General features: G+C 33.5%; 73 protein-coding genes, 5 non-coding genes and 2 pseudogenes across 118 annotated transcripts; 47 read left to right on the forward strand and 33 right to left on the reverse strand.

Annotated features, from left to right (window-relative positions):
- Positions 1 to 2811: 2811 nt before the first annotated feature.
- Positions 2812 to 4479, reverse strand: LOC105649670 (phosphatidylinositol 4-phosphate 5-kinase MSS4-like protein). The gene is made up of 2 exons (XM_089716508.1): positions 3343 to 4479; positions 2812 to 3244 (listed from the first exon to the last, which is right to left on the reverse strand). Exon 1 carries the CDS (start codon positions 3951 to 3953, stop codon positions 3405 to 3407), a length of 549 nt encoding a protein of 182 aa, XP_089572634.1. The 5' UTR covers positions 3954 to 4479; the 3' UTR covers positions 2812 to 3244; positions 3343 to 3404.
- A 1861-nt stretch (positions 4480 to 6340) lies between these two features.
- On the forward strand, positions 6341 to 7733 carry PEX7 (peroxin 7). The gene has a single exon (XM_012236387.4). The coding sequence runs from the start codon at positions 6600 to 6602 to the stop codon at positions 7554 to 7556; it is 957 nt and encodes a 318-aa protein (XP_012091777.1). The 5' UTR covers positions 6341 to 6599; the 3' UTR covers positions 7557 to 7733.
- Positions 7734 to 11694: 3961 nt separating this feature from the next.
- On the forward strand, positions 11695 to 14638 carry LOC105649672 (F-box protein MAX2 homolog A). The gene has a single exon (XR_016318867.1). It is a non-coding gene; the product is annotated as an F-box protein MAX2 homolog A (transcript).
- Positions 14639 to 17607: 2969 nt separating this feature from the next.
- On the forward strand, positions 17608 to 20270 carry LOC105649673 (low-temperature-induced cysteine proteinase). Its single transcript, XM_012236390.3, has 5 exons — positions 17608 to 18166; positions 18576 to 18808; positions 18914 to 19051; positions 19142 to 19681; positions 19838 to 20270. Exons 1-5 carry the CDS (start codon positions 17626 to 17628, stop codon positions 19979 to 19981), a joined length of 1596 nt encoding a protein of 531 aa, XP_012091780.2. The 5' UTR covers positions 17608 to 17625; the 3' UTR covers positions 19982 to 20270.
- A 3690-nt stretch (positions 20271 to 23960) lies between these two features.
- Positions 23961 to 27851, forward strand: LOC105649674 (transcription initiation factor TFIID subunit, putative (DUF688)). The gene is made up of 4 exons (XM_012236391.4): positions 23961 to 24329; positions 25020 to 26123; positions 26248 to 27207; positions 27297 to 27851. Exons 2-4 carry the CDS (start codon positions 25107 to 25109, stop codon positions 27327 to 27329), a joined length of 2010 nt encoding a protein of 669 aa, XP_012091781.1. The 5' UTR covers positions 23961 to 24329; positions 25020 to 25106; the 3' UTR covers positions 27330 to 27851.
- Positions 27852 to 29736: 1885 nt separating this feature from the next.
- On the reverse strand, positions 29737 to 34466 carry LOC105650157 (uncharacterized). Of its 2 annotated transcripts, XM_020685409.3 has the most exons (8): positions 34205 to 34466; positions 33056 to 33121; positions 31715 to 32067; positions 31522 to 31598; positions 31374 to 31410; positions 30663 to 30873; positions 30250 to 30571; positions 29737 to 30140 (listed from the first exon to the last, which is right to left on the reverse strand). In XM_020685409.3, exons 3-8 carry the CDS (start codon positions 32043 to 32045, stop codon positions 30018 to 30020), a joined length of 1101 nt encoding a protein of 366 aa, XP_020541068.1. In that variant the 5' UTR covers positions 32046 to 32067; positions 33056 to 33121; positions 34205 to 34466; the 3' UTR covers positions 29737 to 30017. The 2 variants fall into 2 exon arrangements, with proteins under 2 accessions (XP_020541068.1, XP_012092425.1); XM_012237035.4 differs by lacking the exon at positions 33056 to 33121.
- A 3606-nt stretch (positions 34467 to 38072) lies between these two features.
- Positions 38073 to 42729, reverse strand: LOC105649675 (plant cysteine oxidase 4). Of its 4 annotated transcripts, XM_089716606.1 has the most exons (8): positions 42578 to 42689; positions 42287 to 42386; positions 42090 to 42181; positions 41579 to 41960; positions 41297 to 41460; positions 41026 to 41173; positions 38781 to 38984; positions 38073 to 38614 (listed from the first exon to the last, which is right to left on the reverse strand). In XM_089716606.1, the coding sequence occupies exons 4-8, from the start codon at positions 41676 to 41678 to the stop codon at positions 38493 to 38495; spliced, it is 738 nt and encodes a 245-aa protein (XP_089572732.1). In that variant the 5' UTR covers positions 41679 to 41960; positions 42090 to 42181; positions 42287 to 42386; positions 42578 to 42689; the 3' UTR covers positions 38073 to 38492. The 4 variants fall into 4 exon arrangements, with proteins under 4 accessions (XP_089572732.1, XP_089572733.1, XP_012091784.1 ...); XM_089716607.1 differs by lacking the exon at positions 42090 to 42181 and having other exon boundaries at positions 41579 to 41861; XM_012236394.4 differs by lacking the exons at positions 42090 to 42181; positions 42287 to 42386 and having other exon boundaries at positions 41579 to 41861; positions 42578 to 42729.
- Positions 42730 to 47714: 4985 nt separating this feature from the next.
- On the forward strand, positions 47715 to 53072 carry LOC105649676 (protein MALE DISCOVERER 2). The gene is made up of 14 exons (XM_012236397.4): positions 47715 to 48194; positions 48333 to 48745; positions 48856 to 48988; positions 49088 to 49159; positions 49411 to 49554; positions 49634 to 49777; positions 50340 to 50441; positions 50585 to 50646; positions 50728 to 51135; positions 51338 to 51528; positions 51646 to 51778; positions 51862 to 52019; positions 52101 to 52292; positions 52400 to 53072. Exons 2-14 carry the CDS (start codon positions 48649 to 48651, stop codon positions 52658 to 52660), a joined length of 2097 nt encoding a protein of 698 aa, XP_012091787.1. The 5' UTR covers positions 47715 to 48194; positions 48333 to 48648; the 3' UTR covers positions 52661 to 53072.
- Positions 53073 to 53767: 695 nt separating this feature from the next.
- Positions 53768 to 54886, reverse strand: LOC105649677 (transcription factor-like protein). The gene has a single exon (XM_012236398.4). The coding sequence runs from the start codon at positions 54719 to 54721 to the stop codon at positions 54005 to 54007; it is 717 nt and encodes a 238-aa protein (XP_012091788.1). The 5' UTR covers positions 54722 to 54886; the 3' UTR covers positions 53768 to 54004.
- A 3571-nt stretch (positions 54887 to 58457) lies between these two features.
- On the forward strand, positions 58458 to 59627 carry DOG1 (delay of germination 1). The gene has a single exon (XM_012237036.2). The coding sequence runs from the start codon at positions 58734 to 58736 to the stop codon at positions 59484 to 59486; it is 753 nt and encodes a 250-aa protein (XP_012092426.1). The 5' UTR covers positions 58458 to 58733; the 3' UTR covers positions 59487 to 59627.
- Positions 59628 to 66026: 6399 nt separating this feature from the next.
- Positions 66027 to 67761, forward strand: CIPK20 (CBL-interacting protein kinase 20). Its single transcript, XM_012236399.3, has one exon. The coding sequence runs from the start codon at positions 66184 to 66186 to the stop codon at positions 67519 to 67521; it is 1338 nt and encodes a 445-aa protein (XP_012091789.1). The 5' UTR covers positions 66027 to 66183; the 3' UTR covers positions 67522 to 67761.
- A 1908-nt stretch (positions 67762 to 69669) lies between these two features.
- Positions 69670 to 73780, reverse strand: LOC105649679 (CBL-interacting serine/threonine-protein kinase 12). Of its 4 annotated transcripts, none has more exons than XM_012236400.4 (2): positions 72107 to 73780; positions 69670 to 70116 (listed from the first exon to the last, which is right to left on the reverse strand). In XM_012236400.4, exon 1 carries the CDS (start codon positions 73586 to 73588, stop codon positions 72134 to 72136), a length of 1455 nt encoding a protein of 484 aa, XP_012091790.1. In that variant the 5' UTR covers positions 73589 to 73780; the 3' UTR covers positions 69670 to 70116; positions 72107 to 72133. The 4 variants fall into 4 exon arrangements, with proteins under 4 accessions (XP_012091790.1, XP_020541200.1, XP_020541199.1 ...); XM_020685541.3 differs by lacking the exon at positions 69670 to 70116 and adding an exon at positions 70516 to 70662; XM_020685540.3 differs by lacking the exon at positions 69670 to 70116 and adding an exon at positions 70569 to 71028.
- An 11846-nt stretch (positions 73781 to 85626) lies between these two features.
- On the forward strand, positions 85627 to 86979 carry BNS (bonsai). 2 transcript variants are annotated; one of them, XM_089715980.1, is made up of 4 exons: positions 85627 to 85771; positions 85883 to 86021; positions 86153 to 86206; positions 86590 to 86979. In XM_089715980.1, the coding sequence occupies exons 2-4, from the start codon at positions 85943 to 85945 to the stop codon at positions 86649 to 86651; spliced, it is 195 nt and encodes a 64-aa protein (XP_089572106.1). In that variant the 5' UTR covers positions 85627 to 85771; positions 85883 to 85942; the 3' UTR covers positions 86652 to 86979. The 2 variants fall into 2 exon arrangements, with proteins under 2 accessions (XP_089572106.1, XP_089572107.1); XM_089715981.1 differs by having other exon boundaries at positions 85657 to 85771; positions 85931 to 86021.
- A 2717-nt stretch (positions 86980 to 89696) lies between these two features.
- On the forward strand, positions 89697 to 92921 carry MEE62 (Leucine-rich repeat protein kinase family protein). Its single transcript, XM_089716666.1, has 2 exons — positions 89697 to 91313; positions 91857 to 92921. Exons 1-2 carry the CDS (start codon positions 89879 to 89881, stop codon positions 92498 to 92500), a joined length of 2079 nt encoding a protein of 692 aa, XP_089572792.1. The 5' UTR covers positions 89697 to 89878; the 3' UTR covers positions 92501 to 92921.
- A 988-nt stretch (positions 92922 to 93909) lies between these two features.
- On the forward strand, positions 93910 to 99438 carry LOC149492338 (uncharacterized). Of its 4 annotated transcripts, none has more exons than XR_016318882.1 (9): positions 93910 to 95227; positions 95324 to 95360; positions 95823 to 96058; positions 96456 to 96657; positions 97460 to 97591; positions 97713 to 97801; positions 97893 to 98011; positions 98624 to 98833; positions 99064 to 99438. XR_016318882.1 is itself a non-coding variant. In XM_089716545.1 (9 exons), the coding sequence occupies exons 2-9, from the start codon at positions 94790 to 94792 to the stop codon at positions 99128 to 99130; spliced, it is 1320 nt and encodes a 439-aa protein (XP_089572671.1). In that variant the 5' UTR covers positions 93912 to 94158; positions 94741 to 94789; the 3' UTR covers positions 99131 to 99438. The 4 variants fall into 4 exon arrangements, 3 of the variants coding, with proteins under 3 accessions (XP_089572671.1, XP_089572670.1, XP_089572672.1); XM_089716545.1 differs by lacking the exon at positions 98624 to 98833 and having other exon boundaries at positions 93912 to 94158; positions 94741 to 95227; XM_089716544.1 differs by lacking the exon at positions 98624 to 98833 and having other exon boundaries at positions 93913 to 95227.
- A 1218-nt stretch (positions 99439 to 100656) lies between these two features.
- Positions 100657 to 100737, reverse strand: TRNAL-AAG (transfer RNA leucine (anticodon AAG)). The gene has a single exon. It is a non-coding gene; the product is annotated as a tRNA-Leu (tRNA).
- A 1871-nt stretch (positions 100738 to 102608) lies between these two features.
- LOC149492340 (Xanthine/uracil permease family protein) lies at positions 102609 to 106478 on the forward strand. The gene is made up of 13 exons (XM_089716272.1): positions 102609 to 103036; positions 103139 to 103236; positions 103375 to 103551; positions 104009 to 104109; positions 104222 to 104297; positions 104392 to 104451; positions 104611 to 104795; positions 104935 to 105031; positions 105115 to 105260; positions 105355 to 105446; positions 105524 to 105601; positions 105681 to 105841; positions 105997 to 106478. Exons 1-13 carry the CDS (start codon positions 102946 to 102948, stop codon positions 106207 to 106209), a joined length of 1575 nt encoding a protein of 524 aa, XP_089572398.1. The 5' UTR covers positions 102609 to 102945; the 3' UTR covers positions 106210 to 106478.
- A 107-nt stretch (positions 106479 to 106585) lies between these two features.
- Positions 106586 to 111567, reverse strand: LOC149492341 (O-fucosyltransferase family protein). Of its 4 annotated transcripts, none has more exons than XM_089716270.1 (10): positions 111306 to 111567; positions 110316 to 110405; positions 110126 to 110225; positions 109942 to 110012; positions 109115 to 109203; positions 108487 to 108607; positions 108175 to 108318; positions 107543 to 107877; positions 107206 to 107446; positions 106586 to 107110 (listed from the first exon to the last, which is right to left on the reverse strand). In XM_089716270.1, the coding sequence occupies exons 2-10, from the start codon at positions 110358 to 110360 to the stop codon at positions 106802 to 106804; spliced, it is 1455 nt and encodes a 484-aa protein (XP_089572396.1). In that variant the 5' UTR covers positions 110361 to 110405; positions 111306 to 111567; the 3' UTR covers positions 106586 to 106801. The 4 variants fall into 4 exon arrangements, with proteins under 4 accessions (XP_089572396.1, XP_089572394.1, XP_089572395.1 ...); XM_089716268.1 differs by lacking the exon at positions 111306 to 111567 and adding an exon at positions 110704 to 111299; XM_089716269.1 differs by lacking the exon at positions 111306 to 111567 and adding an exon at positions 110704 to 110808 and having other exon boundaries at positions 110316 to 110523.
- A 1827-nt stretch (positions 111568 to 113394) lies between these two features.
- LOC149492342 (uncharacterized) lies at positions 113395 to 117470 on the forward strand. The gene is made up of 3 exons (XM_089716637.1): positions 113395 to 114433; positions 114931 to 116895; positions 116976 to 117470. Exons 1-3 carry the CDS (start codon positions 113590 to 113592, stop codon positions 117356 to 117358), a joined length of 3192 nt encoding a protein of 1063 aa, XP_089572763.1. The 5' UTR covers positions 113395 to 113589; the 3' UTR covers positions 117359 to 117470.
- A 6136-nt stretch (positions 117471 to 123606) lies between these two features.
- BIN2 (Protein kinase superfamily protein) lies at positions 123607 to 128453 on the forward strand. The gene is made up of 12 exons (XM_089716639.1): positions 123607 to 123871; positions 124660 to 124752; positions 124901 to 124960; positions 125037 to 125309; positions 125386 to 125460; positions 125546 to 125602; positions 126348 to 126488; positions 126590 to 126640; positions 126723 to 126818; positions 126936 to 127019; positions 127220 to 127321; positions 127833 to 128453. Exons 1-12 carry the CDS (start codon positions 123857 to 123859, stop codon positions 127923 to 127925), a joined length of 1140 nt encoding a protein of 379 aa, XP_089572765.1. The 5' UTR covers positions 123607 to 123856; the 3' UTR covers positions 127926 to 128453.
- A 576-nt stretch (positions 128454 to 129029) lies between these two features.
- Positions 129030 to 134048, forward strand: LOC105649688 (Leucine-rich repeat protein kinase family protein). 3 transcript variants are annotated; one of them, XM_012236415.4, is made up of 12 exons: positions 129030 to 129383; positions 129501 to 129633; positions 129717 to 129788; positions 129939 to 130082; positions 130194 to 130265; positions 130350 to 130409; positions 130915 to 130985; positions 131065 to 131205; positions 131306 to 131644; positions 132179 to 132570; positions 132699 to 133011; positions 133797 to 134048. In XM_012236415.4, the coding sequence occupies exons 1-11, from the start codon at positions 129287 to 129289 to the stop codon at positions 133005 to 133007; spliced, it is 1830 nt and encodes a 609-aa protein (XP_012091805.1). In that variant the 5' UTR covers positions 129030 to 129286; the 3' UTR covers positions 133008 to 133011; positions 133797 to 134048. The 3 variants fall into 3 exon arrangements, with proteins under 3 accessions (XP_012091805.1, XP_012091804.1, XP_089572764.1); XM_012236414.4 differs by lacking the exon at positions 133797 to 134048 and having other exon boundaries at positions 129032 to 129383; positions 132699 to 133151; XM_089716638.1 differs by lacking the exons at positions 129030 to 129383; positions 129501 to 129633; positions 133797 to 134048 and having other exon boundaries at positions 129757 to 129788; positions 129939 to 130021; positions 132699 to 133151.
- Positions 134049 to 135833: 1785 nt separating this feature from the next.
- Positions 135834 to 139399, forward strand: LOC105649689 (hypothetical protein). Its single transcript, XM_020685645.3, has 3 exons — positions 135834 to 136365; positions 136595 to 137486; positions 138819 to 139399. The coding sequence occupies exons 2-3, from the start codon at positions 136630 to 136632 to the stop codon at positions 139036 to 139038; spliced, it is 1077 nt and encodes a 358-aa protein (XP_020541304.1). The 5' UTR covers positions 135834 to 136365; positions 136595 to 136629; the 3' UTR covers positions 139039 to 139399.
- Positions 139400 to 145482: 6083 nt separating this feature from the next.
- LOC105649690 (Ribosomal L5P family protein) lies at positions 145483 to 147283 on the forward strand. The gene is made up of 5 exons (XM_012236418.4): positions 145483 to 145633; positions 145753 to 145860; positions 145960 to 146002; positions 146123 to 146318; positions 146923 to 147283. Exons 1-5 carry the CDS (start codon positions 145631 to 145633, stop codon positions 147119 to 147121), a joined length of 549 nt encoding a protein of 182 aa, XP_012091808.1. The 5' UTR covers positions 145483 to 145630; the 3' UTR covers positions 147122 to 147283.
- A 438-nt stretch (positions 147284 to 147721) lies between these two features.
- On the reverse strand, positions 147722 to 149432 carry LOC105649691 (Rho termination factor). Its single transcript, XM_012236419.4, has 3 exons — positions 149137 to 149432; positions 148481 to 148798; positions 147722 to 148216 (listed from the first exon to the last, which is right to left on the reverse strand). Exons 1-3 carry the CDS (start codon positions 149234 to 149236, stop codon positions 147858 to 147860), a joined length of 777 nt encoding a protein of 258 aa, XP_012091809.1. The 5' UTR covers positions 149237 to 149432; the 3' UTR covers positions 147722 to 147857.
- Positions 149416 to 154481, forward strand: DOT4 (Pentatricopeptide repeat (PPR) superfamily protein; the record flags this gene model as incomplete). Its single annotated transcript, XM_089716407.1, is given in 3 exon segments — positions 149416 to 150016; positions 150019 to 152234; positions 152642 to 154481. Coding segments are annotated over 2 exon segments (2745 nt in total), but the record flags the coding sequence as incomplete, so codon positions are not given.
- A 702-nt stretch (positions 154482 to 155183) lies between these two features.
- On the reverse strand, positions 155184 to 157018 carry RLP51 (receptor like protein 51). The gene has a single exon (XM_012236420.4). The coding sequence runs from the start codon at positions 156911 to 156913 to the stop codon at positions 155573 to 155575; it is 1341 nt and encodes a 446-aa protein (XP_012091810.1). The 5' UTR covers positions 156914 to 157018; the 3' UTR covers positions 155184 to 155572.
- Positions 157019 to 158401: 1383 nt separating this feature from the next.
- IRX1 (cellulose synthase family protein) lies at positions 158402 to 164614 on the reverse strand. The gene is made up of 13 exons (XM_012236421.3): positions 164321 to 164614; positions 163934 to 164010; positions 163787 to 163838; positions 163549 to 163693; positions 163088 to 163354; positions 162284 to 162629; positions 162033 to 162170; positions 161325 to 161450; positions 161033 to 161245; positions 160327 to 160588; positions 160036 to 160235; positions 159362 to 159715; positions 158402 to 159230 (listed from the first exon to the last, which is right to left on the reverse strand). Exons 1-13 carry the CDS (start codon positions 164496 to 164498, stop codon positions 158643 to 158645), a joined length of 2946 nt encoding a protein of 981 aa, XP_012091811.1. The 5' UTR covers positions 164499 to 164614; the 3' UTR covers positions 158402 to 158642.
- Positions 164615 to 165282: 668 nt separating this feature from the next.
- Positions 165283 to 170175, reverse strand: LOC105649694 (Transducin/WD40 repeat-like superfamily protein). The gene is made up of 10 exons (XM_012236422.4): positions 169957 to 170175; positions 169663 to 169759; positions 169111 to 169172; positions 168748 to 168804; positions 168378 to 168437; positions 167422 to 167478; positions 167072 to 167114; positions 166491 to 166568; positions 165878 to 166341; positions 165283 to 165768 (listed from the first exon to the last, which is right to left on the reverse strand). Exons 1-10 carry the CDS (start codon positions 170050 to 170052, stop codon positions 165679 to 165681), a joined length of 1104 nt encoding a protein of 367 aa, XP_012091812.1. The 5' UTR covers positions 170053 to 170175; the 3' UTR covers positions 165283 to 165678.
- Positions 170176 to 171292: 1117 nt separating this feature from the next.
- Positions 171293 to 171374, reverse strand: TRNAS-GCU (transfer RNA serine (anticodon GCU)). The gene has a single exon. It is a non-coding gene; the product is annotated as a tRNA-Ser (tRNA).
- Positions 171375 to 171430: 56 nt separating this feature from the next.
- Positions 171431 to 172311, reverse strand: LOC149492344 (uncharacterized). Its single transcript, XM_089716543.1, has one exon. The coding sequence runs from the start codon at positions 172272 to 172274 to the stop codon at positions 171648 to 171650; it is 627 nt and encodes a 208-aa protein (XP_089572669.1). The 5' UTR covers positions 172275 to 172311; the 3' UTR covers positions 171431 to 171647.
- A 2023-nt stretch (positions 172312 to 174334) lies between these two features.
- LOC105649695 (DUF1685 family protein) lies at positions 174335 to 175261 on the reverse strand. The gene has a single exon (XM_020685335.2). It carries the CDS (start codon positions 175187 to 175189, stop codon positions 174476 to 174478), a length of 714 nt encoding a protein of 237 aa, XP_020540994.1. The 5' UTR covers positions 175190 to 175261; the 3' UTR covers positions 174335 to 174475.
- A 20406-nt stretch (positions 175262 to 195667) lies between these two features.
- On the forward strand, positions 195668 to 196649 carry LOC105649697 (transcription factor bHLH35-like protein). The gene is made up of 3 exons (XM_012236425.4): positions 195668 to 195958; positions 196044 to 196193; positions 196279 to 196649. Exons 1-3 carry the CDS (start codon positions 195881 to 195883, stop codon positions 196555 to 196557), a joined length of 507 nt encoding a protein of 168 aa, XP_012091815.2. The 5' UTR covers positions 195668 to 195880; the 3' UTR covers positions 196558 to 196649.
- Positions 196650 to 202489: 5840 nt separating this feature from the next.
- Positions 202490 to 203967, forward strand: LOC105649698 (putative WRKY transcription factor 65). The gene is made up of 3 exons (XM_012236426.4): positions 202490 to 202875; positions 202997 to 203146; positions 203231 to 203967. Exons 1-3 carry the CDS (start codon positions 202733 to 202735, stop codon positions 203745 to 203747), a joined length of 810 nt encoding a protein of 269 aa, XP_012091816.1. The 5' UTR covers positions 202490 to 202732; the 3' UTR covers positions 203748 to 203967.
- A 2832-nt stretch (positions 203968 to 206799) lies between these two features.
- RABA1D (RAB GTPase homolog A1D) lies at positions 206800 to 212462 on the reverse strand. The gene is made up of 2 exons (XM_012236427.4): positions 212076 to 212462; positions 206800 to 207377 (listed from the first exon to the last, which is right to left on the reverse strand). Exons 1-2 carry the CDS (start codon positions 212294 to 212296, stop codon positions 206942 to 206944), a joined length of 657 nt encoding a protein of 218 aa, XP_012091817.1. The 5' UTR covers positions 212297 to 212462; the 3' UTR covers positions 206800 to 206941.
- Positions 212463 to 215952: 3490 nt separating this feature from the next.
- LOC105649700 (uncharacterized) lies at positions 215953 to 216857 on the forward strand. Its single transcript, XM_012236429.4, has 2 exons — positions 215953 to 216492; positions 216608 to 216857. Exons 1-2 carry the CDS (start codon positions 216205 to 216207, stop codon positions 216623 to 216625), a joined length of 306 nt encoding a protein of 101 aa, XP_012091819.1. The 5' UTR covers positions 215953 to 216204; the 3' UTR covers positions 216626 to 216857.
- A 1223-nt stretch (positions 216858 to 218080) lies between these two features.
- LOC105649701 (NAD(P)-binding Rossmann-fold superfamily protein) lies at positions 218081 to 224934 on the reverse strand. 4 transcript variants are annotated; one of them, XM_012236431.3, is made up of 17 exons: positions 224694 to 224934; positions 224233 to 224466; positions 223983 to 224144; positions 223788 to 223838; positions 223321 to 223455; positions 223119 to 223142; positions 222918 to 223029; positions 222452 to 222577; positions 222307 to 222356; positions 221266 to 221424; positions 221094 to 221189; positions 220896 to 221011; positions 220669 to 220792; positions 219848 to 219961; positions 219597 to 219677; positions 218713 to 218867; positions 218081 to 218402 (listed from the first exon to the last, which is right to left on the reverse strand). In XM_012236431.3, the coding sequence occupies exons 1-16, from the start codon at positions 224757 to 224759 to the stop codon at positions 218721 to 218723; spliced, it is 1797 nt and encodes a 598-aa protein (XP_012091821.1). In that variant the 5' UTR covers positions 224760 to 224934; the 3' UTR covers positions 218081 to 218402; positions 218713 to 218720. The 4 variants fall into 4 exon arrangements, with proteins under 4 accessions (XP_012091821.1, XP_012091822.1, XP_012091820.1 ...); XM_012236432.3 differs by having other exon boundaries at positions 218684 to 218867; XM_012236430.3 differs by having other exon boundaries at positions 218706 to 218867; positions 224694 to 224933.
- A 3247-nt stretch (positions 224935 to 228181) lies between these two features.
- LOC105649702 (hypothetical protein) lies at positions 228182 to 229192 on the forward strand. The gene has a single exon (XM_012236433.4). The coding sequence runs from the start codon at positions 228609 to 228611 to the stop codon at positions 228900 to 228902; it is 294 nt and encodes a 97-aa protein (XP_012091823.1). The 5' UTR covers positions 228182 to 228608; the 3' UTR covers positions 228903 to 229192.
- A 4905-nt stretch (positions 229193 to 234097) lies between these two features.
- Positions 234098 to 236734, reverse strand: LOC105649703 (uncharacterized). The gene is made up of 10 exons (XM_012236434.4): positions 236585 to 236734; positions 236370 to 236492; positions 236209 to 236278; positions 236006 to 236130; positions 235690 to 235905; positions 235525 to 235611; positions 234988 to 235416; positions 234767 to 234876; positions 234301 to 234667; positions 234098 to 234223 (listed from the first exon to the last, which is right to left on the reverse strand). Exons 1-10 carry the CDS (start codon positions 236732 to 236734, stop codon positions 234098 to 234100), a joined length of 1803 nt encoding a protein of 600 aa, XP_012091824.3.
- A 2681-nt stretch (positions 236735 to 239415) lies between these two features.
- On the forward strand, positions 239416 to 244101 carry TPS7 (trehalose-phosphatase/synthase 7). Its single transcript, XM_012236435.3, has 4 exons — positions 239416 to 239639; positions 239902 to 242005; positions 242077 to 242350; positions 243115 to 244101. Exons 2-4 carry the CDS (start codon positions 240018 to 240020, stop codon positions 243424 to 243426), a joined length of 2574 nt encoding a protein of 857 aa, XP_012091825.1. The 5' UTR covers positions 239416 to 239639; positions 239902 to 240017; the 3' UTR covers positions 243427 to 244101.
- Positions 244102 to 250015: 5914 nt separating this feature from the next.
- Positions 250016 to 252020, reverse strand: UNE1 (intracellular protein transporter, putative (DUF641)). Its single transcript, XM_012236436.3, has one exon. It carries the CDS (start codon positions 251780 to 251782, stop codon positions 250400 to 250402), a length of 1383 nt encoding a protein of 460 aa, XP_012091826.1. The 5' UTR covers positions 251783 to 252020; the 3' UTR covers positions 250016 to 250399.
- Positions 252021 to 258400: 6380 nt separating this feature from the next.
- Positions 258401 to 261307, reverse strand: LOC105649707 (uncharacterized). Its single transcript, XM_012236437.4, has 7 exons — positions 261148 to 261307; positions 260469 to 260836; positions 260047 to 260274; positions 259582 to 259936; positions 259377 to 259504; positions 259115 to 259250; positions 258401 to 258827 (listed from the first exon to the last, which is right to left on the reverse strand). The coding sequence occupies exons 2-7, from the start codon at positions 260810 to 260812 to the stop codon at positions 258588 to 258590; spliced, it is 1431 nt and encodes a 476-aa protein (XP_012091827.1). The 5' UTR covers positions 260813 to 260836; positions 261148 to 261307; the 3' UTR covers positions 258401 to 258587.
- A 716-nt stretch (positions 261308 to 262023) lies between these two features.
- Positions 262024 to 265319, reverse strand: ERD2 (ER lumen protein retaining receptor family protein). Its single transcript, XM_012236438.4, has 6 exons — positions 264992 to 265319; positions 264459 to 264724; positions 263945 to 264060; positions 262792 to 262865; positions 262629 to 262692; positions 262024 to 262531 (listed from the first exon to the last, which is right to left on the reverse strand). Exons 1-6 carry the CDS (start codon positions 265080 to 265082, stop codon positions 262495 to 262497), a joined length of 648 nt encoding a protein of 215 aa, XP_012091828.1. The 5' UTR covers positions 265083 to 265319; the 3' UTR covers positions 262024 to 262494.
- A 1296-nt stretch (positions 265320 to 266615) lies between these two features.
- LOC105649709 (uncharacterized) lies at positions 266616 to 270536 on the forward strand. Of its 2 annotated transcripts, none has more exons than XM_012236440.4 (4): positions 266616 to 267054; positions 267878 to 267998; positions 269982 to 270101; positions 270219 to 270536. In XM_012236440.4, the coding sequence occupies exons 1-4, from the start codon at positions 267052 to 267054 to the stop codon at positions 270281 to 270283; spliced, it is 309 nt and encodes a 102-aa protein (XP_012091830.1). In that variant the 5' UTR covers positions 266616 to 267051; the 3' UTR covers positions 270284 to 270536. The 2 variants fall into 2 exon arrangements, with proteins under 2 accessions (XP_012091830.1, XP_012091829.1); XM_012236439.4 differs by having other exon boundaries at positions 266625 to 267054; positions 267873 to 267998.
- A 3959-nt stretch (positions 270537 to 274495) lies between these two features.
- Positions 274496 to 281127, forward strand: LOC105649710 (AAA-type ATPase family protein). 4 transcript variants are annotated; one of them, XM_020685412.3, is made up of 8 exons: positions 274496 to 274767; positions 274849 to 275019; positions 275279 to 277761; positions 278110 to 278329; positions 278741 to 279304; positions 279530 to 280115; positions 280416 to 280479; positions 280775 to 281127. In XM_020685412.3, the coding sequence occupies exons 3-8, from the start codon at positions 275695 to 275697 to the stop codon at positions 280865 to 280867; spliced, it is 3594 nt and encodes a 1197-aa protein (XP_020541071.1). In that variant the 5' UTR covers positions 274496 to 274767; positions 274849 to 275019; positions 275279 to 275694; the 3' UTR covers positions 280868 to 281127. The 4 variants fall into 4 exon arrangements, with proteins under 4 accessions (XP_020541071.1, XP_012091832.1, XP_012091831.1 ...); XM_012236442.4 differs by having other exon boundaries at positions 274874 to 275019; XM_012236441.4 differs by having other exon boundaries at positions 274496 to 275019.
- Positions 281128 to 284919: 3792 nt separating this feature from the next.
- Positions 284920 to 287702, forward strand: PUB17 (plant U-box 17). The gene has a single exon (XM_012236446.4). The coding sequence runs from the start codon at positions 285437 to 285439 to the stop codon at positions 287588 to 287590; it is 2154 nt and encodes a 717-aa protein (XP_012091836.1). The 5' UTR covers positions 284920 to 285436; the 3' UTR covers positions 287591 to 287702.
- Positions 287703 to 290112: 2410 nt separating this feature from the next.
- LOC105649712 (G-type lectin S-receptor-like serine/threonine-protein kinase SD2-5) lies at positions 290113 to 292773 on the forward strand. Its single transcript, XM_012236447.4, has one exon. It carries the CDS (start codon positions 290137 to 290139, stop codon positions 292642 to 292644), a length of 2508 nt encoding a protein of 835 aa, XP_012091837.2. The 5' UTR covers positions 290113 to 290136; the 3' UTR covers positions 292645 to 292773.
- Positions 292774 to 292885: 112 nt separating this feature from the next.
- LOC105649714 (uncharacterized) lies at positions 292886 to 295275 on the reverse strand. Its single transcript, XM_012236448.4, has 4 exons — positions 294754 to 295275; positions 293949 to 294571; positions 293310 to 293825; positions 292886 to 293218 (listed from the first exon to the last, which is right to left on the reverse strand). The coding sequence occupies exons 1-4, from the start codon at positions 295004 to 295006 to the stop codon at positions 293090 to 293092; spliced, it is 1521 nt and encodes a 506-aa protein (XP_012091838.1). The 5' UTR covers positions 295007 to 295275; the 3' UTR covers positions 292886 to 293089.
- A 1889-nt stretch (positions 295276 to 297164) lies between these two features.
- Positions 297165 to 298942, forward strand: OFP5 (ovate family protein 5). Its single transcript, XM_012236449.3, has one exon. It carries the CDS (start codon positions 297552 to 297554, stop codon positions 298779 to 298781), a length of 1230 nt encoding a protein of 409 aa, XP_012091839.1. The 5' UTR covers positions 297165 to 297551; the 3' UTR covers positions 298782 to 298942.
- A 2018-nt stretch (positions 298943 to 300960) lies between these two features.
- Positions 300961 to 303303, reverse strand: LOC105649716 (heat shock transcription factor A4A). The gene is made up of 3 exons (XM_012236451.4): positions 303113 to 303303; positions 302203 to 302888; positions 300961 to 302071 (listed from the first exon to the last, which is right to left on the reverse strand). The coding sequence occupies exons 2-3, from the start codon at positions 302416 to 302418 to the stop codon at positions 301067 to 301069; spliced, it is 1221 nt and encodes a 406-aa protein (XP_012091841.1). The 5' UTR covers positions 302419 to 302888; positions 303113 to 303303; the 3' UTR covers positions 300961 to 301066.
- Positions 303304 to 309219: 5916 nt separating this feature from the next.
- LOC105649717 (BES1/BZR1 homolog protein 4) lies at positions 309220 to 313417 on the forward strand. 2 transcript variants are annotated; one of them, XM_012236453.4, is made up of 3 exons: positions 309221 to 309647; positions 312034 to 312809; positions 313025 to 313417. In XM_012236453.4, exons 1-3 carry the CDS (start codon positions 309432 to 309434, stop codon positions 313026 to 313028), a joined length of 996 nt encoding a protein of 331 aa, XP_012091843.1. In that variant the 5' UTR covers positions 309221 to 309431; the 3' UTR covers positions 313029 to 313417. The 2 variants fall into 2 exon arrangements, with proteins under 2 accessions (XP_012091844.1, XP_012091843.1); XM_012236454.3 differs by lacking the exon at positions 313025 to 313417 and having other exon boundaries at positions 309220 to 309647; positions 312034 to 312813.
- Positions 313418 to 314516: 1099 nt separating this feature from the next.
- LOC105649718 (RING/FYVE/PHD-type zinc finger family protein) lies at positions 314517 to 318636 on the reverse strand. Its single transcript, XM_012236455.3, has 5 exons — positions 318347 to 318636; positions 316828 to 317718; positions 316331 to 316531; positions 315668 to 315863; positions 314517 to 315019 (listed from the first exon to the last, which is right to left on the reverse strand). The coding sequence occupies exons 1-5, from the start codon at positions 318431 to 318433 to the stop codon at positions 314835 to 314837; spliced, it is 1560 nt and encodes a 519-aa protein (XP_012091845.1). The 5' UTR covers positions 318434 to 318636; the 3' UTR covers positions 314517 to 314834.
- Positions 318637 to 321333: 2697 nt separating this feature from the next.
- LOC105649719 (uncharacterized) lies at positions 321334 to 322525 on the reverse strand. The gene has a single exon (XM_012236456.4). The coding sequence runs from the start codon at positions 322378 to 322380 to the stop codon at positions 321490 to 321492; it is 891 nt and encodes a 296-aa protein (XP_012091846.1). The 5' UTR covers positions 322381 to 322525; the 3' UTR covers positions 321334 to 321489.
- Positions 322526 to 327006: 4481 nt separating this feature from the next.
- Positions 327007 to 329274, forward strand: NIP1;2 (NOD26-like intrinsic protein 1;2). The gene is made up of 5 exons (XM_012236457.4): positions 327007 to 327382; positions 327704 to 327928; positions 328305 to 328502; positions 328768 to 328829; positions 328918 to 329274. Exons 1-5 carry the CDS (start codon positions 327251 to 327253, stop codon positions 329126 to 329128), a joined length of 828 nt encoding a protein of 275 aa, XP_012091847.1. The 5' UTR covers positions 327007 to 327250; the 3' UTR covers positions 329129 to 329274.
- A 2932-nt stretch (positions 329275 to 332206) lies between these two features.
- Positions 332207 to 334646, reverse strand: LOC105649721 (Putative adipose-regulatory protein (Seipin)). 2 transcript variants are annotated; one of them, XM_089716590.1, is made up of 3 exons: positions 333346 to 334646; positions 332817 to 332874; positions 332503 to 332732 (listed from the first exon to the last, which is right to left on the reverse strand). In XM_089716590.1, coding segments are annotated over exons 1-3 (1161 nt in total). In that variant the 5' UTR covers positions 334447 to 334646; the 3' UTR covers positions 332503 to 332730. The 2 variants fall into 2 exon arrangements, with proteins under 2 accessions (XP_012091848.1, XP_089572716.1); XM_012236458.4 differs by having other exon boundaries at positions 332207 to 332874; positions 333346 to 334625.
- Positions 334647 to 335095: 449 nt separating this feature from the next.
- On the forward strand, positions 335096 to 344597 carry LOC105650161 (putative LRR receptor-like serine/threonine-protein kinase At1g53440; annotated as a pseudogene). Its single transcript, XR_016318913.1, has 25 exons — positions 335096 to 336287; positions 336858 to 337023; positions 337214 to 337318; positions 337653 to 337721; positions 337816 to 337887; positions 338063 to 338134; positions 338242 to 338313; positions 338401 to 338472; positions 338604 to 338672; positions 338823 to 338894; positions 338993 to 339088; positions 339476 to 339544; positions 339633 to 339692; positions 340316 to 340374; positions 340497 to 340544; positions 340690 to 340727; positions 341045 to 341115; positions 341599 to 341910; positions 342080 to 342275; positions 342463 to 342603; positions 342730 to 342848; positions 342937 to 343147; positions 343233 to 343470; positions 343568 to 343719; positions 344001 to 344597. The product of XR_016318913.1 is annotated as a putative LRR receptor-like serine/threonine-protein kinase At1g53440 (transcript).
- Positions 344598 to 345397: 800 nt separating this feature from the next.
- On the forward strand, positions 345398 to 348751 carry LOC149492345 (putative LRR receptor-like serine/threonine-protein kinase At1g29720; annotated as a pseudogene). Its single transcript, XR_016318912.1, has 7 exons — positions 345398 to 345725; positions 346014 to 346162; positions 346686 to 346846; positions 346948 to 347158; positions 347269 to 347509; positions 347628 to 347761; positions 348122 to 348751. The product of XR_016318912.1 is annotated as a putative LRR receptor-like serine/threonine-protein kinase At1g29720 (transcript).
- Positions 348752 to 349977: 1226 nt separating this feature from the next.
- RKF1 (receptor-like kinase in flowers 1) lies at positions 349978 to 358449 on the forward strand. The gene is given in 24 exon segments (XM_089716582.1): positions 349978 to 350428; positions 351166 to 351340; positions 352273 to 352344; positions 352469 to 352537; positions 352613 to 352684; positions 352930 to 353001; positions 353105 to 353176; positions 353262 to 353333; positions 353423 to 353494; positions 353593 to 353664; positions 353752 to 353823; positions 354054 to 354122; positions 354445 to 354510; positions 354723 to 354785; positions 354881 to 354928; positions 355077 to 355117; positions 355276 to 355664; positions 355776 to 355974; positions 356061 to 356207; positions 356731 to 356849; positions 356946 to 357156; positions 357232 to 357466; positions 357587 to 357737; positions 357896 to 358449. Coding segments are annotated over 24 exon segments (3021 nt in total). The 5' UTR covers positions 349978 to 350334; the 3' UTR covers positions 358265 to 358449.
- Positions 358450 to 358602: 153 nt separating this feature from the next.
- Positions 358603 to 358674, forward strand: TRNAK-UUU (transfer RNA lysine (anticodon UUU)). Its single transcript has one exon. It is a non-coding gene; the product is annotated as a tRNA-Lys (tRNA).
- Positions 358675 to 361166: 2492 nt separating this feature from the next.
- Positions 361167 to 369481, forward strand: LOC105650163 (putative LRR receptor-like serine/threonine-protein kinase At1g07650). 4 transcript variants are annotated; one of them, XM_089716583.1, is made up of 26 exons: positions 361167 to 361424; positions 361517 to 361668; positions 361740 to 361911; positions 362188 to 362259; positions 362358 to 362426; positions 362501 to 362572; positions 362676 to 362747; positions 362847 to 362918; positions 363038 to 363109; positions 363194 to 363265; positions 363384 to 363455; positions 363546 to 363617; positions 363796 to 363867; positions 364487 to 364552; positions 365431 to 365496; positions 365580 to 365615; positions 365709 to 365749; positions 365846 to 366222; positions 366294 to 366489; positions 366668 to 366814; positions 366917 to 367035; positions 367158 to 367368; positions 367505 to 367742; positions 368165 to 368315; positions 368669 to 369008; positions 369147 to 369481. In XM_089716583.1, exons 2-26 carry the CDS (start codon positions 361545 to 361547, stop codon positions 369161 to 369163), a joined length of 3018 nt encoding a protein of 1005 aa, XP_089572709.1. In that variant the 5' UTR covers positions 361167 to 361424; positions 361517 to 361544; the 3' UTR covers positions 369164 to 369481. The 4 variants fall into 4 exon arrangements, with proteins under 4 accessions (XP_089572709.1, XP_089572711.1, XP_089572710.1 ...); XM_089716585.1 differs by lacking the exon at positions 361167 to 361424 and having other exon boundaries at positions 361431 to 361668; positions 369159 to 369481; XM_089716584.1 differs by lacking the exon at positions 361167 to 361424 and having other exon boundaries at positions 361431 to 361668; positions 367511 to 367742.
- Positions 369482 to 371077: 1596 nt separating this feature from the next.
- On the forward strand, positions 371078 to 371149 carry TRNAK-UUU (transfer RNA lysine (anticodon UUU)). The gene has a single exon. It is a non-coding gene; the product is annotated as a tRNA-Lys (tRNA).
- A 2179-nt stretch (positions 371150 to 373328) lies between these two features.
- Positions 373329 to 381947, forward strand: LOC149492347 (putative LRR receptor-like serine/threonine-protein kinase At1g07650). Of its 3 annotated transcripts, none has more exons than XM_089716587.1 (25): positions 373329 to 373592; positions 373664 to 373841; positions 374142 to 374213; positions 374312 to 374380; positions 374455 to 374526; positions 374630 to 374701; positions 374801 to 374872; positions 374991 to 375062; positions 375172 to 375243; positions 375362 to 375433; positions 375524 to 375595; positions 375775 to 375846; positions 376465 to 376530; positions 377806 to 377871; positions 377955 to 377990; positions 378084 to 378124; positions 378221 to 378597; positions 378669 to 378864; positions 379043 to 379189; positions 379292 to 379410; positions 379531 to 379741; positions 379882 to 380110; positions 380532 to 380682; positions 381076 to 381415; positions 381555 to 381947. In XM_089716587.1, exons 1-25 carry the CDS (start codon positions 373469 to 373471, stop codon positions 381569 to 381571), a joined length of 3015 nt encoding a protein of 1004 aa, XP_089572713.1. In that variant the 5' UTR covers positions 373329 to 373468; the 3' UTR covers positions 381572 to 381947. The 3 variants fall into 3 exon arrangements, with proteins under 3 accessions (XP_089572713.1, XP_089572714.1, XP_089572715.1); XM_089716588.1 differs by having other exon boundaries at positions 381567 to 381947; XM_089716589.1 differs by lacking the exon at positions 375524 to 375595.
- A 385-nt stretch (positions 381948 to 382332) lies between these two features.
- LOC105650165 (putative LRR receptor-like serine/threonine-protein kinase At1g53440) lies at positions 382333 to 389356 on the reverse strand. Its single transcript, XM_089716581.1, has 26 exons — positions 389232 to 389356; positions 388890 to 389037; positions 388711 to 388782; positions 388543 to 388614; positions 388281 to 388352; positions 388131 to 388202; positions 387951 to 388022; positions 387803 to 387874; positions 387339 to 387410; positions 387175 to 387246; positions 387020 to 387088; positions 386816 to 386899; positions 386616 to 386687; positions 386460 to 386528; positions 386133 to 386201; positions 385809 to 385871; positions 385678 to 385713; positions 385527 to 385579; positions 384999 to 385369; positions 384733 to 384925; positions 384495 to 384632; positions 384246 to 384367; positions 383665 to 383875; positions 383327 to 383564; positions 383055 to 383205; positions 382333 to 382906 (listed from the first exon to the last, which is right to left on the reverse strand). The coding sequence occupies exons 1-26, from the start codon at positions 389332 to 389334 to the stop codon at positions 382523 to 382525; spliced, it is 3150 nt and encodes a 1049-aa protein (XP_089572707.1). The 5' UTR covers positions 389335 to 389356; the 3' UTR covers positions 382333 to 382522.
- Positions 389357 to 392315: 2959 nt separating this feature from the next.
- CAD1 (MAC/Perforin domain-containing protein) lies at positions 392316 to 398284 on the forward strand. The gene is made up of 6 exons (XM_012236461.4): positions 392316 to 392952; positions 395057 to 395295; positions 395716 to 395911; positions 396183 to 396366; positions 396790 to 396944; positions 397381 to 398284. The coding sequence occupies exons 1-6, from the start codon at positions 392692 to 392694 to the stop codon at positions 398020 to 398022; spliced, it is 1677 nt and encodes a 558-aa protein (XP_012091851.1). The 5' UTR covers positions 392316 to 392691; the 3' UTR covers positions 398023 to 398284.
- A 128-nt stretch (positions 398285 to 398412) lies between these two features.
- On the forward strand, positions 398413 to 401631 carry LOC105650166 (protein NRT1/ PTR FAMILY 4.5). Of its 5 annotated transcripts, none has more exons than XM_089716352.1 (6): positions 398413 to 398549; positions 399297 to 399393; positions 399493 to 399710; positions 399810 to 400253; positions 400345 to 400460; positions 400679 to 401631. In XM_089716352.1, the coding sequence occupies exons 3-6, from the start codon at positions 399564 to 399566 to the stop codon at positions 401556 to 401558; spliced, it is 1587 nt and encodes a 528-aa protein (XP_089572478.1). In that variant the 5' UTR covers positions 398413 to 398549; positions 399297 to 399393; positions 399493 to 399563; the 3' UTR covers positions 401559 to 401631. The 5 variants fall into 5 exon arrangements, with proteins under 5 accessions (XP_089572478.1, XP_089572479.1, XP_089572480.1 ...); XM_089716353.1 differs by lacking the exon at positions 398413 to 398549 and adding an exon at positions 398965 to 399123 and having other exon boundaries at positions 400644 to 400821; XM_089716354.1 differs by lacking the exon at positions 398413 to 398549 and adding an exon at positions 398966 to 399123 and having other exon boundaries at positions 400650 to 400821.
- Positions 401632 to 402538: 907 nt separating this feature from the next.
- On the forward strand, positions 402539 to 404922 carry LOC105650168 (protein NRT1/ PTR FAMILY 4.5-like). The gene is made up of 6 exons (XM_020685473.3): positions 402539 to 402595; positions 402693 to 402789; positions 402867 to 403084; positions 403174 to 403617; positions 403715 to 403842; positions 404010 to 404922. Exons 1-6 carry the CDS (start codon positions 402593 to 402595, stop codon positions 404887 to 404889), a joined length of 1770 nt encoding a protein of 589 aa, XP_020541132.1. The 5' UTR covers positions 402539 to 402592; the 3' UTR covers positions 404890 to 404922.
- A 637-nt stretch (positions 404923 to 405559) lies between these two features.
- On the forward strand, positions 405560 to 406820 carry LOC105649726 (oil body-associated protein 2A). The gene is made up of 4 exons (XM_012236465.3): positions 405560 to 405879; positions 405963 to 406045; positions 406128 to 406242; positions 406314 to 406820. Exons 1-4 carry the CDS (start codon positions 405591 to 405593, stop codon positions 406568 to 406570), a joined length of 744 nt encoding a protein of 247 aa, XP_012091855.1. The 5' UTR covers positions 405560 to 405590; the 3' UTR covers positions 406571 to 406820.
- A 521-nt stretch (positions 406821 to 407341) lies between these two features.
- Positions 407342 to 409878, forward strand: LOC105649725 (cyclic phosphodiesterase). The gene is made up of 3 exons (XM_012236463.4): positions 407342 to 408052; positions 408150 to 408204; positions 409234 to 409878. The coding sequence occupies exons 1-3, from the start codon at positions 407654 to 407656 to the stop codon at positions 409437 to 409439; spliced, it is 660 nt and encodes a 219-aa protein (XP_012091853.1). The 5' UTR covers positions 407342 to 407653; the 3' UTR covers positions 409440 to 409878.
- A 1304-nt stretch (positions 409879 to 411182) lies between these two features.
- LOC105649727 (Integrin-linked protein kinase family) lies at positions 411183 to 416837 on the forward strand. Its single transcript, XM_012236466.4, has 12 exons — positions 411183 to 412111; positions 412404 to 412478; positions 412578 to 412673; positions 413508 to 413593; positions 413684 to 413804; positions 414351 to 414430; positions 414999 to 415058; positions 415211 to 415317; positions 415470 to 415555; positions 415681 to 415802; positions 416163 to 416274; positions 416545 to 416837. The coding sequence occupies exons 1-12, from the start codon at positions 411794 to 411796 to the stop codon at positions 416638 to 416640; spliced, it is 1359 nt and encodes a 452-aa protein (XP_012091856.1). The 5' UTR covers positions 411183 to 411793; the 3' UTR covers positions 416641 to 416837.
- Positions 416838 to 424683: 7846 nt separating this feature from the next.
- On the forward strand, positions 424684 to 432169 carry AG (K-box region and MADS-box transcription factor family protein). Of its 2 annotated transcripts, NM_001306007.1 has the most exons (9): positions 424899 to 425049; positions 425558 to 425799; positions 430062 to 430143; positions 430578 to 430639; positions 430805 to 430904; positions 431052 to 431093; positions 431490 to 431531; positions 431617 to 431783; positions 431887 to 432169. In NM_001306007.1, the coding sequence occupies exons 2-9, from the start codon at positions 425573 to 425575 to the stop codon at positions 431888 to 431890; spliced, it is 726 nt and encodes a 241-aa protein (NP_001292936.1). In that variant the 5' UTR covers positions 424899 to 425049; positions 425558 to 425572; the 3' UTR covers positions 431891 to 432169. The 2 variants fall into 2 exon arrangements, with proteins under 2 accessions (XP_012091860.1, NP_001292936.1); XM_012236470.4 differs by lacking the exon at positions 431887 to 432169 and having other exon boundaries at positions 424684 to 425049; positions 431617 to 431787.
- Positions 432170 to 432522: 353 nt separating this feature from the next.
- On the reverse strand, positions 432523 to 434321 carry LOC149492348 (GDSL esterase/lipase At1g29670-like). The gene is made up of 5 exons (XM_089716279.1): positions 433873 to 434321; positions 433611 to 433735; positions 433269 to 433514; positions 432932 to 433178; positions 432523 to 432831 (listed from the first exon to the last, which is right to left on the reverse strand). The coding sequence occupies exons 1-5, from the start codon at positions 434120 to 434122 to the stop codon at positions 432653 to 432655; spliced, it is 1047 nt and encodes a 348-aa protein (XP_089572405.1). The 5' UTR covers positions 434123 to 434321; the 3' UTR covers positions 432523 to 432652.
- A 1627-nt stretch (positions 434322 to 435948) lies between these two features.
- On the reverse strand, positions 435949 to 437893 carry LOC105650169 (GDSL esterase/lipase At1g29660). Its single transcript, XM_020685407.3, has 5 exons — positions 437474 to 437893; positions 437234 to 437358; positions 436761 to 437006; positions 436341 to 436587; positions 435949 to 436260 (listed from the first exon to the last, which is right to left on the reverse strand). Exons 1-5 carry the CDS (start codon positions 437733 to 437735, stop codon positions 436022 to 436024), a joined length of 1119 nt encoding a protein of 372 aa, XP_020541066.2. The 5' UTR covers positions 437736 to 437893; the 3' UTR covers positions 435949 to 436021.
- Positions 437894 to 440236: 2343 nt separating this feature from the next.
- On the forward strand, positions 440237 to 443052 carry LOC149492349 (uncharacterized). The gene has a single exon (XM_089716409.1). The coding sequence runs from the start codon at positions 440237 to 440239 to the stop codon at positions 441665 to 441667; it is 1431 nt and encodes a 476-aa protein (XP_089572535.1). The 3' UTR covers positions 441668 to 443052.
- Positions 443053 to 445867: 2815 nt separating this feature from the next.
- Positions 445868 to 447541, reverse strand: LOC105650171 (GDSL esterase/lipase At1g29670). Its single transcript, XM_012237049.4, has 5 exons — positions 447208 to 447541; positions 446982 to 447106; positions 446653 to 446898; positions 446305 to 446548; positions 445868 to 446209 (listed from the first exon to the last, which is right to left on the reverse strand). Exons 1-5 carry the CDS (start codon positions 447461 to 447463, stop codon positions 445974 to 445976), a joined length of 1107 nt encoding a protein of 368 aa, XP_012092439.1. The 5' UTR covers positions 447464 to 447541; the 3' UTR covers positions 445868 to 445973.
- Positions 447542 to 449623: 2082 nt separating this feature from the next.
- On the reverse strand, positions 449624 to 451335 carry LOC105650172 (GDSL esterase/lipase At1g29670). Its single transcript, XM_012237050.3, has 5 exons — positions 451023 to 451335; positions 450788 to 450918; positions 450450 to 450704; positions 450127 to 450364; positions 449624 to 450050 (listed from the first exon to the last, which is right to left on the reverse strand). The coding sequence occupies exons 1-5, from the start codon at positions 451261 to 451263 to the stop codon at positions 449764 to 449766; spliced, it is 1152 nt and encodes a 383-aa protein (XP_012092440.1). The 5' UTR covers positions 451264 to 451335; the 3' UTR covers positions 449624 to 449763.
- A 1411-nt stretch (positions 451336 to 452746) lies between these two features.
- Positions 452747 to 454557, reverse strand: LOC105650173 (GDSL esterase/lipase At1g29670). The gene is made up of 5 exons (XM_012237051.4): positions 454191 to 454557; positions 453916 to 454043; positions 453578 to 453832; positions 453246 to 453486; positions 452747 to 453140 (listed from the first exon to the last, which is right to left on the reverse strand). Exons 1-5 carry the CDS (start codon positions 454435 to 454437, stop codon positions 452914 to 452916), a joined length of 1098 nt encoding a protein of 365 aa, XP_012092441.1. The 5' UTR covers positions 454438 to 454557; the 3' UTR covers positions 452747 to 452913.
- Positions 454558 to 463533: 8976 nt separating this feature from the next.
- On the reverse strand, positions 463534 to 465662 carry LOC105649729 (GDSL esterase/lipase At5g45670). The gene is made up of 5 exons (XM_012236471.4): positions 465276 to 465662; positions 464935 to 465059; positions 464570 to 464815; positions 464220 to 464475; positions 463534 to 464017 (listed from the first exon to the last, which is right to left on the reverse strand). The coding sequence occupies exons 1-5, from the start codon at positions 465529 to 465531 to the stop codon at positions 463794 to 463796; spliced, it is 1107 nt and encodes a 368-aa protein (XP_012091861.1). The 5' UTR covers positions 465532 to 465662; the 3' UTR covers positions 463534 to 463793.
- A 3273-nt stretch (positions 465663 to 468935) lies between these two features.
- Positions 468936 to 469942, reverse strand: LOC105649730 (adenine phosphoribosyltransferase). The gene has a single exon (XM_012236472.4). The coding sequence runs from the start codon at positions 469743 to 469745 to the stop codon at positions 469083 to 469085; it is 663 nt and encodes a 220-aa protein (XP_012091862.1). The 5' UTR covers positions 469746 to 469942; the 3' UTR covers positions 468936 to 469082.
- A 2395-nt stretch (positions 469943 to 472337) lies between these two features.
- On the forward strand, positions 472338 to 483039 carry LOC105649732 (alpha,alpha-trehalose-phosphate synthase [UDP-forming] 1). Of its 4 annotated transcripts, none has more exons than XR_002286120.3 (19): positions 472338 to 472630; positions 472912 to 472984; positions 473614 to 473986; positions 474193 to 474290; positions 474463 to 474851; positions 475305 to 475419; positions 475581 to 475682; positions 476260 to 476410; positions 476852 to 476940; positions 477255 to 477303; positions 478004 to 478104; positions 478925 to 479112; positions 479797 to 479914; positions 480989 to 481165; positions 481238 to 481360; positions 481467 to 481559; positions 481762 to 481892; positions 481979 to 482077; positions 482595 to 482733. XR_002286120.3 is itself a non-coding variant. In XM_020685358.3 (19 exons), the coding sequence occupies exons 3-19, from the start codon at positions 473635 to 473637 to the stop codon at positions 482970 to 482972; spliced, it is 2775 nt and encodes a 924-aa protein (XP_020541017.1). In that variant the 5' UTR covers positions 472344 to 472630; positions 472912 to 472984; positions 473614 to 473634; the 3' UTR covers positions 482973 to 483039. The 4 variants fall into 4 exon arrangements, 2 of the variants coding, with proteins under 2 accessions (XP_020541017.1, XP_012091863.1); XR_002286121.3 differs by having other exon boundaries at positions 472339 to 472630; positions 481467 to 481532; XM_020685358.3 differs by having other exon boundaries at positions 472344 to 472630; positions 481445 to 481559; positions 482595 to 483039.
- Positions 483040 to 484549: 1510 nt separating this feature from the next.
- LOC105649733 (subtilase family protein) lies at positions 484550 to 489629 on the forward strand. The gene is made up of 9 exons (XM_012236474.4): positions 484550 to 484700; positions 484789 to 484984; positions 485184 to 485375; positions 485677 to 485788; positions 487064 to 487625; positions 487752 to 487846; positions 488203 to 488560; positions 488639 to 488852; positions 488937 to 489629. Exons 1-9 carry the CDS (start codon positions 484626 to 484628, stop codon positions 489479 to 489481), a joined length of 2349 nt encoding a protein of 782 aa, XP_012091864.1. The 5' UTR covers positions 484550 to 484625; the 3' UTR covers positions 489482 to 489629.
- A 3603-nt stretch (positions 489630 to 493232) lies between these two features.
- LOC105649734 (protein S40-1) lies at positions 493233 to 493897 on the forward strand. The gene has a single exon (XM_012236475.4). The coding sequence runs from the start codon at positions 493308 to 493310 to the stop codon at positions 493698 to 493700; it is 393 nt and encodes a 130-aa protein (XP_012091865.1). The 5' UTR covers positions 493233 to 493307; the 3' UTR covers positions 493701 to 493897.
- The last annotated feature ends 1183 nt before the right edge of the window (positions 493898 to 495080 follow it).

A 495080-nucleotide genomic window follows, 5' to 3' on the forward strand; every position in this document is an offset into this window, starting at 1 on the left:
ACATTTGAAGTTCTCCATTTGTTTCTCTCTTTTTTTGTCTTAGCAAAGATTTTATATGTGGAGTTGAATTAATTTGCATTGCTCTCTATCTCATCAGCTATTCCTCTTTGATGATGGCACGAGCTTATAAGAGTCGCAGGTTAGCAGGAGTGCCCAATAAGATTGGGCTGTTGATTGATTTATTGTAAATCATCTGTTAGTGTAGTTTCGTTCAATTATCAGAACTACACTTCTGAAAGCTTTAGATTTAGGCAATTGTGTAAACTTATAGTTTCAAGCTTCAAATTTCTTCACGAGTTTGCTTCTATTATGCATTTGAGGGCGTTGTGATTTATTTGCAGAAACCATATGGATTAGATGTCCAACCTTAAACAGGGGTTGAGGTTGGAGTTTTCTCGAACTCCTCTACTTCTTGTGAAGGAGAACAAACCCTCTGTTGCTGCATTTTATATGGCAAGTTCTGAATGAAAACATTCTCTGACTTTTGTTATTTGCTATACTCAATAGATTTCACGCACATTATTTATGGTTCAGAAGAAGAGAAAAACTTGATCGGACCTCTTTCAGTTTCGACCTTGAAATGTAAAGAAGGTACAGTTAACCCCAATCTGCCACAGATAAAAGGCTGGGAAAGGCAAAACTGATGGAACCATTTTTGGCTCACATCAAGGGAAAAAAAAAGTGCGACAATTTAAAGGTACATTTCCAACGACATAGATCATCATATAAAGCAAAGAGCCCCATATCCTAAAAAGGAAGAAAGAAAGAGAAATATATATAAAAATAAGATCATATGCAAAAATAAATAACATATTAAATGTTTTAAAGAAATCATATATATATATATATATATATATATATATATATATATATATATATATATATATATATATATATATATATAAAAGAAAAGAAAAGAAAAGAAAGTGGAAGATAACGAGTCTTAACCATTTGTGAATGGGTGCAAATAAAAAGCAGGAGGCGCCGCTTGAATTATTGCATTTTGTTCTAGGATTATGCACCGCAAAATGAATAATATATATTTTTTTTCTCTAAACATTTTGGCCAATCAGAGCATGGGTCTATTTGAATAAGAAAATTTTGTTAATTGTTTAGTGTATAAAGTTTAATTTTTTTTTTTTAAAAAAAAAAAATGTTTGATTTGGTTGTTCCTACTATATATGCATGAAACATGCAAAATTATTCGAATCATTTTTGTATGTTATCTGTTTGGACCTAGCTCTTCTTAGAATATGGGTTTTTAAGCATCTCCATAATATCTTTCATTTCATTTTTTTTTTTTTTTTTAAAAATTTTTAGCATTGGGAAATGAATATTTTTATGTTGGTGAGAATTTATGTTAATTTTATTGGATTTTTAGTTAATAAAATATGTAAGTATTTGTTTCCATGGAATTGGTGCATCCTCCCATCTTTGTCGGCAAATAATCCATTAACGAAAGAATACAAAACAGTTGTTAAGACTGCCTAAAAATGGTTTCCGACATTAGCCCTAATTCTCTTCAAGTTTGAATTAGAAATCCTGATTAAATTCTCCAACTTAAAGTAATCAATTATTAGATGCAAAATTTTCTTTCTTAATCCAAAAATTCAAATTATTTCATCAAAAATTGAACCCTTAACTGTTGAACTGCTACAGATGATGAAGTATACAGTTTAAACAGATTCTATGCTACTCTGACAAGCAATGGACATAATTTTTTGGATTAGATTGCATTCCAAATTGATATATCAAAAGCTGTGTGAACTTTTGATATGCCAGAGCAGAGAAAATGGTGGGACTAACAAAATATATTTTGGTATGATCAATTTTTGCTGTCATGGCCATAATAAGCAATCCAGCCAATAAAAATGTCAAAATCTACTGTAAAAATAGCTTTAACAGATGCTGCTTGGCAATGGCATCCTCTAATCATCATCATCATCTCTAAGAGAACAAAATACTTAAAGACATGCCCACTTGTTAGTGCAAGCTAGATACAAGTGCATTATTAATTATTCTATGGTGGAAAGTTTTGTGGGGACTATTATTCCATCCACCTCAAAGTCACTTTGATCATCTAATCAAAAATCTATTTTTATTATATATATATATATATATATATTTATGGGAGAAACCACATCATGGGTATGTGATCCATCATACTTCATGGGTTCTAGCTAGTTTTTTTAGATTCCTATAGTATAATTAATATTGGAATAATGAAAATAATATTCATGTGATGTGTTAATTTATTCTTTGATCATATAATGTCCAAATTAAGGTTCATGCTCTGTAGCTGAAGCATTATCTTTCTCATAGTAATATATATACATTTAAAGATTAAATAAGTAATTAATAATTAAATCAAGTGACATATATATGAGCAGTTCTTGATTTAGTAAATCCCAGGATTCTTGGATGAATATTGGCGGCTTTTCATCAAAGAGCACGAGTCGGTTAAAACATGGGAACTGCTTCATTAATTAATTAAACCAAATCATTAGATATTTTTATTGTCATAATAATAAATTAAATGCATTATGAAATAATTTATTAGTGACAGGTAACAGGATGGAGAATACTTAATATTAGTAACACAAAAGCATAAAAAAAAAAAAAATTACAATTTAACTTTGGTTCACAAAGAAAAATCACAATTCTTGAAAATAGATATATATAGGAAAGTGATGCAAGCAATGTATCATAAAGAAAGACCAGTTATTTGAACTAAACATTTCAGATTTTCCATAAAAGAAAGACTTGAAAAGTTGAATAATGGGCAAAAATGTAATAATAAGAACTGAATGGTAGTGTAAAATCAATGCCACAATCATCTTTTGATTCTTATTGGAACAATGCACTTCACACAGTAGAAGTGGGATCTCTCTCTCACACAAACAGTGCTCTCTTACTCAACTCTTCACAGAAAATTAAAATAAGAAAAAGAAATGCTCAAGAAAATTTGCATCTCTCTCTCTTTAAATTTACAAAATTATTCCTTGAATTTCTGCTCTATTTTCATAATCAAAGCCACACTTTAATGATTATGAAGCTTAAAATTTATTAATTAACATTTACTTATGGCCTTGATGCATTAATATTACATTAATGGAGTAGCTAGCACGATCCCACCACAACTGTTTAAGATAGCTATCATCATCATCATCAATTTCCATACCTTGATCCATATATTTTTGATTATTACTCCTTCTTCTTCTTCTTCTCTATGCCTCTATATACACTAAAAAGAAAAACAAAATTTAAAGAAAAAATAAAGATGAAGAAAGGAAGAGAGAAATGAATAATAGACAATTCTTGAACCCTAATAGATATAAGAACCTTTTAAATGAATCACAAAAGAAAAATAAAAACCATAGCTCATCAACACCGTCCATCAATGTTCAACCATCATATGGGGTTTCAGATATGCTTTCTAAATGGGGCCTCCAAACTCCAACACGGCCTCTTCTTCGATCTCTCTGAGTTGATATCTTCTCCGATAATATTTCGGTTAAATATCGATCAGAAATGAGAAGGTTTGTCGTCATTGAAATGGAGTTGCTGAGGTTATTACTGCTAGAGATGTTGATTTGATTGCTACTATTATTATTCTCTCTTCTTTTCCTTCTTGCGCTTGAAGTTCTTGATCGTGGAGGTCTTTTTGACGTGGAGTCCGGAGTAGATGGGACTGGCATGAGAAAATAGATCTTCCCGCGTTGAAGCTCTGCGTCCGGTGGAACTATAACGATTTTAGGAACAACACCGTCGTCGGAGGAGGTCGGAGAAGAGGGTTTTTTCAAAACGTGCTTTGGATGTGCTTTCATTATCTCACTTGCTGTGATTGAGCCGCTAATCTCTTCAACTCTGCCATTAGAGTGTACTATGCGAATCACGTCCAGTGCTCCACATGGTAGAATGCAAGAAATGCAACACCTAATGGTATTCTTCATGGTTATACCTATTTTTGCTTGCTATAATTTACCTTTCCCTCTCTCTATGAGCCTTTCATAGAGAGAGAACAAGAAGGGGAGAGAAAGAGAGTTGAAGAAAGGTAGAAATATACGGAGTGAGAAAAGAAAAAAATTATAAATCAAGAAAAAGAAAAAGGACTTTCTTTTCTTTTCTTTTTTGAAAAAAGAAAAGAAAATGTTTGAGTATGATCAATCAGAATGAGAGAAGTGGAAATCAGTCACTTAAAAAGAACATGGAATATCAAATGATATATATGTATATATTTTGCTTTTTAGGAGGTGGGGGGAGGAGGAATTTTGGTAAGTTGCTTAGGATGAAATTCATGGCACGAATAATTGCACCTCACTCTGTACTTTGGCTTTTGGATCTATCATTTAGGGCCCCCTCTCCCTCTTCCCTTCCCACATAAACTCTAGCAATTGCATCACTGAGTTCTATAATTTTTGGGGTTGGCTCTGAAAGCTCATGGGTTAACACATGTTAGTGTATGATTGGGATAGACAAGTAAGCAAAGACAAGAGCCTGCTATAACTATAAAATGGGGGGTGATCCAAGACCATGTGTTTCAATCATGATTTGACAAGTGTCCACATTCAACTGAATCAGCCACTAACATTAGGTGGAGAGGCTAATTTGGTGGGGTCTTTGAGAAGTGAATTGGGTTTTTGAGAAAAAGAGAAAATCTTCTTTTGAGAGAGGTGAAGTTTTGATCTTTTCAATATCCTCAAGCAAGATCATGTGGGTTGTAACTTTCAATGGAAAGTGAAGTTTGATAGACTTCTTTTACTTCCTTTTTTTTTTCCTCCTCTATTGTGGATTTTAGGTTTTCTGAAGTGCTTTTGCTTTGACTCTAGGGATTCAATTCATTGTATTATTAAACATAGCCTTTTCTTTCTTATTAATTTATTTATTTTAATTCACACATATGCTCAAAAAGAAAAATACTTGAGGCCTCTAATAGTGCTTGATTCTCTTTTCCTTTTGCTTAAAAAAAAAAAAAAAAAGAAATAAAAGAAAAATTCTCCATCTCTTTAAGAAAGATTAGGTAAATGCAATGTCATTTTTCTACTTCTTTTCCATTTGAAGTAGTTAAGAGGTTCTCTCTTGTAAGTAAATCCAAAAAATGATGATAAGTAAGAATTTTTCTTATTCTCATCTCTTATATTATTAATATTATTATAATATGATAGATTTGATGTGCATAGTTTCATATTAATTGACATGTACATAAGAGTAATTGATTTGTGAGCCCACATAGAGATTTGCCACAACAAAACAAGCTAGTTAAAACTGTTTGTGTTCATTTTCTTCTTATTTAATCTTTTTGTAATGTCCCATCCAAAATATGGCCCATCCATTAAATGGCTGAGATGTAGATGTTAGTGGGTAACATGTGAACGATACAAGAGAGGGTCCATTCTCCATAGAAGGAGAGAAGAGGAAGAGGAAGAGGAAGAGGAAGGATAGAAGAAAGCCTTTCCCTCTCTACTCTCTATCTTGCTTTCCATTTCACATAATCTGAAATATTTTCACCTCAACCAAATCTCATTTTCGCACATTTATTTCATACTCATTTTAGACCGTCCAGAATTCCTGATATCTAAATTAAGAATTTTTAGATCATGACTGTATTATAGTAGCAGGTCTCAAGAACCTACACGGTTACTTGTATATTTACTGAAAGCAAAGTTTTCTCAAATTCCATTAATTGTATCAAATGCTAAAACCAGACATTTTCTACCAACTCTAACTAAAACTTGAGCCCACAGAGTTGGCATACGTACCAATATAATAATTTTGAGCTAGTGAATTCCAGGCTCCAGTTACTTCAATGTCAATATCATCAAACATCAAAATTTCTTTATAAAAAAGCAAATTTATAAATAAAAATCAGTAAAGTTCCAAATAAATCCAAACATCATAAATGAGCTTGTTTGGGGAAGGCTCCAAAAATTAGCCAGCTAGCTTAAATTTAACCGTATTCTAATTCTGCGGGATTCTGTCTAAATTCCGGTGTATTATATAAGAGTACAAGAATTCATCAAATCCACAGCAAAAATCCAATTATTGTTCCAACCTCCAAATCCTTCACGGTTTTCTAAAGTTGCATTCAAAGTTTCACAAAAATGTCAAACAAAAATATTTCATATCATCCAATTCTATTTATTGAAAAATGATTTTTTTATTTTAGAAAATATTTTCATTAAATTTAATTAAAAATTTATGAGATACATTTTGTATTATTATATCAATTTATTTTATTTATTTTTATTTTATTTTTTTTGGTTACATAACAAAACCATTAAATTGAAGATATTAAGGTTTTAATGATCTATTATGATAAAATATATTACTAACATTTGGACTCTTCCTGGGCCTTAAAGAACAGCGTGATCATTGACAAAGCCTTGAAGAAAAATTTTCCTGTTAAAATTGAAGCCCATATCACGCTAACTGCTTTTTCTTTTTAGGCCCATTAAAGGCGGATCCGATCCAAGCTTATCTCCAACAACCCACCCGAAAAGCTCTTTCGGTCGATTGTTTCGCTCTTCCCCAAGCTCCAATCGGATAATACAGAGCAACAGAACTGAATCGCCCATCACCAACTCATATCAACCGCCGCAATGCCGGTCTTCAAAACGCCGTTCAACGGCTACTCCGTCAAATTTAGTCCTTTCTACGAATCACGTCTCGCCGTCGCCACCGCCCAAAACTTCGGTATCCTTGGAAACGGCCGCATCCACGTGCTTTCTCTCCCTCCAACCCCTACCCTTCCCCTCTCCGAACTCGTCGCTTTTGACACTGCCGACGGCGTCTACGACATCGCCTGGTCCGAGTCCCATGAATCTCTCTTAGTTGCCGCCGTCGCTGATGGCTCTGTCAAGCTCTTCGATTCCGCTCTTCCTCCGGCGCAAAATCCTGTCCGTTCCCTCCAGGAACACACGCGCGAAGTCCATTCCGTTGACTACAATCCCACGCGCCGTGATTCCTTTATCACTTCCTCATGGGATGATACTATCAAGCTCTGGACTTTGGACCGTCCCGCCAGCATCCGTACATTCAAAGAACATGCGTATTGCGTCTACTCCGCCGCGTGGAACCCTAGGCATACCGATGTTTTTGCCTCTGCTTCCGGTGATTGTACGGTCAGAATTTGGGACGTACGCGAACCAGGGTCAACGATGATAATTCCGGGTCACGATTTCGAAATTTTATCTTGCGATTGGAATAAGTATGATGATTGTTGCGTCGCGACAGCTTCAGTGGACAAAAGCATTAAGGTTTGGGACGTGAGAAGCTACAGAGCGCCAATCACTGTGTTAAATGGGCATGGCTATGCTGTTAGGAAAGTGAAGTTTTCACCGCATCATAGGAATTTGATGGTGTCTTGCTCTTACGATATGACAGTGTGTATGTGGGATTATATGGTGGAGGATGCATTAGTTGGGAGGTACGATCACCACACAGAATTCGCAGTTGGAGTGGATTTGAGTGTTCTTGTTGAGGGATTAATGGCTAGTACTGGCTGGGATGAGCTGGTTTATGTTTGGCAGCATGGGACAGACCCCAGAGCACCTTGATAGGGAAGTGTTTTCTACTTGTTCTTGTTGTGATATTTGCTGTTAGAGTTGCATTTTCTATAGGGAAAAGCATTAAAGTGATGCTTTTTGGGGATAATGGTGACATTTATGATGAATAATTTGCTGAATGATCCCCTGTATGTCATTTTTAATAATGCAAAAGGTTTTATATCTTGATTTGCGCTTTCCTGAGTTCTGGTAATTGTATCTTGGTTAAGCATTTATTCTATTGCGTTGGATGTGATCATATTCCTCAGAGTTTGCTCCGTGCATTTTGTTTGCAAATTAAAGTATATGGTACATGTTTAGATTTGTTTCTGCATAGGTTTTGGGGAATAAAATCATCTTGTCATTTTAAAGAAGCAATTAAGTTTGTCATTTATAATAATTAAGAAAGGAAAACTCTCCAAGCATGGATTTTTTGTAAAAGCGAATGAGTAGGCAAGTTTAATGAGAAGATGGTAGCAGCAATTCTATTGAGATTATCAATGATACAAATAACTACTACCATCTTCCTGAAGCTTGAGCTCTCCATTTCCAAACGAATTGTCTCAATATAAGATGGTGTGACATGCCTCATCAGACTTTCAAATTCTGAATTCACCGGTGGTTCATGTAATTGGGCAAGGATGGTGTGCAAGAGGTTTGGGGTTTATGTTATTTGCAAGGATCATGCTTGTGAACATTTCATTATAGACATGGGAATTCTTATCATGCCTTTGTTTATTGCAGCATCAATAGAGCTTAGGGGAAGATAATTCTTAATGTGGGAGAGTACCTTCTACAGTTACAAGAACTGATGGACATAAAAATGTAATTGCAAAAATTCATGAAAAGAAGTTCAGGAGAACTAATGATAGATGCAAAAACATCAACAGAAAGGATGTAATGCAGTACCAGTACTATAAAATTTTGCAGCTCAACAGAAATTGCAGTTTAAATTTTTTGCTCTGATCAACTGAAATATCGAAGTTAGGTTTATATGTTTGATTATTATAACTCATCCTTTTCCTGTTTATTACATATTATTATTGCTAGAAGTCATGTTTGAAGAAATTCATGGTAAGATGGCTTTTCACGTAATGATCTGGTGTTACCAAAGTCATCTCCTCAAGTTTCATTGTCTTGATTATTGTGGTTTGATTTTACCCAAGCAGGCGCTAGAATGCACTTAATCATTTCGAACATTAATATGCATTTGATCGATTTCGTGTCTATGTAAACATGGAAGCAAGTGAAGTTTATTGATTATCATAAGTTGATTTTAAAAATAAATAAACAAATTTGAATGTTGTGAATTGTTTATTAGCTCTTGCACGAATGAATTCATCACTTGACTGGTTTATGTAAGCACTTAGCAGCAGCATCTTAATGCTTTACATTTTAAGGCAAATGAAAAGGACATCTCTCCACTTGGGAATGGAGAGAAAAGATAACAAAAAGAAAGAGAGAGAGATTGTGGATAATTCTTCTATACGGTGATGTGACGAAATCCTTTTTTTCTGATTTTGGGTCTAATAGGGGAAGCTAGCTGTGTATTTTTTCTTGAATGTGGTAGCTGGGCTTGTTGTGTCATTCAGATCATCTTATGATTTGTTTGTTCCATCTGTTAATCATTTCTCATAGTTCATATTTGGATTTTGGATTGATTTAAAGAGAACTCCTGTGTTTTTACAAGATAAGGTTCCCCATTCTTTTGACATTTTTGATTATTATCCCTTCTTATTGGTTTTTTTTTTTTCTTTTTCTATTGATGTGATATAGATATACTTTTTATTATTTGTTATTCCCTCATAAAATTAGGCAAGCAACTATTGATAAAAACGGAAAAATTATAAATTTCCTCCTAATTTCGAACTCAAAGCTTGATTTACAAGAGCTGTAAATATCAATAGAATTTTTTTTTTTTAAAAAAAAAGATAAACTACTATTTAGTTGGCAAAACTAATTACTTCATCTTTCTATTTTCAGAAATAGATAAATACGTCTTTGTAATTTTTAAAAATTAGAGGAGGCCAAACCAAACAAAACAAATTCTTTACACTATTCATAGGTAAAATTTTTGAATTTCTTTTTGAGTTTAGGCTTCCAGTCCCCCCTCCCTCTGTCCTGGCAAGGCAGAAAATGCTACAATTCAAGTAGACTTATGGGTTGGGCTATCCTTATTGGACTTTGATTTATGTCTGAAAATTATAATTGTGTTAGATCTCCATAATGTACTCTTTTTGAGACACAGTTTTGGAACATTACATGTCCATTGCTTGAAATTTAAGATGGTTTCTTTTTTCCCAACCTGAAAAAAAGAAAAATATGCGACTGATTGCATTGATGGGTATATATCTTCTTCTATTTAATCTGCTTTTTGTGGTGACAGAATATAAAGATTTTAATCGATCCTATCTATTAAAAAGATTATTATTCGTATCAAATTAAAGCCATATCTTATGCAGAATCCAAAGCTTCATAAAGGGTGATTTACCATTCTAAAATTAATGGATTAGGGTTTCAGTTATTTATATCTATAATATAAATTTATATATAAGAAATTAAAAGTATCAGCAACGTACAATTTGATTAGCCAAAGCGAAATATATTTTTAGATAAATTTTATTCACAAAATCAATGATTGAAACGTGAAATTATTAGTGTTATAAAGATTTTATTATCTGTCTAAACGAAAAATATTCATATATTTTAAAATATATATATGATAAAATATGAAGTCTTCCTCAAGAGGATAGACTTCACATCACCACCAACTTTTTTTCCAAAAACAAACATGTCAAAGTACATTATTACTAATTTTTTTCTCTCTAAAGGAACATTCACCATAATTACATACATGGAACCTGCATTATATTCATTCACTTCTCCTCCTTTGATACTTTAATTTTATGGGTCATTTTAGCACTGTCGGCTACCAGAAGAGTACCTTAAACTTAGTGGCTGCGATTTAACGGACGGTTGGAATTGGATATATAAAAGAGAAATGGATAGGGCCAGCGGTTGTCATTTCAGATGGAAACCAAGTACATTTTTCTTCAAAACGGTGTTCAGACCACAAACATTTGTCACCAAGCTTATATCTGTTTAATTTAATGGATAAAATCTCTAAGCAACAAATTAATTTCTCTGACAAAGTTTAGCCCAAGACAGTTGTGAGAAAAGAAAATTCCCAATCCCCTCTTATGGTTGAAGGAACTCATCAAGAATCATGACGTTCATGTACTGTCTGGTTCATTTTAAGACACAGATCTCCGTTATCCACAAATTTATATATATATATATATAGATAATGCCAAAGCAGAAAATGCCATAAAAATGTGGATAATGGATAACAGAATGGTGATGTCAATGTCAAGTTATCTATATAAAACAGTCGTAGTCTTCAATTTTCTTTTAATCTTGTCAATGAATATATGATTTTCTGAATTTTTAAACCATTCCAAACTTGAGTTTTTTTAATTGTTTCTCAGAAATTAATAAAGAAAATTTAATTATTTCTTTAACAACAACAAGATCATTTCAAAAGAATAAAATTTGATGCTAATAACAGTATTATTCAGTGCATAAAATTCCTAACAATAAATTTTGTTAACATTATTACTAACATTTGATAATATAATTAATATACGACCATATTATTAACATATTGTTATAAATAATATATGTATTATTAATAAATTAAAATAATAATGCAGATGATGATATACTTATCACCGAGTAATTAAGGCTTTGTTTCCCGAAAATATCATATAAAAAAATAATATCATTCACAAATAATTAAGGATTTGTTTGGAAAAAAAGTGAGAAAAGAAAAAAAAAATGGAGAAAAACAAAAAGAGAGAGAGAATATAAAAGTGGTAGAACTCTAGCTTAATTGGAAATATGATGTTAAATGAGGAAAAGAACAAGAACCTATCTACAGACAGGAGGCGTAAACATCAAATTAATATGGGTATGTCCCTTTCATCGAAAAAAAAAAACAATAAATAATAATAAAGGATGATAATTTTTTAAAATATCATTTATATTTATTGAATTTTTTCATTCCTCATGATGTTTAGATAATTTTAGATAGAAAAAGTCGTATATTTTCAATAATATATTTTATGGGAGATAAATGGGACAAGTTGCATATTTGCAGGCAAGGGACGAACAAACCAGCTCTACTGGAGTAATCTAAAGAACAATATACCATGATATTTTCTAAAACAAGAAAAAAATAGTGTAAACGAAAATGTCAAAAGAAAATAAAAAGAAATAATAAAGGAGGAGTGGATGATGATCAACACGAGCACCGTTTAGGGCAAGTAGAAACCCACCAACTACTTGCATCTCACACCAATGCCATACTACTGTTTAGTCTCCTATTATGTCTTTATCTCCAACCCTACATGTCTTCTCCTTCCTCTTCTTCCCACTGGCTCTCATACTCTAAAAGCCCCTATAATTATCTTCTTCCTTGCAGGTCTTCTCCCTCTTTTCCCTTATTCTTTAAGTCGAGCTAATCGTAACTTTATCTTCATCCTCACAATTGCAATTCATCTGCATGAGACCCTCTTTCTCTCTCTTCAGGCTTCCACCCAGTTTATCAGGATTCTCTTTCTTTTATGTATGTCTTCGTTCTTGAATCTTCTGAACCAGGTTTAGTTAATATCCTTTGTATTTGTTATTTTCATTTTCAGACCACATAAATACTGCCTTTACTCTCTCCTACAAGTTTCCAATTTGTTTTTTTGAATCTTATCTCTAAACCTTTCGGGTTTTTTACATAATATAACATATGTATTTGTCCACATAAGGGTTTTACCTATATGTTAGTCATAGTCTTTAGGTCACGTTTAAAATGGCTAGAACCCCAACCAATGTTCATTTTCATGATATCCCGGATGCAATTCTTTTTAATATATTCTCTTTGATCCTTGACACTCGTTCTCGTAATTCAATGTCTCTTGTTTGTGTCAAATGGCATTTGATAGAACGCTTAACTCGCACTTCTCTTACTCTGCGAGGCAATTTGCGTGACCTCTTTCTACTACCAACTTGTTTTCGATCTGTTACAAATCTTGACCTCTCTTTGCTTTCTCCATGGGGTCATCCTATTTTTGATTCTTCTCCAGATCCTCTTCTTATTGCTCAGCTTATTCGGAGGGCTTTTCCTTGTGTTGTTTCTCTTACTGTTTACGCAAGAAATCCTTTAACTCTTCAACTTCTAGCTCCTCAATGGCCTGCTTTGACCAATGTCAAACTAGTTCGTTGGCATACGCGACCACCTGCGCCTCCTGGTTCTGATTTTGTTTCATTATTTGAAAATAACCATTCACTCGCTTCTCTTGATCTCTCTCATTTTTACTGCTGGACTCAAGATTTACCACCAGCTCTTGAAGCATACCCTTCTACTTCTGTATCTTTGACGCATCTTAATATTCTTACTGCTGAGGGATTTAAATCCCATGAGCTTCTTGCCATTTCTAAAGCTTGTCCAAATTTAAGCAAATTGCTCACGACTTGTATATTTGATCACAGATTCATTGGTTTTATTGGAGATGAAACCCTTCTTTCTCTTGCTTCCAATTGTCCTCGTCTTTCTCTGCTTCACCTTATTGACTCAAGTTCTCTATCTGATACTAGAGGTGACCCGGATGATGAAGGATATACTTTTGAGGATGCGAGAATCAACCATACTGCGCTCACAGACATGTTTGCTGGATTGCCATTGCTTGAAGAATTAGTTCTTGATGTTTGTCATAATGTTAGAGAAACTTGGCCAGCATTGGAAATGCTTAATTCCAAATGTCTAAGGCTTAAATCGTTAAAATTAGGGCAATTTCATGGGATCTGTAGAGAAATATTAGATGCTCGACCAGAAGGGATTGCCGCTTGTGGCAGATTGGAATCATTATCAATCAAGAATTCAGCTGATTTGACTGATTCTAGTCTTATAGCAATCTCTTTTGGCTGCCCAAGACTCTCCAAGTTCGAAATTCAAGGTTGCAAGAAAATAACCGAAATGGGCATCAATAAACTGGCTTCCATTCTTCAAAAAACTTTAGTTCATGTGAAAATATCTTGCTGTAAGCTTCTCAATACTGTCTGCTCACTACGGGCTCTGGAACCAATTCAAGACAAGATTCAAAGACTACATATAGATTGTGTCTGGGAAAATGTTGCAAACAGTACTGGGGCTAGCAGTTCAAGTAAATATATTGGAATCAAACCAGAAAAGAGAACTGGCAGTTGGGAAGAAACAAGATTATCATCAAGAAAGAAAAGCAAGAAATGCAATGGCAATGACTACTCCCCCAGTTCATGGGCAAGACTAGAATTTCTTTCCATTTGGATCGCCGTAGGTGAATTACTAACACCGTTGACATCGTCAGGATTGGAGAATTGTCCTGTCTTAAAAGAAATTAAAATAAAAGTGGAAGGTGATTGCAGGCTTAGGCCAAAGCCTGAAAATGATGCATTTGGGTTAAGCTCACTTGCTTGCTATCCTCGGCTTTCGAAAATGAATCTAGATTGTGGATCTGCAATAGGCTTTGCTCTTACTGCTCCTTCAGGATTAGCAGATTTAAGTCCTTGGGAGAGGTTTTACTTAAAAGGGATTGGTAATTTGAATCTTACAGAACTTGATTATTGGCCTCCACAGGATACAGATGTTAATCAAAGAAGCTTAACTCTCCCTGCAGCAGGATTGTTAGCTCAATGTGAGAGGTTAAGAAAGTTATTCATCCATGGCACCGCTAACGAACATTTTATGATGTTTCTGTTGAAAATTCCTACTCTTAGAGATGTTCAGTTTAGAGAAGATTACTACCCAGCACCTGAGAATGATACATACACCGAAATGAGAATAGACTCTTGTTCTCGATTAGAAGACGCCTTAAACAGGCGCAGAGTTCCTGACTAATAGTTACACACAATTAAGTAGTTTCTGATAAACCTGAAGCTGTTAATTTCTTTGACTCGCTTATGTCTGTTTTTTGTTGCTTTGTTTGAAGATTGGACCGGATTGTAAATACCATAAATTTATGTTACGTGTCAAGAAATAATAATAATAATAATAATAAACTTCTCAAGTGACGAGCCGTCAACAAAAGCAGTCGATTTTGTCGGTTCTTTCGTTGGTTTCTATCCATTGGGTTTTTCTGATTTATTTTTAGTCACAAAATAGATATTAATAATAAATTTAATATCCAAAAATGTCCTATAACTTTAAAAAGCCAAAATAAAAAAAATATATATATAATAATTTTGTGAACGAAGATATCTCAATCGAATAAAAAAGTCCTTATTGGTGATGTCAAAGTGTAATCACCAGTACAATTTCCAGTGGGAGCAGTGGCGGGCGGTGCCACATAGAAGCTAGACCCCACTCGAAATATTGTTCTCTTTTATATGTATGTATTGACAATTTTCACCCTATTAGACTTAACAATTTAATCCTATTAATTCTCACAATTTGACTTTACTAAATTATTTTCACTTCTTAATTTTCAGAAATCATCTTTTATAATAAAAAAAATATATCTTTAAAGCATGTGAATAAATAGAAAAGAAAAGCCTTTAAAGTCAAAAAAGCTAATAGCTAAATCAAAAATGATTTTTAATTTTATATTTTCAAGGTATAGTTATTAATAATAAAGAAAATCTCTATTATTTTTTTGAAATTATTTATGTATATTTTTTTAAATAAAATTGACCACTCATTTCATTCTCTAACTCCACCGCTGAGTGCCAAGATACAATTTGCACTGACGAAACGCCAAAATGGCAGTTTATATGTATAGATGAGGCCTTTCTAACACCAGAAGCAATTAAATAAAATATTACAAAACTAAGGATTGGTGTAGTCACAGAAAATGGTTTTTTGTTTCTATTTTTTATTTTCTAAGAAAATAATTTTTTTGGAAAATGAAAACTAGAAAATACAAAATGAAATATATATTCATTTAATAATAATAATAAATTATATTTTAATTTAATTTTATAAACATTATTCATAATTTTTATAATACAAAATAAATTTAAAAGTTTTTATATAAAAGTTTTTGAATTTTTATTATTGATTATTTATAATTATGATTATGATTTAAGTCAATTAATATAATTATAATTTAAGTCAAATCAGTTTGTCTTCTTAGTATAATTGAGATTTATGAGCTCGAGTTTTTTTTAAATCGCAATAGTTTTCATTAATTTAATAAGTCGAAAGAAAGGTTATACTTGCTGTATAGTCTATGTATGTTATTTCGGCAGTTAGAACTCTTAACGTTAATGTGTTAATGTTAATTATGGTTTAGTTAATGTTAATGTGTCTCTTTCCTTAATTAATTTGTTTGTTTCGATTTGTTGCCATAAAAAGCCTGTTATTATTAGAACGCTAGGCCCAAATTGTATTTGATTGGGCCAGCCTTACACTCTCCCTAGGGAAATCCATATCGAAGCCCACCAGCCCAACTGGTGGAAGCAAAGAAAAATTTTTTCTGCCTTGGAATTTTCGCAATAATAAATAACATAAATACAAGAAACACAAATAATAATATGGGAAAAACATTGCGCATGTAAAATGCTGCTCAATGCATTCAATAAATTTATATAATATTCTTCTAAAAAAATTTTAATCTGATTTTTTATTTCCTCATTTATAATTATTTAATTAACACGTAAATAATTATAAAATTAATTTCAATTTACATTCAGAATGATATTCAATCTTTAAAATAAAAAAAAAAATCATCAATTTAGCTTAAATCTAAAAGTTTTTATATAAAATGGGATACAATAATTATGGATCTTTGCAAAAACGTGTTTGAGCATCTAATTGGCACCAAATTATTAATTTAATAATTTGTTCACATTTTACATTTGGTAACCAAATAGAAAATGTAGTTGCCTTGGTTTGGTTTAGGAGTTATTAATATTGGGGGAAAAAAAAAAAAAAACAGACTGGCGATGTTTAAAAACTCAATTTGGCAAAAAGTGAATTGTACCTAACAGTTCACTGCAAGATAGGACTAGTAGATTGTTAAACTTATGCAAAAATATCTCTACTACGTCACATTCATTTATTTATATTTTTAGATTAATCAACTAACAAAATCAATTATATTTTATTTAAAGTAGGGTGAGCAGGTCAGGGTTGAAGAAGATGTCCCACACCACCATTTGTTCCTTTTTAATATAACATTTTACAATAATTAAACCAAAGCTGCAACTTCATCTCATAAGTTTATTAATAATTATTTATTATTTCTTAGCCCTTAAGAAATTATTTATTTACTTGATAACTGTAGGCCCTAATTTTTCATATCCAAACTTATTTATTCCCTTCGTATGTGTTGCAAAAAAAAATTTTGGCAAGATTTGCATTTTACACCTACTGCAAAATATGTTATTCGCAGTTAAGATATTCATATAAATATAAAAATATATATAAATATATTCATTATATATCTTATTTTTATAAAAAAAAGGTGCGAAATACTCAAAAAATGCTATAAAATAAAAAATTATCCAAAATCAGCTAAATAACGTGCTAAATTATATTTTTATAAAAAAAAAAAAGAAAAGAAAAAAGAAGGCGGATAAGATTAAAGCCATACCTTATCCAAAATTGGGCCTCAGCCCAATAATACATCATGGCACCAGTTTCACATTAGATTTGACCGTTAGATACTATTTGCCTCTCAAGCTCTACTCCGAAGTCAACGTGTCCGAAACTCTGAATTGCAGACAAACGACACCAAACACCAAACTAATTTGGTTATCTTAACTATAAAATATTTTGACCTATGGGTGTATAATATATATTAAATTTTAAAACCAAATCCCTCAACTTCATAGTTACCAAATCACCCCTCCAATCCTCCCAATCATTTTCTAAAGTCGATCCTGTTTCTGTCAATTAAATACAAAAATCACATTTCTACCTTTCCTTCAAAAATTTTTTTTCTTTTTTAAATTTGGGGGGAGAAATTTTTTTTTTTTTTTTTAAATGGAGGATATGTTGCTCTGACTGGTAGGCCGGGAGTAAGACCATGTTTCGAAACTTATAAACACTATAATGACAGATCAAAACCCAATCGGCCACTGCTTAGTGATAAAGAGAAAAATGAGTTTCCAAAAGTTGGGATTAGCAATCGTTTTTCTGGTTTTATCTTTAGTGCCACTAACCTGCTTCTCTTTTAGCCTCCCAAGCGAGTACTCTATAGTTGGAAACGACCTTCATGAGCTGCTTTCTCACGAACGGGTGATCGAGCTGTTTCAACAATGGAAACTGGAGCACAAAAAGATTTACAAGCACGCAGAAGAGGCAGAAAAGAGGCTCGAAAATTTTCGAAGGAATTTAAAGTATGTGATAGAGAAGAATGCGAAGAATGCAGAGATGGGTACAGGATTTAAAGTTGGATTGAACAAATTTGCAGATTTGAGTAATGAGGAGTTTAAGCAAACGTATCTGTCGAAAGTGAAAAAACCTATCAGTAAAAAGAAAAATACAATGATGACTACCGGACAGAGAAATTTGCAGGCTTGTGAGGCGCCTTCTAGCTTGGATTGGAGGAAGAAGGGAGTTGTCACTCCAATAAAGAACCAAGGAAATTGTGGTAATTTTCTATAATTTCTCCCTCTTATATATATTACATATGTACATATATGCATACTTGATGTATATGTGAAGGCATAAGACACCATAAATGATATGACAGGTTTTAGATAACTTAAAATCTAAAGTAAAAAGTACTTTGATGCTAAAGAGAATAAAAAAAAACGTAAATATATTCATAGGTATAGGTTGAAGTGATACAACATACTTGAGTTTAACATATGATTTAATCGTTCATAAAAAATAATTGAAAGAAAAGAAAAAAAGGCAGATGCCCTTTTATTATTCATAAACTGGCTTTCCTGTTATTATTCACTTACCAAGACGTAATCCTAGTTAACATTAGGATAATAATGTGGGAAATTATCTTCATTTTGGTGTACTTCAACTAGATTGATATTTGTTTACAGGAAGTTGTTGGTCATTCTCTGTAACTGGCGCCATAGAAGGAATAAACGCCATAGTTACTGGTGACCTAATTAGCCTTTCAGAACAAGAACTTGTAGATTGTGATACCACCAATTTCGGATGTGATGGAGGCTATATGGACTACGGTTTTGAATGGGTTATTAACAACGGTGGGATTGACACAGAAGCGAATTATCCATATACTGGTGTAAATGGGACCTGCAATATCACCAAGGTTTCTTTCTTATCTAAAATCTTATTTACCCATATACCCAATGCGAACATGATTTAAAACCTTAATCTGTTGTGTGTCTCATTAATGATCTTTTTGTTTGATCAGGAGGAAATGAAAATTGTTACCGTTGATGGGTACGAGGATGTAGCTAAATCAGACAGTGCCCTGTTCTGTGCTACAGCTCAGCAACCTGTTTCTGTGGGTATGGATGGTTCTGCAGAAGATTTTCAATTGTATACAAGTGTAAGTCTTTTTGTTCGTTTCATGAGTACAATTAAAAAGATAATTACTATAGAAGTGTTTGATAAAATGGAAATGATGTGATATGATCAGGGGATTTATGATGGTAATTGCTCCAGTAATCCAGACGACATTGATCATGCCGTTTTGATCATTGGGTATGGATCTGAAGGTGATGAAGATTATTGGATAGTGAAAAATTCGTGGGGTACTGACTGGGGTATCGATGGATACTTTTATTTAAGAAGGAATACTGATTTAACATATGGCGTTTGTGCTGTTAATGCAATGGCTTCTTATCCTACTAAACAATCCTCTGCTCCATCTCCAACAAGTCCTCCTTCACCACTATCACCTCCTCCACCACCATCACTACCACCACCACCTCCTCCGACACCAGTGCCTCCACCTCCGACACCAGTGCCTCCACCTCCTCCTCCTTCACCAAGTGAATGTGGAGATTTCTCTTACTGTCCAAGCGGTGAAACATGTTGTTGCTTTCTTGAAATCTTTGATATCTGTTGGGCATATAGTTGCTGTCCTTTTGAGAATGCTGTATGCTGCCCTGATTCATTAGATTGCTGCCCTAGTGATTACCCTATTTGTGATGTTGTGGAAGGCCTCTGCCTCCAGGTAAGAATCGTCAATTTAATACTCCCCATTTCACATATATAAGTCGGTTTAGAGTAATTTTATTGTCTGTAAATATAAGTAGTTTTTAAATATTGTCAATTCAAACAGTAGCATTAAATACACCTTAGTTAATTGTTTATTGAAATTGTGTAACAGAACCCAGGAGATTACTTGGGAGTTGCTTCCAGGAAGCGGCATATGGCTAAGCACAAGCTTCCCTGGAGTAAAAAAGAGCAAAGCAAACGACAGACTTACCAACCTCTCGTGTGGAAGAGGAACCCTTTCGCTGCAATTCGCTGAAAAATAATGTGATTTTCTTATTAATTTAAAGTTGTTTCATTGCAACTTTTTGAATGATCCTATTACAAAAAAAACTTATGTTTTATAAATATTATTAGGGGAAAATTTGCAATGTGTGTTCCATTTGGATTATGGTTTTTTGATTTTGAATTAAAGATTGGTTTCCCTTATTATATATGTCTTGCAGCTTTTTGCAAGCCAAAAATTCAGTATTGTTGTCAAGGCCTTGTAATAAACCTTACTAAATGGGTTTTTAATTAAAATAAACAAATCATTTTTCCATTTGAAATTTACAATCTCATGTAGAGGTTTTGTATATGAAAAGCATGCAGTTGATCAAAACAACAAATGATATTAAAGTATTGTATTCATCAAATAAGTTTAGGCATTGTTTTTACTTTAAAAAATCACTATGATGCCTTTAATTTTTACTTTGATCTTATATTGTCAAGCCTCTCTTTATAAAAGTTAAAAACCGTTATAATTGTTTCTTGAAAAAGAGGAATAAAAATGTTTATCAAGATATAATTTAAGAATCCAAATTTATATTATCATACTTTAAATGATTAAATTTAAAAAAATCATTATAGTTTTTTCATTTTCAATTGGGAATAAAAGTTAATTCAAAAGAAATATCCAACATAAGCTCAAAGTAAAAACTAGGAGCATCATAGTTATTTCTCAAAAATAAATGTACAATATTATTAATTAATAGATAAGTTAGGTATCTTGATTTATTTTACCCTTAAAAAAACTGAATATAAACGAAGATCAAGATTAATGTGCTTTTACAAGAAATATAATATTAAAGAAAATGACTGATGTTTATGTCTGGCACTGTACTAATTTGCAGGCCAATACTTTTTATTGGCGACTGTCCGTGGGATACTTTATTTCCAAATTCTATTTGGCTCCTGTGAAAACAAACAAATAAGTTTGTTTTTCATCTGAATAGGGCCAAGGTATTTACTTCGAAACCATTCTTGGTTGGTAAGGCCTTGGAGATTCGACAAGCTTGGGATTCTCTTGGACTTAACAAGTCAGATGGTGTGAAGTTATGCATGCGTTTCATCTCTTGCAGCCTTGTGTTGGAGTTTTCAGAAGTGATAATGCATTAGAAGCTGAATTTTGGGGTGTTTACTATGCTCTCAAAATCGCTTGGGATCAAGAATGGAGGCAGCTAATTGTGTAAACTGACTGTCAGGCTGTAGTGGACAGCATTTCTGGTCAGGGTCCATGCTCATTTCGACTTGCTAATCTGATACATACATGTAAAACTCTGCTTGTCTTTGGAATGACAGGTGAAGGTGGTGAAGGTGTATAGAGAAGCCAATGTTGTGGCAGACTTGTTGGCTAACGAAGCTTATGCAGGCTCAATGGGACTGCGATTCTTGGAATCTCCTTCCCGTGAAGCATTCTTGATGCTGATAGAGCTGGTGGGGTTTCGCCACGAGTGATTTCGTAACTGAGTTTAATACTTTCCAATGTATTTAAAAAAAAAAAAAAAAAAGAAAAGAAATGGGGCAAGATGTAGTTGCAAAGGTGTGAGAGGCAGCCTAACAATGAAATATAAAGGCCCAATAGGGTGGGAAGAGTTTTAAATTTTGGATGTATGATATCATACGTGATTGAATTGTGAATTGTTAGGTCAATGTCGTCCTTCATTGCCCACCATTTGTACCATTCAGGAATTTTCTTGGAGCTGGACGGCAGTGGAGGGCGGGCCCAGCTCAAACTTTCTGCTACAAAATGCATGTTCCGGGACAAATAAAGCTATATGTGAATTTCAAAATTATGTAAAATTTATTTATAAATTTATAATTTATTTATATTATATAAATAAAAACATCTTTATAATTCATAGTAATTTTGGATTGGGAAACCAATAGACATTTATTAAGGGATAAGGTAAAATGCCCTTTAATCTCAATAGCCAATAGGGTCCAAGACGTACTTATATTTGATGGTGGCTTTCCTTTGAGAGGGTGACGGATGGGGTGGTGGGCTCTTATGCATCCCAATCCCATGGCGTGTTCAATGGGCAAAAGCTTTTTCTCTCTTCTTTTATACAAAAAGAAATATAAAGACTACTTCAGTAGATTTCACAACCCACCCAAAACATAACAACCCACTTGTTCCTTTTACTAAAGTTTCAAACCTTTGACCACCACTTCCTTAGATGAAATGGGTATGGCAACGGTTTTTCAATTTTAAATTTATTGTTTTTCAATAAAATACAGCGTAAATTATTTTTTTAATAATCCATTTCAGATAGAATATCATAAAAATCAGACTCAATTGATTAAAATAACATTATAAATTAAACAATAATGGTAACTCTCGTCTTTACTCACAAAATTAGTAAAAACTATTATAATTGAGATGATTCAAATTTGAGACATTTCATTTTTTATATAAATTGAAAAATTAAACCGATGGGACTTTATTAGCTAACCAATACATTACTAGTGATGAAGCATAACATAGTATTAATTATTCTTTATTAATCCATTTAGCAAAATCAATAATGGCAGACCATAGAATCTATAGAGCCAATCTTTCGTATAAATAAAATATTCCTGAATAATTTTTAATATTGCTATTTTGCGCAACTCAAGGGAAATTAGCACCAAATTACTGGAACAAAAAGACCAAATTTGCAAACATTCACATGCTTTTTAAAGTTACGTACAAGTTTGGACACGAGTAGGGCCCATGTGTTCTATAATCAGGAAAATTAGTTAAGAATATTGGAAAATTATGCTTATTTTTAAAAATAATAAAAAAAAAGAAATATTAAACACTCAACTATTGTTTATATCGTTTTGTTTTCTTATTTCCTCCATTTTTTCATTCTTTGAAATCAATGATTTTTCTAAGATATTTATTTTCAAATTTTTTTAAAATCTCCGTTACCTTTCTTTCCATCTCTGAAACGGATTTAAATGGTAGTGCCTAATTATGTGATAAACGGTTAAGATGGTGCGTAGACTCTGAAAAGGGTAATCGGTCATTAAAAAGAGGTGGGTGTCGTTGATTAATTTTTTGATTTGGGCTGTTTGAGGCCGCTGCCTTAACAACCCTCGCTTTTCAACTGCTTGCTCGTGACATTTGACAAATGACAATACACCATCGCTCTTTTTCCTTCATTAATTACTTTCCCAATTTAACGTGGAATTTTTTATTTTTATTTGAAAAAATTCAGGCTAATTATTTTTAATCACTCGAAATCTAAGATTTACATAATTACCCTCAGAATATGCCACTTTAATTAAAGTTCAAACTTGAAACTTCTTTTTTTTTTTTTTTATAATACTAAATTTACTTATTACAAATCAACTATCAGTAATTAATAATAATAATAATAATAATAATAATAATAATAATAATAATTCTATAGCAAATTAGTTGAATGAGACAATTGCTTTAATTATTGATCTAATTTCATAAGAATAAAAATTATTTTAAGATGAATTTTAATAATAACTTAGATAATTGTTTTACTTGATAAAAAATGAATTATGATGTATTTCATAATTTTAATAGTAGTTATTTAATTATTTTGATCATTTCCTAATTTATTAGAAATTAAATGGGATAAAATGAGAGAGTTGTAGTATGTTAGATGTAGACTAGAATTAATTAATAGTTGATGGGATAAAAATAAAGATTAAAAAATCAATATCAATTAGGTATGATATAGTTGAATTTCTTTATGAAAAATAGAAGGTATTGAGTTTTTTTTTTTTTTTAAAAAAAAAAGAAGAGTTCGGATCTTTTCGACTATAATAATTTTCACCTATTTGGGAGGGACTACTCCGTTATGCCGTAATATTATTTCAGTCTATTGAATATATAGAAGAATAAAAAAAATTCAAAAAACTGAATTTTGAATTAAATCGAACATTTAATAAAATTTATTAGCCAAATTATGCTTTTGTCCAAATAGAAATAAAAATCGCGCGTGCATAGAAACCAATACCGGAAAGCAAAAGCGTAGCCAAAGAGGTAGCAATCCCTGTCTCTGTTTCTTTCTCTCCATGAATACCTTACCCTGTCTCTCTCTCTGATCTTTCTACGCAGAAATTGTAAAAGCATGCTAAGCTCTCTCTCTCTCTCTCTCTTATCACTTTCCTTTGTTTTCACTCATTCCCAAAATTCACGGCATTATTTTAGGTCCCCATTAAGCAGTAACGCCAACCTCACTTCACTCTCTTTTCATTAACTCACTCATCGGTATGTCTTTTTTTCTTTCTTCTTCATCTTTCAGTTTCATTCAGTGAGTGATAATTTTGACGAGACGATACATTTTTCTCCAATTGCTTTCTTTCTGTTCAGATCATTCAAGGTACGTACATCTTCAATTCAGCTTAATTCTACTGTTATTTTCTTTTCTTTTTTTCCCTATAAAGGTAGATTGGTATTTCAATAAGCTAGAGTCGGTTAGCTAGTTCTTCGTCGAAGATTTGAGTATGGATCATACTGTTTGTGTTAAAGAGTTAGCTCTAGAAGTTAATGAGCTTATTTTTTCTTGATCAGAATATATCCTTTTTCTTGACAATTTCACTCTGGTAAACTAGATAAAACTTCCTGTTCATACAATAAATCCCATTTTGATCTAATCATAATAGTACTGCAAATGTTGTTGTTTGGCTAATTTGATAAGCTTAATTAGATTTCAGCTCCGCTTGGCTTCTGCTTGAAAAATCAAAATAAAGAAAGGACAGAAAATTTCAGTTTTCAATTTTAATTTTTTCTGATCTTCCAGATTCCTGAACAGTTAGTTGAATTAGGTTAATTCTTTTCACAGGTCCCAATATTTCTTTCTTTCATTTTTTTGCTTTTAATTTTATGTATGGCATCTGACAGAGCATAAATGTTTTCATGATTCCTTCTGATTCGCTTGAGAAAACAATAAATGTTATTGCTTTTCAAGTGTTATTAAACGGTCACTTGCTGTTTGGAATATGCACAAATCATTTCTCATCCATCCCCAATTTTTCGTTGTAGTAACATTTTTTCTGCTTATTTTTTTTAGATTTAATTTTTGGAGGGACTCGCCATTAATATAGGCTATTATGTGCAATTGGTGAACTTTGGATTTGCTTAATTATTTGTGAAAGTAATGATGGAGGAGAGGAAATTAAATTTCAATGCGCCACTTATGTCAGTGAGGCGATCATCTACTGCAACAAAACCTTCAAATGTAACAAAAGGGAAGAAATTTGAGAATGCCCAGCTCGTTAAACGTAATACCCTCCCTTCTTATAAGTCAGATTTCAATTTGGATCAAGTAACAGAACCAGTTGCAGTTCCTTTTCATTGGGAACAGATCCCTGGTAGACGCAAGGATGGTAGTAAGCCTGATCCTCGAGGTTGCGAGGAGGCTTCTGTGACTCCAAGGTTTACTCCTCGAAGAGCATTGGATGTTGTAAAACACATTGAGGATAAGAAACCAGAAGATCAAGTTGCGTTTAGGCCTCAAATTCAATCTAATTCATTCAATGATATTGCGAATGGATTGGATTGCTCAAAGGAAGGAGTGAATGAGAAATCTGATTTCAATTCAGAAAATGATGATGACGATGATCTTTACTCTGATGCACGTGACACGCTGTCTGGAATGGATTCTTTCTCTGTTGACTGTAGTGTAAGTGGTGTGAGTGGCTTTGATAGTCTGGCTGTGAAGCCGTCAGGAACCTTCAATGCTGATCCACAAACCCGAGATTTCATGATGAGTCGCTTCTTACCTGCCGCCAAGGCAATGACTCTGGAGGCACCTCAATATGCTTCAAGAAAGCAACCTGTATCAGGTGAACAACCTAGGCAGATAGTGCAGGTTGTTCAACGAGATAGGACACCTCCTGTTAATCGAAAAGAATCTTTTAATGTTCCAAGTTATCACCAGGATTTAGTAGATGAAGAAAGTGAAGATGAATGTGATCAGTATGTCAATTATGGAAAAATAATGACTAAAGGTTGTGGTCTGCTTCCTCTGTTATGCGTAAAGAATTCTTTGCGGCTCGTAAATCCTGTTCCTGGGATGAAAGTTAGGAACCAATCTCCAATGTCTGCTGCCCGCGACATTAAGAGAATGACTAAATCTGTTTACTCCAGATCACAGAGTCCAACCATAAATAAGGTAACAATTGAATGGCTTCCCTATTTATTTGTCTCATTTTGAGTGTTAAATTTTATTGCTACAAATTGGAAGTTGTTTTGCAATTATGGCAAGTGCTTACACTTTTGGGATTACTTTTTTCCAGCCTGCCAAGGATCCTGTTCATAAAAAAGAACCAGACAATGAAGTTCAATCCCCTAGGCTAGTAGGGGTTGATAACAAGCTGACTGGTGGATCTAATCGGTTCACTTATGCAAGAGACAGACAAATGATAAGTAGGACATCTCCTTTTAGGCGTTCAGGGGCCATCTCTCCTTACCGCAATGAAGCACCTCAATCTCCCTTCCCTATAGGGGGATTCCTGGGAGTTCCTAAAGACCTTGAAAATTTCAAGGCCAATAAGTTGAATTTGTATGGTAAATGTTATAGTAAATCACAGGAACTAGTACCTTATCATGGCCTTAGACATGGATCTCGCCCGCTGAGCCCCACCACTGAGAAGACACTGTATGTAGATACTGTAAATGTGGCAGGATTATTGTGTTCAAATGCTGGTTCCTCTGATATCAAGAAGGGTGGAATGGGGCCTGCAGAGAAGGATATTAAGTCTTTGTTAAGTAGCAGAGAAATTCAAGAAACCTATACTATAGAATCCACTTCTAAAGATGTGACATCCCTGAATTTTCCAGAACAAAAATCTGGTGATGCTGATTTATCTCTTCTCTCAGACATGTCAACTCACAGAGATCAATGGGACACAGGAGAGGACTTGTCACAGGAATCATTGGCATTGGTATGTGTAAGTACAACCACAGAAGGAAATCTAAATATTGAGAATGATCAGATTTCAAACATGGACATAGGAAATGCAAAAACTGGTTTTGCTCAGTGTTCTCTTCCTCCATCTCTACCCAAAACTCCTTCTGAGTCTTGGCTTTCGCGTACCCTGCCTACTGTTTCCTCTCAAAATCCTTCTTCACATTTATACCGCGGCACCAATTTTCGGAGTAAGCGGCAGGATTCTAAGACAACTTCTACTAGTACCAAATGGGAAAACATTGTGAAATCATCGTACTTGCATAATGATCACGTACGCTATTCTGAGGTAATGTCATCGCAAGCTTAATTATCTCCACAGTTTCCACTTTGTTCAGATATATAAAAACTGACCTTGTTTGAAAAAAATTTTGACAGGAATTATTTCCTCATGCTTCTCAGCAATTTTAAAGTTAAAGATTTGAAAGCCTTTTCTACATTCTCCAAGCATCATTGTTTAGTTTGAAGGTCACGCAGCCCCCTTTTTTTGGTGGGGATGATCATTCTACCACTCAATTACTTCTGTAACTGACAGGTGGAGAATCAATTTGCATTGCCTACCTACTTGCACTGGTATAAACCCGAGGCGATCAATGGGAATATAGCATCTTGATCTGGTATTTCCCTGATATTTGTGTTTTGCAGGAATCAGTATGACCCATTTTAGCCATGATCAGATACACCTTGATCCGATGGCATTCTGTGCCATTGCAGAATTAAGAAAATATATCGTAGATTAGATAACCCGGTGCTCGTACCCTTACAAAGCAGTTCAGGAAAATTAAATTTTGTTTGAGTTGGCATGTGGGTATTTTAAATAAGCATCTCTGTTAGTAACTGGAGTTTATGGCGTTGTTATGTAAATGTGCCTTGGTGAGCGGCTTGTATTTGTGTAGATAAATTATTTGTCTTATTTAAAGAATTATTTGTCCATCCCACGATTTTATGTGCTACTATCTTTTTACTGATGCATAGGAGAAAAAGAGGTAACTTCTCCTTGCTCCAAAGAAGGAATTTTGCGGAAAGGACTTTACCATAATTTTATGTTTATGTTAATGTTATTCTGATGACTGGTTTGCAGGGTAATTTAATTATTTTTAATTGAATAATTTTATCTAAATAATATTAAATTATTTAATTAAAAATAATAATATGTATTTATAAAATTATAATGCGTTTGTCACTATTTTGAAAATGTTAAAATTCGTTTTCTTTTGAAATAACTTAATATTTTTAACTAGTTTTAAATATTTCTTCCAAAAAAAAAAAAAAAACAGTTTTAAATATTGCAATCAAACAATATAAAATAAGTTTTTTAAAAAATATTTTCCATGGGAGAAATGTCTTTCAAAAATAACTTATTTCCGAAAAAAAAGGGGTCATACTGTAATTAATTTTAATTAGTGATGATTGGTTTGGAGGGTAATTTAATTTGATGTAATGTACTCCGTTGTCAATGAACAACAGTCCTTTATAAACGACAGGGTGAAGCGTTCTTTATTGTAAGCGATTAACAGTAGATGGAAAACTGAACGACATCCCGCAAGAGTCAGACGACAAGAGTAAAAACGCAATAAATTAAGTAGAAGAAAGAATCGAACAAAAACTTTTACGTTTTAATTCCTAAAATACCCTTTACCCTTTGTCTCCAAGCCATCATCTCCACTCCCTCCATCTTCGTCTACTCTGTGTCCCCAATGCAAACCATGAGGTAAAACGGGTTTATATTAGTTCTACCGGCAAGTAAGGAATAATAACATCAACTGAAACGACTTCATATCGTTAACGACCAATAATGCTACTGTAAAACTCGACTGGAAGAGTAAATTGGTCTTTAATTATAATTAACCAATAATCCGTCAGCCGTTGCACGTAATGTGCAATTTTATCATATTATTTTTAAAAATTCAACTAAATTTTTTGTGTTTTCATCGTTGCATTCCAAAGTCTTAAATAAAAATTTTAATTTATATGAATTTTAATTGTTTTTATTTATTAATTAAAGATTATACTTTTCTATATCTCATTTATGGGACCACCCTACTCATACCCGATGTACCAAACTACTCATGCCCAATCTAAGTGACCAAAATAAGTATTTCTGACAATTCACTTAAAAAAAATTGATACAATAGAATTAATGACAGTTACCTATTGACTTGGTGTACAAGTGATTCCATAGTTGTGTGTAGTGAAGTAAATTCGCTTATATGTCATACCAATAATAATAATATATTAATAATTTTTATATTATTTTTTAATTTCATTTATTTTAATTTAGACATTAATTAAGTTAATATTAATGTTAATAGATAATTGATAATATCATTATTATTATTTAAAATGATAAAACTTTAAAATTTCTTCCTCCTAAAATAATTAATGAAATTAATAATATTTCATTAATAAAATTTTCAAAATCGTTTTTCTTATGTTATTAGAAATTTGTGATTTATTTAACTATACAAAATTGAGATGAGTGAACATATATTTGAACATAGTATCTCATCATAAATATCATATAAAGTGAATATAAATAGAAGAAAAAAAAAAGTACTGAAAAAACTTAAACCTAAACTTTATAAAAAGTTATTAATTATTGATAAAAAGTTAAAGTTTTTTCATTAATCTATTAAATTTATTGTTTAGACTATTAACAATGGAAAAAAAAAAGAAAAAAGAAATCAAAGAGTCTTTTCGTTAATACAATAAACTTAATTATGAGATTATTAATTATCGAATTCAATTAGTGAAAATTACTTTACTTACTCTCAAGGTATGGATGGATAAAGATATTAAGATAAAGAGAACCCTGCAATTGTTTTGCCCTCACCTGCTGAAACTTATTCCACTGCATAAAAAAACAGGATCCTGAGTGATATATATATATATATATATATATATATATATATATTTCAAAAAAAGCATTGCTCATGAATTTATGATCTGTAATGGCTACAAGACAAGTACTTAAAAAGATCTAACCCGCTGTGTTTTGGTTTTCTACATACACAGTCAGATATTGTCAAGTACTCAGCCTCAGTATAGCCTTTCTCTAATGTATTTGTCTATTTCTTACAAAAAGTCTTCTTCTTTGCACTAAGAAAGTGAAAGCTTAGTGCTAATTTCTTGTTTGCTTCTACAGTTACTCTTATTCTCATCCAATTCCACTCTCTGGCTTAGCCTCAACTGCAAGTCAGGCAACACTTTTTCTTGATTCAGCTGCAAGAAAAGGAAAATTTTATTTTCTTTAAAAAAATAATAATAATAATAAATAAAAGATTTCAAAACAATATATTTCTGAGAAATTCTGTAATTGCTTGTTGATTACCTCAAGCCGAAATGGAGGCTCAAATGTTGCTTTAAAGCAATTGAAATGGCTGATAGAATCATTGGAGGCAAATAAAGTTGACCCAGCTGACCTTGGGTGTGCTTCTGGTTCAGTATTGCAGGTTACTTCATTGGGATTTTCCATAATCTTCCATCTATTTTTAACCATTTCCATTGGAGGCCATCGCTTTTCCTCAAGAAATCGACTTGGTCTTAAAGGCCCAATTCGCATTGTTGCGTCTAATCCTTGTTCATGATCTTTGCTCGTCATACTATTTATTTGCCTTCTAACTTCATTCTGATCAAAACTCCAATGTTGGTGACTATGCAATTCAGACACAAATCAGTAACTACACAGAATCTGAAAACAAAAACTTCGTCTTCGTATATTTTGGGGCTTTTAAGAATAGTTACCTTGAGAAGTTTGTTCTGAAATTAAACGGCCTTTGGGAGAAGGAAGAGTGCAAGGGAAAGGGATTGTGTCCGAAGGCAGTAATACGGGGAAGAACAGAATTTCTAGCAAAAACAAATCCACCATTTTCCATTCTGAATTGTTTCTGAGGAGGTAACATGCCTGTATTAGTGTTGTCCCTTCTTTGCATTGATCTATATGCTTGGCTTAGCACTGTAAAACAAAAGCAACTTCGATCAGTACTGTATTATGTAACACAGAATATTCATTGTAATTAGTATTCTATATTCAAATTGTTCCTCAGAATTTTATTAAACTTATGAGCACTATGCATAGAATAGTCTTTTTCCCCTTTTTCTTTCTTTTTTTTTTTTTTTTTTTTTTTGTCAGTCAAATTACAACAATTCTGAATGTTGTGATTAGACTTCTATATATAATTCAAAAACAAATAGGAGTATATAATTATTTGTTATTTCACGGGAAATATTAGTTATACCTAGAATTTTTTTTTTCCTTGGAGAACTTCTTGGTTTCAGATTTATAAGAGAAGGTTATTTTCTCTCTTATTGTTCTAGATTTATTGGACCAATGATCCTTTACAAATTATTATAATTATTATCAAATTCATTTAATTTTAATATTTTCTATTTATGGGCTAGCAAGATCAACTCGAATTAAATTATTGAATAAATCTGAAAGATAAAGAACTTCACCTTGTCCAGCTTCGTCAAGTTTCTTACTTCGGTACATCTGAAATATGTAAAAGCAAGAAAATAGTAATTAAGTTGGGGCACAAATTAAACATATAACGACAAAAAATCATGGAAGAAATATCAAACCCTAGCTAGGTAATTCCAGTACCTGCAAATGACTCTTCACATGAGCAATGCTAAGTCCTCTCACATTCATCAACTGAAGCACTAACTTGGGAGTTGCCCCTTCACCAATTCAATGAAAAAAGAATCAAAACCTCTTGTTTATTATTTTGGTCATTCCATTTTGTGGAAAAGAAAGAAAGAAAGGAAGGAAGGAAGGAAGAAAGAAAAAAACTCACTCTCTTGTCCGCCAAGCCTTTCAACAGCATGAACAAAAGAGAGATGAAGATCAGGAGTCCATCGAAGGCGAGGCATTTTCGATCTAACGTATTGTCTAACTGTACTCTTCCGTTCATTTCTTTCTGAGGACGAATTGTTATTATTAGCTGATGAACTTCCTTCTTCTGTTATCTTCTCATCTTCATCTTCTTCACTACAGCTAGCTTCTTCGTTCAAATCAAACGACGAGCATTTCTGTGATGATGATGCTAAAGAAGTATTTTCTGCTTGTTCTTCACCTCCGCTACCAATACTCTTTTCTTGATGATCTAACATCTCTATCTCTTCCATAATTCTCTCTTTACCAATTTCTCTAAAACAGCACGTATTAAAATCCAATCATTACCAAACCCTAAATCAATAATTACAACGTAGTTTGTAATTAATTTAGATAAATATCAAAACAAATAAACACTTTGGTTAATTTTCTTTACCAGTACAGAAGAGACTCAAAAAGGATGATAATTAATTATCATGCAACAAATTGGACACTGTAATAATAAATATTCCAGCTGGTATTTGCTTAGACATAGCTCAAGTTGGTGAAAAAGATAAACAAAGAAGGCTGAATAGGAAAGAATTAGTAGTTCCTTATTAATTATCTGCTTCCAGCCATCAAAGTAGCCTTTCACAAATCTTACACATTTTTCTTCTTAATATAAAGTAAAAACACCACCCAAAAATATACTTCTGCTTCGCAAGATCTCTTTGAAGTATTAAGGTTTTTTTTTTTTTTTCCCCAAATGAGATCATTTTGCATATAAAAACCCCAAGAAGAAGGGTTCCTAAAAGGAGAATAAATAGGTTCTAAATCATCATCAAGAGAAACCCATTATGTAATTTTCAATATTTTAATTGGAACTAAATTAATAATCAAGACCTAAAACTGAATATACAGCAAAGTGTTATTAGTTAATGTACATACTTCAAGGTACATTGTACTAATTGAAGTATTACCAACTGCAGCTAGCCTTCATTCTTATGGATGGATCGCCATATTTTCACACAGTTAATTAAAAGTACTTCAAAACTAATTATTATTATTATAGCTTGCATAAATTCTGTTAGGAAATATTTATTGTTGAATTAAAACCTTCTATAATAACTGCTCATCCTCCCTTATAAATGGACACAGCGTCAAATTAAAGGATTTTAGTTGAAAAAGAATGGATGAAATGAGAATGCATTATTTCTCATAAAAAAAAAAAAAAAAGGATTAGGTACAGAAACCAATAGATCATCAAAGAGCAATTAGTGTAAAAGGAAAATAATTAAGGTTTTTTTTTTTTGTTAATACTTACATGGTTAATTAGTAATATATGTCCCCAATTCTGGATGTTTTTTTCCATTCATAATCATCAGTCATTCTGCAAATTGCCAAAAGGAAAAAAAAAAAAAAATTAAGAAATACATGTCTTTTCCCGAATTTTTATCATGAAATAAAAATATAGTTCTACTATGAGTCTATGGATACCTACTGCTAAGTTAGGGGTCGTACTATATGAACAATACTAATTAACAACATCGATTAGTTAAGTACATGTAGTGCAGAAAAAAAAGAAAGAAAGAAAGTATAAGTGCAGCTATGCACAGCTATACTCTCTTCATGTAGCTTGTTTTCATCATAATAAAATAAGCTTTTGCTGATCAGAAAAAAATATAAATATATGTATATGAAAAGAAAAAGCCATATAGCTGTTCGATTTCCTTGTTTGACGAATAAATGTGATTCTATGGGAAAGAATTTGATAATCTTTTTGATCTGAAAGAGAGAATTTCTAGTAAAAGAAGGACATGAAATAATCACTTGTCAAAAAAGAAAAAAAAGAAAGAAAATAATCATATTTGTGTAGGAGAAAGAAGATGAGAATTCAAATGAATTTGCGAAGGAAGCTATTTTTACCACTACAATACATGTTTCTTGAGCTTGAAATTTGGTTCTTGGACTCGATTTCTGCTTAAGTATGTTTATGAAGTGAGACAAAGAGAGAGATCATCATATTTTCAGAATATTTTTTGGCCAAATATAATTGATCTTAAAAGAAAACTGGGTATTCTTTGAAATGAACTTAGATGCTTCTCAAAACAAATCATAGTTTAAGATTTTTCAGGATTTTGGATAATGAAATAAAAAAAAGCTACAAATAGTTTAAAAAGAAAACAAGCTCACAGTAAGAAAATTTAAATTCTTCTGCAAATGACAATCTAGAAATCAGCCACACAAGTGAGCACAAAAGCAAAGATCAACTTGATCTCTAATGAAGCACTAAAAGATCTTGAGTTTCGACTTCAACTTGAATAATAGGGCAAATAACAAAATCTACTTCTTCTTGGCTGATTGAAAAAAAAAAAAGGCAAACAACAAAATTAATTTCGAGAAATCCTTTTATGGTAGTCGATTTGATTTTTTTTTTTTTTTTTTTTTTTTTGTAACATTAGCTAGTACAAACCATTTTTTATGAAGATGAAGATGCTCCGATCATCGTCTTCTTCCAATCATTTGCCGAGCAGATTAAGAATGAAGCCAGTGCGATCCAGACATGTCTGTTAAACTTGACAGATTGATGTGGACATAATTCTTCAACAAATGAGAGAGCAAGAAGGAAAGAAAGAAAGAGAGAAAAAGAGAAAGAGAGGGGAAATGGTTTGGGGGTTCTGCTGTGTTTTTGTATCATCCAACTATAGAATCAAAGTCATCAAAGTTCAGATATTGTAAGACTTTTTTGATACTTAATTTATATTATTACTATCTTTTTTCACACATGTAAATTTAGTGATCTACCTTTAAACTGTGATCATATTCAGACATTTTTCACTTTATAAGTAAAGTTTCTGTCTGAAAGTAAAATCGTCTGACTTCATATATTATTAATAAAATTTCATTACCAATAAAATACATTACTTTCCTTTTTCTTTTTTTTTTAAAAGAAGAAATAATTAAACCAATGATTTTCAAAAGTGCACCCACTTGTTATTTTTACGAAGCAATAATACTCGAATTATGAATACAGATGCTATTGTTGGAGAATCATGTGACCATTCAACCCTTTTCTTCTTCCTCTTCTTCTTTGACAGTTGTCTCTTCACTAAATCTTTCTCTTTCTCCTGTGATTATCTTAATTGTTTGACCTATGTTAGAGACTGCTTTCATTTTTAATAACATAAACCCAAAAAAAGAAAATTTTATTTTCTGTATTTCGAAGTTCAATTAATTAATTAATTAATTAATATATGTCCTCAAAATATCGACTTTATAAAAAAGGAGGGACCATTTTATTCATCAACCTCATCAATTTGTCTCACCTAAACAAAGACTTTCTTCTCTTCTCTTATCATTATCTTACTGTATTTTCTTATGTCCACATGTTCTAATGTAGTCGGAAGTCCTTTTTTTATTTTTCACCAAAAAGAAAATTAGGGCTATATGACTTTGATTATTCATTAATTAATCCAATTCAAGAAAAATAGGTTATTAGAAAACACTAGCAGAATTACATGTAGGGCTGTCAATGGTAATCCAATTCAATATCTAGAACTAGAAGCTAGTCAATTTTGGTGGGACATTCGCATTCTAATATTAATCATTTGCTTAGTATATAATTTTAGACTTATTATACTGAAATAATTAGCTAGACATTAGCAAACAATAATAATAATAATAATAAAATTAATTTTTTTTTTTTTTTTAGTTTCCACAGTCATTTTTGTGTGCAGGCTTAAAATGGAATTTAAATAAAATATTTCTAACAATAGCAATCTTAGATTCTACTTTTATGATCTAAAATATAAATATTGAATTAGGTTATTAGCTATTCTCCTTAATTAGGAGCATTTAAACTTGTTTCCAAATTACTGTTTAAGCTATATATACTTCAATTATTTAAACTCTTTGCTAGCTATATACAGGTATATATGTCTTTATCACTTTTACCTTTCTTTCATTTTCTTGTTCTTAAATAGTCGTAATTAAACAAATTTTATATATATTCATAGTAAGGTCAATTTAAATAAACTTTTTTTTTTTCATATAATTTAATGAAAGAAAAAATATATAGGTTGAGAGAGTAAATTAAACTCAAGTAGTAAGAGATGTTAAAATGGGTTCAAATCTCATTACATGATCAATACACGTTAAGACAAAATAGAGAGAAAAGACAGAGGTGGTGAGAAAGTCATACATTCATAATTGTCTCCACTGTTAATTACCATATAATTATATTATTATTTAATTAATCCTCAACCACATAAACCCATATCATCTAGTTATTAATTTGTTTTTTTTTCTTACCATTTTCCCTACCGTCCAAAGGGTTTACTTTCCAAAGCTCACCACACAGAATTTGGATTCTTTTGTCTCTTCATATATATATATATATATATATATATATATATATATATATATATATGTATAGGAAATTAGGAATCACCTTCAAGGATTAGGTTTAGCAAGAAGACATCCAAAACTGGCTCGTTATGTGTGACACATGTGATTAATTTTTCTTTGCTACAGAGACGGAGTAAGAGAAGACAGATATTCTAAGTATTTAAAAGAAAATAGAAAATCGAAATTATATAATTATTAATTAAGATTAACAAAATTATATGGAACAAACGCACAAACTTGACGTTTTTGTCCTGTGTGGTGTGCATGGGAGTTGACAATTAAATTGTTTAATTAGCTGCTAAGAATCTTTCAAAGAATTACTTGTTTTAATTATTATATAAAGTAATAATTTCATGGATGAAGACATCCAACTAAGCTAGCTACCATCACCACAACATGGTCAAAAAATATATATGTTTTATATATAGTTTAGATTGGGATTTTTTTAAAATATATATATATATATATATATATATATATATATATATATATATATATATATATATATATTTAAATGGACCATGCATAAAGAAGAATCATGATCTGATAATTAGTTAATTAATCAACTATAATATCAATCATATACCTCAGAATGATTCTGCTTGTTTCTTATGGTTGTCAGAATTTTTTTTTTTTAATTTTTAATTTTAATGGGATTTAAAAATTTAAAAAAAAAAAAAAAAAAAAAAAAAGCATAACTTGGATCGGCGGCTCTCCTTGGGGTTTGAAATGGACCTATTTGACTCTTGAGCATGAATGAATGAACCGGCTTACCAAAAATGTTGTGTCTGTAAGTGCATATTTCACATCATTCACAGTCATCCTTTTGAAAATTTTATAGACATAATGAGAGACTAAAATTATATGTGATGCATGGTGACGACCTTGAATGATTCCTTGCAAATAATTCTTTTGTTTAGAGCTTTGAATTTTATTCTTTTTTTTTTTAATTTATTTTGTACCTCCTCGCTCGAATCAGACTTGAATGAGACGACAAATAAAACTATTTCAATAATATAGATTTTAAATTTCAAACTCTTAACTTTATAAATAAAATTCATTTGGACTTATAGTCGATTGAATCTAAGATGGTTTTGAAGCTTTTTAACATTGATGGAATGCAATTTTTGAAGAAAACAACATGAATTATAATGATGTTGGAAAATGGAACCTAGAAGGGACATGGAATAAAATTGAATGGCAGGTATATATAGATAAATGCAATTTCAGAATTTAAAAATAATTGGCAAAAAGAAAAACAAAATCCAAAATGTTGAGATCGATAAATTGTTGGCAAAAGAGTCGCCGCGAACATAGGCACATATATATGTCGTACTATATATATATATATACACATACATGTTACTAGAGATGACGCATATTCTGACACTTCTTCCTTCTCCATGGGCTGTATCACTTGCAAAGACAGAGCAGGTATGCCAACTTCCTATTTTTAAAGTTCTACATTGAATATGATTTCCAACTTAAAGGATTTCTTTTTTAAATTAACATAAATATTTCATAATTTCACGAAATTGAGGAAAATGCATAAAAATTTCTTCTCTCTGTTTACAGCTTGCACTTTTAAGTTGTTATAATTTTAGGGAATTGCAAATAAATGAAAGTAGTTACAAAGGTGGCAAAATGACATTATGGGTGGCCCAAAGAAGCTTTAACTAGGAAGAGTTAGCATATATCCAGTGTAGTGTAGCCCATTGGGCCTTCAAAAATAAAATAGTTATTTCACTCTCTCAAATGTAGTGCGCCTGTCGGGTTCTACGTTGAACCGCTTACCTTATTACTATCAGCCAACTGCCAAAGTTGACAACCTGACAATTGTCCAAAAAAAAAAAAAAAAAAAAAAAAAAAAATTTAAAATAACAAAACTAACTTAGTTAATGCTGATAAAAGATTATAGTTGAAGATTATGATGATTACTGATAATATTGTTGAATATTATATTTTTATGTATCGTATTGTACATGCATAATCCTAGGTGAAACATTCTACATGCCATCACTGCTACTTTGATCCCCGCACTGACCAAATATTTACATGCAAATTACAAAAATATGAAAAGGTCAAGTTTGTTTTGAGTAATGATTCATCAGGGCGATAATATGAACAGAATAGCTTCTTTTTTTTTTTTTTTTTTTTTTTTTTTTTTTTTTTTGGACTTGGGGATTTATCACAACACACAAAAACCTTACAAAGCCAAGGACTAATTATTACTTGCCATGTCAGTTGACAGCTAACTTTCCAGCAATCAATTCCAGGGTTATCCATTTGTTCATCTGATCTGATTAATGGTACTTTACATCCTATCCAAAAGGGGAGGGGGGAAAAACCCTTTATTAAAGCCTAATATTTGGGCCTTTATATAGACCCCTCTGCACCACAAAGTTTTCTGGAGGCGGAGTTTCTTCTAACCATGCCACTTCTGAAGGTTGTATGCCACACAATTCAGCAGCACCTTCTGCCAAAGGTAAAAAAAGAAATAAAGAAATTCTTTCATTTCTTTAACAGCGAGAGAAATCGATAGAGGGAGGGATGAGTAATAAAATGGAATAGTTTCTTTACATTAGGCCTTTGGAAACTCGGGAGATGAGTAACAAATGGAAACCGGAAATGAACATGGATACCTGGTAAAACTCGTGCAGGGACCCTTCTGAAATAAGAGCAGTGTCTCCCATCTTCCGATGAATATGGGGGTGAAAGAACGTCGAAGAGAGCACAGGGTGTCAAGGCTTTGAAACAATGTATGTTGCCACCACTACTGGGATAAAGAACTGTTGTGCCACATGGTGCAATCATTTCACAGTCTCTAACAAGTTTTGCAGGTCTTGCTGTAAATTTCCAAAAAAATGAACTTAATCTTTGAACTAGAGTGAAAAAGACAGAAGAATATAAACATGTTGAGTGTCAAGGTGAAAAAATTAAAGAAAAAAAATATATAAGATACTACCTATATAAGATGTAAATTCTAAATAGAAGTCATGCTCAGATCGACATTAACCTCAACTGGGTACATGGAAGCCAATTAATCCATAATATCATTTTATTTTATTTTGATCAATTTTGCAATTGAGAGTGCATCTCAGAGAGAAAAAGATGAGGGGAGGAAAAGACAGAAGAGTACTTAAGCAATTAATTGACACCGCATAAGTCGCTGGAAACATCTCGGTGTTGCCAGCTTAATTTCGGTTCACCAACAGGTAAACTCATTTAGTCATCTATCATGACATAAGCAGGTTCCAAATTACATCTTCAATCTAACTTCAAACCTTGAGTGGAAATTTTACCATCTTTCATTAGATAATAGCAGCAGAAGTAATTTCCCTCCAGGGCAAGATATATTACTCAGAAAATTGCCAAATTTCTGTCTTAAACCAAGAAAATGAAGCAGCTATAATATTTCTAACTCCCAAAAAACAAATTTTTGAAAAACTAGCTGTAATCCAATTAAATGTACATCATATACTGATATCTGCTCCATCTAAAATGCCTAGAAAATAAAAGAATTGCTCATCAACTCAATATGCGTGTTCCAATATCCGTGAGGTCCATGGTTACCACAATTTATTCAGAAAAACTGATAGTACACTGCCAACAGCTATAATGGTCGAGCAATAAAAAGGCGTTACGATGAGTGCAATTGCACTATAAGTCGAATATGATACAGTTTAGAAAATTTTCATTTTGAAATTTCCATTTTGATGATGGCAAAAGTTTTATAGCCATCAAGTTGATGATTATAGTTTGGATGTAATTATGTCTTGTCTGAGTAGTTACTTAATAACATGCCTAATAGCAATTTCTTCTGGGGAATTATTCAGTGCACCCTGCACTCAAAAAAATATGGACTACATATGCATTTAAGGATGATGGATCCCACATTTATGTGAGCGACAGTGCAAGGCACCTGGTATACTGAATAATTTCCCATTCCTTTATTATCCATCAGCATTCAATGAAGTTGGGGCTAATTGTACTCCCAGCAACACATTAAGTAATAATATTTATTATTTACTCTGAGAATCCACTATCAAAAGGCTTTGTCTTGCTAGAATCTCTGCAGATGATCTCATATGAAGTAAAAGCAAATATGAGGGTAAATATTATTTCTTGAGAAAATTTATATTTTAGCAACATGCTCTTGAAATTCGTACAAATTATGGTGTTGATGTTGGTCTCAACTACGGATGGCTTTTAGATATACCTCTTGACAAGTTAATCCTGTTTTTCAGTTAAATTGTTTTTTCCCTCTTCTTGCTCAAAAGCATTCTAGTTAGGATTAGCTCAGGGTCTTTCTTCTGCTTCTCTCAGTTTCCTTTCAGTGTTAGATATCCTGCTTTTGCACTTTTAGCTTAATTATTCTTTCAGGCTCCACAGCAGATTAGCCATCTGCATCATTTTTTTTTTTAATAAACAAATCAATCCCGCTGTCAGAAAGGATTATCAGCATGACATAGGGACACATACGACTAAATCATTATCCAAAATAGGTCAAATGTGCATGTCGTTTTATCCACTGGCACGATTCTCTTGCACCTACTGATACTAAAACTATGCCTTAAATGGGTGTTAACCTTAAGTTCTCAATCAAAGTCAATTAGCCTTTTTACAAATGATACTAAATCACATGAAAGTATCTCTCACGATCCACCCATTGAGCATCTATAAGTAGATAATAACAACTGTTAGCTTCTTACATCTTCAAGACAAAGAAGTGTATTTCAGTCATAACTTAGTAACTGCTTCTATTGTGCAATTTTGAGCTAGATAGTAATTTAGGATTATGCCATTATGGTATTTAAAAGATAATGAAATGTAAATAGCACACCCAATAACTGCTATCATACATGTTCAACATGGAAAATTACTGACCTTGAGAGGGATCATCAAACCCAGGGAGATCAAGCCAATCGTATGACTTTACAAGTAATGAACCATAAAGAAGCTTGCTCAATACAGTCATCCCAGGATGATTATGAAGCGGTATAATAGAGGATGGTGGCATACAGAAGATCCCTATCTGCAGCAAAGTCCGAAATGCAAAAACAAATATTAAGTCAGTTTTCAGTTTCCACATAGGAAAACCAAATACCTAAAAAAAAAGTGTTCATGGAGTTAAAGGTTCCAATTTCAATTTGCTTACAGAGAATCGGTCACACTCGTGCAAATGCAGATATTTTATTGTAGGTGGGTACTGGTGACTGCCATTACGCCCTCTTCTGCCATTGGTACCATTGATGGATGCTTTCCATTGACGAGCCAATTGCGCCTCCTGTTCGAGACCCACATTAGAAGGCTTCATTTGATCTGGTAAAGCATTATATAGAACTAGAAGCGTTAAGGCAACAGATATAATCTAAGTTAAGGGAAGACTTGATACACAAAAGAAATCAGATGAAGTGATGACTACAGTTTATCTGCGCACCTAGGATTCCACGAACTTTTTCAAGAGCTTCTTCTGATATAGGACCATTAGTTGAGAAAGACTCTTTGCAAGCATCATACAGTTTTTGAACTACTGGCATGATGCAAAGAATGTAGTAAACAACCCACGAGCCAATCTAATCACAAAGTAGAAAGAAGCTGACTTGTCGAGCAACTAATGGATCACCAAAACTTGTGCAAAAATTGATCATCCAAATCAAATACTAACAACTTGGGTTCCTCTAGGTTACAGTTGTTAAGCATTTAACAGCGATACTGTCTCTCTGCAACAATTCCAAAATGCAGTCCAACATGAGCCAAAAGGACAGTAATATAGATGCATGGCAGTTAATCAATCCCAAGTTCGAAATAGCTTGCAGCACCTAGAAACCAACATTTAGTGATTATAAGTTCAAAAAAGAAAAAAAAATTACACAAGACAACATCAACGATAAAATGACGATAATTTTTATTTTTCTTTTCAAGAGAAAATAACACATTGCACAACCTACCCCTTTTACTTCTAAGTTTTTGTTTGATTCCTAACAAACCCAGAGTCCAAAATCTCTGGTTTATATTTTGTTTTCTTCTTTAGCTCAGATTCCTTTGTAACACAACAAACGTGAAGTGGAAAATCAGATACCTAGAAGAATAAAAATAGCAATTCATTCGCGCAACTACTAGACAACAAATAAAACTCAACCCTAACCTCTCAAACCTTGATTGCCCAGATCAAAACCATACTCGTACACAACAATAAAGTGCATCTCCAGTTCCATTTTTATTAATTTTTCAGTTCAGATTCTTCGCTAAAACAACAGAAATGAAGTGAAAATCAGAAACCTAAACTGGTAAAAATAGTAATTCATTTAGGCAAGCAGTCACACCAAAAATTAAACTCAGCCCCATCAATCAAAATTCAAATCTTTAATTACCCAGATCAAAATCACAGAAAAAAAAAAAAACGCATACATATACAGTGAGAATTAAGAGAGAGTACCAGATAAGGAGAAAGCGTCGATGGGTAATTTGATGATATTCCGGAAAAGAAGAATTAGGAGAAGAAAGGAAAGCAGAAGCGAGAAGTTGTCACCATATGAAGACAAAAGATGGATTGTTTTACGGCTGAAAATTCCTCACCTGTGACAACTTTCGTGGCTTTTTTATCCCTATTATTTTCTTCAATTACAATTTTGCCATTCGAAATTATTTTCATCCTTGATGATAAGGCCAACCGGTTCACTGAACCTGCAATTCTGAATTTTAAAGGCTCAAAATCAGAATTTATTCAGTGATGTTGGTCGATTTTGATTCTGGCATTTTTATTTTCTTTTTTATATTTATATATATTTATCACTATTGAAAATTGTAAATTTCGATTCTAATAAGAATCAAATCAACATGTACTCTTTTCAATTCAATCTAATTCAAAACTAGACTCTAACTTAATTATAATCCAATTTTAATAGATTGAATCAATAACTAGATTTTTCATCCTTTTGAATTAGGTTAACATAACAATCAATTCATCCAAAATCCCCTCTCTAATACTAAAAAAATAAAATAAATTATCACTTCATCTCTCTCGATGAAAAACATGTTAATCTAAAAATTAATTTATTTTTTAGGCTCTTTTTGAAAACAATTTTTCGTACAACTAAGATTATTTAGAAAACTAACGGCTAAAAAAAAACTTCTATAAAATCACGTAGAATTGCATTGGTTTTATGGATTTCAAATGATTGTATTGGTGTATATACAGGACCGCAATTTTATTTGATTTAGCGAGTAACTAAATCGATCCAATTTTATCAGGTCTAAATAGTGAATAAATGAGTTTCAGATAGATTCAAATAGTTTTTTTGTTACTAGTATTGAATTCGGATTTAAAAATTCAGATACCTGTTACCATTATCCGTTGAATTAATATATTAAAAATAATTTAATTTAGATAAAAATTATATATATGCACCTCTTTAATTATAATTAAAGCGATAATTATATTTGGTAATAGTATTATTTTTTATCGGGTCAAAATATAATTTTATAATTTTTACTTATTTTTATTTTTAAAAATAAAAAATATATTTATAATATTAAATGGGTTCGTATAATAAAATTGAATTCCTAAATAAATTTAGACGGTTCTATTAATGCATTTTAAATGGATACCAAACCCGTTGCACGTCCTTAGGTGTGTACCTTCTTAGAACTTTACTCTCATTTTCTATTTAAAAAAACTTAGAACTTTATTCTCATTTTCTATTTAAAAAAATTAAAGACAACTTAAACGGTTAATTTTTTGGAACAAGACCTGAAAAAAAAAAAAAAAAAAAAAAACAACTAACAATTCATTTCGGATTTTTAATATCATTTGTTGCATAATTTTTTTTTTTAAAAAAAAAACATAACTTATTACGTAACTCTAATCGTATATGACAATTTTATAACATTTTAAAATTACTTTTTAACTTATAATGCAAATGAACAAGTTATTTATTAAATGCAAAATTAATGTACAATTTGTTGAGAAATTTACTAAATATGTTTGTAATTTTATATTATTATCTAGATGTTCTATCTATTTCTATGGAATTTTGTGTATATTAAAAAAAAAAAAGAATTGGACCCAAAAAAAACCTCCCACGACGGTAATTTAAAATAATTGGACCGACCATCCGTCAGGCGAAATGTGGAATTATAATTAATTGATAATGATGTGGGGCAAATAGGTTAGGTAATTGAATTTTCGAATGACGTAAAATTCAATGATTTTTTTTTTTTTTTTTTTTTTTTTTGCATATAATGAATCTGAATTTTTATTCAACACTGATGCTTTAATTAATCCTTCATCATTAATTATGTCCCCTTTTATAATAAGTGGTTTCACACATCAATGACTCTACCACAATACACCTCGTTTTTACTTTTTACCACTAAAACAACCATTCCAAATATTTTGTTAAGTTTAGGGGATTTGATTATTGAAATTCGTGTTAAATAAAAATTGCTAAGAATTAAAGTACATATAATGATAGACAGTATGGTTCAAATATACTATGTGAATTGAAAATTTTATCCTAACTAATAGTGAATTATTCATGTAATAAACTTGAAAGGAAAAATAACGTTAACATGGTATTTACACGTGACCAAAAATCAATATAAAAAGGTATATTACTTTATAAACACGAAATATCGATGGAAAAATTAGTGAGAACATTTATTCTTTTAAAATGATAATTGAACATTTATTCTCTTGAAGTAATAATTTTTTATTGCAATTCATATCTGATATATTTTTAGTAATATATTTTTTGTCCATGTTATATTATTTGTTTTGATCTTTGGTTTTATAAAATATTTTTTTAGGCCAATTTATAAACATATCATCAATTAGAAGAGAAAGGACTTTAATTTTAAGAAGGCAGATTTGATATTTGAGGATTAACATGGTTATTTTGAATACAAAAATTGACATAATAAGTACAAAATATATAATGAACGTTTCGATTTACAAGATTGATCAATGTTTGAGAACAAACCATATAGGAGATAATCAAATAACTGAAAAAAATATCAAGAAACTCATTTGAAGTACCTAAATTTCTAATTTGAAGATTCCAATAAACCGGTTAATACTTAGCACTTTCTCGGCCAATTTATATATGTTATTAAAAGATCATCATATTAAATTCAAAACATATATCATGAAATAATTGAAATGAGGCAATGCTCAACAAACTCATAAAAAATTAATACGGAAAAAAATCAAAAGTCATTGTATTTAAAACTCTCTCATAAAACCTATAAATTAGAGAGAGAAATTTTAATGAAAAATAAAAATTTTTCTTTAAAAACTTAAAATTTTTTCTCAAATTAGTTAAATATAAATACTCAAATCTTACGAAGTCTCTCTTCAAAGGAAGTATCATGTCAACACCAATAAAAATCAATAATTATCCTTTATATATATATATATATATATATATATATATATATGAATTTTTTATAATAACCAATTAGCATGAAATACAATTATTATTTAACCTATTAATGAACCAACATATACACGATCTCACAAAACAAAATATAATTTTAGCTGTTGTGAAATTATAGTATATAAATAAAAAAAGTTATAGTATATAAAATATTGTTTGACTGAATATTTAATATTGAAATTTTTATAAAAACTCAAAATTTCCATTCTTTTGGATGAATAAAAAAATTTTCACCAATGTGGAAAAGTAAAAATATGGCCATGTGTTTAGTAATTGGATTTTTATAAAAAGGTTACCAAGCAAATATTAAAATTTCTTTTTTATGTCTCGACAAAACCCATCATTAGTTGTCAATCAGACGTGGTTTAGTTGATCTTCTCGTTAAAGTTTATTTGACAAAATTAGTTATTTTGATAGCTATTAGTTGTTTAGCGTTTAGTTGTTAACTTTTTGAATAGTTTTTCATAAAATGCTTAAAGTTAAACATTGCATGGGTTAATTTTTTATAAAACGCTGTTTTAATCTCGATAAGTTAGTTCAAAGGTTATATTACTGAACACTATAAAAAATATTATTTTATATGAATTATTTATCCATTAAAAATATATTTCAATTAGTTTCAATAATAATTTTATATGAATTATTTAATTTTAGTACAGGAATGAAATCTAAGAATACATTAAGAAAAAATTTAAAAAATATATTATTTAACAATATTAATTATATTTTTTAATCTTTACTATTTTTATAAAACGGAGGATAAGGAAGTCAAATATGAGAGTACATTATTGAATTCCCTAGACAAAGGGATTCAATTATTTACATTGATTCACATACAGGTTGACCTGAAAATATCTTTAAATAGAAATTAAAAAGAAAAAAAAAATGATTGATGCTCTTTTAATCTATGTATCACATTGACTTGTGACGAGGAAAAGAGTTGGTAAGCTTGGGTGGTGCGCGCTCAATTACTTCCAACTAATGAAACTTGTCTTTGAAGATGAGTAGACAGGCATTAATCCTATTGGAAAAGAAAAAGCTATTTATAAAGTTCTAGAACTCCTACCATTGCATTAACCTAACTGCGGATTGTGAATCTGTTGGTAATATAGAGTGTGATTTATTTTTAGTGTGTATATAATTTTTGCTTTTTTTTGTTTTACCATAACGGTTTTGAATTTATTGGACTAAAAATTCCATGTCAAGATTATAAGAAGAGAAACTTCGAATAATTTTTTTTTTTTTATAATAATCGAATATTGGACCTCTTACTTAAGAAGTTTGAGTTATTTTCATTGATCAACCCCCTTAGTTGTGAAACTTTTTGTTTAAGATTAGGAAAAAATTCCAATCTTAGTTTGTTGGCAGATTATAAATGCACTAATTATAAATTAAGCGTTAATGTGCAACAAAGCTTTTGCTATTAAAACATAATTTCTTATTTTTATTTGCTATATATTTTGTTTATAATGTTAGTAACTTCAATTAAAGTTATGTGTTGGTTTAAACAATTTATAAAAATATCTAAAAACATTTTAATAAATAAAAAATATTTCTTTGTATCCAAAACTGAAATTGGCATGTAATTATTTAAAGATTTGCAAATCTAATTATATAGCAAAGAGGAATTTTCCTAATTAAAAAGAAATACATTACAACTAAGTTGGATTAATGCATGCCACCATCCATTTTCTGATTTTATCTAAAATGTGGAAAAAAAAATTGAAAGAGGGACGCACGTAAACTCATGACAGAATGGGAGAAAAAAATGTGGGCCAGTCAAAATGAACTAAAAGCGCGTCCGATTACACCGGAAGTCGGGCCCTCAGTACCGCTCAAAATCACAAACAAACTAAAAAGACTGCCCGTCGCCGGAAACTCCCACCTCCGCTTGGCGGTTATCCGTTTGCCGGTTGAGCTTCCCGCGAAAATCTAGACATGTTTAGGCCCCACCTAGCCTACCAAAAACATTATTCGAAAAAAAAAAAATCACAATAATTCTTTTGAAAAATAAAAATAAAAATAATATAGTTAAGTATGAGACCCACAAAACTAAAAAAGAAAAAAAAAAAAAAACGCAAAATGGAAAACACGAAGGCACAGCTTCTTGGGGTGGCAGGTGGGGGATAGGGGAGAGAGAGAGAGAGGGAAAAAAAAAAAAAAAGAAACAAAGAAAAGAGGAAGGAAAAAGAAAGCAGGACGAAAGGAAAGAAACTCCGGGGAAAGAGAGAGAAAAGAAAATAAAGAAAAGCAAAATAAGAAACCAGAGAGAGGAAGAGGAGAGAGAGGGCCAGTCGTGAGAGAGGCATCGAAGATGGTCGAAGAGATCCTCTGAGATCATCCTGCAAAGAGGCAGTAATAGAAAAATATTTGATATTCTTGAAAAAGCTTTTGCAGTTTAATTTATTTAAAAAATTATTATTTTTTCATTGCTGCCTTTTTGAGTCTCTACCTGTCTATCTTCCTCCCACCTATCACCAGCCCATTACATTCCCTCCCTCGTCTTGAAGAAGGTTTCTGATTTGGAAAGAAAAAAAAAAATCTATCAAATTACACCAGAATTGGAAATTTGCCCTCAGGGGAGACTACACCACCTTTTTTTGCTACTCCTTCATGGTAAATTTAACGACCCTTTTGCTTTTTCTTTCTTTTTGATTACTTGCTCTTGCGGGTATTCCTTGATTCTTTGTTGGCTATGCAATGCTGTCCCTTTTTTGCAACAATTTACCCACTTCTTGTCTTTTTGCATTTCAGTTCCAATTCATTTCGTGGAGATATATAACCCGCTGAGCCAGGTTATGTACATTTTGGAGGAACGGGTGTAGAAAAAATTTATTAAAGCAGAGATGAGGGACCCTGATATTATCATTATTGACAAATGTGAAGACTTTGCATTTCCTTGTAATATAGTGTTGTATAGTTCTTTGTAAATCGAAACATATACTCAGGTATTACGATAGTTGTGTTACTTTCGTTATTGTTGTGAATTGAAGGGGCGGTCTTGAATAGGAAACCTGGCGATATTGTATTGTTGTAGCTACCTCCAGTGCCATAATTGGTTCATCAAGCGATGGGGGGTAGATGGAACCCAAATGGATTCCAGTTATGTTTCTTGGTTCTGATTCTGGGTCTTGAAATTCAAGGTTCTTGGTCACTTAATGATGAGGGTAATTCTTATTTTTTACAGTTCTTTTGATATATATTGTTATAGTGACAAATTGACGATTGTAGAATTTTGTTTTTGATATATGAATTCAATGTGGGGTGACATATGCAGGACTAATTTTGTTGGAATTTCGTGCAAAAGTAAGTTCTGATCCTTTTAGTGCATTTGCTAACTGGAATTCTCATGATAATAATGCTTGCTTATGGTCTGGCGTTCAATGTGTGGATGGTAAAGTTCAAATGTTGTAAGTCTCTCTTTGTGCTTGCCTTGCAACAACTATTATTTTTTTCATTGCATAATGGAAAAAAATGGATTATCTTATAATGGTTTTGTGCACTTGTAGAGATCTGAATGGGCTGTCTTTGGAAGGGACATTGGCACCTGATATTGGCAAACTCAGTCACTTAAGATCTCTGTGAGGAGTCATACTTTTGATTCTCTTTTCAATTCACTATAGCATACTAAATAAACTTCCTGATTCAACAGACATGCACTCACAACGCCACTGCCTATAATTTTTTAATTGAGGAACTTAAACATTTGATTTTTGAATAATACTAGTTAAACTATTTAATGTTTGAGGATAAAGCTAATTAGGCCTAACCTGGTTGGTCTCGTAACAATTAAGGATATAACTCTGTTGCCTTTGCTCTGTTTTCTTAACAGTGTGCTATACAAAAACTGTTTTTCCGGTGCCATTCCTAAAGAGATTGGAGGACTTACCAAGCTAGAACTTTTAGACTTGAGGGATAATAATTTCAATGGAACAATTCCAGAAGAAATAAGAAGATTGCCATCACTAAAATGCTTGTGAGTTCTGTAGTTGATTTCACTGCTTTCTTGGATTCTCTGTTTAGTTGTTATGTAGACTAAAATCACCTTTATTTAGGTTGCTTTGCAACAATAAATTTGAAGGCAGCAGTCTTTTGGAGATCGGCAAGATTAACTTCTTTTCTGAATTGCAATTTGATGAAAAACTTGTATGTGCTGCAGCCCCTGGAACTAAGTGTACAGATATAAAATTTAGAAATGGGTAAGTGATTTGCTCACTTCTCTTTAACTGCTAATATACACCGGCGTTTCGTAATTACCTGATGGGAGACATGCATTAGTCATTACGTTGTAGATCATGATGATAAGTTTTAACTGAGGGCTAATATATATATATATATATATATATATATATATAAAGTTGGTATCTGATGCGTGGTGTAATTATTTTACAGCTGATTTATACCCTTTCACATGCTAATTGGTTGTTTATTCAACTAGACAAGGAAAAATTTTGTCCTTTTGGCTCCTCAGACCCTAAATCTTGCATAAACAGCTTGCTCTAGTTATCTTACTTTATAAGTAGGATGGGACGATTTTTCAATATCGACTCTTAAACATATTGGTAGTTTTTTACTAATAGCTGATATATAATCTAGTTGTCCTATGCTTCAAACTCGGCGTAGCATTCCGAATCTCCTGTTTGATTTCTTCTAACTGGTCATGGAGCATTCTGTTATATAAATTGCACTTAGAAGATTGCCTAATTATGGATGTGATTTAATTATCTTCTGTTCTGATACTGTAATGTATGTCTTGGGCAGTGTGTGGCAGAACAGTTTGAAACACTTGAATGGGGCTTATTCAATGATAATCCCACTTAAAGGAGCTGTTATACGTTACCTAAATGCCTTGCTGCTGCCATGGTATGCAACATATATTGTCTTGCACACACATAAATGCATTTCATGTGTACAGATTTGTCCATGTATTTGCTACTTCTAAAATTTTCTTTATATTAGGTTGTTTATTCTGTTCTTTCTACTGAGATTATTTACCCTGTTACAAGGTTCAATCATGGAAATGACTCTCTGCATCAATTTGACAACAGTTGCTGTGAGAAGCCAGCCAGTGAGTCCCAGTGGCTTCCCAATCTTGGATTATTCAACTTTAAAATTTTCTGGTGGAAATATAATTTTTTCCGTTAAACAGGTTCATCTGAGCCACAGATGGTCCAACATGTAGAAATCCTTGTCAATGTTGGACGTCGTAGACTACTTGAAGAGTCCAGTAACCTCCAAGCTGTACCTGCTGATAGTGGGTCCTCTGAAGAGATAATTTTTTTACCAACTATCCATAGCAGTGGGAGTTTCCCAGCTATACCAAATGAACCTTCACCTGTGCCAGTAGCGTCACAAGCTCTGTCTCCACCAACAAGTGCTCCAACTAGTGAACAATCTGGTGAAAATACCTGGTTGTATTTCTTGATTATTCCATTTGTGGTTTCATTCTTCATTCTTGTCATCGCCCTGCTGTGTCTTTGCCGTAAAAGAGGAGTCACAACTATAGGTCCCTGGAAGACAGGACTGAGTGGACAGCTGCAAAAAGCATTTGTTACAGGTGAATTACATACCTAAGGAAAGAAACAGAAAAACCTTTACTTTATTTGGAATTCAACCGCATATTGATTCGGCAGTTTTTACAAAGTGCCTTGAACTGAAGTAACTCACAAAAAGCTATAAATCATTTGTCTTTTTTATCCCCTAGTTTGACATTTGCTTAGTTCTCTGAAAACATGATCATCCATTTATGTGAAATATAGGGGTTCCGAAGCTAAATCGAGCTGAGCTGGAAACTGCTTGTGAGGATTTCAGCAATATAATTGACACTCACGATGGTTGCATTATGTACAAGGGAACATTGTCCAGTGGAGTTGAGATTGCTGTTGCATCAACTTTAATTGCTTCTTCCAAAGAATGGTCAAAGAATGCAGAGATGGCATACCGGAAAAAGGTCCGTCTCTCTGTGGTTACTAAGCTGAAGATTCAATGTTTGAGGGAGATAGCATCCAGTGACTCTATAATTTAAATCTCTTGCCTTTTCAACTAAATTTTTGTCTCTGCAATGTAGATTGATACACTATCTCGGATTAACCATAAGAACTTCGTCAATCTTATTGGCTTCTGTGAGGAGGATGAACCTTTCAACAGGATGATGGTGTTTGAATATGCTCCCAATGGAAGCCTCTTTGAACATCTTCATAGTAATACTCTTGCTTAGCATATTTAATGGTTGCATTTGTGGATTTAGCAATTTAGGGGCTAAAACTGTTATTCTATTCTTCAGTTAAAGAAATGGAACATCTTGACTGGATTGCAAGGATGAGGATAATAATGGGTGTTGCTTATTGCTTACAATACATGCACCACGATTTAAATCCACCAGTGGCACATTCGAACTTGAATTCACATAATATCTATCTAACCGATGACTATGCTGCTAAGGTATGATCTCTTACATAGATTGGACTTTACTATGTTTTGTTTCTTGAATGTACGTTTTCACTCTCTACTTCCCTTTCGCAGATAGCAGAGATCTGTTTCTTGCCACAAACAGCACCAAAGCCGAAGCACTCGTGTGATCATGACTCGGAGCATTCTGTGTTGCCACCGCTGGCTGATGTAGAGACAAATATCTATTGTTTTGGGATTCTATTGCTTGAAATCATTTCTGGAAAGCTCCAATACTCAGATGAACAAGGGCCCCTTGAGAAATGGGTAAATTTTTTTATGAAATTCTACAATCTGATAGCTTTCAGCTTTGCTATATTGCTACATCTGTGATGTTGCTAATAAGCATATATAAATAATTATGAACTTGCCAGGCTTCTGAATATTTAAGTGACAAGCGTAGTATCAGCTACATGATCGATCCAACCCTTAAGTCCTTCAAAAACAATGAGCTCGACGTCATCTGCGAGATTATCCAAGAATGTATACAACCAGATCCAAGGCAGAGACCAACAATGAGGGACATTACTACTAAGTTAAGAGGAGTCATTCCAATAACACCTGATCAAGCGACTCCAAGACTTTCTCCGCTATGGTGGGCCGAGCTCGAGATATTATCCGTTGAGGCAACTTAAGTTCTTTCTGACTCTCTTCTCTGTATTTTAAGTCTGTCACACTCAAATGCCAAAAAAGACTAGCTTTTTCAGGTGCTTCCTCCCCACATTAATGAATTACCATCAGTACACAGCTTTGACATCTTTTTTTTTTTTTTGGCTCATTGTTCTGTATTTGTCTCATAATTGATTGTATTCAATTTTTCTTTTTTTTATTTTTCTTCTTTCTTTTCATTTCTCCCTAGCACATCCATCAGAAGGAGGGTGTAATATATTTGTCTCTTGATGGGGTATTGTGCTACCAGTTGGTACAGGATGATATATGTATTTCGTGATTCAAGTTTGTGGTGTAAAAAACTAACTTAGCACTAGGATCTCACTCCTAGTGAACTTATTAATTGTGAGCTTTTTAATAAATAGGCTGTTAGTGTTATCAGGACCTCTTTTTTTGTTTTTTTTTTGGTCGACTAAACTGATGGAACCACAGCTGCTCCTTTGATATTGTAATTGGAGTTGATGTGTTTTGGCAGAGATTTTTGTTTTTAATTTAATTTTGTGATAATAATTCCTCTGAAAGATGGACCGACTCTTTCATATTCTGGATCATCAATCATCTTCGAGCGTCTGTGTAATTAACATGTTAATAATTACTGTAAGTGAATCTCACCGTTCGTTTCTTAGTATATTTTTCAAAAAGAAAAAATACTTAACCTAGTAACAAACTACCAATGACCTTTAATCTAGATGGTTAAGGTGAGGTACCACGACCAAAAGAAAAAGTTATGATTTTTATGCCCTTCTCAATATTTTAATTTGAAGAGAAAAAATTATTATGAGCTCTATGCTATTCTGGATATTTTAATTTTAATTGTTATCTCTATATTTAAATTGACTGTTCTTAACAGATTTTGGTGTAATTTATATTTGAAATTATAATTGTATAGTCCTGAATTATCTTTTAGAAATTAAATTTTAATATTTTATAAAAAGTTTAAATTAATTTTTAGCTTCGTATGACAGTTACCAAAAATAATTAATAATTAATTTTACCGATCCCAGCCTTTGTCAGAATCTGATAAAATACTATGTCCTGCTTTTAACTGTATAACTAACAAAGTACGTTAAATGAACGGAAAATCGACCATTGAATAGAAAGAGTAACAAAATCAAAACAAGTGACAAAAAAAAAAAAAAAAAAAAAAAAAAACATGATTAAGATAATAACAAAACAAGATAAAACAAAAATTAATTAAACAAATCGAAAAAATAAAACCAAAACTTGCTAATTAAAAAACTAAAACCCTAGAGAAGAAAACACTACAGGATACAGCAATCTAAAAGTTGGTAATAGTAACACTACAAATCTCATTTCTTTCCCGATTGGCTTATCTGAATTTGAAGCATACAAATCCCGGCCAAAAATTCTACACACTGGAACGGGTTCAAAAGATCCAACAATCCTTTCAAAGTCCTAAGCCTCACACAATCTGCTGCTTTCATAACCTTTTCTAATCCACCCATTACTCCTTTCAATGCCACTTGCACCCGTCCCTCCACTTGCAGACTCACTTGCTCACCATTCTTTACTCGTACCACGAGCCTAAGCAACTCGATCATTTTCCTGTCTGCTATAGCTACCTGTTGCCTCTCCATTTCTCTCTCCACCTTCTCCTCTTCTAATCTTATTTTCACCCTTAACTCTTGAATCTGTCCTACCTGTTCTTGTGTCAGCTCGGTCAGACTTGGACCAGGAACTCGACTCGTTCTCATTGAGTCAACCAGTTTAAAAACTGCAGAAGGTTTCCACCCAGTGATCCATGAATATGCATTTTCTAAAGGAGTAACCCATATAGGAGAAAAAAAAGCAAGAACATCTTCACGAGCTAAAGCCCATTTTATCGTGTAGTATTCTTTGTAATGTTGCGTTACTTTTGAAACCAAATCTTGTAGTTGCAGCTGTACCTCTTGCTGCTCTTTATTATCCTCAGATGAAACTTCCATTAGTAATTGCAGAAACTCACTGAGTTGAGATATCCACTTCTCAAAAAACTCAGTAAACCTCTCTTCTACTTTGGTTCTCATAATATAACATATAACTTTTCTCTGAGGAGGATTGTTGTTGAATCGTTGAAGAAGGAAAGAAGGAAAAGAACTAAAAATAATATATATTAGAGTGGTGGTGGTAGTGGTGATGGTGTGACTTGTGCATGGCTTACGCGCATCGAAGAGGCAGAAGAGGGGTGTGAAGGCGAGAGTGACGCTTTGCATAGAGTGAGAGGTGAAAAGAGATGAGTCAGATATAAACGGGTTTGGCTTTGACCTAGTTGATGAGTCACTCGATGCACCCCACCACCTGGTATTTTATGTTTCTGATGTTGGAAAACGTGTCAGTGAAAGAAACTATGTGGGGTTCAACGTGGAACCCAAACATATGTTCTTCTTGCTTCACTGGCGTGTCTCTGTCTGTCATTGTTACCTAATCTTTCTCTCTCTCTCAGTTCCATGCATGCTCTTGAATATTAATTCCTCGTAATCTTTTTGCTTCTTTTAATTTGCTTTCTTTCTGCATATTTATTTGATTGATTCTATTTTTTGATCTATCTTTTGGTTGCTTCAATTGGTGATGAAGAAAAGGCTTTGCCGCTTTGGATATGAACACCTCCAGCATTAAACCTCGCATGGATCCTTTCTTTCACTTCGTCTTATGCGCTTTTTGATAAATGATTCGTTATTATTATGGAATAAATATCTAAAATCAATAATTACAATATAGGTAAATTACAAAAATTTTTGCTTAATGTTTAATAACTTTAGAGAGATAATTAAATAACCATTTAATCTTTTATTTTACTGTGCTTTATTACCTTTGAAACATTTTTTTTTTTAACAAATAAATTAAAAAACAATTTAAGACGAAAAAAAATTTTGTTTATTAGATGAAAGTGACGCACTTGTCAAACTCACTTACATTACATTATAATTATAATTATTATTATTTTGGGAGAAGCATCATTTTAAATGTCATCTTGCTTTAAGGTGTTTTTAGTTGTTTATTAATTTTATAATTAGTATATATAAAATTTACTCTAAATAAAATTTAATAATTTCTAGTTAAAATTTCAGCAAAATAAATTTTTTTTTATCAACAGCATAAATAGTAATGGCAAATCACTTGCTATAAGAAATTATTTATTTTAATAATACTAGAAAATAAAAATTAGCAGCATAAAAATTTAATAACATCAGTAAAAAACTGCTATTGATAATGACGTCAAATTTGAAAAATTAATATCCAGATAGATGCCCGCTGAAGGGCTATACCTGCTGGTGAAGGCAACGGATCCTTCTAGATTGCACTAGTTGGTGGCTATGGACCTCTTCATTCTGTTGGCTTTTCTAAACAAGATAATATATTGCACTAGTTGGTGGCTAAAATTGATTACAATAAAAGGAAAAAGACAAACAAACTGTTTGGATTGAAAAGATTTTTTCCAAAATCATACTTTTTACATTAAAAAAAAAATTACACTTTGTGTGTTATTAGAATCTAGGCATGACTAGGCATGGCCACCGGTTCGGTTTTAACCGGAACCAAACCGAAATCAAACCGTACTTAAATGAATCGGAATCGAATTGAAACCGGCTGTTCATAATTTTGAACCGGAACCGGCAGTTGAAGGGCCGGTTAAGGTTCATGTGAATCTTAAAATATGAGCCGGAATCGGCCCAGAACTGGCAGTTTCGGTCCGGTTCGAACCGGATGTACAAAAAAATTATAGCTTAAAATTTTTATAAAAAAATTTATATTACTTTATTTGATTATAGTTGATTTGATTTATGGTGAAAAGAAGTATAATGGTACATAAATTATAAAAAGTGGTGAAAAAAATACATATTTTTTTACTTAATTTATACAAAAAATAGTACATGAATAGTTGATTTATATATATATAAAAAAAACTTTCAAGTGTATAAAAAAAGAGTGTAACGAATAGTTTTTGATATAATAGGTATTTTTAATTTATTTTTTGGTAAATAAATTTTATTCATTTTTTAATCATTTATTTATTTATTTACTAAATTATCCAAAAATATAGTTGTTATTTTTTTATTATAAGGGACAATTTGGAAAACTAATAAATGAGAAACATATATAAATATGATGAGTTGATAATTTTTTATTTCACAATCAATTATATCATAACTCTTCTCTTATTCTCAATCAAAATTCTCGCAAATTTCCATATTTCATTATTTTTTCTATTGCTTTATTTTTCTTAATATTGGAATTATCTATTGTTTATTTTTTATTTTCTTACATCTAATTCCAAATTCTTTCTCTAATCTCAATTTTTCCATTCATAAATTTACTTCATTTGATTTTTTTAATAATTTTCTTAATATTTGAAAATAATAATTTCTAACTCATTTCATTAATTTTATATTCCATTTATAGTTTTCTATATTAGTGAATTAGCAAAATTTGTAAATTTAATGTAATAATAGTTCTAAGTTAGTTAACAGAAGTTTTTCTTTTAAAGTTTATAATAATTTATTTAGTTAATAAAATTTAAACATTTTAAAATTATTATTTATTTATGAATTCGGAATCAAAATTTTATTATTTATTTAAAAATTTGCGTAATGCTGGAACTGAATCGGAACCGTAATTCGAACCGTCGGTTCGCCGGAACCGTGTCGGAACCGAAACCGGAGGTTCAAGGATCGATTCCGGTTCAAAATTTTAAACATTTCGAACCGCGCGGTTCACTGAAGCGGCCATGCCTAGGCATGACAGTTGTTCAAAGTGACGGTTGTTATTTCAAATTGTAATCTAACCTATGTATTTAAAGTTCTGATTCTTAATTTTCTAGAATTGGAACAGATGGTTTTTGATTTAAAAGCGGTAATTTCAGTTTGAAACGTAAAAAAAATATTTTTAAAAAAATTTATAAATTTATTTTTTTTATTTTTATATAATTTTTTAAAATAACATTTTAAGGTTTTTTACTAAATTGTTTTAGCTTTTTCAATAATAATATTTATATTTATTTATTTAAGGTACAAATTAAAAAAAAAGTTTGAAATATATTGCTCAATTCAATACCAGAATAAAATCGAATTGACGGTTCGAAAATGTTTTTACAAATCATTTAAAAGCGGTTTGATTTCGATTTCACTTTTTTTATAACTGAAATTGGTGATTTTAAAATTAAAACTCGTGATTCTGTAACCATCGTTAGGGATTGCAACTTTATCCAATCTAGCAGGTACCCAATTTGATCTAATTTGATTCAACGGATTTTTGGTAATAAATAAACGGATTGGGACAGGCGTGGGTAGTAATTTACTACTCATATCGCCATTTGGATTCAAGAACTCCCATACTCGCTTATCCGTTTACTTGATATTCTAAAAATACTTAAAATAATTATTTTTTTAAAAAAATTATATATACATATATTTTTTAATGTAATTAATGCTATAATTATATTTAATATTTATATATTTTTTATTACGTCCATTTTATAAAATTTACTTATTTTTCATTTTTGAAAAGAAAATAACTATATATATAAAATCTCCTCGCAGTTGTCAGTTTATAAATTCAATAGCCATATATTATATATTAAAGGATGATTCATCACGCATTTGTTCAATGGAAATACACATGGAAAATAAATTAATATTTTTCCAAACGCATGAAATTAATAAATGCAATTGATCTAAAGTCCCTCTTGGATGCTAAATTAGTAATTAAAAATTTCTTATTGTTGGAACTTGATCATATATAAGTCACTGATTCCTTTCCTGGAACTTGGAAGCATATGTAATTAGTAATGTCCAAAATTACAATTTGACATTAGAGTCAAATAATCCAGTTCAGAGCACCTGGTTATAAGATTGAAAAGTTTATCAGTTTCTGGTTTTTCAGGTTCGAGTAATACAAAAAAAGAAAGAAATCCAAAGCGCATACCAAAATTAGCCCACAGACAATCCACAGAGATCTCTTAATTCATGTCCATATTCTCTCACATACCCACTTAAATACCAAATGAAATCTGTAAAACTAATGTCCTACACTTGAACTTCCATGGCAACCGAAAATGAGCACAACGAATCGCAAAAATGCTTCCTAGATTGGATGAAACTTCAAGAACAAGATCTAGGCGAGCTCCTTCAAGTCATAAATCAATCTGAAAAACCTCCTGATACTGTACTTACCCAACTTGCAGAGAAAAGCATTCAGCATTTTCAAGATTACATACAGAAGAGAAGCCATCTTTACCAAAATAACGTCTCTCACTACTTTGCACCCGGTTGGAATTCTGCTTTGGAGAATTCTTTTCTCTGGTTAGCCGGTTGCAGACCCTCCATTTTTATTAGACTCGTCTACGCACTTTGCGGGTCAGAAGTGGAATCTAATCTTGCAGAATATCTTCAAGGTGCAAGAATAGGGAATCTTGGTGAGCTTTCAGCGAGACAGCTCAATATGGTAAACAATTTGCATTCAAGAACAATCAAGCAAGAAGAGAAATTGTCAAGCCAGTTAGCGAGCTTACAAGAAGAGATAGCCGATGAGCCAATTTCTATTCTCGCCAAGAGCCAGAGCCAGGCCTCTGATGAGCCTAGCGATGAGGTGGACCGGGCACTTCAAGATCTTGATGTGGCTATGGCGCGTATTCTACAAGAAGCTGATAACTTTAGGTTAAGTACGGTTAAGGAGTTGAATAGCATTTTAAATCCTATTCAGGCAATTGATTTTTTAGCTGCTGCTAAAAAGCTTCATCTCTGCATGCATGACTGGGGTAAAAGAAGGGATCTTAATCATGGTAGAAAAAACTGATCGGAGATATATAAAATTAAGTTTGTTTAATATAGCAAATGTATATTATCTTTCTTTCTTTCTTTTTTTTTAAGGAAAAATGCACGGTTTATAATACGTACGTATATATGTATAATTATTAAGCAAGTCAATGTTGTATATATAGGATATCACTCTTTTGCTTGTGTTTTTTTTTTTTTTTCTTTGTATTCGTAAGTATTTTTATATGTATATATTTGTGCGTGATTTGGATTTAAATTAATTTTATTTATTTTTATATTGCTGATATTACTTTAATTGATAAATTAATTAATTTATTACCACCATGATAATGCCTAGACCATTGCTAACTTCGAACTCTCAAGAGCAGCACAGGCTAAAGTTCAGCCATTATGTTATTAATCACAGCTATCCTTTTTTGTAAAATGTATTTATTTTTATTTATGAAGATCAAATTCATCTCAATACGTGTTGTATTCAACTTTAACCAACGGAGCAGATAAATTTAATCATTGCCAGTGATCGAAGAGGAATAGATATGATGGGCCCCAAAATGAAAATTGATGATATGGATTAAGACGGGCAAAATCGAAGGGCTGCCTGAGAGTAGAAATTTGTCGAATTCGTGTGTGTACTGTGTAATCGTATTAGTAGCATATCACGTGAACATAATCACCTCCTTCGTTACGTGTCTTCGTATTTCAGATGCTTGGAACACGTGTCTCTGCCTAGCTTCATGCATGAGCGTGGCGTGTAGACATGCAAGACTTCCTCTTTTCCTAGTGGACCTTTAGTTGGGCCCCTGTTTGGGGTTCACTTCAAAGTTAAAGAACTTTGATTTTTTTTTTTTCTTGATTTTGATTTGTTTTTTTTTTTTAATCCTTTTTCAATTGTAATTAATAAGGATGTAGCATGCGAATATAGTATTTTTATTAGAACTAGAAATATATAAATTGATTTGTGCCCATTTGGATACCACATGGTTTGTGTAATCTCTACACAAGTGTAAAGCAGAACCAAGGGTTTAAACGGTAATATTAATTGTTTTAGTATGTATTAATTATTTTAATTACGATTAGCTATTAAATATTAAATATTAGTTGTTAGTTGTTTAAGTAGCAGTTGAAAACGAAACTGTTCGGTAAAAATAATTATTTGATTGACAATTAAATTTAAAATTATAAAAAATCATTAGAATTTTATACTCATATTCATGGCATTAAACTCTATAAAAAAATAAACCGAAAAGTTCACTATTTTATAAATAAAAATTTGAAAATTTCTAATAGTTTAGAGGATTAATATTTTTAAATTTTAATATTTGCTTGAGTTTGAAATGTATAAACAACTTTTTTTTCTTTTACTATTAATTATAGCGGAACATAAAAGCAAAACCACAAAATATGATAAGATAATGATTTTAAATTAATTGAGAATAAGACGGTAAAAAAAAATTATTTCATTAAGAAGGCGTCAAACATTAAATGTTAGGTTATATAATGTTTTAGATAAGACTCCATAGTTCTCTAAATGTTACTTTATATCTCATGTTATCAAATAAAATTTAAATAAATATTATTTTAACCGGTTCAAAATAACAAAAGTTTATTCCGAACAGACTCTAAATCTAGTGGTTTGGAGGTAGGCATGGCCACGGTTCCGGTTCTAGAAAAGCTGGAACCGGAACCGAACCGAAATGGTCCGGTTCCGGTTCCGGTTTCGATCTGATTACAAAACCGACTGTTCCGATTGGTTTTCCGGCGAATCGCATAATTTTAAATTTTAAATTTTGGATACCGGTTTAAAAAAAAATTTTATGTGAACATAAAAAAATTAAAAAATACAGTTAAAAAATTTTAAAATATGAAGACCGGTTAAAAAAAAAATTATTTGAACATGAAAAATTTAAAAATACACCTAAAAAATTTTAAATTTTGAAGATCGGTTTAAAAAAAAATTATTTGAACATAAAAAATTAAAAAATACACCTAAAAAATTAAAAAATACTTCAATTAAATTTATTTTTTTAAAGACTTGAATTGTTGAGTGTTGAGCATAATGATTTTTTTAAAAAAAATTTTGAACTGAATTTTTTTTTTTTAAGTTTGAACAAAATTAAAAAAAAAAAAAAAGGGCTTGAACTTAATTTTTTTTTTTGTTTAAAAAAAAATTAAGTTGCCTACGTATCCTCTTGGGGTTTAGAGGAATCAAAGCCCACGTAGTTCTTACTTACCTTATATCAATTTCACCTCTTTTTACCTTAATCGCTATTTGCACCACCGGTTGATGTTCCCGTTGAGGACCCATCGTATAAATCAAATAAATCTTCATTTTCTTTTGGATTTTCTTGGGCTCTTAGTTCGGCTTTGGTCCAATCATCCACGCACGCTTGTGCTTCTAATGAATCGGGTGTCATACGAGATCGTGTTTCATCAAGTATGTTACCTCCTTGACTAAAAGCTTGTTCAACCGCAACAGTGGAGACCAGAGCTGCTAAAATTTGTTTTGCAAGTAAAGAAAGAATTGGAAAAGTATTTGCGTGACGACTCCACCAATCTAAAATTGGAAAATCTGCATCTGCATAATTATCACCAAACTCAAAAGAAGTTGTTAGATAATTGTCAAATTCAGAAATAGAACTGGATTCCCTTGTTCTTTTTTTGTCTTTGCAATAAAACTTGTTGAGCAACATCAACACCACTTACCCTTTGTGTTGAAAATTGTGGAATATTAGATTGAGAAGAAGTAGAAATAGAAGTAGATGAACTAGAAACTTGAACAAATTCATTATATAATTGCATAATATTTTGTTTAACTTCATGCACTAGTACATTTATATTAACATTATCTTCTACATCAAGATTTAATACGTCATAATAAATAGTCAAATAATCACATAAAATATCCATTCTACATCTAGGATCAAATACAATAGCAACAAGATAAAGAGGTGGTATATTTTTAAAATAAGATAACCATTTTTTTTTCATTGAAAAAATACAATCTTTTAATAAATCATCATTTTGAAATTCTTGTAGTGCAGTAACAATATTAATACACATAGGTAAAAATAAATTAGATGTGGGATAATAAACTCCACTAAATTTATAGGTAGCATCATTAAAAATTTTTAAAATATCTAAAATTTTTGCACAAATCTCTCAATTTTGTGGATATAAATTAATATCCTCAATATTATTAGTAACAAAAAAACATAATAATTCTTTATAAGAAAAAGACTCGTTTAGTAATTCATATGTTGAATTCCAACGAGTTGGGACATCCCTTGGAAAACGTTTTGGTCTTTTATTATTTTCTTTACAAAATTTAGCCCAACTTTTCATCACTTGGGGATGTGTCCATAAATATGAAATAGCTTTTTTAATTGGAGAAATAAAAGAATCAAGAATTTTCAAACCATCTTGTACACATAAATTTAAAACATGGCATGCACATCTTATATGAAAAAATTTACCACCAATATTTGGTTCACAAATTTTTTTAAGTTCAATAATTGATCTAGTATTTGCAGAAGCATTATCAAATGAAATAGAAAAAATTTTTTTTGTCAACCTATATTCATCTAAAATTGAAACAATTACTCTATAAATATTAATTGCAGTATGTTTATCATCAAAAACACGAAAACCAATAATTCTTTTTTGAATTTTTCAATCATCATCAATCCAATGACATGTAATACCCATATAAGAATGCATTTGCCAATGATCACTCCAAACATCACAACAAATTGAAACACGAATTTTCAATTGAGAAAATAAAAGTTCTAACTCTTTTTTTCCTTTGTTATATAAAGAAATAATAGTTCGTTTTACAGTATTTCTTGGTACTCTTTTAACACAAGGATTTAAAGCTTTTTGACAATAATTATTAAAACCTAATTTTTCACCAAAACTAAAAGATAAATGTTCCATAGAAATCATTTTTGCTAATTCTTCTTTTTGTATTTTATCAGAATATTTAAATAAAGAAAGGTTAGAAGCGTACCCGGAAATTTGTTGTTGAGACCGATTAACTCCTATTTTTGTTGGATGTTTTGCCTCCAAATGCTTCCAAAATGATCCATAGCCGCCCGCTTGTTTAAATTTATAAGATTTTCCACAATAATTGCAAATTACATCGTACATTTTCTCACCTTTGAATTTTTTTGTGAAATGAATGGAGAATATGTCGGAACTTTGTCTTGCTCTTCTAACAATTTTTGCTCGTTGCTCTTGCTCTTGCTCTTCATCTTCTTGAAATTGCTCATTAAATTCGGATTCTTGAGTTGGAATATCCAAATTTTCATTTGGAAAACCTTCAAAATTAAATTGGTCGGAAATCATATCATAGATGTTTTTTGTAGGGATAGATGATTCTCCAATTTTTCCCTTGCCCTTACCCGAATTTGAGTTTCCTCCACTTGCCATTATATGATAATAAAATATAATTTGGAAAATTGAATAAAAAAAATTAGAGAGAATAATTACTTAATAAGAAATATTGTAGAGTAGAGAAGAATAAATGAATAATATAGAGTAGAGTGTAGTATATTGTAGAGAGAGTAAGTAGAGAGTGTAGTATATTGTAGAGAGAGTAAGTAGAGAGAGTTGAGATTTTTTTGTAATGAATTTGTAAATAAAATGAGGTATTTATAATAAATCCAAAAATTCATTTTTCTAAAAATACCCTTAAAACTAGCCGTTATATAGCCGTTTATGGCTGTTGGGAGGGGTAATTAAGACATTTCACAACAAAAAAAAAAAAAATTAAAAATCTGACAGTTACAACGGCTAGAACCGCCGATTCGAACCGGTTCGAACCGGCGGTTCTAACCGGCCGGAGAACCGGCGGTTCCAGTCCGGTTCCGACCGGTTCTCTGGAACCGCCGGTTCTGGTTCCTCATTTGCAGGAACCGGAACCGAACCGGATTTTTCCGGTTTCGGTTCCGGTTCGTCCCGGTTCCGGTTCTCACCGGTTCCGGTTACGGTTCCGGGCCGGTTCGAACCGACGGTTCCGGTTCCCGGAACCGTAATTTGGCCATGCCTATTTGGAGGCCACATTTTTCAAAATTTAACTTTTATCCCATAATTTTTTTTTCGTGTACATTTTCAAATATATCAACAAGCCGGTCGGGTTGACACTTGTTGTATAAAAACGTATGAGCTTATAAATCAGTAAGCATTAAAACTCAATTATAGAAAGAGTCATATTATAGTACTTCAATTATTTTATTATTAATCAATCTGAAATTCACATCCAGCAACACTGGGACAATTATAAAGAAAGAGAGCGACTTTAGTGGGGTTAATCACAGACATGAAAATGATAAGCTTTGATTCACCGTAGATCAATCGATCCAACGGTCATATTTTGCTGTACATTTGCTGTTCATGAAGCAGACTACACTCGCTTTCTGCTTCTCATCACGCAGCCTATGGACATTAATTGTTCGCACTTGCAGATCCACAAAGAATTGTGTGGAACTGAACCCTTTCACTTCTCCTCCGGCCCAAACCCCATTCAATTGAATATACATATATGTATTTATTTTGAATCGTTTTGATCCAATCAAAAGTTTATATTTTTGAGACAATTCTAATATTAATCTAATTATTTTTTCCACCGAAACTTTCAAATAGATCGAAATAAGTAATAAATTATATAACAGGTGTAGCACTTCCATTAACTTAGCAAACTGATGAAAACTACGTGATCGATAAAATTTTAATTCGATTCTTCCCACTATTTATATTAATCATAAGACAGATAAGAACTACAATATCAATCTAATTATCGGTACCCACTCATATTATATATATATGCAATTAAATTGGATCCACTAGATTCTCCGGTTTCTTCTCTTGTTGAATCTTAATGGATTATGACTTCCAAATATATGGTACTGATATAACTGACTGGTTCATTACGTTTAGACTAGTTGCTTTGCTCCTCTTTCCATATCAAGGATATTGCATTTGTGGTTGTCATGTGCCTTACGAGTCAATTGGTCACGAGTCATCCACATGGCCATGTCACAAATGGATGGACCTACTCAAGATCAAAGTCTTGTTGGTCCACAATAGATAAACTGTGTTTTTTTTTTTTTTTTTTTTGTTACTATGTGTGTGTTGTAGATTTTTTTTTAATCTAGATTTCAACTTGAGGATTCAGGAAAATTCGAAACAGGCTCTATTATTTGTGGTCCAATGATGTAGACCAACAAAATTTTTAATTGATATAAACCATACATCATTATTTCACTAAGTAAAATAAGCTATGTTTTGTTATAAATGGCTTGCTTAGGTAACAATTTGTCATCTAAATAAGCAAAACAAGTTTAATTAGACGATAGAAACTAAATTAACCGTATGATTTTAAGAACTAAATATATACATAGGATGTCAATGTTGTCCTAAACCCTATTGATAGACGCTAAACTCATATTTGCTATTTTAATAGACTTTGTTAATCAGATTTTGTTTTCTATTAGCTGTTATTAAAATATTTACTTTGCTTAATTTTCTAGAATAGACCATATATAATAGACTAGTTTAAGTTGTCCTTCAATTCTTTGTTTCTCTCCTCTTTTTCCTCCTCCCTCTTTTCCTTTCTCTTCCACTCCTCCATTTCCTACATGAAAATGGATGGTTCAATCTTCTAGTACTTTCATCATTTTCCATCATCTTTCTTGTTTCTTGAGGTACAGAAAAGCAATATGGAGAAGAAAGGAGCTATATTGATGAATAGATATGAGATAGGGAGATTACTTGGACAAGGGACTTTTGCAAAGGTCTACCATGCAAGAAATCTCCAATCAGGCCAAAGCGTCGCCATTAAGATTATCGATAAACAGAAGGTTTTAAAGAGTGGTTTAATAGATCAAATCAAAACAGAAATTTCTGTTATGAGACTTGTTAGACATCCCAATATTGTTCAACTGTATGAAGTCATGGCTAGCAAAACCAAGATTTATTTTGCTATGGAGTATGTTAAAGGTGGTGAGCTATTTAACAAAGTTGTTAAGGGAAAACTCAAAGAAGATGCTGCAAGAAAATATTTTCAACAGTTAATTGGAGCAGTTGAATTTTGCCATAGTCGCGGGGTTTATCACAGAGACATCAAGCCTGAAAACCTTCTTCTTGATGAAAATGGTGATTTGAAAATATCGGATTTCGGTTTGAGTGCATTGTTTGATCAATCAAGAAAGCAAGATGGTCTTCTTCACACAACTTGTGGAACTCCTGCTTATGTTGCTCCAGAAATTATTAACAAAGGAGGGTATGATGGCTCTAAAGCTGATATATGGTCTTGTGGAGTTGTTCTTTTCGTTCTTTTGGCGGGGTATCTTCCATTTAATCATCCAAATTTAATGGAAATGTATAAAAAGATTGTTAGAGCAGAATTCAAATTCCCTAGTTGGGTTCAGCCAGAGGCGCGAAAGCTTCTGTCAATGATTCTTGACCCAAGCCCTAATTCAAGAATCACTATAGCCAAAATAATGAGTAATGCTTGGTTTATGAAAGGATATAAACGAATAGAAGCCCCTCCTTCACCCCAAGGTAAAGCAAGAAGCAAATTACTACAAGACGTTCATGCAGCTTTTGATTCATCATCAGATAGCAAAACCAGTAGCTCTCCTGTCAGGCCAACAAACTTCAATGCCTTCGATATAATCTCTCTTTCAAAAGGATTTGATTTATCAGGATTGTTTGAACAAGATAGTAATCAAAGGCTAGAGTCAAGATTTACTAGCACAAAACCAGCATCAGCAATTGTTTCAAAATTCGAAGAGATAGCAATGACAAATGAGAGCTTCAATTTTAACAAGAAAGACGGGACAGTGAAGTTGCAGAGCTGCAAAGAAGGAAGAAAAGGACAACTTGGTATAGATGCAGAAATATTTGAAGTAACACCTGCTTTTTTTGTGGTTGAGTTGAAGAAATCATCAGGAGATACATTGGAGTATAAACAATTTTGTGATCGTGAATTAAAGCCTTCTCTGAAAGATATTGTTTGGACATGGCAAGGAACTGAGCAGCAGCAGCAGATATAATAAAGTATGGTTTTCTTTATTTTTATTCTCCTGCTATTTATAATGTTATGTACTTACAAGGGGAGGGCAACCACGTATCGCAAACGACATCAGTCTCCTATTCAAAAAGAAATTTGCAGCTGCTTCAATACTTGTCTTTTCATTTTTTTTTTTTTTTCTCCACTTTCATCATTTGTGCTATGAAGCTCTGTGCAAGCAGAAGTTTAAAAATACTAATGAAACAATATATATTTTTTTTAATTAGCTGTGAGGAAATCAAATAAATATATACTAGAATATGTTTTTTCTCCTTCCCTTTTCCCACTCCTTTATATATAATTTATGGAATTTGAATTAAGTTAATTAATAAATTGATGGGTTGGATGATAAAGCCAATACAGAGTACCTTCCATTAATTAATAAACATTCCTATATGCCTTCTCAACAAAATATTGAAAATTCTCGGTTAATTTATTGGTATGAATTATTATTTAATTTTTCAGTTATATTGAAATATATATATATATATATATATATATATATATATATATATATATATATATATATATATAAATTAGGAGTTTTATTTTGAAGATTTAAAAATTATGTCCCTGGTATTTAATTACATCAGATATAAAGCGCCGAAAAGAGTAAATTTCTTTTTTATCAGCAAAATAAATTTATTTTATTAGAAATTTAGGAAAACTTATCGAACTCTAGTAGTAATTCCAAGTTAATATATCTCTCAATACAGCCAACCTAGTCAGAGAATGATAAGTGAAAAAACCTGGATTGCAATTTAATTCTTCAAATTGAATTTTAGAATTTAATTGTAAATTCCCTACATTTTGTATACCAAACTACTAGTTTATTGAAAGAGAAGACCATAGAGTTTAAATTTCGCCCGGCTTTGAATTATTCATATAAATAGACAGGTAGGTGAAGTGAAAGATTGTCATTCGGCCAACAAGAACCTTTCTGCGAATCATGTGAATCCCATGCACCAAATTCCACTGTACCAACTACCAAAAAGGCCAGTTGGTGGATTAGTTGGGCCCCGTAACCAGGCTAACAAATAGGAGCGCTACTGGGCCACGCATAGTCAAGTCATGGGCCACCACGAATAAATTTTGGAGCCCACAACTTGGCCTAATATAATTTACAGATTATGTTACTTGGAAAATATTTCTTTATATTGAAAAAATACAAAAGGTTAACATAAAAATATAATAAAACAAGTTTAGATTAAGAATTAGATATGTCATGCATGAAACAAGCAATCATCCATCCCTCTTATAAATTATACATATAAGTCTTTGCACTGATCGCTAATTAATGAACAGAATTACTTGTTCACACTTTTAAATATTAATTAAACTAATTAAGACATGAAGACGACAGGACAACAAATCTTATCACAATACCTAAAAAATTAATCATGTCCTTTTGTTTCCCTTAGATTGAATCAGGACCGTTCGACGGCAGAAACAAAACTGTTCAGAGAAAATGACAAATCAAAATGTCTTCTATCAAAGACATTGCACCTTTTTGACTAAATGTAAATACCAAAATTGATTCCATTCTACAGGCTAACTAAAACCACTTGAATTAAAATCCAAAAATTTTGTAAATTAAAATACAATTATGAAAACGAAAGGTGCCAAATTACCTACTCACGCGACTAAATTATTGCGGTAGGGACAATGCAACCAGAAAGTTCAATTGCTAGCCATACAAACATGCATTCCACTGCTCACGAAAGAAACTTCTAAAACGTTTTTTTTTTTTTTTTAAATTACAAACATACAATTTGGTAAAAATTTCTCTTAAAAAGAGACTTTAGCTTTGTCGCAGAAAAATATTTTTCACAATTTTCTATTATTTAAAACGTTTAGAAAAATAAATTAACGAAAAATATTTTTCTGATCAAAGGAAAATTAAATCATTTTTTAAGAAAAATAACTTTCATTTTTAGAGAGAAACATTTTTTGAATATTAATAAAATTACAAATCCATAATTTTTAAATTTATTAATCATTATAATTACTATCACTAGTCACTGTATGCCGCTTACTACCACCACCACCACAGGCAACTTTTATAATTTATATATATATATATATATATATATATATATATTTTTCATTCTTATCATATTTAACAATAAAATTTTTAAATTATAAAATTTATATTTATTATTAATATTTTTTAGTCTTAGCGATAAAAGACTTTTAACATTTCATACATTATATTCTCAAAGGACATTTTATTCATTACATCTTTAAAAGAATGTGAAAAGATCAACCAGTTCGAGCGATTAATAAAACTAAAAACATCAAAATCCAATTAACAAATGAGAATCTGTCTAAAATTCAATGGGCAACGGCTAATAATAATGCGACCCAATTGTTTATAACTGGCTTTTTCTTTTTCTTAAAAAATCTTAAGCGTCCTAAAAAACCTAGTTAGCAGCTGAGAGTGTTTTCTTCGCTTTAAACTTTAATTATTCAAATTGACGAGCATCATCACCAATCTCCACCAAGCACAAAAAAAAAAGACCTGTCTCTTGACTTTATGCAAATGCTGGCTATACATACATCGCCGCGCTCATGGTTCCTTCGGTTTATTAAAAAACAAAGAAGAAAGCAACAATGGCATCACAAATAGAGAGGTTATAATCAAAATCTTTAGAAAAGCACAAGTTAATCCACCAATCAAAACAGTTGCAGAATTCGTTAAACTTCTATGACAGTGTTAACAAATGCAGAAATCAAAAATTTCTACCATCCCTGTGCCGTCTAGCGTTCTATGTACTGGCGTCCCTGCCCTCCAGCCAAGCAAAAACCATTCTTTCGAGGCATTTTCCCACATCATAATACAACAACGGTTCCACCTTTCTAATTGTAAGTTTGATTAAAAGTCATGCCCTTGTTAACAAATAAACCACAGATGTTCCAAAGAGAGGATGTTTATAATAGAAGCAGAATAAGTATTAGATAAATGTGGCAAATGGGATTCGTTGCAAATGTTAAAACTTAAAAAGAAAACAGTCGGACAATAATCCTGTAGGCAGAGGAAAAATAGTTCTTTTTTTCCCTCTCTTAAGATAGTTTGCTTACAGAAACTGTGAATTTCATTATCTTAATGACCAGCAAGGTGGTCCTACAATCAAAAATTGAAAAGGCAAAATGTATAATCATAATATGTTGCTGCAACATTAAAAGAATCTTCAACAAACATATCTATGGTTGCATAAAAAGCCACTCAAGCAGTTTTAGAAGGAAAAGAAAGATAAGATGACAGATGAAAAGCAAACTTGCCATGCTCAAAATTAATATCATTTGAGTATTCAAAAGCCAACCTCCTCAACCTTACCTGTAAGTCAAGGCATACCATAAACTCATTAAAACAAGAAGTTAGCGCATATGCACCAACAGTTTTTAACTCCCTTAGAGTAGGACTCCAAATAACTTTATTTGGATTCTTTCTCCTCCTTTTGTTCAAATCATTCAACAGGAAAGTTCTTCACTGGCCAATGAATAACCCAAATTAGAAACGGAAAGAAAACCCTTATCTTAATGTCTTTAGAAGAGGAACACATAATAGAGTCCAGCCTGTGATCCCCGAAACCAACCTGGTCCGATACACTAGTTGGGCCAACAGGTTCTGACACACCCTATCCACACCATTTTGCCAAATTTTGAAGTTCCGTTCATTTATTCAATTGCAAGATTTATTACTATTTCATGTTGCTGACCCACTGAAATCCATATGCCTTGATGTATCCAAGCCCCAAAAATTATAGAAGGTGAAAAAGAACAAACAAACTCAAACCAACACAAGGTTCCAGGTAGTAGTTATAACCGATCGATCCAAATTCCAGTTCAACATTTGTTTCACTGATGAACTAAAATACCAGCAAAACACTAATAAAAACCAGTAGAATCTCATCTTCCAACTTGAACTATTGATCGTGCATGCATATAATCTCGTATAAACACCAAATAGCAAATAGATTTGTTTCTCCTAATTACTTCTTCAATTTTCAGGTATGTTAAGAAATCAACTGAAGTGTTGCCTAGCACTTATGTTTCTGCCAATTAAAAAGGTGGTCTGGCATAAAAGAGGTAGCCTAAAGCCCCATGAACATATTCTTGAACAATATATATACACACTCCAACTTGCAGATGCAGAACACTTCTAAAAGAAGTTGTCAAATCAGTAGCAAGAAAAGGAAATATAATCCAACGCACTGGTTTGCACATTTGAGTTAAAACTTACAATAATCAACCACTTTGAAATTATTACCATCAATCCAGCTCATGAACAGAACAAAGAGAACTTCATTTCCTCGTTTATAATATGCACACACAAGTCACCACCAAATTGACGGAATAAGCAGAAATGTATATTTCATTCTCTTTAGTCTAATCTAGTCTTTCTCGATACATGAATAAGATATGCAATATATTAGTAGTTAATCTCCTAAGAAACACACACACACACACACACACAAAAAAAAAAAAAAAAAAAAAAAAAAAGGAGAAAAACATATCATACAAACCTTTATCAGAATAAATTAGCAAAAAGAAAGAGAAAGGCATACCCTTTTCTTTTCTCCCTCTGTCCCTCTCTATTCAGTGTCTGAAGGTAAATGTGGAGAATCAACAGGTAGAGGTTCAATAGGTAATTGTGAAGTATCCAATGATAATTGTGAAGAAGCAGTGGCAGAAGCTTCAGATTCCTCCTGCGTCAACTTCTGTAAACCAGGTTTCAATTCCTTGTTACAGAAATCTTCATACTCCCCTTTATCGCCTCCTTTCTTCTTTACCTCCACCATAACCAATTTTGGTGTTAACTCAAAAATTTCAGCTGCAATAGTTAATGGACCTTTGGCACTTTCCCTAGTCCCCTCCAAACTAACTCTATAATCCTTTTTCCTAACTGTAAAGCTCACAACTTTAGCAATTTCCTCCAATTTTGATACTATCTTTGATACAGGAGCCCCTGAAACAAATCTTGCTCCCTCTCCACCCTCCTCAAATAACCCAGATAAATCAAAACCAGGAGAAAACGATATAATATCAAAAGCATTCAAACTTGCAGGTCGAGGCAATGAAGTAACCTTCCTTCGAGTTTCAAATTCTGATTCTGATTCAGAAAGTGACTGGTCAGAGCATGAGCTTGCTGCATCATCATTTTGTCCCTCATCCTCGAAGCTAAAAACTTTATCATCCTCAATGTAAAATTTGATATGCTTAAACCCCTTTTTGAACCACCTATTCTCCATTATTTCAGGGATCGTGATCCGGCTTTCAGGATTTGTATCAAGAAGCTTTGAAAGAAATCTGGTGAGCTCCGGAGAGAACCATTTAGGACAACGAAACTCACCCTTATAGATCTTCTTATACATTATCATGATATTCTGGTCATGGAATGGCAAGTAACCCGCCATTAAAACAAATAAAACCACCCCACAAGACCAGATATCAACCTTGGCTGCATCGTACCCTTTTCTTGCAAGAACTTCCGGCGCAACATACGCCGGCGTCCCACAAAAAGTATGAAACAAGCCGTCTTGTCTAATCTGATCGGAAACCGCACTAAGACCAAAATCGGAGACTTTCAAATTACCGTTTTCATCAAGCAAGAGATTTTCCGGCTTTAGATCTCGATGAAAAACGCCTCTTGCATGACAGAATGACACTGCGGATATCAATTGCTGGAAATATTTCCTTGCTACTTCTTCTTTTAACCTTCCCTTAGCAACCTTATTAAACAATTCACCGCCGCGAACATATTCCATGACGAAATAGATCTTAGCCTTGGTGGCCATGACCTCAAAAAGCTGAACTATATTAGGATGGCGTACGCGACGAAGAATGGAGATTTCGCGCTTGATGTGAGCAATAAGACCACCCTTAAGAATCTTCTCCTTATCAATAACTTTGATAGCAACGCTATCGTTATTCTTGACATTACGGGCATGATAGACCTTGGCAAAGGTTCCATGGCCAAGAAGTTTACCGATCTCGTATCGACCTAGAAGAAGAGCCTGATTATTATTTGTTTGGTTCTTGCTGGCCATAGATAGATTGGAATTGAAAGATAAGCGAATTAGGATTGTTTTTGTTTTTAGGTTTAAAAAGAGCTAACGATCAGGCATTGACGAAGGAATAAGAAGAAGAAGAAGAAGAAGAAGGAGAGCTCTTCAATCCTGATTTGGTTCGTTCTGGTTTCTCGTCTGTGTGGAGGCTATGAGTGGGGAAAACTGTAAATTAGATGCTTTTATAATAAAAAGGTATATACTGTTTTTACAATAACTTAAATTTCTAGGACTTACACGTACCTTTCTTTGCCTATTTATGTCAATCTCTTCCCAATACGGTCTACTTCCACGTCGGCATATAAGGTTTTTCAACTTAATCAAAAAAAAAAAAGCATCATTAAACAATAATCACTTAGTTAGGAAAAGCAAAAACTACTATTTGCTTTTGCAAAATATATGATTTTGTTTCTATATTATAAAAAATAATCATTATTCTTGTTATCTCCTTTAGACATTTTACAACATTTTTATTAAAAAGTTAAAAAGTACAGTGCAGTTGAATAAATAATTGTTTTGTGGCAAAATTACAATAAACAGAACATAATTTCAAAATTTCCTTTTTAGATTGCAATTGGCTTAAGCTAAAAATACTTATCAATTAAAAGTCTGCCTAACACACTTAAAAGATGAAATCTCCTATCATTTGCAAACTTATTTCAACAAGAAAAGGATGGAAAATCACAATCAATTGTCTTTTTTTTTTTTTTTTTTTGAAAAGACAATTAACTGTCAATATATTGCACAATATATTTATTTATATCATCCATATATATCATTTATACAGTGTATATATATATATATAATTTATCTATAATATGTATAATTGTGAAAATGGAAAAATAACTGAATAGACAAAAAAAATATTTAATATGTGTGAAAATAAATAATAAATGTTAAAAAAGATAAATATGGTATAATATTTTTGTTAAAAAACAAAAAATTGACATCAATAAAAATATTTGAACTTAATTAGCATTCTAAATATTAAAAATAAAAATAAATATTTTAACTCAATTAGCAATCCTAAATTTTGTTGTAAAACAAAAAGAAGTGATTAACCCAATAAGAAATATATGAACTCGGTTAAGTATATTAAAAGGGTAAAATAGTTTAACTTAATTACAAATTTTTGAACGTAGTTTGAAAATTCAAATTGTTATATTCGATGTCTCGAGTTTTCAATAATATAAATAGTTAATACTAAAAATTAATAAAAAATTATATAAAAAAAGAAACTAATACAAGTGAAAACTAGTATATTTGTATTATTTATTATTTTGAAACGCACTTAATAAAATATAAGGTCATTATTGGGTTAGACTTCAATTAACAATAAAAAGCCTTAATTAATTAATTTATAATCTAATCCACCAACTAATTTATAATTTTTTTAATTAATTCTACTTTAATTTCAATTCAAAACGTTTGAAATGATTATAACTACCGAATAAAATAATATCACTAAATATATGCGACCATTAAAGTATTATTTCTACTATTATTTTCTAGAATCAGAGAAATGATAAATTTAAGAAAATTTGTAATCCAAAAAGCCTAGACAAAGTTATTGCAAGATTCAGGTTTGTCACGACCCATTTCCGTGGGCCGCACCGGCACTAGAGCCCAGGTAAGCTTAAGGCCCCCGAGACCCGTAGTAAGCCTGAAATACTCGAAATTTACTATCTCAATAGAATTTTAACATTCAGCCCATATGATTATGAAAAATAAACCTCAAGATTTTATTATTTCTCGGCCCAAGTTTATCTTCTACAACATTCCATAGTTCGGACCCAATTCACAATACATCACATTTCTAATATAGGCTTACAGAATTGTGTTGGCTATATTAATACATGCCTACATATACGTAAGTCCTACAACTGCGGAGTCACTAATTCTTTAGTATACATAGTTTTTATACACATAATTACATAGCAAAATAATTATGGAACTAAAAAAATTTCTCTATTGCCCTGCGCCGAAGAAACATAGCCTAAATCGGATTAAAGGAAAAACCTACTTCCTGAAAAATCAAACAAGACATGTGAGTTTTCTAAGGGGTAATAATTTTTGCACCACACACGCAGTCACACAAATGTGTAAACATATTAATCTAGTCGTCCGACTAGTTTTATGCTCACGCAGCCAGTCACACAAATGGCAAATCACCAGCACTCACAATCATTAACATCTTCTTATAATCACATCACGTGGAAATTAGTCAGTGGAGTCACCGAACCCCCGATGAACCGTCCTCCCACATGGCTCATCCTCTCACATGTGCACCAGGGAGCCGATCCCCCATACTGGCCGACCGGTCTAATCCTCACTTGACCAGCCCTCTCATTATTTTTCTATTCTCTCTTTTCTTTTCCATACCAACAGGAGGCAACCCGGTGGTCTCCATCCAATCTAGATCATCAAGCGCTCACAACAGGAGGCCACCCTGCGGGCTGCAATCAAATCTAGATTTTCAGGTGCGCAACAACAAGCGGCCATCCTGTGGTTTCAGAATAAACAGAATTATCAGGTGCACACGGGGGCGCCGATCTCCCATTTACCCGGCTAACAGAAACAGAATCAGGATCCATATAACAGAAATCAGAATCAGGATCCGTATAACAGAAACTGTCTCACAAACCCATGGTGACCCACTTCATCCTAATTCCACACAAACAAAGAACAGCAATATCACAACACAATTAATCAAGTATTGCAATTAAATGCAAGCATATTAATCAATTAAACATCGTAATGCAATGCAAATAACTAAATAAATAAATAGTATTAACAATAAACAACAATGATAAAATAAATAACAATAATAACAATAATAATGGAAATAAATAAATAAATAAATATGTAAATCATTAAATGAGTAATAAAGATAATAAACAATCAGAGCACTATATTTATTATGTACCAAGTTATAGAACTAATCTAACTAAACTTATTAATTATGTTGTTAATTAAAATTAATCTAAGTTCTATCGAAATTTCTGCAGCACCTCCCCTAAAAATTGGACTATCTACCTGGTCAAATATCACAATATTATCATATCTTTATCGATCAATGCACACAGCCCATCCGTCGGGCAATCAAACAAATTTATTTCCCTTCCTCCACCCAAAGCAATCACATTAATATTTAATCGTCAATGCCAAACTTTAACTTACTATATAATGTTAAGAAAATAAATAAAAAAGCAAATTAGTGAAAATAGCTATTTGCTTAACATCAATTCTACTAGTTAAAACTATCCAACTATATACTGTTAACAGTCATATACACCGATAACTTATATATTCCTTGTCATAATTAATTGGGGTCTCATGATTCAGTTTATTGACCTATAAATCATTATCCTCATCAAACAAAACCATATGTACTAACTCGTTTAACTGTGTATCAATTATAATTAAAAATTTTTACACATCAAAATAGTAAGAAAATCTTAAAAGTACACTCGTTATATATATTTGTCCTTCTGAAACAACACAAGATCTCAAGGTAGTTGCTGCCGATACACAAAAATTCAGAGTTCTCCTATGCTGAAATCATAGATTACCCACCAATTAACCAATCCCTTGCAAAAATTAAACTTACAACCCCATATGTACTATATCCAGCAATACTTTATAGGAATAATTAAAAATAGTTGCTGCCATTTCAAGAAAATTCTCATTTTTGTTCTATCTCGATCATTAAACCTTTACATTAACAACAAGTTATGAAAGACATAGTTCTACCACCAAATATGGACTTAACTCAACAAAACTATAATCTTCTTTAGCTAGAGGCTGCCACTTTAAATTCAATACTCAATTCTAATCTGAAGCTACATGACTCACTTCAAAAAATGCACTAGAATGTGTTTTAATTATAGTTAGTAAATAAAATCAACCTTTTCCTAAAATTTGCATAAATAGAATATATAGGGATTTAATCCTTACTCTAGCTTCGCTAATACATGAAATTCCATATCCTAGCACAAAGAATTCACAAATGATGCAAAAAGGAAGTTAGAGAATGAACTTACCTAGCTGTAAAACGAGCTGAAAATTGGAATTTTTCGGTCAAAATGACCGAAATTTGCTCTACTACCCAAGATCTGATTCTGCTGGCCTTAGCTTGGCTGGAGCTGAAGAGGATCGTGGTCGGTGAGGTCGCTAGAGGGAATGGAAGAGCTCAACCGGTCGATCCTTGGCTGGTTTCGCTGGAGGAGCAGAGAAACGATGAGTCGACTGTCCCAAACGCAGCAAATCGCGATCTTAGCTCATCGTTTTACTGCGCCAACCGGAAACAGAAGAGAGAATGCGAGAAAGGAAGAGACCGAAGCTTCATCGCTAATCGCTGGTATTGGAGTCGCTAGAAAATCGAGTGAACTGCGACGTGATTTTCCGATCGGACGAAATCGCAGGTTCCTTGCGATAGCTGCGCTCGCCAAAGACGAAAGGAGAGAGAGAGGAAGAGAGGCTGGAATCCGCTGTGGCGTGGAGGCGACGGCAAGGCGTGGCGATGGTCTTCGGTGATCGAAAAACGAGAGGAGAAGAGGGCCAGGTGAGGTCGCGCGCCGAAGAAGAGGAGGAGAAGAAAAGAAAAAGAAAAAAGAAAAAAAAAGAAAGGAGGCGTTTCTAGAGGGTTCAAGGCCATTTCGGTTCGATTCGAACCGGTTTGGTCCAAATCAATGGTTTGACCCAATTTAACTGTTCTCAAATCGAAAATTCCGACAATATACTTGGGCTTAGGCCCAACTCGCAAAATTTTGGACTTAAGTTAAGATTGTTTGGTGTTTATAGCCCAAATAGTTGAGAATCAAGATTTTTGATTTAATAAAAATTCGAAAGTTTCAAAAATAAAAATTCAGGGTGTTTCAATCTCCCCCCCTTAAGACAATTCGTCCTCGAATTGAAATCTAGCAGGAGAGAGTAAGAATGAACACACAGAGAATTTCAAAGCCATAAGAAATTACTTCCAACACCAAGGGCACAACTCGAGAGTAGATAATATGAACCTAGGAAGGAAAAGGGTCAAGTATTCTAATTGTAATTCTCTCGCCAACCATCTTATTTAGTGCCACCTAGCTAACACTCACAAGAATTTGAGTTTATTACCTAAATCTCCAATCACTATTTTTAGACAGCTACTGAACTCTTTAGAAAATCTTTCTTTGAATAAAATTTGACAATAAAACCAGGTTTAACAGGAAAGTACATATCATAAATCATAGATTTTTCTCAAAATTATGTAACTTCATGTGAAAATTTAAATTTTATTAAATATTCATCTGTGAAGGCCAAACATAATTTACAAAGGTAAACAATTGTAATTATAATTTACTTACAATCATAAGAATTAACTCGTTCAATTCACATGTGTTATTTAATAAAACCCTTATTAATCAAAACTTTTGAAAACTGGTTGCTTTACTTCAAAACTTTAGGCAACATCGTCTGCAATTTCCGCTATCTATTATATCACAGGCCGCTTCGAAATAACTGTTGTTGTTTCTCATCTATGCAAATTCGATTGTCCCTATAATATCTTTACTATAGATTAGTTCATCTGTTATACAGCTCCTAACTCACTGCATCCCTTAGCTATCTCAATCATATAAAAATTTCACTCCTTCCACTTAACCATCAATTTCTCTTTCCAACGCTTATTCCTTATGTCGCCTTAATACTCATCACGAAAATTTAACTTTCATAATAATATCTCTTAGTAATTCGCACTTCCGTTCACAACCTAAATCTCATTTGATAACCTTCCATTCTACTAATGTCGCCTATTAATTTATTAAGGATAAGAGAGTATTCTTATTAATTATTTGGTCTACTAATCATCATTGATCGCGATCTATCTAATCACCAATAATTCAACTTAGTATTTATTACCTATCTTAAATATTCACCTTTATCTAACACTTATCAACACAGATTTTTCAATTAAATTTCGTTAATTCCCAACCTAATACTACCTTACCATCCAAATATTACATTAAGTTGATCTCAATAACTCCTTGTATATATATTACAACTCGTTATATATTTCATTTCTATACCCTTAAATCATTCAAGTCCATTCCTAATGTGATGTCTTTCATGTATTACATTAAACAATCCTATACTCCAAATCTAATCGCCACTTAACTTCTATACCAAAATCGGCCACCCGACATTTCCAGCGTTCATGTTCTCAACTTGACTACTAACTGTCTACTTACTTATTATTATCAACACCAATCTTATTCTTCTTTTTTTCCAATCTTCTTTCAAAATTTTACTATCCTTATAATCATTTCATTTTATGATCTAATCCAATTGGCCCCATGATATAAATAGACAGCTTTCAAAAAAATAATTTTCTATATAAATAATCAATTTCAAATTATTTATCATAACACAATTTGAATTCAAAATTAAAATGGGGTTTTAAATTTAAAATGTCAGGTAAATAAAATGAAGACAAAAATAAAAGGTTTATATTTTTTGAATAAACTCTAAAGAAATTCAGTAGCTGTGTTGAAAACTAGACACAAATTTCTACTTACCTTAAAGTTATTATTTATGCTCATGAATCTACCATACCAATGAAGATCCTATTTATTCTCTACACTATCCTACTCACTGACAGGAATAGAGTTCACATGAAAAGTAGTGTACTGGGTGATCAGGCCAATCCACTACCATCGGGTATTACTCTATTCCCTAGCTTAAGGGTTGATACCATTCTAGCCCCTATAGGTACTGCGATGGATTTATCTTATTGTCTAGTGCTTTCACTTCAAACCTTGAATTACTTCTTCTATAGTCTATTGATCTACACAATAGATGTGGATTTTCCCACCTCATAGGGTCTAGTGCGTCCACCATCCCTAGAGAGGAAAATCACAAGTTTCCTTCCTTATGTTGGTTACGGCCGATCCCAACATAAAGAAATTTCCTATACTCCGCAGTTGTGTCCTAGAACCCTAACCTAAGCTCTGATACCAACTTTGTCACGACCCATTTCCGTGGGCCGCACCGGCACTAGAGCCCAGGTAAGTTTAAGGCCCCCGAGGCCCGTAGTAAGCCTGAAATACTCGAAATTTACTATCTCAATAGAATTTTAACATTCAGCCCATATGATTATGAAAAATAAACCTCAAGATTTTATTATTTCTCGGCCCAAGTTTATCTTCTACAACATTCCATAGTTCGGGCCCAATTCACAATACATCACATTTCTAATATAGGCTTACAGAATTGTGTTGGCTATATTAATACATGCCTACATATATGTAAGTCCTACAACTGCGGAGTCACTAGTTCTTTAGTATACATAGTTTTTATACACATAATTACATAGCAAAATAATTATGGAACTAAAAAAATTTCTCTATTGCCCTGCGCCGAAGAAACATAGCCTAAATCGGATTAAAGGAAAAACCTACTTCCTGAAAAATCAAACAAGACATGTGAGTTTTCTAAGGGGTAATAATTTTTGCATCACACACGCAGTCACACAAATGTGTAAACATATTAATCTAGTCGTCCGACTAGTTTTATGCTCACGCAGCCAGTCACACAAATGGCAAATCACCAGCACTCACAATCATTAACATCTTCTTATAATCACATCACGTGGAAATTAGTCAGTGGAGTCACCGAACCCCCGATGAGTCGTCCTCCCACATGGCTCATCCTCTCACATGTGCACCAGGGAGCCGATCCCCCATACTGGCCGACCGGTCTAATCCTCACTTGACCAGCCCTCTCATTGTTTTTCTATTCTCTCTTTTCTTTTCCATACCAACAGGAGGCAACCCGGTGGTCTCCATCCAATCTAGATCATCAAGCGCTCACAACAGGAGGCCACCCTGCGGGCTGCAATCAAATGTAGATTTTCAGGTGCGCAACAACAAGCGGCCATCCTGTGGTTTCAGAATAAACAGAATTATCAGGTGCACACGGGGGCGCCGATCTCCCATTTACCCGGCTAACAGAAACAGAATCAGGATCCATATAACAGAATCAGAATATAACAGAAATCAGAATCAGGATCCGTATAACAGAAACAGTCTCACAAACCCATGGTGACCCACTTCATCCTAATTCCACACAAACAAAGAACATCAATATCACAACACAATTAATCAAGTATTGCAATTAAATGCAAGCATATTAATCAATTAAACATCGTAATGCAATGCAAATAACTAAATAAATAAATAGTATTAACAATAAACAACAATGATAAAATAAATAACAATAATAACAATAATAATGGAAATAAATAAATAAATAAATATGTAAATCATTAAATGAGTAATAAAGATAATAAACAATCAGAGCACTATATTTATTATGTACCAAGTTATAGAACTAATCTAACTAAACTTATTAATTATGTTGTTAATTAAAATTAATCTAAATTCTATCGAAATTTCGGCAGCACCTCCCCTAAAAATTGGACTATCTACCTGGTCAAATATCACAATATTATCATATCTTTATCGATCAATGCACACAGCCCATCCGTCGGGCAATCAAACAAATTTATTTCCCTTCCTCCACCCAAAGCAATCACATTAATATTTAATCGTCAATGCCAAACTTTAACTTACTATATAATGTTAAGAAAATAAATAAAAAAGCAAATTAGTGAAAATAGCTATTTGCTTAACATCAATTCTACTAGTTAAAACTATCCAACTGTATACTGTTAACAATCATATACACCGATAACTTATATATTCCTTGTCATAATTAATTGGGGTCTCATGATTCAGTTTATTGACCTATAAATCATTATCCTCATCAAACAAAACCATATGTACTAACTCGTTTAACTGTGTATCAATTATAATTAAAAATTTTTACACATCAAAATAGTAAGAAAATCTTAAAAGTACACTCGTTATATATATTTGTCCTTCTGAAACAACACAAGATCTCAAGGTAGTTGCTGCCGATACACAAAAATTCAGAGTTCTCCTATGCTGAAATCATAAATTACCCACCAATTAACCAATCCCTTGCAAAAATTAAACTTACAACCCCATATGTACTATATCCAGCAATACTTTATAGGAATAATTAAAAATAGTTGCTGCCATTTCAAGAAAATTCTCATTTTTGTTCTATCTCGATCATTAAACCTTTACATTAACAACAAGTTGTGAAAGACATAGTTCTACCACCAAATATGGACTTAACTCAACAAAACTATAATCTTCTTTAGCTAGAGGCTGCCACTTTAAATTCAATACTCAATTCTAATCTAAAGCTACATGACTCACTTCAAAAAACGCACTAGAATGTGTTTTAATTATAGTTAGTAAATAAAATCAACCTTTTCCTAAAATTTGCATAAATATAATATATAGGGATTTAATCCTTACTCTAGCTTCGCTAATACATGAAATTCCATATCCTAGCACAAAGAATTCACAAATGATGCAAAAAGGAAGTTAGAGAATGAACTTACCTAGCTGTAAAACGAGCTGAAAATTGGAATTTTTCGGTCAAAATGACCGAAATTTGCTCTACTACCCAAGATCTGATTCTGCTGGCCTTAGCTTGGCTGGAGCTGAAGAGGATCGTGGTCGGTGAGGTCGCTAGAGGGAATGGAAGAGCTCAACCGGTCGATCCTTGGCTGGTTTCGCTGGAGGAGCAGAGAAACGATGAGTCGACTGTCCCAAACGCAGCAAATCGCGATCTTAGCTCATCGTTTTACTGCGCCAACCGGAAACAGAAGAGAGAATGCGAGAAAGGAAGAGACCGAAGCTTCATCGCTAATCGCTGGTATTGGAGTCGCTAGAAAATCGAGTGAACTGCGACGTGATTTTACGATCGGACGAAATCGCAGGTTCCTTGCGATAGCTGCGCTCGCCAAAGACGAAAGGAGAGAGAGAGGAAGAGAGGCTGGAATCCGCTGTGGTGTGGAGGCGACGGCAAGGCGTGGCGATGGTCTTCGGTGATCGAAAAACGAGAGGAGAAGAGGGCCAAGTGAGGTCGCGCGCCGAAGAAGAGGAGGAGAAGAAAAGAAAAAGAAAAAAGAAAAAAAAGAAAGGAGGCGTTTCTAGAGGGTTCAAGGCCATTCCGGTTCGATTCGAACCGGTTTGATCCAAATCAATGGTTTGACCCAATTTAACTGTTCTCAAATCGAAAATTCCGACAATATACTTGGGCTTAGGCCCAACTCGCAAAATTTTGGACTCAAGTTAAGATTGTTTGGTGTTTATAGCCCAAATAATTGAGAATCAAGATTTTTGATTTAATAAAAATTCGAAAGTTTCAAAAATAAAAATTCAGGGTGTTTCAAGGTTGGACCAAAAAATGTAAAATTCTATAATTTAAATTAGAAAAAATATTAATATATTTTTCATTAATGAATCTATAAAATTTTGGGTGAAAATATTTATTTACATTCGGTAAATGCTTACGCAGAATATTTTTTATTGAGAAAAAAATAAAATAGTAATATTAAAAAAAAACTATTTTTCGAATTGGTTTGATGTATAAAAATTTCTAAAGGTCCCTTCTTCTAGTGGAAAGATTGGAAGAAAAAAGAAAAGAAAAAATCTGCAACCAAACATTCAAACCCTGTCGAGTGGGGCGGCCACCACGTGTAGCTTACTTATTATGCTTATGTGTAAGTGTGCAACACGTCGGCAGGCAATCTCGTTTCCTATTCATTATTACCTTACAACTAAACCCAAACGTAGAACGTTGGATCCTTTCTGTTTCCAGATCAGACGTAATCGAAGAGTTCAACTTTCAAACAGATAAGCCTTATATACACCGTTAATCTTTGGGCAAACTTGTGGAAATTTTATTAAAAATATTTTGGTCGGTTGCTTGTAAGGATCCTGTGAGGCCAAGCTACACGGTATCGTCCGGTTGTGGATAACGATCGCAACAAGTCAACTTGACGGTCGGTCACCAGCTTGATGACTTCGTAAATTATTGATAAAATATGTAACTTAAAAACTGTTATATATAATATTTTTTTCTTAGTTCGCTGTCCTATCGGAATAGTATTCAAGGTATATATTTTTTATATAGCTCTTAAAAAATAATTTAAATCTGCATTCTTAAATAATATTCGCTTGAATTTCATAATATTATTTTAATTTATTTAATTTATAGTTAATTAAAATGAAAAATGACAAAAATATGTATAAAAAACTCTCCACAATTTGTGGATTAATTTATTTTATTTGAAAACAAAAATAATCTAGAATAATCTATTTTCATACTAATCTTATAAGGTTTTATTATCTAAGAAAAATCAATTAAAACTATATTTTATTTTAGGAGATTATGTACATTCATCCATTGATAAGTTATATCTATTATATAATTTTTAAATAGTATTTAAATTTCATGTAAATTGGTATATTATAGAATTTCACAGTATTGGTGTAAATATGTAGATGGTATAATAGCAGAAATACGACGAGAAAAAAGAATATAAGCTATTGTAGGAATTTGACCGGAAACATTCAATTTTCCGACGTTTTTCGCAGTTAGGTAAGCTAATTTCCAACCCTTTTGAGTTTAGTTCATGAGTTATTTGATAAAGATGAAGAATTTGAACCCTGAATTAAGCTATTGTAGGAATTTAAATCCTAGCTATATAATTATGAATTTTTATTTTTATTTTATATAAGGTTATATCGGTGGTATGAATCTGCTCTTCATTAATTATTGTGAATATAAAATCCTAATGATGAAGTTTGACGAGAATTGAAAATGATTTTCAAATAACAGCAGCTAATCTAACTATTTGCTAACATTATTACTTTGATATGAGACATATGATTTGATAAATCAAAGTTTTTGTTGAGAAAGGAGCCAATAGACAAGAAATATATGTTTTAATGAAAAAATTCTGATTTCTTTAACTTGGCAGCATCTAATTAGTAAAATTTTATGAGCTAGTAATGCCAAGGCCTCATGTCTCGTACCATGGCGGCCCAAATTTTACCAAACCCATAGGTTCGATAGTTAAACCAAACCCAACCATCAAAATTATCCAAGCCCAACTCACACCAGAACCGGCCCGTCCTGTGCACGCTCATCGTTTCTTCTTTCCTTCCTACTGTCTAGGGATTTTAGATTCAGGGACGCTTGCTTGTCTCCGATCGATCACCAAACAATCAAGTCTACCAGGTACAGCCTGCTTTTTCGTTTTTTCCCCTTCTCTTCTTCTTTTACAGACAGTTGCAGTATAATTCAATTATTTTCGCAAGTATATTTCAAATTTGTGTATAATTTATCCAGTACTGTTCGCATTGTTACTTGCCCTTTGGTACGTTTCGATTATACAAGTGCGGAGCAAATATGGCAGAATTATTAAGTTTGGGTGTCCTTATAGATGTTGTAGATGAAGAGTGGATGAGAGACACTTTACCTGATGATGGTATTATTTGTGCTTCCACCCTCTCCCAATTATCTGTTGCCTAATTTGAGTTTTAAGATTATTGCCTTTCATGGTATGGCAGTTGTTTCTCCATTGATCAGTTGCTTCAAATTATGCTTCTGTTATTGCAGATCTGCCATTACCACCAGTGCTGGTTGTTAGGACTGATGATGCTGAAGATTCAAGTATGTTTTTTTGTTGGTTTTTGCATTTGGAGAAACTTGAGCTTTCTTTGTTTGAATTCCTGTCCTTATGCTCCTTTGTGTTTGCCCATGTTAGTTGGCAATTTGCAAGGTTTTATATACTTTTATGATAGAAGAGCCTGTTATACACAATTGTAACTACTTGTCTGAACCCACTGGAGGTTTCATGATTGCTTGGACAAGGGTGATCATCCTGAGTTTGATAACTGAAAGTATTAGTAAAATGTAGTGTTTGCCTTGTTCTCATATTGATTTTAGCAAAATTGCACTTTTGTCAATCAACATTTTTGTGTTTTGTTGCTATCTATCTAATCATTCGTTGTCATTGCTTTTAATCTTTGTCTGGATTTGAACTAATTTTTCAGATCAGGAGACGCAACAAGTTGATGGAGATACTTGGCATGACCTTGCATTAGGCAATCAGTGATCCAATCTGGCATGAAGAGACATGGCGTTCTATTGTAGAACCTTCAATTGTTGATTGGACTCTTAGGTAACTGAGATTTTCTGGACCTAAGTTAGAAGTCTTGTTATGCAATTGAGTTGAACGGGTCCATGGTTCAGATCCTCTATAGGCTTGTTTTATATGTTAAGCCCATAACCAAAAGCTCTTTTTGTGCATCCACTTATATTAGGTTTATTTGTTTCTGTATTTACTTATGGATTGCACTTCATCTGAATGTTGCTAAATTGTGTATTTATCAGTTCCTGCAAACAGTAATTTCTAATGCATGTTGAGTTGAATTTAGCCAAAATCTATCCTTTTCAGGGTCTGTTGCTCAATTTTGATATAAAATATGTGAGGTGAACTATATCTTTCACCGATGACAATCATGCTGGTTTTGCACATCTCATGCACTTTCTATCTCACACCGAATGTTTTTGGATTTGTTACATCTAATATTTACCCCAAAATTTACCAATTAAAGTATTATACCTTTAACTTTGCATGATCAAAATGAGCTGCTCTATACCAAGATGGACAGTAGTTATATACAGTTACACACACATAAAGGTACACTTTAGGTTTTGCTAATTTATTTGTCACACCCACTTTCATAATTCTGCAGGCACGTATTATACTGTTATGTGCTTTTTAGTGTGCACTCGCAGGCATATAGTCTAACGATAGTGCATCTCTCAATTGAGCAATAGACTCAAATATTATCTTATTTGAAAATGATGATGTGAAAGTAATTTATATTGATTTACACATTTTAATGAACTTTTTGCTGAGAATTATTTATAATTTCGAGTCTTACTTGTCATTCTTTTGTAGTGTTTGTTTGGATTTATGTGGATTAGGTGATATGCCATGCATCTAACTTACATCCAAAACGATATTTTATTTAACTAGCAGAGGAAAAGAACAAAGAAAATGAACCAAAAGTTATGTTTGAGAGCAGGTGAGAAGAGAAGCACACACTGACTAATCGTTGAGTAAGTTTGCCAGCAGCTTCCTAATCCATTGGTATCTGTTATTTCTATAAACTAATTGAAATGCCAATATGTTGAATTTGACTGAGGAGAAGATGAAGAACACATTTTCCCATCTTTTTCTCCTCTACAATGTCAAAAACAAAAAACCATTCAAATAATTATGTCCAGACAAGGAACCTTACAAATAATTATGTCAGTACAGTATGTTAGAACACATTAGAAGTAAGGCATGAAAATGAAATAACAAGAAACTCCCCAAAATGACCTTGTTGACCAGGGAAGCTGACTTTGAACTTATCTTAGTCATTAGTCAAGCTCGTTGCGTGGAGGAGATTGATGTCTTTGTCAAATTATGGTTGAATCATCCTCATATGATGCCCTTGCACTGTATATTTGTTCACAATATACTATATTATTTTGTCAAAAAATGTGCTTTACATTTTGAATAATTATGGGATTATTGGGCTAATTATTTCCTTGATGACTGTTTTGCCTTTTCCAGTGCTTCTGGGCGGGTGTAAATGCTATTAATCACCCATTAATTGAATTATTTTTGTATAGTGGGTGTTCGTTGTGGAAAAGAGCAGTAGCTTTTCACAATATATACAATTCTCTACAGGCAGCTTTACTATAAATTTTTCTTCAATTTATTATTTTTCTGTTGACAAATTAAATACAAGTTGAACATTATTAGTCCTTATTAAATAGTGAATTAATCACCATAAAATAATTCAACTCCTATAATTAAAGTATTTGATTTCACACTTCTCCACCTACTTTTCCAAAGCTCAATTTGTACAGACGGGATAAAATATTGGGTGGATTTTGAATTTTCATAATATTGAAATAATCGAATTGAAAATACTTAAATTAATCTTATTAATATTTTTTCCCCGAATTTATGTTTGATTTGTGTTATAGTCATTATTCACCATCTCATCTTTGTATTGTAATAAATTTAGTTGAATAAATAACCCTAGAAGATGAAATTTAGAACTGCTTTAAGCCGTGAAAATCCAAACATATAGGATTAACCTTAATAAGGACAAGATAAGCAACAAAAAGCGAGTGCTTAGTTGAACATGATGCAAGAATCTTTCTTACACTCACAAAAGAGGGACATAAAATTAATGAAAGAATCGAATCTGCTTAACATTATAAGACACAAACAAACATGCTAATAAACACATGTAATGCATTAACCAAACTCCATTAATCCGTCCATTAGATTAAGCACAAGCCTATAACTCAAAAAAAATCCAAAATGTGAAAGAAAAAAACAACAAGAACCCAACCCAATTGTGGAGAATACGCGCCATCCTTTTTGTGTTTCCAACTAATCAGAGGGTTCCTTTCCTTCCGTCTTCAGAAATTCTTCCTTCCTTTACTTGCATCGACATCTGGACCCCACGTGGGCTCCACTTGTGAGAAAAAATAGTAATAATCGAGTTAAACTGAGCAATCAACTAGAGTGGGGTCATCTCATATGGAGAAAGCTACTGGCTGACCTAACAGAGCATCGACGGTCTAAGATCCATCTTTAATTCTTCATCGTTGATGGGTAACTTTTAATAATTTAAACTTATTGTGAATATTGATTTTAAGGTAAGAGTAATATGCATTTATGGATAGACTGTAAATAGTCAACCATAGCATTGCTGTTACAGATCTATGCCAATGAAAGAAATGGCCTTAGCTGACCCACATAACCCTGATGAGTTTCCTCTTGGGGCTAAAGAAGCAGAAATTTGCAATTAATAAGAGCAGGATATTTTCAGCAATCACCGCATTACTAATTGGTGATATTTGAGTTTGAGAGTTGAAACCCTTTGTAGGGTCAAGAGTCAGGTTTGTGAAATCATATGGTCATAACGTAAGTCATAAACCACAACGCCAGTAACCAATTCCATTTTGTTTCTTCTACATTGGTTTATTTTTTAGGTATTTTATTTATTTTTATATTCATATATTTCAACACGCTTTTTGTTTGCTGTTTGGTTATACTTAACGCCGTTGTTTTTCCTACTTCACTAGAGAGAAAAGGCGTGACCTTTTTCACTACTGAGAGCTAATAAAACCAACGAGGAATTTGCTCTCTCTTTCTTTTATATTATACTAGTAACTATATCGTTCGCTTTCATCTCCTTCTCTTGGCTTCTTTCTTTCTAGTACGGGAAATAGATGTGAAGGGAGTTGATACTGTGAAGCGTAGAAATGGAAATGTTCAGCAGATTCTTGCTTGTCTTTTCGCTACTTGCTGTGTTTGTAGAATCGGAATCTACTGTCTGCAATAATACAGAAAAAGGACTGCTGTCCAGGGCTTTCAAGTCTGTTTCTGGGTTTAATCTTTCTTGGTTCCAACTTTCAGATTCCAACTGTTCTTTTCCTTCTTCAATAAAAGAAATAAAGCTTCCTTCAAGAAACTTGAGCGGCACCGTTTCATGGAAGTACCTAAAGAACATGTCGCAGTTGCAGGTGATTGATCTCTCCAGCAATTCAATACAAGGTCAGATTCCAGGTGGGTTTTGGTCTATTAAAAGCTTGAAAAAAGTCAATTTGGCCAAAAATAGGCTTGGAGGGAGCCTTGTGTTTGAAACCAGTTTAGGGAATAGTTCATTTTCCTCTATTGAAGAGCTCAACCTCTCAACTAACAGGTTTACCAACATGGGAAAAGTCTCTAGTTTGGTAAATTTACGAGTTCTTGATCTTTCGCATAATAATCTTGGTCCTTTGCCTTTTGGGTTTGCGAATTTGACCAGGCTTGGGTCTCTTAATATTTCAAGCTGCAAAATTTCAGGCAGTATAAGAGCTATTTCAGGTCTTCGTTCACTGAAATATTTAGATGTCTCTAACAATACCTTGAATGGTACTTTTCCTTCCGATTTCCCTCCTTTAGATGGCCTCAAGTTCTTGAATATTTCAGTAAACAACTTTACAGGAATTGTTCATCCTGACAAGTATAATAAATTTGGAAAATCTGCTTTTTTTCATGGGGGCAGTTTCAATTTCACTACGTCTAAAACCCCATCAAAGACCCCAACCAATCCAATCCAGCCACATTCAAAACAAACCCCCACTCATAACAACAGCATCTCAAAACACCCATTATTCCACAAAGAAACTACCAGTAAAACCAAATTCAAGTCAAAGACCAAAACTCTCGTCATTTATGTCTCATCCATATCAGGTTTTGTTCTTGTATCTATTGCTGCTATTTGTGCCATTTGCATGCATAGGAGAAGAAAACTTGCTACTAGAAATAAATGGGCAATCTCAACGCCTATCCAATTCCCATTCAAGATGGAGAAATCAGGGCCGTTCAGTTTCGAAACAGAATCTGGCACATCATGGGTAGCAGACATCAAAGAACCAACATCAGCATCAGTGATCATGTCATCTAAGCCATTGATGAACTTGACTTTCAAAGACTTAATTGCAGCGACCTCACATTTCGGTAAAGAGTCCCTTCTTTCAGAAGGCAGGTGTGGACCCCTTTACCGAGCTGTCCTTCCAGGAGACGTACACGTGGTAATCAAAGTGTTAGAGAATGCAAGAGACATTGATCACAACGAAGCAGTGACAATATTCGAAGGTTTATCGAGGCTTAAACACCCTAATCTCTTACCCCTCTGCGGCTACTGCATTGCAGGTAAGCAAGTTTTATGGCGTTTCTTTAAGAGTTTTCTTGATTTGGCGGTTCTTTAACCTAACGCATTTAATGGTCTCACGGGTTGCAATAAATTGAAAGCTCTGTGATGTCGTACTGAGTAGTAGACTTGTCACGTAAATCTAACAGCAGTCATCATTACACATGTCTGTTAAGAAACAACCTTGAATCCCTTCTTAGATTTTGGAACTTGTTTTATTCTTTGTCTTAAAACCTGTCTGTTTCTGGAAGCTCTTCAACTCCATTCATATCCAAGTTCATGACATACATAAATAAAATAAAAGGGAAACAGAGAAGGTGAAAAAGAAGTAGTCATTGTTAAACAATTAACAGATGAGAGAATCGTGAAAGTTTTAGTAGATGAGAGTGAAATTAAAAACTAAGAAAGACAAAACTGAAATGAAATGGTCCCATTACATTTACATTAAATTTTGTGTAGAAAACGAAATAATTTAATGCAATTTCATTTTTGGTTTTGGTTTCTTTAATCTTCCTAAAACTATTTAATTCAAAATTTAATATCAGGGAAAGAGAAGCTGGTATTGTACGAATTCATTGCCAACGGGGATCTCCACCGTTGGCTCCACGAGCTTCCTACTCTAAAACCAAACGTGGAGGACTGGAGCACCGACACGTGGGAGCATAACAATTTATCTGGAACTCACTTCTCCTCCCTTGAAGAAAAAACTAACTGGCTCACGCGCCACCGAATCGCCGTGGGCGTGGCTCGTGGACTCGCCTATCTCCACCACGCTGGCTCTACCCACGGCCATCTCGTCTCATCCAACATCCTCCTCTCCGACAGTCTCGAGCCCCGAGTCGCTGATTTCGGTCTCCGAAATATCGGTACGAAAAGAGAAAATAACGGAGAGGACACGGAAGGCTGCGGCGTTGAGTTTGATGTATACTGTTTCGGTGTGGTGTTAACGGAGTTAGTAACGGGTAAGCCAGGGAGTGAAGAAACTGTAGGATGGATTAGGAGATTAGTGAGAGAAGGCCGTGGTGCAGACGCGCTTGACTCGAGGTTAACATTATGTGATAACTCAGTGAATCAGATGGTTGAGTGCCTCCGAGTTGGGTACCTTTGTACGGCTGAGTTGCCTAGCAAGAGGCCCTCTATGCAGCAAGTTGTGGGTTTGCTGAAGGACATACGCTCCGGCTTGCATTAAGCCCAGACGACTCATTTACCCCGGTCAAGTTTTGCGATCTTTGGCGGCGCGGAGGAATTCGCCATTTTGGTTCGAATGGAATAGCTGAAGCACGCGCTGCCGAGTTAATGGGATTGGAAATTAAGGTTTCTTTTTTTATTTTTTTGTAAAGAGAACATCTCTTGTTGTCTCTATTGTGCAATTTTTTCTTTAAACTTTATTTTTGTAATGTATAGACAAAAATTTAAAGAAGCATAAAAAAAAAAAAAAAAAGAAAGGATCCAAAGAAGAAAAAGAGGAAAGAAAAAAGGCGGACAAAAGAATGGTGATGCTGTGATTTAGCTGAACAGATAGCCCAGAGAATCCCACTAGCTGTTTGTCTCGTCTCATTTTGGAGAATTAGCATCATCTTTTATTTATTTAATTTTGGTTTGCTTTAGTACTTTGATGGTTTTTTTATTTCCTTTTCCTTTTCTTGTGATCGAACTTTGATATGGATTTTCTTGCTTTTCATTTATCAAAAGAAAAAGGAATAGAAGGAACATGCAACCAAAGCAAAGTTAAAGAAACTTCAATCACAATTCCTTCTATTCCTATCTTCAGAATAGGACAAGGAGGTACTAATAATATACATAGAGACACTAAACTACATCATGAATGCCTTGCCCCTTCGGATCATATATATCTATTTATATAAACTGTTTTTGTTTTCTTTTATAAAAATCGTTGTTCATATTTATTTATTCTTTTATAATATTAAGTAAAATAATATCAATTATTTTCATGTGAAAGAAAAAAAAAATCCAAATAAATATATCATGATATATTGTCCATTTATACAAATATTATCAAATAAAATATTAAAAGCTATATTAAAGGTTATTGTCGAATGTAACTAAAATTATATGTTAGATTAGAAGATAATCTCTCTTTAAGGATCTTGAATTTTTTTCATTAAAAAATAATTTGTATGTGAATATGATTTTTAGTTTGCATACCCCCTGTTTTAGAATAGGTCATTTTCGTTTTTGACTTCGTGTATTTCTATGGGCCGATTTTCATTATAGCCCAAAGGCCTTGAAGTTATGAAAGTAAGCCCAACAACTCCAAATAACAAAAAAATAAAAAATAATTGAAGCCCGTCGAATCCATTTGCCAGTCGTTGCCCTTCTTCTTTTGAGTAACTCATTTAAAAACCCTAACCTTTGCGGGTTCTATTAATTTTTTATCCTATATTCACCTTAATCTTTTTTTTTTTTTTTTTGATAATGTATTCACCTTAATCTGAATACCCAATTTGAAATTTTTGTAATAATTAAATATTATGGTTTAAAAAATAATAAAAAATATAAATATGGGGCCCCCGGTTAAACTAACTCCACCCTGATGGACATTGAACGCACCGTTTTGCAAAAAAACAATCTTAAACCCTAAACAAGCCAAACTCCCACGATCATTCACCCTCTCCCCAAAATCTGCAGATGGCGAAATCCTAAATCCGTAAAATACTCATCCACAGGAAAAATTCCAGAAATTGTGGCAGGAGCTACGCTTTGCATCTTGCTTGGGTTGCTAGTACTTTTTATGAGATTCTTGTTGCTTCTTCTTGAGCTTCTCGTGCCAGTTGCAGGCTTCTCTTTCGATTCTATCGTTGAAGTAGATCAATACCACACTACATTGTAAGGATATAAAATATACCATTCAAAACTTGTTCAGTTTTGCCCATTATTAGCATTAGAGTACTTATTGTTTCTATAGATATAGCTTTTGAGGTTTTTGTACTACCAACGACGTCCATACGTTCATGGTGGTCCACTTGATCTCGTTTTGTTTGGGGGTCGAGTCTAGTACGGTCGTAGGCTTCTGTTCTTTTGCGATTCAGCTATACAAATATCAGAGAAAGAAAGAGATAGAGAGAGCTCCGATTATTACTGTTGTTAGATCTGAGAGTTCAAAATTAGGGAAAAAAGGGAACGATTGCCAAAATTAAACGCCTGCCTCTGTCTTGGGTTAGGTTTAACCATGCTGTCAGTCATAGGTCCCACAATTTGTTATTTTATACATTTTTTAATTAAAATTTTAAATTAGGGTACAATTATTACAAAATTTCAAATTGGGGTGCCCTTTATTTGAATTACTCTTCTTCTATTAGTTCTGTTCAAAATCTCTGTAGAAAAAACCCAAATTTTGTGCCATTTGATTAAGACAACCAACTTTTCGGACTCGATACCTAAGATCGCACTTCCATCTTATTGTAATAGGAGTTCAGCAAAAGTTAATTGAAATCGGACACCCTAACCTTAGGTTTTCATGGCGTCGAGGAAGAAACCATCCGAAGGCATCGCTTTGCTTTCCATGTACAACGATGAAGACGATGAAGATATGGAGGATCCCGATAACGAACAACAAGAAGAACAGCAACAGCAGGAAGAAGCTCAGCTGTCTGAAGAGCAGAACGAGTATAGAGAATCAAAGGATACGGGGCCTGATTCAGTGAGTGATGCAATGGTTACTGATGAATTGGCTACTGAAGCTACGCCGCCAGTAATCAATCAGAATTCAACCCCCAAAGACGGTTTGTTGCGGCCTTTGACACCGCAGCAGCCTCAGGTTTTGTTCACATCGTCGCCGCAGGTGCAGCAACCGCAACAAGGGGCAGTCAATACGGAGACGAAGAGAAGAGGGAGGGGGAGGCTTACCATTGTAGATTATGCTCATGATGAAGTTGCCATGTCTCCTGAACCCGATGTAAACTAAGGCTTCGCCATTGCCTTTTCCTTTTCGATGTTATTTCTGTTTTTAGATTGCTAATTGATTTTTAATTTTTGTGGTGATTAATTGCAGGAAGAAGAATTTGTTGAGGAGCTTCAAACTGGTAATGGTAAGTCGGACTCCTTCTTTTGTGTTTAACTTTTACTTTCTGAATACTTCTAATATTAGCATAAATGCATATGCACTGTGCTCTTGCATTTTTTAGTTTCATACTGTTATGATGTTTGCCTTGGTTGATTTCACGTCAAAAATACTGCAAAATTGTAAGATTTCTAGTTTGGGACTCTTACATGCAATTGGTCGGTGCTCAAGACTCAGAGCGGAGCAAGCGTCATTCTTACTGGATGCATAATACTGGGAGCAAATGTAGTGTAGCCATTAATAATGGAACAAACATTTGGATGGCTATATCCAGAACATTTTTAATTCACTGCTTGCTAAATGTATTATTATATTGTGTGATTAAACAACATTAGAGAGAAAAGGTTGAAAGTCCTATTATTTATGATATCTTAGTAGTATATTATAGTACTAATTATGCATCCTCTTATTGTTGCTCTTATTTATATAGCAGGTGATAGCCAAGAAAGAACACCTCTAGGAAGCGTCCAGGTTTTAACACCTAGTGTTCAAGCAACTCCTCAATCATCAGAGCACCTAGAACAACCTGATGAAATGAATACTACTGTTAATCAATCAGAAGCTGTGGAAAATGATGGTACTACTGATGTTCCTACTGAAAATATTGATCCATTGGATAAATTTCTTCCCCCACCACCAAGAGACAAGTGTCCAGATGAGCTTCAAGTAAGTTCCCTTTTTATCTATCTTCAATTTGAGAGTCATAGGAATATCCTGCCTTTTGTGTCTTCATACTTTCTCCATTGCTGTAACTTCCTTGTTTTCAAAAGGAGATATGCTTAATATTCTTTTTGGTGGTTGGTATGAATGTTCTTAGTAACTGACTTAACCAATATTACTTGAATTTCGAAAATTTCTTGTAAAATTTAGTTCATCAATTAAATTTGAGATTGACAGATATTTGCTGGAGTACAAGGTCAAAACATGTGTGCTGCATTCACTTGCTTAATCTTAGGTTATTGTGATTGATTTGTGCATGTGTTATAAAGCTTCAGTCTCTCATCAATTAGCAAATTTTACATCCTCTGATGTATGTTTATCTCTTGCCTTATGTTGCCTGCAGAGGAAAATAGATAAATTTCTTCAATTAAAAAAGATTGGGAGAAGCTTCAATGCAGAAGTTCGAAATAGAAAGGATTACAGGAACCCTGATTTCTTGTTGCATGCAGTGAGGTATCAAGATATCGATCAGATAGGATCCTGCTTCAGTAAAGATGTGTTTGACCCTCATGGATATGACAAAAGCGACTTCTATGATGAAATAGGTTACTAACAGTTCCTTCTGCAATTTGAGTAATTCATATTTTACATCATTTCCATAGAATGTTACTGCTGGGTTTTCTTTGATTAATTCTTAGTATTTATAAAGTGAATTTCCCATATGTTTGCTTTTGTAATTTGTTCAAAGTTTTTGCACTTTGCTGAAATAGGCTTTGGTTTATGGTTTGGAAGTAATATAAGTAGTCTAGGAGAATACCTTGCTAATGTGCTTCCTAATTTTGGACTGCTATGAAAGTTATATCATGAAGCTATCACTATCAAAATACTCTGGCATTTATGCTTGCGGTGAATGTGTATTCTGATAATGTGGTTGTCTGTCTTTAAAATCATGTGCTGGTTGGACACAGGTGCAACCATACATGTTTTAGACAAATAGCTACTTTTGACATTGGTACTGCTGCTAGCATTTTACACCTTTCTCAGCTACTTTTGACATTGGTACTGCTGCTAGCATTTTACACCTTTCTCCATGTATTTTAAGTTCTAACCTCAATGCAGCTAACATTTTACACCTTTCTCCTTATATTTTGAGTTTCATACAGGACTATATTATCTATGAACTAATTGCTGCTAGAACAATTAAACTCAAGTACCCTGTTCATTTTTTAGGTAGAACTTGATCTGCAACACAAGTACTTTGGTGTAAGTTGAAGAGCTGGAATGGAATGTGTTTGCTTCAACTTCATTGTCTGAGTTGTTGTTCAATGTCACCTCTGCTGCTTTACAGTTGTTCCATCCTTTTCTAAATGTAATTTCATCATTGACTTTCTTTATGTTTGTAAGCAGAAGCTGATATGAGACGCGAAAAGGAGAGGAAGGAGCAAGAGCTAAAGAAGAGCCCTAAGGTTGAATTTATCCCTGGAGGAACTCAGCCTGGACAGGTCATTCCCACAACAAAGTTTAGCTTGCCTATTCCAGGTGCAAAACTATCTTTGTGAATGTAGTGGATGACTTTAGCTTTTTAAGATGATTTTTCTTTGCATATATCTTTATTTTATTTCTAATGGTGCGCTTAACATGAGTCATTTTGCCTAAGTAGTTGCTGCTAGCGGGTTGCATTCTGCATCAACTGCAGCTGACGCTGCTGCTCGGGATGTTAGACAGAACAAGAAGTCAAAATGGGATAAGGTTAGTTTCTGCATACAGAATATTTCTGTTTCCTTTAAGAGATATTTCTGGCATTAATAAATTTTCATTCTGAGTTTCCTGTTTGTTTCAGGTGGATGGTGATGGGAGAAATCCTCTGCCAACTGGTGGGCAGGATTCTTTAGCTACAGCAGCAGCCCACGCAGCAATTTTATCTGCTGCTAATGTTGGTGCTGGATACACAGCCTTTGTGTAAGTTTTTGTTAAATCATTTGACCAATTATTCTTCTTCGTCATTTTTTGAACCTTAAGCTCCCTTATATTAAAGTACTTTTGGCTGACCATGTACTGTAATGAGAACAAATAAGTGACCTCTGCATTGCTAGGGACAATTAAGTGGCCCAGGTTCTATTTGTGAAAGTTATTGACAAAGACATTTTAAACTTATTTATTTTTTGAACTTGATATCTATTTTAGAAAAGACTGCCGAGAGTTATGAAGCATTTTTAACTTAAATTGCGGATATTGCCATGAAGTTTCTAGCATATGATGAGAAAAAAAAAAAAGAGAAAAAAGAGGAGTATGTCATGAGCCTCTCCGACTGATACCCTTGGTTATTCTCTAAATTGCATGCTGAGTGCTGACCATCATTTAGTTGTCTTTTCTCACAAGGGGATATAGGAGTTGCATTTAAGTGATATGCATCCTCTCTTGCACCATAGCCTGCATTTATTTTGGCTGTTCACAATCTGATGTTTTGATTTAGACACATGTTGATATTGCGCTATGCTATGAATCATTCTTGTTTGTGATTTTTGATTTTCCTCCCTTCAAATTATTCTTGATGTGTTGCCCACCCCAAAGCCGCAATCCAGGAAGCTCCATGTGCTAGAAGGCCCTGAACATGTTCTGTTCAAGTTCATGATGTCTATTATATTACAACTCAAATTACTGGGATATGTCGAGCTTTTGGTTGCTTATATGCTAGAAAGGGGCCTTTGATGTAGACGCTTCAGAAATGGACAAGAGCTCTAGGTTTCGGGCTAAATGTCAAATGCTCATTTTGTATAAAAGGTTGGACCGTTAAAAGAATATTTATTTAGTAATAATAAGTGATAATTTGACTAGCCATTACTGTTATTATCATTACTGTTAGAAAAATTTACGGTTGTGCCGTTCTAAATTGTCTCTAGTGATAAAAGATTGAGGGATGGTTATGATAAGAACATACTTTATTGTGTTCCTGGTTGGTTTCTTACAAAGGAGTTATTTATGCTTAGCATAATTAAACACTTAAATTGCAGGCAGCAGAAAAGGCGAGAAGCAGAAGAGAAAAGATCTAGTGAAAAGAAGTTGGATAGACGATCTTGAGCCTGTTCAATGCTATTGCTGGCGGGAACTAGTCACCAATTATAGGAAGAGTAAAAGTTGCTCTAAGACTACCTTGCCTCACATTTTTGTATTTCACCAATTTCCATCAATGAAAATCATAGTCAACTGTACCTTACAGCAAAAATTGTAATTCTATCTTAAGGTTCAATGTAACATAGCAAAAAGCTCAAGTTTAATGTACTTTGTAGTCTAATTTATATATTTGTATCAACTAAAGCAAGTGTATTTGTTAACAGCAAAACAATTACTTATACTGACTACTGAAGGCAGTGACATTTTTTTCCCCATGCTTATACTTTTGCTTTATATCGAACATAATAAGCTCTTATATCGTTTAGATTATATGATGATATGATGGTAGGTCGCTGGTCTGCGTTGAAAATTAGGGTTTTTGCAATGCAGCATTTCTTTTTCTCCCTCTTTCGATCCGTGTCTTCCTCAATCCTTTTAATAAAAAGCCAAATTTGCCAGGAAACATCCACTCAATATGAAAATGGGTCATCAAAAAAGTGATCCCCTTGTGTTGGCTATTACTTCATAGTACGTAGTAACAATCAGTCCCTTGATTTATTGTCAAAATCAACTTTTATATTCACATTCCAAAAGTTGTAGCCGAAAGGGATAACCTTTGTGGAATAATTCAAACGGAGGCATGAGCCCATGTTGTCTGCATTAAATATTCCTCTCTTTTGTATGGTATATTCACTATCACATTCTTTGACAGTCTTTTCTTCCTCATTCCACATTTTCCTTTAAACAGTACAGTCCTTTAGCATCAAAGATTAGAAAACACTTGTCATAATTGTTTATCATTGCTTGAGTTCTTTTTCTTACGTGAAAAGTTCATATTTTTCATTATTTCTTCATTACAAAGCTATCTTATGATGATTTTTTTTTTTTTTTTTTTTTTTTTTGTATTACAGTTTATGCAATTGTTAGTTAAGCTATCTCATTTCACTTTTGCGAAGTTAAATGAAAGTCCTGTATCCTTGTCTATAGAATGGGTTTAGGTTGCCACTATAAAATTAGAGGGCACTACCCATTATAACTTGTGGGTGAAAGTGAAACATGATCAATTGCATAGATGGGATCAAATAATGCTTTTTGCAAATGGAGTTTTTGACCACCCATGCGAATGTACGAAGTGAGGCTGTTTTTTGGCAGTTGAATCCTTCTCTTTACATTTTCTAGCAGATAAACACTTTGAGAATGGACATGGGTTCAAAAGTGAACTTTTTGTTCGGGAATCCATTACTTTATTTATCATTTTTCATGGGTGCTCCTTTTTAACTAGTTTTTTACATATTCAAGTGAAGTCCAAAATTAGCTATTGATCTTAGTATCTGATAAATAACAATTTATCATTCTATATTGCATTTTAAAGGCACATCCTCTTAAAAAAACGGTACTTTACCGTAGTCCAAAAAAAAAAAAAAGGAACAGGGAGTAAACTCCATATTAAAAAAATTTGAGGACTTTTATGTAATTGACAAAAATAATTATTGTGTTGAGAGTGGGATTTGAACCCACGCCCTTTCGGACCAGAACCTTAATCTGGCGCCTTAGACCAACTCGGCCATCTCAACTTTGCATTAAATATCATATTTTACTATAGAAATCCAAATCTAAGTTAAGGAGCAAAATAGATAACACAGGAAAAAATTTAAATTTGTTGACTGCTGATTTTAGTTGACCATTATTAATAATAGAACATTTTCTTTAACAACTTTTCTAGATATTCAAAAAAATCTAGATTAAAGACCAGTTAGTAAATGCAAAAAATGTTTATTCTACACATCACAATATTTATATATATATTTTTTTGTTTGGAAATTATGGATGAATGATGTTATTATAAATATAAAGATTTAATTGTGGTTATGGCAAGGGCATTGACTTATCGTAAAGTAATAATAACAATCAAAAGAGAATCCATGGGAGATAGGAGATAGATATGATCCATCATTTTCCCTGTTGTAAAGTAATGTAAGAAAAAATAGAAGAAGAGACAACATTTTTATATCTAACATCAGATTCTAAATACCACAAACTGCCATTGCAGGAAAGTGAAGTTTTATAAGCCCAGATTTCTATGCTGTTGTTTGTCTTTCATATAAATAGAGACGTTGGAGATTCGTACACAGTTCTGTTCCTTCACACGTTTGGTCCATGTCAGATTTTTTTTTTTTTTCTATTGCTAAGAAATTCCCTCAATTCGCACCCATTTTTATCTTCCTTTTATTGAATGATTTTGTATTTTCATTTTCATTTTTTAAGATTTCAGGTATAATTGGATAGATGCAAAAATTCTTTCTTCAATTGGGAAAGAAAGGAAAAGGAAATGAAATGATAATTTGAAAATCTTCCATAGTACCTAGCATAGGATTTTAACAGAAAGGAAATTTATATTTTTATCCAGTGAACAAACTTGATAGATTGCATTGCTTTCTTTTGAATTGTTGTTAATGAAGGAAATAAACTAACATGCCCTTCTGACATTTGTTCTTGTAATGATCAATGTTTTCTTGTACTTCATTATTATTATTATTGGCATAATCCTTTTCTATTATCTCATACTATTTTTCTTAGACCCTCTTTAGAACTGGCATTCTATATATATAAAAAAAAGGGTAAGAATTAATATATTCAAAGCAGTCTTTTATTTATTTTGATTTTTATAATAAATCCCAATGAAAAAAAATAAGCTTGTGTTTAGGGTCCTTGCAAAGGTTCATAAATCATATGACCCGCCAACCTATTCATAATCAATATTGCATTAATATTACATAAGCACTAATGATGACAACTTTAATTTCATAATCCCAAACATTAATCTTAAGATACTGTTTATAATAAACAAAAGAAGGAAATTAGAGAAAATGCAAGGTTATGATCAAATATAAGATACCAAGTAGTTCAATCAACAAAAACGAGTTCAATTTTCAGGCGAATTTTATTTATCCGGGTATCATTCAATTGAGTATGGAAGATTAGAAATATGTATAGAAATAAAAAAATAAAATATATATATATTATATATGAATATAGGATATGATAGCAAGTCAAGCATTATTGTGAAGAAAACAGCTATACAAATACTCATAAGCCACTTGTCTTTTTGACTGAAACTGAAAGACAATAAATACCAATCTTTTTCTTCATCTTTAATCTCTTTTACTTATTTTAAGGTAAAATTAGTTTATTATCAAAAGATAGAACTTTCTTTTTCAAAAAATGCACACATAATTTTGTTTTTGCTTTTCCTTTTTTATGGTAATGAATCTGCAAAGTTCAGTTGGATAAATTTATTATAACAACAGTGGAGGCAGTAAGCAACGGTAACATTTAGTTTGGCAGTTCCTTAAAGGGCAATTTAGGAAATATGAAAAAGTTAACGGAAACTTTAATATTTTTTTGCAAATCCAAAAATTAGAACTCTATACAAAAGGCAGCATAGTGGGCGGCAAGTGACGATTTTTATCACTGATTTCTCTCTCCATTTGTACTCTTCCTTCTTCTTCTTCACCTCTTTTTTCTGTCTTTAACCTTTTTTTTCTTTATCTTTCTACTTTTTTTTTTTTTTTTTCATTTGAGTCAATCTAATTACATTTGCTTTTGCAATTACACTAAGTAAAGCACACAACTTGAAACGGTTTCTCTCTGTATTTCTCTTCCTCTCTTGCCTCTCTATCTATCAAGAAATCTATTCTTTGATTCATTTAGTAGATATTAGTACCTAGCCGTACCCATTAGAGTTTAGAGGCATAGAAAGAGTTTTGAAGAAGGTAGAGGTTATGGCAGCTCCAAAACCAGAAGAGATCAGTCATCCACCAATGGACCAACTTCAAGGTTTAGAGTACTGTATTGACTCTAATCCATCTTGGGGTACATGCTTATTTACAATTCTTTTTATTTTTGCTCCCGAAGCTCATTTTTTTTGGTACTTATATAGTTAAAATTTACTTTGTTTTCTTCTAATGAGAGCAGGAGAAGCTATTGCTTTGGGTTTCCAGCATTACATCTTGGCATTAGGAACTGCGGTTATGATCCCTTCATTTCTTGTTCCTTTGATGGGTGGTGACCATGTGAGTCCATTTATTTAATCTTCTTTTCATTTCTTTATGGTTTATACAAATGAAAAAAATCAAAACTTTATTATTTATGTGTTTGTATCATGATCAATTTGTAACTCTGTCTTTCTTGGGCTAATTTTGATGGTTTAGGGTGATAAAGTAAGAGTAGTACAAACTCTGCTATTTGTCGAAGGGATCAATACACTGTTACAGACACTGTTTGGGACGCGGTTACCCACCGTGATTGGTGGTTCTTATGCATTTATGGTTCCTATCATATCAATAATTCATGACCCTTCTTTGATGGGCATTGCAGACAATCACGTGGTTAGTTTAATTTTTATCTCTCCCCCATTTCACCTTTCAATTCTACATTTTGCTTTATTTCACTAAAGTTGGATTCCATTTGGGAGAACTTCGAGAGTTCTTTTTGAGTGTGACCCACTTACCTAATTAGCTACCTTTGCTGTTTGGTAATCCAAAAAATTTAGTTATAATCATTATTATAAGCTTATGAAGAATCCAAATGTTTCCTAATGTAAGTCAAAGTCACTGTTTATAGTTTCAAGCTTGTTAATTCAATGAGCAATTGTAATCATTAATAGTGATAATTATATTGAACTCTAAAACAATTTGACAAATTTTGGGCGCGCACACTCTTAGTCATTACATTATTATTACATTCAAGGGTTGGACTTGTGGGAGATATATATGATTAATTTATTAAACTTTAATGCAAAAAGCACTCATAGTTTTACTATTTACTATATGTATGTCTATGTAGAGATTTCTTAACACCATGAGAGCGGTCCAAGGTGCTTTAATAGTATCATCAAGTATTCAAATAATTTTGGGGTACAGTCAGTTGTGGGCCATTTGTTCCAGGTACTGCTACTGCTATGTCTCCAGTGAATATCCAGTCATATAATAATACTATATATAAAAAAACGTTTTATACTTCCTGATTTACTGAGCCTATTTGTGATTTCCCTTTCAGGTTTTTTAGTCCACTTGGAATGGTACCTGTCATTTCATTAGTGGGTTTTGGTCTGTTTGATAGAGGCTTCCCTGTGGTATTATAGCAATTACTTCCCAATGCTATTGACTTTGTTCTTAATTTTTCTCAATTACCATGCCATGTGTTTCTTACTTTCAGAATTTTGTCAGGTTGGAAGGTGCGTAGAGATTGGCATTCCCATGCTTATCCTATTCATATCCTTCTCCCAGGTACTAATCTTATTTTCTTTTTGTTTTTTGTTAGTTCAACTAAAACATAATCAAAGTTCTCTTAAAAAAAAGCAATACTTTTTAGTTTCAATAAATAGTATATAGAGAATTGCAGTCTTTTGTAAGTTGATTATTTGAATTATGTTCTATGATGGACAGTACTTGAAGAGCTTTCAGACAAGACAATTACCAATACTGGAGAGGTTTGCTCTCCTTATATCAGTCACAGTGATATGGGCATATGCACACCTCTTGACAGCCAGTGGTGCTTACAAACATCGTCCTGAGCTAACCCAAGTCAATTGTCGAACTGACAAGGCCTATCTCATTTCTTCTGCTCCATGGTTGGTAACTCTTAATATTTTTTTGCTTGAGCACTTGGAGTTCTATCTTATATATATTTATATAAAAGGCAATGTCGAGGATTAATAAATGAGAATGCGAAACTTCAGAGGAATAATTCTCCTGACATTATATATTCAGGATAAAGATTCCGTATCCTCTTCAGTGGGGTGCTCCTACTTTTGATGCTGGGCATTGTTTTGGAATGATGGCTGCTGTCATAGTCTCTTTGATTGAGGTATTTACACAATTACCGATAAACAACCTTCATTCATTTTTAGTTAATGAAAGTAAAACTAAAACTATGTCTTCTTTCACCAGTCAACTGGAGCATACAAGGCCGCATCACGTCTAGCAAGCGCTACACCACCTCCAGCTCATGTACTTAGCCGTGGTATTGGCTGGCAAGGAATTGGGATCCTACTGGATGGACTCTTTGGAACATTGAGTGGCTCAACAGTCTCTATGTGAGTAACTAAGATGAATAATTGTGCTATTAGTTCATATTCTTGAGGTTATCCCATTCATCACAACTGGACTAATACTTGAGCGAAATAACAGAGAAAATGTGGGATTGCTTGGAAGTACTCGTGTTGGTAGCCGCAGGGTTATCCAAATCTCAGCTGGTTTTATGATATTTTTCTCAATGTTAGGTAAGTGAGTGGTATACAGTTAATTATAAAATATGCTTTTTTGTTACTATATTTGACATATTTTCTTAATTTTGCAGGAAAGTTTGGAGCTTTATTTGCATCAATACCCTTCCCCATATTTGCTGCAGTGTACTGTGTTTTGTTTGGTCTTGTTGGTGAGTGTTTGCACTTTTTCACTAATAATCTCTTTCTTTTATATCTATTTGGATCTGATTTTTGTTCTCACATGCTCAGCTTCTGTGGGGCTGTCATTTTTGCAATTCACAAACATGAACTCAATGAGGAACCTATTCATTACTGGTGTTGCCTTCTTTCTCGGTTTGTCTGTCCCTGAATACTTTAGGGAATACACCTCGAAGGCCTTTCATGGTCCTGCTCATACAAGAGCTGGATGGGTAAGTTTTCTCATTATCCTGCTCATACAAGAGTTGGTGCTGTCATGCATGTGAAGAATAATAGGAGATAAACATGAATTATTTTCCCGCAATTTTCCTTGGGGAATCCATAGCCACTCACCACTTACCTTATCACTTGTTTCTTTGATTTGCAGTTCAATGACTTCCTGAATACCATCTTCTTCTCATCCCCAACTGTTGCATTAATTGTTGCTGTCTTCTTGGACAACACACTTGAATACAAAAATAGTGCAAGAGATAGAGGAATGCCATGGTGGGCGAAATTCCGATCATTTAAAGGAGACAGCAGAAATGAGGAGTTCTACACCCTCCCCTTCAACCTAAATCGTTTCTTCCCTCCATCTTGAAGTGGCTTCATCGCCAGAGAAAAACATTTAGAGGAAAAACATCATTTCCAGATAAGGACATTTATATGGTGATTCCAGCTGCAATGAACTGAAGGAGGAGTGTGAAGATTGAAATGTTTTGCATGCAGAGAAATGATACCTCTCTGCTGTCTCTCCCTCTTTTTCATTATATGTATATGACCCGACCTGTTCGGGTTCACTACAACAGAACTATTTTATTGTTTTATTGTCCCTTCTTGCTATCATCTGAATTCCCTATTTATTCACAACAGTAATGTTGTTATCTGAGGCACTAATGGGGAAAATGACAATCTGACAAAGAAAGGAAAGAACAAAAAAATATATATATATGAAACTGAGGAAAAGAATATTCCTATTTCCAATCGAACTCTATATTGGTATATTCATTTTTCCATCAAAGACAACAAATGGGAAGGTATAGAAATCTATTTTGTCTATATACACAGCAAGGAAAAACTTAATTGAACAAATGAATGTGAGACCAGCCACGCAGCATTGTTAAAAGGCTGATGCAACGAATGTAAAACAATAGAAAGGTTTTGCTTGAGATAATTGTAAACCCAGTAACCTGCTATTGGAATTTACACATGCATTCTGGGCATCTTGGTTGCCGATAAATGCTTCGACCAAAACCCCTTACACCCACCCTTTGACCTTCTTCAATCATCTTTCTTACTCTATCTTCAAAACTATTCCATTCTATGGTGCTATTCTCTGACAAAATTGCTGCCAGCCTCCTTTTGTTAGGCCGCAAGGTTGGGGCATGTCCACCACCATAGTAAGTCCGGAAACCAGATACCAGGGATGATAGTTGGCTCCCAGAATCCGTCATGGCAAAGACATCAGAAGTTGCACAAGCAATAAAGTCCAATGCTGCCAGCTGTCATCCAAAGAAATAAATGACTTTTTTAAGCACTTTCAAGTTAAATGATGGGGAAACTGCAAATTCCGAGAGGACTAATGAGATTTATTTACCTGTGAAGAGAAATTCATAAAAGGTGCAAGTTCACTGGGTGTGAGGAGAGTTTCCTTTGTGACTAAATTAGGGTAGAGGCTGGTGAAAGGATGCATTCGAGATTTTCCACCATATATGTGAGACCCAGCAAGATATATATAAGTTCCCCGCTTAAATCCAAGACCAGCTAGAACAAGTGCAGCTTCTTCTGGTGTCAATGGACATCTTCCTGACTTTCTTAATTCTGATGGAGCAATAGGCCTGTGAACATCAATAGTACAAAAGAGATATTACAGGTTCAAGTTTTTTTCATTAGATAAATGTACTTAGAAAAAGGACAACCAAGTGAACTCATACTTCGTGTTCTTCAACCGTTCAATGAGCAGAGGGAAATGGCTTTCTCTATAGGCTTTGAGTTCCCTTTTCTCATCTTCTCCACCTCCAAAATCACATAAGGAATAGGCAATCATGTCCTCTTCAAACCTCAAGTGTAAAGCAAGGTATCTAGGTGGCCCTGTTGTTGGATCATTCATTTTCAAAGGATTTCCAGGCATAAACTCTCCGAGCAGTTGTTTATCTAACATACTGTGTGCAGCATCGTATTTTCTTATTCTTCTGATCAACAACGAACCAGCTTGTTGAATTTTTGGTACAAACTTTAATGCATGGAAATTACATTTGCACCTTAGTTTCTGCAAAATATATCATGATATAAAAATCTCAGAGTAGAATACATAAATGAACGACTCTTATTGAATGTTCACCGTTCCTATCATCTCCTGATATAATGAATTGTTTAAGTATATTGAAAGCTGCAACTCTGCAACACTTCTGGAGAAAAGAGTAACATAGATAATCTTCCCATGTTTATTCTGTGTTGCTTTCATCATGACGTAGATTAGTTGGGTGCGTCTTATGTTTAAACATGAAGCATTTGGAGCTCTAATGCGTGTATGTAATGTTTTGAACCTCCATGGGATGTCCTTTACCTGAAGTGTAGAAGGCACAGGATCAAACCCAAGTCGGTTTCCAAATCCAAGAAAGTGAACAACTCCATTTCGCAACAGGAGAGGAAGTACTTTTTCAAGGTAATCAATGGGTTTCGCCTCCTTCGTAATATCGGCATCAGTAATCTGAGAAAAACAAAATGTAAATAACCTAAACAATTTTCTACAAAGCAGCATATTCATACAAAATAAAGAGAGACAAAAAAAAAAAAAAAAAAAAAAAAAAAAAAAAAAAAAAAAAAAAAAAAAAAAAAGAAGAAGAAGAAGAAGAAGAAGAAGAAGAAGATATCATACTAGGCTACCAATTGCTTCAATATCTATAGATTTGAAATGAGAAGGAAGCTCCTTTACGATATTTATTGTATCCTTCATGACCTTCATAAAGTACTCCTCTTGGTAGATATCCCCAAATTGGCTGTATTCCATAAAACAAATGTAAATGTTCCACCATTAATGGTAGGTGCCCATATCCAGCTCATGGAAGTAGTTAATGGCATTCAACAGGCAAGGAACTTGTACTTGATAAGTTTAGGATTCACACTGACATAACTGAGGATGAACTCATAGCTAAAGCATAATAACATTCTCACTTTTACACTAGTTGTGGCTGAAAAGAAAAAGGACTTCACCTGAGAAGTCTAGCATACAGGTCGCACACATTAAAATGACAAAAAATATAATTAAAGCCACAGAAGTGAGCCGTCAGATAGCAGGATCATTTAGAAATTATCATTTCCATCATTTTACTGCAGAAAACAATTTTCAATGACAGACAATATTGAGAAAAACACTGAAAATGTCAGAAATTCAGAATAATCTGGAGGCAAGCATGGATGGCAGATAATGATATATATAATGACTAACATCCAAGGGAAATTAGAAGAGACCATTCTGATAAATAATACAAGAAACGATAACACACCTAGGGTCCTTCCAGACATTGCTGTAAAGAAATCTGGGAAGAACTAGAGTTGCGTTCAGTAAAGATGCCAAAGCAACAGCATTGCATATCTGCAGGCAAAGGAATTAAATTGCTGAATATGTAATTATAATTATGGTAGCAAGAACCTACAGATAAAGCTACGTTACAATTCTCATCGGCAAAGTAACAACTGGTACATTAAGTTGAACATTAGATAAGAAAATCAGAACTTCAAATGCCTTGGTATTGCTAGAATGGTTCATGAAAATTTACTCACTCGGTGGCCAAATTTTGACTTATCTGATGGTAGAATAACAAAATAAACAAGTTCATTACCTTCATTGTCAAATAAACACCACTCAATATATGCCTCTTTTTTCCTTTTTCCAGTTCTATTCTTTAGCAGCGACTATTTTTTATTAACTATTTATCTGAACATTTTATGAGCCTTTAGCCTTTTATCATTTGAGGATAACAACAGACTACATAAAGCAACATTACCCAGTGGTTAACAAGAAATTCCATAAGCTCAGGATTAGAATAGCCCTAATCCAATAGCCCGAACGTTGCACTATATTATGAAAATTCAAAACAGATATTCTCTTAATAATCAATACCAAATTCTAGATGTTCCTGAACTTAGTTACATTATAGTAATGTAATTTATGCAGAACTCCGTATAAGTAAAACTATATGGGGTTAATTCATTGTCTGAAAATGATTTCAGATGCATATAGATGTAACATTACACAACTTAACATACTCTATCTTCACGGAACTTTATCTTCTGAAAATGACATAATTAAAAGGATAGCTTCAATGCTTACAGCGACTCTCTGCTGATTGAGACCACCATTTGCACTGATCATTATATAGCCATTGCTTTTCTCAGGTTTTTCTGTCAAAATAAAATAAATTTAAGGACTTACTTTCTGACATTTAGTTTCAGAAACTGATAATATACTTCTCATGAGCCAAACAGGGCCTGAGAAAGTTTACAACTTTACATACCTATTTTTTCTGAATTCTTCTTATCTGCACAAGGTTTCCATACAGATGCCTTCTGGCATGGTTCTTCCCAGAAATTTGATTTAACTGGCTTGAACTCTTTCTAAAGCATAGCAAAATTTTCAGATGCATGCCATTGCATTCGAGAAGCTTATAAACCATATTAATGAAAGATAAAACTTTTAAAGCAAACCTCTGCAAGAGCACTGGAAGCCAAGTTTAGGAGACGGCTGTACATCTGGACAGGTGATTTTTCTTTGTTACCGTAGGTGGTCCTATCCTCCTTTGTGCACATGCAATACAAATTGTGCAGTTATATGTCATGCACTGAGCTTTTGTCTCAAATGTTTGAACATACAACTGAGGGAGATTTATACTTTTGCAGCTAAAAGAGAGGGAATCTGCCACATAAAGAGCTATAAACAAATGCAAGGAATGTGAATGATGGGATAGACCTATAAATACAGCACTTGACGATTGATTCAACTCCAAAGTTCCGGTTTCCAACATTATTTGATTCAAATACAAAGTTCAAGTTACATTGACTACTGACTCCAAGATGGAAAAAGAAGCTATCATACCTTAAAAACACTTGATTTCCTTGAGGCTGAACCATTGTGAATATTTATTGAATCAAAAATTGATACCATGAAAGAATCGAGCAAGAAAAGCAAACCCATCAATGCAATCATAAAAGCAATAGATCTAATATGCTTACGGAACCATATGTGCCTTTTCCCAACATAAACTCCCTTAGAACCAAGTTTTCCATACTCATTTTGCAAACCATCAAGCAACTCAACTTTGGTTTTCCAATTATTATCTCCCCCTAAATATCTCCTTCCAATGGAAGGATCACTGCACGACAAGCTTTCCAAACTTCTTATCTGATAATCTTTTGTCCCAAAAGATGATTTGGGGCGAGGACTTCTTGGGGATCCTTGCTTTCCCATTATTACATTATCTCTCTCTCTCTCTCTCAATAAAGGTTGAAGTAAGCAAAAATTGGCAACAAAAGATTACCACTATCAACTTGGTCAATAATTCACAGAATAAAAAGAAGTCAGTTCAAAAGCAACAACAACTTATAAGAAACTCCAGAAGCCTGCATGTATTAATATTTATTTATATAAAGCATTTATACTATCAACTTTGAACTGATAATTGCAAGAAAAAATATTACTTGTAAAATGACATTAACAAGAAGCTCTATAGGCCTGCTTCAATCTCCATTTCTATGAAAATACCAGTTCTCTGTCTCTGTCTCTGTCTCTGTCTCTCTCCTAACAACGACTCACCAACCCATTTGATCAAATGAGAAAACTACATGTTTGGTGGAACACGTTGAAACCAAGAATAAGAAATGTAATTGATAAAATAAAAACATCAAAGCAAGAATGTAAGGTGAAGTTAAGAAGTAAGAAGTAGGTGACAGTGACTTGTATAAACCCATGAGTGAAACGCAAGGCATATTTTGAAAAATCAGCAATCCCAAACTTGTAAACCAAGATTCACGTCTGCAATAGCTACTTGCCACCAAACACACAACAGCAACAACAAAGGTTGGAGCTTTCCTCATTTCCATTGAATCCAAGTTCTAGTTCAGAGTAGAAAGATTGCGATGAAGAACAAGAACAAGAACAAAGAAGGAGAAGAGAAGAGAACCAATAATTCAAAAAATTGCCTGAAGGCTGAAAGATTACGTGAATTTGGCGGGCCCTTTTAACCAAATATATAACAGGAAACCGTTGGAGTGGAAGAACAGTGCTGCTTATCAATTGGGCTTGTGGGTTTTTTAGCGGGTTTATTCAGATTACCCGGCCATATACACACCCCATCATACTTTCTAATCCCTGCTGCCAAACGTGGCCCATATGTGATAATGCCCTTCATGTCGTTGAAAGTAAAACGACACAATATTAGGGATTGGGTTAAAATTGATTAAAATTACACTCCCACCACAGCTAAACCGAACAAGAAAGATAAAGAGTGAGCCATTGTTAAGTAAAATGCAAAGGAACCAATACAAAAGTTGAATTGATATCCATGCTATAACCTGGAATGCAAGTGAAAGGAAAAAAAAGAAAAAAGAGAGAATCCTTTACAGGTTTTGACAGGGTACTCTACCTTGTTAAGATATGGGGTGGAGAGAATCCAAACATTGGGCTTCTTCAAATGCAACCAGAGTAGAATGGCTGCCAAACTTACAAGCAAGAACATGGCAGCGCTCAACCGAACCATCCCAATACCATTAATCATTAACAAGATTCAAATCCTTTCTTCTAATGATTGAATCTTCCATGTATAAGCAATTCTTTCTTGGTATATGTGTTCAGATCCTGTCCTTAAATTTTATTAAAAAAAATTACTTGGTCAATGATCCATTCGTTTATTTTAGATATTAAGTCTTCAATTTTGAATTTCTCACTTGATACGTGCTAGTTTGAAAATTATTATTATTATAACCATATAATTCTTGATCATTATCCATTACGAGACTTGAGAGGATAGATTCTTATGAACAAAAAATACTGAAGTCTATAGTTATTTCAGTAAGCCCGCCTTTTTGAGAACAATGTAATAACCATGGAAGGAGTGCTTGGCATAATAGATATGGCTTGTCGTTTCCGGATGTACTTTGTCGTTACTAATTAATTCACAGTGCTAATTGCTCATTTTGTCATCAATTCAATAAAGAACACCGTATTTGTGATGGCGGGTGCCAGAGGAGCATATGGGCCGAATTGGGTCTTAACAAGTAATCCTGTTAATGGGTCCGAGTAGCTGGCGGAAATGAAAAAGGTCAAGTTTTCCATAACAGATTATCTCTAGGCCCGGACTTGGCTCGGTCCACCTCAAGTCCCTCTCTCTCCAGTAGTTACACAAAGCTCATCTAGCCAAAAAAAAAATATATTTTTTCTTAATAATATTTTATTTATTATTTTATATAAAAGTTTGAGCGAATGATAGAAAAATCTCAACTTTCCTTACCGACCCAATAATGAGGACTAGTGATAAGCTTAGGGTTACTATTTGGGTAGGTCTTGGTCATTATTCCTGCACTATTTTTTTTTTTTTTTGTTTTTTCTTCAATGCGTATTTTCACATTCAAGTCTGAGACGATGTTTTTCAATTCGTCGTATTTCATTAATTTTTTTTAATTATATTTCTGCGCAAGATTTGAAAGTGGTGCCAAGTCAAGCAAGTGCACTCACAAATAAAGAAAGAAAGGAGCCAACTTACAACGAACTTGGCCCCCGGTCTTTGAAAATTTAGTGCAACTAAAAGTAAACTTTTTCAGGCAGCCATATTAGCATGACCTTAATTGGTGCACAATCTTCTTCAAAATCTTTTATTGCTCGGTTTGACAAAAAAAAAAAAAAAATTACATTTATATTGACAAATTCAGTATCTCAAGCCTCACTGGAGAGCAAAGATTGAAGACGTTGAAAAGTCTATTGAGGAAAATGCTCTGGAGGTATCTTGTTCAGCTTATGGTCTTCCATTTCTGTTTCATAGCTGGCATGCTGGCTAAGGCTGCAGTAACAAACTTGAGCACAGATGAATCAGCTCTTCTTGAACTGAAATCTCACTTAACCCTCCAGCCTAACAATTTCTTATTCAAAAACTGGTCAAGCTCTTTCTCAGTCTGCAACTGGGTCGGTATATCATGTGGCACTCGCCATAAACGAGTAACAGCTTTAAACCTTACAAACATGGGTCTCCAAGGCACCATTCCGCCGCATCTTGGAAACCTCTCATTCTTGAAATCCATAACCATAGATGGCAACAGTTTTCATGGTCTTGTACCCAGAGAGCTAATCCGGTTAAGGCGATTGGAAACCATCATCGTGAATGATAATAACTTGAGTGGAGATGTATCACCTTGGCTAGCCAACTTAACTACCTCAGTTCAAGTATTGAGTCTTCAAAATAACAGTTTCTTTGGTGCTATTCCAATGGAGATTGATAACTTAGTATCTCTAAGGATACTTAACTTACAGTATAATCAGATTTCAGGGAAAATACCTTACAGTATCTTCAACATGTCTTCACTGGAAGTTATTGCCTTGACATTCAATAACCTGTCAGGCATTTTACCAGATGACATTGGCTATCGACTTCCAAAACTTGAAGTTCTCTTCTTATCTTCAAATCGGTTGAAAGGCAAAATTCCAGCAACTGTAGGAGAGCTTAGCAATCTTTGGGGCTTATCTTTGTCTCTCAATAGATTCACAGGAATCATTCCAACAACTCTTGGGAATTTAACTCAACTGAAGACATTATTTCTGGGTTCAAATTACCTGACAGGTGCCAATTCTAAACTTATTATAAACTTTTGTTAACTTTTACTATCTAGTTTATATTCATTTTCATTCCAGTCCTAATTTTCTAGGTTAATTATCTGTAGAATTTCATGTTGGAACTAAATTCACCAAGTGATATATCTAGCCTATGTAGTGAAATTGGATTAGAAAATAAATTAAGAGTTTTGGTTTTTGCCTTCCATTTCGTTTCTTCAAAGAAAGCCAAAGTACTTTGGATGTGGAAAATCATGAGTCTATGCGCAAGCTAGTTCTATAAAATCATAGCAAATATTTTAGTTATTGCATTGGAAAATTCTTTGAAACTTCAATAACTATTAATTAGTCATAGTTTGACCACCAAGAGTTCGAGTCCTGAGCATAGAGTGTTAAAATGCAAAGTTAAAAAAAAAAGTTTCTCTGTTTAATTCTAATTATTAAATCGACGAGACTTTTTATTTGAGGCTGTAGACAAGTCCTATCTGAGAATTGGAATGATGACAGGATCAATACCATATGAATTGAGCCACTTACAAGATCTGGAGGATTTGGGCGTATCAGACAACAACTTGAGCGGCTTAGTTCCACCTGCAATCTTCAATCTCTCATCATTAACACTGTTTGACCTTTCAAAGAACCAACTTTCAGGTCATCTTCCATCAAATATAGCCTTTCCAAATCTTCAGTATTTCAGTCTAGCAAATAATAGCTTAAGTGGAAGAATCCCAAGCTCCATCTCCAATTCTTCCAATCTCATTGTACTATATATATTCAATAACTCTTTCTCTGGCCCCATTCCCAATACACTTGGTAATCTAAGAATGCTGCAGAGGCTTGACATTACCTTAAATAATTTGACTGCTGATTTGAGCTCTCTCTCATCCTTAACAACTTGCATGTATTTGGATACTTTATCACTTTCCTTGAACCCACTCAACACTGCCCTTCCAATTTCTATTGGCAACATGTCATCTCTTCAATATTTCATTGCAGCATTTTGCAATATCAGAGGCAGCATGCCAGTCCAAATTGGTAACGTGAACACCATTATACAAATGGAACTTCCTGGGAATGAACTGACTGGTTCCATTCCTTCAACATTAGGAAGACTGAAGCAACTCCAGGGTTTGGGTCTCTCGGGAAACAAGTTAGAAGGTGCTATCCCCAGTGATATCTGCAATTTACAGAATTTGAATTACTTAAAATTAGATGGAAATAGGCTTTCTGGACGGATACCCACATGCTTCCCAAATTTAACTTCTTTAAGAAACCTTTACTTACAGAACAACAATCTAAATTCAACTATACCCTCATCCTTTTGGAGTCTCACATTTTTGTTGGAACTAAACCTGAGGTCAAATTCTGTAAATGGAACTCTCCCATTTGATATTGGGAACTTAAAGGTCCTGACGTTGATGGATTTGTCAAGAAATCAAATATCAGGTGCTATTCCTAGTAGTATTGGCAGTCTCAGAGACTTACAGTATCTTTCCTTAGCAGAAAATAATTTACAGGGGCCCATTCCACAATCATTTGGCAACATGGTCAGCTTGATATCCTTGAATCTATCAGCAAACAATCTCTCAGGAATGATTCCCAAGTCCTTGGAGGCAATTTCGAACCTCAAATCTATCAATCTGTCTTCAAATAGATTGCAGGGAGAAATCCCAACAGGAGGACCTTTTAGAAACTTCTCTGCAGAATCTTTTAAGTCGAACAATGCTTTGTGTGGTTCACCGAGGTTCCAAGTTCCTCCATGCCAAATTACTACTCCTGGAAAATCAAATTCTCTGCTAAAATATATTTTACCAGCAATTGGATTGGTACTTCTGGTAATTGCATTCATTACTATCTTCATCAAAAGGCAAAAGAACTCAAAATCAAGCATAGAAGGAAATAATCACTTGCCTCTGGAACCATGGAGGAGAATTTCCTTCTATGAACTTCAACAAGCAACAGATGGTTTTAACGAGTACAACTTGCTTGGCACAGGGAGTTTTGGGTCCGTGTATAAAGGCTCCCTATCTGATGGGACAAATATTGCTGTTAAGGTTTTCAATATGCAGAAGGAAGGAATATCAAAGAGTTTCGATACAGAATGTGAAGTTATGCGTAACATTCGCCATCGAAACCTTGTCAAAATCATAAGCACTTGCAGCAACATTGATTTTAAAGCCTTAATACTTGAGTACATGCCTAATGGGAGCCTTGAGAAATGGTTATACTCTTACAGCCATTTCTTGGACACACTTCAAAGGCTAAACATAATGATAGATGTTGCATCTGCCATTGAGTACCTACATTACCATTCACCAACTATACTTCACTGTGATTTAAAGCCTAATAACATTCTATTAGATGAAGAAATGGTAGCTCATGTGGGTGATTTTGGCATTGCCAAGCTCTTGGGTGCAGAAAACAGCATGACACAAACCCTGACATTAGCTACCATTGGATATATGGCACCAGGTGATGTTTTACTAAAATTTTCAATTTCAAATTTATGATTTAAACCAATATATAGCTAAAAAGAAACAATTTAAGTGCAGAATATGGACTGGCTGGAATTGTATCTACAAGCGGTGATGTGTATAGCTTTGGCATTCTGTTGATGGAAACATTTACTAGAAAAAAGCCTACTGATGAAATGTTTTCTCAAGATATGAGTATGAAGCAGTGGGTCAAGAGTTCATTTCCTGATGCAGTAACTGAAATTGTGGATTCAAATTTACTGGCTGTAGAGCAAGAAGAGTCTTTGAATGCTGAAATGAACTGTGCATTATCATTATTCAGATTGGCATTGGATTGTTGTGCAGAATTAACTGAAGAGAGGCGAAACATGAAGGATGTGGTTTCAAATCTTCAAAAGATTAAAACTCAATTCTTGAAGGATCTTCAACAGGTGAATCAGGAGAGTGCTTCAACAGTTTGAATGTGAAGACTAAATAAAATCCAATCAAGCACCACATTCAATGGGCTTTGTTGCTCGGTATGTTATGAGGCCCAATAGAACTTAGCCCTCATCCGCAAATGTAATTAAACAACTGCCTTAAAATAATAATAAATTTAATTAAAAAAAATAATGTTTCATAATCTGCTATTGAAAATAAACTAATAGAAACAGTGTCTTAAAGAAATTAAAACACTAAAAACATAATCTGCTATTGAAATAATAGAGGCAATGTCCTAACGAAATTAAAACAGGGGCCGACGTCAGGCTTGCCATTTAGACTAAGCATTATCCAGTAGATTTTTATTCATTTGAAATAATTATTTAACAATAAATGAAATTATTCAATTCTTTACTTTTGAAATTCTAATTCAGTTTTGAAATTTGACTGATTCTACTGTATCCAGCCAGTGTAAAATTTATTTTATTATTGTTTTAAGTGGAACAGATATCCAAAAGTTAAAAATCAAATCAATGTGCGAAACCATTTTTGAAACGTGTCAGCATCCTGATGGTGATAGGAAACTACTGTACGAGCATCTTAGGGATGACCCTGACAATAGAGCTTATCAAGTAATCAGAGTTCAGCAAGACCTGCTAACACACTATCCATCTCTGACTTTGACCCTATACACAAACCCATAAACAAAAAAGCCTGACCTGACCAACCATCAAACATCCTCACCCCACCGACGCAACAACCAACAACAACACCCTATTGCGGTCAAAACAGTAACAGTAAAAAATTGAATAACCTAAATATGGAGAACGGCATTTTGGAAAGTCCAAAACCGGGTCACTCTTTTGACACCATTGGCAGTTTGGGTTCTTTCCACTGATGGGCAACGATGAAAAAAACAGAGAAAGTGACCGAAAGGTGAAAAAATGGTTATTGGCCCAGAATTTTATTTTAGAAAATTTGCCAGGAAAAAGGGTTTTATGCACACCTTTTGTTAAGAGTGGTGAGCTTAGTATAAGCATTTACATATGCTAGTCATTTTCATGGGGTGGATAGCGATATTTACCTTCCGTGGAAAAAGGGTGACAAATGGGTTCCATGGTTTAATTCAGCTTTTCAAATGACCAAACCAATGCTTTGTGTCTCTGTCTTTTTATGCTTACAAGTTCTAACGCATGAGTTTTTAGTCTTTAGCCTCTTCCCTTAGCTAAAAATTAATGGATTCTTGTATAGGACCTGTGGATCAGCGAAACTGAAATTTAATCCATGAACTTATGAAGTTAAGGTTTTTAAATTTAAATAGAAAGATTCATTTGAATATTATCCTGACATGAACGTGAAAATAGTTATGTAAAACCTAACAAAATAAACTATTAAGTCTTTTTATAGTCTTATAGATTTTGAAATATCGATTTAAATTTTGTGAGAATTAGATAAAATTATAAAATATGTGAAGATTCAAACGTTGTGCTAATATAAAAATTATCATAAATTAAAAATTCAAATTCTTTGAATACCAAACAAGAAAATGAAACGAAATTTTCTTCCAAGTATCACATTCCATTTCCATGACGAAAGCAAACCAATTGTATGTAGGCCGTAAGGAATCAAGACTAATTTCGAAAGCATCCAATGGTTATACTCCCAATTTAATTTTGGTTAAATGCATAAATATATTGCTTTACGGGCAATTTTGGTTAAGTTAGTAAATTTTGGTAACGTTACAGGCTGGTCTATTCTAATAATAATAATAATTTTTTGATACTTTGACTTTTTATATATAAATTATGATTTGATGTATGATTATTAAAAAAATGCCAATTCATTAGCGAAAATGGACTAAAATGTATTTTCTTATATAAAATTAGGGATTTATATAAAATTAGGGAGAGTCTTCCCATCACCATCTCACCAAATAAAAAGACATGAACCAACAAACTGAATAATTGTTTCTGTATTTCATCTTTCTCCATGCAAATTGTATGTTCGTAAAACAAAAATGGCGACATGCATAATTCACCCCCATTTTATATGCAAAAAATATATTATGGCACCCAAATTTGAAGAAATTATATTTTGCCTCTAAAATTATGAATTTTAGAAATATTACATATTTTTCTATACTAAGAATAATAGTTTTTCCTTTTTTTTTTTTTTTTTTTGCGCTTTTGAGTTTTATATGCAAAATATTTATTTAGTGTATGGTTATTATATCTTTTGGAACAATAAAAATGTATAAATTCACCTTTATTTGTACATAAAACTCTATGGCACTCTCGATATTTAGTTTAATTCATTGAGTAATTTAACTTATAAAATTATATATATTAAATACTTTTAACTTGTAAATTTTTCTATTCGACATTTCAATTTGTAAACTTAGATCAATTATATATTATTTGAGTCGTTAAAAATGTAAAAATTATTATTCAAAAAATGTTAGTAACTACATGGTAAATCGATATTTTACGTATACAAACTAAAGGCTAGACACTACCATGATATTAAAAAAAAAAAAAAAAAAAAAAAAAACTATGAGCACCTACATTAATTTGTTTATGAAACATCACTTCGATATTTAGAATCTATCAAAATTCATAATTTTTGAGGTACAATAGACCACTTGTAAAGTTTGAGGAGTTACAAGATTTTTTTCATAAAGTATAAGTGCGAATTTATGTATTTAACTATAAATTTTCACATTAACTATCTGATAAACATTTAACAAAAAATGTTTACATTTTTCAACTATCTAATAAATATTTGAACGGTCTAATTTTATATATGTTTGATAGAAAAATTTTACAATATAAAATATTTAGTATGTATAATTTTATAAGTTGAACTATTTAATGTGTGGAAATAAAAGTTGAAAGTATGGTACAATTATTTTTTACTTGAACTTATTTATTAAATAACATTCACATGCATCATATTACAGATAGAGACTATATGCATTTATGTCATATTAACCACCTCCTCTCATGGTCTCATTCACCTCCTCAAATTATAATATATATAGCAAAATATATAAACTTACCACTCAATTTGATTACTTCAATTTTGAGTTTATTTTAACCTTTTAAACATTTTAACTTTTTAAATTATACTTAAAATATTTAAAATTATAAAATTATTTTATTAAATATGTTAATTTATAAAATTAAATAAATCAAAAACTTATTTATATGATTGAAAAACATAAAAAAATTATTATTCTCAAAGTTATAGTAACGACATATTAAATTGATATTTTATATATAAAAATAAAATTTTTAAAAATTATTATTATCAATGTAAAAGGTGTATAATATTATTGAAACTCTTTACAGTAGAAGCCCTCAAAATTGAGAATAATGCAAAATTAAAATAAAAAATTTTAAAAAATATGTATGCACGGTCTTTGTCAGCCATACATATGGTTGAATATATAAAATTCAGTCCATACAAAAAATTTTGTCACATCTCAAAATTTTACAGGGATCTTATTGGGGTCGCAAAGTTATATGAATTTGGTAGCATATGACCTATTATATATATCACACACTCATCATGGCCATGATCATCATGATTATCATGATCATCGTCAAGATCATGATCAATTCTCTCACTCTTGTGGCTACACAATAATTAAGATAATTAATACGTATTAAATAACAAAGAATTATAGGTTTCTACATGGTCAACCTTCTTTGAAGATCGTGGAACAACAGTGTTTAATGTTTGTATATGCTTTCCAAAAAGGTCTATGTAAGGCTTTTTATTTTTATAAAAATATAATATATAAAAAATTTGTGCTAATGATGATGAGGTCTTTGAGAGTTCATTACATTTGATTTTGTTTTTCAAATTTTTTTTTTATTTTGAAAATAAAAACTTTGGCATGCAAATAGCTAATTATTAATATAAAACATTGAATAGGAAAATTACTAACAAACAAAGGTCGACCCATAAATTGGATGGACCTCCAAACCTTATCACAAAGGAGGCAAGCTGGCACCTATATATAGTTGCTGTTGGACCACAAAGCTTGTGCTGGGTCCGTTTAAGTATGTTGTATTTTTATCATTATGGAGGTTTTTATTTTTCTCTTTATCTCTTCTATTTTTTTTTTTCTAAGAGAAAGAAAAAAAAATATAATCCCACCATAATAACTTTATTTGCGACAAATAATTTGAAAATCATTAGAAGCAACCAACTATTCCACTTAATTTTTGAGTTGCACATGTTCAAATCTTCAATTTATAAAAATTATTCGCAAAATTCGTATATTTTTACCACTTAATTTTCTATTTATACGCAGTAAAAATACATATGATTAAGATTACAATTTTAGAATTTATCTCTTAAAATTCTATTAAATCACCATTTTTTTATTATACAAGTTATGATCAATTAGCCATTGTGATGTTGCCATGATTTTAGAATTTTATATTTAATTTTTTTGTACTTGTAAAATTCTAATTTAATCTTGTACAATGGACAAATCATAATTAGTATACACTGTATTTTTAGGTGTTATGGGACGAAAATTTATTAGTTATGTTTAAATATAAATGTCTATCCTTAGGGGAAAAAGTTTAACGACCCTCGAAAATTAATAAATTGACTAAAATTTCTCATTGTTTTGGTCAAAATTTAACGTAAAAAGAAAAGAATTCAATATCAAAAAAATAAAACTCATTCATGACTTTTCTTTTTTTTTTTTTTTTCCTTTTATGTAAAAATTCAAGTAAGTAATGGAAAAGTGATAAGTATTTATAAACTAAAAAAATTGACAAATATAACAAACAGAAATTTAAAAATAAAATTCTTTTATATGACTAGTTACATAAATCACCTTTGTATTTTTCACGAAAAAATATAGCACGTTAAACTTTATGAGAAAAATATATTTCTCCGCACTAATAAAAATAATTTTTAAAATTTTTATTTTTTATATGCAAAATATAATTTTGAAATAATAAATTTACATTTTCAATTATGCATAGGTACTTAATTGATCTAATTGTATAAGTTAAAATGTTTAATGAATTAGAATAAAATTTAAAAATGCCATAAAATTTTCCATTAAATATATAAAGATAAATTTATGTATTTTACTATTTTTTTATCCATCAGGGATTTAATAGTCCGAAAATAATATTCGGACGACACGACATAAATAACATTTTTATTGACTCATCAAATTAGTGAAAACTCTTATAATCGATAGGACTGCAGCTTGAAATCTTCTAATTTCTATTATTTTTATGTTAATACATTCAATTTGGAGAAGGAGCTTAATTTTTTTATTAAATTGCACTAATTGCATAAAATGTGCAATTATATTTATCCTGTAAAGTTTTAATTGGGGCATTTAAAGTGAAACTGAATTGATTCACCAAATATAATGCATGCACACGGAATATAATTTTAGTTTTCTCCAATTAATTATATACTTCCTTCGTTTTATATATGTAAACTCTTTTTTTTTTTTTTTTTTTGTTTTGTCTCCAAACATAATTTTATTTTCCTTTTCTAAAATATTATTTATTATTTAATTTTTTAATGTGCCTCTATATGATATACATTTATATTTTTTCTATTTGTATACCATCATTTAATATTGTAGAGAAATATTTTAGAAAAAAATTAAATAAAAATAAAGTTTAACTATATTAATTAAATTTTTTAATCTATATAAAGATCAATCGGCGAATATATGGGATAAAGGGAGTACTTAATAATGGAGATAATGCTAGTTGTAACTGTATTGTGCAAATGATATTTTTTGGTTAATAAATTTGATCAATTTCATCCAAATTAAATTTGTGTTGCTACATGTAATATTCACTTGCATAAAATCGAAATTACTAATTAGTTTCATTTATTTAATATGGCTATATTTGAAGTTTGTTTCATGCATTTTTATGGCTTAAAAACAATTACATCCGATGAATGAAATTTAAGTGATTATTAATTTATTTTTAAAAATTCAGAACGGTGATTATTAATTTATTATAAATTATGTTTTTTTAGCTCAAGTTTTTTTAATTTGTTTTATTATATTAAAAAAAGGCAAAAACGTTATTTTGACAAACGGTAACGGCACGGAGCGAGAGAGAGAGGAAACAGCGGGCATAGCAGGCAAATGATATCCAGTCCAATAATTTTGACGTCGGCAACGTCCAAAATTCAAATCCTAATATCGAAATTATATGGAAAACTAGAGGTCAATATGGTAAACAGAAAAACAAAAAAGAGGCGAGGAGAACGGAAAGTAGAGAGAGATAGAAAGAAAAGGAAGGAAGAGAGAGAAAGGAAAGAGGAGAGAGAAGACCAAACCAAGAAAACTCTCAAAAAGAAAAAGAAGAGGGGAGAGCTGGAATCACATGGGCTTGTTCTTGTTCTTGTCTCTCTCTTTCTCTCGCTCTATCTCTTTGTGTTCTGGGTCCTCCTCTCTCTCCTTCTCTATCGCCACCATGATCTCTCAATCTGACTAAGATAATTAACGACTCTTTCTCTCTCTGTCTCTAACCATGGCTGATGATAAGGTAATTTTTTTCCTCTGATTTTGGACCTCATTTCTATTTTTTTCCGACAATATTCGTGCATTTTCCTTGGAAAATTTGGACACCTGCGAAGGACAGTTTCATTTTTTTTTTATGTCATTTTGGGGTTGATTTTGGAAGAGGTCGTCGGAATAAGTTAGTTTAGTGGCATTTTTTTTTGCCTTCAATTTTTTAGATTTAGAAATTTGGTTTATCTTGTCGCAGCCCATTTTTTCTCAGCTGTCGACTGATTTTTTTTTTTTTTTAAATCCTGTGTTGTTTCGTACGCTAAGATGTGCTTTGGTCTACCTGTTCTTAGGATCTGTTTTTTTTTTTTTTTTTTTTTTTTTTTTTTTTTTTTTTCTCCTGGATTTTCCCACCTGCACAACATATTTTTTTCCCCTTGCGTAACTGGTTCTGTTACCGGCGATCTTGCTTGTTGAGCTGCCAGAAAAATCTTAAGAATATATTTTCTAGTATTTTTTTCATGTTTCGATCTGAGATCTCTCGTTATATGGCGCAGCCTTTACGCTCATAGAGCGCAATTGTGCTTCGTTGTGTAAATCCTGATCTCTGCTTTGAGTATGCGGATCTCATCTCTGAGATTGGGTTTGATCAATTTTTTTAGATCATTACTACCGTTACATTCTATTTGGGCTATACTTTTATTAATTCCTTTTTCAGCTTATTCTGTAGTTTGGTGGTAATTACCCTGCTACCTATCCTACAAGTTTTGCTGTTCTAAATTCTCTCGATTCTCAACTCAAAGTAAATCTCCATGAATTTTGCAGGAAATGTCTGCTCGTGTTGTTGATGGTAACGATCCGGTCACTGGTCACATCATTTCCACCACTATAGGAGGTAAAAATGGAGAACCTAAACAGGTAACCATTTCAACATGAGTCTTTTTTTTTTTCTTTGTGGCTTTTCTCTTTGCATCTGTAAATGCTGTTGAGACAGGTTATTCTGCCCAAATTTTGGAGCCTCAGTAGCTGACTAAGGTTTATTTTATTGATGCCTTGCTTCTTGTAGACTATCAGTTACATGGCAGAGCGTGTTGTGGGTACTGGGTCATTTGGTATTGTTTTTCAGGTATGCAGTTATATTATCTGTTAACTAATTGCTCACTCTATTCTATAAACATGAGCAAATACTTATTTTCCTTCAGGCGAAATGTTTGGAAACTGGGGAGACTGTGGCGATAAAGAAGGTTTTGCAGGACAAAAGATACAAGAACCGTGAACTGCAGCTAATGCGTGTGATGGATCATCCTAATGTGATATCTTTGAAGCATTGTTTCTTTTCCACAACAAATAACAATGAACTCTTTCTGAATTTGGTCATGGAATATGTACCTGAAAGCATGTATCGTGTTCTGAAGCATTACAGCAATGCAAAACAAACAATGCCACTCATCTATGTGAAACTTTACATGTACCAGGTATTGAGAAATTGCTTGTCTAAGGTGGATTTGTTGTCTCATTACTTTTTGATATTAACCATGAGACATCTTACAGATCTTCAGGGGACTGGCATATATACACACTGTTCCAGGAGTCTGCCATCGTGATTTGAAGCCTCAAAATATTTTGGTATGAGATTTAGTTTTTTTTTTTCCTCTTTACCCCCCTGCCATTTCCTGTCTCAAAATCTAACCTCATTCTTGGCTGTATGCAGGTTGATCCCCTTACTCACCAAGTTAAGTTGTGTGATTTTGGAAGCGCAAAAGTGTTGGTATGTCGATTGCCATTCGTATTAGGCTATTGGCTTTTCTTCTTAGCTTGTCTCGATGTAACTTTGAAGCTAATTTGATAAATTCTATCAACCTAGTTCTTCTGAAAGGGATACCATTATGCCAATTAGGTGATATTGATCATCCACCTTTACTTTGTATGAAGTTTTTGAATCTACAAAATGAAGTTTCTCTGTAATGCGGTTGATGCATGATTATTCATAAATTGAATACTCAAGCAAATAATCTTCCTGATTTTGATGCATCATGGTTATCTTTGCTTGCTCTTTCTTTCTATCCTGTGGTTATATAGTCAACAGTCTCTACAACATATGATATTTTGGATGAGAACATGGATGTTCCTAGCATGGTAAAAGTAGTGTTGCTGTGGTTTCCTCTTTTTATTTTTCCCTTATGCCTTAACTCCTCTCTTTCAATCTCTAACGCAATTTTTTTCTTCTCCAAAATGGAAAATTGCCTTGTGACTGGGTGGTTCTTCGAAAGTTGGATAGGGCAAATAGTTTGACTATAGAACCACGTGTAGCTGTGCGAGTGCATGGTTACGGAAAAGTTTCAAGTGCATTGTTTTTGATAGTCGAATTGATTTGTTATTGACAACATGCAATCATAGTATCAGGTTCCTTTTTAGTAGAATGTGGTTGTGCTAGTTGATCTGATCCAGAATTTTTGCTTCTTCTATTTACATTTGATGCTTGACTGATTGACTATGAATGCACTTGTGCTCAGGTCAAAGGGGAAGCTAATATATCATACATCTGTTCTCGGTTTTATCGGGCTCCAGAGCTTATTTTTGGTGCTACAGAATATACAACCTCAATTGATATATGGTCTGCTGGTTGTGTCCTTGCTGAACTTCTTCTTGGCCAGGTTAACACATCATATCATTTTAAGATTGTTCTGACACGATGTTTAAATTCTTTAGTATAAATATGTTGTGCAGACTGTTGATGATTAAGCATTGTTTACAGCCTTTGTTTCCTGGAGAAAATGCTGTGGACCAGCTTGTAGAGATTATTAAGGTATAGTATGTATATTGATTATTAAATTTATGCAGTGCATGTTATTGTGAAGCATTTGTTTTTCTTACATGCTGTATTACAGGTCCTTGGCACTCCAACCCGAGAAGAAATTCGCTGTATGAACCCAAATTACACTGATTTTAGGTTTCCACAGATAAAAGCACACCCTTGGCACAAGGTTGGTCTTCTTGTTAGCGTCTTTGTTTGTGCTTTGGATGCGTTAGGAGTAGGTTCTTAAAGATAGAAATTTTGTTTATGAGCAGATTGTCATTTACATAGCTTTGTTTTGGTTTAGGTGTTCCATAAAAGGATGCCCCCAGAAGCAATTGATCTTGCCTCACGTCTGCTGCAATACTCACCAAGTCTACGATGCACAGCAGTGAGTTTAAGTTACTTCATTGTCTTATCTATTTTGACTCGCAGAGATGTTAATGCGTTCAGCATCCATGATTGGTTGATCTTGCTCATACACAATTCCACCTTGCACTCTAATTTTTAGTTTGGATTATTTCTAAATTTATTTTTTCTCAAAGTATGTCCAACATTCCTTTTTTAACAAGAATTTAACTTTGCTCACAGCTGGAAGCATGTGCGCATCCTTTCTTTGATGAGCTCCGAGAACTAAACGCTCGCCTACCAAATGGTCGCCCATTACCACCTCTCTTCAACTTTAAACAGGAAGTATGTTGGAAAGCTTTCTGAAGTTAATTTCTTTGTTATTTGGTGTGAAGCAATGTTTACCATTAGCAAAATGACAGATGGTTATGGTCATTTTGGCATGTTATCCATGAGTGTTGAGTATGTAGTAGCCAAATAGCTCTGATGTAATTGCATATATCACAATGTAACCTCGCCTACCAAATGGTCGCCCATTACCACCTCTCTTCAACTTTAAACAGGAAGTATGTTGGAAAGCTTTCTGAAGTTAATTTCTTTGTTATTTGGTGTGAAGCAATGTTTACCATTAGCAAAATGACAGATGGTTATGGTCATTTTGGCATGTTATCCATGAGTGTTGAGTATGTAGTAGCCAAATAGCTCTGATGTAATTGCATATATCACAATGTAACATGGATGTTTTTGAGCTTGATGATTGCTTTATGGTTTTGCTTTGCAATTTGCTATATTTTGTGGCCATAATTTACTAACGTAATTTCTTATCATTCTCTCAATTGTTGCTGTTTGCTTGCAGTTAAATGGGGCTTCTCCTGAGCTTATTAACAAGCTGATACCAGATCATGTGAAAAGGCAAATGGCAAACTTTTTGCACCTGGCTGGGACATAATTTAATACAAGTGGTGATAGGATTGATATCAGCCAGTTGTTCTATTGATACGAAGGAGTACCATCTTTTGTGTTTGATCATCAAGCGTTGAGCACTTAGCAGCAACAGCTCTTGCTCTATCAAGACACGTACAGGATCAGGCGGCTATAGATGGCTGCACCTTCTTGATGTTTTATTCTCCACGTTTTCTCATATCCTATCTTCTTTCCTTTCTTGAAATGCCTTTTTGTTTATGTACATGTTTGATAGTAAAAATAGCCTGAGATGGACTTATCAGATAGTTGCTAGCAGAGGTACAAAGCTTGAGAAAGTGTTATCTGTAGCTAGGAAGAAGGCCCCAAATAGAATGGCCCAAAGAAAAAGGAGTGGGGCATGTTGTTGGATGTTGGTTTTGGTTTACTTGCTGTGTTGTTTTTGTACTAGTCTTTTTTTTTTGGTGACTTGTGGTGGCTGACTTTTAAAAAGCAGACAATTGTCATCCCTGGCTGTTTGTGCAAAGTAATGCTATTGGGTTCTCTTGTAGTACCAGCTCACTCCTTTCTCTTTCCTTTTATTTTGTTATCTGTTTCTTAATGGCCTTTCATAGTTTGTCCTATTGATATATAGTATTTTTTTCTCAAAGATTTGCCACCTGCCCTAGTTCGAAGTGTTGGGTTGGGTAAAACCCTTTTCTGTATTTTATTAATTTTTAGTGGGTGTATATCTCAATTATCATTGTGGTTTTTGGGAAGAAAACGGCGGCGTTTGAGAGTAGTGTAATACAATTTTGTCCAATGAACCGGCAACAACAATCTTCCCGCCGCTTGGCGAGTACTCCCAGTCGAGGCTTTTCGATGCCGTTGATCGGTCCTGCTGTTGGGTTAAATAAAGGTGAATCAACGGTCATAAAGCGATCAGGTGTTAATTTAATTTTACAGCGATGAGAATAATAATTGGTTAAGACGAGACAAGGCGACCATCTCTGTCATTTCCAAATCTCGAGATCGTTTTACGCTTCTGAGCTATGCTCTTGTTCCTACGATATTCAATTAAAATTTTTAAATAGACAATAATTAATTAAATTACATTAGATAAACAAATGCAAACATCAGAAAAAAGGTTCCCTCTATCTAATTTCTTGCCTTCAGTCCCATTTTCGTAAATAGAATTATTACATTTCACTATGCAATTTCAATTAACTCTTCTCGAGGGAAACAAATATTCAAAGATGCCAAGAAATAGCAGTCAAGAATTGGCAAGAAAGTCCAACCCCAGTTCTGGGTTACATTAATTATCCTGACCTTAAGCAGTCAGAAAAACAGTGCAAATTTCAATTGTTTTCTTTTTGGTACTCTCATAGGAACTAGGAGGGTGCAAATGTAATGGCCATTTTGTTCTTCTGTTTCTTCTCGTTTTGGGTGGATGTTACTTTAGCCTCTGATGGTCTTGTGCTCTCTCCCAAAGGAGTTAACTATGAAGGTGACGCTTCCTAACGCCTAAAGTAGTAATAAACTTTCACGCATCTGCATTTTAATTTTATGTTTGTTAAATTGTTGGTTTTTTTCCTTTTCTTTTTCTGGGTTTTTCCAAAACAAGTGGCCGCATTGATGGCGGTGAAAAGAGAAATGATAGATGAGCCCAAAGTGATGGAAGGTTGGGATATAAATTCCGTTGACCCTTGCACTTGGAAAATGGTTGGCTGCTCTTCTGAAGGCTTTGTCGTTTCCCTGTGAGTGAGAAATTATTTTGTTTTGTTATCAGGAAACGAAATAAAAAAAAAGGTACAGATATTGTTATTGTTGTTGTTGGTAGTGAAATGGCAAGCATGGGATTATCAGGGACGCTGCCAGCAAGTATTGGGAATTTGAGTCATCTAAGGATAATGTAAGTTGCTCTTCTATTTATTTGCAATCGTTGCTTCCTTAATTCGTTTGGCTTCCTGACTCTAAATTCATTGCCAGTTTGTGGGAATTGTTCTTCAATTTAATTCAGTCTTTTGCCTCCACTGCTTATTTTTCTGCTGTGTACTTGCAGGCTAATGCAGAACAATCAGTTAACTGGTGCCATCCCAGCAGAGATAGGAAAGCTTTCAGAGCTTCAGACTTTGGATCTCTCAGGTAACCAGTTTGCTGGAGATATTCCAAGCTCTTTGGGTTTTCTGGCTCATCTAAGTTACTTGTGAGTTTGGTTTCACCTTCTACATTTGGCATTAATACTCCTTTTGGTTTTAGTAATGGGTTTTCTTCTAAACAGTTGTTTCTAAACCTTTTAGCACTGCCAACTTTTCAGGCGGCTCAGCAGAAACAAGTTATCAGGACAGATACCTAAACTTGTTGCCAATCTTACTGGACTTCTATTTCTGTATGTTCTATAAAATGTTAGTTTCTTTTTTCCCGTATGGGTCATAGAAGATGCTTTAATTTTTTCATTACCAATGTTATGCAGGGATTTATCATTTAACAATCTCAGCGGTCCCACTCCAGAAATACTAGCAAAACGATACAGGTTAGTGGAACTGCATTTAATCTTATTAATTATTGTTCAATTTATTATGCACCTAAAATTGGGAAAGTGAAACTTGTGTATAGCACCTTCTGCCATCTGAATTGTCATTCTATTGTTTAAAAATTTGCTATGCATTCCAATACATTTTCTGATAATCATCCCATGGACTCTTGACATGGAGATTTAGTCTAAGAGTAGTTATCATGTTATCAAGCAAAGCAACTAAATAGCTGCTTTTGGTTCCATTTGATTCTGGAACCAAATGGTTGCAGATTTCTTTTCTAATGCTTGTTTGCTCAGTTGATGTTAGGAAAACTTTATTCATGAAAACGAAAATCATTGACCAACTAGCAATGGTTTTATTGGTATCTAAAAACTCTTGAGTGCATTAATGTCTAGCTGCAGTAACCCATCATTTAATACTATTGTTTTCTGAAAACATATAAATTCCTCTTGGTTTTTCTATCTTCATCAGTTTCAAGGTGTACATATTTTCTTGTTGCAGTATCACAGGGAATAGGTTTCTTTGTTCTTCCTCGCCTGCACAGATATGCATGGATCCAAAGCCAGGAAATGGTAATGCGACTAACCTATTGAACTTTTTTGTAAAATTTCATTTTTACACCAACTAAGAATACTTAATCAACAATTGCAGAGACAGTTTCATTTCAGAAAGCCAGCAATCACCATCATTGGGTGCTTTCTATCGCTATAGGAGTCAGTTGCACTTTTGTGATTTCTGTAATGCTGCTTGTTTGTTGGGTGCATTGGTACAGATCTCGTCTAACATCACATGGTACTCCCTGAACTTTATATTCCTTCTCCATTCCTGGTAATGTGAAGCGTATGATTGAAGATAAATAACTATGATACATTCTCGTTATTCCAATTTACAGTACAGCAAGATTATGAATTTCATATTGGTCATTTGAAGAGGTTCTCGTTTCGTGAGCTGCAACTTGCTACAGGCAACTTTAGTGCTAAAAATATCTTAGGTCAAGGTGGATTTGGGGTGGTTTACAAGGGATGTCTTCCAAACAAGAAATTGGTGGCAGTTAAGAGGCTGAAAGATCCAAATTACACTGGAGAAGTTCAGTTTCAAACTGAAGTTGAAATGATTGGCTTGGCATTGCACCGAAACCTCTTACATTTATATGGCTTCTGTATGACACCTGATGAGAGGTTGCTAGTGTATCCATATATGCCAAATGGCAGCGTTGCTGACCGCTTGAGAGGTTCGTCCCATTTGTTGATGAATGTGCTTCTCTCTCTCCTCCTCTTTCCATGTGCTTATTTTAAGGTGTGAAGTTGGATTCATGTTCTTTATTACTACTTTAAGTGAAATAAGGTTACTTATTGTGATATACATCAATGAAATGTTGAAACAGCCTGAAGTTCCAATTGATTAGTGTAATTGGTTCAAGACGAAGACTTCTCAAAGTATAGAAGTGTACTGAATCTTTTTCTTCTACTTTCAGTTTAAGTACTTCAAATTTTTGTTTCAATTGTCTTGACTAGTGATAATCTCATGTTTTTTCCCTTTGAATCTTAATGTTAAATATTGAATAGTACGAACAACTTGTCAAATGAAAAATTATCATCCATGCTTGGATTTTAGCTTTATTGGACTTCAGGATTTGATTTTCCTTCTATTTCTCTACCAGTGTTTCAATAAAGTCAACACTCATATATAGTAGAACTTTCTTAATGGAGACTTTTTCTTCTTATCCTTGGGGTCTCATCCTCATTGGCTTGCTTCTGTATAACAGAGACTGGCCGAGAAAAACCATCATTGGATTGGAACAGACGGATTCACATTGCCCTTGGGACTGCTCGTGGACTTCTATACTTGCACGAACAGTGTAATCCAAAAATAATTCACAGAGATGTAAAAGCAGCGAACATTTTACTTGACGAAAGTTTTGAAGCTGTAGTTGGAGATTTTGGTCTCGCTAAGCTATTAGATCAAAGAGATTCACATGTCACTACTGCAGTTCGGGGTACTGTAGGCCACATTGCGCCCGAGTATCTTTCAACAGGACAATCCTCCGAAAAAACAGATGTCTTTGGATTTGGCATACTACTTTTAGAACTCATAACAGGGCAAAAAGCATTAGATGCTGGAAATGGTCAGATTCAGAAAGGAATGATTCTTGACTGGGTAAGTAATTCTTCTACATTGCTGTGGTTTCCGACTTGCATTTTACAAGTTTCTTTCTCTTAAATTGTTATTTGACTATGTGGTTGATAGTAGTACATAAATTAGTAGCTAGTGGTTGATTTGTGCAGGTTAGGACTTTGCATGAGGAGAAGAGGCTGGAAGTTCTAGCAGATAGGGATTTGAAGGGTTGTTTTGATGCAGTAGAGCTGGAGAAGGCAGTGGAGTTGGCTATGCAGTGTACTCGATCACATCCTAATCTCCGTCCAAAAATGTCCGAAATCTTGAAAGTCCTGGAAGGTCTTGCCGGACAGTCAGGAGCAGAGGAATCACAAGGTGGATATGAGGCAAGGGTTTGCAGTTTCTCAAGGCATCACAGCGATGTCCATGAAGAATCTTCAATTATCATTGAAGCGATGGAGCTTTCTGGACCTCGATGAACAAGTACAAATTTTCCTTCCTGAATTCAACTGTAAATGATTTTTTTTTTTTTTCTAAATTTATTTGTTTGTATTTTAGACAGATTTATATTGCATACACAGTTTTGCTATTGCTATATCATATAGATACTTTTCAAGTCTAAAGTGAGGATATATCACGTTGATGAAGCTATCTTTTATCACTTGTCTGTGGATAACTAGATCTGTTAGCCAAAATAATACTTCCCTCAGTTGATGCAGGTTGGTTTTCAACTAGGAAGTCTTATCATGCAATAGTTTGTCATCATTATTGTTAATTATTTTTATTATGCGATTATTGTCATTATTATTCTTAATTATTTTATTGCTGCCAATGATCTGTGGATGATGCATGCTGATTCCTCAAATGAGATCTGAAGTGACAATACAACTGTTAAATGTACTAAAGAAAACATTAGTTTTGGAATTTTGCATATTAATCTGATAATGCTTAATTGAATTCAAAAGAGTACTTAGGGATGCTATTATCTGATCAACCTGATTTTTTATGGATTGAGCTTGGAAACATGATCTGGTATTTGATTGTTAGTACCAATTTATATATTTTTATATTGGAGTATAAAAGAAGGGTGTCGTCTTTCTTTTTGAATAGAACTCATTAAATTAGTGAAAATTCCTGGTATATAGAAGATTTAAACCCTATTCTTAAGATACTCGTACAGAATAAAAAGATCAGTGAGATTATATCCGAACTATTATTTTGATGCTGATCTGAAAATCACTTCTTTTCCTTTTTGTTATCATTGACAGAAACAAATGAGGGGACAATCTCTTTTTCACGGTGGCCTTTAGAATTATTCTGTGGGTCTGGTAAGGCTAACATAACATAAATTTTTCTTCTTAGAAATTTCGTTTAGCATTAATTTATAAATAACATTAACATCAATATAGCCTTGTTGGTCTGGATGACTGGTTGTTATCCATCTCTATAAGGCCCATAGTTTTTGTTCATAGTTGCCAACTTGTTTCGTGTGCAACTTGCCTGACACTTACTTGGTTAACTACATGCCTAATTTTTCTTCTCCAGCACGTTGAAGAAAAAAAAAATCAAAGCATATGGTTAGACTTTGTAAATTGATTTAAGTATAAATGAAATGAATCTAAAATTAAATAAAATTTATTAGTTAAATTAAACTTATATTTAAAATTGTTAATCATTTTAATTAGTCAAAGTTATTAAGTATTAAATTTCCTGTGAACCAAATAAAATAATAAAATATTAATCAGATACAGTTTGATTAGTCTTCTCACTCATGTGAAAAAATGAGAGGTTTTGAGTTCGAATCCTCTCGATCACACGTATTTAACGAGTGAAAGGGAAGGCTACCCGCTATTCCTGTTACATTAGATTTTATAGAAAATTAAAAAAAAAAGTAATAAAATAAAATAGTAAAATCCTATTTGAAGATTGGAGTGCATTTTTAATTTCCAAAAGTATAATATGTCCTTTATGTGGGAAATGGAAGATACTGCCTTCCTATTATATTATTTTGGGCATATACAACTTGGATTCCTGTTGTGAGTTGAGATTTTTGTCATAAATATCCACTAGGAATTCCAAGTCAAAATGCAACTAAAAATAGGATTATCGAAGGAAAATTATGATTATGTTTATGAAGATCAGGACCCCTAGCCCCACAATTTTTGTCCACAGTTAGTCCTTGAAAATCATCTTATTAGTATACATGATCATTTCTACCAATTTAAAATTCCAATTAACATATTTTTCGAGAGATAACTCGGTGGTAAATGCATATATAGTCTGATAGATTCAAATTCCCCTTCTCTTAATACTTAAAAAAGAAAATAAAAACTGTTAAATTTAACAGAATATTTAAGAACATGTTGCAAATAGGGGAGAAAATAGAAATTGGAGTGAGATATAATTTTTTAAACCCTAAAGAAACCAAAATAAATAAATTTTCAAATTTCAATATCTTTCCTTTTCTTTTGAGGCATATTCTCCTAAGTCGAATGTGATTGAAATGCCTATGCAAACCAAATAACGACAGTTTATCGTCAATTTTCTAAGTAACTTTCAGCGTTTTGATCTTTGTGGATAGTCAAAGTATTAAACATTATTTTTACAGTGTTTGATAACATATCAGTGGAACAATTAATTCATATAATATTTAATTTATCTAAAAAATTTAATTTTGCTGAACAACTCAATATTAAGTAATCCGAGTTTATCCAAGATCGATATTGAAATCTAGCAGTATATTTCTAATTGGACACAAAATGATATCAATATAACCCAAGTTTATCCATATTTTGTTTAAAATTCAAAAGTTTATCCATAACGAAACGAGATCTATTAAAATACTAAATATATATATATATATATATATATATACATTTTCTTCCTACAAAAAAAGGCAAAGAATTCTTAAGGGCATAATTTAAACTAAGCAATAGGATAATTCTCTTTCTGAAAATTCTCATATTTAAAAACTACCTAAACAAATAAAAAATATAAGGAAATTTTTCCCAAGTATTTATTCGTTTCTTTCTAATTCCGCAAAGGTGAAAAAATAGAAAAAAACAAAGTGAAAAGAACTGGCATATCACAACGTACTGGGCGTTTGAAGCAAAGAATTTCAACAATCACCGAAGAAGAAAGAAACCTAAGACTATACCATAGTTATTAACTATTAAAGAGTCAAAATTCACTGAATGACAAAACAATAAATGACATCAATCTCTTCCACCTCCACCGGTACTATCTGTCTGTTGTTCTGTCCTTCATTATCCATTCACAAAGAGTCTTCTTTTTCTTCTTTTTTTTTTTTTGGGGGTTTTTTAAAAGGAAAAGATTTATTGGGGTATAACCATAATCATTGTATCTAAACGTATTAATCGTCAGCGTTTACTCTTGAACATTCACGCGCAATAAATTTGCATTGATGGAAATTTTTTTGGGACAAGAACAGTTATCCAATAAAAAATGAACCATAAATACAAACAATTTCTTTTCGAGTATCCAATTCTTATCTTGGTCTACGTTAACGTAATCAGTAAATTATTCATTAGTTAATTCATTCCCACTCCACCTCTTGCTTGCTAGTTCCAGATATTTGTATCCACCTAATCCTCTCTATCTCTGTCACATCATCTTCTTCGGTGGCCATGATATCAACTATTATGTGCAGAGACACTATTTGTTGTGGTTTCACTTGGAGATAACACCTCTTCACATATTTAGATCCCTCTGTTTCTATCTCGTTTTTAACGTGTGTAACATTTGAAGTAAACGCTTTGGTGGAGATATAACTGGACGGTTTTTATCCGTGGACTTGAAGTTATCCAAAAGGCGTAGGTAATGATCTGGGTTTTTGTTTTTCTCTTCGAAGCAATCTCCTTTTCCAGTTAATTAGCGTTATTAAGCTTGTTTCGTTGCCGTTTGGTCATTTCTTTTGGATACGTTTGATTTTCAAGTATGAAGTACAGTTGTTTGTTTGGCAGTTTTTGGGCTACTAATTTGTATAGATAATATTGCAGACTACATGTTTGTGTAATCACTGCTAACATTGGATTTCTATTTGGAGGTTTTTGAGAGTTGTAGATTATATTGGCAAGATTAATGGATCTAGAAACGCATGAAAATAGATTAGTTGATGGGGGTCAGAATCAAGTTAAGCAAGGAAGTGGGGATTCAAGCAATTCGGGTAATGGGATTGTGTCAGAGAATCAAGTTGTTTTAAATTCAGGAGAGACAATTGCAAGTGGGAAAAGTCAGGGTGTTGATGCAAAAGCAAATGGACTGGAGTCAATTAAAATAGTAGCAGATCAGGAGGCAAGCGGTGGGAGAGGAATTGACAAGCCATTGGATGAAGCAATTGGTGGAAATTCAAGTATTTTAGTTAATGAGGTCACTCCTGAGAGGACGATGGTGATAAATTCAGGAGAGATCCTGAGCAACAATGCAGAAAACAAGGATTTGAGCATAAAAGTTGATGAATTTGGACTGAGTTGTACAGTAATAGCTCAGGAGGCATGTATTAGGCGAGAAAATGGCGAGACGTTGAGTGAAGTTCGGCAACAAAATCATCAGGATGTGACTGTGCTTGAGACAGTAATATTGGTAAATTCAGAAGAGAATATTCCTATTAGTGGAGGAAATGGGCAATTGGAAATCAAGGGCTCTGATTTGGGGCAAAGTAAGATAACTGCAGATAAGTCAAAGACAAAAGTGTCTAAAGGTGAGAAGCAATCATGTGTGATTGATATGAAATGTGCAGGTGGTGGTGGAGGCAGTGTTTTGGATTGGGATAGAGAAACGGTTTGCAGGATTTGTCACTTGAATTCTGAGGGATTGTTGGTAACCGATGCCCCTGACTCTCGGACAGATCTAATTCAGCTAGGTTGTGGGTGTAAAGATGAGCTCGGCATTGTACATGCTTATTGTGCTGAGGCCTGGTTTAAGCTAAAAGGAAACAGGTAAACTTTTCTATTGTTAAAAGCAGAGTCTTAATATGAGGTTTGCTTTCTGTTTGTGTGCGCTAATACGTAAGATTGGATTGGATTGGATTGGATTGGTTGAGACTTCAAATCATTAGTGGCTTATTATATAACTTGCGATGCCAATGAAATAAGCTATGATGTTTTGCCATTTATCTGAATTTAACGTCATTACCTCAAGCATGGCCTTGAGTTCAGTTCTTAAGTTTGGTGAACTCCTGGGGGAACAATATAGTTGGACTTTGTGATGTAAATGAAACTAGGTGAGAGAAATTCCTTCAGATGATTGTAAGAAAAAGGTTTTAACCTATCCTCTTCTTCAATTAACCATGGCATTTTCCATCTAAGAAGTATAATAAAAGTACAAATGATCAATATTTTATTACGCTTCATGATTTAAATGTATATGTTTGAGACACTATCACCAAAGTATCTAGTGAAGTTGGTGAACTATCTGACTTCTGGGTTTCTTGAATTTTAGCTTGTGAACGGAACTGCAGTCATCATAATGGCTTTAGCTAGGTTACGAAAATGGATGCATTGCTTGCAATAGATGCTTTTGGGACATTAGATGCATTGTTGTTTTTCATATTTATTATGAATTTTCCTTAGAAAGTGCCAGAGTTTGTACAATCCAAGTACACAGGGTATCTATCTTTCATTAGTGAATTTCAAGGGAAATGTATGCCATTACTGTTGTGGGAATTCTTGGAAACGTCTCTTGTGCACTTACAATATTTAGGCAATTAGACTAATTAGGTATTCAATTTCTTTTATTCAAGTTGTGAAGCAAGTTGTAATATGTAATGTGGAACATGAATTTGTCATCCTATTGGAAGGCTGTTTCGGTTATTCTGTTTGTGAGTGTGAGTGTAAAGCATACAAATTCTGACCATGGTGGTGTTGGATTTGGGTCAGTTTGAAGTGCACAAATTTTTCCATGACTCCACTACTAAATGTTATGAACTCACATTCTAGTTCAGATGAAACCCATGTCCAATCTGAGTGTCCATAAATGTATATTAGTAAATACTTATCATCTTTGAATTGAGCTTATGTTGGTTGCATCATTAACTTTATTTTCATGTGCTCATAAGAACACTTTATGATTGCATTAAAGTATTTCTCTGTTCTGCACATCAGGCTCTTATTTATCACTTTGAACGACAAATTTATAGTTTTCTCAGTTCATTCATTCTTTCTGTTATTCTGTGAATTATTTTATTTATAATAAAAACCTTCAGATGCTTTATATGAAAATGGGCCATGGATTATCAATATGAACCAGAATTCTTACTTCTCTTAATGCAGAATTTGTGAAATTTGTGGGGAAGCAGCAAAGAATATTACAGGTGTTGGGGATAACAGGTTTGTGGAAGAGTGGAATCAAAGGAGATTTATCGGTACCAATAGTAGCTCATCAGACAGGGGTGGAAGTTGTTGGCGCGGACAACCCTTTTGTAACTTTCTGATGGCATGCCTGGTTATAGCTTTTGTACTCCCATGGTTTTTCCGAGTAAACATGTTTTAACTCGGAGCAAATGGAGCTTAAAGGTTATTCTTCTTGCGTGCACATCTAGAACTTGCACTGCATGGGTATAGCATTGTTGATCAATGATGGATTTAGCCTGATGAATTGGGTCTTGATTCATATATTTTAAGGTGTGTTTTTACTGCTTTGACTCGGGTTGTATAGTTGCTCAATAGTTACCATACAAAGCTGGAGGAGACTTCCCTTTTTCTTTCAATTTTTTATTTAATTCACCTTTTCTATCTAAGTGACTGGAAATTGTTTTAAAGGCATACATGTCATCACAAATTGAATGATACATATATAAATACAATTTATATACAATATTTGTTTCCAATAAAAAATTATAATTTTTTGTGTTGCTTTTATTTTTTTTCTTTTTTTTTTTTTTTTTAAATTCAAATCACCGATAGAAATTACATTAGTTTGGCCAGAGCGATGAAGTATAGCGCCTGCATTTGCAATTTCTATCTCGCAATATATGAATTAACTCTATACTGATTAATTTGCCAATGAATGTGCTGATTAATCCTATATTTTTATTTTCATTAGAGGCTAAGTTGTGCAATTTCATTCCATCATGATCACTGTTTTTCAAGTTGTACAATTTTTTTAAATAAAAATAATTAAAAGACTTGGTTAACTTACCTAAAAAAAATTAAGACTCAATTAACTTAACCAAGCTTCCATTCAACCCAAAAATGGACCTTTCTGGTTAATAGAGAAAGAACAAAGGTGACAAAATAATAAATACATATATATATTAGAAAATTTTGAAAGAGTAAAATTAAAAAAATATGGCCAAATTACTCATTTTAGAATTAGAATTTTTTTTTTCAAACCTAGTTACATATGTGTATCTCATTAAATAATTAAAAATTCAAAAACTTATAAAAAAATAATGCACTTAAAATTTTATTGTTTTTAAATTAATATTTTTTTATCATTTTATTATAATTATTTAAAAACAATATATTTTTATTAAATATTTTTTAGAAATAATTAGTATCTTTCTTTCGTGTAACACATTGAAAAAGAAAATATTCACCTTATATATATATATATATATATATATATATATATATATATAAAGTAATAATAAGAAAATGCATAAAACTATATGTATAAAACAATTTGGAGTCTATTTCATGTTGTTGGGTGGAATATACAGCAATTAGCGAATTTGTTTTTGTGTTAATGTGCTGGACATTATAAATACACGGCATAAAAATATAAAATGTAAATACAGAATGCCTCCGCCACAGCCATATCTGAAATTACCCAAATGAATGACAATGGAAGGATAGAATTGTCATTTGACATCGCTTAGGTTCGACTGTATATTTTCTTCACCATTGTAAAACAGATTAATTCCGGATTAGCTATATTGCTTATTTTTCTTCTTATAAGAAAAATAATAAAAATAATAAATTGCAACTCTCATTATATCTTAACAAATTAATTTTTGCCTTATTTCCAAAGGTTATGGGTATTAATATTATTTATCTATTTATCATGCAATACAATGTCATTCTCATATTTGACGCGCTTTGCAGTTTCTCTGTCTATATTTTAATTTACTCCAATATTTCAAAATAGAAGATAGATAGATCTATTTGATAACTTTTTATAACTAAACTCACATTAAAAAGGTCATAAAATCAATGTTTATATTGGAATCATATTCATGCTAAATTAATTTCTTATTGTTCGGTTTAAATCTAAAATTTATTTATTTGTTTATTTTGGTATATTTCTAGCTCCATTGAAAATTTTATGATGCTCGCTGTCATGCAAATCATGAAGTTAATACTATATCTGTTTCATGATATTTGTCACATTTGGAATTTCACATTTCTTAAGAAAATCATTAAATTTATTCATTTATAATAAATTATTGAGTAAATTGGCTGTATTACCCTTAATTTAATAATAATTCTCTAAGAAAATCATTAAATTGAAGTAATAATTATTGGTCATATATAAAGAGTAAACATGGAAATAAAGTATTTATTATTCCTTGGAACTACAAATATGACGATTATTTTGGAACAAACTATTTTCTCAAATGTAACAAGTATTATGAAATGGAGACAATATTATACAAATAAATATAATCTCGATCATACTAGCCACAAGTTATTGTCATAAAATATATTCCTTTCATACTATCCTGTAACTGTAGCTCTAGTTTTCTTTTTCACTTATTTCAAATTATAATAACAGTAATTTTTTAATGTATCAATAAATTCATTATTGCATTTAAAAAATTAAAATTTTTGATTAATTTAAAAATAATTTAGTATGAGTCATTTATTCTCGATATATATAAAAGCAGAGTAGTTTACATTATACGGAAGCCAAGTCTGAAGAAGATAATAACTATTTAGGACATTGTAAGAAGATAAGATATTTTATATTTTCTAAAAAGTTTCATAAATTATTAAAAATTCAAAATTAAAAAACCAAAATAAAAACAGTGGGACCAAAAATTAAATTTTCAAATGTAATATATACCTATATATTTTTTTTAAATTTTTAATTTTTTGACATTTCCTACTCTATTATATCTCTCTTTCTCTCCTTCACACACGATCAAAATCCAATCATTCTTGCGGGAACAACAAGTTTGAAAGAGCACCACGTTCCCAGTGCCAGATGGATGGAGAGCTTTAATAGTACTTGATTTTGCAAATAAATAATAATTAATCTTCTTGCATGTCATTTTTTGCATCCAGAGCTAAATTTAATGATGTATATCAAAATTTCAAATTTTCACGCTGCATTAAAAATTAAAAAAATCAAGTGTCTTTTCATATTAAAAAAAATAAAGGGTAAAACTACCATACAGATATTAAAATTTTGTATTAAAACAGAAACTATTTTTACCATTATATTTAAAATAGTTAAATATAAACCATTGGATTCAAAATGGCTTTAACAACTTATTATTTATATAATAGGTTATCAAAAATAGAATATTTATTTATTATTATTAAATATAAATGTTATTGTTTAATTGTGTAAATAAAACATTATTCTTTTCAAAACAATTATAAAAATTAAAAGTTTTAAAGATAAAATAATTATTTAATACATCAAATTTTATTTACCCAAAATGAATTTTTAAAAATTTTAATAAATAATTATAAATTTTTATTTATGTTATTGTTAAAACATTTATTATGTATTTATGCAATTGACACTATATTATATATACACGAATTCCCATTATCTTCTTAATAAAATAGTTTTTAATTAATAAAATTAAATTAAATAACTTAAATATATGACTTATAAAACCTCTCACTTTTATAAAATCTAATTATATAAATTGAACTATATAAATAATATCTTGTGACTTCTAATTAATTATAGTTTTTACCTTAAATTTATTTATATTTTTTTAAAATAACAGATATTACATAATCATATTATAATTAATACAAAATTTTAAATTTGTGAAAATTTTAATAAGGTATTAGAATCATTTTTAATTTTTTATAAAAATAATTATCTAAAATTATTCTTTGCTATTCTTAATAGTATTTTCTAAAATTCTATATTTTTGTTAAGACCAATTTGTTAATAGTTTATCTTTACATAAAATAATACAATTAATATTTCATATAAAATTATTGATATGTATAGGATTTATTTTTATCTTCAAAAAAAAGTTCTTCACATTTTATATAAAAAAATAATAATGAAAATTTTATGAGAGAAAAAAAATCAAAATTTTGATAAAAAAATATATAATTGGATTTAACCAGCCTTGGTTACTTGCAATAGCAGGCTAACATTGACAAATGATACAAAAAGAGAGTTCTGTATGGGTGTAGAATTGTATTGTAGAAAAATCCAAAAATAAATAGTATTTCAATTTAAACACATATCAATATTCAATTCCGCTTTCTTTATTCTTGTCCATCCCAATTCTATTATATATCAACTGGATTCCTGCATTTTGTATTTAATCTTAACCGCAATTAATTAAATATCATAAATTACCATCTGTTTATCCTTAATTAATTCATTAAGAGGTCATCAGTAGATAATGTGCAGTTACTTGGTCCCACACTCTATTGCGATGAACAAGACATTTGCTTCAAATAATGTTCTTCTACTTCTGATATTCCTAATCAATTGAAAAAAGAAAAAAAGAAAAAAACTTCTGTTATTCCTAATCAATTGAAAAAAGAAAAAAAGGGAAATTGTCATTGGTAATAACGCAGGGGAGAGAGAAGAAAAGCAAATTCCGAAAATGAAGATAGGTGTGTATTACTATATTTGCATAAATATCCTAACTACTAATAAATATATATTAGTTCATAAATGATATTAGATTGGTGTGTACAAGATACAATAATTTTAAAAAAAAGTATAACACACACACACTTATAATATACTAGACTAAATAAGTATAATACACTGATATTTCAAATAAATAAATAATTATTTATAATAAATCATAAACATAAAATAAAAAAATACATAATTTCTTATTTCGATATAATTAGTTAAATTCTCAAAATTATTATCACTATTAAAAATAAGTTAATAGTGTGTGTGCATTTTTTTATGCAAGTCATACCGTACATGACTTTTGCTGTTGCATACATTGGTAGGGTGTTATAATGGGTCATGACATGAGAACCTGGTTCACCTAATACGCGAAATAAAAGGGTTAAGGTTGAGGTTAAATGGGTTCGTGTCATGAATGAATCACCCATTTATGACACGAATATAAACGTGTTGTGTCATGGGTCGACATGCGAATTAGGCGAGTGATTCGTTTATTTAAAAGTAAAAAAGTAATTTTAGCGTGAGATATAAATATCCAACTAAAACCCTATTTAAACTTTATTAATGTATTAATTTTTATTTTAGTTATAAATCTTGAATAATTTATGTATGAAAAATTATTTTTAAATATAATTTGAGTTAAATAAGTTAACATTTAACTTATTTAAGTAGGTTAAGCGGATTGTGTACAGGTAAACACGACCCACTTAACCTGCTTATATTATCAAGCGGATTATACGGGTCGTATATAGGTCAATATGACTCACTTAACCTGTTTATGATATTAGACGAGTTACACGTGTCATGTTCGTGTTTCCTTCCTAATCTTTTATGTCGTGTTCGTGTTGATCATAATATGTCACGTGTTAGGTGAAACCGTGTCAGAATCCGAAACGCTAATCCTTTTTGACACCTCTACTTTGATAAAAGGTTTGCAAGATACTTAAAAAGACACAATTTAATATTATAACTTTTTCAACATATCTTAATGAGATACAATTTTATAATATATTTCACGATCAATTTATCATATAATTTTTGTTATTTTTAAATGATGTTATAAAAGATTGTTTTATTTTTAAATATTACTCTAATTCTAACACCAGGTCATAAATCAATTAATAATTAATATGAAGTGACTTAAAAATTATAATTTAACCGTATTAACTGTAGACCTGACATGCTATTTTATCCTAACTTTGAGAACTACCCGGTTGATGCACTTTCATTCCATTATTATCACAATATTTCAAGTTTTACAAATTTTTTGAATAAAAAATAAAAAACGTGAGTCTCACAGTTGGAGCTTGGAGCTTGGTTAATCCAACCCAAAAAAAACTCGACGTTTTGACCAAAAAGAAGGAAAGGGTAATAGCTTGGTTGGTTATAAATCATACTTCTGCTTGCACCAAACACAATTACATAAAATTTACAAAATAATCACAAAATAAAAGTGATAAAGAGGAAGAAAAACAAAACAAAAGGGAAGGCTATATATATATTAGAGAAATAAAATTGAAAGACTAAAATTTAAAAAGTTTCAAGTGCCTAAAATTATATATACATATCTAATTAAAAATTATATTTTAGAAAAATATATCCAGTCAAATTATAAAAAATAAAAGAATTTTCAAAAATTTATAAAAAATAGAATAGTCAATGGAGAGAGAATTTTCAGCTTTTTCATTTGTTTTAGTTTAGATTGGACTTCATTAACCTTATTAAAAATAATTAACACTAATAAAATTTTTATAGTTTTCAAATTAATATTTTTATCATTTTTTAATTATTTAAAAATAACAAATCAATATTAATTTTTTTAAAAAATTAATTACTATTTTTATTTATATAACACGTTGAAGCAAAATCACCTTAAAAATTATATATATATATAAAATAAGAAAAAGTTTAAAACAATTTGGGCCATGCTAATCTTGGAGTCTATTTTTTGTTGATGGGTCGAACATATAGCAATTAGCGAATTTCTATTTGTATTAATGTGTTGGACATTAAAAATGCACGGCCCAAAGATAAAAAGGGTAGTACAGTCTACTTCCGCCACTGCCACAGATGGAAAATTACCTAACTCAATGACAATGAAGGACAGAATTGTCAATTGGCGTCACTCAAGTTGTGGATAGGAATGTAATTTAACTATCTACGAATACAATTACAAAACCCTAGCCCTCCCTTCCCATTGTTTATAAGATAACCCTAATACCTCAAACTGAACGTTCTCTCCAGCCTCCGCTTCTCTGTCTACAAGGATCTCCTTCAAACAACAAAAATGGTATCTCTTCGATCTCTGCCGCTGTTTCTCTTCCTGCATTTTAACTCGTAACTCTTATGTCAGCTATGTTTACTGATTGATTCTGTGTGTCTGCTGATTCTGTTACTATGGTGATTTAGGCTTCGGAGAAGAAGCTCTCAAACCCAATGAGAGAGATTAAGGTACAGAAGCTTGTACTAAATATATCCGTCGGAGAAAGCGGTGATAGGCTCACTCGTGCTGCTAAGGTATTCTTTAACCTTCTTTTTAATTTCTCTTATTTATGCTCTTTCTTTTAGCCTTCGTTACTCTGATCTGAAATATCCATCCATTGATTTTGCCTTTAGGTGCTCGAGCAACTTAGCGGTCAGACTCCTGTCTTCTCTAAGGGTATAATGCTAGGCACAGTATCTTTGTTAATTTTTTTCCACGCAGTGTCTTTGTCAATTTTGCTATATTGTGTCGTAATTTTAATATAGAATGTTGTTTGTTGATATCGGATATGGGCAGCTAGGTACACTGTTCGATCTTTTGGTATCAGGCGTAATGAAAAGATTGCTTGCTATGTGACCGTGAGGGGGGACAAAGCTATGCAGCTACTTGAAAGTGGTTTGAAAGTGAAGGAATACGAGCTGTTGAGAAGAAACTTCAGTGACACTGGTTGCTTTGGATTTGGAATCCAGGAGCACATTGATCTTGGCATCAAGTGAGTCTTGTTTGTTTGATCATGTTGGCTGTAGTTTCCATTTAATTAAATGCAAATGCTTTATCGGATACAGCAAAATCAATCTTTGGTTGAATTTGGAATTAGGAATTAGGATATATGCTTTGATGTTGTTATACCTATTGTTTAAAATGTGGTTTGACTGATGGTGTTACACTAGTTTTTATGGGTGGAACCTTTGTTGATTTACCTGCCCATTTATTTCCATTTGAATGGTAGTATGTATAGCATTTTGATTCTTTGATAGTTTGGAGTATTTATTGAAATGATTTTATTGGCCAACAATCTATGTTTAGAGTTGGCTTTTAAAAGTATGCTTATTCAAAAAGAATCATAATAATATCTTGTATTCTTATTTTCATTTTTCTATTGTTTGTGTATGGCTTTACCTTGTAGCAGTATTGTCCATTTGCACGAGACAAATGCACCTTGTAAACATTGCTAACTAACGGTGTTCCATATTCTAAGTTATTAGAGCATGCTTATTGCTACCTTGAAAGTGAAATCATTTGGTTTATTATTGTAATTCTAATTCAAATTCAATCTTGTGTGATAAGCTGATCTTGATATTTTTATTTCTTTGCAGGTATGATCCTTCAACTGGTATTTATGGTATGGATTTCTATGTTGTTTTGGAGCGTCCAGGCTATCGCGTTGGTCGTCGCAGAAGATGCAAGTCAAAGGTCGGTATTCAGCACCGGGTTACCAAGGAGGATGCAATGAAGTGGTTTCAGGTGAAATATGAAGGTGTCATCCTCAACAAGGCCCAGAATATTACATCGTAGAAAGTGTTGGTTTTTCAAGTAATATTTTGCAGAATGTCTTTTTATTTTGTTGGGAGTTATGTAACTTCTGAAGAGAATTTTGGATTTGGTAGAATCTTGTTTACTATAATTTTGGATTGGTTAGAATCTGAAATACTATTTCTGGTCATCATTCTATTTTAATTGTGCGTGCTTTACTTATATGTGAGTATATCATTGCTTTACTTACATAATTGCTAAAATTCGATTTGGCCATTCTTTACCCAAATAATTGTGGTTCGTTTTTTAATTTAGATTCTTATGGTCATGCATCGGACTTCGGAATGAATTGTGTTTGATGCATTCTAACAGAGGTGGTGATGTGGTTTATTAGGCGGGCGGTACAACCCAAAAGTTACGTGATAGCAAATGGCTAGGTTAGCGAAGTATTCCCTGTGTTAGTGGATTTTTTTTAGATGTTCAGAAATTTTTTGCATGTCTTGCAATTTAGTTTTATGTTGAATCTTTAAGAACTCGGTGGAATGGTTTCAGGGCGTTATGCTCATGGAGTCTTTCACAATTAGTTGCCATATGAGTTCTAAGGACCAACGAAAAGATCGAGTTTAAAGCTATAAATCCCAATTAAAATATATAATTGCAAAATTCTTGAATATTATGTTTAAAATCAAGAATCCAATTGCATTCGTTCGTCCGTCCTACAGCCACCGAAATTATATGGGACTGAACAAGCTACAAACAATAATTCTGAAGCTTTTATTCAAAGCTTTGAAGACCTTAGCAATTCCAAGAGTTTACCTTTCTTCAACTTGGAGTAGCCCTTCATTCCCCTAGACTTCGCCAGCTCCCTCAGCTCTGGCAGTTTCATTTCATCTATTTTTGGTGGCATCACCAACTTTTTCTCTTCTTTAGTCGCTGATGAATCACTGTTCAACTCAATAGTGTTTCCCGTTGGGATTGTTGTAGGTGGTATTGGGGACCTCCTAACAAAATTTGTCGGTGGCCTAGTTAAGTTGAAGTTTGCTGCCGAGTCTTGCACATCATTGTCTAGCGTATTTTCCTTCTTGGCAACACCTCTTTTCTGTGCCAACGCCTTATCTCCTTCACCTTTTATAGTTCCTTAAGCAACCAAAAACTCAAAATTATGCATGGCGTAAGAGACGAGAAACTGCAAGAATAAAAAGAAAAGAATTCACCAAAGAAAAAAAAATATTGCAGATGATGTTGTCTAAAGTTAATCTTTCTGGTTACCCTTAACCCCCGTGTTCTTGTACAAGTCAATAAGAGAGAAAAAGGAAAAAGCTGAAATTTTAAGCAAAAAACCTGTAAAATCATTATGTGCAAATTTTCTACAACCGGAAGAAGCATTTCCATTTAGGTTACCTTCTCTTGGCTTCTTCGATTGGTGAAGAACCTCCAGAATCGATTCAGTTGGGGACAAGCTGGCATTGCTCTGCTTAGCCAATGCCTTTGAGATTGAGGACTGTATACGTCTGAACAACGCAAGAATCTCCTCCTGTTTAGGCGATCTGTGAATTTTCCCACCAGAGAACTGAAGTTTTTTACCCACATCTTCCTTTTCTGTTCTTCCTAATGCAGAACCTTTCCGGGGAAGTCTGCTTCTTTTACGTTCATCAGACTTAGTGCTCGAAACACTTAATTGAAGCACATGGTTTTGCGAAGCAAAAGCCCAGGGACTATCTGCAATTGCAGCCAAATTTAACAAGCTGCATCAAAAAGTAAGCTCTCAGTTTGAAAGTTCACAAATTTTACATTTTCTGTCCTCAATCGAAATATTGACATCCAAAACTTCATGAGATGGAATGAATTGTAGCCCAGAAAATGGAAATTTCAGGCTTTAAAAAGGGTTTATATTGTCTTTGCATATATAAAAGCAATAGCATACAAATCTGTATCTCTAAATTAGAATCGATTATCTCACCACAAAATAAATTCGATCCATCTATATAAGGTATCATTTACAGAGTAAAACGCAGTCCCGACTAAAATTTATGGGTTTAGGTAAGGAAAGGAAATACCTTTGAAAATCTGAACGGGTCTTCCGAGCTTGAGCTGCTTGCTGAAAGAAACGAAAGATGGAAAGTTAACATACTGAGAATGGAAAACAACCGCATCCATACTTCCAGGGAAGTTTCTAAGATTCTCAATATGCAATTAGATTGGGTTTATTGATGCTCTTGTTGCATTTCTTTATTGCCGAAAATACCTAAACCACATCTTGTTTTAGCGCGTGTTATCCACGTATTGTTATTTATGTAACAATAATACTTTGATTTGCTCCATTAATTTGAGAATAATATGCTATAATTTGCCTAAGAACTAACTTTTTGTATAATTGCCATCCCAATCTAGCTTTTCTCGTTAGAACTTGTCTTTCCCGCTTTTTTCTCCATCATGTTGATTTCGACGGCCGAAACGCACTACTAAAGTTCTCTGTCTCTTCATATAATAAAAAACATGGAGAAAGAAGCTGTATCAAATCTCAAAATGCGTCACTTTTTAGTAAATCATATCCAAAGTTCACTATTTCATCATCCAATTTGCACAGTTCTCCTACCACATTATCCGTCTCTTTCTCGCTTATTAAAGAAGAAGAATACCAAATCTCTGATTGCAACAGAAAAATTTGTGAATTATGTGAAGTGGGTAACCTTGGAAAAGCCATACAATTGCTTGAAATTTCTCCAAAAATGGAAATTGAAACAAGAACTTATTGTTCAATATTGCAGCTTTGTGCTGAGCTTAAGTCTCTACAAGATGGCAAACAAGTTCATTCGATAATTTGCTCTAATGGGGTTCCAACTGATGGTGTTCTGGGAAGAAAACTTGTATTTATGTATGTAAATTGTGGGGATATAAGACAAGGGAGGCCAATTTTCGATAAGATTGCAAATGAGAAGTTTTTCTTTGGAATCTAATGTTGAGTGGGTATGCAAAGATAGATGATTTTGAGGAAAGTCTATATTTATTTCGGAAGATGTTGGCCTTGGGAATTGAAATGAACTCCCATACATTTTCCTGCATTTTGAAGTGTTTTGCAGCTCTAGGAAGTGTCAAGGAAGGTGAATGGACTCATGGGTTTTTGCTAAAATTGGGTTTTGGCTCTTATAATACTGTTGTCAATTCTCTAATAACTTTTTACTTCAAGATTAGAAAAGTTGAAAATGCACATAAGTTGTTCGACGAAGTGAGTGATCGAGATATTATTTCAAGGAACTCAATGATAAGTGGCTTTGTGGCAAACAATCTTCCTGAGAAAGGACTAATGGTTTTCAAAGAGATGCTGCATCTGGGAGTTCGCATGGATTTAGCTACAATTGTTAGCGTTCTTCCAGCCTGTGCAAATTGTGGTAATGTTCTAGTCAGGAGGGTTGTCCATGCCTCTGCAATAAAAGCAGGTTTGGGTAGAAGAATGACCTTTGCTAATACATTACTGGATATGTATTCTAAATGTAGTAACTTGGATAACGCAATTCAAGTGTTTGAGAAGATGGATGAAAAAAGTATTGTATCTTGGACTTCTCTGATTTCAGGGTATGCTCGAGAAGGTTTGTCTGAACAGGCAATTAGATTGTTCCATGAAATGGAAAGTGAAGGTGTCAGGCCAGATATTTTCACTATCACTATGGTTCTTCACGCTTGTGCTTGTGATGGATCACTGGAAATTGGCAAGGATGTGCACAATTACATCAGGAGAAATGGCCTGGAATCAAATCTTTTTGTATGTAACTCTCTCGTGGATATGTATGCAAAATGTGGAAGCATGGAAGATGCAAACTTGGTGTTTTTGAAGATGCCTGTGAAGGACATTATCTCATGGAATACCATGATCGGAGGGTATTCAAAAAATGGTGTTCCCAATGAAGCTCTTAGTCTGTTTGTTGCCATGTTACAAGAATTAAAACCTGATGGTAGAACAATGGCTTGTATTCTTCCAGCTTTTGCTAGCCTAGCTGCTTTAGATAGAGGCAAAGAGATCCATGCATACATACTGAGAAATGGTTATTTTTTTTATCAACATGTTGCTAACGCACTTATTGACATGTATGTGAAGTGTGGGTCACTAGCTCTTTCACGGTTACTCTTTGATATGATACCCATGAAGGATCTGATATCATGGACTGTGATGATCACTGGGTATGGAATGCATGGATTTGGCAAAGAAGCTATTGCTGTCTTTAATAAAATGAGATTATCAGGGAGTGAGCCCGATAAAGTTGACTTCATTTCTATGCTTTATGCTTGCAGTCATTCTGGGTTACTTGATGAAGGATGGAGATTCTTTAACATTATGCAACATTAGTGCAATATTGAGCCAAAATTGGAGCACTATGCTTGCATGGTGGATCTTCTTGCCTGCAGTGGGAAACTATCAATGGCGTACAAATTCATAAAATCAATGTCAATTGAACCTGATGCTACAATATGGGGTGCTTTGCTCTGTGGGTGCAGGATTCACCATAATGTCAAATTAGCAGAGAAGGTAGCAGAACGTGTCTTTGAACTAGAACCAGAGAACACAGGATACTATGTACTTTTAGCAAATATCTATGCTGAGGCTGAAAAGTGGGAAGAAGTGAAAAGTATAAGAGAGAAGATTGGTAGTCGGGGTTTAAAGAAAAATCCTGGCTGCAGTTGGATAGAGGTCAAGGGGAAAGTTCATAGGAAAGTTCATATATTTGTTGCTGGAGATGGTTCACATCCACAAGCCCAAAAGATTGAGTCTCTGTTGAATAGGTTTAGATCAAAGATGAAGGAAGAGAATTACTTCCCAAAAATGAGATATGCTATGATTAATGCAAATGACCTCGAGAAGGAAATGGCCCTCTGTGGGCACAGTGAAAAGTTGGCTATGGCTTTTAGAATATTGAGCTTGCCACCTGGCAAAACAATACGAGTAACCAAAAATTTAAGGGTCTGCAGTGACTGTCATGACATGGCGAAGTTTATGTCCAAGTCAGCGAGAAGGGAGATCATAATGAGAGATTCTAATCGCTTTCATCATTTTAAAGATGGCACTTGTTCTTGCAGAGGTTTCTGGTAAATCACTGGAGAGGAGTTTGAATATACCAGAGCTCACCAAAGCCACTTAAAGGTCGACTCTTCTTTTTAACCAGTAAGTAAATTTTGTAAATAATGATTAGGAGTTAGGACGGCATTTCTCAGACAATTTAAGTTTAGGTCTCTCTGAATACTGGGTCATGGTAAATTCTAGTTCACACTTCGTATTGCAAGTTATTAAGAAACTGAAAGCCATTCCTTTTCATTACATTTGCAACATAAAAGAGATAGTGAATGATGGAGATAAGTGTAATAATAGAAATTGCATTTTTATATTGTGTTTCATGGCTTTCTGATCATATATGAGAAGGTTCTAGTAGTACAGGTCTTAAACTTTGGTAGTAGAGGTTTGATACAGTAAGTTTTGCTTTACTATCATAGCAATCTTTTTCTTTCCTACCTTTTTTTTTGGGTTATCGCCCTCTTCTGATCTATTCCTCAACTATTTATTATTCTTGACAGGGTATCGAGGAAAGGGAACTCTCTTCCAAGTGGGAACTGGTTTTCATGGGAAAGCTGAAATGGTCAGAAATAGAGGTTAGTTTTACACTCTTTTCAAGATAACATATGGCAATAAGTCCATGTGACTGTGAGGCAATATAAAAAATATTGCCGAAGGCTTGAAGCTGTAAATGAGAATTGGAAATGTGTATATTGTGGAAAAAAAATGACCATTTTCTTTTACCTTCTCTTTATAAGAATTTGAAATGAAAATTAACCTGTTGGAGATAACCAATGAAGTTTGGCTTGGCCTACCCTGTTAGCCAGCGCTTCAAATGTTTCTGACCAGTTCACAACCTTTATTGGCTTTCAAATGGATGCTAAAAAGTATGCCGTGTCAATTTATTGACATTTATGTTTCCCCATCTTCGTTTGAGGGGCTTGATCCATGGCTATATCTTTGTACTTTCTCATTTTTCTCTAGTGTTTTAGCACATGGAAGTAATAAGACTCGTAGGATTACTCTTGGGCGGTGCCCCTAATTTTATTGTTGATTCTGTACCTCTATTACTAATGCAAGGAACTTTTTATTTATTTAAAAAGAAAAGGCTCAAAATGGATATCATATGTCCATGACTGATTTAACAAGGGAAAGAATCGTGACATGTTAATCAGAAATCACATTTAAAGGTAAAATGTGCAAGTGAAGAATGGTAAGCAGGTAATATAGTAACATTCCCTTATCTTTCATTATATGCTTTTTCCTCTGTAATCACAAGTATCCCTTTCTCACTCAGAAGTTTTAATTTTTAGGATGGGCTACTCTTTGATCTGTGGGGAGTATGATTGCTATGGTAGGGAATAAATCTAACAAGGGGCTTGGAGAAAGGAAGGTGGCAATCATTATTGTCACTCTGCCTAAAAATAAAATTTAGGCCTCTTTTTCTTTTATGATTATGGTTTCAATAGCAAAAAATACAGTGTATAATTTTTCTAGTTCTTTCTACTTGATCTTTTTGTAGTTGTGGTATTAGCCAGTGTTTTTAAAATGGTCATTTACCAGTTAAACTAAAAACCAATTCAATGACTAGTTGGATTCAGTCCAATTTGGTGTTTCAGTATATTTTGTTCGCATTAAAATGCACTTATATACTCTTAATGATCTTTGACTGGTTTTGCCAACTTGAATGTTTCTTTTGCCCACTAAACGTTCATTGGACTGTTTGCTTTTTGTCCAAATTTTTTTTTTTCTCCTATGCTTTTAAATATTTTTCTTTATGCTGAAAGCACATGTTAAATATTTTTATACAGGGATACTGACAAATGTCCATTACCTGGTGTGGAGTTCTGTGTGAAATTTTCAAATGCAGAAATTGGCCAAGGATTCTATTGACTGAAGGTACAGTTTAAGATGATTATATCAATTCAGTAGCTTTACTGAGCCTGAGGCAGCACTATGGAAAGAGTTTGGCTTCAAGTTGAAAATGGATCCCGGGTGTGTACCTTGACAAGAATAGAAGCTGGAAATGGATTTCCAATTACAGTCATTGGAAGCTTAAAAGTTCAGGGATCTTGGAGAAAGCCATACGTACACCTGCTTCATACCAAATTATGTAGATGATGGCTTATGATTGACCAGTCATTATTACAAATAAAAATAATGCTCAGAGACATTTCTGCAGCGGGAAATGAAATTCATCCACATGGGGTGGTCCTCTTACTTAACAATATGGAAACTCTTACCATACCTGTACACAGCTAATATGGAATTGGTAGACAAATTATATCTACCATTAAAATTTGTACCAAATGGTGGCTGGTTTTGTCATTTATGATTGAATCTTCTTTTCATCAATTTTCATCAGCTATCACCAACAAAAAGTAATTTTTGATTAAGGGATACTGAAATGGAAAATTTCAGATTGGCCATCAGTATCAGCTGAAACAAAAGGCAGTTCTGTTGAATGTGAGGATAGAGGAATATTTAGCCACAACTAGCAAGACAGAGATGGGAAAGCCAAAGCTGGAGTTTAGGTTGGAAGATATTGGCAGGCCAAAGGCCGGAAGCAAGCCAATGGGCAAAGTCATTCTATTATAGCTTCGTAGTTATTTCACACCCATATTATAGCCAAATTGTTCTCCAGAAATTAGCAATTCAAGAAATCAATCAATGAGATTAAATCAAAATTGCGTTTGATTGTACCTTAACTTTTGAGGTTGAAAGAAATGGAAAAATTGAACATAAAATTCATTTTGTTTGAACATCAATTAAAATGTGATATTTCAAACGGATTTAAGTATAATAACATCCCAAGTGTGAATTTATAAAGGGAAAAGTACTATTTAATTTTCAAGCAGAAAAGTATAAAACTTCCAACATGATATCAAACTTCAAGCAACATATACTAGTGTATCCAATACTTCTGGAGTGGATTTGAACATTTTTGAAGAAAAATTTTCAAGCAGAAAAGTATAAAACTTCCAACATGATATCAAACTTCAAGCAACATATACTAGTGTATCCAATACTTCTGGAGTTAATTTAACACAAGCTCTAAGAAAATGACAGACTTGAAATAGCAAGTGTCATTATAATCTTTGTGGCTCAAGAAAAGTACATAATTCATGATATAGCATCATCAATATCAACCTGCTTTCCCCTCTGTATTCAATAATTAACCACAAAACGGTCGAATGCGCGAGGAAAATAAAAGCAAACACTGTTTTCTCAATCCAATTTATCAAAGCAGAAAAAAAAAAATCGAAGGCATGACAAGATAATAAGACAATGTTTCCTTCTCTCTCTTTTCTCTTTCTTCTTTCCCCTTTCTACTCTACAACTACCCTCTTCCATAATCTCAAGTGTATAATAAATCAAATAATAAAATGATCACTGGTAACCAAATTTCCCCTAATCTAAACTATTAATGAAGACACATTACCTTCTCATTATTAACCACACCTTTTTGAAAGAAGAATAAGGAAGATAATGAGGAAGATTATAGAAGAAAGCCCAATTGCTACACCAAGAACAACCTTATTAGGTCCATGATGGTGATCTCCTTTGTTGCTAGAACTGTCATCTTCACTATCATCATAATCTGATGAATCGCTCTCACTATCTCCTCCTGATGATGAATCTTTAGCAGGTGGTGGTGACATTGGCAATCCATGCTTATCACAAGGGGCAATACCAAGCTTCAATTTTGATGACAAAATTGTATGATTATAACACAAATTGCTATTTCCACCAATTTTGAACACATCCAATCTCTTCAAAAATGTAAGATTAAAAGGCAAAACACCATGGAACTCATTGTTTGCAAGATTCAAGTGCTTCAAATGCTTCATTTCTGCAAAAAATCTTGGTATTGTCCCATTGAACTGGTTTGAACTTAGATCAACATGAACCAAACCTGGGATTGCTGACATCGAATCTGGGATTGATCCAGATAATGAATTAGACCCCAAAGATACATTCTTTAATGAAATCAAGTCACCAATGTTAGTGGGTATTTCACCAGTAAGAGCATTAGAGGAAAGATTGAGACTTTCAAGATTTTCAAGAACTGAAATTGAACTGGGTATTCTTCCTTTGAGCTTATTACCCGAAAAATCCACAAGGGTAAGATTAAATTGCAGGTGTTTAGGTATATAACCAGTGACATTAGCATTTGAGATAGTAACAGACGTGAGCTTATGCATATTACCAAGAACTACAAAAAGACCACTAGCATTGATAGGCACATTGCTTACAGTGAGATCGGTGAGATTAACAAAATGAGAGAGCCAGACACCAGTAAGGCGTTTAAGAGAGTGAATACAAGTAAACGAGTGGAGAGAAAGGGCAAGATCTGAAGGGAAGCGAATAGGAGTAATAGGACAGTTAGTAAAAGTCAGAGATTGGAGAGTGGAGAGAGATTTTAAGGCAGTGTAGGAGAAAGAAACATCAGATGAGCAGTTAGAGAGATGGAGAGAAACAAGGTGACGGAAAGGGGAAGAAGAGTCACAAATGGTGGAGTTATGAGGGGAAGGCTGTATGCAAGGGTCTCTTGAAGTGGGTATGTCAAGAGATTGAAGTGCTCTGATTTGTTTTGGGTCTAATGTGGAGTGTGTAGAAGGAGTAGTGGAACGCGGAGTGGGAGAGGGGATAGGGGAGGGAGTAGGTGAGACAATTGTAGTGGTGGTGGTGGTAGTGGCAGTGGTGTTGGTGGTTTTAGCGGTGGTGGAGAGGAGGAGGAAAAAAAAAGAGAGGAAAAATGGAGGCTTTGGTGGCGGTGTTCGTGAAGACATTGTGAAGAGAAAGAAGCTCAAGCTTAGGGGAGGGTGAATGTTGTTTGCAAGTGAGCTTGAGAAATGAGGAGTGAAGTGAAGTGGACAAGATTAATTGGCCAGGTTGGATTGTTGGAGTCCTTTCATGCCCTTGTATTTCCTACTCATTTGCATAAATTCGAAAAGAAAATAAATCATTTTTTTTTATTATTATTATCATAGAAGTGACAAATGTTCACGTGCCATTCACCAACATAGATTTTCCTCACAAAATCTTTATATGGATGCCAGGACAAATAACTGGATGGGCATGGGCTAAAATGGTAAATAGAAATCACAAGGGTATGATGGTCATTAAAGATTAAAAGGAGAATATTTGTGTCAAATTTTCTGTTAATTGCGAAGGTAAAAACAATCAAAGGTTTTTTATCATTCACACATGGTTCTTATTTTATCTTTTAAGTTCAAAAATGTTTAGAGCGAAAGGTTTTGATTCGAGTTTTTTTTTTTTTTTTTTTTTTCTAATTATCACTAATTCGGGAAATCTTAACCAAAGAAAATAACTAATCTTACTATATATTACATAATAATATTCCAGATCAGTCAGTTCCAAAGTAGCTGTCCATCACAAGGCATGAAAATCCAATATTTTTCGACTAGGGTTGGGTGCTTTCCAGCTCTTTCCTCCTCTTCTTTTATTTGTTACTTTCTTGGAAAGACCCACTATATATGTGCTAAGCTGTCTTGTATAAAATCTTGATTTACTCTTAGACGAAACTTTCTCAGTATATATAAATAGATTCCATTAATTGTTTCGAGAGGCCTAAACGCCATTAACGGTTAATAAATGATCATTGTACGTACATAACTTTCACAGCAAGCATGTGCTTTTTTCTTGATTTTAGCAGTTAGTGAGAAATAAGATTTTCTAATTTTGTTTTCCTCGTTCCTACGTTTCTCTTAGCATTTATTGCCGCAAAGGAAAAGAAAACAAAAATTAAAAAAAGTACAGATTAACTTTCCAACTGCAAAGAAATCAAACCATTCGATCCTCAAAAAGAGACAAAGATGATTGGTAGGTGCTCTTTTCTTTAGGTATAATTTATTCAGAATGTTATGCTTAAAGTATTATAGAAAAATTGAAGTCTGAAAATTTTTTCAGACAAGATGAATCCATTCAAAGTCATTAAGTTTTCTCTCAACAAGGTCAAGACTTTACTGTGTGTCTGAACTCTGAAGTGGCAATTTATAACCCCAGTCGCAGAGGCGAACAGACGGTAAAATAGAATGTGAGTGACCGTTGGTGACCAAAGTCTTGGTAAGCAGCGGAGCAGCCACACCTTTGTCAGATACCAAGAAAGACAGTGATGTCTTAACCAAACAGAATTATTGAGTATAACCTAGGCTTCCCATGTTGGACCCACTAAATAATTTCAAGAAATTCCTCTGAAGTAGATCCAATTTTTTTATCTTGAATAGTGAAATTAATCCAACTTGACAGGAAGAATATAAAAAATGAAAAATAATTTGAACTCATTCTTCCAATACCTGGAAATTGGGAAGTAGTTAACATTTTTTTTTTTTTTCCCTTTTTTGACATTAGTCTTATAACACAGCCAAAAAGAAGAATACAAACTGATCAAAACTTAGTAGAAAATCATATTGCAGTAGAGAAGTAACTGCAATTCCCAATTTCTTGAGAGCAGGTATACATATTCACAGTCATATCCCAGAATTTTTTGTTGAGAAATCAGCAATCTATGGAAATGCAGTTTTGAGCGAGGGCTGAGGCATCAACATTGCTAACAAACGGATTAATTTTGACCCAAACAAGAGAGAAGACAGAGGCCAACAGAACTGACCAAAGAACAACAATGGTTGGTGTTCTGTTCTGTCGGCCCATTAGACCCTTGAGGAATGGATAGAGATGGAGAATCACCCAAAAGGCAAAGAACACCTTGCCAAAGAGGGGTCCCCATGCTTCATATCCTTTGTTCAATGCATCAGAGAATCCAGCAACAACACCAACTAAATTGATAATGATAAGAGAAGTTGGAGGGATCAAAAGTGTTGTCCACTTGATCATGTAGAGCTCACCAAATTCTGCATCTTCTGCTGCTTTTGCAGTGACAGTGAAGTTGGTATCAATTCCAGCCAACATTTTCAACATTCCTTGGAAGACGGCAAATAAATGGGCTGAAACACCTCCAATCACCCAAAACTGCTCGTTACGCCACAAATCTTCTATGCCAACACCACTCCACCTTAGCTCTAGTACTGCTGTTACAATAATGGACATGAAGAGGCCAAGAAATAGCGTGCTTGCTAGGTTTGATAGCTGGATCAGTAACAAGGTATAATAGTCAGCTAGTTATCGCAGTGAGTAGATGAATTCTGAAACCCAAATGCAAGAGGATAATTTGGTTTCTTATAAACAGAAGATTATTGCCTAAGATTTTAGAGATTTACCGTTGGTATGATGAATTTCCCTGTGAGAAGACAGATTGCGGGCAGTGTACAGTAGGCAATGAGAGGAAGTGATGTAAAAGGATAAACAATGGTATTAATGTATGCCAGCCTTTGAAGCCATTTAAGACGGCCTCCTCCATAACCATACCAGAGGGGACAGTGTCTGCTCAAGAAAATTTCTACAGACCCAAGGGCCCATCGGAGAACCTGGTGCAATCGATCAGAAAGATTGATGGGTGCAGACCCTTTGAATGCAGGTCTTAGAGGCATGCAGTAGATTGATCTCCACCCTCGGCAGTGCATCTTGAAGCCAGTTAAGATATCCTCAGTGACTGATCCATATATCCAACCAATCTGAGAAGAAACATATAAAGCTTGATAGAGTAAGAGAAATGCAAAATAGGACAAAACTAAAACCCAACAGCTTCATGAATGTTGATGTAATTGAACAACTGGACAAGTAATACAGAGTTACTGAGGCAACCAAGTGAAAGTTATGAACATTAATCTTGGGATGAATGGTTAGTTATACAGTTTATAGAAGTTGAATATTAACACTTTAAACCTGAGGTTATAGAAGCAGGAAATGAATATCTGTTCAAAGAAATTGGCAATGTAATTGAATTTCAAAAATGGCATCAAAATATCATATGAAGTAACACTAGAAGCTTCACCTCTTTTCCCCATTCAGTCTTCTCTTCATAGCTGCAGCTAATAACGTGAATAGCTTCCTTGATGAGGGTTGATGGGTTGACAGAGTCAGGTACTCCTCCATTCTCCATTAGTGTTGACTCAATGAAGACAGATGATAAGCCAAAAGTTTTCTCAAAGCTCAACTGGGAGATCAACATTGACCTTTCATGCTCATCATAATCTGCAGAATTTTAAACCCAAACACGCTTAGCTGTTGAAGAACTCTGTTAATTAATCACCTAAGTCCAACTGTTATCAAAAGCAAAACTTACTGTCAATCTCTGTAAGATTGAAGATGGCAGCATTCAGATCCTCTCGTTTTGCATCTCTATAAACCTCAGCCAGATCCTTTGTAGGTTTCTTCTTTGACGGGCAGCAACAAGAGCAGCATCCGCACCATGAGCAGGATGAGGAATTCTTAGGTAAGCTGGGCATAGAAGGAGGCCCATAACCATAGAGTGCTTGCCTATTGAAAACACAACCTGTTCCCACATATACTGGTCCTTGGATGCCATCAAGACCTTTCATGTTAACCTGAAAATATGATTGAAATGAAAGTCCGAACTCAAAGATCTCATAATTCATTCAAGTGCAGGGACCAATACTACTAACGCTGTTATTGAAGTGTTGAAGTGTTGCCTAGCTATTTCTTCACATTTCTAAACTTACTTATTTGGAAATCCAAACTTTAGTGACAACTTCAGTTTGAAAGTGGTGCATCCATCTGAACTTTAATTTGACTAGAACCCAAATGAGTATCAATATCCTGATTTGTCATTTAGGAACTAGTTCTCGAAAAATAAATATATATGTTCGTTTGAGAAGAAGAACTTAAAATATGTGTTATCCATACACTGTACTACTATGTTTATTGAGTCTCAGTAGAACTTAAAATAATTGCGCATAAGAAGCTAGACCTCTTTATGTTGAATAACCAAGTGTTAAATAGATGGAGAGATTAAGCTGGATTAATCTTACGTCAAAGAAAACCACATTTCTATTGGCATATCGATCGCTCTTATCTATGCCATCAAATCTCTGAGGAAACTGCACAAAGCATACATCTCGACCAACTTGTGGGTCCATCAGGATGCACATTGCCTCTCTAACTGCCTTGCTATTGTTTACATAGTGATCACAATCAACATTTAGGATGTAGGGAGCATTTGTGAGAACTGCAGACACTCTCACCTGGATGAAGCATTCACTGGAGAATTAATACACTATCGAACTCTATCAAATTAATGATATTGAAACCATTTATACGCACCAAAGCATTTTCAGCACCGGCCTTTTTGTGATGCTGGTAGCCAGGTCTCTTCTCTCTAGAGACATAAACAAGGCGAGGAAGTTCATTTCCATCTATATCACGAGCTCCGGTGTTTCCAAGGAAAACCTGTAAAGTGCCTTAATGATGAGATTGAATTTTCAAAAAAAATATAAAGTGCTTTCTCTAGTAAATATCTATAAATATATTGGATTAGTTTTTCCAAACTTAAAGCTCTCAAAGATTCTGGATTACAAAAATAATTTCAACGGATCACCTAAAGTTGTCTTTCATTATTTCCAAGAACACTGATTGGATCTCATTTTTGGAGAGGGGGACAGGGGAATGGGGAACTAGCGTCATTTTAGATACCAGATGTTTTGGAGAATGGGTCGACTGTGTAGGTTAATTTCCAAATTTATCTGAAAGTTTAAACCACAAAATTTTTATATATTTCAATGTAACTCAAAAGAAACTGAACAAAAGTTTGTCAAAACTATTTGTAGGCCCTCAACCTATTTAGGCCCTCAACCTATTTAGATGGACCTCATTGTAGAAGAAAGAGATGTTACAGTTAATAATATCATGTGCTGATGTACATCTCATCCTTCTTTTAAATGTTTAAGTAGCGTGGTTGATGCATGCTGAAAAACTCTTACTAATAGTAATAGTGAAGGTTTAACAAGACAAAATATTGCATGAATGATTAACCTGAATCATGCCAGGGTGGTCACGTGGGTTATTTCCAGGCCAAGGTGTTCCATCCTGCATAGTCCAACCTTCATCAGGTGTTTTCTGAGCCTTTGCTACTAAGGCATTAACTCGAACTTTGTACTCTTCATAATCTCTCTGTAACCAAAAAGATGACAATGAAGAAATGGCTTTTTACTTACTCAGTACATAATTTAATCAATACATCAAAATGGAACAAATATTCAAGATAACAAGTTTCAGGTTCTTACTTTCATTGCTCTGCGTTCTTTCACAAAAGAAGGCTGCACTTTATCTTTTAAATAATCAATCTTCTGTGAGAAGTAAAACTCGGGAGCCCTTGGTTCAATTGAGTATTTTTTGCAGAATGGAACCCATTTCCTTGCAAACTCTGCTGTTTCTGCTAAGGATTCAAATGAAAGCATGGCAGCACCATCATCAGATACATAGCAGGAGACTTTATCCACAGGATAGTCCAAAGCAAGAATGGATAGCACTGTATTGGCAGTGATCAGTGGAGGTTCTTTCAATGGATCAACAGTACTCACGAAAAAGTCCACCGCAGCAAGCTGATTAGGCTCACCTTCTCTTTCATACCTACACAACATAGGGTATGACCATATAATTAAAGGGTTCAAATTTTACTCTTCCATAATGATTGAATTCTTTATCTCACTATTTTCATTGTCTTTCTCATATTATAATGCCTGGAAACTCAGCCTGCTTCACTACATACGAGAAGAAAACTATCACATAAAGGTCAAAAGCATAGAATTTTATTTGATTAGATAAAAAAAGTTTCTATGCATCATCTGACTAATCTCTGAAACCAGATTCAGCAATATGAGCAGTGGCGGGAGAGAAGGTGGCCCCTGTCCCACAGCTCCAATTTCTTTTTTCTATTTTTTGCCCTATAAAATAGTTATTTTTCTTTATTTGGCCCCCCTTAATTTTGAAAATTTTCTCTTCTCCCTTTTTAGCATTGGATCCTGCCACTGTTTACCCACAAAATTATATCATTCAGCTTTAAAGTCTCCAGTAGAATGTTAATGTACCTTGCCGAGAGCCTGTCAATGTATGTTTCCCTATTAACAGGACACCACTTAGGGAATTGATCCAACACCCAGGAAAATGCAAACCAAATCTCACATATGACAGAAGTAATCCACAGAGGATAAGCACTATCTACAGGATTTGTTATTCTGTAATGGAAGAAAAGCCCCAAAATAATCAATCGCATAATTATTACAGCTCTATACGGGGTGAGTTTGTTTGGCGAAAGTGGAATAACAACTGAAAGTGGCTCTGCAGCATCACCGGACCTGCAAAAAGGCAACATTATATCAATTCAATCACATCATTTACAGAAGGACATGAGAAGAAATTGAAGCATCAAAGTCAAACCGTTAGAGGTCTGCAGTGCACTTCCCTTTTATGCGATGTATCAAATTATATAACTGGTGTTGGGACGGAATTCAAAAAATGGGCTTTGGACTTGAGTTTTCTTTGTACTTACGGCTTGTCCTCCATCTGCTGCTCAGGTGGAATTTCAGCTGGCTCCTTTTCAGGCTTTGGAGCATTCTTTTTCTTCTTGTTCTTTTTATCTTTCCAACTCTCCACTCGATTTTTCCAAATTGGATTCCCATATTCATCATTCATTTCTTCATTAAACCATCACAAGAGATGATTAATGGCAATTCTTTTAAAGGCTGAAGTATGCAATAACAATATTCAAAAAATTCAAAATTGATTACCACTATCCACTGTTGACACACTACTGACATGTCTTGCATGAATTCCAACATCCTGTGCAAATAAGGATGAGTTAGATAAAGATCACTGATATTATGTTCATTACACAACTCACTGTGCAATAAAAATATTTATAACGATCATCATACCTGAGAATTGTTTAGTTGAGATGCCATGGTTGATCGATTGCCTGATGCCTTTGCTTCACCATCATCCAACAAGTTCTCTGCAAATTAGCAAAATATTTTAAGCAATAAAGAAATAAACTTCCAATAAAACATGAATCAAGTCTTCAATAAAAAAGAAAATGCTAGAAATGACTAAGAAAGTAAGGTCTAAAAGGCAATTTCTAAAACTTGATAACTGAAAATTGCAACTCTCAAGTTAAACAAGTGCATGACAATTAAAAACTTTAAAAAAAAAAAAAAAAAAAAAAAAACTTATATGGAAGTATAAAAGCTAAGGTTGGACAACATATACTGAATGTATAAAAACTGAAATTAGCAAAAAAAGAGAACTCTTAAGATAAGTTGTACCATCATAAGGAGAGCCACACCGCAAGCATACTTTCCTGTTCTCCTTGATCTCGTACTCAAAACAAGACTTGCACATAGGGAAATTACAGTCATGGCAAGCCACAAACGGTTCACCATTTGTATAAAGACCCACCTGTTCACCGCAGGTATGGCATATAGGGACCCCGGATTCCATCATTTTGCTGATCACCTACTATCAGGAACCCAATTCTTCAATAATCCTTTCAAGAGATTTCCTCTCCTTGGCCTTGTTTTTATATCAAATTCCCTAACCAAAGGCAGGGTGTTTGGGTGTCTTAGAGAAACTGGTGCTGACATTTTTGTAATGGTGACGAGAAGGTGAGGCTGGTGTTTGGTGGGGTAAGGAGGTTGGGGTGTTGGTATCACCTGTTTTGCACAGGGAGAGATGAGAAGCAATGTCCTGTTTTTTTTTTTTCTTTTTCATTTTTTTTATGGGTTTATGGAAAGATTTGAAATTTTGCGGGAAGTTGAAGGAAGAGTTCGGTTGGGCAGGGCACATCTTTAACTGACAAACTTTGAATACAAGTCCCTCCCTTTATATGGGTCTGGGTTTGCCATTGGTTTAGGAACCCAAAACTGGCACGACCCAAGTCATCGCCCATGCTTCAGATTTCCATTAATGATCGAACTGTATCAAAGGATAGCTAAATTAGATATCAACTCTAAAATTATTGTAGTAAAATTCAGTTCCCAGAAGTCTTGTATGATTTACTTTGTATCATAAGACTATTTTCGGATAAACTAAATTCTACCTCAATAGGCTGTCTTAATTAACCCCTAAACATTAAGACACCAATGCTTGGAAAAAAACGTTTGTCATAACTGTAATTGATAAATTCCTCTCCCCTAATCTAGCAATTCATCAATCATGTAAATTTGAAGCACGAAAAAAACAGGCCATCTAGAAAGAAGCTCACTGCCAAACGTTAGCCAACTAGTAGTTATCAATACAAATGCCAAATATCATAATTATGGTAAAAATGTATCATCTAGAATAATTACATCCTCTATGCAGTTCTCACTCTTGATGGACAGTACAGCTATTACACTAAAAAAAGTTATAGCAACAAAATACAACCATTCAACCATTAAGATTATACATACTAAGAGTTTCTCCCCTGAAATGGGGGTTATACATTCTAATGAGGGTTAAAATTAGTTCAACAATCCGAGCAATCATGAATCGTGGTGTGCCCTGAAATGGAGTCTCTCCCCTAGTCGGTCAGTTATACTTCTGAAAGTTGCTTCCTGACACAAGTGAGGAAATAATTGTCTTTGGTGCCAGATATGGGGCTTGTTCTCCAGGGGACCATGGTTTGATGATTCTGTTCTCTAATCTATGAAACAGAATACACCTTTACCACTTTAGTTGTGTCACAGACAACGAGATTTTCAGATTCAGTTGGAGTTGTACAAAGCCAATTCACCTGCCAAAATGGATGTCAGGTAATAAATTTTGAAACAAGTGATGCGAAAGAGGAAAAAAACAGAAGCTGAATTCCAAGATATCGCTGAAGAGAGGCAGTGAGAACTCACTTTTTTGCTCAAATCGATGTTAAGACGAAGAATGTCATTGTTGCAGCCACTCTGTCCTGTACCAAGATATCTGAAGCAATCCCATACCTTTACCGATTTGTCATTCCCTCCTGAAATTATGAACTTTCCCCTCTCTCTGAACAATGAGAATGCCACACAAGATACAGCAGCAACATGGCCACCCAAAGAGTAATCCAAATGCAACCTACTTCCATCTGTGCCTGCAGTTGCAATATATTCTTTGGAAATTGATTGAGATCCTTTACGTGCTTTGCTGGTACTTTTTGACCTAATGGCAGCAAGCTCTGATTCAATGTCGATTACATTGAGAACCCCATCACCCCTACCAGCAATACATATATGGCCTGAATTATCTAACATATCAGCATCTGGAACTGCTATTGCATGAACAAATGCAGGATTAAAGCATTGGGCCGTGTTGCTACTCTTCATGTCAGGTAAACCTACAGTACAGAAAAGACGCAAACATGCGTGTAACAGGTGAATACATCAAATACATGCTTGAATACCACTTGCAGAAAGGATAATGATAGTTATACTGGCTATAGATTAATACAAGTGAGACAAATAGAATCAGACACAGATAACCCACCAAAATCCACAATTTTGAGTGGACGCCCTCTGGAAAAATCCCACATGACAAGCTTTGAATCAAGACCTCCAGTAATGACTGCCAGAAATTGTATCAATGATCATGATCAGTACACCTTGGGAATGTTAGTTCCTAACAAAGCAAGAATTATAACCATTACCAAATTTGTAAATGCATTAAAAATTCCATATACAGCACTATTCTCATATACTCCATCAAACACCGGTTAATAGAGTTGAGGCTTATACAGATTGACTGAACGGCTCTTTTACGTGGCAGACCAACTTGGCCGGCCAGTAACTTCATGAAATATATCTTGTAGCCTTTAGGTTGAACAATTGATGTAAAACACTGTTTAAGAAGATGAATGTTCATTGCAAAATTCTACTTACTAAAGTACCTAAAAATAAAAGTAATGGACATCATATCACGTCATTCAGCTCATCACGAACATTCTTCATATGTGAGCATGGTTGTATTTCAGGGTGCCATTTCACCTATGTAACGTACCTCTCAGACAGAGAGGCTTGAAGGATGGATGATGATTTCAAATTAAAAGATATAAAAGCTCAAAGAAATACCTTCCCAAGGTCTCCAAGGAATGAATTGCACACTGCTACAGATCTATAGCATAATTAAGAGTGCCAAAAAGTTGAAGAATTAACAGAGAATTTGGCAGAAGCTTTGACAAAGTATGGTGTTGACAGCTGCAAAAACCAAACTCAGAGGAAGGACAAAAAGACTAAATAGATGCATCTTACAACCACATTTGGGTGTCAAATAAACAGAAAGGTACAGTTTTCAAAGAATATCCTGTCAAGAAGACCTCATGCATAGATGAAAAGCCATTGAGATATCAAGCGCACGCTTCATGCATGCAGGGCACATCATAAAATTCTAAACACAAGTGGCAAATAATGCTAAAGGATACACTTGTATGGCCACCTCGTAGTGTCTTATAAAGACAATGCTGATGAATGTCAATGATCTGCCATGAAGATGACATTATTTAGCAGTAGTCTTCCAAAATGCACAGTAACCAGATTTCCAGAAGCATGAACAAGTGAAAAAAAAAATACAATTATAAGAGGAATGTACTGACATAGAGATGATATCTTTCATCAAATGGACGCACTAATGAAGATGCACCTATATAAATGGCAGATATTAAAACGGCCAAAAAAAAAAGAGAAGAAACTGCTTACTTTCACCTGGAGCACTTGTAGCATAATACTTTTATATTACTTGCAGAAAAATGTGATAGTCAACCTATGCAAATACCTAATATGGCAATATCTGTTCAGTTTTTAAGTGCATTTCTAAATTATATGGAAGTATTTTTCCAAAAATGGTTGTAACTTGAACCAAGGTAATGATGACAAAGAAAATCAAGCACTGCATGGTGGTATATCCATAGTGAAGATTTTATTCCATTCCATGCTTCAGACTACAGCATACTGTAGTCACTTCATTTAACAAGTAGGCCTTTTATTTTTTGTTTTGATAAACAAATTTCCAGATTTCTTACCCCCTAAGAGTTTGACCTTCTATTAAAAAAACGAGGCTGTACTAGGTGAAAAGGGCATGTAATCCTGGAATTCCTGAAATATATCTGCTCTTCAATCCACAGTTTAAATTAAGGTCATTTCTCCAAAAATAACTAGCAGATATCCATTGTCTTGGTGTTTGTTTGTGATGTACAGCAACAAAACATCACACATGCTCACACACCTTCTGCTACTCTTGAAAAGAATCCCACATCTCCCACCCTCCTTCTACAATTCTACCACAGTTTGGCTCAATGTTTATGAAGAAAATAGATCAGAAATATGTCTAGCACATGCTTGTTCCATAATAAAGACCAGTCAATTAAGGAACATATATCACCTTAACTTCACCATAATCATCTGTAGAAGCAAGAAAAGCTGCCTTTGAGTTGCAAGCAATCTGCAGAGATAATGAATCTTTTCACTTATAAAATACAAGTTTGTGATTTAATATTAGATTTTACTAAAAGAAAGGAAATCAAAAAGAGGAAATTATTCCTTGAATCAAAGAACAAGACTAACAATAGGGAAAAAGCAGATCCACATTATTCAAACAAAAAGAATAACAACTTGATACTGTTGAGTGCAGTAACTTGGTAAAATTGGATAAGATTGAGCGGCTAACACACAAAAAAAAAGCACTAATCAAATGTCAAACGTGCCTGTAATAGCAGAGAGGAAGGGTTGATTTTAAATGAGAATAAATTTACCTGATTAATTTCCTCCTTGTTATAGTTGTAACTTTGCAACAGCTTTGAAGAAGTAGCCTTCCAACACAAATGAATGAAAATAAAACCAAATTTGCAATTATTGATTACTGATACTTTAAAGGTAAAATAAAAGGACAGACGGAAGAAGACGAAAATCCTATAAACAAAGCATGATGTATAAATCAAATTTGTGGTTTACTATAGATTGTACTATGTCACATTCGTAATGAAAATAAAATAGTACACATGTGATTAAGAAAGACAGATTTTAAAAATAAGTTCCAAAAGTATAGCACTTCATATAACACAGTGAGGTGAGGAAACACATGAAGCCAATTATTTAACAATGTAATGCCAGCTTACCATATGTACATCAAAACACTTGACTTCACTTCCCGAGGAAACATATATGATGTCTTCATTCCCTGAGCCATTCAACCATCAATTGACAAAGAAGAGAAGAAGGGGGAAAAACTTAATTTCAAAATCCTCCAAGAATTGCCAAGATTGACGTCAGATCAGAACATTTTCAAAATATTTGCGTTCAAGTTTGTATCTTAAACCAAATATCTAAATAGCACTGACTTCTAGCCTTCTAAAGACTTCATACATTTAACCAGAGACTGAAAATATGCAACTTCCAATTCTTCTTGGGTTCATGGGATGGGGAGAAAGAAAGCAGATATTTCGGACTCCTTACTAACTGGTTGGACAGTGGAATAGGCATGCCGTGTGCAAGCACTAGGACACTGGCAGTAGCCAAATATATATTATCTGAAATCATTTATATTTGAAACTAACTATATCATCCATATTCAAAAGTCAAAAAAAAAAAAAAAAAAAAAAAAAAAAAAAAAAAAACTATATCATCCATATTTATGAAAATGCAACTAAACTAATCAAGGGAGAGCTCACCTGACTTGAAACAAAGTGAAGAAATAGGTTGCTGTCCAACCTCCATAACAAGTTGTGCGTCTTTGCATCGCATATCGAACCAGCAGATGCAGCCATCCTAATTCATTTTGTTTTCAAAATGCACGAAAGAAAAGAAAAAGAAAATTAAGAACCAAAAAGAACAAAGATTCAAAATTTACCATATCCATACCTCTTAAGAACTCCCAAGTAGTCAATTTAAATTGGATAATCAAAATTTTCATTGTTATCAGAAGCGAGAGTATAAAAAGTATTAAGAGGAACGAACAGTATTACCTCGCCGGCGGTGGCGACGATGCCAGGACGGTCACGTGAGGCAATACAGCACGTGGCGGTGGCTTTGTGACCTTTCAAGCGTCTCGGCTCCGACATGGCCACTTATTGAAATATTTTCTCTATCGATCGAAATTGCGAAAATGTTTTGACAGGCAAAGGGATGGTATCGAAAAGAAAGCGGCATCGATTTCACTGCTTTTAACGACAGGCCGTCAGTATTAGAAGTTGTTTGTTTGACAGCTTTTATTACAGCATAGGCGTATCTTTCCGGCGAAACAAAGTCGTTTCAACGTAAACGACAACGAGGTTTCATTCAAGGGCCAGTACAAACAGGCTACTATTGAATAGGATTGGGTTGCGCTGACTTTGGACTTGAAACCCAGTTCAACAACCTGAAATCCAAACTCAACCCAACATGAAGCCCCATCCCTTAGAAATTTTTTTCAGATAATTTATTTAATAATTTACCTCACCTTTTACGCTTGATTAAAAAAAGAAAACAATCAACAGTAGTTAGATTAGCGAAACTAGATTATATTTACGTACTTGTTCCTCTTTCATTCTTATTTACAGGCGAATGTTACCTAAAAATATATATATACCATCATTTATTATTATATTGAGGAATATTGATGATAAGTAATTCATCAGATGATGGATCAGGTTGATCTAAACTTGACTTAATTAATCCTGATTTGTAAACTTAATTTCCTAAAAAAAAAAAATTAATATTCTGATCCACACCACAAATAATAAAAGTGAAAAGAAATGAGAGAATGACATGCTATTGAGTTGATTTTCTTCACTGATATTCCCCGTACAAAGTAAAGTAAAAAAACGCAGTATTTAATGGGCAGAATTATGTCGTTTTGCTCCTTGAGTTTACTAATAAGAAGAGAAAGTCAAAAGAAGAAATCATAAAAGAGGTGGTAAATGGTATTGCATGTGAATTGAATTTGGCAAGATTCGGGCATAGTAAGGAAAAAGGCCATAAAAGCCTCGTTTTGCTTTGCAGTGTCGTATCTCTTGACCTTTTCCTGAAACACCTTATTGGTCAAAAAATATGGAAAAATGGAGAAAAAGATAGATTTCTGCGCGCGGTAGCATGGCAATCACGGGCAAGGGGAAAGGAACTCATTCCAAGGAAAATGTTAATAGCAGAAGCTCGGTCCAAGTTAAAACCCCAAATATAAATGACAAAACTGGAGGCTTGTTTCCATGTACCTCGCTTTCTTCTGTGACTACTACCATGCGAAAAACAATGCTCTGCTGATTGGTGAAATGTACCCAAAAAGGTGATAAAAGGAAAATAAAAAAAATGAAAAAAGGTATTTGTCGTGGCCTGTGAGATTCGAACTCACGCGGGGAAACCCCACTTACTTAGCAGGCAAGCGCCTTAACCACTCGGCCAAAGCCACAATTTGATATTAGTTCGGTTTATTAGTATTATATAAATAAATAAATTGTCAAATCATGCAACAAACGGAGCTGATTGATCATTCATCGAGATAGCCAAGACTTTACTACACAAAATTCTCTAAATAAATCCTAAAATTACAGGGGGGAAAAAAAAAAAGGAAAAACAAAATAAGGACGACTAAAATTAGATTAACGGGCCATAGAGACATTCTTCTACTGGTTGTTAGATCAAAGACTGCACCTTTACCTTGAGTTGAATTGAACTAGAATATTTATCTGACAGTACAAGCAACAGCATAAGCCCAAGACTTAAGGTGCTCCTTCATGGCCATCCCATCACTCAATGGTGGCATATTCACTAAATGTTGTTTACTTCTAAACATTCCATAGCCACATGCTGTTGTTATTTCCGTATTAATCTCCCAAACACCAAAATGTCCCAAATCCGTCGACGTGCCATCAAACCCAAAATCAAGTTTTCCCAATATCTTTCTCTTACTTTTTCTCTTTCTCCTTCTCCTCCTCTCTTCTTTCTTTGTCTCTGCTTCTTCAACAGTGCTTTCTAAAGCAAGTTCACGACATTTGGAACATCTGGGCGAGACAAACTCCAAATTCTGCGACGCATTTTGCTGGGTTTGGACAATTGGCTTGGTGGGTTTTGGTGAATCTTCTTTCGTTGTGTTTCCGTTGTTAACATCTCTAACTGGCGGTTGAGTTGTCGATGACAACACGTTAGAGAAGAACCAAAGAGAGTCTAAGCTCTCTAATAAGAGCCCAGACTCCTCCATGAACCGCGCACTGCACCGCACAGAGCAGAAACAAAACCCCAAGACCAAACAACAACCCCCGCAAAATACAAATAGAAAAAAGAGCAGTATAAAACAAAGAGAACATAACATAATTAATAAATCAGTAATTAATTATAGAATTTTCTAGACGGACGCCATTGATCAAGCAAAAAAAGAACATTTAAACGCAATATTCTCGGTTTTCGTTTACGAAATTACCGTATTAGCTCTTGTTTTATTGGCTTCGTAAATAATCTATGAGGGTAGTTTTGGTATATTATATAGTACGAGTAAAGTCAGTGGGCGGTAATAACTATATGGGGATTTGTGATGCCGTGATTACGCCGGTAGAGAGACGAGGAAAAAACGTTGACCCAACGGCCAAAAAACAACGTACTGGAAGCTGATTGTAGTAATTAAAAAATTAACACGGATAATTAAGAATTAGTCATGCTATTAATTTATTATATTAATTTAATAAAGAAAATAAATGAGGGAAAGCAAATTCGATTTTTTAAAGGAAATGTTTGTTTTTTTGCTTTTGATGATTGTCCTGCACCGAATCTTCTAACATAATCGAAGATTCTAGGATATTTTGTTTTTTATTAAGGTAGTACTAATAAAGTTGATTAGAGGAGTAATTTACACGAAATTATTGGGTTTGTAATCCAATTCCAGGGTTTATCACAGAAGGCGTTCAACTTAATCATGGTTTAGTGGAATTAAGAGCTTAGGTTTAGATGGGATACAATGATTAAACAAAATATGGAATAGTAACCCATGATTCGCTAATAAATAGTGCCTACCTACCCCACTTTTGATTTTTCAATAACATATACTTTTTGCCAAAAATAAATAAATAAACGAGGGTGGAACTTTGGAATGTCCGTTTTAAAAGTAAAAACAAACAACTAAAATGATTAGAAATTTCGAAAAAACTAAGAAATAAAATTAATTAATTCAAAATGTATTGTTTAGTTAATATGTTAATGAGAGTACTAATTAGTGGAATTTTTGAATGAATCAAAATATCGAATAAATTGAATATGGATTGATCGATATTTTGACGCTGCTAATTATTGATCACATAATGATTGTAAGCGAGATGAATAATTTTTTAAAAATAATTGAAAAAAAACTAAAATGATTTTTTGAAGTTTGATAACAATTATTACTTTCAAAATTTTAAATCAACATTTAAAACAGAATAAAGTGATCTTAAATTAACTAGGAGTGTTACTATCATCAGCAGTAACTTCTGATCATTGACAACAATTAAAAATAAAAAGTTGATTTTATGTGTTTTTTTTTTCTCACACTTAACAGTAAATTAAATAAAATAATTGAAGCATTTGATAAAAAAAAAAAAGATAGCACCCCACTTGAATAAAGAATTCAATTTCTTTGGCTTCCACTCTATGTATATTCAATTTATTTATTGTTTAAATGGAGAAAACATGTTTGCTTGGTAGTAGAATGGAGAAAATAATAATCAATATGAAAATTCAAGTTTAGTCAGTTCCACCATTGCAACACTAATTTATTAAACTTTTTATACCTTCCCTCAAACAAGGGGAAGATGGACCATGGACCACCCAACCAATCGCACGTGTTTAATAATTCACATGCACATTTTACAAACAGGCCCAAGGGCCCAACTCTTCAACCTAAGAACTCCCATGCAAATACCGCTGTAAGTCTGTGGGGTAGAGCAGAGGGGACAATCCCAACAGATTGTGTGATTCACATGCTGTTTTGAAGTGCACTTGTAAGTAAGCGTTCCTTCCCCTTGGGCGTAACTCGTAAATAGTGCTTATCATTATTAGTATTATGTTTTTTCTAATATTTTTCTACTGAAATTAGATTGTGATTATGGTTTAATCAGGAAAGTTCTCTGTATCGGTAACTGTTCAATTTGAGTTTAAAAAGAAGAAAGGAAAAGCATCGCAAGATATGCATGCAAATAGAATTAAAGCATAAAAAGTTTTTTTTTCCCTCTTTTGGGTTGTTTTTACCTACTACTCCACTAAGCGACACAAATACAAATGAACTACTAGTGCATGAGATTTATCTGGAAAAACCTAGACCAGATAGAATTTTCAATTCTGAATCTGGAAGGTGGGAAATCTCAAATCCCATGTCACTATTCCCCAAACACGAGGCAAAACAGATTAACGAGGAAAAAACCGATGTTTCCAAAGTGAAATTCGAAAAAAGAAACTATCATTTACAAGTGTAGATTTGCAGAAGAAAAATAATAACAAAAATCAAAATTACAAAACTTTGAACCAAGAGTTTGAAATGATTTTTTGTTATCTAACAGTAGATGCAACAGTATGAGCCCACCATTTAAGATTATCTTTCATATCAATTTCGTTGCCAACTGCCGGAATTCTCCAATTCATCAATGGATCCTCTTTCCTCTTCCTATCCAATTCCAAACGCTCCCATGCTTCAGAAAGATAAGGCCTTGAAACTATGGCAGCTTTATCACCTCCACTACTGTCTTCTTCTCCATCTTTCTTTCCCAATCTTTGCAAACCTGGTATTATCGAAACCAAGCTCGAATCTTTGTCTTCTTCAGAAAACACAAAACCCAGATCCATAAACCCTTTCACCTCTTCAAATTCCAATTCTGATAAACTCTTGCTCAAAATTTTCTTCCCTCTTCTCCTGCTTTTACTCTTTCTTTTGGGCGATTCTTGTATTGGTACAGAAATGTTTGTCTCTTCTTCTGTAATTTCTTTCCCTGACCGAATTGTTTTCAGCTTTGGCGTAAGGAGAACAGAGTCCGGCGACTGAGAAAAGTCAGAGCTAAAGCTTGCTTTAGGCAACAATTGATCGCTCATAGACCTTGAAATGATTGTTGGAACTCTGTAAATCCCTGGTTTCAGGGCTTCTTCTTGCTTTTGATGATCTGGGTTTCTATGGAAACCCGACGATTGATGAAAATTTGATTGTTTCTTGAAGATCTCCATCTCATACCAGCAAAAATCAAAGAGCTCAAGAAATTCTTTAGCTCCCATTAACGGCTTGGCGGCTGTCGGAAAAACCAAGAGGTCAATTAGAATCTGTAATGTGTGTGTAGCTTTTCAAGGCTTCAAACGCCTTCTTATAAAGGCTCTGTCTCTGACCAAAAATGCCCTTCCGGTTTCTAGTAAATTACCCAAAGTGATTCAAATCAAATTATTGCACGTTTAATATTTGAGGACCTTAATTATTATTTTAGTAAAAAGTTACTGGTTTTACTATTATTTCCCGGTGGTTTGGGTTTTGGTCTTATTTTCCGAGTACTTTCAATTTTTATTTTCCGTGTGGGTTTGCGTTTCCCGGAAAGTAAAGTGATAGGAACAACGTGTTTAAGGGAATATGACGTGGCTTTAAGCCGAAGCAAATTTGATATTATTGAGTGTGGTGGGACATATAGTATTAATAGAGTGCACATCACATCACCAAATGTGGTTGATTTTGCTGATGTGAAATTTGCGAGTCGAGTTGAGTTGAGTCACATCTTTATCGTGTTAGATGTTAGATATGGGGTTAAGTAAATCACGCAGCAATTACAGTGATAATGATGACAATCATTACTCATTTCGAGTTCAGTCGACAATTCTTTTCTTACTTGTAAATTACTCATTTAAAATGCATTAATCTTAATTAATTTCATTTTCTAAACATATTTCTGAAAAAAACATTCGTCATCTCAACAAACATTTACATGATTATTTTTTGAAAATGAACCATTAACTTTAATAATATATTTGCATGCAATTTCTATAAAATTATAAGTTTCACATTTTCAATTTCATAAAATTGATTATACATACTCAAACCAAAATTAATAAAATTTACAAATAATTCTAAATTTAAAAGGAAATGAAATTTTAAGTATAAGCAAATAAAGTTATACACACCGAATAAAATGAAATTTAGCTTCTCATGAACAGCATTAGCCTTTGGTTTCTAATATTACAAAAAATGTAACTGATATAATTTCACTGCCCATTATAAAAAATGTGACACTTATGGTTTCAGATTATGACAAATGTGAATTATTTATTATAGTGAAACTATCACATGTTAAATACATTAGACAATGTCAATGTTAAAAAAATTGACTGCAGGCTGCAGCCCTAATCATAACCTATATTGTGAAAGGGAAGATTAATTGAGAATTTCAAAGATGAAAAATTAATTAATTATTAATCAAACACCAAACGTTCAAACTATAAAAGACAAGTAGATGAATAATTTAGCCTCTAAACCGAGTTTTATTTCCACGTCAACGCGAGCGAAAGTAAGACTTTTTAATTTCTGGTTATTTTGAATTTCAAGGGCATTATAGGAATTGAATCGCTGTTTTGAAGAATATTCTGATGCTACCAAATAAACGATCCTTTCTGATTATTGAGAGAGAAGAGAGGTGTCCGGTCAACGATGATTCTTGTTAAATAGAAAGACTAAATAGCCACCATCTCTCCGGAAAGATTAAAAAATAAATCCACGTGTGTCAGCTCTCCCACGAGGGGCACTCCTGCTGTAACAGCCAATAGTTGTTTGACGCGTTTAAGCTAAAGTATACTCACAGTGGAAGTGTACAGGTGAAGTTTGCTGAATTTTTAGGCCTAAACGTGTTTCGATTCAGACAGCAACCGGATTGAAAAAATTCATATTTGAATTGGTCTGAAAATTCTAATCTTCAACAGGACTAAAATGGAGAGATTAGTTCAGATTTTGGTCTATTCTTCAAAATTTTGGAACTTGCCTCAAATTTTTTTTTTTCAAAAAAGAAAAAAAACCTAATAATTAATTTATTTAGAAGCGTAAATGCAAATATTATTGGTATTTTGACGAACCGTAGTTTATGCGAACAATAGAAGAAAATATACAAACACCTAATAATTAATATAAATATACTTAAAAAACCCGTGTTAGCCGACCTTGTTGATTTAATTAAAAACGTAATTGTGTGATATTTGTCAATCCTCAATTACCTAGGGCTAAGGTCAATATTTTCAAAGAATGAATAAGTCAAGTTCAAGGCCAAATTGGTAAGTTCCATCTACGTCTAGGACATGCATCTTCGCTGCTCTTGGCAAAGGATAATCATCAGCAGCATCTCTTTATGAAGAGTCAGACTTTTGTTTTGCTTATAACAATGAGGGAAGAAAAGGGATTCAAATTTATTAGTTTGGTAATGGAATTTCGAAAGATGCATATATGCAATTGGACGCAAACCCGAACTAAGAAATGGACATAGATTAAGCCTCTTTTTCTCAGTGTTCGGAGCCGGTTCTATTTGGGCCCAGCTCAGCTAGCCATTGATCCTCCGGCTACCCCATTACAGGAGATGAAAGTCGACAAATAAGATTATACAATTACTAAATTAGAAAAAGAAAAAACAAAATTTGGAGAAGGAAATTTGATGTTAGATAAAACAAAAATAAAACCAATTCTTTTTTTTTTTTTTTCATTTACCTCGGGTTGGTACTTGGAAGAGATAGATCATGTTGCAGTAGATGAATGTGTATAGGTGAATTGCCGGGCAAATCTCCTTTGGCAGTGAGCTTACTTCAATGGAAATATCTTTTGCTGCATTTTGTTGCATGCAGTCATCGAGTGGCCAACTGCCAAAGAAGTAATTGCCCAGTAATTATATGCATCTATACATTATACAGTCACCCTATATTACATCACAGTCACTCGTGGTTCGTTCTGTGATGAACAGTGAATTGCGCTATTAATCTATATATAATTACATGCTGACTTGATTTGGTGATAAAACGTAACCTGTGGTGTTGTGTTTTCCATGCAGTTGGCATATTCGAAAGCACATCCAATATTATTTGGCATAAATACATGTATTCAAGAGTAAGTGGTCCTGTCCTGTGTACACAGACTTTGTTTTGGACTTTTTGTACAAGGTTTTACAATATTTATACTTTTTATCTCCTTGTTTGCTGCTTGAATCTAATAACCTTCTGCTAATAAATCCAAGAACATGGCATTCTGCATTCGATGCACTTAATCACTACATCAACATGACAATGATGGTGCCTTTCATTTTACAGGGGAATCCACAATAATTTTATTACTTTTGTAAAACAAGCAGTTTTCCATCCTTAATTGCATACCAGAAGCAAAGATAGATTCTTACATATTAGAGATAAACTAAAGGGCTGATAATTAAAATTTTAGAAGCACAGAAGAGGCAATAAAGTGATGACAGATGAAGACTGGTCCTTAGCGCGTGGATAGATGTTGAAATGATATACGAGGGACCAATATTCCATATGTATACATGAATGAGAGAAAAGATATATACACAAGTGTTGGACAGGAATAGTACTGGCATATCCCTATTCCTTCCTTCTTTTCTCATAAGCATATCCTAATTCAAGTGCGAATCCTGTTGCATATAAAAGTCATGTCTTCTGAGTTACTGTTGAATAAGTACAGACTCTATGACCATGAATGAGGAATGCCAGGCAATTCTCCCTTGGCAAACAGACGTTCATATGCATATGCATGTACTTCCATTTGCATACGATAAGTTCTGTTTTGCCAAAGGAGACTTGCCCTGCCATTTCTAGTATCATCCATGTACTTATTGTTAATTAATAATGAATGAATTTTATTAGATAGAGTTAGTCCAATGATAAGGATGTATCTCTTCTTTCTTATTCATTAGGATTGATTTTTTTTTTTTTTTTTTTTTTTTTTTTTTGAGAGCATTTCTACATTATTTTTAAAAAGTAACTTTGCTCCAGGTCAATCTGAGAATATGTTTTTAAGATTATCCGAGGGGGAGTCTCAATTTCGAACTGCATAAGTTTGCTGGAGAATATATTTTCTGCAAGTATAAAAACAGGTTTATGCTATCTTTTAACTAATTAAGTTTTTAATCAATCCCAATTACTATGTTGCATTTTTCTTTTCCATTGTTTAATATGTAATTTATAAGATACTTTGTAAATTTTATCTGGAGCTAGCAAGGAGCTTTAAGATTTTATATCTCTGAAACTTCTGTATTAAAGGAGGGGCATTCGATGTATCTCGTGTTTGCCAAATGACATTAAATATTGAATTAGCAGGTAATCGAGGAGTGTCATTCTACTAATACACATCATCAGTTGCTAAGAAGATCACAAAGGATCAAACAAGGACTACTAGTGGTGGGAGGGATCCACACTTGAACAATCTACCACTTATGCTATAAGACATGTCTTTGTAAAATATTACTACAGACACGTTTTATGTTATATATATAAATATGTACAGTGAGATTTGGGATGAATCAATTAATATTTACGTATTGTTTAGTTTTAGCGTGAATGATCTGTTTTTTTTTAATTAATAATAAAGTGCAGAAAAAGTGATTATTATATATATTAAAAAAAAAAAAAGAGAAAGGAAGGGAAAAAAATTGAATGAAGCCAAAAGGAAGAGACCAAGAAAGAGGATGACCATAAAAACGATATTCAATTACGTTTCCGTACGAGAATGTATCATCTGTCTTGGATTTTTAAATTACATGGTAAATAGATTTCAGAGTTTTTTTTGCCATGGATGGCATGAGATTTGTACAGTCAGTCGCCAAGCCTTAATTACTTGCCCTCTTCACTATTACGCTAGCAAAATAGTTGAGCTGTAATCTTTGCTGCAAAAACTTCTCTTGTATATTAACAAACTTTCTCAGTTCATTAAGATTGATCAGCAGACTATATTACAAATTAGAATTGTTTCATGGTATCAGAGTTTCTATCTTCATTGAGAGTTATCTTCATTAGAATTTTCTCTGCAACTGATGAATTCTGCTTCAATGGCAACTCCTGATACTCATATTTGCAAAATCCTTCTAATCCTTATTTTATGACCTCTAGAAATTACATGCAAAATGACAATATCATTCTATTCTTGAAAGGGTTGAATGAGCAATTTGCACATTTGAAACACAAAAATTATATTGATAGACCTCTGCCTTAAATAAACAAAGTGTTCTCACTAGCTAGTTCATGCAGAACATGCAAAGTCCACAGTTTGTTCATAAATCAGTGAGATCTGACAATGACAATTCAATTCATTTACAGGGAAGGAGTTTCTTTCAAAAATTGAAATTTGTATCAGCTCACGCAGTCGATTAACTGTACAATATTATGCAAACAAGACACATTTACAAATATTATGGTGAAGTCAACTATATTCTCTAACGGGCACTATCACTCAAGTTACTTTAATTAGACCAAGGAAATTCCACGTAAAGAAACATTGACGAAAAATATGCAACCTAACTTCACAATTTCTAAATCTAAAATTGGTGGTCTCACAAATATTTCATGTATTTTTTATAGTCCATAAAATTTTTTCAACCTTTCTATTGTGATGTCGTATTGTAAAATATGAATTAGACTTGCTTGTATCCGAATTATTGCCCGACTCAGTGAATCAAACTAATACAAATATTATTTTCAATTTATTATTTTTTTTCTCATTGAATAGTAAAAAATATTATTATTTCAATACAAAGTTATTTTTCCTTAATTTGGTCTTGAGCGGCCTATAAATCAAATATAGACAAGTGAATTTCATAAAATAGGAGTGTCCAGCTAAGTCTTGTGACTTCTAACTTGATTTACATAAATTTTACAATAAAATTTGAAAACGTGAATAGGAAAAATATTTGGAAGTACCAAACAAATAAAAATGACAATAGAATACTACAGAATTATCTCTTCAGACAACATATGATGAATAAAAGTTAGCAGTAATATACCGCCCATTTATAAATTAAAGTAATGAAAAGTCATTATTAGCATTAAACATTATGTCTTATTAAAAATTTGCATATATATTTTTTTTTTGAAGGGAAAAAATTTGCATATTCTGGTAATTATTGTTTTTTATTTTTAACAATAAGTAGCGGCAGACGACGTTAAATCAATGTTATTAAATAAAATATTTCTCGTGGTTTACTAGTCGATCTTTGCTATGAATAAAAAAAAAAAAAAAAAAAAAATCAATCTTCGTTCAATTTTTTTACATCACCCCATTATTTTCAAATTGACCATTGCTTTATAAGACACATGTAATCTTATTTGACAATCCCATAATATACAAATTCAAGAAAACTTTAGAGGTGCATGTACTATTTTTAATACTATATATATATATATATATATATATATATATATATATATATATATATATTTCAATCATAAAAAAAATAAAAAATAAAAAAACAAAACAGGGTTGATTAGTACTCACTAAAATATTATAAATTCTGAGAAAAGAAATGCGATCGCTCCAGAGAGTGAACAATTGATTGTAAGATAACGATATGAATTGCGGGGCAAATCTTCTTTGGCAGTAAGCCGAACTCTTTGTGCATGCAGTACAGAGCACTGTGAGTTTGCCAACTGCCAAAGCAAGAATTGCCCAGTAATGCATATCTATTTGTGTATATTTGTACGTATCCTGTATTTTCGTATCCATGAACAGTTTCAAATGTTCAGTAGTTATTTATAGTTCGTCACCAGTGTGGCTTTTTCCCAGCACAAGGGATATTCTGAGCACAATCCATTATTATATTCAGAAATGAGTTTTGTTGTGAGGTGAGACTTAGTCAACAATTTTAATCCACAAAAATTATAATTTCAGCTTCTTCCTGTGGTAAGAGTTACTAATAATTTAGCTACTTTAGCACTTTATTTCACAATTTTAATTTTAACTCATTGAATATTTCAACTAGTAAAAATACACATTAAATATAAATTTATTTTAATTTATATTTTTTAATATTTTGTTCCCATAAAATTTGAATCACTATTGTTATTTCTTATACATGAAATGTAGATGTCAATATACTTTATGTGTTAATAGCAAACATGTGCCATAAGATTCAAACACATGCATGTGGTATGCCAATGCCATACATCGTTTTCAGTATTTGAGGCCCCTCCGTTCTTAAAGGGTCACAACTCCATAAACGTATAGTACGGAATTACTTGAAAGGGACATAAACATATGGGCATCCCTTTAATTTTTGCCTAAAAGAAATATGTCTAATTAGATACCATTCACCATGAAAAAGAAGATTTCGAAACCGAAAAAGCATATTTGAAGAAGGAAGATCCTATGGCATGTTCTTGTATTCCTCTACCATCTTTCTCTACCTTTTCCTTACTAATGTTGCATGTTTTTACGTGCATTAGTGCATGTTTTGTATCTACGTATATCTGCCTATATATATATATATATACATACGCGACTTAATGTATAATTTATATCTACGTATACTTTTAACAAAATTTATTACACAGCTATACTTTTGTTTTTCCGTCACTATTACATCCTTTAATGTATACTTAACTCCAATAAGTTCAATGACATGTAAATACATTAACTAAAACATACATCTTTTTAGTTGTGATCTCATCTTTTTTATTTTATATTATCATATGTATATGGATACATGAGATTATTCTCATTTCAATTCGTGGATGTCCCTCCCTATAACTACTTTTTCCATGCAGTTGGTATATTCTAAAGCACATCCAATATATTATTTGGTATACAACTAGTCAAAGAGTAAGTGGTCCTGTCCTGTGTAAGAGATTTCGTTCTTGACTTTCTGTACTAGGTTTTTCAATATTTAATATATTTATCTCCTTATTTGCTGCTTAAAACCCAATAAGCTTTTGCTAATAACTCCAAGAACACAACATTCTGCATGTAATTCACTTAGTCACTCCAGTGATATTACAATTACGGTACGATGCCTTCATCATTCATATATATATATATATATATATGGAGCTAGACTGGTCCTTGGCGCGTGGATTGATGTTGAAATAATTTATAGGGACCATAAAACCCAATATTCCATATGTATAATATGAGTGAGAGAAAAGATATATACACTAGTGTTGGACATGAATAGTAATATATCCCCATTCCTTCATTCACTCCATGACCATGATTGAGGAATGCCAGACAATTGCATTTTGCCAAAGGAGAATTGCCCTGTCATTTCCAGTATCATCTACATACTTATTGTTTTTTTTTTTTTTTTTTTTTTTTTTTTTTTTTGAGTATTGGGGGAGGAGGGATTCAAACCCGGATTTATTATCGGTTCGTATGTGCATTTACCATTAGACTTTGTCTTGGTGTGCATCTACATACTTATTGTTGATTAATAATTAACGTGCTTTCTTTCTTATCAATTTGGATTCAATTTTAGCAAAAACATTTTTAAATGCACCAAGTCAATGTAAGAGAAAGTGTCTACAAAATCATATGAGGAGGCGACTTAATTTCAAATTGTATGAGTTGGCTTGAGAATAACACTTTCTGCAAGTATTTAAAAAAAGTTTAATGCTCTTTTTTTAATTAATTAAGTTTTTATTCAATCTCCCAATTATTATGTTAAATTTTTTTTCCATTGTTTAACAGACAATTTAATTTGATATTTGGAAAATATCTAGAGGGAGCTAGCAAGGAGCTTCAAGATTTTACATATCTGACATTCTATATTACAAGAGCAGCATTCGATATATCCCGTATTTGCCAAATGACATTAACTATTTAATTAGAAGTTAATTGAGGAATGTCATTCTAATAATACACATCATCAGTAGCATCAGGAGTTTTTATATTCTTGTCGTTAATTATTTATTTTTTCGATTTTGCTTTCTGTTTGTTAGTGTTTTTGTTTGTTATTTGATAACAATGTATGTCTATATATGGGTTTTTTTTTTTTTATATACCTTTTAGTGAGGATGTTGGTTTTTTTGGTTGTCTTTTCGTTCTAATAAGATATAAATATACATATATCAAGTAGCATTAATAATGTATTTAATATTGGATTTATAATGAGTTAGACTTACCTTTAATACAAAATAGCCTAAACCATTTTGATTGATTTACCCTTCCCATTATATGTCATTTACTTAGTTTATATTTATTAGACGTGGGAATTACTCACAGTTCAACAATTTGATTATGTCTGTCTCAAGTATTGCAAGACTCATATTGAAGCGATTATCCGGTATGATAATTTTTATATCCAAAGCTCGAACCTAGGACATTTAATTAAGGAGAAGAAATCTTAACCATTTTATTCTAACCGATGCCGATAAATGAATATCTTTTTAGTAAAAAAAAAAATATTCTTTTTCATTTTTAAGTTCATAATTATTCAAAAGAAATATAAATAAAACACATACTGTAATAAATACTTCAAGTCAACATTATTAGTTTATTATGAAATTGTACATCAAAACGCTTTTAAATTAATATAAAAAGATTAATAATTATTATTGCAAAAGCATTCCACAAAATAAAGAGAGGCACGTACCTTTATTGCAAATGTTTTGTTTGATGATTTAAGTGCATGAAAGTTTAAAACAACGAAAACAAGAAAGAAATTCTGTGTCTTTTCTCTCTAACCTTTTTTGTTCTTTATATATTATTTGTTAAATAGTGGGCCCATTGGCCCACATGCAGTTATTCTTTGCTATACATTAGTATTTTATATCACCATTTACTAATCCAACTGTTTTGCTAGTTGTGTGCACCCTTAACAAGGCTGGATGAAGCCACTGTGGCCCGATCTGGACCTATCAGGTATTTGGGTCCAAAAACAAAGCGCAAAAAGACTATTGCTTTTTTTTTTTTTTTTTAAACAGAGATAATTATTTTTATTAATAGCTAAGAAAAACATAACAAAAAAAAAAAAAATTCTGCAGTACCCTTAACTTTAGGGGAAACTACTTGAAATTTAATTTTTTGCATCCCTGCACCTCTTAATTTGGGACACGTGTCATAAGAATCCAACACATGCATGCGCTATGGCAATGCCATACATCACTTTCAGTTTAATTAGTTGAAGGGGACATAACCAACATATGGGCATCACTTTAATTTTTGCCTAAAAGAAATACGTCTAGTTAGATACCATTCACCACAAAAAAACGAAGATATCGAAACCGAAAGAGCATATTTGAAGAAGGAAGATCCTATGGCATCTTCTTCTATTCCTCTACCATCTTTCTATACATTTCATGTTTTTACGAGCATTCATGCATGTTTTGTATCTACGTATATCTGCCATTTATACACTATATTTGAGGCTTAATATATAATTTTCTCTCAATTTTTTAATATTTTGTGAATGTTCTTTTGAATAAGTGTTTTTTTTTTTTTTTATAAATCAAATTTACTTACCGCTTGGATCACTTTTCATGGGTTTCATATATTTAATAAGGAAAATTAAAGAAGTCTCTTTTCTTTTTTCTAATATCTCTTCTCTTTTTTCTACCTAAAGCAAAAAACCTTCGACAGTTAAACAGGAAAATAAAACAAAACGAAAAAAAAAAAAAGAGCATCGAAGAACAATATTTTGAGAAATAAATTAAGAGTAGTGCTTAGTAATTAATTCTATAGCTGGATGCTCAGTTTCTGGGTTTTGAATTTTTCTTTTCCATGGAAAGTTTAGTATTTTTTGGCTTTGGCTTGTTAAACATATTTTAATTTGGAACTTTCTCTAGTTTGGTATTGATTTTATCAGATTGAAACAATTATATTTTCACTTGTATTTTAATTCTTTCATTTAAAGAAAATTGTGGTAATTTTTAATATATAAGTATTGTAGAGAACTTTAAAATTTTGGTTCTTGAAAATTTTAGAGAGATAGAGGGAGAGATTGAGAGAGAGAGAGAGAGAGAGAGAAACTAATTTTTTATTCTAAAAAAAAAAAAAGTTTAAATTTTGAGACTCTTTAAAATAAAGCACCAATCATCTTGTCACGCGTATAAACATGCATCTATATTGGAAAGGCATCAATCACCTTGTCACACGTGTAATATAAATTTATGTTCGATTGATTCAATATTAAAAGTGTACTTGTTTAATAGAACTTTTTTAAAAGTATAAGATTTCATGCGATTTTCCAATAAAATTTTGCAGGTTTACTTTTGCATTTTGCCTATATATATAAACTGAAGGTAAACTGTGGATTATAACGGCATCGTACAATATAAAATTGATAATAGTGAAAGAATTAACTAGTACTACAAAGTCGTATGATTGATAGAAAAGAATCTTATGAAGGAACATTGACCCAACTCCCAGCATATGCTGCCTGCTTCTTCTTTACTCTTTATTCTTTCCCGTCAGTTGATTATTGCTGCTATATGATAATTAATTAAGGTGTATCGTTTAATGTGTACGTTTTTGTGTTTTTAAGGTGAACTTAATTACAACACATGGGTAAGTTAATAAAGTTTAAACTAGTTCTTTTTTCATGACCTACACATATACAATCTGTTATGGTCATGAAGATGTAGAACTATTAGGTCTCGATTTGTGCAGACTGGGTTTTTGAAGATCTGGAAATAAATTAGATGATATAATAAATTTGAAATGCATTAATACGACTTAAAAAAAAAAAAAAAAGAAAAGAAACATTTGAATACAATTGCTGAAGCGATGCAGAGACGAATTGGTGAGCAAATCTCCTTTGGCAGATGATCTTACTTTCTCCTGGCATGTATTAGCCTACTGCATGGATTGGAGATGATCAACATCATCTACCAAAGAAGATCAGCTCAGTAATTCATCTGCAGTACGTCAAATTTATGCAGAAATGGTAATGTCTTATCAATTTTATATATAGCTAGGTTGTATTTGTACTTCAATGCCAAAAAAAAGGCTCTATTTGTACTTTAAGTGAAATATTTCGTATACTCAGGGATTTATTCCCTTATCCTTAGGGCATCCTCGTACGAAATTTTAGATCTATCGAGGACATATCTCTAGTTAAAAATTGATAAATTTTCCCAGAATTAATATATTGGTCCACCAATGGACCAAACAATCACAATAGAGATTTTTTGAAGTACTTTATTTATCATATTTTTTAGTGAATGATAAAAAATATCTTCATTTGTTTGGTTTGATCATAAACCGAGTCTTAATAAATTATTATCAACTAAAATATGTTGTTGATTGCTTTTCACACAAAAGAAAACGAATTATTTTAATTTACAAGATATGCATTATGCTATGTATGTCTTAATTAATCAATGAATAATATATTTGAGTTCAATGAACGATTTCCCGTAAGATTAAGAGTTTATGAATTCTATAAAATTAAAAGTTCGATTTATGAAAAAGCCAATTATTGAGAGAGCCAATCACCAACCTCACAACAAAAGTTGTCTCATATTAAGAATGATATGAAGGGGTGAAATTATGTTGACACCGAGAAAAATTCTACAGAGATATATACAGTTGGAAATTTGTGGTCCTGACTTTTCAAAAAGAAAATCCCATGCGTATTACCAAAGTTGACAGTATAAAATGTGTTAATCGCCGTGTTTTAAACACTGGAATCAAATTAAACAGGTGTTTCATTTATATATGCATATAAATAATTAAACGACATCGTCATAAACAGATTTTTCTATGTTATAAACATGCGCAAGCGCGTGTATGTGCATGCAGATATATGCATGAGAATTGGCAAAAGTCGTTGAAAGGATATAAAGCCCTATCCAGTGAAGGGGGACCAAAACCCATGTTTGGGAAAGAGTTGAGAGAACTTATTGTGGAAGAAGAAGCTCTTGAGGAATGATCCGCAGGATAATTCTATCTCATTTCACCACTCGAATATCCATTGTTAATGTGCGAATCATCACTACATCAATATAAACGGTAATCCAAGTTCTTGATATTGGTCAGGGATAGGATGAAGGAGAAGACTGAAGAGTGTAATGAATATCAGTGCAATTCTCCTTTGGCAGGAATAAGTATGATATAGGCATATAATTAAGCTTGTGCATCTATGCTAGACCTGGTTACTGCCAAAGGAGAATTGCCCTGTTATTCAATTACACTCCAAATTAAAATATATTGTCCTGTAATATTGCCAGTCAATTGCTCCAGGTGAGCGTATTCTCTATTTCCTGATGCCAATATATGTCTCTATGTGTGTGTGCCCGTGCTCTTTGTTTACTTGCAGCAGCAGGCGGGAATAGGCAATGGAGATATATCCTCCTCAAGCAGAAAACTTTTCAACACTAATGCACTGAGATCCCATCATCGGAGCTATCTACCCAATGAAAAATTTATAGCATGTAATGCAGGCAAATCATAGATTGATAATTAGTGGCCTAAACTACATGTATCAGTTTGTGAGGGAATCCTAATGCATGGAAGTTTCTTTATTGTTTGATCATTCGCCCTAAGAGATATCAAGAGAGCCCAAGTTTTCCTATATTCTGAAAATTTATCAATTTCAATCTTTAATTGTATATCATGCGAATCATTACAAATCAAGAGAAATGAAGATTGAAGAACAATTTATTTGTTCACTCCTCAATGTATTACAACTTTTTTTGAGGAGTATCAGGGAAGAGAGAATCAAATTTGAATGTTAATTTGCTTAGTCGTATTAAATCTATCCATATTGCTAAATTTGTAAAAAGAATATAAAAGTTCATATAATAATAAGAGTTTATTTATCCTATTACCAATTCAATTCATCAAAATCCATATACTGAGATGATAAAGCTTCGGTTGGTGGAAATTAAAGTCAAAAGATGATATGTAACCCTAACGACGGAGGCAACGTGGTTTGCAGAGATGACATCGTTTTAATTGTTTTCCAAAGCATGCCGGATGAGAAATGTCGATACCAATAATAATCATAGGAAAGACTAAAAATTGTTGATAAAAGAAAGCATATCAAACACAAAATTTGAAGTGTGAATAAGAAGAAGAAGAAGAAGATCAAACCATATACTCATTTGTCAGATTCGGCGACTGGAGCGACATCTCGCTTTCTTCACACAATTTCATTTCATACTTCGGTCATTTGTTTACTACGGTGTTAGGATTCAGTAACATATGAACCCTAACTCGATTAGATGAGTGTTTGGAATCTGGGAAAGGGAAAGAAAGAGGAGAAGATCGAGAAGGAGAGAGAAACAGAAAATTAGATTTTTACTTTCCGATAAATTGTCTGTCAACGTTACATCGCGTTTTAACAAATCAGTATTCATACCATCCTAGCATTGCGGACGCATTAACCATAACAAACATTTACAATTACAGACAACCCGTATTACAAGAAACCCCAATTTCTTATTTCTATACAATTATACCCTTAAAAACAGTTGGTCGTTTCAATTCTCTAGCCTGTCGTTTGACTACAGGATAAGCGCTTTTCGGAAGCAACTGCTCAGTGCTCACTCAGAAACACCTTATCTAAATCAACAACTTCCTTACTGCCACTTCTTGTTAGCTTTTCACGCAGTGATCAACGACCAAAATGGCAATTTTGCCCATTGATAGAATGTTTAAATATCTGTCGTTCTCTTAATGCGATTATCATTTAAGGTTATTAGGATCATGCAGCCGCCGTTTTATGCCTGATTTAAACGACAGTAACAAACTAGCTAGTGTTTATTAATTTCTATTTAAATAAGTAAAAATAGATTTGTTATATAAAGGAGGATAAAACTTCTCTATTTCTGGGGAAAAAAAAAAAGAGAAAAAGAAAAAAAATATGGCATGTATAGCACCAAGATTGTAATAGATACACAAGCTAAATATGATTTATTGACGGAATTCAGAATTCAACCCCAACCTTGATACTTTAAAAAATGCCACAGCGAGTAATTGAAGACAGCATTTCCAGGTTGACTAGCCAAACTGCACAAGGATTGCCGGGCAAATCTCCTTTGACAGGGAACACACTATGTATAGGAGATGCACATCCTAATTAGTGGCTGCATGCCAACGGAGGTTTTGCCCTGTAATGCAACTGCACTTCATGTCATAGAGTCAAGGCCTTGAAGTTTATTATTTATGCAATCCTAGAAGAAGCATATACCATATAAAAATGCTTTCATTCATTGTGTGGCTGAAGGCTTTTCCAGCACTTCATTCCACTACTCACTTCCCTGTGCAAATAGTACTATTATACAATTACAGCAACCTTGTATAGTAATTTTTTTTTTTTTAAACCATATAGCTGTATGAAGGATTACTGCAGAATAACCTATCAAATATTCTTTAACGAGGGAGACAGAGAGTATGTTCTCCATTTCATGCGTGTCAAAAGCCGGTTCCTGAAATGATTTTTTGCGTGTAAAAAATGAAGCACTAGTTGGCATTTGAATCTGATCATGTTTGTCCCCCAAAGCAATGTGGGACACCATGTTTAGAAAATGGACAGGCCTCACCTTCTAAACATCAGCTCAAGGATAATAGGTTTACGCAACTCGTATTATATATATGTGTGTGTGTGTGTGTGTGTGTGTGTGTGTGTGTGTGTTGGTGTGTGTGCATAGCTTAAACTCAAAGAACTTATACCAATTTGAACAACAAGATCATTCCTTGATAGTGGATTTTTTTCCTGAAGTCTGAACTCACAACTAAACCCTGTTTGGGTGCTCAAAAGGGTTGGAGGAACTAATCCATTCTTACATGCTGTTCTAAACGTTAGTATTTAGTGTGGAAACGAAACAATATTGAACTGCATGAATCCAAGGTAAATGCAGAAGAATTGCTGGGCAAATCTCCTTTGGCAGAAGGCACATTTTAAGACTCGATACTTGCCTGAAAAATTGCTGCCTGCCAATGGAGGTATTTGCCCCGTAATATGCAACTGCACCAAAAGTCACACAACAGACCATGACATACCCTCTACGGATAGATTTGTCCATATTTTACCATGTCCATTGTCCAGTCCCTGGAGTATTTTATATACTCAAAAAGTAAAATACAACATCAAGTGTCAAGTGTTGGCAAGTGTCTATGCATGGTGCGATTGGTCTAGGAGAATCTCTTTAAGAGCTAGCTTTGCTTTTCGTTAATAATGAGCTCATTGTGAAGAAAAGCCAAGAAAAGGGAAAGGAAAAAGAAGAACAACTACTTTAAAATGGAAGATACCGAGCATTTTGGGAACTTGACCCCTTGCTGGCTCTCAAAAGCCAACCAAATTATGGCGTATGACTATATATATATGCAGAAACTTGATGCAGCGTTTTAGCTTTATTGCCATGCCTCCCTAAATCCAAAAAGTCTTCAAATTTCACTGTATAAATTAATGAAAATTTTTTTAAATTTTCTCTTATTAATTCTTTTAAAAATTTTGGCCACTGTTGACTACATAATATTCAGCAATATCTAAGTTGAAGAAATATTTAATTGCTTGAGTTGCTATGTTTGAAAGAAATATATGCATCTCTGTATTTCAAACTAATTACAATGTTTTTTTCTATATGAATTGTCTTTGCATTTAAAATTTTTTTTAATATATCTACAAGTATCTATATATTCTTCTCGATTTTAAACTAATCTTATTTTAAAACACGTAGTTGCTCCTTTTCATAAATACTTTTTGAATTTATTGTCTTTTCTATATTATAATGACACTATGGCTTTTGTCATCTATATTATAAATTGTTGTCACTTTTGTAATTTACTTTGGTTTCTTTATGTTGTTCAATGTTTCGATCTCATTTTAGAATAAGATATAATATCACCTTATTTTAAATGTCACTTAAATTATTTTTCTCATTTTAATTAACTGCGATTTTAAAAAATCAAAAGATATTAAGTTTTTTCTCATTTCTCATTATTATTTGTTAGTATCATCATTAAATTATTACATTTCTTCCTTCCTATTGTCTTTTTATTTTGCTTATCCCCTTCTTTTTCAATTAAATATTAAACTAGAGAATTAATAAAAGAGTAATGGAACAGAAAACGTATATGTCGAAGTGACAGTGCAGAGAAAGAATTGCCTGGCAAATCTCCTTTGGCAGATAGCACACTAAGCTTGCAACAATTTATATTAAGTGGCTGCCTGCCAATGGAGATTTTGCCCTGTAATGCAGCTGCACACCTGAACTGGCATACACTTAATTTCCATTTATACCAATTCAGAAGAAGCATATCCAATGGAACAATACTGTGTCCAGTGTCTTCTTGTCTTTCTATTCACCTTTATTCCCTGCATGACGTTGCCACTTTCATCTTCCAACAAAATATCCACATTTTATTTTTTATTTTACACTTCTTATGATCTAATAAAAAAAGAAGAGAAAGAGGATCCAAAGGATGTTCTTTATATATTAATAGATCGAACCCCAAGTTGACTGTCCAATACGCAGAAACACGGCGCTGCACGCAATCCGTGATCATGGCTTTATGCTTTTGAATCTCGAATATTATATAATCAGGTCCACAAATTTAAAAATGGAAAACTAAAAATAAGAAAAAACAAAGAATTTTTCAACAAGCAGGCTCAATCTTTATTCTGTAGAATATAACCAGCTCCAATTGCCTTAATAATCATCTCACGTCTGATAGCACTGGCCTCTTGTAGCATTGACTCTGTTGGTACCAGACCTCCAATATTGCTGGCGATTTCAGCACACGATTTGTGAAGAACAAACTCATTACATTCAACGCATTGGTAAATGGGACCAGAAATGGATTCTCGACAATGGTTGCAAAGGTTTTTATGCTTATTAGAACTAATAATATTTGGGTTTTCAATTAAGGAAAACTCGTGTGCATGTGCTTCTGTCAAAGGTCGTTTAGGAATGATTTTATCATTATTTGAAGGTTGTGATGGGTTTGATTTATTACCTTCATCTCCTTGAAGTTGGAAATCTACAATTTCTTGAAATTCTGCACCGTGGATTAGTATAGCAGGGGCAAAACCATCTACAACAAACGGTTCTGCTATGTTGATGTTGAAGTTTGGGACATTTCCAATATCATAATCGTGGGCTTGATCATCAACTTCAGTTGTGCACTTAACAATAACCAAACGAGCATTATTAGTGCCTGCTAGTTGAATCAAATGGTCAAAATGGGTATGATCAAAGACTGGAGGATTGAGTATAACTCCAAGTTTTAATCGAAGTTGCATTGATGAGATTCGAGCGATAATTTTGAAAGACAAATCATCAGAAAGTAGGGTTGAAGAAGTTTGAAGATCTGGGATGATATCTTTTTCATCAATTAGAGGATACACAAGAAATTCTGCTAATTTCTTAGCTATTTCACTCTTTTTACTGCTTGAAGGACCCTTCATTGCTATAATAATTGGCAATTTATTGCTGGTCTTTGGTGATTCCATTTACCCACTAAATCTGGTTAATCTCTATGATTCTAAGTACTATATACCATTGGTGCCTTACTAGAAAAAAACAATATTATACATCACTCAATTCTTTTTATACATTTGCAAGTGATTCTATTTGCATGGCCCTCCCTTAATATTATACATTCTTTTTTTACTTTTGCCTTCCTTTGGAAGAAAGAAAAGATTAAATTCACCAGATTGTGTACAATTTCCCTGATTTGCAGCAAAGAATTTCTCTTTTTCTATTTTTACTTTCCTAATTTTACATATCCGAGTGACTAATTATTCGAATTAAGGATTAATTCAAGCGCAATGAAGTTCTAATTTGTTGAATGGACCAACGGTTATACAACCCAAGATGTCCAAATATTTAAACCAATTAAGCCCACTTACTATGAGGCCCAAGGCCCACCTAATTTAGCTATGTATACTATTATGTGGAATCCATTGTTCCTAAATTTTTTTTTTTAAATAAAATTTTGTAAATGAGGTTTTTATTTTTGTGTGTAAATGAGGTGAGTTTGGAACAATTCATGCAATTTAATCTTTAAATGTACTTACAGTGAATTTCAATTAAAAGATTATCCCGAAATCTAAAATTTAAAATTCAGAATTCTAACACATTCAGTAATTAACCGTTTCATGCCGAAAATATTTAGAAAAACAATAAATTTTTTTGAAAGAAAAATATCAAGAAGGGGAATTGTGAAAAAAAAATATTTTCTAGGCTAAAAATGAAAAAATTAAATTATATAGGCCTTAATTATGGACTTGTTTTTTGTAATTATTCCGTATTATTTCAGTTGGCAGGTATGCAGGTGCTTCTAGCAATGAAGGGCCTGTACTAAATTGGTCATGTGAACCCCAGATTCCTACAAAGAGAAAAAGATAAAATCATAAAAAGCAAGGAGAGAAGTTCAAGAAATAGACAAGAATTTGATAGAACATAGAGAGGCACCCTCCTCAAATTGAGAAAGGGAGATGTCAAGCACAAGTAGACAAATAAAAACAGATGAGAAGATAGGCTTATAATATCATAACATTGAAATATCAAAAAATGAGGGAACAAAGAAAAGGACTTTAGGCCCCCAGTGACTGTCTCTCTCTCTCTCTCTCTCTCTCTCTCTCTCTCTATCCCTAAAAAATAATGTACCCAAAGCAGACACAAGAAACAAATTAGTAAGAGTGAACTAAGGAGGTAGCAACTCCTAAAATCCAACATGTATTGCCCCTTTTGCCTTCCGTTGCATGTACATTGTGTTACAAGCATGCCTGAGGTTTCTGTATTGTTCTATGTGCTTGGCTTCTTCTCGACAAATGGTAAATAATCACAATTTCATCCACTGTTTTTATCCAACGGTTTTGGTTTCATTAATTTACATACAATAATATATATAATTCTTCTATTGTTGTGTATTTTTTTTAATCCAAGGGTCTCATGGTTTAGAATCGGCTATTCGAGTCTTTCAATAGTAGTAATTTAGATAGGTCTTAATTGAATGCACCAATAAAATTGAAAACCGTAGTATGATTAACAGAAGTCCATGGACAAAGTAAATTAAAATTTCAAACCAAAGAGAAAAAGAAGACACAAGTGTTCAGTGAACAGGGAAAAGGAAAATGAACAGAGAAAAGGGATTGAACCTAAAAAAGGTTCAAGAAGGTAAAACAAATGAAGCAGGAGACAGATACTAGTACAAAATTAGAAAGAGAGGTGGATTTGTCTCGAGTGGAAAGGCTGTTAGTGAAGAGATGGCATAAAATATGTAGGGTAAAGGGTTTAGAGGGTGTCCACAAGTAGAAAAACAACGATAAAGAATAAAACACCAAAAGTATTTTATATTAGTCAGAGCATGTGACCTTAGGCCACTAACAATATGGGAGGAGAGGCAGTTGGCAAAGTGAAACCTAACGAGAGGCCCGTGAACTCTACTGCAATCTGCAAATGCCCGTAGCTCTCGTCGAATCGAATGCCCTTTTCCCACCTCCATTCCCATGCAATAAATTCCAAATAGGACAATTGTAATTGCAACATCATCCACTCTCATCAATGCTCTGCTTCCTCCTGTCATCGCCTTTTCTTGTTTGTGTTTATTTTTTCTGTTGGCTTTGCATGTTCTGAGATCATTTTTTGTCTCCTCGTTGGTGTCTAATAATGGAACTTCTATTTTCAAAATACTAATTTCAATTTCAAATGGATGAAGCATTGACTAGTGCAGATTCCTAATATGATTATCTTAAATCTCTTTAAGTATGTTAAATGTTACTGTTATGTCATTTCAAGCTAAAATACCGACGTAGGCTTTCTTTTTTTTAACCTTTCTTTTTTTTCCCTTTTCTTGTTACAGTTCCCACTTTCGTGTGAGACAAGAGGATAGGACTTAGAAGCTTTGGCAAATCAGAGATCCCAATACAGTACAAAATATACTTATACCCACTTGACCTCTACCATTCTCATGCTATAAAAAGCCAACAACATTCTGTCTTCTAATCTCTCACTGTAAGCATTTAATAAACAAACGGAAACAGGGTAAGAGAGAAGAAGAAGAAGATGGTGTCCAGACTGCAAAGGAAAATGGCATTGCGCAGAAAGCTTCACATTCTAAGAACCCTCACCTTCTCCAAATCTGTAATTTAATTACAATTAAAAACTCATTCTTAGTGTAGCTTCCAAGTTCTTGTGCTGAATTCTTAACTCTGTTTTCTTTGTGAAGGTGAAAAGAAGCTCTATTATTGCTGATGCTATTCTTTACATTTACAAACTCAAACTCAAGTTGGAGTCAATCAAAAGAGAACTCTTATACTTAGATGCAATCAAAAGGCAATGCTTAAGCATGGTGAAGCTGCACCTCCACTTACCCAAGGTCTGTACTCTCTTACCCCATTAATTTATTTTCATGTTTTCTACTTGGCATAACATTTGCATCTTTCACTGTCTTGTATGCACAGGTGAAAGTAGAGAAAGCTGGAAAAGGATTTATCGTAAAGGTGATTTGCGAGAAGGGAGAAGATAAGCTAGTCTCAATATTAGAAGTATTTGAAGAAATGGGTCTAACAGTCTTGCATGCAAAGGTGTCATGTAATTTGTATTTTGTCATGGAAGCCATTGTTGTAGCTGAAGAACAGACTGTTTTAGATGTGAAAAATGCTACTCAAGCTGTTCTTGAGGCTATTGAAAAGCATGTAGAGGGAACAGACACAAGCAGTGTAAAGGTTGCTGTCGTTTAATTAATGACTCCAAGTAATGTTATTGTTGTCTTGAAGAACTTTCTTGCTGTTGTTGCTTTCGTTCAAAAACGGAAACAAAGTGAAATTTGCCATTTGTTCTTCTACTCTTAGTTGAAGTTTTCTTGTATAAATTAACTACGCCCACATGTCATTCTCATCTGCAAACCATGGAGACAAGAAAATACCAAAGCAGATAAGCAACGTAAAGGGATTATTTTAATTAAATCTACAAAAATCCATTGTATTCCTGCATACCAGTATGGAAAAAGAAAAAAACCAATGGGCTTATTGAAATGAATTTTGACCTATAATACCATAGCGATTCATATGATGACATGTTTAGGACTTAGGAGCAAAAAAGACAAAACAAAGGACTACCAGAACACTATTTTTGTACCCAAAAATGAAAAGATTACGGGGAAAAGAAACATAATTTTAGGATCTTCAAGTAATAGTACATAAAATGGCAAATTTAAATTTTAGCCATAAATTTTAAGACCTAATACCACATTATTAAATACTTCCTCTGTCCCAAAATATAAGTCGTTTTTGATTTGTTATTTTGTCTCAAAATATAAATCGTTTTGTGTATTTCAAGAAGTAATAAATGATATTTTTTTAATGTTATCCTCGTTTACACAACCAATTATTAATTTTGAAATAAAGGATAATTTGATCAAATTACTCTTGAGTTTGTTATAATCTAGGAGAATTAAATGCTTCTTTAATCCTTGTGCAAAAACCTTAAACGACTTATATTCCGGAATAAATGGAGTAATAATCTATAAAGGACTTATGTTTCTTTATTACTATGCTACTGTATATTTGTTTATTATTCTCTTTGTCTCGAAATATAAGTCATTTAAGGCTTTTGCACAAGAATTAAGGAAGCAATTAATTCTCCTAGATTACAACAAACTCAAAAGTAATTTGACAAAATTATCCTTTATCTCAAAATCAACAGTAGTTTTTGATGTTTTTATTGTATTTAATGTAAACACGAGCACATTGAAAAATATCGTTTATTACTTCTTGAAATACACAAAACAACTTATATTTTAGGATAAAATAACAATAAAAAACGACTTATATTTTGAAACAGAAAGAATAGATTTTTTGTTGTAAAACTCTTGAAGCTATGGCTGTAACTTCATGGGCTTGCCTCCCTTTGATTAATAAAAATCTCAGCTTATCACAAAAAAAAAAAGGAGTTACAAGATTGAAAAACTAACTAATTAATTAGTTAGTACTAATTTTTCTTAAACGAAATCGAGGATACTATTCTTATGGATTAAGCCAAATATTTATTGGGAGCGTTTTACTACTTAATCAACTGATTCGGAGTGCGGGAGGATTTATTCTTGATTCAATGGATTAGAGATACCTATAGTTAGTATAGAAAAAGAAGTGCAGTTATAATACTAAATTAAAGATAAGCAATTAATCAGCAGGCCTTCGTGGTGGGCATATGTCTAGCATAATATATTTGCATGGGAACATTAATCAAAACAAGAAAAGTAATCGAGCCTTATTGCCGGGCTGAGCTCTCTGTGAAAAGGGAAACAGGGAAAAGAAAAGGAATGACTTGTCCATGACACTGCCAAAGACTGACCTAATTATCATAATTTGGATAAAAAATGTACTAAATATGAGTTTTTTTTAGCACTTAAGAGGGAGATTTAAATCCGGACCCATTACCGAATTGTATATACATTTACTATTAAACTACTACGCATCAAACTACTACGCATCGATGTCCTACTAAATATTAGTTGTCTTAAACTATTCCATCTCATTCTCTTAAAACATGTTTGTGGACTTGAAACTTTTGCAGTCAGTTTAATGCTTTGTTCTAATTGGGCTTGAACGTGAATTTTATCCCTAGACTTGCCTCGATTAAGGCAATATAATGAAATTTTTTTAAAAAAAATTGCAGAAATACTGCCGGTCAGTGAGTCAAAATAAAATTTTGAAATTGGATTAAATTCAAAGGACACCGATATACTACTTGAAGAGCTCATTTTATTAAATTAATATTTTTATTTCAAGTTTTCTCAATTACAAGAGTTTTTATTAATTTTATATTTCTATTCTATAGCCGGGCCTATTGGACCTTCTAGTAAAAAAAAAAAATTATGTAAAAAATACTAAAATGGTCTTAGTAAAAAAAAGACAAAAAAAAAAATCTCAAATTATGTCTTTCTAATTTAGCTAGTAAAAAGAAACTGGTAGTTGTTATTTCTTATTTTGAGTCAATTAACTCTATTTTGTTTCTTTAAAAAAAAATCTCTTTGCATAATATTTTGATAGTTTGAAAATAAATATTAGTTGTATTTTCAGAATAATTAAAATAAAATATTAAATAATTTAAAACTAAATTAGTTATTTATAATACTAAATTTTTTTATCAGTTAAAAATATCATAAAGTAAATTTTCTAGAGAAATCAACTTGTAAAATTTAAAAAAAAATTACTTGATTTTTTATCAAAATAATATAAATAAATAAATAAATAGAGAGTATGAGTTATATTAAAATCTAAATGATTTAATGATTACCAAACATATGTAATAGTATTTTAATATTTTTTCATCAATTTAATGAAATATTCTGGTCCTTCTAAGGAAGGGAATGTTTTAGTTATTTTGGATAATGGGACTATTCTATTAACAGAACAAAAACGTGTAATTACTTCATTTTTTTTTTCAGAAAAGAGTATGATTTGATGAACTAAATTGTAATTTTTGTTTTTTTGGAGATTGCATAAGTAATTCTTTTAATATATAATAAATTAATCACATTATATTTACCTTCTCAAACCTATTAAAAGCAAATCATCCATTACAAAAATTCGTAAATGAAAAAAAAAAAAAAATCTAGTTTGTTATCTAGCGCCAATCAGGCCAATAATTAACTGAACGTAAATGATTAATTAGGATTTAGGAAGTGATCCACGCATAATAAATTCACAATGAAAAATAATGTAAGTTTAACATGTCTTAATCATCTTTTCAGTCAAAAAAAAAATGTCCAAATCATCTTGACCGTCCATCATTATGGTATAACTCTATGATTGATAAGACTCATGATAAAATAAATGCACAATGAAAAACAAAATTGTTTGCGTTTGTTGTGAATTAAAGGAACTCATTCATATATATATATATATATATCACTAATAAGGAATTCTTCGTATCACTCTTGCTAAGATTTGAATTGTTTTGTACTCGCACTCAAAAAGTATATATTCTCCGGGTTTAAATGATGCATAGTTGGAAGGATAAAATTGATAACTTAAATCATTAGATTCGAGGTTTTAGGTTTGAGTCATCTTCTTTCGAAGTTCTATCATTTATAAATTTGTATTTGTATTTGAAAATGTAATTTGTTGAGCTTATGATGCAATTTACAATAATATATTTAAAATTATATTGGTGTAATCTAGTACTGAAACGTTTATAATATACATGCCAAGCAACATCAGCACTTAATATATTTGGCCAACAGAAGTTGAATATTCCTTTTTTTTTAACAATTATATTCTTTCTTTGCTCGTCATGTGTATGTCATTGATATTTTTTTTTAAAAAAAAAAAAAGACAAAATATACATCTAGAAGTTTGATTCAAATCTCAAAATTAATAGTAATAGTTAATAATTTGTGACAGTTGATTCTTGGGATGGCAATCGAGCAGGAAAATTCTCACTGCATGTAACGAAGTAATGAATCAGCATCGAGCCTACTCCAAATGGCTGCATTGTTTTTCAATCCCGTGCATATTACACTATCAGGACGACATTTCTACTACATTCCATTGGTTTTTTTTTATTAATTCTATGATAACTTATAAATATACAGAAAATATCGTGCGATTATTTTCTAAGCTCTCTTCAATTCTTATTTAGAAATTAAAATTTATTATATTCATCGGGAAAAAAATTTTAACGCAGATCGAATGGCTAACTGGGTTTTAACCTTATGGTTGGCACTTATACGGTGCATTAAAAATATTATAAAATAATAGTATATATAGTTTACATTGCGTTCCCCTAGCTAGACTTTTTGATTAAATATATAGTAACAATAATTAATTTTTATATATAAAAAATGATAACCAATAGAGCAATCGCCAATGTCTTGTTGAAAAAGTATATGTTGGCACTTAGCTAGGAGAGAGTCTCCACTTCCATATATAAATAGTGTAAAAAGGGAAGCCATGAGGAACTTCCTGTTCCTTGCAAATGCAGTTGGAAATTATATACTCTCTATATAACATAAAATATAGAGAAAAGGGCATGAAAGTAGCCGTGGTTAATGGAAGTCAGAGAAGAGAACAAAAATTTACGAGTTTGATTATTAATAATTAATTAACGAAATTAATTCAAAAGCCATCATCCGCTCATCTGCTGTGACTGTGATTTATACTTAAATTACAGTACTTCTATATAAATAATAATGGTAGTAATAGAGAAATTGTCATAGTCCCATTACTTCACGCATCACTTGATAATCTAGAATAATAATATTGAATTCTTTTGATATTTTTGATGTAACAAATTGGCCAATTGGTTTGAATTTCTTACACCCTTTTAATGAATAGGAAAGAGAAAGACAGAAACAGCAATAACTGATTTAGTCAACTATGGAAGATAGGATTCGACTTGTAATGATATCTAGAATTAATTAATCATGCCAATTTTCAAGAATTTTGGGCCATTTTTGGTTAATACTCACCTAATTAATAATTAAACTATCAAAATGTTATTATTTCATCTAAATGGTCTTTCTTTTTCTTTAATAAAAATGTCTCCATTTTTTAGGAGAATTGAATAAGCCAAAACCATATATAAATCTTTTGAGTGTAGCAAGATGTACTTATATTTTTATATTACATAATATATAGTTTATTGTTATGTGTCTTAATCGTGATATTATCATCATTATCTTCAAATAAATAATTATAACAAAGTTTAATTAATCAATAATGGTATGCGAATTTTATTTTTATATCTATATATTTATCTTTCAATCGATTTAAGGAATAGAAACCAATTTATTATATTTACCGACAAATTACTAGCTAATGCAATCATATTTACATAATGCATGATCAACAAATATGAAATTGATGTTATCTTTAAAAATATGGTATTTATGAAATTGCTGAAAATAGGTAGATAAAGAGTGAAAGGAAATTTGAATTTTCCAGTTAGATTGTAGAAATATTAATTATTCTGGTGGTTCTTGGAAATTTTCATGACTAAAACTGCTTGCATATACAATTAACAAGGCTAAATTAATTAATTAACAAAGGGATTAGGATAGGTTTGTATTATATTTGACTTTCCTTTATTAATTAATAAAGATAAATGGTTAATTATATGAAAGATGGAGTAAAGGTTGGGGAGGTATATAAGTACATATACCATTGAAAGAAGGGATCTAAAAACAAGGCCAATTTTGATGAGATCATCAACAAACAAATACACTCTACCTATCCATATAATATATAATTAAGGAAATGGACAAACCTTATTACCATATTCGATCTATTTTCTCCTTCAATGAAGCAAAAAGATCAAACCTTTATCTTCATTGAAGATAGGGCAAATATATTTTTGAATTGGAACTAGATCAATATTCTTTAATGGGGTTTATTGATTTAATTATTTATTGGGTGATGATTAAGGACAGGAAAACCCTAATTACTAAGCAAAAATAGATAAGAGAGAGAGAGGATTATTTAGACAGAATGATCTGTACTAATGATTTTATTAAGGAAAGTCCAAAATCAACGGTTTTGAAATAATCAAGAATATATAAAGGAGGAAGTCATTTTCAAATTGCAATATATTTAATAACAATTCTTAGGATTATATTCACATTAGCTTGCACGTCCTCTATAAACTAATAACAAAAGCTCATCTGTCAACATGGCGGCCAATTTTTTAAAGGACCACCCCTCTCTTTCTCCACCTTCTCCCATTTCTTCTTCTGCTTCTCAAATCACCACCAACCTAACCCTTCCCCCCTCTCTCTCTCTCTCTCTCAAATATCTCTCCTTTCTTATTCTTTTTCATCAACATCTCGCCGGCCGGCAACGGCAGTCAATTACATAGATATATACGTAGTGATCGATCAATATAAGTATTAATTGTTATCAGCTTTGGTAAATAATGGACGGCAGGTTCAACAACAGAATAATCACTGACCAAAAAGAGAACGACAATACAGAAAGTGGTCCTGATTCACCTCCTTCTTCTAGCTTGCTTAACGACATGAAGATGACTTCCACTTCTTCTTCATCTCCAAAAAGAAGGTATTGTAGTTATTTTTCTCTAAAATTCCCTCCTTTTTAGATATCATATATGGAAAAGAAAAAAGTTACCATCTTTTTGATTGGCTTTTCTTATAAATATTTTATACTTTTGATTTTTCAGCAAACGAGCAACGCAAAAAAGGGTTGTCTCAGTTTCACTCAAGGACGTAGATGGCTCGAGGCTGAAAGGCGAAACCGCACCTCCACCGCCCGATTCTTGGGCTTGGAGAAAGTACGGCCAGAAACCCATCAAGGGTTCCCCTTATCCCAGGTAATTCTCTGTCACGTCAATTCTAACACAAAATAATCAAATTATATATAGTCTGATTTTTATTTATCTATTTTTTTTATGCAGAGGATACTACAGATGTAGTAGTTCAAAGGGATGTCCGGCAAGAAAACAAGTAGAGAGAAGCCGCGTGGACCCATCAATGCTAGTGGTCACCTACTCTTGTGAACACAACCACCCTTGGCCACCACCTTCAAAGACCCACCACCACCACCATCATCATAATAACACCTCCACCAAATCCCACGTAGCCAAACCTGAAATTTCCACACCCTCCCCACCAGAGCAGGAAAATCCAGAACAAGAAGCCGAACCCGAAGAAAGGTTCACCGATCTCGGAGACGAGTCACTTGTAACTACAGATGAGTTTAGCTGGTTTGGAGAAATGGAAACCACCTCTTCTACTATCCTCGAAAGCCCCATTTTTGCGGATGAGAGGAGCACGGCAGAGGCAGAAGCGTCGATGTATTACCCGATGAGAGAAGAGGATGAATCACTGTTTGCCGATCTGGGAGAGCTGCCTGAGTGTTCGGCGGTGTTCAGGCAACACCGTGGAGTGGGCCCACAAGTCCAGATCTGCTGACACGTTTGATTGTCATGACGCGGGTTATAAAATTCAAAGGTGGGCGTATCGTGCACCACAAGATAACAAAACAGAAATTAATTTTCTTTAGTTTTTTTTTATTTCTTTTCTCTAATTTTCTACTTCTATGGTTTTACTTATTTGTTTTATTTAAGTTATGATTTTTGCCTTGATTTCAGTGTAGTAAATTAAGTGAAATAAAAAGTCCAATTCTGAAGTCTGTCGCGATCTTCTTGTAATTATTTTGCACTTGCCGTCTCAGAATTAATGGATATATATTTATTTCTTTTCTTTTCTTTTAAAAATTTTATCCATGAAAAAGAAATATTTGTTGTCTAAATAAATCATCAATCAATCAATCAAAATCGCATTTATGATTTTTAGTTGTGAACAAGGTAAGGTAAGGTAAGGTTAGTTGGTAACCCATGAACACGAAATTCCATTTCGTCCTTTTTCTCCAAAAAAAATTGTGTCCTCTTGAGCTTCTTTCTTTCACTAGTATCTTTTTATTTATTATATTTCTTGAAATTTTCCGCGACATTTTATAATTAAGATAATTATATATATAGTTGAAATGATAATGATTTTGAGATTCAATTATAGGTAAAAAATTTCTCATTCAAAAAAAAGCTATATTTCGACATGGAGTGTATCATATTCATTGAATGAATTATGTTTTATTTGTTGAATCACATTTATTATGTCATTAACTGACAGTTGTTACAGCAGAATTACACTTCTCTATGGAACAGAAGTACAGTTCGTTGATATTACAACTTTGATAGGAAAAAGTGGAGGCTTAGATATTTATATACATTGAAAACGTGTCTGTCTGAGCAGCCACAAAGCTGAGTTGCATGGAAATGTTCGTACTTGCATTTCTGTGTTTCGGGAATATCTCTTGGATTAGGAACAATAGAAACGGTAAAAAAAAAAAAAAAAACGTGTATTAATTTATTGTTGTAAATCTTTGATGTAAAGTTTATAACCCACCTTTAAAACTTGAAGTAGGGTCTATTAGTAATATTTTTGCAGAGGCTTTTGTTTTATACATATTACATAGAGAGAGCATTGCATACACATTATTAATTCCTTCTCTAGGATAATATTATTATTATATATATAACTTTGGACACGTAAATCAAGAGAGTGACTATTGGGCAAAGACAGTACTTATAAATGGGCAGTCATACTCATAGCTCACAGCTTGCAGAACAACTGATTTGGATGAGATTCAAATGATTGGCTGTCCAAAACCAAAATTTCCAAATCAACCACCAATAAGTTTTGACTTTTAGGTGAATGATTTATATATAAATATCATATTCATTAGCTGGACAATATTCCAATTTATTACTCTAAACAATTCAATTTTGTTATCTGTCGCAGGCACATGATTTCTCTCAATTTTCTATTTATATTACCTTAAGAAATGGGGAAATAAAAATAAAAAAGAATTCTTCTAAAGTAATGAGAATCCTCCTTATACAAAACAAAGAGTTGTTATGGATACTCAGATGTGGGACCTAAGTCCTTAATTTTATATATGTTGAAGATTAAAATATATACATATACACATTGAAATGTTTATTAAATTTTAATTCATTATTATAAAATATTAATGAATTAAATATTCAATTATTGGGTATTAGCTTAATAAGTTTTAAGTTATCCCTAACTAAATTAATTAATAGTTATTTAGCGAGTGAGTTGTATTATAGGCTTTTTTTTTTTTTTTTTTAAGACTTTACACGTACCGAAACAAATTTGATAAATGTGTAATCAAATTTGAAAATCTAAATTCGACCTCAGGTCATTTATAATTTATAGTTTTAAAAAAATTATTTATTTTGCAATCTCGAGCTAGATCATTAATAAGCTTTGCTTGAATGAGCTATTTTTAAACCGAACTTTAGGGAGTTGATTGGCGATTTGACTCGCTTATTCCCTGTTAATACAACATAAAAAAAATATGTTGAAATTTTATATGGTCAAAGTTTGTATAAATTTTTATTATGGATTTTTACATGTCGAACACGTGCCTGGCACAATATCACATGCAAAGTCACCGTAACGTCAGTTAATGAATGGTTGAGATCCTCTTCCTAATTAATCATCTCCTTCCTTATCCATTTACAGGCGTAGGGATCGATGTGTAATTAAAACAAAAGCCAGCTTAGCAATAGAGATTAAGAGTTAATGAAAGCAACCTACAAGCTCTAACCAATGAGTAACATGATCCATTTGATTTTAATAATGATGCTTTAGCTAAAATATTCTTAAAAACAGCTGATTTTCGTGTCTGTATCTGGGATTAGTTGAGGAATCTGTCTCTCTTTTTGATGAATACTGATTCTTTTTCTCTTCTTGAATTAATCCCCTTTCATTTTCTCATGTAAATCAAGAATTTAATTTCTGAACATCCTTTTTTTATTTCTTGTGAATTCTTGACTGTCACGATTGAGCCATACATTTTCAAAGCATAAAAATACACGTTTAGAAAACGTGGTTCAAGAATCAAGAAAATCAAGCTCACGTCTTGTAACATGAATCAAGAAAAGGTAAAGTATATATATGGTCAAACCTGCTAGCTAACAAGAACACCAAAGTTGATTTCAATAAATCTATAAAAACCAAATACTTAAAAGATGAAAATTGCAAGTATGTTAAATGCTCTGCTCGAAGACAAATATATAATTAGGCATTGTGAGAAACTTATCCGTAGTTATAAATAAGATGCTAATAGCATGTCATATCAATAAAAAAAAACTAGCAGACAGTATGGCCCACATCATCCAGACATCATCCACTGTCAACAAAATGATAAATTGCTTCAACGGAATGCGAGATAAGACAAATTTCTGAAACCCATAGGGTAATTTAATTGAATTACCTATCAATTGATGCAGAAAATGTAATTCCAAACATTACCTTAATACAACTAAATAGATAGCTTGGTGCGGATTTGGACTTTTTGAAAGCAATAGTGTAAAATACCTTGTTCCTAATTAAGCTCCCTGTCAGCTAGAAATAACAGTCGAAGGAAAAGATCTTAAATCAAAATAAAAACCAATCTCAATCTCCTACTGTTGCCATATTTCAGAAAATTTTACACAATAATGGTGTACATAAAATTAGATGCAGCGAAACAAACCAGCTCCATCCTTCGTAACAATTGAATGCAGACTAAACTCCTAGCTTGAGCAGCATCCTACTCTCTTCATAGCAGACACATCTTTACTGACATCAATTTTCTCTCCTTTGGAAGGGACAGCAGAAGCAGCATTTTCATCACCAGTTTCCATGGCCTTCTTGCTTACAATACGGTAGATCTGAGTAAGCACTTCAGCGAATGCATTGTCCACGTTTGTAGCTTCCAGAGCAGAAGTTTCCATGAAGTAGAGTGACTCTCTCTCTGCAAAGGATTTCCCATCCTCAGTTGAGACAGCCACAAGGTGGCGGAGATCTGATTTATTACCTATTAGCATGACCACAATGTTGGGGTCTGTATGATCCCTTAATTCCCTTAGCCACCTCTCCACATTTTCAAATGTTGAGTGTCGGGTGACATCATATACAAGTAGTGCACCCACGGCTCCTCGGTAGTAAGCACTAGTTATGGCACGGTACCTATACGTCAAATAAAAGGTTAGAAGGGAAGAAAAGGAAAGCTGTGATTACAAATTGTAAGTGGACGAGAAAGGCAACATGTGACCAATATAAATTGTTTACAAGTCACAGAAAGCAGAACAGCATTACACATAGAAGAACAACGTAAAATCCAATGGATATGTCGAATCAATTGCTAAACTGATTTGGCATCCAAACCCAATTTATTTACTGCACTGCATTGTGGCTGGCTCCAAAGATTCAGCTTGAGTGATGCATGCTCAAGATCCCTCTGTTAAGAAGTGAATGATAGTTTCTAGAAGATCTACATCCCACAAAAGCAGCAAATTGCTAATTTTTCATGTTAAAAAATTGATTCCTAGAAAGCATTCAAAAGACCACATATATTCATGAAATCATTCAGCAACCTTCAGTCAACCTATTCCAGGTCCACATGTCTTGTCTGGTCAGTTGAAATGATTTTGCTGAATCCTTAAACAAACAAAAGCATTGGACTTCCTAAACAGCATGATAATAGATACCAATGGCTTCTCATTATAGTAGTAGAAATCGCCTTTTGCTATTATAATTGAAAAACAAGCTTTTCCTCATTTCTGAATGTATATATCAGCAACATAATGAGCTTTTTTTTTTTTTTTTTTTTTTTTTTGCTGATAAAATAAAATAAAATAGTGAGCTTTTCACATTACATGTGATTTCAAATAACCACTGGAATTTGTAGGTTCTCACATGCACATTTTGGCCTCAAAACTGACATGTCATCAAAATGTTCCACAATAAAACTAGTAGGTCCTACCAGGAAGAATAGTAAAAATTTCACTGGAAGTGATACTGGTAAGAATAAATGACACAAAATCGAGTAACTTTGATAAAATAATCTTAAGATACCTCAAGAAATTAGAAGTTTGGTAAGTCTAAAAGGTAGGAAAAAGAAGATGCAAAACAGGAGGGAGGATTTGGGGGGTTGGGAAGGGTGCACTTTGCAGCCCTGGAATTTCAAGCGTTTATTGTCTTGGAAATATGCAAAACTAGGCAGAGCCTCAAAATTCAGAATATGTAAAATAAATATGTTTTACTGGCAACTGTATGTATATTTGCGAGATTTTCTAGGTCCCTTTTACTAACATAAATTGTTCTAGTCACCTCCATTAGCATTCATCAAATTTTTAACTTCAAAAGATCAAGAGGAAGACTCCCAACACACCTCGCTGCATCTATAGTTTAACAGATAAATACTTATAGCCTCAAATACATGAGGTGCAAAGTAACAAGAGTACTGAGTAAAATGAAAAGGTAACTACAGCCTCAAACGCAAAGATATCAAAATCCTGCACGTGCACAAATGCAAAATCACAATGAATATGACTTTCAGACAGAGCATCTAGTTCCGAAAACTAGATAATCTACATTCTACCAAAAACAGAACCTCGAAACCAGCTGAGATTTCTTTCTCATAGAACAAAAAAGGAAAAAACCTTGGGTATGAACGGTAAAACAAAGAATCTAATGATACAATGCTTTTCTTCACATTAGCAACTTAAATAAATAGCCATACTACCAACCTCAGTGTCACTTGTATCTCTTGTAAAACTTCCATAATCCATTCCATGATACCTTTTGTTGAGGTTTCATTACCACCATAAATTCACCAGCCAACTACCGACTCGATATCAATTAAACACAACTGAACAAGCACTTCTACATCTAGCTATTGGGTGCATCCTCCCTTCAAATGCATCACAAGTAAATAGCATCTCACTATACATGCAAAGCAGCAAATCACCTTTAACCTGCTAGCACTAATTTATTGTAGAAAGGCAAAAAATGCATGTTGGCCAAGAATATTTTTAAGAAAGCGTGTATGGCCAAAATCAGACACCAATTCTAAAAATTGGGGCATAAACTTCCCTACATATAATTGCAAAGCCTGTATATGGTAAAAATAAATGAAATTCACAGAAATTGTAAAGGATCAACCTAGCAATACTGGATAACATGCCATAAATTCTATTTCTATTTGAGATCATCAATGCAATGGGGTGATTTATGTGGATCATTCTTCGTAGCTCTGATAAAAGGGATAGCAAAGATGAAACACCAGAGTAGATATGGACATGGCATATCAGGTAGACTGGGAAAATGAAAAAATAGGCCCATTAATGATTGTTTGAGTAGGGTTGGCTGAAGTTTTATCATGTTCCAGAAACTCAGAATAGGCTTTAAAACAAGCTTACAGTTGTAAGAAGGCAGGATTTTGCTATGCATCCTAAAGAGCATCAATGAGTTGCTGTTGGATAGTTAGCTGTTGGAATGTGACGATGGAGCTAAAGAACCTAGGAAATCTTAAAACTAAGGCCCAAGTTTCACCTCCACGAGACTGTAATAACAAACTAGCTATAATCAAAAGACAAGGATTTTGATCACTCGTTTTTTATTTTGCATTTGAAGTGAGAGTAATGTGAACTAGGCCCTGACCACTGATAGGATAACATTGTAAGGATATGTTACTAGAAACTTTCTCATTTCTACAATATTGTCTCTTTTTCTCCTTCTCTTCTCCCTGTTTTTGTGTTTCTCTTCCCTTCCCTCATATTTTTTCTATTTTCTCTCTCCCAAACAATAGTTACACTTGGTACCTGAGGACCACTTTAAGGTTTCAGTGGGCTTCAAAAAACTTCTGAACTTCTTAGAATAAAGAAAATACCTTAATCTTGACGGGTCAAAAATTTGATTCTGAGGCAAAGGAATGTGTTATAAAAAGTGAAAGGTAAAAGGCATTCTTATAACTGTAAGTGATACACCATGAAAGTACAGTGTCTAAGCCTGTGGAATAGAAACAAAATGTTGACCAAAATTATAAAGAGAAACTTATTACTAAATATACTAATCTGATCAAATGCATATATAGTACTTAACAAGGAAAATAGTCCAAAAATCAAGTGCAGCTGCTGTAAGAGACATGCTTATCCATCAATCCCACAAATTAAACAATATCCATGATGTACAAAAGCAAGAGTCTTAATTTGCAAACTAAAAGCAAAAAATCCAAATACCTCATGCAAATAGGAAAGATCAAAGGACAGACCATAAGTTCAGGAAGGGGGTAATGTCTATGAACTAAGATTCTAACAAAAGTCAGAAGAGAAGAGCTGGCAAGAAAGAGAAAAAGGTACTAAGGACAACCTAGTCTACCTAGAAATGATGTCACTTGGCAACATGATGTGAAACAATAACAGCATTCAGAAAAGCATAACAAAGACTGTTAGCTACATCAATTGTTGCATGCAGAAAATATGCAGGGTGACATAATAGTGTATGTACATAAAACTCTATATGCTGCAAGAGGAGTTAAAACCACAGATAATGGCCGAGGATACATACACCCTGCTAAAACAAGTTGAGTTCAGAACACAGACCATAGATAGTTCACAAAAAGTTATTAAAACTCCAAACCAGAAATTATAACTGCATGTACGCTAAAAAGTGACATACAAAAAATATGTATCGTAAGATATACAAGAAATAGGCAGTTTCTCAGGAAAAAAAAAAAAAAATCATAGGGTTCTATATCATTCTCAGGCCTTCTATCTGTTACCCACCCTCCATGTTAATAAGAGGAACAAATAAAAAAAAATTCTTAAAAAGCATGAGTGCATGACCAAAAATCAATTCAGAAATCCCACTTTCAATCTGTCTAAAATCAAATCTATAACTTACATTAGCTTCTCGTGCCATCAATGTAAGGATCAAACTCAAATAAATTAATTTAGATAGTTATGATTTTGCAATACATGGTTTAGAAGTTAGGTTTATATATTGACCACACAAGTTAGCCTCTTAACCCTTCAAGCCCTATCTACAGTACAAGCAAAAGACCATCCAACTCTCTGCCACAACACCAAGAGAACCCATGATCCGAGCAAGATTGCAGCCACATAATTTAACAGAATTAACATGATGTAAATTTCACCTCCAACTAACATAAGAACGAAGAACTTATTCTTTATCATAATAAATCCTGAAACAAAATATGAAGTGCAGGAGCTATAAGAAGTCCAATCTAGCTTCTGCTTTTCATCTTCCAACCAATCTAGCTTCTGCTTTTCATCTTCCAACCGCCAACATCTAATACCAAGAATATCATAACCCAATTCAAAAACTTTCTATTTAATTCCCAACCCAATGTCAAGGTACTCATGCAACAAGCAATATAGATATGCAGGCTGTCATACAGTAGCTGCAAAATGTCAAGATCTATCAGTCTCCATCGCAAATCTAAATCCAAATCTTCACAAAACCAAGATCACTTGATATAAAAGCAAAGTAAACCTTCTTAATATGCAAATCCTAAACTCCACCACACACAAACCAAAGATATTCAGTATCCAATTTACTTCTCTGTCCCTCACTTTTCACAGCAAGCAAGCAGACCAAGACATATAAATATCCAATTAACACATGAGACCTCTTATATGTGGAAGACCCAGATCACAAAAGCAGGAAACTGTCTCAAAAACGTTTAAAATGTTCAAAAAGAGCAAACTGAAAAAAACCCAGTCGCAATTTAAAAGCTCAAAAATTTAAAGAACACTCAAAATCTCCGAAAATACACGAAGCACCCAGATCACAAAAATGAACAAAAACTTTTAAAACCCAGATCACAAAATCCACAACCAAAAGAAAGACTGTAACACAGACCTCTCTTGGCCAGCAGTGTCCCAAATCTGGGCCTTGATGACTTTGCCATCAACGTTCAAGCTGCGAGTAGCAAACTCTACTCCAATAGTGGACTTAGATTCCAAGCTAAACTCATTGCGAGTGAACCTTGAGAGCAGATTGGACTTCCCCACACCAGAATCACCGATAAGCACCACCTTAAAAAGGTAATCGTAGTCATCTTCAGCTCTATAACCAGCCATCACTTCTCCTCTTGCTTTGCTTGAAAGAAAGGAAGAGGTAACAGAGAGAAAGAGTGATTTTCTCTTGTAATTTATAAAAACACTCAAATATAAAAGCTTTTTGTGTGTTTCTTTGACCCTTTTGGCCTAGGAACGAGTTGGAAATGGGTGAGACTGCTGTCCGCTTTGCCTCTCTGTATGCCAGAGGGGAAATTTGGAGAAAGTGGGGGTGATCTTTTGAAGCCTACTTTAAATGACTGTAATACCCTTGAAAAAATATTTCTGGACTGGTGTAGCTCTTGTGAGTGAATGACTTTTAAAAAGGGTAGTTTGGTCTTTCCAGAGTTGTGTAATTAGTTCTCTACTTACGTTTATCGAAATTACTAATTACTACTAATTAATTGTCTTAATTGAAATCCACCAAAAAAATCAGAAAAATAAAAGATAAAGTTAAGGTAAAGATCCTTTGTAATAACGCCAAATTTCTATTTTATGTTGCGTGCTATTTATGTCCAATAAATTTGGGGTAACCTTGTGAAAATAAAAAATAAAAAAAGCACATGAAGAGCTTATTAGTACCTCTATTCCACAATATTTATCACATTTAGAATTTTACATTTTTTATGCAAACCATTAAAATTGTCTAAATTACAATAAATTATCGAGCAAATTGATTATATTATCCTTAATTTAATATTAACTTTCTAATAAATCAATAAATTGAAATAATAAGTATTGATCATATATAAAAGGTAAACATGAAAAAAATAAATTTATTAGTAACAAACATTTTGGAATAAACTATTTTCTCAAACATGACAAGTATTATGGAACAAAGTAGATATTTCCTTCCCAAACTATTTTATTTTAACCATTTATAGGAAAGAAGTCCTTACCAGGAATTTTGTTTCTTTTATTTTTTAAAAAATATGTATTATTTTTTGTTATTGGTGAACTCGGATTTTAGAAAATAATAATAATAATAATCTAACTTCTTCCAAAATTAGTTTACTTAAGGTATTTTCAATACAATTATGGATTCTGGCTGATATGTCTTAATAAATATAAATTGTTGATAATGATGTGGCTAAATGTGTATTTATAAATGTTAGATTTTAAAAATTGCTCCCCAATATATTCTGTTTATATTAGAATTTTCTGATGAGTGTTTTTTTTTTCAAAATTATATTTAATTAAAATTAAACCTATAACTAAATACAATAAACTAAAAACATATTCTCTACTTTCCTGGTAGGCCATGGTTGCTTTGATTATTGCTCTTTCACTAATTCAATTGCTAGGACTTTTCTTTTACAGTTTTAATTTCGCTTGAGCACGAAGAAGAAATCAATTTTAATGCTGAGCGTGAATAAAAAGAAGGTGTAAAAGGAAAATAAAAAAATAAGAAAAAAATAATAAATAAGAAAAGAAAAATAATTAGTTGAGTCACACTATCTAACAAACCGTCTTAAAATAGAGAGTATTATGGATAATGTTTATATTTTTTGACACGTACTAAAGAAGGTTATTGTTTTTAACTTTTAATTTGTTAAACTCGTAAATAAATTAGAGCAATCAATGGTTGCATGGAAGATAATTTCAGCGGATGTAAAAACAAAACTGAAACCGGTGTCATCTAACTCTATCAAACAGTAGCAAAGCAACAGGCCAAGATATGGTTTGATTTGCAATAGGCCTGCCCACGGGCCATAATCCGAGACCAGAAATCGACAAATGGGTCATCCTCTCCAATATGTCTTTACTGCAAAATTGGTCAAGTTCTAAGGCCCGATCGTCAATCAAACTAATTAAAATAAAAAAAATAGTTTAAAAATTATTTTTACTTTATTTTTTTTTAATAAATAGCCACAATACTTTTTTTTAATAAAAAATTTTTTTTTATTATTTTGATTCATGAATAGCTAGATTAAAATTTCAGTTTGATGAGCCCTAATATATTTGTAATCTAAGTATTGCAATAATAATATTACACTACATCACATAAATGTCTCTTCAATTAAAAATTCCTTGATTGAAGGTGTTAGAATTTTGGGTTTGTAATCAGTGTTTTAAATTCTACTATTGAAAAATTTTCTTATCAAAGCTTCCAGACACTGAGTAGGATAGCATGTCTGTGGGTATCAAATTGGTAGCAATTAATATCTGCCGACAATTTACTGCCATTTCCTTTCACTTTGATTTTTCTTTTATCATAACCTATGATGGCTCATTATGAAATTTATATTAACATGTGAAGATATGATTGTCAAAATATGTGCTTTTGAGTTTTATTTTTGCTTTGCATTGTTTTCCTTAAACTATCACCGTCGCGCCTTGTTTAAAATATATGATGTTTCTTTATTTTTGGCTCAATACATATTTTTTTTTTAAAAGAATTTTATTTTGATTACTGTATATTTTCAATTTATAAATTAAATTTATTAAATATTTATAAAATTAAATCATTTTAACATTTATTAAATAATTAAAAAATATAAAAATTATGATTCCGTTTGAGTCAACTCAATAATACAATGAGAACTGAATCTCTAATGGGCCATCTTTGGTTATGCATATCAATTATCACAAGTTAATTACTTTGCATAAAGTATGGAGACGCACCATCCTTTAGGTGGTCTCAACATAGCAAGCGCACTTTAAGATATAGTTGCCTAATAAATCCAATATACACAATATCTCAGGACAGCCGTAGCCATTTAATTGGCTACGATGTAATCATTAGCAAATACTACACTGCTGGTACCAGATATTTTATTACTATTTTCTTTTTTGGTGAATATATTTTTAGCATTTTTTTTTCAATAGCCAATTTAACTTACATTTTAATTTTTTTTATGATAATATTTGATTCAGTAATTCACTTTCTAATTATTATTTTGATTTCTTAAATTCTACCTTTTAAATTTTTCTGTAATTATATTTTTAAATTTTATTTTTAAATGCTATGAAATATTAATATGTTTTTAAAATTCACATCTTAGAATTTTAGATTTCAATTCTCTAAATACAGCTTTAAACTTAGGGTTTGTTAAATAAAATTAGTTATTTTTTTTGCCGTTGTTAGGCAATAGTTTTTTTATATAACTTTTAATTTGACTAAGGCAAAATACTATTTTTATTATTTACGGTGTTCGATAGCATAGCGTTTATAGTAGTGAAAAGTTACTCCTTTTAACATTTGATGAAACATTCTCTCATAAGTTATTCTCTTTTTCAGTTGACCAAGTAGCTGTCAGCAGTTTGAATAATATTTTTATCAAAAGTTGAAAGGAGTAATGTTTTATATTATACTCTTTCAAATTCTAAATATTAATATAAACGATGTGTCATTAAACATTATAAATAATAAAAATACTATAATCATGAAATAAAGTTTAATGATACCAAAATTATTTAAAGTTTTGAATTTGAATTCTGATCCATTTTGTTTAAAAAAAAAAAGGTAAGCAAATTTTGATATATATCACAGATTTTCCTATGACCTAAAGATTTTCCCAACCCTTAATCAAGAATGATTGAAATAGGGTCCACCAAAAGGAATATGTGCCTCATGTCCACGAAAGAAAGTCTCACATGGATAAAATTGAAAATAAGAAAAATGATAGCAATCCAAAAATGTTAAGGATAGTAGCACTCTCCAAACTTAGAATCTAATATATTACGCCACCAAATATGAATAGCTTTTAGTTATGCTAGCCCATTACCTCTCTCTCTATGATTGCATACAGCCATACACGTCTTTTTCATACTTCCCACCTTCACTTTCAATTCTTTAACCCTTCTCTCTCAAAATGCTGCTGTCTCCTTTTCTTGCATCTCTTCAATCTCAGACATACTTCTTCTGTTATCTTCTTTTGCTTTCTTGACCCTTTTTCCTTTTTTTTTTTTTTTTTTTTTTTTTTTAAATAATGTCTACCTCTGAGGAAGCCTCTTCTTCTTCTTCTTCTTCAACTTCTCCTCATAAAATTCAGTTAGTGTCCAAGTCTGTATCAGACCGACTTCTGAATAAATTCTTGGATGTTAGTGAATATGATTTTGATTATGCACAAAGTGGATTATGGTCTCCTCCTGTTAGAAGAAGTGCTTTCTTGAGCTCGCCGGATCGGATTTTTACTGAGGAAGAAATGCTCCGAAAGCTTAGACATGTAATGGATAATAAACGTCGACGTAGAAGAATACATAAAGCTTTCTGTAACGTATGCGTCTAGTTATATTATTCTTGTTTTTCATAATTTGAGATAAAAACAGAAATTCGTTTGAACATTAATTATCTTTTTTAATTTCCTGTTTCTTGGAATTTGTCTTTTGCAGGCAGTGTGGTGCTTTTGAAGGGATACTATTATTATCTCCATGAAAGAGATTAGGTATAAAGGCTTCATATTTATATTTCAAGTTCTACTACAATGTTACAAAGAAAGAAGATGAACTTGCATTTCCTTTTCTTTCTTTTTTTTTTTCCCAATTTCTTTTCTCTTTTTTTAGGATATGTAAACGCCATTAATTGTTTTAAAAATGATATTATAATATATAGAGAATGCATATATTTGCATGATTTTTTTTATTTGATTTTATTTTTCATTTTCGAACTTATATATATGTATATTTCAAGTTCTCTGCATTTGTTGCAAAGCTCTGCAACCAATTCATGATCTTCCTGTCATTTTCACTTTAACGGGCTATTCAGTATCCAATGAAAGTGATGCAAAGTTACGTTTAGGACTAATTAATTTTTCAACTTCTTTTTTGTTCTTTGTTTTGAGAGGGAGGGTTGGGTGGGTGTGTGTGGGGTTTCAAACATTTATAAATTTCAGAAAATTAAAATTAAAAGCCCTACATCTTTCTATTTTTTACTATTTAATTATTTTATTTATCATTTTTTTCTCAATAAACATATATAAATATTTATTTACATATAGATAAATTTTCCCTTTATTAGACAATGAAAATTGTTTGATTATATTTAAAGAAATAACCTCCATAATACCAAACTTGGAAACAACAATAAACAAAGCAAGGCACTGAGAGAGAATTAAATGCATGAACATAAAAAGACAATTTTGATTTAAATTTCAATGCATCCACCTTGGTACTAGAAGCCACAATACCATAAATTGAGAAAAATGGTAAAAAAAAAAAAAAAAAAAAAAGTGGTTGCCTTGTAAAAATCATTTGAAATTACAATATTATCCTAAACCAAAAAAAAAAAAAAAAAAGAAAGAATATTACAATGTATCATGTGATGATCAATCAAATGCACATAATATGACATTTTGCATCATTCGTCACATGCCCATGACTATGATATTCCCAGAACGTGTTAGCCACGTGACGGGCAGGCTCGCAGGGAAGCTGAACTCACGTGGATGTCACGTGTATAACCAGGTTCAAAGAAGAATAAAAACTCCAAATTTCACAGCTCATTATAACAGACGTGTGGGTCCAAGGAGTGAAACCTTAGCATGCAATGAGAATAACAGGCTGACGTAAAAACATATATGAAATATAATTTAAAGACTTTAATTAGAAAATTAAAAAGATTCTCTATTCAATCCTGCCTTTTCCCAGGTTTGCTCTGTTTTTACCTTTGTCACATGTCCAGACATCCCTGTAAAATGCTTATGGACATACAGGAAAAGGAATTAACAGTAGCGTTCTATCTTCTTAACAAAGGATAATAAAACTTTATCGGTAACTGTTGACAAAATTTCTGTTAAAGTCTGAGGCTGCTTCTGCTGCTGTTGAAGCACCTGTTCTTTCAACATCCATGCAATGTACAATTGCATCTATTTGAATATGCAAAAGTTCTATTCTCTATTTCAATCTATCGTGCACACCGATCAATATAATTCATAGAGGGGTGAAATTTCGAATGTTCGAAGTATCAAATTCTGAGATGAAATGGTATACAGCTTATATACAGCTTAAAGAAAACTGAGTTTATATACATTAGTCTTTATGCGGGGAGTATTTTTACACATCTTCTCTGCACATTGCTCCAACATCAATCGTTGATAGCTTCATCTTCCTCCGCTGGCATCTCTTTCTTGATAGGGGCGTTTCTCTACAAGCCCCTGCTTCATTAATTTGTAGTTGTAGGGGTCAAGATCTGCATGAGAAAAATATATACTTAAATTCATTTATGTGGACTATTTAACTTAGTTATAGGATTTTGGGGGACTTAAAAGAGAAGTAATTAAGAGTTTTCTTGAACTGTTTTATGGATTGGGAAATCAGATGAATAAGTTGAAGAGTTTATTCCTTTCTGTATTTCATTTTCAACTGCTGCATATCTTTTAAAGAAGCAACTCAGATATTTATGCTTCCTTTTGCTGGATCATATATCTAGATGAAATGTGACAATTTGTTATCATCCTATGTATCACTTACAGAAGAAATAATGAGTCCACACCTGCTACCTGGGGAATTAGAGTGGAACAGGACTACGTTCTAGATATTCTTTTCCCGTAATTCCATCCTTCAATGTTTTAAAATATTCGTTGTAATCCTTCTCCGGAGGTGGGTTTTGTGGGTCCACAGTGAATGGTTCACTAAATGGAATCACACTTTTAACCTGCAAAAAAGTATAAATACATGATTCTCTCCACAACTGAAAAGGCTGGAAAAAAAAAATGAATTTCATAACTAGAAAAAAAGTATGCAAGTTACATGGTTATCATTCAAATAAAATAAAAAAAAAAAATAAAATAAACAAACAATTTCATGCACATTCCCAAGAGATCAATGAGTAATTGTCAATTTCATAGAATGGATAAAGACCTTACTTTCTTTCACAAACTTACTCAAAAGCCTCTTTTCCTTTTATTATGAAGTGCGATGGAGAACAATTTAAAACCAAGGAGGTTAGTAATTCTGGCTCTAGGAGTGAGAATTACAAAAGCTACCAGATTTTCCTTGCTACACAAAAGCAATTGTTACCAGAATAGTTTTACTTGGATACGGGGCAGATTTAGGTCCAAATTCAAATTTTCACCCATAAGTTTATTTATATTTTCAAAAATATAAATGTTTAGGCACCCAAAACTTTTATTTTTATTCTTTAACCCCCGAGGTTGAAAGTCTACAGTGTTAATATACACTGGTTTGTGATATGAGCTGTTACATGCAAAACCATAATGCTAAAGTGTATCAGAGTGTTAATGCCCGATCAATTCATTATGATGAGACAAGTTTGACAGTACATAGTTTGGTCAGTATTTCCAATCAATATTAAAAGAAAAACCAGAAAGCTTTAGGTAGAACCAAAATCAACATTACATGTGCATATGTTAAAAACTATTACCTCAAATGTCTTGTCACATGCATATGGGCTTTCCAGAGCAGCAACGCATATCCGAGCAATCTCTTCCCTTGATACTTTACCCTGCATATATCACACAATGGTTAAAGAGAACAGAAGCTTCAGCACTGTCATAAAACTGAATTTCCAAGAGAAATTTCCTGCCAACAAAGGTTTTTCTGTTGTACCATCTAATGTGGTCCTAGAAAGCTTGAGCAAGAAAAGAAATGTTAAACTTCCAGTCGTTATTTTACCGTTATATTGTCTCCCTGGTCGAAAATGAGATCTGCTCCAGCAGGCTCCTCAGTTAAAGCACAAGGCCTTACAATTGCATATGGCATACCACTTTCACGTATTAAGTCTTCCCCCTGCCATAAAGAGAGAGGGTTTAATAAAAGGAAAAGAAAAAAAAAAAAAAACAAAATATATCTGGACACTGAAATTTCAATTTCTGGCCAGATGGTTGCAATGAAGGAGAAAATTATTTATGCTGAACGTGCTATGGTCTAAGGTATTGATGATAGCTGGAAAATCATTTCCAAAATCCATTAGCTAAACCAGCAAGAATATAGATAAAGCATTGAACAGGCCATTAGTCAACAAAGAGATAAATAAATTCATCCATCCAAATGTTTCAGGAAACTATAATCTGCTACATCTTGATCTCTATGTATTTTCAATGTGCATGCACACACAACATGTGATTTACATGTCCTCTCCTTACTTTGACTTCCAAAATATCTGTACTTTTCCTATACTATACAAACTCACAGTAAACTTAGGAGCTCATACTCCTGAAAATTGTTTCCTCACCACACATCAGATATTCAGAAGTTTTACATTTTAACTTTTCTCTAACCTTAATCCTTGTGCTTTTTCTGTCACAGATCAGCCAACTGCAGCGAAAAACCCTCGTGTCTCATGTAGTTACGGAAGATGGTTCAGTGAATAATACAGATTTAGAAGTTCCAGTACTTCATAAACAGTCCTCCCCAAGTGCTCTCATTAGATTACTATAGGCATCATTGTAGTAATAGAACAAACATACCAAAATCACAAATAGACAATGACCAACCTTCAACTTGAATGTGAGGATAAAACCCAATTCCTTGTTCAAGCGTACAGCAGGAGGTTGTTTACTCAGATCAAGACCAGGCCTATCTGGCCTGGTTACTCCTGCAGAGCTCACGTGTACAAACCTACAATGAACAGAATGCAAAGCCAAAATAAATTTTTCAGCAGATCAATAAAATTCACAAAGTTAAAAAAGAACGAAAGAAAGAAGTAAAACACATGTTAAACCTGGGAGTTATAGGATCTTTTATGAAGGCCTTTATGCTCGATACTGGAAGCTGAAATGGGCCCTCCGCAAAAGTTGGATTCAGTTTACCATCATACTCAAACTTGCTGAACATGAGCTGAAAGTATATTTGGTTAATTGACCAACAGCAAGAAGCTGGTCACACAGAAAATGAACAATACTTAGCAGAGATGGCATGCCTGCAATGATATAATATTGCTGGGATCAAATGGAGGAGCATCTGGCATGGTCCTAGCTCGAAATATTGGCCTCAATGAAGAAAATGGCAGGCGTATCTGGAAAAAGCGGTTCCAATTGAGAACATAATCTTTTTAACACAGCTAGTTAAAAGGAGGTTATGATGTTACTTACTGATTGCCATTGCCCTTCAACAGTATCGAAGCTAGCTGTATAACCAACCGTGTCCCAATCACGGCTGGTACGAACGATAAGTTTATACCTACGGCCGTCTCCTTTAAGGCGCAGTTCCAAACCATCATATGCAGAAAGATCCTCGGGTACTGAAAAATTCTAGAAAAAAGAATATGGATTTACATTATCACATAGGACTTGACAAAATAAAACAATACATCCATCATGCTTTTTCTGTCAAATCATTTTTAACCATGACAAACTGCACCGGAAAAAATATAAAAAGGAAATGGCATTTTTGGCAGAGGTGTTCTCTCATATCGCCAAATTTACAATTTCCAAAAATTTCTAACATTACACCCCTCAAAACTGCTACAGCCTCAGAATTACTATTTGAGTTCGACTATATTGAATATTATATGGTGTTCATAATCCACCTCATGCGGCAAAGTCAACATGTGGAATTGACAGGGCTAATGGTTTAACCACAGGACTTCCTCATCTGATATCATGTTAGACAATAAAGCTACTCTAAAAGTTTGAGCAATCAAAATTGGGCCAACACTACCAAATTTCAAACATCAAGAAGAACAAAAAAAAAAAAAATTAGCAGCGTGATATTCAAGACAGCGAATGCAGAAGTGCACTATTAGATCATATATTGTAATACTTAGCCACACTGATGACAGGCTTTATATATGGTATAGAAATATGAAGATGATAATTAACCATACTTACCTAACTTTTGATAATGGTATATGGAAATATGAAGATGATAGTCAACCTTACTTAACTAACTTTTCATAATGGTATAATGCAAAAGAAAGATAAATCAGATACAAAAAATAGGCTTAACGGACCCATTTTAATGCAAGTTAAATTTATTCAAGAACAGGGTGTTAACAGATTGTCATGTTCTATTTAGCAGCGATAAAATCACTAATAAAGGTATGGATAGTAAAAAGGTAGAGCTTGTTGCAAACAGCAAACCAAGCCTTGTGGAAGCAAGGTGAGCAGTCAAGCAAAAGAGCTGCAGATTACCCTGGTTCTGATACTAGTGAAGCCACCATTATTTGCAGTGGAAAGAACACCTGACAAATGCAAAAGTGCACAAGAAAAAGACATGAACAGACAGTACATTTGATCACAAGCACTGCTTAGGCAACATAGTTTAAATCAAACTAACCTTTAAAAATTCCAGTTGGTCCACCATTTTCCCCACCAGTTGTGTCAATTTGGAAAGCGCTTTCACTAACACCTCCCATAACGACATCATCCAAAGCACCCCAAGGGAGATCTTTAAAACTATTGTCTGCAAGATGCAAGTTGGAGAAAGAATTTGAAGACACACACGACATATTCTAGCATAAGCTTTGCATTTTAGTGAAGGTGGAAATTTGCAAACAAGGTCCAAATTTCCTTTGATAGATTCGAAGTATTGAAATGCTTAATTGATGAAGGCTAGAGATGACAAAAACTACTAATTGGTTGCCATATAAGTAACTTGTTCAAATATTGAGGCTCAACCATTATCAAGTATCAGTTAATCCAATAAATAGTTAGATAAAACATGTTATCGAAGACTAGCTGATTCAATTGTACAGCATATATATTCCTTTCTTTTTTTTTAAAAAAAAAAAAAAATGGAGTACCTTCACATCCAAATATCAGTTTCCCATTTCGAAGTCCAACATTTTCTTTTACAGCATTAATCAAATTCTTCATCCCAATGTACTCCACCATTTCAGGTGAATCGCCTTTAATCTGCTTTCATCAATCAAAGTTCCAATGTGATTGATAAGAAAGATAAATTTAACTCCAAAGACAAAAGACATATAAAATCATTCAAGTACCTCTGGTTCAAAGAACTTGATTCCCTGTACATCATAATTGAAAGTCAGATGCCTAAAGTAGAAAGAAACAAAAACTTAAAATGGTGAATAAGGTACAACAAATTGATAAATAATTTGGTTAAGATTCATGATAATGGCCCAGCTGCACAATGACAAGCAAAAACATTATGGACATTGATACAGATGATGTTTGGAACCGTACTTGGCTATATTTCGCCCTTTCTGGAGTATCACCTTCCTTGGGACCAACAATGACAGAAGCAGCATTGATAACTTTCCTCACCCCTTTGAAGTACTCAGGGACCAATGTGCTTTCTTTAGTGATATCTCCAACTATCTGACAAGTCGATAATGAAAACATTGATTACACTTTTACAAATTAAGTCTGTTACCTGCAATTATATAGTGCAAATAATTTGACTCGAAGACAGGCCAAATTAAAGAAAACCAATCATTTTCCACACAAAATAGAAAATATCCCATCACAATGTCTTCAAAATGAAATGAAGATTTCCTCCAATAAATAAAAGCAGAAATTTTTTCTAAAGCAATATTATAGATAGGAATGGAAGCTTTGTTAGCTAGTAAATAGAGAAAGTTAAAAATAATTGCAATCATTGCATTCATCACCATGTTGTAGTCTATACTTTATAACAGCAGCCAGCTCACCAAGTCAATATTTGAGCCCAATAGCTTCCTTGCCTTCTCTGCATTTCTGACCTGAGAAAAAATTTGATGCAAAAACAAAATAAGCAGAAGGCAGCATGATCAGATTTTTATCTTTTCCATTACATATTTTCTTCGAGATATTACTCGAAACTAAGATAGGCGAAAAAACCACTCGGAGAAGGTAAGAGCAGATACCAATACTCGGACCGGCAATCCTTTCTCTCGTAAGACATCTACAACCCTTTTGCCAACACCACCTGTTGCTCCAACCACAAGGACAATGCCCGAACTATCCATTGCCGTTTTTGGCTCACTAGGTGATGGACTGGATAGTTTGTCGACTAGAAACTCAAAGAACTTCACAAATGGGAAGTTGAAGTTAGTTAAATATTTTAAGGAATTCTTTGGTTTGACGAAATAAAAGTTGGAAAAAGAACTTTCTAACCTTAGCAGGAGATGGAGGCCCATTGAAGAAATATAATGTTTTTAAAAATCTGCCAAAGTCCCAACCTTGCTTCCCAGCTTCTGCTAATATGGTTCCTCTATATGTTTTTGAAGTTAAAAAATCTGATCTTTGTCGATAATGCAATCTGTCATTAATTTGAAGAAAAGGAGAGGACAGCAGCCGGAGACGATTAGAATTTTTGGACAATTTGCTACAAACAGGTAAAGAAGAACCCTGCAATGGTAGTTGATTGAGTTATAAAGAGAAAACAATCCTATCTGAACCCAGGTAGATGAAACCAAAACAGAAAAATTGCATCACGGCTCATGCAGTTTCAGTTCAATACAAATAAAAATTCAGGATTCTTTCTTGACATAAAGCAGCTCAAGTAAATTATCAAGAAAATGAAAAACTCGAGTAAAAGAATATGCAGGCACATACAATGAGTTATTTATCAATACCTGAAGGTTAAGCATAAAAGAAGGGTGTGGTGATGATAGTCTGGTAGAATAACAATAGCACTCCATTTCTTTTTATCACTCTTCCTCTAAAATGGTTAATTGCTAAAATTTATTAGTGGAAAATGAAAGGAACAAAGAGAAAGAAATGATTGTAAGGAAACTGTTTTTGTTGCGGTTGATATTTGTTTTGAAATGTGTTCAGTAGAGACCACACACGTACTCCCATTCACCAGTCTGAATTTCCATTGACCAAAAGCCATCTCTAGCTTGCTGATGGGATGGGCGGCCTTCTGCCTTCTTCTTCTTTCTTCTATGTCAACCCAGACGCTTCTTGGATGAGACTGTGGGCTTGGCCTACTACTTGGTGTTGTTTTTTGCGAGAAAGTGGGCTCAACCTAGTTATATTTTTGTGCATAGAGTGTTTTCAGTTTTATCTATTAATGTGGGCTACAGGCCCAAATCATATATCCCCTGCTGTATTTTCTCCATCCGTTTGAACTCAAATGTGAACACGTCATTCCATTTTTTTCAAAAAATAATCACTGTAAAAAAACCTGAAGACTTACCATTTGGAAGGATATAAAAGTGAATTTTTAAATGCGATAAATAAATAATTATTTGAGTGCAAATTCCAATGAAGTTGAATATTTGTGCCTCTAATTCCGAAAGGCAGTGGGAGCAGATAATTCTTGTCGAGAGGTAGACACCTAAGGAGTTGACATGAATGAACAATTGAAGGGTCATTAATAGACATTTTAGCCCAACAATGTTCATCTCTTAATTTATTGTTAGACCATTTCAAGCCGACAGGCCATATATTTTTGTACGTGATCACCGATCTCTTTCTCGCACTATATATATATATTTTACTCTTTCTGTTCTAAAAAAAACAGTCAATTTTTACATTTTGGTTCCGCTTACGTGATGATTTTTATTTCTTAATTGTTTCAAGTAGTTATTCAAATTGCATAATTTTCATTTCTTAATTCGTGTAAAGAAAAAATGGACTATTCTTTAGGATGGAAGGATTTTTTTTTTTACGTTTATCATGTCTGAAGAAACTGCTTGTTCAAAGACAGTGTTCTTGGCTTCTTCCTATTTTTCTTGTGTAAAGACAATTATAAGTTAATAAACCACCAGAAAAATCAAGCAAATCTGCATATTTGATTCTTATGTTCCAACTGTTATCCAATTCAATTCATCATTGCTATGAAAAAACTTAAAATAATTTTATATTTAATAGCTAATTTTTTATTTATTGAAATTTAAATTTAAATTTTAATTAATTATAACATATCAAAGATTAAATATAAACGGTTAGGACTTTTGATCGTAAAATACAGTGAGAAAAAAGAAAGAAATAGAAAAAAAAAATTTCAAAGAACTAGACCAGCAGACCTATCATGTTTTGAATTTTGCCAGAGATTAAACATTTATTTATTGAGGAAAAAGTATGGAATCCTAGGCTGAACGTGTGTATTGTGAAGTGCAAGCATGGCACAATGGTACGTCTAATCGTTTTATTGGTGCTACAGATCTATGTTTTTGTTTTCTATAGAGGAAGTCAATAACAACCTTCAAATTGTTCCTAATCAACCGGGAAAACCATACCCTTCAGATAATAAAAATATTTTATTTCTTTTTTTTTTTCTGAAAAAGGGTATGTTTATTTATTTTAATTTACTATATCATCTATTTTTGTAGGATTGATCACCGTCTCCTATGTTTATTGAAAAATAAAACGAAATAATATATTTATATATTCAATAATCATCCAAAATATCTGTAGTTTGTGAATAGAATATTAGGTGGCTTTTTAATTGTAATCAATAGACATAAACGAATGAATTTCTAAGTCAACTAATAATAAATCTACACCAGTCTTGTCCCAAAGTCTAATACAAAAGTTGCTGTATGAATAATATTTTATTGAGAAGTAAAATGCCGAATAAGTTGACTTTGTATCCACGTTAAGACCCCGTTTGTTTCAGTAAAATAATTTGTAGAAAAATATTTTACGATTTTTCGTTATTTGGAGCATTCAGAAATAAGTTAACGGAAAATATTTTCCTGATTAAAGTAAAATTAGGTCATTTTTCAAGGAAAACAACTTTTCTTTTTTAAGAGACTAAAAAATTTTCTGCACATTGGCAAATCTTATAAATCCATATTTTTTAATTTATTAATCATCATAGTCACTATCACCAATCACTATTTACCACCGGCGAAAATATTTATTATTATTATTAATATTTCTTACGGTATTATGATATAAAGATTTTAATATTTTTAATTAATTTTCAATATTACAACCAAACAATGAAAAATAAGTCATTTAGAAAATAATTTTCAAGGGAAATGTTTTTTCATGAAAATATTTTTCAATAAGTTATTTTATGGAAATAAATGGAGTCTAATTAATAAAAAAAAGGTTTAGTTGCTTGTTTAGTAGGGTAGTTAGCAGTTAATATGCATGCACATTCTCCATAATCATGAATAATAATATATCTCATTGACTTTAATTTGGTACATACTAAGAATTGGGACATCAACTCCTTCTGTTTTCATATGTGTTTGATATTAATTTCTCTGATACGACCCGTAAGAAATTTTTTTAAAAAAAATTTCCTGAAAATATAAAAATTATATTTTACACCCTATGGTTTTGACACCAACGTGGCACGCGCTAAGTGCTGACACGTGGCAGTGGCAACAATGTAGTGGAACAACTCAATAATGAATGACAAGACTATACTAATTTTGGATGGATTATTAATCAAGAAAAGGAAGTTACTACTAATGCACAGGGAAAACAAATTATATAGTCAATGCCATATGATTGTGTGAGAACACCAAGTAATAATAAAGAAGGGCAATTTCCCCATGTAATTTAAGAACTTTCCTTGAGTAGAACAGCTTTCAAGAGAAGGAAAAAACGAACATATGGTCTTATTCTTGATTTACAAATTTTGACTTTGTTGCAGCAAAATGGCTATTCAGAGGTTTGGCGGGCAGCTTGTAGAAAGAGAGGAGCTGGAGACCAAATTTGGTAGAAAGTAGAAACTAGTCACCCTTTGCCTTAGCCTTCATTGACCACTACAGAGGAATGATAACCTTTTAGAAGAGATAGCGTATCTAAAATTTTTCTCACCACTCTCTGATTAAACTGCATGCTGGTCCTAATAATGCCACTCCTAGTTGCTTTACAGCTTTTTTTTTTTTTTTTTTGAAGATGGAGACCTCCAATAAATTTTTCCCTATTTTATAAGGCATCTCATCTCTCATCTGCACTTGATATTGTATGATTAATCTTATAATAAGTAAATATAGTTATTTTTATCTCATTTGTATTTGAAAAAAAAGTAAATATAACTTTGTATAAGGACCACTTTGAAATTTGATCATTTTCCGCGATGTGATACATATGCTACTTAATGTGAAAAGCCGAGCCGGATCATGTGCAAGCTAGTGAGCCAAAAGAAGAAGAATTAGAATTAGGTGGCAAATAGGATCTTTTGACGGTGGCCGGCGACTTCTCTGACTCTCTCACCTACCTAATACCTTTCTTCTCCACGCGGCGTTTCTTCCCTTATTTTTCGTTTTCCAATTTCCAACTTACAAAGAAAAAAACGTTACACTCAGTAACATGACCAACACTTACTTGCATGACTCTCTCTCTCTCTCTGTTTAATCTTTGACTTGGCCCATGCCTAACTTCATCTCCAAGCTCTCTCTCTCTAGCCGTCACGCGGCACTGCATGAATTTCTCTCTCTAGACTTTGCTTATAAAAAACCACACCAACCTTCCATAACAAACACTTCTATACATTAAAGCCATTTCCTTTTCGCTTTCTCTCTGCTTCACTTACAAAACCCAGATATTTTATTCTCTCTCTTTTCACTTCTGCAACATCCATGGCTCGTTCTTCTGCCTTAGCGCTCTTTTTCTTGCTCATCATAGTTTCTACATTCGTGTCAAACACAGAAAGCAGGAAGCTTTTGATGACTAGTAAAAAGGAGGATTCTGGTTCTGTCTCTTCCTCGTTTGCCAGCTTAGTTCTCGGTGTCCTTCCTAAGGGCACTGTACCATCTTCTTCGCCTAGCAGGAAAGGTCATGCCACCCTAGCCAACGAGCAGCTCTTCCAAAGGCATTTGGCCACTATTGATCGGATTCTAGGGTCTGTTCCAAGCCCTGGCGTTGGTCATTAAACTCTCTGCAGTTCTAAAATTTAATTTTCTTGGATATTATTTGTTCATTAATTAGTTTCAATCTTATATTATCCACTAAAATTTTGATAAATTCTTTAGTTTTTTTCTTTTTTTGTTCTTATTTGTGGTGGGTTAGACAAACACGGAATGGTAGAGCTACATAGTGGACTGGCTGTCAATTCTCTTTCATTTTCTTTTTGTTAAAAGGGGTTGATTTACATGTTTGCATCCCTTTATTATTACTTACAAACAGTCTCGTGAAAGTGATGTCGCATTATTTCATTTTGTCATTTTGCTGGCCTGGCTAATTTTTGATACACAACATATATATATATAAAAGAAATTAATCATATAATTAATATAAATATGTGGTTGGAGATCTTTTTTCCTTTTGAAAAAGAAATTCCAAATAGAGAAATTAATCTTAAAATATTAATCAGAAAGATAGCGTAGAGGTCTACTTATCAAGAAATTGCCTGCCACTATTCTCATTAAGAGAAGAAATAAAGAAAAGGCCGTAAATGTGTATGGGGACTCCATCAATTTCTGATCTATCACAAGCCTAATTGTCTGTCACCTTTCCAAATATAGTATTATAATCTGCAATCTCTCTCTGTATAATTGAAAAAAATTTTTATCTCTTTACAACTTTTTATTTACTAAATTAATAAAAGTTATTACAGTCGAGAGTATTTAAATTTGATATCTCCCATTTCTTATATAGAGAGAAAAACAACTATATTTATTATTTATATGGGTAAGTTGGAAAATGTAAATTAAAAGTTCTAATTTAGATTAAATTAATCCTCCAGCGGAGTATTTTTTTTTTTTTTTTATAATAGGAAAATTATTGGCTTATACCAATGATGATTTGATGGAAAGCTGTCTCCGTTCGACACGTGCGAGATTTCAACAGCATGCTTGCAGTTTGTTGAATTGTGAAGAACAATTGGAAAACGCTTGTCTTAATTTTCTTCGAACCTTCACTCTCGTGTATTAGAGTTGACCTGTGAAATGCGACTTAAATTTATGGTTGTGGCTGCCTACTACTCTATCAACTTTGGGAAATGGGAAAAGTTGATTCGAACGGTTCTAATTTTCAATGCTTTGATTAATTAATCCTTAAAACGAAATTAGTGAAAAGCTTAGTCATAGTTTTTAATGCTCACAACAAATATAAATGACAAAAAAAATCTCCACCACAGCCCAAAACTAAGTCCACTAAACACAACAAACATTTGCTAAGAACTTAAAAAGAAAGAAATATATTTGTATTTTTTTTTTTAATTCCGCGGATCACTTCTATATACATTTCAAATCAATGTTGCAGTTTGTCTTAAAATATATTTCATATCCGTTAATTTAACCATTTATTGATTAAAATGTAATATATTTAATAATCATTTTTAATTAAATTAATTTTTTTTAACATTCAAAAGAGAGAATTTTTTATATATTTTTTTAATATTGGAATTCAAGTGTTCACTCAAAAATAAATGTATTCTATTATAAAAACAAAATGTATAATCAAAGCAATGTGTGGCGTTGAGCAAAAGTCCAAAGCGTTGAAAGAAGTGAAGTGAAGAGATAAATAAAAATAAATAGTATGAGTTGATTAGAAGTAATCAAAAGAGATTGGCAAGTAAAGATAAAAGTGGCGAGCAAAAGTTTGCCTTGTCTTGCCCAACACAAGGGCTCCACAAACCGCCCCTTGATTCCTAATTTAATTTCGATTCAACAAACTGAATTGCAACATTTTCCATATCTTCCGTCGGCTCATCAAAACTGTCCTTCATCTCTTAATTTCACATTTAACTATATTATACATTGTACTAATATTTGTTTATATTTATATTATAATGACTTGAATTAGTTAACAGCCACGTATTTTCTCTAAAAGGCAAGTTTCATAAGAATTGGATTATCCATATATATCACCATTTTCACTATTTACAAATTTCTATTCCTGCTGATTTGTAAATTTCTGGATGTTATTTTCTGATTGTTTTATGACTCAGATGGTGTAGCTTATCTTGGGCAGAATGCAATATAGCTGTCTTTTTCTTTTTTCTTTCCTCCATGTAGCTTAAAAAAAATATGGAAAAGAAAACAAAAACAGCATATGGTGATAAAAACGTAGGTGTTATATGTGGGGATTTAGGGTTAGTGAGTGTATCTTGGCATGTGAAATTTGAAAAGATGGAAACGCATTTGTCAAAAGTCATCATCATGCGTCATGTGGGCAGCCTACCGCAAATCTTTGACAGTTTGACTCATGAGATAGAACCACATGAGTATCACTTTCGGTTCAGAAATTTTGCACTCGTGTTTCCCATTAATATTTAATTACTTTTGGTCTAACGAAAATAAGGATATTAAGGACTCAGCTGACGATATATAGAATGCATTAATTACAGGGAAAAGAGAAATTTCAGCAGAAGAAGCCATCTTTCTGCGTAGAAAACAAATTTAACACGTTTTCCACTTCTCCATAGCCAATAATATTCTTCAAAATCACCAAATTATATTCTGCAAGATCAATGCTTTCCAAGAAATATATACACACGCGATTTCTGGTTGCTTAATTCCCTACAAAGTCACATGGGAATTCATTGTAAGAACAAAAATGAAATATCCATTCTTTATATTTATTCAAGAAAATTTAATTTGGTTTAATCTACAAATTACCAAAACAAAAATCCGTCACAAAATTTATAATTAAAATGGTTTCCAATTTTATTTTTATGTTTTCTTCTCCATGCATTTTCATTTTGTTTCTTTTCAGAATAATTTTCATTTTACGATTATAAAAAGAGGCACTTTGAAGCATTCTTTACAAAAAAAAAAATTGGGAGGATTATTTTACAGTAATAATTTTCAAACCCTAAAACATTTTCTTAGAGTATATTTATTAGTTAATCACCTTTCAAATATAAAACATGATTATCATTTTTTATATATATATTCTGCTTTGATGAGTGGTAGAGCTAGCCTCCTAGCCTGGGAACTATAAGTACAGTGAAAACGTTCAAAGAAAAATGAGCGTACGTGTTAGGATTTAAAAACTTTAATTTCCTACATTAAATAACACACACATAATCATTGAATTTTTTCGTTTATTATTTAATGATCTTATAATTATATATATATATAATATCAGTTTAAATTCATATTACTCCAGCAATGGATCTGAGATAGAGCAAGACAATACACCAGCATTAATGGAGTGATAGCAGAAGACATTGTATAATCTTATTACCAAAAAGAAAAAAAAAAAAAGCTATATATGTATGGATCAGTTTCCATATATGTAGATGATGGATCAGTTCCCAACTCCAGGGCTTGGAACTGAATTAAATTGTTTAAAAGTAACAGGTCCAACATTACTGCCATGACTTGGATCTGAAGTTCTTATCTTCCGACTCTTCATTAGTACTTGAAACGTTGCTTCATGCAATGCTTCTTTACCTGCAGAATTTCTCCAAGACGAGTAGGTTCGACCAGCAGAAACTGCATCTGCCATAACTATAACAATCAAAGCACAGTAGAAGAAACAAAGTGTTCGATTCAGTGAAACCATGATGGATGATTTTCTAGCTTTAAAAGAAAAAAAGAACTCTGATTTAGTATTGCGAACTGAGTAGTGTGTGCATACTTTGATGGGTTGATGACCTTTATATAGTGTAAGGGCAGCCTCTTTCCCTTAAATCCAACCCGCGTATTAGTGGAGCGTAGAATAAGTTATAACAAAAATAATATTTTTTTTAGGTATCGGATCGGATCAATTTGGTTTTTTAATTCTTTGGTTAAAATTTAATTATAAGAATATTATTTTGTATTAATGAAGAAGCCACTAGATGTAGAAATTTAATTAATTAATAACAGTTGGTGAGTACAACTTCCAAACTTCAACGGTCCAATAATTAATTAATTGGATATTATATACGCGTAAAATTATCAATTATAAGTGCTTAATTAGCATTTCGTACCTTTCAAAAAAAAAAAAAAAAAGCATTTCGTAGGCCAATTATCAATTATGTCGAATCTTGACTTTTATTAGCATAAATTAACTGACCTAAATAAAAAGAATTACGATAGCTTTTGAAAAATTAAATAATAAATAAGATAGAAAATAAAATATATAAATATTGTATAATTAAGTGTGTATAGACGATAAAAGAATTGTCATATGAAATGAAATTAAAGCCACTAAACAGTGAATCGCAGCCATGCATAAATATTTTTCTCACCCATTACATGAGCAGAAAGTAGAAAATAGTTTATAAAATCCACTAGAAAATCATGATTTGATGTAAGAAAATCACTCATTAGCTTAGCTTGACGACGCATGATTAAGTGTATATATATAACTAATCCCATGATGTTGACGAAAAGGTTAAAGTTAAGTCATCGAAGTATCGCGCCCGCCAAGCTCACCTTTTGTAAAAGCTAACTATATAACAAGATTTATTCATGGAAAAGTTACATATTGTCATATAAAATTTATGGAATGAAATAAGATAATTAATTAATAAGCATGATTTTTCTCTTTTTGTTTAGGGAAACAATTAAAATCCCATAGAGAACAAACGATAGAGGCTATTCCCTTTCAATCAAACAATTATTTTAATTAATTAGCTTTTTTTTTTTTTTTTCCCTCAAATCATAAACTTATCATTTCAAACATTTTTCCTCGACGAGGGAGGGATGGAAGAAAGTCTTTTTTTTTTTTTTTTTTTTTTTTTTTTTTTTAATTTTCTACTCTAACACCTTTATTTTTCCATTTCTCTTTTAAGTCTGTGCGGAGGTTTATTCCAGACTAAACAAATCCACAATTACTTTCAAGTTGTATGTATAACAATTATTTTGAGTTATGAAATTTCCTTTACTTAGTTATGTTATTTTCCTAGAGTCTGACAAATATATAATTTGATATAGAAAATAATGACACTGAAGATTAGTTGGCCTATTAGCTTAGTTGGTTAGAACCTTATGGTAATAACTCGAATGTCTTGGGATTGAAACCGGCATGGGCCATTTTTCCCTATTTTTGCCACTTTTGCATATTATGTTACTTTTACATGAGTATCAATCAATTGCAGGATCTGCAAATTTTCTTCTATGTACATTAGTATTCAATCTTTTCTAAGCGCTCACTAGTCGTGTAATGAATAACGATTTTAGAAATTGCAATATCATGGCACTACATAGGCTGGTGAGTGTATTGAGGCAGAAAAAATCACATATGCAATCCCACAACAAAATACCATTGTCATCACCCATCCAAAAAGGATTTTCAGTAGGAGTTTCCAATTCACATTCTGCATCAAAAGAATGAAATTAGTCCTAAGAGAACGACATCGAGTTTCAAAGTTCATTTTGTGTTCATAAATATTACCTGATGATCATCTGCAATTCCAACTCCTAATAAAGAGCCAACAAAAGCATGCACGCTTGAAACTGGAAGTTTTGTTTTAGTGATTATGATGATTGCTGCGACGGAAGATAGTTGAGAAACCAATCCTCTGGAGTTACTCATATAGGTTAACTTGCCTCCTAGGCATTGACTCAATCGCCACCCGCATACGAAAAATCCCATTGCAGCAACCAATCCACCGATAGTCCTAAACCACCATTTCACATGTATGGAATCCTGATAGGTATTATCCCCATTTCTTGAATATTTAGCTCTATGTTGAAACACATCAAGAATGGCTACATATGGACTCGCAATTGCTGCTACTTCATTGACAGATTGGATGAGCCTGCATTACAGTAGATGCTTATGAGTATAATGAAGCTACCAAATAGGAGTAAAAGTTTGGAACGTTTAATATTAGATTAGATACAAAGATTAAGCATACGCCAATAGACACGAAGCAAGAAGATGGGGGAAACTCAAGAAATCTTCAATCTCATCGTACTTTTCGGCTAAAGCATGTTGAATTAGAGTTTGTCTGTCATAATCTAAGACCTGTCCCATAATGAAAATCAACCCAAAAAAAAAAAAAAAAAATCATTTCTTGATTTGCATGAGCTTAAATTATCTATATGCATAAAATATCTGGCTGTGAAGCAGACTTACAGGAAACAGAATGGTTTTTGCTTGTTCTTTGATAAACCTATAGGCATTTTCAAGTAGTGAAGTTCTTTCAATTCTTTGAAAGTTCCTGTTTGGAAGCAACTTATTTGGTGTAGACTCAAGTAACTGTTTGAATGGTGTTGATTGAGTAGTAGCTGTAGTCAATTCAGAAACCAACTGTGCTTGTATATGCTCAGATTCTGGAGAAGCCCAGCTTCTCTCTTCCTCTTCATAGACTGTCTCAAGCACTCTCATCTGCATAAAATCTTTCAATACTTGATCAATATCCTCTTCTTGCTTTTCTTGTTGTTTTGTTACACTTGTTTTGTCTTGATTTTCTTTGTACTCATGATTTATGGATCCATTCTGTTTTTCAGACTTGTATTTTGAGATGACATCCAACTTTTTCATTGCCAGGGGAACTGTAATAACCTAATAGCGAATCGAAAGTTAAATGTTTGCTAGAAATGAACAAAAGATATAAAAAACACCATTTATTAAGTAAGAATATCTAGTTAAGAACATCTAGTTCACATATACCACTGACAAGAATACTCCAGCGAGTATAGCTCCTCCGACAGCAACTATAGCAATCAATTTACTGACAGATACAATTTTTCCTACAATCTGCAATCCAATTAAGAGAAACTAATTAAGTGAATGTTGATATTTTAAAACAATGAGGCAGGACTCAAGATACTGAACCTCAAACATGGCAAAAAGGCAAAGCAATCCTGCAGATATTCCATAATTAATAGCAAGGAATATCATAATCCTCTTTTCTGCATTTTCTTGACCAAGTAGGAAAGCCTTCAACAGAGTGAAAAAGAGGTATGCAAAAAAGCATGCTAATAATGGGGCAACAGTCCATTCAACTAATATCCAGACCATTCCCCCGCCCGTAAAATTGTGATTTTCACTCTGCAATAAACGATCACAAAAGAATAAAAATGAATCTCAGACACATAGGTAATCAAGTACTTTGAATGTGCTTTTGACAGATTAACAAATGTTCTGATACCTTATTCCACATGGGAATGTAACCAAATCCTTCATTGACAAGAATGGTACCTAATAGAGCACCATGTATGGATTGCTGAGATGAAACTGGTAGCCCAAAATATGTTGCAAGTGAAAGCCAGATTACTGCCCCACATCCAAGAACGGCAGAAGTCAGAATTTTTTTTTTAAAAAAAGCATGAAATTGTGAGAATGGTTGAGTACCTGCACTGACAAGAACAACTACCATGCTCCACATTAGAAATCCTTCATTTGGTTGATTTTGTTTCAGAAGCTGCAATTTTTGATAAAATACAAAAAAAGATTATGTATATTAAACAAGGACTTAAATTTTGTTAATCGACTAATAATTTTCATTTCCTTACATCAGAAATTAAAGAATTAATAATATGGGTTCCTGCAAGTGCTGCCCCAGGGACATATATTAGGCAAGCTATTATAAAGGCCTTTAAGAGGGTCAGTGCTCCTGATCCTATAGGTGTTGAGAACTGCAAATTCAAATAAAAAATCAATAGACTTATTAACTGAGGATTCATTTTACAAATTCATGCATAAAGGAAAAAGAAAGGAATGTACAGACAGGTGCAGTGAGATTGTTTGCTCCAGTTGAAAATGCTAGTGCAATTGCAGCAAAAGCTCCAAACACTGGTATCCAAGCATAAGTTTCTTTCCACTTTCCGATTACTGTAACGGCCAAATCAACCGGAATTTTTTCATTGTTTGAGGACATTGTTAATTATTGTGTCATGAGAATTAAAACTATAAAATAAGGAAATTTTAGAATGAATTAATAATTTAAATTTGCATTGAATGTATCTCATGAAGGCCCTGTTTTTAGTTTTTTGCGTGAATTGTTTTTTTGTAGTTGTACACTTGTTTAGCCATTGTTTTTCCCGTAAAATAGGTTATGTCATTTGTAGTTTTCTTGGTTATTGAATAATCCAAGGTTTAGGCTTTGGACAAGAACAAAAAATATATATAAACAATATGGATAATCATAGTTGATTAATAACTAAAATAGAAATGATAATATTCTTGATAATTTTCCACATATAATATATAGCATATTCCCATCCAAAGATGGATAATGGTTTGATCGGCGGAAGCATTGTATCCTCAAGGAAATTTTATCTATAAAATTAGAGATTCAAAATCTGAAGTTGCAAAGTCTTACTTGAATATCATCCTAACCAAAACGCACATGCAAAACATGTAAATAAAACAAAAATGAAGAAAGATCGATAGGCTTTTACCCACCAGTTTACACAATCAATAGTTGATTATTTTGAAAGAAAAGTTGGCTTCTAATCTAATTCTTGAGAGTACGAAAGAAATAAAACAAAAACGTGAAAAAAAAAAAACAGCAGCGAAGATGATGTATGAGCTGTTTGGTTTGACCTTTAGGGTGGAGTAAATAGCATTTAGATGAAGAGCAGCTTTATATAGCAAAACTTTATTTTTTGTGCAGGCAGAGATTATGTAAACGAGACCAAACCAAACCCATCAATTGTACAATAATTTTTTGTATTGTCCCTTTTGCTCGGACAGTCTATGTATATATGGACACAGGTCATGTCAGTTTAATTCTATCATGGTTATTACCTCATTCATCCAATTTCTACTCTGTTTTTTTTCCTTTAAAACCATTTTACATGTGCAAAACTATAAATCCTTCTTCTTGAATAGGAAATTTTGGACCTCAAAGTCCATAACTATTAACTAAGAGATTTTAAATTATTTTTTTATAAAGGAAACTGAAAAATATTCATATAAAACTAATTTCAGCAACTTAAAAAGTGACACAAATGATTTATTTATTTGGATTGAATTTTGAATCCTGAATTTAAATAAACTATTTTATCGAACTGAATCACGAGAGATATTAAGAATTGATTGTTGAATAATTAAAAAATGGTATATAATGTCATTTTAAAATTATAGGATTAATTTTATCTTTTCATTCAATGGGCTACATCACTTATTACTTCTTTTTAGTTTAATAAATTTACTTTTTATTATATAAATAAGGTTTAATAAACAAAATAATTGTTCATGGATAATGGAAAGGGTATGATCTAAACGTGCAAAAAAAAAAAATCCTCATTACGAATTTTTAAAATAAACATAATCTTGAGAAATATTTATGATAATCAAATGATAATGATAATAATTTATACTGAATGTGTAAGTAAATAAATAAATAAATGCTAAAAAAATAAATAAATAAAGAAGAAAATTTTCTCAGAAAAAAAAAAGAATGGGAGTAATTTTTTGAATGGAGATGTTGTTCCCACAGCTACCCCAGCAGACACCTCACTCACGCGCTTCCTCCTGAGAGATAAAGAATTAGGTAAGGACAGCGCACACAGTCAAATTACGCCCACCATTCGGTCCGAGTTATAATTACTTTATACCCTCCAAACCACTACATTATTGCACAACCATCTATATTCAAAATCTAGAGGTCATCAAGAGCTCCGTTGAGGATGAAAATGACATTTCACGTATAGAAAAATTAGAAATAAAAGATACGTCTGGTTACCCCAACCAAGAGTATTCTTATTTCCCCGTTGTCTATGCACATGCCACCAACTAAGAGTACGACCAAACCCTCCATCACCCACATTTTGGAGCACACGATGCTCAGCCACGTGCTTCACAATGTGCGTCAGTGCTGACGTCAGCATTCGCCATGTCATCTCCGTTTTTGCCTTATCCTCAAATTTCTTCTGCCACGTGGCAACATTCATAAACATGCAAGTAGTGCTCCTGGTCCCACTGGGGTATATTCATGTACTGCGTGGACCACAATAATGTAAAAGGTATATGCTAATTGTAAGCCTTTTTATCCGTTCATTATCATCTTCTTCTTTATTTCTTCTTCTTAAAAGGAAACAAAAAAAAAAAAATGTGACTTGGTATACATTATGCATGTATATATTAATTGAATTATTATTTTTAAAAAGATTTTATTTGAATATACATTATGCATCGAATTATATTATACATGTGTATAAAAAAAATCATATATTATATATAAATATGAATATAATAATAAAAAATATGTTGAAAGTTAATAATCAAGAAAATGTATAATTATCATAATTCTGTAAGGTGATCATCGAAGACAGATAGTCTGATGTTGGTGCGGCAAATGCATGATTGGTTGGTATTAATTGTCATGAACCTACAAAGAAACATGCGATCTTTTTGCTGAATGGATGTGCAATTACGTGTGGGACCTTCCCCACAATGATACTCGAAACGTGTCTCTGTTATTATCTTGCCACATAATCATCTGCCTTAGCAAAAGGGCGTAAGAGCGCGTGGCGCTAAAAACTCGTTAACGCCAGCTGGCATTACTGGGTAGTCTACTGGCCGACCTTATCCTCTTCTCTTTTTTTGAATATTTTATTTTTTCACAGAGAAAAATAAAGGCGAAGAACTGTAATTTGTGAATGCAGAGCGATTGTAATTGCGACTCTTGAGAAACAGAGAAGACCAAACCCAAAGCAAAATCCTAAGATTTCTTTCTTGTGCAGATAAAATTACCTATCTTTCTTTCTTTTTGTTTTTTTTATTCGATTTTCAGATCCAAAGAGAGGGCTTCAATCTTTCTTCATTTCAAAGCTGAGGTTAGGTTTTCAATATTTTATTTATTTCTCTGTTCCATTTGATGTCATACGTCGAAGTCCATTAATTTAGTTTTCTTGCTCGTCTTGATTTAGTTTTGGTTTTAAATTAATGGCTTTTTTCCAATTAAAGAGTTTGGATTATTTTCCATATTTGGATCTCATTTACTGATGGAAAGTAATATTTAATTGGATGTATTCTTTGATTTGTGATTTTGATTTGCTATCCATATAATGATTATTTTTTGTTTCATGCCCATTTCAGATCCTGCCAAATTATAGTCATTTCGGAGGGAAAACAATCTACGGTTCTGTTTAGAAGGTTGAGATCTTGTTTTAGATTGTATAAGTTGTAAAGGGTTTTTAAAAGAAAGAGTGAAAATGATGTCTAGGTCATATACGAATCTCTTAGATCTAGCCTCTGGTAACTTTCCGGCGATGGGTCAGCCCCGTGAGAAAAAACGGTTACCCCGTGTAATGACCGTTCCCGGGGTTATCTCTGAGCTTGACGATGATCAGGCCAATAGCGTGGCCTCAGATGTACCCTCTTCAGTAGTTCAGGACCGAATAATCATTGTAGCCAATCAGCTACCTGTAAAGGCTAAGCGCAGACCAGATAACAAAGGATGGAGTTTTAGCTGGGATGAAGACGCGTTGCTGCTGCAGTTAAAAGATGGTTTGCCAGAAGATATGGAGGTTATCTATGTTGGTTCTTTGAAGGTGGAAGTCGATTTGAGTGAACAAGATGATGTTTCGCAGCTTTTGTTGGATAGGTTTAAATGTGTCCCTGCATTTTTGCCTCCTGATATTTTGTCCAAGTTCTATCATGGATTTTGTAAGCAACATCTTTGGCCACTGTTTCACTACATGCTTCCATTTTCAGCAAATCATGGTGGTCGGTTTGATCGATCTTTGTGGGAGGCATATGTGGCAGCAAATAAGATATTTTCACAAAGGGTGATTGAGGTTATAAACCCAGAGGATGATTATGTTTGGATTCATGACTATCATTTGATGGTGCTACCCACATTTTTGAGAAGAAGGTTTAATAGATTGAGAATGGGGTTCTTTCTCCATAGTCCATTTCCTTCGTCTGAGATATACAGGACTTTACCTGTGAGGGAAGAGATTTTAAAGGCCCTATTGAACTCAGATCTCATAGGTTTTCACACTTTTGATTATGCGCGGCATTTTCTCTCTTGCTGCAGTCGAATGTTGGGTTTGGAGTATCAGTCAAAGAGGGGTTACATTGGTTTGGAGTATTATGGAAGGACTGTTGGAATAAAGATCATGCCTGTGGGGATTCACATGGGTCAGATTGAGTCGGTGTTGAAACTTGCAGATAAAGATTGGAGAGTGGGAGAGCTTAAACAGCAGTTTGAAGGGAAGACTGTTTTACTTGGGGTCGATGATATGGACATATTCAAAGGTGTGAATTTGAAACTTTTGGCAATGGAACAGATGCTGAAGCAGCATCCAAAGTGGCAGGGAAGGGCAGTATTGGTACAGATTGCTAACCCTGCCAGAGGAAAAGGGAAGGATCTTGAGGAGATACAGGCTGAAATACAGGCAAGCTGCAAGAGAATTAATGAAACTTTTGGTCAACCTGGCTATGAACCAGTTGTGTTCATTGATAGGCCAGTCTCTCTTAGTGAAAGGGCTGCATATTATACCGTTGCTGAGTGTGTTGTAGTGGCAGCTGTTAGGGATGGGATGAATCTCACTCCATATGAGTACATCGTGTGTAGACAAGGTGTCTCTGGATCAGAGTCTAGTTCAGAATCCAGTGGATCCAAGACGAGCATGCTGGTTGTATCGGAGTTCATTGGATGTTCTCCTTCACTCAGTGGTGCAATTCGGGTCAATCCATGGAACATTGAAGCGACTGCTGAGGCGATGAATGAGGCTATTTCCATGTCTGATTCTGAGAAGCAATTGCGCCATGAGAAACATTACAGGTATGTCAGCACCCATGATGTGGCGTACTGGTCAAAAAGCTTCTTCCAAGATATGGAAAGAACTTGCAGAGATCATTTCAGAAGGCGATGCTGGGGGATTGGCTTGAGCTTTGGTTTTAGAGTTGTTGCTCTTGATCCTAATTTCAGAAAGTTGTCTATAGATGCAATTGTCTCTGCATATTTAAGGTCCAAAAAGAGGGCTATATTATTGGACTATGATGGAACTGTAATGCCCCAAACGTCGATCAACAAGAGCCCGAGTCAAGAAGTCATATCAATCATAAATGCTCTGTGTGGTGATGTGAAGAACACTGTTTTTGTTGTTAGTGGAAGAGGGAAGGACAGTTTAGGCAAGTGGTTTTCTCCATGCAAGAAGCTTGGAATTGCTGCTGAACATGGCTACTTTATGAGGTATATGATATTCTCTTGCTTTGTTTCTTGTTTGCACTGACATTTGTCTGAATACCCTGATGATGTGTTAGGTGGGCTGCGGATGAGCAATGGCAGACTTGTGGGCAGAATAGTGATTTTGGATGGACTCAGATAGCTGAGCCTGTCATGAAGTTGTATACAGAATCAACTGATGGGTCTTCTATTGAGACCAAGGAGAGTGCCTTAGTCTGGCATCATAGGGATGCTGATCCTGGTTTTGGTGCCAGCCAGGCTAAGGAGATGCTGGATCATCTGGAAAGTGTGCTGGCAAATGAACCTGTTGTTGTGAAAAGTGGTCAGTTTATTGTGGAAGTGAAGCCACAGGTACACATCTCTGTTCCAATTCTAATTTCCAATTATTCTGTCTTAAAGTGACTTTCCCTTTCAAGTGCTGCTGATGATGCGTGCTAGTTCTTGTTTCAAAACGATGAAAGTAATAAAGATGCTTTTATGAACCCTTTTTATGTGTCCTGGCGTACTCACCACAATTTGAAAACCTTTAACCTCATCTCCATTTGGTCGAATGAATGATGGAGTTGTTTGTGGCTCCACCTTTTGCGGTGAAGGGCTGGAGTAGATTACATGTATTCACACATTAGTGGATGCATGAGGTTGGGGAAGAGATTGAATGTGGCATATAAATTGTTTTGTACCAAATGTAAAATTAATGGTTAGTGTGTGCTTGGAAGTTGTTTAAAGTCCTGTTTCTTTATAATTCCAGTGCATTTCAAAATTTCAATATCAGTAGAATTGATGCACTATTGGTTGATTAGTTATATGGTTGAGGACAATAGTGTTGAATTTTTCATTCCAGATTGTGCCAAAAAAATGCATTTTTTTTATAGCATCATTTCAATTAGATATCTTGTTGGATAATGGACTACTATAATGCACGGATCAATATTAAAGTGTCTTAACACATGATTCATTTTTTGTTTATGGTGTTTTAGCACTTGGTTTTTTATGGTGTCTACATGCTTCTTTTATTGGTTGGAATTATTTATATCCCCTTGTTAAGTGTTTTAACCTGGTTTTTGGCTTCCTGTTTTTCTTGTTTCTTTTTTTTTTTTTTTTTTTTATTCTTCCAGGGAATCAGTAAAGGTTTTGTTGCAGAAAAGATCTTTACAGCAATGGCTGAAAAGGGAAGGCCCGCTGATTTTGTATTATGCATTGGTGATGACAGATCAGATGAAGAAATGTTTGAGACAATTGGCAATGCAATCACAAGCGGAGTCCTTTCCTCCAGCACTTCTGTTTTTGCCTGTACTGTTGGACAAAAACCAAGCAAAGCAAAATACTATTTGGATGATACAAATGACGTCATAAACATGCTCGAAGCTCTTGCAGAAGCTTCAGATTCGCCACCTTCTTCACCGCCTTCTGAACCAAGCTCCCCGTGAAATGTTTCTTCAAGCTTTCATGATATTGCAGCTCCCTCAAGTTAATCAGGGAAAGGTGTACAACTACAATGCAGGCCTGTGATAGAAGGGTGACAGTCGTTTTATGCTCTTGTTGCTTGGTGGAAGACGTTCTATGGCCTTGTGGTTGATTAATGTGGCCGTTTGAGAAATGTCAAGTTTGGTTGGGTTTTGTCTGACAAAAACAGTGAATTCAACAGTTTAAAATGGGATTGTGAGCTTGGGAAAAGGTTGAGATGTTTAGTGGTAAGCGAGACAGAGTGAATTCATACATGGAGACTTGACTTGAAATTGAAACAAATGCCAAAATAAATGTGAATGTGAAGGCTGCCTTTGTAGGATCAGATGTCATTTGGAGGCATGAAAATACAGCTGAGGGAATTCCTGCCTGGAAGTAATTCTGATGGCGGGAAGTTGGTGTTTTTGGTGGTAGCAGCTGGCTTTAAGTAACCCTGTTGAGTGTTGAACGAAAGATATACTGGTACCATTTTTTTTCTTTTTAGACTTCTGGGTGATTTTTTTTTTTATTACAAAAACTTCATTAATTCATTTACTAGTTCCTAAAATCTGTAAATCTATAGTAAAATTACCAATTTAGTTTGTTTTTGCAACCATTGCATTGAACATAATACTGTTAAAAAAATTTTCGGCTCCAAATTGTTTGATTTTTGACGTGCTCGAAAACAATTATTTATGTTTGGGAGCTACATTGAATGACTGGTAAAGTTTTGTAAGGAAAACTTGTACGATTCTGCAACTTTTATTTTCTTCTTTGGAGAGAATTTGTCAGAGGCTATAATCTGAGAGACTTGACCATAGTTAACACTTTTTTTACAGTTGAAGATGACTATTTCAAAAGTATAGTTACATAACATAATGGAATTGTTACAATTAGATCCACTATACAAAACCAACACACCCGCACTAATGCAAAACCAAGAATAATTATTCATTCAACGACAAAATCTACGGTTCTAATATACGTTATGTACATACAAAGAGAGGCAAATACAAGTAGTTTAAAAAGCAGTGTGCTCTAATGCTACGCTCACCTGAAAACTCCCTGTCAAGTAACTCTGCCTTCATCAAATTCAACCGGCAACAAAGTGGAGTTCTTTTAATTTTGGTAGTAATTTTTATTATTTGGGTCATAGTCTGAAATAAAAATTATTCATCAAGAGACTTTCACTTCACTCTTGAAAGTTTGTCTGTTGCTACTTTTGTTTTTAATATTTATCACATTTATAGTTTCGCAGTCCTTTAAAAAAGCATAAAATTTATCTAAATTACAATAAATTATCGAGTAAATAAACTATATTACTTTTAATTTAATGTATTTAAACACTAAATTAAACTTTAGGCTCTTCAATTCTCATGTTTTGTTCAATCATATCACAGTGGTAGAGAGATTTTAGAAATGCAAATGTGAAGGGTAAATATGGAAAAAAGAATTTATTATTCTTTAAAACTATAAATGTAAGTATTTTAGAATAAATTATTTTTTAAAATGGAATAAATATTATGAAATGAGATAGTATTCGATCTGATCAGAGATATCTTTTTCTTTTTCAAAAAGTAGGCAGTGTAGAGGTATGGAAATATAAAAAGAAGAGGCAGCCAGGAAATAAGAAGAGGAAAAAACATACAATACAAATACCGCAAAGATATTCAAACATGGGAGTCTACATGAACAAAAATAACTCTCGGTTTTTTCTTTTGTTAGTTTCATTTGAAGTAATTATATAAAAATTACTAAATGAACTTAACTCTATAAAAAAATATTTATAAAATGATTAGATATTTATAAGGAACAATTACAAACGTTACAATTTTGAAAATTAGAGTTTAAATCTTGAAATTGGCAATGTCCCAAAGCTTCACGTGCTTCCATTTGAAGTTGGCAATGTCCCAAAGCTAAATCCTGAAATATGAATCCCGAAAACTTCAGTTGGCAATGTCACATCTCTTATTACTGTCTCTAAAAGATACCCGATGCTGGCCTATTGGCTGAGCAAAAGCCAGAACGCGAGGCTGCATGCAAAATGTGGAATCATAACTGAATGCGGTAATGCAGTAGGATGGTGATGGGTAGAAAATTTTATTTCGCGACGTTCTATTACACTCTTTTAGTTCTCTCTACAATGCACAAACATGTTAAAACCAATCCTGTTATATGATTCCACATGTAAAAACAACAAAATTCTCTCAAGTTACATGAGTGACTTACAATACTCTGGCCATAAACAAGTGCAGGATAAAACTGCAGCGGCATGCTTGGAAACGTCATCTGCATAACTATAGGAACTGTAGGCACGGACAGTGCGTTTGCATGACCTTGGTAAGGTGTTAGACCGTGCTCAAATGTAGTACCCTGTCCAGCAGCTGCATTGGTCAACACAAGAGGGGATACAACGAATTGAGACACTGGGAATGACTGGGTATTCAATACATAGGGTTGAACTACCCCTGAAGCTGAACCAGGTCCCAAAATAGATAGTGATGGTCCAAGCATATGCATACTCAAATTGTAAGCCGGTGGGGGAAAGGAACTGGCTCCTGCTGTAGGACGAGAGTAAGCTTGACATACACACTGACACTGCACGGTTGGTGCAGAAGTCACTGGATATTTTGGAGGATTCGGATGTGATAATGGAGGAAAATAAGAAGTTGATGGCAACTGAGAATGGTTAGATTTGGGTGTTTATCTTCAATTTAGCAACTGAGAAGGGTAATCAGATTTGGAACTACCTGAAAGTAGAACTATTGTAAGAAAGCGGAGCGGTACAGTTTCAAAAAGCAAACCATGCAAGAAACCTGACACATTGGTGTATATATGTATATCACGCGGTAGTAAAATCAACACTGTGAATGAATAGAGAACACATTCTGATAAAAAGTAAATGACAATTCTAGATGTGAGAGACACAGAAGGATTTTTTTTTTTCCGAATAATATTTCATCAATATGAAGCCTCATGTCGCTTAGTGGAAAGCATAGTCAATGAGTGGAAACATACCTTTATCCCCGAGTTGGTAGTCCTCCCATCTCAATTCTTCTGAACTTTTAGCTTTGTAAGTGGGCATGGCTGATATAGAGATAAGAGCTGCAGGAGGTTGTCCACGATATGAGTCCAGTAAGTCTACTGTTTGAATGTTGTATGCTACTCTACTTCCTCCATTACAATTAGAAGATCCTGTCGTAACTTGCGTCCCTGCACCATTGTTGGCCAGAAAATCTGAATAAAAAAGTCTGACTACAAGTTAAATGGAACACAAATAAATGTTAGAATTATATATAAATTTGCACTAGTGCAAACAATTGTGGAGAATAGTTGCCAAAACTCTGGTTGTCAAAGCCAGATGGGGCAATACCAAGCATGTTGGAGCTGCTGGATGCAGAAGTGGATTAACCAGAATACTTAACGAATACTGGGCTACATGGAGAGCAAAATGGACCGGTGCTTTGACCACCAGATCCAGCTGCAATGGATGCTAGATTGCTTGATACACCAAACGAAGGAGTATTTGAAGCCGGAAAAACAGATGCAGATGCAGATGCAGAAGTGGACTGGCAGGCAGTAGGATTTGAGATAGTATTACATGCCAGAGCGCTTGATGCTTGTGAGACTACAACATCGGATGAAAGAGATGCAGTAGAAAGACAAAGTTCTGGAAAGCTTGAAGGAACACATGCTGACATGTTTGAATGAGCAGATGCTGAAGAGTTTAAAGACTGAATGAGAATCCACTTGTGCTTTAAGGACCGGATGCGGAAGTGCTTGCAGGACAGAATACTGAAGTGCTTGAAGGATAAGGAGCGGAAAAGCTGGAAGAAGGACCGAATGCGAAAGTATTTGAAGTATTAGTGGTAGTGGAAGGGTTAAGTATAAATGGTGGCGTTGAAGAATCACCAGCTTGGCTTGATTCTCCAAAGCAAGCGGATGAACCAAAACCAGAATTGAGTCCAACTGTTCAAAAATTATCAATAGATGGTCATCTATAATATACGAAAAAGTAAATTTACAATCCAGCTATGGTAAAGAAATTCAAGAAGGAAAAATGGGGTGCTAAAGGGCAGGACACTGATAAAGTATTGATCAAGGAAGCTCCACAACCATTGTTTTTAATTTTAGCGCACAATTGCAACTTTTGAAGTGAGAATTTTTCTAAACAATGCAGCTGAACTAACCAACAGTTTTTTGCACTACTTCTGTGAGCACATTAATGTTTTAGCCCTTCAATAAAAGAAGGAAGGGTAAAAATGAAGCAGGAATCACGTATATATGCTAATAGTTAATCGATGTATGCTTAATTAGCCATTAGATTGCCCCTCTAAATTCCATTATCACCAAGGGATCAATCAAACAGAAATGATCTACTGACCAATTGTAAGGCCACCAGTTCTGAATCCACAATAGCAAATCAATAATGAAAACAATGAGAACATTATACGTTTAAATTATTCAACAGAAATGATAATATGATCTAGAAATATTAGAGCGATTTTTTATCCAATAATCTAAAATAAAGAATTTCGATCTTAATATTTTAAAAGTAACCGAGACATTCAATTAATTCAGAGTAGAATTCAATTTAACTAGTAAACAAATTATAGTAAAAAAAACATTAAAATTGTTAAATAATTCTAATTAGCCGAGCCTAAGTGCTTTTTATTAACATTATTTTTTTCTTAGAGCAAGGAAACTAGATGTCAGGTCAGATTTGGAACGCCGTCGCTGAACGAGAGGAGGGTTATCTTATATTGAGTTTGCGCGGGAAAAGTACGCAAACTTTGCTGGGCTTTTAATTTTAGAAGCCCTTTAAGGGATTACATGGGCCGACCCAATCCAAATTCAAAGTCATGCAATGCCTATGAAAAACCTGCTCAGTTTGACACCACGCATCCCGCGCTGAATGGTACTTGTGTAAATTTTTAGCCCTTTTAGGATTTTAAAAATAAATTGTTGTTTTTCCTTCGTTATATCCAAACAATACAAATGTAAAAAATAAATTTTGAGTATTGAAAAAAAAAAATTCAAACTTAAATCTATTTTCAGTTTGTATAAACACTTATAATTAGTTTATGCTTGAGGTGCAAATGTAAAAAATAAATTGATAACTGATTATTCTTTTCTATTATCTTCCTTCCTTTTCTTTCCAAATAAAGTGTTTATTATTTTTAAAAAAGTAAAGAAAAATAATAATAAAAACTAAGTTTTAGCGGGAAACTTACTAAAGTTTACTACATTAATCATTTGTTATTATTAAGCAAAAAATAAAATAGAGAAATCATTTGTTTATTAAGTAATAAACGACATTGGGCTCGAGCATCGGTCTTGCCAAAGTTAAAGAGAAGAGGGGAAAAGGCGGTAGCTAAGGATGGGGCCAGTGAGCCCTTGACGCGAGTAGGAACAAAAGAGGTAGCCTCTCTGTCATACACGAAAATACAATTGAAAATGCCAAAGCAGCATCACGGTTTGGTTTGTTAAATGCGGAATGCCAACTCAAATAAGAGATGTTATCAAAGTACCAAACAATATTTATTTCTCATATATAAATACATTTATTACCCTACTTAAAATTATTGATTGATTGGCATTTTTTAACGTAAACAAACAAGAACCGAAGCTTTGTCTCATTAACAACGTTCGATTCCCAACCTCCTAGACAATCTACCATGTGAGTGATTGTTCTTCTTTCTTGTCACTTGAAAATTGTCCTCACCTACCCTCTGCCCATTTAAGAAAAATAAATCATTTTCTAAATCTATCCTTCTCTTGATAATTGTCCTCACCTACCCTCTGCCCATTTTATTGATCACCTCCCTTCTCTTGATGATTGAGGAAACTAGTGAGAATGTTGGGCTATGGTTAACTAAAATTAGGGTTAGGAAGTCAAATTCCAGGAGAAACAATATGAACCCACACGTTAGGCTACAAGTTAAATCGGTTTCTGCAGCATGCTCGTGAACGATGACAGGACTCTCCAGAAACCGACCTTTCCTAAAGCTTTATACATGACATTTTTATGGCTGTAAAGGTTTTGATTTTTTGGACCTATTTGTATGGTTCTATTATGGAAACTGTTCATGACATATACTAGACGCTACCATTTTTGCCAGATTGTCCAAACCTCTAGTGTAACCCAAATTACAAAGTATACGACAATGAGGACACCATCATCACATCTTTTTTTGTTTATAAAATTATTACCAGCAATAGAGTAGGAAGGGATGAATAATTATTTTGAGTTTGATAAATATGCCTTTTTTTTTTTTCTGCATGGCATAAAAATAGAAGCTCAGTTGAATAAATCAATAAAAATAAAAATTATAGAAATATTATTTTCATTGTATTTTTAACGCATGGAAATTTATTTTTTATTTGATTGGTCAATAAGTAAATAATCCCATCTTTACCGCTAAATCATTGAAATTCTTTACAGTTTTTTTTAATATCAAACCTGATTTTATAAAAATGGTCCAGTGATATATGGTGATTTCTTTTCATTATTTAGTATCATTATTATGCTTGCAAATGTTATTGAACTTACTTTATGAACCTTCGAACGTCTAAACAAAACAAAAACATGAAATTGCCATGATATTTTAATATAAAAGTTCTCCCTCCACACCGTTTCTTTTTGTGTGTCATAATACAAAGACACCAGCCCCTGTCCCCACGGCCTGAACGCCCCGCCCACTTTCACGTGTAGGTCCAGACACCAGTACTGCCCCATGTAACAGGGTGCATGCACAATTCCACGCGCCACCACACGCTCCTCCACTTCTTGCTAACTGCACCTTTCAAGTGATCAAAGCGCCACTTGAAAACCGCAGTTAGCTACTATACTAATAAAGTGCGTGAACCTATGTCACTTCATTCTCATCTAGTACTATTATTTATTCTATATTACAAAATTATACATAGCAAAAATTAGAAGGAAAAAAAAAAATCTCACCGGAGAGAAACCGCCGGTGATAAATAAACTTGACTCTGTATCACAGTTTTGCCAATCTTGAAACCAGGACCCACCGTGAAATCCACTCGGAGATCGGCGTTGACACCGTCGCTTTCAAGTAAAGATTCATGAGTTACACTCTCCATGTAAACCTCAGAAAATCTTGAATTCTTGCTCACCTGAAAAATGCTAACATTTTCTCCAAATGAGAAGGCTAAAAGATTCAAACACCAAACTCGCCTGGCCATCTCAACAAAAGCCATAAAGAAAGCAGAATCTGGAAATCCACCGGAATTCACTATCTTTCTCTGGTTCAAGTTCCCAAACAGAGAGCATTCCATTTTCGCATGAACAAGTTGGAGATATTTAGCCCTTGTAAATCTTGCAAAGGAAGAGGTAGGATTTTGGGTCAGGTAGTGCTTTGGGTTCAAAGATTTTAGCTTTTTGAACTTGTGGAAGTAATATTCTTGGTTTTTCTCCATTTGCGGTGGAGATTCATTTGGTAGCATAAAATTTGGGAAATTAAAACCCTCAAACATAGTTTTGGTCACAAAAGATTCAAAAACAAAGCAACGGTGAGTTGGCTTGGCAAAAACGGAATCAGGCTCGATTGCTTTTGAAGCTGCTTCAATATCCCAGTGCGCTGCTTCCATTTCGCGAACCATCAACTTGACAAAACTTCTTACAGCTCTTAAAACAGAATGCAAGAATTGAACAAAATGAGATGTGTTTAAAACAGACAACTCAATATTATCAAACATTGATAAAGGCCCACTCGCATTTAGTTTTTTCTCTAAAGACTTGTTAAAAGCAATAGACTCGACAAGTTGTTTCTTAAGCGAATCAACGTCTGAATCTTTAACCTTAGATTCCGCTTCCATTTTCCTGATAGTGATCTCATAAGTTTTCATTAAGCTTTGTTGTTCTTGAATCTCTGCAAGCATAATAGTCACTTGTGGAGAAAGATGATCAAGATCATTCTTAAAGAAGCTTCGCTTAAGTTCTGAAAGAAGTTTTAGCTCTTCCACAACTGCTTGATCTGCTGCTTGTATAGCATCGCTACTATAAGGGTTTTGAGCCATTTGTAACTCAGCGTAAGCTGCTTTAATGGTGGTGATGGCTGCAAATAGTTTTGCAACTAATGCGTCAAGTACTGCTTTGCGTTTGGCTTTAGCATCATCTTTAGAACTATTATTATGGGTTTTGTAGAACAAGGTTGGATCATCTCGATCAAATTTGTTTTGCGGTGTGAGCATGCAAATCCCAATTCCATTATTGGAAGCAATTCTTGTTGCAGTCTTGAGATTTATCACTTTTTGAAATTTTCTTGCTATTTTGCTCTTGTTTCCAGGGATTGATTTACATTTGATCGTCTCCATTGGAAGAATTTTTAGATGATGGGTTTGGTTTCGGTCACAAAAAAAAAAGGAAAATTCAGTGATTTTTGTGTTAAGAGGTTTTAAGAAAGAAGAGATTTTGGGTAGAAAGTGACTGTTATGTGATTAGAAAAACAAAAAAGCAGACACAAACTTTGACTAACAAATTGGGGCCGGAGATGGAGGCGAGCTAAAGAAGAGAGATGAAAATAAAAAATGGATTAAAAAAAAGTTGGATTTAAAGCGCGGGAAAAGAAAAAAGAAGAATATAGTTTTTTCATTCTTTTTCCATTTAAGACGGTGGAATAAACAAATAAAATTAAATAATTTTTGTTTCTTTTCCATTTCTTGGACGTAAGATTTTTAGGTCTATGTGCATAAATATAACTGATGTCCTAATCCTATATATTCTTTCCACTGTGTTTGGATGGAGGAAAAAAAAAAAAAAGAAAGAAAATGACAACTTAATTTGTTTTTCTAATTCAGAGGGAAATAGAAAAAGTATAAGAATAAATTAATAAAAGAAAGTGTTGTATTTCTGTTCTGACTGTTTTTTATTAAAAAGATTTAAAATTAGTGAGTTAATCTATTTCTTGGTAATAATTATAACTAAATTTTCAAGCCTGATTTAATTCTTAATATAAGATGATTCAAGTCTAATGGTGGATTTAGATAATCTAATCCAGGACCCCACTAACTTAGAGCCCCCCATAAATGCTGAGTGGGTTGTTTGAATATTTGGCTACATGGTTAACGACCATCGCATTCATATAATTTTAGTGGCAAACACGAAAATTTCCAGGAAATTTGCGGGCCTATATCAAATATTATGGATACAAAATTAAAAACAATAACACTTATAGGAGATAGGACATGTCGGTGGGGCAGACCACAGTACAGCGTGATCCTAAGCATCACAGTCAATGGCCACGCAGAAGAAGTCAAGTGACATGTCATATTTGGAATCTTTAGTGGGCCATTCATAGCAGCGTCGTCATCAAGTGAATCTGCTGCTAGAATTGAGCTGTGACGCAAATTGGTCTCTGATGAACGTAAATCTAATTTTATGCTATTGGCATATTCCTTCGTCGAGGCTCGTAATTCCTTTGTTAGAATGTTTATATTTACCTTTTGGACATTTTTTTACCATCACATTTATGTCATTCCTAACGTGAATTTCTAAGCAAATTTTACTTATAAAATAATAAAACATCTGAACACCTCAGATTTTATATATTTTTTAATTCATTAGAGGCTCAACGCGCCATGAGTCCTCGATTATTTATTTATCATGTTCAATTTGGAAACTTAAGAGTCCAATTTCTATTTTTTTTCTATTCATTTTTTATGGGAAAAAAAAGAAAAGAGAAAGAGAAGGGTATTCAAGCACACACATGCTAAACCTTTTATAAGCATCTTCAAGCTATCATTATTGGGGTAATTAAGGTAATATCATGCTTCAGTATCAAGAAAGCAAGAAATAGTTAATCCTCTTGCTGTATTTTGACCTTTTTAAAAAAAAATAAAAAAAAAAATTCCAGGTTACATGTCAGTTTAGATTTATTTTTTTAAAAAAAATATTGGCCAATTTTCAAGCATAGTCTGAAAATTATTTTTCTGATTTGGTTAAAGATAAATCTTATGCAGAGATTAAGAGATTCCTTACAACTAAGGAAAAATAATTATTTATTTATTTATTTCAATGTAATAATAACAATAATAAATGCTGAAAAAGTAAAAAAAAATTAAAATTTATAATTATGCATGATTGTACGGATATTAAAGAATGAAGGAAACACGTACAGCTAAACTCATTAAGAATGTGATTCACAATGTCTTGCCTTTCTTATGAAAATATTAAATTCACTGACAGAAACAGTATTTTAATTTTTGTAAACTGTTGTTGTGTATAGTTTCAGGGACATTGAGTATCTGGAAATTTATTAAAAAAAGGAAAGAAGATGGAAATTTCGTTGGACTCGATAACAAATTTTGACAATAGGAATAAAAATTGTGTTTTTGACTGTGAAAAAATATTTACAAACAAAGTTAAAATCTTTTACTAATTTGCATATTGGGTATCCAATCCCTTTGACCATTTTTACTAAAATATAAATAAAAAAATAAAAAATGAAATTGTTTTAGAAGAGATGCATGTATAAATTTTGTTTCACATATATAATATTGGCAGTGGTCCAGTGGAGAGAAGAAATTAGTGCGAGAAAAGACATGGCCGAAAGCAGGCGGTGAGGAAATATTGTTTTGAAATCCGTGACATTGGGACAAAGCCTCTCATCCATCCATGTCTACAACCACGACCCCAAGACAAAGTAAAATAAAATAAACAGCTAGCATATAATACTGTCAGCAATTATTTCTCTTATTTATTTATAAATTTAATGGACTTTGTTTTACACGTTCAGCAACCAATCAATTTAAAATACATTCTTACAATTAGTTTAATTTTTTGCTGAACGGTTAATTCAACGATACATCATTAAATATTTATACATGTATAAAAGAATTGATCTTTCGTATAACAAAATTTCACCTTAAACTTTACTATTTATTATCACAATTTCTGGGAAATGTTTATTATCATTCAAAATATAATAATTCAATAATACTTTCTTGGAATTTAAGGTTATAAATAATGAATAGGCAAAAGTAAATAATTTCTTTAAATTTAGATATGAAATTCTACTAAAAAGTCAATGAAGGGCTATCAAATTTGCTTCAATTAATTCATAAATAGCTGTTTTAGATAGAAACCCTTTGAAATTTGTAATCCATTAATGGGGACAAGATTGATTTCGTTGTAGTCCCACTCTTAATCATGGGTCCTAGTCTAGATTATAAGCTAGGTTGAAGATGGTTAGCTAAAATATACAAATATATATATTTATTGGACAAATAGTTAAATACTCAATATCAAGAATAATAAGATGGTCGTACGTTAGAGCTATCATAATTTAAAATTCTCATGTTTTATGAGCATCAATTAGTATTTATCTATGGTGTGCGCTGCTTAACATCATTTCGCAGACAATAAGACATAAATAAATGCATTTTAAGGTTGTTTAATCATTCTCAAGTGCAGCATCTGATGTGACTCCTAAACGGATCATACTTTATAATTTATAATTAACGATAAAAGACTTGATAAATTTATTTATTTTGAATTTTTTTTTAGTGCATAGTAGAAAATATCATCGTTTCAAAAAGAAAATATTTACATATATACCCAGGCAATATATAATATATTACAAAAACATTGAACATTTGTCCTAATTACTTGAATAGAATGGAGAATAAAGAAAGAAGCCGTGTTGGTAACTCTATTCGTTATATTTACTACGAACTAGGCTTTAATGGCAAGAAACTCAAATGAGTAGCATTTCTTTTCATGATTATATGTAAGGTAAGGCAAATTATAATGTATTATTGCTCATAAAATAATTATGTTGTTTAAATACATAGCATAGCACTTGCCTTTGGGATAACAGTGATAGAAAGTTCCTGCATGCATGCCTTCTACGAAATGCAAATATATATATATATTCTTATAGCTCATCATCACTTTGTGTAACAACCAGATAACGTAAATGAAATGTTTTGTATTGATGATTGTCTATAAGTATAAGAAATGGCTCTGAGTGATATTGTAACTTCTGAAATAAGGTTAGTCTCGTATGTTAATAACAAATTCACAACGTTTCAGTTTCAGAAAAAGACTCTAAACCTATCGCTAGTTTTCTGTTTAATAGTTCTAATCTTGAAATCTAATTGCGTTACGTTGAATAAGCTGAGATACAACTGCAATTTTATTTTCTCTGAAAAGAAGAAAAGGGTAGGAGCATTACTGCGTTAGGGCAAAGAACTGTCGGCTTATGACGAACCTTTAACACTTTTGCTTTTCTTGGATAACAATGACCAAAAGCAGAGAAATAAAGGCTGATCTCTTTCATGAAGAAAACACTAAGGTGCATATTATTATTAGTAGCCAGACCACAGCCCAAAATTATGAAAGTGGAACTACCAACTTACGGAAAATACAGTATCCAAAGGCCCAAGTGGGACTTACTGTGGAGACTTAAACAATGAATCCACCCTTTAAAGAACACCAGGGCCATTTATAGTGATACAAACTTGATATATACATGAGAGGACTATATGTATATGTACTACACTCTTAATTTCAATGGACCAATCTTTGATTCTCACTGGCTATGGCTATCTACTTCTTAATGGTGCTACACCAGCTTTTTCAGCTTTGGCAAGCACAAAGGTCTAATCATGGATAATGGAATCCAACGGCTATGATGGGAAATGTATATGTCTGACTTGCTTTCAAATTGGACCCTACTCAGAGGGTGTCTCTATAATGGCCTAATTTTGTACCCTGAAAAATTTTGCACTGCTATAGATGACAAAAGTTTGACATATATATACCAATGATTCAATGATGTGTAACTCAAACCTAACTCCTAAAGGAGACCACGTTTTCTCCTACAAGAAAAACCATGTAGATGAAATATATAAGTAAATCAAATTCAAAAGAAAAAAAAAGTGAAAATAAAGATTCTACAAGAAACTAGCTATTTAATAACGAAAAAGCTTAAACTTACAGGACAAATTCAGGAATAAAATTTATTTTTAGTATTCTGTTTTTGTATTAATTACTATTCTTTAAAAAGTAGTAAACTCTAAAAAGTCCTAGTACAATATCCCAGCTGGTTGGTGTTCATGTTATAGAGAAACATAAGGAATAAAGGTTTAGATCACATCCATCTAGGAAAAGAAATACTGCGCCCACCGTAATCAGCCAATAAACACCGAACACTACCAACAAACGCTCCGTTTTATTTCTGTAAAATAACTTGCAGAAAAATAATTTGCTGAAAAATATTTTTATAGAAAATATTTTCTTTCAAAAATATTTTCTATATGACTTACTTTCCGTTGTTTGGTTATAATATTAAAAACTAATTAAAAATGTTAAAGTCTTTATCTCATAAGACTCCAGAAACTATTAATAATAATAAAAATTTTATAATTTGGAAATTTTATTTTTAAATATGAAAAGAATGCAAAAAAAAAAGTTATAAATTATGAAAACCGGCGGTAGTGGTGGTTGGTTAAAGAGATCATCCCTTATTGTAAAGCCTATCATATTGTTTAACTTCTAAGTGAATAAAAAATATTATATTTTTTAAATCTATTTTCACCCTTGGTTACAATTTTGACTTATTTGTTTCTTTTATATATATATATATATATATAATGGATTTTCATTTTTCAGGATGTTATTTACTCAATTTCCAAGTTGATCTTCAAAAACAGAAACAAAATTGTTTTTTAATCGTTGATTCGACAAAAGAAGGGTCGTCTGGAGACTTGGGCCTGGTCGTTTTGCTGGATGGATAGGGATCCAGTTTTTAAGAAACGATGTGGTTTTTCTGGACTACTGACAGTTCTGTTTTGGTAATCTATTGTATATTATATTGGACTGAAGCATCAAGCATGGTCCGAGTTACACTGCAACAGAGAGGAATTTCTTTGGCCACAAAATAGACTAACAGCCAGACCCAATACGCTGTCGTTCAACCAAAGGATGATAGCGTTATCAGGCGCCAGGCATCGGCCCTCTTCAAAAACGACTTTGTTATGTCTAGGCACTTCAGCACTTGCACTTGAACTGACGTACGCGACAGTGCCAGTTTCTTCACAGGCACGTGATCATCAAACGACCGGACGTTTTAGGAATACAATAGTTATATTTTTCCTTTTTACCGTCCATTGATTATCTTACATATGCGCGCTTTAGCTGCTCTGCAATTGAAGAGCACAGCAATGGCATCTTGGAGCAATTCGAGATCGTAAAATCGCACAAAACCTTAACCGATTCCTCAATGCCTCAAGACGACTCTTTAATTACCAATCATTTTCAACTAATACTCCTTCTCAAGCACCACGGACACCACCTGATAAACCTAGACGGTGTCATGCCATTCTGACACCTGGTTAGTTAACAGTCTGTCCACATTTCAGGTAGTTCCCTTTTGCTTCGTGTTAGGATGACTTGAATATTGAATCCTTTCAAATAGTTCTTCTACTAATTATTTGGCGAGCTAGTTACAGTTGTTTATATCATATAAAAAGTGCCCTAGGAAAAGGACGCAAATGTGATATCCCGTCTTCATGCTGTATGATCATTTTATTACTTGAACTGCTGTGCATGTGTTTCAGTTCAATTCGTATGTAAAATCTGACCTTAATGCTCCCTTTTGATAATTTTGATAGATATAAGTTAATTTTTACTTATTTTCAAATAGCCAAACCAAAAAGACCCTATGATCCATCACCTGGAAATTCAGTCATGGCAACCTTACTGAGTATAAACATGCAAACCACCTTGTTAAGCAACAAGTGGCAACACAAACAGCAGACAGAAATGGAGCTGGGAAAGAAGTGAAGGAGCTCGGATAGGAATATGCTAGTGCAATAATTCACAATGCCATTGACCTTGCATGGGTTCTCTCGCAGCTGTACTTCGAATCATCAACAGCCATAAACTTGGACATCAAACAGAAAATTATAAAAAGAAGGAATCCAAATCAGTATCTCAACGAAAAAATCTCATTCATTTGCCTGCTCATTTGTCTAACATACAAAGGTCTACATGAAATTAAGTGAAACATTGAAGTCACTAAGTAGGGATCTCCATTCCAAAGGGTGCTTTTGTTAGCGTAGCAGTAACTCCTTTGTATCTTTCACTTACTCTAACACAGTTAAGGAACCTTTGGATTTAGAAGCCAAAGAAGCCAAGTTCACTGGCTCTTTCTTTCTCAAAAGTCTCAAAGTACTGATATATAATGGTAACGGCAAGTAATATTCCTGTTCCTGAACCAATTGCTCCCATGAAATCTGCCAAAACTGTCAATGCACCAATGCACATTCCTCCAAAGGCAGCTGCTGTTGGTATGTAGCGATTCAATTCCTTCTGTAGATTTGAATCACGGTGTCCTGGCATGACCATTTGTTGTTCCTGCAGAACCAACACAAACAGCCACTTTTTTCAACAAAAATATATACATGGTGGAAAACGAACTCTTTAAATTAAATAAGCTAGTTATCCAGGATTGACTTGAAATAAATCAAGATTTAAAAGACCAGAGCAGCATCTACATCTGATGCTCCTCTGGGTTTATACTGTACGAAGCAAGTTTCATGACTATAAGCAACAAAAAAACAATGTGTACCTAAACTAGAAAACTATTTAAGCTGACGTATGTAAGAATTAAAATAATGGAACTCTTTCGATTGTTAATATACCTTAAGCTGCTTAGCCACATCTCGTGCAGAAGACCCTGACACTTCTATCCAAGTCTTTGAGAAGAGAGCACAGGCTGAAAGCATAAAGATCAAATAGAACAAAGCATGGAAGGGATTGGCTGTCATATCTGCCAGGCTGCATTAAATTGAAATTGATAGATGACAAGGAATCAGAGAAAGACAGCAACTACCGAAACATACACACCAATACAAATGTAATACTATAAATGAAAAAAATAGTAAGAAACAGATGCCGCTTCACCTTGCTGGTGCAGTGACGTAGTAAGCCAGACCACCAACTGGAATAAACTGGCCACCTGAATATTCAGATTCCTTCCATTTTCCCAACAGATTGACAAAGAAATTTCCACTGTACCTCCTGTACAGCAACTGTATAGCAGCAGAGTGTTACACTCTTCTCAACAATTAAAATAAGCTTTATAACCAACATTACAAACAACGCATACCTGAGAGATGAAATAAAGATTGGAAACAAGTGCAGATTGGAGAATAATTGGCATATTAGAGGTATAGAAAAGCTTAATGGGATACGAGCCCTGTTGTCCACGGGCATTCTTTGACCTCACAGGCAAAACCACACGGAAACCTTGGAAATAGATGACAATAAGGAAGATTAAGACTGTGGCAAGTAAATTGGTAACATTTGGAAGGTTCTGCCGATAGAAAGCCTCCCTAAGGCCACGGATCTTGTCTGACCTAGTGATCATCAGGTGGAACAAAGCAATAACAGCACCTTCAAATTCAGCACCACGGCCACTGTTAATAGTAGTGGGGCTAAATGCTTTCCATATAATGTTTTCACTGCACGGACACCAGGAAAAAAATTACAACAGAAAAAAATGGACACAAGCGACACTCTACAAAAACTTTACGCTTGTAATAGACAAGGGACAAAAGGGTTCGTAGCCTACCAAATATTTGTGGCGATAAAAAGCGAGATTCCAGAGCCAAGACCATATCCTTTCTGGAGAAGCTCATCAAGACATATCACAATAATACCAGCAAAACAGAGTTGGATGATAATAAGTATAGCATTTCCAACACCTAGCTGACTAACACTACCATACATCCCAGATAGCACATAAGCAACAGCCTCGCCAACAGCTATCAGAATGCCCAATAACTTTTGGGCTCCGTTTCTGCAAACATGGTCCAAAGGAGATTAGCATACAAGGGAACAGATAACCAAAACACGTCAGACACGCAAATTTCAGCTGAAACTAGAAATGTAACTGCTAATGTATACAATACAATAAATCAAAAAGTTTCTGACTGACTGGACTTATTTGAGAGCACGATCTTGGAAGTAATCAATTACAATTGCATCACTTACAGTAGTGCACGATCCTCTCGAACACTATTGTCCACTTCAATGATCTTTGATCCAGCCAACAATTGCATCACAAGTCCGGAAGTCACAATTGGAGTAATCCCAAGCTCCATGACAGTCCCACGATTTGAAGCAAGAATAACACGCATCCAATAAAATGGATCAGCCCCGGTGGTGGAGTGAATGCCATAAAGTGGTAGCTGACTGCACACAAGAAAGATGAAGAGAGAAATGACAGTATATATGACCTTCTCTCTAAAAGGAACCTTTCGATCAGCACTTTGAACTTCAGGCAGAAAGGAAAGGAACGGTCTAACCAAATGCAGCACTCTGAATCCTCCTCCCATCTCGATTATTCAAATCGAACCCGTCTGATTACAACATTTGTAAAAGCATTAGCATCAAATTTGCAAGCCAAAAAAAAACAAACTTGAAAGCAAATACAAGTATTGCATTCTCCTAATCTTATTTTTAAGAAGCAAATATGACGCCAATCTAACTCGATCGATGCAAAATTGAAAAAGAACAAGACCGAGATCTACATAACGTTAAAAGAAATACAATGAATCACAACAGAGAACTAATTATCTACATTTTCCTAGGAAACAAACATGAAAAACTGAGAGCGACAATCCCAAAGCAGGTACCGTAAAAAAGGGAGAACGATAATGATGAAACTTACAACTCTGTTGAGATGTGAGGAATTAGGGTTAGAATGAGGAGAAACTAGAATCTGAAATTTTATAATGAGGGCGGATAGATCGAAATCCCCCCTTGCAGGCGTCAACGGAAAAGGCTAAAATGATCTTATTTTGCAATTTTAGCTCATATTTTGTGCCATCGTGGTGTCGTGTCGTAGAATCGAGGTGCCTGCCACGGTAATTCAGCCAATGGAGTGGTGCCACGTATGTTATCTTAGTACACAGAGGACGGATGGGCTTGGGCCGTTAAAGAGTTTTCATTACGCACTTTTCACGTGTTTGCTCAACTGAGATTTGGACTATTACAAGATGGGGCCCGCCAAAAGTAGGACCTTGTTAAATAATTTTTAAGGTGAAGTGGATAGATAGCGCTAACGGGCGTCATTTTCGGTTCAAATTTGATGTATAGGTATTCGGTAATGTCGTGAAAAGTACCTAATTTAATTAACAAAGTAATTATAGAACAAATAAAATACTCATAACAAAGCAATTTCAATGCTCCCTTCCAAATACAAGTGGTTTAACTATTTTTCTTAGATTAGAACAAAATATTCATTCATTTAACTAAATTACCGTTTTATCTCTATTGTTACATAATCTCACCAATTGTATTTACTATAAATAAGGATAAGGATAAAATTTTAAAAATTTATTAATTATTTCTAGATATTCTCAATATTTATGTACAAAAGATCCTCTTTAAAACATCTTATATTTATTTGTCAACAGCAAAAATACCAATTACCAAAGGAACTACAAACGTCGTTGACAAGCAGGTACAAGGTGTCATGATCTCAAAAGGTTGCAACTTGCAAGATTTATGCTTCTTTCAACAATGTCTCAAATGTTGCACTAAATGGCTAAAATCCGAACTCTTTATTAATGAAGCATTCAAAAAGGGAAAATGAAAATAGTTTGCAAAACCAGAAATGCAACTAACTATTCTGCAAACAAATACGACTTAGTTAACTGTATCTACATTGGATCTAGCTGTGTAGTTAGTCAAATCTGAATTTGGCCCTTCCAAATAGCATCTTGACACAAATTTAACAGAAGGCTGCTGGTATTGTAAAAATTAGCACCTTAAATCAACATGGGTATTTGATCTAATCTAAAAGTCTGTGAGATGGGCAACTCCAATGAACCCACCACCAACCTCATCAACGTTTACACAAGGGAATCCATCCCAACCCCCAAAAACTACTGTAACATAACCTCTCTGTGCCATACAAACTCAACTGGCACAAATGGCATACCAACCACCCTTACAAAAACTAAGCAGTGATTCAGTTTGTGAAGTTTGAAACCTCAAAACACTGACATCTGGCTCAAGCTGGCAGCTGAAGCTTTGCATTGTTTTTCCAGCTGCAGGGGGAAAGAAAAAAAGAAACTTACTTTATAAATTATTAATAGGAGAGAGAAAGAGAGATATGGAGAAATATAGATGTGAGGGTTTTAGCACCTAATAAAGTAGTAGTAAAAGAAATCTGCGTAGAGAGCTGTCTGGACAATACCAGATACGCAAGCTGAAATAACCAAAAGCAAAGATGGAAGTAAGATCAGATCAGTCCACTGCAAAAATTCTGCCAAAAAGTCTTATTTTAAATCTAATCTAATAAGCTTACATATCCATCGACTGAAATGCGTCTCTGAAAAGTAGCGGTAAATCCAGTTGAGGATGTAGAAAGCGCGATAAGCACTGCATATTCAACAAAATATTGCTTAGTACATTGCAAAATCAGAACAAGCGGAAAGAGAAGTAGGCACATGCATGTTAAGGAAATTCAGATTCAGGTATGTCTTACAGAATCGTTTAGCTCTAAACTAACATTCAAATCCCTTAATTACTGGCTTTCCAAAGATATTTTTGCAAAGCACATATCTCTAAGGACGTGAACATCATGCAGAGTGACTATTAAAATACCCAGAAAATTATCAAAAAGAAAAGAAATTTTCACTCCCCCTGCTGTGTGCAAAGCAAGGAGGTCCTCTCCAGCCACACTTTCAATATATATTCTTTTCATCAAGTAGAGTTCAACTAACTGATTGTCCACAAGCTAAGGAGCACCATGAAGAGAAAAGCTATTTGTAAAACAAAAAGAATGTCACAGTGAATAGGCTCTTGCAAAATCTTCCAATGTTACCAATTCCAAGTACCTGATGAAGAATTCATCTATGCACTATGGGAAAGCAAATGAAATCTCTGTTAAATTTAATTCATAGGAGGACATTTGCTGATATCAAAAAAGAGGGAAAGGAAAGGAAGGACTCAAATAAATCTTATGTTCCAAGATGTAATGACAATCAAGATGAGGAAGATATTTTAACCATAGATTGCAGGTACGCGTGATTTACATATGGAGGTCTGAACATGTTTATGCATGCCTGTTAATGCAAATTCTGATGCTAAATCAGTCACAATTCATGAAATTTTAATATTGAATAATGAAAGGAAGATTCTGTATTAGACCAAAATATATTCAAGGTTCTTCGTTGCTAGATGGAATGTTTCATGGTTTATCAGCAACAATGACAAACGATAAGATTAGTGTTTCAAGGCTAGAAACAAAAAGCTGCATGAATGGCCACCGACGCAATATCATTTTATTTTCATGGAGCTTAGGTGACAGATAGTAAATTACATCACATCACAGATAGTTCAGACTCCTAAGAGCAAAAAGGATTTAGTGCATCATTAACTCCAATAATATGCATTCATATAATACAAATATTTTTGAGTCCCTGGCTGTTATGCCAGAGATTAAGCAAGATACATACCCGAGAAAGAAAACATATTGCCCTGTCAAATTATCCACATTCCCACTTCGTTGAAGTAATACTAACTGAGGAAGAATTGCTACCGCCTCCAAGTATATTGAGAATGCCCAAAAGATCTGCAACAAGTTATATGAAATGTAAAGGAAGTGATAGAAGTGATTTGAGAGTGCAGCAGAGAGTAAGAACGTACTGAAACCCCACTGCTATAAATTGCATGTAAAAGAAAATAGTATGTGCTGCAAACTATAATAGCATCTTTCGCTGCTGATGGTGAAACTGAGAGGAAGCTAATATCATTATACCCATTTTTTTCTTATCAAGGCAAAGCAATGCAATTGCATGTGCGACAGCCATAAATGCATTGATAATTGATGAGCTTTGAAATTGAAATTAAGGTGTTAATTCACAATTAGGTAGTAATGCAATCAAACAATAATCACGTTTCATCACTACATTACCTGACTCCTACTCAAAAACAATCTGCAATTACAAGGTAAAGTTGAAGAAAGGTCACCTCTCTAAATGTGAACTTCTCGTGTACGAATAAAGCCAACACAAAGCATGCAGCGATAAGGAAGTAATGACGAAATGTGTCCAGTTCTTTGTCATAAGAACGTCTCACAACACGATGCCTCCTCATACACCATACAATTGCAAGTGAGCTCACAATGAACACCACCTTCATTACAGAATTGTAAACGGATATAAAGTCCGTGAACAGATCCAAGTACCGCGCCAAAAACACCAGGGCGTACAGCTCCTGCGTCTTCAAGGAAATCCCTAATTTTTTCAAAAAAAAATTAGTAAATCAAAATTACAATCAATTTAGAAATTAGAATAGCAAAAACATTTCCTCAACCCGATTTTGTTGTTTCAAAATAAAACGAAAAACATACTAAATAAGAAAATGAAATTTAAAAAGGGAAAAAAGGGACCGACATGCAATTCGAAAATTCTCTCTCATTTTCTACTAGTTTCTTAAAAATTATCAGTCAATTGAGAAAAGAAGGGGCGCCGGTAGTAGCGGCGGCAAACGGTGGTTGTTACCTGAGCAAGATTTGGTTGCGTAGATTTTGAGAAGCAGAATTAGAATACTGATCAAATGAGTCATATCCCCGAGGAATCTGAAGATATTCATGGTGGAGGCTATATTTTGGTTCCCTGGTTAGTAGGTTTATTAGATATCAGAAAGAAAGAAAGAAAGAGATGATAGAATTTGAAGCCGAGAGCGCAGAAAATTGAATTGAAATGGAAGCGATTTGTTTTTGTTTTTGTTTTTGTTTTTTTTTTATTTAGTAATTTAATTGTCGTGAAAGTGTGAAAAAATGAAATGGATGTCCTGTGAGAGAAGCTGAGGTGACATTTGGAAACGGCTTTTTGCCTAAGGCTAAAACATAGCCGTGTCCTTAAACTACATTTATATTAATATTTACATTTTTTATTTAAGAAATAACTGTAATATTTTTTTTAAGTATAACTGTAATATTTTTAATTTATATTTACATCTCTTTAAATTTTAACAGTGTCAAAAATTATAAATTAAAAACGTTATAGTTAATTTTTTAACTTTAGAATGACAGTATTTTTTTCAATATAATTTATTGTTTAGCTTTTACCAATTTGGCAAGAGGTGGGATTTTATCATGCGCCTCATGATCCACTTTATTAAACTTGAAGCATCCGTAGGACTAGGATGTCCATCTTGTCATCTTGTGAAATAGGATTATCATCCTTTGGAAGCAGACCTTCAACCCTGTTTTATCGACTTCCTCAAAAATTTATGAATTATTCTATAATTTAAAAGATAAGCAGAAATTCGTTAATAATGATTCAAAAGCATAAGAAACGCATTGATTTATAATGTAAAAATTATCTTATTGGTCAAAAGATTTAATTTTTGAAATAACTTTATAACTTGAACTCATCAGTATATTAACAACAGATCAAATAGACTATAATTAATTTTTAATTGTTGGATATCCAAAGCTTACTATTAATCTGGATTCATGTCAGTTAATCCTACGAATAACGGTTTTTTCCGAAATGTTTAAAGAAATTTGGTAGTCAGTCAAGGCTTTAATTATTAAATTTTCTTTAATTACATATAATAACTTTCATCCATGGACTTAAAATTTACCCGATCATGGCTGATAACTTTGTTGCCTTTATCAGAGGATAGCTTCTGTCACTCGTTCTTCTTGACCTTTCACTAGCAAAATATATGAGATGCTTTGTTTGGTTTAATAATGGAAATCTAGGGTTGTATTCAATGGATTTGAGGTAAAAAGTAAAAATGATATCTATCTCAAGAATGATTATACCCTAACATGTCTGAGTTAAACCTTTAATATTCTCTCAAATATTTTTCCTTTTCTTTTTCTTATAATCAACTGTTCTTTCCTGAATTGATAATTGAAGATTTTCGTTTTTATATATAAAGAACCATTCTCCATGAAATTTCCCTTGCAGAGCAGTCAAATAATTCACGCTGATGGTGCTATTTGCCTTCTTATAAAGGAGAATACTTGCCTACTCTTAGTATTTTCCATATATATATATACGCATATATATCATGGACATAGCCACCGCACTTTGTGCCAAATGGACACCTAAACAGAAACTACCACAAAAGCCTCACGTGGAAGAAAGAGAAAAGAAAAAAAAAATGGAGGATAAGGATGATGGACCCCAAGTAGACAGCTTCACAAAGGAGGGCAGACCGAGAGATGAATGATGAATTTGATAGGGACCTGAAAGTGGACTCCTACTCTCCCATACAAAGTTTCTTCTTCACAGCAGCAGCAACAACAACATTTTTAGTTGGATGGATCCCAGGTATTACTTGGCCTTGTACCTCTGTTCCTGGCTTTTAGGTCCAATGGCCTAAAACAACAGCTTTCTTTTTACAATAAAGAAAGTGAAAGAAACACCCACAAAACAAAGTACCTAGCCCAGCAACCATTACATCACTGCTACTTATCTTCTTCTGCATCTTTCTTCTTTTTCCATTTTTTTTTTCTTTTCGCTTCCATCAATCAATCTACAACTTTCAAGACTCTGCTTCTTTTGTGAAATGGGATGTTCTGGATCCTCTCGGGCCAAAGGAGATGGTAAAGTTTTATCATTTTGATTCTTTAACCGGTTCTTTTTGTTTTCCTTTTCTTTGAATCGAGTTCTTGTATGCAGCTAAATATGAGTTTCTTGATGTTTGCAAATCTTGATATGACATTTAAGTGTTGTTTTACTATCTGCTTTATCTTTTGTCTATGATATTTGATGATTCTGTTGCGGTAATTGATTCTTTTTTTAGTTCTGTAGATGGCATTTTAGTTATTCAAGATTGAGCATTTTTCCATAATTTGGGGTTGATGTTTAATTTGGGCCGGCTATTAATGGTTCCAACTTTTCTGATTTTGATTGCGATTGTGAATTTTTAATTATATTTTTTTATGCCTTGTAAAGTTTGGGAGACGAGAGATTTATGCGAATTTAATACTTCATAAAATCAAGCTCAATTCATAATCTTAATATGAAACTACCGGTGCCTGTTGAGTTATCACACCTGCATAATGGTATTTCCTCAGTGTGCATCTGCATGAAATGAAGCAACACAACTCAATTACTTGAAAGTTCTTGACATGCTGTCAGAACACCGGAAGTGCATAGTTAGATATTAACTTAGGCAGACATGGCATGATGCAAGCTAATGATTTAAAAGGGTTCGATTTATTTGCTAAGTTCACAACATTTCTTTTCCTCCAAAGTATACATGTGTTTGTATCATGCATTGGAAAGTTTCCTTTTGACATGGCTTATGGCCTCTTCTGGCTTTTTATAGTTAAATGCTTTACATTAGTGTTGGATTTTACTAATTGTTAAAACTTAGTTGACTTTAGTGAATTTATTTGTTGCTTGTCTGTGTCTGCAGAACAGACGAAGAAAAAAATCCGGAAACCAAAACCTTGGAAGCATTCTGAGCCAATTACAAGGACACAACTCCTGCAGCTGCGTGATGAGTTTTGGGATACTGCTCCTCATTATGGTGGACGGAAAGGTATTCTTTTTTTCCTTAAACCAGCTCACTATTAATAGTAATTGCTAGTGAAATGTTTCTTTCCTGTTCATGCAGTATCACAGTTGGATGAAATCTTATTCTAATCTGCGGGCCTTGACTGACATAATCTGATTCATCTGTGCATTAAACTGAAGTTTCTGATCTTATTTCCTCACAACACACCATAAAACAAGGTGCAGAAAGAAATGTGCACTATGCACATGCAAATGCAACGTACGAGCAAAGCATGTGCTGTTCTAGTGTAACCTTCATACAAGGGGATAGAATTTTTGTCTGTGATTTTATCTAGTCCTTGGAGTCAATAATGTGGAAGAAAGCTAGCACAGTGGGAAGAAGAAAACGTGAAATGGGGGGGGGGGGGGGTGTGTTGGGAGAAACTTTCTACCAGACCTGACTGAACAAAGTTTTGCAGAAAAAGAGTGCTTTTTTATAGCAATTTCTTTTTCTCCAAGTGCAGTTACCTGAGCAATTCTTTATCACTCTGTTATTGTTTAGACTTGGTAAATTATGAAATTCAGACATCTTCCTGAAGGATTTTGTCTATGTAAATGTCCTGGACACACTTAACAATTGTAATACTAGAGCATAGTTGATATCTAGCAATAATTTGCTACAGTGCTGTGGAGGGCAATGCATAGAAATACTCTTACAATAGATCCACAACAATGAAGAAGAATAGGTGCTAAGCAGCCCATTTATTTGGTTATCAATACATTGTGATGCTCCTGGGGGTTTAGTACTTTAAAGGAAAGTATATATAGCTAGTTATTTATTTGCTGTGATTGTTTGTTAGGGCAAGGATTGACACATTGCTATATAAATTTTGCTGCTTGCACTAGGTATTAGAGAGTTTCAACACACAGCTCGTACAGGGACAGATATGATTGATTAAGCGTGTAAGATAATAGGTGTCATAGCATCATAGTTGTCCGTGTGCAGTTATCTTGCACATTTATAGCCGTGATAGGAGTCGCATATTTTTGTAGAGGGTTTTTTAGTGACGTTTTGGGATATTTTGATTTTATTTTTAATTTATAAGATATTTGATGGAATTCTTGATGTTTGGAATAAATTACTAAGATTTTGATATGTATCGTTTCATAGTCTATAACAATCAATATCCTTATGAGGGCATCCTAGTATCTTACTGAACTAAATTAAGCATAAATTGACCTGAAAGTCAATTTGGATCTTTCTATTTCCCTTTCCTTTTTTTTTTTTTTTTATCTCTTTATATTCTCTTTTCTGCTTCTACTATTCTAGATTAGTTTTCTACTGAGAATTTCCGTTTTCTGAAGAAATTCTCTTTCTTATGAAGAGCATGTGCTTTACTTCTGTGAAAATACCAATCTGCCAGATGCAGACATTATGATGGTTAACAACTGAGTTAAAGCACTTTGGACCTTTGCTTTTGTTCTTGTATGCTTATATTCATATCCATTTCATTTCCATCTATTTGTTTGTGTTATTGTTGATGTTGCTACTATCATGCTTCTAGTTATTAATTGCTCTGTTTCATTTCTATACTGTAATTGCCTAAGGCCGGTCTATAGAATTGACTAGCTGAATTATTCAGACAGCAAAGATAGAAAATAACATGCACAGAGTTGCAAACGTCTGACTGTTATTTTCTGGATAAACTTGCTTAAGTAAGTTGGCTTCTCCTTTTTAAGGTTTACTATTTCATACCTGTGCAACTCCTGGCTAATGCAAAATGCTATCATGTACTTGTTATTTTATATCTGGCATTTCTCTGGGTTGATAACCTGCCTTATATTATCAAAGGAGTGATAAAATTTAAGGCCTTTATTTTGTTCGTCTGACCATTTTATTTTACATATAACGGTGCTCGGTGATATGCGTTCTTTGTAATTCCCTTTTTTTTTTTTGGTATCTTTAAGAGACATCTCAATGGTGTTGGTTGGAATAACTAACATGTGTGAGGATATTTTCTCCTAACAGAGATATGGGATGCACTTCATGCTGCTGCTGAAGCTGATTTAACTCTTGCACAAGCAATTGTGGACAGCGCCGGCGTGATTGTTCAAAGTGAAGACTTAACAATCTGCTACGATGAGAGAGGTGCCAAAACTCTTCCCCTATCTATCTCTTCATGTTTCTCTTGCACTTATTTGCACGCATCTGCAAATTTCTTCAGATGAAAGTATTAAATTTCATAGCATATTAAATTTTCCGCAGGTGCAAAGTATGAACTTCCTAAGTATGTCTTGAGCGAACCAACCAATTTGATTCGAGATCATTGAAAATAGGTCCATTTGCAACTGTAAATCTGGTATAAGTTGTCTCAGTTTCATTGTACTTCTGAAACATCGCCCTTCTAAAACAAGTCGGTAGCCTTCATTCTTATAATATTCAAAAGCTTAGGCAAAAGCCATGAAATTGTAATTCAAACAAAATAGATAAACAGCTAGTTCTGGACTGTGGTGGGGCTTTTCTAATCGGTATGCGACAATTTCCAAAGGAACAAATAGTACAATAACAGTTCTTTCTGTGAAATATTCTGTTGTTTCAATTATGTAAACTGCAATTACAATTCATAATAGAAAAAGACGAAAATAGACTTAAAATTTAGTAATAATGCTTGTAAATTGCTGATCTGATAGCAGGTGTAAGTCCATACTGGAACCCAAGATTATGGTTGCTGACCCTGATCATGTACTCAGTGTTCAGGTATTGGTTAATCTGAGATGTGCAAGTGACCTCACCTGTGCTGTGTTCTGGGTTTCAACTTCGCGTCCAACTTTTCCATTATCCAACAACATGGTTTGAATTGGGCAATCAAGTAAGTCCCAATTCCTGACAGGTAAATTAACACGACGAAAAAAATAATTATAGCCATCCCAAATTGGCTGCACCAGAGTAAATTAAGGTGCAGCTAATGTATTAGGCATTCCCTATGCCTACAGTTTCAAAGCCCTAGCTTTCCGGTACTAAAAATTTCGAATTAAAAGGAAAAATCATTCATTCCTGACAATGACATGGTTTAATGCAAAGCACAAAAATTGGTTCTTGATGTTTGATCACAGAGCGAAAAAATAAAAATTCATGGAAGTAATTCTATATTTTTTGTTCTACTATCTTGTTTCAAACTCAATTCAGTTTAACAACATTAAACTATCCATCTGGCGGAGAGCCACAATTTAGGCACAAAGATGCAACTTTAAAGGGGCACACTACCAACACTGTAACCAAAAGAGAAACTACATCTCTCTCTTTTCTTTTTTTGCCCCTTAAATGTTTTATTAATACTTGTTCATAATTCAGCTGGGATATAACTTTTTATAAAAATAGATTCATTTTATCTGTAAGTTTAGGTATGGAACGTGAAAATATTTATTCAAAATTTAGCGGCTTCGCCGCCCTGGTAGGCTAGTAGCCCTCATATAGAGGGAGTAATGAAGGAGTGGAAAACCGCCGCAAAGACACATAGAGTCACGTGAGCAAGTGATCAACTAGTCCAGCTAAAAACAAAAGCCAAATTGTTAACTTCTCAAGATTAGAGATTGCATTATCCCCATGAACAGAAAATAATTAAATAACAAGATTTCTCAGTAGAACACAGAAACAAGCTTTTGTCCCTCCGGAACTAGACATGTAACAAAGTTTCCAATGAATAAAAATGATGCACTCCACCTTTATATAAAGGTCAAGAAATATAAAGTAATTAGGATCTTCAATTTGATTAGTCTTATTGGATTCATGTAATTATTGATTAAGAAGCTAGATTATGCAAATCACATTTCAAAACTCTACCCCCACCACAAGAAGGAAAAAAAAAGATTTTGGGCATAATTTTAATGTAAAGACAACTATGAAATTACTAATTATTGTTAATATTTATGTGTTTTTTCGTTAAAGTGCATCTTTTTTTATTTAAAGGTGGAGTTACCCTGATCATTTGCATTGGAGGAAGTTTATAGTGTAGATTGCGATGATATAATTAAATTTAATTTTTAACTTATAATAGCAACCAAGCAATTATCTCCTTTAAACCCTAAAAATAGCGTATACTGTTTCTTAATTATTCAACTCAATAAACTGTTAATTTTAATTCAATATTCAGATTCAGTTCGAACAAATATTTAGAGTTTAATAAATAAATATTTTGAAATGGGAGAATATATACTTTTAATAAATAAAAAAAAAAGAGTCGACTCAGTACTATTATCCCTAATAGTGAATCTATAAAAAAATAAATAAATAAATTAGAATTCACTGCCTATCAAAATATCATTTGAATTCAGTTTGGCACTTTACCTAAAAAGAAAAACATTAAAGAGGGGGGTTTACCTAAATAACTGAAATTCAATTTTCGATATTTACTATGACAATTCAAACTTAATTGAAACTAAAAGCTAAAAAGAAGTTGTATTGTAAAGAACTGGCAGACAAATAGATACAACCAATTCTTAAACCCAGTGGCAATCCTAAGGTCATTATTGTAAAATACAGGTAGTGTAATGTACAAGTGTACCAAACAGGGGCCCCTTCGGACAAATTTTTCTGGGCCATCAAGATTGGATGTTTCCCGTTGATCTTATTATAAGAAGTTTGTAAGATTTTGGGGACACTCCCCTTTGCATGTAAGATTTGAGAAGACATTATTTTTTGTAGCTTATGAATTGACATTTTCTTATATAAAAAGATTTGAACCGCTTCATCTTCATGTATTATAGCTTAATCCAACTTAATCAATGAGTGTGTCTTTTCACTTTCCGTTTAACTGTTAAATGAAAGATTAATTCTTTTTGAACGGAAAGCGACATGAAGCGATTACGTTTAAAAATCTCTCTAAGATATTGACTTCATGACTCAATACTGTGATCACCAGAACGAGATTTAATGCATTTTTAATCATTTGATTAAGCTATTTTGGTTTCATGTATTTTTTTTTAGTGTAGGTAAGAATTTACTTAAATCAAACAATTTGAATATAAATAAACAAACTATTTTTTGAAAAATTATTAATATTTCAACTCAAAATTTAATGCATTACAACAAAAACACCCACTAATTAAATTTTGGACCAAAATAATGTAATTTTTAAAACTATCTACAAATTTTTAAAATAGTTTTGAAATGTATCCTAAAAAAAAATTGAAATGTTCATTATTTTGTTCAATTGAGTCTTAAATTTTGCACAATGCGAACCAGGTGATGGGAGAGCAGATGAAGGGCTCTAAATAGAATACTACAATTGAGTGGATAAAAAAAAAACATCAAACGCATTGACATAACATAGTAAGCGGAATCTGTAGCATCATCAGAATCAGAAACATCATTGAAAACCGGTCATTATTTATCATCATCATCGTCTTCAACTGAATGGGCGCACGTGATTGTGGCTCTGCTTATTGCCCTTCAGAGTTCAGACCACTCTCTAAAAAAATAAAAAAAAGGGTCTCTGCTTATTGCCCTGCACAGGCCACTGTCAATTTTCTAAATTTTACAGTGGGTGAATAGGTTAACTTTCCTTCTTTTTTTTTTTTTTTATATGTAATTCGCATTTAAGAGTCTTTATTAAGTTTCTCTTTTAGACATGTTAAATTCTGGAAATTAGGAGGATTAGGTCAATGCATGTCTAAAAATTCCCATCTATATCAACGATCACTTTCCAAGTCGCAAGATATTAGTAGTAAATAACTTTTTTATTTATGAAAAAATAAACTAAATTGGAATGATTTTATAAATTATGTAATAAAAATGATAATTTATGCTATCTCATAATGTATTTGTGTTTCTTTTTTTAGCTTAACAAAACAAGTCAAAGTATTACATATTGTTTCTTAGCATTAATTAAGCAAATGACATATCTAATTTTGACCTATTTTTTTGAAAAAAAAAAAGATATTTTGGGTTTTTATATGCAATAAAAGGAACTGGATAACCCACAGGCCACAGGCTGTGCTTTTTGTCCTCACTCTGCTTCTATAAAAACTTAAAAAGTGAAAATAAGTCAAGATTCCTGTTCATCTTTTTGATAATCTGTTTCTCTAATTCGAATTTTTTTTTTTCCTGTGAAAAATAGTAAATGTGAGATTTTGAATAATTCATAAAATTTAATTTAAAAATATTCATTTATCATAATTTAATACGTACATCAGATAATATATAAATTTTATAATTATATTTTAAAATCTTCACTATAAATATTTTTTTGAATGTTATTTTTTCAAATTCGAGTTTTTTCCATAAAAAAATTAGTATTTAATAAAAATTAGTATTTAACGGGTGAATTCAATAATTGGATCATATGAAAATTTTCATTAAAAATAAAAATAAAATCCAAAAATAGGTGAAACTTCTACAGGTCCCCACAATGCAGTTTAAGGTTAATATACAAGAGTACAGTCTCAAACTCTGTACACCCAATAGAAGAGTACCAAGAAACGGCTATTTCAAACAGCCAGATTATATGATGTATTACATAACAGAACGGGCTCTCTGCTCTTTCTTTGGTCCCCATTCAAAATCTCAGTTTTCAATTTTCTTCCTTTCCCTTTTTTGACTATGGCAAAAACATCATACAAAGATCCAAATATATAAATAAATTTACAATCTTTTTAAATTGAAAACCCATAAATTTTTAACCTTTACTACTATTTATTTATTTATTTTGCACTTCATGCTCAAACAAACAAACGGGCACACCGCTTTATTGGCTGTGTGTGTCCTGTTTTTACAGATCTCATACCTCTCCCCTGAGCATTCTTGCCAGAGATTCTTTGTATGTCCTCTCCTTCTCTTTAGTTTCTCTTTCTTGAGCTTATTGAGTTATTGTCTCTCTAACACAAGCTCCGTTGCTTAGTGGGTTTTTCGACTATCGTTTTCAGTGAAAAGGAACACTTCTTCTCGTGAAGTGCATGTGAAGTTGGTGGCTGAGGAGTGGGACTAATGAGAGATAGATAGCTAGAGAGAGATCTAATCTGGTGGCGTTAATGATCCAAACGGGTCGTTTTTGCTTTTTGTGTATTTTCAGGTGAATGCAGTGTTTCCCTTGTTGCTTTCTTTTTGCTTCTTCTTCTTCTTCTAGTAGCTATGGTCTCCTTTGTTTGTAATTCCATGCTCTTCTCAATCTAAACCCTGTTTGTTCTATACCCTTTTCGTCCAAAAAATTCGGTCTTCTTGTGCTTTAAGATAGAAGGTTGAGCCTTTACTTGTAGGGTCTGCTATAGCTGCTTATTGTTACATGATTTACTTGTTGAACTGAAGGGTTTTCTGCTTTTAATCTTATGCAGTGAAGCTGGGAGGTTTTGGTTTGGGACGGAAATAGTGCAGTTTGAGCTTCAATAAAAGCTTGAGATTTTGAATTTAGTTTCATGGGTTTTGGGTAGTGCTGCGTTTCTTTAGCTTGGTACTGATGGGTTTATGCCCTTCAGAGGAAAATGAAGATTATTGTGAACAATATTTTTTTACTTGGGGGGATTTGGGGATGTGTGGCGTAATTATTGCAAAAAAGGTTATCAGTTTTGCAAATAAATGCACTTTCGTTGATGGAAGATCTATGATCGCTTGAATTTTGGCGTTTATTGTGACTACTTGCTTAATTTTGAAGATTCTGGCTGATGACTGGTTGGGGGAAGATGCAATATAATTTGATAGGTTTAGTTAAGTTGAAAGAGATACTGCTATCATATGCATTTAGTTTCTGATCATGACCAAGGCTGTCCGCAATAGGATTCTCAAGGATGCAAATGGTCATATCAGTGATCATCTTCGCAACCACATCCATTTAACCAACTGCATTCATCTGAAAAACCATATGCATAAGCAAAGCCCTGTACTGGCTGATAGGTCACTGATGAGGGACCTTATAGTTCTTCAGCGGTCCCGGTCATTGAGGGACCCTTCTGCCAGTCCTCCTTCGTGGCATTCACCCTCTGTTGTTGATTTGCTTCCTAAGAAAGGTGACAAGGATGACACAGTTATGGAGGGTAGAAGGTCAGTTGGCATTGAACGTCGAAGGGAAGGTAGGAGGTTGTCAGGTGGCTCACCAACCCTTGCGGGTTTAGCATCATCAAAGGTCGTTCCTGGTGAGCTTACTGGGGGAAATGATGGAGTGCTAGCTTTTAGTGATCGCAGTAGCAAGAGTGGAGTGAAGGATGGTAGGAGAATTAAGAGAGAAGAATCTAGTAGAAAGAGCATTAGGGCTGATCTTTTGGGTGGTAATGAAGACCCTTTACGAGATGAAGATGTCAATGGTTTGGTTAATGATGCTGTTCCTGGGAGTTCAGAATCTAAACCTAGAAAGAGTAAACAAAAGGGGAAGCATAGTCAAGGTTCCCATATTAAGACCCTTTCTGAGCAGCTGAATGAGGTTCCAATGGATAGTGATGTAGCTTCTTCTAACATCCAACTTCGTGGAAGACGGCCTCGACATGGAAAAATTGGTGAGGAACCTGAGACCAGCATTCGTGGTTCAAGCGGATTAAATAGGGTGAAAAGGCGGAAGTTTAGAGATGCCAGAAGAACTAGGGCTACTCCATCCTCTAGAGATATTGGGGGTCAGAATGAAATGTCTGTTGCTTCCAATTCTTTGGCTCAAGGGTCATCAAGACCAAGGCATCGCATGGAGGAAGAAGAAGAATATGGGGATGAAAATGTGACAAGAGCTCCTAGAAATGGATGTGGGATTCCATGGAATTGGTCAAGAATTCATCACAGAGGTAAAACATTCCTTGACATGGCTGGTAGGAGTTTGTCCTGTGGTCTGTCAGACTCAAGATTGAGGAAAGGTGGCATGGCTTCCCAGGAGAGAGATGGTCCTAATTTTCCTGTGGCATCTGACCATTCAAGTTCATCTACTAAGTCTGATGCAGAGGTGCTGCCTCTATTAGTTGAGGCGTCTGGATCCCTAGAAAGCACTGATTATGCTGGTTGGGTGCATGACTATTCTGGAGAGCTAGGTATATATGCTGACCATTTACTTAAAAATGATGTTGATTCTGACCTTGCTTCTGAAGCTAGGTCTGGTGATCGACACAAACTTGGGCGGAACCACAATAGCAGGCACCAAAATTTGACTCAAAAATACATGCCAAGAACTTTTAGAGATTTAGTAGGACAGAATCTGGTAGCACAAGCTCTTTCCAATGCGGTAATGAGAAGAAAGGTTGGGCTGCTATATGTGTTTTATGGGCCTCATGGTACGGGAAAAACCTCATGTGCTCGCATATTTGCCAGGGCTTTGAATTGTCAATCTCTGGAACATTCCAAACCTTGTGGCTATTGCAATGCTTGCATTGCGCATGACATGGGTAAGAGTCGAAACATAAGGGAAGTTGGTCCAGTCAGTAATTTTGATTTTGAAAGTATTATGGATCTGCTCGACAACATGATTATTTCCCACCTGCCATCACAGTACAGAGTTTTTATTTTTGATGACTGTGATACTCTGTCACCTGATTGCTGGAGTGCTGTGTCAAAGGTCATTGATAGAGCACCTAGACGAGTGGTTTTTATCCTTGTCAGCTCAAGTCTTGATGTTTTGCCTCATATAATTATATCCAGGTGCCAGAAATTCTTTTTCCCGAAGCTGAAAGATGCAGATATTATTTACACTTTGCAGTGGATTGCATCCAAAGAAGATATAGATATCGATAAGGATGCACTAAAACTTATTGCATCACGATCAGATGGATCATTGAGGGATGCTGAGATGACTCTAGAACAGCTGAGTTTACTTGGTCTGAAGATATCTGTTCCTCTGGTTCAGGAACTGGTAAGGTTTTCCTCATTCTTGTGACCGAAATTAGAATGTTTAATTCTTTTAGCATATAAATGTGCCTCTCCCACTTAAATGGAAGATGATGATCTTGGTCCAGAGTGATGATCAAGTTACCATTTATGATAACTTCTTCAGGTTAGCCTAAAGTACAGTATTTTAAGTACCCATGTCAGTTAAGGATACTTGGACCTTGTCGTGGTACTTTTACACTTAAAATTAATGGAAAAATTTGCCCACTCAACAATGAATAAATAAATAAAAAGAAAAAAGGGGTCATCCTATGATTAGATACAATTTCATGCTATTTTTTTGCTCTAAAATCCATAAATTGTTTCTTTACAGGTTGGGCTTATTTCTGATGAAAAGTTGGTCGATCTTCTTGATTTAGCATTATCTGCAGACACAGTGAACACTGTTAAGAATTTGAGAATAATAATGGAAACTGGTGTGGAGCCATTGGCTTTAATGTCGCAGCTTGCTACAGTTATTACTGATATTTTAGCTGGTAGTTATGATTTCACAAAAGAGAGGCGTAGGAGGAAGTTTTTCCGAAGAAAACCATGTGAGTTTCACAAATTGTTTGTTGCTCTGGTATATAAGTGACTAGTAATGGACTAATCAGTTCACAGTGTAACTAATTTGTTCACAATGTAAAGCTGGGTGTAAACATTGAATTCTTTGTTTTTCTCTTCCTGTATTAGCTATTATGTGGCTACATTTTCTTTCTCCTCAGCTTGGAAAAATTCATATTTGTTCAGATTTGATTTTTTCGCATGCTCCTTAATTGATTTATCGAGTCATTTATATCAGCACTTTGACCTGTGAAATCACGTAGCTTTTTATCTACCTGGTGAATAGTTGCTCTGGCGATCCTCTGCTCTGCACCAAGTAATAACTAAAATGAGATAACTGATTCTGTACATTTGATCTCTTCCTTTTTCTACAACTGATGGTACAAATTTATTGGTTCCAGTGTCCAAGGAAGATATGGAAAAACTACGCCAAGCCCTGAAAACTTTATCGGAGGCTGAAAAACAACTTAGAATGTCAAATGACAAAATAACATGGCTAACAGCTGCATTGCTTCAACTTGCTCCTGATCAACAGTATATGTTGCCTAGTTCATCTACAGAAACTAGTTTTAATCATAGCCCTCCCACCATAAATCACCCAAACGGAAGAGATATAGGCATGAAAAGTGGTGAGCATACTGACATGTTCAATAAAGATAGAGGCTTGTCAACACAAAGTAGGTTGGAAAATCTCCCTGCTGGAAATTCTGGTGATTTCCATATCAATGGTGTATCAAATGGTATTAATGTGGATAGGAGACGAAATGCAGGGGCTGGGATGACTCCCCAGAGGACATCAGCGCTATCTTCTGATATGGTTAGGGTGAGCGGCAGGCAGATTTCAGGCAAAAGCCGTAAGGGCTATGAAGAAATTTGGTTGGAAGTACTTGGGAAAATTCAGTTTAACAGTATAAGAGAGTTCTTGTATCAGGAAGGAAAGCTCATCTCTGTCAGTTTTGGTGCAGGTACTTCTAATGCATATAATGTGCACAGTGTACTTAAATGAGGCGTGATTCATTCAACAGTATCATATTTTGATTTGTTAGGATTGCATTGTTTATGTGAAGATTTTTTTTTTTTTTTCAATACGAAACTATTCATAAATTTTGGGACCAAACTGGTCTGTGGAATTGGAATGTCCTTATTAGAGAATAATCTGATAGTGTTCTCTAATTGACTCTTTAAATTAGTTTTTCTTTTTGCAGCTCCAACTGTGCAGTTAATGTTCAGTTCACATCCCACCAAATCGAAGGCAGAGAAGTTTAAGGCACATATTTTACAAGCATTTGAGTCTGTTCTTGGGTCACCGGTTACCATTGAAATCAGATGTGAATCAAATCAAGGTGGAGGGCCCCTTATATTACCAGTTTCTAGGAATGCTTCATCCCAGATGGCTGCAGAGCCAGAGGCCACTATTGCAACCAGAATGCCTAGGACAGGAGAATCTCTTGATGCAGGGAGGAGTGAAATTGTTGAAATACCAGCTTCTCCTAGGGAAGCCAAGGGTAATGGGCATGTTGATTACAATGCAGAATCTAGTAAAAGAGGTTTGTCTAGATTGAGGTCGGGAGAATCAGCAGTTTCACATAAGAAATCTAGCATGAGTCCTATGTCGGAAAGAAGGAAACTTGGAGAGCAAAGTCAGAGTAAAAGCCTTGTGAGAAGCAAGGTTTCCCTTGCACATGTAATTCAGCAGGCAGAAGGATGTACCCAACAAACTGGATGGTCCAAACGTAAAGCAGTCTCTATAGCAGAAAAGCTTGAACAAGAAAATTTGTATGTATTTTCTGTACCGTACCTTTTCTTCTTTTTTGTGTTCTCTCTTGTTCTTGTTGGGAGTTGATAAAATATATTTTACCTAGCTAAAAAGGATAACTGTAATGCTCCTGGGCAAATAATATTGCACAAGAAAAGGCCACAATATTTAAATTAAGTGAATAGCGGTTTGTAGTAATTTGAACAGTTACTGAATGAAGTGATAGTTTGAAAGCTCTTCCTGTAGGTTCTAGCAGTACATTTTGTTCTCCTAATATCTACACAGTCTTTTATGGGCTCATATGTACTGTAATTTTACAGGAGACTGGAACCTAGATCACGAAGCTTGTTATGTTGGAAAGCATCTAGAGTTACGCGTAGAAAGGTAAGATACCATTTTTTGTTTTTTCCTGGATGATATTCTAACTAACAATTAAATTTCATAAATCCACCATTTTTCTTGCTTTTGAAAAAAGGATTGATCTTTGAGAATTGTCAGCACTGTCGAGAATTGTATATGCATTAATATATAGTATAATATACATTTGTTTCTCATAAATTGGCAGCAGTGTCAGTCATTTAAGAGTTTGAATGAGAAAAATATAATGCTGTGGTGTCTAATAGCTGTTTTGATGTGATTTAGTTTGAAGAAGTCGCTAATGTGCCTTTAATATATGCAGCTTTCTCGTTTGAAAATTAGGACGCGAAGACCTCATTCATTGCTTAAGCTCGTTTCTTGTGGAAAGTGCCTCTCTTCTAAATCTCCAAGGTAGAACAAGAAAGAAAAATTTTCAATGGCTTTTACAGATTCAGAGTGCAACTTCTTCATCTTTCTTTACTTCTGTAATTAGACATTTTCTTTCCATTTAGTAGTTCAAATTTAGCCGTTCATATATTTTTCTTTTGAATAAATGTAGTAGTTACACTTCCGGTAAGAACGTAGGAAAGAATTATGTAGTGTAGCTTCATTTAAATGAATTTCATATGTTTATCCGATCATTTACATTAATGGCATCATCCCTTTTCTCCCTGATTCCTATGATCCATTAGAAACTTCTTCCTAGTTTCTTCTGATAAATGTGAAAGGATGGAGTTTTTACAGGTAAGATTCAAATACCTGTAATCTTACCCTCACTATTAGAATTTATTTTCAAAGTAAACTCTGATTATATCTAGTTAATATTTTTAATTAATAGTATATTGTTTTTAATAACAGCTCAAACAGCAAAGTCAAAAATACCAGAATTAAAATTGATTGATTACTTTGTACTTCAAGAATGGTGACAAAAAAGAAATCAAAGTAAGCTAATAAAACAAGGGTTGAAGCAATTTTTTTAATTCTTTACTCTTTTTAACTGATTTTCCAACCTATTGCCTCTTTGATAAGCAATATTCAGGATATTCGATAATTTGTTGCTAAAGCTAAAATTAGAAATTTTGTGCAACAAAAATAAGATAAATAAAGAAAAAAGAAATTTTCAATTGGATAAAACAAAGATTGAGAAAGCGAAAAATAACTTTTTTATTTTTTTTCTAACTTTTGAAATTTTATAGATGTAAGTGTGAAAATGTTAAAGCTAATTCATTCATCAGGAGAATGTGAACCTTAGAATCAAAAGCAAATAAAAAATAATTTCGAAATCGTTTGTGTGTACACCATAAAATGTCCAATTAATTAATTAATTAATTACTAGAATTTTGGACCCAACTGATTACTACCTACGATTAGTCACACACATATTTGAAAACTCCGCGGTCGGTCTGTTTGTAGTCGGAAAGCGATGGAATCGAATCAGCTCTTTTTAAAAAAAAAAAAAAAAAAAAAGAAACTTTCAGAAAGACAATTACTTTGACGAATTTCTATTTTTTTTTTCCATTTTATTTTTTGGACATTAATAAATAGGATATTTAGGTGTTATATATTTATCATGGTGGTTACATAATTACATTGTTTTTACTTGAAATGTGCGCATATGTTGGACCAACTGATAATATTATGTCTTAAAATAAGATAATTTGGATTCAGTTTAGGGCACACATTACAGTAGTTTTGATATTATCCATTAATTATTCAACGGCGCGCATGCAAACAATATGGCAGTAGGTAATAGATTGGATTGTCATTAATTAATCATTTTTACATACTTAATTTAGCCTCTGGATTAGGTAAATTGCAATAACAACTAGCTGTTAGGGCCTAGCTATTAGAAGGAGACTTTCCTAACCATAAGATCCAAAAATTCACATTCAATTAATTAAAAATTAATACTCCCTAATTAATTAATTCTCGATCCGTCGATTTTTTTTTTTGAAGTAATAAAAAAGAATCACCTGTCTATTTGATATTCATAAATTTCATGTATTTTTGGGAAAAAATTGAAAATATTTATTATATAAGAATATAAATATACGTAGCCGTATTGGCGTTATGGCTTGCCGCCATTAAGAAATCAGAGATCTTAACCATGGCTACGCGGTAACAGCCGGCATTTCCCATACCCAATAATCATCATTCCCAGAATCACACGTCACACGTGGCCGCTTCACTCTTCACAGCCGTGAACCAAGAAAACGGCAGGCGCCACATCGACTGCAAAACGACGAAGCTTCACCGTGAAACTCTATTGACCAAAATGGCCGCTAATTTGCTAAACAACATTGATCCGGTGGAGACGTACCTCTCACGTCTAGCTCAGGCCGTTGCTTTCTTTGACTCGTCATCGAATTGATCGAACTACGTGGCATAATCGTAATGGACAGAAACTAGTGGTTTTGTCGGCTTTTCGTGTGCCTGCAACGTGTTAACCATGGCGTGGTTAAAATTTAAGAGACGCAGATGGAGGCGTGTAGTTCAAAAATCACTGTATGGCCAGTAGCACTTCCAGACTTGGCACGTATAAGTAAAATTATTTTACAATATTTTTTTATCATAATAATATATACACATCCTTTGAGAGCCAAATTTGTTTACTTATACTTTATTATTTTTTTATAATATGTGTTTCACGTTGTTATTAATAGCTGTTACTTGTTGTTTATATTCCTTTACGAGTAAAAATATTTATAATAAATTATATTACTTTAAAATAAATATTTTAAAATGTTGAACAAATTCTACGTTAATGGCAAATTTTGGCCTAACTGATTAGACGTTTTAGCCAAAAACCTGAAATCCTGAAACGGACGGCTGCTCTTATAAGCTGCTCTTTGCAGTTCGGCACCAACAACCTAGTGGACCCTACCCTTCTAATTCCTATTTAAAAAAGAAAGAATACGTGGAAGGGTTACAATTGGAGGTGCCACATTTCTAGATCACAGCCGAGTATCTCAAACAAATCTCAGTTTTGAAAATGCTGAAGTCCGACAAAGAAGTGTGTATGTGAATGTAAGGCAGTGCTGTGAGTTTGGATCAGTCAACTCGTGTTTTATGACATTTGAGTCAAAGTAGAAAAATTAGCCACTGACAGATGGGATATTAATATGCTTGGACTTTAATAAATCTTCTCCTAAAGTCTCCACGCGCCTAAAATTCGCGTGGGGTCCAACCTTCCCCACAACTTCATTTGGTCAACCCCTCGCCCAGAAACAAATCCTATGCATGCAAACTTGCAATTTTGCCAACCTCGCACTCTAATCCAACTCCTTAAGCAATGACTTATCCTTAAAAATTAAGCAATTTCTACCTTTATTTACATAATATGCCAGCAATGAGATGTCCTTCTTTGTGACACCTGACCTCATTGCAATCCAAAGATGAATTTAAAGTTAAAAAGAGAGAAGTGTATAGCCTTTGGATAGATACCAAGAACTGTAATAATAATATGGTGATGTTCAGTATTTATACATCTTCCACCTCACTTGGGGGTCAGCGGTTTGGTTTGGTGACATTTGAAGAAACTTCAAACCAAATCAAAAATTTTGGTTTAATTTTTTTTTTTCAATTTAAATTAAACCATTTAATCAACAAAATCAAATTGAACGGTCCTGTGCAATTTGATACCATTAAAATACTTTAATAAATTATATTAAATATAAATTATTTATATATTAAATTATAATTTTTTGTAAAGCAATAATAACGCTTTAAAAGTTTGTAAAATATTGTTAATGAATTTCTTGTTAATTTTAAATTTTTTTATAAATTAATAAATAAATCAAATATTAATATTCAACTATTAAGAACGAGGAATGAATTTATAAGTGATTTGAGAATTGCAAAGTCAAACTATACTACAGGTAATGTTTGGAATCGAAAATATTAGAGTTTATGAAATTTGTCCAAATTTTATGAAATTAAAATATTAATGTTTGGTTGGATTTTATAGTTTAAATCATTTAACGCATAGTTCTAATCTCGCTACACTTAGGACTTCTTAAAATCATAATTTGTATGATGATCCAAATTATAGTTTACATTAAGTAAATTCTCTAATGTCTATTTTTGCAAGACTAAATATTAGGGGCAGTGTTAAAAAAAGCAACCTTAAAATGTATTGGAAGTTAGATTATAGAAAAAGGAAGTTGATTATACAGAGTAATGACAAATTGACAATATCCAAAACTTAAAAAACGGCCAGCTAAATCTGACACAGAGATTGAATAATGGAAACGAGAGAAAAAAGGAGGTGATGATCAAACCAAAATTGTTATAAAAGGGTGATCAAAGCTGCAACTAAAAAAAGGAAAAAGGGAAGACCTTTGTGATAAATTTTAATGAGCCTCTATATACTAATACTGTAGAGTAGAGGAAAGAAGAAGAAACGAATGGACAGGAATCTGGATAATTATCAGAGAAAACCTTATATGTCTTTTTCACCAAAACTGCATTGAATTTTCTTTTCTAGAGAGAGAGAGAGGGAGAGTGAGAAGAAAAAAAAAAATTTAATAATAGCAAAAAAGAAAAACAAAGTCATAGGAAATTCAGTCCCTTTTTCCTTTACCTTCTCTTCCCTTTCTCTCTGTTCTTTCTCTCTCTCTCTCTCTCTCTCTCTGCCTCTCAAAAACGCGGATTCAGGAATTCTATCTTAAAAATTGCATCTTTCTTGCAAAGACTAAATCTTTCTATTATAAATATTCCACCCAACAATACCCAGAAGAAGAAGAAGAAGAACAAGAGTAAGCCGAATTTTCGTTTTTAAATTTTTTTTTCTTTTCTTTCTTTTCATTTCATTTGAAAATAAGTGGACAAATTGTTGCACAAGGAGATTCTGTAGCTGCGGAAGTCCTGAATTAGCTCAAATACGATAGAAAAAGAAAAAACGTCTGTGCCGTTTCAAAATCGCTGTATCTAGATCTAAATTTTGGAGTCATTTCATTGAAAATTCAGTCGTGGACAGTTTGTTATGGCTTCGGCGGCTATATTCTCGTCTCTAAGACGGCGGAGGTCGCCGTCGTTGGAGGCGTTCTTAGCGCCGGTTGATTTGACCGATGTCGCCCTTGTACAGACTTTGGCATCGGTGTCAACCGAGCTGGTCTCATGTTACTCGGGGAAATCATTTCCTTTTCAGCGAAAGAATTCGCGTTCTCTGATTCGAAAGATTGAGCTCTTCGTTGTTTTGTTAGAGTATTTGACGGGTTCTGGGTCAGGTTCCAAATTATCTTCAACGGCGGTTGTTTGTTTTAAGGAGTTGTATTTGCTTTTGTACCGTTCAAAAATATTGCTTGATTATTGTTCACAGGCTAGCAAGTTATGGCTATTGTTACAAAATCAGTCAATTTCAGGGCATTTTCATGATCTAAATCAGGAAATATCAACCCTTTTGGATGTATTTCCATTGAATAATATTGAATTGAGTGAGGATATTAGGGAGCAAATTGAGCTTATGCAAAAACAGGCAAGGAAAGCCAAATTATATATTGATAAGAATGATGAGGCCCTAAGGGTTAGGTTCTTTTCATTTCTTAACGAGTTTGAGAATGGGAGAATTCCTAGCCATGTTGACCTTAGATTGTTTTTTGTGGATAATTTGGGGATCAGGGATGCCAAGAGTTGTAGAACGGAGATTGAATTTTTGGAGGAACAGATTGTTAATCATGAGGGAGATGTTGAACCAACTGCTTCTGTGCTTAATGGGTTTGTTGCAATTACAAGGTATTCTAGGTTTTTGCTTTTTGGGTTCGAGGAAAATGAGGTGGAGTTGCAATTTGGGAATCAGAAGAAGCCAAGAAAAAGGTTGATCACTCAAGAGATAGCAGATACTTTTATCACAATACCAAAGGATTTTTGTTGCCCTATATCATTGGATTTGATGAGAGATCCAGTGATTATTTCTACAGGACAGACTTATGATCGGAGTTCGATATCTAGGTGGGTAGAGGAAGGGCACTGTACTTGCCCCAAAACAGGGCAAATGCTCACCAATACTCACCTTGTACCCAATCGGGCTTTGAGGAATTTGATTGTACAGTGGTGCACTGCCCATGGAATCCCCTATGAGCCCCCAGAGAACATGGATTCATCTGCAGAGGCTTTTGCTATGGCATTACCTACTAAAGCTGCAACTGAAGCTAACAGAGCTACAGCATCACTTCTCATTCTACAACTGGCAAATGGGTCACAAGGTGCAAAGACTATTGCTGCCCGTGAGATCAGATTGTTAGCAAAAACAGGAAGAGAAAACCGTGCTTTCATTGCAGAAGCTGGGGCTATTCCTCACCTCTGCAAGCTACTATCATCTTCGAATCCAGTTGCTCAAGAGAATTCTGTAACAGCAATGCTTAATCTTTCAATTTATGATACAAACAAAACCCGCATTATGGAGGAAGAAGGTTGCTTGGGATCAATTGTTGAAGTGTTAAGGTTTGGACTCACGACAGAGGCAAGGGAAAATGCAGCAGCAACATTATTCAGTCTTTCAGCAGTTCATGATTACAAGAAGAAAATAGCAGATGAAGTAGGGGCAGTTGAAGCCCTGGCAGGGCTGTTAAGAGTGGGGACACCGCGTGGGAAGAAGGATGCAGTCACAGCTTTGTTTAATCTATCAACTCATACAGAAAATTGCACGAGAATGATTGAGGCAGGGGCTGTTACAGCATTGGTGGGGGCTCTGGGAAATGAAGGGGTTGCAGAAGAAGCAGCTGGTGCATTGGCTTTGATTGTGAGGCAGTCTACTGGGGCCGAAGCAGTGGGTAAGGAGGAAATGGCTGTGGCTGGGCTAATTGGGATGATGCGTTGTGGGACTCCAAGAGGGAAAGAAAATGCTGTTGCAGCTTTGCTTGAGTTGTGCAGGAGTGGTGGGGCAGCTGCAACTGAGAGAGTGCTCCGTGCACCAGCATTGGCTGGTTTGCTTCAGACTCTGTTGTTCACGGGTACAAAGCGAGCAAGAAGAAAGGCAGCATCCCTTGCTAGAGTGTTTCAAAGGTGTGAGAATTATGCTTTACATTTTGGGGGATTGGGTGCTGGATATGCATACGCTGGCAACTCTGCTACAAGTCGGGATTCAAGTTTCGTTGGTGACGTCTCGGTACCCATGTCCATTTCAGTACCCGTTTTGTAGTGGTGGCAAACAGTCTTATTGTATTGCGCTCATATATGCTTCTTTTTTGGTTGGTAATATTTACAAATTCTTTCATTGAAATTTAGATGATAAAAAGAAAAATTTACAGAAACATCATATCTTGTGTTTTTCCAGAGAATGAACTGTACTATTGAGCTGTTAATTTGTATACATGTAATGTGTAGTAGTTAAGAACAAAACGGAAATGATTCAATATGAAGAGAAATGATCTAATATGTGAGCGGTATAGAACGCTGGTGTAGAAATCATAAAAGATATGCTAGTCAGGCTCTTGGGGGTATTATCGAGAGAGCACCAGTTATCAATTGTTTACATGAATAATTCTGCAGCAAAATGCAGTTGTTTACTATCACAGATTTCGCATCAAAATGATTCTTTCAGATTGGCAGGTTTGTAACTAATCTCAAATCCCAGATCAAAGAACTTTTTTTGTTTGTATTTTTTGCTATGGAGGGAAACTAATCAAGGTTCATTACCTTTACGTCTGTTACATCTAGAATGAGTATTAGACTGTGGTCTGACTACAGATTCTACTTGTTTTAACCCATATGTTAGAGAAAAAGAAGAGGCATCATCTATCAAATCCAGAGGGTCAAAAAAGCGTATGATGAGCATTTCTGTTTTTCTTGTAAAAGTTACGAGAACAAGCATCTAAAATTTTTAACTCAGAAGAATTCTATTTTTATGGGGATTCAAAGGGGAAAGGCAAGAAAGACTGTTTCCTAGGAATGGAATTTTCCGAAGACGATAAAAAATAGTGGTGGTCTCTTCAAGTGATGGAAGATTGACCAACTTTTTCTTGTTTCTAATAAGTGCACCAAGAATTGAGTTTGATAAGGTGACACCACTCATTTTGCCTTATTAGATTCCTACCACTAAAGAAGTTAAGTGACATATCATCATGCTGATGTCCATCATCTTCTGGTGGAAATCAAGAATTTTAGTGGCATGGTTACCCACATTGGCTCTTTTTTTTTTTTTTTTTTTTTTTTTTTCCAGTGAATGGACTAGATGGATGGGGAAGAATCTTCTTGTAATTGAGAGTTTTGGTAATGGTGAGATGCAGTGGGGTATCCCCACAACTGAAGGCAAGCAAAGTGGATCCACAAACAAATGGGCCATTTTCCAATGAAATGATTAGAGACTGTTGGGGTTGCAAAGCTTATTGCTATATTCTTTAATATTATAATATTACGGTAACATACCGTTTATAGGTTGAGACCTGAGACAGTAGCTGAGAGTTGAGAATTGAGCTTCATATGAGTTGAATTAGCATTCTGAATATGAATGATGTTTGCTTTGGTTACTAATCAATTTGCCAAATCTTTTTATTTACTTTATTTTTCCTTTTTAAAGTTTTTATTTCAAGAATAACTTGTCTTTACTGCTAAACTAATGGAGAGTGAAAAGGAAAAGGCAAATCAATATAATATAGCTCAACTTGTCTTCTAATAATCTTTTCAGAAAATAAAAATAAATAAATTGCAATTCTTTTTGGAAAAGTTTAATGAAATTCTAATTTAAAACATTTATAGATATTATATTGGCAATTGGTATGTAACCTTTGGAATGCTGTATTTGTAGTTTTGGACTTTGGTTATAAGGTACATGTTGGGCTTACTATTTGGATGTGGCTATAGAAGGTACCGGCCTCATACTATTGGGCCGAGATTCTGATTTTTTGTTTTCAAAATTGCTCTTTCAATTATTTGTATCGCTAGAACGCGCTAACGGAATGTTTTTTTTTTATTTTTATTTTTGGTGGATCCTTTATTGGACTACAATCTCTACATCTGCTCTTATTCTTCAATTAAATTAATTTTGTATTTGCTAAACCAATATAAAAAAGAATGAATCATTCTAGAAACATATTTATTGGAAGAATTTGAATAATGGAATGATTTTGCAATAAAAGAGTGTAAAACTCCACCATTGAGAGATTTCTATATTAGAAGTTTCTTATCTACGTACTGTGTATATGTGTGGTTCGAGCCAATAAAAAAAAAAGTTTTAGAAAATATTATAATTTTATGCTTTTTATGTGAAATAAATGGTCAACAATAATCAAATGTGAGAGTTAATATAAATGAAATATAATTACATGTTAACAGGAGTTCCAAATCTTAGGGATCTTCTTTGAAATTTCCTATAAGTCTTGAGTCCACATATCGACTTGGATTAGTAAAATAAGGTGGCTAGCTTTTCCTTGTCACTTGTCATAAATTCTTCTTGTTCTTAGATGAAAAAGAAGCAAAGAAGCAAAGACCGGAGACCAATCTTTCCACATTTTTTACTTAGATGAAAAGTAGATACCTCATTCCTGATTTTACACTCAAGAAAATTGGGATGTTTGAATTACATAGAGGCATGTTTATTACAAGCTGAAATGCAAATTATTTAATGAAATTCAATATACATACAATACATTTAAGTGTATATATCATTTTATCTACATCTGAATTATGTCAATATTCTTTTTCATGCATATCTGGTATCTCCTCAGGCTCAGCTAATAACACAAAGTCATGGCTATTCTGCTTGTGCAGCTTTTGATGATTTTATCTCTTCCACACTTCCAACAAGCTAAAATTCATTACTTTCCAACAGCAATGCCGCTCACATCATGGGGCAGTTATAATCAAATAATTCTGTCCAATGAGAAAACAAATGCTGAATATGGTATTGGATTTGCTTGTGGGTTTTACTCCCAACAGAATGAAGCACATGCAGATTCCTGGTATTTGGCTATTGGATTAGCTGAATGGATGGATTCGTTTCCCGACGAACAAGTTTGGTATTTCAAAGACATACTATGGTTAGCAAACAGGAATAGAGCTGTTAGTGAGCATGCTACATTACAATTCCTTTCAGATGGAAATTTGGTGCTAAGAGATGGAGATGGAAGTCTGGTCTGGTCTACTGGCACAGCTAATAAGTCTGTTGTAGGTATGAAGATGATGAAAACAGGAAATCTTGTACTTTATGATACCAATAATAAGAGTATTTGGCAATCTTTTGACCATCCAACAGACACACTGCTTCCTGGGCAAAAATTGATGAGAGGACAGAAACTAGTGGCTAGCGTTTCAAATAGCAATCTGTCTAAGGGAAACTTCAATCTTGTTGTAACCTCTCGAGGTCTGGATGCTTATTACCAGGCTGAGGTCCCTCTCAGTTACTGCAGATATCCATATAATGAAGGTACATCTCATGACGTAGACAGAATTGAAATGGAATCATCTAATGGTTATCTTAGTCTAGATATACTTTCAACTGAGGGTGTGCTATTATATACTTCATATCAGCAATATAGAAATAAAACGTCTTATATGAAATTAGATCCTGATGGACATCTGAGATTTTATGATGACAAGTCTCGTGATCAGTCATTTGATCTGCTGGCAGATTATATGAATGAATGTGATTACCCATTAAGTTGTGGCAGTTATGGGCTCTGCACAAATGGAGTTTGCTCTTGCCTTCCAGGATTTGCTCCAACTGATGCTTCAAATGGCCAAAGCGCAGTCGAATGCTCACAAATTAATCCAATCACATGTGAAAATCCGTCGTCCCATTTTCTTTTACCCTATGAAGATATTCACTATTTTAGCTATGAAGCAGCAATTGGAAATGTAACAGACATGAACAGCTGTAAAGAGGCATGCTTGAAAACATGTTCGTGCACGGTTGCTCTATTTCGATTCTATGACAATACTTCCATTGGGGATTGTGTCTTACCGTCCCCGGTTCTTTCTCTCACAAAAGAAGGAAAGGAAACATATAAATATCAATCATATGCCTTCATTAAAATGTCTAATGATGGAGAGATCAGACAAGGTGGGGATGCAAATTCAAATGCTAGACAGCCTGAAAGAAGTTCTTCTAGATCAGTTAACCATTCTATTACAATAATAGGATCAACATTAGGAGCTTTAATTCTTGTGGGTCTGGTTTTCGGGTTCTTTTGGATTGTCTTTTTCGGGAAGAAAAAAGATGGGGAAGAAGAAGGCATTGAAGATTACTTAGATGAGCTATCAGGAATGCCTGTCAGATTCACTTACAAAGAATTGAAAATAGCAACTGAAAATTTCCAGAAAAAGCTTGGAGCAGGAGGGTTTGGGTCAGTCTTCGAAGGAAATTCACTAACAGGTGACAAAATTGCAGTAAAGCGTCTTGACTCATTAGGCCAAGGGAAGAAGGAATTCTTGGCTGAGGTCAAGACTATAGGAAGTATCCACCATAACAGCCTGGTGAGACTAATTGGCTTCTGCGCAGAAAAATTGCATAGGCTTTTGGTTTATGAGTTCATGTCATATGGGTCTTTGGACAAATGGATTTTCTTTCAAGAACCATTTCAACCTCCTCTAGACTGGCAAACAAGAAGGAAAATTATCTGGGACGTAGCAAAGGGGCTCGCCTATCTCCATGAAGATTGCAGGCAGAGAATAATTCATTTGGATATCAAGCCCCAAAACATACTGTTAGATGCTAACCTACATGCCAAGATATCAGACTTTGGCTTGTCTAAGTTGATTGATAGGGATCAAAGCCAATCGGTGACAACAATGAGAGGAACTCCTGGATATATGGCTCCTGAATTGTTTCACTCTGTCATTACAGAAAAGGCAGATGTCTATAGCTTTGGGATTGTAGTAATGGAAGTAGTCTGTGGAAGGAAAAATCTTGATAGGTCACAGCCTGAGGGATGCATGCATTTGCTCCCAATTTTCATGAGGAAAGCAGAGGAGCATCAATTAATGGATATGGTTGACAAAAGCAGCGAAGATATGGAATTGCATAAGTCGGAAGCTGTGGAGATGATGAAAGTTGCAATTTGGTGTCTGCAAAGTAATTATACAAGGAGGCCTTCCATGTCTATGGTTGTTAAAGTCTTAGAAGGCACTGTGGAAGTGGAAGCTGACCTGGATTACACGATCCAACATCCAACAACAATGGCACCAATAAGGATAGAAGCAAATTTGGAAAATACAACTACATTATTACGGCCATCACTTCTATCAGCACCCAGGTGAATCATTGTTCCTCTTTTGTTGTGTTGTGTATCAGAATATTAATGCTTTGTTGTGTTGCGTTTGTTTTACTGTATTTACTACTTGGATCTAGTTCAGTTTGCAGCAAAAACGAATTGAATTATCCAAGAACTTAGTTGTTTCAAGTTGGATTTATTCAACTTGAGTTGTTTTGTGCCGTCTTAGGTACAAGGATGCTGAGTCAGATTTTAAAATATTTACATCAGATTGAAAAATTTTAAAATAGAAAATTAAAATGCTGAATCGGATTAGCAAAAATATTTACATCAGATTGATTTCTGCCGTCTTAGCAGAGAAAAGCAACAAAAAAGAAATATGGACACTTGAGAAAAAGAAAACTACTCTGCTTTTCTTCCTCATTTATGAAGAAACAGACCCTTTGGCTGTGTTCAAGCTATAACTATCAATTCAAAAAGCTTACCCACCATCACTGCTTAGGTACAAAGATGTCAAAGTCACTAACAGTCCATTCAGCAACCTGATTAGCACCTTTGTAAATTTCAGTTCCTAAATCAATAGACATCCATCGCCTCTTAATTGGTTTAGTCCCAGGATCCTGAAACAGTTATTTAACAGCTAGATGTCAAAATCTGATAAAATTTTAACAAAATTTTGAACTCATTCTAAATAGAAAATAGAAAACAAACCTGATAAAAGTAAAGTGATTCTGACAACCTCCCTACATCAAGCTCCCATGTTCTTGGATCACCAATCCAACCCTGACCTTGTTGAGTTGGATACCCATAATCGCCCCAAACAGGATGTGGCAAAATCTGCAGTATCTCCTGAGGCTGAGGATTGCTGTAAGGATCACACAAATTGTAAGGCTCTTCAAGGTGTTGTGCATTTCCTGGAGAACAATACATGTGATAGGCTGCATAAGGGTAGCGAGCAGTGTCGTTTCGATGGACTCGCGTTCCATTAGAAAATGTATGGTAAGGTGGGCAGACATTAAGGTTGTCAGGACGGCACCATGCGGTTGTCTCAGGATTTATTATCATTTCGCTGTATCGAGTAACATCAGAAGTGACATTCCCATCACAAGGTTTTCCATTGTTCTTCCAACAGCTTCCTATGTCCATTAGGTAGAACTGACTGCTAGGACCCCCGCCTTTCATTACCTTCAAACTGAACCTCACTTTAAAGTTTGGTGATTCTGGTATCTGCATATATAGCATATAAAATATGAACTTTTTTCTTTAACATCAGAAAACTATTGGGCTAATGAACATGTTATGTAGGGTGTATTTGAAAAAGAGTATGGAAGAGAAGGATTAATTACTCACAATTTTGGACATTCCCCTGGTTTGGTAATGATAGCCACCAGAAACTCCGGAAGTGGCATCTGATCTTAAGTAAAGCATCAACCATGGATAGTTTGATGAAGTCTTCAAGACATGATGAAAAACCCAACTGCCTTTTCCAACTTCTTTCTTCCAAGTAACAGAATAGTATGAAATATTACTTGAAATTCCTTTTCTTAAATCAGCGTTTAAATCCCATGATCCATAAAACCTTCCTAGAAGAGTAGTCTTATTAGGCCCTCGCAATGTAGTATAGTCATGATAAATTAATGGTTGGTTCATGCACCCTTTTCCAAAACAAGGAAACCTAGAATCAGGGCCAAAAGGTCCCACTTTCTGCCCATTATTAGGGCACTTAGATGCGTAAGTGTCCATATTACCGCTCTTAAGCATTATCATCCAAAATTGCCATGGATTTGGTGTGTCTTTAACTTCACATTTAGAGCCTAAGTAAAGTTCTTTCTCTGCTGCATAAAGATCTACATCATGTAGAGTCCTCGGGTGTACTCCAAGAAAAGGGTCTCCAACACCTAACTTGTTGTCTTCCTCTGTTACTCTATGGACCAACATATATGGCGGCAAACTGCAGATAGAGCATTTGTTTTCTACAAAATAATTAACCACAAAACAGACTGTTAAGCTGAAATAACTGCTGATTTATACAAACGAAACTTCTAAAAAGAAAGAACAATTTTAGTTTCATATTTCTTCCAATTCTTGCTCAACAATAATACATTGGCTGGATTTTTTTTTTTTTCAAAACAATCTGAAAGCTTTAATTAATTACCTTTTGCCTGGGGAGAAGCCTTGTATACGTCAAAACAATCTGCAGCTCTTGGGCTACCCATATTAGGAACTTCTTCCCCAACCTCATTGCATTGATTCCATGACTCTATTGCCACTCTTAGACTATTTCTTCTCATTCCCGGATCGCCTATTGCTGATATATAATCATTTGCTGCTCTAACATACAAAACTCCTGAAAGGAAAATCACTACCAGAAAAAGCAGAAAACAATTTGGCTTCCTCTGTATAGCCATTTGTGAAAATGAAGCAACTCTAAGGAATTGCTTTTATGATGTGAACAGATTAATGGGTTTTAATTGAAATGTGGAATTTCTGCATATATTGAGAAATACACAGGTGCAGTATATATAAGCTAGGAGCTGCAACTAAACGCCTATACAGCAGCCAAAAGAATCCTACACATCCGATATGGAAATCAATGCAAATACAAGAATTAAAAAGGATAAGATTCAAATATAAGAAAGAGATAACAAAAGATAAGATTCAAACACAAGAGATTACAAAGGATAAGCAGTTAATAGATGTCCTATATAACAGTCAAGTAAAGATGCTCTTACTAATCTAATAACAATAATAAAGTCTTTTACTAGAAAATATCCATTGCTTTGGACTCTAGTCTTAAACTTCCTGTTGCATGGAACATACTCTTCCTCATGTGCCTTCTTTTTAAAGGAAATTATTTTTATTAATTTTGTAATACTCTATTCGGTGCACATTCTATTTCATTAGAGGATGCTTATGCTTTTCTTAAACCAACTTTCTTACCAGAAAAGACAGGGACAAAAAATATGAGCATCATCAACATTGGTTTTTATTATTATTATTATTATTATTATCCTGTCAAGACATTTAACTTTCTGGTAGATAAGCATTTGCAGGAAATTTGCATGTAAAAAAGCGCCTCTAGAAAATTGGAGAAATCACTATGTCAGACTCAGTCGTAACTCGGGATTTTCTGTTGGCTCCTTTTTTTTTGGCACTCCTAACAAATTGCCGTAACAACTTCCCTCATTATGTTGAACAAAATGCAGAATTAAATTACTGAACTTTTTATTTGAATTCCAATTGAACTTTTGGCAACCAAAAGCCATATAATATAACACTGGCTAACAATTTTTGGATCAATGATTAGAATTTGCGAGTGATGTTGGCATTTTCAAAACTACTCAAATAGTCTAATGATGGTCAAAATTAGAAGTGAAATACCCAAAATGTGATCTGGAGATTATGGTCCTTGTACATGGCAATGATCACAAAACCCTTAACAGTAAAATTGAATATGACCACCCTTTCCTCATAGGTTGGCTTGGCTGCATATGTAGCAGACCTAAAAGGGTAATTGAGAGTGGAAGTAAGTGCCCTCACAAAGGGCAAGTCACATTAATAATACTCACAATATGCCTATTATGACATAAATTAGTAATTTAAATAGCTAAATACATCAAATTTTAATTGGTATTGGACATCTTTTTTTTTATTTTTTTTGTGGCGGTTCAATTACTCCTCTTACCCCCTATCAAATATGATTAAGCATTGACAAAAATAGTGCATAATCTTAATATTGGCAATAACTAAATTTTGGTCTTAACACGCAAACTCTGATATTACCAACCTCTCTGTCTCTGATTAGGATATACAGGCTTTTGGGTATCTTTTAAACAAAGTGATGCTGATGCCTCAATATAAACCAAGACAAGAGTGAGTGATTCTGTCCTTAGATTGCAGTCCTTGTCTTTCCACAGATAAAATTTGTGGCAAAATGGTGGCTATGCAACCACTTCTATTGTTTGGGCTTATTAGCTTTCTTGCATAGACCATAGCCCTACCAAAAAACTCAAACCTAATTTGCAGCCTTTCTCTTTTCAATCTCTAAGGACCCTAAGCTCATTACATAATGGTTTCTTCCTTTTGCCCCCTATAGTGGTCTTTGACTTAAAGTTGTATGTAAAAAAGAAAAAAAGAAGTCATTTAATCTAGAACCCAAAAATAAAAGCAAAAGGGAAAAAAGAAGGAACCATTTGATTCTAACAAACAAAAGAAAATGACAAAAGAAAGAAATTTTTCCAAATCACAAAAACCAAAAGAGAGAACTGGCTATCCTAATTGTCTAAAATCTGCCTCCACTTCAAAGCCAAGTAGCTGTTTCAGGCCATCGGAAAAAGTTGGCAATTAGACTGCTCCACGATCTTAATATTTGAGGTGCAATTTTCTAAGTCTAACAAATGTTCTAATTTTCTATTTGTAATAACTTGTTTCCTGCTATCAAACAAGGTATGTTTAGACAATTTAAAGGTAAAAACAAGACTTGTTAACTCACCTTTTGTTTAAGAATTTCATACATTGTATTTAATTTAAAAAATAAATAATTCACATCAAAATTGAAAAAAAAAAAAAATGTAGTCATTACTTGGGAACTTAACAATCTGTAGTTATGTCATGTTGTTTCTGGACCTAGGAAATCGAAAGAGGTCCCCATCTCGACATGAATTATTTTTAAGTACAAACCATAAAGTGGAAAAGAAAATTAAAGTGAGGCAAAGTGGTCACAAGATTTAGAGCGGGCATTTCTTTTGAAAAAAAAATTCTATCAGAAAACAAGTAGGAAACCCACGTTCCTATTTATAAGCCTAACTGTCCCTCAACTGCTAGAAAACTCTCTCCTTCTACTTATCACCATTTCCTTCTCTGCAACTTCATATCCTTAACAAACCAAAGCAAATTCTCATCCAAAGCAAAAAAAAAAAATTACGAAAACCCATTTATCAGTCTTAGCGAAACATGAAATGGTGTAAGAAGAAACCTTCTTCTGCTGCTGCTGCTTTTTCTTCTCGTCCTTTCTCGATCTCTCAAGTTTTGCCCACTTCTTGGACTACAAAGTTCAAGCAAATGAGCATAAGCTCAGGACAAAAACATGCAAAAGTCAAGCAAAAAGGGACATGGAATTCTACTTGTACAACAACAGACTCCTCTAATGGCGGAGGGAAATTTTATGGAGGTGATGGTGATGCTTTTTGGAGATTATCTTTTGGAGATGACAGTGTTGATGACAGCAAGACTAGGGGTGTGCTTCGATCAGTTCGGTATAGTTCAGATGATGACCTTGACTTTCCACTGTCAAGGGTGAATGGAGATGAAGAGACTAAAAAATTTAGTAATACAGTTTCTCATGTGAAGAAAATTAGAGGATTGCCGGAAGAAGTTGAGATTGTGCAACAAATGCAAACTTGTGTAAGTGAAAAAGTAGCAGAAATCAGAACTCCAAGGCTGAAAGTTGAAAGAGATAAGATATTGAGGAAGTCTGAAGAGAAACAATTACAACTTGATAAAGCAGAAGGGTTTCAAAGAAAAACAGTAGCAAGAAGATACGGTGTTCTTGAAAGGGTGGACTGTAAGTTGGCAGCTGTTGATTCAACTACAGAAAGAGATTCTTTTTCTTATCGAAGAAAAATTGAAAAAGATTGTGTTTTTGCTGCTGAGAATGAAAATTATGGCTTTTCTGCAGAAAATTTTAGCTCCAAGTGGCAAAAATTGAAAGAAAAGAAAGTCGAAGAGTTCAAGTCGAGAAATGCAGAACAGAGGAAATCTCTGTACATAAGCAGAGAGTTGCAGAGGAAAAGAACAAAACATAACAACAAAGTAAGAGTTTACTCTCCAAGAACATCTTCAAGAACTGAAATCAGCAAAATAAAAGCTTTGGAAGATATGAAGATGGCAAAATTGAAAACGAAAAAGAAAGCAAAGGAGAAAACAATATTAGGATTCAAGGGTTTAGAGAGCTTTGCAGTGGTGAAATGTTCATACAATCCCCAGAAAGATTTCAGAGATTCAATGATAGAGATGATTAAAGAACAGAGGATTAGCAGACCAGAAGAGCTTGAAGAACTCTTAGCATGCTATCTTACATTAAATTCTGATGAATACCATGATCTCATCATCAGAGTATTCCGGCAGGTATGGTTTGACCTGAACCAAGCTTGTTTTGATACAGAATTAGAGAATGAAGAGTGATTTTAGAATTAACAACATTTCTACTTATGAAAAGGTAACTTGTACGTACCCTGTGAATAGGGAAGATTTTACAGTTCTAATATCATATGCTTCTAGTTGTTTTAATGAGAATGTTCAGCTTAAAGAGCTTCAATAATAAATACTAATGTGCTTGGCTGCTTGTTATCTTATCTTCAAGCGAGGCTTTTTAGAAGAAATGTACCATTGAAGGGAGAATCTATACAGTACCAAAACGCAATGTAGGCCTTAGAAGTACAATGGTTGTTATGCAATAAAATTATTCTGCATTCAACCCCTATAGCAATAAGCAGCAAAGTTAATAATGTTTGCCAAACACTTTCCTTCCCAAAAGCCATATGCTCTTATGGTTGCTACAATTTAGTCCTGTAATAGCTAGGTGCACCATTCTAATACAGCGAGGCTGTGAGTTTCAAACAGCAAAAAATTACCACTTCAACAAGTTCCCTGCATGCACATGAAGACTACTTTCAAATTGTACTGGCAAGTTCGCTCTCATTTTCAATGCACAAGTGCTTGAACCAGCAATAGTGAAATTAGACTGGCTAACACCTTCCTGAAATACACTTTGATAGCTTTCTCACAATTTGCAATGCATGCCAAAAAAGGAATGGTTGGAAAACCATCCTCATCAATCACATTCCTATCTTCTGATATCTAATCATCAGAAAGAAGCCATTTTTGTATGTAGCATAATCGACTATATATTAAAAGTGGCGTAACAAAGAAAAAGGGAAATGTCATTTTCAGTAGCAGGATTCGGTTAAGATTATAGCAAGGAACCTGTGAATATTAAATTAAGAAATATTACAGTCCAGAAGTCATCTGCATAGCTGTCCGGCTACCCAGCCATTACCAGTCTACCTGTCCTACTGTTTCAGAGCTGCATTACAATAGACTTCGACATAAATTAGACTTATAATAGAGGAAGACTGGATGCAATCAGCATACTGTTGATGAAGAAAAGAGCAATCCTTAATTCCATGCATGATGAAGATGAGATTGTGGTTTTTTTTAAATCATTATAAGTGTTTAGAAACCAGAAGACAATACATTACTGGGCACCCTGACAATTATCAAAGGTAATAAATGCATGTGATTCTGACTTCTGATACTTAAAATTACTTTAGAAGAAGTATTCACATTTTTTATGTCATCAGTAACCTACTGATGTTTATTATAGCAAGATCCTACCATAACGAATTTTACCTAGTGATAACCAGCAGTAACAGAGCAAGAGCAACTGAAGCTGACAGGTGATAATTCCTCTCAAGCTCACCAATTAACAGAACCCGACAATGCGTTTCTCTAATCTTTGACAATTATGAATTACATCCAGTATCAATCTAAGGAAACATCGACTTCATAATAATGAAGCTGATACAACCTCAAAGCTTTCGTTGATAAACAAAAAATAAGAGCAAATGCAATTTAACCTGAAAAGCATGTAGATGAAGTGAGTATACTGCACTTACTGATCCAAGTAACCAAGCTGTGCACTGAAGTCAAATTTGTCACAAAGTTAAATAATGAAGAACAATATTGGTGCGAAATTTTCACTCAGCTTTTAAAAAATTCACGGAAGTCTAGATTGCTGATTGCTAGAATCCATTTGCTTATTTCCTGCCATATTAAGCATTATCACATCTAAATCAAATTTAAGATAATTCTCTCTCATATTTGTAACCAAATCCAACAAAACCAAAATACTCCTCTGATTAAGATTTGTCATTAATGGTCATGCCATCCTCATTCAAGTTCCATCCCTTTTTTCCTTAGTTGGCTATAGCCATTTCTTAATAATCTAGAAATGTGAGTAGAGAGGACCAGAGGAGATTGGTTAGTTAACTGTTTATATTTGCACTCGAGCCTCATCCAATTAATGTCTCAGATATTCAAAGTTGCTTGGTCCACGACAGCTACAGGGAGCTCCCTCAATGCATAATGACATAACTAGCAGTATCAGGTACCAAAACTTTTTCCATTCTTAAAGCTAACTGACATTTCCTCCTGAATATAATAGATGCCATGCCAAAAAACTGTTCTAGCCATATAACAACAAAATCACAATTAAACTGAGGAGCCTGCGAAAAACCGGCAAGTATAGTAGCAGCAAGTGAACAATGGATGTGAGATGCAACATGCCAACATAAGTTGATGATGAGATCAAAACACAATCTATTATTACTGCATCAACAAATCATACCTAAATTTAATACATGTGAGGCTCTGAGGCATCAGAAGCCTGAAAAAACAATCAAGCAATTTCAAGTTCTCTCTGCAGGAGTAAGATGCCCCATCTGTTCTGCAAGATTATTTACATTCCTCATATTCCACCAAAATTTTCCTTGCTCACTAGGTTTGATCTCATTTTTCCTATCACCAGAATCCTTTCTTTCTGATTGGACTTCCTGCGCATCAGTTGCACCAGGATTCTCAGTTAAAAACTGTTCCCAGAATACATCATTGACTCCAGTTGCCGCAGTAGGAGCAGTCCCAGATACTTGCTCCTTTGGAGGATCTGGCTCTGGAGCTGAAGCTACAGCAGGCTCAGAATTCATGTCGATGGCAGGAGACTTAGGGCGAACATCAACATTAAACTGTACACAAGATATGGCTGGGCTTTCTCCGCAGCTTATAGATTCATCCAACTCTGAGGTTGAATTGCGTTGAATGTTGGTCTGAACATCATTTACAGTAGTCTCCCAAAATGTCAGGGATGACTCCAACTGCTCAAACTGCTCTGTGTTTGATAGTGGTGTAGAAGTAATATCTGCACTTCCATTGGCGAGACCTTGGCAAGTTGCCATCTGATTATCCTCAATGCTGGCCTCCTCATAAAAATAACCAATTCTTGGCAACCTTCTCTTTCTGTCATGGCCTGTTTCCAATTCTGACATGAGATTTAAAGCAAGTCCAGGTTTCTGCAAGACTCGGGAAACAAAAGACACCATAGTTTGCTGCCTCCGTTCCATCTGTTGCAATTTCTCCTTCAAAGCTTGCATTTGCAACTCAAATCCTTGACGCTCACAGTCATGCCTCTGTAACTCCAAGATAAGCACTTCTTTCTCATTTTTAAGTCTATCTACGTCATCCTTCAATGCCTGTCTTTCTGAATCAGTTAAAGGATTAGATCCCTGTCCTTGGAGATTTTGCATAGAATGGCTGTGAACTGGCTTCCGTCTATGGATGTTCTTCATAAGATGTGGCTTGCCTCTTACAAAATCTTCATTTGCAAATTCCCATTGTTCTGGATCGGCCTTTCTAAAACCCTATTACATTCAACATATTCCAATTCAATCTATCAACCTAAATAAATCTAAATTGGAAGAGAAAGCATAAGTATACACACACCAAACGTTAAAACACACAGACATACAGAACAGAGACAGCATTAGCTTACATATGTGTTCAGCTGTCTGATGAAGCTTGAGAAGTTATTATGCTTAAAGAATCTTGGGAGCAAATCCCTTGAAAACTCTGGTGGACTCCATACAATAAAGCTTTTATTGGTCTGACTCCAGGAAACAATTGAATCTGTGGAAGGATCATCCACCATCTCATATGTCTTTGAAAGGAAAGGTGGCAGTGAATTGGAACTGCCCTGAGATTCATCCATCCTAAACTCCAACCTCTAATCAGTACCACAACATCAACAATCTCCAAGACCCAAAAGCATTCACCAAGAAATATGAAATTCTCAGGTCCCCCTATTATTTAATTGCCAAAATCCAAATGAGTAAATTCATAACCGTTGAATCCACAGTGAGAACTTCTAGACCTCTTCCTTCAGAACACGAATCAGACTTTCAGACGACACTTCTTGGTCAAAACCAGGTCAGAACAGCAGCTTTGTTGGGCTCTCCTTATACTTTACTCCAAACGATCAATCAACAATCCCTTCAGAATTCTCTAAACACCCAATACAAAACCCTAATTCTATACCTTAAATCTTCAGAGAATCCCACACAATCGCGATTAAATTGTGCTCAAATCTACAAACTCAGAAAGACCTTCCCAGTGGCCACATAGAACAGGAAAAAAAACTCAAGACAATTCTATGATCCCACGGAAACAGTTGCAGGTAACCTGTATTTATAACATAAACAGCAAAAATAAACAGTTCCTGAGTTCTGTTATTAGTTAGAAATAAGAAAGACCACTCATTTGACAAGTCATTAAAGAGCACTGATATTTTAATTATGAACTAATCAAACAAGAACTAAAATTTCACAAAAAAAAGGAAACCTGGAGCTAAAGAAAAAGAATTGTTGTACCTATCTGAAGAAAAGAAAAAAAAAAAAAAAAGTTACCCAGAATGGAGGAGTTGCAAAGAACGGGGTTGATTTTGATTTGATTTGCTGGGGGACGAAAACGTTTTGTCCGATTGTCGTTTAGGAAATTTTGGGGATTCTCGCTCTTGAGCCGCTTAAAGTGAATTCCTAGATTAGGGTTTTTATTTATCTGTTTTTGCGTGATCATTAAAAAGGAATACAGATTTTTGGATATAGTTTAATTTTTAAATCAAATTATTATAATATAAATAATAATGTGATATTACCCTGTTTGATTGCGATATTCTCTCTTACCCCCTGCTGGACGATGAGAAGAATCTCCTAGAATTTAGACAATATTTTATTCAAAGAAAATTAATTACTTTATTTTATTTTCTCTATGTTGCATACTTGCATGTGTCGAGTATTAACTGTCTGTATATAGTGTGACGTATGCGCTTTGGTGGCTAATAAGTGCTTGACGACTGACGAGAGTCATGCTTGAAGAATTTTTCTTATATCTTCTAAAATTCATTATTAAAATATTAAAATACTTATATTTGTTTATATTATTAATTCGTCCTTAAAAATCCCACATTGATTATTAAAATTGTGCATGACAAATTAGCTGCGCAAAGAGTGTGTGAGATGAATGCGTTGGTCATTTAATTTAATACGTCTTTTATATAAAATTGTAATGTAATAATTTTGTAGAGATGCCATCGTTAGGTGTATGAAAAAAATGATTGTGGAAAATATGTATTAGATGCATACATTATATAAGTAAATATGTTTTTATAAAATTGTCCAGAGTTTGAATTTGATTTATTAAAATAAATAATATTATGAAGAAGCGGAACTTTATCTTTTAACTCAAAAATGAGTTGTGCATTTCTTACTTAACTATAATAAATAAATAAATTAGTCTGAGGTGTAGTTATTTGGACCATCACAGTTCCCGATTTGTTGTAGAAAGTTTGTGGATTACATAGATCAGTAAACATTATAAAATTACCAGAATTTTGCCTGATTATATTATTAAGTATATATTAATCAGGTTTTTATCTATAAACTAATTTTTAAATTATTGATATAGTTGGAAATAAAAATGAAAAATAATGTATATATATATATATATATTCTAGTATGTATCAGTATATGGCCAAGTGATGAGAATCAAATTAGTTATTAAATACCATTTATCAAGAAAATATATTTAAAATGTACGATAAGTAGTCTATGCACGTGTTTGATTTCTTGTCAACAAAATGATTTCTAGCAACATTAATTTTTAAGAATTTTTTTTAAAAGTACTTTTTGTTTTTTCGAAAAGTTCTTATTGAGTAAGAATTTGAATTATTAAAAGAAATAAATCAATTTTTAAAAGAAACAGTGACGGAATTATTACGATGTCAAATTGATTTAACAACGATTAAAAATTATGTCCGCATGACTCGGCGTTTTCGAGTCTTCTGTCCAATTCCAGGGCGATGCCTTGTTTGTGAAGATGTAAGCGTCTCGTAACTGGTGTCTTACACGTGGCCTGACTTTGCAACTATTACACAAAATTGTCAAATTTGAAACTGGGTTTTCTTAAAGGGAATTTCAAAAGGCCCCAACCCAATTTGTTTTGGGTTTCTGGGATCTAATTCTGGATTTGAAATCCCTAATTGAACCCACTAAGATTTCAAAAGCCCATTTGGAATATAAGCCAAGATTCTGACCGTATGGATGAAGCCCACTCGTGACTCATATTTATTTTCTAGAAATAATGAAAATTAAAAGATTTACAAATGCATAAAACACTTGTCTTATAAAAATTTACGCTAATGACAATATATTATTTTATTTGAAATTAGTAATAAATTAAAATTCTATTTTTTTAAAAGGGAAAGGTAAATTGTGGAGGACTCAAATGTCAATCGATAACAAATATTTCCCATTCCGACTTGATGCACTTGTCAGTTATCATTACAAAGCGGAAAGATTAATTGCTGCCACTTATGTTTGCACTTTTAACAGATAATAAAGCTCTCAATTTTTTTTTAAAAAATAAAATTGTCAAATCCACCGTCGTTTTCCCCCGAGAAAATACAAACATTATATTTTAAACGATATATACTTACTTTTTAAAAAACAAACTGATATTCAGTTTACAAATGTAAAATAAGACAAACTATAATAAATTTAAAATTATTGTTAAATTTTAAGGTTATCTCGTGTTAAATCATTTAACCGTCTTTTTCAATTTATGGTTATATAAGAGATTAAATAGTTAATAATAATTGTATTAAAATAAGTGATTTAATATTTTTTAAGTGACATTAAAATTTTAATTCTATCAAATACTCGCCGGAGTATATTACTATTTAGTGAAGAAATTTTATTTAACAAGAAAAGTACTTTATGAAATGAGTAATAATTTAATAAAACCAGATTTCGATGCCTTTATAATGATTTCTTTAAAAACCAAAGATCAAATAGTAATTTTGGTTAAATTTGAAGGACTTTATAGTAATTTGATTATATAAATAAATAAAGGAAGAAAAGAAAAGGCATATACGTACAAGAAGCAACTAAAATATAGTAGAATAATTAAAAGAAAGAAAAAGGAAATAATAAAATGATAGGAACAATGATACGATTGGGCTACAACTACAAGATGGATAGATGGGATGGGGGGAGAGACGTGTCTGAGTGGGAGAAGAAAGCCAACAAATTTTTTCAATTTTTTTAATTCATTTAAAAAAAAAGAAAAAGAAAAAAGAAAAATCCACCGTTACAAAAAAGATAGCACGCAACGCAAGTGAAGTGCCTCGTGGGTGGCAAGCATATCGGGCATCACGTGACCCCACCAGTTTAACGGATATGATTAGACCTCTTACATAATTAGTGGTCCCCATCCCCACAGCATAGGACCATTAAGCTACACTTACATCGGCCACCACAATAACACTCCCCACTCTCTATTCTTCTGTGTATGTCAAAAAGAACTCCACCTCATACGATACTCCCGTGATTATTGCCACGCAAATTGGGACAAAATAAAAGGTAATTTTTTATTTAATTTTTTAGGATAAAAATATCAATTTTTATAATTATTTAATGACTAATTACATAAATTAATCTTATTTTTTCAAAAAATGAAAACAACGAAAAGTTGTGTATAACTCATTTGGTCATAGGCGCTTAACGAGCCCAGCATCAACAACACACATGAACTGATGAGCAGACCCAACGTATGAAACGGACCCAAGTGGGTGGATTCCAATTGAGTTTATTGAGTACCAATTGGAGTCCGCGGCGCACGTGCGGGATTGTTCAAGTCTTCGGGATAATGACTGTTGGGGCCTGGGGGGAGTGGTAAGGGAAGGGACCCGCTCCCCTACCTCATTTTATAGTGCTGACTGCTGCCCAGCAATTGATAATTATCATTAATTACAGGCACTCTTTTGATATTTTCTTTTTCTTTTTTTTATTTAAAATGTTGATCTTCAAGAATATTTTTAATTTTATATGAAATCAAGCAAGCCAAATAATAAAAAAAAAAAACTAATTTTGACACTTCTTTAATCTCTCTCAGTTTTTCTAATTTTATCAATCTATATTTTATATTTTATTATATAATATAATAATTGTGATTTTCATATAATAGCCATCCAAATTTAATTGGGGTGTGTAGGCTCCACACGTCATATGTAAGTTATTTTAGAAAATTTATTAACAATTCAACAAAAAGAATTTAGTTCTTCTGGTTGGCTAGATGGACAAAATAGCACTGAGTAATAAAAGTGGAATGGTTAAGATTTTTTTTTTTTAATTGTTAGTAGATTTTATAAATTAATACTGAAATGTGATATGTAGAGTTTGCACAATTAAAACTAACATGTTAATTGAATTTAGATAGTAATTTTATATAAAAATCATAATTATTATGAAAAATGAAATACAATGTATCAATTCATAAAATTGAAAAAATTTGTTATAATAGTAAAAAAACTTAAAAATTGAAGTTTTATGTTTTATTATCATTTTGCCATTAAGCAATTATTTTTATTTTATATTTTCTTACAAAGTGTTTCTATTCAATAAAAAAAGTACTTTTGAATAACTAACCATACGTGTTCAAGAGAAAAATTATTATTCTAATTGAATTTTAAAGTCAAATCTTATGTTTTGGTTTTGATTAATTTGACTTTGTCTTTCATTTTCAAGAAAATGTTATTATTTACTCAAAACTTATTGGTGAAGCAAATCTTTGATAGTCAAGCCAATCCAGTAATAACATTTTCGTTTTTGTTTTGTTAGGAGGGAAAGGGATATGAAAAGAAAGGAAGTCATTTTTCTTAATCCCAAAATTGCGAGGAAAAAAATAATAATAATAATAATTTAAATTTACATATATCATTGTCAATAACAAATTCTAATCGGTCTTTTTTATTATTAGAAAGTGAAAAATCTTAAATTTAAATGCAATCATCTACTAAATACTAATATATTTATTTGGTAAAATTGATTAGAGAAGAAAACGGGTTGCACATTTTATGTAGTCTAATTCTAAAGATATAGATTATTAATAAATTTATGGTAGGCAAAATTCATTATTTTTCATTTTTAAGTTACATCTTTTTTCACATTATTTAAATGTCTAAAATTAATTTATTCTAAAGATAGCCATAGCCCCGTAAGTAAGTGCGTGGCCCTCTTTTTAGAGTTTCACAGCAGAGGTGAAAGTGGAAGTCGAAGACGAGACGATAAAGCGATCAAAATCAATCATCTAATTTGGAAGGTGGCGCAAATCAGGTGGCCCACCACCAATACCAAACTTTGAAAAGGAAAAAAATATAAAGAAAGGAAATAATAGCCATGCCATGGTCTTTTGTCCAAATTACCCAGAGAAACCCACCTGGGCTGTCTAATCATGCAACTCTCTTACTACTCACGCTAAAAGAGCAGTGTTTGGGGGGCACCATCACGTGAAAGGAGAGGGTTTTTTGGAATACACAAGTTGTGTTCTAAGGATTAAACATGTCATTTCAATATGTAAAGATATTATGATAATCTGGCCTTACCCACACAGCCATACATGCACATAATTTTAATTACACAATACAAACTTACATACACTGACAAAAGTGACACTGCAATTCTTCGGGCCATACTCAGTCGGCCAAGACAGCAATCCCCACCGCTTCCCGCACTTGTGCTCCATCAATCGTAATGCCAAGGCTGCTAGCGCCCCACCCTCTTTCGCCTGCCTCGACTAAATCCGCTTTCCCATTGGCAATGTGACATTAATGATTAAGATTTCACGTTATCGGCAGTGTGATTCCTTTCAATTCGTAAAATATAAAGATTTTTTATCTATTTTCAAAATTGAATTTATAATTTTATTTTTTCAGAAATTGAGATCACTTATTATTTATAGTTTATTAGTTATAGAAAATAATTTTTAGTGATTAAATTTGTAATTGCCCTTATACTAGCATAAATTCATTAATTAATACTATATAAGGAATATCTTATAACAACCAAATCCTACTTATTATCCAAATTTTAACTTATTACATGGTTGAGAGGCTTGCATTTATTTTTTGCTTAAAATGAATCATTAGTAAAAGAGAAAAGGTGCGAGAATTTTTAGCTGAGGAGTAGTATATTTAGGGCCATATAGGACAGACTTGTCGGCCATTAGCAAATTTACATTTGAATCCAGGTTGACACTCAGGTTAGTATCCAACAGATTAGCCCATTTGGCTTTTATGTAACTTACCATTTGTTGGTTATGGGTCATGGTCAAACTTAAGTCAAACCATTCCGAAGCTGGTCCAAAATCCAAATAGGCTGTGCCAAATCATATATTACGGTTTTATCACTCATCGCCAAAAAAATATTTTCTGTCATAATTCCAAAACTACCCTCTAACCATTAAAACGGCAACGTTCTGTTCTCGACGTCTACTATTGTGTTTACATCCAAGCCCCACGTCAGCTCACAACTTCTTTACTCTTTATAAAAAGCCTAAACACGTGCTCAAACACCGTGATCCCGGAGCAGAGCCTATAATGGCATTCTCGTTATTTATAGCATTTACTAGGTCAAATTCTCTAATACTCTGTATTTAGTTCACCTTCCCCAACCCACCCCTCATTTAACTACTTCTCTTGACCAGAAGCCAGAACCAAAATAAATAAAAGGAAAAAAAAAAAAAAAAGGAAAAACCGCCAAAATTCCGGTTTATTTTCTCTGCACTGTTTGTTTTCTGAGAAAATTCAAGCAATCTTTCTTATCGAGAAGAGCTTCTATCGGTTAGCTCTTCTGCTTCAGCTTGCTCTACTGTTGATAGAGAGCTAAAAAAATGACGTCGGGGACGAGAATGCCTACGTGGAAGGAGAGAGAGAACAATAAGAGACGAGAAAGGAGAAGAAGGGCGATCGCCGCAAAGATCTATGCTGGACTGAGAATGTACGGAAATTACAAGCTCCCGAAGCACTGCGACAATAATGAGGTCCTTAAAGCTCTCTGCAACGAGGCCGGTTGGACCGTTGAAGAAGACGGCACTACTTACAGAAAGGTAACTTAAAAAAAATAACGAATTTCTGTTATAAAGTTGTATTCGCGCGTTAACTGGTTTTTTAGCTTGTTTTTGTTAAATCTTAAGTTGTTAGTTATGATAGACTGCGGTCGGTAGTGTTAGATTACCGGTCACAGATCTGAATTCAGCATTTCTGTTTCGAAAAACTTTCCGAGAATTATTTTTCCGGCAACCTGAGTTGCTAAATGAATGTCAGTGGAGCTGTGTCTTGGTTGGTTTTCTTTGCTAAAGTGCGCGGTGTGAATCGTGGCGTATGATAGCGATAGCACGAATCGTGACTTAAAAAAGTAAGGTAACGCATACTAATGAACGGTTAGGATTGATTGTTTTGGTTGGTTTCATGTGACGTTAGATCGTATGGGTTGTCTTTTGTTCCTCTTTTTCACTTTTTGATTTTCTGTTTATTTTCCTTTTCAACGCACAAAACACGAGATCTTAAGATTCGTCTGTGGACTTCGATCCTTATATACGAACACGGTAAACAGTAACTCAGATATTGAGCAGACACCTTTTCAGACGAAAATATCCATTCCTGAACGATCAAGAGGCTCCAAGTTCAGTAATTTCAGAGGGGCGGTTTCGTCATTCCAGAGCACAATCCGTCTCTTGGATTGAACTTTCGCTTTGCCGGCTTTAATGCGAGTCTGATGTTTCTTTTTTAGCTCAATTTTCTTTTTTACCTCTTTTGGTGATTCCTGATCTTCCGGCTGTCTAGCATTTTTTCATGAAAAAACTCTTTTTCAGTTTTCTCTTTCACTTTCTGCAATCGCAAGGTCATTTTGGTCATTCCATAAAAAATTGGGTGTAATTTACCCCGATATTCGCGGGAGTAATAGTAATAAACTAATAATTGGTTGCATTCATTTTTACTGTTATTTTGTGTTTATTGCATTTGATGGCCTTTGTAGTGATAAAGTTGAAAAGTGTGATTTAATTGAGTAGATTATGGAGAAGGGGGTGTGAAGATGGAATCCTTGGATTCCCCTTGTATGAAAATATATCAAGTAATTTGAGGAATATTTTAAAAGGAGTAAAGCGTGTGGGGAGAGCGTTTGATTAGTTTAGGAACATGTTGGGGAAGATAGCGTGTCGTGGGGTGCAGTATTTTGATAACGCTATGGTTTGAAATTAATTCTTGCTTTAACAAAGTTTTTTGTCGGGTTTCAATTACCATGTTGCCCCCCTCCCTGTCATCTTGTCCATTGCTTTGAATAAATTAAGGGTACTTTTTGGTGGAGTGTGGAAATGGTGGCTCAAAAGTGTCACCAAGTAAGCACATGGTATGCTGTGTGATCCGTTCACATGTGAAATTGGTTCTGCATAATTTGCATGACAAATAGAAGAGAAAAGGAAATAAGTTCACTCTGACAGCTTCTAAAATTAACTTTTTATTTATTCTATCATTAGTATTGAGTGGGGTTTAGGAATTATTTATTCCGTGATTTAATTGTATAGAAAAATGGATGAGATGGAGCTGAAGCAGGTCATATAATAAGACTTTAAGGTGATAGGCTTTGAGAATTTAAGGTGATTGTGGGATGTCCCACGACAAACTGATAGGCACCTTAATAAAGTAGGCTTTAGAGCAGATCAATCGGAGCTTGTATAAGGGTGATGAGTATGAGATAATCTCAAATATTTATTAATGAAGTGCCATTAAGAAATTATGGTTAGGTAGACTTGATACACTGTGAACTACACTCATAAATGAGGTAGGCTCACAATTATTTGTATGTCTATACCATTGTGGACAGGATCCACAAAAAAAATTCAGCACAGAAGCGGAACATCAAGGTGCTACTTCTGTCCCATGGTTGAACTATTTCTATGTCAAATGCATCATATCTTGCTGTATAATATGTGTTTGGGGATTGTATTTCAAGTGCTTGCATACCTTAACACTTCGAAGCACCAAATAATGCATCTGGATGCAGCATATTGGTGTTTTGGGATTGAAGTGCATTGAAACTGCTCATACACATTTTCCAACAGGTGTTGTGAAAGGTTTTATTCTATTTTAATCAATTTTAATTTGAACAAATGACACTTTTTGAAGTAGTAGAGCTGCATTATACTAGGCTGAGTTCATTTGCATGGACTTATAACCAAGATTGCATTATACTTAAACCTCCTAGGTGGATGTTAAGGGATCTGTATTAGGTCAAATTTCTTAATATTAATAGCATAATATATGGTGATATGGTAGGAAAATTGCTACTGCTAGTTTATTAGTTTTCTCGTTGTGCATAAACGGACACTTCTCGAAGTCCATTTATTTGTCTCACTCACTGTATTCATTTGAATAATATTGTGCCTCTTGAGAAATTTGAATAATTTGTTGTACTCACTGTATTCATTTGTACAGGGCTGCAAACCCATGGAACGCATGGACATTATGGGAGGATCAGCATCAGCTAGTCCCTGCTCATCCTACCACCCAAGTCCTTGTGCATCTTATAATCCAAGCCCTGGCTCATCTTCTTTCCCAAGTCCTGTTTCATCCCGTTACACTGCGAATACTAATGGCAATCCTGATGCCAATTCCCTCATCCCGTGGCTTAAAAACCTCTCATCTGGTTCATCGTCAGCCTCATCCAAGCACCCTCACCATCTCTACATTCACACTGGTTCAATAAGTGCTCCTGTCACTCCTCCGCTGAGCTCCCCAACTGCCCGAACTCCTCGCACAAAAAATGACTGGGATGATCCAGCTGCTGGGCCATCCTGGGGAGGGCAGAACTATCCGTTCCTGCCGTCATCTATGCCCTCATCTACCCCACCAAGCCCTGGCCGTCAAGTCCTGCCCGATTCAGGATGGCTAGCGGGTATCCAAATTCCCCAAAGTGGACCGTCATCACCCACATTTAGCCTTGTCTCACGGAACCCATTTGGCTTTAGGGATGAGCCTTTATCAGGTGCTGGATCTAGAATGTGGACTCCTGGGCAAAGTGGGACATGCTCTCCTGCAGTTCCTGCTGGTGTTGATCAGACAGCGGATGTTCCAATGGCAGACAGTATTGCATCTGAGTTTGCATTTGGAAGTAACACAGGCGGATTAGTGAAACCTTGGGAAGGGGAGAGAATCCATGAAGAATGTGTATCTGATGATCTCGAGCTTACGCTTGGAAACTCTAGAACTCGGTAAAATGGGATAAAAAACCTTGGCTGGAAATATAGAGTCTGTTTGCTAAATAGTCACATCTTTGTCTCTGGTTGATATGCATGAGAAAATTTGAATTTTGGGTTACGAGTTCAAAACCAAGCTCTTGCATCCAAAGCACCAGAGAAAAAAAAAAGATGTAGCCTGTTTTACAATTACTTCTATTCTTTTGTAATGAATTGCTTTCTTGGTGCAGATAAGGGGGCTTGGTAGAAAGGTTGAGGATGAGTTGATCTATGGATCTCTTGATTTGGCTTCTTCCTTCAATTTAATGCCTTCGTGTCAATGACTTTGTATTGTGCATGCTTCGGTTGGCGGGGAGCTGAGTTAGAAGTACAGTGAGTAGGAGAACCATTTTTTTTTCCCTTCTTTTTTACTTATTTCCGTTTTCAACAGGAGAGAACTGAAAATTAAATTATAAATATGTCATGGTGGTGGCGTAGCCCCTTCAGTTCAATTCATTCTTCTTTTTAATTTTTTTTTTATCCTTTTCGTTGCCGAAAAAGAGAAGTTCCTATTGCAACATTAATGCTTGTTTGGTGTGATTTTAGTTTTGCCATTGAAAAGGGAATATGGATTTCAAGATCAACAGATTAGTTGTGGCCACACTCATGCATGCATCTTTATTAGTGTTTATGTGTTGTGAGATATTGGTAATTCACGATATATCTCTTGGCACATCTTCTTTTACTTTCTGTTGCTACAACTAATCATAAAACCAATAAAGAAGATCAGGCACAGCTATCAATATCATAATGCTTATCATTGTATCTGTCAGTAACTGTAGGCTTTTATAAGTGCAACTACGTCGTATTGTTTTGGGTATTTGCACAAAGAGCGTGAGAGTAGGTGCCTATCAGCCTTTTATACTGGTTAGGGAAGAAAGCAACGTGATATCATGGAATTGTGTATTTAAGTACGTTGCATTAGTGCTTTCCGTTGTCTTGCCAGTCCATTTGATTATTTTTAACAGATCATTTTTTTTAGAATTTAGGACGCAATATGCCAAAGCCAGGCAGCCACCCATCATTTCTGCACATTAGTCATCGTTTTTCTGAACCCAACTGATCAGGTAATGAATAAAGCAAGCATGTTCTTCCTTAGACTAGAACCGTCTGATGAGAATTTACACATGATACACACGATTCTACGTCTTTGTGAGTTGCCTGTTGACGGCTTATATCATTATATTGCAATCATGTACTCATCAGTCGTCACACAGCACAAAAATGTACCGAGCTAGTCAGCTAGATTAGGTGTTGACTGAGCCACAAATTTTGGACTTGGGTCCTAGCGCTGGTCCAAAATATATGCTTTGAAAGTGATCCGCGGGATAAAAAGGTAATTAACTTGTGTAATTATGGTGGTTTGACTTGTTTAATGATGATGGAAAATGATGGCCAAGGCCAAAGGGCAGAGAGGTCACTATCATTACCCATTAAACATTTACTATTTTTACTTTCTTGCACAACCAAGCTAATTACTTCCACTCTTTACCAACACGATTATGCAATATCGAAGACTCTCTAGTCTAAAGTGCCATTTAAGTTCCACTAATTTAAAAGTTGACAACAGACCAGCTAATAACCTTTTGAGATAAAAGAGGGGGAAAAAAAATGAAAGGAAGGGAATAGAAAAGCACGCACAGAACGGATAATTGTTTAACAAATAACAATGGAGAGCAACCATTTCAAGAGGACCTTTATTTTTTATTAGTGAAGAATATACATTAAATACTTTAAAGAATGTTCAACATTATAGCTTAGCTATCTTATATACAACCACAATATATCTTCATGTGCACACCCCTCATTTCTCCCTTCCGGAGAAAAAGAAACTGGGGCAGATACCAATCAATGTGAACATCCTGTACAACGTCTTAACTTGAGCAATGAATGGAGCGAAGAAAAATCTTACACACACAATTTCGCACAAATAATTATCCGGCGGGAGATTTGGTTGTCTTAGTACTGGCACTAAGATACTTGTCTATGAACCAGAATGAATCAACTCTCGAACTTCTGATATAGGTCTGCAAGTGCGCGATAAAGAATTGCTGCAGCAGGTGGCCTCGGTAATGAGCCAAGAAGTATGTCTGATGCCCTTAATGACTGGCTCCCATAGAATCTGGAATTCTCTTTTGAGCGAGTGGCCACCATACTTCCTTCAAGAGAACATCCAACAAATGCTCCTGCATATTCAAATAATTTTCATGTAACATTTTAAGGAAACAAGAAAGAATAGAGAAATGGATCTAGGTGAATCCAAAGTTTCCATAATCTCAAAGGAGGGAAATAAATGTAAAAAAAATAAAGGAAAAACAAAAAGCAACAGATAACATGTAGGTTTTTCGATACAAAAACATGGGTTGTTATTTGTTAACAGCCAAAGAAGCATGTAATACAGATGAAACTGAAATGAAAAACAAAGGACTACATGCAATTTAATTATTATTAGGCCGAAAACATAAACTCAACCTTAAACTTTGCATCTTTAACCTATTGTGCAGCTGAACTTGTAAATTTTAGTGGCATTACATAATTTTTCGCACTGTTAGTAGTTTTTAGAATTTTTGGCTTTTATATACAAAATATTGATAAGATGTAGTTAGGATAACTTTTGGAATAATAAATTTCACATTTTTTAAACTATTTAATTAGTGTTTGATATAATTTTGGATTGTTTGATAGGTCAAAGTAAAAGTTTTAAAGTGTTACAAGATTAAAGTATCAAAGTTCAAAGGTGAATTTATGTATTTGGCCATTATTATTACATTCTGAAATTTCAAAAACCATGGCACTCTTTTAATCAACAGAACAGTTTCTGACATAATAAGTACCTTTACTGCAGCTGTATGTATAACAAGCAGCATAACCACCATCACCAGCTCTCAGATCAGCTTCAACTGCCCGTCCAAAGACACCAACTGCTGCACTCAAACCAGCTCCAAGAGAGAGGTGTGCATTGCCACAGAATGTCTTGACAGCATCATTTGTTCTCAATACAATTATGAAATCTGTCAATTCACCTCCAGCCTGCAAGCAAATCACCTCCTTAATAATAGAACCACTAACATATCTAAAAACATACAGGAAACTAAAAATTATATTACAAGATGAGATCAAGACTTTGTTGAGTAGAGATAAAAAAAAAAGGCATCAGGTAGTTTCTTACATAATTAATTGGGAACATCAACCAAAATAAAAGCATAAGGAAAACTCTCAAAGTATCAAATATATGCATATATCCATGGCGTATATGCTCAACAATGTAGAAAGATCTGAGCAAGAATGAAAGAATTGAGTGATCATTTGCTTGCTGGCCACAATAAAAACACAATTTTCAAAGAAGATGGCAACAGACAATTTGCCGGAATCTATTTACAGAGAAAGCCACTGAACTAAGCAGCTAAATGGATATATTGGAAAATAATTTCCATCTACATTTACATTGAACACTTGCACTGTGGACAAATTATCGAAGTTAAAGACAACATCATTACCTGAGCACCCCATCCCATTCCGAAAGAAGATATGGCAGAAGGTGGAGACCATGAGCCATCTTCTCTGCGAGCAATTACAAGCCCAGTTCCAATATTATATGTAACCATAACCCCTACTTTAACAATTGTGATTATTGCAAGGCCTTTCGCTTGTCGGAGAATGGCATCTGGAATTGATTTCTCAGGTTTTAGACAAACTCCCTGAGAATGGAAATGCATTGAGTCAGAAATTAAGAGGTACAACAGTTATTGCAGCTTAGTTGTTTGGCAACACGGCTCTACTAAATCTTATTTTCATCATCCTCCTGCTATGTTAATATACGCAGCAAAATATGTTCTTTAGACTAACACAAAAAATTCCTAAACAATATGTACAGAAGCATGTAGCAGAAAACTCTAAACTTATAGCATATTCGTCTAGTGACTTGTATAGAATTTGTCAAGCAGAATAAATAAACGATTGAAGAAAAACAGGTAAATGAGATCTAAAGGCTTACCTTGTTATATCCCTGAATTGTGTTTGTTGCCTTATAAATCTCATATTCCATAGATTGTCCCCATGGAAAATTAACCCAGGATCTCAAAGTACTAAGGTCTGTCAAGTCATGGGTTGCTAACTGGGCAGCATGGCTTACTTGGTCCATCAGGTATGGCTGGACAGTCTCCAGCCGCACAAAGCATACATCACAGACCCGTTGAGGATCTGAAACACGAAACTTTACTGGCAGCAAACTTCTTCCCTTGGAGCATTCACCGCAAAATATTCCACCGCAAAATCTGCAGTGATGCCTAGAGCACATGATTGGATGGAACCGCACGCCACAAAGCATGCAAGCAGAGGCAGCACTATCAGCTAACCATTTTGGTGGCTCTGCTTCAATAATTTCCTTCACGTTACCAAAATTGGCTTCTGTGAGAGTTTGAGCCATCTCTTGCCACGCTTGCTCTAGTAGATGGCTTGATACCCATGAGAAATTACTATGAATATCACCTGAAGCAATAGAGCTGACTTTTCCACGAGCTGCAAGTAACATTTCAACTATAACATCCCACATGGTCAAATCCTTCTCCTCTTCTCCAATGTACTGATTCCAACCCAAGTCACCCTCAGGAAAATAACCACCATTTGAGTGAAAGCCTCTACTCCACTCTTCATGATCACTTTCTGACATGGGGGGAACAGAAACAGGTATCCAAACTCCAGTTTCTTCAGAAAGTGGTGAGTCATAAAAGAAGTATTTCCCTAGCTTTTGCTCACTAGTTCTTGTTCCTTTCTTCTCAACATTACTAGTTTCTTTTTCTCCAGATTCACATATTCTTTGGGTCCCAAGTCCTACAGTGGGTGCAGAATTATAATATTCTGTAGAACTTTCAAGCCCTGCATTACCCTGTTATCATTACAAAATATAGCCAATATCAATAAAAGAACATTGAAAACGGGAAGCTGGTCACATAATTGCAAGAGGAGAGAATAACATATTATATCAAGTATTTTCTTACCAATTCTTTTCTCAAGAGAATTAAAATGCTTGACTCTAGTTTTTGACTTCTGGTTAAATGCCTAATATTCATATGCTGTTGTGTGGCACTGATAATGCCACAATGGTGCTTGTGAATTTGATGGATTCAATGCCAATGATAATGACGGATTCAGTTAGATACAGAAAAGCCCTAATTACACGCTTTCATGTATACTACCTTTGTTTTTCTATATCAACTTCATATAGCGTAAAAAATTGTACGAAAAAACAGAGAAGTTTGAACTCAGATTCTAAATCACTGAAATTACTGATATGAGATAACTGGTTTTAACATTGCTTTCACATCAATAATTAGCTCAAAATTATAATTTAAACAATCCAAATTTGATATAACACAAAAATTATCATAACAGCACCGAAGAAAGAAAGAAAAAAATGCTGATATCAATCGAATCAAACAAATAACTGCATAAGCACACAATAAGACAGAAAATAAACATACAATTTCATGAAATCAGGGCAAGTTAGTAATTACCGATAGAGAATTGGAAACCCTAGACTCCAAAATCCCAATTCCTTCAACTTCAATTTGAGGTTTGATATTCACAGAGTTACCCTCCATATCGTGCAAGGAAAGAAGCGAAATTTCGGCATAAAACAAAAGAAAGAGGGAAGATTTAATAAGATTTGGAGATTAAAAGCCAAAGAAAATTGAAGAGGAGATAGTAATTGATCGAATTGATGAAGAGAGTCGAAGCTGTAATGGCGTCTTCTTTGGTCTATTGAAGTTTACGTATTGCTTACGTCTGTATTGTTTTATTTTTAATTTCTTTTTTCTCTTTAATCCTTGCGGGTGTAAAAGGGCTCCTTACCTGCTCGGTTTGGATCAGAGCTGGATCGAAATCGATATCTGAAATTTGGTTTTTTGTTCTGATTCTGAGCCTTACTAAACCAGATTCACGGTTCACTGAACTGAGTGAACCAGTCACCCCTAAATGAAAGTTTTTTTTTTTTTTTTTTTCTCTCTTTTCAGTTTTATACAGATAAATAACAAATGACAACAGTTGTTTCTTCTTTTTTTTTTTCTTAAAATAGGATTTCCATCTTGTTAAAAGGAAATCGTACGATTTAATAATAGAAAAGCAATAATAGAGATATTTTACAAGTTATGAACAGATAATTAATAAGCATAATTTACTTATTTTTACTTTTTATAAATAATTATTTTGATTTCATTTAAAAAAATTTTTTGATATTATTCTTTTTGAATTAGCACATTTCTTACAAGTGTTTTAACCTAATCATATTACTTTGATTAGTTTATTATACATTAATGGGATGACTTTGCATTTGCTTAGTTTGATTATTTCATTTTAAGCTTACACTATTTTATGCACTTGAAAATTTTTTAATTTATTTTATCATTTTTATTGTTTTTCCTTTCAGTTTTGGTGGTAATTGATGAAGAAAGAATTATTATAATTAGATAAAAAAATAATTTATTCCCATTAAAAATATTTTATTATATTAATTTAAATTATTTAATTACTTTCTTAATTAACGTAAAAAAAACTTTAAATACAGTATATAAAATTAGAAAGAGGGAGTATATATATATATATATTTTTTTTTTTTTTTTGAAAAAATTGTGATAAATTCATTAAATTGGTGATACGTTGGGTTGGGGACGGGGACCCCAAATTTAGCTGAAACAGGCAAGTCTAATTAAAGTCCAATCAAAATCAATCTCCATCTCCTTATTCTAAACATGGCACTAATCAGCTCTACCATCTCTTTCTCGATCTTCCTTATCTTCCTTGCAACTCTACTTCAATCATCATTGTCCTACGCTTCAACTACCCAAGACCCTTCACTAATTGCTTCACATCGGAGCTTATTGGCTGCACAGAGAAACGCCCAACAGCAGATCCCTAATTGCAGTGGGATGGTGGCCAGATCTCAGTGCTCACAGAACCCTAAGTGCCGCTGGTGCAAGAGCGAGGCTCTTGATGACATGTGCTTTAGCAAGATCGAGGCTTGGAGGCTGCCTCAACAGGTCTTTGTTTGCGATTGATTTTGTACCGTTAAACATCTCTCTTCCTATACATAGTCGTATTGGAAATGTAATTTAGGGACGTGTATGAATGGAACTGGAAAGTTTACAATTGCTGTTGTTGTTGTTGTTGTTGTTATAAATAGTTTTTAGATTAGAATGGTTGGAGAGTCCCCAACTTTTTTATGTTTTTCTTGTTCTTCTGTATTGACAAGAAACAAAGTTCTTATTTTGTTCTAAAACGTATATTGATCGGGTGACTGCTACTATTTATTCATTTTTATTAAATTTTACTTTTTTGTGCAAGTAGGGAAAGAATGAGCATTAGAGTTTGGATCTAAGAATTGTTGTTGTGCAATGCTTTAGTGGTTAAATATCAAAATCTCAATGAATTTACAAAATTCTGAGTAAATTGATTCAATGTTAATTCTCTCTGCATCGTTTTGAGCTAAGTAACCAATCTGATTTTGAAGAAAACAAATGGTGGGAAATGACCTGCTACTGCAATTGTAAAGCTGAGTGCAGCAATTTCATTTGCTTCCTTGTAAGGTTGATTATGATTTGTTGTTACGGGCTTAGTTTTTGTTGCTGACGCTAATTCTCATATTTACAGACCATGCTTGCTGCTGCTGTAAATGTAGCTTCTTTTTAAGTCCATATTTTTAGGTTTCAAAATTTGAGCACTGCCTGTGACTGTATGGAAGTTATTGCAATTTAAATGAATGGTATGCTATGGGAATTACTTCGTCTACATGGACTTAAGCTTGGGATTATAGTCAACTTTTTGGTGGACGTTCAGGTCATATTATATATGTGTCTTGAGGAAATCCTCAGCATGTTATTTTTGAATTCGACTTCCTAGATTGTAATCAGCAGTTTGGTTATGTTGAACGCTTCATTACTACATCTGCAAGTCAAGAAAGCTTTCTTGGGTATGCCTGTCGATGTAATAGCAAATGGTGGATTAGAAATCAAAACCTAATTGGCCATTCATATTATTGAGTGTCCTGGTTTTGAATAGGAAGCCATTCATATTGGGTGTAAAAGAAAGATGACTATGTTTTTATGCTTTTGACACTTCTCTGGAGTCGGGAATTCAAATTCTGAAGGTGGAGTTGGTGTCGCTATAAATTCCTTGTAACCGAGTCATCAGGATTACCTGTTTTAAATCTCTTTTGTTCCTCAATCATTATAATTAGTTTCCTTCTAAATCTAAATTGTTTTTTCTTCAGATCACTTTCCACAAGGGAAAAAAATATGTTTAACCAACACTGATGCACTCAGACAGTTTGTTCAGACTCGACAGAAGCAGGAGAAAAAGCACATGAAACAGACAAACCAAGAGTTTGACACATAATTACAGTAATACAAGTGATAAATCTGAAACAAATTTGCCTAATTATAAATTTGCTGATGCTGCAGAAACCTAATCTCACACTAATCAGTAAGCACAAAGATTACTCATTGAATTAAAAGAAACGAAATGCTGTTGCTATTATTTGAGTTTCTTCTTTCACTTTGGATTGAACAAAATTTTTGTTCAATACATCATATCATTTCATGAAAAAAATAAAAAATAAAGAGCTAACAAAACAAAAATAGATATAAAAAAAAAAGCCTAACAGTTACAGATTCTTCATATCATTCCCTTTGCAAACAAACTGCTTCACAGCATCCCTAATATCCTCAAAAGAATCACACTCTTCGAAAAACTTAACCAACTTCCCCAATTCTCCATCACCCAAATCATCAATAAAAGGCCTCACCGGAATTGCATTTTCTGGCTGGAAACTGTAGCAATTAGGATTGTCATCGATAATCACTATTCTCTTCATATCCCTCCCCATCTCAGACAAATCCTTAACAAACTTCCCATCAACTTCCTTGCACGAATCCCTATATAGTCTATGCGAAATTAACCCCTTCACATCCAACTTATCGAGAACCAACGACGCATATTCTTTTAATCCGGCGGTAAACACCACCAACTCGTACTTCGCGGCCAGTGATTCCAAGAAAGCATCAACTCCCGGTCGTTTCAACACATAAAAATTCATTAATTCTCCATCAATTTTTGGCCTTACTACAAAATCAAACATTTGAGGTGGTGGGTCTGCTTTGGAATGAACCAAGGTCTCATCGAGATCAAGAAAGATGGTTTTTTTAGTAGGCGAAATCAACGGTGGTAATCGTTCATTAGAGAAAAGAACTCTGCAAATGCTATCTTTCTCAATTGCTTGCTGCTGAAATTCTTGACTTTCGCCTTTAAATCTCTTCTTCAAGATTTTGTATCCTTTGTAGCGACTATTAGGAGTACTAATGCGGGCCAATTTGGAGAAAATCTTGGCAAGGCGGCGTTTGCATGAGAAGATAGTTTTATTGATGGATTCGAGAATGGTAGAGGAGGCAGCAACCGCATCAATTTTCGCCGGAGATTTCCTCCTTTGGCGGCGATAGCTGCTCCGGCGATCTTTAATGGATTTCGTTGGAGTTTTCTTCAGGGTCTTAGACACCATTGCTGACGCTATCCAGAAGAGCGAAAGATAGAGAGAGAGAGAGAGAGAGAGAGAGAGAGAGAGATAAAGGGGGGTTCGCGTATGAGAGTGTGCAAATGAGGAAGGGTGAGTGGGATTTTAAATTTTGGTTCGGTGCAACGGTAACGCAAACGTTCGGAGCCGAAGCAAAGAGAGGGTTTTAAAAATTATTGCTGCTCAAGATTAGAAAGTAATTTAGCCGAAGCTGGAGCAGTTAAAATTTAATTGGGTTTTCGGTTGAGGGGAAGAGGGTAGTTTGTTTGGTGAGTTACTGTGGATTTGGTTAAAAATAGAAGGCCGACCGTTGGAACAGACAGTTGGGTTGTCCCACCCACTTACCCAGGCTGGTTTCCACCGTATTTGACCCTTTTTAATTTGAAATTTTAAATCGTCAACATCATAATCTCCAATTGGGCCCTGCAGTTTACTAAAAGTCCAAATAGTCTAGTCTGAAACAAGAGCCTATTAAAATGATAATGGGCTAACATCTAAGCTAAGCCCATTGAACCTGTCTCTTGATCAAGGTTTCTAATTTTTAAGAATTATTATTATTATTATTATTATTATTATTATCATCATTATATAAATGACTTTCAAACACAATTTTCTATGTTAACCTAGCTTTTTACAAATATCATTAGCAGCTGGACTTGTTTCTGTTTCCTTTTTATTTTTGTTAAACCAAATGGTGTTGCTCGTAATTTAGCTTATGCTACTCATTTTATGTCAAGTTTGGTGAGTGGATATCTGTTTCACCTTCTTCTATTGTTGCGACTTTGTTTTTTTATTCCCATTAATAATATTTACTATAGTTTAAAAAAAAAAATAGACATAATTTCACCCATCAATCCATGAACGCGTGCATTATAAAATTTCAAACTTATAAAGCAAAACATATTAAACATCAATTTCGTAAAATGGTAAAAATCTAATATCAAATTTTACAGATTTCAATGGTAGAAACATGATAGAAATGACTCGTAAGACTATTTCAAAAATTATATAACTTTACCTTTGATGTAAATAATGACGATTTTGCCGGATTAACTTGTTAGCTAATGTATATACATACTTGAATAAGGATGAACTCGTTCATTAAAAAAGAGGCAGAAAAAGTTAGATTTAACTAAACTAGACTTAGAAAGGGTACAAGAGTTATAAAATTTTAGAAGAAAAAATTTTACCAGATCCTGGAAATAAAAGCAACGGAAAGAAATAACTTATAGCCGTCACTTTACTATCACTACCATCATTGCCGGATATGAAGTATGAATCACGAGAAATACTCTTAAAAACTTATATCAAAGTTCACGCTAATGGAGAAGATATAATTGTATGACTAATTGTAATGAAATATTTAATGATATTTAAAGAACAAGGAAAAGATAGTCCTTTTATGGGAAAATCCTTTTCTTTATTTGATTTTTCCACAACTGAAAAAGAAGTGTGATAGGAGTTTTTTGCTTTGCTTAATTCCACTTACTTAAAGAAAAGCTTACTAGTCAGTGTCCATTAAACATTGGAGAGGAAGACATTTTCTTGATTCGACGTTTTTGTCAAAAGGAAACTACTGCAAGTGGGAAACCAATTTGTAGTACAAAGATTCTGCAACAAAAAGATATAGTAAAATACATCAACTAACACATGCACTAGAAACGCTTAGTCCAAAAGTTCCTTCTTTGCATGCAAAATTTTTGGGAGGCTACAGGAGTAAAGTTCAATCCAAAGATTAAATATGCAAAAAATACAAAGCAATGGAGATCCTACTTTTCGATACTGGCTTTGGATAATATTTGGTTCAAATCCAATGCTAAGATTTGAATTGGCTAGCACCTTTATTATAATTATTATTTAAGCTTTGATAATTCCTTTCTCATTTATAACTTATACTTTTTTTTCATTAAAAATTATAGAAAAATAATCGTTTTCTCGTCTCCTCGCTTTCTACACTTGAAAACGAACATGAGTATTGAATGCTCAAGCTAGAAAATGAATATCCATGTTAGCTTGTCTTGTCTCCTAATCTATCGAACTGTTATATCTGGCCTAGACAATTGAAGAGTGCTACAATTATCTATTTTACAACTTATATAACAATTTTTAGGATCCTAAGATAATTTTCTCATATGACTATTTGGGCGGGGAAAGCCTGATCCTTTGCATGCGCATCGATGATAGTTATAGTGGGAGGGTAGAATTTGCATTGCATGTGCATTGGACATAGTTTGTTGGTTGGTCGGTTGGTTTCATCTCTCTGAATTTTCAACCCTTGGCCTGCCCAATTGATTAGTTTCAATTCTCTGCTTTCTGCTGTGTTAGTTAGATGGAACATTTTTACTTCGGTTGATAATAGTAATAGCATGGACTTGGGTTTTCCTCTGGTTTCAGGTCTTCGTTCCGTTGGAAAATTTTAGCTTGCAGAAGCAACTATCATGCAATTAATAAAATGCACAAAGAGTCTAAATTGGGAGACTTTGCCTCGTCAAATGGAAGAAATATACAAGCAAATACTTAAATTCATCCCTAATTGCCGGTCATTCTCTTATTCTTTTTTCTTAGACATTAGCAAAGAAAGTGTATATATAATTAAGTGGTTGGATGACAAAATAAATTTCTCTCTCATTTCCTAATTTTATTAATTAGAGTTAAATGTTTGAGTTGATTCGATATTAAGTCTTTTCAGTATTGAACCGAACAATTCAGTGCTTTTTTTTTTTATAATCTCATACACTTGTTAAGTCTATCGATTCCAATAATAAATAATATCTCAATAAAATAGCTATTAAAAAAAATAATTAGTTCGGTGAATTCTGAAGAACTCTAATCAACAATCAACGACAGTTTTAAGTGCATAAATCAAGTTACAACCAACAATGAGGATAACATTATTTTGTTACAATAGAATTCTGGTAATAGAATGTAAAAATATAGGCCCACGTCATCAATGACAGAATTATGATATCACCGTATTTGTAGTTTATCTTTATCATTAGGCAATTTCCACAGTCATAGTCAAATGCTTTTCATAGTAAATTTATGACCCCACTGTGGGCCAATCTTGTTTGTATTTGGGCCTGTAGCGTGCAGGAAACTTTTGAGTTTGACTCTTCCATTTTTTTATTAGTTTTTGGGCCGAGACCCATTATTGACTGTGTAGTTGATTAGTATATGACTAATGTTCAGAGTTGGTAGAGCAAATTGCTGGAGTTTCAAAAAATTTTAGTATAAGAGGATAAGGATATTATGTGCTGAAATTGATATTGAAATATTTATTCTTCAACATATCTAAAAACATGCCAAGTGGGAAAATTTAGTTACATAAAAACATGATTTAGGATGTAATGCATAAGTTTGTTATTATACGTTAATGTGTCGGCTGGGAACTGCATGCACGGGCGACTGTAATGGCTGCTGGTGTTATCTTATAAGTTAGAATCAGGACTAATCCATCTTCTTGACCACTGACGCGCAAAAAAAGGGAACAAACAAAAAAAAAAAGGTAATTAGCTCACGTGCACTATCAATGTAATTATTTATTTACCATTTAATTTTTCTTTTCCATAATTTTCACTGGCAGACAAAGTAAAAACAAAATAAGAAGTTTTTGTTTAATTAACCTTTTTACCCTTTGTCTGGATAGTGATACCTTTCTTTTATTTTCTTTTCTTTTAGTAAAGAAACTCTGTCGAGAAAATATTAAGATATTTTTTTTTTTTGTTGAAAAGAGAGGAAAATATCAAAAGAATGACAATATCTACAATTTTTCACTCATATTTATAAAATTAGAATCTCTTTAAATTGGAAAGAAAATGGTGAATAAATTGAAAAAATATATTATTTAATAGAAATATTATATTTTCATTTTCTATGTTTTCCCTTCATCTAAATACAAGAATAGAAAATAATTGAGCAAAGTGTTATAGAAAATAATTTGTGATATTTCTATTTTATTTCATTTCTTCGCTAACTTTATTTCTCTCTTTTCCAAACAAAGTGTTAAAATGTAAATATTAATTTTTAATAATTAAATATTTTTAAGTGAGAAAAATATATCGAGCTTTTTAGTAAAAAAATTAAGCCTTTTATTCTTTTGATATTATAAATTGTACGAAAAATTAAATATTGTCCTCGAGTTCAATTGGTAAATTCAGTTTTATTCTTAAAAAAATTCTATTAATTTATGCAGGAGATCTGTATTTTTTTTACGAGTTAGGGTAGCGAGGGCTACCATTGGCTAATTTCCGCCAGAGTGTATGGATAGGTATACTGACCTGGATTTCCGGATTTAGAACGGAGCTTGAAGAATACAAGGGAAGTATTTTTCTGGTTTCCAATGATAATAATAAGTAGTAATTATTATTATTATTATTATTATTAAAGGAAAGGTATGCATGCCCTTCTGTATTTCCGGTGGGTAGTTGAATCAGCCTTCAATCTTCATATTCAATTTATTTTTGCGTTCACAAAGGCATATGAATTAATGTCACACTTTTCAACGATATCTACAAGGAAGAAAGGGATATACTACATCTCATCATTAATATAATTATTTATATTATATAATAGGAAAATGCCATCTATATAGAAAATAAATAATAAAACCAAAGAAAAAAAGAAGGAAGCATAAGGTCAATCTCTGCCCTTTTATCTGAAAAAGTCCAAATAACGTTCTTTGTCTCCTTTGTTTTTGGATCTTGCTTATAAATTGGACAGCTTCTGTTTCGTTGTTTCTTACATACTCTCCATTTGCTGACAACAAAGCTAGGAACTCTCCCCCCAAAAAATAAACTCTCTCTCCCCAAACAATAAACTTTGTAAGACTTGTATACTTGCAAATAATTTGCAGTGACTGATGGGTGAGATCGCAGGGAGTAATGGCAAACAAGTTGTGTTGGATGTTAAGGATGACAATAACCCTCCACCTTGTCCCTCTAAACACAAGGAAGATTCAGCCTTGAGCATTTCTGTGCCTTTCATGCAAAAGGTGATTCATTCACTCTACCCATTATTGTTGATTTCTTGTTTTCAAGGTCATGGCGTTTTGTCCATCTTTCTTCTTCTGTTCAAATTTGACTCCAAAAAAAAAAAAAAAAAATGCTCTTTTCACTCAAATCCATTTCATAAAATTTGATTTTTTTTTTATTGCTACATATTTTTGTATGTCCAATTTTATGAAAGTCTGAAACTTTTCAAGTTTCAAAAGCCACACGAGGCCTTATTTGGGCAGTAAAGATTATATGTGATTGATTTTGAATTGGAATTCGAATGGAAATTGATTTTTATTTAATGAGATTTATATATGCAGATGATAGCAGAGGTGGCAGGCACATACTTTTTGATATTTGCCGGTTGTACTGCAGTGGCGGTGAATTTGAACTTTGATAAGGTTGTGACACATCCTGGAATATCAATAGTTTGGGGATTGGCTGTGATGGTTTTGGTTTACTCTGTTGGTCACATCTCCGGTGCCCATTTCAACCCCGCTGTCACTCTTGCCTTCGCAACCTGCAAGAGATTTCCCTGGAAACAGGTAAAACTGAAAAATAAACACTAAAACTACTTTGTTGAGAGTAGGTAATCTACCCATAATGGTTTACCTTGATGTATAAGAAATTGTTGAAATTAAAAATGTCCCCTTTTAACAGTTTATGAATGCTAATTAAACTTGACCCTGCTTAAAGTTGAAAAAGTCAGAATTCTCCTCGTGCACTGGAGTCATTTGTGTATTTGAATCCACATTTTATTGAAAATGCTTGATTGGGTTTATTTTAGAATCTATTTTGGTTTGTAAATTAGTAGGAAAGAAAATTTTAATCCAGCCAAGTTATTAATTGATGGCAAAAAAAGATTTATATATGAATTGATGTTTCTTCGTTCTCCCTTTCCATTTTGTTCTGGTAATTTAGGTGCCTGCCTATATTGTATGCCAAGTGATTGGATCAACGCTAGCAGCTGGAACTATTCGATTGATATTTACTGGAAAACAAGATCATTTTGTAGGAACAATGCCTGCAGGATCAAATATGCAATCCTTTGTAGTTGAATTCATAATCACATTCTATCTCATGTTTGTCATTTCCGGTGTCGCTACAGATAACAGAGCTGTAAGTTATTAGACTTGATCAACTAATCATTGATTCTAATTTTAGATTATAAAAAACTTACAAATGTTTTATGTGGTTAGCCATTGGAGTTCGCTAATGGTTAATTTAGTTGCCAACTTGTGGACTTTTGAAACTTCTTGTTCCTTAAATTAATAAATTTAAGACGACAATCTTTGTCTAATTTAGTACTATACGCCAAGGAATTGAAATGATATAAAATTCTGGAGTCATTCCATTGTCTCATTTTTTGTTGTTGTTTATGCAGATTGGTGAACTTGCTGGACTTGCTGTTGGTGCTACGGTTCTTCTCAATGTGATTTTTGCAGGGTATTAATCTAATTACAATATTACTTCTTAATATGAGCATTAATTAAACGATATTATCTAAATGATTGATAATAATTTTGCAATACAGGCCAATTTCAGGAGCATCTATGAATCCTGCAAGAAGCTTGGGACCTGCAATTGTTTCATGTAAATTCAAGGGGCTGTGGATTTATTTAGTATCTCCAACGCTTGGAGCTCAAGCAGGTGCATGGGTATATAACATGATTAGATACACAGATAAGCCTTTGAGAGAGATCACAAAGAGTGCTTCATTTATCAAGAGCACAGGACGCGCTTGATGCCTTCTCTATCTGTCTTATCTCCTTTCTTTTTCATGTAGCTAGTAAAAAAAAATGAAGAAGGCAAGTAATGCCAGTGTTAGAAGGATTTTCTGTAATGTTTTCTTAGTTTAATGGGAAAAATATAGATTTTGTTTCTTTGTAAATTGTCTGAGCTTAATGGAATTAAAAGATAGAACCAAATGAGTTAAGTGTGTATTTGAATCAATAGTAGATTTAGATTTGTATTCCTAGCTAGTGAAAAATCAAAAAAAAAAAAAAAAAAAAAATCAAAATGATATCAAACTTAAATATTCAAGAAATCTTCTATTTAAGTATATTTTAATCAATCATTAAAAATGTACTATTAAAGAAAAAGATATTGGATACAATAAGAATTGATTGAATAAATTTCAAATATAGATTCCGTAGTGGCACAATGATCGTTGATTAAAATTCAATTTTTAATACGATATTGAGAGAGTAATTTTAATTAAATATATATAGGGGAGAATATATAATCTTATTTCATATGTATATTAATTAAAAATATTCTTAATTGAAAATGAAAAATAATAATATAATTCAATGAAGTGAAAACAGGATTTTTTTTTTTTTTTTTTTAAGAAAATAGTACTAATCATCATATTCAATCCAATTGGGTGGAAAAATTCTGATAGCAATACAAGTAGAATAATAATAAAATCAAACCTCACAAATTTTAAGAACTTCACCAAGAACAATACTTTATTCTATTTATCATATATTTTGGTGATGTGGATACTCCCTATCTATGAATGTAGGTCCAAGTCAAGGTACTTTCAATTTTTGACTTTCTAGAATTTACTAATACATCTACATGGATGTAGAATATTATGGAAATGTGTTTTTGGAGAGTAAAATTTCAAACTTTAGTATTTTCTAAGAAAATCTACATATATATAAGTATCTTTTTCATTTCGAAAAAATTAGTAAAAAGTAAATAAAGTAACTTGTTTAACATGTGAGTTGTGGTCTTATCCACAATAAAATTAATTGCAGTCCCTTTTTTTGGTTATGAGTATCATGTGCCAACAAAAATGTAAACAACAAGAAGGAAAACTATGAGGTTGAAATCCTAGAATTGGTGTTAACATGTGAAAATGTAGGAGAAAAGTTCAAGATGGCAAACTCACTTTTTACTTTTTTTTTTTTTTTTTGGAATTAGTGGGTATTTAGATACCTTTCTTTTTCTTTTTATAATAAGTCTTTTATTGTTGAGGAAAATTAAATAAGCATAAATGTGAAATAGTCGAAAGCCATGTTTGAAAATAGATAAGATAAGAATTGAATTATCTTATCTAGATACCTTTCTTTTTCTTTTTTTAGATACCTTTCTTTTTCTTTTTTTAATAAGTCTTTTATCGTCGAGGAAAATTAAATAAGCATAAATGTGAAATAGTCGAAAGTCATGTTTGAAAATAGATAAGATAAGAATTGAATTACTAGGAAGGGTGTCGTTGTGAGATCATATGCTTCTTGTTTGGTAAACATAATACAGCCCTTGAATAAATTGAATGTTTTGGGCGTGTTCGATAATACTAATTGTTTTAGTATCTGTTTAAATAGTAGTTGAAAGTGAAAGTGTTCAATAAAAATAACTGTTTGATTTGCAATAAATTTAAAATGACAAAAAATAACATTGAAATATTCACCTAGAATATCCAGTTAAATTAATTATAAAAAAATGATTTCACTATACCTAAATTTTCAAAATTTGAGAGAGCGAAAAATTGAAAAGTTCACTATTTTATAAATAAAATGAGAAATTTTTAATATTTTAGGGATCAATATTTTTAATTTTTAATATTTGTTTGAGTTTAAATACAAATGTATAAATAACTTTTTTTTTTTCATTTATATTGGATAATAAAAGATAAGAATAATAAAAAAACCAAACATAAAGATAATAAAACATTTAAAGATAATATAAATATATAAATAACTTTTTTTCATTTACTATAAAATACAAATAATTTAGAAACAAAGACAATACAAATATATAAATAACTTTTTTTTCATTTACTATCAAATATAAATAAATAAAACATAAAAATAATAAAATACGTAATGTAATAATAAAAGAATTTTATATTAATTAAAGACAATACAAATATATAAATAACTTTTTTTTCATTTACTATCAAATATAAATAAATAAAACATAAAAATAATAAAATACGTAATGTAATAATAAAAGAATTTTATATTAATTAAGGATAAGGGTAAAGTTGTTAAAAAAATTTTAATAAAGCTCAACATTAGAAAAATAATGTTTTAGAACATACTTCGTAAACTTCTGAAAGCTACTCTATAAATTAAGTTACCAAACACAATAATTTAGAAAAATAATATTAATGTACCGAATATAATAATTAAAAAAAATAATATTTTAACTAGTTAAAAATTCCAAATGCTACTCTAAAAGCTACGCGGATCATTTATCCAATTACACATGATTCAATCTCCGACCTAAAAAATGTTATGATGTGTAGCATATATTGACCGAACAGACCAACTCGACTAAACGTCCAAGGCTTTAACATTTTGGGGTCTTGTAATATGTAGTATCTTTGTTACTTTTGTTAATGGATCTGGAACTCTTTTTGTGTAAGAGAATAATGCAATGGGTTCGTCTAAACTAATGAAGTCCACATGAGACCGGCTAAATCAAAAAACTGGGCCTGGAAATTTTGAGTTGGGCCTAAATTTTGTAATACGCCTGCGTTGGTGCAAAGTGGACCCAATATTAGGGCCTGCAGAAGATTCATTGGACCAATGTGAACCCAATAAATTGCGGTAATGTTATTGGGCTCGCACTACTAACTTCAATACAGTTTCTTCTATGAAAGCCCAACCATTACTTTCACAAGTGGGCCCGCCTTTGTTAAGAAGAAGAAGAAGAAGAAGAAGAACAAGAAGAACAAGAACAAGAAGAAGAAGACGACTAAATGTCGATCAAAGCTCAGTGTGAAATGCTGAATCATGTGTAAAATCGATTCAGCATTTCACAGATCATGAGACCACTCAAGAACTGAGGAATTTTTTTTGAATGTAAAATGAATACATATGCAAATTATTCATTTGATTGGTAATAATATGTACATTATGGTACAGCTAATTAAAACAGTTGATCAAATGCCACGCTGTAAGTTAATGACGTGAACAAAAAGGTTATTGCTGCAGTTGGAGGCGATGTCTTTACTCCACCGTTATCATCGAAGTGCACATAAATCTTGACATCAACTCAGTCTTTGGAGTCTGTTTGGAGTTGAATCGTAGACAGCAGGAACATTTCTTGGCCTTGATCTTGGGATAATTACAGGTCTACAACAGATTAGAGTAAACAGCAACTCTATTATAAACACCACGATGCTGATCCATACAAATATGGTTTTCTTCCAACACCATATAATCCTTTTAAATAATGGAAGTTCAGATTCAAGTACAAGGGATGCATCATATATTTCTGGGATACCAGCACCAGGACGGTATTCAGCTCGTTGCTCAATTATCACTTTTAGGCAGGAAGTAGGCACATCTCCTTCCACAAAGCCTTTGTTCTTCACTTTCAGAGTTTGGGATTCTGACAGGTAGCCAGTAATCAGAGGACCGAGCTTAAAGAAAGTTAATAGAACATGGAGAGTTTCACTTTTGAATTTTAACATACATGGCTGTCTTCTGCTAGCAAGAGTTTTACCATCAGCGGACAGAAAGTCTACTCGAACCTGCACATGAAGCAAGTCAGTAAAGTATAGCATTAGACGTGTATGATTAATAAAATTCAAGATTATGAATTTAACCCATTAGAGTAACGCTTGATGTTAGGAGTACAGGAAAGACAAAATACAGACATGCCGCTAATTATACATAAAAGGAAAGAAGAAAAATGCTTCCAATAACAATAAACCATCTTCCGTATCTGTATCAGATTCATCCTGAATAGTTTAAGAGATGTTTCTGTAAATAGAGTGCTTTGGTGTTTGCACATTTTCATTTAATAGGGCAAGGAGCGAATTTCATTTCCTAGCTGATAATACATACCAGCCAAAACGATAAAACTCATGATCAGTCACAGCAAAATTTAAACAACATAAATAGCTGTAAATCACAGATCAACACAAAAAATTGGAAACTTCAAACAATAAAATAGAATCGAAAACAATGCAACTTCAATTTTTAACGAATCAAATTATTACCTGAAATATCCCAAGATTTCTGTTATATGCAGACTCTGGCAATGTTAATAGAACATTAGCTTGCAGCTTATGATTAGGAGGTATAACCCTTGGCCCCAAACTCTTCTCTTCACAATCCCCACCACATCCAACGCCACCACATGCCATTATTGGCACAAATGCAACTGGCCTACTCTCAGTGTAATCAAAATATAACTCGTTCTTTATCTCTATTGGATTCTCCACCAAATATCTCACCAAAAAGCCACTAATCATAATTGAAAAAACCAAATATCCAAACAAGATGATACAGACATATGAGGACCAAAAAATACCCAACCCAAATCGCAACACTAGCTTCCATATTGATTTTTGCTCCTTTAACCAGTCGACCATCAATGGACTCAACAACCCACTAATTGAATTCCATAGGCAAACCAATTTATGCATAAGGAATCCTCTGCCTCGCCTCATGACTCCAAATGGATCAACAACTAACATATAGGAGCTGTATAAAGCCCATATAGGAAATGTAATAAAACTAACAAACAAATTAACTTGAAATCCAACTGCCTTGATCAACATTCCAACAACAAATTCAAGCAAATTTTCAGCAGATGGGTCTCCGAGTTCATCTGCCTCGTCAACCAAGTTACCAACGGGAACACTAGCTTTGGATTCCATTTTCTGGTCATCATTTTCATCCTCGTCCACCTTGCTTGTAACGCCAACTAAGTCGACTCGGTCCCCGTTCCACCGAGTTGATTCGATGACGTCTAAATTCTTCTCATTTTCCTTTAAATCGCGATAAAGTTTGTACCTTTTCTCTTTGTATCTCGTTTTGGCGTCGTTTTGGGTAATGTCAGAACTGATACAGGAGGACTCCGAATTGGAGTCTTTGGACTCGGTACCGGAGATTCCACGATGAGATGTTGACCGGCGCCGAAGGGTGGTGGCTGGATTTGGAATCTCCGGCGAGGATTCACTAAGAATGGAGTCTGAGATGGATTGCTCTGATTCCTCTGCAATGGCGCAGTCATGAAACGGGAAGTCCTCGAGCGCGTCGAAGAAAGAATCTTCTTCATCTTGATTAGATTTGTCGGTCTCATTTGATGGCTCCATAGAATTAACAGAAATGTGATTTCTGAGATAGGAATTAGGGTTAGGGTTTCATTTTTTGATCGCGTTAAACGGGGAATTTTGTAATAGAATTTTGGATCCGAGTTTTTCTTTCCGGGTTTGGGTAGAACTGCTGTTTCATGCTAAATTTCGTTTATTTCATGGGTCACGTGGAATTTTCGGTTGATGCCACGTGGAATCCGCGGAAACCATGCGTCAGCACCTCAACTGTAAGAATCTCTCTGTCACAGTTACGGATGCTTTCCCTAACTGTAAGTTCAATAAGGCTTACTACTTTTCTTCACAGTTCATGTCGAAATAAATAAATCTGTTTTCCTGGAAAATATTTAAATTAGATTCATTAGTTATTTTAATAACTAAAACAACATTTTTTCCATTATCGGTTAGTAGTTTGTCCATTTCATATTCAAATTTTCAGTTCCACTATGTTTTGACTTTTGATTTTTGATTGCTGTTATACTGTTCTTGTCCTGATAGTCTCATTTTATTTCAGAAAATATATTAATTTCACAAAATTTACTTTGTTTATTTATAAATAAATAAATTAGTTTAAAATATTTTTCTTCTGTTTTGCTGTTAGAATGTAATTATTACTATATTATAATTTTATGATTGATGATACAAATTGAGGAGTTGGCGTTGGTAAACTTTACCCAAAAGGTCTCCAATGGATCTTTCCCTTTTTTTTTTCTTTAAAGCATTTGGGCAATTTTTCGTCGTTTAACTGAGGAAATGAAGCCAGGTTTCACATCACCTCACTTTCAAGCTGATAAGTCTCCCTTTGGATTTTTGTTCCATGTCAAACTTTCAGGGCTAAGAATAGGACCAAACCGCTCCTTCATTTACATGCATTGTGATTTCATTTCTAGTGGGAAAATTGCGATTAGTTTATTAAACATGATTGTCCCTATTATATTATTCATTTCATCACCTTGCAGCTTGTTACATACAGTGAACAATGGTGGGCCTTTCTTTTTCTTTTTTTTCATTACAATAATTAAGGTTCTGCCAAAGCAAACCTGGGTACGAAACCTTAATGAACAATACGATCGATCCTGACGAAAATGGACTTCGCCGTAATAGAAGAGTCACAGTCCCGCCCTTCTCACGGAACCGTACGTGGACGTGGGCAGTCAGAAGAGGAGAAATCAGCCCGAGTTCAATTAGTCCTTATAGTTGATTAGTAATAGTTAATGGTCAATAGCAGGTGCTTAAGTGTTAATTATTTATTAATCTTTTGCCCAAGTGCTTCACAGTTGTCGCGGCATAGTGTGTCTTCTCTGTTTCATAGAGAAAGCATATTGGTTCAAGCAAGCATGAACGATAGTGAAAGAGTTGTGTTGGTCAAATAAGATATCAGATATCAACCCAGATAAATCCTGATGCTACCGGTCCAGACATTGATATAATTAGGGAATAACCATGATCTTATAATGAACATTAAAGTTATATTTATTATTAGACTTGGCAAATAACGTCTAGAAACACCAACCTAATATTTCGTGGTACTTTTCTATCAGGATAAGGTAATGGGAAGTGAGAACTGCTGATTGATTGGTCAACTTGGTTATTATTTTTTAAGTATTACATTATGTTAGAATTTCCTATTTAGTTATATGTTGTGATATATTAAATTTTCTATAGGAGCAGTATAGTTTTGTCCAAGGTAGAAGAGTCGAGGCAAGAACATTTCTTGCAAGCTTTAGGCATATTTATAGTTTCAAAGATGTTCTTCCTCAACCATGCAGCAGTTGTATCAGTTCTAGTTTTAAGTTGCTTGGGGACTCAACAATTTCTTGCTGCTACACTGCCTTAGGATGAAGGTATGTTGAATAGTCTATCCTCCTATTTTTGCTTTTTCTTTGTCTCTCTTCCGATTTTTGAGTTCTATTCTGTTTCAGTAGAACCTGTAGAAATTTCCTTTTCTTTGCTGGACTTGTTATTTATGTTTTTTCCAGTTACTGTCTGGCTACTTTTAGGAGCTTACATTAGGGTCTAAAAATATTACATGATTAGGAAAAGTACAAAAAAAGTATCAGATACTTGACCGGAGGTAAATGTAAATCTTCACAAGTTCTACTAGCATGTGAATTAGAACAAGGGCGACTAGAAAATTAATCTTGTTCAAAATTTCTGATTCAATGGTTATGAAAGATTTAACACATGGTAATTAGTGCAGTTGAAATTATCCAACGGTTATACAGTAGTAATTTATAAAATGTAAAAGTTCAAGCTATTATATAGGTAGACAAGCAAGAGCACCTTGGCCTAGTTTGCTGTAAGAAGAAAGAAAGAAAGAAACAGAAAGAACATTGCTAACTAGTCTAGATTGGAGTTCAATGTTATGATAGATAAAAATAACACATATTTCTTGGTTGGTGGATGTCATATAGTGGATGCCCTAAATCAAATTACCAAAAAGTTGGGAGCTTCTGGCTGGAATTTTAGTTCTGTTGATGCTTGAGAGGCCTTTGTCCAACAACCTCGACCAACAGATCCTGAGAGGAATATTACTTGCAATTGTGAATTTCCGAACAACACCTGCTACATTACTTCCCTGTAGGTTTCTCTATCTCAAAACAACTTTTGACATATTTGCAATTACCTTTATGTTTGTGTATTAGTTTTGTCAAAAGAGCTAGGTCTATGCTTTAGCTTGTTTCTGTGTATGATAGGTCTGTAGTATAACTTCCAATTGTTGCTTTACCTTTATGCTGAAAACCCAGTTCTGGCTTTGTTATGATTTCAGGATGATCAAGCATTATAGCCTTCCAAGAGAACTTCCACCTGAACTCGTCAAGCTTCCTTATTTCTGAGAGCATGTGAGAATTTGGATTCCCCATACAGAATATGTGTGTATGTTGTGTGTGTGTGAAAGAGAGAGAGCTTTCTTATTTTTCCAAACAAAGCAAACTATTCGTTTTGATAATTAAACTCGATGTTTGAAATAATTGAGGGAAGGAAAAGAATAAATTCCAAGTAAACTGATAATTTCGATAATTAAACTAGTTATTTGAAATAATTAAGGGAAGGGAAAGAACAATTCCATCAACTAACTTGTCTTTTTTATTATTTTGAAGCAGGGGGGAATGAATAATGTTTGCTTTCCTTGTATTTCTTTCAATTTTAGCGTCATTAAGAAAAGTTAGGATTCCAGAGTTTTAAGCTCGTGTCTTATTGGCTTGCAGTGATTTTGCTTACAACTACATGAATGGTTCTATACCGCGTGAATGGGCTTCAATGCAACTGAAGTCCATGTAAGCTATGATTCACTCCTTATTTTATCACCATTTTTGAGTTAATGGATATTCTTTTGCATCTTATTGTATTGACAAAGCACTGCTATTGCAGCTCTCTTCTAGCAAATCGGTCATCAGTGAATATACCAAGCTATTTGGAGAACTTTAACAGTCTTATATACTTGTAAGTTGTAACTTTCAGTGGAGGCAGATTTGGAACACTATACGGTAATTTATTCAAGAATTGTCTGTTACTGCTGAGAACTTTGTCCTCGTGCATCTATGCATTGTGAATCTGTTCAAATGCTTACAGCAATCCGCTCTAGTAGATATCTCATTGAACTTTTTTATCTTGCCAGAAACCTTGAATTAAACCAATTCTCCGGCACTGTGCCTCAGGAGCTTGCAAAAATGGTTAATTTGAAAAGTCTGTAAGGAACTTTATGGAACTCATGTTTTAATTTAGTTTTTTCCCTCATAAAATATTCTCTCACACTTGGGTTACCTTTAGAGAATCTAAATTAATTTGTCATTACAGGATTCTGTCTTCCAACAAATTGATTGGAAGTTTGCCAGCGGAACTTGCTGAACTGAGAAACTTGACTAATTTGTAAGCTTATCAGAATAGTATTATGAATATAATGCACAGAATTTGACAGAAGTATAATGTGTAACTAGTCTCCTTTGCATAATGCAGTCGAATAAATGACAACAGCCTCAATGGAAGTATACCCCATTTTATACAAAACTGGAGGAACCTCAAGAGACTGTAAGATCCTCATGCCCATAGAAGTTTATTTTTGTTTTCAAATCTGAGACTAGAAAAAGACAGAAAATAAAGATTACTCTTTGGCGCTTGAAGTTTCTTGTTTAATTTTGATTAACTGAGTCAATGCAGAGAAATCGAGCTAGTGGACTGGAAGGACCAATTCCGCCATCTATTTCTGTTTTGGAAAAATTAACCGACTTGTGAGTGAAAATCTCTTGATTGGTCTAATGTGATATTCAAGTAATTATCACATTAGCAAATCTACTATATTGATCATCTTTACAAGAACTTCTCATGGTACAGCATTTTATTTATTGTTTTGATAATTAAAATTACATTTTTATATACAGGAGGATTGGTGACATAAATGCAACAAATCAGGCATTTCCTGATCTTTGCAGCATAAAAGGCCTCACAAGGCTGTATGTTTCACTGACTATTCTCTATACTGTTCATGAATGCATGCAATCATGTTGCCATATGATCATTATATCCGACACAGTCATTGTGGAATTTTTAGGGTTTTAAGAAGTTGCAATGTATCAGGAGAGATCCCTCCATACATCTGGCAAATGAATCGAATGCGTATCTTGGAAGTAAATACATATTTTTGTAAGTACGATACATGAAAATGTTTCAGTTTTGATTTTAATAACTATACACTTGAAAAACGAAATTACTGCACGTCGTGCATGACAATGGAAATGTGCAACAACTGAAGTCGTCCTGTTATTTCCTTTCCTTTCCTGAACAATACAATCCAATGCTGGTCCATCTAGGATGTTTGGTGTTACGGATGGAAAAACTATGAAGCTATAAGCTACATACACCATTGAACATAAATAATGATAGGAACTGATTGCTGCAGGCAATTGTTTTTAATTGAATCTGTAAGGAACATTTAAACAAGCAATGAAGTCTAAAGAATGTCATAAGGTACATTTCTCATGTTACAACCATCAATAGGCTTTGAATTTAATGTACATTTTATTATTATGGACAGGGATCTCAGTTTTAATAAGTTACATGGGGAACTTCCCAATGCCATAACCACAGAAACTTTGGTTTTTGTGTGAGTATTGGAATCTAAAATCCTCTAACATATTCTGTTTAATTTTGCAATATGCATGATATTAACCACTTGATTTTGCAATTGTCAGCTTTCTAAGTGGCAATTTTCTGAGTGGAAAGATACCATTGTTCAGGAAAGGAACAAATGTGTATGTACTTTTATCTCTTTGGTTTGGACAACAATTGGCATCTGTTCTTACAGAGATAGTCATAATTGTTGATCTCTGTAAATTCCTTAGTTCCTGCTTTAATTATAACAAGGTCTGATAAGGCCATTAGCTGATCTGTCAAATTAATAGCATAATGTTTGATGGAGATACAGAGGTGTATGCATATCCTGCTACATTTTGTTTCATTTACTTGTCATAATTTCTTACTGGCTTTGTTTCAAAGTGAAGCAGCACATAGCCACCTACCTGTTTACCTATCTATCTATATTGGGGCAAGGCTCTGTTGTCTGGCACCATTCTTTTTTGCATCATATCAGTAGTAAGCGTCACATAAAAGAGTTTCATATTCAGAATTATTTTAAAAGTTTTCACTCTGAAGATGATTACAGTGAAGAGTGAGAAACAATGCACAGTGAGTGCCATAGTTTTACTGAAGCTTTCATTTTACATTACGAGATGATAGTTTGAGAATATAAGAAGATTAATTATTAAAGGCTTGATCTTTCTTCCTTCCTTCAAAGTCCATATTCATATGTTCAAATGTTGAACACGAGAAGCTCTGCATTATTGATAAGATAGTCCTGTTTTGCTTCTGCTAGCAGAGATCTTTCCTACAACAACTTGACAAGGAAAAGGCTCATCAGCCTGCTTGTCAGCGGAAGTTAGTATGATTCTATATTTTGAGCGATTAAAAATTTATTCTGAACACTTTCTTTTTCTTCAACATTATATGCAGGATTTCAGTATTGAACTATCTTTTATTACTTTGTGTTATTTCAACAGGGATCTAAGTCTAAACTTGTTTCGAAGCTCCTCAATGGGAAATGACATGTCAGTTTCTTTTCTTACCAGTTTATAATTAAAGCTCAAGTTATAAGCTAGTGAGATTTTAGATTTTTCTATGGTTTCGAATTCACCTTTTTATTCTGTATGACATGCTAATGATTCTGATCTGTTCTCTACTTGGATCAACTAGAGAAGGACCATGCTCAAATGACTTCAGTTGTGATCAATGTGAGTAAGTTATGCGGAAACTGGATCGGTTCAGAAATCAGGCTCTAGTACACCTATAGTATCACAGAGTTTATGGGAAACAAAGTCTGAGAATTAGCTTAAAATGGGATAGTAATGCAATATTTTCCCATTTTAAAGTTGTGAAGATTTGCTAACATGAAAAAACTTTTATGGTTTAACTACATTGGATGATTTACCTTTGAATGCACCAAGAAGCTACCTAGGATGGTTAGTCTTTTAATTCAAGTAGTCTTAATAGTCCACATTTAGTTTTTTACCTTCTTAAGTTGTCCTTTGACGGTGCTATCTCTTGGCAGATTGGTACTCTGTGTAAATTAATTGTGGTGGAGAAAATGTGAATATAGATGACAAGACATATCAAGGAGATGCAGGCGTTACAGGTGGTGTGTTACTAAGCCTCTGCAAGTCTACACACGTTTCACTCATGGGCTCAAGACCAAACAGCCACGCATTGAACTCCTAAACTAACTGCCATATGGAGTTGACTCATTCAACTATTTCAGTTGCTTTATGCATTTAGTTACTTCTTTTGTTTTGTGATTCCTGTTTTGTAGGAGGGAGTTCCTCCACTTTCTTTTCATGTTCTTAGTTGAGGAGGGTGTTCCTCCACTTAGAAGTAGTGCTCCTTTGATGTAGGAGGTAGTTATGACTCACTTCTGTATTTAAACAAGAACATCAATTAGAACAGGGAGCTTCAAAATTCATTCAAGTCTTTGAGCACTTTAGTCTCAAGAGGTTCCAGGTTCCCTCTTTAGAGCCTGAACTACAGTCACCATAGGTCATAAAAAGAAATCCCTCAACCTAGCCACTCAAACACCATCCACACCCTAACCCACAGACCCATAACCAGATCCGTAACCTGGGACCATAACACGGTGCTTCATTGTTGTATTCAAGTAGTGATGACTGGGGACTTAGCAGCACTGGAGACTTCATGGATGACGATGATTTCCAAGACAAAGCTTAGATACAAAATTCACCACCACTAAACATCAGTAAATTATACCGCACAGCCCGCCTTTCTCCTATATCACTCACTTACTACCGTCGTTGTTTAAAGAATGAGAATCACACAGTGAGTCTACATTTTGCGGAGATCCAATTCACAAACGGAAACACATATAACAGCCTAGGAAATCGCATATTTGATATCTTTATTGAGGTAACTAGATGCTCCCTGACTTTAGAAAATTTTGACATTTGATAGTGGTTTTAAATAACTGTAGGTTATGTTGTTGCGAGCTCATGTCTTTGATCAGAGCGTTGGATACTCATTATTGCTTTTTTTCAACTTGTGCAAAACATTGTGTTGTTGGAACATCATATTGCAGAATGACAGAGTGGAGAGGGATTTCAATATCGAAGTTGAAGCCAATGGTGTTGCTAAACCAATTGTAAAGAAGTATAATGCTACAGTAACAAATAACATCCTGGAGATCCGATTCTTTTGGGCTGGTAAAGGAACTACAAGAATTCCTCTTAGTGGAGTATATGGTCCTCTTATATCAGCTATTTCTGTAGATCCTAGTAAGTGATCCTTCATACTCTTGTTACTGCAGTGCTTCAGATGCATAAGAAAATCTAAATTGGAAAGAAGTTTTTCTCACCAAAATTTTCATTTGTGAATTCATTAGCAGGCGGTTAGAAGTTCATTCCTTTTTTGTGGTTCTTTGAATTCTAATAGAATAATTGGTTGGTTGGTACTTTTGGACAGAATTTGACATCCCTTCCGAAGGAGGAGATACTAAAGTTGCACCAATTGTCATTGGAGTCATAGGATCATGTCTCATTTTATTAGCATTGGGTATCATTGGGAGAAGGCGCTATTGAAAAGCAAAGAAGGGAAGGAAAAAAGGTTTTGGACTATTTTTTATTGATAAATCATGCTTATCATAATACATTAAACTGTTTCATAGCTGATTCCCAGGGAAGCTAGGTCTGTCTGTTATATTCTAAGGCATAGCTGTTTTTTTAACTACAGATCTTGAAGGAGTAGAAAGCCAAACAGTTTCTTTTACCTTAAAGCTAATTAAAGCTGCCACTAAGAATTTTGATCCTTCAAATAAAATTGGAGAAGGTGGATTTGGCCCAGTTTATAAGGTACTACGAATGGTTTTCTTGTAATTATTCACCCTTCAGAGTATTCATCTTCTGCTAAAGTTAACATTTTTGCATTGCTGATATGCAGGGTTTGTTAGCTGATGGCACTGTAATTGCTGTGAAGCAGTTGTCATCAAAGTCGAGTCAGGGAAATCGTGAATTTTTGAATGAGATTGGAATGATTTCATGTCTGCAGCACCCAAATCTTGTGAAACTTCTTGGTTGCTGTATGCAAGGAAATCAGCTGTTGCTAGTATATGAATACATGGAAAATAATTGCCTTGCTCATGCTTTGCTTGGTAAGTAATATAAAATCTGTAAGTTCCATTTGCAATATTATGATTCATTTTGAAAAAGAATTATTCCTGCATTGATTCTTTGTAGGCCCGGAAAACTGTCAAATGAAACTGGACTGGCAAACAAGGCAGAGGATTTGTGTTGGGATAGCTAGGGGATTATATTTTCTACATGAAGAGTCAAGGCTCAAAATTGTTCATAGAGACATCAAAGCTACCAATGTTCTCCTCGATAAGAATCTGAACCCTAAAATATCCGACTTTGGGTTGGCCAAACTTGACACGGAGGAAAACAAGCACATCAGCACCAGGATTGCTGGAACTATGTATGGAGCTTTGAGAATCAAATTCTAATGCTGTTTCTGACAAAAATTATAACATTTAATGAGTTCTAACAAAACTATCGCGTTGTTTTACATGCAGTGGATATATGGCACCAGAATATGCGTTATGGGGTTATTTGACACACAAAGCTGATGTTTTACAGTTTTGGAATTGTGGCACTGGAGATTGTTAGTGGGAAGCACAATAGGAGTTATGGACCCGATAACGATTTTGCTTGCCTTCTAGACTGGGTAATCCTCAAATATTCAAGTGTGTTCATTATATCCTTTAAGTTTCTTTTAATAAACCATCTCAGCATTCATATTCATTCTCATTTATGTTAGATTTTGCATTTTCTTCAGAAATTATCTGTTTTAGAAACAGGAAACCGAAGGACAAAATATTTTCTGCATGGTCATTTAAATCCGTAGAAGAGAGGTTGAATTTGACAAAAATATTCAATTAGATAGGGTTAAGAACTTAAAATGAACTCATTGCATCTATTAAATGTCTCTATGTTTTTGCATAACAGGCCTGCCACTTGCAGCAAAACGGGAACCTTATAGAGTTAGTAGATGAGAAACTTGGATCTGATTTCAAGAAAGTAGAAGCAGAAAGGATGATTAAAGTGGCTCTGTTATGCACAAACGGTTCGCCTTCATTAAGACCAGGCATGTCTGAAGTGGTAAACAGGTTAGAGGGAGCTACAGCTATAACAGATGTGATCTCTGAAGCAAGTAGCTACAATGAAGATTTGAGGTTTAAAGCTATAAGAGAGAATAGAAAGCAAATAATTGAGAGTTCAAGTGGAAATCATAACCAAGATTTTTCTTCTGCTTCTGGTTATGATTTATATGACATTAAGGCAAGGAAAGATAACAAACAGACGGATAGCTAAGTCTCTACATCATTTTCCATGACAGCCTTTTCCTCGATATCTGTTCATGATCTTTATGATGTCAATTCAAATTCCCAATGATTTTATGCATAAATCGGGTATCTTGGATGTTTCTTTCATACAAAATTTCCATGGAGGCTCAAGCTGAGACTGTAAATTGTTAGGAAAAATATATCATTTGTATGAATATTACTGAATGATTCTTTATTTATATATATATCTTTTTTTTTCTTTTTTGGTTTTTAGCGCAAAGAAAGTGTATTGTTATGGAATCATATTCCAAAATCTAACTCAACCTTGTGATTAGAGCATAATATTTGTATTCTTTTTTTTTTTCTGTATTAATTGTCTATGAAAATTTGCGGTTTTATCATCATATACTGTAAGGCATAGCTTCTGTTGGTGTTGCAACGACAGCGTATTACGTGAAAATACACTATCCCAACCGCTGACATTGCCTCAAGCTGACATTGCCTCAAGATAACGACGTCGTTGGCAATAAGGCTGACAGGGAAGGTCGTCCTTTAAGGAAGGCACGGCAGTTCAACGGCATCGTATTAACTGAAAAATAATTCGCGCAGTCACCTGTGTTCATCTTTCTTCTTGCAATCTGAGTTAGCCCGGTGTAATTCTTTAATTTGGCAAGTTTTGCCTTCCTGGGGCATTTCTTTCATTATAATATAAGAAAATTAGACCAGTCCAAGCCAACATTTTGAGTTTTCTGGGTCAAAGCTATTGCCTTTTCCTGGCTGGCTACATGTTGACTTGTTGAGTTGTTGTCTCTTTCTCATCTTCTGAATAAGCAGAAAGACCAGTCGATAGCCATATGAAAATTTTAATTGGAATTTGTTTGTACCTAATCTCAGACCCCACACGGAAAAAAGCAAACTGATCCCAAGTCATACATGCTGTTTGAAAATTTGCACCACGAGTAGTTACATGATATAAACATGAGGAGCTTTTTAATTAGTGTAAATTGTATTAGATGATAACGCATAAAAGAATTGCCCGCAGACATCTCTGTCTAATACTCAGATTAGAGATTCATTGACCAACACTAATGGAATATGGGTTTGTTATTGAAACATAGTTGCTTTACTTCATGTACTGTACTACTGTACTAATGAGGAGGCATTGGACCCACATAGTACGTGAGAAGTGAGCAGCAACTGATTTCACCTAAATAGGTAAAATGTTGCTAGCTAAAAGCCTTGGATAATATAATCCAGAAAACAAGAAGCATATTTCGGGACTTCTATTATGTTCGTCCCCTATATTTGTTATTATCAGTTCTTGCTTTGAGTTGCATATGTACTCAAACTCAAAGAATTGCTGCTGTCACTCTGCCTCAAAATGAGGGTATGGTCTTCTTTTTTTTCCATTTTCTCCTTTGCAGCTAGTTGGTAAAAGTAGAGCTTCAATATATACACCAGAAGAATCTGTTCTTGTTCACCGTTTTCTTGATGCCAGGAACGTATGTTCTCTGATCAATAAAGTATAAGCATCAGAAGAAAAAAAAAAAAAAGTTATTTATTGCTCAAACTGAATAATCTTTTTTTTTTTTGGGAAAAAAAAGTTATTTTTTTTTTATGATAGACCAGTGGTTAATGGAGGATGTGCTCTAAAATGCTGATATTGTGCATGTAGTGGACGCTCTAAACCAAATTACCAAAAAATTGGGAGCCAGTAACTAGAGTTTCAGCGTCTATAATGCCTGTGGATCGCGCAACGGGTGGGCAAATAAACATCACCTGTAGCTGCGAGTTCAAGAACAACACTTGCCACGCTGTATTCCTGTAAGTTACCCAAGTTCAAGCTTTTAATGGCCATATGCAAGTTCGAAATTATGTTCAAATGGTGTCAAGGCATAAGATATATAAAATAAAGATAAAGTGCGGAAATCAAATTATATGTGAAGCAAAAAGATGAATTCTTGATTTTGATAGCCTCATAATTCTCCAAAAACCCAAATCATTAAACGCAAAAGAATATCATTTTATTTAAATTCAGCAAACTAAATTCAAAATTGAAGATTCAAATGATTGCTTCTTTGCACTATGAAAAAAATACATTGTGATCTTGGTCTCATTGTGATAGACCTGAATCAGCCATGTGGAAAGTGTCTGATAGAGTTTGATAAAATATTACCAGTTGTTCATGAAAATCACATTTACTAGTACGTCTTTCTTTACTTACATTTAAACTAGTTTTTTTTTATCAGCAAGGTTTCTGGTAATAGTATTCAGATTGGTGGTTGTGATGCTGCATCACAACCATTACATGGCATATTTTAATGATAATTCTATATTTATCCACCAGTCAGAATGTGCAATGCATCTTCTTTTTATTTCTTTTGACCGGACCTTGAAGGGCTGGATATCCAAATAGCTTCTTTTACCCCGAAGCAAATTAAAGCTGCCACTAACAATTTTGATCGTGCAAACAAAGTTGGCGAAGGAGGATTTGGACCTGTTTACAAGGTTTTGTGGCTTTCCTTTGGTTATCACCACTAGTGCTATTTGAACCTGGATTACTTTTGAAAGGTTCTACTGAAAATAATATTTCCATGAATGAGATGCAGGGTATGTTAGCTGATGGTACCATGATTGCTATCAAGCAGCTGTCATCTAAATCAACTCAGGGAAATCGTGAGTTCTTGAATGAGATAGGCGTGATTTCATGTTTGCAACATCCAAATCTTGTGAAACTTCACGGTTGCTGTATAGAAGGAGATCAACTATTGCTAGCATATGAATATATGGAAAATAACAGTCTTGCCCGTGCTTTATTTGGTAAGTAAAACATCCAGTGCCATATACAATAAAAAAAACCTTCATCCTAGAAGTTTAACACGATTGATATTTTGGAAAAAGAAAATATTTCTTTGGATGATTTCCCACAGGACGCCCAGAATGCAACCATTTGAAACTGGACTGGCAAAAAAGGCAAAAGATCTGTGTTGGAATAGCTAAAGGTTTAGCTTTTCTGCATGATGAATCAAGACTAAGAATAGTTCATAGGGACATCAAAGGCACCGATATTCTCCTTGATAAGGATATAAACCCTAAAATAACTGACTTTGGGTTAGCTAACCTCGATGACAAGGAAAAGACCCACATCAGCACTAGAATTGCTGGAACAATGTAAGCCATTTTGCTTTTTTATGGTAAAAACTTTTGTGCATATTGTAATTTTGCATTTGTTAAAATTGCTAACCTTTCGGTTTAAAAATTAATTAGTACATAATTTTTCTATATGCAGAGGATATATAGCACCAGAATATGCATTATGGGGTTATTTGACCCACAAAGCAGATGTTTATAGTTTTGGCATTGTGGCATTGGAAATTGTAAGTGGGAAGAATAATATGAATCGCAGGCTGTCTTCCGGAATGGGTAATCTACAATGAATATTTACATTTGTTTATTAAGATATTAGAATTTCTTTCATGCTCCTCAAATTGCATGTGCATTGATCTTGGATTCTGCTATACTTACATCTTTTTATTAGGTTTTCATATATCTTAGCTCCCTTGAAGTATTTTTATTCTCTTTGGTTGTTTCCATGCTTGACAAACAACGCATCCAATTCAGACACCATAGGATAGATTAGGAACTTAAATTCCTATAAGAGAAAGCGAAGATAATAAGAATATTCATGTCGATAAAGCAAAAGATATGTTCCCATATTATGATTTGTCATATTCTTGTTTCAAGACTTCCTAATGACCAAATACAAATACCCTTCCATTTCAGGCCTGTCACTTACAGCAAAGTGGGAACCTACTAGAACTAGTGGATGAGAGGCTAGGATCTGAATTCAACAAGGTAGAAGCAGAAAGGATGGTTGAAGTGGCTTTCTTATGCACAAATGCTACACCCTCCTTAAGACCAACCATGTCTGAAGTAGTGAGCATGCTTGAAGGAACTAGCATCATACCTGATGTAATCCCTGAAGAAAGTGATCATAATGGAGATTTGAGGTTTAAAGTCATGAAGGATCATTTTAAGACAGAGATGAGTGACAGATAGCAAGGAATTCAGGACCATAACACTAAATCAGTCAGGTCTTCACATGATTCTTCCTATGCTTCTACCAGTGATCTATAATGATTCATATACGAACCATACAGCCAGAAGTGGCCATTACAAGTAGATGGAAAGCCAAAGCGAGGTTTCCACATAAATCCTCTCAATGACTGACTCTGATCGTCAACCAGGATGATTTGGAAAGCTTTGGAATTGTATAATATTATTATTAAACAACCCAATTTCATAATAATTATAATATTGCCATGTGAGCGCATACTGTGGATGAAATGCAAATTTAATTACTCATTTAATTTTAGTCAAATAAAATCCAGGCTGTTCTTATCTTGAGAAGAAGATATTGCTTTTTGTTTTTTCTCCTTTTGATATTCCTTGCAAAAGCCAAAACTATCGGTGCCTAACTTCCTTTTACAATCTTTTTCTTCCCTCTCTACCTAACAAACAACAACGTGGAATTTTTATTATTACTGTTATTTTTTATAATAATAATAACAATTATTAGTACATTAAAAAGAATTATTATTATTGCTATTATTCTCGTATCAATAACGACTCTAAATTTTAAATTTTTTATTTTATATATAAACTTTAATAAAATATTAAATCGGAATTTAATGTACTTTTATCACCAATCCTATTTTTTTTAAATATAATTTTCCTTGATAATTAGAATTGTTCACCAACTTGCTAGATGTAGTTGTTATTTTGCCATAATTTTCCGCAATGAGCTGTACGGATTTTGAATATTTTAAGGTAATGACTTCTCCATGTCACTTGATTTGGATTCACATGAAAAAATATATGAAATTTCAATGTAAGATTTTTATTGTTTTATCGATTTAAACCTAAAAATTATTATTGTGGGCGGAATTATAGATTAATGACATATTGAACTTTAACAAAGTAATTTTGATTTATATTTTTAATGAAATATTGAATATAATAAACATGGATTTCACAAAATTTATAAAAAATATCACATTTCATTGTTTTATTGGAAAATAAAATTTATAAATTTAAAAGGATATTTTAGAAATAAAATGTAGTAGTTTAAATTTTATTGTTTTTATAGTAAATGAATTCAGATTTTGTATGCACGTGTAATGATTGCAAGAGCGCGATTGAAGATTGCCAATTTTCTTATAGCCACTCAATGCTCACAATTTTTAAAGCTAATTTAAAAAACAAATTATAAATAACAAAAATATGTCTATTGGCTGTGGAGAGTCAACTTCTTAAATCTTGCCTTTCTTCAACATTGCCTTTCATTAACTAGTTACATCATATAATAATACGTAGCATTCAATTGGAATTTGGAAAATACTCTGCAGTTTGAAGTTTGAACTTTAAACTTTCAAGAAAGCCATCTTTTGAGAAAAAAACATCATTCACTCAAAAACTCAATAAGATACATGCACTAGCACATAAATCTATCATGGGTTAAACACTTATGCCAAAAAGAAAAAAGAAAAATGAAAAAAGAAAAAACAGGCGTGAGTATGAAATTTTAATATGGGGTTTCTACAATTATAAAAAAGATATTTAATGGTATAAAATAAATGAAAGAAGGAATACAAATTCATAATTAATGAAAGAGACAGATCAAAGTCCAAACTGAAACCAAAACAGTTTATCCAATTCAATTCCAATGTCTTTACTTTGAGGAAATTATTTTTTATAAACTTGCTTCAAATAGTCACACATCCACAGTTGCATTAAACTAATTACTATACATAGAGAGAATTATTATTATTATTTTATGGCTCTGACATGATTATTTTTCCTTTGGATTTCGCAACTGCTTGAATTATTACTCTTACCACATCTTGTAAACTTGTAAAATCAGCTTTACAATTTACAAACTTTCCAACTGGGTTGTTGTTTCTCAGCTGATTCTGTTATTCCAGTTCTTGAAAGTCATGCTTGCCATGAAGCTCTTTGTTTTCTTGATTATTGCTCTCAGTTGCTTCAAGTTGCTGAGATTTACGGGGGCAAAGTTGGTCCAAGAAGAAGGTGAGTGTCTGTGATCTCTCTCTCTTGGTTATTACATTTGTCTGGGCGTGCTTAGCTGAAAACTTGCACAGAACTGCGAAGGAATTGGAATTCCAGATTCTGGGTTTTGTGTTATTTGCATTTTAATGGAGGAAAAACTTGTTTGGTGCTCTAAGTTTGTGGGAAAGGAAAGAGAGTGAGATTTGAACGTTACGTGTCGGGTTACTTGGAGTTTTTATAAAGGAGTTTTCTGTTTGAGTGCTGAGACAATTTGGGAAAATGAAGGAACTTAGAAATTTTGATGCTTGGTTTTTGTTTGTTTGGAAATTGATGTAATAAAGGTGTAATCTTTTTATCATTTGTTTGCGAGTGAAATTCTGTTTCTTTTAATGAATTTTCTATGCAATGACATTGAAACATAAGCATTTTCTGGTGTTCTGTAGTTACTGGAGTTGTTTTACGATTTTTTTCATCTTGTACCATAACTGTGACTGGGAATAGAAGGTCATGCTAGAATAGGAAGTGGATTAAATTTATAAAAACAATTCAGGACATACGAGGATCTTGCGTCCAGAAAAGGAAAAACACAAAACAATCACGTGTTTTCATCTCAAATTTTTCTTGTTGTCAAATTCTAAGTGCAGTCATCTCACTGGTTATATTGCTCTGTTTGGAATTTCTATATGCATTTTTCTTTAGGGTTCATCTCATATGCTAAACTCTTGCGTGATTCTTATTTGCTTATGGATTATGTGTAGTTGATGCTCTTGAAGAAATTACAAGGACAATGGGTTCAACATACTGGAAGTTTAATGCTGATTCTTGTGAAATTGATGCGGTTGGAGTAACACCAGTGCCGCCTACGAATGCGAAGCACAACATAGAATGCCAATGCAATAATGGGAACGTTAATGATTGTCATGTCATAAAGATGTATAGTTCCCTCAATGCCAATGCAATCCATGTGCTTAAGGGCATTTCAGTATCCTTTTGTTTGGAGCTTATTTTATGTTCGCATCCATTTTTGCTTCCATTCTTGTTATTGTTGTTGTGTGTTGGGAAAATATTACGATAAGACATGTCATTTGTTAGTCCAGCAATGTTATTGCATAAGCAGCCTTTTTTTTTTTCTTTTTTTTTTTTTTTTTAAAGAACAAGAAGTATACTTTACATTGCAAACATTAATATAATTAATGTCTATCTGCCACTGCCATGCCCCAAAAGTGAATGCAACATGCATCCAATAGAAATCAGTACATAGCTAGTTAAATAGGTTCTGCATCCTTAAATTGTAGGCTTATTTTATATAATACGCTTGTCTTACTGCTGTTGTTTTGATATGATGGGAATGGTCACAGAGTATATTTGTTGTGTATTAAGTCTACAAAATGCATCCTAGGATAGCTCCGGATGTTGTAACTTGAGAATGGAAGCTCCATTAAACAATAGATTTCTAATTTTGTTTAAGTCTCAGCAAATGCATACATCACCATCACTCACATTTATACTAGAATTATGTAGATGTATGTGGGAGCAACTGCGTTTATCATTATAAAGGAAAGTAATTAACGATACATGATGTTTTAATTTATTGTGGCAAGCCCCACTAGGTAAGAGAATCTTGAAGAACGAAGAATATTGATTTTGTTTTCTTTGTTTCGTTTCTTGCATTGTTGACATGAACTACATAAGTGTAATGTTGAATACATTTGAAATAAACCAACTTTCATCATGGAAAATTTAAATTCAGCCTATTTCCTTTGTTAGAATGGTGTCATGATTAATGTACTCTTGATTGCTTTTTTTTTTTTTTTCTCCTCTTTTTGGCTTCTAATACCAAGAATTTGACTTCCCCTTTATTTCAGAATGCTCAAAGGTTATAATCTTCCTGGGGTTCTACCTTCTCAACTTGTTAAGCTTCCTTACATCCAAGAAATGTAATAATCTCCTGAAATGTTCAAATATCTTCTTTGATTTTTCTAGTTCAACATGCTATTACTAGACTTGAAGGCAAATGAAAATCTTTAGCTACATTTTAATGACTTTTCCTTTCTATTGTAGTGATTTTGCTTACAACTTCCTTAATGGTTCTATACCACGCGAATGGGCTTCATTGGGATTGACTTTAATGTGAGAATTTACCAACTTAAATGCAATTGAGTGTAGACTTTTCCAATCATTCGCTGACAAGCTTATTTCATGCAGCTCTGTTCTTGTAAATCGCCTGTCTGGGGAGATTCCAAAGGAATTGGGAAATATTACCACTCTCAAGTATCTGTAAGTTCCTTCCAAACCTCAGCTGATTTTTTTTTTTTCCCCATTTTTCATGGAATTATTGTGGTGATCACAGACACATTTAATATGATTTCATATCAACGGGAAAGGTTATTAATGTAATCAATGATTTCTGAGTTCCCTGTTCAGTGCATTGGAAACCATTGAAGGGCAGACAATTCAGTTATCTTAGTAGTCTCAATAACTTACTTATACTCCTTTCTTTTTCCTTTTTGGTCTTTCTTCAGGTCCCTTGAAGCCAACCAATTTTCTGGTGTTATACCTTCTGAACTTGGAAAGTTAACCAACCTGCAAACATTGTATGGTGTCATATTTTTCCGTGGTCCTTACATTGCAAAATATTATCTAAGGATGAGATATTGTGTATTCTGACAATCTCTTGGTGTAATCTTGTACTTTCAGGATGCTCTCTTCCAACAAGTTCATTGGAAACTTGCCAGTGTCCTTTGCAAGGCTAACTAACGTAACTGATTTGTAAGCTTTTATAGCATTCTCCTTTGATACAATCATTTACATTGTTAGTTTTGTCAAATAAACAGCTTTTGATCGAACAATGCAGGAGGATAAATGATAACAACTTTAATGGAACCATTCCCAACTTTGTACAGAATTGGAAAAAGCTTACCAGATTGTAAGATCTCTATTTATCTTTATTTCCAATTTTTGAGTTACATATTCTTATTTTGTAATGGTTCTTATTTAAAATGTGAATCATCAAAGAGAAATGCATGCAAGTGGACTGGAGGGGCCCATCCCATCAGATATTTCTCTTTTGAATAACTTAGTTGAGTTGTAAGTATTAAGTCTAGTCCCTATTACTCTTATATGATGCAATTATTCTTTAGCGCCTTCATCCTCTTTTTTCTCATCTTTGGGTAATATTATTACAGGAGAATTAGTGACTTACAAGGACCAAGCCAAGGTTTCCCTAACCTAAGTAACATGACAGACATAACAAGATTGTATGCTGAGTTTGCTGTCAAGGCATATATACTGTAGTTGTTTCATTTGATTATGGTGATGTAATGTGATTCAGTTATTTATGCTAGGGTTTTGAGAAACTGTAACATTTCTGGGAAGCTTCCTGCCTACATCTGGAAGATGAAGAATTTGGAAATGCTGTAAGTAGACCAATGTAAAGCTTGGTGCGTACGCATCCTAAATTATAACTGTTTGTTATATTCTTTATTAGTAATTATCTGTAAATGGCACATACATAAAACCTATGTTTCCTTTTCTTTTGTTTCTATTTTCTATTTTGGTCAGCTCAAGGCATTAGTAATTTTACTTCGGTAGCAGGACTGCAAGAAAACTATTACTTGTTGGCATTATTATGTTCTGTTTGTTATAGGGATATGAGTTTCAACAAGTTAGTTGGGAGACTTCCAGATACCATACCTGCAGAAAAACTGAGATTTGTGTAAGTATATGGCTTGTGTTTTTGGCTTGATTTGATTAAATTCTTATGAACCTCACTGCAAAGATTAATATATTTTAAGATCTTAACAAACAAGCTGAACATTAAGTACAAAGCTGATGTATGTAAATTGAGGAATGTGTATATGCTTTTGGGCACTTAAACAAACATATATGAGATTTTTTTTCATAGATAAGCTGGCTTTCTGGTTTGGACCGTGTCATAAACTCTACACCAATACAAATCACAATTTTTATATCAGAGTTTTTATAATTGCTTCCGTGGTTTATTACTGATATAGATATTAATTTGATTGCTTGGGTAGCTTTTTAACTGGCAACTTGCTAAGTGGAGATGTGCCAGATTCAATCATGAAGGAAGGAAGCAACATGTACGTATCTTAACTCAAATATTATTTCCAAGATTTGTCTTGTCAGTTTCTCTCTTATATTTGTCTCCTTTCCTATCCTTTTCATTGTTATGAATGCTGAATTAGTGAATTGGTTTGCCTCTGTTTTATTTATTTCGCCAACCAATATATGGCCTTGGTTTAAAAATTTTTAGGCCAAGTGACTGACTCTGTTTCCTGATGCTTGTACACAGTGACCTGTCATATAATAACTTTACATTACAAGGGCCTGAGCAACCTGCTTGTCGGGAGAACATGTAAAGATAATCTTCGAGTAATTATCCTCAATGTGTCGTCTGGCTTCGTATAGTTTTGGATCTGAGTTGTTTTTTCATTTTTTTTGTTTCACTAGGAACCTAAACTTGAACCTATATCGAAGCTCGACGGCATTGAACAGCTCGTAAGATGCTTTCTTCTTATTTTGTTCTGTTCTTTGTTTGGAGCCTTACTTTAAAATATGGAAGAATTTATAAGTTAGATATATTTTCTATTAATGCACTTTGTAGATGGAATGCTAAATTATTTTCATTTTTGCTTTCTGATAGCAGACAGCTTCTTCCATGTTTGAAGACTTTCAAATGTCCTCAGTGTGAGTAGATTTCTTTCAAGTTTGATTTTGGTATTGACAGCTGTAAAATTTAATTCTAAGTTTCACGGCCTAATTCATAATTTCTTCAGAACCAGTAAATTTACCTTCAGATGCTTCATCTATTCTCTTCATTTACTTATTTATTTCTGTGATTGCAGATTCAAGTTGTTTGCATGTTAACAGTGGTGGAAAAGATACAACCGTCAAGGAAAACAAAACATCCATTTTATATAAAGGAGATGTAGCAGTTGAAGGTGGTACAGCAAAATATTTTATAAATGAGCAAAGTTACTGGGGATTCAGTAGCACCGGTGACTTTATGGATGATTATGATTACCAAAATACTCGTTATACTGTGTCTCTGTGGTCATCAAACACTACGGAATTGTACTCAACAGCACGCATAACACCAATTTCTCTTACATATTTCCATTACTGTTTGAAAAATGGGAAGTATATGGTAAAACTTCACTTCGCAGAAATACAATTCACTAATGGCAAAACATATGAGAGTCTGGGGAGGCGCATATTTGATATTTATATTCAGGTAAATTGTCACACTTATGAAATCAAACATTTATGAATTGATCAGACGTTTATGAAGTTGTAACAGAACTGATTAAACTTTTATAAAGTTGTAACTATTACATTGTCACAGGAAAGATTGGTAAGGAAAGATTTCAACATTGAAGATGAAATTGGTGGTGCTCAAAAGCCTTTAGTAGTACCAGTACCTGATGTCAACGTGACCAATAATATCTTGGAGATCAGATTTTATTTTGCTGGTAAAGGAACAACTAGAATTCCTGACAGAGGGGTTTATGGTCCCATCATATCAGCCATCTCTGTAGCTTCTGGTGAGTCTTCTATATAGTATTTCCTTGCTATTTTACAATTGTTCAAGGTAATTTTAGTTTGATGTAATTTATTGTTTGATTGGCAGATTTGAAACTTTGTTCAGCTGCTGGAAAGAAGGGAACTGCTTCTACTGCTATTGGAGTTGTTGCAGGAGTATCGTGCCTTATTTTCATTGTACTGGGAATTCTTTGGTGGAGAGGCTATTTGCCAGGAAAATGGGGAAAAAAGAACGGTAAATGTTTTTTTGTATATAAAGAGAACGAAAGTTATACAATATTAATATATACCTTGTTTAGTGAAATTCCATATTGGAAAGCATTTCTTCTTGCAGATGCTGAAAGAATTGCGCATGTATGATTTAATTGTAAGACCTGAAAAAACCATATGATATTCCAACTTTCTTTTGTGAAAACAATATTTCAGCTGAATAATGATGATTATCCTGGTTATCATAACAGTGTTAATAACCAGGTTATAGTACTAAGTTAATTATGTAAACAATTGATGGGTCAAATGTTTCACAAATATAGCATTCTGGTTTTCTATAAAAGGGAAAGAAAGTATATAGACATATGCTTCTGTTGACAGATGAAAGGTACCCTTCTTAAAGGGTTCGTAGCCATGCTTTACTTTGTTAATATAACTTGCTAGATCCTACTGGAGTTTATTTGCTTTCTTGTGCTGTTTTCATCTAACTATAACTCCCCTTGGTGTTAAATTAAAAATTGACAATCCCTTGGCGCTTCCTTGGACAGATCGTGAAAGACTAGATTTGCCGACAGGGACCTTTTCCTTGAAACAAATCAGAGCTGCTACTGATGACTTCAATCCTGCTAACAAGATTGGAGAAGGTGGTTTTGGTCCTGTATACAAGGTATTTTAGCCAACAATTTCCCCTATTCCTATTTGAAGTATTAACACTGTTTTCTTCTTCAATTATATGAGGTTATGAGTAGTGGTTATGATGCAGGGTGTAATGTCTGATGGAACTGTTATAGCTGTAAAACAACTCTCATCTAAATCAAGGCAAGGAAATCGCGAATTCTTGAATGAGATAGGAATGATTTCTTGTTTGCAACATGCAAATCTTGTCAAGCTGCATGGATTTTGTGTTGAGAGTGACCAATTATTGCTGGTGTATGAGTACTTGGAAAATAATAGTCTTGCCCGTGCTTTGTTCGGTGAGTCTGTTTGAACAATGTTATATGTGAATATGATCTGTTATGTATGAGATTTTCTTGTGGGATGATTTGTAGGTAATGAAAATAAACGGCTTAACCTGGATTGGCCTACGAGGCATAAAATCTGTATTGGCATTGCTAAGGGTCTTGCTTTCCTCCATGAATCAAGATTTAAGATTGTTCATAGAGACATCAAAGCTACTAATGTGCTGCTTGATAAGGACTTGAACCCAAAAATATCCGACTTTGGATTGGCGAGGCTCGATGAAGATGAAAAGAGCCACATCAGCACCCGAGTTGCTGGAACCATGTCAGTAATCACATTCCTTAAAACATCTCTGCGTTTGATTTTGTGGAGTTAGCAATATCATATTTTGTCAAGTGATACTAATTTTTCTTTTCCAAAAATAATCACAATTTTGATTTTCAGAGGGTATATGGCACCAGAATATGCGCTATGGGGTTACCTGACCGACAAAGCAGATGTTTACAGTTATGGAGTTGTGGCATTGGAAATTGTTAGCGGGAAGAACAACAATAATTTTATGCCAAGCAATCATTGTGTTTGTCTCTTAGATTGGGTAAGCTTACTTTTTCACTGCATTAACATTGTTTCCATCGGCACAATTTACCGAGTTTGAAATGATCATGAAAAGAAATTGTTATCGTTTACTCTAATTGCAGAAACTTTTGATGAACTGAAAATTTTAAATAATGAATAAGAAAGAATATATTGTAGGCCTGCTATTTGCAACAAAGTGAAGATCTGATGCAGCTTGTTGACGAGACATTGCGGTCTGAGTTTAACAAAGGAGAAGCAGAAATTATGGTCAAAGTAGCTTTGTTGTGCACAAACGCATCCCCTACAATCAGACCAACCATGTCCGAGGTTGTGAACATGCTCGAAGGCCGAACGGACGTTCCGGACGTGGTTCCAGAACCAGGTGGCTACACTGAAGATTTAAGGTTTAAGGCCATGAAAGACCTCCGCAAACACTCTCAAAGTTTAAGTGGGAGTCAAACCCAAAACTCAACTACAGCACATACATTTGGCTCTTCCTCATCTGACCATAACACCTATGAGATCAATCCAGAATAGAAACCCTAACTGTACCTGGGTACTAATTGGACACTTGAAGAGAGCCATTGTCACCAAGAAAAAACAAGTTCTTGAGCAATTGCTCATTGGAATTTTGATAATTAAATACAGGTGGGGATGCATTGATATTGTGTAAATATTTTGTAAAATTTTATGAAATTATAAATATAATTTATTCAAATATTTTGTAAAAATGCGATTTGAGTCATCCTCGAAAGATCCGTTAGATCACTTCCTAATTGATTTTTCCTTCTAAACCTCCACATAATTTTCCGTTCACCTTTCCAACTTCTATGGCCATTCCTATATTATTTAGATAGATCTTAATTTTAGAATTACATCAGCAAGTCTCTGTAGCCCAGTGGTAGGGCATTTGCCTTTTAAGCAAGCGGTCGTGAGTTCGAACCTCACCAGAGGCAAGATTTTTTTTTTTTTTTGGGCTTCTATTGTTTGTTAATATAGTATCATAATAATTTTACAAATTAAAAAAAAAAAAAAAAAAAAATCAACTTTCTGAATCTGAGTTGTGTCAAAGTGAAGGAATCAGTTAGCAAATCCAGCTGCGCCTTAAGATCTGCCCAGTACCAGTCAATTTGGAAGGATATCCATGCTAAAAAAACTCAGATATTCTCTGCAGCAGCAGTACGTACGGCATATGCTAATGAGTCAAAATTTACTTGCATATTTAAAAATTTATCCATTTCGTATTTTCTACAAATCAAACAAGGCCCTATATTTATTTGTTTAGTGGGTCAACAACGCCCATCTCCAAAGCTATAATTTCTATACATTCATTTAACAACACCACAGCCACAGCTGTGTCTCCATCCGCAACAATAAATCAGTATGCTTTCTAACCAATAATGCATGCATGTAGGATGTAATGACTGACCTTTCCACAATGACATGCCCAAACAGGATAGAGAAAATTTCATTTTCAATTCACATTTCAATATTATTTGTAAAAGTCATTGATTTATTTTTGAAACTTAATTTTATTAAATTATTTAATTCCTTCAACTAAAAAATATTATTTTTTACTATTCAATATCTTGTAATATTCTGATTATTTGGTCGTTAATTTCACATTTGAAAAAGATTATTGTTCAACTTATATGTAAGGTCCATCTTCAAACTTCAGGCAAGTTTCTTGACATTCCATCTATCTAAGTAAAGCTTGAGATGTTTTGTTTTTTCATTAGTAAAATAAAAACGAATTATTAGGGAGGACAATATTGTAATTTTTTTTTAAAAAAAAAATTACTAGTATACAACTATGATTAAAGATTATTAATGCAAAATATAATAATTAACATTAATAGTTTAATTATCTTTTTTATCAGTAATCAAATTATTGAACTTGTCTATAAAAGTTCTCAAATTTTCAAATGGGTTCCAAGTGACTGAGAGAGAAACAAGAAGATGGCAAGATGTGGTGATACTTTGAGAACCACCTCTATCTTCCTGATAATGTGCATGGTGGTAGCAATAAACATTGGAGCACAAGCTCAGTATCTTCCTAAAAATGAAGGTATAACTAGCTGTAATAACTTCATAACCGGCAGCGAATAACCCAAAATTTGAAAATCAAATATATGAGAATTTGATTTGTGTTTGTAGTCCAAGGTCTACGCGAAATAGCAAAACAAGTTGGGAAAAAAGATTGGAACTTTAGTGTGGCTCTTTGCAGTAATCACTCAAGTTGGCAGACACCAAAATCAGCTGATAAGCCATTGTATAACAATAGTGTCATCTGCAACTGCTCATACCCACTTGGAGCTTGCCATGTTATTAGCATGTAAAAGAATAATTCTTTATAACATATTATCCAATTAAGTTTTTACCCATTCTATTTGATAGGTTCTAATACTAAATTCTTTTAATGCACAGATTTATTAAAGGGCAAGATCTTACTGGTGCTCTTCCAACATCTATTTTTTTTAATTCTTAAATTTCAATGTCATTTAAGATGAATAATAGGAAAATTATATGAATACAATTGTCATTTTAATCATAATAATTGTTATTTCTTAATACGTGTAAAAATAGAAAGTGTACTGTTGTTTTTTTAATGGAGGGAGTACAATTCACTGCAGCATAGACTGCCTGTAAAAATAATGGGAATTTGAACTTTAGGACCATGATAATGATTTTGCCTGTAACTGCAAGCAATTAATTTTGAAATGGATAAAGAATTTGGTCAATTAATGTTTTGCTTTCTCTCTTGGTTGGCTATGGCTTCCTCTCCCTCTCTTTCAAAAGAAATCTGAAATCTTTTGAAAAAACTGTCTTCTCGATTTTTTTACCCTATTTCGTCTTTGTCTAACATAACATAACATAACATAACATAAATGTTTAATAAAAAAGACAACTTGTTAATCAAAATGCATCAAGCAATGAACAAAGTTCCGGACTTCCGGCTATGGATATGTTGCAACAGCAGCACGTGCTTCTTATTTAATTAAATGATGGCTAAAGCTAAGAGCCAAAAGTGGACTATTTTTTTTTTTTTTGAAAGAGTAAAAAATATTCATTCACTCAAGGAAAAAATTCCGAATACAATCGGGGACGCGGTCCCAAATTTGAGTACGAGCAAAACGATAAGACGCTCTAGCAAGAATATGAGCGTTAATATTCGCTTGTCTACGTACTCAAATAATCTTAATATCAGGCCTAGTATCTAGAATGAACTTACAATCTGACGTAACAATACCGAAATAAGATAATTCTAATATTTTGGATTTTAAAGCATGAAAAACTAAAAGAGAATCCAGGCAAATGAATCCATAACCATCCCAAAAGTTACGGATGTGGACCAGACAAGCTCAAAGAGCGACAGCTTCAATAATAGAAGGATCACCACCACCGTCATAGAATCCTGAAACTGCTTGAAGGAAATGACCATCATCATCTTCAAAAACAAACCCATAACCAGCAAGTCCTACGTCTTGGAAGATGGCTCCATCCACATGCACATGCCATGAAGAGCTAATACCTGCAGTGATGTTTTGTACACTAGGAGGCGACCAAGGACCAGCCAAAAGTGGACTATTGAGTGAAGTCTTCGCGGCCTTGACTAGATATTATATTTATTACATGTGGACCCATCCATCATCTCAGCCCAGTACAGCCACATAACCCATAAGATATAAACTTTTCATTCGAGAAGGTAACATTACAGCGAAGAATCACGCAAGTAACTCAACTGGGGATTATCCATGTTTAAACTATCCGTCTACTGACCATTTCATTGATTTGCAGCTCATAGGCATAGCTCAGGAAGGAGAATATGGCAATGTTCCTTCAAATTTTAAGAACTTTTTTTAGCTCAGTTGTGTTTGTACTGCTGATTTTCATGGCCATGTTAGCAACTGAAGTTAAAGCACAAGAAGGGCAACTTCCTAATGCTGAAGGTAAATCAATTAATGGGTTTTCTCCTTAACCCCTCAAAATGCAGAAAGTGACAAGCTTTACGTATGTGCAGTGGAAGCTTTACAAGAAGTGGCAACACAATTGGGGAAAAAAGACTGGAACTTTAACGTAGATTTTTGCAGTAACGATACAAGTTGGGCCACACCAAATTCAGACCGAAGTGCATCAAATGGAGTGATTTGCAATTGTTCTTTCCCTGATGGAGAATGCCATGTAGTGAGCATGTTAGATCCCTCTTAACTTTATGTAACTCATGTTCATATTTCAATGTTCAAATTACTTTTTGAATTGTAGCGGTTAACTAACCAAAAGTATTACTCAATAATTTTTGAGACTGGTGTGATACGGATTGATGTTGTGGAAGGGTAATAAATGCTACTTAGTTATCTTTTCTAGGTCAATGAGAAGTTATAATTACATTTTTCATTTGGAATACTATATTTTGGAATTTCTATAAATTCTGGTGGTGGAATTTATGGACCTTGATTCTTGTTATACAGAAGGCTTGATAGACAAGATCTTGCTGGTGTGCTGCCTCCTGCTATTGCGAAACTACCTAACCTTACTAACCTGTAAGAAGTTTGTTAATTTCGATCAATTTGTGTACACCGTTTAACACCTGTAGAATGGACTGGAAGCTTATATCAATTACAATTTTACTGGTGCACAGTTCTCTTGATCGGAACTACCTCAGCGGTAATATACCAAGTGAATGGGCTTCTATGAAGTTGGAAATCCTGTAAGCAGTGTCTGCAAGTCAACGTTATTATCGCTAATGAATGTTCATTTGTACTGAATTAATATGCACTGCAGGAAAGTTTCTGCTAACCGATTAACAGGACAAATCCCAGGCTATTTGGGAAACATTGTGACACTTAGAATCTTGTATGACAGCTCGATCTCTCTCTTTTATTGCATTTTCAGTAGAAAGTAATTTAAACTGTTTACGTGATTAGCTTGTGATAATCTTGAGCTAAAATTTATTCAGGAGCCTCGAGACAAATATGTTTTCAGGAACTGTTCCCCCTGAGCTTGGAAACTTGGTTAACTTGGAGATTCTGTTAGTCCCTTAAACCTTTTCTGTCAGAAAATAGTCTTTGATTTTGATAATAAATAGTAAATTGACATTATTATTTGTATATATTGTTTTTGCTCTTAGCGTTCTTAGCGCAAACAATCTGACTGGAACATTACCGGTGGCTCTCACAAATTTGACAAAGCTAACTGAGCTGTAAGTCTTTGTAACATTTGACAATGTTGCAATGCTGTTAGGTTTAAAATTTTTTTATCGAATTAATCTCTTAACTTTTGTTTCTTTTTAATCTAGTTTTTGATTTGGGTCATATGCAGTAGGATTAGCAGCAACAACTTCATTGGAAAATTGCCTAATTATTTTCAAAGCTGGAAAAATCTTCAGAAACTGTATGTGCCTTTTCCTATCTCAAATTCTGAATCTAATATGCTAGTTTCTTAATTCTAAATCCCTTTTGAATTGCATGCTAATAGAGAAATCCAAGCTAGTGGTCTTGAAGGGCCCATTCCTTCTAGCATTTCTGCTTTGAATAATTTAACTGAACTGTAAGTTTTGCCTTTTAAGTTGATCACTCATACAATCTTACTTATCCTTACATCCTCATGTGCTTTTGAAAGTTGAAAACTGTGTATCTGACAATTATTCTTATTCTATATTGTGTAGAAGGATTAGTGACTTACAAGGAGAAGGTTCAGAGTTTCCGCAGTTAGAAAACTTGACAGGGATGAATAAGTTGTAAGTCCTTATTGACGTTGATGGATACTTTAAAATAAGAATATATCTTCTGCAGTAATTTGGCTTATGCGAAGATAATTCATGTTGCAGGATGTTGAGGAATTGTAATATATCCGGATCTATCCCACCATTTTTTGCAGCAATGCCAAATTTGAAAATTTTGTAATCATTTGTTCCCTTGCTTCCATTTTTTTTCCCTATATTTATACAAGAAAAATTGGAGGCTTATTATTTATTATAATTAAGATTATAATTGACTTATTATTTTCCCTGCAAACTAATTTTTAAAGATTTTTGTCATCAGTTGTTTTAGTTAAAAAACAGAAATATTTCCATGCAGAGATCTCAGTTTCAACAGATTGGGGGGAAGTCTTTTGGCAGATCTTGAAGGTCTAACGAAAATGGAGAATGTGTAAGTTTCTAAATTCATGATGGTGGTTAGATTGTATAGCTTCTAGTGCATAGGGAGGCTTTCAATGTTTCAAAATTTAAATTTAACAAGTTGACACCTCACTTTGTAGCTTTATATTTTTTTGAAGTCCAACAACACATCTAGCAGAAGCAAAAAAAACTTAAATTTATATGCTTAACTGTTATTTATAATATGATCGCCTTCTAAATTTGGTTTTATCAAGGATGCCCCTATCCTACCATGATCAGCAGCTGCACAAGTGCTTTATGAATCTTTATGAAAATTTGTGCTTTATGAATGAAAATCTGAGTTTGATTCTCATTGAATAAACATCAAATTTCCTTGATTGCTCTGTACTGCTTTTTGAAATAGTAATGATGCTAGAAGGATAAACTGAGAGGAGACTTTCTTTTCCTTTTCCTTGTATAATATAAAATTATAACACTATATATTGTAACACTTTGGATAGCATATAAGTTAACCTTGAAAGTCAATAATGGCCTTTTGAGGGGAGAAAGTTTGACTCTCTCTCTTTACTCTCTTCCTTTCTCCTTTTCACGAAGTATAATGATGAGTGTCTGCTATCTAACAAATTGACATGATGCTGCCTGATGAATAGGTATCTAACAAGCAACTTGCTTTCTGGATCCATCCCTGATTGGCTGACAAATGGAGATACTCGTGCGTATGTGTGTTTTCCTAAATCCTGCATTTGTTTTTGCATGAAAATATGTTGATTATGTATTATTATTCCGTCCTAAAGAAATTATACTTCTGACTCAAATATATATTTGTTGTGCATGCATGCTCAGGTAGCCTTACAAACATAGATTATGTGTGTAAATTCCTGATCTGGACAAAGATTCACCTCTTTAGTTCAGTTGTAGATTCCATTCTGCCATATGGAATGCATGAATCCGTATCATCTACTAAAAATTTTTCGATGTTGTTCTTGCTTTATATGGAACATGGAAGTGGACATTGGTGTTGAATTTTTGCCTTTCATCCGCATAATTCTTTTTCATCCAGTCTCAGGGATTGAACCCAGAAATTGGCTCAGTAGCAAAAGTGTGTCCTTCCAAGTGCTTAAGTTTAATGAAGACTTGGGATCAAATCCCGCAGCTGGAGCCAACTATTTTGCTTATGGATGAAGAGGGTTGTTTTAATTTTTATGCTGGCAAGGTGGGGTTTAGGGGTTGGGGAAGCTAAATCCCTTGTGTTGCCTGCTCCACGGGGCCTCTAATGTAGAAAATTTTGGGGAAAAAAAGTTTAACTGCCTCACAAAGTTGAGACTGGGCTAGTGCCTGACATATGAGTAGCCCTGGCTGTTCATAGTGGATTTAGAGAGATAAAAACCACGTTGGTGGAAACTGATAAATTAAATGTAACTTGAAAGAGTTCAAAAGATTTCTTCTTCTAGCAATAGAAGAAGACAAAAATTCGTGTACAACCATACTGAATAATTGACATAGCAGCCAATTGTAATTTTCTGTCAACAATTCATTGTTTAAGTATTAATATTTGGGGAAAACATGTTAAAAGAAGTTTAATTGTTTTGTGCAGTGAAATAGATATTTCTCACAATAATTTTACTGAAAGCTCTTTGCCATCTACTTGTCGAGATACACTGTAAGAACAACGTATTTTTCTTTGTTTGAAGAATTTCATTTTACTTTTACATTCTAAACCTTATCTTTTTGTTTATTAATCAGGAATTTGTTCAAAAGCACCTCAGGAGTCAACGACTCGTAAGATTCTTCTTTATGAACTTTGCTATCCCTAACCTCTGAACTCCATTTTCTTAACATTAGCTGATAGATCTTTCTTACACTATTTTTCAGAAAACCTGCTGAATGTCTGAAAAACTATGTTTGTTCCAAAGGTACTCATTCTTCTGCATCAAAGCACATGCTGCTTCTATTATGTTTGCTCATGGCTGATCACTGATCACTATTAATATGTTGAAACCTCTATATAGACAGATATTCATTGCATATAAATTGTGGTGGAGGTGCAACTAAAATTGGAAGCATCACCTATGAAGCGGATGAAGAGCCAACAGCTGCAGCAAAATATGTTCCAATTAGGGAGAGTTGGGAAATTAGTAGTACTGGACATTTCTGGGATAAAAACAGATCCTCAAGCGACTACACAGCCCAAAATTCATCCATCCTCAGGATGGAGGATTCTGAATTGTATATGAGAGCACGTGTTTCCCCTCTCTCTCTTTCATACTATGCACGTTGCTTAGCAAATGGAAATTACAGTGTGAAGCTTCATTTTGCTGAGATAGTAATGAGGGATAACAGATCCTTCTACAGTCTTGGGAGACGGATATTTGATGTTTATATCCAGGTGAGTAGTCAATGTTATTGAAATGCTTTATCTGTAAGGGAAGATTATCTGATTAAATTTGCATGTTGTAGGAAGATCTCGTGTTGAAGGATTTTGATATTGCAAAGGAAGCAAAAGGGGTAGATAAGGTGATCATTCGGGATTTTAGAGCAGTTGTTAAGGATGGAACTTTAGAGATCCGCTTTCATTGGGCTGGGAAAGGGACAACAGCTATCCCAAGGAGAGGAACATATGGTTCTCTCATATCTGCAATTGATGTAGAATCTGGTTAGTTGTTCCTTTTAAATTATAGAATTTTGTGCTATCTTGTATGGCGCATGTACTAGAATGACATACTGCAGATGCATATCTATATATTATAGGCAGTGAATATTACATAGTTTTGTGGACTTGTTTGTGTGAAGTCTGACCATCCGTGCTATTGCTCTTTTATAATTTTGCATAGAATTCAAACCTCCCATTTCCAGTGAAGACAAAAGGAAGAAACTCATTGTGGCTGGAGCTGTTGTTTTGCCATTGTTCCTCATTCTCATTATTACTGGCACTCTTTGGTGGAAAGGTTATTTGGGAGGCAGGGCAGTCAAAGAACAAGGTACTGTGCAAAAATAAAATAAAAAAGCTGGTTTTTCTTTTCATCCCTTCACTTCTTTCCTTTTTTTTTAATTGGACTTACTTAACTTTGTTCCTCGTACAGAACTATTAGGTTTAGATCTGCATACTGGTGTTTTCACCTACAGACAAATTAAAGCTGCTACTAACAACTTCAATCCAACTAACAAGCTTGGAGCTGGTGGATTTGGAACAGTTTACAAGGTATATTACATTGCTTATATCCTATTTATTCTTGAAAACTGTTTATATTCTTTTTCTTACTTGACGTTAGCAAATGAATGATCAACTGTAAAAACAACTATTATTTTTTATTCTTACTTCAGGGAACACTATCAGATGGTACTCTAATTGCTGTTAAGCAGCTCTCTTCTAGATCAAAGCAGGGAAATCGAGAATTCTTAAATGAAATAGGCATGATTTCTGTTTTACAACACCCAAATCTTGCCAGGTTGTATGGATGTTGTGTTGAAGGGAATCAATTATTATTGGTCTATGAATACATGGAAAACAATAGCCTGGAACATGCATTATTTGGTAAGCTTGCTGTTCTGTTGTTTTCTTCAATATGTAGTTTGTGCACCTTGATAAATAAATAAAAAAAAGAAGACAAAAAAAAAAAAAAAAATGGCAGTGGTGAATTTTATTAATTGCTCATGTATGCTGGTTGTAGAAACAGAGGAAACAGAGTCTAAATTGGACTGGCCTACTAGGCAAAGGATTTGTATTGGCATTGCAAAAGGTCTGGCTTTCCTGCATGAAGAATCTGCATTGAAAATTGTTCATAGAGACATCAAAACTGCTAATATACTGCTTGATGGAGAGCTAAATGCTAAGATTTCTGATTTTGGTTTGGCCAAGCTTGATGAAGATGAGAACACACACATCAGCACCAGAGTTGCTGGAACTATGTGAGCTACCCTTTTTCTCTAATCCTTCACTAATCTTTGTTGCATGCTCTTTAGCAGTATGCCTTTGTTTCTTTATCTGATCTCGAACCACAATTATGAGCATGTGGCAAATATGTAGTCCTAATTTCCTCATGTCTTGAAAGTAACTGCAATTATGCCATGATTGTTATCAGTTCCAAACAAAAATAATATCTTTTTATTGGAAATGAATTATTACTTAATTTCGTTAGATGTATAATGGCATAAAATCCACGACAGCATATAAACATAATGTTGTCACTGATGTGGGAAAGGCCTGCTATAAAAGCATGGGAAAGACGCATTATGCATATATCTTTTCCTCACAGTTCCAGTCCCAATAAGTCTAGTGGGGTACATTCTTCTATTGATGTAAATTTCATATATTACATTCTTTTTTACAGAGGGTACATGGCACCGGAATATGCATTATGGGGTTACTTAACTCAGAAGGCAGATGTTTACAGTTTTGGGGTTGTTGCGTTAGAAATTGTTTCTGGGAAGAACAACATGAAATATCGACCAGATGAAGATTTCGTCTGTCTTCTAGATTGGGTAAGATCCTCTATCATGTTCTTTTGAGTTCTGATGCACTTGAATAAAAGCCACACCTAATGCACCAGGATACTAAACGTGAATATCTGTTTGCTTCAAACAGAAACCAAGTTTCTTACTTTTTCTTTTTCTGAGTTGAACTTTTCAAAACATTATACTGATGCCAATCTTTCCGGATTTTTTTTTGTGCGCGCTCCATAAACAAGCGAGAAGTAATTTGTAAAACATTTGAATGTTAAACTGTTGTCAATTCATGTTACATCATGGTTTGTTTGTTAGCCTAGGGAATATATATATATATATATATATATATTTTAGCCCCTTTTTTTTCAAATTTCTTTATGTTGTTTCAGGCTTTTGTCTTACAACAAAAAGGAAACCTAATGGATCTAGTTGATCCAAGATTAGGCTCCAAGTTCAAGAAGGAAGAAGTGATTAGAATGGCAAAAGTAGCATTGTTATGCACTAACACTTCACCTGCTCTCAGACCTACAATGTCTGAAGTAGTAGGTATGCTTGAAGGTCGAACTCCTGTTCGTGAATTGGTCATGGGTTCAGGATTTTATGGTGATGAATTGAGATCAAAAGTCTTGAGCAACCAGTATGATCAAATTTCACTTCATAGTTCAAGTGATCCCCGGTCTTTTATTCATTCATCAGAAGCAACATGGACTGGCTCATCCTCTACATCTGGTCAGTATACTAATGCATTTAATCATCATTCTCAGAATTGAAAGAATCCATTCGGCTATCAATTTCATGATTTTGCACAAAATTTGCTCATGATGCTTTCCTTTTTTCAAAAAAATTGAAGAACTAAAACAATCATAGTATATTGTGCAGCATAAATAAAGAGGAAAACATTTGTTTGGTTTCAATGGAAAATTGCTGACTTGGGAGCTGAAGATAGTAAATCCATGATCCTGGAATTCTACCCAGGGGTAGTGAAAGAACTTCTTAAATGCTCTATATTGTAGAGTTTAATACTGTTTCTGCTCCGTAATAAATCCCTTTTACTTGTTGACATTTTGCATATACCAAAATTTTGGCTTTAAACGAGTGTTCATATGTGTATAGCCAATACAACAACAATTTCTATCCATGAAAGAGTAATCTTGGTGTTTGAGAGTTTTGGGAGTAAACAAATAAATGATTCCATTTGTTCATTCCGTATCAGAATTTGATGTACATTGAAAATTTAATGCTAGCATTTTTAACTTTTAATATATACTGTGTGGAGTTCAACAAGATACTAATTGTTGGCTTCCCAGACAAGAAGCCTGCACACTCCACAAAATTTATGTCGTTTTAAGCCGAAATGTACTTGGTATCAGAGACAAGCTGTCGTTCTACAGCTGAGCATGTTAAATAGAGCAACAAAACTAACCATGTGTATGTAAAAACGACATAATTCCGAAGACTGTTTGATCTATTAACAGAACTGCTTGGAGAAACCACACGAAACATAAACAAGATTAATAGCGACTTTTCAATACTCCAATATATATATATATTTTTTTTTAATTTTCAAAATTGACCAATCAATTAAACTCGAAATCAATTTCTCAAATCAAAACTAACTGCTCATGGTATTCACATCTGTTAATTTAAACAAATTTGGGGGAAGAAAAGCACAATTTATTCGTTGGATTTACTATTTCTTGTCACATAAAATAGTTACAAGCTACGGAAAAACGAGGCAGGCCAACTACAACTCGTGATTTCATAAGTCCTACACAAAGCTATATAAAAGAAATTGCAATGATCATGAAAAGTGAAATGATTTCATAAGTCCATCGGCACAATTTATTGAGTTTGAAATGATCATGAAAAGAAATTGTTATCGTTGACTCTAATTGCAGAAGCTTTTGATGAACTGAAAATTTTAAATAATGAATAAGAAAGAATATATTGTAGGCCTGCTATTTGCAACAAAGTGAAGATCTGATGCAGCTTGTTGACGAGACATTGCGGTCTGAGTTTAACAAAGGAGAAGCAGAAATTATGGTCAAAGTAGCTTTGTTGTGCACAAACGCATCCCCTGCAATCAGACCAACCATGTCCGAGGTTGTGAACATGCTCGAAGGCCGAACGGACGTTCCGGACGTGGTTCCAGAACCAGGTAGCTACACTGAAGATTTAAGGTTTAAGGCCATGAAAGACCTCCGCCAACACTCTCAAAGTTTAAGTGGGAGTCAAACCCAAAACTCAACTACAGGAAATACATTAGGCTCTTCCTCATCTGACCATAACTCCTATGAGATCACTCCAGAATCGAAACCCTAACTGTACCGGAGTATTAATTGGACGCTTGAAGAAAGCCATTGTCACCAAGGAAAAAGAAATTCTTGAACAATTGTCTCATTGGAGTTTTGCTAATTAAATACAGGTGGGGATGCATTGATGTTGTGTAAATATTTTGTAAAATTTTATGAAATTATAAATATAATTTATTCAAATTAAATCAGATGATTATACACATAAATACTTTTATATAGATTTGAGAGGCTGTTCCTAATTTTGAAAAGATTTATATCAGATTTTGAGGATAATTTTATTTAGATCAATTCCATCACTAAGCTCCAAATCCAAATTGATCATATTGGCAGCAAAAATGCGTTTTGAGTCATCCTCGAAAGATCCGTTAGATCACTTCATAATTGATTGCTCCTTCCACACCTCCACATAATTTTCCATATGCCCCGACATTCCTGTAGTCTCTGATAGAGCTGAAGTAGTATTTAGAAATAACAAATTAGCAAGTCTCTGTAGCCCAGTGGTAGGGCATTTGCCTTTTAAGCAAGCGGTCGTGAGTTCGAACCTCACCAGAGGCACAAAATTCTTTTTTGGCTTCTATTGTTTATTAATATCGTATCATAATAATTTTACAAATTAAAAAAAAAAAAAAAAAAAATCAACTTTCTGAGTCTGAGTTCTGTCAAAGTGCAGGAATCAGTTAGCAAATCCAGCTGCGCCTTAACATCTGCTAAGTAGTAAGTACCAGTCAGTTTGGAAGGATATCCGTGCTAAAAAAAAAAAAAAATCTCAGATATTCTCTGCAGCAGCGGTACGTACGGCATATGCTAATGAGTCAAAATTTACTTGCATATATAAAAATTTATCCATTTCTTATTTTCTACAAATCAAACAAGGCCCTATTTTTATTTGTTTAGTGGGTCAACAACGCCCATCTCCAAAGCTATAATTTCTGTACATTCATTTAACAACACCACAGCCACAGCTCTGTCTCTATCCGCACAGTATGCTTTCTAACCAATAATGCATGCGTGTAGGATGTAATGACTGACCTTTCCACATTGCCATGCCCGAACAGGAAAGAGAAAAATTCCTTTTCATTTCACATTCAATATTATTTGTCGAAGTCATTGATTTATTTTTGAAACTTAATTTTATGAAATTATTTAATTCCTTCAACTAAAAAATATTATTTTTTACTAATCAATATCTTGTAATATTTTGATTATTTGGTCATTAATTTCACATTTGAAATAGATTATTGTTCGACTTATATGTAAGGTCCATCTTCAAACTTTAGGCAAGTCTCTTGACATTCCATCTATCTAAGTAAAGCTTGAGATGTTTTGTTTTTTCATTAGTAAAATAAAACCTTTTTATTAGCGAGGATAATATTGTAATTTTTCAAAAAAAATATTACTAGTATGCAACTATGATTAAAGATTATTAATGCAAAATATAATAATTAAAATTAATAGTTTAATTATCTTTTTTTATCAGTAATCAAATTATTGAACTTGTCTATAAAAGTTCTCAAATTTTCAAATGGGTTCCAAGTGACTGAGAGAGAGACAAGAAGACGGCAAGATGTGGTGATACTTTGAGAACCACCTCTATCTTCCTGATAATGTGCATGGTGGTAGCAATGAACATTGTAGCACAAGCTTAGTATCTTCCTAAAAATGAAGGTATAACTAGCTATCATAACTTCATAACCGGGAGCGAATAACCCAAAATTTGAAAATCAAATATATGAGAATTTGATTTGTGTTTGTAGTCCAAGGTCTACGCGAAATAGCAAAACAAGTTGGGAAAAAAGATTGGAACTTTAGTGTGGCTCTTTGCAGTAATCACTCAAGTTGGCAGACACCAAATTCAGCAGATAAGCCACTGTATAACAATAGTGTCATCTGCAACTGCTCATACCCACTTGGGCTTGCCATGTTATTAGCATGTAAAAGAATAATTATTTATAAAATATTATCCAATTAAGTTTTTACCCACTCTATTTGATAGGTTCTAATGCTAAATTCTTTTAATGCACAGATTTCTTAAAGGGCAAGATCTTGCTAGTGTTCTTCCAACGTCAATTTTATTAATTTTTACTTGTTATTTCAATATAATAATTGTTCATGTGTTATTTAAGATGAATAATAAAAAAATTATATAAATATAATTCTTTTTTTAATTATAATAATTGTTATTTTTTAATTTATGTGAAAATAGAAAGTATATTATTTTTTAAAATAAAATGAGTAAAATTCAATGCAGCATTCGTGTGTATTTCCTATGAGAATAATGGGAATTTGAACTTTAGGACCATGAAAATGATTTTGCCTGCAGCTGGAAGCAATTAATTTTGAAATGGATAAAGAATTTGGTCAATTAATATTTTGCTTTCTCTCTTGGTTGGCTATGACTTCCTCTCCCTCTCATTCAAAAGAAATCTGAAATCTTTTTCAAAAACCGTCTTCTCGATTTTTTCCCCTATTTGGTCTTTTTCTAATATAACATAACATAAATGTTTAATAAAAAGGACAACTTGTTAATCAAAATGCATCAAGCAATCAACAACTTCGGCTATGGATCTATTGCAACAGCAGCACGTGCTTCTCATTTAATTAAATGTTGGGTAAAGCTAAAAGCCAAAAGTGGATTATTGATTGAAGTCTTCGCGACGTTCACTAAATATTATATTACATGTTGACCCATCAATCATCTTAGGCCAGCACAGCCATAACCCATAATATATAAACTTTTCATTTGAAAAGGTGACATTACAACGAAGAAAGAGGTTACCGCATCTAACTCAACTGGGGATTATCCATGTTTAAACTATCCGTCTACTGACCATTTCATTGATTTGCAGCTCACAGGCATAGCTCAGGAAGGAGAATATGGCAATGTTCCTTAAACTTTTAAGAACTTTTTTTAGCTCAGTTGTGTTTGTACTGCTGATTTTCATGGCCATGTTAGCAACTGAAGTTAAAGCACAAGAAGGGCAACTTCCTAATGCTGAAGGTAAATCAATTAATGGGTTTTCTCCTTAACCCCTCAAAATGCAGAAAGTGACAAGCTTTACGTATGTGCAGTGGAAGCTTTAAAAGAAGTGGCAACACAATTGGGGAAAAAAGACTGGAACTTTAACGTAGATCCTTGCAGTAACGATACAAGTTGGGCCACACCAAATTCAGATCGAAGTCCATTTTTCAGAAATAGAGTGATTTGCAATTGTTCTTTCCCTGATGGAGAATGCCATGTAGTGAGCATGTAAGATCCCTCTTAAGTTTATGTAACTCATGTTCATATTTCAATGTTCAAATTACTTTTTGAATTGTAGCGGTTAACTAACCAAAAGTATTACTCAATAATTTTTGAGACTGGTGATTTTTGTGGCCAGTGGGCCAAGTGATACGGATTGATGTTGTGAAAGGGTAATAAATGCTACTTAGTTATCTTTTCTAGGTCAATGAGAAGTTATAATTACATTTTTCATTTAGAATACTAGATTTTGGAATTTCTATAAATTCTGGTGGTGGAATTTATGGACCTTGAATTCTTGTTATACAGAAGGCTTGATGGACAAGATCTTGCTGGTGTGCTGCCTCGTGCTATTGCGAAACTACCTAACCTTACTTTCCTGTAAGAAGTTTGTTAATTTCGATCAATTTGTGTACACCGTTTAACACCTGTAAAATGGACTGGAAGCTTATATCAATTACAATTTTACTGGTGCACAGTTCTCTTGATCGGAACTACCTCAGCGGTAATATACCAAGTGAATGGGCTTCTATGAAGTTGGAAATCCTGTAAGCAGTGTCTGCAAGTCAACGTTATTATCGCTAATGAATGTTCATTTGTACTGAATTAAAATGCACTGCAGGATCGTTCCTGCTAACCGATTAACAGGACAAATCCCAGGCTATTTGGGAAACATTGTGACACTTAGAGGCTTGTATGACAGCTCGATATCTCTCTTTTATTGCATTTTCAGTAGAAAGTAATTTAAACTGTTTACGTGATTAGCTTGTGATAATCTTGAGCTAAAATTTATTCAGGAGCCTTGAGACAAATATGTTTTCGGGAACTGTTCCCCCTGAGCTTGGAAACTTGGTTAACTTGGAGATTCTGTTAGTCCCTTAAACCTTTTCTGTCAGAAAATAGTCTTTGATTTTGATAATAAATAGTAAATTGACATTATTATTTGTATATATTGTTTTTGCTCTTAGCTTTCTTAGCGCAAACAATCTGACTGGAACATTACCGGTGGCTCTCACAAATTTGACAAAGCTAACGGAGCTGTAAGTCTTTGTAACATTTGACAATGTTGAATGCTGTTAGGTTTAAAATTTCTTTATCGAATTGATCTCTTAACTTTTGTTTCTTTTTAATCTAGTTTTTGATTTGGGTCATATGCAGTAGGATTAGCAGCAACAACTTCATTGGAAAATTGCCTAATTATTTTCAAAGCTGGAAAAATCTTCAGAAACTGTATGTACCTTTTCCTATCTCAAATTCTGAATCTGATATGCTAGTTTCTTTTTTTTTTTCTTTTTTTTATAAATGAATTCTAAATCCCTTTTGAATTGCATGCTAATAGAGAAATCCAAGCTAGTGGTCTTGAAGGGCCCATTCCTTCTAGCATTTCTGCTTTGAATAATTTAACTGAACTGTAAGTTTTGCCTTTTAAGTTGATCACTCATACAATCTTACTTATCCTTATATCCTCATGTGCTTTTGAAAGTTGAAAACTGTGTATCTGACAATTATTCTTATTCTATATTGTGTAGAAGGATTAGTGACTTACGAGGAGAAGGTTCAGAGTTTCCGCAGTTACAAAACTTGACAGGGATGAATAAGTTGTAAGTCCTTATTGACGTTGATGGATACTTTAAAATAAGAATATATCTTCTGCAGTAATTTGGCTTATGCGAAGATAATTCATGTTGCAGAATGTTGAGGAATTGTAATATATCTGGATCTATCCCACCATTTTTTGCACCAATGCCAAATTTGAAAATTTTGTAATCATTTGTTCCCTTGCTTCCATTTTTTTTTCCCTTTATTTATACAAGAAAAATTGGAGGCTTATTATTTATTATAATTAAGATTATAATTAACTTATTATTTTCCCTGCAAACTAATCTTTAAAGATTTTTGTCATCAGTTGTTCTAGTTAAAAAACAGAAATATTTCCATGCAGAGATCTCAGTTTCAACAGATTGGGGGGAAGTCTTTTGGCAGATCTTGAAGGTCTAACGAAAATGGAGAATGTGTAAGTTTCTAACTTCATGATGGTGGTTAGATTGTATAGCTTCTAGTGCATAGGGAGGCTTTCAATGTTTCAAAATTCAAATTTAACAAGTTGACACCTCACTTTGTAGCTTTATATTTTTTTGAAGTCTAACAACACATCTAGCAGAAGCCAAAAAAACTTAAATTTATATGCTTAACTGTTATTTATAATATGATCGCCTTCTAAATTTGGTTTCATCAAGGATGCCCCTATCCCTACCATGATCAGCAGCTGCACAATTGCTTTATGAATCTTTATGCAAATTTGTGCTTTATGAATGAAAATCTGTACTTGATTCTCTTTGAATAAACATCAAATTTCCTTGAGTACTCTGTACTGCTTTTTGAAATAGTAATGATGCTCGAAGGATAAACTGAGAAGAGACTTTCTTTTCCTTTTCCTTGTATAATATAAAATTATAACACTATATATTGTAACACTTTGGATAGCATATAAGTTAACCTTGAAAGTAAATAATGGCCTTTTGAGGGGAGAAAGTTTGACTGTCTCTTTTTACTCTCTTCCTTTCTCCTTCACGAAGTATAATGATGAGTGTCTGCTATCTAACAAATTGACATGATGCTGCCTGATGAATAGGTATCTAACAAGCAACTTGCTTTCTGGATCCATCCCTGATTGGCTGACAAATGGAGATACTCGCGTGTATGTGTGTTTTCCTAAATCCTGCATTTGTTTTTGCATGAAAATATGTTGATTATGTATTATTATTCCGTCCTAAAGAAATTGTACTTCTGACTCAAATATATATTTGTTGTGCATGCATGCTCAGGTAACCTTACAAACATATATTATGTGTGTAAATTCCTGATCTGGACAAAGATTCACCTCTTTAGTTCAGTTGTAGATTCCATTCTGCCATATGGAATGCATGAATCCGTATCATCTACAAAAATTTTTCGATGTTGTTCTTGCTTTATATGGAACATGGAAGTGGACGTTGGTGTTGAATTTTTGCCTTTCATCCGCATAATTCTTTTTCATCCAGTCTCAGGGATTGAACCCAGAAATTGTCTCAGTAGCAATAGTGTGTCCTGCCTAGTGCTTAAGTTTAATGAAGACTTGCGATCAAATCCCGCAGCTAGAGCCAACTATTTTGCTTATGGATGAAGAGGGTTGTTTTAATTTTTATGCTGGCAAGGTTGGGTTTAGGGGTTGGGGAAGCTGAATCCCTTGTGTTGCCTGCTCCACGGGGCCTCTAATGTGGAAAATTTTGGGGAAAAAAGTTTAACTGCCTCACAAAGTTGAGACTGGGCTAGTGCCTGACATCTGAGTAGCCCTGGCTGATCATAGTGGATTTAGAGAGATAAAAAACCACGTTGGTGGAAACTGATAAATTAAATGTGACTCGAAAGAGTTAAAAAGATTTCTTCTTCTAGCAATAGAAGAAGACAAAAATTAGTGTACAACGATACTGAACATATGTTAGAGTTAAGAACGCAGCAGAGATAATTTAAAGAAGAAGAGAGAAGAAGAGACAGAGGTTAGATGAAATTAGAGATTGGAACTTCCATTAAATGAGATTTCAGATTTACAAGCAAGTCTTGATTGAGGAGCAAGAAAGATAATAACAGAAAGGGAAAATAAAGTAAAAAGGTTGCAAGCAACCCCCAGGACCAGAGAGAGAACCCCTGCTAAAATAACAAACTCTATATTTTTCGATAACCTCTCATTCCAATCACTAGCTATATATATGATTACCCCCTAACAGAATCTGTTGATGTGTCCAGCAGTGTTGCTAATTCTTTTGCTGCCCTCTTTGTTCTTTGTTTCTTCTAGAATAAACCTTGTAGGGCCTTGGGCTTTTGTCAACAATCCTATCAGCATAGCAGCCAATTGTAATTTTCTGTTGACAATACATTGTTTAGGTATTAATATTTGGGTAAAACATGTTAAAAGAAGTTTAATTGTTTTGTGCAGTGAAATAGATATTTCTCACAATAATTTTACTGAAAGCTCATTGCCATCTACTTGTCGAGATACACTGTAAGAACAACGTATTTTTCTTTGTTTGAAGAATTTCATTTTACTTTTACATTCTAAACCTTATCTTTTTGTTTATTATTCAGGAATTTGTTCAGAAGCACCTCAGGAGTCAACGACTCGTAAGATTCTTCTTTATGAACTTCGCTATCCCTAACCTCTGAACTCCATTTTCTTAACATTAGCTGACAGATCTTTCTTACACTATGTTTCAGAAAACCTGCTGAATGTCTGAAAAACTATGTTTGTTCCAAAGGTACTCATTCTTCTGCATCAAAGCACATGCTACTTCTATTATGTTTGCTCATGGCTGATCAGTGATCACTATTAATATGTTGAAACCTCTGTATAGACAGATATTCATTGCATATAAATTGTGGTGGAGGTGCAACTAAAATTGGAAGCATCACCTATGAAGCGGATGAAGAGCCAACAGCTGCAGCAAAATATGTTCCAATTAGGGAGAGTTGGGAAATTAGTAATACTGGACATTTCTGGGATAAAAACAGATCCTCAAGCGACTACATAGCCCAAAATTCATCCATCCTCAGGATGGAGAATTCTGAATTGTATATGAGAGCACGTGTTTCCCCTCTCTCTCTTTCATACTATGCACGTTGCTTAGCAAATGGAAATTACAGTGTGAAGCTTCATTTTGCTGAGATAGTAATGAGGGGTAACAGATCCTTCTACAGTCTTGGGAGACGGATATTTGATGTTTATATCCAGGTGAGTAGTCAATGTTATTTAAATGCTTAATCTATAAGAGAAGGTCATCTGATTAAATTTGCATGTCGTAGGAAGATCTCGTGTTGAAGGATTTTGATATTGCAAAGGAAGCAAAAGGGGTAGATAAGGTGATCATTCGGGATTTTAGAGCAGTTGTTAAGGATGGAACTTTAGAGATCCGCTTTCATTGGGCTGCGAAAGGGACAACAGCTGTCCCAAGGAGAGGAACATATGGTTCTCTCATATCTGCAATTGATGTGGAATCTGGTTAGTTGTTCCTTTTAAATTAGAGAATTTTGTGCTATCTTGTATGGCGCATGTACTAGAATGACATACTGCAGATGCATATCTATATATTATAGGCAGTGAATATTACATAGTTTTGTGGACTTGTGTGTGTGAAGTCTGACCATCAGTGCTATTGCTCTTTTATAATTTTGCATAGAATTCAAACCTCCCATTTCCAGTGAAGACAAAAGGAAGAAACTCATTGTGGCTGGAGCTGTTGTTTTGCCATTGTTCCTCATTTTCATTATTACTGGCAGTCTTTGGTGGAAAGGTTATTTGGGAGGCAGGGCAGTCAAAGAACAAGGTACTGTGCAAAAATAAAATAAAAAAGCTGGTTTTTCTTTTCATCTCTTCACTTCTTCCCTTTTTCTTTAATTGGACTTACTTAACTTTGTTCCTCATACAGAACTATTAGGTTTAGATCTGCAAACTGGTGTTTTCACCTACAGACAAATCAAAGCTGCTACTAACAACTTCAATCCAACTAACAAGCTTGGAGCTGGTGGATTTGGAACAGTTTACAAGGTATATTACATTGCTTACATTCTATTATTCTTGAAAACTGTTTATATTCTTTTTCTTACTTGACGTTAGCAAATGAATGATCAACTGTAAAACAACTATTATTTTTTATTCTTACTTCAGGGAACACTATCAGATGGTACTCTAATTGCTGTTAAGCAGCTCTCTTCTAGATCAAAGCAGGGAAATCGAGAATTCTTAAATGAAATAGGCATGATTTCTGTTTTACAACACCCAAATCTTGTCAGGTTGTATGGATGTTGTGTTGAAGGGAATCAATTATTATTGGTCTATGAATACATGGAAAACAATAGCCTGGAACATGCATTATTTGGTAAGCTTGCTGTTCTGTTCTTTACTTCAATATGTAGTTTGTGCACCTTGATAAATAAATAAAAAAAAGAAGACAAAAAGAAAAAAAAAAAAAATTGGCAGCGGTGAATTTTATTAATTGCTCATGTATGGTGGTTGTAGAAAGAGAGTCTAAATTGGACTGGCCTACTAGGCAAAGGATTTGTATTGGCATTGCAAAAGGTCTGGCTTTCCTGCATGAAGAATCTGCGTTGAAAATTGTTCATAGAGACATCAAAACTGCTAATATACTGCTTGATGGGGAGCTAAATGCTAAGATTTCTGATTTTGGTTTGGCCAAGCTTGATGAAGATGAGAACACCCACATCAGCACCAGAGTTGCTGGAACTATGTGAGCTACCCTTTTTCTCTAATCCTTTACTAATCTTTGTTGCATGCTCTTTAGCAGTATGCCTTTGTTTCTTTATCTGATCTCAAACCACAATTATGAGCTTGTGGGAAATAGGTAGTCCTAAATTCCTGATGTCTTGAAAGTAACTGCAATTATGCCATGATTGTTATCAGTTCCAAACAAAAATAATATCTTTTAAGTGGAAACGAATTATTACTTAATTTCGTTAGATGTATAATGGCATAAAATCCACGACAGCATATAAACATAATGTTGTCACTAATGTGGGAAAGGCCTCCTATAAAAGATTGGAAAGACGCATTATGCATATATCTTTTCCTCACAGTTCCAGTCCAAATAAGTCTAGTGGGGTACATTCTTCTATTGAAACAAATTTCATATATTACATTCTTTTTTACAGAGGGTACATGGCACCGGAATATGCATTATGGGGTTACTTAACTCATAAGGCAGATGTTTACAGTTTTGGGGTTGTTGCTTTAGAAATTGTTTCTGGGAAGAACAACATGAAATATCGACCAGATGAAAATTTCGTCTGTCTTCTAGATTGGGTAAGATCCTCTATCATGTTCTTTTGAGTTCTGATGCACTTGAATAAAAGCCACACCTAATGCACCGGGATGCTAAATGTGAATATCTGTTTGCTTCAAACAGAAACCAAATTTCATACCTTTTCTTTTTCCCAGTTGAACTTTTCAAAACATTATACTGATGCCATTCTTTCTAGATTTTTTTGTGTGTGTGCTCCATAAACAAGCGAGAAGTAATTTGTAAAACAATTGAATGTTAAACTGTTGTCAATTCATGTTATATCATGGTTTGTTTGTTACCCTAGGCAAAATATATATACATATATATATAGGAATTGCAAGTGGAATATTGAAAAAAAATATATATATTTATCTTAGCCCCTTTTTTTTGCAAATTTCTTTATGTTGTTTCAGGCTTTTGTCTTACAACAAAAAGGAAACCTAATGGATCTAGTTGATCCAAGATTAGGCTCCAAGTTCAAGAAGGAAGAAGTGATTAGAATGGCAAAAGTAGCATTGTTATGCACTAACACTTCACCTGCTCTCAGACCTACAATGTCTGAAGTAGTAGGTATGCTTGAAGGTCGAACTCCTGTTCGTGAATTGGTCATGGGTTCAGGATTTTATGGTGATGAATTGAGATCAAAAGTCTTGAGCAACCAGGATGATCAAATTTCACTTCATAGTTCAAGTGATCCCCGGTCTTTTATTCATTCATCAGAAGCAACATGGACTGGCTCATCCTCTACATCTGGTCAGTATACTAATGCATTTAATCATCATTCTCAGAATTGAAAGAATCCATTCGGCTATCAATTTCATGATTTTGCACAAAATTTGCTTATGATGTTTTCCTTTTTTCAAAAAAAATTGAAGAACTAAAACAATTATAGTATATTGTGCAGCATAAATAAAGAGGAAAACATTTGTTTGGTTTCAATGGAAAATTGCTGACTTGGGAGCTGAAGATAGTAAATCCATGATCCTGGAATTCTACCCAGGGGTAGTGAAAGAACTTCTTAAATGCTCTATATTGTAGAGTTTAATACTGTTTCTGCTCCGTAATAAATCCCTTTTACTTGTTGACATTTTGCATATACCAAAATTTTGGCTTTAAGCGGGTGTTCATGTGTACAGCCAATACAATAACAATTTCTATCCTTGAGAGAGTAATCTTGGTGTTTGAGAGTTTTGGGAGTAAACAAATAAACGATTCCATTTGTTCATTCTGTATCAGAATTTGATGTACATTGAAAATTTAATGCTAGCATTTTTAACTTTTAATATATACTGTGTAGAGTTCGATAAGATACTAATTGTTGGCTTCCTGGACTAGAAGCCTGCACACTCCACAAAATTTATGTCGTTTTAAGCCGAAATGTACTTGGTATCAGAGACAAGCTGTCGTTCTACAGCTGAGCATGTTAAATAGAGCAACAAAACTAACCATGTGTATGTAAAAACGACATAATTCCGAAGACTGTTTGATCTATTAACAGAACTGCTTGGAGAAACCATACGAAACATAAACAAGATTAATAGAGATTTTTCAATCCTCCAATATATATATTTTTTTTATTTTTCAAAATTGACCAATCAATTAAACTCGAAACCAATTTCTCAAATCAAAACTAACTGCTCATGGTATTCACTTCTGTTAATTTAAACAAATTTGGGGGAAGAAAAGCACAATTTATTTGTCGGATTTACTATTTCTTGTCACACAAAATAGTTACAAGCTATGGAAAAACGATGCAGGCCAACTACAACAACTACAACTCGTGATTTCATAAGTCCTACACAAAGCTATATAAAAGAAAATGCAGCAGTTCTAACAGCAAAATACAGAACACCTTGAAGACTAAGACGTTAACATCTCTGAGGAACAATCTTCATAAATGCCATACTCATTTTCATCTCTGCTCACAACATCATAAGTGACGGGATTCGATGTCTTTCCTGTAGAATTGCTACCAGACCGAATGCGAGGAATGAAGCTAGCTACAGCTTTAGCCATTGCAAAATCATCTGTTGAGTATGGAACATGGAACGAAGGAGCCTTTATCTTGCTCTTGCCCTCCAGAATGCTCACTACTTCAGACATAGCAGGCCTCAGCGTAGGAGATGGATTGGTACATAGCATTGCCAGATCCAGGATTAACATTGCTTGTTTCACGGAATAATCATACCCCAATACTGGATCAACTAGTGATAATAAATCCCCTTTCTCTTGCAGAACATAAGCCTGAATTTTTTTTTTTTTTTTACAAAAAAAAAAAAAAAAAAAAAAAAAAAAAAAAAGAATAAGAATAAGCAGAAGTTTTGTTTTTAATCCACAGTTATGCTATAATCTCCAGTCGTTCCCTAATATTGAGTTTGCTAATTTTACTTACCAGATCAAGAAGATAAACACTCTCATCATTTGGCCTGTAACTTGTCCCATTTTTCCCACTCACAATTTCAAGTGCAACCACTCCAAAGCTGTAAACATCTGCTTTATTTGTTAAATAACCACGCATGGCGTACTCTGGAGCCATATATCCTCTGCAAAAGTTGCAGATACTATTAATTCTCAAGAAAAAGAACTTGTTAAAGCATTGGAAAAGGAAAAGCCTGTAAACTGAGGCCTATCTTTCCTATAAAGTAACATTCAAGGATGCTTTACGTTGTTCCAGCAATTCTAGTGATGACATGAGTCTTCTCTGCTTCATATAGTTTAGCAAGGCCAAAGTCGGATATCTTTGCATTGAGGTCTTTGTCAAGAAGCACGTTTGTGGGTTTAATATCTCTATGGACAACCTTTAATTTAGATTCTTCATGGAGAAAGGCTAGACCCTTAGCTATGCCAAGGCAGATTTTGAACCTGATTGGCCAGTTCAGTTTCAATCGTAGTTCTTCTGAACCTGCAGATCATAACCATTTCATTTCATCATCTAAATTCATTGTAAAAATATATTACCATATTATTTTTCTTCCTGGTATTAGAAATCTTATTCTACTTACCAAACAAAGCATGTGCAAGGGAATTATTTTCCATATACTCGTAAACCAGCAAGAGTTGGTTGTCTTCTGTACAACAACCCAATAGCTTTACGAGATTTGGATGCTGCAATGCAAAAATAGTTCCCACTTCATTTACAAATTCACGAGTGCCTTGCTTTGATTTTGATGAAAGTTGTTTGACAGCTATTTCTGTACCATTTGGAAGTACGCCCTGGAATTCAACAATACAATATTTATACTGAGGTCATAATTCAAATTCACACTCAGATTTGTTGTGTTTGAAATGAAGGAAAGATACCAACAAGGGTAAAGAAAAAGTGCTTAATGTAACCTATTCAAATTTAAGCAGTTTATTTTGTGAAGCCATTTTTTAAAGTATATAATTGCATTCTCACCCAAGGATCTAAAATGTCAAACTTGCATTGGTAGGATATTAATTTGCGGTTATAAGTTCTTGATTTGATATGTTTCGTTATAAATACAAGTGATTCACAGGTGATTACATACAAATAATAGATAGCAGTAAAAGCATCATGCAATTTGAAAAGCTCAAGGACCTCAAAGCGTATGTAGTGACAGACCTTATATACAGACCCAAAACCTCCTTCACCAATCTTGTTCACAGGATTAAAGTTCTGGGTGGCAGCTTTTATTTGACGGAAGTTGAAAGATCCTCCAGGTAGAAACTCGAGATCTTTCAATTCTTTGTTACATTGTCATCCATCAAACAAACAGAAAAAATTATCAGTGCAAAGATATCATGGCTGGTGGGAAAAGGATCACAGACACGATGACAAGCCAAACCAATTTCATTTGTCGAATGTTCTCACCTTTGCTATTCAATTCTTTTCCGCCAAGACAGCCTAGTTTTACAATCAGAATTGAAATCAATAGTAGGAGAAGTAATGCAGATCCTACAAGCGCAGCAATGCTCATTGGTGATGGTTTTGTGCTAGATTTTCTAGGAACTAGACCAGAGTTTAACATGTGATGTCAGAGAAAAGAAATGATAACAAAATCAATCCATACTTAGCAGCATAAAGAAATATATTGAACCAAATTTTATACCAGGAGAAACTGAAATAGCAGATATAAGAGGACCGTAATACTCCACTGGAATATGAATTGAGCCCTTGCCAGTCCAATATAAGTGGATCTCCAGTCGATGGTTCCTCACTGTGGCAACGAAGTCCAAAGTTACACTTCTATTCACACCCATGGCAGCTTCTCTAATATTGAAATTTTCTAGTACCTTTTGGTCCTGTCAAATATTTTGGTTCCATTAATGCAGTTCTATTTTATTAGCTCCTCAAAAAGATGAATGATATACTCACCTGAATTGCCACATCAAAGAAGCGGTTCCCCTTGCTGCTAGGATCTTTATTTTCTCCATACATAATTTCTGCAAAGTGAAGCCTCACTCTGTATTTGCCATTTTTCATACAAAAGCCATAGTACTTAAGGGAGATAGGGGCAATGCGAGCTGTCTTATACAAAGGTGCACCATCACTGTAAATTCCACATGATTTTTCCACAATGTACTGGTCATGGTTTGTCACAAGAAAAATTCCCATGCTACTGTAACCCCAACTTTTATCATCACTCAGAAAGAATGTCGATTCTCCATCAGGTTGCGTATCAGCTTGATAATAAACTCCATTAGTTAGCACTCCCTCACCACCACAGTTTATAAACAAGTGATCATCTGCAATGCATGTTTTTTTAATGGAAAATCAAGATGATCATTCATAAATTTCAATCCTTTTTAAATTAGGTCAAAATTCAATATCTCACATGAATGGAGAACATGGGTAAACATGTGAAAACAAACGCTGACAGAAGATAACTAATAACATACTCACTCAGTGACTTAGCAGTATGGCAATGATAGTCCCTTCTCTGCCATGCTGTGCTCCTACAGAGAAAAAATAGCGATGACAATGATCAGAAGTCAAACATTTCATAGGATTGATGTAGATACAGTTCGAGGAAGTAAAGCGGAAAAATGCTTACAAATTTGCTGCATCAGCGCAGCATGCAAAAGAGTTCCTGATAAAAACACGGGCTAGATTAGAACATGTTACCATGTAACTAATACAAGATACTTAAATCGATCAGTTGTGCAATTGATAGTTTTCTCTTACACATTGGTAGCTTTGCCTTTCAGTTGTAAAGGAGCACTGGTAAAATTATTTTCTGAAATATCCCTGCAGTATATGCACCAAAATGATAAGCCAAGTTCAAAAATTTACCCTGAAAATTCAAAAAGTTTCTGAAATTATGAATTTCATTACTTGCTAATTAAAGATCAATCTTTTTCATACATGCCTAGCCTAAACTTAAAAGTTCCATAAAATTCACAAACTTATGAGTCAAATTAGGAAATGCACCTCAAGAAATAATCCCACAACTCACAAATTATATTATTATCTGCCAAAAATAATGTTTAAAAACAAAGATAAACATACGCATTTAAGTTTGCAGAACCAGCAAGCCATCTGGGGATTGATCCATTCAGTTTATTTCCTCTAAGGTACCTGACAACACAATCACACGCATTTTAGGATTTTGGGGACTTTTGGCCAGGGGAAAGGGAAACGCGGGAATTTGATAGATATAATAACGTGTGTCAAATTTATTTATTTTTTATTATTTTTAATAATCTCTAATCGTGAAAAAACATATTTAAGATATATTAATTTTTTCAATAATAACTCAAAAAAATAACTTCTGGTTAGGCATTATAATGTCAATGAATAGTTAGGAGCATATACAGGAATAGTAAGCTTTCTTACATGTATTGTGGTTTATGAGTGTGAAAGAAGTTTGGCATTTCACCACTCAAATTGTTGAAACTCAAGTCCCTATTCAGAAAAGTAAGAATTCAAGTTTAAAAACTAAAATTACAATATGAACCACTAATATGTTAAACATTTTAGAATGTGTCTTACATATAATATAGGGATTTCATTTGACCAATATAATCAGGGATTGGACCAATGACTGAACAGTTCCTTAGCGTCCTGAAGCAACAAAAACATATTTGGATATGAAAGTTTTATCTCCCTTCGGCAATACTAACAGTTAGCTATTGTTGTAACTGTAACTGTCAAGTGTTTTATTTTAAGTAAAATACATATCGAACACTTACAGCCATACTAAGTAAGCCATTCCTGATATATTTGGGAATGGAAATCCTCTTCCTTCGTTGTTTCCAATCAAGTCAGAAACATACCTATTCCAACAGACGCACAATGTCGTAACCCAGAATGTTAACTGGAATTTAAAAATTGTAATATAACATTTCATTGACGTACTATAAAAAAATAATAATAATAAGATAAGAAAATCATACAGCTCAGAAAGGTTTAAGGAGGATAATGCATCAGGAAACGGCCCTTCAAAATTATTTCCTATCAGTCCCCTGTAATTAGCATGTATAGCAATTAGATATTTCCATTGTTCGCTTTCAGATGTAATTGTAATTGGTCATAATGGAGATATGCTTACAGAAACTTGAGATTCTTCCAATTAGCAATATACTCAGGTATTTTGCCAGATATGTCGTTTCCGATAATGGATCTACCAATCAAGAAATGTTAATTTCTAAGTAGTACTATTTAGAGAAATGTTAATTTCTAATTAAGTAGCAACATAAGATGAATATAACTTACAAATCGTTCATGTTCGTTAGAGCTGCAAAACTTTCAGGTAACTCACCATTCAACTTATTGTTAATCAACAACCTACAGCACAGTTAATTAGTTAAATCCCAACTAGTTAGTCCAAATTAATAGATGAAATATATATTCAAATATTTCATTCAATGTCGTGTAAATAAGTGCAAAAATCATATGTCAAGTTGACTTCTTAACCAGTTGATTTGAGTCTATTTGGGTATAATACTTCCTAACTAACGTTCTTTTGAGTCTTTTTTGGCTTTGCACGTGTATTTTCATGCCCGGTTAATAATTATGTATATGCGGAGTTAAGAGCTGGCTCAAATTAGAATCTTTTTACTTCATTTTTTCTGATATATATATTTGTAAAAATCTTTATACATATGAAAGGTTCTTCAGGGGTAAAAGAGACATTTCCCTGAAGTTGATGAGGAATGACCATGTTGGAGAAGACTTACAAGCGTTCAAGGTTTACAAGGCGTCCCAGTTCTTGGGGAAGGACACCAGAGAGCTGATTGTCAGACAAATCCCTATACAAAAAATGTCCAAATTTTACATATATTTCATTACTTTTTTAAAGATAAACAATAAACTGGTAACTAATACAGTTGGATAAGGCTGGTAAGGTTGCCAAGTTCTGGTGGAATTCCTCCAGATAATAAGTTGTTCTGTAGATACCTAGAAAAAACACGAGGAAAATGGTCGTCAGAAAAAATTGGTCAAAGTCCTTGTTTGTAATTTTGAATAATGAAACACTAATTAAATTAAGGGTAGTTCAGTACTTACAGAAGTTGAAGAGAAGGAAGAGAAGCAAGTGCTTGTGGGATTGAGCCATTGAACCAATTATCTGAAAGAACTCTATATGAAAAAATAAACAAAATTAGGAACTGAAAGTATGGTAAAAAATAAAAATAAAAATGACTATTTTTGGATTACATGCGCTCTAAAGACTTCATTTCACCAAGAAAAGGAGGTATTGGTCCTTCAAGGTTGTTTTGGTGAACAAACCTGTCTCCAACAGTAAAAACAACAACTATATGAGTTATTTATGATTAACAAGCCGCTAAGTAAAATCTATTAAATACTCCTAATTTATAAAATTCCATACATTAAACATTTTAACTTGCAAAATCATTCAACTGAAAATTTTCCAACTTGTAAAATTATATATATATATATCGATTAAATTTATACTTACAAGTATGAAAGACGAGACAAGTTTTTAAACGAACGAGGAATGTTACCATGAAGTTGATTGTTATTCAGGTCTCTGCATATATGAATAACGAAATATAGTTTGTGTTATGTATCCAATTTAATTCTTATAAATAAAGAAGAAATGGGTGGGTGGTGCAAATATACTTACAGTATTTCTAAGAATTGAAGATTGGCAATCTCAGGTGGGATTACACCCTTCAAATGCAGACCGGAAAAAGTACTGCGGCTTACAAGAATTAATTAATTATGTTTGTTTCCTTTCTCTCTCCTTAATTAAACTTTAGCATGCTTAATTTTGTAGTAATACTGAGGTTTAAGAGATAATACATGTTCGTCACGTGACACAAAGTTTGGTTGCATGTGCAACTAATTGAAGCTGAAGAGCGCTGGTTTGACGGCTCCATGAAGCAGCTTGTGCGGGAGAAACCTTGATTTAACATGCGTAGACCCCGGGCTATTGCATTGAGAGCTTCCACTGTCGCCATCACAGAACAAACACATTACATTACATCATAAAATAAATGTGTCTTTTCTTAAAATAAATGTCATTATCCAAAAGTCTAAATATATTAAATGGTAATAGAGCCACATTTTTGTTAAACCAAACTGCCCCAAGAAAATAGTTATGGACGGAAAATTGGGACAGGGAATTGAGAAATTGATTATTACCGTCGCCCTTGTGCAAATAAGTGAGATTTGCATGACCATATGTAAAAACAGAATTCTGTGACCAAAGCAACAAGAAGGAAAGAAAGAGAAGTAACATCCCCATCGCTATAACTTTCTATCTATCTCCCAGGATCTCTACTGTTAGTTCCTACGATTCTCATGTTTCATCCTTATAAAGGTGAAAAAAATGACTGCAAATGAATAAAAAATAGTATGGTTCAATTAAATATGAACAAGTTGGGTATGTGGGCAGTGTCTGGCGTGTGTTGACGTTAACTTTCCGGTCAATCGCAAATCAAATTACTACAATTAGCTCTCATGGTGATCAATAGAAACTTTTCACTGCATCATTTTCACAAAGATGGAACTAGCCATGATTATTTTGTTGAAAACAATTTTCTTGTATTAAAAAAAAAATCAAAATTAGCTACATAAACTAGTTGGCAGATGGAATTAGTCTAATGATTTAAGCAGGCTACCTGGAGTTTGGACTGAAATCTTTCGACCCAGTAAAAAATTAAACTGAAATTAATTTAAGAATCTTCGTTTCAAATTGAACCTTCCTATGGTTTTAAACTGGAATCCCTAATTTTTTAAAACTTTGAGGATGCAAATTTAAATTTATTTTTTTGGTTTAATAAAAATCAAACCAAATAAAAAAAATCAAATTTTCTATCAAAATAAAAATAAAACTGACTGAGAAAAAAAACACCAAATTAAATCAAACCGATTTAATTAATTGGACTTTTTTCGCAAGCTGTGCTCAACCCTAAAAATAAGTTAATAAATGACCAATTGATTTAACTTGTGAGACACATGACATTATCATTAGTGGGCATTTATAGTGGAAATCACCAACCCTTTATCTATTCCACTATAGACTTTAAGATAATGTGCCTTTCTTATGTGCTCCACAATACTAGTCTAAAATTTTGCTAAACTATGGTTTTGCATGTTAGAGTTTAGACTTGCCAAGGCAACTTCCTAGCTAATTCTAACTAACTAAAAAGGAAATTTTGAAATTGGATTAAATGAAGATAACATACTAAAATGTGCTATTTTTCGTTTTGATGTTTAATTAATTGTTATTATTTTTTCCATGATTAACAAGAAATCTTAAATTTAATTTGTAATAACTCAATATCTGACTTATCTTAATGATTTGAACATCTCGTCAATAATTCAGCGACAAACCTTAATGGTGACAAATCTTAATGGTAAGTCGAATGCTTCATTAATAATTCAAAAGAGAAATTATGACTAATACATCATGAATTGCTAGTCAATGCCCATTGCTTGAGGAGTGAATGTTATGCTTTAGGATTTAACCCAAATTCTTCCATTTCCTTATTAAATTGTGGTTTTAACCAGTTAGGATAGATGATTAAGCAGAATTAATAAGAAAAGGGTGAAGGTGTTCCACTAAAACACATTTTATAGTGGTAAATCATTCATCCAAAATCTTTAATATTTATCATATTTGTGGAAGATTTTGGATTATAGCACGCTTCAAAGTCAATGTTCTCATAGATAAGAACTCAAAGTGGGCTTTGATGGGCTTTTCTCTCATAGGGCTTCACAAATCACGATCCAAAATATTATTTTTTATTTCATGGTTCTGTTCATAGGTGCTAACCATAATAATATTTTCAATCTTTGATTTTTTTTTTTTTTAAATCCTACTTTATAGAGGCTCATAAATTTTATTTCAAAAATCCAATATATTATACCACTTACTGCTTGATAAAAAAGAAAAGAAAATATTTTTTTTTACGAAATATTTAAATTCAAAATTATTTGCAAAGGATGTGTAAATCTCGATGGTAAGATTAATACTTCAAATGTTTTTCAATTCTATTATTTAATAGAATAATTGATAATAATTGACATGAGGAAGAAATCTGCAATTTATTCTTTTTTTTTTTTTTTTTTTTAATTAACATACTCGATGCAAGAGTCAAATTCAAATGACATGAATGAGAAGTTGAGAACCCAAATGATACCCATGGACCATGGTCCTTTTCAGGCAAAGAAAGCGATTGTGAGTGAGAACCCCACTTGCAAGAAGCCCAAACCAAGTGAGAAAGAGATAAATGGCCCTCCATGGACCCTTTAAACTAGGCCCAACTCAAATTGGGATCCATGAGCCCAAAACAAATTTATACCCATCCCGTCTTTCTTATCTCTTTTTCTTTTTGTCATTATAATATAATATCCACAATTCATTTTTGCCTTTTTCCCTTTGGGTATTGGAGTTTTTTTTTTTTTTTTTTAAATCAAGGTATATATATATATATATATTTCCCAAGTTTAGGGGGCTTTATATTGGCATAGAATATATTAAAAAAATATCGAGAAAAAATAAAGAATAACATACTCATGATTATTTATTATTAAATATAATCATAATTATTTATTATTAAATTTTGTTAATAATATTATCATGATTGTATTTTCATTAATTGCAAATGAAATTTACTTAAAATGAAATCTACCTCTATATATTAAACTCCTATTCATTTTATTTTTATTAATTGTATTTAAATAAATGATATCTGATCTTAAATTATTATTTTTATTAATAATTCAATTTGAAAAATACTAATCTATTTATTTTAATTGAAATGAAATATAACCATAGAAGTCAAATTTGATTGATGAGTAATCCTTGTGATGAGTTCACATTAATAAGTAAGAGTTGGCATGCCATAATAGCGCAAAAAAGGGCAAAAAAAAAAAAAAAAAAAAAAGGGAAATTTTATTCACCACCATAATGGAATTCTACCATTGGCATTTGGCAGAAGAAAATATCCTGCAAATTGCAAAGTCAAAGTACTTGTCCAAAAAGAGGGTATTATTGAAAAACTTTTTCTAGATAAAGAAATAAATATTAATACTTTACAAGTAGTGAGAAAAGGATCTAAGGAAGACCAGTCAACTTAGAATCCTTTCTTAAGTTTCTTTCTGACATTACATTACACCAACAATGTACATATTCTTTAATTTCATATATATATATATATATAATAGTAAGAACAAATTGATATTTAGATGTATTAATATGTTTATTGTTGATAATTTCAGAAAATGAAGAATGCAATTAAACCCCGCAACATACACAAGAAGAAACGCGTTTTTAGACATTATTAGAGTCAAACTAGGAGAACAAGAATACCATCAGCAACAAAATCAAGAACAAGAACAAGAACAAGAACAAAAGCAAAGCTCACCAACTCCTATGTCCAAACTCCAAACTGTCCCACCAGCACAACACATTAAAATTTAAACCAAAACCAAAAATCAAAGAAACAGAAACAGAAAAATCAGGAAAGCACAAATCTTTTCTTTTCTTTCTATAAACAAATCAAAGAAAAGATATACTAGAATACCAACCAGAATCATTTTTCCGTTTATGTAAGGGAGAAAAAAAAAAAAAAGAAAAGAAAGAAAGAAGAGGAAGATGAACTTGAGCTCCGATGCTTTGACTACTACTCTTTCCAACTCAATCCAAGCTTTGGGTCGTGGGTTTGATGTCACATCTGATATAAGGCTTTTGTACTGCAAGGGAGCACCTGGGTCCAGGTTGGTGCATATTGATGAAGAGCATACCAGGGATCTAGTCTTCTCTGATGGGGTTTTGGTGCCCAATGTTTCTGTTGATATTGATTACTCTAGAGGCCATAGGAATATTGAAAGAATTCCTGTTTGCACCTTCCATGAGGTAATTTTTTTTTATTCAATATGTTTCCTTTTAAATCATTATCTGGGTATGATTTTTTGCGTTTCTTTTTTATGGTGTATAGGCTTTCATTGGGTGTTTGTCATTATTAAATTTATGCCCCGGGGTATAAGGTGTGGTTGTGAGGATTTGTATTCCTAAATTTTTTGTTTACTTTGTTTGGATATCCTTGGAGGCCAATACCAGTCATTGATGGATTTTCCTTTTGTTAATTGTGGGATTTGTAAAATTGCAGCAATATACTGCTCTAGTTGTTTTAGGGGCAGTTTCAATGTGGCCGAGGAAAAACAGAAGGGAATTAATATAAACAAAAATGTACTTGCATGGGCTACTGAAGTTGAGAAGTGAATGTGTGACTTGCCTAAGGAATATGCAATTTGGTTGGTCTTCAGAAATGCTTGTTTCCTTTTGTTGTGTTTTATGCGTGCAAAACAAATTTCATTTGGCAAATTAGGGATACTGTTTCACGCTCCGAAATAAATGATGTTGAATTCCTCTGTTCCAGCTAATTACTAACTAGAACCCTAGCAGATTGTGGCATAAACTTTAAAAATGCATTATGTTGGATTTACAATGAGAATGTATGTCTATGGTAATTTTCAATATTAATTAGCTTTATTAGGGTAAGAACCGAGCCAAGATAAGCCCTGTTGATCTTGAGCTCAGCTTATAGGTTTATTTGAACTTGATCTTGGCTTGTTTACACTTTATAGTTAAAAAAACTTGCACCTTTATAGGCTTGAGCTCGAGGTTGAGCTTGGCTTTTTAAGCTTACCAAATGAGCTTTTTCTGAGTTGAGAGAAGTCTTGAGCAACCACGAGCGACTTGGCTTATTTTTTACGATCCTAGCTTTATACAGCCACTGTTGAAGAAATATTAAGAGGGCACATCAATAACTTAATACTGGGTTATAGCAATTTAACGTTGGTATTAGAGCTATCATTTTGAAAGGCCTTGAATATAATTTAACACCTTTACTAGTAACTTGGCACCTTTCTACTTCAAAAAGCTCCTGCTTGACCTATGGTTTTGATAGCCCATTTAGGCTCCTTTTTGTGAACTAGGGTTCTAGTTACTATGATCAGGTTGTCCATTCAGCCACCCATTTAAGGAACATCTTCCAATCTGTTATGCCTGGCACTTTATTGCTATCACTCTGTGCCTTCATTTCCTGCACAAAGGGTGTCAAGAAATTAGAGATGCTAAATTATAATGTTAGACTCATACTGATGAATTAAACTTCTAGAGCAGTATTAATTCAATTTTCATTTTAGCAAGGAAGCTACTTTTATAAGGATATGGCATCCTTGATTTAGGTTGTTGAAGGAGAAGATTCTAGTACTTGATATGTGTAATGTTGCTGCTCTTGCACAGTGGAAATTCTGATGAATTCTCAGCCATATCATGAAGTAGTAAAGGCCCTAAGTTCTAGGCCTGCCTTTATATAATTCTTATCTGAAGGAATTAGATTTCCTGCTGGAAGAATAAAAGGATATGGTGCAAAGCACTTGATGGAGCATCAGTAAGGGGTGATTATGCATGGGCTTTCCTGGTGCAACCATCCTTGGTTAAGTGGATTAAGGACAATGGGATATTTATTGGTGAAGAAAGGAAATTGAAGACTAGGTCAGCTCCAGGTTCCTTTAAAGTGTTAATTGCATATATTTTCTCTCCATAAATAGATCAGCTCCAAATGCTTATGTTTAGTGAGTTCTTGGTTTATGATTATCCCTTGGTGCTTCGACTTGCTTTATGATTATCATTTATCAATGATTCTCATTAAGCTAGGCTATGTAGATGAGTTTTGAGACCCATGTTAGGGAAGCATCTGATAATTTTGCAAAGGCTTCAAGTTTGAGATCGATTTAGCTTGAAAAGTTGAACTCATCTTTACTCAGCTGTAAGAGAAACTTTTCTCATCTTTTCCGGACAAGTAAGCATGTTTTTGTTTGCATTGTTTCATGTTTGTTATATGGCTTGCTTATTTTATTTGCATCAAGGTTTTCTGGCTTTCTGCTACTTATGGCTCAATCTTTTATTATGGTGACTGTGGTGTTAAATGAAAGTTTATTGATTGAAAATTCAGATGGCAGAAAGATTCAATGAGAAATCAGGTTTATCAGGACATATTCCACTCGGAAGCTTTAATAGCATGTTCAATTTCACTGGTTCTTGGCAAGTTGATGCAGCAGCGACAAAATCCCTTGCAATGGTTGGGCATTTCATTCCCCTGTATAAGGTTCGATTAGCCGAAGTGAATTTAGTTTTGTGTGAGGAAATCAAGCATGCTGTTCCTTACTCCTGGGATCCAGCGTCCTTGGCAAGGTAAATAGTAGCATCCCAGATTCTATAATACTTAATCGTAACTTAGTCCTCTTTGTATTCTCTTCTTTAATATTGTTTTATTTGAATAAGAAATCATGAAAATCCATAGTATAATCTGTGACCAAAATCATTAATATTTGAAGAGAATATCACCTCCTTTGGAGGTGCCAAATTTTGCTGTCTTCCCATAAACGGATATTAAATAGAATGAATATGAACTGGTAAGTTTGCATGGGTTTGTGTTGCCCCATTAAATTGTGAGTTCTTGGTCTAGTGAAGAGGTGTGCCTATGACCTTCCTCCATATTCTTGCCAAGGAACTTCAACTTGTCTGATAAGATTCCTGGAGTAACTTGAAGAGTCATCAGCTTTCTGATTAGCAGCTACCTTTTTCTTTTTCTTTGTTTTTTTCAACTTTCAGCTTCATTGAAAGCTATGGTACCCATATTGTCACATCTGCAACAATTGGTGGAAGAGATGTTGTTTATATCAGGCAGCATCAGTCCTCGTCTTTATTAGTGTCAGATATTGAGAGCTATGTGAAAGACATTGAAGATCAGAGGTTTCAGGACATAAAAAGTCAGTCAAGTGCCGGTCCCTTGAAATACAAGGACAAGGTTATTATCATAGCATTGCTCACTTAATTTTGTTCAATTAAGATACTCTTTTCCTTTTTCCCCCTGTTTGCATCATTGGGTTGATACTTGATGCATTATTCTTAATTCATCTTTGCTTGATAGAATACAGTTTTATTCCATTTTCCTTCTTTTTGTAGTTTCCATAATTGTTCTTGCTGTTCATGCTCTTTCTGTTTCCTCAAATAGAAACCTATATTATTTTCTGCTCTGAAATGTGTGAAATCAGTAAAATTTAAATTAATTGTTGTAGGATGTAACAGTCATTTTTAGAAGGAGAGGAGGTGATGACCTTGAGCAGAGTCATGCCAAGTGGGCAGAGACTGTGCAGTTCGCACCAGATGTCATTAACATGACATTTACTCCAATTGTCTCTCTGCTGGAAGGAGTACCTGGCATAAAGCATTTAGCCCGGGCGATTGATTTATACTTGGAGTGTAAGTTATTTATCAATATTCTATTCTCTCTATTTGTGTATATTTGAGTTTTATTCAATTTGCAATATTCTGTTCTACTCAAGGATCATGATGCTTTTTTTCTCTAGGATTCCTGGAGATAAGATTTTCATTTTTCTTACAAACAAGTGACCAGCATGTTAGAAAAACATTTGTTTACTTTCTTGGGATCTTTAGTTATTTTTCATAGTCATATGCAAGTGCTTCATGCCTTTGGCTGCTTCCGCTGCTGTTGTCAGGCGCTACTATCCTTTAAGCAATTGATATGCGAGGAAAGTTGGAGAAGATCTAATTAAACATTGGATTATTTGCAAATATAACTATGAACAACTTTTTAGGAATCATGTACAATTTACATCTTATACCTCTTTAATTGTTCAATTATCAATTTTTTTTTTCCACTAGACAAACCACCTATAGAGGATCTGCAATATTTCTTGGACTTTCAAATTGTTCGCGTTTGGGCTCCAGAACAGAAGAGCCTTCAAAGAAAGGAGCCTGTTTGTCAATCTCTTCAGTTCAGCTTGATGGGTCCCAAGCTTTATATCAGCCCAGATCAGGTACTTTTGAATAGCTGCAATACCATTGTGAATAACTTGCGCAGGAAATCAATTTTTAAAATAAAGTAATTGCAATATGCAACTCATATGTCTTGTGAAGGTATTTGTGAGAGACATCTAAGTTCCTTACTTGAATGATGATAATCCAAGTGAACGGCCCAAGAATGGAAGCTTTAACTACTGTAGGAGTTGTTATGGATAATTATGATCTTTTACGGTTATATAATATGCCAGTAATTGACAAGTACAATGATGGATTTACACCTTCAAGAACTGTTTCAGGATTTGAATTTCAGTGAAGCATGTGTAACTTGTGGAAAATTCTCCTTAAAACTTAATGCTGATTCTTTTTTGCTAGACCTTTTTAACACATAGATAACCTCCATCTCTTTCGATATGGTTGTAAATCCAACTCAAAACATGTATGGTATTGCAGGTGACAGTTGGCCGTAAGCCAGTTACTGGTCTTAGACTTAGCCTAGAAGGCACCAAGCAAAACAGGCTCTCCATTCATTTGCAACATCTGGTGTCTCTTCCGAAAATTCTTCATCCACATTGGGATGCACATATAGCCATAGGAGCACCCAAGTGGAAAGGTCCTGAAGAGCAAGACAGCCGTTGGTTTGAGCCTATCAAGTGGAAGAGCTTCTCTCATGTAAGCACTGCACCAATAGAGTACACTGATACTTCCATCGGAGACCTCTCTGGTGTTCACATTGTCACTGGTGCTCAGCTTGGCGTTTGGGATTTTGGAGCCAAAAATGTGTTGCACCTCAAACTCCTCTTCTCCAAAGTCCCAGGCTGTACAATCAGGCGGTCTGTATGGGACCATAGCCCCTCCAGTCCTTCACAGCAGCCTAACGGGGCATCATCATCAATGTCAAATGAAAAAGCCTCCAGTGATAAGAAGGAAGATAGTTCAAGCCATGCCGGAAAATTGGCAAAAATAGTGGATGTGAGCGAAATGTCGAAGGGACCACAAGATATTCCAGGCCATTGGTTGGTAACAGGAGCCAAGCTTGGGGTGGACAAGGGAAGAATTGTTTTGCGTGTGAAGTACTCCTTATTGAATTATTGATAGATTGTTTCTATACTTTTAGGATTACCATTTTTCATATGTAAGCATAGTCAGGCATTCTTTGCACAGGTATCCCTGTTCCTTTGTTTTTCTGTACATTATGTTCTTTATTTATGTTGCTTTTAGCCCCCCCATTAGCTGATGGTCACATCATAAAAAATATCTCAGGAATTTTTCTTCTGGATTTTCTTCTTTTACATATTTGTTTATTGAAAGAGAAGGCTTTGTTATCCAATAATAATAGACTCGTGATTTTGACCCATGAACTATTTCTCCTGAATGCTGGATTTCAATTCTGCAGATGATTTTTTAAGAACAGAATGTCCTGTTAATTTATAGCCGTTGGAGTTAGTTTTCTGCAATCCGAACAACAAAGTTCACAAGGACCTCAAGGATGGCAACAGTTATAAGCAAGCAAGCTACATATGCATAATAGTTTCTTTGAAAGAGACATTTGCATAAAGAAAAAGGGACTTATTATGACTCTCTCAATCATTCAGTTACCTCTACCTTTGATATTTTTATGAGTAAGCAATTGGATTATACTTGCTTGAACCCAGTCTATAGACTCATTTATGGATTAAACTAATTAAAACATAGATTTTTTAAAAATTATTTTTATTTTATCTTTTTGTTTCTTGGTGAATGATAAAAAATATATCCATTTCAATAAATGTTATTTTTCATTAGTTTGATCCATGGTTGGGTTATTAATTGAGTCCAGATAAGTAAGTATATTCATATTTCTTCTCTAATCTTGCTAAGAAAAGATAAGTAAGATAACTAGTGGGCGTGAAGCTTTTTGTTTTTTTTGCTTTTAGTCAACAAAAGTAGGAGGCTTGTCACTGTATATGCTTCATCATCTGTATAAGAGAACAAAATAGGCAGGTTCAAATTACATGTACTTTTTTGGACCAAGCTTTTCATAATTTTGGGCCTTACTGTTTTATTGCATTTCTTTAATGGAATCGATAGAGAGTGACGGGAGTAATATAATCACAAATACGTGCTTTTCTTTGACATTAATCTGATCGAACAGATGCTCAATTTAGCAGCGTCCAAAACAATAAGATGAATCAGTCACTATCAATCAACTATCGAGTAGAGACTGTATTCTTGATCATCAAAAATCACTTCTTATATATAATTAATACATGGCTCTAGCTTAGGTTCTAGTTCATGCTAGCCATGGTACTTTGTTTTGTGAAGCCATATGTTTCCAACCTCACGTTCATCAGCATTTTTAATTACTTTGTTATTTTTTCTTTTTGCAGGAGAATCCTGAGTTTATTGAAGGAAAGGTGGATTGGAAGGGAAGACAAGCAACAAGGCACAAGCATGGAGGAATCAAGACTTCGTTCCTCATTCTTGGCATGTATCTAGCTTTTATTAATTATGAGTATTATTGATTAAAGCTGTCAGAAAATTTGAACTTTCTTTCAGAAAATTAAGAACTTAATTGGTTCACAGGCACATTTGGTTTCGAACAGATTGCGATTGTTGCACTTGCAGTGAACTTGGTGACATACTTCAATGGGGTGATGCATTTTGAAATAGCAGATGCAGCTAATCAGCTAACTAACTTCTTGGGTGCTTGCTATGTGCTTTCTATTCTGGTGGCTTTTCTTGCTGACACTTGTATTGGTAGATGGAAAGCTGTTATAATTTCAGGATGCGTCGAGTTTCTGGTAAACATACTTTACTTAATTAATTAATGATCATTTCATTAAAATAAAAAATATACATACATACATATATATATATATATATATATAATTCTCATGCAGGGACTAGCACTACTAGCAGTTCAAGCTCACTACCCGAAGTTCAAACCACCTGTTTGTAATGTCTTCGATCAAAATTCACACTGTGAGAAAGTTGGAGGTAGAAATGCGTTGCTGCTCTTTGTATCTCTCTACTTGCTTGCTATTGGTAGTGCAGGGATCAAAGCTGCATTACCATCATATGGTGCTGATCAATTCGACGATAAAGACCCGAAAGAGGCGAGACAGATGTCAAGCTTCTTCAACTATATATTGCTAGCAATTTGTGTTGGTGGTACAACTAGTTTAACGCTACTTGTGTGGGTGCAAGATAAAAAAGGATGGGATTTTGGTTTTGGACTTAGTGCTGGTGCCATGTTCTTGGGTATGATAATCTTTGTTGCTGGATTGCCTATGTATCGTATGCAAGTTGTTCAAGGATCTAATGCTCTCATTGAAATTATACGGGTCTGCAAATATTGCTTACTCTTTTAAGTCTCGATCATCATTTCTCCAGCAAGAGTGTCCCAGTGCATGAGATTTTTTGCATTTTTTGCAGGTGTATGTTGCAGCTATTCGTAATCGAAAACTTCAACTTCCTCAGGATCCTTCAGAGCTTTGTGAAATTAACCATGACAAGGAAGGAGAATTTCAATCCCACACAGATACTTTCAGGTCGAATATATTCTTACACCGTTTGGCATTAAAATTAAAAGCTACTTCTCCAAAAGTTACTCTATTAGATGTTGGCAGTTCGAAACTTTTGTTTTGGAACTTTCATAAATAGACCATATCAAATTCACCTTAAAAACAAAATTTATGACCCAAACAACATTTTTAACATAGTATTTTTCTCAGTAGCAGCTCAGTGGTGAATATATATTGGTGTTCAGGTTCCTAGACAAAGCGGCCATCCAAGAAACACCTACAAGACAAGATGCGAGGCAGCAAGCTCCCAATCCCTGGAAACTCTGCAGGGTAACCCATGTCGAAAATGCAAAAATCTTACTTGGGATGCTACCAATATTCTGTTGCACCATTATAATGACCCTTTGTCTAGCTCAGCTCCAAACCTTCTCTATTCAACAAGGTCTAACCATGGATACTAGTATAACCAAATCTTTTAACATCCCACCAGCTTCATTACCAATTCTCCCACTGTTATTCATGATCATCTTAGTCCCAATCTACGATCAAATCGTCGTGCCATTTGCTCGCAAAATCACAGGCCATCCTACAGGCATAACTCATCTTCAACGTATAGGTGTGGGTTTGATTCTTTCTTCTTTATCCATGGCTGCAGCTGCAATAATGGAAGGAAAGAGAAAAAAAGTGGCTAGAGATAACAACATGTTAGATGCTATTCCTACAAGACAGCCATTGCCTATTAGTGTGTTTTGGCTATCAATTCAGTTTTTTATTTTTGGTATTGCAGACATGTTTACATATGTTGGTCTTCTTGAGTTTTTCTACTCACAAGCACCAAAGGGGATTAAATCAATTTCTACTTGCTTCCTTTGGAGTTCCATGGCACTTGGATATTTTGTCAGTACTATTTTGGTTAAGATACTTAATAGTGCGACTGAAGGAATCACTAAGAGCAGAGGGTGGTTAGCAGGCAATAATATTAATAGAAATCATTTGAATCTGTTTTACTGGTTATTATCGTCTTTGAGCTTAATCAATTTCTGTAACTATTTGATTGTTGCCAAGAGGTACAAGTACAGGCCTCGGAACTCTGTTGGTCCAGATGATAATTATGGCAGGCCCTAAGCCAAAGAAGAAAATAATAGTTCTCAGAAAGAAAAAAAAAAGAAAGAAATAATAGTATGTTTATTTTATTTTATTTCAATCTTATATTCTTTTAAAGTTAAATATATAAATTCACTTTTGGACCTGTGGCAACATAATGTTATGGCACTCTTTTGAGGAGATTTACATTAATTTTTTAAATTACCAACTCTACATATACATCTCCATACTAATAATAAAAATTGATATGCAACACTATTTGAAGATGGTAAGAGACAACCATCGCACATTAAAAAAAAAAACAAAAAGGGATGAAAACAAAAAAGAGAGGTCATCTTGACAAGAAGACCACCCATTCCAAGCCTAATGGTGAAGCCCAACACTCCACAATGAAGGCCCAAGCTCAAGTCATATCCATGGTCGAAGCAACGCCTATCTCGTAATGTTATTCGGATTCGTTAGATTTGTTATCGATGCAACATTATAAAATGACTTGCATTAAGTCCAACACCTATCATGGAATATGAGATTCATCTGATAGTAGTCACATCATTAAAAATGATCTAAGGATTTTTTCTTCTGGAATCTTTTTACATAGAGAAGGCTTTCGTATCAACAGACTCGTTTTAATCTATATATAAAGTGATTCTTATCCATGAACACTAGTTGCTGACATGATGACTGAACGACAGGCACATATGCTGTCCGAGAGAATAAAGACAGGTTCACACACACACATATATATGTATGTTTTTTGGACCATGCAAGAATTTCTTTGTGCTTGTTTTATAGCATTTCTTTTGATTGCATCTGATCAAACAGAAGCCCAACTTAACTTTAAAACAGTGTCTTCAGTTTGAATCGGCAATAATCAAAAGAATATATGCCAATCACTATCAATCAACTACCAAGTAGAGACTGTAGGATTCAAGAAGTGGTCAAAAACCACTTTTTATGCCATATATGCAAAATTAAAACCTTTAAATATATAATACATGGCACTAGCTTAGGTTGTACCAACAACAGCAAACAGAACAACACACTTGTAGCTAGCCATGGTACTTTGTTCTTTGAAGCCATATGTTTCCAACCTCAATTTCATGCGAATTTTTATTACTTTATCTTCTTTTTTCCTTTATTTATTTATTTTCGCAGGAGAAACCTGAGCTTATTGAAGGAAAGGTGGACTGGAAGGGAAGACAAGCAACAAGGCATAAGCATGGAGGAACCAAGACTTATTTGCTCATTCTTGGCATGTATCTAACTTCTATCCATTATGAGTATTACTAATTAAGTATGAATTCAACTAATGACTTAATTGGTTCACAGGCACGATTGGTTTCGAACAGATGGCGACTGTTGCACTTGCAGTGAACTTGGTGACGTATTTCAATGGGGTGATGCATTTTGAAATAGCAGATGCGGCTAATCAGCTAACTAACTTCATGGGAGCTAGCTATATGCTTTCTATACTGGTGGCTTTTCTTGCAGATACTTATATTGGTAGATGGAAAGCTGTTATAATTTCTGGAAGCTTTGAATTCTTGGTAAACATATTTTACTTACTTAATTATTTCTTGATCATTTTCATTAAGATAAAAAAATGTATTATTTAAAAGAAAACGTCCTCATGCAGGGACTAGCACTACTAGCAGTTCAAGCTCACTACCCGAAATTCAAACCACCTGTTTGTAATGTCTTTGATCAAAATTCACACTGTGAGAAAGTTGGAGGTAGCAATGCTTTGCTGCTCTTTGTATCTCTCTACTTGCTTGCAATTGGTAGTGCAGGGATCAAAGCTGCTTTACCATCATACGGTGCTGATCAGTTCGATGAGAAAGACCCGAAACAGGCGAGACAGATGTCTAGCTTCTTCAACTATATATTGCTAGCAATTTGTGTTGGTGGTGCTATTAGTTTAACACTACTTGTGTGGGTTCAAGATAAAAAAGGATGGGATCGGGGTTTTGGACTTAGTGCTGTTGCTATGCTCTTGGGTATGATAGTCTTTGTTGCTGGGTTGCCTATGTATCGTGTACAAGTTATTCAAGAATCCAATGCTATCATTGAAATTATACAGGTTTGCAAAAATTGATTACTCTTTTAAGTCTTGATCATCATTTCTCTAGAAAGAAAGAATGTTTCATTGTATGAGATTTTTTTTGCGTTTCTTGCAGGTCTATATTGCAGCCATTCGTAATCGAAAACTTCAACTTCCTGAAGCTACTTCAGAGCTCTATGAGATTAACCATGACAAGGAAGCTGCTCTAGAAGCAGAATTTCAAACTCACACAGATACTTTCAGGTCCAATATAATTGTTTAGCTGTTTTGGAACTTTTATAACTAGACATATCAAATTCACCTGAAAACAAAGATTATGACCTACAAATACACCTGTAACATAGTATTTTCTCAGTAGCAGCTCAAGTACCCTGAATTGATCTAACAAATTTAATACATACTCTGCTCAGGTTCCTAGACAAAGCAGCCATCCAAGAAACATCTATAGGACAAGATTCAAGACAGCAAGCTCCTAATCCATGGAAACTCTGCAGGGTAACCCAAGTAGAAAATGCAAAAATCCTACTTGGGATGGTACCAATCTTCTGCTGCACCATTGTAATGACCCTCTGTCTAGCTCAGCTCCAAACATTCTCTATTCAACAAGGTCTATCCATGGATACTAAGATAACCAAATCTTTTAACATTCCACCAGCTTCATTACCAATTCTCCCAATGGTTTTCATGATCATCTTAGTCCCAATCTACGATCACATATTCGTGCCATTTGCTCGTAAAATCACAGGCCATCCTACAGGAATAACTCACCTTCAACGTGTAGGTGTTGGTTTGATTCTTTCTTCTATATCCATGGCTGCAGCTGCAATAATGGAAGGAAAGAGAAAAAAAGTGGCTAGAGATAACAACATGTTAGATGCTATTCCTATAATGCAGCCGTTGCCTATTAGTGTGTTTTGGCTATCAATTCAGTATTTCATTTTTGGTATTGCAGACATGTTTACATATGTTGGTCTTCTTGAATTTTTCTACTCACAGGCACCAAAGGGGATTAAATCTATTTCTACTTGCTTCCTTTGGATTTCCATGGCGCTTGGATATTTTGTCAGCACTATTTTGGTTAAGATGGTTAATAGTGCAACTGAAGGAGTCACTAAGAGCAGAGGGTGGTTAGCAGGCAATAATATTAATAGAAATCATTTGGATCTGTTTTACTGGTTATTATCTGCTTTGAGCTTAATCAATTTCTGTAACTATTTGATTGTTGCTAAGATGTACGAGTACAGGCCTCAGGACTCTGTTGGTCCAAATAAGAATAATGGCAAGGCCTAAACCAAAGGAGAAAAAAAACAGTATTTTATTTTATTTCATTTTTATGGTTTTTAACTTTTATTTGTTTATATAATATCTTTCAAATTTATTGACAATGTAGAAAGAAAATTAAATTTCCCCAACTTAATCTAGTAAAAAAAATATATCGGTGCTAATTAGATATTTTCACCGTGAGTCAATGGAAAGCAACTCTACATTGTGTAGCCAGCAGTATATAAACTGGGTCAAAGCAAATTTCAAATAATATTTGATTTAGTGAAGAGAAAAAAAAATATAAGTCTTTTAAAGATATCAATGTATAATTAATAAAATATGAATGGAAGCTAAAAGCCATTTTAACCTTTGCACAAATAAATATATAAATTCGATTTTTAAGAATCACATTTATTAATAAGGTCAAAATCTTTACATTGAACGGTCAAAAATGGATTACACCTACGTGCGCGCGCGCGCGCGTGTATACAAGGAAAAGTGAATTTATAATGAAGATGTAGTGTCAGCGGCATGCTAAAAAGTAGCTCCACGTCCAAGTCCCAAAATTCTATCTCTTTCCCATTTGTCATCAAAACTTCACCATTCTTAGCCAACTCACCTTCTCTTGCATGCCTACGTGCTCTGCCCACAATCGGCCACGTCGCCTTTCTTTCCGTTTATATTCAAATCAAAAACCACATCAATCCAGTACACCTCAACTTCAAACCATGGCTTCCAGCGATCAATCACCGGCTCCAACGCCAGTCAAAGGCGGAGATCAGCCAAACCCCCCGGGACAGCCGATGTCCGCGGAACAACACATGCTGGACAAGGGAGCACAGATGTTGCAGTCATTGAAACCAATAAAACAAATGAGCCAGCATGTTTGTACCTTTGCTAGTTATAGCCATGACATGACTCGTCAGATCGAAATTCACCACTATGTCACCAGACTCAACCAGGATTTCCTTCAGTGCGCTGTATACGATTCCGATGACAAGAATGGCCGTCTCATCGGTAACAAATCAATTTTCTTCTTCTTAGTTTTTTTCCTTAAAATTTTGAAAATATGAATCTTTTCTTTCATTTTTTTCATGCAGGAGTGGAATACATAGTTTCAGATCGGATATTTGAATCTTTGCCACCTGAAGAACAGAAGCTCTGGCATTCCCATGCTTACGAGGTAAATTAATTAACTAATTAACTAATTTTAAATAAATTAAATCAAATGAACTGTCTTCAGACAAAATTGATTGCATGTTTAGGTCAAATCAGGTCTGTTGGATCATCCCAGAGTTCCAGAAATGGTGGTGAAACCGGAACTGGAAAATTTAGCCAAAACGTATGGCAAGTTTTGGTGCACATGGCAAGTGGATAGAGGTAATTAATAACTAATTAACTCTTAATTTAAAGGATTTGGCATCATTAAAGAATTTGAAACTATTGTGCAGGCGATAGGCTTCCATTAGGAGCGCCTGCATTGATGATGTCACCACAGGCAGTGAACTTGGGCATGGTTTCTCCAGCCCTGATTGAGAAAAGGGATTACAAGTATAATATATTGACAGATGCTATAAAGAACTCGAGGATTGAGATTGCAGAGCCAGAGTGGATCAATCCTCAGGCAGATTACTGGAAGCAGAATGGGAAAGGTTTTGCCATTGACATTGAAAGGACTGAAATGAAATTGAGGGCACCTTTTCCATGATCATATATATGCAGATTTTGTGTTTATAAAGTAAAAAACCAATATGGATAGTGTCAGTGTGGATATCAGGATGTATAGGTGGTTGCTTGTTTTTTGGTTTTGGTGTTTTTGGAAGTAGAATCCTCTATATACATGTTCTAAAAATGGTCTTAATTACGTAAAATACGTGTTTAATTAATATGTATTCGTTACTGAATGCTACTGTACTTTATGGAAGCCAGAGTTATGGAGCAATGTTATTTCTTGAGCAGAGTGACTTTTCTGAAATTGCAGTTGGATTCAAACATTTATGTAAATATGTTATTGAACGATTATGACTCTGTTTTGTTGTGGTGTTGAACTGTTGATGAAATCAATAACCGCCATTAACAATAGCAGGTCCGGCCACCAACCATGGCCCGCCTCTGTCCGGCAGTACTGGTATCAGCAATTATCAAAATATTCATAGGGAAAGACCATTCTTTGGTTTCTAAATTAGAATTAACACGTGAGGATCCACGTCCTGTTTGAAATGGTTATTTTATCCTCAATTAAATAATTGAAAATTGGTTTATAAACCATAGTCAGTTAAATGATTGGAAAATTGATCCTTAAATTATATAGTAATTATGATTTTTTAATTCATGATGTCTGTTAACAATTTAACTTTCAATTTAGGAATATGTGCTAATTTGATTATATTTAGAGATTATTTATTATTTATGTTTATAATTTAAAATATACTTATGTTCTTATAAATTAAAATATATCTGGAAAAATATTTTTAAGTGTGTTTTTTCCCTGAAGGCAAAGGAGCCAAGTTGCGAGAGTTACTGTGTTTTTTCCTACTTGAGCAATCGGCATATACCATTTGCATGTGCCATGTGCCATCTTCTCGAATGATGCTCTGTCTGTTGATCCTCAATCTTCAAACCCACCTTCCTCCCATAATCTCAACATCAAAAGCATTCATTTTTAAAATCCCACTTACTTTTTCTTCTTTTCTTTAATAATATTAAAAGATTTGATTGATCATCTGCACCACAACAATAACAACAATGGAGTCATTGATTCCCCCAGAAATTCCCCTTTCCAGCCCCACGCATGTATTTGTCTCTCAATCTCATTAAATTCTTGGCCTTTGTTGGACTCTTTGGTGTCTCTCTCTTCTTCTACTCTATTCTCATGGAAATCCCTAAGGGAGCAGAAACAGCTACTGATGTCGCCCAGAAGCACGTTTATTCGGTTTGGGCGGTTCCACAGGAAGACGTGGCCGAGAGAATCAAGAAATTGATGGACGGTCTAAGATCGGAGTTCGGCGGGCCACAATTCGAACCGCATGTTACAGTAGTTGGGGCTATTAGTTTGACGGAGCAGGATGCGTTGGACAAGTTTCGATCTGCCTCTGATGGAGTCAAAGCTTATACTGCCACCGTTGATCGCGTCGTCACCGGAACTTTCTTTTATCAGTGTGTTTATTTACTCCTCCATCCCACGCCAGAGGTCATCCCTAATTTTGTCAAATGTCGCAGTTTTAATGTTTTATTGAAAAATTGAATGCCCAAACGTTAAAATTGGCGTGTTTTTCGTGTTGTTTCAGGTAGTGGAAGCTAGTGAAAGCAGTAGTGGACATTTCGGGTACAAGAGGTCTACTCGTAAGTAATAAACACTGTTGCCTCTTTGTAATTGTTGTTAGGAATCATGAATCATTAGTGTCTTGTGAAATTCTGGAGTCAGTTGGGTAGTTTCAAAGATTTTGGAACTTACTAATTGGGTAAGGAGCTATAATGTATCAGAAGAAGGATCTTACAGTAGAAGGTTCAAGGCCATAGGATATCAGAAGTCTTATAATGGTGAAATTGTAGGTTATTTGTTGAAATGTTCAATGGGAACCCTTTTTTCTGTTTGTTCTACATGACAACGATGAGATATTGTTGCTGTAATGTAAAGAATGTGATTACTCCAATGCCATGTTTGGTTTGCAGAAAGTAATAGCAAGGAAAAGAATTTCCTTGAATAGCTATGCTTTGTCTGCTATGAAACTTGTATTTCGTAAAACTAAAAAACATCTATTATATATTTAGAAATTCACCAAACTTAAGGTTACGATTTTGCTGTTTTGTAGAATAGTTATTCCAATACTTAAATTTAAACTTCGCTAGGAATAATTATTTCCATGGAACAACTACTCTATTCTTTTCCTATTCCGTGAATCAAATGAGGCCTTAAGCGTTTCATTTATGTGCCATGAAATTGAAACCTGCACGGGTACTGTCATATATTTATATTGGGTTTAGGAGAAAGTTGAGCCAAAAGATCCTGATTCAAGTTTAATGAGGAGCTCTTTAGGATATGCTCTAATGTGTAGAGATCGGTTAATTGGTAAAATATCAAAAGGGGTCTCGAACTACAGGTCTTGAAGAGCCTTCTTCCCTTGGTCCGGGAGGTAGGTTATGTAGGCGTACTATTGTATCTCGGTACGGTAGTATTCGATCATTAATGGCCAAGAATCGATTAGTACCTGAGGATATAGTGTTTAGAGAAGTGTAACATTTGTAATGTTGCTCTTTCAATTCATAAAAAAGGATAGGAATTCTGATCGAGGAAAACTGTCACATCTGCATTCATATTTTTGTCTTTCATTATTATACTCAAAGTAATGCATATGTTGTGTAATATTGCAGCTTACATGCCTCATCTTAGTCTCTTATATGGAGATCTAACAGATGATGAGAAGAAAAATGCTGAAGAAAAGGCTAATATTCTCGACAACAGCATCAACGGCTTGAGTTTCCAAATAAACCGTCTTGCCCTGTGGAAAACAGACACAGCGGACCAAACCTTGAAATCATGGGAGAAGATTGCAGAATGCAACCTCAGCCCCAACTAGTTCTGCATCTCTCTTAATTCTTCCAATTTGCAATAAAAACTTACCAGGTGCTGTCCTCTTCTAATTGCAATTGACTGTATGTAAAAGTGTGATTAATCTCTGTTCGTGCGATACTGCGGTTGCATATGCAATCATACCACCATTATATGTGAAGCTTTGCTCAGTATCCCAGTAATCCAACGCACTCGCACAGGATTGCAATTATGCCTGCAATAAGGAATTCTGTAATCAAATGTTACTTCTCATGGCAATATAAAAGGTTTCATTTGGTCTGTGGTAGAGAATGTGAATAGAATAATTGTTTTAATTGCTAAGTTTAATAAATGTTGCCCACCCTCGTAAGGGATCAGGGTAAAGGACTTTGAGTTTAATATGTGAAACAACACAAACGTATATGACTGTGCTTTAAGTTTAATTTTCCCACGTGATCTTATCTTCATCTCCATGATTTGAAATGGCCTATGTTTACTAGTCTAACATGATATATTTAATCTTGATGGAACCAGTCATGATGCAGAGTCCATGCTTCTTATTTCTCAGTACTTGCTAATATTCTTGGCCTTTTTTTGTTCAAATGTAAAAGGGTATATTCCACTAATTTTCTTCAAAGATTCTTTCTATTGATCATAGAAAATACTTGTGTTTTGTGTTAATTTTAAGGGAAATGAATTGTGAATAAACCCTAATGACTTAGCGCGTGCTTTACATTGATTGTTAATGCGAGCTGGGAGGTTACGTGGGCCTATTCTATTTTAAGAGGATCTAGCTTAATATGGTTTTAACTATAACGTTTTTTTTTTAAATAACTAAAAAAAATTATATTAAAAATAAATGAATACGTGCAAGTTTTTTTACTGAATATATATATAATAATAATTAATCATTGTTGATAAATGTGGTTGGATCGGTTTTCTTAATCACGTGAAATTTAAATTTTTTTTGTTAATAATATTTTTTTATCAATTTAGTAAGTAAATCATCTAATGTTTCGTACATTGAATCATTCCCTATTGGCCCTAAGAAAAATATTCTCAATGGATGGAGGATATATTATTGTCAAGGCAAGAAACAACTCTCCTCAAGTATATAAATTCATCTTTATATAGCAGATATTCTTGTGAATGGATTTTTTTTTTTTTTTTTTATCCCAGAAAACACTGATTTGAAGCTTATCTAAATGAAACCTTGTTAAAATTTCGAGGTCTTCACAAGTAAGATTCTCTCATATGTATTAAAAAAATGACTTCAATTCTTAAAAAAAAAAAAAAATGTAAAGCTGAAATTATTTCTATTTTTAATAAACTTCTCTTAAGAAAACAAAATATTGTTTTGAAAATACGAAAATGGACATTATAATAAAATTAACAAACATCATTAAAATAGCAATGGACGTTATCTTTATCAACAACCTGTCACATGTTATACATGCTCCAACCATTTCTTTTTTCGTCTTTTATCTTCCCTCGTCGGGCAAAAACAATGTCACGCAAACTAAAAATCGGCGTCTTTTTTCCGTTTGAAATTCTATCTAATTTCCACTTGCGGAAAGTGGACCCCATTTAACAACATTTGACCGCCTATCCTGCAAGATCTACACTGTTTATCTGAATCACAGCCCGTTTTAAACGTAAATCGCCGTCGCTTTACAAAAACCCCACAGGTAGCGCCGGCTAACGTCCTGCGCACGTTAGTCAATTGCCGCTTACTTTGCGCCTACCCGCTTTTATCTAATACTAAATCCCAATGGCTGTCCTCACGTGCCTTATTGGACGCGTGATTGCACGTTCCGCCACCAAAAATTTTCAACGTCTGCTCTGTCCATTACCCAATAGCCACTGAGAAACTTAAGAGTTGGCACACACGGAGAAAGCACTTCCCTGGAATTTTCCTTTTGATTCCCTCTCTTTCTTCGTCCTTTGCGTATAAATTCCTTATTTAGATCCAAAACTTGAGGGTTTGTGGATTCTGAATTCAGCCTTTTCAGTTCTTAAGTTTTGAACTACAGTCTTAGAACTTTCAAGTGAAAAACCAAGTCTTTCCCCAACTGTCTCTTCTCCAGCTTTCTCAATTTCAGGGTTTGGGTCGTCAAATACATTTCCCTCTGTTCACTGTTTAGACTTCAGAGTTTAAGCTTTGGGTTTAGCTTCTTATTCTTGATTCTTGATTGAGTGAAAGGTTTACAGATAAAAATTCTTTCTTGCTCATTGTACATTTCAAGAGCACCAAAAATTTGAAAAAACAGACCAAAAGGGGTCCAGGTTTTTTGGATTGAAGCTCTATATTAGTTGGCTGAGAAACCAAGAGATCAGAATTCAAATTCTTGAGATTTTTCTTTTGGTGGATTTTAATTTGAAATGGAAGGGAAGAGCTCAGTAAGATTCACCCTAGGGAAGCAATCGTCTTTAGCACCAGAACGCCACGGAGAGGGTTTGGATGCGGAAAAGGAAGAGTTAGTGGATATCGATCCAGGTGTGCGACTAATGTACTCGGTCAATGAGTGCAATTTGGATGGGATTCGCGAGCTCTTAGATTCAGGTATTGATGTAAATTTTCGCGATATCGACGACCGGACTGCGCTTCATATTGCTGCTTGCCAAGGCTTTCCTGACGTCGCCACTCTGTTGCTCGATAACGGTGCCGAGATTGACCCCAAAGATCGATGGGGGAGCACGGTAAGCTTTCTCTTTCCACTCTAAATTATCGCAGTGTTAGATTTTTGAATTGTTTGTGTATGGAGTTTTTATCTTGATCATGCTGTATAAATAACCTTGTCTATGTTTTGGTACTTGTGCTTTAATATTTCTCGGAAAATAAGAATCTTATTATTATTATTATGTTTGGAAATAGTTCTGAAAAGAATTCAATGTCAACTCTGTTTTTAGATATTTAGTCCTATCTGTTTAATTGCATTGAATTGTAGGAAAAAAAAAAAATCAATTTTTGGCCTAAGATTTTCTCAAACAGCCTCTTGCAGATGCTATCCACTATAAAAACAATGACGTGATCAAGCTTTTGGAGCAGCGTGGTGCAAAGCCTCTGGTATGCCTTGAGTTCTGGTTGGTTAACATGATATCTTCAGTACTTAATGTACATTTTTGTCTATATGTGTTCATGGCATTCCTTGGTTGAGTTGTTCAGATGGCTCCTATGCACGTCAATCATGCTCGGGAAGTCCCAGAGTATGAAATTAATGCTGCCGAGCTTGATTTTACTAACAGTGTAGAAATAACAAAGGTAATAGTCTATCTTTTGATAGTTATTTGTATTTTAATTACATTGCTCACAGATCTCTTAGAGCTGTCATTTTCTGCTTCTTACTTTCATCTTCTAAGTATTTGATGCCTGTCTTTTAAAAAGTGTGTAATGGTATAATGTTAATGCTTGCCCTAAAATTTTGTTATCTTCCTTGTGCCTTTGATACCTAAGCTTATCTAATTTCTTTAAGGTAAGACTCCCAGTTGGACAAGAGTAAAATTGATGATGAATCACTAAGATAATGAAAGATATTGCAAATAACAAGATTTGTAAGTAGATTTGCCAATCCGATAAACAATTGACCTGTTAAAGCACCTTGCTGCAACTAACTGGAGATAATATATATCGCTTGTTTACTTGTTTTCTGTTTTCACTTTTTTTGGGTACATTAGTACCTTACTATGTTCGAACAGAATGCTCTGTTTGTCAAGTGAACTTAAATTGGTAGTGAAAGGGATGTTTAAGTAGTAAAATGTTCAAGCTTCATTGCGTTGTTCCATAAATACAAGCCTTTAATTAGTTTTGTTATTTGTCCTGTTTTGTGTTCTTTTCTAATATCTAGTACCATGCTACTGTCCCCACTATGAACCCCCCAAACTACCCTAAAAAATACCCTAACCCAAAAAAAAGAATAAATTCTCATTTTAACAAGCAGTTGTTTTCATTTGTTTGATTCCATTTTACTGTTTGTTCCCTCCCTAAGTTTCTTTCCTTTAATTGATAATCTTTGAGGAATGTTCTACTTCACCTTTTCTTGCCATGTTGGCCAGCATTGTTTAATTTTCGATTGAAATGCATAAAAATTGTACGCAGGGAACCTTTCGTATAGCATCATGGCGTGGAATTCAAGTTGCTGTTAAAAAGCTTGGGGAGGATGTAATTTCTGATGAGGATAAAGTGTGAGTTACTCACACAACACTCTTTTTGCTCATTATTACTATTTTTTTTGCTCTTCCATGTTCTTAGTTGATATGGTAAACCTTTTATAGTAGAGCATTCAGAGATGAGCTTGCATTGCTTCAGAAGATACGACATCCAAATGTGGTCCAATTTCTGGGTGCTGTTACTCAAAGTAGTCCTATGATGATTGTGACCGAATATCTTCCCAAGGTTTTTTATAATTCATTGTTGCTGATTTTTTTTTTTTTCCTATGATGTTGCCAGTAGTCAACAGTTAGCATATAATTTCCTGTTTTATTGGTTGGTTAATACTTCTTCCATCTTTTATTATTCTGTTCTTACTTCTATTAGTTGATGATGATGCATCTTATCTCCTGAAATTCTTTCCTATTAGTTAAGTAGTTTTGTTGTCTTTTTAACCTGGATAAATACGAGTCCTTAAACATAATGAAAATGTCTTTTAAACAAATATATCTTCGTCCTGTCTGATAGAATATTTCTTACCTTATTTTCTTTGTTGCGAAGGATATAGGTCTAATTCTGCTTGAAAAATTGTCGTCATTATGTGTTCCTTCTCTTGGTAAATGACTGGATTAATTTCTGCTGTCACAGTGGTGGAACTGTAGCTTTTTGCATTATTCTTCATGCTATTTGCAGTGATGGGATTTGTGTGGATAAGAATAATGTTTGAAGTTGTTTGAAGCTTGTTTAGTTATTTTAGCATTAAAAAACCTTTGTTTTTAATTAATGTTATAGGGAGACCTTTGTGCTTTCTTGAAGAGAAGAGGAGCATTAAAACCATCAACAGCTGTGAGATTTGCACTTGATATTGCAAGGTCAGTTTTATTGTTATTGTTGTTTAAGAATTGGGTCTTCTATTTCTAGGTATGCAGCATTAGGCTGTCAAATTTATTAAGATACTACTTTGATGGGATACAGTATAATTGTCTTTTTTCCCTATCCTTTTCCTTTTGAGACTTGGACCTTGAATGGATTTCATAGGAATGTTTCTTAGTGCATTGATCTTGTGAGAAGCATTAGGCTCCAGGTTCTGTCTGGCTTTCATCTAAATGTTGAGGGAAACATATGGCGATACCCAAATTTAAAGTTACTGTTTGGATCTTATGTGGTGGTTGAGATTTATTGCAAAAATTCAACCTGCAACATAAGGGAAATCATCATCAACTATGCCATTATTCATGATTCAGTTGATGGACATGAAGGTTTACTTGAAAATCTAACATTGTAGATGACACTTTTTGCAAATGACATGCAAGAGAAAAAAAAATCTCATTATGACTATACACGATTCAGTTCAAGAACCTGATCACGTTTTATCTTGTATTGATTGCTGTAGTCTCAAGCTAGCCTGAAAGACAAATTAATATTTCTGGATTTTTGCAGGGGGCTGAATTATTTACATGAGAACAAACCTCCAATAATTCACCGTGATCTTGAGCCTTCGTAAGTCTTGCTGTCCAATTAGGATCTTTCTTTATCTTATTTGTGCTCTTTTATACTGAGACTAAGATTAAGTTTCAGTAAAAATTCATTGGATTTCTCAATTTTCTGAAATTGTCAGCACATTTTTATGTTGCTTATGAGCGAGGTAACAGAAATATATTGCGGGATGATTCTGGACATCTAAAAGTTGCAGATTTTGGAGTTAGTAAGTTGATTACTGTTAAAGAAGACAAGCCTCTAACTTGTAAAGACACTTCTTGTGAGTGCTGCTTATCATTACAATCCTCATTTCAATTGGAAATTGAAGACATGATTGTCTTTTACCACTAACTGATCCTTATTTCTGTAACTGATAAACTAAGTAATAAAATTTGCAATGAAATTCTTTTGCTTCTTGTTATTCGTTAACAGGCCGGTATGTGGCCCCAGAAGTTTTCAAAAATGAAGAATATGACACCAAAGTGGATGTCTTTTCCTTTGCTTTAATTTTGCAGGAGGTAAAAACGATTCTTATTTCATTACCAAGTTTTTGTCGACACATGGAACCTGATTTATTTTATAGGAGCTTGGGTTTTTCCTCCCGTGACTGTCAAGTGATATTTGCAACGTTTTTTAATTTTAGATGATTGAAGGCTGCCCACCATTTTCTGCAAAGCAAGAACAAGAAGTTCCAAATTCATATTGCGCAAAAGAGCGTCCACCTTTTAGAGCTCCAACAAAGCACTATTCACATGGACTTAAAGAGTATGTCCTCTGACTATCTTGTGTTTATTCTAACTTTTTGTTCGATAATGATTAAATAAAAAAAAAAAAATTGATCACCAAGTTGATAGTGTTCTTTATGATGGATTAGTTATCTGCTTTTAACCCTTTAGAATGGCTGAATACGGAAAATAAGAAATCTGACTGCAATGTCATTTCAGAAGTTTGTCTTGATCTTAGGTTAGTGCTAAAAAACTAAAATTTGAAATATTGCTTTCTCCCTCGTGCTCAGATTTGGTCTTTTCTCAGAGATTTTTATGGCTTTAGCAGTTTCTGAAGTTAATTGAATGTTGGTTGATCTCTCAAATCTGACATTGATTTCAATTTTTCTCTTGTTCACAGGTTGATTCAGGAGTGTTGGGATGAGATTCCAGCTAAGCGTCCAACTTTCAGGCAAATAATAACAAGACTGGAGTCCATTCACAACAGTATTGGTCATAAGAGGCGCTGGAAGGTCTCTCTATCTCTCTCTCTACCTACCTTCGGAATTTTGCTCATATAAAGAACAGAACCTTTTGTTTCCACTGACACTATCTATATTTTGTGATGCCTTGATGGAATCAACACATGGCCATTCTCATCATCCAAACATCCTTTTCTTCGATAGCATAGTGTACTTATTTGATGATTGATGGATTACTCAAACGATGCATTCTGTTTCTAATTAAGATTAGTTGTGTCCTTCTAATTGATTCGTTCTCTTTCAACATTGTAACCTTTACAGGTTAGACCATTAAAGTGCTTTCAGAATCTGGAGGCCATGTTGAAGAAAGATCTTAGTCTAAGTGGCCGGAGTCGTTCTTCCCGCTCCACCAATTAGATTACCAGGCTGCAGAAATTATGTAAAAGGATTCTTCTATAATTTGGAGCACAGCTTTCTTTTGTTGTAATTTGCCGGTCATTGGATTTGATTTCTTCCAAGTGTTGCTCTCCCATGGAATTTGTGGGTTGAGCTTGACAATCATGCTGTATGTGCAATGTGTATATTAACAGTAGTGGTGGGGTGGTTAATGTCCATTTTGCGTATGATAACAATCCCTCGATAGTTCTACCATTAAAAAGAAAGAAAGAAAGAAAGAAAAGGAAGAAAAAGACCTACAGCATAAATCTGTGTTTTCTATACTAAATGGAAAAAGGCAAAAATGACAAGTCTTTGGTTGGCCATGGGTTTGATGGAAAGTGACGATTCTCTTATTTTCTATCACCATTATTTCATGTTTAAAAAGGACATGATGGACCACAGCATTATGGCGACAGAAAAGCCTCTTAACGTTAGGGTGACAGCAACCTTTTGAAATTAGAACCGAATTTTAATTTGGATCACATGGCAGTAAAATACTCTGAAACTTAAACTGAAATTGTTCACCAAGTATTTGAAACGTTCAAAATGGAGTTACATTGGGTAAAATACCCGTTAAGTACGATAGAGTTGATCATCCCTGATATCATTTTAGGATAAATCTTTCTAAAATTTATAATATAATATAACTATCACTGGCATCATGTGCTCTCGTAAGTGTGATGGTGTTGAATAGAAAAGAGATAGACATGAAATAGATTTATTACTTTTTTGATATTAATTATGACTTAGCAATAAATAGAGCAGAATGAAAATAAATAATCTATATAACATTATTCAATTGATATTATTTATAAAAAAAAAGGATTTATTTGCTTAAATTATAGATGGGAAGTGGAAGCTGAAACTGGACATTCAATCAACTCTTTGCAACAGCAATCGACTCGGAAAAAAAAAAAAAAAAAAGAAAAACTTCTCTAAATAGCCATGATTAATATGTTTCATGTGGTCCTGAAAAATATAAAATAATAATAATAATAATAATAATTAAAAGCAAAACTCCTTTTGTGGGTCCAATTAGTGTATAGTAAAGGAGAACTCAGAAGACTCTCAAATACCTTCAGAACATGAAATAAGAAACCGTTGAGAGCTAGCAAAATTTAACTCAATAAGCTGAAGATATCTGTGATTAATAAAATGTAATATCAAAAAAATAATCTATAAGAAAAGAAAAATGGGGCAACGATTCATTGTTTGGGCCAGTCAATAGCTTGTTAAGGTAAAAAGTTAAATTAAGTCGAGGGCCCCACCATACACTATTACATTTTGAGGTAAATCTATGACAATACTATTCAATTCCTCTAGGCTTCTTCCTCTCGTACACTTTGTAACAACTCCATTTGAAAGAAAGAGAATTAATTGACAACATAAGCTTCCATGCATTCTCAAGCAGCAAGAGAAAAGATAATCTACTGCAATATTTATAATTATCAGTCATTGCATGCAACTGACTTCACTTCAGTTACTTATAACAGCAACCACACGACATTCTTTTTCAGTGGAGTCTTTTCCAATCCCCCTATAGCTACTGCCATAGATATATAACACCAAATCTTGATAAACAAAATAGCAAATAAAAAACCACAAGAAAGAAAGAAAAAGATGAACTTAGGTCCATCCATCCATGTAAAGAGAGAAACATAATTTTTATATGTAAATCACTTCATCGGCAGATTAAAATAAATAAAAAGAAAATTCCCTGATTTGGAAAGTTTCCAATGAGCAAGGCAAGTTTGCTGCCTTGTTACTTTGTGTATATATATATATATATATATATATCGAACTGAGAATTCAAATTTCTTCTCCATCTTCAACTGGAAACTATGATCTTTAAATCTATATATCTTACAACTTGCATAAGGTCACTCTCAGCCACAATTTTCCATTCAATTGTGTAGCTCTTACGGAACCTGAATTCACTGATCATTTTACAATGAAGGGAACTTTTGAACTAAAATAGAATATCCAAGGTTAGGCAATCTTAATTTTGACTTTATAAATAGATAATGTACGATTACATGTATTATGCCTATTTTTTACTAATTCACTTGAAAGATGTGACAAATGGATTGTTTTGAAAATTAGTAATTGCGTGTTATATATGATTTAATCCCAATAGCGAGATTTGAATCCTTAATTGCCTCACTTTTACACTATAATAAAGAAATTAAGAATTACCGAATGGATGGAAAATCCATCGCTATATACCAACTGGCTTTTATTCGCCTAAATATTAATGAATCATCGACTAGTGATTGAATTATAAAAATTACTAAAGTGATCGCCGTATAGTGAAAAAAAAAGATAATAATGTTTAGTGACCAAAATATATGCACGTATTAATCTAAATTTTAGATTAAGAGAGCAGTAACATATATTGAAACAAAGAAAACAATAGATATGAAAGTAATTAGAATTTACTAGAGGTCGTCATAGAGGATAAAATAGAAATTAAATTTGCTTTCATGTATACTTATTTAACTCATCCATTTTGAGCAGTAAGACAAAAGGAAAATCCAATTATAATTTCTTTGGCTGAATTCCTGAAGAACTTGGAAAAGTTGTTAAACTTAAATTAATGTGTTGCTTTTGATTAAAGCAGTTAACGGTAAGTTGGGTTTATGTCTAACTAAAAAAGCAAAGCAACTCTACCACAAAGCTTCATGAAACTCTCTCATTTTTACAAAAAAAAATAAAAATAAAAAAAATAAAAAAAATTCTTATAGGCAGTAAACTTATTAAGGAAGTAATATAATATGTGTTTTAATTAGAAGAGCAGCTACGTACTTTCTGTTCATGGTTTGTCAATAATAAGGAAATAACTTTTAAGCTATATGACAAACAAAGTACCTAATCGAAAGGAAGAAACAAAATGATGCAGTACTGGCAAAAATAATTTAGACTCTGAAACATTGACAAAAATTAAGTTTAAATTGTGGCAATAAAGAAATTGGAGAGTCTTTAAATTTTTCACTCTTTATTATTATTTTTCTTTTACGTTTTCCCATAGTTCGTATTTAAGTCATTATATAATTTTTCTCTTTATGTGCTAGCTATATATATATATATAGGCCATTGGAGACGAAGTCCAAAATGGACTGCAAAACATTGATTTTTTTAGAATTCGATCTTGGCTTGCTATAAATATAATAATTTCTTGTAGGTTTTATGTAGCAAGCATGAACTAAATCTTGTGGGGTTCTTGCAAATTCTCATGTTCCTATTATTGTATATATCAACTTCTAAATTATTAATACGTGGTTGAACATTAAATTAAGAAATAAACGATTCAAAATCTTGAACTTGAGGTTAGAAATTTTCAAATTAGGTATCGATAGAAATCTTTAATTAAGACAAAACGTAATAATCTTTCTTTTTTTTAATACTAAAAAGAAAAAGAAAGAAACAAATTGAATAGGAAAAAGAAAGCTAAAGGGATAATTTGGAAGTGAATAATAGAAGTGGAGTTGGTTGAGACAAAGAGGTAAAAATACTAAAGTGAAGGAAAGAAGGTTAGATTGAGAGCTTGTAGTGTATATAATGACATTTAATGGATTAGGTCTTGCATTGAAGGCTAGCACCTTTCAGCATCATTTGAGGGTCCGATGAGAAAATGATCATGTTGGCTTTGTACATATTATACATACTACTGTGGTCCCCTTTGTTTTATAGAGAGAATATCATATGTACTTTTCTTGGGATTTTCTCGGAAACCAATCACCAGAAAACTTGTGTTTTACTACCTTCAATTGGTACATAGTAACTTCAAAATAATTTGATGATTAAATAACTCTTAAGTATTGAATCAAAGAACCTAATTTTCCTCATTTAGCTAAACATGAAGAAGCTGTTGTTTAGAACTTTGAACAAGTTGAGTTTATTCTTGTGAAATACAACCAAATGAAGCCTCATTACAAGGTTGAAACATTAGTGAAATTGTTAGGAGGCAGTCTTAATTAACTCAATTTTGAATTAATAATCATTAATTCCACCAAATTACTGTCATAATACCTATTTTGAAGAAGATGCTTCCTCGTTTTGGTGAAAGTTTGTTTTTCTAATTTGTTAGGGGAAGGATTCTTTTGTTTTATGAATAATTTTGGCAAATTTTGCTATGAATTAGTACTCGAAATTCGCAAATAATAAGATTATAACTATGATATGATTTAAATTGGTAAAATTTGTAAATAAATTTTATATTTATTAAGCAAAAAAAATCATAATTTGTAAATAAAATGAAATTAAAAATAATTTATTGAGAATATAAATAGATGTTGCTCTCATTTGTGGTCCTTGTAATTGATATGGAGAAGATTTTGTGGTTGTGTGAACCATGAAAAAACTTTGACCTAAATATATCAATTACAGGGGCTCTCCATTTTAGAAGTAAGCTTTAGGTTAGACTGAAGCCATGAATAGAAGGCGTACTTAGTGGTTTCAAAAAGGTCTATGCAACTAAGTGTAGTGGAAGAAAGAAAATATGAAAATTGTTTTATTTTATACCATCAAGTTTTCCATTTTATGTTTTAATTATTGATTCCCAATATCTCTACGCCTTTAGGTTTAAGATCAATAATTTTATTCGGCATTCGTGGCTATCCTTATTCAAATTTATAATATATAAATGTACCTGATCTAGATATCAGGTCTCTATTGGATTCAAGCATGTATTATCATTTGAGCTACTACTCTTTATATGTATAATTGTATAAGTCGATTAGAAGAGTAAAGATAAAAAATGATTGCATTTATTGATTGTAGGACAAATTACTGAAGAACAATTGCGTTCATTGATTCCTTTAAATTTTGAAATATTGAAACTATTAACTATAGCATTTAGTGTTCAATAGAATTAAATTAATGGTGTTAAAAATGTTTAAATGATGAGTCAAATATTACATTTTTAGTATTTTAAGAAGATGATGGTTGGGATAGTAAACGACCTCAACTCTTATAAGAGTGAGAACAAAAGTTCGATCTTCAGAAACGTATTTTACTAGGAGGGAAAAAAAAACTTTACACTATACGGTCCAAAGAAAATTACACTTGTTGATTATGTAACTCAGTTCTTTAATTATGTAACAGAAAAATGACCCTTACTATGATAAAATCCAAAATACATAAAATGGTAATATTTAAAAAATGAAAATGAGTTTTTCTTATTGAATATTCACCATGCTCTATGAAAATGGAAAGGTTTCGTCACCACGACATAGAAAATGATTTAAATCAACATAGTTGGAGTCCAAGTAAATACAATTAAAAATTAGACAAAGTTACTATTTACCTTAAAATAAGAAAAAGAAAAAAAATAGTATAGATTTGGTACAAATACAAAACAAATACATCCAGGTACTTAAAAATGACGTACTGTTGGGTTGATCCTCCATAACTTGTCATACGGTGAAAGAACCCCCGTGTTGCTTGGGGTAACATATTGAATTGATGACGTAAGTATGGTGGAAAATTATACTAACTTGGGAATCATGTATATTTTCAATGGCAGTAGATTTTTTTTTTTAATTTTCTTATCTCAAACAGAGATCAATTTTATGTAAGTTGAAGTTTTCTAAGTTTTTTTACTTAATATTTATGAGTTAAATTGAGTATATTTAAAGAATTTGATGGTTCGGATTTAAAATTTTTAATATATTTTTTTTATCAGGAAATAAAATAAATATATATTACTGATAAAAAAAATGTATATCTTTCTAATCATAATAGAGAATGTAATATTTGTATGGATTGAACGACTTATTTGGATGGATCTCTTCTTTTTAAGTAATTATGTTTTCAAAAAAAAAGCTCCTTAGAGTATAAGTTCTTTGCTTCTTTATAATATTTGTGGAATCTCTTACCTTAAATCATGTTTCATGTAATTCTAGTATTTTTTTTTTCTTTTTTCCCCAATAAATAATTTATTTTTAATCAAATTATAATTTAAAATTTAGAGAGATAGACTTATTAGATGTTAAAAAGTTATATAAATTCCAAATTCTAGTCTACACTTGTCTCTTAATTAAAACAATCAAGTGGTCAAACTATATATGATGAATTGCACTTGATGTATGAAAGATTGTGTGGTTGCAATGTCAATTGATAATTAAAGAGGCTTCACATAACTTACATTGCTAAGGTTAGATTAATTTCTAAAACGCTATCAATATTTCTTCACATACACATCAAAGAATTGAACCAAACAATAAAATTGATGAATAGTTTGACCCAATAAGTAAATAGGGCATAGCTACTAGCAAGAGAACATGGATCATCCTCTCCAATGTCTATACACACAAAAAATATACATTTGTCATGCCTAAAAAATGACTAGTCATACCAAAGTGGGCATGGACAATTGACATGTCCTCTACAATCAACACTAAACGTATATATAGGTGGAACTAGGTAGGGTGTATGTAGTACCCTTCTTGTGTTTCTTAGTCCAATCAAATAAAATATATATCCCATGTTGAATGAAGAACATCATAAACATATATAGCCATGTATAGTTCAGTGATTAGAAATGTGATTTGGCAAAATGAACAGGCGTGTGCATGTATATATATATATATATAGATATTGAAAACCAAAAGAAAAATAATAATAATAATAATAATAATAATAAAGCAAATGCATAGAAGCATATGAAAGAAAAAGAGACGAAAAAAATTAGATATGATAAGAAAAGAGGGATTGGCATTTAGAGAGATGGAGGGATAGATATTTCACATGCTATAGCTTTTACACTCATAAACCTATATATGGAAATAGATATAAATTGAATCATTTAAAAAGGTATATCTCTATATGAAATTAAGTGGGAAGAAGAGAGATGGGACTGAAGTATATGAGTGGGGTCGTGTATTTAAAATATTTAGCTTTGTATAATATATAAAATATAAATATAATTAGTATATGATATGGGAAAATGAGTATACGTTGGGCTGAAATTGAATAACATAAAGAATAGTTGAAGGGTTGGAAATAATGGGTGACCTCTAAATCAATATTTTTGTGGATACAAGCATACAAGCAGTGGGTTTCTTTATAACTATGATATTAAGTTATAAGTTTGTAATTCATACTAAATGCCTAATTTTTTTTTATCAGCAATAAGATATTTTATTCTATTAATGTAAAAGAAAAAAAGATATTTTATTCTATTAAATAATTATATATTGCAAAAACTTAATATATCTAAGGTCTAAATCCGATACAAGAGGTGTTCCTCGTATGCCCAAACCTATTCCATATGTACTAAGTAAAAAGAATTTGATTAGAACATCATATATAGATTTCACATGCAATAATAATCATACTAGATGCTTAATTACTGAAGCAAAAGTTTAATATTTTGTTTTTTGGATTTTTTTTTTCTCATATAAGAATCTTCTATATGCCAATGTAAATGCTTCACTTTTTTTTTATTTGAGAAGATGAATTTAAAAACAATTTATATTAATTAATTGGCAATATTACATTATCGTCATATTTAAAAGCAAAAAATATCTTATAGTCAAATCAATCATAGATGGGTGGTACAATTATTTAGATCCTAGAAGTTTTAATTTTTAATACATACACTACTCAAAAATTTTTGAATGTAAATTTTTGTATATTTCATAGCAAAGGATACATGCTAAATCTTTGATTGCCATATTTTTTATTCATTTGAAATAATTCCTTAATCTTGGAATTTTCAATATATATAAAACAACACATCAAAGAAAGGTCTATCTAATTTGCCAAACAATGACAATATAATTTAGATTCTAATAGCTGGATTAGACACTTACCTTCTTAGTTAATCAAAGGCTAAGTATAATTAATTTAAATACAAAAGATATTCGTAAAATGAATTAGAAAAAACTAATTAATTTCATTTGTATGCATATGATATTGGAAAATTTTCCCCAATACTATTTGCTTTTGTGGAGTCCCTTTCCTCTATCTCTCTCTCTCTCCCATATAAAAAAGAGAGTGGAAAAATAATGGATGGTTATTGGAGTCTGAATCTTATGACTGACTCCCAACTTTAGCCTTCTCCCTTTTGCTTCTTCTTCAATATATTATACACCACTCAAAAAAAAAATTTTTTTTAATTTAAAAAAAAAAATTGTACAATAGAATATAGTAGAGTAGCTAGATAGAGGAGTATTGTTGTAGATAATAATGGATGAAGGGTCTTTTTTTCCTTTATAAATGCTCACCTTGTAGCTTCATCTTGCTTCCATTTTCTGCATCTCTCCTACTCAGATTTGTAGAAACAAAGAACTGAGAAACCCACAACCCAAAAAGGCCTTTGTTTCTCTCCTCAATTAGCATCTCTACTTCTCCTTTCCTCTTCACTTTGTTTATTTCCTTACCAAGGTTAGTTTATCAAAACATGGAGACATAAATCTCTTAATTTCTTTGCTTTGCTTCACTTCTTTTGGTTTTTCTCTTGTTTTTTTCAATATCTTTTTCACATTTCTAAACTCAGGGATTCAACTACCATTTAAATGCCCTTTTTCTTTCTATTTCATGCCTAAGAAGCTACAAGAAATTTGTTTACTTTGGATTCTCAAATCATTCACTCTCAAACATTTCCTTCTTTATTTTTCTATATTTTTTTTTTACTTTCTTCTTCAAGAAAACTCAAGATTGGACAAAACCCAGAAATGATGAGAAGCAAATAATCATTAAAAATCCAAAAGAATTTCAATTTAGGATTTCTTTTGTGCTTTATTTTCAATTTCCAAGTGATCAAAAGAATTAGTACATGAGCTACATATTTCCTTATAAATTTTATATAACTTTTTGTTGTTTCATTAATTTTACTTTAATTTTTCTTGGATTACTTTATTATATTGTGCCATTCTTTTTGTTTTTGGATCAGCTAGAAACAGCTGCCATGGCATACCCCAGCGATTCCCGGGAGACTTCACCGCAGAGGAGAATGGGTAGGGGAAAGATCGAGATCAAGCGGATCGAAAACACCACAAATCGCCAAGTCACTTTCTGCAAAAGAAGAAATGGTTTGCTCAAGAAAGCCTATGAATTATCTGTTTTATGTGATGCTGAGGTTGCTCTCATCGTATTCTCTAGCCGCGGTCGCCTCTATGAGTATGCTAATAATAGGTATATAAATATACATATACAACTCGATAAACCTTTCTTGATCTTAATTAATTTCTCAAAAGGGTATTTGTTCTTGGTGTTTTTCTTGTATTTTTATTTTCCAAAAGTTATTGTCTTTTCAATGATATCTTTTTTTTTTTTTTTTTGAAAGGTTAAATTAATTAAATGATGTCCAGATTTTTATTTTGGCTTTAGAACTAGATCTTTGGGTGGATTTCAAAATAAAAAGATTACAATCATTTTTTGTTTGTTGCAGTCTTGATTGAGTTTCTCACTAAGATTCACTTGTCTTTCTTTCTTCTATTTTGTTTTCTTTCATTCTATGAGCTTTATGTTTCTTTTTGCTTTGATATAATATATATTTCCTTTTTATGATATAAACTTTATTTTGTGTTCTTGGTTCGGTAGAGACATAGATCCGGTGCAATAGATAGAAATAGAAGTATTATTATAAAAGTATAGTAATGGTAGTAGAAACAAGAATAGGTTTTGGAATGTAAGCAGTCTTTGTGAGATCAGCCTCTTCTCTCCTCCATTGTTGTTAAATTTTCTGTTTCCTTTCTCTTTACCCCCTCTCATTATTCCTCTTGCTCTCTCTCTCTCTTCCAATTTCTTTACATACATATATGTGTATGTGTATGTATATGTATATGTATGTGTCATCTATAAGGCTCAAGAAAGAAGGCCTATGGCAAAAGCTGTCTTCTTAAAACCTTCCTATCTCTTGACACTTCCTTAATAGCACGTCAGCTGCACATCAAGAAAGTAAAAGTACAGTGTTAAAGTTAATGAAAGAAAATTGTCAGCAAAACCAACAAACAAGAAGGTGTTAGGGTTTCAAAAAAAAAGAATCCCCTAATTAGGATTCTTTTGAAAACATCATAAACATCCCTTTTCAAACAAGTCACTCCCAAATTAGGGTTTTACCCTAATCCACACGAAATTTCCCCAATTCTTGAGTTTACACCCACGTGGGAAAAGCTAACCCTCTTCATAGTCAAACACATCCCAAATTAGGGCTTGTAATTAAACTTCTAAACAAGACTATCCATTTCCAGGCTTTAATGGATAATTATTCCTTAAATCAAACTAGAAATCAGAAGTCATTTAAATTTCAGATTGGATTTTCACCACTTTTATGATTCAACTTTGTTGACTGGTTAGGGTTCTTATTAATCAATCCGTAGTTGTAGTAGTTGTTGCTACTGCTCCTGTAGAGTTTTGGTTCAAGAAACAGAATCTTTGGTCACGTCACACGAGATATTTCAGTTCTTTGAATACTGACAAAAGCAAGGGTTTTGTTTGTCATGATTCCTGATAATACTGAACCCTAAATTTTTATCTTCAAATGGTTCAAAAATGAAAAAAAAAAAAAAATCCTAAATTCTCACTCTCTTGGTTAAATTTAGATGGGCCAATAAGAATTGATCAATTTAAGTCATGATGATGGCAACGGATATTATAGTGTATGTTTGTGCTATGCATTTGTGCAAGATCTTGCATAGATATATTTATGCAACTTGTTTTGAAGAAGAGAAGAGAGTGAGAGGGAAGAAGAAGGTGAAGTGATACGGAAACTTGTAGCCAATGGGAGAGTTCTGCCCATTCTGGCTTCTTTCATGCAATGGGAAGTGTACAACTATAGCTGCTGCCATTGGTCAGCTCTGATGCACTCAGAGTTCCAGTTTCAGAAAGAAATTTTTTTTTTTCAATTAAAGATTGATTTTTTTTTTTTTACATTAAAGATACTTGGAAATGAAACAGAATTTTTGCTCAGGTTTTTTCACCGAATCGAGGCGGTTAATAGAGCGTGGTTTAGGGTATTATCCAACAATTAATGGGTTTGTGACACGTGGAATAGTTTTTGACCGTGGAGAGGGTTTAGCCAATCATGTTATAGGACACAGTGCCAGCTTGGCGCAGGCAGCCAATCAGTAGCTCGACGAAGTTAAGGTATCAGCAAAACAAGAAAAGCGGGTCTTATACATCTACAGTGATAGGACATAGACATATTACATCATTACTGTTATATATATATATATATATATATATATATATATATTTGCCATTAAGAGTGTTGAGTGAGGAGTCCGGTTCAAGAAACTGTGGGTTTAGGTTTAGGGTTTCGTATTAGGATGAGTTAACTGATGGAGTTGGTTGATTGGACTGTTAAAATGACTATTTTGTTGGCTAATCTCAGCTTAAAAGCGGCTAACTTTAGGTGTAATTATGACATTGCCATGTGGGTTATATTAATAGGGATATGATTTAGCCTAATAGCTACTAACTTATCTACTTACATTTCATTCTAATAATCTCTCCGTTGATTAACCAAATATATCCTTTCTTTTGTTTCTTGAAAAAAAAAAATTTTTATTCTTATATTATAGGCATAATTTTTCAAATGATTATTATTATTTTTTTTATATATGGAAGTCCAATAGACCGGAATAACATTATGTGGCTATACAGCAGGGGTAGCCTTTCTCTTTGAATAACATTTACTAAATTCATTCACTAAATTGATGATAACTTTCTAGAGAGAACTCAAACTCGAGATCTCTTACTCACTACATTTTCTAAAAGAAGTAGAAAGACCAATCAAATTATACTTGATCGGCTCAGATGATCGTTTTTGCTGAGAAAAAAAAAAGTAATTTCACAATAGTCTTGTTTAAATAAAAAAGGAATTACATTAGTAATGTTTTCCAAGGAATTTCACAATAGTCTTTTTGTCTACTGACTCTTACTAATTTCATTAATATTTTGTGCTGGAAGACATATTTGAATCTCAATCTCTCTAATTAAATTATTTCCAATTTCTAAAAAATAGAAATTCTTGAAAATATATTCAAAATTTTAATAAAAAAAACTGCATGCTAAGTGTTCTTTGTGTTTTCATTTTGTTATTTAAGGTGTAAGTCAAATTATATATAAAAAGGATCCAAATAAAATCCTTTCAAAAAATATTTTTAAAAATGATAATATTGTTTAATATTTCTTTCTTTTTTCCTTGAAAAAAAATATTTCTTTCTTTTTTCTCTTTCTTCTTTTTTCAAAACTCACTACTAAATGGTTATTTATCTCAACAAATGTGATTAGAACATTTTCACTTTTTATTTGAGGAAAGAGATCTTTTTCAGAAATAATTTTTAAAATGAGTTATTTTCTCATCTTTCTAAGTCTTTTTTATACTGATCCAGATATAAATGGTCAATAGGTGATAGTGATATAGATTTTCAATTAGTATATTAATATTAAATATTAAATATTTTAATGTTAAATAAATTGAATAATTACTAGCATATATTTAATTTAATATATTTACGTAGAAATATTAAAAAATAAAAAAGATATTGTGAACAAAATAAAAAGAAAAGTAAATTTAAAAGCGCTTTTCTTTTTCCATTTTACATGTCTTGTTGTGTAATACAACATAGTAATTATTTTTCAAGATTTGAGAGAGATGTTTGAGTGGACTAAATCTAAATTAGTAGTACAATTTATTTGTATTGAAGATTTCAATCTCTCTCTTTGAATTCCAGCAATGATTTGTTACCTTTTGTATTTCTTCTTTCAAATTTAGCAAATTTTACAAATTCAACAAACCCTTTTGTTTTATTTAAAATTATTACTATTTAAAGATATAAAATAAATAAAATTTCAAAATTGGAAAATAACTTTATTTTCTAACGTAAAATAAATAAAAATTTTCCCTTAATTTTGCATAATTTTTTAATATAGTCTCAGAAGGGCATTCATGTAGATCATTTTTTTTTTCTCTTGTGCTAATGTTCTTTTGACATTATATCTCTTATGCTAATACTGTAGCTTATTGTTGTTTCCTTCATAACCATTATGATATTAGCCTTAAATAGAGAGAAGAAGACATTACATTTCATGCTTAGTTACTCTGAGTTTCAGATTAAAGAAGTTTACTCACATTAAAGGAACATGCAAATGTCCTTCTGAAGAGTTCGCAGTTGAAAGTTCTTGGTTTATTAGTGCACATTTCCTTTTTTTTTTTTTTTTTTTTGTCATTTACTCTATAGTGCAACCTCTACCTATTTTTGCAATCTAGGACTACCTTTTTTTTCTCTGTTATAAGCATTTTTGGGCTCTCATTTAGTAGTGTTTCCCATGGATTCATTACTTTCTTGTCATCTGTTTGTTAACTTTGCCTGTCATGTCAAAAGAGATTTCCCCACAAAATAACTTGTTTAAACCATTTTTAACAAATTTCATATTATTATGATCTGCAGTGTTAAATCTACAATTGAGAGGTACAAGAAAGCATGTGCAGATTCATCAAATACTGGATCTGTTTCTGAAGCTAATGCCCAGGTACAATTTATCAGTACTGATTATGGAAAGCATCGTTTATATGTATTAGTAGACTTTTAGGATTAGCCTCAAATCAAATAATTTTTTATGATAATGAGGTTATATTGTTATCTTTTTTCTTATTTTAATTGTATCATAACAATGAGAATTGTGAGATTGAAATTTTTCTACACCCAGCATCATATTTCTTTACTGAAGCTTCAGAGTAAAATGGTATCTTTGCTCTATTTAGTGTACTATTTTAGGTTTCAGTTCATTGGAAATTTTACTGCATATAAAATAATCTGCAGATGATTCAAGAAAAAAAAGTAGAGATGATTCATACAAAAGTTTTTCAAGCAGTTATATGCTCATATGATTTTCTGAATTTTTATTTAATTATAAATGAAATACATAAATCAAACAAGGCCATTGATTTTGGATTATTTTTTCAGTTCTATCAGCAACAAGCTGCCAAGCTGCGTGATCAAATTAGCGGCTTGCAGAAATCAATCAGGTAAGCTTCAATTCTTTTAATTTTAATCAATAGCTCTTTTTGTATTGTAAAAACCCTAACTCCTTCTAGCTGGATTCATTCTTGATGGAGATTCCAAGCTTTTATTGCTAAATAATTCCCTCAGAGAATGTTCTTTGAAAATGATATATATGTATGTATTTTCAGGAACATGCTGGGTGAATCTCTCGGAGGCATTAATCCCAAGGACCTTAGGGGCTTGGAGAGCAGGCTAGAGAAAGGAATTAGTAGAATTCGGTCCAAAAAGGCATCTCTATTAATCTTTTGCACTATTGATACTACTATATATGCATTTGATTTCAAGAAATGATTTCTTAATTAATTTATACTGCTACTAACATGTTTCCTTTATGCTTTCCCTCTGAAAATCTTTTCCTTGGAAAAATTCTACCAGAATGAGCTGTTGTTTGCAGAGATCGAGTACATGCAAAAAAGGGTATTTCCTTTCATTCTCAAATTCCTATTACTTCTTCATTGGATAATTCTTGGTATAACCCAAATTTTTATGATGGTTGTTGAGATTATAAACATAATCTTGATAGTGGATACTATAGTTTTTTATCTATTACTTTGACGTATGGCCATGTACTATATTTTGCAATTCTTTGATTTAGGAACTTGTTTTGGTTTCTAAATGAAAATTTGAGGAAGAAGCTAACATCATAAGTTTTCCATATTTCCTTCTCTTTTCCTTTTGTTTTTTCTTAAACAACACAAATTAAGAGAACGATATGCATAATGCATATTCTTTCTTCAAGGTTTATTCCCTTAAAATATTTTGTCCGCATATATAAATTTCTTTAAAAATAAAAGTGCAAATATATTCTTGCAGGAAATTGATTTGCACAATAATAACCAGCTTCTCCGAGCGAAGGTTTGCCTCTATCTCTCTATTTCCCATGGTTAATGCTTGTTTTTCTGGATCAAAAACCATGTATATGACCCTGCAAATGGTGCAGATTGCTGAGAATGAAAGGAAGCAACAGAACATGAATCTGATGCCAGGAGGAGGTAACTATGAGATAATTCAGTCTCAGCCATTTGACAATCGAAACTATTTTCAAGTCAATGCATTACAACCCACCAATCATTATCCACAACAAGATCAAATGGCCCTCCAGTTAGTGTAAGAATCTTCTCTTTATATATATGAACATTATACAATACTAATTAATAATTGACATTCATTTTACAAATATACTTACATGTAATTTTTCGTTTTTTGATAGTTAATAAGCTTTGAGAGTGAGCATCAACTTCTTGCCCTCTATTAGTCTCTGTAGATCAACCTCAGGTATTTCACCTTCTGAAAGCTGCAAGTATATATCTATATATACCAAAAATTTCTTGCAGAAATCAAGTTTGCCTGAGAACTGGCTGCGCTAGAAATGTGCTATCCACCATGTGCTAGAAATGTGTAATCCAACTTAAGACATTTAAGTATTGTTGTAAGAGAAGGATTTCTTTTATGGATGTTTAAAACTACTATGCCATCATCACTAGCTTCATCTACTCTATTATTTCTTTTCTCTTCTGTGATATATCTTCTTCTTTTAATATGCTAATTTATTTTAGTCTTGGATGTTAGATGGAGATGTGATGTACTTTTAGTTTAGTTTAGTTCATATTTTACTCTATTATGTCATGTTCTAGCAAAAAATAAAGTTCAACGACAGCAACTTTTTGGTCAGCAAATAAAATAATGCAGTATTTAATTATATGTTTATCATGACATGGTTTTCTAATCTGGCAAGAATGAGACATAATAAATCTAATCTGTAAAATTATCTTTAATATGTCCAAGTCCAACAATACTAGCCAGGTTCAATACACAAAATACTCATTTACTATCTATCAAACAAATATAACTAAATAGAGAGAAATTTTTTTTTATTATTATTATACGACGACAATTAAATTAAATCATACATTTTTAATTATTGAATTAACAATTTGAAATTACAAAATTTAAAAAGATCGACCCTATAGTAAAGATTATAAGATTTTCTTCAAAGATAGATAAGATATTCCAGCACCAATCTTGTTTGCAATCTCTGTAGGGTGAAATGAATCAAAGAACAAGTGCAAATTTCTATGCTCGCATGGAATCCCATAAGGAACGCATTGGCCATACTCATTTACTTCACAACATCCACTTATTTTAAGCTCAAAACCTGACAAGACAAGAACAGAAATTAATCCCAAGGAAATTTTAAAAATTACTTGCAAATTCTACCAAATTTGACAATATAAACCAAGTAGTAACAATTTTACCAGGAGAAGAAGGGTATTCTGACAAAACTCCATAGGTATTCAAGTAGATAAATTTTGCATCAGTTAGATTGTCGTTTAGTTGATCTACAAGTGATTGAAGGTTGTCGTTAAAAAGATTAGCTGCCTGATTCATCGAGTCAACACATAAGGATCCATCTGTGTCGTGGGAAGCCGTGGCCCCTGGCGTGCACCCTATTGGACCTATTCCGGTCAAGGCCACCTTTCTTGCTCCAGAATTATATATACTCTAAACAAAGAATTAAGCTTAAACATTGATTATACACGTTAATTAAGATTTAGAATGAAAATACAAAGGAAAAAATAGTAAAAGACTGACCAGAATATGTTGAGAATAGTCTTGCATAAGAACTTGTGCATATTCAGCAGGAGTATATTCGGTGCTTGTATTGTAAAATTGGGGCAAGAAATAGTTATTTATGTAATCATTACTACCGATTACAAATGAGTAGAAGCACTTATTTAGGTGCTCGATTGCTGATTCTTGGCTTCCCAGGATTTCCACTATTTTTGAGATGGTAACTTGGTGGTTTTGTAGCTGTGTGGTCAAGTCAATATTCACGCCCTGCGATTTATATGAATTTTGATTTTTCAGTGTTAATGACTAGCTTTTTGAGGTATGATTCTCTCAAGTTCATAATACAGAGTAAAAAAAAATTACCAATTTTTTGCCGGTTTCACTTCGAATTCCGGCTGAACCTGATGCATAATTTACACCTTTGAGTATTTCTGAACCGTTAGCACTTAAAAAAGATGGAATGAAATTCTCAAAGCCCATGAGTTCACCTGTAATTAGAAATTATTCGATAAATTAGTTGACACTTTTAAAAAGTTGTATAGATTTGAACTCTAATTAACCATAATATTGTCATCAACTTGTTATAAAATTTTCATATTATAAAAAAAGAGTTGTAAGACTTTACCAATCACGTCAGCTGCGGTCCGGCCATTGGTAAACCTTCCGGTTGGACCGTCTGGAAAGTCAATCCCGTACGGCGGATAATCAACTTTAGCTACAGTGTCAAGATTATTATTATTGCCACTATCTACCAAAGAGTCTCCAAAAATGAAATAACAAGGCACTTTTGGTTCTCCATGAACACAATATTCTGTCAAGCTTGCAACCATAAACAGAAAAACAACCAGCAGATGCAATTTTCTCCGACAAGCCATCAAGAAAACAAATATTAAATTGAAAACCGTAACTTGCTTGCAGAATGTTAAGAAATAATAAGAAGAAGAAGAAGAAGAAGAAGAAGAAGAAGAATGAGCTAACAGAAATGGCTGTTGCCTGTGCAGAAATGAAATGGGGGTTAGATATATATATAACAAGTCCAGGCAATGAAGCTAACAGGAAGTATCATATTAAAAACATTGATGGCATTGTAGGTGAAATAAAATATGGAGAAGAGAATAATATATCATAAAATAATAAAAAGAAGAAGGGATGGTGGGGCAATGCGAATGTAAGATGATATCTCATAATTCTGTAAATAATTCTTCTTACTTTGTCTTTATTACGTATGATAGCGTGTTCTTTTTTTTATCAACAAATAAAATAATGCATTGATTAAATAATTAAAAAAATTGTGAATTATTATTTGATTTTTATATTATGGGCTTGGTAAAATTAGCTTTTTTTTTTTTTTTTTTTTAAGAGTTGTTAGCTGTTTTAGTATCATTTAATTATCTGTTTGAATAATTAGTAGACATGTTGTTTTTCATAGAACGCTAAAAGTTAAATAGTATAGGTTAAACTTTTTATAAAAGGTTACTTTAATTCTTTAAATACTAGTTTAAATGCAATATTCATAAATACTATATAAAATTAATGTTTAACTACTCAAAATTCTAAAAATTATTTAAAAAGTTATTACCGAACACACAACTGTCTCATTATCTTGAATATGATATCCATTATGGACTTTAAAAAAATTACTATACACATCTTGTACACGTTGTCCCCATTTTTTAACATTTTTTCAAAAGCGAGCTATAATTCAAAAATTGTAATGCTTACCAGATGGACCGTCAGTAATTGAACAAATCAAATTTAATAATTTGGCACGACAAAAACGATTAACTTTTTTTAATTAAAGGAAATTAAGCAACTATCTCCAAAATCTCAAGTGGACCAAACAAGCACAGTTGTCAGTTGTTTTTTTTCTGGTGACCGAAGAGGGAAAAGGTCCATTCTTTTCTAATAAAATTTTAGTTTTCGATAAGCAAGGTGAAAATTCTACTATAAAAATTAAGGAGCCCAATACATTATCTGATCCACGTATTATTATATAAAAAATGTTAATTAATTTAAAAACCTATCTGGACTGGAGGCCGAGGTGTCCGTTTGATAAAAGAATTCTGTATCTCTTATTTCTATCATTGTGTTTTTATACAAAAAAAAACTTTTCCTAATTAGTCTAATTACAATTAATTGCAATCCTTTGATTGTAGGGATTCTTGATGCTGAATAGAAACTTTCCTTTCAAGGTTAATTTTCTTTTTCTGTTTTCCAACACAAGGAATATTCTAAATTAATTATTTAATTATATATTAATAGTATCATATTGTTTTCATAAAATTAAATAATATTCTTCAACTTCTACTGTATTATTACCCTGGCGGCCACAATTTGGAGCAGAAACACGTTCATAATTGTTATATTCGGAAATAAGGTCATTTTCATATCTTGACCCGCGCTTCTAGTTTAGATCTAACTAATTAGTCTGGTCCAAGCCCATTTTCCACTTCCATGTCACAATTATGTAATTACAAGTTGGGGGTATAAATGAACTGAAATTAGCTAAAACATGTTAAGTTAAAAACTCGGCTCGATAGAATTTAGCTTGACTTGAGTTTGAGTTAAATTTTTTTTAATTTTTTTCAGAGTCTAACTCGAACAGTTCGCTAGCCAGTTCAGCTCTTTTACACCCCTAATTTATAAATGAGAAATGTGATTAAATGATTAACAATAGAGTAATAAACGAAATTAATCCAAATTAAAAAGTAAATACTGATAATAATCCACAGGAATTTTTATTGATGAGGATAGTAATTATTAATTTTGGTTCGCTAGGTAGCCGCAACTTCTGCTAGATTAAGCATGACTAGATCATGAATATCAAATGGATAGGCATCAGATGAGTTCAATGCAATATAAGATCTTTCTGCAATGTATTTATTGACAGCCTCAGTTGGATGAAAAGAATCCCAAAACGCATATTTTTTCCTATTCTTGCATGGAATTCCATTTGGGATACATTGCCCATCGCTTGCAACTGGACAACACCCAGAACTTGAATTCTCAAAATCTGCAAATTAACCCACTCGCAAAAATTAATTATGTGGTAATGTACTAATTAAAGAAACTAAAATGGCAAAGATGACGTACCAAGTACTGATGATGAATCTGCACCAATTGAATAGTAGTTTATGTACGTGAATTTGGCACCTGTAAGATTAGAATTGAGTTCTTCAACAACCGACTTCAATTTGCTATTGAAAAACTGAGATGCTTCTTCCATGATTTCCACACAATAAGAGCCGTTTGTTCCATATGTACTAATTGCATTTGGAGTGCATCCTATTTCCCCCAACCCAAATAATGCAATTTTTCGAGCTCCATAGTTATAAAGAGTCTATCAACAATATATATATAAAAAAAGTTATAATAATATAATTGGGATTGTAAACGAGATAAGCCAAACTCTGTTGAGCTCGAATTTACTAATTTAATTAATTTTTTTCAGTAAAGCCTCGAGAAGTTCAAGAATAGCTCGGCTAATTTAAGTATGCAAACAGATTTACTAACCTTGAGTTGTTGTTTATATTGTTGAATAAGAAGAGTAGTAAACTGTTGGAGAGTATATTCTTGGCTTGTATTGTAATATTGAGGCAAAAAGTAGTTATTAATATAATCATTGTTACCCATTCCAACAGAATACAAGCATTGACTCAAATACCAATCAGTTGACCGTTCACTTCCAAAAATCTTCACCAAACGCGACACAGTTATTGCATGATGTTCTAGCTGCGTACCAAGGGGTATACGTTGTCCCTACACCCACACAACTAATAAAATAAATACGTGAAACATGTAATAAAAGCGATAAGTATATATACTTATAAATTACTCTTATTGTATTAAATATAAATAAGAGTAACGTTGAAAAAATATCATTCATTATTTTTTTAAAATATTCAAAATAATCTATATTTTGAAACAAAATAAACATAAAAAAACTTATATTTTGCAAGGAAGAGATAGTAATAATAATGCTTTACCAACTGCCGTGCAGTTTCATTAAGAATTCCTGCAGAGCCAGAAGCATAATTTACTCCAAAAAGTATCTCTAAGCCATCAGCGGTCGCAAATGGTGGAATATAATTCTCAAATCCCAAAAGTTCAGCTGTATAGTAATACCAAAATGCCTAATTAGCAAGTAAAATATGCATGCAAAAGTTAAATACTTTAAATTAGTAAAAATTATATGCTAATTAAGTAGAGTTTAGATGAGAGATTACCAATAACATCAACTGTAGTACGACCATTAGTGAACCTTCCAGTAGGGCCAAATGGAAAATCAATTCCATAAGGGGAATAATCGACTTTAGAAAGAGTATGAAGCAAATTATTATTGCCATTATCGGCCAAAGAATCTCCGAAGATGAAGAAGCAAGGCACCTGTTGAGATCCATCTGCACCTACAGGTTCTTGCCAGCATGAAACCACCATCAACAAACCTACTACTGCCATCCACCATGATTTAGCATCCACAAATTGCATTTCCCAAATAGAAAAGGGTTTATTTAAATATCTCAAGAAGATGCTTTGACAGTTTGACTGATGAGCTTTAGAGAGGTGTTTGTATATGTGTGTGAGTGTGTGTGTATTTATAGTAATTGATGGGTATAGCTAGCAGATAGTATCGCTTGGATTGCAGGTACGTGTATGTTTGCTTTTTCTAAAAGGAAATAATTGAAACGATTGATATCTAGATGATATATAAATGAATCTAAAATATCTTCAATTATTTCAAATAAGAGCACAGTTACTTTTAGAGATTGAATTTGTATATTCATTTTTATGAGGATTAAGGCTACACTGCAAACTATACAACATGAAGTAATTTTTCCTTTAATTTACTAAATTGGTGAAAACAATATGGAGAGAATTCAAAATTGAAACATTCTCTCTTCCCATAAAGTGAGATTGAATTCGATTCAATTAATTGTAGAGCAGGTATTTATGAATATTAATTTTTTTTGACAGATTAAATTCGGAGATTACATAATCTAACCCGAATTCCATCTATAATTACATATATTTCATTGAAATTACTAAAATAATCCTAATTTACTGGAATTATTGTCATCTTATTTCATAATTGATAAAAAAAAAATGGAAATTATGTGAATATGCAGGCCAGTTAATCGTATAGCAGTAGGTAGTAGGCCAATTCTTACGCAGTGCAGAGAGGACAGGTAGATGGCTTTGAAAGTAAAGCAGGCTTCTGTTCAAAAAAAAAAAAAAAAAAAAGGAAAAAAACCCCGTTTAACATTCAGAATACAAAGCAATGGCCATTTCCTGTTGGTTGGTTGGATTCTTGTTTCGAGAATTAGAGTAAGCTTTTAACTCGTGGAGAGAAAAAAATCCAACGCCATTGATCTTAGAATTAACGAGTTACATTTGTTTTAAGTGAATGATTAGAAATATTTTTATTTCAACAAAAAAAATTTATTTATTTTTATTAATTTGATTTATAACTGAATTTATAAATTAATCTTTTCAAATAAAGTTATTTCAACGGTGATTATTTTAGATTTCAAAGTGTTTTACCTTTGTAGTATTTCTTTTCAGAATTTTTCATTTTTTCGTGACAAATTAAGATTTTGATTTTTTTTTTCAAGGGAACATCACTTATACCTTAATATCATCTAACAAGATATCAAAATTTTAAATTCATATCTATATGTTAAAAGAGAAATCTAACTTCAAAATCCATAAAAAAAAAAAAAAAAAGAAATTATAATAACGTGTACGTGTTAGAAATTTAATTATAAGAAACTGTTAGGTGGAGAATGAATTTTTTTTCTGGGGACAAATTTAAATGTGCAGTAGGGTATATTAATGATGTCCAAAAGTTTAAATTAGAGAGAGAGAGAGAAAGATGTATCAGATATCACATGCGACGAGTCGAAGTAGGTGCTCAATCAAATCACCACCATCCTCAAGCTAGTGCAAAACAAATTTTGTTTTTAGGTCAAAATTAAAATTAGTTAGTTTTTAGGTCAAATTTCTTAAAATTGATAGTTTTTAGGTCAAATTTCTTTTGAAATTTTCATCAAAAGTTATTTTTTTATTTAAAGGTTTTTTTAATTTCTTTTCAAATTTTTATTAAAAGTTATTTTATTGAAATCATTAAAATTTATTCGTACGTTTAAATGTAAAAATTTTAAAATAATTTAATAGTGTTTCAATTTTTTTTTCAATAATAGTCAAAATAAAATTTAAAACAAAAACAATTTTAACTATCATGCAAACAAAATCACTCCAACCACATGTGGTACTTCTCTTTGCGGGGGATTTCAAATGCTATAATTGGATTCAGTTCAGATGCTAAAATTTATAATTTTGTGCCCTTGCAAGCAGAAAATGATTTAACATATCTGTGTAAATATTAATAATTTACAAAATAAAATATGTTTAGACTCGAGACCACTGTAAGGAATTGATTTACCTGGAGTAAGTCTATATCTCTCTCCGTCTGCATGACTATATCTGTGTGGGTGTTCATGATCTCAGTGGGTTTCAATGCAGCTGCCAGAATTTCAGGTAATCTTTCGCTGGAAAAGGCTCTCTGGTTGGTTTCTTCTTCGCCGATCTGTAATTTCAGCTCAATAATTTTCCTGGTTGGTTCATATTGCCCTGAATGTGTTCGATGAAATTTCGCAATAAGATTGTATCTGAACCACAAGCTCTCTCTGCTAAGCATCTGTAGATCAGATCCACAGTCAGTTCGACAAGCCTCTAAAGCGCCGCCGGTCGCAGCTTCGCCACCTCCGGTTGTCTCTCCGGCGAACATCACCTCTGTCTCCGGAAAAAAAAAGAAAAAAAAAAATAAAAAAAAATAAAATTAAATAAAATTTCTGGCAGTGTTGTGTGTGTGTATGCGCACTTGATTTCTGGCAGTGCGTTATTATCACTAAGGCAGATGATTTGGTTTCATCACTGAAAGCACACTCCAGCAACAATATTTTTGTTTGGTGGCCCATCTTCTTCCAATCATGGCCCCCCTTTCAAGCTCACCACCGGAGGCGACCCCACAGGGGGTGGCTGGCCGGAGTTTTGCATCTGCACTCACTGGCCAATCTTTCGGTCCGAAAACAATTGAGGATCTTAGATCTTTTGCTTCCATCGACAAAAATAAGAGGTTATCATCTAAAACTCCTAGCAAGTTTAAGGGTTTTCCTGCTGTAAATTTCACTGAAGATGATATTCAGAAACTATCTCTCCCATATCGATATGCTTTGATTGGAGCTTTTATGTTTGGAAGACCTTCTATGCAGGCTTTGAAGAAAGCTTTTGATTTGATTGGTTTTAAAGGAGATTTTACTTTGGGTTTAATTGATTCGAATCATATTTTGATTAACTTTGTTTTTGAGGAGGATTTTCTCCGTTGTTGGCTTCGTCAGACTTGGTTTTTTAATGGATTCTCTATGAGAGTCTCCAAATGGTCTGCCTCTTTTCGACCAGATGTCGATAGTTCTATTGCCCCAATCTGGGTTTCTCTTCCAGGGCTCCCCATTCATTTTTTTGACAAAGAGGCTTTATATTCTATTGTTGAATTAATTGGCAGACCTTTGAAGGTAGATGCCTCCACTGCTTCATTAGTTCGGCCTTCGATTGCAAGGGTATGTGTTGAGTTAGATATCTCTGCTGATTTGCCTCAACGTATTTGGATTGGGAATGAAAATTCCGGTTTTTTCCAAGCTATCGAATATGAGAATCTTCCTAAGTTTTGTCTATCATGTATGAAATTGGGTCATGACAGTTCCACCTGTAGGATGGCTTCTACCAGTAATGTGCCAAATCAATTTATTGAGCCTGTTAAGAATGTTATTGAACCATCTCAAGCTCAAGTTTGGGTCCCCAAGAAACAGCCTCCTTCGACAGAGTTTCAAAATCAGAATTCCATTGATGCTATAGTTGTGTCCTCAGCAGACCCTCCTCCTCCTAAAATTAGTTCAGATGATCAGAAGGTGTCCACTACGTCTGCCCCCTCTTCGTCGCAGAACAATTCTGCTATTCAAATTTTGCCAACAGACAGTGTCTTGTTGGACAGTGCTCCTTTAGTTTCGACTCATGGTGCTGAAAAGGTATCTTGCCCGTCTGATGTTGACATTGGTGAAGTTAATAATAAATGTTCTTCTTTGGGATATTTGTCAGAAGGGGATCGCAGTGATTCAGAACTTACTGCTAACGTTGATGATCTCAAAAAAGCTGGTTCAATGATTGCTGAAAAACTTTCCGCTGGTAATGTCAATGGTAATTTTGAGTCATCATCTGGTTTGGGATTTATTAAGGTGATGAAGAAACAGCGCAACCGTAAAGTCAAAACAGCTATTGAGCTTCTCAAGCCTACACGGCGTCAAAAGCAAACTCAAGCTTCCTCTGATTGCATCCGACCCAATGAATATACTGAGCTGGAATCTTAGAGGTCTTCCATCTTCTTCTAATCGCTTGATTCGGCTTTGCCGCACTCATCACATTTTTCTGCTTTTTGTGATTGAACCCATGGTCGATGCAGGTAAAAATTATTTTTATGCCTCTAAACTTGGATTTGACAATGTTTATTCGAGTGGAAACAACAAGATATGGATACTATGGAAAGATAGTTTTCTGCAACTTTCTAATTTTGTGGATGATATTCAAATATTGAGCTGTTCTGCTTTTATTCATTCCCTTGCGATCACCATTAATCTATCTGCTGTGTATGGGTATCACTCACGTGCTCAAAGGAGCACTCTTTGGTCTCGTCTTCTTAGATTGAGCCGTGATACTGTTGGTCCATGGATAGTTGGGGGCGACTTCAACGCAATTAAAACTTTGGCAGATTATAGAGGTAACTCAACTCCTAATTTACTTAGCATGCAAGACTTTGTTGATACTTCTAATGATTGTGGCCTTATTGATGTTCCATTTCATGGTTCCAAATTTACCTGGAATGGTGTTCGTAGTAATGGTAGAGTGTGGGAGAGGCTAGATCGGTTTTTGGTGAATACTGCTTTTTTAGACTGTTTTGAAGATCTGAGTGTCAGGCATTTGAGTAGAGCTACTTCGGATCATTCTCCTCTTCTGCTTATATGTAATAAGGCTGATTTCAATTTTCCAAAGGCTTTTAAATTCCAACATATGTGGCTTTCTCATCCTACTTTCCTTCCTATGGTTCGTACCACCTGGAATTTGAATTTCTATGGGGGAGGCATGCGTGGACTTTGTCTTAAGTTATTTGCTTTGAAAAAGGCAATTAGAGAATGGAACAAAAATACTTTTGGCAATATTTTTGATGCAGTTCAAGAAGCTGAAAAGGAAGTGGAATTAGCTGAAGCTACTTTTGATACAACCCCTTCATCGCACAACAGGAAAGTCTGGCAGGAGAAACAGTGTGACTTGATTAGAAAGCTTAAGATTGAGGAGACCTTCTGGAAGCAAAAAGCTCATATTAAATGGCTCGCTGATGGTGATTCAAATACAAAATTTTTCTATAATTATGTGAAGATGGCTAGGAGAATTCATCGTATTTCCTCTATCAAGACTGAGGAAGGAACATGGATTTCTAATCAAGCTGATTTGGGTGCGAAAGCTGTCACTTTTTTTTCTTCTCTCTTCAAGTGCAGTGATACTCAGCAGATTTATCAACCTCTTCTGGACTACTTACCATCCTTGGTTACTGAGGAGAATAACAAAAACCTTGAAAGATCACCAACTGATGATGAGATAAAACATGCTATTTGGCAGCTTAATCCGAATAGTGCTCCTGGACCCGATGGTTTTGATGGAAGATTCTACAGAGAGTGTTGGGAGATAATACAGTGGGATGTGTGTAGTGTAGTGAAGGAGTTTTTCTTGGGTTTGCCCATTCCGAAAGCCTTTGGTAGTGCTCAGATTATTCTTATTCCGAAAGTGGAAAATCCTTCTTCCTTCAATCAGTATAGACCTATATGCCTTACAAATTTTATCAGCAAAGTATGTACCCGCATTTTGGCAAATCGAATCTCTCCTTTGCTAGACTCTTTGATTTCTAGAGAGCAAGCAGGTTTCATGAGGGGTCGCTCAATTCATGCTCAGATAATGCTTGCTAATGAGATGGTTCATGAAATTGATAGAGCATCGAGGGGACACAATCTAGCCATCAAGTTAGATATGGCTAAAGCATTTGACAGGGTGGATTGGAAGTTTTTAGAAGCAGTTCTGGTAAGATTTGGCTTCTCCGCTCATATGATCAATATTATTATGAGCAATCTTGCTTCTACCCGGCTTTCTGTGTTGATTAATGGAGTTCCTTACGGATTCTTTCAACCGACTAGAGGAGTTAAACAGGGAGATCCATTGTCACCATATCTGTTCATTTTAGCTTCTGAAAGCTTTACTCGGGGTCTCAATCATTTAATGGCTGCGGGAACAATTTCACCTTATAAACTGGCGAGACATTGCACTATAGTTTCTCATCTTTCTTTTGCAGATGACTTGTTGATTTTTCTTAAAGGGGATGCCAGAAGCATTTCAAATTTCAAGAAATTTTTGATTTCATATCAGGCAGCTTCTGGGCAATTGATCAATTTCGACAAAAGCTCTTTCTATTGTTCTAAGAATGTCTCTCAGGATAAGGTTTCTCGTATTCAAGATGCTTTGAGCATTAAAAGGAAACCCTTCCCTTTTACATATCTTGGTGCACCAATCTATCAAGGTATTAATAGAGCTCAGTATTGCAGTGGCCTTTTGCAGAAAATCGAATCAAAGCTTACAGGTTGGATAAAAAAGATCCTCTCTCCGGGTGGCCGTTTATTATTGCTCAAGCATGTTCTAAATTCCATTCCTTTGCACATAATGGGGGCCATGGCGTTGCCCAAAAAAATATTGAGCTTATTGGATCGCAAAATGGCTACTTTTTTCTGGGGTAGTGATGTGGATCATTCGAAATATCACTGGGTCAGTTATCATGATATGTGTTTCCCAACTAAGGAAGGAGGACTGGGGTTAAGATCTCTTCATTCTTTACAGAAAGCCTATTCGCTCAAAATCTGGTGGACTTATATGCAGAGGAATTCTTTGTGGGCTATCTATATGCTCCAAAAATATCATAGGCAGGGAGATATGCACTATCAACTTATCGACTCTTGCACTTGGAAACGGATTTGTCAAGTTCACTCTCTTGCTTGCTCACTTGTTGATTTTGCAGATAATAATATGGTGTGGCGAGGAGAAAGGACTGGCCAATTTACTCTTGCTTCAGCCTACAATTGTGTTAGAGAGAGCAAAGCTTCTTGCCTTTCAAGCAATGCTATTTGGGACTCATCTTTCCCACTTAAGCTTTCCATTTTTACATGGAAACTCCTCAGGGGAGCTTTACCTTTGCCGCGACGTCTCCAATTGTTTGGGATTTATGGTCCATCCCGGTGCCCATTTTGTTTCAAGTCAGAGACCACTGCTGACCACCTTTTTTTATTTCTGCCCCATCATTGCTAAACTTTGGAATTACTTCGGCTCTTTTTTCCTAGATAATCTTGAGCTACAAAATTCTCTACGGCAAGCATTGATTTTTTGGTGGCTTTGTGACAGACCCGATTCGGCTATGGGTAAGCTTAGGCGCTTGGTACCACAGGTAATTGTATGGACTGTGTGGAAAATGTATTGTAAGTATACTTGGGGTAATGAAGCTTGCTTTCCAGACCTCCTTTTACAAGATATCAGTAGGTTGCTATTAAACTGGAGCATTGTCAATTCTGATAAGAAATTTGCAGCAACCTGGCCGGCAAAATATGATTACCACTTCATTTCGGCTTCTTTTGGCAAACAAAAATTAAAACCAATGATTATTACTTGGATTCGGCCTAGGCAAGATTGCTATAAACTGAATATTGATGCATCTTTCAACAAATTTTCAGCATCCGGGGGTGCTATCCTCCGAAACAGCCATGGTAATTTTGTTGCTGCCGCTTGTTTCCCGATTGATGCCAGGACAGCTTATGATGCCGAGCTTAAAGCTTTGATTTGGGGGCTTTCTTGGAGTATTGATAAAGGTTTTTATCCCATCCAGGTGGAAATGGATTGTCTGGAACTAGTTACACATGTTAATCGGACACAGTGGATTAGAGCAGGTCTTTCGGTCTTGCAGCGTGTTGCTGATTTGTTGCATCTTCACTCTTCTTCCATTCATCACATATGTCGTGAAGGAAATCAAGCTGCACATCTTTTGGCCACTCATCATAGACTTCACTATACTTCTCTTTCTTTTACCTCTTTTAATTCTTTGCCTCCTTTGATTAAAGGAATTGTACTTTTAGAGGCTATAGGGACTCAATATTTGAGATATAAATAAAATAAAAAATATCTTTTGCAAAAAAAAAAAAAAAAAGTCTATAGCCTATTTATAAACTAAAATAATGCAAAATAATTTCTTTTATTGAAACATTAATATTTCTGATTTGGAAAAACAAGATAAAATGAAATTTAAAATTTTATATTTTGGTTGGTTCGATCGTGTGAACAATAAATTTTTGATATTTTTCTTATTTTTTATGTTAAGAGTAGTAACTTAAAGATTTTGAATACGACTTAGGGAATACATTTCCTTACAAATGATTCATATTTATCATATTAGTAATTGCACTCTAAAACTAAAAATGTGCCAGAAATAAATAATTGATGAAACTTTGATCACAAAATTTCTAGAATTACAAAAGTTAAATATTTGGATGTTTTCCTAAACAATTTATTTAAATAGAATTTTCTTTTTTGTTTCTAAACCTTTGCACTTGAAAGTTGCAGCAGAGCTAGTTGACGAACATCAGTTGGATAACAATCAGTTGGGTCAAAAGCTGTGTAAGTTCTTGAAGCAGTCAATATGTTTGTGACTTCAGTTGGATGGAAATGATCCCAAAATACAAATTCTTTTCTATTAATACAAGGTTCTTCGTTTGGATTGCACTGACCATCTTCTCTTACTTTACAACACCCTGCTGCGAAATTCGTGAAACCTGTTTAAAAAAAAAGAAAAAAGAAAAAAGAAATTATATATTCGGGAATCGGGATGCTTTGTGCACTGGATCATAAAATATATTCAACTGTGTACCAATTTTAAAAGGATCGCCATTTCCAATGGAAGTATTATTTAGAAATATGAATTTGGCATCAGGAAGTTCTTTATTGAGTTTATCCACCAGATCTACAACCTCCAAGTTGAAAAGACGACTCCCTTCGTTCATTTCTTCTGCACAAACTTTGCCGGCTCCGAATGTAATGATTCCATATGGGGTGCACCCTATTTTTCCCAATCCTGACAACATAAATTTTCTTGCTCCCAAACCGTACAAGGCCTACACACAGACACACACACACACGTGTATCACACAAACGGGGAAAGAAAAAAAAAAGGAACCTAAGAATCAATAATAATGGGGAAAGAAAATGTGAAAATAACCTTTAATTGGGTATTATATTCGGCACTAAGAGCTTTTGCATATTCTTGAAGGTCGTAGTGTTGGCTTGTTGGATATATATGAGGCAAGAAATAGTTGTTTATAAAATCATTATTTCCCATTCCAACTGAAAATAAGCACTGTTTTAATTGGTTTGAAGCTGCCTCTTCGTTCCCTAATATTTCAACCATCTTAGTGATCGTTGTCTCGTGATTTTTTATTTGCTGGGTCAAGTGCACATTCGCACCCTGCAAGAAAGTTTTCCATTTTAATTCTGCCTCTCTGTCTCATTAAATATATATAATGTATATATATACACATCAATTGTTACCAAATGAGTTCCAGTTTCCTCGAAAATCCCTGCTGATCCTGATGCATAATTCACACCTTTAAGAATGATATCACCCGAAGCAGTTCTAAAAGGTGGAATGTGATGATCAAATCCAAGGTGTTCAGCTGCCATTATATAAAATTACCTATTAGCATTGTGTTTATTAAAGTTCGAATCAAATAATATAAAGTAAGAAGAAGAAACAAGAAGAAGTAGATATTTATACCTACAACATCCATAATGGTTTTGCCATTAGTAAATCTTCCGGTAGGCCCATCGGGGTAATCAATCCCATAGGGTTTGTAATTTGCTCTAGCAGCAGTCTCAAGGTCGTTATTATTGCCACTATCTGATAAAGAGTCGCCAAAAATGAAAAAACATGGCACTTGTGGTTGTGGTTGTCCATCGACAATCCATTCTAGCTTGCATGAGAGCACCAAAAGAAAGATCACAACCCTCCATTCTTTTATTTCAGGTATCATCTTCAAGAGAGTGAAAAATTAAAAACAAAAAGAGAAATGTCAGAGAAGTAGCTAGCTGGGTATGAAGTAGAAGTTTGGCCTTTAGAGTAGGCACTGGAATTTGGTTTCTCTTGGCTATCCTTAACTGGTGGTTTTATCAGTAAAATAACCTAATTATAGGATTGTTTGGTTTAATAATTTTTATACCAGAACAAGGTCAAAAGGAAATTTGTTGCATGCCATTATGGCTTCTTCTACTGCATATAACATTTAACAACCTCTCTGGTAGAGATCGATGATAAATTTAACGTAAGGCTTATGTTACTAGAATATAATTAATACTTATTCTAATTTATATTCTTTTTGTTTCATAAAATATGTGTTTTATAAATTTAAAAGAATAATTAAGATTATGGATTTTTATTTTATAAAAGTTGTTTCATATCTAAATTTGAACTAAAAACATAAATACCTTTCAAAAAAAAAACTAAAAACATAAATAATTTTTCCATATAAAATCATTTCAAAAAAAAAATGTTCCATATAAAATAATTATTTTACTTCTTTTTTATATATATGCAATTCAATAGACCAAACAAATTGGATTGAGAATAAAATATTTATACTTTTCATTTGCTCTATATAAATATACAAAGTTTTATTTATTTTTTATGATATTGAATTTATTATTTAATGTTTTTTCTAAAATATTATATGATAAAAATAGTTAATAATAAATAAAAACAATGAAATTTTTTGGTACGTAAAAGCATTAATGGATCCAAAAAAATTTTTTCGCGATCAATGCAATTATGAGAAGGGTTTAATACTAATTTTAGGAGGCATCCATCTGAAAAAATCTATAGGTATTTAAAGGAAATTTGTAAAAAAAAAATTAAAATAGAGAAAGAGTATAAAAAATATTATAAATATATTTTATAATATTATGAATCTAGACCATTTAATTAATTTTTAAAAGTAAAAATCATAATTTTCACATAAAAAAATTATTTATCAATATCTGAAATCAGATCCTTGGTAACAATTTTTTACCCATTATTTGACGAGGCCTAAAGGACAAAAATATCACAAACATTACAGTTTGTTATAATGTATTATATTTTAACTTTTTCACAAGTATATTCTAAGACGAAACTTAAAAATTGATCGCACCCCTATAGTTGAATAGGGTGCTTTTGTAATGAAATGTGAGTTTAGAGTATTTTTACATTCTATATTAATTATTCAATTTATAATTTTTTTTAATATCTCTTTCTTCGAATAGAATGAAATTAGTAAGGAAATAAGTTAATAATACTCCTTTAAAAAATATTGTATTATACTAAATATTCAATGTCATTATATCTTTGAAAAAATAAAATTTTTTAGTATTAAAATTAAAGTTGTAAATTATGTTTTTCCATAGTTTCTCATTGTTTATTTGAAAATTTATATTAAAATTGAAATCTCTAAATTAACAAATTCTCGTGGATGCAAAATAAAGGAAATTAAATTTTCGTTAAGCAAAAATTCAGTTTATACATGGAAATTAAAACCTTATTAAGAAAAATATAGATGTATTTGATGTAATTAATTTATGCAAAAATTAAGAAATAGTTAAATAAAACCGAAATTTAGTTCATATATGAAAATTAATCCTTATTAAGAAAAATTAGATACTTTAACTGAAATTAATCTATTGAGAAATCAAGTAATAATCAAATATAACTCAAATTTTTCATGGCACTTCACAATAATAGATTGTTTATTGTGATAAGCGACATATCGTTTGTAAAGCTGATCAATCCATTAGCTGAATTGATAAAGCGGGTTGTATCCTGTATGTGGTTCACACGACTCGTCGTTGGAAACTACTAAGTTGTCAAAGAAACGACAAATATCCTTTACAAGAAAAATGAAATTATACCTGAACTGAGATAAAGTGGAACAACAACCTCACAAGAAAGCAAAGAAATTTGTTCTTAGTTACCAACCTAAGCGACATTGTAGATATTATGAGGCATTTTTTAATCTTTAACCCAATGCCAAATTGAATTGTAATTTCTATTCTATTTCGGGAAATTTTAAAAATGATAAAAAAAATTCTTCTGTTGTTTTATCTGTCACAAGGGCAAAAATTTGAGCCGAGCGTAGAAATACGTGTATCAATAAAAGAATGAGTAAAATAAGAAACAAAAATTTTGAATTTCATGGGAGAAAAATTACAAATTCTAAATTAATTGTATAGGTCTACCATTTCATTCATTAACAGAAAACAAAAATTAGAGAAAAATGTCTGGGAATGACAAATTTTATCTACTTTATTTTGGAGTTTCAGCAGAAGGAGTTTCAGCAGCAGGAGCTTTAGCAGCAGGAGCTTCATTCTTCTTTGCGGTCTTTGAAACCAATTGTTCAATGTTAAAAGGCTTAGCTTGAGCTGGAACAGAAGCATTATATGCTAGATTTGCTAGAACAAGATTTGCATTCTCGGTTGGACGGTACCCATCCCAGAAAAAGTGGTCCTTAGGATTCTCGCAGTTTTTTTTGTTAGGAACACACATTCCCTTGTCGTTCACTTCACAGCATGGCTTGTCAACCACCTTAAAACCTGATAAAAAATAGACATTCCCCAGTTAATAAAATCGATTTTTATTAACAATTGAGACAGATTTAGAAACAGATACCTGCGAAAGCACTTTCTGTTAATTTAAACATGTCAATATAGGTGAATTGTGCATCCTGAAACTCTTTGTTCAGCCTTTCAATAATTGTAGGAATTCTGCTGTTGAAAATGGTCATATCTGTGTCGATAACTGATATGCACTTTTGATTTATTGGATACTTTGCCACTTCAGATGGGCAACACCCCAATGGCCCTAATCCAAACACTGCAACTTTTCTTGCACTGGCTTTGTACAAAGCCTGAACATAAACAATTATCAGAAAAATGAAATTTTAATAATCAACTTTGACAGAAATATTAATAGACATAAATTCTATTACTAACATTCAAGTGATCGAACAGGTATCCATCGACCAGGTTCTCTGCAAATGCCTCAGATGGCTTCTTTCCCTTCGGCTCGGAGCCATTATTGCCAGCAACGTAATAGTCTATCAAATAATCATTGCTGCCAACACCAACAGTATACAAGCAACTCTTCAAGTGTTCTTCAGCCTTATTTTTATCACCTAATTTCTCCGTTATGAGTTTGACTGTTTTCTGGTGCTCTTCTTCTTGCTTGGTCAAGCTAACAACAGTTACCTGATGAATTAGCAGAAAAAATTAACTATTAGAAGAATTCAAGTTGGTTTATTTGTAGTAATAATAATAATATTGAAGTAAACCTTTGTTCCTGAAATTTCTGCTTGTAGAATTGCTGCACCAGATGCATAATTCGCACCTTTGAGAATTTCTTCAGAGTTATTAGCAACAGTTAGGAAAGAAGGAATATCTTCTTTAAACCCAATGTTATGAGCTGTGATACATAACAAAAAAAAGAAATGTTCAATCCAGCTCATGCTTAATTAAAAACATGCAGATTAAATTAATTATCAGAGAGGGGGAATTAGGGAAGCATACCAATAATATCAACCATGGTTCTGCCATCACTGAACCTTCCACTAGGGCCTCCGGGAAAATCAACACCGTACGGCAAGTAATCGGCTTTCAAAGTGTTAAGATTTTTATCGTTGCCATTAACTGCAAATGAGTCTCCGAAAATGAAATAGCAAGGCACTTCCTGTGCTACACCATAATTTTGCAGGTTTGAAACAAGTAATAGAGCAGACGCGAATAGGAATAATTGTTTTTGCAATGCCATCTTTTAAAATCAAATACAAGGGATATGAAATAAGGCCAAGATGATGCTCATATATATACTGTGAAACTGTGATGCCCCAAAATAGATGTTATCATACAAAAATAGCAAAGTTCGAATATGTTGTGGTTTTAATTCAACAAAATGCTACTTTTTTTTCATGGAGAGTGACAGGATGTTGCTCCCATAGAAGTCGGCATTCAGTTCAATCAAAGTGAAGGTGATTTCATAATAATTGAAACTTGGAAATATATAAGCAATTAAATTGAAATATTTTGATTTTATTGATAAAAATTCAATCGAACCGAAACACTTTTTTTAGTTCAAAAATTAAACTTTACCAATATTGCTTACTCTCAATTCAAGTTATTTCAATTCTCATATGTACATATAGGGCCACTGCACTGTTGATAGGCATGACTTTGTACCATTTCCAGAATACCTTTTAAATACGTATTACCTTGTGAATTTCTCTTCTTCACTGCGCAAAAAATTACTGCATGAGAAACAAAGTCACGTCAACGTATGTTTGGTTTGGGCCTTTGTCATTGTATTTACTGCAAACGAGAACCGAATGAAAAAAAATCTTAAACATTATTTATTATTATTTAATTCATGAACATATTTCTATCACGAAATCTTAATTATTAGTATAAATTTATTAATATTTAAATTTAAAATTTCACACCTCTGAAATATTATAAGATTAAAAATAAATAAACAAATAAATACATACCAAGTCCAGACTCCTCGGACTTTTGCTTGGAGCTTGGGTTTAGACATTTGAGCCCAACCCAATCCTCTGGGTCTCAAATAGAATTACAATGGGTTTAGTCTGTGGGCCTCATCCGATCACGATTTTGCTCCAATTTTACTAAAATATAGTTTTTTTTTTTTTTTTTTACTTTCATTTCTTTAATATAAATATCTAAAAAATGCCTAACATTCAATTTTACCCTAAAGTTTTCAAGTAATTGTAATTTCACTCTAAATCGACCTTTATCAATTTAGTTGCAATTACACCCTAATTTAAATTAATATCTAACTCATTATTTTTTATCTTAAAATAAAAGACGATGATATTGCCAGAATTATTATTGTTAAAGTCAGAAAAATTTTTATGTTTGATAAAATTTTGTCCTTTCCTCATACTTATGTTGATAATAATTGCCAGAGCTATTATTATTTAAATTTAACTTTTCTTAAATGTTAATATATATATATAATGAATAATAACAATGTAAAAATATGCTGTGGGGCATTTTCATCTCTAAACAAATCCCAAATTGTAATTTCCAAGTTTTTTGAACTGTAAATTCTATAATCCATTTGGGGAAAATTTTCAAAGTGATAAGGAAAAGTTTCCTGTGGTTGCCTGTGGGAGGGGAAAACACTCAAGTCTTTTTAATTATTGATTCAGTTGTTCTTGTAATTGATGTAGAAACAAAAACAAGGGAGAAAAAGTAGAAATTAACTGTAATAATAGTTAGTTATAATCCTCTGGCCATTTCATTCATTAGCATATTACAGATTCTTACATAAATGAATCAATGAACAATAATGTATAGCAACAACAACAAAAAATAATACTAAAAAGAACCCATAAAAATAACACAAAGTATATACTTTTGTTTAGAGTTTGGAGCTTCTTAATTAGTTCTTTTTGGCCTTGGCAACCAATTGTGCTATGTTAAAAGGGTAAGCTTCAGATGGAACTCGAGCAGAGTATGCTATATTTGCCATAAACACATTTGCTTCCTCAGTTGGACGGTACCCATCCCAATAAAAGTAGTCCATGGGATTGTCGCATCCTCTCTTGCTTGGAAAACACATTCCATTGTAGTCTACTTTACAGCAGGGACTTTGATTCACCTTGAAACCTGAAAATTAGACATTCTCCGATAATTAAAGGGCTATTTTTATGGCTTAAACTCATCGGGTCACAAGTAGAATAACTTTATCGTTCAAATTTATAGATAAAATACCTGGCAAAACAGTAGCCATTGTGATGTTATAAATATTGATGTAGGTGAATTTTGCATCCTTGAAGTTTTTGTTAAACCTGTCAATAATTGCAGGAATCCTGCTGTTGAAGATACGCACATCTTTGTCAACGGCTGATACACATTTCTCCTTTGTTCCGAACATAGTCACAGCTGAAGGGCTGCACCCCAATGGCCCTAATCCGAACACTGCAATTTTCCTTGCACCAACTTTGTACAACGCCTAAACGCAACCAATTCAAAACGGAAAAATACTAATCAAGATTTGTACAACTAACCAAGATATTATTGTATATAAAAATACTAATACTAACATTCAAGCGATTGAACAAGTATCCATCAACGAGGTTCTCTGCGTAGGCCTCAGATGGCTTGATGCGTCTTGGCTCCGAACCATTTGGGTTAGGAACGTAATAGTCTAACAGATAATCGTTGCTGCCAACACCAACGGAATATAAGCAACTCTTCAGGTAATCATGAGTCTTGTTTTTGTCACCTAAGATATTCCTTATGCGTCGGACTATTTTCTGATGGTTTTTCACTTGTTGGCTCATGCTAATAGCAGTGACCTGATGAATTAGTAAAACAAATTTAGTTAATAAATGAATTCAAGTTGGATTATTTTAACAATAGTGATAATATTAAAGTGTACCTTGCTTCCTGCAATTTCTGCTTGCAGAATTGCTCCACTAGATGCATAATTTGCACCTTGGAGAACCTCTGAGCCATTACCAACACGTATGAAAGGTGGAATTTCTGTTCTAAATCCAAGGTTTTGAGCTGTGACACATGACCAAAAAAAAGTGCAATCAGTCATTCTAAAGTATAATTTAATGAAACTTATTTAACATTTTCGACAAATATTTTTCCTTGACATGCCGTGACTTAAATAACACAAAACGCTTGAATATAAAATAGAGAGCATACCAATAATATCAACCATAGTTCTGCCATCACTGAACCTTCCATTAGGGCCACCAGGAAAATCAACACCATATGGCAAGTAATTGGCTTTATAAGTATCAGGATTATTATCATCATTGCCATTAACTGCAAATGAGTCTCCAAAAATGAAATAACAAGGCACTGTTTCTGCTACAACGTAATTTTGTAGGTATGAAACAAATAATATTGCAAAGCCCAAAAGCCATAAGAATTGTTGTTGCTGCGCCATTTTAAAAGAAAAGATCAAGAATCAAGAATCTGCAGAATCCTCTATAATTAAGAAAAGAGAGAGGATTAAAAAGATTGAAGAAAAGGGGCCAGGGAGAAGGCTAGGGGCAATGAACTAGGAGACTGAGACATGCTTATATAGTCCTAGAACTGAAACTATGATGTCCAAAAATAGAGTATTAGGTGCCAAATTACGTGGAAACATTAGTAAATTAGCTGTAATAACATCGGATTTACAAGATAATGCTAAATTAAAATCTGTAAATTAATAATGCTGCTGAATTTTTCAAAAATATCCAACGCCCATATCGCTCTTTTTACTTTGTACTAGGAAATTTCATTCTGCTTTTTAGCTGGATTTTGGTGCTCTCCAAGTTAGCATTTAGCGATCACCGATCGTCAATCTCAATTATTATTCTATTTGTTTAGGATAAGAGTTGATATTGATGGAGACGTCTCCAGCTTGATCCAGAAAAAGATTAAAAAAGGTTAGGCTTGACCCATTCTAATGCTTAAATTAGCAATAAAAGTATATATATTATATATATTAACCTAACGATAATAAAAATCCTAACGTAACGATAATCAAAATTAAACAAAAAATTAAACTTTTTTGTTTTTGGGACAAAGGGTGCTTTTTTTTTTTTTTTTTTTTTGGTTTTTAAATCTCCTTCATCCCATAAAAGTAGATTTGTTATATATATATATATAACTGTTGTGCGGTGCCCACTCAAGTGGGACCCACAATAAATTTGAAAGGAAAATCAAGGAAGTCAAAAATGGAAAGCAACGGAGTTGTACACGGCATTCCTACGCATAGTCAAAAATGGAAGGCAATGGAGTTGTACACGGCAGGAGTTGTACATGGCATTCCTACGCGTTAACCTGCCTATAAATAGAGGCAGAGGCAGAACACAAAACACACCAGAAAAGAAAGAAAAAAATGTAGAGAGAGCGAGTGTTACCGTTTTAGGATGAGTTTCCTAAAACGAGGGAGAGAAAAATAGTGAGGATTATTTTGGGGTGTTTTTGGGAAACACTTTGTGTGCCACTATTTTTGTATTACTCTCTTTGTACCTACTATTGTTTTAATAGTGGAAGAATGATTCGGAGTTTGTCCCGTGGACGTAGCCCTAAAAGAGTTGAGGGTGAACCACGTAAATTTCTGTGTGTCCCAAGTTTATTATTCCGCTGCCGTAATTATTTTCTCTTAATTGGTTAAAAGGGCCCAACGAGTGGTATCAGAGCCGAAGGTTTCGGCAGGTCCAGCCGGTCAGATAGCGGTACCGGATCCGTGGATATATTTTGAAAATGAATATACCACGAAGAAGAGAAAATTACGACGAGTCCATTGGTGTTGTCCGCTCGGAAAGACGTTGCAGAATCGACTTAGTGATGAATAGTACAATAGTAACTCGCGGTTGATGGTGAATAGTTACTATTGGCGTTACTATTGCTGAGCCCGTCACTGTTAAGCCCTTTTACGTATAGTACTATTCACAAATACAGTACTATTCACGTATAGTACTATTTTCGTGCACAGTTACTATTCGAGTAGACTGTTACTATTCATGGTCACTATTGACGTATACTACTGTTCACGTATACGTTTATGTTGGTGATGATATTCAGCTAAGTAAGTCTTTTGCCATGAAAGACTCGGGACCAGCAAAGCAAATTCTTGGCATGAAGATTGAAGAGCCAAGAAATTATGGTTGTCACAGGAGAAGTACGTTGAGACAGTACTTCAAAGGTTTAGAATGGAGAATGCTAAAGCGGTTAGTTGTCCTCTTACTAATCACTTTAAATTAAGTTCTAAACAGTGCCCTTCTACGAATGGAGAGAAGGAAGAAATGAAAAAGATCTGTAGGTTGTGCCTTGTGTCGAAAGTCTTCCCGACAAAAGGAGTTCGGGCGGCGTGTCCCGCAAAGTTGTAGCGGCGGTACAAGATGGTGGGCAGATCTAATAGATTATAGCTGCAGGGGGAGCCGTGTCGTGACAGTCAAAGCTCAATTCACCTTGGAAAGAATTCCTCCTTCCATTCTATCACTAGATCAGGGATGTGTTGGAGATGAAGCTGTTACAGCTTGAGAAGATCCAGATTTGTCAAATGGCATGCCAACCTTTGAATAGTTGGCTGCCAACCTTTGAAAAGAAAAAAAAAACGTGTGTTTATTTTTTTTTTTCTTTTCAAATTTATTGTGGGTCCCACTTGAGTGGGCACCGCACAATAAATCTCTCCTATTTATAGGAGAGGATGTTCCTCGGTTTAATGCACACAATATACACAGAAGAAAGAAGAGAAAAAATGTAGCGAGAGAGTTTTCTAGTTTTAGGATGAGTTTCCTAAAATTAGGGGTGAGAAAAATAGTGAGGAAATTATTTTGTGTGTTGTGCGTTCTGCCTCTGCCTCTATTTATAGGCAGGTTAACGCGTAGGAATGCCGTGTACAACTCTTTCAAGTTGCACCGCCCATGTGCAGCAATTCAAAACCATCACTGTTGAACTGGCTGCTCCTATTTTTTTTCTTACTTTCACACATGTGGGTTCCATTTAAGTGGGCACACCACAACAATTCTCCCCCTGCACACTTAAGTGGGAACATTAGCCATATTCTCTGATACCAGTTGTTAGGCATCAGCTCTGATACCACTTGTTAGGAATCAGCTCTGATACCACTCGTTGGGCCCTTTCAACCGATTAAGAGAAAATTAACGCAGCGGAATAATAAACTTGTGACACACAGATATTTACGTGGTTCACCCTCAACTGTTTAGGGCTATGTCCACGGGACAAACTCCGAATCATTTTTCCACTATTAAACACATAGTAGGTACACAAAGAGAGTAATACAAAAATAGTGGCACACAAGTGTTTCTCAAAAACACCCCAAAATAACCTCACTATTTTTCTCTCCCCGCGGTTTAGGATACCCATCCTAAAACGCTAACACTCTCTCGCTACATTTTCTCTTTCTGTTGTGTGTTGTGCGTTCTGCCTCTGCCTCTATTTATAGGCAGGTTAACGCGTAGGAATGCCGTGTACAACTCTTTCAAGTTGCACCGCCCATGTGCAGCAATTCAAAACCATCACTGTTGAACTGGCTGCTCCTATTTTTTTTCTTACTTTCACACATGTGGGTTCCATTTAAGTGGGCACACCACAACAATTCTCCCCCTGCACACTTAAGTGGGAACATTAGCCATATTCTCCATCATCCCTGCAGCTATCCGACAGTATTCAAACTTTTCCTTTGAAAGAATCTTCGTCAACATGACTGATCCATTTTCTCCTGTATGGATCTTCTCAAGCTGTAACAGCTTCATCTCCAACACATCCCTGATCTAGTGATAGAATGGAAGGAGGAATTCTTTCCAAGGTGAATTGAGCTTTGACTGTCACGACACGGCTCCCCCTGCAGCTATAATCTATTAGATCTGCCCACCATCTTGTACCGCCGCTACAACTTTGCGGGACACGCCGCCCGAACTCCTTTTGTCGGGAAGACTTTCGACACAAGGCACAACCTACAGATCTTTTTCATTTCTTCCTTCTCTCCATTCGTAGAAGGGCACTGTTTAGAACTTAATTTAAAGTGATTAGTAAGAGGACAACTAACCGCTTTAGCATTCTCCATTCTAAACCTTTGAAGTACTGTCTCAACGTACTTCTCCTGTGACAACCATAATTTCTTGGCTCTTCAATCTTCATGCCAAGAATTTGCTTTGCTGGTCCCGAGTCTTTCATGGCAAAAGACTTACTTAGCTGAATATCATCACCAACATAAACGTATACGTGAACAGTAGTATACGTCAATAGTGACCATGAATAGTAACAGTCTACTCGAATAGTAACTGTGCACGAAAATAGTACTATACGTGAATAGTACTGTATTTGTGAATAGTACTATACGTAAAAGGGCTTAACAGTGACGGGCTCAGCAATAGTAACGCCAATAGTAACTATTCACCATCAACCGCGAGTTACTATTGTACTATTCATCACTAAGTCGATTCTGCAACGTCTTTCCGAGCGGACAACACCAATGGACTCGTCGTAATTTTCTCTTCTTCGTGGTATATTCATTTTCAAAATATATCCACGGATCCGGTACCGCTATCTGACCGGCTGGACCTGCCGAAACCTTCGGCTCTGATACCACTCGTTGGGCCCTTTTAACCAATTAAGAGAAAATAATTACGGCAGCGGAATAATAAACTTGGGACACACAGAAATTTACGTGGTTCACCCTCAACTCTTTTAGGGCTACGTCCACGGGACAAACTCCGAATCATTCTTCCACTATTAAAACAATAGTAGGTACAAAGAGAGTAATACAAAAATAGTGGCACACAAAGTGTTTCCCAAAAACACCCCAAAATAATCCTCACTATTTTTCTCTCCCTCGTTTTAGGAAACTCATCCTAAAACGGTAACACTCGCTCTCTCTACATTTTTTTCTTTCTTTTCTGGTGTGTTTTGTGTTCTGCCTCTGCCTCTATTTATAGGCAGGTTAACGCGTAGGAATGCCATGTACAACTCCTGCCGTGTACAACTCCATTGCCTTCCATTTTTGACTATGCGTAGGAATGCCGTGTACAACTCCGTTGCTTTCCATTTTTGACTTCCTTGATTTTCCTTTCAAATTTATTGTGGGTCCCACTTGAGTGGGCACCGCACAACAAATCTCCCCCTGCACACTCAAGTGGGACTTTAGCCATCATCGTCACTCCAGCTAACCGACAGTATTCGAACTTCTCCTTTGAAAGAATCTTCGTCAACATGACTGATCCATTTTCTTCTGTATGGATCTTCTCAAGCTGTAACAGCTTCATCTCCAACACATCCCTGATCTAGTGATAGAATGGAAGGAGGAATTCTTTCCAAGGTGAATTGAGCTTTGACTGTCACGACACGGCTCCCGCTGCAGCTATAATCTATTAGATCTGCCCACCATCTTGTACCGCCGCTACAACTTTGCGGGACACGCCGCCCGAACTCCTTTTGTCGGGAAGACTTTCGACACAAGGCACCACCTGCAGATCTTTTTTCGATATAGCCACTATTTCTTCCTTCTCTCCATCCGTAGAAGGGCATTCTCCTGTGACAACCATAATTTCTTGGCTCTTCAATCTTCATGCCAAGAATTTGCTTTGCTGGTCCTAAGTCTTTCATGAAAAAGACTTACTTAGCTGTATCTTCAAGCTAGAATTCTGACCAACAGTCACCATATCAACCACATAGAGCAAAAATAATGTAGTCATCATCAGAGAATATCTTTATAGTGATCTGAAGTAGTCTTTCTGTAGCCTTGCTCCCCCATAACAGACTCAAACTTCTTGTACCACTGTCTCAGTGCCTGCTTCAAGCCATACAGACTTTTCTTCAGTTTGCAAACACAATCCTCTTTTTCTACGAAATCCTCTGGCAGCTCCATGTATATTTCTTCTTCCAAATCTCCATTTAGGAAGGTAGTCTTTCCATCCATTTGCTCGATTTCCAGTTCAAAACTGGTGGCCATTCCGAGCACTGTCCGAATGGATGTCATTTTCACAACCAGTCTAGCTTTGAATTGTGGTTGGGAGCTGTGTTCTTCCTGCTTGATACTGAACACCCACTTGTTCTTCAAAGCCTTCTTGCCTTTAGGCAACTTCACCAGCTCAAATGTTTCATCCTCATGCAAGGACTTCATTTCATCTTGCATGGCTTCAATCCAGTTCCTCTTGTGTTCATTTTCTATAGCTTCTTCAAAGCTTTCAGGTTCTCCCCCGTCAGTCGTCAGTACATACTCATTGACTGGATATCTAGTAGATGGTTGTCAGACTCTACTAGATCTTCTTAATGTTTGAGAACCTTCCAGTGCTGGTGGTTGAATATGAACACCATAATCTTCATTTGGTTCATTTAGGAACTTCTGAATTTTCTAACTCTAGCACTTGTTCTTGTGGAACAGTTTCTTCATCTCCAATTTGTCTGCGTTCTATTGGAGGTACTCTCTGTATGTATATTGGGTCTTCATCAGATCTATTGGTACTCTGCTTCAATATCTTCAATAGTCTGATTTTCAACAAATACAGCATCACGATTTCATATAATCGTCTTCTGGATTGGGTCATAAAACCTATAGTCACATTGGTCTTGGCCATAGCCAATGAATACACACTGTCTAGTCTTGACATCAAGCTTCGCCCGTTCATCCTTCGGGACATGTACGAAGGCTTTGCAATCAAACACCTGCAAATGATCATAGGAAACATCCTTTCCTAACCATACTCTCTCTGGAGTATCATACTGTAGAGGGAAACAGAGTGAACGGCAAACTGTTGTGAGTAACGCTTCACCCCAAATCTTTTAGACAACTTTGCATGTGAGAGTAAACATCTGACTCTCTCCATCAAAGTTCTGTTCATCCTCTCAGCCAAACTGTTCAGTTGTTGCGTCTTGGGAAGTGTCGTTTGATGTCGAATGCTATGCTCTTTGTAGAAAACATCAAATGGCCCAGTGTATTCTCCACCATTATTTGTCCTGATACACTTCAGCTTCTTGCCTGTCTGTCTCTGAACCAGGTTTAGAAGGCTTCAATGTGTATACCCAAGTCTTCCTAGAATGGTCATCGATAAATATCACAAAATATCAATTTCTACCATATGACAACGTCAATGGTCCACACAAATCTGAATGAATCAGATTTAATACATTCTTCATTCTAGAAGGAGGGATAATCTTGAAAGCTACTCTGTTTAGCTTTCATGCCATACAATCAGGACACTTATCTAGGTGAACTTCATCCAATCCAGGTAGTACATTCTTTCTTGCCAGAGTTTTCTTACTCATGTGGCGTAGTCGTTTTATGCCATAAGTCAACTGTACTATCATTCTCCGCTACACTCAAAGTGTCTTGGGAGAGTTTTGCATGCATCACGTACAGCTTTCGGCCTTTAGCTACTACAAATGAACCTTTTGTGAGCCTCCACTGACCATTTCTGAAGGTGCTACAGAAACCTTCATCATCAAATCTACAACTGAGATTTGGACGCATGCTCAAAAAACCCATTTTTCATCAGTCTTCTCTTCCGGTTTAGTTCAACTAAACACAAGCAAATGCATTTTGATTACCATAAGGAGATCTCTCATTTCTCCATATATGGTAATTCCCGCCATGTAGACTGATCATTTTACTTGTCCATTTTGACTTGTGCAGAATATCATCACCAACATAAACCGTATACATGAACAGTAGTATACGTGAATAGTGACCATGAATAGTAACAGTATACTCGAATAGTAACTGTATTCGTGAATACTAACTGTATGCGTGAATAGTACTATGCGTGAATAGTGCTGGGCTTATTTGAAACGGACTCAGCAACGCCAATAGTACTGTTCACCATCAACTTTGAGTTACTATTTTACTATTCATCACTAAGTCGATTCTGCAACGTCTTTCCGAGCGGACAACACCAATGGACTCGTCGTAATTTTCTCTTCATCGTGGTATATTTATTTTCAAAATATATCCACGGATCCGGTACCGCTATCTGACCGGCTGGACCTGCCGAAACCTTCGGCTCTGATACCACTTGTTAGGATATCGACTCTGATACCAGTTGTTGGGCATCAGCTCTGATACCACTCGTTGGGCCCTTTTAACCAATTAAGAGAAAATAATTACGGCAGCGGAATAATAAACTTGGGACACACAGAAATTTACGTGGTTCACCCTCAACTCTTTTAGGGCTACGTCCACGGGACAAACTCCGAATCATTCTTCCACTATTAAAACAATAGTAGGTACAAAGAGAGTAATACAAAAATAGTGGCACACAAAGTGTTTCCCAAAAACACCCCAAAATAATCCTCACTATTTTTCTCTCCCTCGTTTTAGGAAACTCATCCTAAAACGGTAACACTCGCTCTCTCTACATTTTTTTCTTTCTTTTCTGGTGTGTTTTGTGTTCTGCCTCTGCCTCTATTTATAGGCAGGTTAACGCGTAGGAATGCCATGTACAACTCCTGCCGTGTACAACTCCATTGCCTTCCATTTTTGACTATGCGTAGGAATGCCGTGTACAACTCCGTTGCTTTCCATTTTTGACTTCCTTGATTTTCCTTTCAAATTTATTGTGGGTCCCACTTGAGTGGGCACCGCACAACAGTTATATATATATATATATTTACAAATTAAAATATATTAGTTAATATAATTGGAAAAGCAAATTTTACCTGTATTTTTCACATTTAATGGGTTGACAGGAGAGAAGTTCGAAATTTAAGTAGGCTGCAGTACATGGACAGATGTCGATGTTGATTATGGCAAAAAATAATTTTTTTGAAGCATGCGTAAAGTGATTTTGGAAATTTTCTTCTGGATTTGTAAGATTGGTGGAATTTTATCATTTTTTTTCTCTATTATCTATATTATTCACTTAAGTGGGACATACACATTTACCACCAAGTGGTGGAGTGCCCATTAAGTGAAAGTGGCACTTAAGTGGTATGCCCATCCACAAACTTCTTCTATGAATAGAGGAGAAGTTTGCTTCATCAAAACACACAAACAAAAAGAGAAGAAAAATATACAATTAAGTTTATAGAATTTTAGGAAAGAGTTACTGAAATTGAAAAAGAGAGAAAATAATGAGAATTATAATTTTTAAAGTGTTTTTTTTTTTTTTTTTTGAGAAACACTTCGAGTGCCACTATTTTTATAATCTCTTTTGTAACTATTATTTTTAATAGTGAAAAAATTATTTGAAATTTTGTCCCATGGACGTAGCCCATAACAGTTGAATGGTGAACCACGTAAATCTCGGTGTCCCTATTTTTCATCTGGCATTTACGGTAACTATTTAATTTTTATCGTGATTATTATTTCTGGTGGATTCGGTCGTCAATATCCGATACGTAATTATTGGAGATAAATGTGGTAATAGTAATTTAAATCTTTATCGGCGCTATTAACTTTTATTGCCGATAATCTTATTTTATTCCAACCACCGGCATTTTTCCACGGGCTCCACTCGGATCAGTTATAATCCCAACAATATCAAATATAAAAACATTACTTATTTTATTCTGTACTAAAATTTGTCAATGATTTAATGGAAAGTTGTTAACCAAAATATTTTATTTTTCACCAAAATTTAATTTTTATTGCTTGCAGTGCTTGCTTAATACAATTCTCACTGATGATCTTAATTGAACTCAAAATCTCCTGAACAAAGCCAATAGCTTGACAATACTCAATATGTGCACTTTGAAGCACACATATAACACATACAGAAAAATATTGTATTATATAAGTCGGAATCCATAATTAATCACCATTATCCATAATTAATCACCATTTCCATGACTTCAGAGCTGCGCTAGCCGGCGAATATCAAATGGGTAAGCGTCCGACGAAGATTGAGCACTGTAAGATCTTCTCCCAATTATAATATTTGCTGCCTCAGTTGGGTGGAATGCATCCCAAAATAAATATTGATTCCTATTTTGACATGGAGTTTGGAATGGCAGGCATGTAATTTGACCATTGTTCCTTCCCACACCACAGCACCCAGCATTTGTAACTGTAAAACCTGAAAATTTAACATTCAAATGTCATTCTTTCTGAAAATGAAGGAAGAAAAATTGTCTAAACAAACTATTTCATATGCAAGGTATGTCAAATGGGTTAATAGATTAATTAGCACGATATGGGTACATTGAACTTTTTAAGGTGTCTGTGTGTCTTAGAGTAAGTAATTTCGATCTCCTATTCGATAATAGGAAGAAATTTACCGTATCTTGCAGGGTTGCTTGTTATATCTTGGAACATCCCATACACATTGACATAGATAAATCTTGCATCAGGAGTATTGCTGTTGAATTGAGAAACAAGAGATCTGAGCTTGTTATTGAAAATTTGGTTGGCTGAGTTGATTCTTTGAACACATGTTCTACCATCTGGACTATTTTGGGCCAATTCACTTGGGCTGCACCCTATTTGACCCAATCCAATCAACACAAATTTCCTGCCTCCATTGTCGTACAAAATCTGCACCATTCCAAAACGCACAGCTTTTGGTCAAAACAACAATCTCTAAGACAATTCAAATATCACAGAATTGAAAAAAAAAAAAATTGCTGACCCTGAGCTGCTGAGTATACTGCTGGATAAGAACATTAGCGTACTGCTCCGGCGTATATTGGCGGCTGGAAGAGTAAAATTGGGGCATAAAATAGTTGTTGAGATAATCATTGCTGCCTAATCCAATAGAGAATATGCATTTGCTTAAATAATTTGCCGTTGTATTTTCGTCACCAAGCAAGTTCACTATTTGAGACACTGTATTTTGGTAGTTCTTTACTTGACCACTGAAGCTAATGCGTTGCCCCTTCAATGGAAAATTCATCAGGATTAGTAAATTAATTAGTGTTAAGTTAATGCGATAATCAATAAAAGGGAAAAGAATTAATTAATTATAATGTTAAATTTTAGTTAACTAATAATTACAAGTTGCTGTCCAGTTTCCTCTCTGATTCCAGCAGCGGCCGATGCATAATTTACTCCTCTGAGTATATCTTGACCACGTGCGGTTGAATAGGGAGAAATGTAACCATTGAAGCCCAATGATTCAGCTGTTAACAAAAGAATTTAAATGATTAATCTTTTAAAATTATGAAAAATAGCCAACCAGATATAGTCTGATTAGTCTTTTCATTAGTGTAAGGAATGAGAATCTCGAATTCGAGTCCTCTCACCAATAAGTAAAGAGAAAGGCTACCCTTTGCCAGCGGTACATTGTTATAATAAAAATACAAACTATATATATATACACAGAGGCATTTACTCACCGATAACGTCGACAGTAGTTTTACCATTGGAAAATCTTCCAGTAGGTCCACGAGGGAAATCAATACCATAAGGCAAATAATTAGCCCTAGCCAAAGACGTAAGCTGATTATTGTTCCCATTATCTACTAATGAATCCCCAAATATAAAGTAGCAAGGAGCCTGTGGAGCTGCTTTAACCCCATTCCCATGCAAAGAAACCATTAACACTACACACACAACCCACCACCATTTCTTGCTTATCAGAGTACCCTCCATCTCCAACTATATATATATATATCTGTAACCCTAAATATATGAAGAAACCAGACAATTAAGCTAGGATAGAGTAAGCAAGAACGATGGTAAGTATCTAGAGCTAGTAATTATATGTGTATAAGTAGTTTAAATTCTAGATATATACCCAAGTATATATAGATAGAGGAACAAAGAAGATGACTGCTTGTACTCGCGATTGTGCCTTCATTTGCTTTTACAGTTGAGGAGTTAGGTTGGTGCATTTATTTCACGCGTACATGATGTGATAATAGTGAATATATCTCTGCCATACATGGCTAATTACACTCTACATTTCTTTAGCTTAATTTGCACAGAAACGTTTGCATAGAATCTATTGATGTATCTAGATTTTTCAAGAATTGTTGAAATGAAATTACAGTAAAAAAATAATAAATTTCGATTTATGTCGATTAGTTGTCACAACTCGTGATTACTCTTTTTGTTCACTTTGACATTTTATTTTAAAAAAATTATTTCGTTTCAAATTATTTATGAATTCAAGAAGAGTAAAAGTATGAATTAGTTTTTTCCATATGGGTCATTGTCTCTACTAAATATAATAACTTTTGAATACAATTTTTAAAACCTATTTCAAGTTGTCAACACTTTTCTTTTTCTCTAACTTAATTTTAGTTACAAACTCATAGACAAAAATTATTGAGATTTGAATAATTACATGAGATAAATATAATTTAATCAAATTAAGAAGTATTATTTTGTTATAATTTAAATAATTTTAATTACTTTCTTAATTATCATGCAAAAACCTGAAAAACGGACAAAGAGAGTAATTAATATGGATGACTTGATTAATCATCTATATTACAAACAATAATATCATATGAAATCTCTCTCTCTCTCTCTGTATATATATATATATATATTAAATAAGAAATGAGACTAGAAATTAAATTAACCTCAATCAACCAAGAAATAAAAAAAAAACCATAATTAACTTGAGATTCAACTGTACATTTCTATTATGCAACATGGCATATGATCCAAGTGGACAAATTATCCAAGTAATAAATATGATGATGAGGACATGTAAAGGAGCTTTAATTTGGATCTTAAAGTGAAGTTGGTGTGTACTTGATCATTAATTAAATGATCATCACCAGTTGATCACAAGTCCATGCATTTTTATTACTCCATGATTATGAGTATGACCTTATCATGTTTTATATCCATCCATTATTTTTAGGGAAACGTAATTCTCGTGGCTAATTAGGTTTACTCATTCACCTTCTTTTTCAATTTCTTCTTCAAAGGATACAGCTATGGAAAATGTTGACATACGTTTAACTTCATTATTTTAAGTCTGAATTTCAAGAAACTATTTCTTGTTTGGTGGGTTTGATATAAATACCTCTTCCTATTAAATTGCCATTCACAAAATCGAAATTGGAAATCAAACAAGCTACAGCCTGCCTGCAAGTTTATTTTCTTAAAAGAGAAAGCCATGCATGCACTTTTTTCACATAGAATTTACACACATCCAGTCCATCATGTGAGCTGAGATCTAGTCAATTGACATTATCAACGGTTGAAAATGATTGGAGAGAATGATCCAACAGTAGATAGCCATGTTACACAGAAGAAATTGACACTGGCGGTACCATTAATGGCAGTAGGTCTAGAAATTTAATGTGATAAGGGTTGGAGTAACATGGGTGTTATTGGATCATAGCTAGCTAGCTTGCTGCAATTAAGGCTTTCTGTAGAGTTTAGTAAATCATACGTAGTTCTAACAACTCCTCCTTGACTTATGAGTCGGTAGCCATATGGGTTACTACTGGGATCCATTCACTGCTTGTCCATATCATTATCATATGTCCAAGTCAATAATCCAGGTTGTGTTTATGAAACCTACATTTTCAAGGAAACCAAAACTGATTGAGTTATGGAGCAACGAAGAAAAAATATCTCAAAACGGAGACTCGAGAAAGAATTATAGTGATAAGATCCTAGATTTTTAATTTTTTTGTTGAATATAGAATGGATTGTTGTGATATTTCTGATTTTGTTTAAATTAAGGTTATTGCAATTTGCAAACCAAAATGAAACGACTTTGTAGTTTGCAGAGACCTGTTCGACTCCCATGCAAGTTGACATTTAGCAATAAATTGAATTTAGAGAGTTAAATCTTCGAAGAAATTAATTATTTTACTAGCTTCTCAGTCAAAATCGGTTGCTCAATATGGCCTATAGTCAAATATCTTATCCTATATCTGTATCTTTAACCAATGTAACAGAGTATAAACTTATATATAATAGGTAGACGCAAGAAAGGCTTTTTAATTTTGAAAAATTAATGGAACTTAATTAATAGCTATATACTTTAAAATGCTATATTAATTATTATTTTTATTTCATAATACTTATCACATTTAAAATTTCACGTCTATTAATAAAATTATTAAATTTGTATAAATTATAATAAATTATTAAATAAATTTATTATATTACCGTTAATTTAATATTGATATCTAAGAAAACTATTAAATTAAAGTAATAATTATAAATTATATACAAAGGATAAATATAAAAAATATATATATATTTATTACTCCTTGAAACCATAAATCTGATAAGTATTTTGAAATAAATTATTTTCATAAATATGACAAATATTGTAAAATGGAGGTAGTAGCATAGTTAGATCAATGAAAATTTAATGTAGTCCAAACGAATTTTAGGTTTAAAACTTTGAGCCTTGAAAACCAATAAAAGAAAAAAAAATTTTATTAGTGTTTTTTTGAGTATTGGAGAATCAGGAATTTAAATTCTAGATATATAGCCTGATCATATATGTAATTACGATTACCCTATGTTTTGGTGTACAAACGTTATATTAGTTTTGGTGTGCAAACGTTATATTAATGTTTGAAAGGGATATGGTGTGCAATTTTTCAAAGAAAAGTTTACTTTTATTTGATATTTTAAAACTCATGAATCTTTATTGCATAATATATTTAAAATAACTTAAGAGTAAATTTTTTAATCATTAAATTACCCAAACATTAATTTGTAAATATTGAAAATTTAAATTCCAGTTTTAAAGTCACCTAAACTTTTTTTTTCTTTTAATCGATGTTCGAAACTTATTAATCTGATTAATTTATATTCGCACTAAATAGATTAATAAAAATAGAGAAAATGTTCGAAATCAAAACCTCTAAATGAAGTAGAATCAACCTTTGTTATCTCGTTTCACGCCTAGGTAGCCAATTAACATATTGTAAAGGGAAAAAAAGTCCATAAACGATGATGGGAGAGACTCTTGCATTTTTGTTTTTTAAAAATGTTTTTTAATCATCAGTGATATTAATGTGCAAGTGATAATATCGGAGTTCTTAGAGTAACAGCAAGTACAGATCACATTTCATCGCACACCGTATCATCCATTTATTACATGATCAACCTCAAAATACTCTTTTTTTTTTCCAAAAATTACAATTAATAACATCATAAATTACACAATTACCACCGTATCCACGTGTCATCGACGGTATTTTACAACCTACAGTTCAAAGTTCACTATTGTAATCGGAAGTGGAAAAAAATTGCGAAGCCAGATCCTTGATAATTTGAACCAATCCTTTTAGATCATCGCTTCCCAATTCAAGGCAGTCCCTTAACAATCCACCATCCACCACCTCTCTACGGACCGTCTCCGCCGCTTCCTTTAAAGCTCCCGATTCACGGAACACTCTGAGGAACCTCTGCAACACCGACTTGGCAACACTGAAGATATTACTGTAACTTCGTGCAATCCAAGACGCTCTCTCAACATCTGATTCTGCCCGAGCAAACTCGCTTAATAACCCAGCCAACTCGTTCAAGTCTGAAACGACGCCGTACAACTCTCTGTAATCCAAATCCCTCCAAGCGTAGTTTTTCGCGTAATCCCACCCTACCGACCACGCCAACCCCCAGAACCCTAATCCTGACGCTTTCTCCAGCTTCTGAGCTATTAGCTTCGCGCGATTTGCGCCGTCGATGTCACCGCGCGCGGCTCGCAGGTTAGATACGCGTGTGAGTAGAGAGTGGGAGAGGGAGACGACTGTTTTGTATTGGGAGTAGGAGCGGAAAAAGGAGGATGAGGCGGTGCAGGTGGTGCTGAGGATGAGGAATAGGAGGAAGAAAGGAAGAGAGAATGGCGGATTAGTGCGAGGCACTGACATTGACATGATCTGATCGGATTTCGAACAATGGAATTTATTTTCGGGGGAGACTGGTGAGGGTTTTTCTGTTTTGGAGGATTTGGGAGCAGTGTTTAGGATGGGTCACGTTGATGGCCCATATCCAAAGTGGGTCTTATTGCAATGTGGTAAAGCCCATATCTGGGTTAAGGGACGAATTTCACCTTAGGCCGACCCGACCCATCAGTCTTATACTTTTGATTACACCAAACTATAGTCTATAGGTAAAATTCATTTATACCAAATAAAAAGATAAAAAAATATGTGACGAAAATATTTTTTATTTCTATTTCTGTATTTTCATTTCATTAGTGAGATTTGTTTATCATCTTGTGGGTGGAGAATAAAATTCGATGAGAAAAAAAAAAAAAAAAAAAAAAAAACAAGATGAAATGCATGTTGATTGGATTTGTACAAGTATAGTACACTCGTACGAGTGCGCCCACCGTATCAATTTATTATTTTTGTATACTAGTTGACGATGGGTCCTACACTCCCTATATATTGGGATTTCTTTTTCGCACGTGGAAAAGCCCACAAAATGTAGAAATTACATAAAGGGAAAATGCTGATTTTATTTTTATGTTTTATCATAATATATAACATTACCTTTGTATTTCTAAAAATATATAGTTTTATTCTTATTATAATTCTGTTATACTGTAATATATCCTTCTATCAATTTTTAATATTTTTTATTAAAAATTTATTATTTATCGATCTATTTTGCTAAAAATAACTAATATTTAAAAAAATATATTAATTTTAAATGAAGAATTGAGCCAAAATAAAAATTCAAACCAAACAAAAAAATTTTAATAATTAGTAAACTGGAAAAATGGACTTTTAATTTGAGTTCCAAAAATCAAGGGCTAGGCCCATCATCTTGTTTTCCTTAAATTCAACTTTTTTTTCTTTTTTTTTTTGGCATGAAATTCAAGTTTATGTCACGGTCCTAAAATTCATATCGGTAACCAGAGATAAGGTTATAATGGTGTTGCAATAATTGGAAGGATAGAGGATAGATGAACAATCGACTGCAAAATATATCTTTGAAATTAGGAATTATTGAATTATAATACATATTAATACTACATCTATATCTATTTGCTTACGTGTCATGAAATCTTAGGTAAATAATTATATATATCATTAATATTTTTTTGAAACTTTCATTAATATTATTCTAGATATAAAAATTTTCATTTTTTAATTAATAATTAGTGAAATTAATAATATTATTTAAAAAATTAATTAATATAAATTTATAAAGTGAATATGAATAGAGAACAAAAAGCACTTAATTTAAACCAAAAATTTATTTGAAGTTATTAATTATTTTTAAAAAATTAAAGAGCTTTTTCATTAATATCACAAACTTATTATAAGGTTATTAATTATTGAATTCAATTAGTAAATACAAGTAAAAAAAATTTAGTACAAATGAATTTTAAATTTTAGTTAGATTCTAATTATTTGACTTTTTAAAAAAATCAAATAATGGTGCCCTTTGCATATATATTGGATCAAACATCATAATCATAATTTAAAAACAGTTTTAATATAATAATAAAGGTGGATATTTTAGAGACTTTTTTTTTAACAAAAACAAAGATTTCAAGGAAAAACCCAAAAAAAAAAAAATTTGGAAGGATAATTTTGATTTTTTTTTTTTTTTTTGAGATGGATTGTGATTTAATAATATTATATGATATTTAAAATGACTTATTAAATTTGAACACAATTTTTTTTTTTTTTTTGAAAGAAGGACTCAATTAGATTTGATAATAAATGATATTTTAGCTAGAACTTATGTATGTATTATCATGAGGTATTATGATGACAATAAATTAATATTTTAACTATATTTTAACTCCATCAAGAATTTAAGACTAAAATTTCATTGTGATAATAAATAACAAATATTTGGAGGCAATTAGAAATTACATTGACAAAAAAATTAATAGTAAAAAAATATATAAAACATTTAATTTACGAGTATATACAATGAATATTAACAATATAAAAATTAGTGTTATTATAAAATTTAAAATCTCTTATTTTTTTATATGAATTTAATTTCCCTACCATTTGAGAATGATAATTACTTCTCGTGTATATAGAAAAACGGTCAAAAATTCAATTTTTTCAGACGAAGTACTAATTAAATATCAGAATCTATACTTGTCAGCAACTCATGCTCTTCTATAATGCAATAAAATTTGCTTAAACCGGATATATGGATCTACTTATAAACTAAACTAATCAATATAGAGATTTTCTAAAAATTGTTATCTTTTTTTTTTTTTTTTTTTTTTTTGTTTTTTCAAAGTGAATGATTAGAAAAACATTTGTTTTTGAAAAAATTATATTTTTTAATGATTTGATATATTGTAAACTGAATTTAGGCAAATCGATCTCCAGAACTGGTGAGGCTTAAAATAGTCCAATATATTTTATTTATTTATCATTATTAATTTTTCAACAGTACCATAGAAGAAGTCCCCATAGGCAGAAAAGGGCTCCAAAATCTAGTTCAATGGTGGGGTCTGTAACAGTCTGAATTGCCGTATTATATTTCCCCGTTCGCTATATAAGTAGCAAAGTTATTTGAATTTGGAGAGAGCTGCATGGCCATTGCCTCCTTGTTGCATATCAATATCGTCGCAATCTTTTGAATCCTTCCTCTTGATATTTGGATATATATTTTATATACATATGATCAACATCACCCTCCATAAATATGTGTGTGCGTGTGTAGATTTTTCTCTAATCTGTCACCCACCACAGCCCCTAAAATATTGCTTCGCCAACTTGCTCTCCCGTCTCCATGTGGCCCTTTTGCACGTCTCTTCTGCAGAAGCACGATACTAGTTACTCACCTCAATTTCTCCTTCAATGTTAAATCATCTGAGGAGATCTGCATTTTTCACAATAATTTTGTAACTTCACCCAAATGGGATTTTTTTAAAAATTTATTTATTTATTTTGATATTGGGTGGTTTTTGTTTTCATCTAATGGAAATGGGTTTTTCATGTTATCTGCATTATATTGTGTTGGTCCACTCACTGATTTTACTTTGAGTTTGTTGTTTCTTTTGCTTTTGGCTTCGAGTATTGTGTGGCATCATAATCTATAAATGGGTTGTTGCAGAATTTGTTGGTGAGGTCCGGGATTGTGTTGGCGTTTGGCTCAGTGTGTACAAACTGATCATAATCTTTTTCTGGTAGGTTTACGGGAATTCTCTCTCTCTCTCTGTGTGTCTCTGTCCCTCTCTCTCTCTCTCTATATATATATTTATATCTATATATTCTTAATTTATTTGCTACATAGATACAAGAGTTATATATATTTTCATATCCATTTTCAAGCTCGGGTCAAAGTCTGTTGCCTCTGAATTCTCTTTATATACAGTCTAATGACCAGTAATGCTCGCGTTCTTCTTTAACTGCTTTATATATTTTAATTGCTTTCTCCCTTTATGTTTACTTATTATCTCTAGAAAATGCCTGGAATGTATCCATAGAAAATTTTGATGTTTTGGAATGGTGGTAGCAAAGATTATTTGAAGCTCCCTTCTATTAAGACAATGAAAGAGGCAAATACTGAAGTCCTCACTCTTCAGTGCTGATTCTCTCAATTTGAGTTTTTGAAAGTGAGAACTGTATTTGAAAGATAATTTGCTGTATGCCCATGCCGGTTGAAACCTATGCAATAACGTAAATGCCTTAATTGTATTTCTATCTTCACCATGGTGAACATTTGTTATCTAAGTAGTTGTTGAGTGAGACTCCACATCACCATATCAATGTCTAGATATAATGCATTAACATGATTACCATTTGTACACTGTAGGCTTTGTTCCAAAACAAGCATATGCCAGGAAACAAGTATAACTGCAAGCCTTCCACACCCAAAACTAGATTGGAAAGGCTATTGCTTGATAGAGAGCTTCGGAAATTCAACAGGTTTTTCAGTCTGAATGAGGATTTTAGTGATGGCCTTAGAGAAGCAGATATCATTGCAAATGATTCGTTATCAAATGAGGCTGAAAATTGTGGTCCACAGAATGAGGAGCCATTGTTAGAAGGGGTTGATGGATGTGAACGACCTCCTAAACAACGTTTATTGGTGGTTGCCAACAGGCTGCCTGTCTCTGCAGTTAGACGGGATGAGGATTCATGGCAACTTGAGATGAGTGTAGGAGGGCTAGTCAGTGCACTGGTGGGTGAGTGATTTCTGAAGTTCTTTCTTCATCAACCTTTTAATTCCTGCTAGATTATATTGTTATTTTGCAATGTATCTTGTTTATTATTTGTTGCGGATTACAATGCTTGTTTACCTTTATGTCTGTCCATTATTTGTTTTAGTACATGTATTTGAATTTCTATTGCTGATGTGAATGGGATCTGATGCCTTCTTATTTTCTCAAAGGTGTGAAGGAGTTTGATGCCAGATGGATTGGTTGGGCTGGTGTAAATGTACCTGATAAAATTGGACAAAAAGCACTAACTGCAGCTTTGGCTGAAAAGGTTTGAAAATCTTCATACGAATCTTAAAGTTCCTATAGGACCTATATTTATATGTTGCATCATTATGAATGACTATATTGATAACACTCTACTAGTTTCGAAGCCCACTATCTTCCTGTCAACATATATGTGCACAGTGCCTATCTTCCTGATTTCTTCTATTCAACTGCAGAGGTGCATCCCAGTTTTTCTTGACGAAGATATTGTTCATCAGTACTATAATGGTTACTGCAACAACATTCTGTGGCCACTTTTCCATTATCTCGCACTTCCACAAGAAGACCGCCTTGCAACCACCCGTAGTTTTCAGTCTCAGTTCAATGCATATAAGAAGGCAAACCAAATGTTTGCTGATGTTGTAAATGAACATTATGAGGAGGGAGACATCGTTTGGTGCCATGATTACCACCTAATGTTTCTTCCAAAATATCTGAAAAAATATAACAGCAGAATGAAAGTTGGTTGGTTTCTTCACACGCCCTTTCCTTCCTCGGAAATACATAGGATGCTGCCATCTCGTTCAGAGTTATTGGGATCTGTTCTTGCTGCTGATTTAGTTGGGTAAGTTATTTATATTGCAGCTTAGGATTTTGAGTTACATGCTGTGGCAGGAAATTTTTATATGCCCTCGTATGCTTCATATATTTGGATGATATTTTATATGCCTATATAAGATTCATCTGAATTTGAAGTCACTGGGAATAAGTCGTTCTAGAACATAAGCATCAGTACAACATTAGGTGCTTACACACTGCTTATCGCATTCATATGCTTCAGTTGGCAACCTTTGATGCTCCTTGTTTAATGCCGCATGTTAATAGGAGGCCTAATGTGTTAAGAGTTGGTTTTCTTGTCAATCCTCTTTTGGCATGCTTATGAACGGACCATATGATTCCAGTTGTGGCATGATATGATCAGGTCCATAAGGATCCTGATGACCAAAATTTGTTTCATCAGTGGAGCTATTTTTACAGATAACTAATTTCTAACAGTTGGATTTTCTTTGACTTCCAGTTTCCACACATATGATTATGCAAGGCATTTTGTAAGTGCTTGTACTCGTATCCTTGGACTTGAGGGCACACCTGAAGGAGTAGAAGATCAGGGAAAGCTGACTCGTGTGGCTGCGGTATATTAGCTGATACCATTTTTTCGCTTTATCTATGCACCTGCAAACATGCTCTGCTTTATTATTTAATGGTGAATGGATATAAAGTACTTGTGAGATTCCAACACCCTGATTCTTCCTCATGATGCAAACATTTTCTTTTTGGGAGATTGAAATTACAGTTTCCTATTGGGATAGATTCTGAGCGGTTCATTCGAGCCCTTGAGCTCCCTCAGGTACAAGACCACATGGAAGAACTGAAGGAAAGATTTGCCGGAAGAAAGGTTAGCCTTCTTGTTTCATTTGAGAGTAGGTTATCTGCTAGTTCTCTTTGATTTTGACTGATGAGCATAAAAAATTGTGCTGGCATTCTTTTTAAAGGTATAACTTATAAGAACTAGGATTTAGATCACTTTTGTTTTATTCATTCTTATCTTGCACTGCTAGCTACCTAGAATTGTGAGTTAGGTTTGAGAATTGAGTTTTGATCACATTTTCTAACTACCATCTAATATATTTCTTTCCTTTTAGTCAGGCCTTGCTGTTGTTATTTAACGTTCACATGGAAAAAGTTCTTTTGCCTCTTTTTCTCTTTGATGAATATGAGGATGTTTCTACTCCTGAACTTCTAGGCTCTAGCAATTGTTGCTAGCTGTTATATTGTTCTGTTGTTTCTGCTTTTCATGTGTTTTCTTCCCTATTTGAACATGACAACATAATGCAAGTTATTGGCCACTCCAGCATGAACTAGTCAGTTGTACTCTTTATAAACTCAAATCAATTTCTCCTAGTTATTATTTGCATAATCTTCATTGGTAGGCTTATCAATAATACCTTTAGTTACTGTTCCACTGTGGGCAGGTAATATTAGGTGTTGATCGTCTTGATACGATCAAAGGAATTCCCCAGAAGATTTTGGCATTTGAAGAGTTCCTTGAGGAAAATCCAGAATGGAGAGACAAAGTCGTTTTACTGCAAATAGCTGTTCCAACAAGGACAGATGTTCCTGAATGTATGCCAAATATGCACCACTATTTATACTTTTTTTTTATTCAGAAAATTGCCTGTTTTCTCCCATATGAATAGATTAAAATGAAAGACAGTCCTAGAGATTTCCATTTGCAGCAGTGTGATTGGTGTATATGAGAGGGATTTCCTATGGGTGAAATTGTGGATTTTTAGAAATGGAAGGACAGGGGTAAATCTAGGATTGAAATTGAATTACTCTGAGCACTCCTCTTTTTTTTAGAAAGAATATCAGATTGATTTAGTTGTGGATTTTTAACAAAAACTATTTTTCTTCAACCTTGCTATGGCCACTTCATGAGTTAGGATATCACTGTTAAGGATTGTTCCTTTCTTGGTTATTTGTTGATTCTTCTTTTATTTTTATTCTCTAATTTGTATATCTGGATCCAAATCCATATTTCTACTATTTGCTTATTGTTTACAGATCAAAAACTCACAAGCCAGGTTCATGAGATTGTTGGGCGCATTAATGGAAGATTTGGGACTCTAACTGCTGTTCCAATACACCATTTGGTTTGTATTTATCTCATTAACTTTGATTTGTACAGTTCACTAAACCTTCTGATATGTCCTCTGCTTCTTTGATAGATTTTTGTTTCTTTTTAGCATTGGGTATCTATTTTATTAATCACTAGGAATTTTATTATGAATAGAGGGCCAATACTTTCATTAGCTCTAGAAGTTGAAATTATGCAAGACCTGCATGAAGTTAAAATGTTGGGCATGAATTACAATCCAATTAACTATTCTGCACTTGATATTTTATGATGTATTTATTTCTTGACTTAATATGTAAAGAAATCTAATGCACTCGCTTGTTGTTACAGGATCGATCTCTTGACTTTCATGCATTATGTGCACTATACGCTGTTACTGGTACTCACTTATATGAAGTTCACAGTTCTATAATTCTGTCCCATATTGAATGAAAATTTTGTTTTCGGTGTTCTCAATCTAAAGTAAATAATTAGTATCGCACTGCTGGAGCACAATGGATCAACAGCTAAAATTTGTAGAAGGAAATAAGTAGGGAACCATTTGGTACATGTAAAATTTTCAATGAGATAGTCTAGCTATTCTGTGCTTTCATTCCTTATGACCAATGTTTCGCTTATTATTCCTTTATTTATAGCTCTGTTTTCTCTGGATTGGGGCCAGGGCTGGGATGAGTTCAATTGAAGGAGAATATACTTGTCAAAATAGTTTAAATAGTTTACCTGGACAAACATAGCATATTGTTAAATTCTGAAAAAGTACTACCTCAATGGATGGACCCAACATGTGTTTCTTCTCCAAAACTGATATATTAAGTAGGATGAACAGCATTTTGCATACTTATATTTCCAAAAATTCATGTTTGGGATCACATATTGTAGTTTTAATTCAATTTGACCATCAGTGAGAAGTGCTAAACGGATCATGTCTACATGGTTGTGGGAAGCCATTGGATTGATACTCAACTTAATCGAGTCTCAATATCAAAATAGTTAGGATTGGCTATATGAATAATTTTTATTTCTTTTCAACCTTGCACGTTCATGACTTCCATTTTTGTTTCAAAAATTTTATAATCCAGATGTTGCACTCGTTACATCTTTAAGAGATGGAATGAATCTTGTCAGTTACGAGTTTGTTGCCTGTCAAGCTTCCAAGAAAGGGGTCCTCATTCTAAGTGAGGTAATTAAAGCTTTCCTGTTTCATTTTGTAACTGAAAAAGCCAGAGTTTCCAGAATATAATGGCTAACTATCCTGCAGAGATCTATATGCTCCATATTTTGCTACTTCTTGCCAACTATAGTCAGTCTAAAACTGCTTCTATCTGAACTTAACTCATATAGCAATACACTTTGCTCATTCTTTACTAGAAGTTGGCCAATAGGACTGGGCGCAATTCGACCGAATGGAGTGACATTTCTAGGATCAATGATGTATCATGTCTGTATCCTTCAATGAGTTTGCTTTGTTCCGAGGATTAATGTATAACTTGAAAATCAATGGCTTGTAGTGCTCCCTATTGGACTGCTGCTTGTTGCTGCATCTTGACATTGTTGCAATTTGGCAAAATAACCTGTTGATGATCTGAAATCTCTATTACAAATAAACTAGGCAATGGCATCTTGTTAGTCTGTGAAAGTATTTTTTTTATGGAATATTTTGTGTTTGAAATGTTAAAAATATAAACCAAAGTATTTCTAGTAATTATATTATTAGAAAATTATTCAAGTTGAGGTATTGTAAAACAAGGTGAACATGTGGTTCATCAGCCCCATGATTCCAGCAGAGTGGGCTTACAAAGCCATCTTTCTCCAAACCTATTAGCCTAGGCGGGTAGTTTGTAGAAATAACCTCTTTTGAGGGGTTCCTATTAAAAAGTTAGTTTTTAAAAAAAGGAAAAAAAAAGTTAGTTTACGTTTTTCATGTACACTTTATTGAGACAAATATTGTTAATGAGAAAAATACTTTATGAAATTTACACCAATCATTCTTTAATTTCTAGTTTGCAGGTGCTGCACAGTCTCTTGGTGCTGGTGCCCTTTTGGTGAATCCATGGAATATCACAGAAGTTGCTGCTTCAATTGGTTATGCTTTGAATATGCCAGCAGATGAACGAGAAAAAAGGCACAACCATAACTTCAGGCATGTGACAACGCACACATCACAAGAGTGGGCTGCAACCTTCATGAGGTGTTCACCTTATGTCACTGCTTTAAAATTTTTCGGTCGCCTAGAGTTACATCTCAATTTCTGAGTCTGAAACCAAATAAAAGTGAAATATCCTTTGCTGACTGTATCATGGAGGTGAAATCCAAGCATAAATATTCATTCTCAGAGCTTGCATATGCTGAAATTGCTAACAATGTTGCTTTATGACTCATTATGCCCACAGAATTACACAAAAAACACAAATAAATAACATACACTTCATTTAGAATGTGCAACAAATTCTCTTCCTTACTGAAACTAAAAGTTTATTTTTACTTCTTTCCTTTCAATTCCTTTATTTTCTATTTCGTCTTTTGCAAGGGAAGTGTGAGATGCCATTCATTGTCTTCAATATCTTCATCTTAAGCTGTTTCAATTCTCTTATATATGAGGAAGAACAAAGTTGGAAATGCCATGTAATGAATAAATACAAGCACTTGTTTTGTCTTACAGGGTTCTTACATGTTAATGCTTATGTGGTTCCAATTGACTTCAAATTTTGTATCATCAATAAATTTTGGAACACTACGTGTGGAAAATCAGGATTCATATAGTTACAGTAGTTTCCATTTGTTTTCTTGTGCGTTAGAATTACCAGAACTTTTTGAAACATAGCAACATTGCAAAATCCTGTTTCTTCTAATTCTCGAAGTTCGCCTTTTGTAGTGAACTCAATGACACCATTGTTGAAGCTCAATTAAGGACAAGACAAGTTCTGCCTCTGCTTCCTATTAAAGTTGCAGTCGAAAGATATTCGCAATCCAATAACCGTTTGCTTATTCTGGTAATGTTATTTTCTCTTTTAAAACATCAAAATGTAAATTATCCATCATAGATTAATTATTTGATCTCCTTACTTGAGTTTCTGAACTCCAGTTTTGTTTCATGCTATCCTTTGAGCTAATGTTAAAAAGAGTTGTGGTGAATGAAATGTGTTTAGCTGTGTGAAACTGATGGTTGTTTGCATAAGTATACGTCTCCCTGTTACTTCAAGCAAGCATCCTGTCACCTTCGTTTGTGTATATCGAACTACCAATGACAATTCCATACACCTTTTTTGACATGTTTGTATTTGAAGATTGGCTTGAGGTGGCCGCAGTTCCAAAGAAACTTGTTAGAAGATGAAGATCTTGGATTGTTTTACACATGCTGTATGATTTTCTTTCTGTTTGATTGTTGCTTTATCTTGAAAGTTAACGTCCTCTGATTCTCTGACCTTACTAAGTAGGTTTCAGAAACATAGATTTTATTCAATTTTTTGAAAAAGAATCTGGGGACACAATTCCTCTAGCTCCATCGTTGAATACCATCATATTTAATCTTGTTTTATTGTGTCGATTGGTGTCTTACTGTTTTTAAGGTTCCTTTTCTTTTTCTTTTCTTTTTGATGACCAAAGAAAATCAATGAAGGGCACCAAGAAGGTGTAACTTATGTATGAAGGGTAGACAATCATTTTCATCAATCTTCTTTTTCCTGCTTATTATCTGTTTCCTTTTACATTTTATGAATTATGATTATTATTTCTACATCCTTAAATTTTAGTTGAGAAAGACTGCTTGCAGTTATTGGTGAACTTTTATGGAAATAATTTTACAATGAAACATTGCTATTGCTCTAACAAATCCCTGCCTGATTTTTTGAAGAGGTTTTATAATGCTCACAATTTTGTGGATTGAGTTGTTCATTTCACTGGCAGCATATCTTTACTAAAATAGAACAGAATGCTAGATGAAGTTGCTTGGATTCACTTGTTAATGTATTTATCTTATGCAGTCTGTTAATTTTCAACTATTATTCATTCTGACATTTTGATTGTCTATATTGTTGTGACCTTCATCACTGTGCATTACATTACAGGGATTTAGTTCAACTTTAACTGAACCAGTGGACAGCCTAGATAGAAGGGGTGATCAGCTTAAAGAAATGGAACCCAATCTGCACCCAGAATTAAAGGAACCTTTGAAGAAACTTTGTGAGGATCAAAAGACAACTGTTGTTGTCCTCAGTGGAAGTGATAGAAACATTCTCGATGAAGTAGTCTCCTTTCTCCAGCTATCTTCGTTGTCCCTGCATTTTATGCTTTTGGGCTAACAACTTGTTATGCAGAACTTTGGAGAATACGATATGTGGTTGGCAGCAGAACATGGGATGTTTTTACGTCTTACAACTGGAGAGTGGATGACAACAATGCCCGAAAATCTCAATATGGATTGGGTCGACAGCGTAAAGGTTTACATATTATCACTTGAAAAGTTAGTCTCCTCTTTGAGGTCCTCTAGACCCTAAAATTCTTATGCTTATTCATGATTTCAGCATGTTTTCGAGTATTTTACAGAAAGAACACCTCGATCACATTTTGATCTTCGTGAAACTTCTCTTGTATGGAATTACAAATATGCAGGTACTCAATTTGGATATAAGTCTTCAGGTGAAAAATCTTACGAAGCATATAAATATAGTAAAGTGTGTTTATTTCTACATACTTGCTTGTAAATTGATGAACATGTATATGTATGTAGACGTGCTCAACACATGCATTTTTCTATTATCTTGGCAAAAATATATAGGATGATTAGCTGCCATTCATTTGCTTTATTTTCTTTAATACACAACTTATATGGCAATTTCAGATGTTGAGTTTGGAAGGATTCAAGCAAGGGATATGTTGCAGCATCTTTGGACAGGCCCAATATCGAATGCAGCAGTTGATGTTGTTCAAGGTGGCCGCTCTGTTGAGGTTCGGGCAGTTGGTGTTACAAAGGTTAGCCATCAGAGCCACATGCCTCCCATGTGATTGACTGGAATATCACACTTCTTTTTCTCACCTTATATTTCCATTTATTGTAGGGTGCAGCAATAGACCGTATTTTAGGAGAAATAGTTCATAACCGAGGCATGAAGACACCCATAGACTATGTCCTCTGCGTTGGTCACTTTTTGACTAAGGTATTTCTTTTCTTTACACCCAATATGAGGCTAGCCTTCTGATATCACAAAAAAAAAAAAAAAAAAAAAAAAAAAAAAAAAAAAGAAGAGCATTTTTCATGCTGATGTAGGGCCCTGGTGTTCAATTCTTAGCTTAACCTAGCTCTGCAAGTTAAGTAAATCTGTTATAGGAGGCTTATTCCAGTTCTTTAGGCTGCCTGCATGGACTAACTACATCCTGGAAAATCCAATTGAATGATTTGGAAGAGGAACCTAGAGTTGGTGCTCCATGAATTAACAGAGTTAACTACTACTCAGTAACATGGCAGGTTTAATGGAAATTTGAAAATCTCCCCATTTCTGAAGTTCTGGCATATTTAGTCACGGCATTTACATATTGCTTAATTTCAATAATTCATTTACGTTTTAATGGATCATATAATACAGTGGCAAATTGATCTGTGCACTTGTCATCTTTAAGGAACTTTGTTGTTACATAGTGAAAGTAATAGTTTGGAATTTGGGTTCAATGCTTCAGGATGAAGATATCTATACATTTTTTGAGCCAGAGCTTCCAAATGAACCACCTGCTAAGGCCCGATGCAGGTCGCTGGACCCTGTAACTTCACATTTGCCAAAGGTCCCTTGCAGTAGAAGTCGTTCCAAAGCTCACCTTAATAAGCAAAGGTCCATGTCAACCTTGGAAAGGAATAAGGTGGGAACTCCTGCTTGGCGGCCCATTCAACATGATAGAATCAAAATGCATGAGGGCTCTTCTGTACTCGATCTTAAAGCGGAGAACTACTTCTCTTGTGCTGTTTCGCGCAAGCGATCAAATGCTCGGTATCTCCTTGGAACTTCAGATGATGTTGTCATACTATTAAAAGAGCTAGCAGATTCCTTAACATTCAGTTAATCACAGTTACCTGCTGTTTGATCATTCCTTCAAATTTATCTAATAAAGGGTTTACAACGATTCCTCACCCCTTCTCTTTCTTCCTCAATAAGAAACCAACGATCACTCACAGGAAGCTTTCTTCTTTCAGCTTTTGTTAGTAAACTATAAGTCGTTTTTTCAAATATGAATGCATCTTAAAAAAGCTGGACCCTGAAGACCATGTCTGTATTAGTAGCTCCTCATTAATGCCTTTTGTTCTCACTCAAGGGGTCACGGGTGCTTCTTAAAATGGACTACTCATTTTTGTTTAACTTTTTCATATTTTAGTTATTTTTTTTAAGTATTTTTTTTTCGAGATAAATCTATTTTGAGATCTGATTAATAGTAACGGTAATATTATATATGTACATTAAAAAGTATATAACAGAAAAATGTAAAGATTAATGTCGGTTTAGGAAGAGAAATATGATTATAATTTAAAATAAATAAAAATTTATATATAGTCTCTTATTAAAAATTGCGAAAATCATATAAAAGGTTCATTAATTAAATGATTTTGACTGAGTCATGCCATCACACTTGAGAACAATATTTTATATATTTATTTTCCAAGGAAGTTTTTTTTTTTTTTTGTTTTTTTTTTAATTCATAGAGAAGCAATAGGTGAAGTATCATATATAAAAGACTAGATAAAAAAACTTTTATGATAGAAAAAATTCTAATATACAACTCTCATTTATATAACGCTAATAGAAGGAAGTCAATAAGTCAAATTTTGAAATTGAAAAAGAAAAATTCAAAAGAAACGCAACCTCGAAAAATAAGGCGAGGTGCCCAACATATCCGTTTCCTTTTTTTAGGTACAAAGTGAAAGAGCAAAGGAAACGCAAAGATGATTTTTAATTCAATAGTCACTCTCATGCAGGAAGTCATTAATTCTTTTACGACATAAAATATGGGCAAGCTTAAACCTAAATCAAGATTCTGTTTCAAAAAATAGAGTAAAAAAAGCTTCAAAAATCCACGTTTAGAAATAGATGTTTGATTCGTTGATTTTGGTGCATACTTACCTGTTGATTTTCTGGTCCTTAACCACCATTATGATTGAACCTACTTAATATAACTTAAAATATTAAAATGAAAAAAAATTAAGAAAATGAAGAGATTTTTTGGTTTTGATTTCCTTTCTTGATCAGATACGATTATTGATAGACTGAATATAAAAGGAAGATTTATTTTCCTTTGTTATTATGTCGATAATGGAGGGAGAGAATATTCTTTTTCTCGTTACGGATTAAATAAGTTACCAAACATCTTTAGTCCAAAATTTTTAGCAGCTAACTTGCAGATAGCTATCATTTAAACATAAAAGGAAATCTAACTTTGTATACTTAATTTGAAAATTTTTCAAAAAAAAGAAATCAAATCTCTAGTGACACCATATCTGATTTTTTTTTTTTTTTTCCAACAGAGATTTTCAGCAAAAATTAGCAAGAAAAGGTGGAAATTTAACTAATTTATAACATATTGGACAAAATTGATTGATTAGCAACGTGACTCTTCTTCTGTTCCTACGACAGTGATTCAACGGACTTACCATATATATATATATATAGCCCATTATCTCAAATAGAGTTCTACTGTTCAAACGCCATCCCTAACCGACCTACCATGAACAATCAAATTTCTCCTTTCTTTCTTCTTCTTCTTCTTCTTCCTCTCTGGGCTTCATGTGCAGATAGAAAGGTAAGTTTTTTATTTTCCATTTTCATGTTTTTGATGATTCCCTTTTATACAATAATAGTAAACATCATAATTGATTAAAAATTCACAGGTTTATATAGTTCACTTTGGGGAACAACACAATGGATATAAAACATTGCATGAAATAGAAGAAACCCATGTATCATCTTTATCCTCAATTAAAGAAACTGAAGAAGAAGCAAGAAACTCCCTTCTCTACAGCTACAAGCATGGCATCAATGGCTTAGCAGCATTGCTAACTCCTGAGGAAGCCTCCAAGTTGTCTGGTAATTAATTGCAATCTATTTTTCTTCTTTTTCTTATTTAAATTGTTTTATATATTCTCTTCTCCATAAAATAGTTCTCCGGTTATTGCAGAAATGGATGGAGTATGGTAATTAATTGCAATCTATTTTTCTTCTTTTTCTTATTTAAATTTGTTTTATATATTCTCTTCTCCATAAAATAGTTCTTCGGTTATTGCAGAAATGGACGGAGTAGTATCAGTATATGCAAGCAACCCAACAAAATACTCACTGCAAACTACAAGGTCATGGGAATTTGTAGGGTTGGATGAAGGAGAAGAACCCAAATGGAATCATCATTTCAAAACAGAAAGGGAATTGCCATTAAAGGCTGGATATGGCAAAGGAGTGATTGTCGGAGTCTTGGACAGTGGTAAAAGAAAAATACTCTTCATGTGATTACTCTATTTTCTTCTTTTGTAGTTTTGTTAGTAATTATTTGTCTTATTTTGTGTTTTAGTTATTATTTTATGTCTTTAGCAGTATCAGTTACTATGTCACACTGACATTGTATTAGACCCTATTTATATAATATAATTAGGATATAAAAATAAATTATTCAATCTATAATATACATAAATACAAGATAAGTGATTGATAAGTTGAGAGAGAGAAATCTAATTGCATGTGATGAGAGTTAATTTTTAGAATTTCTTATACTGGTTGATCATCAGGTGTGTGGCCAGAATCAAAGAGTTTTAGTGATGAAGGTATGGGAACAATTCCAAAATTATGGAAAGGAATCTGCCAAACTGGACCTGGCTTTAACTCATCCCATTGTAACAAGTGAGTATTCCATTAACAATTTTATATTTTCAGAAAAATTAAATTCCTGATTATGAATACATGGATTTCATTTCTATTTTTGCACATACATAGAAAAATAGTGTTAAAAATTATGACATTTCAAAAGTGTTCTATGTATATACACATTAATTTCGATAAGATTAAAAACACAAATTTCATTTCTTAATTTCTAAAAAGCATTTTGTCGGAATCGCAAGTTCGAGTGGATTAGACCTCTGATTGTACTAAAAAAATTGAAGATATATTATATGATTGGCTATTGAAAAAGCTAATGGAGGGAGCCCTACTAAAATGAAACTCAAGTGATTCGATGGAAACTTTGGGGACCATTAGATGGTAGTTTATCCAATAAAACATGGTCTTGGGTTTGAATGATGGGCACTTTAGTATAGTCTAAAGTAGATGATATCATTTTCAACTGGTAGGATATTCACCACTTGCACTTATAACATCATTTGACAGAAACCCTAATTTATTTTTCCTAAAGTTATGGAATCTTTCATACCTACCATGAAAATTAATTCCATGCAAAAGGAAAAAAGAAAATATATAAGCATATATCATAATATTTAATTTATGTAGAAAAGGCACCTTTTCTGTAAATTACTGTTACTTAGTAAAATTGCCTTGGGTTCCTTTTTTTTTTTTTTTTTTTTGAGAATCCAAGAAGGCATCGCCATTGACAGCCTGGAAATGGCGCTGTACTCTTGCCCTAGAATATACATTAGATTTAGTGAAAGATTGATCTTACATAGTTTGTCCATTTCAATCAAACAAAGAAAGAAAGTCCTCTGCCCTGTCTTTCTGTTTTTTTTTTTTTTTTTTTTTGTCTTCTTTCCATTGCCATCTTGTGAAGTCTTCTCTTCTTATCCTTCTCGTTTTCCCTACTCTATTTTTTTTAGCTTTTGACCTTCAGTATCCTTCTGTCTGTTCTGATAGTTAACCCCACCATTCCTCTAGGGCTTCACAGTCAAATTATGTTGTTTCTCTTTTTCTCTTTTACTAATTAATAATAATAACTAGACTATCACTGTATCACATATATTCAAATAAAGTTCTTTAGATGGCAACTTAAAAGAATTCCTCATAATTACTAATTAACTCGTAATAATTATTTAATATTCGCATAATTATGCAACAATTACTTCTTTTTTTTAAGGCAGAGAAACCCATTTAAGAGTAGAAATCGCAAATTTAATGAGATTTGACTCCTTTATAGAAGTTGTTATTTACTAATCATGAACATTTGTGCAGGAAAATAATTGGAGCTAGATACTATGTTAAGGGTTTTGAAACCTACTATGGTAGACTAAATGCCACGGAGGATTTCCGGTCACCTCGTGACGTGGATGGCCACGGCACTCACACAGCCTCCACAGTTGCTGGTCGTGTAGTCCATAATGCTTCAGCTTACGGTGGCTTTGCTGCTGGAACAGCTTCCGGCGGAGCACCATTAGCCCACCTGGCCATATATAAAGCATGCTGGGCAATTCCTAATCAAGAAAAAGCAAATGGTAACACATGTTTTGAAGAAGATATGCTAGCAGCGATAGACGACGCCATAGCCGATGGAGTCCATGTACTGAGCGTTTCTATTGGCACCACTGAGCCCATAACTTACGACCAAGATGGCCTTGCCATTGGTGCGTTTAGGGCTATTAAAAAGAATATTGTGATGGCTTGTGCTGCTGGTAATTCAGGTCCTGCTCCTAGTACTTTGTCAAACCCAGCTCCTTGGATTATTACAGTTGGTGCTAGCACTCTGGATCGTGCTTTTCTTGGTCCTCTTGTGCTTGGAAATGGCATTAAAATTATGGTAAGAATTCCAATTAATTAAATATCTTAGTTGGGCCTGTTTGTGGACTGGGCCTGAATTGAAAAAATGCATTGGCCCATTTTTTGTTTTTGGTTCATTTATATGTTGTTTTATTTTTGAGTGCAGGGGCAAACTGTCACTCCAGGCAAGTTGGACAAAGCACACCCATTAGTATATGCTGGAGATGTTGCTGCTCATGGAGTCCTCCGAAATCAAACCAAGTAAACCTTTCTTTTTTTCCTAAAAAAAATTTATTTATATTTCAGTGGTCGGTGGCCTTTTTGGAATATGTTAGGATGCTAGTTACAAAACAAGGTAGGGGCCTTGTCTTGGATCCCACATTAGACGTATGAAATTTCAATGTGGGGTTTGTATGAATTTGGGCTCTCTAAACTCAACGACTAGCTTTTGAGGTATGGTTCTCCGGGTCATCACAGAATAGTAAGTTACTTCACTTATAACCTGAAGGTTACTCGAAAAGGCCTCCCTGTAAAAATATGTACTCTGCAATGCTTGTTTTATTAATATTTTTGAAGTACCAATAACTAAACGTAATTTATTTAATATTATGATGTAGCCAGTGTCTTCCCAATTCTCTCTCCCCGAAAAAGGTGAAAGGGAAGATTGTTTTGTGCATAAGAGGTGCTGGAACAAGAATTGAGAAAGGCATGGAAGTGAGAAGGGCGGGAGGTGCTGGTTTTATCTTAGGAAATAGTAAAGCCTATGGCAATGATATTCCAGCAGATGCTCATGTTCTTCCTGCAACTGCACTTGGTTATAATGATGCTCTTAAAGTTCTCAAGTACATTAGGTCTACCAAGAATCCAACCGCTATCATCGAAAAGGCTCATACACTATTACGTCATACTCCAGCACCTTCTATGGCTTCATTCACTAGCAGAGGTCCAAATACAGTTGATCCTAATATTCTCAAGGTACATTCATTCTCTTTCAATTCTTTCAAAATCCGTAATACGAGTAATAAAAACCTGTTTCTCTTTCTTGATTTTTAGCCTGACATCACCGCACCAGGAGTAAATATATTAGCAGCATGGAGTGGAGGGTCATCTCCTACAAAACTGTCAAGTGATCATCGAATTGTTGAGTATAATATTGAATCAGGAACTTCCATGGCTACTCCTCATGTTGCTGCTACAGCTGCACTTCTCAAAGCCATACACCCTACTTGGAGCTCTGCTGCTATAAGATCTGCCATAATGACCACAGGTATTAAAAATCCTGTGCATATCTTTACCTGAATGTACAGTTTTGTACTTGAGTAACACTTTCTTTTTTCTGTTGAATGCATAGCCTGGACGAAGAACAACGAAGGTAATCCAATAACTGATTCATTTGGAAAAATTGCCGATCCATTTCAATTAGGGTCAGGTCACTTCCGGCCCGCAAAAGCAGCAGACCCTGGTCTAGTATACGATGCATCATTTAAAGACTATGTTCAATACCTTTGCGGGTATGATCATGATGGAACGCACAAAAAAAGATTTGGGTGTCCAAAAAAACCAGAACCAACCTATAATCTCAATTATCCATCAATAGCAGTTTCCAAAATTAAAGAAACTGCTGTAATTATTAAGAGAAGTGTAACGAATGTTGGTGATGAGAATAGCATCTATTTCTTCACTGCCAAACCACCTTTCGGATTCTCCATTGAAGCCTCACCAAGTGTTTTGTACTTCGATCGCATTGACCAGAAGAAAAGCTTCAACATAACAGTTAGAGCAAGAAATTTTGGCATGGCCAAGAAGATTTACAAAGATGATTATGCCTTTGGCTGGTATACTTGGACAGATAATTACCATTATGTTAGAAGCCCCATTGCAGTGTCTGTAGGATAGATTTGTTTATTTTTATTTTGTTCTAGTGTTAATATAGGAGCATATAGAATGATAATTATTAAGATTGTCTCATTGAATTCTGATGATTTTATTGTTTTTGTTCATAGATTGAGGGATTTTGGTTGAATAAAAATTAACGAATTATATATATCCGATGCATAAGCTCATCTATATATCAAGCTAATCTTATAATTTAATTTAATTTGATTTTAGATTTCAATTGTGGGCTTAATTTTCCCTTTCCGGTCTGCATACTTTTGAAATTTTCAGGGTTCTCATCTATATATCAAGCTAATCTTATAATTTAATTTAATTTGATTTTAGATTTCAATTGTGGGCTTAATTTTCCCTTTCCGGTCTGCATACTTTTGAAATTTTCAGGGTTCAGCTTAACTCGCCTAATTAGATCATATAAAAGTACATTATTGCTCTGAATATGGAAATAAACCAATCATTTTATTCTATGTTAATATTTATATATATTCAACTTATAAAATTACATATCTTAAACACTTCAATTTATAAATTTTTTTTGAACATTTCAATTTAATTTTCATTGTAAGGTGCCACAATTTTTTTTATTTTTTATAAAATATAATTATGCATTTAACCCCATTTAATAATTGGTTGTCATTCCAATATATATCCAGCTAAACACCAAAACTTTAATTTTTTTTTTTAAAAAAAAAGAAGAAAAAGTTAAATAACAAAGATTAAAATCATCCCAATAAATCAGAAAATTGAAATTATAGTTCGAATTCCTCAACTATATATGAATTTAGAATTTTTTTTTAAAAAAAAAGAAAATTGACCAAGCAATAATAAAAACTGTTCAACCACGTTGGTTTTAGATTAGATTGAAATCATTATCAATTTATCACGATTCGTATAATAAAAAATAAAATTTCAACAAAGAAAAAATTGGGAAAAAGTAAGTTTATGAATGTTTGAGTGAAGTCATTATCTTGAAAAAGAGAACAGGTACGTCAAGTACCCATCTGAATCAAAAAAGCTTCATACGATTTTGGTTAAACAAATCTTTTTCTCTGGTTTCGTCTATTTTGACAGGCCTGATAGGTCCCTTCTTTTAGAAAATTATCCACACAACATACCAAACCCTTTCCAACCTTACGTCTTTCTTTTAAACTAAATCCCATCCACATCATATTCTTTCTCATCCCCAAATTTTATCCAAGTGAAATTTGAAGAGAAAAAGAAAATTTATTGAAAAACGAAAAGAATGTAATAACAAGTTTTTGTAATCATTTCAAATATTTTAACAAAAAAAATATATATATATACTCAATTTCCCTTGTATAAAAAGACTGTTTTAATAGCGCTAAATGTAACCTTCAGATCACAAGCGACGTAAGACGTAACTCATTTATACGTGCGAGAAACATATAGCTTAGCTTAATTTTTCAAAATTATCATATTTGATTAAAATTTCCCATTATTTCGAAAATAGAAATCTCACAAGTTTTCATGGTTGAAATTTTTTAAAATTAAATTTCAGCCCATTGAATAATAAAAAGTCATCCTTATCCATGAAAATTTGTTTTAATTTTATCTTACAATAATATTGAAATTTTGTTGGCTTCTCAAATATCAACATTCCAATGTAAAGATTAGAGACGTATCTTCACGCTCACCAAATAATTAACAAACCCCCATAGGAAAAAACAAAAACAAAAGAAAAAAAAAAAAAAATGCCACTGTAATATAATGACTTGCACGAAAACTACAGTTGCTGCGTGGCACCTAAATCCAGAATAATTCAGACTTCCTGTGGCCTACGTGGCAATATCTGACGTCATCTAACACGTGTTGGTCGTATTCGAAATCATTCTATGTTTCGGATTGGATTAGGTGGGCCTCCTCTCCACCTCCCTCGGGAGTAATTTTTATCATATATATCTATAAGTGGGTCCCTTTCATCACGCTCTGACCCGGAGCATGAGCCGCCGGATCCGGCCGCCGTAGCTGGTGGTCGATCATTTTGTGGCTTTACACCCACGCATTTTAACCTCAACCCCCCAATCATTGGAGTATATTACAGCTTTCAATGGCTTCGTTGCTACTGCAAACAAAACGGCTCAGCTCAATTACCGACTCCTCGGCTTGGCTCAACTTCAAAAGCTCTACCTTTTTCCTTTTCTTTAGTAAAATTGTAATTTCTTTTGTTTAATTATTCGAACTAAAATTAGTTCATTGGATAGTGTAATAATGTAAAAAATAGTGTTGAAATGGATTACTAGTCTCCCAATTGAGTTACTAAAGCAACCAATTTAATTTAAAATTATTATTAAATTATTTCACTCGTAGCAAAATTAAATTTTATCTCATGAAATTTTTAAAGCACACTAATATATATATATATATATATATATAGACACGGTATGATGACATTATTACCCATTCCCTTCATAATATTAGCACCATATACAATAGGTCAAGGATGATCCCAGTCTATGCTAGATGTTTGAAGCGAATTTCTCAAGTCTAAATCAAATTAGCAATGACGAGATACAAACTAATTAATTACTTCCTTTTATCTTCACATTAGATAAGTAGAATTTTCGCTTCATTTTATTAATTAGATATTAATTCTTAAGTTCAAACTATAAAATAAAATGGAACGAAAGGAGAATTACTATATAGTCTTTTGAATTTAGTGAAATTAACTATTCAATCATTGTCTTTCAAAAAGTAATGCATTTTTTAATTGAAAACCATCCAACAGTTTGAAATAATTAATTTTATGGAACACTATGGATTCACAAGTGTAACGTAACTAATTTTTCTTTGAGCTTATATTCATTTTCTACTGCCAAATTCCAATACACATAGGATAAATACAATGGTTTTTATCTTCAATGGACAATCAAAATAATACCATCCTTCCTTTCTTTTTTTTTTTTTTTTTTTAAGTATGGGAGGGAATCAAAACCTAAATATATTATTAGTTCGTTTATATAGTTACCATTAAACTATACCTTAATATGATTTCTTTTTATTTTTTTTTAACTTCCCCCAATATATCAATTAGTAATATATATAATATATTCCGCAATTATATGTGTTTCCACGTTTCAATTCATAATTAAATAAAATCTCCTAATAATGGCAAATTTAGATTTTGATACTCCGATTTTGGAGATAAAATTATATAAAATCTAAAATTATTTATATAATATCAAAAAATTTAAAAAAAATCTTAAATTTCGATATGTGAAATGGAATTGCAAGTATAATTTCTCTTTCAACCAGAAAGTTTTAAGTTCGAACTTAGATATAAAGTCTTTTAAAATATTCATGAGGAAGCATTTTACCTTTTTTTTAGGTTTGTCCATCACGAATCCAGATTAGTCAGCTATATAGTGGATGGTTAAAAAAAATTGTATTTTTTTTTCCTAAAAAGAGTAAAAATGATTAAAGTATTTGCAAAAACCCAATTAATTAAGAGTAAAAGCCATAAGGCCCAAGCAAAAGAGAGATGGTTTTTAGTCAGCCGACGGATAATTATTATTTACACACACAAGTCACAAAAACCATATAAAAAAATAAATAAAAAATAAAAAATAAAAACACAGATGCCCTTCTAGAGAGAGAAAGACAATAACTTGTAGAGAGAGAAAGCTGGGACCGCACTCAACTCCTATAGAGTGACGCCATCTATCAACACAAACAATCGAAAGTGTACTCACTACGATTTTTAGATTCTTCTCTTTCCCCTATAAATTCACCCCCTCCATTTCTCTTTTCTTTCCTTATTATTACTACTGTTCCATCCTCTGTCTCCTCTGCCTTCCATTTTCTCATTTCTATGGCCGCCGAGGAATTCCAAGAATCCGACGTCATTTTCTCCGACCACGACCACGACGACAGCTACTTCTTCCGTTGCAAAGATTTAGATCACGACAACTCGCGCGTGATTTGTAATAATAGTAATAGGAGAGGAAAGAAAAAGAACCAGCAGAAATCCAGCTCCGTTCCGGTGAATATTCCCAGCAATGTGTTTCGGTTTTCTGATGCTGGTGATTTTGACGAGGAATATGATGGGGACGAATTGATTCCGCCGCATGTTATACTTGGGAGGAGAATTGAAGGGAAAATGGCTTTCTCTGTTTGTACTGGAAATGGAAGGACATTGAAGGGAAGGGATTTGAGTCGAGTTAGGAATTCAGTTCTTAGATTGACTGGGTTTTTAGAAACATGATAGTCATAATGAGGTACTGTAAATCAAATTAAGAATCAAGAAGAGAATTGGGGGAAAAAAGGAAAGAATTTGATTTTCCTTTCTCTAGATTTCATTTTTTTTTTTTTTTAAAGTTTGGTGAGATTGTTGATTAGTTAATTATAGCATTCATTGTAACAAAAACAAATGAAAATGGAGAATTGTTCATTGGGTTTTAATTTTTATTAACTATAAAGACATAATTAATGAGTTCTTAAACTCATTCTTTGGAAATTAGTTGTTTGTGATTTATGAATTAATGCAGGAGCTTATAGCTTGGTAGATGTGGATTAATATCTGATGCATACGACATAAAAGAGTCTTCTTGCAACAATGTGCTGGAAATTTGTCTTCTCTTTGGACATGAACAACTGGTTTCTTGATTTTCAGAGACACAGAAAGATGGGTGAGATCGATGGTTTGAACTATAGGTCAGAAATAATGGTTTCTTCCATTACTTATATCTGTAAAAATAAAGGCGAAACATATATGTATACGTTTGGATAATTTTAGATTTAAAATCTAAATTCATTTTAAATATATTTTTGTATTTAGAAAGATTGAAAATTACATATTTTTTGGGTTGTACGTTTGTTTTAATGTTCGTATATATTCAAATAAAATATTTTCGATAATAAAGATTTTAGAATTTAGATTTGAAATCTTGATAAATATATTACGATTAATTAATGACTTATTAATTTAATTAATCGAGTTCATGTTTGATAATGAAAAAAAAAATTAAGAACTAGGCTAACATATTCATTTATTCTTAAAAATAATATAAGTATATATATTTAATGAGTCTCAGTTTGAATTTAATTTTGCTTTTCAATAATAGTAAATTCTTACATATTCAAATTTGTATATATATTTCTAAACCTTCCAACCAACATATGTTCAAATACTTTTCCTTTTTTTTTTTTTTTTTAATCTTTTTCCTATTGAATGTTCTCTCTTAATATCTTACTATTCTGACTTTCAAATTGGTAAAAATTAAGATAAGGATTAGATATTAAAATAGTATATTAATAGTAGGTTAAAAGTATTATCAATTAATTTTATTAGTCTTCTCGCATAGAAAGTGAAAGGTCTTTAGTTCGATTTCTTCTAGTACATTGGACTTTCTTTTATAAAAAAGTTCAATTTTTTGTTTGATATATATATATATATATATATGAGATGATTGACTTTTTAGGTTCTTCTTATAAGGAAACAAGCATGTGCTTTAATCATATTATGTTGGTTGAAATAGGATTAACACAATTGAATTTTGTTAACAGAAGCCAAACTTAAATTTTTAATTAATATTTAAATGCCAAATGGAAAGTTGAAGCATAGAGTTTGTTTCTTGATACGAAT

The sequence above is a fragment of the Jatropha curcas genome, chromosome 11, assembly GCF_041381405.1.
Source record: "Jatropha curcas cultivar XTBG-Jc1 chromosome 11, XTBG_Jcur_1.0, whole genome shotgun sequence".
Classification (NCBI taxonomy): domain Eukaryota; kingdom Viridiplantae; phylum Streptophyta; class Magnoliopsida; order Malpighiales; family Euphorbiaceae; genus Jatropha; species Jatropha curcas.

What these genes read in the sequence shown, in the direction of transcription:
- LOC105649702 (XM_012236433.4), top strand. Translation starts at nt 228,609, where the DNA reads ATGGCTCGTTCTTCTGCCTTAGCGCTCTTTTTCTTGCTCATCATAGTT.
- DOG1 (XM_012237036.2), top strand. Translation starts at nt 58,734, where the DNA reads ATGGCAACCGAAAATGAGCACAACGAATCGCAAAAATGCTTCCTAGAT.
- TPS7 (XM_012236435.3), top strand. Translation starts at nt 240,018, where the DNA reads ATGATGTCTAGGTCATATACGAATCTCTTAGATCTAGCCTCTGGTAAC. An exon ending in GAACATGGCTACTTTATGAG is followed by an intron (nt 242,006 to 242,076) that starts GTATATGATATT and finishes ATGATGTGTTAG; the next exon opens with GTGGGCTGCGGATGAGCAAT. An exon ending in TTGTGGAAGTGAAGCCACAG is followed by an intron (nt 242,351 to 243,114) that starts GTACACATCTCT and finishes TTATTCTTCCAG; the next exon opens with GGAATCAGTAAAGGTTTTGT.
- LOC105649734 (XM_012236475.4), top strand. Translation starts at nt 493,308, where the DNA reads ATGGCCGCCGAGGAATTCCAAGAATCCGACGTCATTTTCTCCGACCAC.
- ERD2 (XM_012236438.4), bottom strand. Translation starts at nt 265,082, where the DNA reads ATGAATATCTTCAGATTCCTCGGGGATATGACTCATTTGATCAGTATT. An exon ending in CGCAACCAAATCTTGCTCAG is followed by an intron (nt 264,725 to 264,991) that starts GTAACAACCACC and finishes TGAAAAAATTAG; the next exon opens with GGATTTCCTTGAAGACGCAG. An exon ending in CAATATGTTTTCTTTCTCGG is followed by an intron (nt 262,866 to 263,944) that starts GTATGTATCTTG and finishes TTGAATATGCAG; the next exon opens with TGCTTATCGCGCTTTCTACA.
- LOC105650166 (XM_020685472.3), top strand. Translation starts at nt 399,094, where the DNA reads ATGAATCAGTCACTATCAATCAACTATCGA. An exon ending in CAGGATGCGTCGAGTTTCTG is followed by an intron (nt 399,711 to 399,809) that starts GTAAACATACTT and finishes ATTCTCATGCAG; the next exon opens with GGACTAGCACTACTAGCAGT. An exon ending in TCCCACACAGATACTTTCAG is followed by an intron (nt 400,461 to 400,678) that starts GTCGAATATATT and finishes ATTGGTGTTCAG; the next exon opens with GTTCCTAGACAAAGCGGCCA.
- LOC105649725 (XM_012236463.4), top strand. Translation starts at nt 407,654, where the DNA reads ATGTATTTGTCTCTCAATCTCATTAAATTCTTGGCCTTTGTTGGACTC. An exon ending in TCCTCCATCCCACGCCAGAG is followed by an intron (nt 408,053 to 408,149) that starts GTCATCCCTAAT and finishes GTGTTGTTTCAG; the next exon opens with GTAGTGGAAGCTAGTGAAAG. An exon ending in CGGGTACAAGAGGTCTACTC is followed by an intron (nt 408,205 to 409,233) that starts GTAAGTAATAAA and finishes GTAATATTGCAG; the next exon opens with CTTACATGCCTCATCTTAGT.
- LOC105649729 (XM_012236471.4), bottom strand. Translation starts at nt 465,531, where the DNA reads ATGGAGGGTACTCTGATAAGCAAGAAATGGTGGTGGGTTGTGTGTGTA. An exon ending in AGGAAACTGGACAGCAACTT is followed by an intron (nt 464,816 to 464,934) that starts GTAATTATTAGT and finishes TTTCCATTGAAG; the next exon opens with GGGCAACGCATTAGCTTCAG. An exon ending in AAGCAACCCTGCAAGATACG is followed by an intron (nt 464,018 to 464,219) that starts GTAAATTTCTTC and finishes TTAAATTTTCAG; the next exon opens with GTTTTACAGTTACAAATGCT.
- CIPK20 (XM_012236399.3), top strand. Translation starts at nt 66,184, where the DNA reads ATGGAGAAGAAAGGAGCTATATTGATGAATAGATATGAGATAGGGAGA.
- LOC105649707 (XM_012236437.4), bottom strand. Translation starts at nt 260,812, where the DNA reads ATGGGAGGAGGATTCAGAGTGCTGCATTTGGTTAGACCGTTCCTTTCC. An exon ending in ATCTTTATTTCATCTCTCAG is followed by an intron (nt 259,505 to 259,581) that starts GTATGCGTTGTT and finishes GCTGCTATACAG; the next exon opens with TTGCTGTACAGGAGGTACAG. An exon ending in TACGTCACTGCACCAGCAAG is followed by an intron (nt 259,251 to 259,376) that starts GTGAAGCGGCAT and finishes AATTTAATGCAG; the next exon opens with CCTGGCAGATATGACAGCCA.
- LOC105650163 (XM_089716583.1), top strand. Translation starts at nt 361,545, where the DNA reads ATGGCAATGTTCCTTCAAATTTTAAGAACTTTTTTTAGCTCAGTTGTG. An exon ending in ACCTCAGGAGTCAACGACTC is followed by an intron (nt 365,616 to 365,708) that starts GTAAGATTCTTC and finishes ACTATTTTTCAG; the next exon opens with AAAACCTGCTGAATGTCTGA. An exon ending in TATTTGATGTTTATATCCAG is followed by an intron (nt 366,223 to 366,293) that starts GTGAGTAGTCAA and finishes TGCATGTTGTAG; the next exon opens with GAAGATCTCGTGTTGAAGGA.
- LOC105649726 (XM_012236465.3), top strand. Translation starts at nt 405,591, where the DNA reads ATGGCTTCCAGCGATCAATCACCGGCTCCAACGCCAGTCAAAGGCGGA. An exon ending in CAAGAATGGCCGTCTCATCG is followed by an intron (nt 405,880 to 405,962) that starts GTAACAAATCAA and finishes TTTTTCATGCAG; the next exon opens with GAGTGGAATACATAGTTTCA. An exon ending in GGCATTCCCATGCTTACGAG is followed by an intron (nt 406,046 to 406,127) that starts GTAAATTAATTA and finishes TTGCATGTTTAG; the next exon opens with GTCAAATCAGGTCTGTTGGA.
- LOC105649689 (XM_020685645.3), top strand. Translation starts at nt 136,630, where the DNA reads ATGGATCTAGAAACGCATGAAAATAGATTAGTTGATGGGGGTCAGAAT. An exon ending in TTTAAGCTAAAAGGAAACAG is followed by an intron (nt 137,487 to 138,818) that starts GTAAACTTTTCT and finishes CTCTTAATGCAG; the next exon opens with AATTTGTGAAATTTGTGGGG.
- LOC105649714 (XM_012236448.4), bottom strand. Translation starts at nt 295,006, where the DNA reads ATGGCTATACAGAGGAAGCCAAATTGTTTTCTGCTTTTTCTGGTAGTG. An exon ending in CCAGGGGAATGTCCAAAATT is followed by an intron (nt 293,826 to 293,948) that starts GTGAGTAATTAA and finishes CTATATATGCAG; the next exon opens with ATACCAGAATCACCAAACTT. An exon ending in AATCACTTTACTTTTATCAG is followed by an intron (nt 293,219 to 293,309) that starts GTTTGTTTTCTA and finishes TAACTGTTTCAG; the next exon opens with GATCCTGGGACTAAACCAAT.
- LOC105649695 (XM_020685335.2), bottom strand. Translation starts at nt 175,189, where the DNA reads ATGGGAGCTAAAGAATTTCTTGAGCTCTTTGATTTTTGCTGGTATGAG.
- LOC105649700 (XM_012236429.4), top strand. Translation starts at nt 216,205, where the DNA reads ATGTCTACCTCTGAGGAAGCCTCTTCTTCTTCTTCTTCTTCAACTTCT.
- LOC105650173 (XM_012237051.4), bottom strand. Translation starts at nt 454,437, where the DNA reads ATGGCGCAGCAACAACAATTCTTATGGCTTTTGGGCTTTGCAATATTA. An exon ending in ACTTGTTCAATCGCTTGAAT is followed by an intron (nt 453,487 to 453,577) that starts GTTAGTATTAGT and finishes GGTTGCGTTTAG; the next exon opens with GCGTTGTACAAAGTTGGTGC. An exon ending in AATGGCTACTGTTTTGCCAG is followed by an intron (nt 453,141 to 453,245) that starts GTATTTTATCTA and finishes TCTAATTTTCAG; the next exon opens with GTTTCAAGGTGAATCAAAGT.
- LOC105649676 (XM_012236397.4), top strand. Translation starts at nt 48,649, where the DNA reads ATGGGGGGTAGATGGAACCCAAATGGATTCCAGTTATGTTTCTTGGTT. An exon ending in TTGGTCACTTAATGATGAGG is followed by an intron (nt 48,746 to 48,855) that starts GTAATTCTTATT and finishes TGACATATGCAG; the next exon opens with GACTAATTTTGTTGGAATTT. An exon ending in GATATAAAATTTAGAAATGG is followed by an intron (nt 49,778 to 50,339) that starts GTAAGTGATTTG and finishes TGTCTTGGGCAG; the next exon opens with TGTGTGGCAGAACAGTTTGA.
- PEX7 (XM_012236387.4), top strand. Translation starts at nt 6,600, where the DNA reads ATGCCGGTCTTCAAAACGCCGTTCAACGGCTACTCCGTCAAATTTAGT.
- PUB17 (XM_012236446.4), top strand. Translation starts at nt 285,437, where the DNA reads ATGGCTTCGGCGGCTATATTCTCGTCTCTAAGACGGCGGAGGTCGCCG.
- OFP5 (XM_012236449.3), top strand. Translation starts at nt 297,552, where the DNA reads ATGAAATGGTGTAAGAAGAAACCTTCTTCTGCTGCTGCTGCTTTTTCT.
- LOC149492338 (XM_089716545.1), top strand. Translation starts at nt 94,790, where the DNA reads ATGGCGTCGAGGAAGAAACCATCCGAAGGCATCGCTTTGCTTTCCATG. An exon ending in CCATGTCTCCTGAACCCGAT is followed by an intron (nt 95,228 to 95,323) that starts GTAAACTAAGGC and finishes GATTAATTGCAG; the next exon opens with GAAGAAGAATTTGTTGAGGA. An exon ending in GCTGGATACACAGCCTTTGT is followed by an intron (nt 98,012 to 99,063) that starts GTAAGTTTTTGT and finishes CTTAAATTGCAG; the next exon opens with GCAGCAGAAAAGGCGAGAAG.
- IRX1 (XM_012236421.3), bottom strand. Translation starts at nt 164,498, where the DNA reads ATGATGGAATCCGGGGTCCCTATATGCCATACCTGCGGTGAACAGGTG. An exon ending in CTCAACTAAACAATTCTCAG is followed by an intron (nt 163,839 to 163,933) that starts GTATGATGATCG and finishes TTATTTGCACAG; the next exon opens with GATGTTGGAATTCATGCAAG. An exon ending in CAATCTTACAGAGATTGACA is followed by an intron (nt 160,236 to 160,326) that starts GTAAGTTTTGCT and finishes AAAATTCTGCAG; the next exon opens with ATTATGATGAGCATGAAAGG.
- LOC105649670 (XM_089716508.1), bottom strand. Translation starts at nt 3,953, where the DNA reads ATGAAGAATACCATTAGGTGTTGCATTTCTTGCATTCTACCATGTGGA.
- LOC149492342 (XM_089716637.1), top strand. Translation starts at nt 113,590, where the DNA reads ATGCTCTGGAGGTATCTTGTTCAGCTTATGGTCTTCCATTTCTGTTTC. An exon ending in GGGTTCAAATTACCTGACAG is followed by an intron (nt 114,434 to 114,930) that starts GTGCCAATTCTA and finishes GAATGATGACAG; the next exon opens with GATCAATACCATATGAATTG. An exon ending in CATTGGATATATGGCACCAG is followed by an intron (nt 116,896 to 116,975) that starts GTGATGTTTTAC and finishes ATTTAAGTGCAG; the next exon opens with AATATGGACTGGCTGGAATT.
- LOC105649679 (XM_012236400.4), bottom strand. Translation starts at nt 73,588, where the DNA reads ATGGCCAGCAAGAACCAAACAAATAATAATCAGGCTCTTCTTCTAGGT.
- LOC105649701 (XM_012236431.3), bottom strand. Translation starts at nt 224,759, where the DNA reads ATGGAGTGCTATTGTTATTCTACCAGACTATCATCACCACACCCTTCT. An exon ending in AAAGGGCGAAATATAGCCAA is followed by an intron (nt 223,143 to 223,320) that starts GTACGGTTCCAA and finishes TATGATGTACAG; the next exon opens with GGAATCAAGTTCTTTGAACC. An exon ending in ACCAGGGAGACAATATAACG is followed by an intron (nt 219,678 to 219,847) that starts GTAAAATAACGA and finishes TGATATATGCAG; the next exon opens with GGTAAAGTATCAAGGGAAGA.
- LOC105649674 (XM_012236391.4), top strand. Translation starts at nt 25,107, where the DNA reads ATGATGGAGGAGAGGAAATTAAATTTCAATGCGCCACTTATGTCAGTG. An exon ending in AGAGTCCAACCATAAATAAG is followed by an intron (nt 26,124 to 26,247) that starts GTAACAATTGAA and finishes ACTTTTTTCCAG; the next exon opens with CCTGCCAAGGATCCTGTTCA. An exon ending in ATCACGTACGCTATTCTGAG is followed by an intron (nt 27,208 to 27,296) that starts GTAATGTCATCG and finishes AAATTTTGACAG; the next exon opens with GAATTATTTCCTCATGCTTC.
- LOC105649718 (XM_012236455.3), bottom strand. Translation starts at nt 318,433, where the DNA reads ATGGAGGGTAACTCTGTGAATATCAAACCTCAAATTGAAGTTGAAGGA. An exon ending in GAATGGGATGGGGTGCTCAG is followed by an intron (nt 315,864 to 316,330) that starts GTAATGATGTTG and finishes ATTTGCTTGCAG; the next exon opens with GCTGGAGGTGAATTGACAGA. An exon ending in TACATACAGCTGCAGTAAAG is followed by an intron (nt 315,020 to 315,667) that starts GTACTTATTATG and finishes TTGAATATGCAG; the next exon opens with GAGCATTTGTTGGATGTTCT.
- LOC149492344 (XM_089716543.1), bottom strand. Translation starts at nt 172,274, where the DNA reads ATGTTATGTTCTCTTTGTTTTATACTGCTCTTTTTTCTATTTGTATTT.
- CAD1 (XM_012236461.4), top strand. Translation starts at nt 392,692, where the DNA reads ATGAACTTGAGCTCCGATGCTTTGACTACTACTCTTTCCAACTCAATC. An exon ending in CTGTTTGCACCTTCCATGAG is followed by an intron (nt 392,953 to 395,056) that starts GTAATTTTTTTT and finishes TTGAAAATTCAG; the next exon opens with ATGGCAGAAAGATTCAATGA. An exon ending in GATTGATTTATACTTGGAGT is followed by an intron (nt 396,367 to 396,789) that starts GTAAGTTATTTA and finishes TTTTTCCACTAG; the next exon opens with ACAAACCACCTATAGAGGAT.
- LOC105649677 (XM_012236398.4), bottom strand. Translation starts at nt 54,721, where the DNA reads ATGAGAACCAAAGTAGAAGAGAGGTTTACTGAGTTTTTTGAGAAGTGG.
- LOC105649732 (XM_020685358.3), top strand. Translation starts at nt 473,635, where the DNA reads ATGCCAGGAAACAAGTATAACTGCAAGCCTTCCACACCCAAAACTAGA. An exon ending in AAGGACAGATGTTCCTGAAT is followed by an intron (nt 476,411 to 476,851) that starts GTATGCCAAATA and finishes TATTGTTTACAG; the next exon opens with ATCAAAAACTCACAAGCCAG. An exon ending in GGGTCCTCATTCTAAGTGAG is followed by an intron (nt 478,105 to 478,924) that starts GTAATTAAAGCT and finishes TTTAATTTCTAG; the next exon opens with TTTGCAGGTGCTGCACAGTC.
- RLP51 (XM_012236420.4), bottom strand. Translation starts at nt 156,913, where the DNA reads ATGTCTTCACGAACACCGCCACCAAAGCCTCCATTTTTCCTCTCTTTT.
- RABA1D (XM_012236427.4), bottom strand. Translation starts at nt 212,296, where the DNA reads ATGGCTGGTTATAGAGCTGAAGATGACTACGATTACCTTTTTAAGGTG. An exon ending in GACACTGCTGGCCAAGAGAG is followed by an intron (nt 207,378 to 212,075) that starts GTCTGTGTTACA and finishes TTTGACGTATAG; the next exon opens with GTACCGTGCCATAACTAGTG.
- LOC105650172 (XM_012237050.3), bottom strand. Translation starts at nt 451,263, where the DNA reads ATGGCATTGCAAAAACAATTATTCCTATTCGCGTCTGCTCTATTACTT. An exon ending in AACCATGGTTGATATTATTG is followed by an intron (nt 450,919 to 451,022) that starts GTATGCTTCCCT and finishes TATGTATCACAG; the next exon opens with CTCATAACATTGGGTTTAAA. An exon ending in AACAGAAAGTGCTTTCGCAG is followed by an intron (nt 450,051 to 450,126) that starts GTATCTGTTTCT and finishes ATTTTTTATCAG; the next exon opens with GTTTTAAGGTGGTTGACAAG.
- LOC105649691 (XM_012236419.4), bottom strand. Translation starts at nt 149,236, where the DNA reads ATGGATGCGGTTGTTTTCCATTCTCAGTATGTTAACTTTCCATCTTTC. An exon ending in ACCCGTTCAGATTTTCAAAG is followed by an intron (nt 148,799 to 149,136) that starts GTATTTCCTTTC and finishes CTGCAATTGCAG; the next exon opens with ATAGTCCCTGGGCTTTTGCT. An exon ending in ATCGAAGAAGCCAAGAGAAG is followed by an intron (nt 148,217 to 148,480) that starts GTAACCTAAATG and finishes TGGTTGCTTAAG; the next exon opens with GAACTATAAAAGGTGAAGGA.
- MEE62 (XM_089716666.1), top strand. Translation starts at nt 89,879, where the DNA reads ATGGAAATGTTCAGCAGATTCTTGCTTGTCTTTTCGCTACTTGCTGTG. An exon ending in CTGCGGCTACTGCATTGCAG is followed by an intron (nt 91,314 to 91,856) that starts GTAAGCAAGTTT and finishes ATTTAATATCAG; the next exon opens with GGAAAGAGAAGCTGGTATTG.
- LOC149492341 (XM_089716268.1), bottom strand. Translation starts at nt 111,075, where the DNA reads ATGGGAAAGCAAGGATCCCCAAGAAGTCCTCGCCCCAAATCATCTTTT. An exon ending in GAAGAATTCAGAAAAAATAG is followed by an intron (nt 110,013 to 110,125) that starts GTATGTAAAGTT and finishes TTATTTTGACAG; the next exon opens with AAAAACCTGAGAAAAGCAAT. An exon ending in GAACGGTTGAAGAACACGAA is followed by an intron (nt 107,447 to 107,542) that starts GTATGAGTTCAC and finishes TGATGTTCACAG; the next exon opens with GCCTATTGCTCCATCAGAAT.
- LOC105649709 (XM_012236439.4), top strand. Translation starts at nt 267,018, where the DNA reads ATGGGATGTTCTGGATCCTCTCGGGCCAAAGGAGATG. An exon ending in CTCTCGGGCCAAAGGAGATG is followed by an intron (nt 267,055 to 267,872) that starts GTAAAGTTTTAT and finishes CTGTGTCTGCAG; the next exon opens with AACAGACGAAGAAAAAAATC. An exon ending in TCATTATGGTGGACGGAAAG is followed by an intron (nt 267,999 to 269,981) that starts GTATTCTTTTTT and finishes TTCTCCTAACAG; the next exon opens with AGATATGGGATGCACTTCAT.
- LOC105649688 (XM_012236415.4), top strand. Translation starts at nt 129,287, where the DNA reads ATGGCCATTTTGTTCTTCTGTTTCTTCTCGTTTTGGGTGGATGTTACT. An exon ending in CAAAGGAGTTAACTATGAAG is followed by an intron (nt 129,384 to 129,500) that starts GTGACGCTTCCT and finishes TTCCAAAACAAG; the next exon opens with TGGCCGCATTGATGGCGGTG. An exon ending in CTTACTGGACTTCTATTTCT is followed by an intron (nt 130,266 to 130,349) that starts GTATGTTCTATA and finishes AATGTTATGCAG; the next exon opens with GGATTTATCATTTAACAATC.
- LOC105649712 (XM_012236447.4), top strand. Translation starts at nt 290,137, where the DNA reads ATGGCTATTCTGCTTGTGCAGCTTTTGATGATTTTATCTCTTCCACAC.
- LOC105649698 (XM_012236426.4), top strand. Translation starts at nt 202,733, where the DNA reads ATGGACGGCAGGTTCAACAACAGAATAATCACTGACCAAAAAGAGAAC. An exon ending in TCTTCATCTCCAAAAAGAAG is followed by an intron (nt 202,876 to 202,996) that starts GTATTGTAGTTA and finishes TTGATTTTTCAG; the next exon opens with CAAACGAGCAACGCAAAAAA. An exon ending in AAGGGTTCCCCTTATCCCAG is followed by an intron (nt 203,147 to 203,230) that starts GTAATTCTCTGT and finishes TTTTTTATGCAG; the next exon opens with AGGATACTACAGATGTAGTA.
- LOC105649673 (XM_012236390.3), top strand. Translation starts at nt 17,626, where the DNA reads ATGACAGATCAAAACCCAATCGGCCACTGCTTAGTGATAAAGAGAAAA. An exon ending in AAAGAACCAAGGAAATTGTG is followed by an intron (nt 18,167 to 18,575) that starts GTAATTTTCTAT and finishes ATTTGTTTACAG; the next exon opens with GAAGTTGTTGGTCATTCTCT. An exon ending in TGGAAGGCCTCTGCCTCCAG is followed by an intron (nt 19,682 to 19,837) that starts GTAAGAATCGTC and finishes ATTGTGTAACAG; the next exon opens with AACCCAGGAGATTACTTGGG.
- LOC149492347 (XM_089716587.1), top strand. Translation starts at nt 373,469, where the DNA reads ATGGCAATGTTCCTTAAACTTTTAAGAACTTTTTTTAGCTCAGTTGTG. An exon ending in GAATGCCATGTAGTGAGCAT is followed by an intron (nt 373,842 to 374,141) that starts GTAAGATCCCTC and finishes CTTGTTATACAG; the next exon opens with AAGGCTTGATGGACAAGATC. An exon ending in ATTGTGACACTTAGAGGCTT is followed by an intron (nt 374,527 to 374,629) that starts GTATGACAGCTC and finishes AAATTTATTCAG; the next exon opens with GAGCCTTGAGACAAATATGT.
- UNE1 (XM_012236436.3), bottom strand. Translation starts at nt 251,782, where the DNA reads ATGGAGACGATCAAATGTAAATCAATCCCTGGAAACAAGAGCAAAATA.
- AG (XM_012236470.4), top strand. Translation starts at nt 425,573, where the DNA reads ATGGCATACCCCAGCGATTCCCGGGAGACTTCACCGCAGAGGAGAATG. An exon ending in TTTCTGAAGCTAATGCCCAG is followed by an intron (nt 430,144 to 430,577) that starts GTACAATTTATC and finishes TTATTTTTTCAG; the next exon opens with TTCTATCAGCAACAAGCTGC. An exon ending in ACCAGCTTCTCCGAGCGAAG is followed by an intron (nt 431,532 to 431,616) that starts GTTTGCCTCTAT and finishes CAAATGGTGCAG; the next exon opens with ATTGCTGAGAATGAAAGGAA.
- LOC105649717 (XM_012236454.3), top strand. Translation starts at nt 309,432, where the DNA reads ATGACGTCGGGGACGAGAATGCCTACGTGGAAGGAGAGAGAGAACAAT. An exon ending in ACGGCACTACTTACAGAAAG is followed by an intron (nt 309,648 to 312,033) that starts GTAACTTAAAAA and finishes TCATTTGTACAG; the next exon opens with GGCTGCAAACCCATGGAACG.
- LOC105649721 (XM_012236458.4), bottom strand. Translation starts at nt 334,446, where the DNA reads ATGGAGCCATCAAATGAGACCGACAAATCTAATCAAGATGAAGAAGAT. An exon ending in GAAATCTTGGGATATTTCAG is followed by an intron (nt 332,875 to 333,345) that starts GTAATAATTTGA and finishes CTTCATGTGCAG; the next exon opens with GTTCGAGTAGACTTTCTGTC.
- LOC105649733 (XM_012236474.4), top strand. Translation starts at nt 484,626, where the DNA reads ATGAACAATCAAATTTCTCCTTTCTTTCTTCTTCTTCTTCTTCTTCCT. An exon ending in CTTCATGTGCAGATAGAAAG is followed by an intron (nt 484,701 to 484,788) that starts GTAAGTTTTTTA and finishes AAAAATTCACAG; the next exon opens with GTTTATATAGTTCACTTTGG. An exon ending in AACTCATCCCATTGTAACAA is followed by an intron (nt 485,789 to 487,063) that starts GTGAGTATTCCA and finishes ACATTTGTGCAG; the next exon opens with GAAAATAATTGGAGCTAGAT.
- BNS (XM_089715980.1), top strand. Translation starts at nt 85,943, where the DNA reads ATGGCAGAATTATTAAGTTTGGGTGTCCTTATAGATGTTGTAGATGAA. An exon ending in AGACACTTTACCTGATGATG is followed by an intron (nt 86,022 to 86,152) that starts GTATTATTTGTG and finishes CTGTTATTGCAG; the next exon opens with ATCTGCCATTACCACCAGTG. An exon ending in TGATGATGCTGAAGATTCAA is followed by an intron (nt 86,207 to 86,589) that starts GTATGTTTTTTT and finishes CTAATTTTTCAG; the next exon opens with ATCAGGAGACGCAACAAGTT.
- LOC105650169 (XM_020685407.3), bottom strand. Translation starts at nt 437,735, where the DNA reads ATGCAATTTGTGGATGCTAAATCATGGTGGATGGCAGTAGTAGGTTTG. An exon ending in TACTACAGTTGATGTTATTG is followed by an intron (nt 437,359 to 437,473) that starts GTAATCTCTCAT and finishes ATTACTATACAG; the next exon opens with CTGAACTTTTGGGATTTGAG. An exon ending in AATATAAACAACAACTCAAG is followed by an intron (nt 436,588 to 436,760) that starts GTTAGTAAATCT and finishes TATTGTTGATAG; the next exon opens with ACTCTTTATAACTATGGAGC.
- BIN2 (XM_089716639.1), top strand. An exon ending in TGAAACTTTACATGTACCAG is followed by an intron (nt 125,310 to 125,385) that starts GTATTGAGAAAT and finishes GACATCTTACAG; the next exon opens with ATCTTCAGGGGACTGGCATA. An exon ending in TCTTCAACTTTAAACAGGAA is followed by an intron (nt 127,322 to 127,832) that starts GTATGTTGGAAA and finishes GTTTGCTTGCAG; the next exon opens with TTAAATGGGGCTTCTCCTGA.
- LOC105649719 (XM_012236456.4), bottom strand. Translation starts at nt 322,380, where the DNA reads ATGGTGTCTAAGACCCTGAAGAAAACTCCAACGAAATCCATTAAAGAT.
- LOC105649690 (XM_012236418.4), top strand. An exon ending in GACTCCTGTCTTCTCTAAGG is followed by an intron (nt 146,003 to 146,122) that starts GTATAATGCTAG and finishes GGATATGGGCAG; the next exon opens with CTAGGTACACTGTTCGATCT. An exon ending in CACATTGATCTTGGCATCAA is followed by an intron (nt 146,319 to 146,922) that starts GTGAGTCTTGTT and finishes ATTTCTTTGCAG; the next exon opens with GTATGATCCTTCAACTGGTA.
- LOC105649703 (XM_012236434.4), bottom strand. Translation starts at nt 236,734, where the DNA reads ATGTCCTCAAACAATGAAAAAATTCCGGTTGATTTGGCCGTTACAGTA. An exon ending in GCCTTTTTGCCATGTTTGAG is followed by an intron (nt 235,612 to 235,689) that starts GTTCAGTATCTT and finishes ATTGGATTGCAG; the next exon opens with ATTGTAGGAAAAATTGTATC. An exon ending in CAAAAACCATTCTGTTTCCT is followed by an intron (nt 234,877 to 234,987) that starts GTAAGTCTGCTT and finishes ATTATGGGACAG; the next exon opens with GTCTTAGATTATGACAGACA.
- LOC105650157 (XM_012237035.4), bottom strand. Translation starts at nt 32,045, where the DNA reads ATGGAAGAGATAGAGATGTTAGATCATCAAGAAAAGAGTATTGGTAGC. An exon ending in ATGTGAAGAGTCATTTGCAG is followed by an intron (nt 31,411 to 31,521) that starts GTACTGGAATTA and finishes TACATATTTCAG; the next exon opens with ATGTACCGAAGTAAGAAACT. An exon ending in AGCCTCCATTTCGGCTTGAG is followed by an intron (nt 30,141 to 30,249) that starts GTAATCAACAAG and finishes CTTTTCTTGCAG; the next exon opens with CTGAATCAAGAAAAAGTGTT.
- LOC105649730 (XM_012236472.4), bottom strand. Translation starts at nt 469,745, where the DNA reads ATGTCAATGTCAGTGCCTCGCACTAATCCGCCATTCTCTCTTCCTTTC.
- LOC105649697 (XM_012236425.4), top strand. Translation starts at nt 195,881, where the DNA reads ATGGTGTCCAGACTGCAAAGGAAAATGGCATTGCGCAGAAAGCTTCAC. An exon ending in CCCTCACCTTCTCCAAATCT is followed by an intron (nt 195,959 to 196,043) that starts GTAATTTAATTA and finishes TTCTTTGTGAAG; the next exon opens with GTGAAAAGAAGCTCTATTAT. An exon ending in TGCACCTCCACTTACCCAAG is followed by an intron (nt 196,194 to 196,278) that starts GTCTGTACTCTC and finishes TTGTATGCACAG; the next exon opens with GTGAAAGTAGAGAAAGCTGG.
- LOC105649727 (XM_012236466.4), top strand. Translation starts at nt 411,794, where the DNA reads ATGGAAGGGAAGAGCTCAGTAAGATTCACCCTAGGGAAGCAATCGTCT. An exon ending in AAGATCGATGGGGGAGCACG is followed by an intron (nt 412,112 to 412,403) that starts GTAAGCTTTCTC and finishes TTTCTCAAACAG; the next exon opens with CCTCTTGCAGATGCTATCCA. An exon ending in ACAGTGTAGAAATAACAAAG is followed by an intron (nt 412,674 to 413,507) that starts GTAATAGTCTAT and finishes AATTGTACGCAG; the next exon opens with GGAACCTTTCGTATAGCATC.
- LOC149492348 (XM_089716279.1), bottom strand. Translation starts at nt 434,122, where the DNA reads ATGGCTTGTCGGAGAAAATTGCATCTGCTGGTTGTTTTTCTGTTTATG. An exon ending in GACCGCAGCTGACGTGATTG is followed by an intron (nt 433,736 to 433,872) that starts GTAAAGTCTTAC and finishes TTCTAATTACAG; the next exon opens with GTGAACTCATGGGCTTTGAG. An exon ending in GTGAAACCGGCAAAAAATTG is followed by an intron (nt 433,515 to 433,610) that starts GTAATTTTTTTT and finishes TATAAATCGCAG; the next exon opens with GGCGTGAATATTGACTTGAC.
- LOC105649716 (XM_012236451.4), bottom strand. Translation starts at nt 302,418, where the DNA reads ATGGATGAATCTCAGGGCAGTTCCAATTCACTGCCACCTTTCCTTTCA. An exon ending in TCAGACAGCTGAACACATAT is followed by an intron (nt 302,072 to 302,202) that starts GTAAGCTAATGC and finishes TGAATGTAATAG; the next exon opens with GGTTTTAGAAAGGCCGATCC.
- LOC105650168 (XM_020685473.3), top strand. An exon ending in GACTTATTTGCTCATTCTTG is followed by an intron (nt 402,790 to 402,866) that starts GCATGTATCTAA and finishes ATTGGTTCACAG; the next exon opens with GCACGATTGGTTTCGAACAG. An exon ending in CTGGAAGCTTTGAATTCTTG is followed by an intron (nt 403,085 to 403,173) that starts GTAAACATATTT and finishes GTCCTCATGCAG; the next exon opens with GGACTAGCACTACTAGCAGT.
- LOC105650165 (XM_089716581.1), bottom strand. Translation starts at nt 389,334, where the DNA reads ATGGGGATGTTACTTCTCTTTCTTTCCTTCTTGTTGCTTTGGTCACAG. An exon ending in AAAGGCAAAGCTACCAATGT is followed by an intron (nt 385,714 to 385,808) that starts GTAAGAGAAAAC and finishes TGTTTTTATCAG; the next exon opens with GAACTCTTTTGCATGCTGCG. An exon ending in TCTTTGATGTGGCAATTCAG is followed by an intron (nt 384,926 to 384,998) that starts GTGAGTATATCA and finishes AATATTTGACAG; the next exon opens with GACCAAAAGGTACTAGAAAA.
- LOC149492340 (XM_089716272.1), top strand. Translation starts at nt 102,946, where the DNA reads ATGGCAGCTCCAAAACCAGAAGAGATCAGTCATCCACCAATGGACCAA. An exon ending in CTTTGATGGGTGGTGACCAT is followed by an intron (nt 103,237 to 103,374) that starts GTGAGTCCATTT and finishes TTGATGGTTTAG; the next exon opens with GGTGATAAAGTAAGAGTAGT. An exon ending in TTGATAGAGGCTTCCCTGTG is followed by an intron (nt 104,298 to 104,391) that starts GTATTATAGCAA and finishes GAATTTTGTCAG; the next exon opens with GTTGGAAGGTGCGTAGAGAT.
- LOC105649675 (XM_012236394.4), bottom strand. Translation starts at nt 41,678, where the DNA reads ATGCCAGTAGTTCAAAAACTGTATGATGCTTGCAAAGAGTCTTTCTCA. An exon ending in ACGAGTGTGACCGATTCTCT is followed by an intron (nt 41,174 to 41,296) that starts GTAAGCAAATTG and finishes ACTTTGCTGCAG; the next exon opens with ATAGGGATCTTCTGTATGCC. An exon ending in CCCTGCACGAGTTTTACCAG is followed by an intron (nt 38,615 to 38,780) that starts GTATCCATGTTC and finishes TACCTTTGGCAG; the next exon opens with AAGGTGCTGCTGAATTGTGT.
- LOC149492349 (XM_089716409.1), top strand. Translation starts at nt 440,237, where the DNA reads ATGGCCCCCCTTTCAAGCTCACCACCGGAGGCGACCCCACAGGGGGTG.
- LOC105650171 (XM_012237049.4), bottom strand. Translation starts at nt 447,463, where the DNA reads ATGATACCTGAAATAAAAGAATGGAGGGTTGTGATCTTTCTTTTGGTG. An exon ending in AACCATTATGGATGTTGTAG is followed by an intron (nt 447,107 to 447,207) that starts GTATAAATATCT and finishes ATATAATGGCAG; the next exon opens with CTGAACACCTTGGATTTGAT. An exon ending in AGGAAACTGGAACTCATTTG is followed by an intron (nt 446,899 to 446,981) that starts GTAACAATTGAT and finishes ACTTTCTTGCAG; the next exon opens with GGTGCGAATGTGCACTTGAC.
- LOC105649694 (XM_012236422.4), bottom strand. Translation starts at nt 170,052, where the DNA reads ATGTCGGAGCCGAGACGCTTGAAAGGTCACAAAGCCACCGCCACGTGC. An exon ending in TCGTCGCCACCGCCGGCGAG is followed by an intron (nt 169,760 to 169,956) that starts GTAATACTGTTC and finishes AAAATGAATTAG; the next exon opens with GATGGCTGCATCTGCTGGTT. An exon ending in TTCACTTTGTTTCAAGTCAG is followed by an intron (nt 169,173 to 169,662) that starts GTGAGCTCTCCC and finishes TGAATGGCTCAG; the next exon opens with GGAATGAAGACATCATATAT.
- LOC105649710 (XM_012236441.4), top strand. Translation starts at nt 275,695, where the DNA reads ATGACCAAGGCTGTCCGCAATAGGATTCTCAAGGATGCAAATGGTCAT. An exon ending in TTCCTCTGGTTCAGGAACTG is followed by an intron (nt 277,762 to 278,109) that starts GTAAGGTTTTCC and finishes GTTTCTTTACAG; the next exon opens with GTTGGGCTTATTTCTGATGA. An exon ending in CTAGAGTTACGCGTAGAAAG is followed by an intron (nt 280,480 to 280,774) that starts GTAAGATACCAT and finishes TAATATATGCAG; the next exon opens with CTTTCTCGTTTGAAAATTAG.